At 37.6% G+C, this 553,224-nt stretch overlaps 21 protein-coding genes and 3 non-coding genes across 37 annotated transcripts; 10 read left to right on the forward strand and 14 right to left on the reverse strand.

The window, feature by feature from the left end:
- Nucleotides 1–6,698: 6,698 nt before the first annotated feature.
- Nucleotides 6,699–74,401, reverse strand: LOC115632473 (DNA polymerase epsilon subunit 2). Of its 2 annotated transcripts, XM_030529643.1 has the most exons (3): nt 73,647–74,401; nt 72,691–73,592; nt 6,699–6,750 (listed from the first exon to the last, which is right to left on the reverse strand). In XM_030529643.1, exons 1-2 carry the CDS (start codon nt 74,347–74,349, stop codon nt 72,715–72,717), a joined length of 1,581 nt encoding a protein of 526 aa, XP_030385503.1. In that variant the 5' UTR covers nt 74,350–74,401; the 3' UTR covers nt 6,699–6,750; nt 72,691–72,714. The 2 variants fall into 2 exon arrangements, with proteins under 2 accessions (XP_030385503.1, XP_030385502.1); XM_030529642.1 differs by lacking the exon at nt 6,699–6,750 and having other exon boundaries at nt 72,554–73,592.
- On the reverse strand, nt 24,985–25,057 carry Trnar-acg. Its single transcript has one exon. It is a non-coding gene; the product is annotated as a tRNA-Arg (tRNA).
- Nucleotides 44,318–45,964, forward strand: LOC115632474 (transcription factor btd). Its single transcript, XM_030529644.1, has one exon. The coding sequence runs from the start codon at nt 44,318–44,320 to the stop codon at nt 45,833–45,835; it is 1,518 nt and encodes a 505-aa protein (XP_030385504.1). The 3' UTR covers nt 45,836–45,964.
- Nucleotides 74,402–76,618: 2,217 nt separating the features above from the next.
- On the forward strand, nt 76,619–77,283 carry LOC115632583 (protein JTB). The gene has a single exon (XM_030529803.1). It carries the CDS (start codon nt 76,681–76,683, stop codon nt 77,149–77,151), a length of 471 nt encoding a protein of 156 aa, XP_030385663.1. The 5' UTR covers nt 76,619–76,680; the 3' UTR covers nt 77,152–77,283.
- Nucleotides 77,199–80,463, reverse strand: LOC115632581 (patj homolog). The gene is made up of 2 exons (XM_030529802.1): nt 78,594–80,463; nt 77,199–78,531 (listed from the first exon to the last, which is right to left on the reverse strand). The coding sequence occupies exons 1-2, from the start codon at nt 80,163–80,165 to the stop codon at nt 77,464–77,466; spliced, it is 2,640 nt and encodes an 879-aa protein (XP_030385662.1). The 5' UTR covers nt 80,166–80,463; the 3' UTR covers nt 77,199–77,463.
- A 136-nt stretch (nt 80,464–80,599) lies between these two features.
- On the reverse strand, nt 80,600–81,909 carry LOC115632255 (dnaJ homolog subfamily B member 13). Its single transcript, XM_030529328.1, has 3 exons — nt 81,287–81,909; nt 80,811–81,211; nt 80,600–80,745 (listed from the first exon to the last, which is right to left on the reverse strand). The coding sequence occupies exons 1-3, from the start codon at nt 81,862–81,864 to the stop codon at nt 80,624–80,626; spliced, it is 1,101 nt and encodes a 366-aa protein (XP_030385188.1). The 5' UTR covers nt 81,865–81,909; the 3' UTR covers nt 80,600–80,623.
- Nucleotides 81,910–81,917: 8 nt separating this feature from the next.
- LOC115632254 (hsp90 co-chaperone Cdc37) lies at nt 81,918–83,701 on the reverse strand. The gene is made up of 4 exons (XM_030529327.1): nt 83,569–83,701; nt 83,293–83,496; nt 82,568–83,227; nt 81,918–82,456 (listed from the first exon to the last, which is right to left on the reverse strand). The coding sequence occupies exons 1-4, from the start codon at nt 83,599–83,601 to the stop codon at nt 82,178–82,180; spliced, it is 1,176 nt and encodes a 391-aa protein (XP_030385187.1). The 5' UTR covers nt 83,602–83,701; the 3' UTR covers nt 81,918–82,177.
- Nucleotides 83,702–84,615: 914 nt separating this feature from the next.
- LOC115632730 (gustatory and odorant receptor 63a) lies at nt 84,616–86,213 on the forward strand. Its single transcript, XM_030529975.1, has 3 exons — nt 84,616–84,831; nt 84,889–85,038; nt 85,101–86,213. Exons 1-3 carry the CDS (start codon nt 84,616–84,618, stop codon nt 86,211–86,213), a joined length of 1,479 nt encoding a protein of 492 aa, XP_030385835.1.
- A 715-nt stretch (nt 86,214–86,928) lies between these two features.
- Trnar-acg lies at nt 86,929–87,001 on the forward strand. Its single transcript has one exon. It is a non-coding gene; the product is annotated as a tRNA-Arg (tRNA).
- Nucleotides 87,002–87,126: 125 nt separating this feature from the next.
- On the reverse strand, nt 87,127–89,053 carry LOC115632881. The gene is made up of 4 exons (XM_030530158.1): nt 88,742–89,053; nt 87,814–88,195; nt 87,612–87,748; nt 87,127–87,544 (listed from the first exon to the last, which is right to left on the reverse strand). The coding sequence occupies exons 1-4, from the start codon at nt 88,865–88,867 to the stop codon at nt 87,464–87,466; spliced, it is 726 nt and encodes a 241-aa protein (XP_030386018.1). The 5' UTR covers nt 88,868–89,053; the 3' UTR covers nt 87,127–87,463.
- LOC115633176 lies at nt 88,410–88,662 on the forward strand. The gene has a single exon (XR_003996326.1). It is a non-coding gene; the product is annotated as a U11 spliceosomal RNA (small nuclear RNA).
- A 27,055-nt stretch (nt 89,054–116,108) lies between the features above and the next one.
- On the reverse strand, nt 116,109–116,561 carry LOC115632731 (suppressor of kinetochore protein 1). The gene has a single exon (XM_030529977.1). It carries the CDS (start codon nt 116,559–116,561, stop codon nt 116,109–116,111), a length of 453 nt encoding a protein of 150 aa, XP_030385837.1.
- A 22,541-nt stretch (nt 116,562–139,102) lies between these two features.
- On the reverse strand, nt 139,103–140,471 carry LOC115632986 (inositol monophosphatase 1-like). The gene is made up of 3 exons (XM_030530303.1): nt 140,217–140,471; nt 139,556–139,921; nt 139,103–139,499 (listed from the first exon to the last, which is right to left on the reverse strand). The coding sequence occupies exons 1-3, from the start codon at nt 140,468–140,470 to the stop codon at nt 139,208–139,210; spliced, it is 912 nt and encodes a 303-aa protein (XP_030386163.1). The 5' UTR covers nt 140,471; the 3' UTR covers nt 139,103–139,207.
- Nucleotides 140,472–153,811: 13,340 nt separating this feature from the next.
- LOC115632913 (LIM/homeobox protein Awh) lies at nt 153,812–180,621 on the reverse strand. The gene is made up of 6 exons (XM_030530203.1): nt 180,507–180,621; nt 160,735–160,916; nt 157,039–157,256; nt 155,099–155,332; nt 154,690–154,815; nt 153,812–153,892 (listed from the first exon to the last, which is right to left on the reverse strand). The coding sequence occupies exons 1-6, from the start codon at nt 180,510–180,512 to the stop codon at nt 153,831–153,833; spliced, it is 828 nt and encodes a 275-aa protein (XP_030386063.1). The 5' UTR covers nt 180,513–180,621; the 3' UTR covers nt 153,812–153,830.
- Nucleotides 180,622–190,785: 10,164 nt separating this feature from the next.
- On the reverse strand, nt 190,786–226,750 carry LOC115632732 (protein encore). The gene is made up of 12 exons (XM_030529978.1): nt 226,583–226,750; nt 208,498–208,964; nt 202,403–203,444; nt 202,177–202,318; nt 201,963–202,116; nt 200,620–200,955; nt 200,329–200,552; nt 199,719–199,976; nt 197,097–197,985; nt 194,302–196,749; nt 194,131–194,233; nt 190,786–192,680 (listed from the first exon to the last, which is right to left on the reverse strand). Exons 2-12 carry the CDS (start codon nt 208,939–208,941, stop codon nt 192,619–192,621), a joined length of 6,102 nt encoding a protein of 2,033 aa, XP_030385838.1. The 5' UTR covers nt 208,942–208,964; nt 226,583–226,750; the 3' UTR covers nt 190,786–192,618.
- LOC115632945 lies at nt 225,794–226,715 on the forward strand. Its single transcript, XM_030530241.1, has 2 exons — nt 225,794–226,522; nt 226,592–226,715. The coding sequence occupies exon 1, from the start codon at nt 225,842–225,844 to the stop codon at nt 226,418–226,420; it is 579 nt and encodes a 192-aa protein (XP_030386101.1). The 5' UTR covers nt 225,794–225,841; the 3' UTR covers nt 226,421–226,522; nt 226,592–226,715.
- Nucleotides 226,751–227,460: 710 nt separating the features above from the next.
- On the reverse strand, nt 227,461–236,918 carry LOC115632944 (succinate--CoA ligase [ADP/GDP-forming] subunit alpha, mitochondrial). The gene is made up of 4 exons (XM_030530240.1): nt 236,758–236,918; nt 235,863–236,311; nt 227,958–228,242; nt 227,461–227,886 (listed from the first exon to the last, which is right to left on the reverse strand). Exons 1-4 carry the CDS (start codon nt 236,792–236,794, stop codon nt 227,671–227,673), a joined length of 987 nt encoding a protein of 328 aa, XP_030386100.1. The 5' UTR covers nt 236,795–236,918; the 3' UTR covers nt 227,461–227,670.
- A 1,135-nt stretch (nt 236,919–238,053) lies between these two features.
- On the reverse strand, nt 238,054–240,378 carry LOC115632262 (GPI mannosyltransferase 3). 3 transcript variants are annotated; one of them, XM_030529340.1, is made up of 6 exons: nt 240,224–240,378; nt 239,918–240,141; nt 239,383–239,850; nt 238,740–239,321; nt 238,430–238,673; nt 238,054–238,339 (listed from the first exon to the last, which is right to left on the reverse strand). In XM_030529340.1, the coding sequence occupies exons 2-6, from the start codon at nt 240,043–240,045 to the stop codon at nt 238,184–238,186; spliced, it is 1,578 nt and encodes a 525-aa protein (XP_030385200.1). In that variant the 5' UTR covers nt 240,046–240,141; nt 240,224–240,378; the 3' UTR covers nt 238,054–238,183. The 3 variants fall into 3 exon arrangements, with proteins under 3 accessions (XP_030385200.1, XP_030385199.1, XP_030385198.1); XM_030529339.1 differs by having other exon boundaries at nt 238,054–238,673; nt 240,243–240,377; XM_030529338.1 differs by having other exon boundaries at nt 238,054–238,673; nt 240,224–240,377.
- A 948-nt stretch (nt 240,379–241,326) lies between these two features.
- Nucleotides 241,327–242,562, forward strand: LOC115632497 (mpv17-like protein 2). The gene has a single exon (XM_030529674.1). It carries the CDS (start codon nt 241,535–241,537, stop codon nt 242,399–242,401), a length of 867 nt encoding a protein of 288 aa, XP_030385534.1. The 5' UTR covers nt 241,327–241,534; the 3' UTR covers nt 242,402–242,562.
- Nucleotides 242,563–244,009: 1,447 nt separating this feature from the next.
- Nucleotides 244,010–247,063, reverse strand: LOC115632973 (integrator complex subunit 10). The gene is made up of 4 exons (XM_030530282.1): nt 246,825–247,063; nt 246,173–246,422; nt 245,170–246,117; nt 244,010–244,490 (listed from the first exon to the last, which is right to left on the reverse strand). The coding sequence occupies exons 1-4, from the start codon at nt 247,013–247,015 to the stop codon at nt 244,032–244,034; spliced, it is 1,848 nt and encodes a 615-aa protein (XP_030386142.1). The 5' UTR covers nt 247,016–247,063; the 3' UTR covers nt 244,010–244,031.
- Nucleotides 247,064–247,217: 154 nt separating this feature from the next.
- LOC115632971 (phosphatase and actin regulator 2) lies at nt 247,218–435,491 on the forward strand. Of its 10 annotated transcripts, none has more exons than XM_030530275.1 (12): nt 247,218–247,616; nt 250,422–250,568; nt 337,516–337,680; nt 337,747–337,845; nt 339,670–340,176; nt 425,653–425,901; nt 426,152–426,406; nt 427,023–427,419; nt 428,604–428,633; nt 431,600–431,952; nt 432,659–432,935; nt 434,563–435,491. In XM_030530275.1, the coding sequence occupies exons 1-12, from the start codon at nt 247,472–247,474 to the stop codon at nt 434,576–434,578; spliced, it is 2,640 nt and encodes an 879-aa protein (XP_030386135.1). In that variant the 5' UTR covers nt 247,218–247,471; the 3' UTR covers nt 434,579–435,491. The 10 variants fall into 10 exon arrangements, with proteins under 10 accessions (XP_030386135.1, XP_030386136.1, XP_030386134.1 ...); XM_030530272.1 differs by lacking the exons at nt 247,218–247,616; nt 250,422–250,568 and adding exons at nt 298,161–298,353; nt 312,844–314,188; XM_030530276.1 differs by lacking the exon at nt 428,604–428,633 and having other exon boundaries at nt 247,219–247,616.
- LOC115632590 (protein nutcracker) lies at nt 247,698–249,091 on the forward strand. Its single transcript, XM_030529815.1, has 3 exons — nt 247,698–247,715; nt 248,092–248,173; nt 248,229–249,091. The coding sequence occupies exons 1-3, from the start codon at nt 247,698–247,700 to the stop codon at nt 248,996–248,998; spliced, it is 870 nt and encodes a 289-aa protein (XP_030385675.1). The 3' UTR covers nt 248,999–249,091.
- Nucleotides 289,148–290,296, reverse strand: LOC115632974. The gene is made up of 2 exons (XM_030530284.1): nt 290,285–290,296; nt 289,148–289,366 (listed from the first exon to the last, which is right to left on the reverse strand). Exons 1-2 carry the CDS (start codon nt 290,294–290,296, stop codon nt 289,148–289,150), a joined length of 231 nt encoding a protein of 76 aa, XP_030386144.1.
- Nucleotides 435,492–501,907: 66,416 nt separating the features above from the next.
- On the forward strand, nt 501,908–503,327 carry LOC115632525 (ubiquitin-conjugating enzyme E2 D2B-like). 2 transcript variants are annotated; one of them, XM_030529722.1, is made up of 3 exons: nt 501,908–502,852; nt 502,958–503,058; nt 503,125–503,327. In XM_030529722.1, exon 1 carries the CDS (start codon nt 501,979–501,981, stop codon nt 502,738–502,740), a length of 762 nt encoding a protein of 253 aa, XP_030385582.1. In that variant the 5' UTR covers nt 501,908–501,978; the 3' UTR covers nt 502,741–502,852; nt 502,958–503,058; nt 503,125–503,327. The 2 variants fall into 2 exon arrangements, with proteins under 2 accessions (XP_030385582.1, XP_030385581.1); XM_030529721.1 differs by having other exon boundaries at nt 502,964–503,058.
- The last annotated feature ends 49,897 nt before the right edge of the window (nt 503,328–553,224 follow it).

A 553,224-nucleotide genomic window follows, 5' to 3' on the forward strand; every position in this document is an offset into this window, starting at 1 on the left:
GCATCGAATTAAATGATGAGTTAAAAACAATCGTGTTGTTGTCAAGCTTGCCCGAACCATACGAAAATTTTGTCGTCGCCATTGAGACGCGTGACAATTTACCGTCATTTGATGTGTTATGTATCAAGCTGATGGAAGAGGGAGAGCGCAGAGGCAATGCAGATGGAGAGAGCGAGAATGCAAGAGCATTTATAGCTACGCAGCAGATCGTCGCGCATTCCAAAGCGAATTCAAAAAGGAATTCAAAAATCGTCGTTTGCTACAACTGCGGCGAAAAAGGGCACTACAAGGCACAGTGCAAGCGTGAGAAAATTCGCGGTGAAGGGAAAAAGCAATCGACAAAGAAAGAGATGGAAAAGCAGAGCAGCTTGTTAAATGCGTTGGACGTTGGAAAGATAGAGAACAACATGTGGTGTCTGGACAGCGGAGCAACAAGCCATATGTGTTGCGATAAGACGTTATTTTCAAAATTTATTGCGCACACTGAAATGATCGGTTTAGCTGACGCTGGTTTCCTGAAGGCCGAAGGCAGAGGAGAGGTGAAGTTACAGACAGAACTTTGTACCTTGGTGTTGTCAGATGTACTGTATGTACCGAAAATGAATGGCAACTTTATGTCCGTCAGCCGGTCAGTGCAAAAGAACAATGTTATACATTTTGGGCCACATTTTGCTAAAGTTATACAAAACGGCGAGTGTATACTGAAAGCGAATAAAGTTGGGAACCTTTATATGTTTCAAGGCAAACAAAATAGGTGTTATTCCGCAACTGAATCAGATGGTACATTGTGGCATAAGCGTTATGGCCATTTAAATTTTACCAGTCTGAAGGAAGTGATCAGCAAAGAGCTAGTGCGTGGTATTGGAAAGGTTTTTTTCCCAGACAACTTGAATTGCAAAACGTGTATGCTAAGCAAAATACATGTACAGCCATTCCCAAAGGTAAGCACTAACCGTGCCGAAGAGCTGTTGGAACTGGTTCATGCTGATGTATGCGGCCCATTCGACACGAAGTCACTTGCTGGATCCAAATACTTTCTGACCTTCATCGATGACAAGTCCAGGCGTATATTTGTTTATTTTTTGCGGAAGAAAGATGAAGTGTTCAGTAAGTTCGTCGAATTTAAAAACTTGGTTGAACGGCAAACAGATAAAAAGCTCAAATGTATTCGAACCGACAATGGAGGCGAGTTTGTCAACACAACATTCAACGGTTTCCTGAAACACCATGGTATTGCAAGGCAATTGACCGTGGCTTATACTCCGCAGCAGAACGGCGTGGCGGAAAGAGCAAACCGGACATTAACGGAGATGTCCAGATGCTTATTGGTGCAGTCGGGCCTAGGCGAGTCTTTGTGGGCCGAAGCAGTCAACACAGCAGTATACATAAGAAACAGATCACCTACCAGTGCACTGAACAACCTGACTCCAATGGAAGCGTGGACAGGTAAGAAACCCTGTGTTAGCCATCTAAAAGTTTTTGGTTCCATTGCAGTTGCACTTGCAAAGGGTCCCCGTAAAGGCAAATTCAAACCCAAAGGGCATGAGTACCGTATGGTTGGGTATTCGGTAGCAGCCAAAGGCTATCGGTTATACGACCCAGAGACGAGGACGATTGTCGAAAAACGAGACATTCTATTTGATGAGCGTTGTGGTGGTCATACCAATGAAGATACCGTTACGGTAGATTTTCCTGCATGCGAGGTTCAAGAGCATGTCACTCACACGGATGGTGACAGAAGCATCGACGACGATGACAGTGAGCACAGTTCTGACGACAGCAGCTCCAACGCATATGAGAGTGCAGTCGAAAAAGAAGACTCTGACGAGGATACTGTGAAGATTGGGCCAGGCCGGCCTAAAATTGTTCGAAATGGTAAACCTGGTCGTCCAAGAAAGCAATACAATGTGCTTGGAGCATTGGTTGCTAGTGACGTAATGGTTCCGACATCCTATGATCAGGCCGTTGGTAGCACACATGCAGTATTCTGGCAAGAGGCGATGCAAAAGGAATATCAGGCACTACAATCAAACGAAACCTGGCAGATGGCTGATTTACCAAAAGATCAGCGAGCAGTTGGTTGCAAGTGGGTATACAGCCTGAAACGTGACTCTGATGGAAAAGTCGAACGTTTCAAGGCACGACTCGTTGCTAAAGGGTGCTCCCAGAAGTATGGCGTGAACTATGTAGAGACGTTCTCACCCGTTTGCAGATTGGAAACCGTGCGGTTTATTTTGGCGTTAGCAGCGGAATTGAAGCTGTACCTTCACCAGATAGATGTGTGTACCGCCTATTTGAATAGCGACCTGCATGAAACTGTTTATATGAAGCAGCCACAGGGATACACAGATCCCAATAATCCAAGTAAGGCTTTATTGCTTAAAAAGGCAATATATGGATTGAAGCAGTCGGGGCGCGAGTGGAACTCCAAGCTCGATTGTGTACTACAAGGCATAGATTTTGTAGCATGTGAAAATGAACCGTGTCTTTACAAAAGGAACGGAAGAGGTGACTTATCATTAATCCTTGTTTATGTTGATGATATAATTATAGCATGCCGATCAAAAGAGGACTTGGCCAACATCAAGTCAGCCATTACAACATCGTTTGAATGTGTTGACAAGGGAGAGCTGCATTTGTTCCTTGGCATGGAAGTGCAGCGCGACGGTGAGCTTGGCGAAATTTCGCTAAGCAATTCGCAATACATCAAAGACATATTGCGTGAACATGGATGCGAGACCTGTAGACCTACAGCGACCCCACTGGATGCTGGTTTCCAAGTGATATGTACCAGCGAGCATTGTCAAAAGGTTGACATTGCATCCTACCAGTCTTCAATTGGCGAGTTAATGTGGCTGGCGCTTACAACAAGGCCAGACATATTGCATTCCGTTGCCAAGTTAGCTCAACGGAATCAAGATCCGCATGCAGAGCACCTAGTGGGTGTAAAACATGTGCTTCGATACCTGGCGTCAACTGTGGACCTGAAGTTGCACTACAAAGAGTGTGGACAACCCCTTACCGGCTATGTGGATGCAGACTGGGGTGGCGACCGCATCGATCGCAAGTCGTATACTGGCTATGTATACTACTTGGCTGGAGGACCCATATCCTGGCGATCTGAAAAGCAACGCAGCGTGGCACTTAGCAGCACGGAGGCGGAGTATATGGCTCTTTCAACTGCGTGTAAGGAGGCCATATACCTACGGCGTCTTATAGTGGAGATTGGCTGCGGTGACTCGAGTACTCCAACTATTCTTCATGGCGATAATTTAAGTGCTCAACAATTAGCTAAGAATCCTGTACACCATGAAAGAACAAAGCATATTGATATTAGATATCATTTTGCAAGACAGGTTGTAAACGAAGAACAAATTGTTTTACAGTATACATCAACCAATGAAATGATAGCTGATATTTTAACGAAAAATCTCCCTAAAGCGAAGCATGTTCATTTTACAAAGCTGTTAAATTTGATTTGAAAATTTTTGTAAAACATGTTTGCATTGAGGAAGGGTGTTGAAAATCAATACAAACATAAGTACCAATGCACGCATGTTAATATAAGCAGATAATAATCTTATGTTATCTACAAGTTATCTGTCACTGTTGCATACGAATGTAAGCATAAAGAATATGTATAGCAAAAGTGTCAGTCTCCAATAAAACTCTAAAGCGAACAGACGCACGGCGGTCCGCGACTATTGTCTTTTACTTTACTCCTACTGAGCCCTTCCCTTTTCAGCGAATATATAATCTATTCAATACATTGAATATGAAAACATTAATTTTTACTATGCAACTTTTTTATGAGTGTATTCATATACATACACACACACTATATAGGATATATAAAATCATCGAAATGAGTTTGAGCTGGAGCTGTGACAGCGCAAGAAGGAGCGAGCAGGAGGCCACATGCGCCACGTGCTAAACGTCCAGTTCCAGGCTCAGGTCCACAGAAAGTCGTTGCTCCTGTGGCAACAACAGCTGGCAGCTGCCTCGACCTCGGCCTCTGCGCAAACTCAAATACAAAGGCAGCAGCAAGCCAGTTCTGAGACGACACTCGTCCGGCGGCAGCAGGACCTGTGTTTGAGCACACAAAAAAAAAAATAAAAAAATAAAAAAAAAAAAGGAAGAAGGAATACTGTCAGGCAGCACCTGCTCCTGTGGGGCGTTGCCTGACATCGTTAGCAGAGCCAGGACTCAATCAGAACTCAAGATATCGGCGCCAAATTTGCACAGCTAGAGTATCAACAACAACAACAACAACAACAACAACAACAACAACAACAACTACTACTACTACAACAAAAAAGCAACAAATTAGGAACAAGGTGACGAAAAACAAGGAGGTAACACATCAACTCTTCTTGTGTGTTTGTCTGATTAATGAAGGTATTTTAAAGTCTCATGGAATGGCGACGCATTCAGGCAAACATCAAAGAAGCAGTTAACCAATTTGCTTCTTCTTCGAAATTTCAACATGACTCATAAGCCAGCATCGCTTTCCAGGTAAGGGATAGCATTTGGAACCCTTGCCAATTTCTGACACGTGCTTGCAGCTGCCCCCAAAAACAAAAACCAACACAAAAATGTTCCCCATGCACCTGTCCATTAGCCAAAGCCGCTGATCGATAGCTTCGGGCACTGCCCACGAGCAAGTTGTTCTTTAACCCCCTCTTTCAGACACAAACGGATCATTATTTGACTAACTGCATTTAACAGTTGTGTACAGCTGCCTCAGGACATAACAGAATGAAACCAATTCCAATTTATGGTACAAAGCTGGGGATGGGGATGAAAACTGGTTCTGTCTGTCCCGAAGAGAACGATTTGCGAGCTAATGAACCGAAATAAAATAACCAAACATTTTCAAAGTACATACATATAGCAGCAGCAAAAATTGCATTCAAAAATTCATTCAAAAATAAATATAACTCAAGTTTTGAAAATATATTACTAAATAGTAATAAATAAAAAAGATAACGAAATTTATGGAACTGACTCCGTAGGTTGGAAGTCATTCTGAAGACATAGTCTTACAGAAGAAAGCATATGGGACTACTTGGAGGTCGAGAGTTATTTCCTTAATAAGGATCATTAAGAATCATTAACGCATAGTTACCGGAATGGCACTCAAATAATTGGGATAAGCGGAGGATGAGAGTTCTTCCCCTTCCCTTATGCACGAGAGCAGTTTTTAACTAATCGTCTAACCTTTGTGGGACACTTTTCCCTACCAAAACTAGGCCATACTATATATAACATGGGTTCTTCAATTTTGAGTTACAAGACGACTAAATTATTATAAAAAATAGTTATAACATAATTGCTTGAGAACACAAAGTGCTGCTTGTCCTTGAATATAGTATGTATATGTTTATATATTTTACATTTTTCATCTGAGAGATAGAAAATACCAAGATGCGAGAGTTTCCCCAAATTATTAAGAATGTATGTGGTAGCTATCCAATATTGTATATTGTCAAGAGTACTTAAAAGCTTAAAGCTGAAAGAAAGAAACATTTATGGGGCAATATAGTTCTCTTTGAGCAATTATATGCTTATTCTGAAGAAATATTTCTGTACCTATTTAAATTAAATGTGATTCGTTTTTAAAACCAAAATAAAACAAGATAGAACGCTACAGTCGAGCAAGCCCGACAGTAAAATAGCCTGTACTCTCCACAAAAAAGAAAAATTAAAAAAAAAAAAATGAAAAAAAAAAATTTAAAAAAAAAAATTAAAAAAAAAAATTAAAAAAAAAATTTAATTTTTAAAAAAAATGAATGAATGAATTAATTAATTTAATTAAATGAGAATACATGTTTATGTTCAGTTTTAACAGCATACATTTACATCACGTACCTATGCGTGTTTATATGCGTGTATGTATGCAGCACAAAGTTGAACAAAAGCAGCAACAACAACAACAGCTGCGGGCAGCGCTGCCGACAGAGCTGCAGGCAGCGCATGAGCAGCGATTTTACTTATGGCTATAACTTTCTTCAGAATTGACCTATCATGATGAAATTTGGCATACGGACACATTAGTACTAACTGGATGTACCTACCAAAATTTATTTCAAAATTCCGAGAATTACGGAAGTTATAAGAAAAAACACGAATTGCGGGGGAGTGGGGGGGTGCATCGAAAAAAAACTCAAACTCGTACTTTCTCGGCCTTAGGAGAATATGGAAACCAAGTTTGGTTATTCTAGCTCTTATACTTTCTGAGATCCTTGCGTTCATACGGACAGACAGACGGACAGACGGACGGACGGACAAGGCTATATCGACTCGGCTTCTCATCCTGATCAATAATATATATACTTTGTGGGGTCTGCCACGCCTCCTTCTGTGTGTTACATACATGCGCACAAAACTAGTATAGCCTTTCACCCTTTGGGTACAGGCTATAAAAACAACAAAAATTGTTCGATTATTTTCATAAAAATAAAATAATAAAACAGCGAATAGTTAATACATTTTTCATACAAACGTTTCAGTCCCCTTTTTCCCTTTTGGCGATTGAAATGTCAACAAAAACAAACGCTTTTTAGTGCTTCCGAATACTATAAAATGCAACTTGTGCTAAAATTTGAGCTTACCAGTTCTTTCCAGGTCTTTCCACGATATCCAAGTATTATCATTTCCGGATCCATATGTTTATTTACAGCTTCAATAGCGGATTAGTTTGTCAAATTAGAGTAAACATTTCCAATTCACTGTAGAGACGAGTGGGGTCTGCATAGAAAAGAAAAAACGGAAGCCAAGTCTGTTTACTATTCTAATTGTCTGTTTTAATCAACTTTATGTATAGTTTCGCGTTAGTTAGTTAGTTTAAAAATGTAAATTCATTGATTGTATAATTTTAAAATTAATTTAAAATATAATATATATATATATATTTTTAAAATTCTCTTTATTCAAGTAAAACTTTCAGTTCCGAAACTATACCGTTAAGAACTTTAAATATTTGTATTATTTGAAAATAGCTTATTAAGAAGTTAATTGCATTTTAAAATGTGAACTCCAATAATTTTAAATTATAATAAAATTAATATTTTAGACAACAAAATGTTACACAAATACTGCTTGGTAGAATTTCCAAATGTTTTGATTTGTTTGTTTGATTCAAATAAAGAAAAAAAGTTCCCAATTATTCAAAACTTTATTTAAACGAACTCCGGCATTTATTGTGAGTACAGATAGCCGGCTAAATATTTTCAAAATCGAACAACTGCTAACATTAAATTCGATATGTCTTTACTTTTAAAAATGTTACCAACATAATCATAAAATCTGATTAATTGCAACAAATGCTCATCCCCTCCCCATCACAGTAAAGCGAAGTATCATTAAGTTGATCGTCAATATGTGAGATCCATTTAGCATAAAATCGACAGTAACAATAAATAAGCTGCAATCAAATCGCTGTAAATAATTTCAGGCCAATTTCAAACACTTTCTTCTCTGCTAAGCTTCAATTCCAAGTGAATGTGTATGTGTGCGTGTGTGTGTGTGTGTGTGTGTGCCGACTCTTTCTATTTGCGCAGTCAACTGAAGAGGAACTGCCGTGGCCAATGCCAATAAACAATAATTCCCATGACTGCCAGTTGGCCGAGACGGCAACTATGACTTCCCAGACACCGCGGCTGCTGTTTAGCCAAGACGGAGACGAAGACGAAGTCGACGATGGCGATGGCGATGACGGCGGTCGACCAGACTTGTGAAACAACAAAAGCAACAGGTGAGATGTTGTTGCTGATGCTGATGCTGCTGCTGAGCCTGAAGCTGGTTTTTCCAACTTTACGATCAGCATCATTATCAGCTTCAGCTCCAGCTCCAGCCACAGCATCACCATCATCTTCATCATCATCATCGTCATCATCATCGTGATCAGCAGCAGTGGCAGTGGCAGTAGCCAGCAGTAGCTGCCACAAGCGTAAACAACATTTGCTGCACACTTTCGCAAGTTGGGAGTTGCTTGATCTGAGCTTGATCTTGTCATTAAATGATGCTCGTAATGATCTTGTCGCTGACTGACTCTAGACGGGCTGAGGTATACGCGCATGTTGAGGCACAAAGTAATCGCAATGCGCTCCTCAAGTTTTATGACCGAGCGTAGAAAACTGAGCCATCTGTTCATCATGATAATGATGATGATGCGTTGGTTTATTGAAATTGTCGCTGTCGTCGTCGTTGTTGCTGCAGCATGTTGCTGCAACATTTCGTGGCAGCCGCCGTCGACTTTTTGTCGCACATTTCCTAAATAAAATAGCTCACAATTTGCAACAGTTTTTCTCATTTCCACACGGAATGCTGGCCCGGCCGTCCTTGAGGCTGTTCAGACAAAACAAGCACATACTCTCAATACCTTTTCCACATCAGCCTTATTGTACGAGTAGACATATAGTATCTACTCGTACGTTGTCGTCGCATTTGTTGTCATTGTTGTTGCTGTTGTTGTCTTCGTAGTAGTCGTCATAGTAAATAACTTGTTATGGTCAAATATTTTCACGTCGTTTGGCTGAAACGTCGCGACTTGCCTAAGGCGAGCGCAAAATGTGAACAGTGACTGTGACTACACTTGGAAAAATTACAGCTTAGTATCAACTTGATTTATGGTCATTCCATGTATTTTTCACAAATAAATCAAAACATGGAAAAGAATACGCTCTAGAGCTGAAAAACGGTCGATAGTACCGTCGATTGCCTTTATTTTCGATAGTTTCGGGTAAAATTGATAATATTATATTAAACTTATATACGGTCTATTATACGATGTCTTGATTGATTTATGATTTATGGTCATTCCTTGTATTTTTCACAAATAAATCAAAACATGGAAAGACTACGCTGTAGAGCTGAAACAATGGTCGATAGTACCGTCGATTGCCTTTATTATCGATAGTTTCGGGTAAAATCGATAATATTATATTAAACTTATATCCGGTGTTTTATACGATGTCTTGATTGATTTATGATTTATGATCATTCCTTGTATTTTTCACAAATAAATCAAAACATGGAAAGACTACGCTGTAGAGCTGAAACAATGGTCGATAGTACCGTCGATTGCCTTTATTATCTATAGTTTCGGGTAAAATCGATAATATTATACTAAGTTTATATCCTCTGTACAATGCGACGTCTTCTGTGAATAACTTTTTAATTTAATTTTGTGATCATAAGCTTTTGCTCTTAATGTTTTTCATGCATTATTATTATTATTTTATATTATGATTTTCTGTCTCCCAATTACTACAAAGGAATCGGAAACTAACTTTAACAAAATGACGATCAAAAATGTACATATTTTAACAAATATCGCATGGTTTATTATTCCAAATCATTGGTTTATTTTTGGGCCTTTTATTAGTATAGTATTATTATTAAACGAGTTTTGTTTAACTACTATATACAATCTATAGTAGCAATCTATCTAGCAGCTATGCAACGACATTTCGCCACTAGTGCACCTTCTTTCAATTTAATTCGAAACTTATTAGACTTGAAAGTATTCTACATTTCATTCCTTTTTGCTTTTTATAATTTTATTTTATGTATATCTCTATCTTTAATGCTATACAACTTGAATATTGTCTGTTTCGACCACCAATTCAAATTTTTAGTGTCATTTCGCCACTGGACCGAAATATGCTGATTCTCATAAAAATACAATGATTATTTATTTTATACGTAATCTAAGTTTAAGAGGCATTGGGAAAAAAAATTCTTATACGGAAAAATGTCCACTCTAACGGGCTGTGAAATTATGAAGTTCTAGTTGGACTGGCAAATAATTTGAAAACCATTTTGTAAGGATTAGGAATTCTGTTACAAATCTGTGTGCAAATTATTTGCATAACAGACCGTCATAATAGGCACTACTGGGTCTGCTCTCAACATAATTAACAAAATAAAAATATAATCTACACAACCTGTGATCTTTGCTCCTCTCCCAAAAATTTTCCAAGTGCATCTTCATAGAGTGCATCTCCTTGAAGCATTGCCTTGCTGTACGCATAGGCGTAGGATAGAATGCTGCCACCTTATGCTCTCCAGGCTCTGTCAGTGCTTAGTCAATGCTTGACAGGCGCACTGGCCACGCATCTAAATATCTGTCTGCGACATTTGTTGATAAGCTTGCCAGCCAACAACAGTCAGCCAACTAGGCTGCTAGCCAGCCAGCCAGCCAGCACAATATGGAACTGGAATATCGTGTTGTTGTTTGTGTTGGTGTTGTTATTGTTCTAGACTGCGCGGCGTCCCATAAAGACCGACTGTCCCGATACGCCCCGCTTTGTCAGCCTTGACTGCTTTTGCTGGCATCTCGTTGCTCTCGTTGCGTTAAAAAATGTCACTTCTGTGGCATGCCACCAACTGAAGATGATGACGACCAGTGCAGCGAATCGTTGGGACAAACATGCGTCTGGTCTTGAAGTGCCAAGAAATTAGCTGAATTGCTCTAATGTGCTCGGTGACTTTTATAGAGGAATTGTGATTAGGTTGAAATATTTCCACACTAATCAAAGGAATTAACTCGCAGCTTTCATAAACTGCTTTCTCACCCAAACCGTTTGAGTGCTTGCAACACCAATGAACAGGTGTGGCAACAAGTCAGGAAAACTAGATTCACACAACTGTAGATTTCCATACCCCCACAATTTCTTTTAATACTACTTGTATTTAAATAATTCGCTCTTTTGTTCTCAGTCTTTGTGTTATTTAAATTATCATTTTAAAGTTCATAATTTCATTGTATTAAACATTTTTGAAATTTCACAAAAATTTGAAATTTTACAAATGCACAAACAAAAATAGTAAGTATGAGCCAAAGAAACACGCTCATAATTAACAATAACATTTTTGAAAGATTGCAAAAAAGGAACTAGAATTAAAAATAATAAAAAAATAAAACGATCGATTATTAATTATTAATTGAGAACAAAACGTTAATAGAGAAATCTATACTAATATAACAGATACTAGACGTATTATTAAAACAAGATTACAGAAAAGATTTGTTTATTTAAAAAAAAAACACACACACACACAGAATTAGTAATAAAATTATAGTAAAAAAAGGTACTTGTTTATTTCCAAACATAATTATTATTATTGATTTAAAAGGATAAATTATAAGTATTATTATTGATTTGCAGGGATACTACACGGAATATAGAACTCTTCAGTGCAAATGAAAGAAAGTTTTTCCTTTTGTCTACCTGTAATTCTGATTAGACTTGGTTGTCAAATTAAATTACTCTCTGTCTATTAAATCATCATCCAAATCTAATAATTATTATTATTAATTAATAGATACCTTAGGACAGTATAAATTGGTTAAGCACACGTTATTGAACAGAACATGCTGAAACAATTTGAAGAAAACGCCGTAGAAAGTTAATGTAAATAATGTAGTTGGAGCTTCTACTTGATTTCTGTTCTACTTAGCCCCTTAAAGCTCTTGATGATAGACCTGACAAAAATGGAGTATGTTTCTAATTCAGTAATAAAGTTGAAAATTATCAATTATTAAATGACGATATTTCCGAATTCCGAAGAGGCTCTTCTTGGACATGAAATAATAAAGAATATTAAATTTGTTCAACAATGAAATAGTTAATCTAAACTCACAATTCGTTTTAAGTTGTCGCAAATCTGAGTTAACACAATTCTTTCAAGAGGACTTGAAATGGCAAAGACAATTAAATTTTTTCAATAATAAAATGGTTGATCTAAGCTCATAATTCGATTTAAACAAATGGAGTTGTCGCAAATCTGAGTTAACATAATAATTTATGTAAAATATTAATACAAAAGCAGCTCCCAAGAAAGTTAAAGACTGAGTTTTATAATAAAGTTGAAAATTATTAAGTATTAAATGACGATATTTCCATATTCAGAAGAGGCTCTTCTTAGAATGAAATAACAAAGACAATTTAATTTTTCAACAATAAAATGGTTGATCTAAGTTCACATATCGTTTTAAACAAATGGAGTTGTCGCAAATCTGAGTTAACATAATAATTTATGTAAAATATTAATACGAAAGCAGCTCACATCTCCCAGGAAAGTTAAAGACTGAGTCTTATTTATCTGCGTTGTCCGAAAAGTGACCGAAATCGCCTTCGACCCAATATTGCCACACACGCGCCGCGCAGAGGCAGTGGCTGCGCCTAAACTGCTGCCACGCCCCGTGCAACCGGGCAGGAAGATCGACGGTAAGTTGCCTGCCCCCCGCATTCTCCCGCCAGTCAGTCAGCCAGCCAGCCAGCCAGTCAGTCAGCCATCCAAAGATGCCAAGGAAGCCAGACCAAGCACATAACAATCTTGAGCGTCACGTTAAAGATTTCACTTGAAGCTCGCGAAAAATCACCTGATGACTAAATTAAAGCCCGCTGCCTTGCTTGGGCAGAAGTGGCGCTGGTATGCTGCCCTCACCCCTCTCCCCTCGCCCTGCCGCTTTCCTCTGGCTACGGACCTCCCGGCGCCCGCACTTGTCGTTGTCAGCTTGTGAACTAATTTCGTAAATTTTTCGAGCTGCTCTCATTCCATACACAATGTTTTTTGCGCTTGGCTTTTTTCATTGTAGCTGTTGTTGCATTTTGTGTCGTTGGTGGGTTTTCAACCGGCTTTTTGGGCAGACGACTGCACACACACACACACACACACACAGCCAGAGACACACACTCATGGCTGAATTTTTAATGAATTCCAATGAGAGCGAACAGCGTCGTCGACGCGGTGTGCGGTCTCTTCTCATGGACCCAATTGCAGCCCCTAAACGGGCGGGCGGTTCCAACTTGGCCGCACTTGCGCGATTTGGTTAGTTAGTGGCTATAGCGATGGTGACGTCGACGCCAACGCCAACGCCGACGCCACTGCTGGCAGCGACGACTGCGCTTGCATTTTGTGCGCCTTGTTAAGAATTTCATTAAAAATGAAGACCTGAGCACAGCTCAAGACCAAGAGGAATGCATGTATGTATGTATGGCTTCAACGAGCTGCCACATGCACCTCCACCAACAGCAGCAACCAAAAAATGCTGTTGCTGTTGTTGTTGTCGTTTTTGTTACCTTGCCACCATGTAGGTTGCTGCGCCAGCGTCTGCGCCTGCGCCAACGTCTCCGGCTGCACAGAGAAAAACGCAGAAGGACCGCACAATGTCATGGTCTTATTGCTCTAGACTATAGACTAGACTAGGAATTGTTTGCATCATTCAAATACCATACTTAAAATATGATCTTCTGGACTTTGAACTGTCTCTCAAAGCTTTTTATCCAGGCTCAAGTCATTGGAAAATTAGAGAACTAATAACTAAGGAATAGGCAAGATTATACGATTTTTTTTAATATTTGTTACTCCTTTTGAAGGGAAGACGATTTGTGACATTTATTGGCATTTAATATTGTTTTATAATTGTAGTACAATCCACCAAGTTCCAAGTCTAGCTTAAACAAAAAAGACTGCTTGTTTAATTGCAATAATTTCTTCAAAAATTCTGAAAGTTATCATAAAATTTAATAATTGTCCCACCTAGGACAGATCTTAAATAAAAATCAAAGAGAGGGAAAAAAAACTCTATCCCAAAAACAGAAATCATTTTCTAGTCTGTCTGTCAATTAGACAACGCTTTCAAGCCCCGGTATCTATAATCCCCGGACGAAAAGACTTAAGAGGTATTCCAGGGCTCGATTGTAATTTGATGGGCGCTACAAAAAGGCCAGATAGATCAGCGAACACAAGATAAAAACATGTTTGGAAAAGGTGCAAGTGTGGTTTCAAAAACCATCTCTTCAGTTTTCTATCACATGCGTATTAATTACAATAAGCTTAGAAGAAAATTATAATATTTATGTTAAACATTGAGGAAAATCGTGAAAAATCTTGCCATACATATGATCATCTCATCTGAAACGTGTCAACTCGAAACGTTTATTATTGTGATGAAGTATATATTGACAATATCATGCCTCACACTCCTTCCACAATATTAACCCCATCAGCTTAATTTTAGACCCATTAATACATAACTCTAAATTAATATTAAAATATTTAAAAAACCACAAACATTTACTGCAAAATCTAAGCCCAATCCTCATACATATGTACTCCTACTTTTTTCTTTAATACTGTATAATGTACATACAAAGCTAGCTGAAGGCCCATTGCTCACATAATATCTTCTGTTAGGCTTAAGATTTTAATTTTAAGCTAGCATTATATACATAAATAAATAAGTATGCTGAGGATAAATTATTGCACTACCATCTAACAATTTGGAAAGTTAATAGAACGAGTATTCGATCGCCTCGATCGCCTCGATCCGCCAGTTTTCTATCAGTGTGCGCTTTTGTACATATCTTGAAGACAATCAACGGCCACAGCAGCCACAGTCTTTGCCACTGCTACAGCAAAAATAAAAACAACAACAACAACACACCCAGTGGCGCTTCAATGCCCACCAAGGCAGCCACAGCCGCGGACGCGGCCGCATCTTCGATTTTGGGTGCAACGAAACATTTTTAATTGGTTTTGTTTCATTTTGCGCCGCCACCGTCGCCACAGCCGCTGTCTCCGTCGCTGCCACGACAATGAGGCTCGAAGCCACTCGGACCAGACACTGTGGGGCTTATGGTAGTAAGCGGAGTCTAGCATTTTGGCATTGCATTGTTATTGTTGGGCCTGGCAGGTATTGACGATTTGCCGTCGTCTGCCAAACAACTCTGCCTTAAATAAGCAACTCAAGGTTGTCCGGCGATGTCGACAACAACAACAACCACATCGACGACGACGACGACGGCGTCGCGTAGTTTTCCCTAAAGACCTCAGACCCCATCAAGCGGCAGCAGCATCATCATCAAGTCAACAAAAGATTGAAAACTCAATATAGCACCGGCATACTTAGGCGGCGGCCATCGGTAGAGGAGGAGTAAGGGAGAGGGAGATGATGAGAGGATGAGAGAAAGAGAGAGACACGCAAAACGTTCACAAGTCCAAATCCCAAAATTGGCAATTTATCCTTTATGAACTTACAAAATAGCCGCCGTTTATACCAAAACAAGTTAATTCGTCGTCGTTGGACGCTCGTTGCTCCTTCCTCGCTCCTCCGCGCTCCTTGAAGCTGGAAGCTCGCAGCTCTAAGTTGGAAGCCCGAGGTTCGAATGCTTCGTTGGAGTCAGAGACTCTGAGACTCAGAGACTGAGGACTCATAGTCGGAGTTGTTTGTGTTACCGCCACCACTGTTGTTGCCGTTCCATTGCCAATGTTGACGATGACGAAGGGCCGCCAACGAAACAATGAAGCCAACAAGCCAACCAATGGACTGCGGGGACCCACAGACGGACCTCGCACTCGATATGCGCAGGCGCAGGCGCAGGCGGCGATGGCGGCGCATTAAAGCCGAAAATGCAACGCTTCGAATCGATTCTATGGGACTCCAAAAGCTGATGCTATTGCTTTCTGCTTCTGCTTCAGCTTCAGCTTCTGCTTTTGCCTGAGCCGTCACTGCCACTGCTGCCGGCTAGCAGCCATGGCTTTAAATAGATGTGCCCAAGTTTAGGCAATAAAGCCATAATTGTGCATAAGTGCGGCCAGAGCCATGTAACTGGCTTGGGATGTAACGTCGTCTATGGCCGGAAGGGAGCGGCGGGCATGTCCAGGGGCTGTTTAGTTCCCACAGCTTAAAAGCAATTTCGTAAATGCTGTTGCCATACGCTGTCGCTGAATTTTTTGGGCTGATCATCATTTTTTGTTGTCTCTACATGACAGTGCTTGGCGAGAGGTCCTTCGAAGAGAGGGAGCTGCAGCGACACAAGAACCCTGCAAAGGGTTAGCTCTTAAAACTATAGCTATTTAAAAATTGTTAGTGCTAATGGTAATCGTCGTTAGAAAAGTAGATGCAGGTTGAACAGAGTAAGAAATCGAATTACTGAGGCAGATCTCGATCTCGCGCTGTAAGATAGAAAAATGAAGTTTCCTTCAAGCAGATTAGCCAGTTTGAGGAAGAAGTCATAAGTGCCAGGACATAAGTCTGAGGGAGATTGCTTTGAAGGGGACAAGATCGATGTTAAATAAATGATGTTTAAAGGAATTCAAAATTCACCTTTTCTTTTGAACGGACCTTTTACATACAAGTATATATAACTTTCATAACTTCATTTCGATATAACACGGTTTTAAAACGTGCATATATATTTCTTTAGAGATAATATTTTTGCATAAGATCAATGTCTTTTTTTACACGGTTGTTTCTGGAACCAATCTACCGTGTAAGCACAGAATTAGGTGCAGTCCTAAGAGCAGTGTTTAGCATTCAATGTTATCTTTTTTGGTGTCTTTTACAAAGCTGCGAATAAAGCTATGTCGCATTTATGGGTTCTACCTCTGTGAATGCATATACCTTCATGTCAATATCTGCAAGGACTCTTTCTTCCCCACTCATTAACAAACTCTGACAATACTTTGAAGAAGAAGAGGCTTTCTATCATATCTTCCTTTATGATTCTTTTTTAAATGTACTTTAAGGGAGATAGTTATCTGATAAATAAATAAAATTAAAGACAATTTGCAAGTTAATTCTGGAGCATTCATTTATATATATAGAGAGAGAGAGGACCAGGGCTCTACTAAGGCCTGTTTCTTCACCATTCACTATACAAGTAAATCTCTGATAAGCCTTTGAAGAAGAATAGTCTTTCTAACATACCTTCCTTTCCTACTTTACGGGAGAAAGTTACCTGATAAATAAATATAATTAAAGCCAATTTTCGAGTAAGCATTCATTTATTTAAATATAGAGAGAGGACCAGATTCGTCGCTCCCTTCTCAAGTTAAAGCTTCACAAAACAGCTCCTAAATAACTCACAATTTTATAACTCGACCAATTATTCAAATGATCAATTTACGAATACTATTGCAAAATAGAGCGTATTAGCAATATTGAGTGTCTGAAGTCTCGATGGACATCCCACTTGCTGGCTGTACTTCCCATGGGCTTCCGATGCGGGACTCAAGGCCCAAGCTAATTGCACAAATCTGTTAAGGCAATTGCCTCAACTACTAGTTGATGATCGGCAGTAGCAGTAGAAGTAACATCGGCTTCGAGCAGTTGGCACAATATCTGTCGTGCAAGTGCCGCCGCCAATCAGCAACTGCAGACGACAGGTGCCACACGAAAGCGCCAAAAAGACGCAGACAGCTGAGCTTGCCAGTTGCAAGTTCAGCTATGATAATGTATATTTTATGAGTTAATTCTGAGTGCTCCCATGCTGATGTTGTTCGTCAAGATCGCGTGTTGCAGTTACAACTAGTGTAGAGATCGCCCTTGCCTCGTTTCTTAGCAAGGCAGCGATGGTGCCTTCATCCTCAACTCCAACGCCAACATCATCCTCAACCTCAACCTCATCCTCGTCGTCATCGTCATCGTCTCGTCATACACTTTCACAATCCATGTCTCCGCATGCGCTCATCACGCTTCACAAATTCGCAGCTTGTGCAGCGCTCATAATTCTCAGCAGGCCCTAACAAGCGACTGACTGAGTGACTGACTAACTGACTGAAAGACTGATGGACTAATGGACAGCCTAACTGACTGACTGTCTGACTAACTGACTGTCTGGGTAACTTGGTCGGCACGGCAGCTTTGTTGCGGTCTGTTTTCGGTTTGTTGTCTGTTTGGCCATTTCGCTTCGCTTTCAGTTTGCAGTGCCACTAACTTGACTGACTGACTTCGAATGCAACTGCGACGCTGATCGCGACTGCGACTACAGCTGCGACTCCTCCAATTCGCACTTTGGTTAAATTAGTTGCGGTCTGGGAAGCTTGGCCACCATAATTTCCCGTCAGCCAAAGTTGGCGGCGTTTGCGGCCTAAAACCAAAACCAAACAAGACATGAACATACACTCACAATCACACACCTTCATCTACACTCCTCCACATTGCAGCAACACTGGAAAAAATTACACTGTGCTTTATTTTCATTCTTTCGAGATATTTCTTTCCCCTTCTCAGCTCAGTTCTTTCTTCATTAAAACTAATTTAGGCACAGAAGAAGAAGTTAACACTTATTTTAAAGTTTATTTTCCCTTAGAAGTATCCCATTATAATTTCCAATTATGTACTACATTCGAATCAACTTTCATGATTTCTTCAATATTCGTAAGGAATAAAATTCATATTTTTTCTAAAGTAAAAGACAACAGTTGATAAAATAGTGGTTTAAATCATGTTTTTAACAAATAAAAATGTAGGCATTATCTCCACTATTATCTTTCCTTACAACTTACTGACAAGTTATGGTCCAACATTTGGTGACCCCGATATAAATGTGGCTAGCCCCTAAGAAATATGAGCACAATCGAACAAGCTCTCTACCTCCTTATTCGGATACACTATTTGCTCTCCAATCTAGCATTCAATTCCGTAGAAAACAAATTTAAAGACAGAGTTAAGTGAATTTTTTTTGTTAGTGTTGACTACACTGCACTACAACAGTAACAGTCCACTTAACAAGTCGACAGACGCCGCGCCAAGTGTGTGTGTGTGTGTGAGAGGCTGATTGAAGCCGCCTGCACCATCAAACATCATGATCGCGCTTCAGATCTTCATCAGCATCAGCATCAGGCATCAACATTGGCATCAGCTTTGGCATCAGCACCAGTGCGAACACTAAAAAGTTGCCGCCTTCTGCTCACGTTCGCAGCACCGAAAATTGCAGCAGCTAAAGGATTAACCTCAAATTTCTGCTGCTGGCGGTGTTTGGCTTTCAACGCTTAATTGGTTGTGAAATCATCATTATCGCAAGCCAAGCCGGGCCAAGTCAAGAAAGGCGCTGGTGGTGGCCAACACCAACACCAACGTGTTGCAACTCTTGTTATTGTTATTATTATTATTGTTGTTGCTGTTGCTGATGTTGCTGTTGTTGTTGTTATGGCTGTTGTCAGCTCTTGATGATTGTTTATTAAGCAGCGCCAATGCCAGGACTCGCAGCACTCCTTTGCTCCCATACATATAATTTGCGCATGATTCATTTATGATTGAGCAGACGCCGGCAAGACAAAGCTCTGGACATGTTTATATAGGCGGTTGGTTGGTTTATACAACAGCAACACGATCAACAGATGTCTATCAAGCGCCAATTGCAATCAATGCTGCCGACAACGACGACGAAACGACGCGTCGTTGCCATCGTCGTGCTACTCTCGTCATTGTGGCAAATTATAGGCCAAGACCACCAAAGCGTTAACTGAAATATTTAGCTAGTTTGTTTCTTTGATTTCCAGGAAGCGCACTGGCCAGGCAAATGAGCGTTCGTCTGTGCCGCCTGCTCTTTAATTAAAGCCAACAAGCCGACAATGCTTCAGTCCAACTATATAGTATTTGCAGTTGTGGGTACGAGTATGCAGGAAGTGCAACTTGCCCCAAGTGTTGACACTCGATTCCAGAGCGAGGGGGATGGGGTGGAGGGGGTGGGTGTGGGTGCGAACTATTCAAGTATTTGCAGAAAATGCAACGAAGCGTTTAACATTCTAGGAAACAGACAACGCTTTCCATTTCATACATACTTAGAATAAATAATAATTATGCAGTGACTTGTTGAAAGCCTAACTTAAAAGTGAAATATGACAGCATTTTAAACAAACAGTTCGATCATATTTGTATACTCTTTATTCAAAGGTGTAGGGCAACAACCGACCGCTTATTTAAGATACTCTGATCATCAGAGGAAGATAACTTCTTAGTTTGTGTTCCTCTGATTTATCCAAGTATTAAACAATCGCACCTTGCTCTGACTATATCTATGAGTGAATACTGTCAGCTATAGGTCGGGGTCACCAAATGATAAGCCTTTGTATATATATTTTGAAAAATTTAAATATTCAACTGCACGGCTAAAAGAAAATTTCCAATGTAAGCGCCTATCCTATTGTGAAAGTTTTAGTAAAAGAGAAAGATTAGTTGTTGGGAACTCAGTATTGAACACCAAATTGAAGGGAATCGAGCTGCAGTAACGGCCATAAGTCTTCTATTTTATTTAAAAAAGAACATAAGAAGTTGTTAGATAAATATAATGATGTATGGTTGGGGCATTAATAGTCTAATTTATGTCTTCTCTTTAGACCAAAATAATTAACATTTAATTCTAGCACTAACGTGAAGAAAACAAACACTTTCTTTCTAAACTTAAAAATATTCTTCTTAAGATTGAAGTAGCCTTTAATGTGTCTGACAATATAAACTTTATTTCTATGTACCTAGTCAGGGTAGGGTCGAAAAGTAATGAGTACTTACTATCTGAACTTTCAATAGTGAACATCCCTTAATTTTCATTTAATTTATTTTCAAAATAAAATTGGGGCACAAATTATTAATTAACAATAAAGAGTTCAGGTTATGAAACCTTATCTACTTAATAAGATATACGTGTGTTTTAGCGAGGGAAAAATTTGACCATAAACCATGAGAAGTCCATTATTAAATATTCATGTTGTCCTCCAAGTTCAATTTTATACTCAATCTTTTTTGAATCGGAAGCTCTCTCTAAGAGGGCCTATCTACTATATAAGGAGATATGTCTGTAAAGTTTCCATTTTACTCGCCGTCTCGATAAAGGTATCCTTATAATTCCAGGCTAATTCCTGTCCATGTGAAGTCTGTTTGCAATTCTATCTCCCAGGCTACACAAAATTTCAGAACGTTCTGTAACTTTTGGACTAACTTGTACAACGATGAATGGAAAGAGTGTGGCTTGGCAAATCAATTGCTTTAATTTCGGTTAAATTTTCGATAAACCAATCGATAATCAATAACATGGTGATTAGTTAGAGCCCACTTGTTATCACAAGCACATACCAAACACAATTCGTTTTGATTCCCAGAGTTCATCATTGGGAGCAAACAAAATAAATAAAGAAAACGAAAGAACAACCCAACATTGGTATGAGAACATGGAGCGCAAAAAATGCAATAAATGGCACAACAGGAGATATATTTTTGTTGTTGCCCAAAATGGTGCGCGCGTTGATTTTCCAAAACCAAAACCAAAATCAGAACCAAATGGCAAGCCGAACACCATGCCCTACAACGAGCAACGGCTGGACGACATTAATCATAAATTACCAGGTCGTTGAGTTGGGCAACATTTTGTTGAGAACCGAAGACGCCCCGCAATTCTGTGTGAGGCAAAAAGCGCGAGGTGTTCGCTCTGCGCGTTTATAAATTTTGCCAAGCGCCAGGCAAAATGATCATCTTCATCATTCCCAACGACTCAGCGTCCCAGCGTCCCAGCGTCAGCCGGCCACGTACTAAAAAATGTGAGATATGGCGGCGGCAGGCCAAGGTTATAATTGGCCAAAGGAGGTGCAAGTCGAAGGCTAAGGCGCTGGCGCAGGCGCAGGCGCGTCGAGCATTGAAATACACACAAGCGAAGATCGTAAAATAAAAATAATAAAAAAAATAAAAAACAAAAATAAGGCGAAACATCACCAGCTAGACATCGTGCTCCTTGGGCTGGGGTCGTAGTCTGCATGCCATGGAGATGGTCCGCCGGACTCTGGGCTTGGGGTGTGAGCGTAGCGCACGTGCTTAACCTCTTGACTTTGTTTTGGCATCAGTAGTCTCGGCGATTAGCCTCGCATTGCCGTTCTTGGTAAATGTTGTGGCGGCAACTGCTGTTCTTCTTTATGGCCAACCTGCACGCCCCATTTTCTGTCTGCCTCTCTCTCCTTCTCTCTGTGTGTGTGTCTATCTAGCTAGAGAGTGCAAATTAGTGGTACTCTATAGTACTCTGAAGCTACATTCCAATTAAATATAAACTAAAATCTAATTTGAAAAAATAAAATAAATTGTTAAATTTTAAGAAATTGGTGACCGGTGAAGATAAGCTGAAGTGGACGAATTTTCAACACTCGTATACATAGTATCAAATATTTCCAGGTGGTAAGAAGGTCTTTATAAATATTTGTTTTTCCATTCCTTTGTACTGAAGGTTTCAATAAAGATATTTATTTTATGAATTAAATGCACAGCATAAGATCTTAGAATTAAAAAAAAGAGGTAGACTTAAAAAGGAATGGCAAACCTCATATTATAGGTATTTATATCATATATAAAAAGTGTATCCAATATGTAACAGGACTTTTGCTGATGCATGGAGTTCTGTTTCAAACTCGTTAAGAAACCTTTTCCGAAACTTGTCAATCGATGAAACAAATTTATGCCGATAATTATAAACATTATTATTATAATAATTGTTATATAATTATAGTCGCAGAAGTGCGTAAATTTATTTAAATTCAGCCAATCGGCACAGCTAGCCGGAGGCGTTAGTTAGATATTATTGTAATTTGATTAGATTTCTCCTTCTTAGGCTTTTCTAGCTTATAAGATGATTTTTATCATTTTTATAAATATATAAATAATAAAAATATTCCTCCTCTGTCGACAGTCAATGTTTGTTGCCATAAATAAATAAATAAAAAGATCTTTTATGGAGTTTTAGTCTTATATCCAACCGAAAACATGTCCTGTCAGGTGGACATGTCTATGCTACTCGCCCTGACGTGCTGATCGAGAATATACAATATACACTCGTATATACTATGTACACCTAATTCTATTTTTACACGGTAGATTGATTCCAAAAAAAAAAAGAGTGTAAAGAAACCGTGTAAAAATACATTTATGATATGATATGATTATGATATTCTTATCTCTAAAACGCGAAAAAAAATAAAGATTTATGTTTATTTTATACATATATAATGTGCATGACGACCCATATAAGAATGATTTCTAGCTGTTTGACAGCTGTGCTTATTTTTATTTTAATTTGTTTTTATTTATTTTGTGCTATTTTGAATCGTGCTAAATGTAACCATTTGCAAAATTTTTAATTTTCGAACCGTGTTAAATCAAAACCATGCAAAAAAAGACCGTGTAAAAACAGAATTAAGTGTAGATTCTTATAGTATTAGTGCAGATATTTTTTTGTGGCGTCAAACACGCCTCCTTCTGTATGTTGCAACTACTAATCAATACCCTTTGAACTATCGGAATTTTCAAAATTCGTTTGAATTAAGTCCAAGCCACGATTTTTTCATAAATTAAAGTTGTTTTGACAATAATTTAGCTAAATGGATAATTTTATTTTATTAAGGCAGAATAGTTTTTTGAAAACAGTACAACTTAATATAAGATCTGAAACTAATATTCCCCCTAAAAATAATAAAAATAAGATATAAAAGTATCAACAAGTTGTTAATCCTATTGCTAATGGATGAATTATACATATAAAAATAATTGATGTAATTAAAGTTATAAAAATAAGTAATAATTGAAGAATATCTAGAGGTAGTTTATATGAAATATGAATTTTGGGGATGGAAATCATAAATTTATGTATGTGGGTGGGAGAACCTAATATTGATTTGATTAGCCACTTGAAATATTTCTAATATTGATGAGATCCTTTATATCAGACTAAGGAATTTAAATGCTTCTAATTTCGAAGTGAAGTCTTCAACACTATATAATCTGAAAACTATTCAAAAACTTCTGTACAAAATACAGTTCTTAAAATTTATGCAAAAAAGAGATAAAAAATAAATATTGTATTCGCATGCTCATTAAATAATTTATTGCAAATTTAAATGTAAAGCAACGCATTTGAATATAAATTTTCAGTTTACGACTTGCTTGTTTCCTTTAGGCTGAGTTAAGGTTAAGTCTATTTGTAATTTTCGATCATCATTGCGAAGTCAAAGTAAGATCTGGTCAAGGAACTCCAAATGAGTTGCACGTTGAGTGCATTTGCAAGTTGGAGCAGCATATGTCGCTAACTTTTCTAACTGCCTGACAAGCAATAAAAATCATTTACATTTTGCAGACGTGTCATTGCAAATTTTCCATGTCAGTGAACTCCGATGTTGGCACACAACTATGCGCAGTTTATTTGCAAAGCAGAATTGCATAAAGGCACTGCCCCAACACCCACACTGAAAGGAAAGGACATTTGCCGCAGCTGAAATGGGCAAACTTCTAGGATCGAGGCGTTCGGACAATGTAATCAATTCTACAAACTGTTGACAGGCAGATGCAGTCCGCAAAGTCCAGTCGGAGGACAACGCATTGTCGTCGCCTCATCGCCGTCGTCCTGGCTGGGAGCCAAGCATATTTACTGCATTCTGAGAGGCGTAGCCAGAGCACTGTCGAGCTCATAAAAAAGCGCCGCAAAATGTGCCGCTTTAATTGCGCCACAAAGTGCGGTTGAAATTCAATTTCAGGCAAATTGCCGCGCCCCGAAGACGGCGCCTGGGACAGCAGCTCCTGCATTCGTCTGGATGTGAGACAATTGCAATCTGTTCGTTCCATAAATACGCAAATTTCTCCATTCAAGCGGCAGCAAATATTTTCATTTATCCTTTTGTTCGCACAACCAACATACATAGCTCTCGCAGCTCACTTAGCAGGCAGGTTCATAAAAAAGAAAAATGCCAGAGCCAAGAGAAAAATCACTGAAAATACATAACTTTGCAGCAACAGCAACAACAACAACAACGACTACAACAGTAGCAATGGCAAATGTGTGTTGACGACTCCTAAGAATTGTGGCGCCAAAAACTACTAAAAATAAAGTTTGCATTTTGTCTATTTGTTTCCTGTCGCCTTACCGCCCCAGCCCCAACTCCTATCCACTTCTTAGCAGACACAAACAGACCAACTGGCATTTTACATAAAGGCAGGTTGCCTCTCTGTTGAAGCAAGAGTGAGTGAATTGAGTTGAAGAAAGTGAGAGGGGGAAGCCATTCACATCAATAAAAAGAAAGCCATAAATTACAAATTCTATCGCTTCGGTTAGGTACGCTTTTATGCTTTAAGAAGCAGTTACTCGTTGCTAAATTTAATTAAAAGATTTTTTGTTTCAATTATTTTTGTAATAATAAAATAACAAATAAAAAAAGTCATTTCGATCCTGCCAGGAGTCGAACCTGGAATCTTCTGATCCGTAGTCAGACGCGTTATCCATTGCGCCACAGGACCCACGAATGAGTCGCATGCAAATGACCAAGAACTGTAAGCGTACAGATAGCGCTACAAAATATAATATTCTGCCACCTATAGGCAAATATTCCAAACAACTTATATGGGAAAGTTTAAAAGCTTTGATAAAAGCTATATTTGGGAAAAGCAGAGACACAAACCAGACCGACTTGGTAGCACTGTGATAAGATAGGCCATACTTTATAACCCAAAGGTGGCGCTAGTGACACTTTTAGTTGAACATTTTTTATAAAGAAACATAATATTTATAAATAATTAGAATATTTATAAATGAATAGAATATTAATAAATAAATAGAATATTTACATAATAAATAGAATTAATTTGAGAATACCTTGCACGGTCCTATCATTAAAATAATAATAATTTTGTAGAATGTAATTATTCTTTACCATTAATATGTTGCTTTGCAGAAATGCTGAATTTTTGAAACGAAAAACTTAAGCAGTTAACTGTTTTTTTTTGCTTTCCCGTCTCAAGTTTCGTTTGGGCTTATGTTGGAAAACAGATTTTTTGCAAAGCTTTGTCAAATCTTTTCGAGGGAACGTGATGTGTTTGTGAAAAACTTACTGTCTGGAGGTCAGTTAAGTGGTGGAAAATGTGATTTCGAATTAATTACGCCACACACACGCCACTTGGACGGGTGGAAAAAGTGAAACAACAACAGCTGTAGCAACTAACGCCTAAAGACTGTTTTATAAATTCTCATATGTCTGGATGTGGATTGGAAACGGCCGACACAAAGCATTTAACGCTTCAGCACGTTTTCAATTCAATTTTCACCAACAACTACAACAGCAACTTGAAGCTGGGATGGAGCGGAGGAAAAGCTGCAGCGCCAAGGAAGCTTAGGCGTTGAAGCGTGCGAAAACTTAAGCAGGACGCACCGAGCATGACAAACGAGCAACAACAGCACAATAATGATGCAAGCAATGCAGCAGCAACAGTCCAAGGACAATAATAATAAGGAATTAAGTCAAGACTGCTGTCTCGGAATGTAAACTGTGGGCGCTGCTTAATGAATATACGTACACAAAGGAAATAATGAAATCAAAACTAGGCAGGCAGGCAGGCAGGCAGGCACAATAAATCAACAAATTACGGGCAGGCAGAAGGGTTCATCGTAGCTAGGCAGAAATAACAAAAAAGTATATGTATTTGTATATTTATGGATAAAAACAATAAGCGAAACGCTTTAAAATGCATAAATCATAAATCAAATCAGCGAAGGGAACTGAAACAAAAACACTGTCCAAAGACGCTTGTCAAAGTGATAATCGCGAACAACTGTTGGGCCCGATGACAAATGTTATGGTCCGTCCAGGAGGAGGTGTGGGGGCAGGGGTTGCAGCCAAAATGAAGCCGAAAATCAATGTTTAGTAAAACCTCGAAAAACACATTTTACTTATTAGTAGTGGAAGAGTGGAAAAGCGGGGATCAACGATTTCCGACTAGAGTACAACATAAGCAGGGGTTGTTGGTCAGGGCGCTTGTTCGTCTCATCTTCACGATAATCATAAAAACAAATGCAAAAGGGAATGACAGTTGTTATTGTTGTTGTTGTGGTTATTGCTGTTCTTGGTTGACTGTCAACCCCTTAATCCACTTGTTTCTGCTTCTCTAGGCCGGCACAACGTTATGCTTATTATAATAATGTTTGTTGGGTGGCAGTTTAGACCAAGGACCCGGAACAGGACCAGGACCAGGCCCAGGCCAGTTGTGCAAATATTTGCGATATGTTATTGAGTGTTTGTTATTAGCCGTCAATCGGCTTATGAACAAGCGACAAAATGGGGGGAATATATAATACTATATGGTAACTAACTAACAAGGCATCGGCGGGGAGTAAATGGAAATTCTCCAAGAGATGAAAGACACTTGCAACAATTTGCAATCGAGTCGAGCTAGAAGTGTCTGGCTGTCCACACTACACCAAAAAAAGAATAGGTCATTGGTTCCGTATCTCTAAAGAAATAAATATGCAATTTTATTAGGAGTATTTTGTATTTTTTCACAAGACAGTCATCGTAGCTAGGCATTCATAATAAAAAGAGAATAAATTTAAGGCTGGAAACTAAAGAAAACTCTTTTTATGAAATTAAAATTAATTATTAATTAAAATTATGTCCTATAATTATGAATACCCTCTTCTCTAACAAATGTCTATAAACATAAAAATCAATTTAGGTTCCTTTGATTTTAGTTTTTTTTTTATAAACTTCTAAAGACAATGCAAGTGAATGTTTTTACAAATTTAATTTTTAACAGAAGATTTTACCCTAAAAACTAGAGCCTAGCTGATCAACTCTAAGCTCTAAATTGTATTCACAATCGACGCTTGTTATGGCATTTTAAAATTCCGAAAACTCTATCTTAATAATTTTGATCAGAGTTGAGTTCTAAGTAGCATCTACAAAGTTTACTAAAATAATTTAAATACCGAAAAGAAACTGCACAATTTATTTTGCTTGCAACATACGAGTGTTAGCTTGTAAAAATGTTCATTGATTTTGTTCCCTGATTTATGAACACATTTTTTTATAATTATTTCCTTGGACACTATGTACATATGTAGAAAAAATGTTCTACCATTTCATAACAAAAATTCTGCTTAAATCCCTTTCACACATTCTTTTGTAACAATAACTATTGCTCTAGCTGAGCCAGCTCTTTTTTATTTTAATTCTTAGCTACTTGTTCAGTGATCTTTATAGCCCCATATAGTAAATTAAATCGACATAGATACAATATTATACAATAACGCACATCCTCGAAAATCTGGAACCACTATTCGGCGCTTATGAGGTCAATACAATAAGTCATGCATGGAGATCAAAGGACAAGCGGAAACCATTACATATACCTTTTGTGACGTTATAGCAAGATTATTGAAAAGCAAATAGTTTACCATTTGCTGAAAATTACAAATTTTGTTCAAAGAAGTTTCATGAAGTTATATTATCGAACCAAAAAAAACTAATTTGGACGACTGTGTAAGTTGTAAAAAAGAGGTTAAGTAGGTTAATATAATCGTTTTAAATTTATTCTGTTTTGTGACTAGTGCATTATTTGTATGAGAGTTAAAAAAATAATAAATAAATAATAATAGAAAGTGCTGCAAGAATTATTACTATACCAACAAAAACAAATGCAGAAATAAACATATGTGAAGCTGTTAAGTTCTCTCTCTATACCTATAGAACAGTTCGAAATTTGTGAGAGAAAATAAATAAAACTTCGAATTATTAAGTATTGATCAATAATTATTTATTAACTGCTATTCTATAATAATGTCAAAAGAGTAACAGTAACTGAATGATAACTAAACAGACCAATTCGTGTTAAGTGTGTGAAATAGTCAAACAAAATGTACTTACATACAATATTTTCCCCACTTTCTCTATGCAACTTTGAATTGTCGAGTGTTGGACGCTGACGAGTTTGAATTAACGCGTCGTTTTTTTAATTTAGTAATGATTTCTTAGTTGGAATTACCAAGTGCACAAAAATGTATTCATTTAGCTCGAAATGTAAAGAGATTTTGTAGGGAACTCGTGATAACTTTGAATTATAGAGAGGTTCGAATTATCGCAGGTTTGAATTAGCGAGAGTCGACTGTAGCTCATACTATATATACTTATTGCCTTGAGCTACTTTTCTAAATCTGTTTTTGCCAACTACCAGTTCTTCATTTAATTTGATATCATTTATGATTAGAATGCTTTTTAATCATCTCCCAAGCTATAGTGGTAATAGGCACTTAGGTAGATATTTTTGGCATAATTACGGATCGGCATTAACTAGAGACTAGTAGATAAACCGATAATAGGTATTTCTTAATTGCAAGTAAATAAATTTGAATTTTCTTAGTTCGTTTCTAATCTGCTGGTTTCGTTACTTACAAGAGCATATGTGATAAATTTTGTTGGTAGAAGGATATGTTGACACATGTGCGTGTGCTTTAAAAAGCCGTTCATTGCAGAAATCTATTAATGCAATTGCTTGACAAAGATTCGCCAGCAATCGCATGAATTCATTAAAAACTATTAAATATGCGCATATGCGGCAAACCACAAATTGTAAGCCACCCTCGAGCTGACAGGACTTTCAAACACCACTTAGCAACCGATTCCAATGTGTGTGTGACCCAGTTTCTAGTGCCTTTCGCTTCGATAAAATATTTGCAAGCATTTAGAGTAATTGCAAAAGTCCATTTGCAGACCCAAAACCCACACACATGACAATATCCTTCAGACATTTTCAACACATATGCGCTGTATTTGGTGGCGTTGTTTCCAACTGGACGGATCTGACATAAGTAAATTGCTAATTCGGCACTAATGTTGCTCAAATGTGTGCACCATTGCGGCAACAACAACAACTACAACAACAAGAAGAGTATAGCTATGGCAACGACAACATTGCGAACTAAGCTCATAAATTTCCATGACAATGGAATTATGCTTTAATGCAACCCCCCGACAACGACCAAAGTTATTGAACAGCGATGGGTGTAAATCTTTGCGAGTTGTCATAAATTTGGCACTTTTCGCCTTCGATTTGGAATTGAAATTATATAGGGTATGATTTATATGTGTCTGAACGAGCGACCGAAGTTGTTTTCCCAACATCAAAATCGAATCAAAGTGCACTTTTCATTCAATTAATGAAAAAGTTGGCCGATAAAGAGCAGCAATGGGAAAAGATATCTAAGGAATATATTACTCTGCACTTCAACTATATTTTGATAAGCAGAAGAGGGATATGTGTTAGCCATTCTTACTAGTTTAGTGTGGATGTAGGAGTACGTAGAACTCAGACGAAGGCGTGGCACAAAGTAGATATGTATTTATTACTGATCAGCATGACAAAACGAGTCGACAAAAGTCATGTCCAGCTGTCCGTCTGTATGAACGCATAGATCCTAAAAAGTAGAAGTGCTAGAATAAGCAAAAATTACATTCTCCTAACTCCGAGAAAGGCCAAGTTTTTTTTTTTTTGAGCCACCCTCCCGCCCACGCTCCCTCGCTAAGTGATTTTCAATAATTCCATAATTTCCATAATTCCAAGAATTGGACTTCATTTTTATCATATGTAAGTATATAGTATGGTAATATTATTGAAAATTCCTGTTTACTGTCAACTCTTAATGTGTAGAACTGATAGCTTCTATGGTAACTCACAGACTTTGCAGATAAGTAACTTATTCTCGTATTGTTCTTGACCATCAAAAACGTCGAAGGCAAAGGCTTTTAACAAGATACTTGAACGTGTAAAACGTTATATTTAGTGGGAAGGTGATTATTTAAATAAAATAAATAAACTTATTTAACCGAAACATTAATTCTGGGTTCCCATTTTTAAAAAGTTCTGCCTGCTTTGTACCAAAAACAAAGCTATCGATGTAAAAAGAAAAAAGAAATTAATACAATAGACAACTTAAACTAAATAAAACTTAAGAGTAAAACAGCCCTTATAAATAAAAAAAAAATTAATAATAATAATAAAATAAAAAAATAATATTAAAAAAAATATAAAAGGAATATCTCATAACTAATCCGACGCGGTGGGGGATTTTATGTGCCAAACGGACAGCTATACCCCGATTCACAGCAAAGAACTCAGAAACTTTATTAAGCCTAACAAAAAAGAATTGTAGATGAAGAAAAAGCAACAAAGTTCAAAAAAAAGAAAGTATAATGAAAAGAAAATAATAATAAAATGAAATAGAAAATATAAGATTTTAGTGAGGGAAGGCAGAACTCACTTGAGAGCAAAAAGTATTATAATCACTAGTGCATCTGTTTACTAGAAGGGCAAAAAGTTCCTTGTTGGCGTGGAAGGTACGGAAACATTTATACGATCTAAAAAGATATAGAAATCAAGATCTCCAACAATTAATTTGTAGAGCCACAGAGCTAACGAAGGCAGGTTAATAAGGAGAAGTCTACTACTGGAGTTGGGTGGTAAACGCAGATTAGGATTAGGATATGTGGTTACGATATTATTTAGTAGGCTTTTTTCAAAATATTAAATGCTATAATTCCGTAGTATTGCCTCATATATTTAATAATTATAAATATGTTTTTAAACTGACAATGTTGTCTTGTAATTAGTTGTTGCAAGAATTTGTAATTATGGAAGTGGAAAATGTTCCTTCTTTTTCGCAAATCATAGAAATATCAATTATTGGTGGCTTAGTTTTTCTGCTTCTTCATGATTATCAGCTGCTAGAGTTACTCCAATCGTTGACTATATTCAAAGCTGGATTAGCAACTAGATTCTTTGTGAAGTGGCTGAAATACCGAATATATCGAAAACGGTATATAAATGCTTTTATATCTGCTTGTTTCATAATTTTCACTTTAGTGCTAGTCTATTTTGTTTTCTTTATTAACGCCTCCCTCCCTCCTGCCTCACATTTGAACAATTTAAACACATCCGAAGCATTTACCCTCTTTCCGTATAAAATCTAGAGGAAATTTATTCCGCATGATTAATTCAAGATTCGATTTCCTGCAGCATCGACAGCATTACAAAGTAAAATATTTGTTCAAAGTGTTTGAACTGGCATTGCCAGCAAATGAAATCAGCATCATTACATATGATAATGCCCCGCACTTGGGGAAAAGCGAAGCGCCAACGCAATGAAAAGCCAGGCAAAAACTAATGATATGAAAATATTTCCAAAGCAAGAAAGATGAGCCATGAAAATCAATTCGTTGGAAACCACACGGGAAATTTGCATAAGCGACTTGCAGCAGCAACTTGGCCAGCAATCAGAATCAAAGCGAAGATGCCAATCTAAAATGAAGTCAAAGCCAAGCCAGCTCGACGAGGAGGAAGACAACCACAAAGCAACCAAAACCAAAACCAAAAAAATGAAGAGATACCAGACTTTGAATGTAAAGGAAAATTGCATGGACTGTTTAAGCGAAAAACTTGAAGGGCGAAACACAGCATATGTTGGTGCCACATTAGATCGAAGACTCACTTGTCAGTGGGTTTGGTCCGGCGCGGCGTTAGATTTTTATCACCGGACCAGTTCCAATCAGAGAGTCAAAGAGCGAAAGGCACCCGCGGGACTGCGCAGGGCCCCGCGCTCGTTTTTCCTTTTTTGCATGCATATGTCAGCATTTTCAGTTTCCAAATTGGAAACGAAGAGTGCGCGATGGCACACTAACAGCATTTTGTGGTTTCGAGCATAATTAAAGGCAGACTCAACCCTCCCCCCAACCCACAGCACATGTCCTCTACTCGATGTAGTGCCACACCTCTCTGACAGATCGTAAATGTCGAAAAACGTAAGGTGGACGTAAGGACGGGATCACGGGAGGGTGGTTGCTGCAATTGAGGATGCCTGCCATGGTGTGCGCAAAAGTTAACAAAGCCATCAATGGACCATAAACTAAACACTTTTTAAATGACGGGAGGGGGAGTGTAACAGGCCTTCGTTTAAATGTTCGCGCTAGTTGTATGTTGTTGTTGCTTTGTTTTCCCAATACCCTGCAATAAGCAGACGAATCGATAGTCATTTCTGTTGCCAGCGCATTCGTTTGTCTGACTGTATGAACGGCGAGATCTTTTTGACTATAAGAGCTAGAGATGCCAAACTTATTATTAAGAAATATATTTTTGTTATGCCCATCAAGTTTGTTTCAAACCGTATATAGGCTCACTATTTTGTAAAGCTACCAAGGAAACGAGAGGAGGTATTTATTAGAATTTATACGAAAGAAACTTTAGTTGTGTGTTTGTTTCTCCATTTGTTCGACTGTATTCGAGATCTTTTCAACCATAGGCGCTAGAGATGCCAAACTTTTCATGTGGAATCGTCTTTGTGATCACTATTTTGTATAGCTACTAGGGGAACGAGAGGTGCACAAATCACTCTTAGTAATAACTTTTGGTTTATTTGATATTTTTTAGAATTTATCCGAAAGAAAGTTTTGTTGTGTATTTGTTTCTCCATATGTACGGCTGTATGAACAGCGAAATCTTTTCAACCAAAGGCGCTAAAGATACCAAAGTTTCCGTGTAAATCTGTTGTATTCGTGTGCAAATCAAGTTTATTTCAAACTATAAATAAACTATACTTGTATATAAAATACATTTTGTTTATTACGATACTGTAACCAAATTTAGCCCAGCCACAAATGTCTGCTGGCTTATTAAAATGTAATTTATAAACCATTGAGCATTTCATTTTATCTATGGCTTCATCACATCACTGTAATTCTTTATTAAAATTTCACAAACCATACTATGTTATAAATTATGTTTTTCAAATTAAAGAGTAAACCAAAGTCGAATGGATGCGACTGTAATGGTTGAAGTTTTTTGAAAATTGCACAGATGTTTGTTGGTTGTCTTGCAATGCCCAGCGAGTAGTCTATTAAAGGGTAGTTTTCATCATCTCTTGCCAGTGCACAGTTGGACACTGGAGCGCTAATGCAATCGACCCACTGTGCACTACATACAATGCTGATTAGATCTGATTTCGAATTGGAAATGTAAAAGGTTGGTGAGCGGGGTTGGGCTCAGGGTTGCTTGCAATCAGACCAACGAAACAGGTTCCCAAAATCAACAAGACCAGCAACACAAGCTGCAATATGGCACCAGAAACGTAAACGTATTGAACAACTTTAAATGCGGGTAGCTGGCTGGTGGTAATGACGGTGTCGGGCGCTGGTGGTGACTTGGTGGTCGCTTCATTGCTTCAGCTTCGTTGAGCATACGCTGCACATCCGACGACCAAATGTTGCATATGAATATGATTACGGGGCATGAACAGCTCGCTTCAAGAGTGGAGGTCTCTGAAGCTCAAGTGTCGACCTTAGCATCGCCATCGAAAGGCTTCCTCTTCCTGGCCGTATCCAACAACTCAAGCGCACTTGACATTATGGCTGACTTTTGTAACAAATGCTGCTGTTATTATTGTTATTGTTTTATTATTGCACAACGATTGCAACCGCCGTAAATATTTATGCCTTTATGATCTCGCACAACTGAAAGCATCTCAAGCGTGAGCATTCTAGATAAAGCCCGAACCACCCAAAACCTAACCAGGCAGACATCGACAACGAACAGTCAACGAACACTCAATGTTGAGCAAATGTGTTTAGCTTCAGCAATCGCAGCCTCCAGGATGCGTGAGCTCCACAGTGTGGCGTTTTCGAAACGCGAGTGAAAGGACATGGAACTCAAATACGTACTATCTCCGAAAAAAGATTTCTCAATAAATAACCCAAAAACATTTTGAAATAGAAATGTTCCATTGCAGTGGAGAAGCGGTGGAATATTATAATTAAACAACTTGGATGCACATCTGCTTATGATAAGTACGGCTTCAAATGAATTAAGATATACAAACATACATACATATGTAGGTGTATGTGATTGAATTGTGTATATATTTATTTATTAATGCAGGTTTAATGCGTTATGGGGTAGTTCTGCCTATTATTTCACCTTAGATTTCCTTAATGGGAAATAAACACTTGGTTTAAGTTACAAATAATATATTCTTAATTGTTTATTTCAGCGTTCAAATTTAACAAAAATCCATGCGACAATTTTCCTTCTGTCTTCACAACTCAACTTCTTTATGATAACTCTCTGCAATCGATTGTTCATCTGAACGTACCAAGGCTACATAATCTTAAATAATACCTTATTCTTACATTAATATACTCATGTAAGAAGAAAGAAGTGATTTTTTAAATTAATGAATTAATTACATTACAATACGTTGTACTGTCCTTGATGTCGTTTTTACTTCCGAAAGTTGTTAAGGGCGATGTAGACTTTATTAAGTCGTCTTAACTTTTCAGAACTTTGTAGAAGAACAAGGAGTAAATCTGGGTCTATCTTGACTAGATAAGCCGATTTAGTGATTTGTATTCAGATCGCTCAGCAGAACTCTCTTTTTCTCTTTCTGGCTTGCTCTCTCTCCCTCGCTGCTTAATCGCAAATGCTTCTCTATATGATAGAGTCTAGAACCATCGAAATTTCAAACCCCATACTGAGTCAGGATATAAATATTTTTGCAAACTGGCATTAAAATTGTATATATATTTTTATATATATTTTTATATTATATTTATTTTTATTATATTTATGTAATCTAGTTAGTTATTAACTGGTATAAGATTTTACATTTTTATTTAATATTGTTTATGTAAATGTTTTTAGTTCGTTAGTTCTAATAAGATCTCTGTCCACTTCTGGATTCGAAGCGGGGTTTAGTTGTCGTAGGCATTAATAGATAGATTATTGTTAAGATTATTTTCGTTTTTTTTTACCTCGTAAGCTCGTGTATTGTGTGTACTTTAACCCAGCCCTTCTGACTACACTTTCTACTTAAAAGGGCTTTTATAAGGCTAACAATATAGCTGAAGGCCTCGTAGCTATAGCTAAATATTTGTTCGCCTGTACATTTTACATTGCAGCCGAACTGTTAATAATAATAAGGCTAACAATACAAACAGTGTCTTACTTTTCCGTTTTTTTTTATCTTACTTCCTAGACTTTCAAGCTAAAAATGTATAGTCTAAGCTTTAGAGCAATATGTTGAAGTGAAAAAAAACATAATTTCCAGGATTCGAAAATTCAAATGTTGCCCAAATTCCAAAGCCTAATTGCATATAATTTTTATCTTCTAAAATACGAAGCACAAGCAAAACGCATTTTCCCACCAATGTGAAAAATTTATTCACTGTGCGCCAGCAAGAAAATTTTTGCATATGACAGCATAAAATGTTGTTATTGTTGTTTTTTTTTTTTTGTTTTTGTTGCGCTTGATTGTGGCGCAGTTATGCGCAACTTGATTGAATGCACACACACACACACACACACACACACATACATACATGGAGAGAGGAGAGACATGCACACACACACTCAATAGCTGGCATCAGCCGATTTGGAAAACAAAAACAAGTGCTCTAATGCGCATAGCTCAGCCGCTTAGGCATTCCTTGCTACTAACCTGAGGCAACCACAAGAGCCACCACCAGCCTCAATAGCAACCTCAACAGCATCAGCGCAGCCCTCGGGCCTTGTTAGTGCGACCCTCGCGCATTCAACGAATTTTAATCCGTTTAAATGAATGACAGTCTAATTGGAGGATTTGTGCTTTGCATCGCATTGGGCGCGTACTGGTCGCTCGGTCGGTCGGTCGCTCGGTCGGTCGGATGGTTGGTTGGTTGGTTTGTCGGCTTCTAAATAGTGACAAAGTCCTTGCCATATGCTTCGAAAAAACCACATGTTATTCACGGTATTTAAACAAACAGCAACAGGACAGGCAGCGAACTGAGAAACAACCCTCGGAGCATACAATTAGGTTCTGCTTGCTTTCGGGGTTTTCCTCCGAAATCCAATTCGAATTTTTATTTAATGCGCGAAAAGCACTTGATTGGACTCGGCTCGTTGGGTTTACTCCAGAGACTCTTCACACACACACACACACACACACACACACACGCACACACACACACACACGTACACACAGATGCACCCAAGAGGGTTGGCAAGTGCCCTTTGAACAGGCGACGAGTGAGCTGCAACTACAATTTCCACTCCTGAACAACTGAAATAACAACTTGAAACCAAATAAAACAAAAAAGAATTCAAATGAAGCAAGACTACATATCTGGACAGAAATGTTTCACAGTTCTTCACATAATTATTTTTAAGCCATGTGCAGCTTAAATTTGTAATATCCCAAGAATTAGAGTAACAAAAGATATATTTGTTTTAAAAAGTGGCATTCATAAATGCAGCAAAGCTACCAAAGAGTTCTTTGGTATCTTTTTCAATATGTGAGAAATTTTGACTTAAATACTGTATTTGTATCGTTAAAAAAGTTTCACAAATGTAATGAAAATGTACAATTATGAAATTTTTTAAGTAATTCTTTCGCAGATTAATTATCTCTTTGCAAAAATTTGAGGCGCTAATTTTGTCTACTAGAAAGAAATATATTGATGTATCGTGTCTGGCTCTTAATTACACACTTAAAAAAGATTTACCAATTTCAAAACTATTTGATATATCACATTTGTAAACTCTATATCCAAAGGATGGAAATCGTATTTAAGGTTATGCGATCCCATAAAGTATATACACACAGGACATACCGATCTAGACATGTTCCTTTGTCTGTCTGTCAGTCCGCATAAACGCAAGGATCTTACAAATTATCAGAGCAACAAAACTTGGTATCGAGATTCTGCTTAGTCCGAGAAATGACAAGTTTGTGTTCGAAAACTATTCGTGGCACTATCGATGATTTCGGTGGACTATCGATTGTATAAGAGACATTACTTGTAAGTCAAAAAGATCTATCATAGTTTTATGTGTACAACATTTTTTTTTTTGCAATACATATGCAAATATTGTTTGTCTCAATAAATGTACAAAAAATCGGAGCATTAAGCACAATTCCCATATGTAAGCGGCCTGTTTCAAAATATCGATCCAAATTAGTTTATTTACTCATTTATTTATTTATGTAACTTGTTAGGCTATGGTTTAACAAAAAATGCCTTTGTTTATTTTAAGTTATGCGAACCGTCCTCATTTTGTAATTATAAATATTTTGCCTTTTCCAAGAAGTGGTATTTTTATTGCTGGCGAAAGAAAGATAGTTTTAATAAAACATCTCTAACGATACCAAAAAAATGTTCACATTCGTCTTCATTTTAAGAAGAAAGAAAGAAGAAGTATTGCCCGCACTTGGGAAAATGTAACGATACTATTGATAGATAGATTGTTGGTTTAATTATGGACTATCGAAAGATCAAATGAGCGCATTATCAATTCTTCTACACTATTATCTTTCAAACTTCGAATATGTGGAATAAAATTGGATCCAAAATTTGGGGAAATTCTTTCAAAAGAGTTCATAAAAATGCCCACAAACATAAGTACTATTCATATAAATATACCAAAATAATAAGAGCAAATCTTTTAGAAATCAATTCCTGCTCATTGTGCTAATCTGTTTGCTTTGCACAATCAATGAACAGACATTCTCAATTCATTGACCGTATTTTTCCATAAGTTAGGCCATTTATTGGCTTGCCTGACCACGAAGCCCTACACACATGTGGCTTTGGCACGTGACTTCAATTTGGAGCAAGTGTTAAATGCCTGCAAATATTTTCACTGAGAATTAACACAAATCTCCGATATACAAATCGAGCACAAAATTTACGAAACCCAAACAAATTGCTAATCTACCCTTCGAGATCTTCAAACTATTGTTTGTTGAGCTGCGAGAGTGTGTAGTGTCGGTGGATTAGGAGCAGGGATGCAAGGGCAGGGCAGGGCAGGGATGTTGTTGCTGTTGCTGTCGATACATCAAACCGGCAAGTGACAAAGTGACAGGAATTGAATTGCTCGAATGTTGAGGGAAAAGAGCAAAAAGGCGTGAAATTGCTTTCGTGGTGATTAAACCAAAGTCGCAGTAAAATTTTGGCCAAACTAAGATTACAATCTGAGAGATGCGCAGCTGAGCTCTACAATGACGATGACGACGAGGACGAGGACGACGCAATGTTGCTGCTACGTGCGACGTATGCCGCATAATTTTCCCTTGCCACAGTGCCGGATTTTAATTACAAGGCGATTGCCTCAGTCAGATAGCAAAATGCAAATGCAAAGGCACAGACTCTTTACTTGCGCTAATTGTTTCAACTTTTGTCGCAGTGCTGGCACGCAGGACGTGGAGTGCTGGAGGGACAGGAGACAGCAGACACCTTTTTCTTATTGTTAATGTTAATGCGCCTGCCTGCCTGCCTGCCTTCTTGCTTGTAAGGTGTGTCTTGTTATTGTTGTTGTGGTTCCTAGTGCTGTGTCTCTCAAGACAGAACAGCTTCTTGCTGCCTGAGCTATCTGCTGGTACTCGGAAGTTGGCTGCTTAGCAAGTTTCCTGTTTCACGACTTGGGCGGCTGTTTTGTGTCTAAGTTATGCAGATTGCATCTCCCAGTTGTGCAAGCACAATAACTGCTTATTTGAAAACTCTAATAAGTATATGTGTATAACTTGCTTATTATTCGAATGGGAAATATTCTGGACAGCACATAGTAATGTGGATATTTCCCCAGTAAAGTGATTTTTACACTGATCGATCCTTTTTTAGATATACATATAAATATTAATATTATGATTTGTAAAAAAATTGCTCTGCGTATGAATGAGAAAAATCTACATTCCATGTTTGCTCTTCTTAGCCGTTATGATTCAAATGTTCTCGGTGTTTATAAGGATTATCAATATACATTTGTACGATTTGAAGTCCTTTATGCTTGAATTTCAATTTATATATAAAATTTATATACATATACCCTTTTCCCATTACAGACGTCTAAATTCGATTGAAATTAAAATACTAAGAAGTGATTTTGGAAAATTCTACCCACAAGTGAGGTAAAAGCGCGATCAAAGTCTGTATGAAAACAATATGTTAAAATATAAGAAAAATTAAGATAAATTTGAAACAACTCTACAATAATAAAAGAGCTGCGGCAACCAACTGTGGAACGCAGATAATGGCTTTTATTGACCAAATCTTGAAAATCTGATATTGCTGCTTGGTGGAGTATTTGGTCACTCACTCGTACCTAATACGTAATTCGACTAAGAAGAAAATGTTTCCAATAATTTATTGTTTTTTGGCCAATTGTGTTCGAAATTCGAATTGGAATTATTTTATTGTATATTTAATATCTAATGAAATTAAAAAAATCAATCAAATAATGCTGCAAATCCAAAAACTTTAAAAAAACTGTTCACTTTGAATAATACGGTATAACATTTAAACATTTAACAATCAAGGATCGTGTAAGCAACAGCTTGCGTGATTCGCACGTCCAGCGGCTCTCAGCTCCTCGACAACCGCGAATATCATAGAAGTCTTAAAAGACTCCATTCACTTGACCCTTGGTTACAGGTCAACTAAAGTCTTTCGGATAACTTTTAATTGTAATCTCTTTATTTTCATAGTTTTTAATCCACTACGACAACCTAATTTCTAAGCTCCATATATATTAAGTAAAATTAATGTAATCTTGTTCTTTGTAAAATGCCACTACTCAAGCATATCAACTGATAATAATTGTCCTTCAAGGATAGATCTTAATAAAACAATTGAAAGAAACTATGATTAGAAAAATACTTGTATCTTGCCACAGTTTGAAAATATGTACAATATAGATTGAGTATTTTATGTTTGTATTCAGAGCCCCGCGAAAACTGAACAAAATTGGAAACAAACTGAATATCTAATTTGCAAGATAGAATATAATTATATTCTAAGAACTGTTCAAATAATTGTTCTAAATTCTGAAGCTCCTTATTATTGAAAGAATGAAAAATCTAGAAATAACTTTAAATCAAAATATGTAAACATTTTAGTGAAGTATTTTTCAAACCATTTCCTTAATAAAGATAAAACATGACTTCCTATGAAATTTCCACAATCTTCTGTTTTCTAAAATTTAACACTTATTGCAATATGAAGCGATTTCTTCAAAGATATTGAATGCACAGCTTTAACTTGTACCTGCAATGAGCAATCACGAATATAAATGCAATAAAATTGATCGATGCTCAAATATTAATCATTGTGTATAAGCAATATTTAAATGTTCGAGCAATTAATTAAATATTCAATGCATATAGACTAAACAATATTTTTAATGAAATGGCCATGGCCGAAGGCAATCATGTGTTTAATATTAATTTTGTCGACAGCAAACATGGCGGCCAACAAATTATGGGCCAACACAAATACACACACACCCACACAGACGTAGAAACAGGAGACACACAGATGCGGTCGCCAACATAAATTTTAATTAAAAATGCAACTCATATGGCAAGTGGAACAATTAGCACCTGAAAATATGCAAACATTAAATTGCAACTGCAACTGCGCCAACAACAATAAAAACAACAACAACAACAACAATAAAGGCGTGGAGTAATTTGAATAAAATGTTCAGCACTCTGGACATTCTCTTGGTTGTGGTTGTGGACCCGCTTACCATAACGTGTCCATAGCCTGCACATATTTTTGCCATACAAAGCGAACAACAGCGCGCACATCCTGCCTGCAGGAGCAAAGGATCACAACAGAGCGAGACAAGACGAAACGGAAAACATTGCATAACTTGTTGTTGTTGTTGTTGCTGTTGCTGTATTTACTGAACAATAGCCAGGCGGCAGTTGAAGTTTTTTTATATAAAAAAAAAAAAAAACAAACAAACAGACAGGCGGACAGCTAAATATTTCAGTTTTGTGGAACCTTTTTGCGTTCAACAGTCGCCGATATATACAAACATGCATATAAATGTATGTGCGGCATGCAATATGTAAAAGCTACGCGCAGCATATACTAAAAATCGCCAGCAACAACAAGAACAACAACAGTAACGAGCACACAAAACATGGCCACATATTCATACAATCGTTGATGCTGACGCTGCCGCTGCTGCTGTTGCTGTTGCTGCCAAAAAATCGACAAAAACAACCTGTTCGGAAACACTTGCAGCAAGGACATCAGCGGCGTGCGGCACAAACGGAGCAGGAAGTGAGAGAGCAGAGCAGAATAGAGCACACGTGCTACACACACACACACACACACACACTCAACAGGGTTGGGAGTGAGCAGCACAAGTTGGCAGGAGCAGAGCAAGGACAACAGCAGTTGCTGCTAAGCACCGCCTCTTTTCGAATCTCACGGCACAGTGGGCTCAAATATAAGTATATACAACTACAAAAGCCAATCCTTGTTGCATAATTATCCATCAGATTCATCTTACTATATACATAACTAATATGTATAAAGCAGTCAAAATGTATCAAAAGAAAATACAAATTATTAAAAGGTTAGAAGGTTTTCATATACTATTTATGTTTATCGATCCAACATATCATTAAAATACGCAGAAAAAATAATCAGATAATCTTTTAATTTTTCCTTTCTTGCATAACTATCCATCAGATTCCATCTTACTATATAGATAACTAATATGTATAAAGCAGTCAAAATTTATCAAAAGATAATACAAATTATTAAAAACCATGAAAGTTCTGCCAATAACTCGAAACTGAGCCCTAAATTGAACTCGAACTCGTCAGTTTTCTAAATAAAGCTGGTTTTCATATACTATTTACACAGATCCACAAATAATCTTTTAAATTTATTATTTTTCGAAGAGAAACTTACATAAAAGTTATCTGCGTAAAACAGAATGATATTTTATCCTGACAAAAGGTAAGATGAGAATTAACAGCTAAGAAAGGCTAAAACAGAATAGAACTTTGGATAAACTTTTCCAAGAAGAAGTTGTTACTAGATCTAATAAACAAAAACTAGTACAAAAAGAAAGAACTTAAATATTAGTTAGTTATATTCTTTTATATCAGACAAAATCTAAAAATGTTGAACTTAAACTCAATATCCAAAATTTGCGGTACTTCACATACTCTGTGTTATTAAATACGACTTATATCATTCAACATATTTTGTAGACAAGATAAATGCAGGAGATAAATCATATATGCAGTTCGATTTGTTGGAAACTACTATTTAACTGCACATAAATCAAGTATAAAACAATTCAAATTTAGATTTGAGGCAATAAATTACTTATGTATATTTATTTCGCCATTAATTTATTGTTAAAAATTATGAAAAGGCATTTAAAACGACCGGCTCGACGTAATATCTGTATCCATTCTAGGATAGTTCTCCGACTGTGAGATGAATGGTGGTTGAAACAGGCAGGACATCGTGATTTGGACACGTCTACCATTCTTTTGCGTAGTTGTTTCAAACTTACACACCAAAAACAATATACCAAGACACTTTCCAGTGAAGAAAATAAAAAAAATGTTACAAAAATTTGAAGGCTAGCGTTTCAAAACTTGCAGTCTAATTCATTTTCAAACTAAATACTTCATTTTTTAGCTCTAGCCACAAAACTTTCAGTTAATGTATATTATTACCTTTGACTTTATAAAAAAAAAGGTGCTAGTGCAGAAACAAAGACATCGATATTTTGAACATTTTTTCACGACAATTTGTTATCTCCAATTTGTTATCCTCCACTTCCCTTTACATTACTTTTTAACTCTGCCCCTTTACACAACTACAACATATTTAATAAATGATTTAGCACACTTTTGCATAACTAATTGAACACATTTGTGATGGTTGAATAATAATTTTCAAACTTTTTTTTTAGGAAAGACTTTCAACAAGTTCAGTGCATATTCAACATGTTTTAAAAATCTACGAAAATGTTTCTGGGCACTACAAAGAGGCTGTTGGTTTTGCTTTTCGTGCTGGCCGTTATGGCAGTTAGGAAGCGCACTTGTTTCGATGAGCCCTGTCATTCGTAAGTAACTCCATAATAGTTTTTTTTTTTCATAAAAAAAGTTACATTTTTAAGGGTGAATAAATTTGTAATTTCTAGCTACTTTTCTGGAGACAGTAATGTCTATGGCAATACGTAGGAAAGCGCGATAATAAATATGTGTTTAAAAAATAAATACGATTGTAGCTACAAATAAATGTAAGCTGTATTTTGCACCACTGTGCCGAGCACCATGTAAAATACAAAGCATACCCAAAAACAAAAACGTCTTTCGAATATGCCAACCTCACTAAACTCTCCGAGCCAGGCAGGCAGGCAGGTAGGCAGGCAGGCATGCTAGCAGCCAACCAACCACAAAGCGCGTCTGACGTTCTGCACACAATAAAACCACAGAATATGTTGGCAACTGGCAAAGCAGATGGGTTGACAGACAGACAGAGAGCACTGCAGCTGGCGAGCGGGAGAGCAACAACATAAGGGTGTCGAGCATCGAGCAGACGCCTCTCTGCAGCCCAGAATCAGGACAGATGTGCGAGTGCCGTGTGCGAAGAGTTTGTTTGAATGGGACAATATGAAAATTCCAACTGGACTCCTGATGCTGATGATGCTGCTGGTGGTGCTGCTGCTGGTGGTGGTGGTGGCGACTATGAGGACGACGACGACGACGACGACTACTTAAAGAGGAACAGATTGCGTGCGGGCAGCAGTCGAAAGTTGAATTTCGAATTGGACGGATAACGAACGCAAACGAGCAGCGAAGGCGCATGAAAGCGACTTCAAGAAAGTGACTTTGAAACAAGTGGACAAAAGCAAGTGAACAGTTATTTGTTGTGTGCGTTATTTTGTGCAATGAACCTTCTAATGGATAATTTACCGCAACACGCGAGTCCAACGCGCCGATCGCCACCGCAGCACACAGAGCTGAGAATTTCAACAAACACGCCGCCCGCGATGATGACTCGTGGCAGTCCCACGCAGCAATCAAATCACAACAACAACAACAACAATGAAACCCACACATCTCCAGCTGGTGGAAAGACTACATTGAAACGCTCCTTTGATGTTGCCTTTCTCATGATGCCCGATGAGCGTATTAAGCAGAAGCAGGCAGAGAAGCAGGCGCGTCTACATGAGGCACTGCATCATCATCATCAGCAGCAGCAGCAACAGCAGCAACAGCAGCAGCAGCAACATCATCAACAGCAACAACAACAACTGCAACAACAGTTGGCACAGTATCCCACAGATTTGTCGCCACGCGCCATCGCTGCGCCCGCTTCACCGCCGGCGGATTACATAAGCCTGTTGGAGGCCCGACAACGCTATCCACAGCTCAACATTCGTTCACCCCGAATTTATGATGACCCCACGGTAATAATTCCACTAGTCGACTCCCCGGAACCTTCCCCATCGCCATTGCGCAGCGCCTTCACCAAGGTGGCCTCGTCGCTCTCGACATCCTCATCATCAACCACCTCGTCATCGACTGCATCGCGTTTGGAGTCCCCAGTGGATGTTAGCGCACCACCTCTGAGTCCCGATCAGTTGAGCTGTCCCTCGTTGAGTCCACCGCTTGCCACGCCTCCACCACGCACCAATAGTGGCGGTGGCAGCAGCAATGGAGCCACTAACATGCCACCCAATAGTCTGCCCAGCATCGTGGTTGGCTCCATGCCCCCCAATCCCATTGTCTACCACAACTTTCGGCCCGAATATCAGTTCAATGGCGCCTTCCAAGCCGTCAGTCCCATGCAGGCTCTGCAGGCTCAACGGCTTAAGCAGCAACTGCTCTATCGACCACCGAATGCCAATGGCGGTGGTCCGAATGGTGTGGCGAATTCGGGATCAGTCCCGGGTGGACCACCTCCGGAATTTTTACATGCCTATTCAGGATTTCCATTCCCGCCAAACGCCGCTGGCGGTGCTAACCCACATCCCGCCCATCCCTTTGCTGTGGCTCAGCCAGAGTTGCCACGCATCGTTCAAAATCCCGCCGCGGCAGCAATACTCTCCACACTCATACCGCCTACGCTGGCCTCCACCTTCACGCTGACCGCTCAGAATGTGTGTGCCAAGTGTAACATTAGCTTTCGCATGACCAGCGACCTAGTCTATCATATGCGATCCCATCATAAGAGCGAAGTTGCCTGTGATCCCAATCGCCGGAAGCGCGAAGAGAAGCTGCGCTGCCCCGTCTGTCAGGAGACTTTCCGCGAGAGGCATCATCTTACTCGCCACATGACCGCCCATCAGGACAAGGCCAGCGACCATCAGGCTAGCGACGAGACAACTGATGGTGAGATCATCAACGTCGTGGGTGGTGGTGGAAACCCATTAGGACGGCGTGTTCCCAACGTTTCGAAATGATCGAAGCATTTTTTCGGATATTTTTAAGTTCCCTTGTGTGTTACAATTGATTTTTATCTGGTCTGTAACCTTACACCGACCCCACCCACAAACCAAAATGTTTCATTGTGATATTAATTTTAGTTCTCTTCTACCTACATAAGTCTTGTGTTGAAAATATTCGCATCATTTATGTTTACCGTTTATTCAAATAATCGACTTAGTGCAATGTCTTTATTAAGATCACAATATACGATTACATACGTTCCACAGAATTTATAAAACCCAAAACTGTAGAGCTCTAGTTTAAGCAATTGTAAAATATTAGCATTAAGTTTCAAGATCTCTGACTTATTAGCATTTGATGTATTGTCTGTGGCTGAATGTTTAAATAAATATCTAATTGTTACTTAAAAATTAAAGTCTTTTGATTGGTTTAGAAAAGAAAGATAAGGGTTTGTGCACCAATTTGAAAAAAAAAGTGATTAATACTAAAGTTCTTGATCCACCACACGGTATTTGGAGCTCAGAATAAAAGTTTAATAAAGGTTGGCTTAGATGCCCCACGTTGGGCGCCACATATTTATACGCTTGCCGTGAATTCTGCTACAAAAATGTGGTAAGGAGTAAATATGTAATTAGATTTAGCGAAACCGTTTTTAAAATTATATCAACAATATTTTTAACTGGTTTTCAAGACAACTTCCTCACTGGCGTAGATATTTCCAGAATTAAATATTTATATGTGCATTATGGGCATTCAACTTGATTTAGACGATATTATCGTTTCCCACACGATGCCAAATGAGCTTCGCTATCCAATGCCAGCTCATTCGAAAACATACGCGATTCTGCCGGCGAGAATATGCTCGACTTGTTAGCGCACTGAAGCTGAAATCACATGGATCCAAAGGCGAACGTATGCAGCAATTAGTTGCGCCAACAAAAACTGCGATGCCGGCGCTAATGAGTTGATTTTGTTGGCCTGAGAACAATGCGATGGGGGTTACTAGGCACTGGCCAAGTCCGAGTAAAGCAGAGCAGAGCTCGCCAGACGGCATAACTAATGTTAAACACGAGCTTCAAGTGTCCCTCGCGGAACTGTGGCAAAATCATTTTCGAATTTCAATATTTTTGCACTCAACTGAAGAGAAGCAACAACAACAACCCCTGCCTGACCTGACTGCAGTCAATAACGAAAGAATCGCTTCTGTTCCCATGAGCCACAAATTTGTAGCATGCCAAATTCTTACAAAGCGCAACGAATGCCTTGGCACAAGGCCTCAGGGTGGTGGGTGCTTGGATGCCGCTCAAATGAGCCACAGCGAATCTCGTTGATTTAGCGTGGCCAAATCCTGTTAGCCTGCATTGCCACAATTCTCCCAGGATCTCTTACTTTATCATCAACTGATGTATCAATTGATGGCGTTGCTAAATGCCCTACTGCCGTACTGACAAACTCCGCTCATCTTTCGCATTGTTCCCATGATGGGATTAGCGATTTATGGCTTCATGTTCACAGCTTACCGACTAGATAAGGACATTGCAGGCTGTTTGCTGTGGGGAGCTATACGAGTACTCATAGCATGTTCTCCAGTTAGCTAGAGGATAGAGAATATTTAATAAGCAGTTGGGTAAAGAGTTGGGTGGGGTTGCCATCAAAAAGGCAGCAAAGGGTGGTTGTATATTTAATATAGCATAGATATATATTAAGTTGTATAACTTACTAAGTCTGGATAGCTGTTGATCTTCTTTCCTTTCTTTTTTTTATACCCTGTACCCGTAGGGTAAAAAGGGTATATTAGGTTTGTGCAAAGTATGTAACATACAGAAGGAAGCATCTCCGACCCCATAAAGTATATATATTCTTGATCAGCATGACGAGAGAAATCGATCTAGACATGTCCGTCCGTCTGTCCGTCCGTCTGTCCGTCCGTCTGGATGAACGCGAGGATCTCAGAAACTATAAAAGCTAGAATAACCAAAATTGGCATCCAGATTCTCATAGGTCCGAGTAAGGACGAGTTTATTTTTTTTTTTTTTAATTTTCCCCCCCTTCCCCCGCTGCAGAATTTCGTTAATAGCGTTCACATTTCAAATTCTACCTAAACCAAACTTTGCACACATAATTTATATATAATTGTCTACTGTTGTTCAAAATTATTATTATATTTATTCAATTTGATCAATTCTAAGAAAAGTTATTAGCAAAACAAATTCTCGCCAGTACAAACCCCACAAACTGCAGCAACAAGTTCGCTCTTCTTCTTCCTCTTTTTGCTGCTGCTATGGGCGCATATAACTCAGTGACGGAAGTTTACCTGGGTACAGGGTATTACACTGTCGGGCTTGCTCGACTGTAGCGTTCTCTCTTGTTTTTATAATAAATTATCTTCAAGTTATTAAACTAGTATTCTGCCACCAATATGGCAGCTTAAGCTAGCTAAAAATTAAAGATAATACAAAATTGTCCATATATCTATAGGACACACTTAAGGGTGGTTGATAGGATAGATATATATTAAGTTGACTTGGACTGCCGTATTATTATAGCTCCCATCTTGTTTGTATAACTTACTAAATCTGGATAGCTGTTGAGTTTGTTTCACTTCTCGTATTCATTTTCTATTTTTAAATGAAATATTTACAAATATGCAAATTTGTAGTTAAAAATAGTAGTATGTCATTATAATCTTATGCTATTGTTGTAGACAGGGCAGTCTTATTTTTTGTAAGGCATTGACTCGAACCTTAAACTAATTCTTACGCCAATAGAATTTGAAGACCGTGAATCGGCTTAGCACTTGGCCACCCAAACCGCAAGGTATTCCACACTGTTTCCTTTTTTTTATTACTTGAAAAATTTATTAAACTACCATTTTAAAATTAGTGTGCAATAAAAATAAAAAAGGGCATTAAATATGTTATTGTACAACCAATACAATATACAAAAGTGGAATTGAAAATAGTTGTGGATTTAGTTTCTCACTTGAATTTTAAATTCAAACACGACATGCTCAAATGAAGCTTTTGTGAATTTCACTACATGATTAAAATGTTCGCGTTTCTAAATGAAATGCGTTTAGCAGGGAATATAGATTTCCTCAGAAGACAGGACCATTAGTATTCAGCGTTTGGCATCCATACTGAGTACTTTGGACATGCAATTTAGGTATTGATGATTATACATATCTTTAAGCCATTTACAATTAAAATACAAAATAAGGCAAAGGTATACAAGTAAATAAATATATTCCAATACAAATGTTCGCTAGTTTCAACCATTTTTGCAACAATTATACAAGACGGAAATTCTTGAAAACACAAACAATAATAAATGGATGCTAAGATCTTCCCTAACTATATTCAAATACTTCTATAGTAGAAGATATAGTTGCCCTATAAAAGAAATTCAGACAAATCGGATACATCGCAACCCTAACTTAGGAGTAATGTATGAGTGATGGTATTCATATAATTAAGAATTCTGACAATAATTTGTTAGCAAAAGAGGCGTTAATTGCTTGAAAACATATTCGACCAGCGTGATTTAAACCGCTTTTTAAGGAACATGCCACGTACTTGTAAAATACATAGAGAGATCTTAGCATTTAATACTGAGATCTAGTTATATACTCGTATTACAAAGAATCTAATTAAAGGCAAGGAAAAAAATTATAATAAATGTAACAAAATTAAACAAATTAGGGAAATGTAGTACGAATCCAGCTTCTTTTCCAGATAAACTGTTTGTCAGCGTAGCGTTCGAAGATACTTTATTTAATTACAGGATATATTGATGCAACATCCAACACATATACTATACACATATGTATAGAAAAGCTTTTTCCATAGGGATAATAAAAAATTGAAAACTAAATTTGAACAACCTCAACCACATATGTATACAAGTACATGATATTATTTATATTGTTACCCTAACATCAGCACTCGTATCACTACATTATTCATTTCCCCAACGAGCAATTTCAACTTCCTTAAAAACAATTACAACTTCCGGCAAGCAAGCACTCGCACACACACCCACACACACACACAGAGACACTTGCATATATTGGCAGTCGCCACAAACGTCTCGTAAAGCAAACACATCGTCAAAATCACATTTCCTCATTTACCAGAGCCACTGAGCCAACGAACCCACGAAGTGCTCGAAACAACAGCCAGAGTGCTGGCGCCCAAGGCAACCTCAACTTCATAATAAGCCTCATCTCATGATGGCGCACAAGCCACACAACAATGCTGCGCTACATAATAACCAGCCATAATCACATTTCATATTTATCACATTTTTACGCCCACAAGCGTGGGCTGGGCCGGCCGGGCCTGGTCTGTCCTGGCCTGGCTGGGGTTTGCTGAGACGACCTGCGCTTTGTTTGCACGCCTAACCTCGCATTTGACCGTAAATAAATTGCCTGCTCATTTGATGGCTTCAGTGGCTTCATTTAAACGTTAACGCAGTCAGCCCCAAAAGTCGCAAGCAGCGCCAAGCCACCAATGCGAGAGCAAACGAATTTCCCACAGATTTCCCTTTGCCCCCGAGACGCTTCTTCCCACGATTACCTCCCTTCCTGACTGGTCTCTGTTGCTCCCTTGACGAGTGTTGACGACGACGACGGCGATGGCGATGGCGTGTTCAAATACGTTTAAACACAATGCAAATACCGTTATAATAGCTCAGCAGCAACAACAGCGGACAGCGGCAGATGGAGTCATTGTTGTTGTTGTTGTTGCTGCTGTTGTTGTTTCGTGCCTGCGCCAGAGGCCGTGTAACGCCCCCCTTACATAATAGGTCGGTGTGCGTATGAGTGATTTTTCTCATCTGCGCTTAAAAGTATGCAAATATATTTTTGTGGCCACGAGAAGAAGGGTTGGAGCCGCCTCCTCTCTATTCCTCCTCTTTGCTGTGCTGCCTTCCATTTTATGTCTTTATTGTAATCATTGTTGTTGCTGCTGCTGCTTCGCCCGCCACCGTGCTGCGCTATTAAATCAGCAAAGTGTTTTTAACTGCAGGCAATTTAATTTCCACAAAGTTGACGTTCGCCGGGCGTTTAATTTTTATGCAGCCGCACACAATTGACGTTGTGGAAATTTATGCATGTGATTAGCTGAAGACAATTTAAGCGCCAGCAAATTGAAGGCTAATGGGGAAGGCATGCAATGGACCGCTATCCACATACAAGAAGCTATCTCTCTCACTCCCCCTTTCTCTCTCTTTCGCTTTGAGCTCAACTTAAAATCCAAAAATGGCATTGGTCTAGCCTGCAGGGAAACAGGCAGACTAACAGGCAGGCAGCTGACAACTGAAAAACTGACAGCCAAGCCGCTTAAACTTTGAACTTTGTCATTTCAATTTTCGCCAACGGATGCGCTTTGTTTCAGTCGCACAGTGCAGCCGACGCACTGTGGAACATTTTAGCACACTAACAAAAATTATGAATTATATGCTTTGAAAGAAAATGTAAGTTTTAAAAAATACTCGTATATGTATTTTGTTATGCACATCTCTAAAACTAATTACAGAGATTTGTGGTATTTCATTGTTTCGATTATTTCAAATATATGTAAAGCTTTAACTTTTTCTAGGAGAGTTATAACACAAAAAACTATCGCGTATTACTAGACGTAATATAAATAATAACCAGTGAAAACTTAATAATAATTACAAAACAAAAAGATGCGCATTAAATAGAAAATTTAATTTATTTATACTGAACGGAATAAAAATGAACATTTGAGGTTTGTTTTTTTTTCTTCAAATATATTTTAAAATGCTGTTGCCCTTGCTGTTCAGGATCTATAATATTTGTCTTTGCATTGAATTGAATTAATTTTCGAGGATTAAAGCGTTCAATTACTGCCAATCGAGTATGTTTCTTGCTTCTCATTCCTATTAATGATTTCAATCGGATTAAGATCAAAAACTTTTGCTGGCTACACCAAAAGAGTCATATATCGTTCTACAAAAACCTGTTTGGAATGATCCGAAAAAAATTCATGAATTGGCAAAATGTATTTCGATGAAATCTGTTAACAAGATGCATCCCAGAGAAAACCGAACTTTTTAAATTATTACTATCTGCTGGGGATACAAAAGTATAGAGGGACGGCGCAAGTTAGGAACAAAATTTATCGACATCTCGTCTGGTTGCTGTTTTTTCCCGCACAATATGCCCAAAATTCAACTTTCGAAAGATATCATTAGATAAAGACCAAAACTTCTAATACATTATTGTGACAAGTGATGAAATATGTGGTTTCTAATGCGATCGTAAAGCTAAGCAAATTTGTTTGGAAAAGTCAAAAATTAAGACAATGTTGTTTTGTTTCTACGACTTGGTGCATCGTATTTCACAATAATCCGACGACTTATAAAATAATTCTTCTTATACATTAAACACTCCCCATATTCGCCTGATTTAGTGCCATGTGACTATAACTTTTCAAAAAATTGCATTTGTTCAAAAAAGTTGTATAACCATTCTAAGGGATATGTCGACATATGGAAAACACTTGTTCAAAAAAGTTGTATAACCATTCTAAGGGATATGTCGACATATGGAAAACACTTGTTCGATTCTGGAAATTTTGTATGAGTTCTGGGTTCTAATTGCCAATGTTCTGTTGACTTTGGGGCGTACGTTCTCGAAAAAATCTTGTCACATTTTTCTAAGGATCTTAACCATCATTAAAGGAAGCAAGAATTCGCTTAAAAGTAATCTTTTAATTTAGTCCAGCTAAATATAAGAAATATTCTGTTCGCATATTTTTTTTATGTTTCTATTTCTTTCTATGATCTGTTTATTCGTAATTTTAAAACCATTATCTAATAAGATTAAATAATTACCACGGCTATAGCTACATACATACAAGTATGTCTAAAGAATTGGTAATCAATGTAATAAGGTTTATCAACACCTTTGTACTCCTTTACTACTGGTTAGTTTTCTAGTACAAGAAACCACTTGGTGGTTTATTTTTCAAATCACATTTGTAGGCTAAAAAGAGTGTCTCTATCTCACATCTTATTGTGTCTATCTGTCTGTAACTCCACCACTTCTAGGTATATGTATTATTTTTTATTTTGCAACTCAAGTTACCAAATTATGACACTGTCTTTGAAATGCGAAGGCAACGTTTCTCTGCGTATTTGTATCCATGAGCCGCAGGAAACATTGAGCCTGACAATGCGACTTTCATTTGCCGAAACTCAACTGTTGTGTGCTCCATTCTCCATGTTGCTACCATTTTCCAAGCGCCATGCTTCGCTCCATGCGGTTCTGTTCTTGTGCGGATCATTGTCACCGCCATTGTTTTGCGGCCAAGGAGTAGTTGAAGGGTCGTCGGCAGGCTAGCAGGCAGAGCCAGTCAGGAAGTTTTTCATGCGCCATGACACTTTTTGTGCGCACCATTTTAAGAGTGTGGCTGTGAGTACGGTGAGTATGGCTGTGTGTGTTTGTTGTGCGTATGCGGAAGCCGTGCCGCAAAGGTAACACAAACAAGCGACTGGTGGAAGCAGCATGGCAGCATGGCGGCATGGCAGGCATTCGTGTCTCCACACAACGAACGTTATATTGAAACAATTTTTGGGAAACATGGAAGCTGTTTGCCTCGCCACAAGACAGCCGGCTTTATGACTGAAGGCAGCGATGGCGGTCCTGATTCTCCAACTGTGGCCGTGTTCGTGTTCGTGTCCGTGTCCATGTCCATCGCCGTCCTTTTGCTGTTCGCCGTTCGCTTGTCCGTAATTTATGATGTGCGCTTCCTTTTTTGTCGCTGGCAGTTTTTAGTGTAGTTCTGAAGTTTTCAGTTCAGTTTGAGTTCTGCGCCTGTTTTCTGCTGTCATAACTTTGCGCACATAATTAATAGTTGAGCGCGGTTTTGGCCACTATGCTCCAGGACTCTCGAACTACAACCCGAACTGTCTGCATTCCTACTATCCTGCCATCCTGCCTGCCTGGATATTCTGGTATTTTTAGTTGGCGCGCAACTTTTATGGCTGTTTGTCGAGTTTTTGCTCAATTAACTTAGCAGGTAGTTAATTTTCGGTAGCCGCAAACCAAAAGGCGTTTGTTTTTTCTACAGCTCGCTCCCATTTTTGTAACTGTTGCCATTGTTGTTGTAGCTGTTTGCTAATTGATTTACGGGGTATTGAGTGCAGCTTTAAGTCACTTTAAGATGCATAACAAATGAATTTAGTTCGGCTTACGAGCTGTCTGCTCATTGAAGTGTAAATACGGCGCACATTTGAAACGCAGCCAAGAAGAAATGAGTGGTTGTGGATTCAGGAGCTACAGAACCATTGCATTTGATACTTCACAACTTGTTTATTTCAGCAATAAATTTCTTTCCTTTGCTTCTCTCCACCCAATACAATCCAGTCTCTGTTTTAGCTGCCATGTGGGAGGCAAAAAGTAGAACTTATGCCCGTCGTGTGAACCAGCTGGAAGCATTTTGTTTTTCCCTTGCTTCTTCACGAATGGGTGAATGAATTTTATAAAGATGTGGTAACTTGAATAAGTTCTAATACAACTGAACGATATGAAACAAGTATCCGACTTTACTTAGAAATATTAGCAAGACGTCCAAATTATATACAAAACACTGGATTAAAATAGTTTCCAGATTAGAGTCCAGATCCATGTAAAATATATTTAAAACGATATTGTATCAATGGAATTTTGATATACATATTATTATCATAATTATATTGTAAGCAATTTGTATAGTTAAGAAAATGGGGAGTTGTGTGAACCTGCAGATCGCTGTTTCCCTCGAAAAAATTAAACATATCCCTGCTTTCCGATGCGTTCTCTTTAGTCGGACGCCTTTAGAGTTAATACTAAACTTTTCCTCATCAAGCTGAATAAAATTAGTCATAATTATCCTCTTCTAAGCCTTTTAGGCTTTACATGATCTCTCTCTGTTTTTCCATTGTTATAAAGTTCCAATCTTCGCTTTACTCACAATTAAGATATCAATCCAATATATATTATACATCAAATATAACCTTTACATTGATGTCGTTCATTTGAGTGAAGCGATCTCATTACGATTGGAACTCCTACTTGTATAATAAATCGACAAATATGAGCGATATATAGTAAGTAAAACCAAACACACTTTTTAATACAGACTTATAACCTAAAAACGCCCCTAAAACTGAAAAAACTAAAATATAGTATAGTTGATTATCCGGACCACCTCATTTCAGAGCAAGACAAATTAAAAATGTGTCGCATACAAATTCATTTACTCGAGGAGCAATCAGAAGCTCGGTTCCGAGCATCACGGCTTAACTCATGGATGTAGAGAAGGGGTGCCTCTCCCTAGAATCCAAAAATAGTGTTTTCCAAATAACGAACGAATGAAGGTACTAAACGTTATTTATGAATTTAGAATTTTGTGTGAATGAAAATCTAAACAATTTCAAAATAAGTTTCCGGGTTATTGTAATTTTCTTGATATTAAATTGTAAAACCATTTTAAGCCATCATTAGAAAGAAATATTCGTCATTTTCAATTCTCTAAATCTGTTTTCATATAGAATTACAAAAAAAATTTTAAATAGGCAAAGATAATGGGCATACATACTATTTCATTTGTTCCACATTTGCACAGACCATTTAAAAATAAGTAGATGCATGTACTTTTTATTAATTTCTGGAAAAGTAAGTACCCTAGCCATTTGTTAAATATTTTTTTGTTTTTTTATTTGCCTGTCGCAGATGGGCTCGAAATATTCTGCTGTCTCATGACTGAAGTATTTGTAATAAAAAAATTAAATTGTCTCCTACAGAAAAATATTAGGATTATGATTAGCATTTCAAGATACAATGCAGTGCTTCTAAATGTTTATGTCTAGGAAAATGTTCCACCATATGTACGAGTATAACGTGGAGAAATTATTTCATTAGCTATTTTTAAGAATATTCTCATAACAAAAACGCTTGCCTGTCCCTAAATGGGGATTCAACTGTAATATTTAATACCGCTTTTAACACTTTATTATTTTTTTAAGCCCCGATTCATAGCCAGAAACGCAAAAGGCTTAACAAATGAAAAAAATTATTGAATTAATATTAACGTAAATACATGAAAAAGGTTTGAAAAGAATTTTCCTAATGAAAAATAACATCCCATGGTATGTTTACTTTCGAATGTAATAGCTTTTCTTGAAGAACCATCGGCTTTAGTGTCCTTCCTATAACCTATTTTGTATTGTATATTCTCGAACCCAAAAGAGAGATGCTTGATTTAAGAGCTTGCCACATTCCACTTGGATGTCGCTTTATGGCATATGTAGCGTATACGTGTTTTTACAATTGGCACAGACATTGCTCGCGTACCTGTTCCTGCCATTGGCTGTTGCTCTTACGCTGGCAAATGGAGCTTCAAGGATTTTTTGTTGTGGCTGCTTCAAGCAAAAAATATTTAGCATGTCAAATGACATATTTACGCATACTTTTTTTTATATTTTTGTGACACTTGAATGGTGGTTGGTGTGCCGGTGCGCGACATATGTGTATGAGCTAGTCTCGGTCGCTTTTTCGCTGACTAAAGACTGCGCTTGACTTTGGCATCCTTTGTCGCCATTTTTGCTGCTTGTGCTTCATTTATCACTTGCAAGCATGTTGATTTCCATATACTCAGCATATTTGTTGGCTACACTTGTGATATATTGTTGTGTCCTTAACCCAGCCACAGTTTCTCTCCACCCAGTGCAGTATGTCAACCCCCTCACCATTCCGGCATCATCGCCCCTCTTAAGTGCACACACACACATGGTGTAATTTAGATAAGTGGTCATTCTTCATTTTAATGCTCATAATTTCATAATGTGCCATCGCATATGCAGCCCGCCCGCACCCCTCCCCCCAGGAGAGGCAAATTAAAAGCGCACATTAAAAGAGCCGTCGCCATCCTCGATATTTATACGAGAGTGAGAACAACATGGTCAGCGTCGCGCATTCACTGCGCCATATATTTCACAGTCAGCAGCGGCAAAGGCACCTTTCGCCATTCTGGCCAACCAATTGAATATGAATATAAATATGAGACTGTATGGGTGTGAGTGTGCGTGTGCGTGTGTGTGTGAGTGTGTGTTTACGGCATGAATATGGAACATGTGATAACATGTAGACCCACGAATTTGTATTTTTTGTGTTGCCTACTTGCTGCTTGCTTTCATTCTCCCTTGATTTACGAGCCATAAAAGTAAACTTAATTAAATGGCTTTTGCCTTTCTGAATATGCAATGTTTTGCTTAAGCGCCCGAAAAACAGAAGCATTTTATCTATGACTTTTCATAGAGGGACTTGAAAGCTGTTCGCAGTTGGCAGTCGCAGCTATTTTAACTAATTTTATTTATTTATTATATATGTTTTAATACGAACTGGAAAGCCAAGAAAAGCTCAACACGTTGGGGAAATCTAGCTATGCTTCTATTCATAGATAAATGTAAGCAGAGGCATTATTTATGACAGCATATACTCCTACCTCCAATACTTTAAAAGTTAAAGGCAGAGACATTCTCTAAGTGGTGGTCCAACATCTCTCTTTTTAGTTCGTCTACAGACGTTCTTAAAATGCGCGAATAGTTTTTAAAGCTTCACTTTTAATACACAATGCATTATAGTTCCCATTACAGCTACTGTAAACAAATAAATCATGTAAAAAAATATTATATTTAACTATCTATATTTTATTTGCTTAAGCTGTTAACTCATCAAGTTAAACTAAGCAAGTAAATAAATGAAGAACTTCTCCATCGACTTTATTCATTTACTGAAATATTTTACACAACACTGTTTGGGCTTCCACAGGCATACATAAATGTATTCCATTTTCTAATAAGTATAAGTAATAAGAATTTGTTGCCCCAAACTGCACTCTTTGTTTCAATAGCAAATAATTATAAAGAGAAGTAGCATTTCGATTCAGAAATTTTCAAACGCTCACTAGCCGCCAACTATAAACAACATTTGAGGGAAATTTATTAGAAAATATTTTTTGATAGAGCCAAAAACTTTTTAATAGTTAAAATTTGCAAATTTTGCGGCAAGGCGTCGGCGGCGATAACAAACAGGTTTGCCAATAAATATTGACACCATTTTGTGTTTATGCGAGCTATGGCGGGGAGGTTGGCAGATAACGGTAACATTATAACTATAAGCGAGCGCCAAACGATGGCAGACAGACAGCAAAGCCGACAAACAGAAACAGAAAGGAAAGCAACACACATACATACATATATAGAATAGTGCATAGGGAAAGAGCGCAAAAAAGAAGGAAACTGAGTGCGAGTATCGTAAAAAATAAAATTATGCAAATTTTTATTATTTGATTATGCAAATGTGCGCGCTTGACGACCCTTGGCATAAGGACGACAATTCTCAGCGCCACCCATTCCAGAAACCAAAAAAATATAGAAACACATGAGAAGCAGGCAGTCAAGGGAGGGGGGGGCAGGGGTCGAAGCTTCCGTTGCGCGCACGCGAAAACGAAAAGAAAAACCACATTTAGTTTTTGCCTCAAACACTCGAGCTTTTCCAGCTGCCAAGCTCCAAGCGACTAAATTTGAATTTTTGTGTGCGATTTCTTTCTGTTTTCGTTGTTTTTTTTTTCTCGCAATGAGGCAGACATTGGAGACAAGCGGGTGTCAGGGCTGTTGGCATTGTCGAGCATTGTCATATGTGGTTGGAAATTTTGAATCTGTTTGCAACCCCTTCGAGCGTATCCGTTTCCTTCTGTCGCGTGCGACAGTCCCCTCCCCCCGAGCACTTGTCAGATATTTACATATACATACATACATATAGTATAGCGATATTTGGTGTTGTGTTCTTTTTTGTTGTTGTTGATGTTGTTGTTCTTATTGTTGTAGTCAGTCTTGTCGCGTTTTTGTTTAGCTTTACGGCATGCTCGACTACGCACACAATTTAAATCTTTTACGCAAAATATTGTTGAAATCACTTATGCTTGAATGTCCCCTGTGTGGGTGGTGGAAATAGCACCTTAAAAAGCCCTAATTGATATACAAGGCTTAGCTGTGGGAAGAGCTTGGCTCCGAGGCACGCAGAAAACGTTTAAATTTGCGGCAACGCCTTTTTATCGAAGGCGCGCGCCATAACAACCAAGGCAAGAGATAAAACTTTTGGCGTAAAGTTTTATGGCTGCCTTGTAATCAGTTTGAATAATTAGCAAGACGTGCTCACGCTCCGGTTATTCCGCGGATGAAAGGGAAAGCAAAGTAAAAGTGGCCATAAAGTGTAATGAAAACAAAGCGAATGAGAAATAGTTCAACATTTTGAGCTATGGGAGATTTCTAAATTTAAATACATCCCACCCCACCAATATATAGATGATGTCAGATTAATTGTAATTTTTCTTTCTTTTTTGAAATATTTACTGTGACAGCTAGATTAACCCATACAGCTTTTTTAAGAATTTTTATTTAAATTTAGCTTAGAATGGGAATCGGGATGGTCTAAACCATTACCCAATGATTTTTAAAACCTGCTCTCAACCTCTTCTTCTTTTAATGGGTATTAGTAAGGGTTGGAATAAGGTGGTTCTTCGTTTCTCGGGCCTTTATTTGTGGTATAGGTTCATGCTTCACTCGTTTTTGCAAAAAAACAACTGGACAGTTTTTTAAACCGGACATATGGTTTTTTCTGATGTTTTTTAGTTGCATATTATACTTCTCTATTTAAAGGAGAAGCTCTAATTTGACGAAAGAAATCGAATAACCAGCTCAAATTTTGCTATCACCTTTATGTAAAGAGTGTAGTTGCTGAAGAGTTTTCTAGGACGCTGCAGTTTTAGGCAATACTTCCCATCGAAGCCCACCAAGTACGGATTAAAAATACAAATATGGGAGAGAGAAAAGCAGAAACAAGTCTGTGGAGGATCTGTTAATGCCGTAGTAGAACAAAGTCGAAATTCATCCCAGATCGCAAAGAAAAGCGGCAAAACAGCATTGTTGACTTAAACGCAAAAGTGTCAGTGCTGTCCTGCTTGTCGCCACACAAAAAATACATCTATAGTACATTTTAAACTGTATGCGAAGAGAGAAAGAAATTGTCATAATTTAAGTTAATTTTTCCTACTAAGACTTTTCTAGATTATATGGCTTTTTATAACTTTTATATTGTCTGTTACCTATGACGACAGTCTATGTTTGTCTGCATAACATAAATAAATAAGATATCATCAGCATTATAAATTTCTTACTATTGTTATGCCATTTTTTTCAGCTCCTGGAGTACATCAAAATAAACATGTCTTTAAATATGTGTATCAAAATAATATATATCGAAATAATAAGAAAACATGGAAGAAGGGATTAATATCTTTTCCACAACTCTTGCATGTTTGCGGAGAAATCGTTGCATACCCATAGGGGCAGAAAAAAAATACATTTAAAAGCGCATTGAAGGAATACAAGTCATTCATTTCTGATTTTAAAATGAACGACATAAATAAATGAAATATGAAATTATATTCTTAATAACTCAGAATTAATTGAGATAAGATTTAAATAAGATAATACACCTTAATATTTTAGATAACTATAAACTGTACTGTTATTCCTGCAAATATATCAGATTCGTAATTGATTTGTAAACACGGAATTAGCTTGAAGTCTTTTTTCATTGCAGAAAAAGCCTTTACAACTTATTTTTGTTTGCTCACATTTAATAAACTTGTTTTTTCTTGAAAATTCAACAGAAACCCTACGTGCTTACTTTGGTTCGTTTTATGTTATTTGTGCACTTTTTAAAAATTTCATTCAATTTAATTAAAACTCTTTTCAAATCCCTCTTTAGCCTTTCTAAATCATTTGCAGAAATACTAATTTTGGTAAATTATTGTTTTTGTCTAAAAATCATAGAACGATGGCTTCTCATAAAGTAATGGAAGATGATTTTCAAGCAGTTAAGTAAACAGTTCTCGCAGCAGGGGACACTTGTAGTTCATAGCTTGTCAATCTGGGGATTTCCATCCAATCAGATGCCAGACAGCTCATCAATCACAAACAAACATGACATAAATCAAGCACAAAGTTAAACTGAGCAAATGTGTTCACAAATAAGGAGAGAGGAAAACGTTAAGAAGTTTCGCTGACAATAAAGCAACAGTGTTTTGAAAATTTGGGCAGCACATCCGTTTGGCCAAGACTAAGGAAAAGAACAGCATGTACAATATACTTAATAATAAAGAGACAGCTTAGATGAAATGACACCACACACACACACACACACGCACACACAAATGGTCCGCACACACTCGCCATTGCTTACATACACACACACACACACAGACACACAGACACGCACACAAAGACAGTCTGTTTATTTACGCCGCATCGTATGTAGAAACTTACATATGGGCGCCTCCAGCAAAAGTGGAAGCAGAGCAGTGCGGGCCATAAGTAGGTGGGTAGGAGGAAGAGGGGCAGAGGCTGGGGACGAATGGTCGACGTCGCGTCCATACGGCGGGCCACACATCACACATGTTGTTGCGAGTACACACGTATGTTGCCTGCAAGCGATAGCGTCGCCAGAAAACTCAGCTGACGCCGCTGTCGCTCCGCCGCTGCCGTCGCTGTCGCCATTTTCAATTTTTTGGCAGTACGCCCCCAATCTTGGCCAACAATCGCAAACGGCACATATGTGCAATCATGTGCAAGCCCAGGCTCCAAAACTTAACCGCAACGCAGCGCAACCCACATCCCACCCCTCGAGTTCTTGCAGCCCCCAATCAATTTCCGGTGCTGTGCTGCTCTCACCAATCGCTCTCCCTCTCTCTTTGTGGCAGACTCCATTTTGGGTTTTCCATTGGCTTTGGCGCGAGCTCCGCCTGCGTTCTTCGAAAGCGCATGCCCCGCACAGAACTTCGAAATTCAAATTCGAAACTTTTCACTGCAGCTTCGCCGTCCAGAGAGCGAGAGAACAGTTTAGTTTGTGGTCTGGAATACTAACAAATATTATGCTGCCTGCCTCCTTTTTGGGGTTCATTTTTTAGCGACGGTCAAATGAATTTTCCTTCTGCTTAGTGTCAACTGTGAGCGGCCTAAGCGGATCAATTTTTCATTCAATCAAAACTAGATAAGATTTTAGTTTATAAAAATCATTGGAGCGCAAGTGTCAAGAGGCAGCAACTGCAATAACAACAACAACAGCCATGCACAGGTGCAACTGTCAGCTCACATGATAAGCAGACAGATAGACAGGCAGATAGACAGACAGGCAGACAGGCAAGTGCAGTGTGTCCGTTGCCCATAATTTCTACGAATCACAAGCGCGTAAAATTGAAACGTGGGATTTTACGGAGCTTAAGTTTTTTAGCAATTATGTGCAACAGAGAAAGGGAGAGAACGAGCAAGCGAGCAAGACAACTAACAAAAACAGGCTGAAATGCTTGTCAGCATAGATACTAGGAATATGTCATAGAGGGGCACACACGCAACAAAAAAACCGATCATATTTAGATCAATTTAATGCTCTCTGTGTAAACTAAATCCTATGATTATTTCTCTGAATATGTATATTCAGAAGTGAGGCTTGAATATGGCTCTGAATATGACAGCTTTTCCTGATGGTCCGGAAATGTTGTCTATAAATAAATTGAAAAAGAAATATCAACGAAGGGTGTTAAGCCCTGATTCCAATTTGATGTTGCCATTGAAATGTTTTTTTAATGAAAATTCTCGTGCTCTAACATTAAATTTACTTTTACTTTTCATTTAATACAAAGTTTTCCAATAATCGAACCATCACCAATAATCGGCATCAAAGAAATGGAACATATCAGTATTCTAAACATCTTTGATGAATACTCTAGTTTACTTTTAGCAATAAGAAAAAACCATCAATACATCAGGAATGCAAATGTGTTAAACAAAATATTGAAGAATAGTTAATTTGTTGTTAATGTTTAATATTTTAGTCACTTTTTAATTGTTTACTTTTTAAAGATATTAAAGAAAATGTGCACGTTGTCAACAAAATAAATTAGCGAAAATTAATAATAAAGCACCTAAAGTCGTTAGGCGAATCCACATTTTTTTTAGTTAGGTATTTAATTGAAAAAGTAAAGACTCATTTTAAGAATTACATTACATTGTTTTTTATACAATATAATCTCATTGAAAGGATTATATTGGTAATAACCAACAATTTTTAATGGCAAACCAATTCACAGAAACAATAGGAACTACAATTTCCGGCAAAGCATGGGCAGAGATTAAATGTATGGTAATAACTTATCTTAGAGTTGACCGACTTCATTTCAAAAATTCCACAAATTACGCAAAATCGCTAAACGCGGGGAATTGGAGATGCATCGGAAAGAAACAGCACACACGTTTTAGCTCTTGAACTTTTCGAGATCCTTGCGAGCATACAGACAGACGGCCATGGCTATATCGACTCGTCATGTATGCTCTTTGGATGCCGATTCTTCTACTCTTTGGCTACTGTATTGTAACCCTTGGACAGCGCTAACGAAATGCTACTTAAAGGGACTTATAATAGTAATAAGCCGTTTTAAAAGCAAGTGATAATTTAAAAAAAAAACAGTGCCATTATTTGAATTTAGAAAACTATTAAAAAGAACTGCCAAAATCAATTGTATTCTATGGTATTGGTATTCTTTAAGATCAGGTTAGAGTTTAAATTATTATTTAAAATAATATACTTTATTAGACTGAAGGTAGTTTTTGTTTCTGTGTAACGAATAAGCAAATTCAATCAACACTTGGATGCTGCAACTCATTCCATAAATCTTGACAAAAGTCTCACATAAATTCCTATTTATGGGCTACATTTGACCCTTTTGTTTACACACACATACAGACACACTCGTACACTCTCACACAATCAAAAGTCGATTAGCATGCGCTGCCTGTGGGCATCATCATCAGCCCATTGCTTGCTCTGGCAAACATGCTACAAATAGGCGAACGCAGGTAATCGCATTTCACATTTGTGCTGCCGAAAAACAAACCAATTTCAACCCCTCAGCGAAAAGCGCCCAAACCACCGCACCACACCACCACACCCCACCCAGCGGTGCAACGTAGCCTTGTTGAAAATCTGCTGAAACACAATGAAAATATTTTGCCTTTTTGAGGGTGCAGGTTGCGGGGTGTTAAGTGTGTATGTGTGTGTGTGGGTGGGTGTGTGTGTGTGTGTGTGTGTGGGCTCTTCGTTGACAAGTACAAGCCACTTGTGTGCGTTGATGATAATTTTAACGTTTTTCGGACTTTTCGGACGCTGTGCGGCACCCATGGCCGGCCAAGCCTGAAAGGTGTTCTGATATCTGAAATCGGCTTATGTCGAGCATTGTGCTGACACACAAAGCTTTGTTTCCAGCACGACGAAACAGTAGCCAGTTTTGAGAATTGCAAATGATTTATGATTGGTTTTAAATGACAATGAATTCAATTTGAAATGAACTAAGAATTCAACATAAAACAATTTAATAAAATCTCAAAATTGATCCCAACTGTTTCAAAGAAGGACAACATACACATCATTATTATCTCCTTCAAAATAGTGTCCTTTTGAGCTAAGACAAGCAAGTCAATTTTCTAATAGGCCTCAGTTAAGTTCATTCAGCGACTAAAATTTAAAAGCCCCAGCGAATATTTAGTTACGCTTATAGAAAGAAGTCATAGAAATCGAAATCGAACGATCGGCGACTTTTATTCCCCTTTGGCCTAAAATTCAGTCGAAGTCTGGTTGGAATGCGACGGCGCATTATAGTGATGAAGAATCCATGAATCAGTGGTTTGTCTTAAATCGATCTATAAGAGATGTAGATACCATCTGCTATCTCTGCTTTGGAGCACAACTTTCTTCATTTTTCCGATATTATCGTCGTTAACAGAGGCGGATCGACGACTTCCTTGGGAGAAGTTTTCAACGACCAAGTCATACTCTTATACTTATTTTTAGCAACATTTTCTCTGATTCCGTAGCCCCACTTTTAATGGAAGCACATAAATTGAAAAGTGGAACGGTTTCCAAGTAGAGTTCCTATTCCAAATATGTATTTAGTGAAAATAGTATTAGAATACCAGTACTAGTAGTTTCCCAGCAATATTCAATAGCTTCGATACCATAAGAAAAGTCGAGCTCCTTATTATAGCTAACAACCGCAGATTCTACTTCCATATTGTAAGCAAATCGGAAAAAAGAAATACATAATGATTTGAAGAAGTTATATCTGGAGATTAAGATTAAGAGTGCAACTCGACTTTTAACCCATTAACTGGTGATGCAACCACATTATGTTTTTTTTTTTTTTTTTTTGTTTGTTTGTTTGTTTGTTTATTAATTCCTAGTACGACAAGAAGATTTCTTATAAATTAATGTACTAGTTTGTTTTTTTTTTTGAAAGTTCATTATTTTAATGTTGTAATAAGTTTGCATTACACTCGCCATTGATTGTTTTTCATTTCAGATAATCAATAGAAATGGTCGCACAAGCATCCAAAACAGTGACGCCATTATCTTATGGAACTGTCTGCGCCTTCTTTGGATCCGATTTCTCGGATTCCTTTTTTTCTACCTGTTTCTTCATCCCAAATGAGACGACCAATTTTGGTCGTAGCTTTCTCACCTCCCAATTATCTGTCAGTTTGTTTAGAGTTTAGAGCAATTTTTTAAATGCGTACCATTTTTCTATCTAAAGACGATGGTATTGCCAAATCGTCCGGCCTCTTTAAAAGTCTGCTATCCTTTATTGTAATGTTTACAATGGGTAGCAGACTCCCCCAATCCATTTTACTACAATTTAAAGAATAGAACTAGACATGCTAGTTCTCTCGCATCTTGCGAGAAAAAGAAAGAACTAGCTGGACACTATTAAGCCCAAATTCAGACACATTTATAAATACATTTTTAAGCTTTTAGGTCTTTTAGCTTTTTTCTTTCAGCTTCATCTACCTCAAGTATGTATAGATATCGTTATAGGTAACATTTTTAATTAAATTGGCACACACAATCGCAAATAGTATAAACAATCTACGAGTGCAAGTAGTCTACAACTTTATTCCTGCCCGTAAACAGTCACATTATGAAAAAATTCAATTATGTCGAACATCAAACTGCTATCAAGATGCATTAAGCTTAGCTAATGAGCCGGGCCTGGCCAGCTTCAGCTATAGCTATAGCTTTAGCTATAGCTCTGGCTGATCTTATCACGAAAGCAGCGTTGTCATTAGGCGCCAAACAAAAGCCAGAGAACAAAATGAAATCAATTAAAATTTATCATTTGGCGTGTGCGCGCATTTTTCATTAAGAAGAGCCAGCGACAGACAAAAACTGTGACCAACCAACGTAAAGCTCCCCAAGGTGCAATTCTTTATCAATTTGAACACAATGGCGATGCTCATTCTCCTACCCATACCCAGAAGCTTGAAGCCTCAGTTCAGAGGATGTGCGGCATTAGTGTAATTTGTCCGTGTGCGGCTTCCTTTTCTTCCTTCAACGCTATCGGCGCAAACACAAAACAATAAAATGCCACGGAGATGCGACTCTTGTCGCTTTAAATAATAAAAACATTTGATTTGGCGAGGCGGCACGTGCGACGACAGCCAAAGTGGCAAGCGGTCTATATAGAAACTATAGATAAAGCCAACGCTTAAATTAATGGGCGGCACGTGTCGCATTCGTCGCCAGTATTTAGGGAGTTGCGAGTTGAGGTTTCTCCTGCAGATGCACATCCAGCTGCTCTCGATGGGAGGTCCACCAATATGTGAACAAATGTGTTCAAAACGAGTGTGTGGTTGCAGCTTATGCTTAGCCAAATTGTCAACTTCATGGGATTGGTTGCTTGACCCAACCGCCTCGTGTGGCAACTGATAATTGAGGCGTAAATGTTGGCTGACGCACGTTGTTAGCAGCTTAAAAGGACCTGCCACCGACTGCGATTTGACTTTATGGTCCGCAGTCAATTGTCGAGGATTTACTGCTCATTCGGTTTTTAAGTGGCACTCTGCACTTTTTAGTGGCATTTGACTGTGCAGCTCTGGCAACAAAGTTGCGCCAAATAGCATGAAAGTTAACTCTTTTATATGATGGCAACAAGAAACTGTTGAATATGATAGATCATTGTCAGACAGACGCATAAAAAGCTAGTTACGTGAGTCAACAATGTCAACTAACAGGAATGATACTCAAAAAACAAAAGGGTGTAAAAAAGAATTAAAGAGCAAAAGCTTGAGAGCCTCAAAAAAATCATTAAATGTGGTAAGAGGTGCCACATTTTTTTATCGCTATAGTCACATAAAAAATATTTAAATAGTTCAAATTCAATCAACAATAAATATGAAAACAAAAGCAAAGGACAGAAACAACTTAGCTCTACTTTCGTAGGTTGCCCTACTTTTGTGGACCTCACTATCACAATTCTTCATCCAAATTTAATAACCAATCGTCCCCATGGCAGCTATATATATTGTTTTCATAATAATTGCGCCTAACTTCCTTACTGATATCTTAAAACTAAATTGTAGAGACCTGATCGACAGACAAATAGTGTGAAAGAGCAGATAATACTGGATTTAAATTAAGAATTTTACCTCAACCTGCTCATAAAACTGATCAAAAACAGATTCAATAAAGCCAAGCACTTGGGAAAAATAAGAAAGACTAGAAAGTCATCTTAAAAGTTTTATATCTGTAGTTTCTGTCTAATGAGCTTTCAATATTTGAAGATTCTGAAAAGGAAATGCAAGCATTTGTTTTCAAGAACATATCTTTAAAATTGAGAAAACCTATCTAAAGAACTAAAAGTGCGAAAATATGAAAGATCTGTGGATGAATGGATTTTTATCAATTTTTCGGGTCACAGATATAAAGCCGTAATAAAGAATACTCAATACTATTCGAAAATAACAACCATTGACTGTTTTTTTTTTTTCATCCGTTTGAAATATAAAAATTCAGATTTCGTTTATGAATTTGTTTGTTCTACTTATTTGAGACAAATAATCAGGTGTAATTTAATTTTGACTGCATTTCACTTCTTTAACATTCTCTTCTCAATTGTTATAATCGTTTTAAATAAGATAATTTGTTTTTAAATACTGAATACCAACAAAAATAATTGCCCACATATTATTCAAGAATCAATCAATATCAATCAATCAATACGTGTAGAAAATCTAAAACTAAGTATATACAACTAATTATCTGCAACTAATAATAAACTTAAATAAATAAATCAAAAAAATAACACTTATTTATTTGTATTGTTAAAATGAAGAGTATAAACCTTTGAAGCAATAGGATATTACTTTAGGCTTTTCTTAGACTCAAAATACATTTATTAGTTGCATTCTTTTTTGTATAAATAAATAAATAGCGGCTGCTATATACGATTATTTATGGTTATGTCAATTGTTTTTGTTACTAACTGTAATACCTCAACAGCTATATACAAATATAAGTAGATTAAATTCGAAGTCTTCAATTATCCAAAGAGACTTTCAATAATTCTCCAATCACAACGTGAAGATGTTACCTTTTTATAATAAAATTAATAACTCTACTGCTCCGAAATTGGGATATTTCTGGCATTATACAAAGGAGTATATCTTTTATAGTATATGCAGGCAGTAATAAAAGTACTTTTGTTGGGAACCTGAGCTTCAAAAAAATCAACCACAAAACAATGAAATCTTTTGATTTTCCAGTTGAAGTTATGTTTTCAAAGTGCTCGACACAAACCTTTGACCATATGCGCCGAAAAAAATGACAATGGGCGTAAAAACGCCCCCAATACGCTCAAGTAATTAAAGACCGGCCATTGTTCGAGGAGAAGTCACGCCACAGAGAAGGCAATCTATTCATAATTGCATGCAAGATGCAATCAAAATCGGAGGGCTGGTCGCAGCGACGCCTGACATATGGGCCACTCCAATGGCGGCGGTGAAATCAGTGAAGGATATGTACAAATAACCACAGGACATGCACATGAGCGAATCTTGTGTGATTGTCAGATGGATGTGTGGGGCGGGCTAACATACTTCTGCTTGCATATACGAGCATTTAGCTCGTTGCGAGGCCAAGGTGTTTGGTGTAACCCTTGCCCAGTCGCTTTGATCCTTGATTGGAGTTGTGCATCGAAAATGATTTCTTCTTTTTCTCAACTTTTTGATGCTTCTGGCCACTTGAGGCCCAGATGTGATAATGATTGATGGGGCCGCTGTGATTGCTGGCCAACTGATGAGCATCGCCGTCCATCTAAAACATCTTTGCCAATTCCGCTTCACTGATTTCTTTAATCGACTTTCTTGGGGGTGTAGTGGTAGACGAACCTCTCTCTCCCCCTCTCCACCTCTCCCAGGATATCTGCATCAGTCCAATTCTATTCTACTCTGTTCAGTTCTGTTAAGTTAAATGGTGTCAACTGTGGCCCATAAAATATTATGACCAGCACTGTAGAACAGATAAAATATTTTTTATGTTATTGCTCCACTTGTGCAATTTCAGTCAAGCCAAAACAGCAGCAGTTTGTAAGCTCAAAACAATATTTAAATTTTACGAAAAGTTTCCAATGGCCAGGACAAGGCAGTCGGCGTACGAGTTAAATGAAGCAGAAGCAAGATTGTCCTCACAGGCGGAGCAGGACAAATGTGCTTGAAGGGTGGTGACAAAAAAAAATGTATTTACAAAAGAAAAGAAAAAACAACAGCAACAAAAACTCAGACTCAAGCAGTTAATTTTGAAGCACCAATAGAGTGAACAATGTTTAGAGACACCCAAAAGTATGCAACACAAATTTTGTTTTTCCGATTTTAAGACCAACATTTATGTTGCCAATAGTTCTACTTATAACTAATTAAATTCTTAATTCTTGTTATCCGTTCGGATATACAGTCATACAATATTGCATCCACCCTCAAATATTGAAAAGACTTGACTATAAAAAATTATATCCTCCATATAAAATAAATAGACGAATTCGGTTATAGTGTACTTTATTATTTTTGTCCAACTTTATCATTAATTTCAAACACAACTTGCAAAATTGAAAGTATACTATTTTCTCAATAGAAGTTTAATTAAAGTTTCTGACTTCTAAGTAAAATATTCTAAATACATATATAAAATAGAAAACCTATTTGTTTACCAATTGTTGCTACACAAGTACATCGTCTATATATCGAAATATAAAATTTAATTTTGGAAACAAACCTACCATGAAAATCACAACACTCCTAATTACGACCTCCTCTAACTTTTCGTCCTAACGTTTCTAAGCAGTTATAGATAGGTACCTCAAATAAAAATGTCTTAGGATTTGGTCCAACACGCAAATCATTTGCATACCAATTTGTCGAATTGCATGAAATAATGTTACTTGGATTAAAACCAACACGCATTATACATTAAAATATAGTTTACTTCCTCTATAAACTTCCATTCAATGACTTCTTCTAAAATAAGTTAAATTTATTGGCAAATGATTTTCAGGTCTGGGCTCAGGCATTTTATTTCTCACTTAATTTCGTACTTAGGGATGCTACGTAGGTCGAATAGGGCTCCTTGCAACCCCAGCACACCTTAGATATGAGAATTCTAATCCACGACAAGTGTCAGTAGAAGGTGGCACGCCCGCACAATTGAATTTGCGCCGAGAACACATTTAAGAAATTGATACAAAGGGCAACTATCAAATGTTTATGGGAATAAATCATAAATCAATACGAAAGGCTCGCAGGCACATGGACAACGCCCCCAAGACCCTCGCACTCATACACTTTGGTGATAGAGACAGCTAATGATGTCTTAAAAAACGATTTTTGGCAGTCCGCCTGTACGACCGAGGTCCGATGTCACAAAAATGGGGCAATTGATGTCCTCAGGTCAAACGCATTACGAAAATTGCCGTTTCAGCTGCTCGGCCGCTAAAGGTGGTGGGTGTTCCTTCCCATACATACTATATCTATTTTTTATATGAGTGTGTGCGTCGGGTGCTGGAAATTGAATTTCAACGACACTAAGTGGCGTCGGCAGAAGTTGGCGAAACAATATTTTCACAAATCGGCTTTAAGTCATGAAAAATAATAGACAAGCCCACGACGGGATGGAGATGGGGAAGGACATAGGGAAGCGGCAGAGTACAAGGATGTGTGACAGTGGTGTAGTAAAAAGCAGATTGCCTTGCGCGTCAGCAGCCACAGAGATTGTGGAACACATGCTGTGTGCATATGATGGCTGACGACGACAATGATGACGGACTTGGCGCTTATCAGTTGGCAAACACGCATGGAGAATGTCTAGGCGTGCAGGACGAGTAGGGACAGACAACAACAATAAACTCTTTAACATTAAAACGTCGCGACTGCCATACTCTCACAGCAACACATAGAGCCTCTACCTAGAAGCTAACAAACTTTGGCAATTGTCGCTCCTACTAAAATAATACCGAGTCTTTAAATTCAAGATGTTTTTTTTTTCAGTCATCATTTATCTATGCACTGCTCTATATATTCATAGATAAAGCAATTTCTTAACAAACTTCATTTGCTACAGATGGAATGGTTAGCAGAAATGAGAGAATCATTTTCGCTTTCAAACAGAAACGATAAAACAGATTCTTTTATATCGAGAATATATGAATAGTTCCAAATTTCGATTATATATAGTCATCTTATCAACTGAATAATCGCAAGTACAAGTCCATTTTTTCCGTTGTTTTTTAAATGCTCATTACTCTAAATTCATATAAGAGAAATATACCATTAAATATAGTATATGCATCTAAAAAATTCCAATCTGCTTTAATGAAGTCTTCAGTTTACCTGAGACGCAAAAACCATACAAAAATACCTAGTCCCAGATCATCTTAATCCTGCACAGATAACAAGTATACATAGGTATATATAATAGGTATTATCTGACCTCATAGTTATTTCAAGAAAGATGATGGCAGTCTATCATTTATAACCATCTACTAACCCTACCTGTAACACTCCTGTACAATTTAAAATAAAAGAGGAGTGAGAAGAGATAGTATAATAAGTAATTGTGGTAATTATTTCTTTTATCTATCAACTCCTTTTTGTTTACTAATCCAAAAAGTAAACATTTTGATAACAATAAAATGAAATAGTTAAGAGAAGATTGGTCAACAAACTCCCGTTAACATTCAAATGGAAGTGTAAACCATAACTTCAAGTCAAAGACACACATCCGGATATAACATAATCATCACACATTTATGGAATATGTGAATGATCCATTGAAATTGAGAAAATGTTTAATAACGACTTTAAAAACCGGAAAAAAATTGTTTTTTTTTTTGAGCACTTTATATAGCAACTCTTTCCCATGAAACTCATGAAACGGTTCAACTGACCCAATAAAATTTTATCCTACAAAATATATATACTTCGTAAGTATACATACTTTCAAAATTGTATTTCCATTAATGTAATAGTAAAGTAAAGTTGTGTAGCCATTTTTTTGTCCAGCTTATACTTTTGAAATTCGTTAAAAAGAGAAGCTATAGCTATTCTTGTAATTATTCATTTTGAGGAGAACTACATTCTTCTAATATTGTTTGAATATTTTTAGACAATTTTTCTTTGTAATTATCAGCATTTTTAAGCAAACACGAAGCAATATATTTTCGTAGGACCATGAATCGATCTTAACTTACATGGCAAATCCATAATACTCTATTATGATGGCCATAACAAAACATAACAGCGACAGACTCAACACGTGCTAAATTCAATACAGACAACAGTATATTGAAGTATACATATACATAAATATAAATAAAACAACGTGGTATATATTTTTAAGAAGTGTAAAACTTAATTAACTTACGTTAGTGATTGGCCGATCTGCCGATCAGGTCAAGTCCATATCGCTCGGTATTTCCGAATCCTCAATGGTGCGAGTGGACGGTATGTACACCTTGAAAGCGAACTTTGACTTGACAAAGGAGCCAGTGTTGAGCACAGTACAGCCGTGCTGAGTGCTTGAAAAGCTTTGGCACGCATCACCCATTACGATTAGATCTGGCAACGGATATAGCCACAGAGCTGGATCATAGTCCCAATGCACTGGCATAGCTATGGGATGTATAGGCACCAAATGGCCCTGGCAAATGAGAGTGCGCGAAAAATGCTGCTCAATGTGCGATGTGTCGGTTGGAAAGTGGAGGGTGTTGCGACAGAACTTGGCCATGAGATCCAGACGGCAGACCACAATCTGCTGGGTGCAGTACTGTAGACGGCAAGGATTCGTAGCCAATTGGGTGCGCGGCCAAAGCTTGCGCAGACCCACAGCCAGGCATTCAGGCAGAGGAGCTCGTGGCAATATATTGGGGGCCGTGGGATCTTCACAAGATGGCACCAATATTAGGTCTGATTGTTTCTTAAGCTGCTCACATCCGGCAGCTAAAGCGCCTAGTGCATCCAAATGATGTCGCAGCTCGTGATGACTTCTGGTGCTGGCGGCAAAGGGACCCATCAGCACAATAGCTTGAGGTGGGCAGTTGTCGTAGCCGACAAAGAGCTGACGCAACTTCTCCATAACCACAGGCATGTCCAGTCGCACATCGGAGAGAAAAACCATCGTGGTCTCGGTGTTGGAACGCTCCATCTCCTGTAGACGCGGCGAGTATTTTAATAGCTTGGCCGATTCACCACCCCAGGTGTTGGCTGTGCCAAAGAAGGCGCGACTGCTGCTTGCCGGCTCAGCCGGGGGAAAGCCTAAGCCATCAACTAAAAGCAAACAGAATGTTGAATTTCCTTTCCCGCATTATATGGACAACATACCTTTTAGCACACCATTCGCATAACTGCCCTCGGCAAGTACAAAGCAGCCCTCGCAGAAGAAGCCTGCATGAAAGCGCGCACCACTCAAGTCCAATTCCACGCATCCCGTGGGATCCTCCACATAAAACTTGCCCTCCTTTAACTGCGTGAGCAGACCCAGTACCACTGCCTCCTTAACGGTTGACGTGGCCAACAAATTTTCCGCGTACTGTAGCTTGAACTTCTTGGCCAACGCATCCACCGACACGCCGTCCTGTATAACCGGCGGCGCAAAGAGATCGTGGCGCAGGGTCTTCTGCAGCAGCATGGAATAACGCTGCTGCATATAGTCGGACTTCATGCGCGGTTGGGTGAGTAGCTGCCGCGAATTTGTGTCCCGATCGAACTTCTTGTTGCGCAAATTGTAACGATAGCGCGGCACACAGAATGCGTCGATCAGAGAGAAGACCGTTTCGCCCTCATCCAAGCCAACGCGATTCAGCTCATTTATCGCCTTCTCCAGCGCATTGCGCTCGACGTGAGGTGTTGAGAGTTTTTGTCCTTGAAGGTTTTCTGCTATTATTGTAAGCCACTTTTCGCGTTCGGTCGCATCGAAGGGCAGCAGCTGCTCGGCCAGGAAAGTGCTATTCTCGGAGCGTATTATGAAGCCGCTCAGCTTAAAGGACGTTGTTATGCGTTTTCGTAAGCGCGCCAACTCGTCCATCACGGCAAAATTCCAGAAAAGCTAATGAGACGCTTCCGAAACCAAACTCCACTTGTTGCTGCAGACGATTTTGGCGCGTTTTTTTGCAGCTGTTTCTCATGCGATAAGTCTAGTGTTATCGATATATTTAATATTACCGACCTGCACTTATCGGTTATGTTTTGGTTCTCTAAATGGTGTGGCCCCAACGAACAGAAAGCGCCAAAAGGGCACCTGTTAAAACATTGTATATATGTACTTGCAGAAAGTGCCATATTAGCAAATATGGGTAACAGCTTTAATTTTAAGAACCTTTTTATACTCAGAGTTAGTCAGACTTTAGAAATAAACCGCGCCGGTCGTCGCCACGCCAAACTTTACTTAAAAGTGTACTCATTTGAACTACACTGCGAATCCCAACTATTCTCCTAACGGCGAACTTTCGCCTATTTCGCCTTAAAATGGATCTGAGTTGGATTTGTTGAAGTTTTTTCATTGATCATATGCATAAGTTATTTTTTAAATGCATCGTGCATTACTTAATCAAAATTTTAATTTTTTGGCCCCCCTTTGGTAAAAGCTGCCTACGCCCTTGTATGTATGCACAGTGAAAAGAGGTGTACATTAAGTGTTCACTGTACTTTAATATGGGTCAGCGCCCACAGAATAATAATTTAACAAGTAAAAAAGCTAAAGTCGGGTGTCCCGACTTTGAAATACTCTGTACATATGTTTACAATAATTATAGAAAATAGAAAAAATTAAGAAAAAAAAATTGGATCGATTTTACCTTTCTCGGTATTCGAACTCACGTAAAGGGTGTATAATTGCACATTTACATAGCAATTGCGTCTGTGTGTATAATAATTATACTCTGTACATGAAATGTACAAGAGTATATTAGGTTTGCGGGAAGTGAAAAATAGGCAGATGGAGGCGTGTCAGACTCCACAAAGTATATAGCCGTGTCTGTCTGACTGTCCGTCCGTATGAACACCTGGATTTCAGAGACTATACGAGATAGAGACACCAAATTTTGCACAAAGATGCCTTATGTGTGTACGCTATACGAGTTTGTTTTATTTTTTAAAAATTTCGGCCCACTTCCCCCCTATGGGGGTTTTGCCGATTTTCCATTCTTATAATCACCTATATCTCGGAGACTATAAGACCTAGAAACACCAAATTTTAGTACAAGATGCCTTATACGAATACGCAGGAAATGTATATTTTGGAATTTCCCTCCCTCCCCCCTCTCCACCGCAAATCGTAACTCCCGTAATTCTTGGAATTTCGAACTAAAATTTTGCAAATACCCCCAGTTAGTTATTATGTGTCCGTTATAGTCCGTTAAGTTATAGCCATAAATATATTTGCTGCTGCAGCGCTGCCCACCTGCCGAGAGAGGTAAAATCGATCAAATTTTTTTTTTTAATTTTCTTAATTTTTTTATTTTCTATAATTATTGTAAATATATACAGTAGAGTTTTGTAATAAAAAATTTACAACATGGTAATGGCGTTTTCTTCAATAAAACTGAATAAGGCTTATAATATAAAAATTTTGAACTTATTGCATAAATTCAGTCCGCAATTTCATAGCCACTATCACAGAACTCGTCGGTAAGATCAATAACAGGATAGGTCCTGCGGTAGAAATATCTGGTTTTAGTCTCGGTGAGATCAATAATAACGCCAACTTCGTTGTCAAATAGATTTGGATTGACCTCCATATTAATGTCTATAACGGAATTCTGTATTAAGTCGTTCAAACTCTTTAAGGTTTCGGTTGAGTTTTCGTCTTCAGGGAAAGAATCCACTTTTTCATTGTTCAAGGACTTCACCATTTTATTTTGTTTTTGTTTGTGTTCATCAAAACTATTTATAATTGTACGTAAATAGTATAAGTATGTATATAGTTTATAAAGAATTTTAGTTCATCCGAAATTAAACGTCTTTTGACAACGACGTCCGCCTGCGTACTGGCAAAAGACGTTCTACGGTTATCCATAAAAATGTCATGGTTATACACCACATAGGAATTCTTATCAGCAAGGTAGATACCCATACTTATAAAGTGAGCGAAATGGAAATAGAACAAAAAATTTGTTGTAGCCATTGTATTGCATTTTTGAGATCCTGATAACTATTAAAGTGCCTTCCATTGGAATAATCTGATCCTGTTCTAATCCTCCTCGATAGATCAACATGATGTTCGAGAGGTAAATGTTAAATCTTAACGGTTGTATCTGTTGCGCTTTCACTTACCAACACTGAAGCTTAACAGTGCTGAACACTGGTCTCACTGTTTGTGTTTTTGTGAAATTAGTGAATAAGAAAAAGTCAAGGAGAAATGCTCGAGAATTGCCAAAAGCACCATATGGTGCTGGGCCTGGGAGCGCTCACACTGGTCACGATTTTGGTGCTAATAATCGAATCACGGTACGCCGCCGATGGAGGCGTTGGCAGCCGTCGACGGGCGCAACAGCAATTCGCTATCGAGAACAATTCCACATGTTGGAAGCAAGGGCCTTATACTGTTATTCAGGAGTGCCACCCATGCTCGGAGTTCGACATTGTGAGTCGCAGTGTAGGCGTCTGCATTCACACCCACTATAAGGAGCTGCTCAAGTGTCAGAACGGCGAGATTGTGACAAAAAGCTGCGACAGGGTAGCGCTCATTGATCAGCGCAATTTCATAAAGTTCGAGATACTGTGCTTTGTTGTGGCCGCGTTGGGATATCTGGTGTCTTATGCCAGGGATCGGGTGTTACTGAGGCGCACGCATCTGAAGATAGAACGTCAGCTGAATCGGGTGCAGTAGCTGTGGAGAAATACTCTAAATTATAGTATAGTATGAAGAAAATTCTCTTGTGAACGATTCGCATAATTTATTTAGTTTTTAAGTACATAAACAGTTTTTAAAATTCACGCTAATACTAAACGACAAAAAATATTGCAAAATGGAATGCTTTTGTGGCAGGCAGTGCCCGGGTAAGACCAGCCAAAGTAACTGGTCTAGTCAACATCAACACAATTCGGTGCTACATATCTATAACATTTTGATTCGGCAACAATTCCTCGATCTATATATACTATATATCTATTTCATATAAATATACTCTGGTCAATTCCTCTATTTGCGCCAGTCTGGTATTAAATCGGGCTCCACGCCCTTTGCTGCAGTAGGTGCCGATGCCGATGCTGATTGTGGTGCTGGCGAGGATTGCTGTGTCTCCAACGTCTCTTCGCTGGTGGTGCTTGCATTGCTGCATGCCTTTAGCGAATTGTCCGTCATCGGCAGGGGTTTGGCCACGCCTATGCGGACCACACCCTTAGGCGCGCCCTTCAACGCCTGGACGGCCTGATCTAAGGAGGCATTCTCCAAGTTGATGGAATTGACAAAAAGTAATCGGTCGCCCGGAATGAGGCGTCCATCCAGTTGGGCAACTCCGCCTGGCACCAAAGAGCGTATAACGATGAGCGTATCATTAGGATCAAGTGGATCCTGATAGTCCAGTATGGAAAAACCCAGACCTCGATCACCTTTAACCAATTCGATAATTTGCGGTTCTGAGGACCACATGGCAAGTCCAGTGAGGGGCTCCAATGAGCGAGATTTTAATTTATTAAACGACGAGGCAGCCGCTGCCACCGCATCCGCATCGGCGACCGAACCAGCAGTGGCCAAACTTCCATCAGATTTGGCCTTTACTAAGCGATCAGTAGCAGGCAACAGATTCTCAAAGTTGTTGCTCAACTTTTTAAGTGTATCATCGGAGAAGGGAAGCAGCGATGTATTCTTACTTCGTCCACACACCATGCGCACATCCAATGGCAACTCCTTCAGTATAGCAACAACCTCCAGATGATTCATGCCCAGCAATCGTTCGCCATTCACCTCGAGCAGCTCATCCCCAGAGCGTAGAACGCCATTGACGCCAACAGGGCCGTCCGGCAGTATCGAGCGTATGTAGTGATGCGGACGCACTTCACGTCCCCCCTCCACATCAACAGTGCCCTCCAGTGAAATGCCCAAACCACCAACGGCAAACTTTTTGATTTGCGCCACAATAACCTCAACATCCGAGCCCACAATCTTCTGCCATTTGCGTATTATGTCTGCCTCCATCTCAGCGCTCAACTCTGGATCGGTGTAATATTTATGGCGTGTGATGAGTCCAGCGTTTTTCGCGTGCACAGACTATAGATAACCAAGGAGAATGAATACCTTGGATTAAATTCGAAATAAATATAGCAACTCACCTCCTGCTCCTCGGATTGACTGCTACCCAATTGCATCACGTCCGTGGGTATGATTTTGGGCGTACCATCGATGGAGTCCCGAACGGCTACCAATTGCTTTCCAGCGCCGAAGCTTTTGAGAGTTGTGTTTGTGGCTGGGGGTGAGGACATAAAGGCCTCTGGTGCTGGCAAAGCCAATGGATCTTCATCCTCTCTTACAGCACTACGTGACGGTGTTGTTGTAATCGATGATGTGGACGTTGTGGCCACTGGAATGGGCAGAGGGGCGCGCGAAGGCGTACCTGGAGAACTGCTGGACGGCAACTTGTCATTGGCGGCTATGGCCTGTTGCAGCTGCTCGTACTTGGGGCCGCGTAAATAGCGCTCCAAGCGTAAATTCACCACCTGCCCTGATTTCTTGAGCAACTCCACGGCCTGGTGATTGGAGTAACCTTGCAGCGATTGGCCATCCACCTCGATAATGCGATCATTCACACGTATGCGCCCACTCAAGTCCGCCGCCGAATTGGGCGACACACTTTTCACAAAGATGCCAGACAACTCCTCCTTCTCGCACACATAGCCCGCAATGGTAATGCCCAAGCCATTTGCATCTTTTTTCAGCTCCACTTGCAGCTTCTCCGTCTCGGGCAGTGCCAGCAACTCCTCCAGATCAATGCTGGGATCAATTAACATGGAGGTCTCGCCACGATATACAAAACGTTCGTCCTCCGTTGTAGTTTGAGGCGTCGATGCCGTTGAGCTCTCGCCAAAAAGTTCTGGATAACCAGTTGATATGAGATAGCGTTCTAGCTCGGCGGGATCTACAAGCACCCGTGTGGGCACCACAGCACTGCCCGCTTCAAGACCATACTGGGGTGTGGGCAGGGACTGCTCAATTGGGCGGGCGACGACGAGACGAACATGTGTGCCCGACTGACGCAGCACAGCCGCCACCTGTTCCGATACCATTTCATGTAGATTGACTTCACCGATTTGTAAAATATGATCCCCGGAGCGCAGACGGCCATCGCGATCTGCCACGCCTCCCGGTAAAATGGTCTTCACAATGACGCCAGAACTGCGTGCTCCAATAATGCCAAATCCCAGACCCGTGCCATCGTTTACCAGCTCTATTGCCTGTATTTGAGCATAGTCCGTGGCGTACAAATCTGCCCCCGCTGCCGTCTTGGAGTTTTGACTTTGGGGCCGTGGCTGGTCCTCGCTAGCGGACTTGTTATCTGGACTGCCAGGTGCCGAGTGCGGAGACATGGCTGCCGACGAGGAGCGTCTCTCATCGAAGTCGTAAATGACATCGCCGCCATTAAGGCTAAGCACCAAATTTCCCGAAACATCGATGTCGAAATCGTTGGGCAGCATGGAGGGATGTTGGACCAATTGGGCATTCAGCTCCGACAACGAATCCTGCACATGGACAATGGTGCGAAAGACCGGATCCTGAAGTATATCCAAAATGGTCTTCAAACTCTCTGCCGTCTGCAGCTGCAGCTTCGGATCGTCGGCCTCATCAATGCTCCTCTTCACCGAATCGATTTGCTGGAGCGCACTCGAAATATCAGCATTTAAATGCATGTTTCGTCGCCCGTAGGTGCGGTCGCAGGTGAAGCGTAACGCAGTTGTTGTTGTTGTTGCTGCTTTTGCTGGTATGCAGTTTTGTTGTTGCTGCCCACTAATTTGATTAGCTTGTGACTTATGGAAAATCGCCCCTTTGGTTTGTAACAATTTTTTAGCTGTTTTGCATCGTCTGAGCAACGCCCACTCACAATGGGATAACTTAATATTTGATTACTATTGCAATTGTTGTTGTTGCTGCCCCGATTGTTAAGCAATTTGACAATAAATAAGCCAAAAAGGCGTCGTTAATACGTCGTTCGTGTAGTGCTGAGCAACTATTGATGACAAAACATCGGTTGCTATCGATACTATCGAGCTGCATTGTGGTTCCGGTTCCAGTTCCGGCAGTTGCAGCAGAACTTTTAAAATGAAGAAGACAAAAGTGGTTTTTTGACAGAACGAAACGTTAATTTTTTTTATTCAAGATTCATATTTTTTGCCTCCTCCTCCTCCAGTTCTAGCTCCAGTTTATGAAATTCGTCAAAGAACTCGCGCGTCATGGTTTTCATTTCGGGCGTTAAATATTTTGGAAATAAATCTGCAAAAACAATGGAATAATGGAAATCTGTAACAAATGTGGGTGAGTGAGAAAAGCTGATTTACAATTAAACTCAATGATTAGATCGCCAAAGTCCTCGATTTTCTTATTGGCCTGCTTAATGGCAGTCACGGCATCCATATTCTGGCATTTTGGTAAACCCTCACGCGGTACAATCTTAATATAGCCTGGAGTGACGACATCCGAAATGACAATCTTTAGCTTACGCTTATCCAGGGTCTCCACAAAGAATGTAAAGCCGGTGAGGGCTTGGGCAATGGTTATATCATAGCGGTACACGAGATCGTGCATATTGCGACGCTCGAAACGTGGATGCGGTTTGTCAGCGACTATGAAAATAATATCACCCGGTATGGTGGTGGGGTAACGATCTCCTTCCTCCTTAAAACAGTAGCGTGTTCCAGCCGTGGTCCCGGGTCGTATATTAAGTTTGAGTGTGTGCTTCCTGTGGGGAGAGTGGAAGAGGAATTAAACATTTCTCTAATTGAAGCAAAGGATATGGGTAATTTTCATTCCAAACCGTTTCTCCAATCGCGACTCCTCCACAATCTCCTGCCGCCAGACATGCATCAGCTTCACACAGCCAGTGCGCACCTCCTCCAATGAAAGCAATATGGTGCGTTCGGTATCTGCATCCTTGCTGCGTACTCCAATTCCATGCTCACGTGTGGCATACAAGCTGGGAGGATTTGTGATGGCATCTATGATATTAGCGTAGGGCGAATAGCTTGCAAAGACATCCTGATATACTTTCATGTGATTGCCATGATACTGGTAGGGTGGAAAGTAGCCATTGGGCAGCATAACACCCTCGAAGAGACCTGCCTCGCCATAGCGATCGTATATAGAGCGATATAGGTCATTGCCCAGGACATCAAAGGCCATATTTATATACGCCCACTGCTTCTCCTCGCCTAAGGGTGACATATGCGAGAGTCGTCCCTCCTGGCCAAATGGCACAAAATCCTGTTCGTGCTTCTTATCGCGATGCGGACACAAACGTACAGCCATCCTGCGATAGGCCAGGGTTATTTGCTCCTTAGACGCTGTCCGCAATACGTCCAAGACCGCATAATAATCCAACTCTGGACGATTCATTTGAAATTTTTAGCAAAATATATGTTTGTATAAGAAATTGTAGCTACTGTTGATTCTGTGTAAGTCACTTGATATTCATATTTATTTAGAGAGGGGCACATCAAAATGACAGTGGACGAGATACAGCCTACTGATAATTTACTGTTGTTATTCAAACCAAATCGTTTACATATGTATATACAAACATTCAATCAAGTGAAAATGCTGTTTTTTGCGCATGATGCATGATTATGGACAGGAAACTGTTAAGCTTAAGGTCTATGGGGCGTATAGCAAATGGAAACGATTTTCAATAATAATAATATCGTGGGAATCAATCCACATCGTCAGTGCTGACGCCCGTATATATGGGTTCCTTTTCTGACTTGGCATCATCAGTTTTGTCGACCTTATCGGCTGTTGCTGCTGCTGTTGACGATTCCCCAGCTTCTCCATCCTCTTTATCACCAAGTGGAGCATCTTTGGCATTTGGCACCCAAAGTCCCGAATCTACACAACGCTTCATATGATATTTGGCCACATCAACTGGCATAGCCTCAATTGTCTTCTGCAACAGCTCAATGTCTCGGGATTCGAAACAGGCCTTCAGCTCCTGCAAAAGTCAAGACACGATATTAGACTTCGATAGCTCTTATTAACCATGTGGATGTATCTCTGAAGCGCAGATTTCTTTTTAATAATGCACTCCCAGCCCGATACTTACATCTGGAAGCGATTCAAACACATCGGCTGGATCCAGACCACCGGGTCCCAAGCGCTGCTGACGCTCTTCCTCCTCGGCCTGGGCGATAGCCTCCTGTACCTTTTCCTGGGCTCGTTTCTGAATGCGTTCCTTAAAGCCCTCAATTTCACTCTCGAACTGGGCCCGATATTCGGGCACACAGTGCTGTATTTTTGAGAAGAACGAGCTCACGCAAGCACGTGGATCGACATCCAGCTGCTTGGCCAGCTCCAGAATGTACTGCATGCAAATGCATTGATGGGCCACATGCGCCATCAATTCGTGTTTCTCTTCCATTTCTAGATTGATGGACCAAATGACCAGATAGTTAGCCGTATCCTCGCAAACCAGATGCAGATGTTCCTGCAGGAAGCGCTTGGAATCGTCGTATTTGCGCAACATGCCGTACTGTTTACACAACTTTTCGTTCTCCTTGACAAACGTTTTCATGCGATGTTCGCGCTCCTCCTCGGATATATTCTCATCGGGCTTGCGTGCGGGCTTCTTATTGATCACAGTCTTCTCGAAGCCCGGCTTGCTGATTGTGTCTACATTCCAGGGCGTTTTCTTTTCCTTCTTTAGCATTTCGTTCTCAAGGCGGTCAAGCTCTTTGCCCTCGTTTTCAACCTTCTCCAGCTCTTTCTATCAGATGGACGAGTATCCTTCAGTGATTTGTTTTTGGTTGCCTTAAAAAAGGCATGACTCACCTTGAGCGCCGCCTCGTCCCCCTCTTTTTTGCTAATGCGCTCCTTCACATCTAAAAGACGCGCCTTTTGGCTCTGCCGCTTCTTCTTAAAGTCCTCCTTCTCCTTATCCATCTCGGCCATGCGCTCCACACGCGCTTGATGTCGCCAGCGAAACAGCGAAGGTGTATCGATGTTCGGGTGTGTATCGTCCTCATCATCCGAAATCTGTGTGAGTGTGCATGCGGCTTCTGTGATTAGGGAGGAAATCGTTCTTGCAGCCTATTCACAGTTACTTACCTCAATGTTTTTCCACTTGCTGTAGTCAACCATTTTGTTCAATCAACAAGTATTCTATATAAGTTAATATTAAATGTAATCCTTGTTTTCCAAGACTGGTGACAGTCGAATTTTGTTCCTATTTCCAGAAAAAACATAAACGTGTTGCCACTTTTCAAAATATGTAATGCTAGTGTATTTTTGTAAGGTGGTGCCACACATTTTGTATTGGCAAGGGGTGTAGTATAAAAAATGAGTTGTAGATGGCGCCAGGAATTTAATTTTGGTGTAAAAACGATGCAGTAACAACATTACAAATTACAAAGAATATAAATTGATTTCTTCTTAATTATCTTTCATAGGGCAAAAATGTCAAAACTTGATAAGGAACAGAATACATGAACTAGGTATTTAGTTATTAAAACTAGTTATGTTAGCCATAAATCGAAATAAATAATCAACGGACTTAAGGTTTTATTTGAAGCGACGCATAAATTTGTTTAAACATGTACTTCCCAATATCAGCAGTGATTGATCCTTTATCCTCCCCTTTAAAGGAATAGCTACTTAATTTGAATACTATATGTTCCTACGACTATATATAGACACATATTTGATGCATTTATAAATAATAAATAAATTATATTTAAGAACGCATTTTTAAAAACGGCACCTATAGGTTTTGGGGATGGCACCATTCTTATTTTCTGTTTAAAGATTGCCTGAACTCGTCCAATTGGCATATAGGTTTTTTCTATGATAAACAACCTAATTTTATTATTCATTTCTTTTGCAATTGCGAAGCTATTTAAAGATTAAATTGTTAAGGGCGCCTTAAACGAAATTGGGCCACGGGGCTAAGGTCCATGCAGAGAGTAAATAAATGAAGAAAATCAATAGAAAAGTCAAGAATCAATGGCGCTTGCCTTTGAAAAGTTGCGTAAAGCAAACAAAAAACCGTCAAGTGCAAATAAATAAAGGCACGAAAACAATAAGCAATGCATCCATAATTAATATGCTTCGTCTAACGGCCCAGGACTCACTAGCAAATGTAACAGTTCTTTCAGGATGGCCAACTACAATAGACGCAAGAAACCCGAAACGGTATTTCTGAATGTCAAGCCAATTAATGCGGCCAATACGCAGAGCTATTTACATGGAATGCGGAAGTATTCTATCGGAATGGCAGAGTGCTTGGATAATGACAATAGAGCACCGGCACTGGGTGACGAAAAACGTTTTTCTGTTGCCACGGTTGGCTCACAGATTCATGAGTTTACGCCGGTGAGTGGAAAAGTTGAAATATTCGAAAGGATTCTTGATTGCCAGCTAATTCTCTAGAGTGTCTTTTATCGGAATATTGCGCCTGTAAATTGGTTTCTGCTCCTAATTGGAGCTCTGCCCATGGTCCGAAGTGGTCCCGGACGTGCTAGACTGGAATTGAAGTCCGTAGCATTTCTCTATTCGATTATATTCTTCATTTTTCTTTCGGTGAGTTGACTGTCCATATGTCAGGCCCTAAGTTCCTGTTTAATCTCCAGTGCTGTTTATAGTGCTACGTCGCCTATGTGGCCTATCATCGCATAGAAACTGTGCGCTCGCTGAGCGGTCCCTTTGAGGAGGCTGTCATTGCTTACCTCTTTCTGGTCAACATCTTGCCCATTGTAATGATCCCAGTGCTGTGGTGGGAGACAGACAAGGTGGCCAAACTCTTTAATGACTGGGATGACTTCGAGGTGCTCTATTACCAAACTTGTGGTCACAGTTTGCCGCTGCATCTGCGCGAGAAGGCCTTATGGATTTCCATAATACTACCCATCCTATCGGTGCTTTCGGTAATCGTCATACACACCACCATGGTCGATTTGAATTTGATGCAGGTGGTTCCCTATTGTATACTGGATAACGTTACCGCCATGATTGGTGCCTGGTGGTATCTGATATGCCAGGCTCTGAGCATAACTGCCAATTTTCTGGCCCTGCGTTTCCAAAAGGCCTTGAGACATATTGGTCCGGCCTCCATGGTAGCAGACTATCGCGCCCTGTGGCTGCGCTTGAGCAAATTGACTCGAGATACTGGCACTGCCACCTGCTATACCTTAATGTTCATGAGTCTCTATCTATTCTTCATCATTACGCTTTCGATTTACGGACTCATGTCGCAAATGTCGGCCGGTCTCGGCATCAAGGATATTGGATTATTAATTACGGCAATGTGGAACGTTTGTCTGCTATTCTATATCTGCGACGAAGCCTATTATGCCTCGGCAAATGTGCGTACAAATTTTCAGAAAAAATTACTAATGGTCGAACTAAATTGGATGAATTCCGATGCCCAAACCGAGATAAATATGTTCCTGCGCGCCACGGAAATGGATCCATCGAACATTAACTGTGGTGGCTTCTTCGACATTAACCGAAATCTGTTCAAGGGTCTGCTAACGACAATGGTCACCTATCTGGTCGTGCTGCTGCAATTCCAGATAAGCATTCCAACAGACACTAGTGGTGATGACAACATGAACATAACCCTGGCTGATGCCCTGATGGATAGTCTGCACAACGATATGACACTGTTGGGCTCCAGCTCGACCACGGCAGCAACAACAACTGCAGCCCCAACGGTGCGCACCACAGTCCGAAATACACGTGGTCGTAAGGGTTAAACAATGTCGAGACAAATTAGCCTAAGAAAGACCAAATTAATTTTAAAATATGTATATACTACATACATACACCGAACAATTGATAAATGACTGAGGGTCTTTAAAGTGCGCGTAGATGGAAAACCTGAAACTTTAAAGCACTTAATAAATGACAAACATAAATTTGAAATTTCGAAACTATTCAATGAATTAAAAGTATAATAATTAACTTGCAAGATCTTAAAAATACCGGAAGCAATAATTTCTAAATAAAATCACAAGAAACTAAAAAGACGGTGTTATTTTAAAATCAAACTAAAGCAACATAAAATAACAAATTAATTTTCTTAAATCTCTGTTGCTAATTAAATTTTAGAAGTAGCTAGTTTGCTGCAGCTTACGTACAGGTGGCGGTAGCAGCACTTTGTTTGAATCAGACAGATATAGCAACATCGACAGCATAATTTCTAAATAAAATCACAAGAAATTGAAAAAACGTTGTTATTTTAAAATCAAACTAAAGCAACATAAAATAACAAATCAACATTCATAAATTTCTGTTGCTAATTAAATTGGAGCAAAAGCTTACGCTTCTATAGTTTGCCGCAGCTTACGGACAGGTGGCGGTAGCAGTACATTGTTTGATTCGAACAGAAATAGCAACGTCGGCAGTAAAGCTCTTACAGTTATTTTGCATGCAAGCAGAAGTAAGCACTTTATCCATCGTTCGCTATCCGGTCCTGTGGCGCAATGGATAACGCGTCTGACTACGGATCAGAAGATTCCAGGTTCGACTCCTGGCAGGATCGCACTCTCAGTCACGCTTTTTTGGGTGTATCGTATTTTTTTTAATAAGTATTTAACAACTACATAAAACCTGTAGACATTTTTAAGCACTACATATAAAATGGGGTTTCCAAATTGTTAGCAAGTGTTTTCCTAAATATGTATGTACGAGTATATATGCCTCACTTTAATTGCGTTCAAGTACTTACTACTATATACATACATACGTATATGTATATATGTATGTATGTAATTATCTAAAAATCATGCAAATTACACAAAATAGTATTCTCTGTTATTCCCATATCACACACGTTCCAAGAAAATATATATGTACTATGCATGCTAAAAGCGATAAGTAAAACAGATTCATTGCCGAGTGAGACGAAAAAAAAAAAATTTAAGACACTTCATGCTGGAAGTTGTAGATAGTAAGTAGTTTTGGGGATCGTAGCTATAATCCAGATGAGGCGCTGGTAGTTGATCTAACACTGGCCATCGGGTGAGTCGGTTAAAATGTGCTTATATCCATTGCTCATGTGCTCACGTCGAAAATGATAGGGTATCTAAAGATACATAGATCGTTATAGTTACACAATATTTTGTCCATGCGGGGATTATAGGGAAACTTACAGCGCCCGGTGCTGGGCAGGGAATGGCCACGGTAGCGATCTCTCGTAGTTTATTCATGGTGCGCAGACTCTGGTAAAAGCTATGCATGACGTACCACTTGAACCCATCCATGCAGACCAGCGAATAGCAGATCACAACTGAAATAGAAGAAATTGATAGTTGGAATGATGTTGTGGAGAGCTCAAGACCCCCCGATACTCACAATAGAAAGTCTGTCCACCAAAGATTTGCGGCAACTTGGTATCCTTTAGCATGAAAATTAACACTGCTGCGGCAATCATGCCCAAAAATTCAATCAGCAGCCATGGAATGATGAGTCCCGGACGATTCTGATAGACGCCAATAAAGAGGGCTATGGCAGCGAGCGCGTAGACCCCAGTTAGAGCGGACAGTACGTACAATGCATTCTCGGTAGCATCTGCCAATTCGGATGCACTGCGTAGCCGCACATCGTTGTGAAACGGCGACATATTATAGAAGCCATTATCCTTCTGATCCAAAATGTCCAGATCCAATAGGTGACGCATTTGTTCGGCATGCGCCAGGCACAGTAATACCAGGAATAGAATGCAGTGCGCGATGAGCTGAAGGCACAAAGGTCGTATATATTTTAGAGGGCAGGTTATATCCAATAATGACGAATGAGTTCATTATTAATTCCTGATTTTCACTATTTTAATATATAAGCGATCTTGGCTTGCTTCTTTGCACTGAAGTGTTTTCAAGCAGTGACCTTGGAATTCCCAATCAGTTCAAGACATCTGCGGTACACACCCTCATTGCGAGCCACATTCGATTTAAAAGGGTGCTCGTCTCGGCGGGTTTCTGATCGAAAAACTGCTCGACGCATTGCGCCGCCGACACATCCAAACACCCTTCTCGGGTGGGGTGTGCGCTGAATTGCCACCTTTGGTGGGTCGGCGTGCCCAGTGGGGTATGGCTTTGCATATCCAGTGCGTAATTTTTGTAGCCCTGGGGCTGCGGCTGGCAACGTCAGTCCATTGGATTGCAGGTTCGCCTGCGTGCCAGTGGCCGTTTGCGCTGTGCCCCAACTTATTAATCCATGGTATTCAGTTTTGAGGGAATCCACCACCTATAAAACAAACGGCGAGACTATATAGAACACTCACCAGTTGGTAGATGCTCGTCAGAAGCGCTGTTGTGCGCAGATTTCTTGGTGTTATGGGCGACATAAGCATTTCCCAGAGACGTCGCCAGTTGTTAGGACTTGCCGAGTTAGCCGCAGGGAGCAGCATTTTGAATGTTTTCTATTATAACAATATTTTCCACTATTTTTTTACGAACAATATCGCGCACTTTAATCAATTTATGGATTTTCTTTCGACCGACTGACTACTCAGCCGTTGTTTCGTCATTCAAATGCAAACATTCGGGGGCTTGGAGCTCCCCACCCACGCGCCGAAACGTTGACAATGAAGCTTTTATTGTTGTTTGTGGGGCATGGGGAGGTGGGTGTAGAAAGTGTAGAAAGTTAAATTGCAGCGCGACACTGAACGGCCAAGGCCTTTGAGTTGGCCAAATGTTTTGACATTTATTACCCCACTTTTGCGCGCAGGCTCAAGAAAAGCACTTGAAAGCTCCAAAGTTTACTTTTTTTGGGGGTAGTTTTTATGCCCTTCACACATTATGTGCTAGGATATACATCATGATGATAATTACCATTTAAATCAAAGAATTACGAGAGTTAAGGAACATCAACTGGGCATCATGTTTGGTTGTTCTAGCTTTACTACTTCCGGAGATACTAGCGTGCATACTTACAGACGAACAGACTTAGAAACGATCTGGGTCACTATTTTGCTGTGATTTCTTTGTGTGCATTTTTATACATTATATATATTTATAGTCAAAGTTTGTATCTGCACTTTCTTGCGTTTTAAGTTTAACATTTTTTTTAACACTCGTATTTAGAGCCAACAATTATTTGATTTCAACTGACGCAACAACAGTTCTTTCACATGTGATGATCTGGCAACATCGGAAAATACTAAGGAAAATTGCGGTATTAATGACAAGCAGAAACTTGCTGGAGTCAAAAGCTAGCAAACAAACACACACATGGTGTTTTGAAAATGTTCTATTGTTGGCACTAACCAGCAATAAAAATATTGGAACAATGTTGTAATAGATTGGAATGTTAAAGATTCGTCACTTTATTTAAAATTAAAATAGAGAAATTAAAGAATTGCTTGGAAAGGTATTGAGGAAATTCTCTAGCGAAGGATGGAGGATAAAATCAACAAACTTGTGTTGTGCTTGGGTATTAGGCGAGTCTGCTTACCAAGTTCGGTTAAACGTCGGCTCAGCCCTTTCCGAAATCCTGACAGACAAACGCACGGTTGGACGGACAGACGGACAGACATGGCTTTATCGATTCGATAAAAATATATGTATGTATGTCAGTAAATATATACTTTATGGGGGTCGGAAATGATACATAATTCTCAATGTTTATTAACCTTTTTAACACTGTGGATTCAGGGTATTTCGGTATTTTGATATATAATTCAAGATCAATTTATCACGGACTTAAGTTTCAGACGGATAGGTGCAAACTTCTATTCTATCAAAGCAGAATAATCGGAGATTATTATTCGCTAAGGAAACCATTATATTTTCAAGGATATTCGTATATATAATTAAATTTATCTATCGCTAGAAAAAGCTCTAAAAGCTTTAAGCATATCACAAAAGCCTATCAACTACAAGTATATCCCCAAAAAGTGGTCTATCTATGCCATCTATTGGCGTGTTGCCAACGATTCCCTAAAGCTTTCAGTAAGTGCTGAAACTTTACGATGTTTACAAATTTATCAAAAATTAAGTTGCTATTGAAATGATTCTATTGTGAACGTTTTCAAATTTTGAATAACTAAAAATTTTGATAAGATATATAGATAAGTGTAATGCAATTTCGATAAAGAAGTAGTTGTCACAGAAGAGCCCGACCTTACAATAGAAACTCAAAAATTTTGGGAAAAATAATTTTTATTTCTCTGCACACATTTTCGAGCAACGCTTATTAGCTTGGATACCCGAAACGTTGAGCTCTTCAAAATAGCTATCAAGCGCTAAATAGTTGGAAGATCTTTAATCACCGAGCCATTTTTTTTTCGGAAAATGAAATAATCTGGCGTAGCTAAGGAAGCATTTTTAACTTTAACTGTGATTTTGGACATTGCAAACACGAACGCGTGAACTGGTGTATTGTATTGAAGAAAAAACACTTTCATTTTCCCAATTTCTCTTGATTTAATCACTTCGGCTTTTTAATAAGTTCCCTGATATTTCGTGAGCTGTTTTTGATTTTGGCATATAATTAATAAAAACTACTCTTCGGTTCATTGTTTTGATAGTTCCTTTGCATCAGGTGGGAAGTAATGGACACATGTTTTATACATGGGTATGAATCGACACAAAATATCGCCAAATACTTGATTGAATGATCACGGACCTTGTTTTTGTATGTATTTTATTTTTAAAATATTTTTATAAATCAACAAAGTATGGGCTGTTGACGAAGAGTAAAATGTAGCATACACGTACATACAATTCGTTATAATTACCAGTTAAAACATAAGAAAGCCTCGACAATAAACTAGAAAAAATACAATAATGTCCGACCATATTATAAAGCACAGATTTGATGGAGTAGAGGGAAAGTTCTATGGAAAAAACAGTTACAATTTGAGCAAAGAACTTGAAAATAATTGTGTGTAATGCGTAATCGGGTGTACATCTAGACAAGATGAATGGAAAATAATTAATAATTAAAGTTAAATCGAAATAAAAGGGCAGAGAAGTCGACATCAGCAATTACTTCAAAAAAACTACTCCAAGAACAGTCCAACGGATTCGTAATGTTGAATTTATAAGCAAAAGCCTACTTAAATATTGGAACCATAGCTTTAGAAAAGTAAGAAATGCTGCTGAACAGATTCAATACGTTATTGATGCTTTCTATGCTGTGGACATCAAACCCTTGAGCAATTTTCAAGTATGTATAGAAGTTTAGTAGTGTAAGGGTCATTAAATTCTTTGGAGCAACGTTTAATGAATCCATGTACACCTTTAGCCTTATTTATAGTCGAAGAGATGTGCAGATTAAAGTTCAATTTGGAATCAAAAAGTAGTTTACTGTTGTAAGCACTTCCCCATGTAGGTAGGACAGAGACCTTGTGAATGAAAGTGTTGTATGACCAACTTTTTCCAAGTTTTCCAATTCACTGAGGGAGTTCACAAATGAAAGCTCTTATCCTGGAGTCTTATATCATGAGTATTCTGTAGAATATTTTTTTTCAAAGACAACATTTGCGATTTATAGGGCAGTGTAATAAAATATTGAAATGGGTGTGAAACGGACGAATTGAAAAAAAAAAAACATTCATATTTCTACTAATGAGTGATCGAAATTTTTCGTTGGGCCCGATTTCTCAATCCCGATTTCTCAATCAAATTTAATTTGAAATAAATAGAAAGCTAAGAAAGCCTAAAAGATAATTTAACAGAAATTCAATAATATTGAAGATGCCTCAGGAAAATGTGTGTTTGCCAACTTTTGATCTAAACAGAGCGTAGATAACTAAGCATGGCAAAAAATCAAACCTTTAGAACAAATTCTAGTTTATTTTGCATCAGAACTGTTTTAGAAATTGGTAACTGAAGAGAGTTACGAGTACATGTTCCCATGGCTGCTGACATTGAAAACGCTCCAGTTGCATACAAAATAAAGCAATTAAGGCTGTTGGCCTGGCCGATGCAATGATAAATTTTACATTTTAAAAGTCAATTTACACTGAACTATAAAAATGTAACATAAATTTTGCAAACCAGGCCATAAAAATGCCGAACGAACTGCTGCATTGGGAATCAGAGTCGTGCCACTGTCTTCCACATCGACATCGACATCCACATCCACATCGCCTTCCATGCTGGCTGGCGCTCAGTCCGTCGCTGTCGATGGAGCAGCTACTTGTGGGCTTAATTGATTGTTTTTCTACGAGTCGAGGCAGCAAGTCGGGCTTTGGCACTGACTCCGGCCTGGCTATGGGCCCGTGGTTGGGCCACAATGTTTGCTTCAGTGCTACAAAGAGTTGATGATGAAGACCTCAGGGGCAAAATATGCGTTTCGCTTGGCTGTAGTTGTTGCTATTGTTGTTGCTGTTGTTGTTGCTGTTGTTGTTGTTGTTGCTGTTGGTTGCTTGTTATCATTGGGCGTGTTTTATTAACTTTTAAGCTGGCCGGCCGCTTGTTTCTTTTAGCCATGCACGCGAGAGGCCATAAAAGTGCAACTGTACGGCAGCGGCAGCGTAAATCCAAAAGTCAATTAAAAATTTTTTACATTTGTTTGCACACAGTGTCGAGCGGGAAGCTTTCTCAGCGCCCGGCGCGATAATCATAACTGCAAAAAAGTAAGCCAGCCAGCAAGGAACTACGCGCAGGCGTCGCCCGACCAATAATTTATGACCCAAACGGGCTCCAAGTGCGGCTTCGACTTCAAGTATTGAAATATCATCCTTACTACCATTTGCCGTTCAATTTGCGTTCGCAACGCTCTTTTGATTGGTTTTCGCCCGCGCCCCCAAGCCAAGCACTTCTCCTACTCCTCCAGCTGCCGCTGCCATTGCCACTGCCGCTGCAACGGCTGCCAACCACTTGCCACTCATCCGACTTACAAATTGATTGCCTTAAAGTAACTTGTAAAATGCATTCTAAGCCCGGCATATTCGCCTGCTACGTTTTTAATGTGCTGCATAAACTGCTGAAACAGAAGCAACATTACAAATGTGTGGCGTTATTGCTTGGGGGGAGGGGCTGCAGTAAGAGCAGCCGCGCACACTCAGAGAAAAGCAATTGCACTCTACTATTATATGCCTTGTTTCTCATACATATGCCAAAAATTCTCGAGATCATTATCGAGATACATATATATACACAAACAAAGACAAAAAACGAATCAAAAGCGCCTAAAAATTGCGTTAATATTTTGAAACATTTTGCGGGTAAGCTTCATAAGGAAATATAAAGACAAATATTTGGGATTTCTCTAGTTCTGATCAACACAGAAATATTAAGAAATACCAGCATTTATGAAGCTATAAATCTCAAATAATACTGCTAATGAAGTTTATTTTCAAGTTTTAAATAAATCAGATATAAACTTCACAATTTGGAGGCCATTTTCCCCCATTTGGAGGTCGAGTTCTACTAATATCTTCATAAGTGAAATTTTAAAGATACAATTAATTTTCAAGTACATTTAGGCTATCTCTGTGAAAATTTAAATGTTTTATTTAAAACTTATAAAAGTATTGAAGAAGCTAAAACAGAAAGGTCAACTACAAGAAAAGCAAAGGAATCTTTCATTGTCTGATTTATTTTATGATTAAAAAAAATGGTTTCAAATCGGATTCAAATACATGGTTCTATTAATCAGGCCTGTTCGTATAACAGTATTTGGAATTGCTTCAAATTTTCACAAAATGAATCAATTGATAAAGTATTAAATGACATAGAAAAAAAAAAAAAAATGAAATATTTGAGGAGAGGAGATGGACGCCTTATTCTAAATTTGGGGTGAAGCGACCTAGCAGCAGTAGATAATAGGATTCGTTGTCTCTAAAAAAAAAAATATGTTAAGGGCTTACAACTTATGTTTTTCGATTCACTATGAGATCTGACGATAAGCAATATATTTTGTATAAGTTGTTGTTGTATTTAATTAATGTTTCTCCATTTGGAATAATTAAGAACAAAGGCTAAGTCGTTTCTACTCTTAGCAGATAAACAAAATTGAGAAGCTTAATTGAATTGAAGTGATGATGAATATTGGAATTCATGCCACCTTTAATATATTATTATGAAATTGTATTTAAAGCTAAAAATATATTTTATGAGTGTTAACAGTTTTAGTAAGAGGCGCTTTTCTATGTGCTGGATATTCGTAATCTTTCTGGCATTTTGTTTCATTATTTTCCGACTCATACAAGTATATATAGGTATATCTTAAAATTTTGCGACAGAAAACGAAAACTCTGGCTAAAAGCCAGTTGTTACCATCACAAGCAACAGATGATGCAGAAAAATAGTTCTTTCAAAATTATTTATTATTATCCCCACCGAGTCGGATTTGTTATTAGACATTTTTGCTATTTCTATAGGCTTTGTTTTTCTTATCTAGTATTAGTCCAGTATTGTTTTGATTTTTTTTCTCACATCGACAGCTCTGTTTGTCGATAAATAAATAAACAAATAAACATTTTCACAATTCTCTCCTTTGTCATAAATGACAATAAATTATATACTTATTTTCTCTCAGTGCTGTGGCATGCCGGCGAAGGAGTTGCAGCACTTTGATTAAAAAAGTAGCCCCACGCTTTGGCACCGTACTCGTATTGCTGACTGAGGTCCGCCGAGTCGCGGGACGTGTGAGGGGGCGGTGGCTTGCTCGACACGGCCCAAAAGCAATTGCTGTTGTTAACAAGCATTTCAGCGCATGACAATTGGCATGCACACCTTCGGGGCATTAATATGCACTGACACATTTGCCTTTCCATTCGATTGGCACCTCCCCGCCTCCCCTACGGGCCCCACCACTCGTATTCCATGGACTGCTCTCGCTCCTGTCATTTTACTATTTTGATTTCCTTTGGTAGCCCCATTGGCCAATGAAAAATATTTAATCATCAGACATAGTATTGCAAGCTCAGACATAAATAATATTTCTCCGCTTTATTTGCACAATTTGTTTGCGCGTTTTGACAGTTCGGTTTTGGGGGCAATAGTCAAGTATATTAGAAGCTTATCTACCAGATGCCCGTGTTGGGGACGTTTCCGCTAGGATGCTGTTGTTGTTATAAGCGCAAAGCTGTTTTCCCCATGAGAGCCTGTTGTAAATGCTTCTCTGAATATAAAACAGTCGATTGGCAAATCTGATCTTAAGGGAATTGAATGATTTAAATGGAAGTACTTAGATGACATTTTGAAATTACTTAAACGACTTTCGAATAGGTTCTTCAAGTTGGCTTCTGAAGTTAATTTTTAAAGAAATTTTAGAGAGCAAAACTTTCACTTAAATTATGCATATTTAACTTAAATTTAAAACACTCTCTTTTCTTCACATAAGTAAAGTAAGACAAGAATGTTGAGATATTATTAAGCAAGAATATTTGAGATGTTGTTCTGCATCAGACCATGTGGAGCTTTAATAGTAGCCTGAATATGTTGTAGATATTAATAAAGATTTGCTAATGCTTCCCGATGCAGGAACGAATTTTATCTTGGAAATGATGATGCCAACATCTGATAAAAAGTTCGAACCAAATTATTGGATCTCTACCTGCGGCCACTCTCGGCCTGCTTCTTATATTTTAGAGAAGAAATAATAGAATTTTCGAGTTTTCTTAATGCTGGCCAACTAATTTGTCAGTCTTCTTGGGGAATTATTTTAACCGGTAAAAAGGATTAGCAGATTTAGGCTGTATACAATTAATAAAAATAGTTTGGCAATTTAAACATTACACTATACATTTTTAAAAATGTTAATACAAGCCTTCAAGTTAGATGGAAAATGTTAAGGGATTGAAGAGCCTCCATATTTAATTACAAATAAGGAAGGCATTTGAATAGCAATAATGGGAGTGCTTAGTCAGCGTAGCATTATAGATTTTATGGTTAGAACACATATGGAGTAAGTGAAAAAGTTATTGAAAGAGAAAAAAAAGAACTAAAATTCTGACCGAAAAAACTTAATTAAACTCAGTCTCGAGCACTGATCGAGCCAATGATCTTCATTTCGAAAGCTGATTTAGTAATTCGGTTGCAGGAGTTTTTCTTTAAAAGTAGCGCTTAACAGAAACTTTCGGAAACCATAGCTCCGTTTACCGAATATTATAAGTTCATATATGATCAGCCATAATTCGTCCGCATATACGTCCAAATGAGCTACGAGAACCTGTGTGCCTGACTTGTGTTACCCATAGAAAGAACAAGCTTTTAACAAATACATATGTATAACCATATTATTTTACATAGCCTACCAAGGACCGATCGGTTACAAAATCACTTGAACTAGCATTATTTGTTTGCTTCTAAATTTATAGCAATTTAAAAACAGGCACTGTATATACAAATTATTAATTATTATTATTCTTTTGATGCTTGGATGAAAACAAGAGTTTATTTTATCCACAAAGCGGCCAAAACATAGTTCAAGAATTAAATAAATTTCTTTTTAAAGAGTGCAAGGAAAAAAGTCGACCACAAACAATATCTTAGTAATTGTTATAAAATGTTTCAGGTTGAAAAACTTCTAAAACTTCCCTAAAGAAATCCAGTCCGTCTGCTGATAGGGGAAAATTTAAAACAGTTTAACTTAAACTTAAAGCCCTAATCCTGAAATAGTAGCTTAACTGCTCGACCTTGAGCTGATCAATTAAGTGACAATTTGTTGCTTCTCATGCCTTGCCCATCAACTCGCACCCACGCCATGCCATGGCATTAGTATCATCTACAAAGACTAGCATTTGCAAACTTCGAAGCCAGTCTCTTACCAGTATTTGATGACATGCAGCCAAACGAACGGATGCATATAGTATTTCAATTTGCACTGTTTAGATGGCCAACTACTAATAATCCCGATGATGACAAACGTAAAGCGAGCATGCATTTTGCGGCAATGCAAATGCTGAGATACAGATACTGACTGACACACACACACACACAGATACATTCGGATGCTTATATGTGGCATATACTCGTACCATATCGTGTGCTCATATCCGACGTGGCATAATTAACACTTGTCGTTGCAGCAGCAGCAGCATCAGCAGAAGCAACAGAGTGGCAGTCAAGCGAGCGGCAGTTGCATTGCGGCCAAATCGAGTGGGTTAAACACTTGTGAACTGCAAGGCGCAATAATTAATATGCCCAACGTGCAACACAGCCGCTGGGTGGAGCAGTAGGGAGAAGAGTAGTGAGGTGGGAGGACAGGCAGGACTCTCACTAGAGATGGACAGAGACCGGCCTAACACGGCCACGAACTGGGCCTTTGAAAATAATATGTACAAGTAGCTCCAAAATTCCGCTCACTACGAAGTTTTCTATTTTTATAAAAACACTTCAACATTTATGTATTCAACGACAAACAAGGGACAGCTTTGTAGAAAAATTAAACAACAGAGAACATTAAAAAAGCCTATAAAATTCCAATAATAACTAATAACGAATCCGACTCGAAGGGGGCATTTTATTTGTTCAGCACAGCACAGAGTAGAACTAACGAAATAGAAAGATGGAAGAAAATAAAATTTAAAAAAAATCAGCGGGAGGCAACAAATAAAACAAATTACAATAAATTAAAAAAAAAATTAAATTACACAGCAAATGAAAACATACATTTTTTATTTTTGTATTTTAAATACGCAATTTTTTTTGGATCATCTCTGGAGGAAAGATTATTTGTCCGTCCAGCCCCGACTCGCAGCCGTGGAAGTCAGTGATTCTCTCGGAGGTTAGCTAAAGAGAGAAAATTTTTGATGAGGATAGGGAGACTTTGTTTGAGAGTATAAAAGTAATGTTTTGTGAAGGGCAGAATTAGAATTGGCAGAAGATGAAAAACGTTCTTTTTTTTCAATATTTTGTAGGTAGAATTATAATTTAATTTCCAAAGTTTATATATAATATATATGTGTAATGATGGATTTTCCTAGAATCTAGAACTTTAATCTGAGATTATCTTTTAAATTTTTAGCTTGCAAGGCATCTTTTTAATTTCTGCTCTTACACCATCAGGGGTTTTAGGTGTAGATTTTCCTTATGTCTCTGAATGTTTTCATCATGTTGACTCAATTCCTGCACTTTGCTTAAAGTTTAAGCAATTCCAATTTAGCATGACTTTTATTATTAATTTATTTAATATACAATCACATTTTGAGTAAATAGCACATGTGTTTCTATTCAACAATTATAAGTTTAAGTTAAAAAAAAGCAAAAATAAATAAAAATGCGGAGCAATAAAAATCACAAGAGAAAGCTCTCTCTCTAAGAGATTATTGCCAAATATGGATATTTTCTGGCTAAAACTAGCTCACGCGTGAGCATGCAGTGACTTCACGAAAATCACGACCTATGCCCCATCTCTAAACTCACACGGTTGCCGCTTGCCTGATTGATAAAGGGTGCAAGTGTCGGGGTGGTGGGTTGCAAGGTGTGGGTGTGTGGGGGTGTGGGGGCGAGGCAGGCAGCGTGCCATAAAAGGCGTTAAATTGACACAATTGAACACACCCTTGAGATTTATGCGGCACTGAGGGTTTGTTGTAGTCAGTCGTTTGTTTGTTATGTGTGTGTTGTTGTTGTTGTTGTTGCACATGCCCTGCTGGGGGGTGCTTTTAATCGGAAATGCTAACATCTTCATCAATGCATGTAACGCGTTCTGATGGCGCCAACGTTGAAAAACTGACAAGTGTCAATCGAATGGCAACACAAACGCCACTCAAAGTACATTTTCGATAACGCTTTTTGTTGTTGTTGCAGCCACTTTTTGTTGTTTGCCTTCTGTTGCCATTGTTGTTGTTGCTGTTATTGTTGTTATTGCAACCGTATTTGAGGCAAGCAAATACGTGTAACAATTGATACATTGCGCAAATATGCCGCCAATGAAAAACGTGGCCGCAGCGAAAGGAGTAGCGTTTACTTACACATACTTTTACATACAAAATAGGTAAATACTTATACATACATACATATATGTATACACTTACACACGAGTGTGTACAGTTCGTTCTTCTATACTTGAAGAAATGTGTTGCATTTTATTCTCAAACCATGGGAGCATTGGGTCAGCTGGTTGGAGACTTAAAATAATCTTGAATTATTTCGAATGCATTTCCAAAATGTTCTCCACTCCATCCATTTCTCAGATATGTTTAATAACATAGCTATGCTAAGTAACTATTTAATGCTGGGGAAAACATATAAAAAATTTCGTTTGTAGGTAACAAAGGGTGACCAAAAACCTTTACAGCCATAATTCCTATATTGTCTCTATACGTAGATTGGGAAAATCGATATATACTTGTAACAAAATAGGTATATTTAATTTATATATAATTCAGATACTTCTACATATTTTTTTTTTGTATTTTTTTGTCGAACGCAGTAACAAAAGCGAATTAAGAAGTACCACACGTATTCAGAATATAATTGTGAGAGTTTGTTTTTTTACCCTGCAATTCACATATCGTGTATTTAATTATTAAAAAAAAGGCTTCAAATAAAATTTAATAATTAGATCATTCTGAAATTGAGAACACAGATAAATTCTTCAATTTATGGTGTATACTTATTGAAAATGCCAGTAATCTGTTTATACATCTAAAAATAATACACGATTTTTTGATTTTTGCTTAGCTTTATTATACCCTGTAGCCATGTTAAACTTTACCTAGAATCTGACAACAAAAAAAAACCGGGAAAATAGATTAATGTTTCTCGGACTAAAATGAAAATGCTTTTATTGACATTAATAGCAAAATTTATTATTTATTTTATTAGATTGTTTTAATAGATTGAACTGAACAAACGGTAATAAGATTTATAATACAAGGAGTAATTTGCAAATTGATATGCCATTGGTATTCTGATGATTAAATATGAACATACGAGTATAGTAGTTATTGGTTCATAGAGATAGATCTGATTTTGTTTGGGCTTAGGAGTTTAGCACATTTGAATGATAAATTCAAGTTATTTAAGCTGACGACAATGCTAATCAGCATGGAACAACAATGGTTAACTACAATAGGTACAATGTACATAACTATGGTTAGTCTTAAAGCCTTGGGCAAGCAGCATCCACACAATGTTGTGTAAAACAGTGAGGCAAGGAACCGAGGAAGCAACCAGCCAGCCAGGCATTCAGTCAGCCAGAGTCGTACGCCCGCCTGGCACTGCAAATATCCTTGATATCATTTAGTCAACTGGAAAAAATTCAATCAGCATACTTGGCAAATGTTCAACGACAACGTCAGCAGCCTAGCAATTGTTTGAGTGAGCAACGTGCTCTCAGAAGGGGGTTTCAAGGGAAGGGGGGGTGTTGGATGGTTGGATGGTTGAATGGTTAGGTGGGGTTGGTTGTCTGCTGCTTAGCTGGGGCCGCTGCATAAATCAACAGCAAATAAATGCTGATACGCTAAAAGTCTCTATGCGATGGTCCTTGCTGCTGATGCTGGTGCTGCTCCTGTTTCTATTCCTGTTCCTGTTGAAACAAAACATGCGAAGCGGAATCGCAAAATTCGCATTCGATAATTTAATTTTAGTGTAGAGAGTAGAAAAGGCAGGAAAAACTGCCAACTTTTTCTTTTCTCGTTTTTGTAATATTTTTGCCATTTTTTTTTTTCTTTTGTTTGTTTTTTTTTCGTTAAGGCACACGTTCCGCTCGCTTACTTGGTAGCTAGTATCCTAAGTCTCCGTGTCCTGTCCAGCGATGCATGCCCCGCACGTAGACGGCAAGCGGGCGGTGCCTGATAGCTAAGCCAAAAGGAGCAGCAGCAGGAGCAGCATCCTTGGCATGGAGTGTAGAGGAAAAGAAGCAGACGCGCGCCCATATTATGTGCACAATAAATAGACGTGATCGGCATGCCGAGGCAGCTTTAGAGCTGTTGGGTAAGTCGGCGTCCTTGCGCTTGGCTGCGCCTTCGTTGCGCATGCTGCATGCTGAGAAGCGGATTTTTGCTGTCAGGCTTCGAGTGAGGAAACAGCACTTGAGAGCGCGAGTTGCCGTTGCCGTTGCCGCTCGTCCTTTGCGTCCTGACTGTCGGTTTCCGGCTTTTGTTGCCCAAGTGCTCGAGAAATCTTTTGTGCGCGCCAAAGTCTGTGTAGGTGGATTGATTTTGAGGTTTATCTCTCTCTCTCTCTCGCACTCCTTCTATCAGCTTCTCTCTTGCTCTACACATCCCTTACCACCCCCCGCCAGTCCAAAAAAGTTGCCAAAGCACAAACAAACGAAAAAACAAGGCGTATAACTTTTTATTGTAACTTACTTTGTAGTTTCTTCTTTCTTATTTGCAACTTTGATTTTTGTTTATTTTTGCTTCAAGCAAAGCGAACACCCCCAATCCACGAGGATACACATATTTGGAGGGTGGCAAACGCACACACACACACCTACATACTATAGACAAATAGCTGCGCACTTTTCTACCCCCAACATAGTAAAATAAGTAAAAAGGACCAGAGGAGTGGAGGAATGAAAACAAAAAGAAAAAGAAAAAAAATGGCGACAAGCGCCAAGTTGGCACAAAGGAAAAATTGCTACGCTGCTTAGCATATAGAAATTTTCTTGCTGAGCTTTTGCTTTTCATTTTCTTGCGCTTTAAAATGCGCCATTTTGTTGTTTGCCCTGGCAGAGGAGCAAAAGCAGGCGCTCTGCGCAAACTGGACCCCCTCTAGGCGTCCCCTCCACCCAGCCATCCACAGACTAAGTTGCCGCCCCAATGAGTAGCATGAAGAAAATAAAACGTGCAGACCAAGCGGAAGTTTTATGAATTTTCTACAAAGCAGCAAAGTTTCCTTTTATTTTGTATGCTTCCTTTTGGTTTTGTCATTTCCTTTTTTTTTTCTTTCGGTAGTATTCTTTTGTGAAATCACTGCAGTGTGCATAATAGCAAAAAGGCAAATGGGAGTTACCCGTCGTCGTCTGCGTCAGGAAATATTCATAATCATCTTGGGGTTCGGCGAGGTAGTAGATGGGGGTTCAATGTTGGGGGCATCGTTTTCTCATTGGATTTGAATTGCAGCAGCAGCAACAACAACAACAGCATAAAGAAAAAACTTGACAAACCCAAGTGTATGAAGTCTACAATTTAAAAAGATGCATCCCTTTTTGGGGGTTGTTGAATTTTTTGAATGCCCGCACATGTTCATGCGGGCTATGACACAAATTTTCATCATTTTTTAATGTCTGTGTTTTTCCTTCAATTCTGGCTAATTAAATATATTTGGAAATTGTGTCAACCCTTTCGGTAGCCAACGCCACCTAATGAAGTTATTAGCGTCGTCAATGGACGTCAACAAATTGACATTTAATGAAGTGAGAGCGACCCGCAGCAATGATCTTTTAATTACCGACGCGTACCGTTGCGACACCTACAAAAAAAAAATTAACTTTAATTATTTTGGGTGCGGTTTGTATGCCCTTCATATGGAGGCAACAACAATGTATATTAGGTTGTCAGAAGTGTATGCTACAGACGGAAGAAAGCGTGACGATTGCAATCGGATATAAGAAGGATTCATTCGTTCTTCATATCGAAATGTTTCATTAAACATATTATAAGTTTACATACAATATTTTATTTTATTTTTATTTTCCGTTGCCGTTTGGCTTATGGATTTTGGTGCTAGGAAATTAAATTTAAATTGTTATTCATTTTCATAATGTTCAATGTTTTCAAATCATATTATAACACAACTTACAGCTTTGTACGAGTACATATTTGATAGAAAAGCCGTCCATTACATTGTATTTTAGTTTCTGGATTATAATCACCTCAATTAACAAGACTTTTTTTATTTCTGAGCGACCTCTATTCGTAAATGTATTTCATTTATCCTTAAGAGCCGTTTGCATATTGTATATATACATAGTCGGACAAAATTGAACAAATAATTTTACTACATCCACTGTATCCACTTAAATTGCACTCTAAACACGTATTTTCGAAATGATCAATTCCCGTACTTGATGTTAAAATGACCTTACTGACATTTTTTCGAGTGTAGACTATTGCATATCAACAATCAAACAAACTAAATAAACAAAATAAAACATAGTTGAAGAGCCAATTGTCTGCAGGGTATACCACAGTCGAGTATGCACCGCGTAGTTTTCTTTTCCATTTATGTATTTTTTTTTAACAGTAATGTCGTTCGTTGGGCAATTGACAGGCGTAGCGTAGCCACAAGCTGCGAAGCATGAAAGGGTAACGCCCATTGAATTCGCTTTGTAACCACAAAATGCACGGCAACGGCAACTGTAAGCAATTGCGTGGAGCATGAGTGAGAAATTAAATTTCGATCACCGAAAAAGACATAACTACAAAAATTAAGTTCACGCAATATATGTACATATTTTTTCCGTTCTTCCATTGTGAACTGTAAACCTGCAGAGACGAGCTGCCACCTGTCATGCGCTTCCATCCTCTCTCCTTTCACTTGGCTAGCATTAACCAGATCTGGCAGCGCCGCAACTACCAACAGCAAAGCTGCTGCGCAATTAGCAAACGAAAGTAAATTATTTTTAAATCCTTTGCGCATTGTTAATTGCAACTGTTCTGTTTGTTCTTAAAGTATTAAGTGCAGTGTTTTAAATAGAAAACGCGTCGTTTCAACGTGTCGTCGATTGTTAAAGGTAGATAACCAAGGGCTATTGTTCATTTTTTAGTGAAGTGTGTGTTATGCAGAGAAATGGCAATTGGAGGAGCGACTCACATACATACATATGTACATGTGTGTGTATCATAGTTACATATTTATATGATTGGACGTACATTGTACATATGTACATACATACATACATACCTATACTTAAATATGAATATATTTTATGCACAATGTTATCTACATACATACATATGTACATTTGTTGGAGGCAATATTTGCAAAAGACGAAATGCCATATTTTCGAATTTTGCAAAAAAGAAGGAAATTTACATATGTACATACATATGTACGTACTACATGAAATTCAAGAAATGAATAGAAACTACAAATAAATAAGAGTAAGTAACAACAAATCAATTACTGAATCAGAATTTATTTATTGTGTCTATTGCTGACTGCAACTGCAACTGGGTCTCTAGTCACCATTTATAATGGAGATGAATAGTTTTCATATAAGACACACATTTGTATACTCGTATGTACATATGTATGTATGTATGTATGTACATACATACATATGTATGTATATAAGAAAAGCAATGTTACATTTTTTTGGCCACATATGTATGCTCGAAATAGCCAAATATTTTGCAAAGTTGTGTGCGTTAAGTATTCTTAAAGATTATTTATATTTGTCTGATTGATTCTCTAAATCGGACAATTTCATACAAATCAGTCGTTATTACGATTCATGCCCATTTCTATATGTAGTATGTTTCTCAATTTTTGTAAACACATACATTTTCCAAAACATAAAAATTTCATATTGGCTAGCAGCTGAGTAAAATACAGATTTAATCAGGTGGAAGAGACTATACAACATTTTCTATAATTAAGTAGACTGCTGTTACTTTAATTGTAGGCTTAAATTAAATGGTAAAAATATAAAAAAAAAGAGTTGAACTATGAAATTTTGACCATAAGATGTAAATTATTAGGCTATATGTATTTTAAATGCTGTATCGATCTTGAAAAGTTATAATTAAATCGACTAAAGCTAGAACCCATTTGGCAAGGACGTACCTAAAAGCAATGACTTCGAAAAGATAAAGCAGTACATTAAATGTTGACTTCGCATGTGCATTTCCATACAAACTATATTTTGTATTTGCCATCTTTAAAGTTTTACGCTGCTTGGCTGCCTCCTTTTGCTGTCTTTCTCAGGCAAATTAACATAAATTATGCACGCCCACTTGCGAATGCAGCTCGTGCGTGCGTCCCGCTGCGCCAACTTGCGTTGACTGCGCTGCCACTGCTGCTACTGCTACTGCCACCGTTGCACGTGCACCAACAACGTCCACCCCCAACAGGTGGGACTGACGCTCAATTAGGCGTCAAGTGGCAGGGTCTTCACTTTAAGCAGGAGCCGCGTGCAGTTTATTAAATTTTCATATTTTATGTGAGGACTTCAACTATGTAAAGAGAATTTTGATAACTGAATTAGGGCGCTTGTCAGGCACCCTCAACTTTTTCCAAAAGAACAACAACAGCAACAAATAAACAAATAAAGCAATTTTTTTCAAAACAAATAGAATAGCGCCACCCTGTGGTGCCAACTTTCTCACGATTTTGGGGTCTACGATTTTGGTTGTTCAGCCCAGTTCAAGCTGTGGACCGCCCCCTCGTCCCTTTGAGTACTGAACAAGGAACCAGCAAGGGGCGAGTGCTCACATAATCGAATTTATTTGTCTTGTTCCTTTGGCAAAAGTTTGCGAGCTGGCAGCGGTTTTGAGTCCCCTCCCCCTCCCCCCTCCGTTCCTAACCACATTTGCACACGCTCGTCCACCCAGACACTACTCTGAGAGGAATGGCAACATGCACAAAAGATTTGATTTTATTTTCCACTCGCATTTCGGTTCGGGTTGCTATTGCGACCGATGCTGTAAAATTAGCAGCATAAGATTGGATTATCTTTATGTGTTGGCTGCCTTCTTTTTTTGTATTTGTATTCAGTGCGACCCTTTTTTTTCTGACTGCTACTACTTTTGTTGTTGTTTTTGTTGCCATAACCCTGTGATTATATATGTCGAAGCACGTGCCACGATTAGGCGAACGTTGTTGCATCGAAGCGTGATCGGAGCGAAGCGAGCGACACTTTTGTTGAATCGCTAATTCGCTGAAAGGTTGGCCAGCCACACATGTATAGTCCTTGTGGCAGTGCGAGATTAGGCCACATTTAGGAAAAATTGCCATCAGGGGCTGTGAGTGGCTGAACCTGATGAGCTTTCATAAAAGTGGCCCTGTCTGAGTGTTAGGAACTAGTAGAGTGTTAGCAACTGGAAAGGGACAACTGAAAAAATAACGTTTTAAGCTCATTCTGGAAAAACTGCGAACTTTATTATTTACTTGAAGTAATGTTCTTGATTTTCAATTTCATTGAAATATACTGGAATATATTGAGTTGTTTCAGTTTTAACTCTATTAAGGAAATGCAAATTTCTAAAAGATGCCAAATTCTCATCATTATTTATTTTTTGTAATGTGGTTATTTAACTGTATTTAAAGTCTACGAATTTCTCTCTTTGCCTTATAATTTTGGGTTTGTACAGTTTTTGTTTGAAAGTATGATGCCTAGTTGGTTTAAAAACGAATCTATTCCTCGCCAAATTAGGACACACATATGTCATGGTTTGCTCGAAGCGCCACAGGAACATGCTTAGAACATTTTTATCTTTATATTTTCAATTTCATTGGATTACCATGATATATCTTTATACTGAACCATATAAAATATATATTATTTGACTCTCCTAGTATTTGGCATGAGTTTTGAATTCATTATACTATACATCCTTAATTAATATTATAAATAGTGTTAATAAGTAGCCAACATTCACTTCGTTAGCTGAAACATATTAAATTTAATCCAAAAGTACGTTAAATATTCAAAAACAATTACACTTGTGCTCTAAGTTGATTATTCTGTGTAGATATTTTCATTTATTGTTTATAGGATCAGCTTTTCTTCTCAAAAGATGAATCCATTTGAAAAACTCTTACAAAATTTGTAAGAAAGTGCAGGTAGATATTATTTCATTTACACGATCTTTATAATCTAAAATTCAATGAAAAGTGCCATTTGTTATAAATATGAATAATTCAAACATTTTAATTTTTATGATGTTTACTTAAGTTGAAAGATTGACTCTTTTAAATGTGCGTATTGGGGTCACTTCCATTTGCTTTCTTACAATTTATAAAGTGTACATGAAATATTCCCAGTCTCTCTGTACGTGTACACACCCATATATACATGTGTAAGTGCGTTTTTGGATTTGGAACCCCATTGACTAGCTGCCTAACCAACAGCAGGTCTGGGAGACTCTGCGGCCTGGCTTGGATAAGTCAATTAATCGCCTAAAGTGCGCGGCAATATTTTAGGGCATAGAAACCGCGACAACCGCCAAAAACGGCGTCAAAGTCAACGGGGGCCACAAACGTCTCCCGGCGTCTCGACATCTCAACTAGCCACAATAAATTGGTAGGATGGATAGTGTACTCGTAGCTGCCTAGATGGCCTCTTTGAATGCGAGTGCGAGTGAGTGCCAGTTTGGGTTTGGGTTTAGTTTTGGGTTTTTGTTTATTTGTTTGCTTGCCGCTGCCTTTGCTGGCTGGCTGTGGCTGTGCCTGTGGCTGGTCGGTGCCTCGCGCCTTTTTGTTTGTTTTGTGATGTTGATGAATGTTGTAGCTGATTCAGTAGTTGTTGTTGTTGTTGTACAACAACAACATACAACATTTGCTTAGCCGAGAATGTTGAGTGTTTTTGTTGTTGTTTTGTTTTCATCATTTGATGTTTTAATGTTTTCATTTGTTTTTTCGGCATTTTCCTTGCGTGCTGTGTGTGTTTTGATATATGTTCCGTCACATTTCAAGCAGCCCACTTAACCTCGTGATTGATATGTTGCAATAATTCTTATCAAATAATAAAATGTAAAAGACCACTGACCGCACCAACAAAGGCAGCCAATGCGTGCATGAAATATTGTGGCAAGCCACAAAACGCGGTGCGGTTCCCAAGCACTGCAACCAAAAAACACACACACCCAGAGAGACGCAAACTGAGGCAACACATTTGGGGGCATAGCCGAAAATAAGCGAGAAAAAGCTCAATAAAAAAATTTAACCCATTAAAGACGTAATTCATAATAACTATTAAATGTAAAATCTATAAATTATTAGAATGTTCTGGTGGGGTCTGTGGATCGACTGGTCCTTTTATATGTATTTTGAAGGAAGTGTGTCGGCACAGGTTATCTTGCCGTCTGGAGTCAACTGTGGTCCTTCGTAGTCAGAATAACAGTGTTTTTTCTGCCCTTTTCATTTGGAGGTGTAACTTTTGTTATGTTTAGTTTACAGGCTTTAAGGCTTTCACGCGCAACCATGGTGAGGTACTTATTGTCCATAGTCCAATAGTAATGGGTAATACTCTTGGGAAACCATTCCTAAGGTCATTAGTTCCACCAGGTGGTATCAAGGGGCCTTTAAAAAACCAATGACCTTACACCCTAAATTCTTGTTGAATAGTTTTAAAATGTCGGTTAAAAAATGTTTTTATTTATATTTTAAAAATTCAAAATGCCGGAACCTATAAAGCTATTCACATTTCAAAACTATGGCACATATTTCCTTGTCTTAAATATTCAAAAATTATAAATTTAAATTTAGTCAAAAGTTTGTCAAAGTTCATCTTATAGTACTTTTATAACACTTTTAACTCTCACCTAACAAATATTAACATTTTTATTAAAACCCTATTTTAATCCGGTATCTGCCAGTGACGGGTTAAGCTTCGCACATTGCCTCAAAACCTAAGCCAAGCTATACAAACAGCAATACATACATACTTCATTTCCAAAATTTGCCCCCAAGTCATGCGTACGTGTGTAATTCTCACTTTGTAAACAATATTAAGAAATATTAATTTTCATTTATCATTTTGATTGAGCGATCAAGCAAATGGCCAACAACGAAATGTAGCCAAAAAGTATTTGTTTTTTTTTTATTTTGTTTTTTGTGCTTTCTCGTGTGATTTCTTTATTATGATAACTGCGTTTTTTTCTTCTCTCAAAGTTATTTGGTTTGTTTTAATGGTTGCGCGCTCTCTCTTGATTTATGATCGAGGGGCCGACAAAAAAATCATTTCTTGATGGCCTGCTCCGCCTCAGCCGGCTCTTACCCTTGCTTGGGATAAGGTGTCGAAACTGGAACTCTGGGAATCTCACAATCAAGTTGAATGGCACTCGTTGCATGCCGCTCAAGTGTACCCGCCCGCCTTTCCACTTGAGGCAGCGACTTTTGTCCACTTGGCAACGCGCATACACAATGTATTGCCCATTTTTGTTGTTGTTGTTGTTGTTGGTATGATTCTTTTGTGGCTCTTAACTTAATTATGCCCACCAAATAGGCGTAAAATTTGCCTAGGGTAGGATTTAAAGCTGCTCTGCCGCCTGTTTCCCACATAAGCTGCTTAACAACCCTCCAAAATAGAGTACACTTAGAGAAACTCAGCTGTAATTAGACAATATTATATTCATTGATGAATAATACTTTCTTGCGAGTTGTGGTCGAACAAGCATCAAATTCGATCACAGGCCATAAAAAGTAAAGCTTTGCCAAATCAATAACTTAATTTTTGCATAGAATTATTAAAGAAAAACTAAAGTCATGTGAACTCGTAGTGATATTAAAGACAGTTGAAGAATGTGAAAAAATTAAGTAAAGAATATACTTGTAGAATTGTTATTCGTCAGAGTTGAGAAAGTTCTCAAACCTCTATCGATTTATTATTAAAGCACCATTAATTAAAATTAGACATATTTAATGCCATTTCCTAAATAGTTTGATCTTGTTCCAAGCGGCTACCTTTAAGAAAATTGTGTGAAATGGACGGATACAAATTTCTCCTTGCACAGAATGCGTAAACTGACAAGATATTTATAATTGTTTAGGGCCATACTTATTAGTGCTGAATAAATTTCATGGTTCGACCTGCATTCCACTTGCACGGCAGCATTTTTAAAACAGGCCTTGCAGTCTCCCTGGTATACACTTACTATATGAGATCAGAATTGAAGAAAGAATCGATATAGACATGACCGACTGTATGAACATCGATAACTAAGTATAACAGCTAGAGGCACCAAACGCTGTGTCATATTTATCCCCATTCATATATAATCTCATTAGTTAATATACTTGTAGGAACGATCGGTTATTATTTATGTTATAAGTGATCTTGATAAGCCAATAGTAATGTACCATATTTTATTGCTGCGTCAACATGAATAGCTTATATGATAAAGCTCCCAAAGGAATGGTTGGTGAACAAATATTAGTTTTGGGGGTTTGTGAGAGAAGGGAACGGTACGGGGTGTACAAGATATGTAATTGCATGACATTAACGAGAGCTATTCATTCATAACAAATCACATAATATGCTTAGAAATTGGCTTGTTTTTTAGTTTCTTAGTGAAAACATTTCAATTTGAAACTGTCTAAGCATTTAACACCTGAAATTAATTTAATATTATTAATAATATCATATATGATATATGCTTAAAGTATTAAAGAATTCTCTCAGTGTATGTATGTAATATATGAATAAGTGTGTGCGAGTATAAATGAGGGGTGGGCGGCATTTTCTAAAGGCTCTGACATGGTCGGGGATTTGAGTTGTTGGGTGGGCCCCCGGCACCTTTTCAACCAGTTTGACTAACAAATGCTGCAAGCGTGCAAATTAAAATTCGGTTTTTGTGGTTTTCACTTGCATAACACACACGAACGCATACACACGCACACGCACACGCACACACATGCACACCACCACAGCAATGCCAACAGCCAAACAACATGCACACACAAACACACAAAAGGGGGGGGAGCGAGTACACATGTGCTCTATAATTTATTTTGACATGTTTGCCAACATTTCAATTGATTTTATTGTTGCACAAATAAAATATAATAAAATACGGCATAGCATTGGGAGCAAAAAACTGAAATGTATCACAATTATATATTGTTGGGCAAGCCAACGAATGCGGCTCTGTCGCCGGTGACTGACGCGTCAGTCCCTCGAGAGCAGTTGCTCTGCTATTGTTGTTGTTGCTGTTGCTGTTGTTGTATTTGCTATTGAAATATGAGCCACTTGCACACTCAATTCACTCATAAATATATAATAACAAGTTGTAACTGCAACAAAGCCCTCCTCGAGCTGAACTTTGCCCGCACTTGCACCCTCGTTCTAGCCTCCTCTCTATGGTCACTGTGTTTGCATGGCAATGTCAAAAACCACAAAGCAGACAGCCTCCCAGCCATCTCTCCATGGAACGCCCTTCCTCACTCCCTCCTTTAACCCGCCCACTTACTGCACACAGTTAAATAGTTTTGCGGATTTGTAAATTAACAAATTGAATTTAACGCGCGACTGGCTGATGACGATAGCTGCAACACCAACAACACCACCAACAACAACAGTGGCAACAATGTAGGTTGCCAATTGCCATTCAGGGGTTAGTTTTAAACTTTATAGTCATTTGCATACTTTTTTGAACTTTTTTTTATTATTATATTCTGTTGTGCATTTTTTTCTATGTCGGCCGCCCGCCCGTCCGCTCGTCTGTCAAAAATTGAACATTTTTGCATGTTTGTTCGCATTTGGCGATAATCATCGCGGGCCCGCGTTGACAAATTGCTGCAATTGTTGTTAATGATTAGGCGAAAGTGTGTTGTACAAATTATCGTTATCTACGGCTATATAACATCGTACCCTATGTGAACGAGTATATGTTGTTGTGTGCGGCCAGTCAGTTTGGCGCTAACGTTTTTTGTCAATGCTCTCTGATTGCGGCAGGTGCAGAGGCTTATTAAGTGCTTGATCTATTGTTGTTAGACATTTAACCCAGCTGTAGGTTTTTTGAAAAGAATACTTCAATTAGCCGATAGAGGGGGAGTATCTTGTATCTAACCGGAACAGTGAATGTTGATTATTTTGTGCTTTGAAAATATCCAGTCCTTCTATCGTTTGATAACAAACGCTTTTAAACACATTAATAAGAGAAAGCCCACATTTAGATTTATATTGTTCACATCGTTAGCAGTGCTACAAAATGTTCTTCACTTGGCAAATATGTATACGTAATTCTTTAAAAAAGGAATCAAAAAAATTAAATATAAAAAGCATGCATGACATCTCGATTCATCTTGTGTGTTAGGTTGATTAATAGAATACAAAAAGGGTAAGAAATTGGGTATCTTAGTTATAAATAGCTTACCAAATGAGCTATCCTTGCCAGAGATGCTCAATAAAACCACCAGAAATGTTCCCAGTTTCTTTTAAACATGTGAACTAACAGATATTTAGGAATTAAAAATGGGAAATAAATTTTGGTTGGTGTTCAATATTAAAATCTTATAATCAAAATTGACTGGTTGGTGAGTCTGACAACTCGCATTAAGAAAATTAAATTTCACTTAGATCCATTTCACGCAAAAATACTTAAGTTTATAAGGGAATAGTATTTGGTTAAACTTTCAAAATGTCCTACAAAGAAATAATCTGAGAAAAGCTCATATGAAGAAAAAGAATTCGAAGACAATTAATTATAAAATCCATTTAATGATGGGACTGTAAAACATGAACACCCTTTAAACTAAGCAGACACACAAAATCCAGAAACTTAGTAAACCCCATTAATACTACAATGTTAGGCAAATCGAACCACTTCTGATATGATTTCTTTCGAAAAAAAATTCTAAGATAATTTGTTATCTTTAATTAACTTATGTATAACATTACAAATATCAAATTATGTTTTCCATGCATATATAATACAAGTATAAATGCAGGTATCTTTAAATACATAGTTGCATTCACAGTTCACAAAAATCGACTTGGGAACTACTTATAAATAAGTCTGAATAACATACTTTATACCAAAACCGCTACAAAATTATTATACAACATAACTTTACGAAAGTCGAACAAAAAATATGCAAGAACAATATACGACTGCATACAGTTTTCTCTAACGTTAATTAGGATAGGTTTTCCAAACTGCAGAAATTGCGTTCCTACAATGATTATTACGTTCTAAAAACCTGAAAGATTGACAGAAATTAAGTCAATCGAAAAATTTAGGAATTAGGGAAAATTATTTTCAATTAGTGTTGTTATTTTCAAGGGCTGTGATTTTCATATTGCTTAAAAATAGAAAGGCTAGAATAGTTTTTTCTAAATGTATGTAGAATCTATGCAATATCTCTATTTAAAGTAGCAAAGATATAATCCCTTATCTCCTTCGTTAAACCCACAAAATTGTACAATTCTATTTAAATAATAGCAACAGGTCTTTCTACAAAATACATTATCCCATTATATTATTAATTTGATGTGAACTATTCTATCAATTATATAAATGTGTGATTTGTAACTGGATATAAAATCTAAAGAAATAAATTTTCTATGCTTTGGCAGAAAATGTAATAGAAAGTCTGTTCTCCAACTAATCAGATATAAGTATTTCTTTACTAGAAATGTAAAAAGTTAACGTTGAAATTTTTCTGCACAAAAACTTTAAAAACCAAATTTCCATTCATCCAAGTTGTGATACCATCTTCTTGACAATATTTAGGTCATTTAGATATCGAACGTGCTCGGCATTCTCAAATAGCGCAGTTTTTACGAAAGAATGTTGTTACCCAAAAGCAGATGCAATTTCTAGATGCGTAAAACTTTTGGCCAAACTCTCGAAATGTGAGCTTTGATTTTGTTTTTCTTTATTTTATTTGCCAAAGTGAAATAAAAATTCTTCTGAGCGTGTGTGTGAGTGAATATTTTAAAGCAAACAATTTGCATGTAAATATGTACAAAAGTTGTAACGTTGTGTGTGAGTGTTTGTGTGTATTTGTACAACCATATGTGTGAGATTTGTGTATGTGTGTGTGTGTGTGTATTTATATGCCTGTCAAAATATTCGACATTATTTTGCAACAAACAGCAAGCAGAAAATATGCATTTTTGAATTTTCATTTCCATTTGCGCATTTTTATTTTGTTTACTTTGCCAACTTTCCGCAGCAGCTGAGGAGTAAGAAGAAAAAAGGCAAGAAAAACATGAGCACTTTTCATTTATATATTGCGCTTTGTGTGTGTCTGTGTGTGTGTGTGTCGCTCCCCGTACTACTCCCTCTTCTCTTTCACTCTACTTGTATGTCTGTGAGTGCGAGTGAGTGTGTGTGTGTGTGTGTGCCTGGCTCTGTGTATCCTTCGGTGCGTTCGTTGGTTCGCCTGACTGAAATTTGCATAAAATGCAAATGATGCCAACGCAGCCAGCGGCAGAGCCGAAAATGTTGACGCCAACGTTCCAACGTTGGGCATCAGCGACGCCACCACCAGTGTGGCTTTTTTGGTCCTTTGCGATATCATATTTATTAAAAGGATTATTGGTGCTTCACTGGCATATCCTGTTAGTGCTGCTGTTGCTTTTGCTTTTGCTACTCGCACCTCCCCCCACGATCCGTTGTCCACCTGCCATGGCGCCTGGCATGCAAATGAGGCTGAAGCTGCTGCTGCTGTTGCTGCTATCGTCCAATGGTTCAGAAATATGTTGAACAGCAGCTTTTTTTCACTTTTATTCAGTTTTTTGCTTTCGTTCTCGAGCATTGCGCCATATTTGATTTAAACGTTAACGCCAAATTGTTCAAAGCGTTGTAAAAATGCATGAAAATTAAAAATACAATTAAAAGGCAGCCCTTCTGTTTTCTTTCACCTCTATTTTATGTTCTTTTTTTTTGTGCTGCTACGATTTCACAGAAATCTTCGCCATTTCACACGATTAACTTAACGCCTTGGAATTTGACTTTGACGCCATCTCCACCGCCATGTCCAGCCATGGCGCTATCTTTTGACTTAGCGCTTTGTTACTATTTTCTATTTACTTTATCTTTTCCCACCTTTGAACTTGGCTTAATTCTAATGAAGTTCAACATTTGGTTTTACGATATTGGCTTAGCCTTTATGGTGGTTGATTGGCGTGAAGCGCCTTTGTGGGAACTCGACAGCTTCTAGGTGCTAAATAATTGCACCACTTCTGCCAGGACCTGCATCTGGCGTCAGAGCGCTACATGAGTTGCTGAGGTGAAGAAAAAAATACTCGTACCTGTCAATTTTTTCACAGAAACCTGTTTCATGTTCGCTGTTCAAACTGAGTATTTCGTTGCCTTAAAAGTTGATTTCACTAATGCAACCTAAAAGGCTGGAGTGCTCCAATAATTTATGCTTTACTAAGCTCGCTTAGCTTATTTTTTCGATTGATTAATGTTCCCAATTGAAGCAATTACCATATCCTAATTCACCTCTAGAGTTATAGCAAATAACGAATAATGTTTCCAAGTACATAAGTTGTAAAATGATTGAACATCTATTATTACAATATATACTTTTTCATCTTAATAGGGTTTTGATTGCTTGTGGAACTGTGTTTAGGTATTGAATCTAGAACCAACACTTTTAACCTTTCGTATATGGGGATATATTAAGACAAAGGTTCGATGAAAACTGTATAGAAAAGAAAAAATTGGGTTTTATTATTTAAAGAAACGGTTTTATTGCTAATTCAAATATATAATCAAGAACATGATATTTGATACTTCTCAGTACTGATGAATTTAAGGCCGCTATATCTGCTCAATTATTTAATTTTTTTTTTTATTGTACATATACATAGATTTACTTTGACATTCGACCTTTTTTCATTTTGGAAGAATTGCTTTTTTAATTGTGTAAGAAATCACATTTTCATCCTTTGCAGTAAATGTAAATAAAGTGTATTATCTTGGAACCGAATATTGAACTCATAGCTAAGAATTAGGAATAGGGCAAGAGACAGACTTCAATATGGTTAAAAATTAGTATTAATCATACAATATTTGTGTTTGAAAATAAAACATCTAAATAAATTGAGATAAGCAAACAGTTCAAGCAGCGGATCCACAGCTCTTTTTTTTTTTTGGAGACAATAAACTTCGTTTTTTACGACTATTCTTCTTCCTCATCATCGGGCGGTAAGTCATTTTCTTCACCGAAGAGCTTTCGAACATCCTCGAGGTTGTTGCAGGCATTAATCTTGTTGGCCACATGCTGGGCTGTCGCCTCCACAAGGCTTTTGATTTCCAAATAGCTGGCGGCTTTCATCAGATCATAGATGAGTTCACTTTCCTCCAGCTCTGGCAGTGTGGCCATAAGCAAGATAGACAGCTGCATGCTTTCCAGTTCAGTATCCTGTTTCTCTATCGCTTCGCACCATTTGATCACGAACTCAAGGATTTGCGAAGAAACGTAAGGCAATGGAATAACGATGTCTGTATCGCTAAAATGTTCGCAAGCAAGCGAATTGCGAATGGTGGCCATTTGGAGACAGAGATGCACAGGAATTTTGTGTAGGACATCTTCGGAAGTGCGCAGACTGACCAGATTTTGACAATCAGACATATTACTGCTATGTAAATTTTAATTGGGACGTGTCTCTCAACAGTTTGGGGGAAATTATTGACTAGTTTGTCAAGTCAAGATGTTGAGTTTCAAAATTACATATCAAGTTCAGTTCAGCCACGTTGTAGCTCAAAACTGGCGTTTAAATCTGCAACCAGACATTTTTATAACATTTCGTGGATTTCAGCCCATGAAGTGGCCATATAGTAACAGAATACTACAGTAACATAAAGTTTTTTTTTGGGCTGCACCTATGAAGGTAAAATGGAAGTGAAAAACGCTCCCAGATTCGAATCACGCCGCACCCATCAGGATAAGAGCATTATTACAAAAATGTCAATGTTATCATAAAATTAAATAATTGTCCAACCTAGGACAGATCTTAAATAAAAAATAAAGATTTAGAAAAAAAATTTTATTATTTCCCATAAATATCCGCTGTTTGAAAGTAAGGTTATCTTATAAAGGAATTGAAGGGTTTTTTATGCAACGATTTATTTAAATTTGAGAAAAATGAAGCTATTCGCGAAGTATATTTTATTTATACAATGGGTTCGCTTTCCATTTCAATAATAAGGCTGTTTACAGTTTGTATTGGAACGTGGCATTTGAACAACTGCTACAAGTTTTTCCACATACGCCGGCGTTCATCATTTATGAACAATAATAACTCATCCGTTTTGATACAAATTTGATGGAAATGCCGACAAATTCTATTATTGCGTTAACTGAACGAATCTAAAACTAGTTCCATTATTTTGAAAGCAGTTGTACTAATATTAATCGTATTATTTAGTTACTTGTAGAGTAAATATAGGATTAGATATTCTTCTATGTTCATCCATAAACAAAATTATCATTTCCAGCATCAAACACTTGTGGGATAATACACACTTCTACAATTGATTCGACGACAACTAACATTTACTGCAACATTTCGAAACAAATTCAGATATTAGATGATGTCGTGTAGTTATAGGAAACAGTATGAAAATTAGCGCGAAGAAAATAATAATATGTGGGTTCAAATGTTCAATCAGCATGCCACGCTTTTATACAACTTCAATCAGTACACCCTTCACCTAAAGAAAGGAGGAAGAATATCGATATTATTTTATATACCGGTATATATAAATATACTGCGATTAGCATGCCCATCAAATACTAATTGCCCATCTCCATTCAAATTTTTTAAGATCGATTTTAACTTCAATGGCAATAACTTATAAAGTTAACAACAATTTTTAATCAAATCACATTTATTTTGTTTCTAATACATTCAACTCTAATACCAATCAATACCTTTTAAATCTATTACCAATATAGGTACAAGTATGTACTTATTTTTAAATAACTGGAATAAAATAGTGATTTTTTTAATGAATTTCTAACAGCCGTGCTATTTGTTGGATTTGATTCAGTCGGTCGTTTTACATGAGTTACCACTTTCAGATGTTCGTGATGGGAAAATTTGATTCAATTTGTTAACTAGCCATAGCCTATAGATTTCTTTGAAATCGTGAAACACAACTTTGTCTAAATTTATCCAAATTTTGATTCGATGCAACTCAAGACGTGTTTTTACTGGTTAGTTTATTTTTTTACATATTAATCTAATAATATCAAAACTAATTCTTCACGCTATACGTAGCTTTCTTAGGGAATATATTTTTTGTTAATCTAGGGACGCTATTCAATGTATTACTTCAATGCAGTACTTCAAGCTGCTTTTCCAATTCGTTCTTTTGTACCTTTTAAATTAATTGCGTTTTATATTTTCCTTGGCCAATACTTTAAGCTGTCTTTAAAGTGTGCACGGAAATTCTTCATTACTATGTCAATTCCCATACGACGACTTTAATACACATATACCGTATTATGTATGCATGTACATGGAACAACCCCTCACTCACTCAATTCAAATTACTCATACGACGCGTGCAACATTCAAGTCACAGCGATAGCAATACGAGCTCCTTGCCACATGGAAAACACCCACAACGTGCACTAACACCGCCAATTTGACGCCGCCAATATGTGAAAGACCGGCACACATATGGCCGACAGTCAGCCTCTCTATTTATGTACGTACATTTGTATGCATGTATGGGAGTGTGTGTGTGTGTGTGTGTGTGTGTGTGTGCCCTCTGCTTTTTGCCGCTCCCGCCTGCCGACGCCCATGAATGGACTGACACTTCTACCATTTTACGAAAATGTTAAAGTATCAAAATCATTGGAATTGCGTTGAGAATGTTTGACAGTTCATAAATGCTCGGCGCTTGACTTGCATAAATATTTTTCACAACCATCCTCTCCTCCCTCTCCGTACGCGTAGGGAGCACGATAAGTTGGCAAGGGAAGCAGGGTGGGGAGCAACGAGCGAGGAGCGAGGAGCGACGAGTGACGCGTGCAACGGAGCATGTGTGGTGAGCATCACTTAAAAAGTTGTCGCCGATGTTCTTGTTGTTTATGCTGCTGCTGCTGCTGCCTCAAAATCAAAATGCGAAAAGTCAAACAAACGTCCAAGCGGCGCCAAAGAGAGCGTCGAGAGAGGGGTCGGTCGGTTGGTTGGTCGTCGTGATGGCGGCGGTCTCAGTCTCGACAGCTTGATGCATTGCTTTTTACAGTTTTTCAGACGCTTGACTGGCATAGCTCGACATTTTCTCTGTCCTCTTTTTTTTTTTGTTATTATTTTCTTACTTTTCCCCAATGGCTTTGGTTGCCATTTTGTTTTAAAAGCCATAAAAAAAAGCAGCAAAACATTGTTTTTTTTTGCTTCTGTTGTTGTTGTTTGGTCGTCATCGTTGACTTCTTTTTATGACCAACAGTGCGCGGCATTTTTGTTTTCTTGCTGTTGTTGTTATTGTTGCTCTGCGTCGGCGCTCTGCTCGAAGTGCTCAGAAATTGTGACTCGAAAACAACTACTCGAGTGACTCGAAACACTCACTCATAAAAAGGGGGCGGTGCTTAAATATGGCGTGTGAGTAAGCCGTGTGTGTGTGTGTGAATTTATGTCTGTAACAGGGTGTTTCATGAATTCCTCGCTTTAGGCGGCACATTTTCAGCTGCTCTGCTGCTGCAAAAACAGCTGTTGGTCTTGGTAAGGCGGCCGGTTCGGTCCGGTCCGGTCCCGGCATCGTTTTAGCAGTTGAGTTATGAGCTTGTCCGTCGCAACAGACTAAATACCACAGAGCCTGCAATTGAGGCCTTTAGGCTCTTTGCGCGCACACCATTCGTGGTAGTTCGTGGAAATTCTTTCACAACACTTTGGCGCACGTTCCAAGAGACACGAGCGATAATTTTTCGATGTTAGCGCCAGCTAGAAATTTTTTATACCCACATGTATTTGGCGACGGTAACTGACTAAAATGTTCGCAAAGAAGGCCCAGTAACATTTCTATAAATCGATACAAATAAAAGTAGTACTTAAAACTACTTAATGAAAAGGAAAAATGGGAACATGTTGGTCGAATACTTTAATTGCTGCTGTTTTGTTTATAGTTATTGTGATATGTACTAAATATTTACTGAATTAAACAACTTTTAGATCACATATTCAGATTTTAAAACGTACTGTCAAGATTGTATATACATTTTTTCAGATTTGTTTTTATTTATTTTATTATTTAACACAACATTATTATATAAGTGATCACTCTATCAGAATTTTAAGACTGCAAGTAATTTTAAATCATGCTTATGTGATGATGAATAAGAAAAGAGAGCAGTAATCGCTTTAAGATAAATCGTACATTTTCCCAACGATCTTACTTAAATAATTCCTCCAAAAAGTTGTTTTCTAAAAGAATGTTTTATTTATTAATATAGACCCATAGGCTAATGCTTCTAGTAAAATTCCTTTTTTCATGCAATATTGGTATTAAAGAATACACAACTCTGTAACGAGACGTTTAAGGGTTTCAACAGTCAATAACATCATATAAACAATTTTTATAGAATAAAGAAAATTATAAATATAAATGGCAAACAAATTTAATTACAATAGTAGTGTAAAATCCAAAATAGAGGTTAGAAGCTCTCTGGTCAGGATGGCCGGGGTGTACATACTAAGTATTAAGTTTCAATTAGTAGTATTTTGAGGCTGATGTAAATTAGTATAAGTATTAAGGGCTAGTATATCTTGGTGTTAACTAACAGCTACTGGACGATGTTTTGCAACATTTTTTTTTTTAACTATATATTAGCTGGAGTTGTGGTATATTTATAGCTCAATAATTTCTAACCTGGTCATCTTTAATCACTAGGATAATTAAAAAATATGTACGAGTATATTTTGAAGTTCTAAGCTTACTACTTTTAAGATTATTGTGAAGCTTGAAAAACTTGAGCTTGGTGAGACAGTTTAAAAAAATTTGGTTCAGCAGTCAGAGTTTTATTAGTAAAATTAAATTGTACAATTTTTAATTGTCTAAGAGTTTAGGTTATATTCACAAATTTATTGCTAAGCTTAAAATTTGATTGTATTAGTTTCCTGTCCCGATCAATAACAATTTCAGAAAGTATACGCTCAAATGGTGCATTTTTTAATATAATTAGGATCTAGGCATCGATTTTGAATTTAATGAAATGAAAAATAATAGGCGTGTTAGATATTATTTTAGTCTACAAATTCCCACCAATATTATTAAAAAGTACTTCATAAATTGCACTAGTAATGAATTCTCTAAGCTTGAAACCCTTACACAATGTAGCCCATGAAAGTGTACGTGTGCAGAACTTTGTCACGATTTAAGTAAAACGTATAGAACAGCGGTTAGTGCAATTCATCTTCAATACTAACAATTCACTTCCGCGTATACAGCCATTTCCGCTAAATTTTTCAATAACAATGGCACGGTAGCACAAACACAACAGCAAACAAAGGAGAAGGGCGACAGGGAAAGAGAAAAACGAGTTCAATAAATAATAAGAAACAGTAAAGTCAAAGAAATGCTAAACACACACTTCACACAAAACACAAAACCTACAAAAGCTGCCAGCATAAGGTGAACAATTTATGTTTAACTCGGGCTGATGTTGTTGTTGTTATTGTTGCTGGTGTTGAAGTTGGGAGCTCAAGTCCCCGCTTAGAGACCCCATGCAAAATGTCGGACCAATATTGATGGCAGGCGCGCACGAAACGTTTCAACGTGCTAAAAGAAAAAATATGACGCGATTAGAATCTGTAATTAGTTTTCGTGTATCTGCAATTGTTGTTGTGGTTGTTGTTGTTTGCTTTGTTGCTGTTGTTGTGGTTTCTGCTTCTGTTGGTGAGAATTGCACTTGTTTGGCGGCAAAACATAAAAAGGCGTTAAAATGTGCGAGGCTGGCCAAAACACGCAATATGTAGAAGCCGTTCCTAACATTGCACCATGGAGTCTATTATAAAAGTCCATCAACAAAAAAGGCTTATTATATTCATCATCTCAGCAAAAGTCACATAATTAAATAAAATAAATAGCATTTTTTTGAGACCAACAAAGGTATATAAATTTATTTAAAGACACTGATCTCTAATTAAAAATGAGAAACTTCTGTAGAATGTAGAAGCCAAACAAAAGAAATATGTATACTATAAATATAGCGCTTTCTATTAGTTGCAATAATTGCAAACAATTTTTTCCCATTAACAATCAAAACTAAGATTGATTTACGTTTTAGCGGTGGTCTTCAGTTTCTAATTAAAATCAAATAATAATAAATATTTCTCTCTTTCTCTTTCTTGTTTAAAGCTATTATTCTAGACTCTAGATTGGCGTGAGTTATATGTGATATTTCCTGTGATATAACCATAACTTGCAGTACGACATGATTTTAAATGTAGCGTTATTTAAAATAGAGTATTGTGTAGACGATTGGCATTATTGAGAATGGCTCAATCATTAAAAAAATGTTAAGTGAACGACCCTTGCTTGTTAGAGATAAACTTAAAATATAGCGAAGAAATCACATCGATAGGAAAATATAAAAATTGCAGAATTCGGAATTAGCTGAGCTCAGCCGTTCCATGGTTGGTATTATGATCCAATTTCAGTACAGAAATATTCCGATTGACCCAATGACGACATATGCCCCGAAGATGGGTTTTTTAAACAATATATTAATACACCTTGGAGCTATTCAAATATTTATTTAACAACAACAAATCGCATTGCAATATCTCGAATTTTTTGCTTAATTCAATTTCTACTTGTACATCAAGTGTATATCCATTTCAGCTGAGAAAAATCGTACTATAAAGACCTACTTGATTTCCGTCAAGGCCTGTTAAAAATATATTAATATTATGTCTAATTAAATTAACTAAAAACGACAGTAATATTTGTATATGCCAATCACTTATGCAATACGATTTGTACGATATTATTAATATTTATATTATTTATACATTTTTATAATGATTTGTTCTCAAAGAAAATTCACAAGCGTTTACTAATTATTTTTAAATAATAAACAAAATTTTTAAAAAATGAATATAAATTCAATTTGTATATTTTCCGGATTTTAAAATTTATTTCATATGTAATTTAATATTTTGTGGAATAAACAGAATGGCTTTCCAGCTAAGTTACTACTTGTAATATCAGATTGTGATTTGCAAGAAAGTGTTCGGATAAAATTAAAATTAAACAAAAAATAAAATTTGAAGACAAAACTATTCTAATGTTACCAATCCACGTAAGGGCAAACTTTCGATCATTTTAAATTTATATTCAAGCAGGACTCTCCCTGCAGTTCAAGGATGCTCCTATTCCCTCTTTTTAAGTATTAATATAGATATACTTGGGCTTAATATTTTAGCTAAATGCATTGGGCTTGTCCCATAGTTCACTGCCGCTGACATCTTTTAGTTGAGTTTTAGTTTCCCGCTACTTCCCCTTCTTCTTGAGGGTGGCGCTGGAAATGTGCCACTTGAGGATGATGAATGCACAGCGTCTAGATACTATATGTATGTCTGCATCACTTATGTATGTATGTATGTATGGATGTTTGTATGCGGTTGTAGGCACGAAAGAAGCTGTCGGGAAAACCTCTTTGTTGTAAAAACTGCTGCTTGTTAAGAAAATTGAAAAGTCAACAGCATTTCTGCCGGCCTGCCTGTCTGCCTCTCCGCCTGCCTGAGTTTTCTTGTTAATATTGCTGAACAGCTGCAAGCTGCAAGCTGCGGCGCCTAACAAATATTGCAAAATGTCCATACAAATATATATGTATGTACGTATGTTTGAATCGCTTTAGATGTCATTTGCAATTGCACAAACGTCTGTCAAGCGGCAGAGAGCAACAACATGAACAACAGCAACAACAACCATAACAAATGTCCAAACGCATCGTTTAAATTATATCGATTTCGTATCATAATCAAATGTTTGCTGCTTGTCGTTGGCATTACGGTTATCGCCCACAATAACAACTACAAAAACATGACCGAACGATAACAACAATAATCAACGCCTGACAAAAACAACAACAACAACAACAGCTACGGCAACAGCAACAGCAATAATAACAACGCCAATGGTAAGAGCAACAGCAACAGCAACAACAACATTGGCAAACAGTAGTGGCAACAAACAGGCTCATTTGCATATTTACCAAACACACACATACATGTACACGCACACATGGACTGTCAGCCAGCCAGCCAGCCAGCCAGCCAGCCAGCCAGCCAGCCAGCCAGCCAGCCAGTCACAACAACAACAACACCAATAACAAATGCGTGCCGAAATATACGATATCGTGTGCTCATAATAAGTATCGGATAAGTAATGATATACAAACACATGTACAGGAAGGCAGGCAGGCAGCAATCGTAGGCACAAAATGGCCGCACACACATGTCACACACACACACACAGATATATACTCGGACAACCACATGAATAGTTATGCAAAGTGCAATGGCTGCAGTCGCTGGACAACAACATTGCACTTTGCATTTAGCTCGTTGGCTTTGTGGCGCATTTTTGGTGCAACACAAAGTGATAGGCAGACAGAGAGACTGACATAGACACGCACACACACGCACACACACGCACACACACGCACACACACACTCACACACACACCCACACATGAAATTCAAAAGTCAACGCTAAAAGCAAAATGAAAACGCCCTGTTGAAGTGCCCTCGACTTTGGAATACTCCATTATTTCTAGCAGTTCTAACTTAATTATGATAAATAATTACAAAATCCTCAAAACACAAATTTAGGTTAAGTTTTGAGACTTCAATATTTACATATTTTTCATAGCTGGAAAATCCTTACTTTTCAAGATCTACTTGTATAGTATTTTATTATAAGATAGTCAGCCAATTTTTATACCCTGCACCCAAAGGGTAGAGTATAAATGGGATATGGGGCTTCATAGGAATGTGTGTATATAACGCATAGGGAGAGGCGTGGCAGATCCCCAAAGCATACATATTATTGATCGGTATGACAGAACTAGTCTATATAGACATGTCCTTTTGACTATCCGCCGGCTGATGAACACTTTTTAATATAAATGAAATATTTTAGCAAAAAATATTTTAAATGTCAGAATGTTTTTAAACTATGTGAAATGGTATTTTATCTGGTAGAACTATATTTTATAAAAAGTCCTTATTCTCCTACCCGATGAGGTTTAGGACAGCTTCTGAAATAGGCTTACCCTCCATAAAAGTCTAACTTATGCATTGATCAAAATTTAATATCGTTAGCTCTTACAGTACCTTAAAAAAATAGGTTCATACAGACAAACAGGCAGACCGGATAAATATTGCAAGTTATACTCAGTTATTGACGCTTCTTGGTAGCTGCTTTACTTAACAAAAGCATTCTATAATAATTCCTTCTATATACTACGTAAATTTTCTATCAATTCAAATACTCTTCTTGTGCAGTGTGGCATCCGACACATTTGCTTTCAATGCTGCCTTTTGTAGGCGTCTATCTGCATAAATACATACGTACCTCCTCAAAAACTGGTCAAGCATTTTTGTTTCAAATTTGAACCTACACACAAAACTTTAATGACCACCAAAACCAACAACAAGACCAAGCCCAAAACTTGGAACGTGCTACAAATCTCACACGCTCGCTCGACCACTATAAATACCACTTGACACTTTTTTGTTGTACGCTCTTGCCTAAACGATTTTTATGACTTGTTTTTCAAATGCGCTCCATAATTATTTGTAACATAATTTGTGAGCTTGCCTGGCTTTGTTTTTGTGTCTCCTACCAACACATTAAAAGGGCATAAAATTTTGGAGCAGCTGACACTAAAATAGATAGGAAATAGAAAATATATACATAGTTTTGAATTTGGTTTTTGTCTTGTGTGCTGTTTTATAGAAAATCAATTAAAAAACAATTTCACCTTTTCGAAATCAATTAAAAAATGAAATTCCAGCGAATAGAGTCATTGGCATGGCCATCAAACGTCAACTGGTGGCCATATAAATTTCTTATCGCTTTAGTCAAATTAAAAATTTTATGCTCCCCTTACAAAGTTTTATCTATTGGCTTTAACTGTAACTTAAATGGCTTTGTTTGGACTCCGGCCTGGGCTTTTGAAATATTTTCAATATAATTATAGCGAGGCAGTTTTTTTAATGTCCGACCATTGAATACTTAAGCGCCATTAAATTGAAGCACACAAATGGAAAACACAAATGAGAAGCTTGTTATTTTGTTGAATGTGGCACGAAAGGCGTGAAATGGTATTTGGGGAATACAAGTAGTGTGGCGAGCTATTTGCCTTAATACATAAATTTTGCGCATAGTTGGCATTTTTAATATCTGAAGATTTCATAAATGTGTACGAGTATATAACAGTTGCACATTTCACGTAAAATTAAACTTAACTTTTGAAATATATCAAATGAATATATTATAATAAAATATAGCATCAAAGCTATTCAATGTACGTTTAAATAAATGAAGAGAGAAACATATTATTTATTTACAAAGAAGTCGTATTATTCTTTTAAAAATATGTATTGTGTGGTAATTTCAATAAATATTTTAAAAACGAAACATTTTAACCATAACGCCAATATGTTGCGCCGTTCCTAAGTTCAAGTCATCAGACTAGTTGCCCTATTTCTGCAGCATCTTTCAGGAGAAAGTATTCGCTAAAAGTAGCCTAGGGGGCTCTTGCAAAGGGAGGAGCAGTGAAGAGTGCTATATAGTCGGAAAGCAGGGAAAATGCAAGGAGCACCTCCTCTGCCACAGTCCAGCACTCTTGAAAAATCATCGAAACAACTGATCCCTTTGCATTTAAATATTAAATAAACCTTCGTTTCAAGATCTACACTTTTCTACGTCCCAAGAATTTCATCAGCTGAATGAGAAATCTTCATAGTGTAGGTGCCCACTAAGAAGGGATTTTGGAAAATTCGAGCTCCAAAGGGGGAAAACAGGCTCCAACGTTTGTATGAAAAATCTAAAATTTTCATCTGATTAACTTCAAACTTAGTTTGTATACTCTCAGAAAAATTCCATGAACAAGCATACTTGGTTAGATCAATTTAAAATCAACATAACTTTTGCTTATTCCGAAAAGTGTTGAACTAATGATTGTCTAGTTTCTACGTTTCGTTGCTTGAGATTTATTCACGTGCAAATACAGTAGATATGTTCTTCCTTTTATTTTCCTAAATTTTTTAATAGTGTTTACTTCTTATAATCTGAAATAAAATAATTTTTTGAGCGATTTCAAGAAATCATTTTGTTTATTTAGTTAATTCTAACTATTTTCGAACCCCGCCAGCTCAATTCTCTTGTTTTAGCTAAAAAAAATCCCCATTTAAATATGTAATTAATTGATTTTCAAAGTAAAGTCTTGTCCATTTTTTGAATCTGAAATATGCTTGCGATTAATTTCCATGCCTGCGTTTAGCTTCAGGCACCTCGGCGGCATATTACGAAACAATGGCAAAAACTTGTGATTTTATTCACGCGCAATAATCAACAATGAGACGACAGCCTCAAGTGCCCTTCGGCGATTTGCGTGTGCGCTCGCATTGACTTCGGCAGGATTGGGAAGAGGGTGGGGGGCAGGGAAGGAGGGTAGCTGGAGACATTGTCACATAATTGCACAATGAATAGAGAGTGAGTCCGGCGTCCAGTCTCAAAAACGCTTGGGGTGCTTCCCACATTGCCACACTTTTGTGCCAAGCAGGGCAGTGGGTGAGGAGAGGAGAGCGAAGGGATGGGTGGACAGGCGGCTGGTTAGTCTATTGAGTTGCTGGCATTGTTAACTTGTTAATTTCGTCTGATTGATTTTTAATGCGTGCGACAACAAATTGTATTTTGATTTGGATGCCTCAGAGATTCTGATTAAATCGAGTTGTACGTAAGGTGCGTTGTATGATGATGTGATGACGTAGTTTAGTAGACAGCGTCACACGCGTATTAGACGCAATTCAAACAAAAGGCGCGAGTGCACAGAGTCAAAAGCGGAGTCAATGGCACGTGTCCTTAATCCGGTAATTACAGCGCAAGCCTGAAAACCAAAATATGTGTCATATCAAGCAAACGCGGAAGGGCGTACACGAACCGAGCAACTTGTTGTGGTGTTCATGTGTGTGTGTGTGTGTGTGTGTGTGTTGTGGCCAGATAGGAAAAACTAGAGAGCCATAGATAGATACATCGAGATATGTACATTTGTTTGCATTTGGTACATTTGGTTTGCATAGTCAACGGTTCGCATGGCTGCGATAGGCATCGACGCTTGGCTTTCCCATAGAGGCGTCTAAGGCGCAGAGTAACAATTTAATTTATGCGTCGCTAGCATCTTTGATGCCGCTGCACAGATAAAGACAACCCTTTTCTTTTCTCTTCTATTATATTCTATTTTTCCTCCCCGCCTTTTTCCTTTTTTTTTTGTTTTATTTTTGGACAAGTTGCAGTCACGGTTGCGGGCAAACCTGTTGACAGTTTTATGCTCCAACAAGTGCGTCCGCGGCTGGCCACTACAGCGGCTGGAGTCCAACTATTGTCGCTGCCCAAGAACAAAGCCCAAATCTTATCACATTTATCTACGATGGATGCTATAGACGAGCGACGACCTATGTATGGCTGCCAACTGGCAACTGGACAAAGAAAAGAAATTGTTAAACGCTTGTAAATCGCTGACTATGCGGCTACTAATGCCCCAAACGTTGCGCATAATAGAGTTATCAAGGGACCCACGAATAGCGACAGTTTTGATTAATTGCCGCTGTTTGAGCTTCAAGTTGTCAAGCGCGCTTTTAGTTTTCCAAAGTCTTTCCACACGTAAAACCTACACCCAGAGAAAAAGGCATTCAAAAATAAATAATTCAGAAATTATAACATTCTAGAATGTCAACTTTATATTTATCTTGATATTTGACTTAAATTTAAACTATATAATCTAACAATGTGAATAATCCAATAGCTTAAATATTCAGTTAAATAGATAAGTGAATTTTTGAATTGCGAAGCTTCTGCTTAAGAGTTTATACAAAAGCTAGAAAGTACATTTTGTTCATAAAAGACCCACTTAATAGTTAATTTCGGTAAGCGGTTTCTGTTTTAAAATTTCTGATTGCTTACAAGCATCTGATAACTGGCTTTGATTAGTGGTTTTAAATGTGTTTTTAATTGTTGTTTGTCACTATATGGTAGGTTTTCGTTTGCTTCTATAAATAATTATTCACACAACCCACATTTATTTTTGCTTAAAGATAGTACAGAGATTGAGTGAATAGTTGAATTTATCGATACAATATACAACAATCTGTTGCGGCCTTGGGGTTGATTTCAATTTGTTGCTGGCTAAGAAAATTACCATTAGTGTGATGATGAATTACTATTTGTCCGAGTGTTTCGGAGTCGCTTTTCTCTAAATGTATAAAAAAGTTATTGCTATTAGAAATCTTCATCTGTTGAATAAAGCGAAATATAAATTCGTACTTCATTTTATTCCTTAGAATAAAGTTCTTTGGGAAAAGAAATATCTTGATTGAAGAATTGTTTTCAAACGCAAATCAAATGTGGAGGGTATGTTTCCAAAGTACTGCTGTTAATGCGTCCTGAATTAGGAGATCAGTAAGCCTATTTCTTATAGCTATTAAAAAGAGTCTTAACTTATTCCTGCTCTCATCTTAGGTTCATCTGACTCAACTCTTCTACAGATAATGTAGTGAGAGTATTGTAGTGTAGTGAGAGAATTGTAGTCTTAAACACTGGCAAGAAGAATTTAGAGAATTTTACGACAATTCATCTTAGAGTTGATTTAAAGAAACATTAAAAAATTGTTGCTTGAGGCAATATCAAATTCTTATATACTATTTATAAGTAATTGGTTATTTCTGGAAGATTATCATTTTAAAAAAACCGTATAGTTCTAAAATTTTTTTTTTTTATTATATAATCATTTCTCTTGGTGTGAGTGTGTTTTCTGCGCTGTGGCTTTATTTTGTTTGTAACGTTTTAACTTATTGTATATTCATTTATTTATTAATATACCAAATAGCTTAAAATCTTGAAGACAATGGGCATTGACGGCGGCAAACAAAAAGCTAAATCGTTTTATTATGAAAATCTCTTATGGGCTTTTAAATGTTTAATCGCTTATGAATTTTGATAATGCGGCAGCGTTTGCTCTTGCTGCCAATTTAATTCCAGATATATAGCAGCAAATATATATATGCGTATATATGTGGTTGTTTAGTGAGGATCAATGCTCGCATTAGTTTACAAATTGCTTCTTGTTATTGTTGTTGTTGTGCTTTCGAGGCTATACTAAAGCACGCCCCCAAAATCACAGCTCCCACTTGTGCAACATTGTGTCGCTTGTTGGCAACACATTTGCAAAATTTTATGACACTCCCATAGTACAATTTTCCCGAGTCATTGCGGAAATGCGCGGCTGCCGTCTTTACCTTTCCAATGCCATAAAAGCGGCGTTGCTGGCTTAGTAAGTAGCTCGTTGGATGGTTGGGTCATCGTTGCTATTGCTGGGTTATCAGCGCCATGGCATCATTGTAATAGACTCTTCACTGTGCATTTTACGATGTTACAAGCATTTCAACAAGTTTTACAGCTTTTTCCACTAAAAGCAGCCCCCAACTTGGCCACAAATCTTGCTCATGAAAAGCTGAGCGCCGCCTCAAACACTTGAGCTCACAGATTTATACATATACATACATACATACATACATACATATATGCATATTTGTACAGTAGTAAGCGAGTAAAAGTGACTTGCCTTTTAAAACACTTTGTCTAACAAAGGGTAGTGTTAGAAAATTGTGCATGAACTGAACTGATCAGAGGTCAATAGTGTTGAAAAGCTCGTTGTAATGGTCTTTGAAGTCAGTGATAATTTACTATTTGTTCGACTGTTATGCTGGTTAAGGCTCTTCTTTGTCTACGCAAAATTTTCAATTGCGATTGTTACTGATTTCATTTTGGAATAGTTGCCTTTTTAATTGTGCAAGAAATCACATTTTCATCCTTTGCAGTAAATGTAAATATGTAAAGTGTATTATTTAGACAGACTTCAATATGGTTAACAATTACTATTAATCATAAAATATTTCACACTCTATCAGAAGTCAAATTTCGGTTTGAAAATAAAACATCAAAATAAATTGAGATAAGCAAAAAGTTCAAGCAGCGGATCCACAGCTCTTTTTTTTTTGAAGACAATAAACTTCATTTTCTACCACCATTCTCCTTCCTCATCATCGAAGGGTAAGTCCCATTCTACACCGAAGAGCTTACGAACATCCTCGAGGTTGTTGCAAGCATTAATCTTGTTGGCCACATGCTGCGCTGTCGCCTCCACAAGGCTTTCGATTTCCAAATAACTGGCGGCTTTCATCAGATCATAGATGAGTTCACTTTCCTCCAACTCTGGCAGTGTGGCCATAAGCAAGATAGACAGCTGCATGCTTTCCAGTTCAGTATCCTGTTTCTTTATCGCTTCGCTTCGAATTGCGAATGGTGGCTACTTGGAGACAGAGATATGCACAGGAATTTTCTGTAGGACATTATCGCAAGTGCGCAGACTGAACAGATTTTGTGTATCAGACATATCTCTCAACAGTTTGTCAAGTCAAGATGTTGAGTTTCATAATAATTATTATTCTAGACTTGAAAAGCAATTGTTTCGAGCTCCGTAGTTTACATATTAAGTTCAGTTCAGACACGAAAAAGCGCTGAGAAACGCTCCCTGAATTTGCAAACAAATCTTCTCTCTTCGGTTTTCAAGTAAGTTCATAATCGGGGCCTGGCATAGCTCAACGAGCTAGCTGGAATCCCTTAATGTGATTTCGTTCCTTGAGTAACCAGTCCGTTCGAATCACGCCGCAACCATCATGACAACAGCATTATTAGAAAAATTATCATCAAATTTAATAATAGTCCCAACATAGGACAGATCTTAAATAAAGAATAAAAAAAGAACTTAAAAAAAATATTCTGGTTTTTTTCTTTGATTTCTTAAATCACAAACAAATTATTGGTTTTTTTTTATATTTTTTAATAATTTTTTGACATTTTTGTTAAAGAGGAATAGAAGGAAAATTTTTGGCATTTTCCTGGGAAATTTTAGAATGCTCAGCTTGTGGAATATGGTTTCAAAGCAGCTTTTCAAATTTCTCTCATTAAATACCTTATATAGGTTTTAAATGGGAAAAATATTAGCTATAGTATAGTCTTCTTAAGTGTTACGCTTACAACTATATGTTAAGCACACTAAGTAAATGATTTTGGTATCAAAGACTTGAAAATATAGACGAAGCCAGCAAGATCAATATTGGCTTGTATTTTGAGGTAAAACTTTTCTTTAATCGACACGAAAATTAATAATGTCCCTTTGGTGTCACTCTTAACGTGTTTTGCCTGTAAACGAGGTTTAAACTAACCGAAAACCTTTGCATGCCTTTTCATGGCCTTTGTAAGTAAACTATGCAGATGCATAGTGCCAGTGTCTCTGGCATCGGCTCTAAAGATCGCCGTGTGTCTTTGCAAGCAAAAGAAATCAATTCGAAATGAGCCATTAAATGCTGCTAAACACACGGGCATTTTCCACCGTTTCCACAGTGGCCCCGCGGCCATGATCGCGTAGCGGGGCTGCCATAAATTTCCGACAAAAGAATGTAACCTGAACCCTATGTTGGTCGTTTGTCCAACTGGCATTTCGGTAACTGCCTGCTCTCTGATCATTTCGGCAGGTTTTTTCGGTTTCCCGTTCGACGATGACGATCGATGCAGCAGCCAGATTTCCTCTGAATAAATTAAAACTAAAATCGGTGCCGGTCGTTTTAGTTTTAGTCATTTTTTTTATTTTATTTTCTGAAACGTGGGAAATGTGTTCATCACCTGCGTGCCGCCGCATGCATTGTGTACGATACTGTATTGGATATGGATATGGAGTTGGAGATGGAGTTGAAGTTGGAGGTGGAAAGGGTCTAGTTCTATATGCTTTATGCTGTCTTGTATGCAAAACACTGGACATAAGATTTTTTGTTATTTTAATTTTATGAACTCTTAAAAATGTAATAACTAAAGCAAAGCTATTGAAATGGCTTGACTATTGATGTGGCACTCGTGATGTCATCATGTTGGATGCTGACACTCAAGGTTGATGCTGAATGAAGAGAGAAGGAGATGGAGCTACAAAAAGAAGAACTTTTTCAGTTCAATGCTGAAAGCCAAGGCAGGTGTTGAGCTAAGAGAGAGGGCGATAGAGAACTACAGAGAGAAATTAAATAATATGCCGAAGCAAAGAAAAAGATATTTCAATTATCCAATAACGATTCATGGTTTTATGTTATTTGTGTTCGGCATCTTTGACAAATCCTTGTGTTGTGGTTTTAGGCCGTTTATACTTCGAAGTATAATTGAAAATTAATTATTAAGTATTATAAATTAAATTAATAGCGTACCTTCATCAGGGAGTGTGTTTATATATTCCATAATACATGCAGTGAATTAAAAAACATTATAGCATAAAAACATTTGATTCCTCATACCTTCATTCTTTCTACAGTGTCGTCAATTATCGTAATATCTCATACCTATTATCAAAGTGTGAAATGGTAAAATAGTTGAATGTATGTAACCCAACAAAGTATAGATATTCTCGATTAGTAAGTAGGTCGAGATGAGTTGCCATGTCCGCCTATCCGTCCGTATGCACTCAAGGAGCTCAGAAAGTATTCAAACTTTGTATTCAAGATCTTATGATTAAACACTTCTTTAACCATATGCTTACTATTATTGATTTTCAATTACCGTAATCGTTGGAATTTTCTGCGCACCACTCAATTCTTGCTTATAATTTGTAATTTTAACTTTTCCAACTCTCACTAAAGGATTCGATTGTTCCATTTTTGTGGAATTTTCTGATTTAAAAATATGTTTTCCGAGCTGTCTTTATATCAGTAGTCTACCGCAACACTAGCTTTCCGCCGCAACATGATGTTCAACTTGTTTTCCCATGCTAGATCTTTTGCACTAAATTTCAGGGACCGCAAATAATGATTATTTTGTTTTTTTTTTAAACGAAACAAGAGAGAACGCTACAGTCGAGCAAGCCCGACAGTGAAATACCCTGTACCCAGGTAAACTTCCGACACTGAGTTATATGCGCCCAAAGCAGCAGCAAAAAGAGGAAGAAGAAGAGCGAACTTGTTGCTGCAGTTTGTGGGGGTTGTACAGGCGAGAATTTGTTTTGCTAATAACTTTTCTTAGAATCGACCGAATTGAAAAAAATTTAGAACAACAGTAGACAATTATATATAAATTATGTGTGAAAAGTTTGGTTTAGGTAGCATTTGAAATGTGGACGCTATTGACGAAATTCTGTAGCGGGGGAAGGGGGGGAAAATTAAAAAAAAAAATAAACTCGTCCTTTCTCGGACCTAGGAGAATCTGGATGCCAACTTTGGTTATTCTAGCTTTTATAGTTTCTGAGATCCTCGCGTTCATCCAGACGGACGGACAGACGGACGGACGGATATGTCTAGATCGATTTCTCTCGTCATGCTGATTCAGAATACAAGTATATATACTTTATGGGGTCGGAGATGCTTCCTTCTGCATGTTACATACTTTGCACAAACATAATATACCCTTTTTACCCTACGGGTACAGGGTATAATAAAAATCATTCACTTATAGTAGTAATTTAGTAAATTTCCCTCATTATTTCCCGCTTTAGTCACTTAGTAAGTGTCACTACAGGATGCTACTTTTAAGATGGTCTTATGTCACTCATTCCTGAGTCTTCCGTTTCGTGGGATTTACTTGTAAGTTGCCACAACTGAGCTGCCAAAAGCAGCTAATCCCGGCTCAGAAGCTGACACCCGCTTACCCACACCTCACTGCACTCAGTCACTGCCATCGAACAGGCTCACAATTCCAGCTAAATATGCAGGATCGATAAGATGTTGTGGCCCGGCTTTTTGGAAAATATATATATATATACACACACACACACATACCTACAAATAAAATAAAAAGATCTCTCTTGAAACTGTGCTCACATTTGACATTTGAAGTGCGCATATTTTTCTCAACTCTACGCCGTTCCTGGCCACCAAATTGGTATTAAATTACTCACTTTGGTGATAATCGAAATGGACACGACACGATTACACCAACAGCAACAACAACAGCAGTAACAGCAGTAACCGCAACGAAGTCGGCAAGGCGGGGACTTAAAGCCGTCTGTTCTGTGAACCAGTTCTTCGACCGCCGATTGTCTGTAAATGAGCCGCTTGCATCCAATGGCCAAGATCGGGCCGCGCACCATAAAGAAAGTAAAAATATTAAGACGCGGACAAGTTGAAAATGCCACCACATCACATTTTGAGCGTTTTCAAAACGATCAATTTTGTAGATAAGCGAACAAGACACAGCCGTGCGCAGAGTTAACGCCGAGCTGAGAGATCGGCCCGATCGTTTTGGCCAACAGGTAACAGCAACAGCAGCAGCAGCGACAGCAACAACAACTATATTAAGTAACTAAAGTCAGAGAGCCTGTGGCGTTGGCCAACATCGAGGTGTTGTGGCTACCAGGTGCGGTTGTCGCTATACTGCACATTAAGATAAAAAGTTGGCAATGCACGCACAATCACAACATATGTCTTATTGAGCAACTAACTGGCTAATCATTTGACCAAACAGCAGCGGCAGCAGCTAAGCGTTAAAGACGACACTTGGCATTTGATGAACAAGTGTTATTATTTTCTAAATGCCGTGATAAGCTGCCCGTGTGGTCGCGGGCAGGGAGAAATGAGATGATCGGGGGAAAATAGGGTCAGATTTGCGCTCAATGTTTGTGACAACCAAAAACAATTCAACTGTCAAATGAAAATGCCCAACAAACGGAAATCCTATTTGCATTTCAAAAGCATTTCATTGGACCAAATCAAACAAACACACAAATACACATGGAGAAAAAGTGTAGAGAAATTTAAAATTGGGACATTTTATGAGAAGTATGTCGCATATAAAGTTACAAAATTTTAGCACTGTAACTAGTGGAAGGCAAGAAGTTAACGTTCAGACATGCAAATAATTTGCACACAAACTGGCCTAAATTTACGAGCAGGGTAAGCGTTATGTTAGCCACAAATTTTAAATAGAGAATGGAAATGGTGGAAATAATTATTCTGTATTTATTTATTTGAGCAAATAATTTGCACATAAACACTAAACTAAACACTAAGCTTAGTGACAGCCACGGCCCTTAAGGCACTGCACGACTATCGAGCAACCATTTTATTGTATTTAATGGAATTAAAAAGAGGTTCTTTACATGCTTTTCAAGTTCGAGAAATTCATAACAAATTTAATTGACTGTTTGACCAATGCCTAATTCAATTTTGTCCTTTAAGATATTTAGAAACCACTAAATTGAATTCACAGTAGATCTAGATTAACATCATAATTGTTTCAGCACTTAATCTCTGATCAATACATAATATAAATATACTTATGCTATATACTAAGTATATAACAAACACAATTATATCAAAATTCCGTAGATAATGCATTCGTAAAAGCGAGTTTTTTAAACACACTATAATTGTATTTGAATTTTCCTGTTGGAGCGACACTCTCTATCTCTCTCTGTATCTCTCAATTTTTTGAATTTGAATATTTTAAAAATTGAATATTTTAAAAAACAATCACTTCTCTCCCATAAAATGTGTTCTTCTAAACACAGGTAAAATAACCACAATTAATTGCTTTAAAAATGATGATGATAATATAATTTCCAGAATACACAACTCTAGAGTTCTTCAAGGTTAATATTAAATGATTCATTGTAGCTAGCTGCTGCATTTTCACAATTTAAATCATCGTACAATTTTGTTCCCAGTGTACATGCACATGCATGTAAAAAGTTAAGCGCTCGCCCATTCGTCGCACAGTCAGACAAACTATTAAAAACAAATATTTGTGCGGCTAACAGAAACAAAAAAAAGTGGCGAGAAACAGGATCGGGCGCACACAAAGTGAACATATGCAAGGACACCCCTTTTGGGTGCTGCTGCTGCTGCTGCCTAATCCTGCCCGCACGAATCCGCCTGCCGAACTGGACTATCCCTGGCAGCGTTTCCGCCTTGACAATTTGTACAATTGTCGCTCAATTTATGCGAACAGTAGAACGCTAGACGATGGAGGGGAGGGCGCGGGTTGTCGCTGCCAGCGCCGCTGCAAACGAACAACTTCCGATTACAACTTCATTTGTAAATGCTTCCTTCGCATAAATACAAAAATACACACCATACACATACTCCATCATACATATATATTTGTATGTATTTATATCTATATAAATGTATATATATATATATGTATGTATGTATGTGTGCCACACAAGGACAATGGAACATAGCCATTCCATAAGCTACACGTGCCCCAGCAATACGCAGACGTTTTGTTTGTTGACGCTTTGTGTGAACAAGGGCGGGGGTGCGGGCGAGGATGCAGGATCAGCCCACATCTGTCAACTTCAATGAAGTGTCGAATGGAAGTTCATCATAAAGCAGTCAGCCAGCGAAATAGTTACCGTCATGCTTTCCTTTTTGCCTCTCTCCACTTTTTATTTTTATTTGTTTCTGTAACTGTTTTTATTGCTTCGACTCCTGCTCCTACTCCTGCTCCTGTTTCTGTTCCTCTGTCTGGCCATGGGAGTACGCTTCGGGCTAGCGCTTTGGATTGTTGGCATTTTACGTAAATTAAGCCTCTGGTGTATTTGGCGCAGCTTGCCAGCCTCCCCTCAACGTCCATTCAATGTTACGTGCGCCCTTTGAAGGCTGCTAATCACTTTAACATACATTTGCATTGCATTTACACGCATTTTGACCCTCATTATTCTGTCTGCCTGTCTGTCTGTCTGTCCCTGTAGCTGTCGAGTGGTGGGGGGGTTGCGGGAAAGAAGGGGCCTCAAGGGGCCAACTCTACTCCGACTACCTAAAATGCTTAACCCATTCGCATATAATCATGTAAATAGCATTAATTATCCCTTATAGGAAGCAGTGGATAATAATCCCAATACGTACATATAGTAATAATCTCATATAGTAATGATCTGAATCGTAGTCAAATCGATTCGATTTGGTTTCAATGTCACAGAATTGGAATGAATGGGTGAATTGGATTTGTCGGTTTCTAAAGTTTTTCCTCTTAGTCGATCAAATGATATATATTTTCAAGAACGTTTCTTATAGATGATAAGAACGAGAAGTATTCTATATTTTCCGCAAAAATACCCAGAGAAAACAAAATGCTCAATTAATATTTAATATACTTAATTCTGGCAAAAAAAAAAATTTTAATAGCGGAGGGATTGAAGAATTTGATTCCCACATTTTAAGGGAATTAATCACTTTTTTGGTGCTTCTTCACAGAATCGAGGTCCGTATACTTGTATATGTATTTCGGACTTCACCAAAATCAGACGGAATTATGCGTCCTTTCGTCATTCGATTGCGCTTGCGCTTGCGATTGCGATTGATCACATCGTACAGGTCCAAGGTTGGGTGTCAAACCTACTGTCTTCATGATGCGCACGACCAATTTTAGAAATCAGAGTTGGCGGGTATCTTCATCTGCTCTTGAACATCCTTATAGCTTGGTGTTAGCCATGATGGTACTGCGTTTTTTTTTAAGAATGAACTATTTTCAAAATACTCCTGCCATCTCGATTGTTTTTACACTTCAGTTATTTACCAGCTACTTGTAAGCTTGATTTATGTGTGACTTATGCTTAAGTCTGTTATCTTGAGAATATGAGCAAAAATTGGAATACAAAAGAAACTGCAATTTTCGGTCATTGTAAAATACTCCCCCAATATTTTATTTTTCCCTCTATCACCTCAATTTTGTCTTCAATTTCAGAAACCTTGTTATTATATTGTTCAAATATTTTAACATAAACCTTTCAATTAAGCTTTATATTTCCAAAGAGCAATATCTAAGCTAGGGAGAAATCTGCACTCATTAAAAAAAAGCATAAAAGAATTTACAAAATATTTAACAACTTCAATCACACAAACATTTGTGAATAAAACGTTTTGTTTAATAAAGGAAAATAGTTTTGACTAAATTTAGATTACATTTAGGAGTATTTTACATCGCGCGGGCTTTTTAATCTACTTTTCGCTAATCCTCCTGTGTTTTGGAGCAGGCAGCTTCGCCTTTCGGCGAAATATCGATTGCCACGAGCTGTTTAGATAGCTCTTCAGCCAATTGTGGGGTCGCGGCGACCAGGACACGACGCGACATGATGTCAACCGGTTTAAGTGAAGGATCTAACACCACACCACCGGCTTCCTGGACGATCAGCATGGGCGCCGCTATATCCCAACAATGACAGCCGAAATTATAGTATGCATCGGCAAGTCCACGGGCTATCATGCACATACTGGCGGCTGCTGAACCCAGACTTCGCATTCTGAGTGGCATTTACTGAATCTATATAGAAGAATTCCCATTCCTTCAACTACTTACGCATGCGCTATTTGCGCGACTCTGGAGATGTTCTCCAAAGCCTCTGGCAGTTGGTCCATATTGGTGTCCAGATCGTGTAGGACCAGCGCTTCGGCCAGAGTTGAATGTTTGGTCACATGGATCCTCTCGGCATTCATATATGTCCCTAGACCGCGTCGTGAGGCAAAGCACTGATCGATCAGGGGGTTCCACATAATGCCAAACTCGGGCTGCTTGTTCACAAAGAATGCCACCGTTAAACCCACATAGGGGAAACCGTGCACAAAATTTCTGGTACCATCTATAGAATCAATGAACCAAGTGGGTTCATCTGTCATCTTTGGTCCTTTCCAATGATGTCGGTTCTGCTTCGCCTCGGCTATAATTCTGCATCGAACAAAGTTAAAGATAAAATCTACACTTGAAATCTTCAACATTATTCAAGATGCGTCTCACTATTCTTAAATTATATTTATCGTTTATTGTGAAATTGTTGGGAAGGTTATCTGTTTCTAGTAAAAAGACTGGGAAAACTTGGGCAAATATAGCGAAAGGGTTTGGTGTCATCGTGCTATTAATTGGAAAGGGCATTTAGATCATAAATCCTTTTCTTTTTTGCAAAAACTGCTAAGACTATTCTAAATTGTTGTGGGAAGTCCTGTCGCCATCTTTGCCAACTTACTTATGATTCGGATATTCAGCCTTGATTGAACACATCAGCATCTTCTCTATTTCAGTATCCCATTTAGTCAGCAGATCCCGTGTGGTCTTTACGCTTTTGAACGGCTGTTCAAGTTTTATGGCTGCCATTACATTATCCGTGGCCTTGCGTATAGCCTCGTAGGCCACTTCGAAGCATTTGTCCATATCGAATTTGTCCTTTTTGTCATTCTTCTTATCACCACCATATGATTGGCTGGGACAGTTTTTGGACATGCTGCGACCAAAGTTAGCAACAAAATTTTTGCACAATTGTGTGGCAATCATTTTGAAGGACCTTCAAATTATAATTTAGCAAACTTCAGTAATTAAATGAAAACAATTGAAGCATAAATCATAGTACAAAACTATTTTTCTAACGACGATATAGGCATGACTTGGCGATACCCTCTAATTATTTAATTTTTTTTTTTGGATTCAAAAAATTAATTTTTTGTTGAGCAAGTTTAACATCGTACCATCGTTTTTTTTTTTACAACTATAATGAGTTGAAACACGTCTAGTTCTTTAAATAAAAATAATTTCTAGAGCACCTAAAAGTAAACGGTTACTTACTTGATCGTTTCAAAAGAAGGCAACTTCTGATGAGGTTAAGTCCTAGATTGGCTATAAACGATATATCTGCTAGATCTTTTAGATATATTAAGGTGGTTTTTGTTTAAGATATGATTTCGGAGATTATTGTTAAAACAAAATCCACTCAACGACAGCCTTGAAAATTTATTTTTCTTCTTTTAAATAGCTCGCCGATTTATCGTTTTCTTTATATTTGTCAACATTAGGGAAAAGTATTTTGACAACGAAATTACCATTCGATTATTAAATTGGCATAATTGTTGTTAGGCTAGAAAAAATTAACAAAATTAAATGGTTTAACATTTTATTATTAAGAAAAAAAATTTCGTTCATTAATACTTTAATTTTTTTGCATCCTGCTGGCTACCAAATTGACCAAAGTTTGGATGCAAACCAACGGAAAAATCTCGCAGAGTGCTCCTACCTCAGAAATTGAATTGAACTTCATTTTAAATATTTGTACTTATAATTAAGTATTTATAAGTTATTATCAGCAAAGGATGGGTAAATGATTTAGCGGATTATTCCTTGTAATTTGTATGATAATCAAATATATTCTTCAGTGTATTGTGCTAAAAAGTCCACATTTCCAAATGACAAATGCAATCAAAGAGTGGCTAGAAAGCTAGGTGGGTAATAAATTAATAAATTAATATGTACATAGTAAGTAGTTCATATGACTTGATTTCTTCAAGAATACAAAGCCGTTCCTTGTAGTTTTTGTATGATTAATACAATAAAATTAAACTGGCTTGATTCTTAAATCATTTCGCAACACAAAAACATAAAGAAGACAATCTAAGCTAAGTATTTAAATTAGCCAATAGTGATTAGCTGCTCTGCAAAGCTTACCTACAAGTCAGAAATGGTCGTTCTGCCTTCTATTTAAATTCGATTTAGTTTAAACAAAATCAATTCTAATTGTTTTCATTGTTCTCTAGGTACTACTAAGTAATTGTAATAAGCATTCGTTTGAATTACATAAATAAATAATTACCATTCCGCTCTTTCTAATGTTAGTTGATCTTCGGGACGCTGTTAGATTTTATTAAAATTAAATGTTGTCCTTTGAAAAAGTTAATGAAACCCTAGTTTAAAGCAAAATACATGGTTAGTTTGACAAAGTATACACACTTAGTATCTTGAAATCCGTTTAGAGTAAGCTTTAAGTTCTTCTTTTAGTTCACTATAAGTTGTAACATTTTCCATTTAAAGACCCAAGTGGGCAACAATCAACTTAAAGACAAGTCTTCATATAATTCATTGAGTAGTCATTGGAGCATTATTGAAAACAATTAGTTGTGGTTCTTTCCTAAATATGATCATACACTTGGATGTGTTCCCTAAATTGGGTTAACACTTGTACAACGCTTGCCAACAAATTGTTAGTGGACTTGTACAGCACTTAGGCTCTTGCCAACTGCCGCCTCTTTCAGTTTTCATTTTCTTGTTGGCTGTCTGTTTTCGTTACAATTTCCAAGGCGGCAACCATGAAGAATGCGGGCTGTGATTTTCCATCAGTGTTGTGTGTGTGTGTGTGTTTTATAGCTGCTGTTGAATTTTATTCTAGAATTGTTTTTTCTTTTGCGCCAAAACTTTTGTTTACATGCCAAATAGACACACAACACCCACCAAGTTTTCTGTTGGCCAAAACTCAGTCGTTGCCAAAATCTGCCAAATCTCCGAACAACTAAGCTGCTGTTTAGTTATTGTACAAATGTACACCACACCATGCTACACATCCCTCCCCTTCCCTCCCCTCCTCTACCCATTCTCCCTCTCCAAGTTGACAGAATTCGGAGCCCTTTCTTTGCCTTTTACTGTTTGTCTAAAGTTTTGTTGCACAAAGTTTTTGTTATGCCGCCATCGCCATCGCCAACGTCGATGTAGACGACATTCTCGTTGTCGTAGCCGCCGCTGCCGCCGCCCGGTGGTGCTGTTGATTTTTTTCACAGTTGAATTCACAAAATTTGTCACGTTTGTTATTTTTCCCGACGAGTTGAGTTCGTATTTACTCAACTGATTTTGATAACATTCGTGTACATGCAATGATTTTGGAATTAATTGACGTTTGTCTGTCGTCGCTCAGCTCAGCTCAGCTTTTTCCAATCGCAGCTTAAACTGAAGACCACGCCTTGCCGCCCCTCTGCCTGGCCGCCTTACCGCCTTGCCGTCTTCAACGCCTACTCTCGGTGCGCGGCATTCGCGTAAATTCCCTTTTGAGCACTTTGTCCTTTATAAAGTCTAATCCGCATTTATTTTATGCGCAGCTACAAATCGTCGCTTTAATAGTGTCACCATGAATTATTGGAGCAAACTGATGTTGGAGCTGGGCAGCCGACCAGCCGACCAGCAGACCAGCTGCCATACACTTTAGTATACAAGCCTTTGGCTCAACAACAACAACACCACCAACAACAGCAACCACAATAACGGCAACAACAAAAAATAAATGCGTGCATTAGTTAATGTCCAGCGATGCTGGGCAACCGTTTGGCGCGCGCAGCGGGATGCAGTTTATAAGCGAACCGAATCGTAGCCCGGCGGTCGCTAAAGCCAATTCAAAAAGGCGGCCCAAATACTCCAAGTGGCCCAAACGGTGGCCGGCCGAAGTACGCGCGCACGGCCATTGCTCGCGTATTACATTTCGCGCTCGATAAATCTCGTTGGCCGACCAACTTCAACTCCGCTGCCTGCCTCCTGGCACATATTTCATATCAACGCAGATAGCTTCAGGCACAGTGGGTCAAAGTATTAGAGAAAACGAACGAATTTGCAAAAGTGGTGTAACAAATAATGCAAAAATTCGTGCCCCTATGTAGATTTGTTTATTTTCCCATTAATGGCATGTGGACTACTATATAATTAAAGATGAACAAACATTAAGTATAGTACTTAAGAACAGTAGAAAGGAGAAGGATATGAGATATACGGGTATGATAGGGGTTGCCAGAAATTTGAAACTGGAAGCGCAGAATGTGTTTTTTGTTTGTTCAAGTTCTGTTATTTTCGAATAAATGCCCTGACATGCTCCTCTAGATCTAATTCAGCTGCCGTTAATGCCTGGTCCTGTGACTTATTAACTGGGTTATCATATAGACTTTAAAAGAAAATTGAAGTCTTTTAAACTACAATATAATCTTTCAGAGGAATACGCATAATAAACATATATCCTTTAGTGTCTTATGACTGATAAATTATGTACACGCAACCATCGGTGGGTAACATAGAAACACTTATCCTAAATTTAAAACATGACGATACATTTTGCTTGATTTCAAATACATAACATAACATATGACAACTAAAATCACAAATAATTAAGAGGATTCAGTTGTAAGAATATATATTAATGTTAAACAGACGAGAACAATTACGGATTTTAGATAAACTGTTCATCTTTCTACAATATAGATGATGCGAAATTCTTAAACTTTGTACTATATTCTATTCTGATATTATCTGCCCTCCCATTTTGAAAATGAAATACTTGTATTTAACCGAATTGATGTTTCTTTTTTTTTTGTTCTTTTGTTCATTTTCTAAATGATTCGGTGAACTCATTTAGTTTTTCTTGATTTTAAGTCATGACTTTGCTTTTGCAATTGTTGTTACCTGTATGGGTGTATTTCGGTTTGGAACTTTAAATGCAGATGATTGCTTTTCGACCCACTGTGCGCGGGAACGCCACGCGGTTGCGCATCATAAAGCAAATTTCATTTTGAATTATTTTCGCAGTCCTCGACTGAGGCGTATTGTGTGTAAGCTACGCGCTCTGTGCGGCAAAAGGTGTTAATGATTATGATCTTCATCATCATCATCATCAGGAGCAACGGCAGCAACGACAGCGGCAGCATCATCATTATTTGCTGACTAAAGTCGATGTTGGAGCTGCAGACGTGGAGTCGTTGTGCCATTGATGGCGTTGAACGCACATGTTCTTAAGTAAAATTTAGGAGCTTTGGCACTGTTGTTGCCTGTCGTACTCAGCTGCGCACTTTAAGTTGATTTGCTGTGGCGACCGCATGCTCGCATGGCATAAATTCATCTGAAGGAACACAATAATACAACAACAAATGCAACTTTCAATGGCATGCCGGTGCTATAACTTAGGGATTTCAATGATCAACGTCAGGAACGTTGAGTGTCAGCAAGTCTGCTCCGACAGAGGGAGGCAATTGTAATAATTTATGAAATTAAACCATGAAAATATTTACTCTCGAACTAAATTTAGAAGTGGGGCCAATGGTCAGCAAGCATGGGGCAAGGCACGCGCTATAAGAAGGTAAAAGCTCATTAAAATACAAAAATAAAGTAAAAAAATGTAAACTAAAGCACAAGGCGGACACAAACCTCTGACTTGTTGTTGTAGCTGTTGTTGTGTGGCATGTTGGTGTTGGCAACCACCCGAAAGTGGCTAATAAAGCAAATCTTGTTGACAACATTCAAAGCAGCAGCAGGAGCAGCGGTGGCGACAGCAACAGCAACATCAACAGAAACAGAAACAACGACAACGAACGACCTGCAAAGGCAATGCTGACAGTTTTTGGTAGGCTCAACATGGAAATTTCGCCAATTAACACCTTTTAGCATGTTGAGACGGCAGCTGCAACAACAACAAAAACAACTGCAGCAACCAACCATGTTGGATACAACGAATGCGTTAATTAAAATTATAAAAGCTGCTACGAAGACGGCCATGCCGGCGAGGGTAACACGAGGTATGGCCAAGAATGAAGCAACCCACGAACATTTCTTTGCTATTAATAAAAATCGCAAAAATACGATTAGCCGGAGCAGTGCTCAAATAAAGTTTTTGCAGCAACATGTTGCTTATGGAGCGAGTACTAAATATTGACAATGGCAGCAACCGCAGCGGCACCATCGGCACATCGAGTGAGCAACATGAATATCGCACCTTGTAAACTCATTTGCGCGTACGTGTTGAAACAAATGTTTGCGGGGGGTAGCAACAGGCAGCGAGCAACTGCATAAAACGACAACAACAACAGCAACAACAACAGCAACAACAACAGCAACAACAAGTTGCAACAAATGTTGCATTGGCAATTGCCATAAGTCAGCAGCAACAGCAGTTGCTGCCACTGGCAGTAGCAACATGGCCAACACCACAGGAGCTTTTTGGCCAGTGGGCAGCAATGGCAACGGCAACAGCAACAACAACAGCATGTAGCTTGTAGCGCCTTGCATGCAGTTTATGTGCGGCCTAATGGGGTTGTTGTTTTTGTTTCTGTTGCTGCTGCTGCTGCTGTTGCTGCTGTTGATGTGAAGCCACCAGCAACACGTCCATCTTCATCATGACTGTGGTCGCTTCTGCTTCTGCTGCTGCTGCTGCTGCTTCTGCTGTTTGCCATGCTGTGCACTTTGCGTTTGTCTGGTTTTTTCGGCACCATGACACCAACAGAGCAACACTCTCCTCCCCACCCCTTTCTTCTTCAGTCTCTTTACACCTTTATGCAAATGCGGTGGCCGCTGTTGCTGTTGTTGTTGTTGCTGTTGCTGCCATCGCCGCCGCTGCTGCTGCTGCTGCGTGTCAATGCAAACTTTGCTGACTTGCATGCGAATGTTGCTTGCACAAACATTGAGGCGTAGTGCAAAGTTGTTCCTGTTGTTCTTGTTGTTGTTGTCGTGTCTTTACTGCAGCAACACAAACAGCAACGATGGCAGCAGCAACTTGGCTTGTTGCCCTGTGCGACCACAGCTGGGTGTCCTGCGCACAAATAAGCAAACTCGAGGCTGCTGCCCATTCTGAGTCTGCACACTCTGCACACGGTAGTGCGTAGATTGCGTTGCCTTGGATTGTCAGTGTTGCCACCTTAGCTTTTTATTCGAAAAATATTTGAAATATGTCTGCAAAAATATCGACTGCACCGATAAAATCCATTGTTTCTAAAACACTTCGTCTAAATAAGTATTCTACTACTTTTAGGAATGTCTTTATTTTTTGTAAACAGCTTAACTCTTATTGGTAATCATTTGTAGATATTTATTATAATCGGTATATTATAATGTTGTTGTTTAGTTGCTATATTATAATTTGTCGATTCATTTCTGTTCCAGTCTTGTCATTCCATTAATAATAACCCAGAACATCAGCTGGGCCAGTTATAAAAAAATATTGTAAATAAACCTTTAAATTATCTTAAAACAAAAGTTGTTGAAGTTTTTAAAAATCAATCGATGTAACCACATGAAAATATTATGTTTTCCATCAAGTTACAGAAAACTTACATATCAACATTATATGGATGATAATTTAACATTTTCTGTCCAATTGTTAATTCAAAACCAACATAATTTTGTCAAAATGTAAGCAAGTTCATTTAAAATACTAGTCCAAAAAGGTCTCCAACAAATCCCACAAAAGAAAATATATAGTAGTGTATAGTATATAGTATACCCCAAAGTACATCGAACTTTTTAAAAACTTCCCTTTCTGTTGGTCCCATATAGAAGCATTAATATGTGCGAGATACTTGTAGAAGTCAAGTTATCGCACTATATTTGTGCAATCGATGAACATGGACATGAACATGGACATGGCATTTGTCCATGAAGGGAAGCTATTCAGAAACTTAATTGTAAGCAACGTAGATAAATTAATTAAATCCATTAATTATTATTAAATTTCACCTCTGTATAATGGAAGGCCTCAGTAGTGCCTTTTTATTAAGTTAGCCATAGCTTTGCTAACTGATATATAAATATTATCAAGACTAACAACATGAGGGCTATACAGCTTTAGATCCACCGTTGTGGTTCCTTTCATGACGGTTTCAATTGCGCCAAATTTGTTCTAGCTTAAGTATAGGCTCTTCGGTGAAATATAAAGAAAATAGTGAAGTATTACAAATTTAATTTTGTTTAATTAGAATTAAAGGCACACAATACCTTGGGATTGTTTTGAACTTTTTCTCGCTATTGTTTTTCATCTATTTATCTATATTGGACTAGGAAAACAATATATACAAATTCAAAAAAAAAAAAAAAAAAACCCTATAAGCTAGGAAAGTTTAAATAGGAGAAATCTAATCAATATAAATTGAAAACTTAATAGAGAGAAGAAGCTTTGAATTAATTAAAAGTTAACTTTAAAAATATAAAAAAGAACAAAAAAAAATGGAATCTCAGACCCGGTGAAGGAAGATATATTAGCCAGTCCAGCAGTTCCAGAGATTCCGGAGATGGCTGAAAAGAGAGGCCTTTATCAAACGAAAAGACACCTATTTAACTTTTTTTAAGCATCAGCCATCAGACAGCGTACAGTCTATAATTTTTTTTCTCAGCCAGATATTTTCGGTTGCCAAAAATTGGACAGCACTGGTAGCCTTGTTGCCTGCGTCATCGTTGGCATTTGCGATTTGCGCTGGTGTTACATTTTTACGTGCTCCAACGCCCATGGCACATGACCGCCAGGCACCACCAGCCAGTAACCATTAACCACCAACCCGTGACCAGTGACCACTGACTAACGCCCACGCAAGGCAACAAGGCACCGAGGCATCAGGAGGTGGACAGCAGGCAGCAGGCGGCTAGGCATGATAAATGCCACGCTCGACTAGGCAGAGAAGCTAGGCAGGGAGGAGCACGTACGTGGAAGGCTGGGGCTTGGAACGTGTGGCACTGTGAATTATGTGGCATTTGAATGCATTGCAAGGCGAGAAATTCGGTAAAATCAATTAAAATGCCGGGCGGCATGAATCACAGGCGACCGACTATACGAATGAATATCTGTCTGCCTGTCTGCCTGTCTGTCTGTCTGTCTGTCTGTCCGACATTTGCACTCTTCGAGGTTGGTCTTCAAAAACTATAGACTGCTGTCTGTTGAGTGAGTGTTGAAAGGCAGCGGCCGCCTTTGTTTGACAGCCTGATGGCCAATACGTACGAGTAGTCAGAAATTACAACGCTTATGCAGATGGCCAAAGAGTTATATGAATTTGCATACCCAATCATCGAGGCATCCTCACACTTGACCTCGTTTTTCAATAGGCCGCATTGGTTCGTGCCACCACACCACACCACACCAGCAACAACAACAGCCGACACATTCTGTAATCGATCATCAATGCCAAAGTGGCTGCACGTCAGCAGCAACTCAGGTTCAGGCTAAGGCTCTGGGCTTGGGTCTGGAACTGCCCGGCCTCAATCCCAAATCCACAAATGCAGACAACGTGGCGTTGGTCGAGCTGCTAACAATGCGCATACCACAGATATCAATTAATTTTGCCAGTCGGCCGCTTGAAGAGGCCAACAAATCGTAATAAGTCAATGCCGTGCCCTATACGTTGTTCCTCTTCTTGTTGTTGTTGTTGTTGTTGCTGTTGCCGTTGTTGTTATTGCATTCAACGCCTTTTTTCCATTATGCCCACGAACGTAAAACTCTATTGATAAACACAAATAATTTTTGTTGTACGACCCGGAGAGGGGGAGGGGGGGCCAGCCAAGGCAGAGTACGATGGCGATGACGATGATTATGATTATGATGGCTAAACCGAACGACCAGGCGAGTCACAATCGTCATCAATCGGTTAAGAAAATATTTAACAAGTGTTTGAATGATTTTGAAAAATGATGTGCATGCAACATATGAGCAGGAAGTGAGCGGCACACACTGAACAAATTCTTTTGGATAGGATGGAATGTTTTAATATTTTACGAATATATTTGAATTTCATGAAACCCCAAAAAAGTATATGCTATATAGGAAAAATTATACTTTCTAGATAATAGAAAAACATTATTATGGGTTAAAGAAAAGCTGTTATCAAGATATTTATAAGTTATTAAAACCTCTGATATATGGACGGATTTTTATCAGTCAATACGGCCAGCAATGTCCCTAAAACACAGTAAAATGTAAAATGTGGTCAAGATTTTGCGAAACCTAAGAACTGACAATAGACTAAAAAACACAAAAACGGCAAAAGATGCAAAGAAGACAGCCAAGCCTGAGTTTTCAGGAGGAATACCAATATTATATACAAGTAATACCTAATTGGTACTACTTGTATATATAAGTATTATCTCAAAAAGTCATCATATTAAATAATTATAACTAGCCATTGCCAATGCTTGCAATCCATGAAAATTTCAAAGGATATTGAAACATTGCTCTTACATTTGCTCACGGATATGAGCACAAAAATGTTCACAATCTGAACCTGATGCTTCATATAAATCGTTTTAACACCGTGTATCTAAAGAGGGGCTAAAAGGCAATTTAGAGCTTGCTCGACTTGAACATTCCATCTTGATATAAATTTAAAATTATTCTTCTGGAAGGTAATAACTGTTTTTCAATATCTACCATCAAACTATAATAAATTATTATCATGTTTGTAGTATTATTCATTTATCTCCATTTATAAAAAAAAATATTAAACGGGTCAGTGATTCTTCACCTTTAATTTTTAATTATATTTTATCTTTTATTATTTAAGTATTTTAATTTTAATTTGTTCAGTTTGGCAAATAAAATTCCCCCACCGTGTCGGATTCGTTGTTAGATATTTTTGTCATTTTTATAGGTTTTTTTATTTCTTCAGTTTTATTTAGTCTAAGTTCTCTATTGTATTGATTTTTTTGTATGTACATCGACTGCATTGTTTGTCGATGAAATAAATAAATAAATAAATAAAATTTGCGAATATTGGATTCGCATTCGTAAATCATGATAGATTTCTGATAGAACTATATGGATTTTCACTATCTTAAAGCGATTTGTGTTCAAAACATTACGAGTTTTTATAAAACATAAAAAAAGAAGCGATTCGTATAGATGCTAGCATTGTATTTTAAAACCGTTCGTAGTCCACTATGGACATATTTTTGGTTCGAGAAGAACATCCTTTATTTCAAACGAGTAATGAGATCCTAATCGTCTTCAGCGACAATTCCAGATGGATTTTTCTGAGTGCAGTCGGTAGGCATTTGGTGCCAGTAACTCCGACTCCTTTCTCACCACTATACCACGTTCCTCAAACAGCTCTACAAATTATTGCACGCGATCGCTCATTTCCAGCAGAAATAACACAAGAGCAATAACAACAAAAACAATAAGAATAACAGCAAGAACAACAACAGCAGCTGAAAAGCTAAAAAGCTAAAGATATTGCAGCATAAGACAAGCCATGGCAATAAACCAGCCAAGCAGCCAGCAACATGTCTCTCTTTCTCTTAAGATACGAATAAGATGTAGATATAGCAAATAAGATATGAATACATACGTACATACATACATATTTATGTAGGTATATACCAGTATGTACGAGTATATCTGGGTAGCTGGCTGCTTGGCTGACTATCTCGCTGGCTGACTGGTTGGTTTGTTGGTTGGTTGGACGGTTGTTTGGATGGTTGCTTGGATGGTTGCTTGGATGGTTGGGGCATGTCAGGGGCCTGCGACTGTGAAAACATCTCAATGGCAAAAGTATCACATCATTCATAATTTCATTGCCGTGTGGCTGGAATTGAGTTGTAGATCGCACCACAACAACAAAATCTCGCTTCAAGTGTTGAATGTTTGCTCAAATAGCATCAGCAGCAACAACAACGAACGATCCCAAAGCCAGATAGCCATCGATCTCTTGCCTCGATGAAATTTGACAAATGAACCACCAAAACTGATACCAGAGACCGGCGACCGGCGACCGGAGACCAGAGACTTGGGTCTGCTGCCTGCTGCCTTGCATGATCATTATTAATGATGACGATTTGTTGATATTTTCGTAACTTTGTATAAATACGTGTAAGCGAGAAAGGGGTTTCAGCCACAACTTCAACTTCAACACAATGCCACCAACAACAAGTGCACTCTCCGTTCACAATTTTCCAATAACCAAATGTCCTACCCCTACTCCTTCTCCCCCTCCTCCGCCTCCTGCTGCTCCTCCTCGAGCTGCTGCCAATTGCCAAGTCACGCAAGCTGCTGCTGCTCTACGGCTGCTCTCTTCACAAATCTACACGTTCATCATGCTGATCGGAGGGTTTCTTCTCCACAAATTGCTGTCGTTGTTGTTAGTGTTACTGTTGACCGCCAGCTGTCACACGGCAGGAAATCTTTGCATAATCTAGGCTTATAATTCAATTAATATGTGGCATAAATACCTGCAGCATGCTGCACTTAACGTTCGACTCGAGTGCACTAGAACTCTGCCACATGACTTGCAAGACGAGTGCCTCAATGGAGGATCGTTTTCCACCCAGCTCTAGGTCGTCATCATCAACATCATCAACACGAACAACATCATCACCCTTTGTGGTCGTTGTCTTCGTCGCCGTCACACTGTCTGCTACACTGCTCGATCTCTGCACAGGTGATGAAGTTTTAAACTTGATGGCCGGATATTCATTTCAAGTGGTACGCACTCTTCAAACTCATATTCAGAAATTTGACTAATTCGGCATAGAGGTTCGCGGCTAACTTTCAAATCAACCGGAAACATTTGTTTGCATTTCTTTTAATTGATGGTTTCAAGCAGTACAGGCTTAAAAATTCTTTTATTTTTGAAATTTGTGAGATTTGAAGAGGCAAACTTCTTCTTTGTTCCAACTGAACATTTCCTATAAACGAAAGAGATTACTTTAAATTCCTTCTTTTTTTTTGACGCCCGAAACCTTAAAACGTCAAGTTGGAACTTTTTATCCATTATGTGGAAACGTATTGCTTTAGATGAGTTCTTGTTTTTTAAGTTAAAATATCTTAAAAGATGGGATATACTTTTCCCAACAGTACTGTAAAAACAGAACCTCAACAAAAAGCCATCAACTGCAAATATATACCTGAACTATACATATATATATTTTTAGGAAAATAGTATAAACAGAAAATCTTAGAAGTGGTAAGGTCTCTAGGAGACTTCTCGATTTCCAACTCATTCATTCAAGCCATCCCTATAAGTTGTAAAAAAAATCCCCATTATTTTCGTATAACCAAGCCATATAAAACGAAGGTGATGTTTTGAAAAAGTTGTCTTTTAATTGATTTCGCTTCAGTTTGTTAATTGTATTTGTTTTCATTTTTTGTGTTTTTGTTTCTATAATTTGTGTTAACTAAATTTTTACTTGCATTTTGCATTTGCTTATCAATTTTGGCTGCTTTCTGTTTTAGTTTATATACAAATTTTTGCATTTCTCTGGCCATTTCTTTTTTGTTCTTTTTTTTGCATTTTGTTTTTTATCAATTTATTTAATTTAGCTTAGATTTGTTTATACATTTAAAAAACAAGAAAATAAACAATAACAACATTGTGCTGAGCTCATGGGGAAAAAAGTCATTTACAAAAAGCCTTGGCAAGCATTTTAGGCATTTCATTTTTATGAGCTACTTAACAACTAAATTAAACGACAGACACATACATACATACATATACTATATACATATGTATATATACATATATAAATACGTGAATTCACATGTAGAGAGCAAAAAACACTTAACAATTAAACTAAATTAAATTTCATTTAAATTAAATTAACTACCTGAACTAAGCTTAAACTTAGGCATAGGCTTAGGCCTATTAGGGCTGCGCAGGAATGTATTGTAAGTAGTATGTGTTGAGGAATGTTTTTCGAGAGACAGGTGGATAGATATGCCTATAGAGATTGTTAGCTGGTTTTGAGGTTGCATCAAAAATGCTCAAAGCATGTACTGGGTCTGCAAACTGTGGTCTTGTGTGTTGTCTATATGTTGCTTCTTTTACGCATATATTGGTGTATACATAAGTATTCATTATTTGTTTAGTTATAGCATTTCATTTGAGCGCGGCCATTCGTTTTCTTGGCCCCTTCCGTTGCGGCGCTTTGCATAAAATTTTGACTAGGAGAGGACGTTCTGCTGTTTGCATTATGCTTTAGACGACAAGCAGTGTGCGTCCACTTTTCAGATGCGGTCCAGCAGTCGACAGCTGATCTCAAATCAGCCGTCTATATAGCCATGCCGCAGCATCTAGCGATGTGTGCGTGCAGGCGGCTGCTCTAGTCACACCTCACTGGGCATACAATGCACACTCGAGTCCTGTGACAACTCATCCATAGAGGATTCTGAAAGAAGACAACAAAAAAATCGAAATGTTTGAATATCTGTCCTGCAATATTTGCTGTATTTTCTAACATTTTTCAAATATTTTCAAGTACAATGCTTCGAATATAATCCATGCATAGTGCATTTGTGAAGAAATTGTCAATATATCAACTTAAATTGAAAATCTAAGACTATGACTATTTGTCCTGCTATATTTTTTGCAAATTTATACAAAAAATTAAAATTTCTTACGTATTTGCTTAAATTGAATATTTATGTACATGTAATGTAATATGCGAACATTTTTATATATATTGCTGAAAATCAAATCATAAATAAATATTAAAATTTGAAGTTGAACTATTTAAAATAAATAAATAAAATAAAATATAAATGTATGATAAATTTAAATGAATACAAAAAGTGGAAGAACATAAAAGTTTCAATGTTTGTCCTTCTATATTTTCTGCATCTTACTGATATTGTTATATATTCTTATGAAATGTTCTTCAATTTGAAGTATTGTAATACGTTTTTGTAAAATAATTGTGAAAATGAGTACCAAAAGCTAAAAAACTTCAAGTTTGAATGTCTGCCGCCTCACACAAAAAATGGAAAACTTATAATATTTTTTCTATTTTATTCAAAAATAAACATATATATTCATGTCCGATACAAATTTGGGTTATTGTAGGATGTATTTGTAAAAGAAAAGGGAAACATGCCATACAACAAATCGGAATTGGTTTATATATTTACAATTGCAAACACATTTCTAAAAATCTGTTAGATCATAGAAACTCGGTTAGGAACTCACCGTGCGCTGGGTAAAGACCCGCTTTATTGCCATTCATGTGCATGGGATTTTGTGCGTTATTCTGAAATGAATACGTTAACTGCAGGTTAATATGACGGGCAAATGAGCTTCCTTCCGGTTCGCGTACTGCAATCAGAAATCGGTTGTTTTGAAAAGAACAAAGAATAAATTTTTTGATTAGCAACAATGACAGGGACATTGAATTCTTTGTGTAAAGTAGACACCAACAGACAGAGACAAACAGTGAGTTGGACAAGTTAAACAACTTGACTGCCACTACTGCCAATATCTTTTGTCACAAAGTGCCTCAAATAAAGCTTATACTAGACCTATGTTAAGACTACAACAACTTGGCTAGTGGTATTCTACGCAGTTACGGGCATGCTGCATCTACTAATCCACTACTTACTTTTATTCTTACCAGCATGTATGTGTTTTTTCTGGCGCGCACGCGAATTCTGAAACCAAACTTGCGTTACGCGCTTGCTCAGACCCGTCACCGATGCAATGCGCTCCAAATCCTGACCATCCGGATTACTGTCAATCTGGAAGTTGGCCTGCAGCACTTGTAGTTGCTCCTCGGTGAAGGTGGTGCGCACGCGTTTCGTTTTACTCTTGTGATAACCATCACCATCACAGCCATCTGTAAATTATACGAGCAGTGGTAGAGTGTGTCAGAGATTTCTAGGATTGTGTAAAGTACAGTCAAGCCATGGCTATGTGAACCAACCCACAATATTTACAATATTTGTTTATTAAAATGTTCAATTTATTTAAGCTTCTTTAGTCGTCAAGTTGTATTAATTCGTCTAATTTTGTTGGCAATCACGTAAATCTAACACTTTCTTAACTACTTTTGGGAATAGAGATATGAATGTTGATTGCTTGAATAACTAATTAGCTTTCAAGTACATAATAATGCCTAAACTTGTGGTGACCCCAAGTTGCTTATGTTAATTTAAACTCAATGTTCTATATTCCTGAGATAGAAAGGGAACAATAAAAAATTCCTCTTAAGTTGCGGCCTTTTTAAATGTAAACAAATATTGTATATGCCTAAGGTAGCATCGAAAAGACAAGAATTATGAGTCATTGGCACTTTACTTTATTTCTTTTTAATAAACCAATGTTTTTTATTAACTTTCTTGATAAGTACTTATTTTTAATTGTCAATTAATTTTTAATAATCATATGAAATAGCTGACGACAGCATTGGGAGAATTTCCAACAGGAACTTAAAGAAACCCCAAAAAACTTATCGTCTATCGGATTAGTTCGATTAGTTTTCTTTTTAGTTTCGATTAGGCATTTCCAAAGTAAAACTGACAAAATATATTGTGATGAAACCTATATTAAAGAAGCTAATACTTTCCAAGAACAATTATGTAGTGTAAAAGGCAACGATATTTTCGATTTAACATAATTCAGGGTTTTCTTTACGATATCTTTTGATTTCGAATCGATTGCCTGTTCACAACTATAGGTTCTAATTATGTTGACTATAAGAATATCTCACTGTAGTTTCTTCATGCCTGCCTCACATTCTGCTGCTCTTAAGGCTAAAAGCATTTTGACAGTAGACCAAATTGAAAATGTCAAAAAGTGTTTATAGGCTGGCCGGTCCCCCAAGTCTTTTATTACGCGTATATTCTGTGTAAAAAAAAAACACGAGAGAAATAATAATGTTGGTGGTCTACTACGGCTATGGCACAAACTGAAAGCCATGACAAAACTTATGTGCAGTCACATGCGTTCTGCGGCTTAAAAATGTGAGGCTGTAAACAGCGCAGCACGACAGCAGCAACAACAGCAACAACAAGCGAGCATTTCTGGACCGTTTCTGGTCTTCACAGGCTTGTCACAGCAGCTCTGAGCACGTCGCATTGCCTGTCAACTGGCGTCAAGCCGCCGTCGACTCTCGAGCCCTCTGTGCATGTAGTTTATGTTTTGGCCAGACTTTTTATGCCTCAGTTATGACACGATTTCGTCAAGCGGTTACTGGCAGTTGGCGTCTGCTGGCTGCTGGCTGGCGACGACGACGGCAACAGAGACAGAGACGTGTCTAAAATACTAGAATCTGTGTTTTGTATACAATAGTATTTGAGATGTCAGCGACGTCATTCAAACGACATTGGCAGCCAAGTGGACCAGGTTGGTGCACACGAATACGAATATTGATGGTGCTACTGTGTCCGGCGCTAAGGCGTTCAATTGAAGCGTTCAAAATTGGCGACGTTCTGAACGTGCGTCTCATGCGTATCATGCTTGTTGTAGTTGTTGTTGTTGTTGCCACAGCCACTGCTGTTTTTTATGAGTGTGTGTATGTTTTCGGTTTATGCATACGCTTACCGTCACTTGATGTGGTGCCACCCTCGACCGTTTCGAGATAATGAGCCTTGCAGAGCACACGGTCATCCATGAGCGCAAACTGTTCGCCGGTGGATAGCTGGCGCCCGCACTGATCGCAGGCGAAGCAAGCCAAATGAAATACCAAATCGCGGGCACGTCGCACCCAATCGGAGGCGGAGATGCCGCGACAGCATTTCGAGCACTTGGCGCCAAAATTTCTGCAATGAGAAGTAAATACAAAATTAATTACAACAAAATTTAATGTACAGCAAGAATTGCCAATGTTGGCCATTTAGAAGCTACACTCTTTAGCCTTACAGAGGTTGGAAAAACCCCAGCCCAAAACCCAAACCCGAATTCCGAAAAAATAGTAGTTTCAGTTTTCAGTCCCAAAATGTTCAATTGTTGGAGAAACAATCGATCGAAAATTAGATAAGAATGAGCTAGATTAACAAGTTATAGAACACTATAGTAGACTAAACCGAATTGAAACATTTCGCATGTTCTTTGAGATTCTAAATCCTCTCCATATATCCGCAAACCATTGGTCGCGTTCAGCAGGTCGTAGCGATTTGCGATTTGTGATCGATCATTACTGATTTCACCTGCTGACCGCTGTGATTTATGATTCGGATAAGTAAAAATGCCAATCGAAATCATAAAACAAAAATCGGGGAAATATTATGATTACATGATTTAGATTTTTCGATTTCACTAGAAACAGTTGAAATGTTTTTGATTGAAAATTAGATTAGAATCCGCTATATTTCCTAACAAGTTACAGAACGAAGAACAATCCGGATTGTAACAGTTTGTATGTCACTAAGAAGTGATTTCTTTGAGAACCAAAATCTCTGCATAGAAATTTGGATTTAGTACAAAAAGGCTTTAAAAAGTAAATCTCCGAAATCGGTTTTCGCAGCAGCAAACCATTGTTAGTGGAAGTCTATCAGTGGCTTTTGGGTGAAGTAATTATTTTAAGCTGCGGAACTTGGCAAAATGGTCTGCAAATTATTTGCATGTCCGACCCAAGTTTGAGCATAAATTTCAAGACTTTCTTAATGTGAATCACAAGAGGTTTTTGTGCAAATTTTTTGTTTGTCCGACCCAAGCATTAGTTAACATTCCTGAATAAGAACGCCTCAATTAACTTTATAGTATACTGAGCATTGCTGAGCATTTTATTCAAAATATCCAGGATCTACTGTAGTCCAGTCCTTGTTCATTTCTCCATATAAGACAATGCGCGATTTGAGTGCGGCTTGGGCGCGACTTGGGCGCGTTTTGCCCGCTGCAGCGGAAGTTGTTGCAATCTGCTCGCTGCGTTTTTCCAAATGAGTTGGCAACTTTTGGCGGCTGTGTTTGTGTAAGCTTGGCCTATTGTTAGCTTTTAAGCTTATTTTTACAACACCAACTACATACAACAATGTGCGCCCAAGTGGACTCGACGTGGATGGAGATGACGATGACGACGACGACGACAACGACACATCGATTCGACGGATGATGACGCTGTGATGTCTCCATTGCAGCGCCCAATGCACACTTAAAATTCTTAACTTGAAAAATAAATATTTTTACAGCATCTCACGGCGCGTTTGTTTGTTTATTTTCATTTCGATGCCGTCGACACTGTTTTCCGCTATTGCCAGTTCGCTTTGGGTCGCCTCATACTCATACTTACTTATGTACGAGTATCTTTAAGATACTTTGCTTGCAACTTGCATATTTAGAGGCAGCCTGCACTGTCACATCTATGCATTTCCACTCTACGCTCAAGTTTTTCTCGATTTTGACCGTTACGACTGTGTTTGCCTTACGGATTAAGCTGCCTCGTTGTCGAATTGTTACAATTAACCTTACTTTTTATACGAGTACGATCAAGGCCCGAGGCGTCGAGCAGTCTGTTTGAGCGGGAAAGTAGTGTGGGAAAATATTTATGAAACACTTGTACACACACACACACGCACGTGCACAACCACAACCAGATGGAGGAAGTGGGAGAAATGTATGGACCAAACCCAAATGCTTTGAAACCTAAAGAAAACATTAAGCAGCAAAATGCAGCCAAAGAATGAAAAGTAGAGCGAACTAACCAGGCAAAGGGAAAAGCTAGGCATAACTAATGGAACTGCACACCCAAGTCAGCACTTTCCTTTGAAAGCAATCTCAACTGTATTTGCTTCCATAAAGATTGAAACAGATTTATAGGACTGTTTAAAACAGCGAGCAGATCGGAACAAGAAATGCAAGAGTGACGGAAATGAAATTTTGAAAACCTACTAAGTACTCTATTCCATCTAACATTGATTTGAAAAATATAGAGAAATTAGTTCCGTTTAATACTTTAAGGTCGAACTTTGTATTTTAGATTTGCGAGCGGCTTACAGCCCAGTAACTTGTTTTGTTCATTCCAATAAAATGTTAAAAGTAATTTACATGCCGCTTTATATTATAAGTAGGTATAGCTACCAGTTATGGCATAATATTATTTCAAATTTATGCATAGAGGCAAATAATAATCAATGCTTGAGAAAACAAAAACACACACAAATGCGCGTCAAAAACAGGCCATCAAAAACCAATAAAATTGCTGAGCAGTTACTAATTAGTGCATATGTACAGGGCTGTTGATATGTGATGCCACATTAAATACTTGTAATAAAAATAACAGAATTACAAATACCAAACAAAATATTTCAAAGTAGATTGTATAATAATTTAACATTGATTATAAAGATAACTTTTATATAATTCCCCCAAGAGTGTTTACCCAAATGCTGCTAGCAATTTCTTGTATTTTAAAATAAACTGCTTTTTCGCACGATTCAAAAAGCCCTTCAGTCAATTACGATAATGTCAGGTTAAAACCGATTGTAAAGCAGACACTGATAGTGGAAATAGAGACACATACTATATGAACATATAGGAATACAATTGAAATAAAACTATGGTTAGCTTCACAAATTTCTGAACATTATCTACAAAATAATCTTGAATGGTTTTTGAAAAAAAAGTTTAATTTCAACTTTAAGCTAGACGAGAAATTTTTTGGAATTAATTATGCCTCGAACACTTCTCGAGCAGTTCTGATTCGAACATTCAATTTTCTTACACTAAAGACTATATAATAATTGTTAAAGTCAGGAAGATTTCAAAATATTTGATCGCTTTCATTGCATTTATTTCCGAATCTTCCCGTTTCGTTTACCGTATTTATGAAAATATAGAAAAATCTACAAAATCGAACATAACAACGTACTAATGTCACTCGCTGAAAATGCTGGAATATTTGAAATACTTTTTGAAGTATTATTTCGAAAATGTAAAATAAATTTATTTAAGAAAAAGAATAAGAATAAAATATTTCCAGATATAAGCTCACAGAATGAATTTTGCGAGCGAGAAAAATCAGGATGAGAATTAAAAATATATACATGTTTTAAGTGCATATTTTTTATAGTATATAACACAATTTATTTAGCTAAAAGCGCAAATGAATTTCCTTAAGTTTATGTTGTTGAAGAAACGTAATAATAATCACTGAAAACAGTTGTTGTTTGAAATTATGTTTTTTTCTCCTGATTTTGCAATGCATTGGCTGTACCCGATTTGTCCGGTTTATTGAGGCTATACTCTTGTTGTTTGGATGCCATTTTATTTCCCTTTGAAAAACATTAAGTTTCAATTACTCACTTGCTGTAGTCGGCCTTGCAATAGACTTGCCGCTCTCTGATGAAGCAGGACTGTTGACGATCCAGCGGGCACATGCACATGCAACATCGCAGGCAGTGGGCGTGCCACGAGCAGCCGCCAACCTCGAGAAAAAATCGATCTGAGATTGGTTCGCCGCACGCTGCGCAGGAACGCAGCTCAGTCTGAAAGAGATACAAAAAAAAAGAAACACACACTTATAATATATGGGTTAACAAATTGCCAGCAACAGCGTTTTAAATGTGTTCTGCGAAACGAAATGCATATTTATGAAAATTTTTCACCCAAAAATCGTTATCTGATAGATAGCAGCTACGACGCTTTGATGCTATACGTTTTACGTACGTATGTTTACGTAGCCCACCAACCGGATTTTCTACTTGCGGTCAAGAGCTTTTGTTGGGCTTTCAATTTAAATCGCTCAATAAATCTACTAAATGTCGCTGCGGCTTCTGTTTTATTTTCGGATGAAACATTAAAATTATGTCCATTAAAATTCCGATACGAAAATCAGTCGATAGATGTTGGCAAATCTCCAGCCTATACTCTATAACTAAAGGGTAAAAGGGCTTGTAGTGTTGTTCAGCTGTTCATATTTAACGCACTTTATATCACAATAGAATCGGCTTATCAAAAATTTATCTAAAATATTTATTGAGAAAGCAATTCCACAACTCCCCAAGCATGTATGCTTTACGATTTATAAAATTTATTGTTGACAAAATAAAAAAAAACAATGATTTCTTTTTCCCCAACATATGTAACAAGCAAATGCAGTTTTTCTGTGGCTTATATGTCTGTCTGTCTATCTGTTCAATCGTTCGACTGTCTGAACGTCGGTATTTTGAAAAGCATTGGAGCTACAGCCAACAAAAATTGTATATATAGTATACATATTCTTTCAGTTTAGACAAATATTGAGCTTACAACTTGTCATGGCCTGGTTCACCCCCTTATTCATTTTATTAGTACATAGGGCATTCAATAGTCATAGTATTCAAAGGTGATTTGTTGTAATTGTGCCGAAATTCTAAACAAACTAAATTTCTTTTTTCCAACCTCTGCAACAAGGACATTTTTATTTCTCTACCTGTTCAATCGTTCGACTGTCTGAACGCCTGTATTTTGGAAAGCATTGCAGCTACAGTAAACAAAATTTATTTATTGCTTATTTGAGTTTAGACAAATATGGAGTTTACAATTATGTATAATTCAGGCTTCGTTCCATCCCTCTTATCCACTTTAATGGTGCATAGGGCATTCAATAGCCAGCCACTAGCGACTTACATTTTAAAGATGCTTTGTTGTTACTGTTCAGAAAATCGAAGCATAAATTTTGAAATTTTATGCTAATTGTTATTGTAGTGAATCTTGTTGTTGTTATTGCTAAGTCGCTCGACATTTTGGTTAGCTTTGAATGGCAATTTATGGTCAGCTCTTCGAGCATTCATGAATATTCAAAGCATGTCACTCTGTATTTCTTTGTCTCAGAGTGTTTCATAAAGTACAGCACAAAATTTATTTGAGTGTGTATGTGTGTGTTCGTAAGTGTATTTCAAATTGATTTTCAATGTTTTGAGCGCATTTCGCGTCAATTTTAACAATTATTTCAACAGCTTTAAATACATTTTAGCTCTTACATTATTTCGATTTATTGTTAATTATGTCGGCGCTATTAACAATTTTGTACATTAATTAATGGCTAGCATTTTGCATATTTTCCAATCGGTTGAAAAATAAAATATACAAACATACATACATATAATATATAAAAAACAAAGCGGAATTTTAAAAAATCGTCACACGTTGCTGCGGCTGTGGCTTCAAATTGTTTTTCCATTAATCAAAGTGAAAATAAATTTACCGTTTTTATAAATTAATTGCTACTAAATGAAATGTCTTGTATTGTTGATATTGCCGTCGTGGTTGTTTTGTGCTGCTGTGGATGAAACAATTGTACCCACAAATAAATTGCCACTTAACTTTTGCATGAACAACCAACGACAACAACAACAACAACAATACACAGCAACTTGTTATTAACTTGGCTGACAAATTTTTAAAGCAGCCGCCGTTTTAGCAACAACAAATAAAACGAACCGAAATAAATAAATACAAATGAAATGAAACCGAGACTTTTGAATACATATTTAAACAGAATACGGCCGTGTACGAACAGTTGGGCCGCTGAATTGACATTGCGGCAAAAGATCTAAGCGCCTGCAGAGTGGCAATTAATGCAACAATAACAAAAAAACCAAACATTTTTGTTCCAACAAGCAAGCAAGTGACGCATTAAATAAGGGAAAACCACCTCAGTCAATGGCAAAAATGTTTTAGTAAAGCCCTTAATCTTTAGGCCTAAAACACTGTAACAAACAGACGAAAAACAAATATAGCTGAGAAACTATAGCTGCGAAAACTGTTCCGCAATATGTTGAAATGTTGACCATACAAGGTCATAGTTCTGAACTAAATTCAGTTTCTCTGTTACAACAAATAAATACTTTGTTACTTGAACTATCTTATGTCAACGGACGCTCAGTTTATTTACTTTTTGCCTTCAACAATATTTTTCTCTCTCTAGCTTTATTTAAGATCTGTCCTAGGTAGGGACACTTATGATATTTTATGATAACTTTGCCAAAATTTTTAATCATGCTTCTGTCATGATGGATTAGAACCGAGTGCCTACTCAAGGAACTAACCCACATTATGGGATTCCTGCTAGTTCGTTGAGCTATCAATACTATAGTTTGAATTATCGCTGAAAGAGTTTCTTTAAATGTTTCATTTTCTTTGAAATGTATAAATACTAAATTCATGTTTTAATGTTGAAAGTACCTCAATCATTTACTTCCATTTTAAAATCAATAATCTATTTATTTCTTAATATTTGTAATCTAAAGGCAATGAAATAAGAACTAGCCATAAAATATTTATATAAGTTTTTGTATACCAAAGGAACTGTATACAACCGTTTCACGATTTTGATATTTGATAAATATTATCGTAGATCCATCCACTGTTCCACTGATATGGAAATCAGTGGAAATACTCACGTTTCTAAAACTATTTGTAACCCCTACTGCAACAGTCATTGAATGCTTCTAAGTAACTCAAAACAGCATTGTATGCTTAAACTTATTTCGAACAAAAGTTAATATCTCTAATCAATTAATTTAGATTTCAAATTATCCGAGCTCGTAGATGTTATGGATGGGTTCTCGGCAGCTTTTTTCATCTCATCATGTTAAACTTTATTATTTAATTTGATATTCTTTTACTTTAATGTTCAAGATAAGCCTTAAAAGTTTGTTTAACTGCGAGAATTAATTTGCGTTATTCTTTAATTTGTTCTTTGATTGTTTGGCAGTATTTCCCAACTCGACGACTAAATGTTGTTTTAGAAACACACATCTAAGATCGAACCATATATTTTTAAGTGTATTTCTGTTATAAGGGTGTACTTTTCAGAAATGCAGATATTCGCCTTTTTGGAAGTATTTCCACATTAAACTTAAATTCTCGCAACGAAAAATGTATATCTCTGCTCTAATTGAGGGTACAAGTATTTCGTCTAACTTCAGTTTTCTATTCCAAATAAATATTCCCTGGAAACAACATTGCCTTGATATGGAATCTACAAGATTGTAACAGCAAATTGGTTAATAACGCCATTTATAGCCCTGCCATTGGTCAGACCCTGTCTGTTTTAAAAGCACCCCTCAGACATGGCTGAAAATGCAAAACATGTCAAAATTATTTATGACAATTTGTTTTTGGGTGCACACAACAAATGTGCGTACATGGATGGCATGGGCCAGATAACACGCACACACACACACGCACATGTACGTGTATTTAAAGGATGACAGGATGCCAGAGTTTCGGGGCTGGTTGGCTGAGAAATTCCATTGAAATAAAAGCAGCGGCACACACTCGTAAAAACCAATATGGCCAGCATCGAGCAGAGCAACATGTAGTGTGTGTGCGTGTGTGTGAGTGTGCGTGTGTGTGTGTGTGTGCGTCTAACTACGCCACCATGGCGGCTAGCGGCTGCTCATTTTGCCATCGCGCGCTGGCTGCCATTTAACTTTTCAACTGACACGTTTAATCGCTGCGTCAGCTCCCTTCCCCCTCCCCTCCTCCTGACGCTCCTGCGCCTTGTACCAGCCCTCCTCGGCTGTGCTGTTCAACGAGCCTGCGCATTGCCAGCCTTCGCCTCCCTTTGCCTGCCTGGCTGGCTGGCTGGCTGGCTGGCTGCCTGGGTGCTTGCCTGCCTGTCACTTTCGTTTAACTTTTCACATTGCGCCAAAAAGTGGCTGTCGGGGTGTTTTTAGCAATTTGTTTTCCCGACACTGTCGCCTGCCCTCGGTTATGACACAAGGCCAGAGACAACGACTTGGCAGCCCATTGTTGTTGCTGCCGCTGCTGTTATTGTTGTTGTTGTTGTCATGTCTATGCCCACTTTTGAAAATATGTCAGTTGTCAACCGCACTCGGAATTTGGAGAGCATGTCATTTGGCTGTAATTCACGCGTGTTGTGTGTTGTGTGTTGCATAAATCTGCCTATGAGTTTATGATCATTTGTGCCCCTCAAGGGGCTGCTCAAGTGGGTCTAGCGAGAACTGTGCCGCTAACTGTCCAGCCATATAAACAGTTGTATGTGTGTGTGTGTGTGTTTGAGTGTGTTTAAGTGTGCGTATGCATTATATAAGCAGCTATCATCCTTTTTCAACTGTGCCTGCCTCGAATGCCAGCATAATAAAAATTCCACATTATAAACTTGCACCTTGCAACTTTTGCCAAAATGTCATAAATAACGCTGCTGGACGCTTATATTCTCGTATAAAATGAAAACAAAAGGTATGATAAAACTATAAAATGGCACCAACAACAACAACAAGAACAACAACAGCAACTATAACAAATGTAGGAGAGACGCTCAAGAGTATGCAATAAAATTTACAAGCTGCCATTTAATACTTGAATGGAACGCACAATTTTTTATTGGCACGCCACAAAAAAAAAAAAAAAAAAAAAAAAAAAACAGCAAGCAAAGTCAAGTGTGTTATACAAGTATGCATACATACACATATACTTGCGTATGTACACTTAGAAAAAGAAGTGCTTAGTCGTGAACCACAACAACAAACTGGCCAAAAATTGGTCGACAACAGCCAACACCGCAGAAAGCTGAAACATCTCTGGGACCTGCCGATTTATTTTTATTTTCTCTTCTCTATGTCAATTAAGAATTAAACTCCTCAATATGCTTGTAATAATTGTCTTCATCTTAGGCAACTTAGGAACCAATCTACCGTGTAAAAACAGAATTAGGTGTATTCTAAATATCAAAACATATTCCAAAATGTGGAAAAGATATGCACTGTTAGAAAAAAAAATCGAATACAATCCATAACCATGATTGGGTATTTTCAAAATTTTTTGCTTTCTCAACAACATTTTGCTGAAATATAGTTTTATTTCAATCTTAAAATACTTAACGTTGCCCAATTGTAGGCGATGAGTTGCCTCAACAAAAGTTTAGTTTCAACTCTTATTAATTAACTTCTATTTAATTTTGTTTTCAAATTTGTAAGCAAAAATTATTATGTTTCAATATTTATTTGATTTCACAAAAATATCAAATTGCGTTTAATTGTTATAAAACAAAACCTTAATGGTTTCTTAATTAATGACATAAATAAAACGATTCTAGTAATATTATTAAAGACATTTAGAAACTGACATCAGAAACTCAAGTCCAATTGAATTCTTCACTTCAAACGTGTCTATTTTAGCCAATTGACACCGTCTCCAATCAAATTGGAGCTGAATAGTCTCAGGCCATTTGAATGTCAACAACATTCAGTGCTGAATGGATTGAATCTTCAAAACGCTTCTACAGTAGCTGGTGGCCAAACAAAAGGTCCATAGCAAAGAACTGTATCATCTTCTATACGCCCAGAAGATCGATTACCAGTCCCCGAATGTTGACAATTTTCACGTCATTGCGCAAATTGAGCGATCGTTGTCAGTCATTCAGTCAGTCAGTCAATGGGAAGGAGAGGACGAGAAGCAAGCCCCGCAATCGAACGATCGATCGTTCGATTGATCTCTCAACAGCCGCACACACACACACAAATATGCACACACACACACGCAAACACACACAGACACACACACAATAAATCGAAACAAAAGCACTCGGCAGTCTAGGCTCTGACACTTTGGGTTGTGACTTGTCATCTTGTTGGGCTCTGACTACGAAATGTGACGCTTTTTTTATTAAGAGTTTTTTTTTTTGAGGGACAAATGCCCAGCAATCCAAATAAAGAAATCAACAAATGAAAACAGCGTGAGAATGCTGCGGGCATGACAAAGCCGCTTGATAACATACAAAATAAAAATAAAATAAAATAATAAAGAAACCCTCGGCCTGCACACAGTATTGTGGCTCTCAATAGTACAAGTATATATTATCTATATATCGCATATAGCGTAGCATAACGAAAGTCCAAAACATACGTGTAATAATAACAAAAAACACTTGACCACTTGTCGCTGCCCATTTTGAATTCATTTTTTTTCCACTTTTTTTCTGCGATATGTTTTTCTAAGGCCTTTTACGCTGTTAAGGCGCTTTAAAAATTGGCGGACGTAAAGTCAACAAATGAATTTAAGCGCCAGTTGACAATGAAGGCTACCCCCAAAAAAATAAGCCACATTTTTTTATTATTTTGTTTGCATTTATTTATTTTACAAAACATGAAATAAAAATTTGTTGCCGCTTTTCATTGGCCGCAATTTATTTAATAAAGCGTAAAGAATTTACAGCAGGCTCGTATTTTTGGGCATTTTTGAAGCACAACTTTCAAAAAAGGTGAAGCTGATCAGCGTTTTATTTTTATTTTTTGTCTTTATAGTAAATTAGTACAACAGCAGCTGCCACTAATCGTGGTGCGTGGGCCGATGTTTTAAATTTAAAATACCAATTTACACGTCGGCGTTTGTTTTGCGTAAATATCTGATTGTTATTTAATGAGCCGGCTGCCCCTTTTTATGAATGAAAGCGTAACTGCCCACGCAAACTCGAACTCGTTGAACTTTGCATATCCTCTATAAATTATCTGAACGCTCATTAATATTTCACGGCACCTTTGTCCGAAGCGTCTGTTAAACTGTTAACTCTTGCCCTGGCCATTAAAATTGATGTTGACCAGACTAGAGCAGAATGGGGATGGACGACGACGACAGAGCCTATGCGAAAGCTATTTTTGTTCGATATCATACGCATATATGCTTCCTTGAGTACAATAGTTGTGAGAAGTATTTTAACGAATAGCGAAATTTTACTTCCGTTTTTCTTTAGCTGTGCAGTTTCAATTCAAGGCAACAAATTATTATTATTGCTATTACTCGTAATTATTATTATTATTCTTTAGTTGTAGTGAAAATGTATAACCAGTCCATTAGCAAAGAACATCTAGACTGGCTTTTAAAGGTCACAATATGTTCATCTTCTCAGATAAACAAATATTTCTGAAGTTCCTGAGCGAGACTAGTGCTCATCGATTAGTGATTAGTAGTCAGCAGTTACCTGTTACATTTCTAATTTGTGGGAGGTTGCTTGAAGGCTGTATTTAAAAGGTAATGTGGAATCATTTTTAAAACTTTTTAGCATTTACGAAAGTTATTACAGTTAAATATTTAAGCAGTTAATCAACTTTTCTTGTGGTTCTTATAATAAACATATATAAACGGGATTTCATCTTCGTTTGATTATAATTTCGTAGACAGCACAGAAACTAGTATGTTTACATGATTCTCTCCATGCTGAGAGATCATCTTAAAATTTTAAAATTTGTTCTGAATTCTCCTTGATTCGATTACCCTCTAACCTGAAAATACTTTTGACTTAGCATCTTAATTTCAATAATCTTAAGTCATTTCTTCTATTAAAGGGTTAATCTTTGGCATGAATTTTATATCTAACTAAGCCGAATATGCTTTACTTTCATCAAAATTTTGTACAAGGTTGAGTCTTCCGTTGCAGTTCCATAACTGAAACTATATTTGGGGTCAACATATTTTTTTTAATAAAAGTTCTTGCTAAACGCGGCTGAGTGGGAGCTGCTTTAAAATAAATGTAGGCTGATTACAGATCAGGTTCAAAAATACTAAACTTTAATATACCTAAATAAATAATTATAAAGAATTAAACGAACCTTAAAACCGCACAACAGAAATTAAACTCTCGACTTTTTATTTGAGAATATTCGAGCCCTTCCCTTAACTTCAGCTCGATCTTAAAAATAAACTTGAAACACATTTTCAAGTGACTTTTATTTTATTGTTAGACATTCCGAGTTTTATTCTCTTGATTTTGTCAATAACTTTTTGCCATCTAGTGTGTGAGAATTGCAACGTGTCTGTATGTTTGTTGCTTCCTCTGCTTTTGTTGTTGTTGTTGTTGCTGCTGCTGCTGCTCTGACGGCTACGACTGCAGTGCAAACTTAATTACCACTTTATGTCAATGGCTCGGCCACAGCCCAACATGTTTTTGCTAAATTTATCAGTGTTATTAAATTTTATCACTGGCGACAAAATGTGCATATGCCATTCAATTTTCACAACATATTCACACATCACACGCACACCTGTACCCACACACACACACACACACACACACACACACACACTAACCCAGAGTTGTTCCTATATGTGTATCTATATAGATGCGAGAAAGAGGCACGTCCAGTTGCAGGCAAACAATCCTGTTGCGGCTTCGCAAAAGCGAACACGCGCTCGCGCTTTTTTGGCCCAAAGGCAAAAGGCAAATATTATGATGGCTGCGTCTAGTTTGGCTGGCAGACGGCTCAACTATGGGCAGGTTAACATATAGACATATAGACACACACACATATATATATATATATATATATATGTGTCGCGCATATAGACACGCACATGTTGGCGGATTAGGCAGCCAGAAAAGTAAGCAACGCCGCCGCCGTCGCCGCCACTTTGCTGTTGGCCTAACATTGGCGTAACATCGTAAAAATATTTTACGGCCAATGACTGAGCCTGCCAACGTTTTTATGACTGCAGGACTATAGCTTTGGGGTTCTGCAAACTGTTTTTCCACTCTTCATCACTCTTCATCTTTTTATTTTATTTTTTCCTGCTGCCCAGCTGCTGCCATCCTTTCTATACTTCTTGTTGTCAGTCTATAGTTTTTCCCTTCTTGTGTGCGTGTGTGTGCAGGAACCGCAATCTAAGCGTTAAGTAGTTGCAGCTTTTCGACTGACCATTCATTGCAGCACAAAAGTCATTTGCATTTTACGGCACATCAAATGCACCTCAGCGATTCAGAACTTTGACTCCGAGTCAAATATTTGACGCTGTCATATAAAGTCATTCATTTTATATGACACTTCAATAAATTCTCTGCGCTTTTGGCCCATGGCGTTATTTTTGGCATAATTTACAACAATAATTAAAAACAAAAATTGTCAAATAAACCAAAGAAACACAAAGGAGAATGCAAATAAAATAAATACGAGTATGTGTGCATGAACAGGGGATCCTCCATAAAACAGTTTTGTTCACATAAGTTAAGCTACGTTCACACATGTAGACTTTTCTTATAGTTCAATTAGGCCTTCAAAAGTAAATCGCAAGGCACTATGTTGGGGCAGAAAATTACATCAAACCTTAAAATTCTTTTTAGTTTAAATTGCCTGTTGTACAAAAATATTAAAGTATGATTAGACAGGGAAATAATTTTGCACGCAATTTTGTCAAATGTCATAAGGATTGTGAAAAGTAAAAAGAATTCTACACTCAAGTGTAACTTTTTGACACAATAAAGTACTCCGCCATTTACCTTTCAAACTACAAACGACATGTTTGTTTGCAAATTATTTGCATGTGTGAACTTAGTCTTAAATGTTCTTGTTATTTTATTTTAAGTCCTCATGAGTACGAAAATTAAATTCTCAATTAAAACCACCAGATATTTTCTTAAAATATTGCAAAACTTCAACCAATTAATATAAAGTTTTATAATCGACAGAGAAAAAATTCAACTTGAGTCACAAATTGAGGATATTGCTTGTTGAAAAAAACCATTAAAAATATAGATTGTTGAAAAACAGGTAAAAAGAAATTCAATTTGATGAGAAGTGGCCAATAAACTGGACAACAAGCAGTTAATGTATAAAACATGTTACGAATCATTCTATAGTTTTTATTAGTATCTACGGCATTTTAATAGAATAAAATTTATATCATTCATTTGAAGTAGAGCCAAATGGTTCCACGGAATTTTGAACGGCCTTTGAAAAAGAAAATTGCTTAAAAAATAGTTACAAGCCAGAAGAATGAATATCTTTAGTTTTGAAGACATTTGCAATGTTTGTTTGACAAATAAAGGTATATCGAATATTCACATGTCCGCTACTTTATATTTAAATCCAGCAGAGAAATATATAAATAAAAGCGACAAACGACAATATCTGTTGGTGATGACGATCGTGAAAATGACGATGACGATGACGACTACAGCGACGGCAACTTTTAATGGATATATTGTCCGACTGTGTTGACAAGTTATTACCCCAATGCCGCCACTGACGACGGCCAAGACGATGACATTTGTCCGGACTTAAAATGTCGCACTTTATTACACTCAAAAAAAAAAGTGAAGGAAAACAAAGACAACAAAAAAGCAAATTTAAAGCGACGATCAAGAAAACACAAAACTGATCTCAGGCCCAGAACAGCATCTCAAGCACATTTCTGTAAGCATATATACGAATCTATATATGTATATCTGTATGTGCGAGTTTTACAGCCGCTATAAGAGGTTGTTGTAGTTGCTGTTGTTGTTGTTGTTGTTGGCAAACATGGCTTTTGTGTGCGCTCCCAGTCGCAGAGATTTTATAGTCTCTGTTTTGGCCCCGGTCGTATATGAAATAAATTTTATTTTAATACTTTCTTCGTTTTAGTTTCTGTATATTTTATCGTTGCTATTGATATTGTAGTTGTTGTCGTTGTTGTTGTTGTTGTGGTTATTGGTGTTGTTGTATGCTGAAAGTGATTTGCATATTGCGGCTGTTATTGTTGCTGTTGTTCTCAACACGTTTTCCCACCAAGATTATCCAGCAATGGCGAGCACATTGATAGATCGTCGTCGATCGACGTCATCATCATTATCGTCGCATCATCATTATCATCATCAGGAGCTCTGCTGGCCTCTAATACCGTTTTCGTTTGGCTGCTCCAAAAATCGACTACCGAGGCCCATTTCCACAGCCATAAACATAAACAGGTGGCAATGTTCATTTGCATAGACAACGTTTCGATATTAAATTTCAAAGCATCGCCTTCGTCGCCGTCGTCGTCGTCGTCGTCGTCCACTTCTGTTGATCGCCGTTCAACGACATTCCGCATTCGTGGCTTCAGATCGACATAGGCTGGCACTTAAAACTGAATGATTTGGCTTTTGGAATTGCCTATGGAATCGCCAGCCGCCGCTTCAGTAGCCATAGTAGCTTAACATTTGAACTTGTTTTAGCCCAATTCGTATAGGTTTTGTTTGTTTTTGTTTTTTTTGTTTTTTTCTCAGTTTACTGGCGGCTGCCATAAAAGCGAGCTTATAAATTATTTGTGTGTGTTTACAATTGATAAGCCAGACGCAAGTTTTATGTTTATGTTTCACTTTGCAGACAAAGAGATCAATATACCTTGGCATGTTTTAATTTCCATAGAATGCCTCGCACACAAATTTAATAACGCCCTGTGCCTTTTCAATGTTGTTCAGTTGCCATTTTCGCTATTATTTATTATCTATTATAATTTGCATAAATTTAGCAAACTTCGCAGCACCACCAACAGTTGTGCAAACACTCTGGCTGTGGCAGTCAGGTCAGCAGCTGCTCTGCGCCGCTTTGGAGGCCATTCATAAGTTGTCGCAAGCGACTAAATAAGTTCGAGTGCTTAAGCTGGGTGCATTTTAAGAGAGTTTCAATTTTAAAAGAACGCAATCAGCTGTAAAACTCTTTGGGCTGCTCGAGCAATCAAGAGACCCTTCCTAACAAAATTTAGCAAAATCTACAAGTTCAATAAATACTATATGACAATTATAGTTGTTTTTGGAAACCTTTAGTAAATCTTGTAAAAAGGACAATAAATCGCCGTGAGTTTTTTTTTGTAAAAAGAATAACAAATATTTACACTTGTTAAATCAATCTTGTACAAAGTTTTATAAATTTTTGCTCTTTTGAGGAATTCTGAGTGGAATAAGAGCAACAGTTTTGGGTAGTTTTTGAGATGTTTTAGTACATTTTGCCCTAACAACAAAAGTTTAATAAAATTAAAAAAAAGACAAATATAAATTATCCCAAAAATAAGAATACTTTGACATCTAATCTGCTTTCTTTTCAAATTTTTCTTGCTCTTCTAAAGTAATCTAATTAGCTCCTGATTAGAGTTAAGTCTATTTAATTTGTTAGGTCTATAACATCTCTACCAATTAAAAAAATTATAACAAATTTTTAAACTAATTTTTAGATTTGTTTATAAATTAAAAATAACATAAAAATTTCAAAAAAAAAGCCCTGCAGTGCAAGTTAAATAGGAAACAAAATCATAAAATAGAGATAATCTTTTTTTTAAATCAGATTTCCCCCTAGATCTGCAAGATTTACATCAAAGCTTAACTGACGCATAATCCTCGACTAAACGACGAAACCCTCAAACAATGTTGTTCTTTTTATGAATTCTGTTTTTCTGCAACCTTTTCTCAATTCTCATTTATATCCAATTTTTTTTATTATACATATCGTAAGCGTGCGCATATTTCAAGCATTCATCATGCTCATAACTGAATGATGTTGTGAGTTGTCAACTGTAGTTGTTGTTGTTGTTGTAACTGTTGGAGTCGGGCTGGCTAAGTCTTTTGTCTTTTCGTCAACATGTCACAGCCACTAAACATCAATAAGCCGCAAAAGCTGAGGAGTTTGACGCCACAGATATTTGGGCTCGAGCTCGCATCTCTTGTGATATTCATTGTGCGAAGTTTTATTGAACATTGACTACAATTAATTAGTTAAATCTGCATTTTGCATAAATTAATAATACACACATAAATATACTATATTCATAATTTTGTTGGCTTTATTTTATTTTTTTTCTTTGCTTATCTATCTCTCTATTTGCCCATTTTCATATGACACACAAAAAGCGCCTCTTATTTTATGCAAATTCTTCTGTGTGTAGATATAGTGTGTGTGTGCGTTTATGTTTAAACAATAAATCACGTTTGAAGTTTTGTCTATGGCGCATGCGCAGAGTTTATATATTTTTTGCTGTTTCTTCTCTTTTATGGTGCTGGCTCTTAAGGTTTTTATACAAGTATTTGAATTGATTTAGAATTTAGCGGCTGTTTTGAAAAAGATTTTAGGCAAAGTTAAGGCAAACATTTTGAGTCTGGCTACCGTCTTGCGATTTACGAGCATACGCATATGGCCACTGGTAGCAGATCGAAAATGATAAGGCCAAGCGTTAGCTATCGGATTAGCCTATCGGACCAACAACAACAGCAGCAGAGAGTAGAGGAAATGTGAGGGTCTGTCAATTGCAATTGTTAAGCCATTAAATAACAATATTTTCACACAAGGAAAACGAACAACGAGTAAGGTAGAAGGAATTGCAGACAAACATTTTTTAAGCCAATGATGAAAGTTTGTGAATTTGTAAAATAAAATCGAATAGTTTGTCGTTACGGTTTGTTAGGCAGCCCGGAGTATAGGATGGGAGAGGATGGGACGTTGGGACATGCAGGCGCCGTGGGCAGTTTAGGGGCGGTTTTTATGGCAATGCGCACATATTTTCACATCTGACTTTTGTGGCATGCAACTTGCCATTGACATTTTGTTAAATTGTCAAGCAGGCAGACAGACAGACAGATAGAGGGTCGAGGGTCTGGCACACAATGCACACACACATACACACATAGATACCAAGTTACAATGATTTGTGGCATTTTACAATTTTATTTGCTGCTCGAATACAAAAACTCGAAAACGAGTCGAGTCGAGGAGAGGAGAGGAGAGTGTGTGCGCGCCCCTGTTCCATGCATCATTTGTAAGCCCACTAAACGCACTTTAAGGACTATTTTGTGGATGCGCCACACACTCACTCTCTCTCTACTATCCTGAGGTGGCACAAGCAAGGCGAACAATACAAAAACACAAAACTAAAGAACAAGATGACACTCGAAGCAAAAAGTCTATTGTGTGTGCTGCCGGTTTTTGGTTTTGCGGTGCCGGCTCTTTGGTCGTGGATCATGGGTTGCCGGCTGGCCAAATGCCAAATGCATTTCTTTTTCATTACACACATATACACATTTTTGGAAAATTTCACATTTACCTGCTAAAAACTGGTGACTGCTGTCGACCGCTGTGATTTTTACACATTTGCCCTACAGTGCTGTGGAGGGGGAACTCGAGAGATCTACAAATTGCAGGGCGCATGCGCAACTGATCGCTCTATGACTGACCAGCAGCCACTCGAGTGTGTGTGTGTGTTTGTGTGTTGTTATCTGAGGCCTTTGTCTCTGTGAAGTGGCCCTGGCATAAACAAAGGTGTGATATTTGTTTCTCTTTTGTGCCTGATCGCCTTTTGCTGGCAATTGGCTTAAGTCAAGATGCATTTTCGGCTTTAGAGATTTCCACAATTTGGTGTGCAGCGCATTGTCTCTGAGGCGTACACTTCTCGTCAGCATTGTCACGCCGTTGTCAATTAGCCGCTTTTGAACATTGCCTCTGTCTCCTCTGCACATTCTTCCTAGACTCTGCCTTCTTTTGCAATCCAATTATTAGCTATGAATGTGGGCAGCTGGTTGACAAAACTAGCCCTCGCCTAATGTCTGATGACCAGCCTTACTGGCACGCGTTGACCAGAACACAGCTGACTGGGACATGTATAAGGTTTACATTAAGGAGTAGGTTTAGAGTTACCCAGAGACAGCTGCTTATCTCAAATTTTCGAAACCACATACTTATGCTTATAGAATTAATAATGCTATAGGTTATGTGATTTACAAGACAATTAATCATTTAATAAGCACTCATCGACTTATTTCAATTACTGAACCCATAAAAGCACAAATTCAACAATATTTAGTGATTTCCAGTAAAGGATTTTAGAAAATTCTCAAAAACTTTATTAATTACAAAAAATTGATGCACTTACTACAGGTTCTTTTTGAATAGCCTTTGAAAATATTTGGTTATTGCTGCTTTTATGGGTACTGGTTTTTGAAATACTTAATACATTAAGGGAATGTAAATGCCAGCTGACAGATAAAAGAGTTTACACGAAGGCTTAACAAGCTTACAAGATTGCCAGAAAAAAGTGCCCACGTTTTCTAAAAGATTATAAACTCTTATAATGTATTATCAGCTCCAACAAAAGATAAATGTGATAATATAGTTATTGAACTTCATGATCATCTGACGATTCTATTTAATCAATAAATTTCTCTGAATTATTCTAACGTAGGATCAGTTGCTATATTGGATTTATTTAATAAGCCATCATAAGTCATTGAAGGTAATGTTAAGCTTAACATTAAAATTTATTGTAGAATTTGTAGATTTTCTTTTCCATTATATAATTACATTAAAATTTACACAAATCTTAATTACAACGTCTTTAATTTTGATGAAGCATTGAAACATTTTAAAGAACATAAATGCGCAGTATTTGTAAATCAAAATGCCTATAATTCAACATTCGTTTTATATATCTCTGATTATTGATACAATAGGTTTACTTTAAGTTTTCTTCAGCAGCTAAAACGGTAAGGTCTAGGAAACTGTTATTTGAACACAAGTTTCAGTGCTTGTATGAGAAATCTATAACCTTTAAACTTAATTCGTGTACGCTAAAAATAAGTAAACCTGAGACAATTTTTTTTTAAATTTCTTTGGGCCTTTTTGAAAAGATATGTTTTTGTAATTACTTTGCGTAAAGTATTTAAGTGTTCTTTGACAAATGTGACAAGTTAAAACACACCCATAAATGAAATGAGTCAATTAATCAGGAAAACGATATCAAGAACGGATTTGAATTCAATAGTTTCTCATACATTTCAATGGCAATCGTTTAAAAAACGACAAACGTATAGAAATTGTATCGAAAATATATTATTTATCGCCCAGTCTTTTGCTTTCATTGCCCTTTGTAACATATCTACGGTATTTTTCTGACGTTAAACGACATATTAGGTATATTTTCTATTATTTTTTTCTGAAATTAGAGCAAGGAGGAAACCTTTATCTGGCTGCATTGTGTGGCATTAATCGGTTTATCAAGACAAATTAACTTCTTGAGTAAACAAATTTTTGTTAAACTTTAAGACCAAGTTGTAGTTAATATTTAAGAAATTATAATAAAATTATGAGTAGAACTTTTAATGATTATTTGATTGTACAAATAGAAGGAACAATCAAATGTTCTCATTCGTAAAGCATTTATTATATTATAGTAGATATTGTCGAGATTAGTTCCTGCTATGCTTATGGCATTAAAATAGTTTTTTCCATGACCCTTTAGTTAGACAGTTCCATAAATTATGAAAATAAATTAAATTTAAAGTACAAATTTTCTCAAGTTCTTGTGCTTGTTGGAATCGCTGTTTCTTTTGATAAATAGCGTAACAGCCTCTACTAAGTTTATACACAAACCGTCCATTGAAACTAAGTTTGATCGGCCATATCCACCTACTAGCTAATTAGAAACATGCCGCTTGTTGTTCTTATGGGTGGGCGTTACGCCCATTTGCCATGGTTTTTATATTCGTTATTTTATTCAAACTCCTGGTGAATTATTAATTTGAAAACAAAACTGGAAAAAAAGGCAGAAGAGCCATTTGAAATTTGTTTATTGAAATATTTATGTATTTTAATAGTTGCTTTGCATGCATTTGACGTTTAAATGCTTAAATATTTATGCGTTTTTTGTTGCTTATATCCATTTCGCCCCCAAAAAGCAACATTTCTCGCATCTCTCTGATCGCTCGTTGAATATTCATAAGCTGGCTGCGCCTTGTGGCGTCATTCCGTTGGCTTTTGGGGATCAGCCACTGGGGCGGGTCAAGATCTATGATGTCAAATGCCTTTAAGCCAGACGTTGTTGTGTGTCTGTCTATTATTGTTGTTGTTGCTGTTGTTATTGTTCTTTGTTTGTGGCGGGGCTGCTGAGCCGAGAACCGCTGACATTTGATTTGAAGCTTTTCGGATCGTTGAGCGCCCCGTTGTGCCCATTGACAGTTATTAAAAGTCTACATTTTGGCCCATAATGTGCCGGGGAATATAATAATTTAGTAGTAGTAAGAATGGAACCGATAACCAAAAGAAGAACGTGTGCCCAGCTTTGGGATCCCATCGCTGGTCTGTGCGTGGGATTTCTAGGCCAATTTCAATTATAAACAAAACCCACCACAAGCATAATTCATAGTCCGAAAATCTGTATATTTATAACACGCGCTTCGGCCTTTTATGTGCGCCCAATAAGCGTCAGCACCTTGTCTAATTTGCTATGGTAATGACAAATTTGTTTATCGACCAGAGAGCTGTGCAAAATAAAGGAGAAGAGCATAAATCATATAAGTGCCCCCACAAAACAGACTAGTCATGGCTATCCAATGTTTAGCATTTAACATTTTTACAACAATGTATTGATGAGACGACTATGGCCGGCCGATCTCAAGATCTTTGTTGCATTCAAAAACAAACTGAAAAATCCTGTGGGTGGCAAAACTTGCGTCAGAGTTCACACAAAGCGCACAGCGGGCGGTACAAGCCAAATTTTTGGGCAAGGCATTCGACGTAAAAATCGATTAAACGCACGATGCAGATGGGGCCAGACCCCGAAACCGAGCCATGCCATTCAATCCAAACGTTTTCAATCTCTCTATAAGCGAGAAACGATGATTTGCTACGTCATCTGGCGTCGACGACACGAGCGACTGAGCCGCGATATAGAAATTAAAAAGGTTAACTAATGATAAACTTGGCTATCAATCGATTGCAAGGGGCAGGCACATCAACGGCATCCACACGCTGCCTCACTGCCTGCCGCCTGCTGCCTGTTTGCCTTTTAATATTCATAACTTAACGTGTGGGTCGCCCCCTTTCCCCCCATCTACCCTCGCATCTCCAATCCAGTCATCGCCATTTGCCGTTTCATGTGCGCCCCACGGTGAGATTTGTGTGCTTTTAATACTCACCGACTACGGCTTGACGCTGTGCAGCCCGTGGTCTGGTCTGTCAGTAAAATTGTTGCTGTTACGGTTGTTGTTATTATTATAACTGAACTGAACTGTTTTTTTTTTTTTTTCAAAACTCATCGTTTTCCAAAGTTATTAGTTCAGTTTTGTTAAACTGGTCAACTCTTGAGGGCCCCAACCAAACAAAATAGAGGAAACATACACATATACTTCTATACTGACATATATTTGTATGTAGTATGTCCCGCCGCCTGTTGCGCCAGCGAGTCCAAATGCCAAAATTGCTCAGCAGGCTTGACTCAGCAATGTGCTCCCTTGGAATCGTTTTGTAGGTCAGCCCATGTTTTCCAGATTACATGGGCAGCAATTAAAAAGGAAGGCAAACATGTGGAGCAAAAAATATGTGCGGGTGCGACAAAGGCTAGGCTCGAGAAAAAAACCCTAACGTATATCCTTAGACTGCAATATTTGTGCAGAGAAGCAAACAAGTCTCGACTATGCCAGGAAATAGATTAGGCAAGTTGTTGAGATCGCCATTTGTTTGTCCAAAATTTGTTATAGCTCGATAAATACCCGAAGAAGTGGTTAAACTTTGAACTACTAAAAAGGGAATAATCATACTTATTGATTGCTATATTTCGACTGATCCGTAAAACTTTGTATTTCTCAAATTTGACTTTCATGATTAAACGAATCCAATGCTACCATTAAATTTAATCATTTTCCTCCTTAGGACAGATCTTCAATAAACAATAAAGATTTATAAAAATAAATAAATTTGACTTTGAAAATTGTTGCTAATACTTAACGCATTTGATAATCCTATCTTTTGATTGATTTGTCGTCTCGGAGACCCAGAATCCACTGTATTTGATTATTTTAATTTTTGCTCTTTAATATGTGTATCACATCTGATTCCAAAAATTCCTTATATCTCATATATTTATTTTGTTTATTTACAGTTTATCCCAAAAATTCAAAATGAACCTCACCGATTGTACTTATAGTATGGGAAATGTTCTTAAATTATACTTTTAACTGGAATAGCGCAATTTTTAACTTGCATTTGCTGGCCATTGGTAAGTAGAAACCCGTCATAATTTGGTATTCCTTCTCTATAAGATATAAGTAATACATTGTTCAGCATCCCCAGCCCTTGACTGACAAAATGTTGAGAAAGGGAACAAAATATCGTGAGTCAATCTGTTAATAAAATTGTGTTTTTGAAAGCTGACAAACATATAAGCCCCTGGCGCTTGCCAATTCTCGTCGCTAATACTCATCTTGGTACATGGAGTTGCTTTGTACATTTTGATAAAGCTGTTTAGCCACTTTATAAATGATCTTGCTGGATACTGTTTTTTTTTTTTTTTGTTTTCAAATGCATTTTCGAAGCAACATTCTTTGCCTTCAAGTCGCAACTGAAATAAACAGATTCTGCGCTCACCTTCATTTTAATTGCCTCCACAATTTTGGCGGTTTTTAATCCAAGCCCTCGGAACAAAAGTTTATCTGGCCAGCTTGCACACTTAACGCTGGCGTTGCGGAGGCGGTGGGGGGCCAAAATGTTGTTGGTTGACAACCTAGTCAAACAGTTGCCGATTTCATGGAAACAACTATTGCATAAGGAAGCGCACACACAATCTTATTTTAAATTTTTGCAAGGGGTTTTGTTTTTACTTGTATTTATCTTTTTATTTAGAGCTGTCACAATTCGCAACACATTCCATTGATTAACATATGACTGGCAATGTTTTCGCACTTGAAATTGTCACACTCAGTGGTTTGCCGTCGCTAAAAACCCAGAGACGTTTTTTTATTTCGGAGCTATTGCTGAGAGAATGGTGGGGGGGAACTGCTTATCAGTATGGAGGAACGCGTACGCGTGGCATCCAAGTCCCCGCTTGAAGCGATAAGCGGTAAACGGGCAAGAGCTCCAAAACGCTCTTCTTTTTTTTGGGAACGAACGTACTGCGACGAAAAACGAAAAAGCGAGACGACGAGCGACGAGTTACGTACGAGCGAGCGGGCGAGCGATTGAGCGGTTGAGCGAGCGATCGACGTTGTTACACCTTCGAGGCCAGTGCGTTAACTGCCGCCGTCTAAGCCATGGGCACAGCACAGAGACCCAGAAACTCGCAGTCACGGCTAAAGCCTGTTGTGTGTGGATGAAAACAGAATAACAGAACAGCAGCCGCCACTGCCACTCCAGCAGCATAAAGCAAACACCACCAACACACTAACATATACGCACGAATACGAGTGTAAAAAACCACCACCACCATCACCACCGACAGCAATACCAATACCAGTTACCAAACACACATTGACAACCACTCGTCGAGTGGCTAGAAACCCGCTCAACTGGTTAGCTCAGCTTTAACTGTCCATGCGTCCGCTAGAGCCGGGGGTTGTGGTGATTGGTTGCCATGGCTGCGACTCTGTGGCAACGCCCCGCACTCAAGTAGAACGAGTTTCTGCTGTCCCCCATTTTGAGTGAATTCGCCGCCTAATCTCGCCGCAGCCAATTGATGAGTGCGCCGGCGCGTGCCAACTGAGTGCGCAATGGAGTTGGCTATCATTTTGAGCTTCAATGTATGTGAGAGTGTGTGACTGTGAGTGTGTGTGTGGGTGTGGGAGTATTATTTGTAGGTGTGTATGTGAGCGTAAGTGTGCGATTGGGTGGCTGTTTGTTGCTTGTAGCTACGCTTCACTGCAGCTTACCGAAGCAGCACTTGGCATCGCGCAATAAGAGAGACTGCCAGACGGCTGGACTGATGGACAGATGGAGAGACAAAGAGACAACTCGGACGGCCACACTTGACTTTTTGGGGTCAAACCGCTTGGCGGCTTGGCGGCTTGGCGGCTTAACAGCTCGCAGTTTTACACATGCACCGCATCTGCTTTCAACTTCTACCACCGACACCAACAATTGAAGAGGGCGGATATACTATATGTATATACATATATATGTATATGCATATACTATATGTCTGAATGATCTATCATTTTTCGAGTGTTTTATCATATCATAATACAATATTACTATACATATTTCATTTTTATGTTGCGGAAGCAAAGAAGCAAGGCAATATAATTTGCAAATTATATTTATTTGGTCATATGATATATTCATTTATACAAAGTATGTAACACCATAATTTATAAATGTGCATACATATGTATACTATATGTATACATAGTCAAGCAACATGACGAGACAATTCTGTATAGATATTTGGGGGCGTCTGTCTATCGATTCATCCGCCTGTATGAACGCTTGGATCCCAGCTTACTGCCATCGCCTTAATAATTTGTCAATCTAAGTCAATTTATAAATTGATTTACGACCTTTATAATAAGATTCATATTAAATGCTATATCTTTGAAGTTGTTTGTTTATTTATTTTTGTATACAAATGAAGTCCGTTTCTATTTTAAGCTGTTAATTTTGGCAATATTGAATATTTTTCATATCAGAGAGAGAATAAAGAAGGTAGCTTATAAAATACTTTATTCTGCTTCAATCCCATTATATTTTAATTACAAAATGGTTTGGAACTTTAATTGTATTTCATGGAAAATAAGATACGTTTTACAATACAATAAAATGATTGCGTTTGTAAATCGTATATCTTCGAGTTGTGAGTAATTAGACCTGCTATATGTGTAGCTTGAATTGTTAAAAAGCAACACAGTTGTTTAAATATAGATATAACATTTTTTTATTTTGAGAGCATTCTTAAGTTATAATGTGATCCTTCTGCTAACTTAATTTGGATAATCATATAACAATTTTGTATACTCTATTAAGAGCTTAATATATATTTTAACTCTATCCCTTGCCATACCTTATTTCTAATTGACTATTTACTATTTTTGAAGGTTTCAAATGGTAATTAGAATTACAAAAAGGAAACTATCTACCTTTTTATCTCCATATTTTATATAATAATTAATAAATATAACTTCCATTCCAAAATTTTATATTAGTCTTCTCCTTAAAAATAGTTATTATTTAAATAGTTATGTTGATTGGAAGCGTTGAATTAAATATAAAGGTCTATAGCTACTTTACTAGAAATATTCAATTGTAGAACTTTGAGGTTTCGATAAAACAATTGAGTTAGTAAGCGTACAATATTTGAAAAACTTGTGGCACCAAATGCTCATCATATTGAATGTTGCCTCAATTCAGATTTGATTTTAAATTTGTATAGTTAATTTATTTAAGAACACATATTTTAAATGTACCCCTCACTCCCAGAATGTCCTCCCTGGCCAGTGACGCTTAAACCGGCTTTGATCTGGCGACCACTTAAAGCCACTTGGCATTCAATCGGTATTTGAGCTGTCGCCGTAGTTGTATATTGTGGACCCATCCATCGTTGTCGTCCGCCTCCTACACCTTCTCCGCAGTGACGTTATTTAAGGATGGATTAACATCATTTTATGCTGCCCCGCTATGCTTTTTTGCAGGATTAAATGCTACGCTCTCTTCCCTGCCGGCGCACTTTTCATCCTTCTCAACGTTTTTCTTTTTTTTTTGTGCACGCTGTGCGCAGCTCTTTTGAATTGATTGCGTTGCACTTTTTACTGCTGCTGTTGTTGTTGTTGTCGCTATTGTTGTTGTTGCTGCTGCCACTGATGTTGCATAGTTTGCACTTCAGTGTTGGGCGCTGCACGCGCTCTTCACGCTCTTCTTGCTACAAAGTGATTTTTATGGCTTTTCGTGTGTGTCTCTCTGTGTATGCAAATGTTTGACTGTGCGTGTGGCTGTGAGTATGTGTGCGTGTGTGTGTGTGTGTGTGCAAAAGCACTTTGATGTTTCCGCATTACAAAGGCGGCACTTTAATGGTTCATATATCAAAAGAGAAAAGCTTGGCGCGGGCAGCGGCAAAGCTTTAATATTGCCTCCAACACGCATACGACATGTGGTACACAAAGCTAGCGGATTGCCATTCATAAGCTGCAAGCCTAAAATATTGGCATCTGCCATCATGAAAAATGGTTTATAATGTTCGCGGGCTGGTTATTCCACAGTTCGTCATTTTGGTTAAATTTAAAGTAATGTTGAAATATAAATGTTAAAAAATAAAAAACATACAACATGCAGTAGCGGTAAAAAAAAAATAGCAGTGCAGGAGGTGAAGTTTTTTTTTCAAAAACAATATTTCACTTAAAACTAGGAAACTTTATTAAGGTTTTAATTACTATTACATGCTCTTTATTTGGGGCTTACATTTTTACTTTAACAATGTGAAGGGTTTTGTTTTTAAATGGCAATAACTGCATTTCTTTGATTTTTGCGAACTTCCAGCTTGCTTCTTAGTGAATCAATCCTCCTTATTACACTAGTTTTATTTCCAAAATAATGTAGAAATCAAAAATAAAATAAACTCATGTTGTCCGGATATTAGAAAAGTCTAAATACCAAGTTTGTTGAATGTGGGCTCAACCATCTCGGAAATCCAGACGTTAATCCAAATAGACGGACGTGGCTATATGGATTCATCACATCATGCATTAAGAATATATATATACTTTATGGGGTTGGAAATGCGTCCTGCTGCCTGTTACATACTTTGCAGAAACCTAATACTTATACATTTTTTACCCAAGCGGTACAGTGTATAAAAAATGGATTGCAGTACAGTTTCAAATCAAGAATAACTTTATGATCTTGTACTGTCGATACACGTTGCCAGTCATGCTATATATTAAGCGCGCTATTATCAGATAATTCTGCAATTATAATAAAGAAGATCGTAGCAGTATGGTATGTGGGGGCTTGCTCCCAATAAAAAGCCCCAATCAGGCCCATCTTTTTACTAATTTTGCTTTAGTCAAAGGATATCACCAACTTGTTTCCATTCCTCTTCGCCACTTGTCATTTTCTCTATGATGTTATTCAGTGTGATGGATTGCTGACGATAGTTGATTGCTTTTTGCTGCAAATCCCTCAGATTGGAAGACTACATGTCTATCTTTTTTTCTGTGCTTTTGTTAATCATGAACAGGAAGGATAGAGCTAAAGTATCCTAGTCCTGTCATTGCGTTACATAGTAATCGAGTAATCGAATAAATCCATTTTCTAGTTCATCTATCTTGTAACAGATCGGAGGTTATGTTTTTGCAGAAGTCGATTGCTTGCCTAGTTGCATATACGAGAATGGCGAAAGGACGTATAATGTTTCCATAGGACCGGCTCTATTTGAAATCACACAAAGCAATAGCATGTCACTACCAAAGATTCCTTGCGAGGAGGTCCAACAGCACACTATCTTACTTATGCGCAATCTTATTGAGATACAGATGCATCGATATACACTCGTGTATTATATATATATAGTATTGGCTTATCTCAGTCCTCATCGGCACACCAAAGCGCAGCAATTGACAACCCTTATCCCTATGCTTATCTATGCAGCCTCATCTAGTTTCATCGCCCGCTCGGCAAACCAGATATCTTCATCTAAACACCGAACTAAATGCCAGGCACTAAATTGATTAACAGTAGCCCCCCAATGGAACGAGAAGTGCAGCCTTTGGGCCGCTGTCAACGGCAGCGGCAACGACAACGACAGCGACATCGATTCTCGGAACGCAACCCATTTACATGCCATAATTTTTAAATGTCACCAGTTAACAAAAGCCCAATGCATTTGATTTGGGCCGCGAGTAGCCGCAACAGCCGCACTTGTCGTCGTTCTTGTTGTTGTTGTTGTTAGTGTTGCTGCCGCTGCTGCTGGAACTGGGAAACAGGTTGCAACAACAGGCGCTCCTACCTGCTGCGACCGCCTGTTGTCCCGAGTAATCGAACCCTAAATGAACTCATCCTTTTCTATTTTATTCTTCCACTCCTGGTCAAAGACAAAATAATATTTATTCGGCTCTCTATTGAGCTGAGTCGCGCTGACTGCTGACCATTTGTCTGTCTCCCTGTCTGCCGGGATATACATTTGGCAGATTTATGGGCCACAAGCGCACAAAGGTGGCATTGCCCACTCGGTCGGATGATGGCACGGCCAAGATATTGGAAGAAAACTGCGGCTAGATGAAGATATACTTGTAGTAAGTAGTGTAGCGATGGAAAAATGTGCGTAGAGCATTCCTCTAGTTTCGAATGAAATTTCAGGGTAATTTGTTGTTCGACCAACTGCCAGGAAATAATTATGGATGGGTGAGCTGTTGGTGGCTTGTCCCCTAGTTGCCAGCCACGCTCCTTCGCATTTGCGCGTGTTATGAAGATGTTAAGTCAAGTTGATATCTTGTTTGACTAACCCAGCGACAGAGAGACAGCTCGGATGGTGCGGAGGGGCACAATGCGAGCAATAAAATATATATATGTATTCTGCCACAAATACAACAAAAATGAAATGCCACCACATTCGTTTGTCTATCGCATTAACCCTGTGTTTACATAAGTATCTACTCCTCCATTATTGTTGGCTACGACGGTGTTTACACAAAAATTCCCAGTTGATATTTAAGCAAATTTTTATAGTCATCATTATGCCATGCACTCACGTATTATTGTCAGAAATTGGAGCATACTCCTTATATACCCGTATAATGATGACTTCAGGCGCCAAACGCGTTTTCATTGCCCATAAATCAGCCAGCAATTTGGCATGTTGGCTTATTTCTGCCTTATTTGCACATGCAGTGAAGCTCGAGCGCCCAAAAGTAGGCAAGGCCTGCACTTCAACTACCACATACACTCGAACAAAAAACTGTGTATGTAGCATTAACCCCACATTTGACATTGCTCTTGGAAATACCAGTTGTTGTTTCTTTTTTAATCTCAAATATTACGTAAATATTTTATAATCAATAATCTATTTATTTTTTAATATTTATAATCTAAATACAATTTAAAAAGAACTAACCATAAAGTATTTATATACAGTGTGAATATTTCTTAAGATTTGTTCAGTTCCATGCGGTAGACAGGTGTCGCTATAATTGAAGAAGAGTCCAACTCTTTAAAACCCCGTAAATAATCCAAAATAAAAAATTTTGCTTTTAAATATTTTTAAACAAACATCATATTTAACACCTAAGTATATGAATATGTCTTAATGTACCTTTGCTTATTTGTATGGTATGGACTGAAACCAAAGCACCAAAAAAAACAGCAACTGGTTGGTCGACATTATATTTAAGTTTATATATTTCCTTGAAGCTCACTTATCCCGATGGTACATCGAAAAAACATAAGCTTTTGCTTTCTCGGACTTAATATAATGTGTAAATAAATATCTTCAAAGGACCATCAATACTAGATAACAAGGGCGTAGCCAGCTTTTACCAAAGGGGGGGGGGGCCAAAAAATTAAAATTTTGATTAAATAATGCCCGACGCATTTAAAAAATAATTTATGCATATGATCGATGAAAACACTTCAACAAATCCAACGCAGATCCATCTTAAGGCGAAATAGTGCGTCATACTTGTAATAATGAACGTGTGGTCGACTTTTTATGGAAAAATCTTTTCTATCTTTTCTTTTCCCCCTGCGTACGCCCTTGCTAGATAAGGCTTTTTAACTTTAAAAAATTTTTGGTATCCATGGAGTGGCAAACTTATTCAAGTTAGCTTCGATACACCTATTTCTTAACTTACCTGAGTTACAAATCTATAAATATCGCTAAGACCCATTTTTGTTATTCTTTAACTTTAATAAAGAATAAATTAAAAGAGATCGTGAGAAGAATTAAAACCAAAAAGTGAGTGTGTTAGTAACGAAAATGTAAAGGAGGTGAAATGCGAGCGATGAGCCAAGAACTCTCCCCAGCTTTTTTAAATGTTATGCTCGATCTTAAATTAAAGTTTCAGTTCTAATGATAAATTTGATATATACTTGTATATATATTTTTTGACGATTAATTATTACATTCAAAAACTGGTATACATACTACATTCGATGTAAGCATCAACAAATAATTGGATATTTAATTAACTTTGATTCTGAAAATTCATATTTTCGAAAACACTTTGTTTCAGATCCTTACTATGATAAGCCTGTGCTTCTTAACGACAATTTTAATCGAGGGTATTCGATAAGTTCATACTTTCAAGCCATACGAGTATCTGCTGAAGTCTACAATTCCAGGCAATCTCCACCATCAGCTATGTTTCTATGGTTTATTACTTTACTTGCCAACCATGAAATCTTAGCAGCATGTCTTAAGGATGTAAAAAAACATTCATGTGTCAAGCATCGACGATGTTTTTGTCACGATGCATTGATGTTTTCCGATGGTTTTTTACCAATTATGAAACTATCAAGAGAGACTGTGATATATAAACATTTTTTATTTCAAACATCTCTGTTGATTCTCTCCCTAATATTACCTTTTTTTTCTATGGAAAGTTATTTTTTAAAACATCGATGTTTTTTTTGCGATGCATCGACTATGCATCGATTTTTTATAAAGAGACATCAATGTATATCAACATGGATGTTTTTCCTTCGACTTACATCCCTAGCATGTCTAATATCGTTTGTTGCGCCATCTATGGGATTTGTAGCCAGAGTCGTAATTAAGGTGCTAAGGTTCCTGATATTTTCCGGTTTCTTCATTTCTTTTGATGCAATTACAGAGTGTTTGCTAATTCCAGGCCTGGGCCGTCTTTTCGTTGTCCTCAATTTTGTCCCATTATCCACTTGCCTTCTTCCAACTTTTCCCATTCCCGTTCTTCCTGGAGTTATAAATGTTTCTTCTTGAATTCTTGTAGTTAATGCTCCAAAAACTTGATTTTCAATTGTTGTGACTTTGTTGTGGGTGAATCACGGCTCCGTCCATCTTTTACTGAAACTTATCAATCCTACACTCGTCATGGCTTTGAAGGCAGACCATTAGATACTTAAGGGCTACCACGTCTACTACCATTTCAAATCTCGGTTGAACACGCTGAAGGAACCGATATGCAATGCAAAAATCAATTTAGTCAGCCTAGCATAACTTTGCTTTTTATCTTCAGTCCGAAATGATTTAAACACATCAATAATATAGTAACGTCCATCCTTTGCTACAGACTTACTATGATAGCATATCTTCGACCTTATTTTATTAAAATGGCCTCCCTTTGAAGCCACAAACGAGTGTGTATAGCAATATTTTTGAAGTAAATTTAGTTTCCACCCAAAAATAAATGTGCAACTTTATTTTCTTCTTATACATTATGTATAGTATATATATATTTGTAATAACTCTCTAGTGTATATATAAATTAAAAATAAATAAATACATTTTTTATTTATTTATTTTGTCTTCATTATTTTGTTTTATAATCATCTTCATCTTCATCATCATCATTATCATTTATCATATTCATCATGATCGTCGTTTTCGGTAAAAACTCCGTTTGTCTTTGTCTCCTTAACATTATTACTGCTTGCATGCTGGCTGTTGTTGTTGCTGCTGCTGTATCTGTTGTTGTTGTTGTTGTTGTATAATTAATAGCGACAGTAACGCATTAAACCATGCTATCATGTATTTATTATGTTTTAATTGTAATCATTACGTAATAATAATATTGTATAACATATTATCTCTTATGGTTTGCCTAGCTTAACATCTTCATCTGCACTTCTCTACTTCTTATCCCCTGTGTTTGTCTGTAATACTATCAACGTCTCCTGTCAAGTAGATGCCCACTCTCTTTCATGTCACACATTTCGCTCTCAGCCTTCTCTCATAACACGCACACGTCCTCAACATTGATTACTCTCTCAACAGTATATTTTTGGTTTTTCGTTTTATTTTTTCATAACAAACAGAGCAACAAACAATGAAATGCACACACAACAGGAGCAATTGTTTCGTACATCCAATAGGATATTTGACATCTCCCTTGTAGTTCTTCTCCCATCATCATCTTCACTCTCTCACTCTCACTCTCTCTCTCTCTCTTCTCTGATCTGATCCTCGGCACAATCGAACAAAGCGTTTCTGTGTCAATGTGTGGTACATAATATTTCCATTTTTGAGCAGTTTCACTAACTTATTTGGTACATTTTTAATTTGTTCTTTTTATTGCATTGCATTAAGATATATTATGTATGTATGTATGTATGTATGCATGCATGTATCTATGTATCGTATCGTATCGTATGCATGTTGAAGCAGTTGTAGTATCTTTGTTTAGCGCACTGCTAAAAGCTACTTACTTAGTATACGATTTCATTTTTATTTCCGTTTAAAGTTCATAAGAATTGCTTTCTATGGCATCTACATGAAATGATAATACTTATATAATTGTTTCTAGGCCGAATTTCTCGATTTCTCTGGCATGCTCCTTATAGCTTACTTACTTATATGCTAAATGTATGCATGTTAGTCGCAATTTCGATTGATTTTCTTTTTGTAAATTATTGTTATATACATTTAGACATACAGTTGTTTTTGTGAGTTGTTGTTGTTGTTGTTAAGTTGGAAGTTTTGGCAATGATTCAAGTGTGCTTTATAGTGTGCTTATAGAGGCTAATAGCTTTCGCCTTAGTTCGTTGTATGAGAAAGCAGCAAAACATGAGATGATCTGCGTATGGGTGGACATTCCGGATACTCCCATCCTCTCCTCTCTCCACTCTCCACTTCATTTCTCTCTCTCTCTCTCTCTCTTTAAGAAATGCTTGAAAAACCAAAATCAAAATGAAAAGAAATGAAAACAAGGCCAACGCAACTTTAACTAATATTTTTATTTTGTTTTTTTCTTTCTTTCTGTTTTCTTGCCTATATATTGTATATATATATGTGTGTATATATATGTATATATTTAAATGGTACATGTACATATGTAATTACACGCTAAGCTAATTATTTTTGTTTAACAATTAAGGGGTAGCTGCTTGGCTCTTCTTATGTAGCACGATTTCTGATTAACAACGAAAATGGACTGCAACGATTTTATTTTTGCATAAGGAACAAAATTAAGCGAATGAATTCAATTCTATTTTGAAAGTAAATAATAATAATAATATTAATAATAGTGTTTAAATAATCAAATTAAATTTGTTGTGAGTTTTAACAAAAGAATATATATAATTAACAAAATAATATAATAATAACTTCATTTCATAGGCAATATTATTAAACTTCATGATGTTTTGTTTTTATTTTTCCATCCTTTCTTCCTTTCTTCTTTATGTAGTTTCTTGCTTTTATGCTTACAGGTGTTCTGTATGTATTGTTTGTTGTGGCAACTGAATTTTCACTCGAAAAGCTTTTGAAATTTTGCAATACAAAATATATATAAGCCAAGCCCTATTGCTATGAGACAGTGCGATCTTTCAGTAGTTGTTGTTGTTTAGCTGTTGTTGTTGCTGTTGTTGTTATATTAGCTTTTGTTGCTGCCCGGGCAAGTGTCAGTCACTACATAGTATGAGTTAGTTTTGCATTTGGTTGAGATTTTGTTCAAACATAATTAAAACGCATTTAATTAAACACACCAAAGCAAGACGACATTCTCTGTCCACTAGTAGCTAGCAGCTAGCAGCTAAAGAAGTCACAAAAATCGTGAAATTGAGAAATTTGAAAAGGAATGATGAAATCGAAGCAGCTACAAATTGTAGATACATTTTGAATAAAAGCTTGCTTTAGCGCAGACATTCAGTTTGGAGGACGAAACGAACGGATGTGCATTAATATCTGAACATATATGTATGCTATATACTCGAGTTCTCAACCATAGTGCTCGTTTTTTTTTCACTTTTTTAATTATTTGTTTTTTTTTTTAGTTCAGTCTATTTTTGGATTTTTTTTCCTGTCCGACAAGCTGATTTCTATCTATCTAAATCAACAGCACACGTCTGTCCTCGCAAGCATACGCATATGTGTGGTTGTTGTTGTCTGAAGTAATAGGTAGCTTCTCTAAGTTTAATATGATTTTTTTTTTAACGATAATTGTTTTCCATGGTTCATGTTTCTGTTTGTGGGTGTGTTTGTGTTTGTGTAGTGTTGTCTGTTTGTGTCACTGTCTTAATATTTGTTTTTTCAGTTATTGCTTTTAGGGTTGTCGTTTAACGCTATTTTAATGGCACAAAATATACAGCATTGATTTTACTGGTTGTTTGTTGTTGTTGTTGTTCTTGATGTTGTAGTTATATCGTACATTATTTCTTAACTACATATGTTACGCTATTTATCCCTATTTTCTTTACTATTTTTGCTCGCTTTTCTTGTTATTGCTGTTGTTGCATTCCGGAAGATAACAGTTTTATCTATCTTGTTATTTCATTAGTTTTCTTCATTCTTTATTAATGCGCATTTTTGCTCAGTTCGCAGTCCGTCCAACATCTTTCCTCTCTCTCTCCCTCTGTTCGCCCGCTGCTGCTAGCTTCCAACGCCAGTCGCAATGTTGTTGTTGTTGCTCCTCCTATGCTCTGTTTCGCTCTTTCAACTACATTATGTTCCACTAGTTTAGGTTGCTATTTAAATTATATATCTTAGGTATGCCGTTATGTGTAGTTTGCATTTTTCTTTCTTTTTTTTCTTTTTCTTTTTTTTCTTTTTGGTTGAGCATCCGCCGGCTGTGTCCAACGAGTCCAGTCCTTACCGTGGACGAGAGTTCTTGTAGTTTGGATTCGGATGACGGCTGGGATGACGTGGCGGTGCTGTGGATTTCAAATTTTGAGAATTAGATTGTTTTCATAGTAGTTCCGATAAATAGTTAAGGATAAGGTTATTCCAATTCGATCTAATTATGCAAAATTTAGACTTGTACATTTTTTTAAGTCCCGAACAATAATTTAGTTTTGTTAATTTGGTTTAAGAAGTAATCTGTTTTTTGGAAATCTTTCATATTTATTTAAGATCTGTCCTAGGTTGCATCAATTATTAAATTTTATGATAAACTTTGACGGTTTTTAATCATGCTTCTGTCAGAAATAAAAAATGATGAAACTTCTTATCGAGACAAACTAAGTGTAGAAGGAGACCTTCCTTTCTTTGTGGGAATGAGAGATGCATTGAAAAACACAAAACTAATAATAAAGATTTGAAAAACTACTAATTTTTCCAACTATGTACAGCATTTCAAACGTTCGAACACGGATTCAATGTTTATATTAAACATAGAAAAAAAGAAGAAAAAAAAACGTACCAGCACAATGTGTGATATTATATTCTGATGTTGGGGTAATGGGTAATTAGTAGGAGCGTTTAAGTTGTGCCAGTCTTTTTAAATAAGTCTTGGAATCACCCTCCCTTTTCCCAGCTACTGTCATTCCATTATACTATGACAGCTACATATATGGCAGCTCAACTATTTTAATCAAATTTGAGGTTATATAGCTCAGGAACTGATCGTTCCTATAGCAGCTCTATGTTGTATAGTTAACCGATTTTGCTTGAACTTCAGACAAAAGTGAGACACTAAAGAAAACTTATAAATAATATATCGTAGTAGTCAAAAATATTGTTCTACTAAGAGAAATGTTGTATCGATCGGTCCTATGATAGCTATGTAAAAAAAAATGAGAGTATATGCGAGTATGGTTTGAAATAAAATTGCTCTCCGAAGTGCAAAAAGCGAAGTCTACATACAAAGTTTGGTATCTCTATCTGTTATAGCTCAATAGATATCGGTGTTCCATGCTGCTTATACATACATAATTTACCAGTAACAAAGGGTCTGCCAAACTCCATTCCATACATTTGTCATTTCAATTTTCTAGTATACACTACAAGATTTTCTAGTATGAATAAACACTTTCTAACGATGTGAAACTGCAGTTCGGGTGCGCTCGTGAAATAACTTTTCGATATGCAGATGTTGTGTCGTCCGAATAAATGTGTTTAGATACTCCTCCGATCTAATTGGACGATCTTAACCTTTGGTCAGACAGGCAAATAGTTTGCACATATAAATCTGACGAATTTCCCAAATTATGTCATGGATATAATATTACTTCAATTCAAATAAGTACGAACTCCATTCTTATAAAAAAAGGATAAATTTGTGTGCAAATAATTTGCAGGTCTGACCGCTCAAGGCGGTCACACATGTCGAATAAGACTCTTAAGCCGCATAAATATTTTCTATAAGCAATAGTTACAACTAACCTTGTATCATCATTGTGGCGGGATACATGCCAGTCATCTGCGCCATTTGCGGTCTAATGTCAGACGACGGCGAGCGGCGACTGTTTGGCAAGGCCACAGGAGGCTGCAAAGGAAGGGATAAATTAAGTAAGCTTTTAGCGATACCCTTTTTTAGTTGAAGTGTTGACTTACATGCGCAAAGTACGTCTGGCCGTATTTAATGTAGACACCAGAGGCCGCTCCTGGATTGTAACCACCAAGAGCGCTCAGCACCGCTGCGGTGGTGGCCTGCTGAGTGCCTGCGCCGGCCGCTGCACCTGCGCTGTGATGGATCTGAGCTGGAATGTGCGAGGCACGCGGTCCGTTACCACCGCCGCCGCCACCACCTCCGCTCCAAAGCGATGGCGGTGAGCTATTCATCGCCGCTGACTGATCTACGACGACATACTGGGTGCCACCCATTGGAGTTGTGGTGGTGCTCGAGGCGTTAGGCGTGTTGGCAGCGCTATTACCGCTGCTGTTGCTATTGTTGTTGTTGGTGGTGCCAACTACGGCAATACTGTTCGGCGAGTTGTTGCTGCTCTCTTGACTGCTGCTTCCGGAGGGAGTGCCGGCCATGGGTGCACCACCTCCTCCATTGGTGCTGGGCGAATTGCGCTGCGAGACACTGCGACGAAAGTCGGCATTGATCGATTTCTGGCTACGGAAAGTGGCAGCGCCTGCATTCAGACGCACCGGTGGTTTGCCCTCATTGGCCGGATGATAGCCGGTGGTGCCGGTGGGCGTGTAGCTGGTGGGCGGCGGACCGCTTATTAACGGCATCTGTGCTGGCTTGTTGTTATCAACACCGCCGCGTTTGCTCATTGGATGTGGGCCGCGATGCGATGTGTGGTGGTAGGACGGAGTACCACCCATGCTCACACTGCTGGGCGAGGCACGTGGCGTTGGCTCGTTATTCGAGTTCAGTAGTGGTGTCTTTGCTCCGGTAATAATGCCCATGCCACCTGCTCCCGAGCCACCTCCCAGGGGCATAGAATGACGCGGATTGTAGCCGCCACCGCCATGGTATGGCTTGCGACCTCCACCACCGCCATTGTTGCGCTTCTCATAGGACGTATAACCACTGCCACCACCTCCGTCGTTGGCGTGACCACCTTGATAGTAGTGCGGGGTGGAGCTATTGCTATGATAGCCACCGCTGCTGCTACTGTTGCCGCTGCCACCGTTGGGTGCATTGCTCGAACTGCTGACAATAGGCGGTGTGGAGAAGAGTGGCGCCTGACGCCCTGGTGCATTTGTGGGCAGACCTGGGGCATTCAAGGAGAGCGGTGTGCTGGGCGCTGACTGCGAGACCACATTTGCACCACCACCTCCGTAGGCATTGCTATTTGCCGCTCCGGCGGCCTCCGCCGAATAAAATGGCGTCGCTGTAATTACAGCATGGTGCGTGTGTGGTTGCGTTGGAGCCGCTGCGTGTGGAGGTGGCGGTGGGTGAACCAAAGCCGTGGCCGCTACTGCGGCGTTTGCTTGAGGCGGCTGTGCTGCCTGCCCAGCCACGCTCGCATACGGAAAGATGTTCGTCGGAATCAATGCCGTTGCATGCTGAGCGGGCAGGGCATACAGATGCGCTGCCCCATTAGCAGCAGCCGCGCTGAGATCAGAGTTAGCCGCACCGGCGCCATGTGCAGGAGCCAATGTGAGCGTTGGTACCGCATGATATGTTGTTGTTGTGGCCGCGGGTCCAGCACCCGGCAACGCTGCCATTAACTGAGCTGCCGAGGCTGCAGCACCCGGATGATGATGGGGATTCGTGTGAGGAGCAACGGGATAGCTGGGATTGTAGTGAATGGAGCCACCGCCTGGTGTGCGCTTAACACGTGCCCCTCCTAGGTAGGTTGTCGTCGCCGTACCTTGATAGCCGCCACCAGCTGCCGTCGCACCATTCGCGGCATTCGTCACAACCGTTTGCGGACCAGCCGCACTTGCAGTTGCGAGATTCATGCCGCCTGCGACCCCATGAGGCTGGGTGTGCGGCGTCTGCACGAGCGTGGCGGTAGGAGCCGCGTTCGGCGGCTGCGCGGACACCTGTGCCTGGGCCGTATGCGGTGGTGCGCCGGGTGTGGCCACCATGGGCGTTGCAGTCACATGATTGCCCAACGCCGGCTGCGACACATAGTAGGGTATGGGATGATAGTATGGATAGGAGTAGCTAATGGGATACGTGGCCATTGGGATCTGCTGCAGTTGTGCTCCAGCTGGTGCGGCGGCCGCTGTGGCAAACTGATCGCTGGAGTAGATAACCGGCGTCTGATAGATGGGGGCACCGTTTGGTGCAGCCGCAAACGGTGCAGTCGGATACGTGGTGGCTACTGGCATGACGGCAGTGGCTGGTCCGCCGGTCGTTTGATAAATCGCCTGGGCGGGTATTAGCCCAGTGGCGGTCTCACGCTGCTGCTGGGCTGGATCGAAGACAGGTATCATGTATGTGCCCTGCATTTCGCCATCCTGCGAAGAGTAGACCGGTTCAGTGGTGTTCGAGGTGGTAGTTGTAAGATGGAAGAGCTGGGGTGCGTTACTTACAGCTGGCTGCGGATAGGCGTAGAGCATGCCTTGGGGCACTGCATAGATACTGCCGTCGGGCTGTATAATTGAGAAATAGGTCAATCAAAATTAGTTAACAAAGGCTATTTTAAACTGAATCAAAGCCAACCGAATAAGTCATATCAACAAAGCATAGTTTAACTGGAATTTCGAGTTAATCTTTTACAAGTTTATCTATCTTCGAAGGGTTGAAAGCTGATTTGAATTCTTCAACATCAGGACCATTTTAATTCATCAGAGATTGTTGTGAACCGACAATTTCTTTGGTGCAGGGGAACTTGAAGTATATTTCCTTCGAAAAACTAATAAACTCTTCTTATCCCCACCTTTACTCCCATAATCTTTGGAACAATGTGGGTATACCCCACATGGGACCTAATACTTACACCCTGCTGATATGTGGTTGTGCAATATGGCGCGCCATTAGGTGTAGTCGTTGTGTGGAACACAGTGGAACCATCTGACGCCTGGTAGCTCTGCGTATAAGTCCAGGTTGTGGTCTTCGGCTCCTCAGCGCCAGCGGGCTTAGCGCCGCTAACTACACCTTCACATTGGCTGTAGGGCGTCGAGCTGGGCGACAACGAAGTGGCATCACAATTAGCATTGGCCTGAGAAATCACCACAGCTTGCTGCTGCTGCTGTTGTTGCTGTTGTTGTTGTGAAGGTTGCTGTTGCTGAAGCACTGGCGTCTGACTAGGTGGCAGCTCTGCAACTGTTGCATTCTCCTCCACCACCACCGGATGCTGCATCTCCTGGGTTGACGCGGACTCAACGAGCAGCTCTTTTTCCGCACAGCAGGCGGGTATGTTGGGACTTGTGGCTTGATTCTTATACTTTTGAACTTCGATCCTATCGTAGTTCTTGGTTGAGGTCGAGGTCGTAATGCTCAGGCAGGCCGTTGCGCTGGCCAGGCTATCACAATCATCGGCCTTCGAGTCTTCGCCGGCCTGTTCGCCGCTGTAGTCGTACCCATCGGCACCTTCGATGCCTGGCGATTGCACCTCCTCGGCATAGCTCTCCGTAGAGCTGCAGGACATCTCATTTGTATAAGGCTGCTGCGATGGCAGTTGTTGTTGCTGCTGCTGCTGCTGCTGCTGCTGATGTTGTTGCTGCTGCTGAGATGGCGGCTGGTGTGGCGAATTTTTGCGATACGACACATAGTTGCCACCACTATTGGACTGATAGTTGGAGCCGTTGCCGTTGCCACCCCCGTGCTGAAGCGCCTGACCTGCCTGACCTGGTGGCAGGTTGGACGGGTCGTAGTGATAGATGGAGCTGTAAGCAAAAGAGTAGTGTCAGTATAGCTGTTTCGATCGATGGTTCCTTATGTGTTGGGTATCTGGAGTAGTTGGCAACGCTCGACACATGCAACATCCGAATTGAGGCTCAATAAGAAACGAGGAGATTCAAATTAAACTTAAAGAAATTAGCACGTATAGAGTAAACCTTTGAAAAGCTACGCTCGCTGACAGAGTTGCTTAGCTTGCTAATGGATAGTTGTGCGCACACTAAAGTTTCGAAGCTGGCGGCACAGATGCTCTCATAGGTTATACTTTTTTAGTGGCATACGAGTACATATGTATGTGTATGGAGAAGGCAGGCAGCACACAGCACAGCAGGCAGTTATATATCAACAAAAATGTAATCGAAAACAACAACAAAATCAAACGATGCGATGCAATCAGAACGTGTTTTTGCATTTACACGAGTAGACGACAACACTGGCAGACATTTATACGATATACATAGTATGTATGACACGATTAAGAGACAACGCTGATTGAGAGAAATTGAGTTTTGCATAATTGCTTGGGTGTATTTAAGAGATTGTGAGCTATGGGGTGAGAGAGTATCTGGTGTGTGGTTTATGGGTGTGGATGTGTGGCTGGTTGGGTGTGAGTGTGTAAGTATCGTGAAGTTTCTGGTGAACGCATGAGGCAGCGCGTGAGCGTGCGTGAACTGTTTGATATTTGATTGGTAGGCAGTTTTACTTGATTGTTGTTGTAGCTCATTCGATAAATTTGTTTTAAGGCAGATAATTTACAAAAACAACACATCAACAGGTTTAAAAAAAGTATTATGTTTCACATATCGAGAGTAATGGCAAAAATTATTAAGGTATATGATAAACAAAAGCCGGAAATATTATACACAGATAGTATTGCAAATAAATTTTTGAATTTCAGATCATTTGAGCAACAATTTAAGAGAATATGCAAATTGTTTGTTAGAAATATATTTTGCTGATCAAGGAAGTAATACTTCTCAATTTCTGTCTTATAAGATTGGGTCTTTTCTTTACATCCCCCATGATATTTATAACTCATAAATAACAAAAGTATTATCAAATTGGCGATGTAAATTTTTAAATAGTTTTGTAATAGTTGTTTGGTTTATTTTTTGCTCCCATATTCTTTCAATCAACTAAAGTTTGTGATGGAATTTTTTGGCTAAAATTTGTCTAATTTCTTCTAATTGATTCCTTTTCTATTATTTTAATAATTCTGAATTACTTTTAAAATTTGTTGCATAAAACGTCTAGCATGTAAGCAAACTGAACATAAATTGTGATCAAAAAATAATTGTTAAATATAATTCTTCTGTGTTCCTTTGTTCAAGTATCTTCCTTACTCCCCAAACAATTTGCAAATCGCGTCTCTTTAGTTAAAGATTAATGATCTGATTGCATGTACGATTTAGCAAATAAATAAGGGGACATAAACATTGATAGGCGCTGCCAGTTAATCGCTCGAGATCTTTACCACAGAATTATTTGAACAGTTAGAATTATATTAGCTGAGTAAGAATAAGAAGGTGAGGTAAAAATAAAAAAAAATTAAAACATAATCTGCATAGAGCAAGAAAAATGTACAGCAATTTGCGTGAAAATATTTCGCATAAAAATTTTGAATTGTTGAAAAATTGAATTTAGATATTTTGAATATGCGGCGTTTTTGTATTTTTTGTGAGCTTGTATTATTTTTTTGTTTTTAGTTTTTGTAAATTACCCGTCTGTATTGACAATTGGTTGAAGGGTTTGCGGATTTATGAGGACGCTGCCTATTGGCACATTCAAAATGTCTGTAACGGCCCAGACAATTCCGGACGCCGGTGCCGAGCTGGACGTCTGTAGGGATGAGGCTCGTGTGACCTCACGTGCCGCCTGTGCCTGCACCTGCGCCTCCGGCGTCTGCCTGTCGCTGCCGTAGCCGGTGGGCGAGGGCGTGACGGAATCGGAGCGCACGGACTGAGTGCGTGTCTTGTAGCTGGAGGGAAATGTATCAAGTTTTATCGTTGGTTGTTGGTTCATTCATTTGTTTCATAGTTCGTAGTAGTAGTAGTAGTTGTAGTTGAATTTGTTTATTGTAGTAGTTGTTGTTGTTGTTGTAGTTGTAGTTGGGTGGCATACAAAAGTTGTTGGCAATTTATAAACAACAGTTTTTTGTTTTAAACAAATTTATTAGGGAGATGAATTGGTAGAACAAAATGAATCAAAATAATAAAAACAAAAAAATGTAAAAAAAAACGAGCTTGGTACAATGGAGATGAGAAAACATGGATTGAAGCTATAAGAGGGTTCTAGCCTTCAGCTTCACCATCAAACTACGTTCTACATACCCGCTACTTGACGGCGATAGACGCCAGGGTGTGCTGGTGCTTCCGGTGGAGTCCTGCTTGACAAAACCACGCCCGCTCTTATTCGAGTTGGTCGAGTCGCCGCGTGGCAGTGAAGATCCAGGACCTCCGGCACTAGGTGGTCCCCCGTAGTTGCCAAAGTTGTGCGTCTTGGGCACGGCACCAGACCGCATACCGCCCCCGCTGCCATCACGAGATTCCGTCGACTGCAACAATGATGAAGAAACATTATTAAAGCGAGCTGATGTCATGATCAATTTTCAATCGACATACGTTCTGCATTTGCAGCATTTTGCCGTTTGATCGTTTGGGTCGCGGTGGTTGTTGCTGTTGCTGCTGCTGCTCGGCATTATGCCAGCCGTAGCACTCCTCGTTCACCGGCTCTCCATAGCCGTCCTGCTGCGATGTGCGGCTGAAAATGCGACTGCGCGAACGATCGAAGTCCTCCTCTCGCTCCTCAAAGCTCTTCGATTTGCGATCGAGCATGAAGCGCTCGGGACACAGATAGGTCGACTGACGCACCTCATCGAAACTATGCGTATCACGCTTCAGTATTGATTTGCGCGAGTCGTCGCGATGATCAACGCGCACCAGCGACTTGAAGCGTATCTGCAAAGAAAACAAAAGCAATGAATATTGTTAAAAAAAAAGATAGGTACAAATAATGATATTTCACGTAGAGATTGAAAGGTTTAGTAACCTACAAAATCAAGAAAGAGCTGAAAAAATGCAGCCAACCTGAGATTAATGAAGAGATTTGAATAACGATCCACTCATTACGGACTAAAAGGTCGCACCTGTTAAGACACATACCCAAGCAGCATGGGGTGCCCTAGTCCATCAACTCTTTGGCACTATAGCCAAGTCTTGAAAAAAAAAACAATCATCGATTCTTGGAAGAATACTGAAGCTTGTAGCCTTCAACTTTTCATCAAAAAAGGAAATTGTAACAGATTCCATGAAACCAAACACTATACATCTATTCTTCCGAGTATTGCTGCTATGTTTTATTAATCCGTATTAGCCTGTAAAAGCAGGATCTTTTTATACTCTGTACCCGTAGGGTAAAAAGGGTATATTAGGTTTGTGCAGTATGTAACAGGCAGAATGAAGCATCTCCGATCCCATAAAGTATATATTCTGAATCAGCATGACGAGAGAAATCAATCTAGACATGTCCGTACGTCCCAGATTCTCCTAGGCCCGAGAAAGGACGAGTTTATTTTATTTTTTGGAATTACCCCCCCCCCCCCCCTCCCCCTTTCCCTCAACATTTCAAGAGCTACATTAACCAAACTTTGAACACATAATCTATTCAATAGTTTTGTTTTAAATTCCATCTGAATTGTTTAATTCTATGAAAACTTATTAGCGAAACAATTTCACTCCAGTACTACGCCCACAAGCTGCAGCATTAATTGGCTTTTCTTCTTTTTGCTTCTGTTATGGGCGCATATTACTCAGTCCCGGAAATTTGTCTGGGTACAGGGTTCTCTCTCTGGTTAACTCCCAGACACAGCCCGGTCTAATCACAATTCTGTTTCAACCTTCCAAATTCCGACTCAACCAATACCAAATTTAAGAAGCCCCGCACATTTTCTCACCAGAGCACTTACCTCGGGTATACGTGTGCTTTTGGTCACTGCCACAATGACGCATTGCTGTGTCTCCGAGTCCACATTGTGGTCCATGCCAAAGAAGGCAGCCGTACGATGAATGAGCATGCGATTATACGAGGAAGCTGGCGGAAAGCGGAACTCACAACCGCGGCTGCGAAGCAAAGAAGAGAAGATGAAGTACAATGTGTTTCATCCTGTTAGTGGAGCTCACCCCTTTTCCTGCACGAACTCGATGAGATCCTTCTCAATCTTTAGCAGGATGTGTTTATCCTTGGGATTCTTATTGAGTGTATCGCGAAAGAACATTAGCAGGTCGGTGCCACCATAGTCTGTATACTGTTCGCTCGAGTTCTCTGATTGGTGAAAGACTAGAATCAATGAGTGCCATGAGTGCCATTTGGTGACTCAAGTAGTCCAGTTGGCCTGGTTCTACTTACCGCGCGATATGAAGCCCGAGGTGTTGTTGCTGCTGTTGTTCGAATTGGCCGATGAGTTTCCACCACCTCCAGCACCACCGCCGCCACCACTGGCAGCGCCACCAGTTGATGAACAATTGTTGTTGCCATTGCCACTGCCACCATCAATGCTGCCCGATGAGCTGCCACCGATGTTCTTCAAGCGGGGTTTGGAACCCTTTGAATTGGTATTGGCACGATGCTTCTTGCCGCCGCCCCCAGCACCACCACCACCACCTCCTCCACCAGCACGCTCATAATGATATTGCTCGTCATCATGGTTGCTGTTGGATAGATTGCTGTTCTGGCTGGACATCTCGTGGCGTTCGTGGCGCTCATGGCGCTCCGAGGCTTTGTAGTTCATGCCCGAATTATAGAGCAGTGTGGCCGAATTGTTGCCATTATTATTGTGATGTTTGTGGGATGGCGCTGTGTCCAGGCCATTGGATTTAACATCTACAACATACTTCTTGCCACTATTGCTGTTGGTGCTGTTGTTATTGTTGTTGTATTCGATGCGATTGTGATTGGCGCTGGATTCGGAAGCGCTGAGATTGCTGCCGCTACCATTGCTATTGGTGCGATTGTGTTGACCCCCAGAGGGTTTCTTCGGCGGCGACAGCTTTGGAAATTCAGCCTCGTTGCTAAGAACGGCAACAGCCACGTTTTGTTGTTGTTGTTGCTGCTGCTGCTGCTTATGTTGCTGTTGCTGCTGCTGCTGTTGTTGTTGTTGTTGCTGACTAGTGACAATCACGGCGGGTGCTTCAATCAGCGGCGAGTTTCCTCGTCCATTACCGCCGCTTCCAGTGCCTGTTGATTGTGCTTGCAATTTGTTGTTGTTGTTATTATTATTATTATTATTGGTGTTGTTGTTGTTGTTATTGGCTATGGCATTATTGTTGTTGTGCTCCTGTGCCTCACTCGCTGAATGCTGCTCATTGGCACGCGGGGTTGGGGTACGCGGAGGCGATGTAGCCTCACGCATCGCATGGCTTCGCGTCAGATGTTTGCCCTTCATGTTACCCTGAGGATGATAAAAAGAAGTGCAGAACGGGGTGAGTCGAGTCAACGAGAATTATTAACTGGGGGAAACCCACTAATTGAGGTAATTATTTCCATAAAGATTTCTGATAAGAGCAGTACTTAACAATTCATTTGGACTGATTGCTTCTAATTTAGACAACTGCTTACACACGAAACCGTTTTTTATCGATTCTATGAAATACTTTGCAGAGAATTATAATGAATTTTAAGCAAACACAGATTTATGTCATGCAACAAAATACATATACCCAGACACCATTCGTTGTTTCCTAAATTTAAGACCTATAACGCTTTGGTGAACACATGAGTTTAACGAACAAAAAGTTTAATACAAGTATTGTAAAAAATATTTATATGAAAAGGAGGATTTACCTTTGGTATTCGGAAAATGAGATATTCTATATTCTATATCAAAGCTGCCTGCATCAGAAAGTGGTATTTTTATCGTAAAAATATTCAGATATTCAATATTCAGTCTTGATTTTTGTCACTCCCATATAAGGTTTTTCTACACTTGAAAAAGCTGTTAAAGTTGGTCTAAGAAAAAGTGCTTCGAAAATTGGTTCAAAGGAATGATCATAATGGTGAATATAAATATTTGCTTCCTTCCCAATTTTCGAAACACAAAAAGCTACTCTCGTACTTGTTTCAGCATCTCTCTGCCTAAGAAAAACAAATGTTGAAATACTAGGTAATCATATATCAAAGAAACCAATATCGTTTATCATAGTTTTCAAAAAAAAAAAAAAAATAAATAAAAAATTTACAAAAATTGATTTTTACTAAAGAAACTCTATTTATTTATACTTCTAAGTAACTTCAACAAATGAAGAAATCATATTTTTAGTATCATCGCAGCGACAAGTCTTTTGTATCCATTTTTAGATTTTTATTTCAACGGTCAACACAATTTTGTAAAATTCCGTAAGCTGGAGAAGTATTTTTTAAGCAAAATGATAAGCAAACAGGAGCATCAAAATTAAGGGCAGAAAAAGAAACTATTAATTGAATAATTGTATTAAAACAATTAATAGAGAAGTCTTTAGAGTAGAATAAATTTATTTGAGAATCATTTCACGAACTGATGGGAACTCAAAGCGTTTGCAGTTCTTTGGAGCTGGTAGAATAATCGACAGAAGGCGAGTAAGGGAATGATCCACACAGACGCTATAAGTAGTTTCGTGAGCATATGACTGACCAGGGAGTTGGCGAAATTTCATCGCCAATGCCAAAACAATTGACATCAGATAGGTGTAAATACAGTTAAAAGGTTACTCAAATTTTCATAATTAAAGTGACATTTCAAGGCCGATTAGCCATCATTCGCTTCTCTTCATTTGATATTATTTCGTAAAAACCCTTTATACTTGTATGCAGGCGCCATTAAGCTAAGTAGTCAGCAGTCCAGGTGTGAGCAACAATTAGTTTCGAATTAAGTAGTTGCCTCCAATTTAATGCCAAAGTTGACGAAAAGCTAATGCCGTTGCTCGCACCGTGATGCAATTGTTTGTTGAACGCAGCGCGCCGTCCTATGTTGCTCATTAAAATGTAAAACAAAGCCCATGTGTTGGGTGCGGGTTGAGCGTTAACGAGCGCACGGAAGGGAAAAACCACCAAAGCCATAAAACGCGCTAAGAAATAATTTTATACATATATAGTACGTCTGACGAGTGTACACGAACGGACGGACGGACGGACGGAACGGCGTCAACATCGAAGCTTTTGCCGTGCCAGCCACATAAATCGCTTTAACGTCAGTCTCTCACTGGCTGGCTGGCTGCCGCCTTTTGACATTTCACGATGACGACGACGTGAGCTGAAGGACAACGCAGTCAACCAACAGGCAGGCAGGCAGCCTGGGAGGCAGGCAGGCAATCCAGTTAGCTCAGTCATTGGCTCTGTCTCGAGTCCCAGTCCCAGGTCTCAGTCTCAGTCCGTTAGCCTGGCACATTAATTTCGTTTTTACTGCTGAGCCCATTGATTTTGCTCGGCAAACAGAACGTGAGTGGCCTCTGACACATCGACTGACATCATTAATCAGTTAACGGTCGTTTTGGTTTTTATTTTGCTCATGTCATGGAAGACCTAAGTCCCTGGCAGAACACTCTGTCTTGCACGCTTTTGGCCACTTGATGATGACAAGCGATTTGCTGGCAATTATCAGCTTTTCCTTTGTACCTGTGGAAAAGTCAATGGCAATATCTGCCAAGTGCCCTGTATTTGCTTTTACTTTATATGGCAAACTAAATGTATCCTAGTTACCAAAAACACCTAAAACAAAGGTTCAACTCTATTTAAAAAAACCACTTTCAATAAATCGAGCTGATTTATTTCATTTCATTTCATTTATTCACAAAAATTGGCTCATAAATTGATGTGTATGTATAATAATTATGTTGATAAGGTTTTATAACCTGTACTCTTTATTATTAACTAATTATGCATACACACCAATTTATGAGCCAATTTTTGTGAATAAATGAAATTAATTGAAATGAATCGAACTGCAGCATTGCTGTGAAAGCAGCAATGGAATAGGCTTTATCCCTAAATTTTAGAGCTACAACTAATCATAGGAGCAGCATAAGCAGCTGATCAGACGGTCGAATATAATTCCATAATAAGTTCTTTAGATCATAACTAGTATAAAGTTTTTTCTATTTCGACTATAATGTGTAATGCTATATGTGGGAAAAGGGTGAGATATACAGCTTCCTATTAAAAATGTTCCTAAGTGTAAAATTGCAGAAATGGACCTGAATAACGTAGTCTATAAAATTCCATGTGACGGAGACAGCGACAACCCATGTAGGAGATTTTACATTGGAACCACTAAGTCGAAACTAAAAACACGGATATCACAACACAAGTCAGACTACAAACTAAGGCATCAAACATTGACACAAAAAACTGCTCTAACAACCCACTGCATAGAGACTGGACACACCCCCAACTTTGAAGAAACGAAAGTACTTCAACAAGAACGACACTACAGTAAGCGATTCACTCTCGAAACGCTACACATTATCAACACACCTAACAAATACAGAATTAACTACAAAGCAGACACCGAAAATTGCGCGCATATTTACAGACACCTGTTAGTTAGTAACTCCAAGTCAAACAGAGCAGACTTGCTTAAATAAGTAATTATATAAAAATTCTTGTGTTATAGTTTTAATATGTTAATTATGTTATATGTTTTGTAGTTGCCCTGAAGACGGTTACCGTGGCGTAACCGAAATATATCGGAAAAAGAAAAGAAAATTAAATAAATTGGTTTTTCTTACTCTGACCTCGAGCCGGCCAAACAATAAAAATAACTATGAGGAAGGTCACCAAAATACTCAACGATTTCTACAATATTGAAAATGATTGCAGTTTAAATGACGAACAGAAAGGATTCAATCTTTATTGACACCAGTTGCCAACATTTGGATTTTTTAGAATGTGGTGCATTATGAATTGCAAATAATATCGAAAGCGCACGATGAATATTTGAATAGTTTATGGGATGCATATAATGGTGGCCCCATTTTCTGGAGTGACAACGATTCAAATTGTCAAATTGTCAATAAGATTCCACGATTATTCTAAACCTCTCACCATTAATATGAAATAGAGGACTCTCTGAAGTTTATTAAAATTGTTTTAAAAAATTAGTTAATAATAAGTTACAAACAGAATCTAAACGAGTTTAAACCAATTAATGCAAATTAAAATTTGACAACGAAACTGAAATGCTAGAGCTACCCAATACTTTTAAAGGGATTATTATATCTTTTATTTTTCATTTTTAACAAAATATTAAAAACTTAAGTTTCTTTCCCCATTAATTATAAATGTTAAAATTATCAACAATAAATCATTATTATTTATCATCAAATTTTGTTTTTTTTTTTTTGCCTGTTTTGTTGATAATAGTCGTTTGGACTACCCTTAAAGGGGCTGTAAATAGCGACAAAAAAATTATTTTTCATTTGTGAATTTTAAAAAATGTTGCATAGCTCAAGGCTGAGTACGGCTGAGCCTTTATCTTTTACTTTACTTATATACATATTTATAGTACTGATTTATGTATTTTTGAGTCACTTTTCGTCCAGAGTATTCATATAATTGCTTCATGCACTTCTCTTGCTGCTTCCGCAAACGTCATCAAGCGGCCGAACAGTGCTTTTGCAGGCATTATGATGTTAATGTTGCTGTTGTTGTTGAAAAATCAATAAATCGACCTTGAAGAGGAACGCCCGCTTCAACCCGAAGCTTATAATTTTTTGTTTTGTTTTTGTTGCCGACCACAAAACGGGCATGTTTTTGGTTTTGTTTTCGGTTACTGTTGCTCTCTACAAATTATCGCGTTCCACATAAAGTATGCTGGCAATAAATCTGAACATAAGGGCAAATGTGGCACTATTTGGTTGCAACATCAGCAACTGCACCCGCCACACATAAACCTTGAACTCTGCACACACTATTTTGTTTCGTCTGCCTGGGGGAGTTTAGTTTAATTTAATGATAGTTTTGTGTGAATGCAATTGAATCGATTGGGAAATTCCATTTAAGCAATGTAATTGCAAAGGCAAACAACTCGGAACCATTTCTTGGAAATTCGCAACTACGAGTATGCATATGCATATATAGCTGTATATTATATAGTGTGTATGCGGCATGAACGAATTATGTACATATGAGTATGTTATGTGTTATGTTGACCCACTTTATCGCATTCAGACTGCAGTCGTGCGCAGCTCACAAATGGGCGTGAATATCCACATATATACGAGTGGATATATATGTATATAGTATATACGCATGAAGAGCGCCTCAGTTCATGGCTATGTATGTATGTGCAATGAGATATATACGTATATAACACCTGACTTTTAGTGGAACTCGACTTGACCTGACCCATATAGCAATTAGCGCCGCCATGTGCGGCATAAATACCATTGAATAGTTGGATCGGCGGAAAGAATGCAAAAAAAGCAAAGAGAAAGAGAGAGACAGAGAAAGGAAAGGAGGGGAACACTTACGCGTCTATTGCCGAAACTATTCTGACGTCCCAAATTGTTGGCCGCTGCAGTCACGTTGCCTGGCAATTGCTCCTCACTGCTGTTGCTGCTGCTACTGTTGTTGCTATTGTTGTTGCTGCTGCTAACTGCAGTTGCTGTTGTGGCTGCAACGTTATTGTATGCCGTCGATGATGACGTCGGCAACGTTGCCGCCAAGGATGTCGATGACGACGTCGCTCCTACTGCTGCTACTGCTGCTACTGCTGCTGCTGTTGGGGATGTTGTTATTGTTGCTGCTGCCGCTGCTGCTGCTGTTGCTACTGCCACTGATGACGTAGCTTCTGCTCCTGCTGTTGCTGCCGTTGCTGCTGTGGCCGTTATATTGTTGGAGGTGTTGGCGGAGGAGCAAACCAAGTTGGTTGGAATATTTGTAGCAAGGGCTACTTGAGATTTTGTGGAACTCATAATCACAGTTTATGTAAAATGTACTGCAAAAAAAATTGCGAATTGGTAAAAGTGATTAAAACAGTCACATCATGCCATCTTCCAATTCAAATACTTATAAATTCGGTAACACATGTGAATTTAGAACACTTAAAAACTACTTAAGGTCAGGTATTGATAAATAAAGTCAAAACAACAATAAAATGCGCTCAAAGTGCGCAGTTACAATAATTCAACCCCTTATTGGGTGAAAATTGAGGTCAAACATCTTAAAGGATATTAAACAATAAAACCTGTGCCCAGATATAGATGATTGTAGAACGCAAAGGCCTATCGTAAGCAAGAGGGAATGTTACAGTCAAGCAAACCCGAATTTTAAATACCCTGTATCCTAAATAACTTACGTTGTTTTATGCAGCTAAAAAGGGGACTATAGTTTCGAGTCGAGGTAATCGAAATAGAAAATTATATTTAAATTGGGAAGTTGTGTAGAGTATTGAAAAGCTATAGCGGTGAAAATATCTCCTATACAAAAACAAAAATTTAAATAAACTTATGCAGTCTAGAGACTAGAAGAGTCTACATACCAAGTTTTGTCAATATAGGCTAAGCCTTTTCTGAAACTCACGCGTTCATACAGACGGACAGAAGGACGAACAGGTGTAGATCGATTTATCATGCTTATCTGCTTGTTACAAATTCTGCACAAACCTTATATACGCGTTTTTCTTCAGGTACAGGGCACAAAAACAGGACTTTCGTCCTTTCGCTTTATGTTATTAAGTATTGAAAAGTGTTGAAAGGAAATATATTTGTTTTATTAATAACAACAGGGCTGTGGAAATATTTCTACTTGTGGAGGAGGAGTAAAACTTTATTGTTTTTTTTTTAAAGACATTTGAAACCATTTGAAGGCCGTTAATAAAAGTGCAAAAAGAAAAGTACAGAAACTTGCAATTTATTTATAATACAATATAATTCATAATGGGCCCCCATGGGCCCCGCACATACATATGTAATATTCAAAACAATTTACCTCAGCTTTAGAAAAACTATTGCATGATTTTTTCTCGTTTTTGTTTTGTTTTTCTGACAGTTGCTTTTGGAAATTTGATTTGAAGAGTTTCGTGACTTTCTGTTTTTAGCAGCTGCTGCTGTTGTTGTTGTTGCTGATGTCTTTTAACTTGTTGTTGTTGCTTCATAAGATTCCTTTGCTTATTAGTTAGGAAAGTTTATTGTTTGTTATTTTGTTGTTGTTCTCTTTCATTAGAATTGAATAAAATCATATTTTTGCTTGTCAAAAATATGCGGCAGTGCAGTTGACAGTACATACATATATATTGTTCAAAAAAAATAATAATTATGTATACGCCTGGTTTGCGCTGCTTGGGCCAGTTGGTTGGTTTTCTTGTTGTTGTAGTTTTAGTTTGAATGCTTTTGTGCTTTCGACTTAACTTAATATTATAATAGATACGAGAAGGCTTAATTGTGTAGATATATGCATGTATATAGTTATACTTGTAGTTTTAATTGTTTAACTTTCGTAGAAAATGTTTGCAAAACGAAAATCATCACGAAAACACAAGTTGAGGCCTTTGGTGCACTTTTCAAAAGTTGTTTTTGTTTGGTATTTTGTTCTTGTTGTTGTTGTTTTTTTTTTTTTTTTTGGTAGTAAAGTTGTGTGTTTGTGTTATTTTTGTTGTAATTTTATTAAAACTTTTAATAACGCTTTTATCACATTTACACCATATCACCGAAAATCACAAGCTTGCAGACTGAGAGACAGAGCCCCTTTCTTCATGGTCTTGTTGCTGTTGCTGTTGCTGTTGTTGTTGTATTTATTGCTTTAATATGCAAATCTTTAGGCGCTGCACTTGAAAATTTTCTTTGCTTTTATTTTAATTATTATTAGAATTACGTTAATTTAGACTTAAACTTATTGTATGCATGTATAGTTAAAAATATTTGTAGTTAAAGCTTTTTGGTTGTGATTTTGTTTTGGTAAAGTTTGTTGTTTGTTGTTTTGTTTTATTATTAATTTTCAGTTTATGTTTCTTGTTGTTCTTCTAGAGTTTTCAGGTTATATGAAGTTTGCTTTGATTTGCTTGTGTTTTGCTTTTCCTTGTGGCACACATTTTGCCTGCGAGACGGTAAGAGGGGAGACGACACACATTGAAGATATTGCTGAAGCACACACATTTTATAGCCTAACAAACTTTCAATAGAACGCACAACACACAGAGCGCGAGAGCAAACCGAACAAACTATAGTATGACGACCACGACCACGACGACAAACGACCGACCGATTTTCCCTCGTTATGTGTATCTATATAAAGTAAATGCCACTCGTATTCGCACACGCACACACACACACACACACACAATGACCTTGTTTACGGTTTATTTTGATATTAAACAAAGAAATAAAAACTACAAACTGCACGGGCAACGCACGGCGGAGATAGAGGAGCTCACCAGTTCGGGATAAATGCGTGCACACATCTATCTGCTTAATTATCAGAGGGTGCTTTTTGCCTCAGGCTTGCCAGATACCACTAAACTAGTTGTTGTTGTTGTAGTTGTTGCTGTAGTTGTTGCTGTTGCTCACTTTTCAAAGCAATTATGTTAATATTTGATTGCGAAAACCTTCGTTGCATGTTTCTGGCATTAGCAAAGGGTTGAAAATTTGTTTTACAGAAAGAATACTGACAAGTTGAATGGACTCTGTAGGTGAGTGAGTGAGTTTTTTTTTTTAAATAAAAAAAAGCATCATTGATTAAATAAAAACAAAATATGAAAAAGAAACTGTAAGGGGGGGAATAAAGCCAAGCACCTCTTGGGCTGTGAATCAACTTTTGAAGTTACTTTTTCATTAAAGGCTACGCACATGCCGGAAATAATTTTTGTGATAGGTGCAGGGTTTAAAGGAACAACCAGTTGATGTGAATAACCTTAAGATATAAAAAGCTTGTTATCAGTTGCTCAAAGATGTGTAATTAGAGCTGATTTTCATTTGCAAAGTATCTTCTATTCTATGTTGAAATTTGAGAAGTATATGATTAGTTGGGAGAAATAGTAGACACAACATATTCTCAATGCAACTTGTTTCGAAAATAGGCACAATTATCAATCTCGGATTAGCGGGAGAAAGTTGCCTTTTTTGGGTTTAAAGACCAAAGAGAAGCGCCGTAGCATCGAGGCAGCATTTTAAGTAAGTAAAGGCAAAGCTGCAGTTCAATATGTTCTTTCTGGTGCTGTTAGTCATGATTTATTGAGTCATTGGCCCATATGAGCAGAAATAGTTCGGCGCAAGCTTTCAGAATGCAGTGATCTAAAAACTTTCATTTCTCAAATATAGCTTAACACAATTTGTAAATATAAATATTTAGACTTAGACCAAGCTAGCTCTAAGGAAGCATTTGCACTCAACACTTGCATTGTAAACAAGCTCTTAAATCCTCAGAAAATAAGATCAAAATTTGTTTAGTACTCAAAAATTATTAGATCCATGAAAAAAGTTGTTTATTGTAGCCAAACATTTGTGAACATATCCGAGTCTTAGCTTCAAAATAAGAATTTATATGCATATATTCGAAATGAAAAATTTAATAAGGTTATAAGGAAAATAAATAAATAAATAAATAAATCAACACGATATGCACAATACCGATGACATCATTTTGATGATTCTAATGTATGGATTTGCTTGATGTCTGACTTTACAAATATTCTATTTAAAGGCACATCTTCGAAGACAGCTAAATGCAAAACAATGCACTTCCATAAGTATAAACAATTTCGTATATTAACGCTCTATTAATATTATTCTGCGTGCTCGAAACTCCGAAATTTTTGCCATGTCTTTATCTTATTTATTTATCCACATCTGTATCTTATGCATATAAACAAACCAAAGCGAACGCATCGCCACACGAAATGCGAATGGAAATGGAGAGAAGGAAGGCGAGAAAAATGAAAATGCAAACAAATATGGCTGAAAGGTAAATAATACCACATCGTTGTGTCATCGATATTTGCCGACGCCTTCTATTGAAATTCTTTAGGTGTGCGTGTGTACGTGTTTGTTTGGGAAATACCCGCGAAATATGCGGAAAATACATAAATGAAAACAGAAAGGTGCCAAATGACTTGGAAAAAAGCGCACAACGATGCCAAAGAGAACGAAGGCGTCGCTGCCTCTTAGCCTTTTGCCTCCCCCACCACTTTGCTAATATGGCAGGTGACAGATGACGTAGCTGCCTTAAAAAGAAGAAATGAAAGAAACAAGAAATAGCACGCATACGACGTGTGGCACACGACCAAGACCCAAGACGTTGCTCAGCTCGAGGTGGAGAGGAGTAGAGAGGGAATATATACAGTATATATATGTATATGTATATATAATAATTTGTATATGAAAAGGCCAAGTCAAAACGAGGCAAAGTTCGTCACAAATTTGGGACAACAACCAGGCAATTGCATTAGCCCTGCCGCATGGGTGGTGTATGTAGAGTGCGGGCGGTGAGAGGGGAGCGAGTGCATGTGCCGTTATGACAGCAGCTGTGCTCGTCGCTCACGACAACTTCGTCGCCTCGCTGTACTAGAAATTTGTTGCGCTGGCAGAGCAACGTGTTGTGAGGGGGGATGAGAGCCCGCTGCATTGAGCGCCAAAGCGCATGCCTGCTGGGAGTGAGTAAATGCCCAGCGACGGAGAGACAGAGAGAGCAAGAGAGAGCAAGAGAGAGAGAGTGCGAGATGTGCCGCCTGTTGTGGAATGAGCCGCGCCATGCCTGCACTTTTTCTTCATTTTTTTCGGGCATTAGCTTTAAGTTGGGGGCACTTGCAAAAATGAATATGCATATAAATATGCATATTATAGGGTGGGGTTTCGAGCAGGACCTTAGAAGCAATAAATTAAAATTTAAATTTTATAGCAACAGCAATAACCACTACTACTACCACCATTTAGTGTAACGCGCGCGCGACACCGATTGAAAAACGAAACGAGCGAAAAATTCAGAACCGAATGAGTCCCCAAAAGCCGAACGAGCAAAGCAACCGATGTTGACGCTACGCTTACCGTGCGTATATATAGATGTGTGTGTGTGTTTGTGTGACAACGTGTATCATTGTGTATGTATAATACACCAAATAGCGAAAAAAGACACACACACCATCACAGACACAAACACGTATACGAGTATTTGATTAAAGAAAAGTATTTTGTACGTAGCAAATAAAAATGCTGCACAAAAATTCTTTAAGCATTTTTCACGATTTATTCACGCACCGCACGGATTCGCTGAAATTTCTCAGCAATTTTTGAAAATTGTTCGTTCATTTTTTGGAGGCGGGGGAGCTCCCATTTTTTTTTTTTAACACTTTTACACTTTAGACACACACACTTGATTGTGGCTTCAACTGCTTCCTTTTCCTGCATACATACATGCCTACATATACATATGTATGTATGTATGTTTTACGTGTGCGTGCTCTAGCGCTTCTATGTGTGTACGTTTTTCTTTTTGTTTTTTGTTTTTTTTTTTTTTCTCCAATATCTATAGGGAATTGTATTTTTATTTATTGCTTTGCGCGTGCCATTTTATTTTTTAAATATATATACATATTTGTGTGAGTATTATATTCTTTTGCCTTTTCACATTGGTATTTTTATTTTCAGAGAAGCATGCTTCCTCTTTTCGCTTTTCGCTTCTTGCTTCATTGTAAAAATGTATTTTTAAGCTGGCGCTGCTGCTGCTTCTTCTTCAGATTCTGATTCTGCTGCTCCGCTGCCTGCGCTGCTGCTGTTTCTGTTTCTGCTGCTGTTGATGACAATGACAACGTTGACGACGGCTGCAAGCGCTGCGCTCCGCCGGCAGACATTATGGGAACACGACCGAATGGATACTGGGCCAGCATATCCACATATCCACATGCAAAAAGGCCGCCAGAGGAGAGTAAAAAACTTGATAAAAGCACGCTGCTCCTCTCTCAATTGGCCAATCTCGCTCTCGGTCTCTCTCGGCTCTGTAGTCTGTGCTTTTGCCACAAAGGGTAGCAACCGAAAGTGGTTCAAAAGCAAGGTGAGTGGCGAGTTGCCATTGCCATTTCTATTTGTATGTGCAGAAGAGAGCGCGTTCGCTCGTGTGCGTGAAAGCTCAGACAAAAACAGGTTAAAGCGATGGCCCTGCTCCCTCCCGCTCTCTCTCTCTCTCTCTCTCTCTCTCTCTCTCTCTCTTGCTTCCCTTGTCAACCAACGTTTTGGTTTGTATACCCTTTACCCGAAGGGTGCTAGGCTATACTATGAAATAGGAAAGAGGAGGCGTGGCAAACCCTACGTGTGCTGATCTATCAGCAAGAAGAGACAACTCGATATAGACATATCCACATCTAAAATAATATAGCAATTGTTTCTATTAAGATATCTTAAACAAAGTTGATTCATAATCTAAAATTGCATCCACTTCAGATATCATAAAGCTTCCACAGGAAAGAATGGTGTCACTCGCCCTTTTTCTGCTTAAAAGAGAAGCTGGGGCAGAGTATTCGATAGTCTAGCTGGCGTGTATGTAGCGTTCTACTCGTTTTGGGGTGGCATTTCCATATGCCTGGTATACAAGTATGTATGGAAGTGTTAGTGTGTTCAGTTCTGCTTCCTGGTGCGTATGCAGTGAGTGGCTTATTGTAAATTTTGTTGTTGCTTCTGCTTCGGATGGATATCTTTGCCTATCTACACATCGTTTGAGGCTTTGGCACAGGCCACACGGTAAGACCTTGAGATAATTCCATGTTGTGTTGAGAGCCAAACAGGAATGTTTTAGAGCCGCCAGCGGCGATCTATGCGGAAGGGCGCATGTGAAGCGCTACAATAAGGGGAGCTGAGACGACAGCATCAGCTTGGGGCTGTTGAAACATTTTAAATAATAAATGGAATTTTTACGATATCAAAAGCCAATTCGCAGAAATGCAGCTTTCATTTACATGGACTTATTAATTTAAAATTTCTACTATATGTTTATTTAAACGGATTGCAATTTTCTTCATAAGGATGGTTTAATATTTCCGCTCATTTTGAAATAATTCCCAATGAAATAGTTGCATTCCCTATTTTTCAGAAGCAGAAGCTAGTCCTCGGAAGGACTGTTTTATGAATGTTCCTAGGATTCGTCTAGATTCTCCAATAAGCAATATGCATATTGTTTTAAACCTGGACATATTGTTTTATGCAACATACAGTTATTTCCAAAAACTTTAAGGCTACATACAGATATGCAACTAATTTTCTCACCAATTTCTTTTATTCTTCAAGTAGACTTTTATAGCAAATCCGTAAGAAGTTTTCGCAACAGGAAACTATATTTTAGCATAGACTTTCTATTCTGTTTTATTACAATACCGTTACATTTAAGACATGATTTGGAAATTTAAAAAATTAATGCGCAGACTGCCATCACTACGTTTATCTATCTGGCAAATAATGCAGCTATCTATGTATATACCTTCTCCATAAACGACTGATTAACTGCTTAACTGATAAAATGGTCAGCTTTAATAAGCCGCTTTCGTTGAGTTGTTTTATAATTAACAAGGCGAGCAGCTGTTCGTACAAGTATATATCGAATGGGTATTGAATATTTTTTTGTTTCGCTAAAATCGAATCAAAGTTTTTGCAGATATGACTTCATTAAAGTTACGTAAATAATGCCATAAAAATTTCACATACGCGATTTACCAGATGTATTTTATCTATTTTCCTTAGTCACTAAAAGCAAAAAGTTATTTCACGGTGTCCATATAATGTTTAATAGTATTTTAGATGATAACATTAGATTTAACTTTAACTTTAAGATGCTATCAAACCCTCGGGGCTTTTGGAACATGTTCTTTTTAGTTGTTATTTATTAAAAGAGTTTAAGTCATTTAGCTGCCAGTCTTGCGTCAAAGAAAGTATATGTAATTCAGAGAATACAATTTTTTTTTTTTTGTATTAAAACAAAACACATACATAAAATAATAAATAAATAAATAAAAACATAAAATTCTGTATTCCGCTACATATGTATTTATAATTATTGTATTATTAATAAGTATAGAAAAAAGTTGAAACATTTTAGTGAAACATTTCGCGACATTTAGCCTAAATTAAGCCAATTTGCTTGTTGTCCTTGGAACCGTAACGAGTTCCATCAACTTCAATCAAATTTGGAAACGTGCATCAAAAATCGTTCAAGATAGATTCCGGAACAAATTAAATGTTACATTGCAGTCAATAAAAGTGAAAAGCGGGCATAAATTTGATTAAAAACATAAATCGTCGAAAAACCATTCACAACGCACCACACACACAACCACACAGACACATTCCCATTTATCCACTTACACAGACGCTCATGCATGTTGGAATAGCTTTAAACGGTCAATTAAAAAACTCAAAATGCATTTATCCTTGACAGGATAGCACACAGATTGACACAGACACCCACACGCGCATCCATCTTTATGTAATTGATGTATTCATCGATGTCAATGCAAAAAAAAAGCTTTTAAAACAAACTGCAGTTGAAGCAGGGGCTGAGTGTGGCGAGTGTGGGGAGGGAGGATGGGGAGGATGGGGGGGTTAGCAGGGTTAGCAGGCATCCTAGGATAGACAGCGACCTTAACTACTAGCTGACACAGATGAACGCACGCTCTGGCATTGGCGTTGGCGTTTGGACGCTGGTTGGTTAAATGTTTTGTTGGCCCAAAGTGCCGCCAACCTTAAACACATCGCAATGTCGCACTCAACTGCGCAACAAAAATGGAGGCCAATGGAAAAGCAATCTGTGCTATCTATGTTTGGGTGTGTGTGTGTGGGACAACAAAGTACATGGCATGTAGTCCAATATCAGTGGCGCACGACTGCACTTTAAGTCTTTGGGCATCTGCTCATTTTCCCCTCATCCACCACATTTTCAGTTTCCCCTCTCCACCCTTCGCCAGCCCATCAGCTCGTGATGTGATTGAGCAGGTGCAGCAGCCGTGTATATGTACATAGTATATTTATTTGTATGTGTGAGTGTGTGTGTGTGGTTTTTGCTGCTGCACAGCGTGTCCTAGATTCCAACTACAGTTACAACAACAGCTCGAGTGACACACACACACACACACACACACGCAAATATTCATGTTTATCTATCTGTATAATGGCGACGTCTGCGACGCGCGGGCCTTTTGGGTCGCCGCCAGCCTCAAAGTATGCAACAGAATGCGACTGAGACAAAGAAAATGTGATTGCAAATCGTATGCAAATGATGTGGGCATTAAGTAGCTCGACAATCGAATCGAACGAACTGGAGCAGGCATTCAGTAGACATTAAATTTTAATTCAAAATACCGTTATATAATTCGGTTGAAACCAGAGCAGGCACAACTTGTTAGAGCGTAGGAATCACAAAAATATACTTTGCGTAAATATAAATCTTTTAATACATGTACTACACTTAATAAATGTACTACAAAGTTAGTTAGACTTTTCAAAAATAAGGGAAAGAAAAAATAAGTTTGGCAAAATCAATTAATGTTATTCAAAATAGTCCCTCTAGGGTCTATAGTGATTGTGTGTCGGGCGAGTGTTTAAAGAAGTCGGTACAAGCCTTTTACTCATATGTCCACAAAACGCTTTTCCTTAATCGAAAAAGAAGAAGTCGCACGATGACAAATCAGGCGAATACAGGGAGTGGTTGATGGTTGAAATGCGATTTTTGTTGCCAAAAATGCCAAGTCACAAAACAAATTTTAGGTTTTCAGTCAACAGTCCTTTCACAAACCCAGTTGTTTGGCTAAACTGCGATATTTAATTCCATTTCCATCAATTTCATCAAAGATTTTGTCTGACTTTAGATAAATAAACGCACTTTTTCGATTATATTTTCAGTAATCACAAATTTCGAACATATTCGTCTTCACGCCTTTTTTTGAATTGTTTTTCCAGTCGCAGACTCTACTACGATATAAACAATTATCACCAGAAATTTGTTGAAATGAAAAAGCGTCCCAATAAAGCAAATATCATAAAAAGTTTGTAAAGGTGAAGTCAGCTTGAAGGTAGATATGTTCGTCAACTATTAATCGCACAAATGCCAGTACTTGTTAAGTCGATTAATTGTGTCGATTCAGATTTTATCAAAAATGGATAACAATGAGGAAAAAATTCTGTATTCTTTTACTAGATTTGTTTTTTTCCACAATGTTACTAAGGCAGTTACTTAACAATGTCCCGACGGTCAATATCAATGTATAAGAGTTGTGAGTGAGATTGGATAAGCAAATTATTAGATAGGTAATGTGCCAAATCTTTCTTAATGAGCAGGCAGTGGTCGCACCTGCAAATACTTTGCACTCAAAATTATAGAATTTCAAACAATTTAATTTAATTTCAATTAACACAGATTTCTACTCAAAAACAGTTTCCCGCTACAATTTTTTTCCGATTTACTTTTCAAATCCTATTCGAAAAATAAGACACTTTTTAGTTCAAATTATTTTAATGCCTGATTGTCCTTTCCTACCACCTATTCAAAGAATGTGGAAAAGATATTATTGGAACGTCAACCCACAGCAGAAATTTGATGTTGATAAAATGAAGCTAGTGAAGAACAAGAAAAAAAAAACTGCCGTGATTAAACAATCATGACTTAGTAAGAAAAAATCAATAATTCATAGAAATTACTTGAAGTGGCCATCAATAAACTCTTAATAAAAACTTAAAGAATTATCTATCACCTGACACCCGATATGTGCCGACGTTATGAATAAAATTAAAGATATTGAGAAATTTCATCAATAGCTAGTATTGAAATATAAATAAGGTTTCTACGTTTTGGCTCCATTGAGTAGGAAAAAAACATAATTTCAATATAATAAGGGACTCCATAATTTGGTTTGTTTTCAGCGAAAAGCGTTTGATTTGATGCCCAAATTGCATGTTTCCCTAACATTCTCCAGAAAACTATACACCTTATCAATGAGAATTTAATTAACTCGAGATGGAAATGTTTCATCGATTAACTGACGGTTGGATTGTCATTAAGCCAAAAGAAGCAAGCAAATTAGCTAAAGCTCAATGATGCTGGGTCTTCAAGGGTGGTTTTGTCATTTTGGCGTTCAATTGGGAAATGCGTTTCTAAATGCGTCGTAATAAATAATTTATGCACAGGCAGAGCAAGAGACGGGGGTACAAAGTGGCAATGGAACGTGGAACGTCGACGATGACAACGACAACAATGCTTGAGCTTGACAGCTTGTTGTTTACTTTACGCTCCAAAATGCCTGGCATTAAACAAATGTTAACTGAGCGCCGTATATGCAGAAGGATGCGGGACAAGTGACTGTGACTGCTGCTGCTGCGTCCGCCTAGGAGGACTGTTGCACAGTCGCTCTCTCCAGTCGCTCCTGTGGCTCGCTGCTGATGTCGGCAATACTAACGCAATTGCACATGTTCCGTAAGAAGTAACAATTCCAACGACACGCGCTTTTGTTGCAATTACGACATCTTATTTGGGTCAAAAGACAGTGCGACAGTTGAAGAGAGCGGGAGAGAGAGAGAGAGAAAGACAGTAAATGAGAGCGATGGAGTGAGCGCAAGAGCAAAAGTAGTGGAGATAGGGAGTGGGTGTGCAAAACTGAGAGCAAGTGTCAACCGCACGTGTGAGCTTAAAAGCGCATCGCTGTCGTTGTTGTTTTTGTTGTTGTACTCGTCGTCGTCGCCAGCGTCGTGTGTCGAGGCCAAGTGCTGGCCAAGTGAGGCTGTAATTTGGCAGTGCAGTCAACGTTGACGTTGGCGTTGCCGTCGCAGTTGCTAGCGTGTGTCACTTCCGCTGCCGCTGTCGCAGTCGCTGCAGCAATGCCTGAGCGCATTGTGGGCTGTGGGTGGGATGTCTTGTGTCACTCTGTCTGTCTACGCTTGAGTGGGCGTGGCGCGGCATAAATTAGTTGACGTATTTAAGTTTGGATGGTCCATATTTAAATACCCTGACGCGTGCAAAACTTTTAATTGCCCTCAAAGATTACGCAAACGCTAAACTTCAATTTTAAATTTCAAATTGAAAATCAAAAGAAGCTCACAATACATTTTGAATGCCGCCAACAGGCAATTGGCCAATTGCAATAAAGCCGCAATATCAATGTTCAGGCCAAAGTTAATCTAATTAGACGCAATTGCTATTAGACTAGCACTCTGAGCCAACGCTTTGGCCCACTCTCATCGGTATTTGGTAAAAGAAAGTGAACATTCTTCTTCGTCGGCATGGCTTTTATGAGTCAATTAAAAAGTTAAATGCTTCACCGGCACACGCCACGTTAATTAATTCGCCTTTGGTGGCCATGAAAGGCGTTAACAATGCCAGACACTAGACAGTTAGCCAGTCAGCAACGACAGCAACTTGCACAATAATCACTGCGTACCAAGGACACCCAACTAGCACACTTGCTGTGTCTTCCAGGCTGCCTTACACTGCACCAAAAAGAGGAGTACTTCATTTTAATATTTAAGTCACAGTCGAAAAAATTGTCTACCAATGGATTCATCCTAAATTACAGTACAATTTACAATGACAAGGCGATCCAAGATTCAGGCCGAACAGATCTTAATTCTGCCTTGAAACTTTAGACTAGGTGTAGCTCTTAAATAGTTTCTGAAAAATTAGTTTCCCATTGAAAAAAACGAACTTAAATCAATAGCTTTTACTTGGTATAAAATATTCGAGCCATATTTTTGTCACCCTTTAATATCAGTTAATGCGTAAAATTAGGCATTCTTTTCTCCTAAAATTAATCCGTGCAGGACAACAACTAGTCATAATTTTTTAGTATGCAAAGAAAACGTTAAATTGATTTTGAAACTTTCCAGACTGTTTTACAATATTTTTCTTTCTTTTTGTTTCTGCGCTATTTAATAGTGACGGGCTTTTCCCTTATTTGCTAATAGTCTAACTATTGTATTTGCTTCAACATTTATTAAAAATTAAAAGAGTCAAAAACATCATTACGAAAAAGTCGTTGATATTATTTCTTTGTTTTATCGCAGTGTACCAACTGCTTGACACAAATCAGTACGAACAGCAACAACAACCACATTCGAACAAGTCTAAAAGTCCGTGTGTTTGTATGTGTGTGTGTGTACGTCTTCCTTAGGCCGCAAATCATAAAACTTGCTTTTTAGCTGACACATGTAGAAAAGTTTTTAGCAAGGCTCTCAACCCCCTCTGCACACTTTCCGCTATCCTTTCTAGTAATGCCGCCTCAGTTGGCTTAAGTAGCAGCAAAAGCAACAGCAACAAGAAGAAAAAGTGCCAGCTAAGCACATCATCCTGTTCCGGTCTCAGTTCTTACAAGAAGCGAACCGTGCTAAGCGCATTGTATGCGTGGCATAAGGAAACTATAAAAATTCCTGTTGCATACACAAAGGGGCACATGGGGCAGGTTGCCAAATGCCGCCGTCTGACAAATCTTCATTTGGTTGGGTCAAAGGCCACCTGCGGGATTAATGAATTATGCAAAAAAGGGAGCAGCCTAGGCAACTGGCTGCTGTCTGAATTCCTTTCTGCATTGAAATGCCTTGAGAATAGACAAATCGACAGACAGACAATACAAGTACAGCTGTTAGCCTTGGCTATATCTGAGTCACAGCCTCCGTTCTGTCTTATCATCAGTAATTATTCATAATAATTTGTAGCAAATGAATTAAATTAAAAACATATAAAACGAAATGGCACGAAAAAGAAAACTATAAATTAATTTACACAAATTCTCAGCATTCTCCTTGCCCGAAAATATTCACATTGTGGTGCACTTAAAAAAAAAAAAAAACAGAAAAATGTGTGCGAATCGCAAATGTGTGTGTGTTTGTATGTTTATGTTTGCCTATGTACGTGTGAGTGTGTGTGTGCGTACAAATGTAAACAGAAACGTCGAAGCGAATCCGAGCGCAGCGATGATGTTGATCAACGGGCCCGAAACGGCAGCAACGCGACGAAAGAGGAACAACGGCGGACAACAACGAACAAGGAAGGCGCAACAACTGACTAAGAGATGAGAGTAACAACAGCAACAACAACGAACACAGCAACATCATCAACCCACAGAACGACATTTCGTTTATAGCATCATCGAGAAACAACAATAAACTCGAATGTAGCAGGCGAGCGCGTGCTGTCTGTTTTTAGTTTCGTGTAAATATCGGCAGAGCATGAACCAATACAGTGAAGTCCACCTAAGAGGGTCACAGAGAGCACATTTGAACATCTAGCAGGCTCATAAAGGACACTTTTTTTATTCTCACTTTTTACAACATTCACAATCGGCTTATATACAAAAATGAAAAAGGCACTACTATTTCTATGAACAGCACTTTTCATTGGTATTTGTGTAAAATCATGAATAATAAGAAGGCGTTTAAATGTAACGGAATTTTTTCGGATTTATAATGCTTACATTCCAGCCATTCTAAAAAGATATCGGTTGTTCAATGTTGATGACTAGAAAGAATGAGGTACGGCACTACTATTTAATTAAACACAGCTGTACATCCTGTACCCAATAGCTAAAAGGGTATACACCTAGCCCTCGCTTAACACGGAGGTTGCGTTCCTCGAAAACCTCGTGTTAAGCGAAAATAAGTTATAGTAATAGGCTTCATTTTAAAATATTTTTCAACTTCCATCGTATAAGAACGAGGTTTTCAGCGTGTTAAAAAAGAAATGGTAGCAAATTTTTAATCGCGTTAGGCCGAGTTCGTATTAAATGAGGATGTACTAGATTAGTTTGATGCTCAAGCCTCATTTATAAAGGTCTAATCCATTATTTATTAAAATTGTATTATTATAATATTTATACGCACAATAATTACAACTAAAAGCTTGTCCCGGACTTTAAATTCAATTGCCATCTTTTATCCCAAAAACATACTTGTAGTAATAATAAACCAGTAACAGAATGAATTTAAAAGTGTTTTTTCGACCTCAAGCGTTATCATGTGTTTCCCTTTTGTTAACTGTACTTTTAATTTTACATGTTGAACATAATATTTCAATCTATATACATATAAAGGTAAGCTATTACATTCAATTTTGATTCCATAATTTAATGATAATGAAAATGCTTCCTTATCATCAATATCTTGACGAAAAATTGATTTTTTAATTAAATATTACTTAAATTATACAATAATTTTAGAAATTTTAACGGAATCTTAAAGCATTTTCTTTTATAAATCGCTTACGATGGATAACCCGTACATAACCCGTTCATTAGTCTAAATAAACGCACACATCTCAGGAAATATAAGAGAATAGAATAACTAAACTCGGTAGCCCGAATTTCCTAAGTTTGTGACTTTTCCTCAACATCCGTATATCTTGGAACTATTTGACTAAATCCGATTATTTACGCCAAATTTAAAGAAAGGCATATGATAAAGGTAATTGCTGGAAATAAGATAAGAAGGAACCATTAAAATGTCCTCTTTTTATCAGGCTCTAAAGCAAAACATAACAGATCATAACTGATCTTTCAGGAATCTTTACTCCAACTATGCAAACAATTGGTTTTCTCATTCATGATTAAACGTGACTTCATTTTTTTTTTAATATCCAAATATAAAACAAGGAAGTAATTTAAGGCTACACTTCATTGTCGTCAATGACAAATTTATTTCCTGATTGTCAAAAGCCACCAATATATTATTTTGTGCCTGCACAATCAAATCTTTCACTACAGCTAATTTAAATAGAACACACATAGTACTACACAAGATATTTATTTTAAAGTGCAAAAATAAAATATGAAATCAGTACCTATTTGCATAGAAACGGCAAGTTCTTGATGACTTGACTAAAAGGTTCCATAAAACTATTAATAGAGATTTTATTAATATGAAATGAGCCGCAATTGATTGTAAAAATGCTGTATTATGCGCTTAATATAGTATATCAAGAGTGTCATTTACAAAAACGTATACCTAAGCAATGTTTTTTCTAATCTTTAAACCAATTTGTGTAAGCGTGGAGCATGTTTAATTTTGTTTTGCCATTTAATCGAGTGTTGACAGTTGCTAGGTTTTACTGTAGATACATGTACTACATGCTATATTTTCATGCATCTTGCCAAAAGTAATGCCAACACTGTGACTACGTCGTCGTCAACGCCGCTCCCGCCACTGCCGCCACTTAAGTTTGCCCGGGTTTTTGAGTATTTAAATGAAAACAACAAACTGACGACACAAACACGCATTGCTGTAAAGGGAAGGGTGGGGAGGGGAGAGGGGCAGTGCAGAGAAGGGGCACAACTGATGGCCTGGCCATTCGCAAAATAGATTTTCAATAAAACCACTCAAATCACCGCCGCCTCCACCATCGTCACTACCGCCGACGTAGCAACGCACAGGCATTTGAAATCTATTTTAAACACAAACAAAATCATTTTATAAACTAAATAAGCAACGCACAAAGCTCAAGTTATGCGCAAAGTTCTCTAAGTTGGAGGCAAACACAAATCCACAATTGCTAAAATGTAGCTCCCAGATTTTTATTATCCTAGACTAGTTTCTTAATTTTTTACAGGTATAACATTTCTGTTCTATGGCAATAGCTTAGCTTCAGAATTAAAACTTTTCGACAGACACAAGAGCAATGAGAAATTGCTTTACACCCTTTCCATGGGCTTCCGACATTACCTTTACTTACACAAATAGGATGAAATAGGGTGTAACTTCTTGATGCCGTAAAAAAAAATTTGAGCTCAGTTTCCAGATATGCCTTGACCTAGTTATCAGTTTTATTTGTCCTCTTCTAATCAGTGCTTTTTTATAGTAGTAGTTCTTTATTTTAAGCGATTTTTTTTACCTAAAATTATACGTCTTTTATTGAGCTTTTGGTTTAATTAAAATGTCGAAAATAGACACCGGGCCGCGCGGTTCCTATCTTAACGAACGCTGCCCCCCTCACTATAGCCCGGACGTGCTAGTTGGCTATTGGAGTAACCGCCGGTATTGCAAAATAAATAATTCGAAGGGTATTCTGCCTGGCATGTGGTGTGAAAACACCTGCGATCAACATCGTACACTTTCCCAAACTTCATACAGGCCCGACATCTTTGAGGGCGTCGATATCTTGCGCTCACATATACGTCGGCGTGGAGATGCCTTCGATAATCTGGTGAGGAACACGCAATCACAGGTGCGATTCAAATCGACGGAAGCACTTAAGAAGAACTGCACCACAACCTATACATTAATGTACGACGTACTGCCAAAGATGGGAATGGATGAATGCCTGAAATTGGCGGAGCAGAATAAGAATAGACTAATATTCCGTTTGCCCGAATACGATATGATGAAAAGCTATGGAAATCTAACATCAACAGGCAAACGCAGGGCGCTTAAGTGCGAAGAGATCCTAGACAAAGCCCAGATAATGGGAACCACCTATGGGGACGCCTTTAAGTACAGACCAAAGACGGAATAGCCGGCTACCGATCTCGACTTAAAGAAGCGAACAAGCGAAAAAAAGGGACGCGTATTTCACAACATGCTGTAAAATTTAAAGTGTTTTCCATTGTTTTTCTGGGTAATATTCTAACAACGATTTGCAGTATTTATATTTAGTTCTACTTCTTCTCCTACTCACCATTGTCAGGTCTGCTGCTGGCTTTTTGCAGCCCGAATTCGCACATTTGCATTTTTGCGGCGGCAGTTTAGATCGGGTATAGCTATAGTGATTGCCGACTTGTTTGTTCGTTGATTTATTGCTACTGTAGCGTTGCCTTTACCACTTGCGTTTCGCTATTTATTTATTTATAAAATAAACTTCTCGTCGACTGGCTACTGGCAGTAGGGATGTAAGAAAACTACCGATGTAACTAACGCACATATCGATAGTGCGTACACTTATCGATATCAAGTAATGGAATGGAAGCATGCAATGTTTCCCTATGATACGCAGTTAACACAAAACTTAAATTAATTACCTAATAATTAGGCATTAGCCTATATCAGTGATTTATATATTTTTTATTTAAATTAATTGCAGAGTACAAATTTAAAAAACCGCTAGATTTGCATTTCACACAACAGTTCCTCAACTGCTGCGCTCGCATTGGCAACACTTTAAAACAACACTGGAGGGCTCTTGGCGCCACAATGGCTTAATTTGAATCACTTTCGTTTCGAGGGTTAATGTTTAACAATTTATTTATAGAGCTGCAATTTTAGTTGCATAATCTTGGACAACTTTTTCATATTTATTATAATTAAATACAATTTGAAATTATATTTCGAGTTATTTTGATTCAAAAACAAAATGAGGCAGCTTTTAAATTGGGCTTAATAACATTTGTTGTCAGTGCATTAAAGAGCAGGTGCAGTGAACAGTTCGAATCTTTGGTGCGCGGTGCTGAGTTGTTCAATTCTTGTTGTTGTTGATTGGTGGTACGATATTTGTCTGCGGCAGTTTTACACATACATACAATATTTAAATGGAATTCAATTATATCTTACAACGTTAAGTTTCATATAAGCGATTTTTACAATAATTTATTTGCGATTTCGACATAATAGTTTTCGATTTTTCATTCTTTTTCTTTCCAAACACTTTTTGCTTAATTAGGTAATCATTTAGTTGCTTCGCATATCTCCCATATGAGTCGTACTTTTGGTACCTTGATTCTAAACTCCATACACTCGTTTTGTTCAATTTCTTGGTGTGTCTGTCTTTATCTAAACTAATTCCAAGCGCTTCATCTCCTTGTACAGTTCGTGACCCATTTTGGCTGGACTCCTGGTCACAATCACACCAGCCTTCTCCAGCGCGGCAATCTTGTCGTTAGCTCCGCCCTTGCCACCTGAGATAATGGCACCAGCGTGACCCATACGGCGGCCGGGTGGCGCCGAAACGCCAGCAATAAATGAGACCACAGGCTTGGCTTTGATGCCCTAGAGAAGCACACCAAATACAATTAGAAAGTTGTTGGGTGAAGAGTGCTAGAAACTAGTGCTCCACTCACCGTGTTGTACTCAGTCAAGTAGTCAGCGGCCTTCTCCTCGGCCACACCACCGATTTCACCAATCAAGATGATACCCTTGGTGTCAGGATCCTTAAGGAACACATCGAGGCAATCGATGAAGTCTGTGCCATTGAAGGGATCACCACCAATGCCTACGCACAGCGTCTGGCCCAGGCCCACTTCGGTAGTCTGATGCACGGCCTCATAGGTCAGGGTGCCGGAGCGAGAGACGACGCCAATTTTGCCGCGTTTGTGTATATGGCCGGGCATAATGCCAATCTTGCACTGAAAATGAGAAACATAGAGATTAACTTCTAGTCTTATGACGTTAATATTTATAGTCTAGGACTTTCAACAAATAAGTTAAAATTTTATACATACATACATATAGAATTTTTGATTAAAACATAAGCCCCTTAATGTACAATTTGAATGTTGGACAAACGAGAGCTTGTAGAGCGACTGACTTTTTAGTTTCTTTCATAATCATTGCAGAGAAATTAATATGCAATTCTATGAAAGGGGGGATAAATAGGATAATAATCATCTGCTCGACGCACACAATTTTTTGGGAGTCCCCTAATTCTTATTCACATGTCTTGTGAAACAGGTTTACAATCCAACTGCTCTTCATGAAAATCAATTTGTTTACCCATTAAATTAATTAGTGGTTTGTTATAAACTATCATCTATTTTAGGGTACTTTTTAAAAAGTAATTCTCCGAAGAATTTAAAATTTCTGTGTTTAAAAGGATGAGTGGGTGGATTTATGTATTTTTAAATTGTAAAACCTTTTTACTTATAAATAATGAGTTTTCTTACAAGTTCAAAGCTATTATATTAGCTCGGGAACTTTAAAGCTGTTAGGATCTTCAGAAAAGTTCGATAAACTTCTTTAACCTTGATCATAAAATATGAAATTCTTGGATTTTGTTGATGACCTTGTTGTTGACAACGAAAAATGTTGTTTTTGAAGCAGCTAATCAGTTATTCAACCTTTCACAACGACCCTTATAATCTCCCCTTTAAAAAATTCCCAAACATCTTGTTTGGTCATCCGGCCAAAAACAGCCAAAACCAGCAGCACATCATAGTTAATAAGTAACGTAAATAACTCAATGCAAAGTGCTCGTTTTCTTGTCGCTTGCTTTGCATAGCAAGCCGAGCACTTAACGTTTCCTTTTGTTGCCATAAATTTGCATAGGCTGCTGCGCAGCCGCCACATATGTACTAGTTATTGTCGCTAACTCTGCAAGTCAAGTTCGTTTTTCGTTATCGCATCTGGTACGGAGAAGCTTAGCTTTCCGTCTACCAGCATAAACTTTGTAAATCTCGGCGATCGCTACCTATGCAAAATAAACATTTGTGCACCTCTTTTAAATTGAACAATTTCGTTTTCGCTTATTTTGCAATTATTTCGCCAACATAATTTCGCATATTTGGAATCATAAAAAAGCTTATGATTATACATTTTGGTGACCCCGACGTGATTAATAATTCCACAAAACCTTGCTTAATCGCGTTAAAAAACAAAAGCGTACATAATTGAGCTCATTGTACACAAAAAATATTCAAGTACATAAGTGCAAAAATATAAGTTCATAGTGCCTACTGTACCGCCAATAAGCAGCCGTGTGAAGCGACGTTTTTGAGGGCAACGAACATCAGCAGATAAAACAGTTATTCGCGCGCGTCATTTATCTCTGCTATTTTCGGTTTTCGGTTCTCTCTCGCGTTCACAATGTCTGAGAGCGACGGTCAAATGCGCGCCTTCCAAGCTGTCGCATCAGCTGCTGCTGACGTAGCTGATGCAGCGACGCTTGCGCCAACAGCTTCGACGTCAACAGCTGTGGGCAATGCAGTGCAAGCTACGAGCAATAGTGTTGAGTTTTATAAGCGCAAGGCGCAATCATTATATGCGTGGGCGCTTTCTATTCAAAATAAAATAAATGATTGTGAAATTGACAATATTTCAGAAAGTGAGCTGCGAAAACGTGTGGAAATGCTGCAAAGTATTCAGGCCTCTTTTAATTTGGTGCATGACAAATTAGAGGAGCTGGACTTTGACGAGATTGGCAGCAGTTTGCGCTGCAACTTTGCTGAGCTGGTGGTCTGCTTGGAGGGCCGCCTGCTAAATGCAATACAAAGGATGCAATCTGGCGCGCCGCCGTGTTCGACGCTTCGGCAAGATGATCAGTCTACCATTGTGATAACTCGGTCTCGTTTGCCTGAGCTTAAGTTGCCTACATTCAGTGGTGGATATACTGAATATGCAGATTTCGCTTCGATGTTCACATCAGTGATCGCCAAGGATCCAGATCTCTCCGATGTGGAAAAGTTGCAGCATTTGAGGTCAAGCTTAAGAGGATCTGCGTTGGACACGATTCGTGCGCTTGAGATAAGTGGTGCAAATTATTCAGTGGCGTTAGACCTACTCGACAAGCGGTTTAACAATAAGCGTCTTATTTTCCAGGCACACATCTCCGAGATTTTGGGCATTAAAAAGGCTGAAACTACAAGCAAGCTGCGAGAGTTGTCCGACAAAGTCAACGCAAATATGCGTGCACTGTTGAGTTTGGGCAATATGCAAGATGTAGCTGGCAGCATCGTCGTTCAGACAATTTTGGGCAAGGTGGATGCTGCGACGCAGGCAAAGTGGGAGGAAGCCGCCCCATTAAACGTTATACCGTCGTGGGAGCAATTTGCGACGTTCTTGGATAGCAGGTGCCAAAAATTGGAAAACATCGAGCATGCAATGGCATCATATTCGTCGAATTATCAGGTGGGAAAGAACAAAAACACTAACACCAAACGCTCGTTTGTCGCCACTAACCCATCCGCAAATGGTTGTCTGTTTTGTGACATAAATGCACACGAAATATACAGTTGCCCACTTTTTGGTAATTTGTCGCCTGTACTTCGTTTAAAGGAAGCGAAACGCCTCTCTCTGTGTATAAATTGTCTTAGAAAGGGACACAGAATGAGAACTTGCAATTCTGGATCGTGCAGAACCTGTGGTGCCAAACATCACAGTTTATTGCATTTTAATAATTCAGCTGCCGTAAATTTGATGCCTGACCAATCGTCCGCTTCTGACTTACACTCGCGGCCGTCTTCATTGTTGCTGCCACGTAGCGCTCTCGCAGCTGTTTCGCCATCATCGCTTGCTTCATTGCCTGCCCAAAATCTCGGCTCAGATGTTGTGCTCTTGGCCACCGCTGTCATCAGCATTCAAAATCGCGCCGGGACTTGGGTACCCTGCCGTGCACTGCTCGATTCCGGATCACAGTTGCACATTATAACTTCGCGATTCGCTCACCGGCTCCAACTTCGAAAGACCAAGTCGTCGGCCTCTGTGTCTGGTCTTGGTGACGTCAGTTTCAAGTCTGATGGTTGCACTGTGCACTTATGCTTGCAATCATTGGTCACTGACTATTCCGCAAATATTACTGCTTTGGTCGCTCCTTCCATTACTGAGAACCAACCAAATTTCACGGTTGACATATCTCATTGGGATATACCAAGCAATGTCCGCTTAGCTGATCCGGCGTTCTTCAAGCCACAGCAAATTGATATGCTTATCGGTGCCAATTTATTCTACGAGTTGTTGTGCGTAGGTCAGATTAAACTGGCTGATGGCCTGCCACTTCTGCAAAAGACTCGTTTGGGCTGGATAGTTACTGGAGGTGGCTCGCAGCGTCAGAAATCTGCTTTGGTTGCATCCAAGTCTCCGTCTACACAGGATTGCAATACACGAATCGAGCAGATGGTTCGCTCTTTTTGGGAACTCGAAAGTGGTGTCGATCCGGCTGTAAAACTTACAAAAGAAGAGTTCGACTGCGAGGAGCATTTCAAGGCTAATTACAGGCGCCTGCGTACTGGCGAGTATTCCGTCCGATTGCCTGTAAAGCTCAGCACAGATCTGCTTGGCGATTCCTATACGCAAGCCTATCGTCGGTTCATAAACTTGGAGCGAAAGTTAGAACGCAATCCACTTCTCAAAGCACAGTACTCTGCATTCATTAAGGAGTATTTAGAGTTGGGTCATATGTCGCTTGTATCGCCAGTTTCGCTAAATTTGTGCAAGTATTTCCTGCCGCACCATTGCGTTCTGAAGGAGGACAGCACAACGACAAAGTTGAGAGTCGTGTTTGACGGTTCCGCATCCACATCCTCTGGTCATTCTTTAAATGACATCCTAATGGCTGGTCCTTCCATTCAGTCAAAGCTCGCAAACACGCTTCTTCGATTTCGCACGTTTCCTATCGCTTTAACAGGAGACATCTGCAAGATGTACCGCTGCGTGCGAGTATCAAATCCGGATAGCTATTTTCAATGCATTCTATGGCGTGACTCGCCTCAAAAGCCTATTCAAGTTTTCCGTCTTGATACCGTCACTTACGGTACAAAGCCTGCCTCGTTTCTCTCCGTTCGCACTATGCATCAGCTGGCTGAAGATGAGCATGAGCTATTTCCTATTGGCTCCGATATCTTGCGCCGCGATTTTTATGTTGATGTTTTAATCACTGGTGGTGCTTCTACAAACGAAGTCATAGAAATTATGAGACAAACCACAGGGCTACTTGCCAAGGCTAATTTCAAGCTAAGGAAGTGGTGCTCCAGCAATCCTGATGTGCTCAAACAAGTTCCGGAAGAAGACAAAGAAACTCTAGTTACGTTTGATGATGGCAGCGACATAACAAAAACTCTAGGACTGTCGTGGGATCCTGCGACGGATTTATTCATATTCACGTTTCTGCCAGCATTGACATCTGGTCGAATTTGCAAGCGCACTGTTTTGTCAACTATTGCCAGATTTTATGATCCGCTTGGCCTTATTGGACCAGTAATCGCAAAGGCTAAGATATTCCTGCAGGCGCTTTGGAGAGAAAGGCTTGATTGGGATGAAAGCCTTTCAGCATCATTGACAACATCTTGGCATAATCTTATTGCAGATTTTGAGCGCACAAAGCAGCTGAAATTTCCAAGGCTTGCACTTTCTGTTGGTGTTTCCATTGAAGTGCATGGTTTTAGTGATGCCAGCATAGATGCCTATGGAGCTTGCGTGTACATCATTTCGACCACGCAAGGCCAATCTCGTGCGGAGCTGCTGTGTTCCAGATCTCGTGTGGCGCCGCTCAAATCGTTGACCGTGCCCCGACTAGAGTTGTGCGGAGCCGTTTTGCTGGCACAACTCATAAACGAAATATCTCGTATGGAGTTATTCGACTGCAAGTTTTATTGTTGGTCTGATTCTGCAGTAGCGCTATCTTGGATTCGCAGCGAGCCATCCAGGTTTCAAATTTTCGTTTCCAATCGCATCGCAACTATTCAAGAGTTGACCTCTGGCATGGAATGGCGATATATTCCAACCGATTTAAATCCTGCGGACATACTTTCACGTGGAGCTTTGCCCAGCGAATTAGTCCAGTCCAACTTGTGGCTACATGGTCCCGCATTTCTGACGAAAGATAAATCTTCTTGGCCAGAGTCTTGCAATTCCGTCTCGTCGCTTCCTGAGCAGCGCTCTAAAGTGTTTGTAAGCACCACACTGTGCGAAGACATTGCACAGCAATGCAAATATGTTAACACATTTGGAAAGCTGCAGCGCGTGTTTGCATATGTATACAAGTTCCTGCACCGTGTACGAATTCCTGGGCTATCGGTGGACTGCATCCGTCATGGTACACTGCTGTTGATGCGCTCAATTCAAATGTCTACGCTTCGGGACGAATACAAGACCTTGCAGGCCGGACACACTTTGAAATCGTCTAGCTCCTGTCTTTCTTTATCTCCGTTTCTCGACAGCTCTGGATTGATGCGCGTTGGTGGCCGTCTAAGTAACTCTGCGCTCGACTTTGAAGCCCAGCATCCAATTATACTTCCAAGGCGTCATCCAGTCACGCGTTCAGTCATTATGCACTACCATGTCCGTAATCTGCATTCTGGACCTCGTGCATTGCTGGCCTCAATTCGGTTGCAGTATTGGCCAATTGGCGGTCGGAAAACAGTGTGCAGCGTAGTCAGCAAATGCACCATTTGTTTTCGAGCCAAGCCTCGTCTTGTGGAGCATGTTATGGCTGACCTGCCAAAGGATCGAGTTGATGCTTCACATACCTTTATGGTCACTGGTGTGGATTTTTGTGGGCCGTTTTTCTACAAAAGCGAGGTCCGCAATAAGGCACCAATAAAATGCTATATTTGCATTTTCATTTGCTTCGCCACCAAGGCTGTGCATTTGGAGTTGGTGAAGGATTTAACCACCGGAGCATTCTTAAATGCACTTAAACGCTTTATTTTGACGCGCTGTCGACCTACGAGGATCTGGTCTGACAACGCTACAAATTTCGTTGGCGCACGGAACGAGATGGCTGAGCTAAAGCGTCTTTTTGAATCCAGCGAGCACCTGCAGGCTGTGCAAGAATTTTGCCTTGCTGACTGTATTGATTGGCGTTTCATTCCGCCGCGCTCGCCTCACTTTGGTGGTCTATGGGAAGCGGCTGTAAAGACTGCCAAGCATCATTTCTACAGATCCGTCGGACTATCGCTGCTCGAATTTGATGAACTGCGCACGCTTGTATGCCATATCGGGGCAATTATTAATTCTCGCCCATTGTTATCCCTTTCAGAACATCCAGCAGATCTCGATGTCTTGACTCCAGCTCATTTTCTTGGTGCTGCTCCGCTGTCAACGTACGTTGAGCCTGATCTGACGAAGCTCAATTTCAATCGGCTGGATCGATGTCAGCGCGTGACGTACTACCAGCAGATATTTTGGGCTCGCTGGCGTGAAGAATACTTGACGCTTCTTCAACAGCGCTCAAAATGGCGAGTGTCGCAGCCTGGACTCTCCATTGATGATGTCGTTCTGGTCAAGGACGAGAATTTGCCGCCCCTCAAATGGCCATTAGCAAGGGTGGTCAGCCTCATCAGCGGCGCAGATGGCGTGTCGAGAGTTGCAGAATTGAGGACTTCCACTGGAACCATTCGGCGAGCCGTTCGCAAATTATGCCCGCTGCCGAAACAAGATGTTGTTGAAGACCCTGGTTCTTCAACAGGGGGAGTATGTTTGGTCATCCGGCCAAAAACAGCCAAAACCAGCAGCACATCATAGTTAATAAGTAACGTAAATAACTCAATGCAAAGTGCTCGTTTTCTTGTCGCTTGCTTTGCATAGCAAGCCGAGCACTTAACGTTTCCTTTTGTTGCCATAAATTTGCATAGGCTGCTGCGCAGCCGCCACATATGTACTAGTTATTGTCGCTAACTCTGCAAGTCAAGTTCGTTTTTCGTTATCGCATCTGGTACGGAGAAGCTTAGCTTTCCGTCTACCAGCATAAACTTTGTAAATCTCGGCGATCGCTACCTATGCAAAATAAACATTTGTGCACCTCTTTTAAATTGAACAATTTCGTTTTCGCTTATTTTGCAATTATTTCGCCAACATAATTTCGCATATTTGGAATCATAAAAAAGCTTATGATTATACACATCTTATAAATGTTCTGGAATTTTTTGAAGCTTTCGAGTATCACAACCATTTCTAAACACACACAGCACAGCACAGCCTAGTTTGTAGGTTGCCTCCCAAAACGGAAAACAGCTTGTGCCTATCAAATAGAGAACATTTGCAATTAACCTGCCAATTCAAGCGATAAGAGCCGGTACGATAAAATAAACCAGCAAGATAATTATCAAGCAAATAGTGACGCCGGAATCAATAACAAAGGCATGTGAGCGTTCGATGTAACGAGCCCATAAACACATAATCACATTGAACTTTGTACCCTGACCCAAAGCCAGCTGGAGGCTGCGTTATCAAACGACTGTCCGTCAACATCAAGAAAATCGTCGAACTATATACATAGCATGTACATATGCTATAGCTTAAACAGAACTACGAACCTGTTCGGGCGCAATAATGCCGGGGCAATTGGGTCCAACCAGCCGAGATTTTTCCTGACGCAGGAGCGCATGCTTTACACGCACCATGTCGTGCTGGGGCACACCCTCGGTGATGCAGACAATCAGAGGTATTTCGGCCTCGAGCGCCTCCAATATGGCAGCGGCGGCGCCGGGTGGTGGCACATAAATAACGGTGGCATGTGGATCCGTTGCCTTCTTGGCCTCGGCCACCGATGCGAAAACCGGCAGTCCCAGATGCTGAGTACCGCCCTTTTTGGGCGAAATGCCACCCACCAGTTTGGTGCCATACTCCAGAGCCTGTTGACTGTGGAAGGTGCCCTGCTTGCCCGTGAAGCCCTGGCAAATGACGCGCGAATCGGCGTTCAGCTTAAGATTCGGACGCGTCTTGTTGTATTGGGAGCTGCAGCGAACGCCGGCGACGAAGCCATCTAAAAAGATTCGAATAGAGATAATATTTGATTAGCATTGCGGGTAGCGAGCGCTGCTGTTTGCTTTCATTTCTTTCTCTATTTGTTTGTAGGTCACATGCGAACCTTGAACGATGCCCAACCCCCTTAACACCTCCCCATCCTCCACCCAGACACCATACAAGCCCGTTCTGTGCTTCTTCTTCTTGCCTCTGACACACACCGCTGTGCTGGACACGTCGTTGTTGCTGTTGTTGTTTTTGCAGATTGTGGACAATTTGCTTGGCTGTTAATTCTTTTAATTAACATAAATAACCGCTCAATCGTCTGCAGCGTTGTGACGTCGCTTGCTGTGCGGCATTTTGCATTTGCATTATTGTTTTTCATGCAACAATTTGTGAAAAGTTATATAATTTTTCACCTGCCTCGGGGACGACAACCTTAAATATCTATCATTTCCCACTTACCCCGCACTTTGAGTAGCGCCCTCATTGAAGCAGCCATTTTATGTGATTTGTTTGGGGCGGTCGCTTGTGCAAAAAACCTGTGGAATCGCTTGGGTTTATTGTTTAAAACGCGTTTAATTAATGCGCGACGTCGACGGCGGCTGATTCGGCAGACACTTTCAATCCACCGCGAAGATGGCAACTCTGCTCCACCTACGATATGATTAGCACATATGGCGGTCAAGTTAGCATCGATGAGTCAGTAGCGATTTTGTTACAGAGAGAATGGTTGGCACAGTGTGGGAAATATTGAGATTCTATTGATTGATTTAGCATTTTTAAACAGCTATGTAAAAGATATTTCAGAAAAACTGCAAAGCTTTTGCAACATAACTGTTAATTTTCAAACCCCTTTTCCGTTTTTATTTGGTTTAATTATGTATATAAAAAAATGCCAAAGAAGGATTTGTTGTTATTGCGTGTTTTAAAATGGTTCTTATATATATATTTAAAAATAGTGAATTTTGTGAACTACCTGGGATTTCTACTTAAATGCTAAAAGTTCCATAATAGAGGGCCGAATTCAAACATTTAAAAAATATTTTTTATAAACATTTCCTATTCTCCATAATGTTTAGCAATTGGAGTCTCTTTATTATTTAGTGAAATCTATTTAAAACATATTTTTTATAAACATTTCCTATTCTCCATAATGTATATGTTTAGCAATTGGAGTCTCTTTATTATTTAGTGAAATTTCTTAAGACACTAACTAAATTCACCATTTATCTAAATAAGGTATACAAATCATTCACTTTTGGAATCCCCTGAAGCGTGCAAAGATATTGACTGAAAATAATAATCTGGAAAAGGTTTAGAACTAAATGATTGACTGTATTTAAAAATCTAGAATATGTAGGTTATAAAAATATTTTTTATTTTTATTTAAAAAATTTTAAACTTTAGTGCCATAGTTTTTAAAGTTTTCCCACAAGTTTGTTCCACCTAAATTTTAATAGAATAACAGCTTGTTTTTATTTTTTTAAAAAAAGCTTCTTTATTTCGCTTTTTATCGACTGAACCTTTATTTGGTCATGGAAACAAAGGACAGTACAACCGGGCATCTATTATTATTATTAAGTGCCTCATATGGACCATTTTTACGATATCATAAAACTTTGCACTTACAAATTAAAAACTACGACAACGTACACATAAGGTTCGGGTGGTCGGTACGGATACCAACTACGAGTTTTAAAACTACATTTTACATGTTAGTTGTTCCGAAAAGGTTTTTAAAACTTTGCTAAGGCGGTCTTTAGAAAAAATATATGTATTTAATTGCTTATTAATGCGATGTGTCTTGCTTTGAACGGAGGGCTAGATTGGCTTTAAGATCAAGTCTTTCCTGTAAAAGTACTTTTGTCCCGATTCAATATCGGTGCTATTAATTGAATTGATTTTCACTCAATATGCCAACATCATCTAATTGTTCGGGCTGTTCTGCGGCTGCTTGAAACTCCTCACGATTATAGGTATTCTCCTCACCGGCTCGCAGCCGCTGATAGACCTTGATGGACTTGCCCGTACGGGCTTGCAACCGCTGCAGAATAGAGGCAATGTTAGGAGGCGTGGCACCCACAGCACTGGACCACTCATTGACCAGCGCCTGAGAGTCTACCAATTTATTTACCTCCGCATGGTCAATGGTGTGTAGCAGCCTGTAGTTGCCCAGAAACTCGCTAATCTTGTCGGCCAACGAATCAAACAGCACTACATGTGAGGGTAGAGCAGTGCGCGGATAGACGGGTATGTGGGAATTCAGCCAGCTCTTTGGCGAGTCAAAGAAGCGATCAGCTTCGTCAATATAATTGTCCTGCTTTTGTAAATTCGGCTCGCAGGTGAGGAAGCGCATGGTGACGTTTTCGTGAATGTGGCTAGTGAAAGAAAATGCAGTCAATGGTAAGCGATTTAGTGGCGGAAGTTAGAGTTCTATGACCAACCTGTAGTACGGCGTCGAATGGCAAGGCATGAGGAAAAGTATGCTGGCGCGATGTTCCCGCTCGTCCTTGTACTCCTGTGCAATCTGCCGCAACTTGGGCATCAGTTCAATAGGGCCCTTCTGGTGTACAGTGCTCAGATACCAACCGGGCAGGGCATTACCGAAAAGGATCACCAGAGCAATGGTCCAGAGAACGGTACGGGAAGCACGATAACTCAAACGCGACAAAGCTTCGGAACTCACGTACAAGCAGAGTGGCAGGAGTGAGGATACAAAACGGAACTCCTTGTGCTCCACAGTGCTTAACACAACCAGAGTCAAGAATATGGTGATGAGTAGCTGCTTGCAAATGGGAAACTTCTCCGGTTTTCGCACCGTTTCCATAATACCATAGAGGAAGGGGAGCGTGTTAATGCCCAGCACTGTGGGGAGGCCAACTGTGAAGTACCAGTACCAGGGATGCGAGCCATAAAAGCTGCCAATATTGTGGAAGATGTTGTAGTTGAGGAACTCATAGGGCGTCACAATCAGACGACCATGCCAATAAGTGTCTATGGCTATGCCGGCAGAAGCCACAATCAAACTGCAAAACAGACGATATACAATTACAATATCAAATATGTTAAGGTTACATTTTTACACACCCAATCACGACAAAACGCTTCAGAATGAGCTCCACAGCGGAAATGCGACTTTTCCTCAAGTGATAGATGCCCAAAGGCAGCCAGATGACGGCGGCTGTGGGACGCAGGAAACAGCATATGGCCGCCAGCCACAGATACGCACTGCCCTCGCCATACCAGGGGAAATAGCTCAGTGCAATGGTGGTCAGGGAAGCCTCCAGAGTGTTGGCCAGCGTGCGCGAGCCAGTGTAGAACCAGAACCAGGGCACAAGTATCAAGAACAGCGCCCACTTTCGCTTCCCCGTCCACACATAGAATCGATAATCGGAATAGGAGCTCAGTATGGCCTGCAGGATGCGTGGCAACAGCACCAGCAATTCTGCGCTGTCTAGCTGCAGCAAAGCAAGCAGTTTATAGACACCAGCAATTAACAGAGGGTATATATAGCTGCGTATGCCCTGAACCCATTCCCAGGTCAGATAGCCATAGCTGTGAATGAAATATGTACTTCATGAATAAACTACTTATTTATATATTTCTGCACCTTATTCCTTACCCAAAGGTCAGCTTGTGCGCCACTTCCAAGCTCTGCCAATACTCATCCGGCACATAGTAGGTCTTCACTACGAACACCGATGCCAAACGGACGGCCAAAATGAGCGCGAAAACGTAAAGAAGTCTCATGATTTGCTTGTGTGGCGCTCCAGGGGGTGCGCCGCTTTTGTGTGTGTTAGAATACTTTTACTGTAGATGGAAGAGTGTTCGTTGCTTCTGATGTCACTAAAATGGCAAAATGTAACACATTACTCATTTTTGGATTAATTTTATTTTCATTTTTTGTTAGCGGCAAATCGTTTCTAACCTAACATTAATTATCGCACCCTATGTGGCAGTGCTGCTTTGCATGTGAGTTGAGTTTTATATGTGAAAAGTGTATGTTTTTTTATGGAATTTTATCTATTTTGGACGCATAAAAACATTTGGCGCGAGAAAGTGGAAATTCAGCCTATAAATAAAACGCGAACTGAAGAGCAAAGCAGAGAGCAAGTGACGCTGACGTCGCTAGGGCTGGCAACAGATATAAGAAAGCATCGATACTGCGAAATGATAAACGAAAATGTTATCGATGAAGTGCAACGTTAATTTCAAATGCGTTCGCCGGGTTGCCAAGTCCGCTCTATTGAAATCGGCAAAAATAATTGTTTTTCCAAGCGCAATAGTAAGACGGCTTAAACACTCCAAAATGGAGTCAAAGTGGAGGAAATTATTCAGAATTATGTTTGGCAGATATGTGGTCATTACCAATGTTCTTGGCTCTGGTCTTCTAATGGTCGCTGGCGATTTTATAACACAGAAATATGAAATTATACAAAGTGATCATCAGCACAAAGAATATGATTTCAGACGCTTATATAGCATGTTTCTAGTTGGATTGATAGTTGGTCCGTTGCAACATTATTTTTACATATTTATGGATCATTTCATGCCACAACAAACACGGGACGTTGTCATCAGAAAAATAATATTGGATCGCTTTTTATTATCACCGGCTTACATTTGTGCGTTCTTCTATTCAGTGGGCTACCTTGAGGGATCCTCCTTGCGTGAAACAAATCAAGAGTTTCTACAGAAATTTCCCTATATGTTTGCGATTAATTGCACATTATGGCCAGCAATACAATATGTTAACTTTAGATATTTGGCCCCCAAGTTCCGTATAGCATTCATTAATTTTTGGTCAGCTATGTATATTTTCGTAATGTCGTATGTGAAACATGACTTAAAAATTATAGATGAGTCAAAGAAATAAAATCATACCAACAATATGTTAATATGCATCAAATTAAATACAAGACATATATCTTCCATTCTAATCGATGTATGCGCATATTAAATTAACTTTAAAAATGTTAAAAAAAATATTAAGTTCTGACATGGTAGTCATTTTCATAAAACAAATTTAAATCTAAATTTTTCGGTCAGTTATTATCGATAATTTTTCTGTTAGTGCGGCAACGCCAAGAGAATTGGCTCTAGACCATAGTACCCCTGAGATAACTTTCTTATCACCAAAACAAAACACAATTGGCAGAGATAAGTGAGGTACAGGTACGGGCGAATAAGCAGTTTTTCCGAGCATCTGCACCGGAGACTCCCAGCAGCCAACGGCAGCATGCTCTCCACATGTGGCCAAGTCCTGCGTCCAAATTGTAGGGCGATTAATACCGCCGGCCGTCATACATTCTTCGCCTTTTACGCCCGCCATAGAATTGCTGATGTAATCCCGACAAAAATTGTGAGACGGTCGCTGCATGGCAAGAATGAGAGCTCGACGAGCGAGGCACTGACTCTGGTGCGCTGGACGAAGCTGCTGTGGAACAAGATGTTTGGCAAGTACCTGCTGGCAACCAATGTAATTGGCTCTGGTGTCCTCATGGTGGTAGGCGATGTGGTGGCACAGGAGTATGAGTATCGGCGCGGGCTGAGAAGCGAGGATCGTTACGATGTTGAGCGTATCTACCGGATGTTTGTGGCCGGAGCACTTCAGGGGCCGCTCCATCATTATGTCTATGCCTGGATGGATCGCATAATGCCGCAGCGCACCTTTCGGACAACCATCAAAAAGATCCTAATCGATCAGTTGTTCATGTCACCGGCTTGCATTTTATTATTCTTCTACTCGGTCTGCTATCTGGAGCATCAGACGCTGGAGGCGACGCACAAGGAGATAATGGAGAAGTTCGCCTACATCTATATGCTAGACTGGTTGACTTGGCCAGCAGCTCAGTATGTGAACTTTCGCTATCTGGACACCAAATATCGCGTCGCTTTTGTGAATGTGTGCACGGCCGTCTACAATGTTCTCATATCCTATATGAAGCATGACTTCAACGTCCATCTGCCGCTGGAGATTGCTGTCCACGAGCCACAGAACAAATTAGCGCCCGCCGAATCAAGGAGCCAATTAGGGTCCGCCGAATCAAAGAACTCGCTGATGGAGGTAACGACCAAGAAGGTCGAAGATCCAAATCCGCGATGACTCATACCTACATACATTTATATGTAACTCATATTATTGTGATAAGACTCTTTGCACAGCACCTTCAAATTTTTAGTCATGTTCCCACATAATTGTTATACGCACACATAATTCAAGAGGCTATTATTAAACAAATCCAAATATGTGTTATGTGTATAGTAGAGAGTGGTTCAATTATTTCCTAGCTGTATAGAAGAGAGTGGTTTGTTCACTTCATTTTGGTAAAAAAATAAGCTGGAATTGTAGATAAAAAACACAACTTATTAAAAATACATTAACGAAAATATATACACAGCTATAATATTGCACAGATATAGTTCTCTTTGTACAGATAATTCAGTCTTGCGCCGCAGTCTGCGCATTGCAGTTCTGGTTTACCACGCTTAGGAGATATTTTTTCCAGTCTTGTCGTACACTTCCCGCAGTACGAATGTCCGCAACTCGGTAGAAATGCGTTCTCCCGTGGATGAAGGCAAATGGAACACATCCCTTCATCGACCATGTTCGCGTGCGATTCCCTTGAACAGGCTTCAAAGACTAAAGATATATTTCCATCTCCATATAGTAATTGTACTACAGATAAGAAAGCTCAAGCTATTGATTGGTGGGTGTGTGCAATGAATTGAATCGATTAATATTGGCCCGAATAGTACTTATCTTTAATTCGGGGTATGTTTCGAAACGAATTTGCTGCGAAAGCTTCTTAAAAACGATTATTTGAAGGCACTAACAAGGTTTTCTTATCTAATACTTGTTAAATAATTGTTCACTAGCGTTCAACTGATATAAAAGGCGAATTTATTCCGATTCTAATATTGAAGCAAAGCTGATGTCCTTGACTACGGCCTGATGAGGCAAATATTAGTGTTCTTAACTAACCATTTGCCCTAAGTTTATATGTTCGATAATAGGTTTAATTAAATCTTGCCTTAATTAATTACCCATTATATAATTTATTTTCCAAGTTAAGAAATCGTTTGAGCTTTGGAATCTCCTAATTCTTTTTCCTCTATAAATGGAATAAATAGTCACAATTTACCTTTTCTCCAACAACATTATCATAAAAGCAGCTTTTGATTTAGAAAAATGATTTATTTATTTTCGACTTTTTTTTTAGCAACCTTTTTCGGGTACAAAGAAATGCAGATTGTGAGAAAAGCCAAGTGTACCAAGATTGTGAAAAGTCTCTGTTCTTTTCCAGTCATGAGTAATAGTTTTCAAATAACCAAAATATTATTACTTTTTTGCAAGTAATGCAAATCCTATTTTTTTTGCAAAAATATCGGACCTTTGAAGCTGTACAAATTTACTTCGAGGTTCTCTTGTTTTAGCTTTTAAATTACATGTTGAAAATAAAATGAAATTTTCAAGAGTACTTTCATGCTCACTTTAATTATAGAAATGGTTAAGTGGTTTCAAAAGTATCTAGGTATGTGCCAGAATACAAAGAAATTTTAAAGCTAAAATTATTTTCAACTGATGCAAAGTTCTTAGTTCTGTTAACAACAAAGGGTTTTGTTTCTTACATTCCATGAATTCAATTAACATTTTATTTATTTTGCTCTAAACCAGCAGTTAGGGGCACTAAAAACAACTCAAAAACGTTTCTTCATTCCTCAATAATATCATTTTACTTTATTACAATCGTTTCCATGCCAAAAATGTGCTGAGCCAAAGTCAAATGCTCCTGACTAATGAAATTCGCTACCAATGTGGTGACATTTTCATTCGAACGTGCGATCTGCTGGCGAATAAGAGCGCGGAACTCATCCCGTGCGCCCTTGTCGGCGCCTCTAGTTCCTATGCGACGTGGAGTGGGAACTGTTGCGGTCGCCCCGCCGCTGTTTGGAGAGCCCGTCAACTCGAAATTGGCATCGTCCTGCTGTGTGTGCCAAATGTAGGCCAACTCCTCAATCATTTCCGCCGCAATGATGTAGGTAGAGAGTGTGCGAAGGTTGAAGGATTTGCGTTGCTTGATCAGGCTGAAGATCTGTTGCTTCAGCTGTATATCACTGACTAGGTTCAGTTGGAGCAGCACCAGTAAGTCGCCCAAGAGACGATCCGAGCAATTCGGTTCGTACAATTTGCGCTGCAATCGAAAGAATAAAATTAAAATCCTTACTCACATATTCAATAATTTTTCAAATGACAATAAATATAAGCTAGCTAGTAGGTGCGCAGATTTATAGTGTTTTAGGTATGCTCAATAGCTATCCCAGAATTAATAAATTGTTAGCCGTTTTAAACTATAATCTATATAAATTTTGACCGCCAGCCAGACAGAATTACTTGCAACCGCTTCTATTTTGTAGTTGTTGTATTTTTCAAAATTTAAGAAACGATGGTTTTTGTAATTACCCCGAAAGTTTCTTGAATAAAGGAGGAAGCTTTTGCATACGTTTCTCCAGCTTATGATATATCTTCCATGTTCAGTAAAAATCGTTAAACTAATGGTTTCTTCAAAGTTCTTCTCACAAATTTTAATCACGACTTCAACTCACTGGTGGAGTTAATATTACAAAATCTGAGCGCTCAAAAGTAATCTTCTATTCAATATTTCAGCTTTCTGACTCATTTTCGTTTGTGCCTTGTTTCCCGATCAGAAAGTCAGGCCAAAATATTTATTATATAGATAAGTCGCTTAATTGAAAACACAAGTCGTTTCTCCTTTCAAATTTTTAGCTAAACAGTTCACCTTAGAGTTCCTCCAAGTCCAAAATTAGTACAGAATAGTAATATAGAGTTGTTAGAAGAGACTTCTTACTTACGCTCAGTGTGTTGACAATGGCGCGCGTGCAGTATTGTACCAAAGCGGAGCGAGTCAAGGGCAAAAAGATCATGTGTCGATGGCCCTTCAATGTGACATTCTCGAGCAATTGTCCGCAGGTGGTTGGCAGCTCCGACAGGATCTTTAATATGCACTGGAAACCCTGCAGTGTCATGCTTCCCTGCATCAGGTTCAGACTAAGTATTTGCAAGCTCTGCACCAGCGTGCTCTGTGTGGTCATTTCGCTCATCAGCTTGTTGGCCTCGTCCCAATGGCCAAAATAGATGGCGAGATCGAAGAGAAAGCGTGATATCCAAGGCGCCAAGGGTAGTGCCAACATCAGTTGACTGAAGTCGCGCTGAAATTGTTCGGTGTTCAGAAGCTGCCAGCATTGGGCGGCATGCAGGAATGCCTTCGACAATTCCTGACTGATCGGCGTGGTGAGCGAGAACTTTGGCGGCTGTGGTTCCACCTCAGCGCTGTCCAGCGTCCATTCCATAAGCACATGACTAATGTCCGCATCCTCGATACGCAGCTTGCAGTTACGTATGTAGCCATGTAGGGAATAAATGAACAGAGTTGTGGCATAGAAGAGCACCTGTGGACTACCAGCTGGACTGGCCGATAATATCTCCACAAGCTTCTCCCAGTAGACATTCTGACCCCAAGATTTGTTGAATGGCAGAAAGGGCTCCCAGCGCATCATCTGGCCGCACAGCATCAATACCTTGAAAATGTTCTTCCACGCTTCGGTAATGTCGCACGTTTCGTTATCCATGATCTGGCGCAGGTAATACTCCAGCGAGCTGGTGTAGATCCTACAGGCGAGCACGGGCGACAACTCGGGCGGCTTGTGCTGTATCAAGGGCAGCACCTCCTCAACAAGCATCCGTTGGTACAGATCTGCATCGGTTTTCATGCCTTCGGCCAGCATTTCCAGAAGTCGAGGCTGCAATACAATTAGATGTACAAATAGTCCTGGACGGAGATTCTTATCTTCTTACCGCCTGCACTGTGGCTGTTTTGGGAAATTTGTTGAACATGAGAACCAGCAGCTTACACTGCTCCAGGTTGTTGTCGGTGTGGTTGATGGTGTGCATGAATACATTATGTTGTACATCAGGCGCCAGATGTTTGTACATCTTTACATAAAACTCATGCTCCGTGCTCTCGTTTTCGCTTTGGCGCAGGGCGCTGGTCAGCGAATTTATCTCTTGCCATAGTTCTGTGTGATGGTTCGCAAATTTGGTGGCGCTGCAATTGAGTTTTTAATTAATATAATCAGCATGTGCAGTAATTTTTATTTTTATTCCATTCTGGGTGGTGGACGTAGCCATCTGTTGGTTTCATAGCATATTATACTAAGCGAGTTCCTCGTTTTGTTATGCATTTGTTTCAAAGTTCTGTCTGAGTTTCTTTTTAGAGATAGGTTTCATATCGCACTCAGCCTTGGTGCACTTTTTGCAAGTATTGTCTGAATCCCTTACTTTTGGGTCTGCCCCTCAATGGCAAAGCATGAAGTCAGCAACCGAAATCCATGAATATCTTTAAGGCAGTTTCATTCCCTAGGTTGCAGTAGCATGGAAAGCATTTCTCATAGCATATTGGTACCCTTTTACCCATAAAAATTTACAAGTACTTTATTTGTGTACTAACAGTACGCTGAAGCATTTCGCCGCCTCCTCGAAATTTTTCGAATCTCGTTCCAGCAAGTACGCCTCATAGGACACTATGAAGGAGTTGGGGAAGAGGGTTTTAGCAGTTATAATCCAGGCTTTGGCCGCACAAGGATCGCTTTTGCGCAAGCTTTGAGCCTCTTGCACAAGATAGAGCTCTTCACTGCTCATTTTAGATTAAACAAACACCTGATTATAACAACAAATAATGCGGTAGCGATGGTCGTTTAACATGATGGCTGCTGTAGTCGATAGATATCGATGTATCCCGAATATTTACCGTCGAAGCAAGGCAACACTGGCACCGCAGCTGATTTGGAACTATTTTTTGTTTCGCGAATTCAAAGCGGTTGTCGTGATTTGACGGTGCTTTTAACGTTTACAATTTTGGAATATATGTATATACTTAGACGTGTTTATATTTTAAACTTAACATCAAGTGCGCGTTATTGAATATTACAAATATTGATGAAATAGCTTGCCGAATTGGAAACGCCGCGCGTGCCTGTGTGCGAATGTGTGTGTGAATGTGAGTTGTGTGTTAAACAAAGTAACCGGATTCACATTGTATATAAAAGTAACAAAAAAATACGTAATGCACACAAAAAGGAAAATATTTAGTGAATAATGTCAGAGTCAAAAAATTCTACGGACGCCGGCAGCCAAGCAAATGATGTGCCGTCAGCGCCGTCATCGTCGTCAGCAGCCGAGCATCAGGTGGAAGAGCGGGCTGCGGGTGGCCGCATAAGCAAACGTAAAGCAACCGTCCAAGGTTAGTATAAATAAGTAGTAGAGGCGCACGATCAACTCTGCACTGATAGTGGATCGTAAAATAATATAATTTGTAGTTGTAATGTGGCTTGCGCTCTATGTATGTATGTATGTATGTTTTGATATTGATATTTTAGTTTATATTTTGTTGCGGTACGGCTTGGACGCACTGAAGTAACGGTGTATTTTTGTGACAGTGCTACTAATGTATTGTATAGAGTCGCGTGTAATTAACGGCATTTGCGTTTACATTTTTGTGTTTCCTGTAGTGCATAACAAATTCTTATTTCACAATGAACATAAAAACAAAAACAACAACAACAACAACAAAGCATTAAACCAACAACACCTACACCCAAATCGAGTATTGCATCCTGTATACTCAGGTTAGTTTCTTTTAACTTATTTTGTAATTTCATTTGATACTACATATACACACTACTTTCCCATAGCACTAACTTTTGTAATCCTCATAGACACCACCAAGCACCAAACCTTCAGCTCCAACTTCCATAACAGCACCAAATATTATACCACGAAAACTTAAAATACTATCAGGTGACCAATTATCATATTTGCCTTCTCATTGCCAACAACTTTCGGCTCGTTTCAGCATCAAGCGGAGGGCGGGTTGCGGTCTCCGCTGAAGCAGACCCCATCCCTTTATGCCTGGAGTATGCCACTCCCGAAACAATTCCTAAGCACGTTCAGCAACTATTTGAACACTATCAGGACACGAAACAGTCAAATTCTGAAATACTGTTTCTGCTTATCTATGCGCTGGCTGTGGAATGTGGATTCGTGGAGGAACATGTCTATAGGGAGAAGCGTCATCTACTCAAGCCGGTGCCCGGAATCTCGTGTTTTCATGCCGGCAATGTGCGCATCGCCACCACAATTCCGCCAGTCTATACGCACCTGCACAGCGACACTGTCTTTTCCATGCAGCTGCGCACCGTGACGGAAAGGCAATCAGCAGAGGATGCAGTCGTCGCAGTGCTTCAGTCACGTCTCATGGTCGTGGAGATGGGCGACATGCTGATGATCACCCTAAGTCCAGCGCCACCGCGTAGTGAACGCGGTTATAGTGTCTGTCTACCAATTAGTCGCTACGTTCTCAACCTGCAGATGAAGAACAAGCAACTTTTCAGCCGTTTTCGGAAATTGGACAACCTATCCTTTGAATTGCGCGAGAAAATCTTTTATCCGATGCGTGTACAGCAACTTACCGCATTGGATGTTCAATTGCAACCGACACTGCTCGGTTTGCCGGATGAATTGTACCCGAAAATATTAAAATACTTGGATCGAAAACAATTAAATGTGGTGGCGAAAGTGAATCGCCAGTTAAATTCTTTCAGTAAGGATGTTAAACCTAAATAATAAGACAAGACGATAAGAATCTGTTCAATCATCGAATAATACTTTAAGGTGTTTGTTTAAATAAAAAGACTGCGAACTTTAATTTGAAATATATATGTACTTATGTTTATACTCTGTAAATGAAATGTATATTAGGTTTGTGCGAACTGAAAAAGGTAACAGGCAGAAGGAGGCGTGGCAGACTCCACAAAGTATATACACCTAATTCTGTTTTTACACGGTAGATTGGTTCCAGGAACAACCGTGTCAAAAAAAATACATTGCTCATATACAGAAATAGGTGATTGGTTCCTTATCTCTAAAGAAATATATATGAAATTTTTTACTTTCCAGCCGTGTTATATCAAAATCGTGTGAAAAAAGACCGTGTAAAAACAGAATTAGGTGTACATATATTCTTGATCAGCATGACAAGACGAGTCGATCTAGCCCTGTCTGTCTGCCTGTCTGTCTGCCCGTCCGTCCGTATGAACACCTGGATCTCAGAGACTATAGGAGCTACAGACACCAAATTTTGCACAAAGATGCGATATGTGTGTACGCTGTGTAAGCTTGTTTTACTTTTTAGATTTTCCTCCCACTTCCCCCCCCTAAGGGGGATTTTCCGTTTGTATAATCACCTATAGTTTGGAGACTATAAGACCTAGGGACACCAGTCCTATATGCCTTATGTGAATACGCAGAAAATGAATATTTTGGAATTTCCCATTCTCCCCCTCTCCCACGCCATCATTGATTTTTCATAGCTCCCGTATTTTTTGGAATTTTAATTGAAATTTGATAAATGCAATGCCAAGTCTAATTATGATAGGCCGATTTAACAGGAAGTTATAGCCATATATGTTGACTTGCCTAAGCACTGCCCGCAGCTGTTGTTGTTGTTGCTGCTTTGCATAGGCACACGAGACATGCATAAACACGCATAGATGCAATACGTATGTTAGTGTGCATTTATTTTAAGGTCGGGACACCCGACTTTAGCTTTCCTCTGCACTTGTTTATTTATTGATCGAATCGATTGACTACTTGAATATATAGGCCTTAAAACACTCGAATCCCAGAAAAATAGTGCTTTAAAATAACTTAATATTAAAAGAAGTGTTGAATCAAGTTTACAAGTTTATTTTAAGTTTTAAATAATAACATCATTTTGAATAGAAATAGTTCTTATTATAACTTTCCCTTATAACAAGAGTGCCAAATCGAATGAATCGAAGCATTTCTTTCGACAATTCTACTTAAAGGGAGTCTTTTTAACAATAATGAATAAATAAATAAAATAATAATATAAGTAACGCCTAATTGTACTGTGTATTGTATTGATAGGCGAACAGGCTTACATTTTAGTTGTTATGTTTTGTTAATCGTGTATTTTCCGCTGCATATTTTATATTCTGTTTGTTTTATTTTATAATCTAATCAGCCATATGCGCAACTGGTGCTGCGCCAGACTCCCCCGATTCGCCAGATGTTGATATGTATAATATATTTGAGCCGACGCCAACGCCAGTCGATTGCATTAGTGTGAAGAGCAGCATTAGCAGTTATTTCAACGATCGTGATACTTTGGGTAAGTCCTTTGGCAAAACTCTGCTAAAAAATGTCCTGCGGCAATTGTTTATTTAGAAACGCATTTACGTGCGCGGCAAATCAAAGTGAATAGCCGAGGCAGTTACAGAATTTGAATTACAGAAGGTGGCCCACAGCCTCACATTTTCGCAGTATTTGTTGCTCTTTTATCGAGTCGCCCACTTTTGCTGTCGCTGTTCCCGTTCGGATTTCATTATTTTTCATTTTATACGGAAAATCAACAAGAACCCACACAGGAAGCATCGCACACACAGCCACACACTGAGCCCTACCTCTCCCGCAAACCCAACCCTCAGCCGTTCTGGCCAGGTCGGAATGAGAACGTACAGCGCCTTTTTTGTTGACTTGCTCTGCTTTCAACGCTTGCTTTGGCTTGCTGTGCGCCTATTTCGTGTTTGTACTACGATATCGACTTTCTCTGGGCTCTTATCATCCACACCCGCTTCTCTGTTTATGTGGGCAGGCCTCCCAGCCCCACCTCAGCCCCAAATATTCGTCGATTCACATATTGGGCAACAACTTTATTAAAAATGAGATAAAAAGAGAACGGAGACAAACTCGGTTACAAGTGCATAAATAAATAATAACAAATATTCCACTGGGTTATTTCACATGTTCCCAGCAATTCCCCTCCCCGAGTCGCCCACACAGTTTCGGTTTTAAATGGATGCGAAAAGCTCGCACGAAAGCTCTGCGGCCGGGACAGCTGTTTGGCTCCCCATGTCCATGTTGGGTTCATTCACCCAAAATGTGACAGTTGTGTGTGTCTTCTGCGCCAGCGCTTCGACTCCTTTCGGCCCACAAATCACAGTGGGTATTGGCGGTACCTCCAGGGACTTTATCAGGGTAAATCATTTTCTGAAAATCAAAGTAAATCATTCAGATGGACTCATGCCATTAGATCCAAGATTAAGTGATCAAAAAAAAGTGAAGAAATAAAAATAATATATTGCTGATAATTTTTATAATGTGACAAATTCAATTTTTCCCTTTTTTTGTCCTTTTTTATTTTCTTTATTTATTTTTTAAAAATTAGTTGTTATCTAGGTTTGAGGCTTAAGTTTTTTCTTTTCTACCAATTAGGTAGATCCTCTAACCACACTTGGCTGTGAATCGGGGCATAGCCAGTCGAAAGGCCAGATATTATTATAATTTGTTTAGATTTCTGATACTTCTTAGGCTTTTCTAGCTTAATAGGCTTTTTTTTAAAGTTTTATATGTTTGACATAAAGAAATAAAAATGAATAGTAAAACAAAATTTATAGGCATTAATAAATAGTTAATACACTATTCCCACAAGGGGAGGATATAGTTTGGCATTTTTCTGTAACACCAGATTCAATGTTCCGATGATTAATATTTATATTTCGAGTACATATTGGAAGATTAAACATAAACAGGCAATGTCATAAGCATTATAGATACTACACCTTATTCTGTTTTTACACGGTAGATTGGCTCCTGAAAAAATCGGGTACAAATGGCCGTGTAAAAAAGACATTGATCGTATGCAAAAATAGGGGATTGCGCCCTTTTCTCTAAAACCTATTCAAATTCGTGGACAAACAAGGATTTTTTAAGAACAAATATTCATGTTTATTTTATTAAATCACATAAACTTAAAATGTGTTTTTACACAAGCTTAGTTATTAAAAATGTTATATATATATAAGTTCAGGAATTAAAAACAATTATATAAAAAATATCTATGTTGTTAACAAAAAAAAGATTATTCAAGTTTAAAGGCAAAAAAAATTAAAAAATTAAAAATTGTGAATGAAAATCATAAATACAGGAACACAAATTTAATTGGTGTCATCATCAGTTCCTCGAATATATATATCGAATATATATATATCGAAAATACTATCATCGCTGGAATAATTTCGAACTGGACAGTTGTTGGCCAATTGTTGGTACCTTTTTGTATAATTCTTTGTAATGACCTATACAAGATTGGTTTCTAGGTATTTGTGACCTGTGTGGGCTTTCATTTAAATGGGTTTGGTTTTTTTGAATCGCGCAAATGGAATCTTGTAAATAAATTAAAAATTTTGTATTTTCAAACCGTGTAAAAACAGAATTAGGTGTATTTAGGGTTGTCGAGGTTTTCAACTCGCTCTTTTAGTGGAAATTCTCTGATGGTAAGAAGTACAAGTATATAAGAAGAAATAAGCAGGTTAGCTTCGATTTATGGCTTCTTCTTTTAAAGATATACTCTGCTAGACAAATACCTTTGTTTTACTCAAGGACTTAAAAGCCCAAACTTGATTTTAATCAAAACCTTTAATGTTGAATGTGGCACAAAGAAGAGATGGTTGAAAGGTTATGTTTCGCAGCAGTGGTGCTAGATAGCCCAGTTGCAAGGACAAGTCTTTATACAAAATTTGGTGTCCCTTACTATTATGGTTCCAAAGTACTAGGTGTTCATACGGACGGACATCGTTTCTCAAACATATGTGTTCCTGTAAAATGGAGACGTGTCTTCTTCTGCCTGTTACCCATATTTGGCGTTAGAAAGTCTAGTATTCCTTTCATCCTTTTCATTGTGGAAAATATTTTCAACTTATATCTATTCCAATTCTTTAAATGTGAATCACATACAGATATGGAATACATGGGCTGGTGAGAATCTCAAAGCGCACTCTCATATTAGATAACGTTTATCATAGCATTTTAAAAAGAATTCTGTTTATTTTCGTAACTACAAATAAGTTACTTGTTTTATTTTTGTTCCATTAATGCTAAGTCTAAAGTTACTGAGCTAAAGTCTAGCAACAACGAATGTTATTTGCAAAGCAGTATGAGGAATAATGCGAGCGAGCTTTATATATAGCGCTAGTAGCTTCAAAATATCAGGAGTTCATGTACACGAACTGATAGAAAAATCTACCCAGATTGCGCTTATCAAATGCCCGTTTGAACTCAAGCAAACACTTATGGAAAAACCATGAAATAGGGGCTTGTACCCCTTTGCTTTTGTTTGTTCATGTTTAAACAAGCTGATAAGCTTTGCTTTGAAATTCCACAGCGTCATAGTCGCAGCGTAATTATTTGATAAGAAACGAAGAAAGTATTGGTCTCGAATCATTATGGTAAGGGAAAGTCAATGATTGTCCAAATAGAATAGTATATGTATAACCAACAAATGCACAAAGACTGAAAAAAGCACTCGGTGACTGATTAAAAAAAACAGTTAATAAATGGAATATGTGATATCTTATCCAATTTGAATTTCTCATCACGACTTGCACTTTTTGTAAAACATTCTAGAACTAGTGAGTCACAAAAGTCGTCACTTTAATAGACTATTGAAACCAGCTATTGTAAAAGTAAAAGTATGATCAGACATGCAAATAATTTGCGCACAAATTTTGAAATTATCATAAGTATGTTCTTTTATACTAAAGCGTAGTTTTCTTTAACAAAAACCTCTTCGCGAAGGCCTTCTTAAGGATAATTTATAATATAAGAGTCTTATATTGAGAGAATTTTATGTTGAAATTATTTGCATGTGTGACCATAGCTTAGGCTCACAATAACAGCAAGACATAAGAAACTCTTAGTTGTAATCATGGCTAAAAATCAATGCTAAGAGTTCGTTTGCCCAATATTAATAAAGCTTGTTGCTTAATTACAGTTGGAGGCACAATTAACTTATCACATCTTCTACCAATTTATGATATAAGAACTTAAAGGCCTTGGCATGGTAGATTAAAAAGTTGTTCGCAAATATTTTGATAAAATCCTCCAGCGTTTTGAGAACAAAGTTCCATTATTATGAGATTAAGACAAGTTTATTTTTTTTAAATTTGGAAATATTTTAGTTGCTTACAAATTACATGATAGAATTGATATTAAAGTACCCATACCTTCTTGTTTTATAGTCCGTCTACGCATGTCATTGAAGATCTTTAATTAATCGCAGAGTAAACGTGATCTACTTAATGTTAAATTATACATTAACAACAGACAAATAGCAATTACTTAGAACTTAGCAATTTACTAATTTTCTCCAATCTATTAATTTGAAAATAATTTCAAGAAAGAGGTATATTGTTTGAATACGCGCCAGCCTTCACAAAGTACTCCATCCACTTTAGATTCTAAGTCATTGGGCAACTTCCAAACAAACAAGAATCCCTGTACACAACAAAAAGCGCCTTTTTCTTTGGCTACGGTCAGACAGGCAAACAATTTGCACACAAATTTATCCAATTCCTTAAATATGTAGTGAATGTAGTGTTATTTTAAAGAAAACTAATAACAATTCTGTAATTAAATTTGAGTGTCTACTAGAAAAGCCTTCATTAAAAGTCGTTTTTCAAATCCTGCTTGTAAAACCACAAAAATTTGTATGCAAATTATTTGGATGTGTGACCGTAGCTTTGGCGTATTACAATTTCAACTAATTAGGCATTTAAAAAAGAGAAAAGGCAATGGGTAAGCAGTTTACAATTATATGTAGAGCTATCGTAGAAAGCCAGGCAATAATCAAAATTATGAGTCAGCTCAGCATTGTGCGCCAACGGATCGATTGAATGGGTAGGCCTAAGCATTGGAAAGGTAGCTAACGAGATCGAATCAAACAAACATCTCAGACGGCAGGTACTTAGAATAAAGGGCTCATAGGTAGTCGTGATAGGAAACTATTCGAGCATTACATGGGTTAAGATTCTCTTTCATTCTTAAACTGAATCATAACATCAGCGAGATAAATAAAAATTACCTATTTATCAATAGTTATCATAAATAATCACCAAATCAGCAATACCTTCCCTGTAAATAATAAAATAAATAATAACTAATAAATAATTAAAATTCAACATGAACTCCTATTAAATACGTATTTTTGGGCAACTTGTTGAAAATAACAAGTCGATAACACTTATAATAAAATAATACTAGTAATAATAAAATGAAAACAAAATTATTTCCAGAGCTATCGATGAAACAATCTATCTAGTATTTTTGTGAATCCTTTTTGTGGTTTCTTTTTTGAATACAAAAGTATCTGACCAACAAATTTGTGCTAAAGATGTTGGGTGTATATTGTCGTAAGACTGGAATGGGAATCAACACCTTACAACAAATACTGATTAGCATTGCTTTAATCAAAAATAAAAAAAATGTGTGTGTCAGGGAGACACGCGATTGAAGTGAAACTTCGGGGTTCGAAATCGATTTAATCGATGCTTAACAAAAATTGTAAACTTCGATTTGTTTTTAGAGAGTCGATTAATCGCATGAAGTCAACTATTACTTTAAATTGTCGCTGATAATGTCTAATCTTATTGAAAACGACAATAAAAACTAATTTTTTTCAGCTTTACGAAGATATCGATATTATTTTTGGGAAAATCGCAAAAAAAAAAATCGAAAAGGAGCGTCAGATCGTCGCCACTTGTGTTACAGAAAAGCAGACAAACTCCTGAAATAAGAAGTTTCACTTCAAAAGTTTCGTTCGAAAATTGCATTCTTTCGCTGCTTATTCTTTTTATGCCCTTCTTGTATAAATATTTTCGCTTTTTTTTTACATATCTCTCCTTTAGTTTGTCCCATTGTGTCACTTTTTATTGCGTTCTTGTTATCATTGTTGTTGTTGTCGTAGTCGCTGTCGACTGTGTTCGTTTTGTTTTCCCTTGTACTTTTTACGGTAAACAAAGAAAAGTTGCAAAACATACGTTCAGCATGCAAAAGAAGTTTCATAAACAGCCGCCAAGTCCCAGGCTCGTGGTTGCACTTCGTCTCATCCTTGCGACTCGCTCTCTTGGGGGGTGTCTCCAGCCTTCAGCCTTCAGCCTTCAGCTTTCAGTCTTCGTTTGCTACTGCCCGCGCAAAATTTGCAATCTGTTTGAGGCACTGAGGAAAAGTAATAAAAAAAATAAGAAAAAAAAATGAAAATGTAAAATGAGAAATGAGAATCTGGTCCACTTTATTCGTATGCTTTTTGTGCTTTGCTCTTCGCTCTCACTCTCGAATGCCGCGACACTTGCTGTCGTTTCTCGTGTCTCGTCTCTCGTGTCTCTTCTATGCGCTTTTTGTTGTTCTGCTGTTCGTTTAGGGATTTTACAGCAGCCTGCTCGTGCGTCCTTTCGCTCGTGCGTTATGGTCCGCTTGTAGCTTTTTCGCAGGATAACAAAGCTCTGTGCAATCAGTCGTCGTACTTTGGTCCAACGCTCTGGTCGTCTCGGCTCCGTTTCGTCCTCCGACATCGTCGCGTCGGGTCTGCCGTCGCGCGTGTGATTAAGGCTTCTGCTCTTCGTCTACTTCTTGTTGTTGTTGTCGTTGTTATTATTGTTATCGTTGTTGTGAATGTAGGTCCTGTGCTTTGGTTTTGACATACATACCATCATAGCCTGGTTGGTTGACTGGCTGGCTGACTGGCTGGCTGGCTGGTGTTAAAGTTATAAATAAGTGTTTGTGCCTCCATCAGCTGTTCTGTTGTGAACTGTTCTGTTCGTTCAGTTTGGTTTTGGAGCATGGCTGTCGGAATTCTTTTTATTTCATTTGCTTGCTGGCGCGCCTTTGTTTTAGTGTCGAGCAATTAACCCGTCGAAGGAGCGCGTGCGGCGCCTTAATTAGCAGAAGCAGCCTCCGCTCCGTCAGTTCCGTTTCCGTTGCTGTACGTTTCTCAATTTCTGTTCTTTTCTTCGCTTTGGTTTCTGTTTGTCTTTGCTATTTTCAACTTGCCACAATTCTTGCGCGTTTTGATTGACACGTCCTTGACAGCAAGGATAGAGCGGGCCTTTGCATGCCACTCGATGAGACAGTAGCAGCCTATTAAGTGGCAGCATTTGTCATTTGAAATTGGAAAACTGAAGGCCAACAAACTGGATTATAACAACGACAACAACGGACCATGGGAGAAGCAGGCGCAGCATGGAGGCGGGGGCGGTGGCGGTAGCGGTACAGGCGACAATTCAGATCATCAGCAGCAGCAGCAGCAACATCAGCAGCAACAACATCAGCTGCAACATGATCTACTGCAACAGTTGCAGCAACAATTTCAAATGGCTGCAGCTCAGCAGCAGCAACAGCAACAACAGCAGCAGCGACAATTGCTGCAGCACCAGCACTCACATCCGCCATTTCAACAGCAACATCCGCATGCGCATTTGCCACAGCAGGTGGCAGCATCCTCAACCTCCCATCATCCGCCACTGCAGCATCATTTGTCGTTAGGCGGGGCGCCCGCCTCTGCCTATCAGCAATTGCAGCTGCAACAATATGTTGTTGCTGCAGCAGCAGCAGCCGCCGCAGCGTCGGGCAATACCTTGCAACAGCAACAGCAGCACCAACAACAGCAACACCAGCAGCAGCAGCAACAGCAGCAACAACAACAACAGCCCCCAACGCAGACGCAAGCCACGCCAGCGCATCATTGTCAGTATTCGACGCCGCAGCATCATCATTATCATCGCGCCAACTCCGCTAGCGCTGCCGTCACCAGCAACAACAGCGGCGGTAGCAACAATGCGGCCACTATACGTCGTCGCACGCTGACGCATGTGGCACGTTCCTATTCCGTTTCCGCCACAATGACAACGCCTGGAGCCATTGGGCAGGGCCAACAATCGGCGGGCAAGCAAACACAAAGCGCCGCAACAGCAACAACAGCAGGTACAACAGCAACTGGCCATGGCGGAGTTGCCGCCACATCCACAGCCTTGCTGGCCAAATGCAAACAGACCAATTTAAGCGTAAATCATCACAAGACAGGCATAATTGTGGCAGCCACACGCTGCCGCTCACCCATCATGCTCTGCCACAGTCACAGTGATGGCGAGTTCCCCATGTATCGAGGTGAGTTAAGACCGTTGATTGTTTTGATTGATGGCAGGATTTTAACGGCAATTTGTGAAGCCTACGCTGTCTGGGGCCAAGCAAAGGATCAAGCAAGGCTCACTGAGAATAATTGGTTGAAGCAATCGAGATTTGCCATTTAGATTACTACATGATTTGAAATAAGCATGCAAGGGGGGATCCTGATTCCTCAGAATGCGCTCTGAATTCAAAATAAGACAATTACATTAATTAAAGACAATGTTTGCAGTCCTCATATACAAATTTACAAATTTTTAAATTGAAATTGCAAATATGTGATCAATATTTTCTGTTTTTCATAAATATTTAAACCATCGTAATTATTTATAATAGCTATGAATTTTCAACAGAAGAATATTCAGCTCGTGCATTAGTTGAAAAAAGTTAATATTTTGTTGAGTGAATTAAAGTTAAACACAATTAAGCATATTTTCAATCATATATTAAATTAGGCGTCTTGCTCTTGTCGCTGGTCAATACTAATTGAACTACTATTGTCTGTTATCGCCTGCTATCGATTACTGATCACTGCTAATTATTAGTCACTACTTAGCTATCCGATTCCACAACTATTTGGTCACTGCTTAATTAATAGCTGTTAGGGATTACTGGGTGTTTCTAATTCCGTACTTCCAATACTCGTATAATCGGTTTAAAAATTACCGATGCATTAAACAACATTTCCTCTGCAATTATGTGCAATTTTCAGTTAAATTGATACTCTCGAAAAAGTAAAACATTTTATACTTGTATATTATTTTCCATTTTTTTCAAAAATAACCCTTTCTCTGAAAGTGTTTCATTTTGACTTCTCTTTACTTGAAAGGGACTCTCCCTAATCCTTTTTCTATCGCCCACTGCTCTCATATCAGGCATGTTGAAGACTTAATTTTCTTTATGATTAAAATTCATTTAATTGTTTTAGTTTGAACCGCAGAAAGATAAAAAGCTAAAGAAAAGAAAAGATTTCAGAGGATTCTGAATCTTTTCAACACAAACATTACTTTATCATAACGATTTTTTCCGTAAGTTCAGAAACTGCATTGGTAGATTTTTTCATAACTATTTCTTAACTTTAAGGTAATTAATGATTTTCTATGCGGAGTTCATGGACTCTAATGTGTCGGTTTCTCTAGCTTTTCTTAACCATTTTGTTCTCTAACGGCGTAGAAATGTTGTCTAATTTTCCACACAAAAAGAATCGCACAGTTGTAGAAAGATCGTGAAATTGCAAAGATATTATTAAATATCTTCATTCTATTTTATAACATTATAATTTCATATAAATATTATAATTTAATATAAATCATAGTTGATAAATATGTATTGACAGTAATAGTATTTGTTGATTTATTACATAAAATAAAATAAAAAAATGTATCAAGTGGTGAGGAGTGTATAAGAAATTGTAATCCTTAAATAGCCAGAAGCTGTTGGCCAGAAAAAAAACCTCTCTGTTTTTTTGGACTGCCCACATGCTTCCATTATTATAAAAATTTCAGAATTGACTTTGCTTTTATTCTGCGGTTTGTATTTATTATGTGTATGTATGTATGTCTCCGATTAACAATAATTCATAAATAAAGTTGTATCTAGTGGAGTCAATTATATTCGAAATTATTGCAATTATTATCACTGGCTGGTATCGCTTTAAGTGCAGAATTATTCATGCTTGTCATTTTTCTGTGAGTATCGAAAGTATTCGATAAAAAAATGCTTATCGATGTTTTACACAATTTCACGAATTTTAACTACGAGTTTCTTGAAGCATTATCAATGAATTTATTTCTTGTTGTCAACTTATACATGTTGTTTGCTTCTCTTTTTTCGAAAGGGCTTATGTTCTATTTACGACTGTGAATTGCAAATTATGTAAAATATTCAAACCGGTTGTTGAAAGATAAATAAATGGACAAGAACGATAACGATTGCCACGTAAATTAGGCCAAGTTCTTACACTCACTCGCTGTGTCTGTTAGTTGATTAGACCTTTGCTGATATCATATCAAATGAGAATTTAGTACGAATAAATTCCCCATTGCCGTGAGTCCCCATGGCCGAATACATTTCGTTAAATGCAATATTTTCATTAATTTCCTTACAACAACAATTCCTTGGCTGAACGCTTCAATAGTGATTCGCCCCACTAAACCGAATATACTTTCATGCTTATATTAATGAATAAAATGCCACAACAATAACACTTACATTTGTGCAAAATTTAAAAAAAAACCGGAAATTCCTGCCCATTTGGGTGACTCCAACAATGCATTTAAAGCAGCAATGTTTTCTACCTCCAGCATCTCCCATAACTGAACAAAATCACCGCGACGGTGGGTGGCCGCCTAAGGAAAATTCATTGTAATTGAATATGTCTTAGATGTTGGGAAGAATATAAAACATCGTTATTGAGACCAAATCACATTTTTGAAGTTAAGTCATTATCTTGCTTCGTTTATTGTATTTATTATTTATTGTTATTTTCTTGACAATCAGACAAATAAACAGACATTGTGATATGTGGTGTCTGCTTCCCATGTTGTTTGAATGTCCATTCTTTATTGGTGAATACATAAAATAAAATACGTTTCAGCCAAGATGGAATACAATTAAGAATCCGAAAATCTGTGCTACAAATAATTTGTGACAGGCCAAACGAATGTCCTTAATGCGATTTTCAAGTCCACTATGAGACATGGTGGCTGCTTCACAGTCGAGTTTAACAGAAAAGTTGCGTCAAAATAATGTCAATTATGTAATGATTTTAATTTCACTCGAATTTCAGCCAAGATTGGTTTTTATTTCTTTGATTTTCTCAGCCTAATTAATCAACTTGAAATACTTTGTGTAATATTTAAAATTATTTGCATAACTTTCCATTGGATTATCTTCAGAATGTGGCCAGATTAAATGGCAAAAGTTAAACACAAATTTGTTTAATGAATTTATGTTAATTAGCATTTTTGCTTTTGGGGCCCGTTTTAATGCGCAGCCTTAAAGTATGCAACGAATTGTGGAACGAAATGCCTCTGATTTGAGAGTCGGAAGTGCGGACGGAGAAATTATTTGCAATTACTTGTGCCATTACACTTAACAATACCAGCTATAGACATTAATGAGACATTCAACTGCATTTGAGGCACTTTACATTGTCACATTACGTGGCTCGCTCGCCATGTTCCTTCTTTTCTTCCTTCCATCCTTCCATCCTTCCTTCCTTCCTACCAAAAACAGCTCATTAAGCGCATTGCAAGCAATTGAGTGTGTGTGGCTGCCTGTGTAGATGCTTTTGTCTATATGCCACTGCCCTGGCGCCATTTACGAATTTGCATTTTTTCTCCACTTGTTTTGCTGTCGTTTGCGTTGCGCTTAATTAAATTATACTTGAAAGCGTGTGAAAGCAGCAGTAATGCCTGAAATTGCATGCCCCCTACCAGCCAGCACACACTCCCCCTCGCTCTTTCTAAAACCGTTTCAAACCACTTTGACAAGTTCAAAGCGCAATGTGCGATATGCCACAGTCGCAAACACACACACACACACACGCACACACCCATGTGGCTAATATGCTTTAAATGCTCAAATCGATTTGTGCGCACAAAAAGACATTTACGAGTACGCGTATGTACAAGATACATTTTTATGTCGCGGGCGTTTTGATGAGATTGTCGCTGATGCTGTTGCACTGAGCAAAAAAATTTTAAGGAGCTCTGCTATCAACTCTTTAAAATAATGTGTAAAAATATAACAAGCATTAAATACATTATAAATATTCAAAGATATTCGTAATACTATATATTTATGCGCTGCCCCTTTTACTAAGTTCTCTATTAGTGAAGAGAATATATTAAAGAGAAAAAGATAACAATTTCTCCCTAAAAATACAAATTAATCACGTGCGGAAAGTGCAGGAATTCTAAATTCGGCATCAGCTTCAGAAGTGAAAACAGCATATCCTTATCTGCCATAAAATACTTTCAGTCTACTTAAAAACGTATGGGAATATAATTTATTATGTTATTAAAAAAAACAAACCTAACAAAAAAGAAAATAAACAAAAATGACTTGGAACCTAAAATACGGTTTAAAAACAAGTAAAAAAGCTAAAGTCGGGTGTCCCGACTTTGAAATACTCTGTACATATGTTTACAATAATTATAGAAAATAAAAAAAATTAAGAAAATAAAAAAAAAAATTTGATCGATTTTACCTCTCTCGGTATTCGAACTCACGTAAAGGGTGTATAATTGCACATTTACATAGCAATTGCGTCTGTGTGAGTGTATGTATGCCTATGCGCATTAATTCGTGTCTGTGTAAGCATTTTCGCAGTCAACCAAACAGCAACATCAACAACAGCCGCGGGCAGCGCTTGAGCAGCGCTGCAGCAGCGCTGCATCAGCAAATATATTTATGGCTATAACTTCTTGTTAAATCGGTCTATCATAATGAAATTTGGCATACGGACATATAATAACTAACTGGGGGTATTTCCAAAATTTTAGTTCGAAATTCCAAGAATTACGGGAGTTACGATTTGCGGGGTAGAGGGGGGAGGGAGGGGAATTCCAAAATATACATTTTCTGCGTATTCACATAAGGCATCTGGGACTAAAATTTGGTGTTCCTAGGTCTTATAGTCTCCGAGATATAGGCGATTATACGAATGGAAAATCGGGAAAACCCCCATAGGGGGGAAGTGGGGGGGAAAATCAAAAAAATAAAACAAACTCGTATAGAATACACACATAACGCATCTTCGTGCAAAATTTGGTGTCTCTATCTCTTATAGTCTCTGAGATCCAGGTGTTCATACGGACGGACAGACGGACAGACGGACAGACGGACAGACGGACAGACAGACAGACAGGGCTAGATCGACTCGTCTCGTCATGCTGATCAAGAATATATATACTTTGTGGGGTCTGCCACGCCTCCTTCTGCCTGTTACATTTTTCAGCTCCCGCAAACCTAATATACTCTTGTACATTTCATGTACAGAGTATAATAAAGAGAAATAAGAAATCTACAATTACAAGTACCCTTATATACACATGAAGGGCAGTCATAAGTTAGTCGTCAAAGGTTGTTCTAAGCAGTCAGTTGTGACAAGTGGTGATTAGAAGTCCGTGGTGCGTAGCCGGAGCAGCTTTTAGTAGTTGCTGCTAGAGATGGACAAATATCGATAGTCAACGATCGACAGTGCCATCAAAATTTGTCGATAGGTAGTTGATTTAAATAATTGGCTTGAAAATACAAAAAAAAAAAGTATTCAACTAAAGTATGTAAGAATTAGATGTATTTTATTGAATAAACAACTTTAAATATTTTAAGGCTTACTTTTGATGAGAGCAGCGGATCTGTCTTATGCGATTCAATCGATCACCAGTCTCAGTTGGGTTTGATTTAAAAACACTCATGCTGCACATGATATTTTAAGTATGATTCCTCTATTTCAGAGCGCCGTGTGGGTTTCATATGGGTTTTATTTAGGAATATTCATAGCTGTTATAATTTTCGAAATGCTATACAGCCGGACATGACTCTTCTTGCTCTGTTAGGTGAAGAATCTATACACTTTGTGGGGTCAGCCACGCTACCTTCTGTACATTCGCACGAAAGAAACGCTTTTCATCTTTTGGATACTGGGTATATTAGAAATCATATATGGCTTGTTTCCAATGCAGAGAACAATTGTGTTTAATTTTCTTAATTTTGAAATTTTAAGCGACAATGCGTTCCAGAAAATACCTGCCATTGAGGCAGGCTTTGTTTTGCATTCTCTGTGAAAAAACATTCTTACTTTGTTAAAAGTTGAGTATAGATGGCCATAATTATTAAGAGAGGGTTTTAATTTATTTGAAACCATTTTAAGCGAAACTAAACGAATTGTCTCGAACAAGTTTTCGAGTCACATTTTCTTCACAATGTAGCACTTAAGCCACAGTCTTCTTCATTAGGTTGTTGCGACTTACAAGTAAGCTTACCTCAACAGCTTTCAGCTTAGACATCTGTATTTGGAAGCAGACGCAACACCAAAAAGGATCGGGGTCACCAAATGTTGGGCAAACAATGCTTCTTTTTTTTTTTTGAGTGTGGAGTCTCTGTTGCTGCTACTGCTGTTTCGAGTATTATTTGAAGCAAAGCAGGCAACGGCTGAGCAACTTTTGCTTTTGTTTCTTGTTGTTGTTGTCAATATGGCGCCATTTATGACAAACTGGGCTCAGAGCCCACGACGCTGGTGACGGCAGCTGCGACTCTTTAATCAAACACATACTCGTACAAGTACATACAAATGGCTCTGAGTGTGTGTGTGTTTGTGTTACCCGTTGGGTAACGACTCCTTAGCGTGTCTTTAACGCTCGAGTTAATGTTTCGCGTATTGATTTCGCTTTTGCCATCGCCTAACCTCATATCCAGCCTCATGGTAAGCTCTAGACTTTTTTCTTGGCCGCATGCCATGCGGGTGGCTGTGACCTGCAGATCGAAGCACATTCGGTCGCTTGTTTTGCAAAAGTAATTAAGGGTATTGAGCTGCGGTGTTTGGCTCTACGGCTGTTACGTGCATCAAATGTAAATTTAATTTGCAAACTTGTGCCAAAATTGTTGTGGCGCACAGGCTTGGGTTATATTGATTGTGGTGTCCAAAATTCCGATGCCATTAGCTGCCTGCGACTAAGCTGTTTGCAAGTTGGCCAAACAAAATGTTTGGTAACACATTTTAGCCTTTTGTAGGGCCCGCACTTAACTGCCAGATAATCAATGAAGTTTGCGCTGCAAGGTTGACTTAATTGATTTCATATTTCAATTTATCCCCCAGGACTTCCAGATGATGTGAACATAAGCTAAAAGGTTCGGTATGACTGGTTTTGACTGAAAGTCTATTATAATGCGCAAAAAGCGTTGTAAATAGAAAATTTTGACTTAATGTGTACAATGTCTCCTAAGACTTTTGATGAAAATATCTTTTATTCTGCAACATAGTCTCCTTTTTTTGTGAGATACATCTTTTCCAGCGTTCTTCCCACATTTTTTGATGCCTTTAGAATAGTGTTTGTTACCTAATCCTCTAAATACGGTTTTATTTCACCTTTAACTTCATCATTTCATCAGCAAAAGTGTGGATCTCGCAAAAAGTCGTTACGCTCCACTTTCAGGGTAGTCATCGAAGATTATTTCGGTAAACTGTTGAGTCTGTGATACTCTCCACTCTGCCGACTGCCTATTGGACCCGGGAATGGAGTGATGAGTCACTAGTGGGGAAATGTTTCTGCCAATGACAATTCAAGTATTGGTAGATTAATATACTGAGTTTTACTGAGAAGGTTATTTCGTTGCAGAATTGGCAGATACCATTTCCCAAATCTTGCTAGATTGTTATTATATAGTCGAACTAAAAATTTAAACAGTTTTGCCAAAAGAAATGCCTCTATTGATGTTACAACATTAAGCACCAATTTTGGTGTGTGGGGCTGCCATTGACGGAAAGAGTGGTGCAAGAGTTTTTATTTAAAGTATTGTAAATTCATTTAAGCTGCTAATCTTAACTTAAAGCATCGCCACAAAAAACTCGTACTCTCGCCTTACCTTAAAAATCGTTCTTTAAATGTAATGAATGCTCAGCCTGATGTTCAGCCTGCTTATACCAGATATTTATGTATATCATTTGTTTTGTATAGATTAACATTGCAAGTAGAATTGGAAATCATATGAATATGAAGTGTAAATCCAATTTTAACAAACCGTAAAAAGTTAGCGACAAAGTTGTGGAAAAACGTTGGACTGAAAAATGAAAACATCGACAAAATATCGTTGTCAACACTTATTGCAAAACCGATGTTGATCAACACTTTTTTCAAAAGTCAAAGTAGTCGAAAATATTATTTCAGGTAAGCATTCGGTTGTAGGACTCTGTCGAGTGAGGATGTCCGCAAATTGTTTTGTTTTATTTTTAAATTAATTTGATTTGATTATTTTAATTTTTTTACTTTCTTTACTACAATTTTTACAATTTTACGGTTCCTGCTACTGCTGAGTTTCATGATTACGGTTACTTGTCTCTTCTCCACTATCGAACAATCTCTCCGTGGTTTGTTCGTGCTGATTCTTCAGTTGGTGCCGCATCAGACTGGCGGCAGAAATGCTTTTCAGCATCTTCTTTTCAGCGTTTGACCTATGGATGGAAAATTTTTTACCCAATTATCGTAAAAACAACGAATATAAAATTCAAGTTTCGCTCGCTCATTTTGAGTATTTTTATTTTATATATATTTTGGCGTCCATTGACTGTTTTTAAATTATTTAAAATATCATAAGATGCTGAGCATATAAAAATTTTTGGCGCACACAAATTATTCGTCCAGTTGACGTTTTTCAAATTATTTCAAAGGAAAACCGGAATTCATTTACTTTTCAATATTTTTTTTTTGACGCGTACTTTCAAATTTTGCACACAGATGCCGCATGTGTGTACGCTATACGAGTTTTTTTTTTGTAATACACCTCCCCACTTCCTCCCTATGAAAACGCCATTCCTTTAATCACCCATATTTCGGAGGCCTAGGGATACCAAATTTTATTCCGCGTTGCCTTACATGAATACGCAAAAATGTGCATTTAAGAATTACCTGCCTCCTCCCACTCCCACACAATTAGTAATTTTCCATAACTCCTCCTACTCCTACCTGCAACAGTTGTATAGAGTTCGAATACCAAAGAAAGTAAATATGATTGAAAATGCTTTCAAATTTTTTAAATTTTCTCAACGTTTTGAATCGTTTCATTATTCTACACATATGTACAGAGTATTTGAAAGTCGGGACTCTTGACTTTAGCTTTTCCACTTGTTTTCGTTTGTCTTCTGCGTCTGAACCCACCTTAATCGACTGTCATTTCAATAATTTAGTTGTCCGACCAATTGCTGTTGTTGCATCTTTTAGGCGCAGACTCATGGAATTCACTTGACAGCCTATGTCTGACATTGAATTAAGTTTTTGTTGCTCACAATTTGATGTTGTCCTTCCCATTTGTGCCTTGTAAGTGGCACTGTGCTAGGTACTATGTGCCTAAGGATGTCTAAGTCCTGTGCCAATTCATTATTATGCGTGCCAAAGCTAAGGTCGCTTGGGTTTTGTCTTTGCCTTTGAATGTGGTTTTTGGTTTTCCCTCTGTCGCGCTCAAGAAGTAAAATTATCATAAAAATGCGCCACGCAAAGATTATCTTTATTTGCACCCACACACACACACACACACATACCCACACATACCTATAGACAACCACACACTCACATCAATGGCAATAATAAAATGAGTCCTTGAACCTTGAGGACTGCTGTGCGCGCCGTTTGGCCCGTTTTCGGGGACAGATTCTTTTTCTTCAGAACGAATGACAACACGAGGTATAAATAATAATAAAAAAAGAAACAACAACAGTGCGGGGTATTATTTGTCAGGGACAATCTTGGGGGTATTATTGTTGCTGCTGCTTTGCGGGCGCAGCTCAAATTGTTGCTTTGAAAATTTAATGCGACGTGTTTATTTAAAACAATCAGAGTGCCTTACATTTTTTATGTAATTGCAAAGTTGTTTCTTTTGCTCTGTTCCTCTGTCTTCGTTTGTTTATTTAAGTTGGCCTACTTAGTTGGTGTTCATCGCCGCCCCCAACAATATCATCACCATCATCATTATTATTTGCTTCTTCTTAGCTGCGTCATCGTCATCATCATCATCATCATCATCATTATTATCATCGTTGTACATGTCAGACTCTTCATGTGCTGCACATAATTGCATTGCGAAGCCCCCCTTCGCACCATTGGAGACCAGGTCGGGTCAGTTCGGTTCAGTTCTGTTCTGTTCAGGTCCCTTGAATTGACAGAGTGGAGCGCTGCATGTGGTCGAAGAAGCTAGAGAGAGAGAGAGAGAGAGAGATTGGGATAGAGAGAGAAGAGGCTTGTTTGCTTATTGAGTGGCGCGCAAATGACAATAAAAGCGGTTACTTATACGCCCCGTTGCACTGTCGTGCCTGAACTGTGGAACAAACAACTACAAAGAAACAATAATCGACATCAAGATTGCATTATCTTGAAAGTTGTTTAAGAACAGCTTTCAGCTTACGAAACATAACAAGTTTTTTTTATGGAGCAGAATACATAAATTTTCAGTTACAAGTTTGCATAATTCTCTGAACAAAATATGACTTAAAAATTACTCAAATCCGATGTTCCTTCATTGAAAAGCAATAACATGTCAATGCCAAAAGTTAGTCTGATTTTTGAAGAAAACTCTTTTCCCAGCATACCTGAAAAAGGAGACAAAGTTTCCGTTGTGCGTCTGTTTTGTAATAATTAATTATCATAATTCAAAATTTTATGGATATGTTTTTACGCAATAATCGAGCAAAATATATACACCCAATTCTGTTTTTACACGGTATTTTTTTACACGCACGATTTAAAGTAATGTCTTTTTTTTAAAAAATTTTTTACATGACTTTTTCCTAGAATTAGGTGTTTACTTTTTTAAATGAAATTCAACTCTTTGGGCAGTTAAAAAGAGTTTGGCTTTGCTCAAAAGTTCAACATTTCTGTGATAGTTCTTCAATATTTATGGTAAACAGATCATATAAGATGTTGCATCGGAATTAGGAAATTGTTTATTCAACTTAAATGATAGTTGGATAGTTGTAATTGCAATTTATAATGAACCCATGAACATGCCAGCTAGTCAGATCAACAGTTCCTTCTACTTATGAACGATTTTCCATACCTTGCTCTGGATATTACAACTATTTAATATAATTTTTTTTATCAACGAGGAATTTATATTTGGTTTTGCGGGTCAAAAACTGCTTCTTTAAAGACTGATAGTACGAATTTATGAATTATCTCTCACTAGAGCTGCCAGCTAGTCAGATAAAGCGCACATTATAGTTATCTTTCATAACTTTTCCCGATTTTGTACTAGACACTAATTGTACTTTTTATTTACATAATCAGCTTTTGATTTGGATATGCGGTTCAAAAAATGTTCACCCTATTATTGTGTTTTATTATTATTACATCAACAAATATGGGCAGGATAAAGATAGCAATAAATTATATTGGCAAAAAATACGTTAAATTTTCAAAAATAATTGAAATTTTATTTGCCATTCATAGCCAAATATTGTAGGAGACGTTATAAACCTAACAAACTGAAAATAATGGTAAATAAAGGAGAAAACTTAATTCTAATTAAAATCTAATTAGATTACTTAAATAGAGAGAGGAAAATTATGCGTACTAAAGACTGATAGTTCGAGCTCATGAGCATCGTATTCATCGCCATCCATCATTTGTGGGCAGACTTCTAAACAGATTTTTTTCAATTTACGACTGCAATGGGTTCTAGTGAGTTAAAAGATTAAAGAAAACAAAAGTCTGGCAACAAAATATGTTTCAACGACCCAAAGCCTTTTTTAATATTATCGAGTTAATTTGGTTAATTAACGTTGCACCCTCAAGCGGTTATCTTTTTGATTCTCCTGTTGGCGCATCGGATACATACTCGTATATACATACATACATACATACAAAGAAAAAGCGACTGATGTCAACTTGATTATCCAAATTAACAAATTTGTTCAAAAATAAAATGTATTTACGACCCACAAAGATTAAATTAAATTTTCTGTCATGTTAATCAGTTTAATCTCAATTCGAAATATTTTTATTTACGAGCAGTCGTTGGCAGTTATTGACATAATAAATAAATAAATAAAGGCATGCTGTGTACCATTTCTGTTTTTGTAGACCAGAGTAGCGTTGTATTGAAATAATTGCTGTGTAAAATGTGCATTGCCTTTGTGAGGTGTTTGGCGCCAAGGATGTGCTTGCCGTTGAATCCACTAAAGGATTCCGAGCTTGTACCTCAAATTAGTGGGGGCATTGTGAAAACTTGTTTCGCAAACTCTAATGCTTAACAACAACTATAGTATTGTTGAGCATTTGGGACCACTGTGCCAGTGGCCGGGGCCAATTGAGTTGTCATGTTCTTGTCATGTCATGGGGTGCCACCGTTGGCTGTCGATGGTGGCTCGCTCATTGCGGTGGCTTTGTTTGACTGCCCGCTGGCTCTCTGCTCTCTGCTCCTGCTCATCGCACGCCGTGCTCCTTTTTAGTTGGTTGGTGGAAAAAGTTACTGCTTTTCGTATTTATTTACCATTTTGCTGTAATTAAATGCATTAAGTACGGCAACTTTTGCCGTGTCCGGCCTAACTTTTCCGTGCATGTATTAAGGACTTACTCACACACACACACACACACACACACACACACACACACACACACACACACACACACACAGGCAACCAGCAAGTGGATACAAGTATCAAAAAAGCGAAGGAGACCGCCTAGGCCTGATGTCATGATTATCAAGCCGACGGAGAAACTGTCATTCGCAGATATTCTCAGGAAGGTAAAAAACGCCCCTGAATTGAAAACAGTCGGAGAAGAGGTCCATGCCGTACGGAAGACGCAAAAAGGAGAGCTGCTGCTCGAATTTAAGAGAGCAACCGATGTGACCACCGGACAACAACAGGAGCACATCAAAAGCATACTGCCCACTGAGGTCGAGGTCAGAATGCTTACACAAGAAGCCACGTTCGAGCTAAGGTACCTCGATGAAGTGACTACGGAGGACGAAATACTCACCGCATGGAGGAACCAGATAGGTGACATACATGGCGAGGCCATCAAAGTAATCAGGGATGCTCCTGGTGGCACTAGGACGGCCATAATCGTCATACCGGAGAAACAGGCAAAAGAGGCAGAAGAGTTAGGCAAACTGCGAGTTGGATGGACAGTCTGCAGACTACTCAAAAGGTCTACACCGACAAGATGCTACAAATGCCTTGACTTCGGGCATATGGCAAGAAACTGTAGAAGTCTCAAAGACTGGTCGAAGCACTGCTTCAAGTGCGGGGGACTTGACCACCTAGCCAAAGCGTGCCAAGGAGACCCACACTGCCTACTATGCAGAAACGACCCAAATGCCGACGCCAGGCATGTCACAGGAGGGCCTAAATGCCCCCACTATATATCAGCCCGCAGGAAGGTCCTGAATAAACACAAATGAGGGTCCTTCAATTGAACTTAAACCACTGCGAGGCTGCCCAGGAGCTTCTAAAACAGATAGTGCGCGAGCAAAAAATCGACCTAGCAATCCTCAGCGAACACTACAGAGCGGATGACTCACAACGATGGACCACTAGCGGATGCAATAAAGCATCAATATGGACATGCGGCAAGTATCCACTTGAGAAGACGCACAGCGGCGAGGAAGGATACGTAAAAAGCACAGTGAACGGAATAACATACTACAGCTGTTACTACCCCCCCAGCATGCCGCTAGAGACGTACAGACATGCACTTGATAAGCTCGTCAAAGACGCGGAAGAAGTAAAGCCCATAGTTATCGCAGGCGACTTCAATGCATGGGCAGTCGAGTGGGGCTCAAATCGCACGAACCTCAGGGGAGAATACCTTCTTGAAGCGTTTGCAACCCTGGATGTAGCACTGCTCAACTGCGGTGAAAAGGACACTTTCTCCAGAGGGGGGAGAAGCTCAAAGATCGACATAACTTTCATCAGTTCTGCCCTACTACCCTCAGCGGAATGGCACGTATCGGATGAATACACGCACAGTGACCACCAGGCAATAATATTTGAGATCCACAGACGACCCACGAGACGGAACCCAACAAATGGCATCCGACCCAATCCAGGATGGAGAGACACCACCTTCGACAAAGAGGCATTCAAACTGTCGATGGGTGAGTGTCACCTAATGGGTAGTGCGAGCAACAAAGCGACCATCCTGATGCGTTGCATTGCTGATGCCTGTAACGCGTCTATGGCCAAGAAAGGCCAACAGGCTAGAAGACAACCCGTCTACTGGTGGAACAGACAGATTGCCGACCTCCGCAAGAAATGCATACGCGCACGTCGAATATGCCAGAGAGCTAGAGGTCGCGAAAACTTTGTCGAACTTCAAGAAGAGTATAAGGCTGCGAGAGCCACCTTAAAAAAAGCTATCACCCAAAGCAAAAGGAACTGCTACAGAGAGATGTGCGATGACGTTGAGAATAACCCATGGGGCACAGGGTACAAGCTGGTAATGAAAAAGCTAAGCAGCTTCCGTCCACCAGTCACAACATGCGCTACGAAGCTCAAGGCAATTGTGGAGGGACTCTTCCCCCAGAGGGCAGAAATTACATACTCAGTGGCAAGCTGTGAGGCCACAGAAAACATCCCAGGTGTCACTCTTGAAGAATTAGAGGCGGCGAGCAGAGGACTAAAACTAAAGAAAGCACCTGGAGTGGATGGAGTCCCAAACATTGCCCTCAGGACGGCTATCGAACACGAAGCTGAACTATTCAGAGAGACCTTCGACGCATGCATTAAGGAGAGGAAATTCCCCCGGATCTGGAAGAAGCAAAGACTGGTGCTAATCCCAAAAGGAAATAGCGCCCAGGACGCTTCAGGCTACCGGCCGCTCTGCATGATTGACACTGCCGGCAAACTACTGGAAAAAATAATTAGCAGAAGACTGGACGAAGCACTGGAAGGAGATGGCCTCTCAGACCGACAATATGGCTTCCGCAAAGCCCGCTCCACAGTAGATGCGATAGCAGCAGTTATACACACAGCGAAAGACGCCATTAAAGGAGTGCGGTGGCTCGAGGGAGAAAAAGAGTACTGCGCCATTATCACGCTGGACGTGAAAAATGCCTTTAACTCAGCAGACTGGGATGTCATTCTTGCAGCACTTGATGGGAAAAATGTACCAAAGTACCTAGTAGAGATCATTAGGGACTACCTTAACGACAGAGTGCTCCTGTACGACACAGACGAAGGCAGAAAGCATTATGCCGTGACAGCGGGTGTACCACAGGGATCAGTGTTAGGCCCAATACTATGGAACATAATGTATGATGGCATACTTAGGCTGGAACTGCCCAAGAGGGCAGAAATCACTGGGTTCGCGGACGATATAGCAATAGTAGTGACGGGAAAACACCTTGACATACTGACAAGAATGTGTAACAAAACTGTAGCAATAGCTAGGAGCTGGATAGCAAGCATAGGACTCAAACTAGCTGACCACAAGACAGAGGTGCTACTTGTAAGCAGCAGGAAAAAAGTAGAGTTCATAACAATAGAAGTAGGGAATGAACAGATCACCTCAAAAGCAGCAATCAAGTACCTGGGAGTCATGATAGACAACAGACTCAACTACAAGGAGCACCTCAAATATGTTGGAGGACGGTGTGCTGGAGTAAGCAATGCCCTAGCACGAATAATGCCCAACCTTGGTGGACCGAGGCAAGACAGAAGGTTACTATTGATGAATGTAGTCACATCAGTAGCCCTATACGCAGCGCCCATCTGGTCTGAAGCAATGGCTAAAACTTCATATAAGAAGCACCTGCTCTCAGCCTACCGAAGGTGTGCCCTTAGGGTATCTTTCTCGTTCCGTACTGTATCAACGGAAGCAGCAATAGTAATCGCAGGAATGCCACCGCTAGAGCTGCTGGCAGAGGCAGAAAAGCAGAGGTACCTTGGCAGAAGAACCGGCGTAACATACTCCCGGAGGCTAAGTGATGAGGCGATGGCAACATGGCAACACCGCTGGGACACATCCACCAAAGGAAGATGGACACACAAGCTGTTAGGAAACATAAAGGAGTGGATCGAAAGGAGACATGGGCAGGTCAACTACTATTTGGCCCAGCTGCTAACAGGACATGGCTGTTTTCGCGCATACCTGCACAAATACAAGCATGACAACAACAACACTTGCCCGGAATGTGCAAGTTGCATAGAAGATGTAGAACACGTGTTCTTCCACTGTTCGCGATACGACCGCCAGCGGAACCACCTAGAAAGGGTAGTAGGGGCGCAGGTTACACATAGTACGGTAGTAAACCTGATGCTGGCATCCATCGAAAACTGGACCCATGTGTGCGACTTCGCCAGAGAAGTCATAAAGCTACAAAGGATGGCAGAAAAAGAAAGAGCTGCAACCCTAGAGATCAGCACTCGCTGAATCACCACCCCCTGAAGTCATGCTTGACGGCGGTACCGGGGGGAACACATGGTCTGGAGGATACGGATAAGGATGGGGGTTTAGTACGTAGGCGCGAGCAAGCCAAAGAGTAAGTCTTGTCTCACATGCGAATCGTGCATATTGGTAGCTCGGGCTACCAATATCTTTCGAAGATTACCCAGCCTTTAGCTCGTATAGCTATAAAAAAAAAAAAAAAAACACACACACACACACACACACACAAATCCAAACACACACACACAACTTGGCTAGTTTAACATGCCAGGCAGGCGTCTCATAACTTGACGGCAAGTTAACAAAGGCTTTTTGTTGCTGCAGGCCATTGAGTAGTTCAGTCGAGTTGTGGTTGAGGGACAGGGTCGGGGTCGGGGAGAGGGAGTGGGAGTGGTTGAGGGGGTGAGGAGCTGTAGGTTGAGTCAGGGCTATGCTCTAGTTTGTTCTCGCATATTTGGTAGTTTATTAGCCACAAATGGCTCAGCTGGGCCCCGGAGGCCTGACAAGGTCAGCCCGTGTGTTTTCTTGGACGGGGAAATGCTTATTATGTTTATATAAAGCTGTTTGATTGCCAGAAAGGCATTTGTTTAGGAAGAAAAGCCACGCACGAACATGATGAATGATAATGTAGAAATTTAAGCTTATCTCTCTTGAAGGCATAGATTAGGAAGTTGCAGTTAAGACAAGGACTTTCAGAGGCTGATTGATGAGATGCTAACAGGTAGCTGCGCCTTGCTGTAATGGAGACACACTTCTTTGGACAAGAAAAACCAAATATAAAATTGAGTTAGTTAAGTAAAATTGAAAGAGCGTAATATTTTCAAAATCAACTTTCCGTTTTTGCGCGGAACTTCCACATTATAGGAGTCAGAGCATTCAAGCTGCTTAAAGTAGGACTTTAGATTTCCTAATTATAGGCTTAAGTCTTTAGAGTAATGGTCAGTTCTAAGCAATTACTTGCAATGCCGTTTTCCTCCCTTCATATATAGATTTAGTTCAAATGCATTTTTATAGTAGTTTTCAGTCTATAAATAAAAAAATTAAAGCCAAACCAAACCATTTTTCCATTGGGGATCAACAACTTTTAGTTTAAATTTGTTGTAATTCATCCCAAAAGTGGGGTTTAATTGTAGTTAGAAGTTGAGTTTGTAAGTTAGAGTTGATAACAATTGTTGAAACGTCATCTTCATAAATGCAAATTAGTTTTGTTTGTTCAACTTGATGTCTTCCCATTGTTTCTTATTCCTAATTCTTTGCGCAGTCGGTCTTCTTCATAGTTATCTCGAAGTTGTGTACCGAAGCCGGCCAGATTAATTGTGAAAAGACAAACATGTCATCATCATGTCCGTTAAGATATAAAGATATTCTTTTGCAACATAAAGCTGGGCTTATCAATAATATTAACGATATTAAAATAAAAAAATGTTCTTATTATTCCGTAATTTTCTAGCTATAAGAAATAGATTTTAGACAAATCGGTTAAGAGATAAATGACTCCATATGTAGCTTCATTGGCACTTCTATGAGAAGCACGTTTTACATTTCCCTTTGATCATATATAAAATAGAGATAATGGCCTTCAACGCTTTTAAAAAATGCTTTAAGCATCTACAGCATTAGTCTGGTCTGTAGTGCTTAAATGAATGGACAGCGGCATAAACCAAGATTCTATAATCTAGAATAGTTTAGAGAATACAAAAATTACATCACACATAGGTATTTCAATCGAAACAGCTGTATGTAAAACATATAAATATATATTTCTTTTGCATTTTTGTTTAGTACGGAGACGTTTGATTGCACATATACTTGTATAGTACAAGTACTTATTTATAATTGGTATGCATATTGGGTATTATTTATTTATTTAAGCTGCCTAGGTCGCATTAATTTAAAACGCTCTCCAAGGCACTGCAAATTGCAAATAAACTCCGACGTGTCTATTCCTATTCTAACTGTACAAACACACCCCGCCAACCCATAGATCATTTTTAATGGGCCGGAATTTGAACGTTTTCTGACTCACGCTTTCTTATCTACCTTGCCTTTGAGCCCGCTATTGATTTATGCCACTTATGCTGGCAAAGCCGCCGCTCAAAGCCACGCGATGCTTTCGTCGCATGCCATGCAAATGCTTTGACCTTCTGGGCGTCTTTGCGTGCATTGACCAGCCTGGATGGTGGGCGGGCCAATGGGCAGTTCCAAAGCGAAAGCCAAAGCCAAAGCAGGCGTTAAGTGTGCAGACATATGCAAAATAAGCGCCAATTGCAAATGGGGCCGTCTGCGATTGATTTCAGTTAATGTGCGACCGTTTCTTGTGCGCCTCCTATGCGGCGGCTACGCAATTTGCTGCTTGGGCCAAAATAAATCGAAATAAAATCGATTATACGCCACGTTGGGCACAGTCAAAGGCAAAAAGTGTTGCTTTATCTGGAGTTGCCCGTTATAAGTGAGAGCCTTCGTCATCTTCCTCGGCGTCGGCGTCCTCGTCCTCTTATTTGTCGTCGTCTTTGCCGCGTTTCAATTTAACGCCAGAGTTGATTCTTGGCGTATGTGTTTTACTTGTGTGTTTGTGTGTGTGTGTGAGAGCTAGAGATGGACTCCATGTTCATATAAATAATGGAAAATTGTTTGTGAATAATGGACAACGCAATACTCCTGGAAAAAGCAAAAATAATTCAAAGCTTCAACGCAACACAATTAAAATTGTATTAAAAAATACTGAACACTGTTACATTATATTTTAGAGCCAACGTAGAGAGGAATTGAAATAGAGTAGAATCCTCCTATTAAAAAGTTTAAAAAGACTCCATATATAAATAAAATAGCGTTGAAATGGAGCCAAAACCAAAATCAATTTTATATTATAATATCATAAGTATTCTGACAAAGTTCAATGCATTGTATAGAATTAAGAGCCATGCTCCCGTTTGCACAAAATATTACACTTAGTGTGATGTTAATAATTTTGCGACATCCGCGGAATGTTGTTATCGATTATTGGAACTGCTGACTGTGCTGTTAAAATATTTAACAATACAGGCTGCATACAAATAAAAACATATAAACAGAATGTTTCCAAAGAATTTCATGCACGTGCCTCATGTCACTTCAACTAAGGAAGGGAAATCTATCCATCCGTACTTTGTTGTTTAGACAGTTATACTGTTTTATGTAGGGCTGACTAAATAATTGTTTTACAAATATCTTTAAAAATATCTCCAAATATCTAAAGTTGCAACGAAAGAAGTTTTAGAAGGTACACAGAAAACAGACTGCCTGTACGAAATTTTTATATAAAAATTTCAAATCAAAACTGTCCAAAAATCAATTTTAAAATAAACCTAAAATTTAATAAAAATACTTTTCTGGATTTAGTATACCAATTAGAAAAGATCCATGAAACATATTCAACGCAATTCAATTCGGTCGTGACATTGCGTGCTCGTGTCCGATTTCGTGAATGGTCGAATGAATGTTGACTAAATAATCGAAAAATATCGGTAAACAAACGCGTCTATGAAAAAAGGAACTCAAAATGTGAAGCTATTGATATATGTTGTTCCAACAAACCTATGAAAAAAGTTACGGTGATTAAAGATTGTGAGAAAACAAATCTTTAGAAGAAAAAGATAATAATCAGTCGCTTGATTGCATTCGGCGATTCTATCGGATATGTTATCGGCTTGTAACGTTAAATTAATCGATTACAAGTGGTTGTTGTTTTTTAAAAGTAATGTAACATAGTGGGAAGGGATTGAAGGGACCTTTTATAAATATAAATGTTGCGAAAAAAATCATTGTATAATATGAGACAAAAATTGTTTTCTTCTGTTCAATATAAGCATTGAATCCGTGCTTACAGGTTTAGCACCTTAACAATACATGTTAACAAATATAAAAAGCCTAACCTCGAGCACTTCCGCGCTATGATTAAATGAGCCAAAAATGCTGTTAAAAACTAAATCGTTTTTAAATTGTTGGAAATGGGCTTGTGTGTTCAAAAGAATATCAAAAAATTACAATAAATGCTAAAATAAACTCCCAGTGAATTGAAAACGTGTGTGAAACAAAGTATGAAGAAATCTCTTGAAGCGTTTCATAACTGAAATCATCTACTAAATAAATAATAGTCTCTAAGACTTGCAGATGAAATTGTATCCATCTCTAGTTCTACTGCTTGTGTGTGCGTGTGTTTGTGCCTCTGTACCTCTGTGAATTGGCAATTGAGCGTTGCTGTCAACATCAACGTCAGCTGCAGCAACATCAACGGCAGTTGCTGCCACCATTCTGGAAAGTCCAGAGCAGTGCTTGCAACCCTCGACGGCTCGTCATCACCTTGATTTGTGCCGTTAATAGGCCAAACATTTATCACTCGTCGTAGACGTCGCGCCACAATGTTTCGCAAACGACGCGTTGGCATCAAACAGAAACAGAAACGACAACAACAACAACAACAACAACACCAACAACTGAAGAGTAATTCTGACGAACGGAAACGGAAATTGTTGCTGTGCATTTTTAAGCGAGGTGCGGCGCCATTTTCATCTCAACACATTATTGTTTGCCCTTTTTCTTGTTGTTGTCGTTATTCTTGATGTTGCTGCATCTCCTCCCGTTTGGCGCTGAATTAAGCAATGAATTTTTAATGGAGGGACAGCGAGAGCAGCAACAACAACAACTAGAAGAGGCCGTAGTGAGAAAAGGGGTCGGCAGCCCTTTGCCACAATTATGCGCTGCAAACAAATGGCGTTAAGTGTTGCCGGGTGAAAGGGGCACCAAGAAGATGGCTATACGAGTATTATAGTACATATAGAGGTCGGCCCAGCCCGGCCCGACAGGGTTAAACGTGTTTTATCTGCCCCGCCACTTGGGCAACTTTTATCTTCAGCAGCAGCGGCAACATCCTCGTTTACTTTATGAAATTGAAACTCTTTTCGCAAGTGGCCAGCAAGAGAGAAGGAGAGGGTGCTGGCTGGCATAGAGGGGGGAAGGGGCCGGGAGGTGCTAGTAAGAGGTTTCACTTGTTGAGTTTAATCAGGCAGGCGCTGGCTAATGTTTGGCCATTGAGATTGCTGCTCAAGTGCTTGTTGACACTACACACACACACACTAAAACACAAACTAGCAGATACATATTTACATACATATATACATGTAAGTATGTAGATAAGTAGGGCAATGGCTGGCTTATTAGCCTAGCCTAGGCGCGGCGAGGACACGGCCTTGGTTGCAACGTTAACGTGGCAGCCCCCACCACCTCCTCTATGGGCTTCTGCAGCGTGCGGCTGTCATTAATCATTTGTTTGTTACTCGGCCCGTTCTGCAAATATTTAAACTGTAATACAAAATTAATTTGTTCGCCACTTTGCAAATTAATTTTCGTGCCAAAGAGCGCAACGCATTAATTTTGATTTCCCCCCTCTTCCACTCTTGCATCCGGTTGAGGCAGTTATTATGCCTCATGCGTATCTTAACAACTCTGTCAGTATTTTGAGGGCAATAACAAAAAAAGTAATTTAAATACGCACGTGTAATTATTACTTTAAAGTCAAAAGGGCAACATGCGCTCTTATTAGCGGTATTTCGAATTTGTTTTCCCACCATAAATTGTAATTTAAATGCATACACATTGTTATTACTTAAAAGCCAAAAAGGTTCCCCGTATTCCTACTTGCTGTATTTCCAACATAAATCGTCCATTTACGGACATTTTGCAGCACTGTTTTTATAGATCTTTCCTTTATTGCCGTATTCTATTTTTAAATTAAAAAGATTAAAATTATAAACATAGTTTGAATAGTAAAGTTTTAATGAATTTTGGTTCTCCTTTATATTCTTTGTCGAGTCAGAGCTTCTCTCTAAACGATATTTGATGTTTTTTTTTATTTTGTGGCAGCAAAATACATTGATTTACAGGAGCTCCGACCCGAAGCTTTGGTCTTGGGACTTGTTAATAGTTAGTTAACGCAAAAACTGTTTTTACTGGGATTTAAATGGGATGATCAAATTTCTCAAAAGCATGATTGGAATTCCGATTTGTAGCTTCAATTCATGTGGCGGCTGTGCAGAAGGGTTTAGTGAATTTAAAAATTCCTGTGGCCTGTGTCTTCGATATTATTCGCGGTCGATTTGTAATTTTTTATTTGGCTGAGTACTTTAGAATAATATTCCCTTAATATTTAAAGTGACATAATGTTTCGAGGACAGTAATTTTTTAAGTAATTTTTTTACATCTTGGGCTACATTATTGGCGTTTTTATCTTTCTTGCAAATATAATAAAATTTTTAACATTCAAAAATTCAAATGCAAACATTCAAAAAATTCCTTATTTATTTAAAAAAATTGCTAATAAATGCCTGAGTTATTACTCAACACTTTTTAAAGACAGACAATTTTTAAGAACTTTTCAATTGTTTCTCAACACTTTTTAGGAACACAAAATTCAATTTGAAACATAAAATGGTATTTGTTTAATTACAATTGGAAAAAATAATTTGGATCATAATAATAATTATTATGTCTCCAGTACCTTCATTGTGTTATTTAGTTTCTATTTAATTTGAATCAATAATGGGGCTATTGATTGAAAATTCTCATGTCAACAATAAGTTTAAGGATATGTTTAGGATAGCTTTTAGTGGTATAAACTCATTTTGGTTTCTTTGAAGCTCACCGAATATAGACTCTGATTTTGATTTGGCACTATATAGACACTTGTGGGTATAGCTCGTTAGGAATACGCCATGTTAAGAGAGTTTGGACAGATCGGCTAGCAGGTACCCCTAGATGTCATGATTGAATAATTTTTTATGTTCATATGGGGCTGTATGCACATCGTTTCGTATCTTCATCCTGATCCCTTATACACCTGTAGGAAATATTTGCAGTTTTTTAAGTACGCCCTTGCAAGCTTTAGGGTGTAAAAGGAAATCCTTGTTGCTGTATAGTGGCGTAGGAGGCACTAAATGGTGCTTATAAGTGAACACAATGTCCCATCGTTGTCTGAATTACACTTGTGCTATCCAGAAATGGCCAATCAGACATTACTTAATGCCGGGACATCACTCTTCCATCTGTTAAACACAATTGCGAACATCGCCCAACTGTCAAGAGCAACTATAGTATTGTATTATGCTTTGGCAAACACGCATCAATTTTAATTTCGTTTGGCTGCCATTATCTGCAAATGTGCGCCGACGCATTTACTTAGCTTGATTGCCAAACAAGCCAACAATGCGACAAGGCGGCAAGGCGACAGCAATAAGAACGAGAAAAAAAACAAACAGCAACATAAACTTAGAAGGCAAAAATGTAGCAACGAAAGATAAACAAGGAGGAGGCATTTTAGGCGCATGAAACATCAGCAGCGTCGAAAAGCAAAAGCCAAAAGAGAATATACTGCTGCCAAGTATATATACATATGTATATGTATTATAAGTATTGTTGTTATTTACACACATACACATACATATACACACACATAAGTAGGTGTACATATAAACACTTAACTTTATTTAACTTGCGTTATACTTTCAATTTCTCTTTCTCTGTTGCAGGTAAGTTTGACTTTGATGGACTACTTGGGACATGCTGAGCTGTTGCTGATAATGATGTTGGCAATAATGATGATGAGCTTGGTAATATGGTGTTTTGCTGTTGCTTGATAATGGCAATGTATGCGAAAATGATAACACATGTAGGTACATTTAATATACATACATATATGTACTGGTATACTTATGTACAATAACGGCCAACGGAATAGAAACAACAATTTTACACCAGCAATTCGATCTGTCTTTTTAAAATTAGGATCCCCTCTCGCCTGAATTTTATAGATATACTGAATATGTTTGTATTTATTTGCATATTTTATTTCGTTTGATTTGAGAGAAATTTATTTATAAGCGAGTGAGGCTTTTTATTCTTCACTGCATTTTAGGTGGAGTTGGCTGGCGCTATATTGATCGCTTGAGAACAATAAGGGGATACTTGAATACTTACGACTGTCCGCCTAAGAGGGGTGTCTGGATAAAACAGCAGTATTTTTTATCTCTACAGCTTCTGCATATATTAAAAGGTGGATTGGACATAGCGCCGCACCAATCCCTTTCAGCTTAAGGAATGTTTTAGCTCTTTTCATGTCCAGTGCTCGTCCGCCTTGCTCCAACACACTCAGTTGCACTTTTCCAGTACAGCTGGTTAAGCATCAGAAGATAAAAGGAGATCATAGCGGCATATAGATTCCGTCCTCATCAGGGGAGTTGTAAATTTCCCGCCTCACGTATGTTTGGTGATCCCGGTATCCACAGCTTATCACTGACCCGTACAATAGCCTCGTCTTGACATTTTTTCCTCGTTATCTGCAGACAAACTGTGCGGGATTGTAACTCATGACCTATTTAAGGGGATATAGCTTTTGATTTTTTATTTATTTTATTTATTTATTTCATCGACAAACAATGCAGTCGATGTAAATGAAAAAAGAAAGAAAAAAATATATATATACATAAAAAATCCATACCATAGAGAACTTTAACTAAATAAAACTAAAGAAATAAAAAAGCTTATAAAAAAGACTAAAATATCTAACAAAGAATTCCGATGATACGAAGGGATTGTTTAAAGCTCTACTAACGACATGGTTCTTTCTTGTTCGTGCTGCAATTAAGAGGGCCTTCAATTGTTTAACAAACAGCCGATGTCTTTTTATAGAAATCCTTTACTCTGCCACACTACAATGCCTAATTCAGCTTATCTATACGATTTTCAGCTCTGTTTTAGTTAAATATGCAAAGACGAAGAAATTTTTGACAGAATAGTGAACTAATTCCATTTTAATTTTTAAAGAAACCAAATAGAATTAAGGGGATGCCCTACTTAAATTTTGATTTAAGACTCTAGCCTCATGTAGTTTTAGTTAAATACGCAAAAAAAAAAAAATCACCTTAAATGAAGGGATGCTTAAATTTTTATTAAAGAGTGTAGTCTCATTTATTGGAAGAATTGTATGCAGTTAAAATGATAATGTTAATGATAAACGTGTACCTATTACTCTGTCCATATGTGTATCGGTTTCGTTGTCTATAATTCGGAAGCTATTGGGGGCGATGTTTCGTGACGGCAGGAGTTTGTGCCGAAAGACCACATCGGGACTATGTTTAGCTCTTTTTGATGATTAGGTGATGCATAATTTCCGATTGTTGTTGTCTTTTGATAAGCATAGTTGGTTTCAGTTTTTGTTTCCATACATACATACATATTTGTGCTTCCGCTGCTGTCGTTTCGCTTTAAATGGCGCGCTCAAAAGTATGCAACGCCTACTTTATTTCCGACACCCACACACACACACGCACGCACGCAGAACAATCTAAATAAGTAATTGTATTTATGTGTGCCTGCGTGTCTCTTTCTTCTTCGGCAGCTTTGTGGGACTGCGTGGGAGACAGACGCTGTTGTGGTTGTTGTTGTTGTACCTTTGTAGTGGTTGTGCGTGTTGTTGTTGCTGCTGCTGCTGCTGCTGTTGGGGTCGTGACGCAGCTGCTTGTTGGAAGCAGCGCAACGTAGGCGTTTGAAGCTGCAAATGAGGGTTAGCGTCGCATTTTCGATTTGCGCGCACACACAAATTAGATTTAAAATTATAAATATGCACAGGTCCTGTGGCACAACGGAACACCGAAGCACACTCCCCGATTAAAGTTTTCTTTTCCTTCTTTTTTTTTTTTTGTTTAAGAAAAAGCTTTTAGCGAAATGATAATGCACAAAATGCTTGTCTTGTCTTTTTCTCATGGCTTTGTTTTTTCCACATTTTTGTTTTAGAACAATTTTCAGCTTAACTGAAAGTTTCAGCCTGTTGTGGCACAGCAAGTTTTGAAAGTGCTGCCACAAAATGACGCCAACGTTGATGGGGGATTTTCTATAAGCTGTCGCATCACCAGAAGCCACTGTGGTCTGCCACATAGTGAGAAATGCGTAACGCAGAGTTCCACAATCTATAGTGCGAGTATGTAGATTTTAATGTGTGCTTGTATGGATGGATGCATTGGTAGTTTGGGCTAAAAGTTGAAGCTAATAAAAAGTTGCTGGCTACCGGTTGGTTGGATTTGTAATGCAAAAGTGTGTAAATCAGGTTGGGAAAACACAAAACAACGACGGGCTAGCAAATAAATCCAGCAGCTGGCTCTTGTTTTCTTTATGCAAAAGTTTTGGGTCAAGTTTGTTTGGTTAATTGTTGTTATTCTCTGGAATGCGGACTGCGGACTGCGAACTGGGAACTTTCAACTTTGCCCGCTCGCCATGTACATATGCGTGAATGAAGGTGTTGTTATTGTTATTTGCTTATTAAATTAACTAAATGTGAGTGATTAAGGTAGGATGTGAGTCTATGAAAAAGGTCACTTTTGTATCTTGATTTAATGTAAAGGTCAAACAAAAACCCACACTGCGCACTATCAAAACTTTTCAAGACTTGAAGGTGGACGCAAGGAGATATTTAAGTAAACATTTTAAATGGAAATCAAGTCAATATTTCCATCTATTGCGGTGCTTTCATTTAAAAACCACCATCCGGCAAAGATGGTCAGCTTTGGCTGGTTCAAGTCAGCCAAGTGACAAAGCGCATATAGATAGCCTGATATTGCGAGGCAAGGGCGTACGCAGGGGGGGTCATATGCATAAATTATTTTTTAAATGCATCGGGCATTATTTAATCAAAATTTTAATTTTTTGGCCCCTTTGGTAAAAGCTGGGTACGCCCTTGTTGCGAGGTCCTGCCTAATTGCATTTAAATACACTACTGTTATTTATCATGACATCCAGGGACAAAATGTGCTACACCCGATCAAATCAAAGGGCGACCAACCGTCTCTCGACCGTTGTAGTCCCGCAACAACACGAACATTACCAACATTGCATTTATAATAGCGGAAGTGATGGGCAACCTTGTTTTTTAATATTGCATTTAAAAAGGTGGCAACTCTACAAGACCAAGAAATCAAGAAATCACCGATATCAATAAGTCCGAGAAGCTCTCGTGCTTGAACCGATAGGCATTGCTCTTTTAAACACGCCATAAGACAGCCGCGCGATCCATAGTCTAATTAATTGTGATGCTGAGCCACATCTTATGGTTTAATGAAGATCCACAAACAGAGTTTTTTTTTTGAATTACATACTACCTAACAGCTTCTAATGCACGCTATATCAGAAATAAACTACCGTTCCCAACCTCTAAAGTTGTCCCGCATTGAATTTTGAAAAGTTGGTCGTCTTAAAATCAGTTGAAAGAAGTCTGTCTATAATATATAGATTCTGCCTTTTAGGCAAACATTTTTATGAGCCAAATAGATAAGTGCAATTAGTGTGGCCAACCTATTTTAGGATAAGATTACGACGCAGGCGCTCTTTTTCTTATAATTAATTAGATTTTTTGTATTGAGAGGATATCGATACTATAACCACACCCCATGTTTTGTATATCAATACCAATTTTATTAATTATTTTCAGTACAATTTTGTATGAATTTTCGATACCCTTTCATGTTTAATACGATTTCGATACTGCAATAATTTACAATACCTATTTGGTGGTTATTTTCGATCGATACTCTATGCTTGAGATCGTTTCATTAATATTCCTTTCCGAAATCTACAAAATGCAAACAGTATAATATCAAGAGCCGATACACTTTCGTTACTTTATGTATACCTAAAAAATGCAAACATAGTTTTAATATAATATTTTATGCTATTTAAAGACGTTATATATGTACAATTTCGATACTTATAAAATGGAAATACTGTTTCTATATAATATGAATACTTTATGCTTTTCATTACTTTATATATGTATTTGTATATATTATTCATTGCTTCTCTATACAAGTCCGGTAATTCATATTGATACTTAACATATTTTCGATACTTTTTGTACACTTATAGATTATTATTTGATGATTATAACGATTTTGATACTCTAAAAACTGTTTCACTATAAAAGTAATACTGGATATGGTTATGATACCTTAAGAGATAAAAATACTATTGTTATAGAGAATTGATATTCCTTCCATACGATATCCTTTATTTTCTTTTATTGTGTAGTGAACATTTTGCTCATGTTGTTTCCAACATTTATTTGGACTAAAAATTAATTTTATAATATCAGCTTCAAATATTAAAGCGAACCTCACTGCAATTACAAGATCTTTAAATTTGTTTTTTCTTGTTCGTATGTTTTTTTGCTGGATTCCCCCCCCAAAAGAAAACTTTTTTTTTGTTTTGATTTTTTTCCATTTCTAATAACAGCCTGTTTGCATTCAAACACTTTATGGGGCTGATGTTCACCCAAGATGTTTTGTCTTCTGCAATAGGCCGTTTGGATAACTCCTTCTTCATCTTTACTCGTATACCGTCACTTCCTTACTTGAGCAGCTTATCCTATCAGCTCAGCCATATTAGTAGGAAATATAAATTGAGATTCGCAAGAACGGCTTATCCTATCAACTCAGCTAAAGTCAGCATAAAATTTAAATTTAGATCCGCAAAAGCATAAATTGAATAATTGTTCATAACACTCACACACACTTAATCTCTGAGCTGCACATGTGTCCAGATATATGTTAATAGTTCACTCTGATTCCATCGCCTTGAAATGTGTCTGACATCTACAAAATGTTTTATAATTGCCACAAACAATGCGCAAGCAAAGTTTTCTTTTTATTTTATCATAAACAGACGCGCAACATTACTCAAATTTCTCTGTTTATCGTATCATATAATTTTCATATGTTTTTTGTTTTCTTTTTTTTTTTTGACAAAAGTGTGCAGAGTGCAACCATACATATACACACACCCGCACTTATACTATATAAGTACATTCATAGATATAGAGTGTGCGTGCGCCTGAAAGCATGCCACACAAATATGCAAATTTTGCAACGACGCCGACGCATGTGAATAAGCATGTGTGTGTGTGTGTGTGTGCGTGCATGTCCTAGACAACATAAAGCAACTTAGTTGCCATAATTTGCACATTTTAGCAACGCATGCCAGCGATAGAAGCGCACGAATTTGCACTTTGAATGCAACGCCCGAAAGGATCCCACATGATATACGACCCAAAAGCGAATGCGTTTGATAGCAACGCAAAATGGCAATAAACAAGTGAGCAACAAAAGGTCAACAACTACAGTTTGGCTTCTACACGAGGGATACAATGCCTAAAGACAAACTTCCCTTTGGACCGTAAAGAGAGCTTTAAGGCTGTACATGGTTCATAAAAATGTACTACTGGACTTGTTGGTTATAATGATTTATTTATTTATAATATTAATTATAATTTTCTCTTGGAATAAAAAGCCCTAAATGCCAAAACAAAAAACTACAACCACACACACATTCAAAACAGACTGTTCCATCAATGGAAATATGATTGAATGGATTACATGGATTCCTATTGATCGGGATGTGGATTTCCTACCTCTATTAGGCGTGATTAGCTTTCTTTATCCTTGACTTACATTCAAGTCCATCGTACATCAATTTTCTATTTCTAAATTTTCGAATGCCTGCATCTGTTCAAATGTATTCGTTCCCGAGGCGGACTGAATAACCCCACAGGTTTTAATAAATGTTTGAACAAATTTTCCAACTTTGCTAAGATGACAAAGATACTGTAAATGGTCTGAGAATACCGTAAATAATATAATAATAAATAATAAAGCTAACTATAACTACCGATAGTACTTACGAGTACTTCTACAAAATAAATACGTTTCTATCAAAATTTATCCAAAATATCCAAGTTACGAAAAATAGTTACAATAGAATTAATTTAAAAATATAAATAATATAGTGTTCTTTTGTGTATATAGTATGACAAAATCTACTAGAATTGGCAACCTTCAACAAAGTTAAAAAAAAAGTTATTAGTTCGTGCGCAAATGTTTACGCGCATAGCCATCTACCGATTTAAAATCCCTTATCACATTCATTAAAATATTTTCTCGGTGGATGCTGCATCACAGTACTTTCATTATATTTTCTGGGTATAGAATATACAACTGTGTTGAAGGATTTGTTGAGAAATGCTTAAAAAATACAGATTTCAATAACGATATCCTACTAATCGATGCCCATTTGATACTAAACATAGTTTTTAGTACTCATTACTCGATGCCATTATGTACTTAAATTGTTCATTTCATGTTAAAGTTGCTTATTGCAATTGTTTGGAAACTTTAAATAAAATTTAAGAGCCATCAATTCAGCATAGAGAAATGATACTATACCCGTACTACAAATTTTTTTGTAGACCATACATTTTTGTGTGACCATATTTCAGCTGCTTGCCATGATTTTGTTTTTCGAATGGGAAAAGTCAACAAAACTGTTGCAGCAATTCAATTAAGAGCTCAAAAAGCATTTGCCACACAAACACAAACGCATTGATTGCACGCTAAAAGTTCGACGGATAAAGCAAATGGACATCAAATAGTTAGACTGTTTCTCTGGTTGTTTTCATTTTCGTTTTTATTTGGCTTTGGCTTTCATTTTGTCAATTAGAGTCGTCAACGAGTGGCACAGTTGTGTCCCAGCAATGCCGAGAGCCTGCCACAATTACCTCTTAACGTCTCAGGTACAGCGAGCTGTAGGGGTAGGCGCTATAGGCAGCAGCATAAGGAGCAGCATAGGTGCTGTAAGCGGCATAAGGAGAGGCAGCGTAGACGCCACTGGTGTAGGCGGCATAGGGCGAGGCAGCAAGCACCGGAGCAGCAGTGTAGCTGGTCAGGAATTGCGGCTTAGCAGCGGCCAAGGCAACAATGGCGAACAGGCAGAGAGCGAACTGAAAAGAACAGAAAAGGATGGTTGTAAAGAATTACACTCACAAAGACGAAGAAGACTTAAATATGCATTTGAAAAAAAGTCCAAATAGCTTGCCGTTGAATACGAAGCTCATTAACGATTATCCGATTGTGAACAACACTAAATAGCCAAGTATTTATGGGGCTTAACAGCAACAGTTTAACATTAAAAAATTATAATCTTCGAGTCGTTAACAGGCTTTACTTGTTGATTTTAATGCTCGAAGTTTCAGAAACTTTTGTTCCCATTTACTCAACAACTTTCATTACTATTCAAATATTCGATGCCATGCGATGTGATTTACTCATCAACTTTCTTTACTATTCATGTTCGAAGCTAACTTTTTGTCATCTACTTAACCACATTCTTTACTAATTGTGTTTAAAGACTCGATACCATTCGATTTGATTTATTTATCAACTATCCTTACTATTCATGTTCAAAACTCCCTTTAAATGTCATCTTCTTAATAATTTTCTGCACTAATTGTATTCAAACTTTCGATACATTTTGATGTCATCTACTTATCAAAACTCTACCATTTGTGTTTTAAGATTCGATACCATTCGATATGATTTACTTATCAACTTTCTTTACTATTGATGTTCGAAGCTACCTCTTATTGTCATCTACTTAACAATTGTCTGTGCTTGAAGTATCGATACCATTTGATTTCATCTTCTTAAACACTTTACTTGCTATTGAGCATTTAATTATTGAAAGATTATTAGAGCGGTTTTTTGAATTAGATTTTTAAACTGCTGTTTCTTTGTTTGTTTTGTTTTTTGTTTTTGAAGTGTATCGTCCAAGCAAGGAAATTGAAAACCGATTGATTCCTTCCCATTGATTCCTAGTTGATGATTAGCTCCTTTATTATCGATGCTGATTGGATACTTACAAACTTGAACATCTTGGCTGAGTTGGTTGTTTGTTTTTTGGTTGCTTGTGACTTTTGTGACAGAACAAAGTTGTATGATTTGCAAGTGCAGCAGTCGTTGCTTTTATACTAGCAGAAGACAAATAATAATGAAGTAGTACCTCCCGGGCATTTGGCTAAAAAGCTTCAAATCAACCTTTGTTGACCATGGCACGTATTTCTGAACGGTAGCCCGTTTTAATTTTGCTTTGGCAGTCTTTATGGCTGCCACGTGACCGGCATCTTAATTAAGGGCATGCGTTATGCATTATTTTGTGTGTTTTTTCTTACCACACTGCTTAACACCTTGCCCAGACTAATAAGTGGCCTTGCCTTGCATTCCAGTCTACTCGTGCTGTTCTAAAATCGGAAGTAATCAGTAACCAAAGCAATTGACCTTTGGCAATGTTAATTTGTTTCGTAAATTACACCAGACAGCAAACTGAAAAGAATGTATTCAACCTACTACTCTGAACTTTTTTCTACTCGTGGAACTATAGACTATTGCTAGTCTAATGAAAATATTACATGGTTACAGAAAGTGTTTTCCTTTAAAATAAAATTCGATATTGTGCCAGACAAAGAATCGAACTATATTAGAATATAATTAATTTATTAACTTTTATAAATTGAAATCCATTTCGTTACTCGATGCATTTTCAATGCTCTGTTGATTTTCGATACAATTTAGATTTAAAATAAATTTAAATACTCGAAAATTCGATATATTGTGTATAATAAATGAATTGGCGATATAAATTCGATACTTAAGAAACTAATACATTCTTGAAATTTTGTTAGCCTATAACTTTTCTGCTCCTTCTCGATTTCTGTGAAGTAGTTTTGATGATTTTCGATGCGATGTTGATTTATAAATCTTCCTAACTGATACCAAATTACGATACCATGTCGATTGCATTTCACATCTTAAGGATTTATAATTACAATTCTATATTTAATCCACGTAAGATTGGATTTATAATGCTTTAACATGCTAATACTAATTTGCGGAAACGTTTAAATATATTTTGTAGCTACATTTTTGTATCCAACATATATTTCTTCCATACAATATTTGTATTGATTAACAATATTTGGGGGCACTGCATATTTTTTTTTCACCATAATAATGGCAATTGTGTTAAGCAGTCTTTTTAACTTTTAATACAAAATTGGGTAACGCATAAATTTTTGATAACTTCTCGTGAATCAAGGACTAAAGCTTCCTACTTACTATTGATAACATATCTACTCTGTTTAGATTTGGTAAAAATTTATACATAACTATTAAAATAAATAAATAAATAAAAAAAATAAATAAAAAAATAAACCAAAAGTACGAAATGGTTTTAATAGCCCCGATAAAAATAACAGCAGTAAAATATTCATATTTGATGCGAGTGCTACATAAATTTTCGCATCTCGCGCTAGTTTTGTGATAATTTGTTACTCTCTGGCAACAAAGTTTGTTGCTACAAATCTGCAAGTAAACAAATTATTCATGCTGTGATGAAAAATGCGTTGTCTGGTGTTATCGCTGGCAAAAACTAAAATATATTACCGTGCTTTATATACTGCCCCAAGTGCTTCAATTAAGTGCATTTTGGTTGCATGTTGCTTATCAGCTTCAGTTGGCAGCCCCACTACTCCCCATAGCGTCCCCCCCTCCATTTCCAAGAACTATCCCAGTTCCATTTCTATTGTGCGATAGATGGCTACATATTTCAGTTTGTTCGTTACCATGGAGCTCCTGCCGGACACAAAGAATTCTGCAGCTTGCCGCCTTTTGTTGCAACAGCGCCTGCCCCCAGTCCCCAGCCCTCACTTTCCGCATCGTACTACCTTCAACTCATTTATGCATTCGCAACATGGCCTGCCCCATTGTTGTCGGCCGCCCCCAGCTTCGTTCTGCCTTCCCTGCTCCAGCGCCTGCCTGCCACTCAACAAACATTCAATTTGTCAAGTTGTAAAATTAAAGCATCTTGCCATTTTCCGTGTTCCGTTCTATTGCCAGATACTATATAGTACTACGGGTATACGTAAGTATATTGTGTGTGTCTGTGCGAGCTTTGCATTTTAAATACAATTGAAATTAAGTTGACAGCACTGGCATTGACATGATTGCAGCGCCACTTCAGATATTCCGGTAATTCTGCAGGTCCCAGTTAGGGATGTAAAAAATAAAACATCGATGTATCGAGCATCGACGATATTTTTAACATGATGCATCGATGTTATCAGATGTTTGTTTTCTTGCGATACATCGTCGATCCATCGATGTTTGTCCAAACATGGAACACATGTCTTGTTGGGCGGTCACATTTCTTTGTGTGGCTTACCGAAAAAGGTATATGTTCATTAAAATCTGTATTCTGTTTATAATTTGAATTGTTATGCATTTGATATTTATTTTTATTCGCATTTAATCTCACATTTAATATGCTTAAAATACAATTTAATGTGAAGCGTGGGATTGATTTGTTTTTAAAATTGTATATAATCATTTTTTTAAGTTAACCATACAAGTTCATTAAAAGTCAATTTTAATTTAAAATTTAAATTTAATTTTAATTTATTGGCTAACAACATTGAGTAAAATACTATGACAGTCTCTTTTGATATGTGTATAAGCATTTTTTATTTAAAACATCTCTGTTGATTTTCTTCCTGCGATGTATGGACCATCCATCAATTTTTTGTAAACAGACATCGATGGACATCAACATCGATGTTTTCCCTTTGACTTACATCCCTAGTCCCAGCTTCCTGCTCCCCCACCTCCCGCACCTAAAGCGTTCTTTGTCTCTCGGAATCTAGTTTGCTTGCTTTTGTTGATTCTGATTAGGCCAGTGGGTAGCGGTAGCGCCAGGGAAGAAGCCACTTAAAATGCATCCTTATGCCGAGAGGCTACTTGGCATCAACACTCTCCTTATTTTGTCAATTGTTTGTCACTTTGTCTAATTTTATTTAAATATTAGCTTAACAATAAAAGCAATAAACATGCTGGCATGCCCGGAATCTGAAATTTGCATCAATGATATAAAATTAATTAGAGCAGAAATTGGATTTAATGATTAACTGCAAATTTCAATGGGCTTTTGTTTTACTGCAAACAATGCTATTTCTGTACAAACACAACTATTTTATCCAATTAGTAAATGGGCAGGATATTCGTAACAAGAGCATAGCTTACACATGATAATGAAGAGTATTCCAGCATGTAAGGCGAACATTTGTTTGAAATATGAGAAGGAACCTCCTCCTTTCTGTATGCGCGTATACATTAGGAAGTTGTGGTATGAGACTCACTGCCATTAGGCACCTCTTTCCGCGTAACTCCTTTCTAGTTGAACGTGCTGGAAAGCACATGAAAATTTAATCGAGTTCCGATTTCCTGGAAATGAACAAGAAATAATAACATTTTAAATGCATTTTAGCTAAATTCTTTTACTTAGTTCCCCTCATTTTTCTTACTGGATTAAACCATTAAGCAACACGGTCTTAAAACCCATCAACGAACATTTGATATACTCCTATTTTAGTGAGGAATTGTCCGGATCTCTGCAAGAGGACCCTTTCATTTTATACAAATCAAATATCTAAATATGCAAAAATAATTGTGCTAAAAAAATGGTATTCAAAAACAATTAATTTTTTATATGGATTTTCTTTTCAGTCATTAAAAATATTATGATTGTACTGGAAATGCGAGTAGAATGAACAATTTTATTTAGGAACTAAAAAATATGACTGTATTTCCTAACATAGACGTAATTATTTTCAAATTATTCAACGAATATTTTAATTTTGTATTAAAGAAACAGATCACTCAAGTATTTACTGTAAAATTAAGTCGATTCTCATACTAGTGTAGCGCCAATACATCCATTTGTGTGTATATATATACATATATGTTTCTAAATAAACAAATTTTTCTGCCACTGATATTTGTTCCCTGTATCCAAAGGGTATATTATTCTACTCAGAAGCAGGCGTTGCAGATCCGCGAACATATGTATAGAAATATTTTTGAACAGCAGACTAGGTTATTCTGGACATGACATTAAATCAAAACAAAACACTCCCTTCCACTTATTCAGCGTTCTAATTTCCCCCCTCCATTTTCTATTGAAGCGAATGTAATACAAACCACTGTTAAGTAAACATTTGTATTTCAAAATGTAAACGTAAAGAACCCAATTATGGACTGACACTTTGTGAGCATATTCGGTTTAGTTTGACATCCACTGTGCAGCCACTTACAAAGTTGCTCGCATGCGATAGAAATGACTTATCACAGCTCTCAAACCGTAGGCAGTGCTGCTAAAACTTTTCGCTAGCCGTTCGTTCACTTCGTCAGCGTGGCAGTGTTGCCAACTTTCGATTACAAATAATAGCTAAAGAGCTGTCTAAGAAAAAGCTAAAAATAAGCAGGATTAATAAGTCTATTGCAAAATAGTATTCAATATTTAATTTTTCAGAATATCTCAAAAATATTTCAAAATTATTAAATATTTTATGATGAAAAATTAAGAGTAAAACAAATGCAAATAAAGTTAACTTTATTGATAAATACTTGAATTCGAATGTTCAATTATTAAGTTAACTAGTTAATAAATAATTGAATAAAAAAGTAAATACTGCAATTATAATAAAGCTTAGAAACGTTTTAGTTTCAATTTAAGCAATTTTAGTTAGTTAGTTTTTCGTTATGTCAGCTATATATTGAATAGGCATAATAATAATAATAATAGCTGAACGAGTGGCTAATATAAAACTATATTTAAAGTTAAAGCTGCTATACGATGTATAATCTGGTTGGTTGCTTTCTTCTTCTTAAAAATGTCATAGAAATGTGGATTACTTAAAATCTCTATATCTACATCATCTGAAAATTCATAAAGATCCACAACCAACATTGCATTATTTTTTCCCCAGTTATTGGAGATGTCCGCTTATGTGGAGCAAAATAAAAGTTGTGTTTGAAATGCTGTTATATTATTAAAAAAAAAATGCGTTTTATTAATGTATAGTAAAATTTCTTTTTTATTTGTATTTTGTTGATTAATTTATTGTGGTTTATTTCTGGATTTAAAATCTCTGAGAAAGTTAAGAATTTAAGGAACACAACAAACAAAAAGACTTTACTATAAATGCTATCTTGAGTACGAAATTCATCTCTCGATGAATGGGTGCGATCCTAAGATTCCTATATCACCGAACAGAAATATCGATTAATACTACACGATCTGGTGTTCCCATTCTCACGCTACTTGGAGTCTTGGGAAGTTCCTAATTATCATTCGATGCACTTAAAACTCATAATGTTTACCAGAGTAGGTAGACCGTGCCAGACAGGTCTTTATTTACACGGTTTTGATTTAACACGGTTTAATAATTTTTGTTTGAGTAATGAGGAATTTTAGTGCCTTTCTATGCAGTAGGTGTACATTAAGTGTACAGCGGTATTGCCAGTCCAGTCTAGCCCTTTTTTATAGAACACATTAAATAAATACATTATTCTAAATTGGTTTAAGAAAAATAAAGTGCAATACTTAAGTTTTTCAAAAAATGCCTTTAATTCCCCTAGCTTCAATTAGAAATCGAAAAACTGGCCAGAACTGGCGATAAAAATGGCTAAATGGACAGCACTGGTCTGCGTCTGCGCTTTAAATTTGCCGGCATTTTTGGACCAACCAGTTCCTGCGCCGACGCCTCCCCCCACCCAGACATGCTTCCGTTTCCTGTTATATATACTATATGGGCTGGCTGACTGGAGTGTGTGTGTGTGTGGAATGAAAACAAAAATAAATGCACTTGTACGTGCGTGCATATATATGTGTGTGTGTTGTGTGTGTGTGTTTAGGGCCTAAAAATAGCCACTTATGGAATTTTAGTTGAAATACTTTGCCGAGTGCTGGCCAAAAAGAATTTTGTTTATTTTGTTGTAGTCGTGCCGATGCCGATGCCGTTACTTTTTGCTTATTTTGTTTGTGTAAAATAAAACACAAGGAAATCAGGTGGACGAGCAGATTACTTTTGAAGTGCTTGGACTGCAACAACAATAATAAAAACAACAATAACAACAGCAGCAGGAACAAAGAGATCAATTTTGATTACTTCATTTGCGTTTGAAATCGTGCATATCGCAGGGTGGGTGGCTATATATCTACTATATGTATAGATATATAGTTTGCTTTGACTGACCGACGTTTTAACTGTCTGCTGAAAAGTGGCTCGTGGGGGGAAGGGGAGGGATGGGGCGTGCCCGCGCGTGTGTAAAACTAAATATTAATTTGAAATACTGAGAGGTTCATTGTGTGTGTGTTTTGGCTTTGTTGTGGTTTTGGATGTTAAGTGGAATGTAAATGGTTTTAAATGAGTGCGGCTTGTACAAAAACCACTGCATTTTATTTGTTTCCCATTGAAATGAGAATTGTGTGGCTATTTTCAATTATTTAGCTATGTAGACACAACAACAGCCAACTCACTAGCACATCAGGCCCCCCGTGCTACTTATATCTGTTGGATAACGTCATTCCATTGATTAGTTTAGTTAGTTTCGAAAAAGCAGTAACAAATGAATGAAAAAGTGCATATAATTTGAAAATAATTTGCACACAAATTTGCCGAAATTCACAAACAATGAGTATTTATAATAATTAGATGAATTTTATACTGAACACAATTTTTTGTGCAAAAAACTTTATGATTGAAATTTACTTTTTGAAAACTACTTGTCTAGTAGCACCAAATGCATACAAAATGAACTAACGTTTCCTCGAATAAAAATAAATAAATAAAGTGTTAAAACAAAATCAAAATTAAAAGAAAATACCAGAAAAAGGAACAATTAATCAGTACAGCAATTAATTTTACAAAATAAAATCTACAAATAGGATGTAGACAAAAAAATTAATGTCCATGCACAAACGAAGAAAAATTAATAAAAATACAATAAATGGCATTTTTAAAAATGTGTAATGTATCTTGATAAAAAAAAGTAATTCGGCTACATATAAAATACATTATAATAAATAAAATAAAATCAAATTATATAAATTTACTAGAAATTCAGCTTTATTAATGTTTAAAAAGTTTATAATACAATTTTAAAATACCTTTCAGGAAATTTGAAAATCTAACATGAAAAACTTTTAAGAAAATTTAAAATAAATAAACAAATTTGCTAGAAAAAGATAAAACTGTTAACATAATAGAATTAAAAAAAAAAAAAAACATTTTAACACAAACACAATTTGTATCAAGTATAATAATAATAGCTAAAAATCGAGCTATTTTTATACTTTTTATATATGTATAAACATAAATTTATTGAATGTTAAATTTGTATTGCTATTTTTGCAACCAGAGTTGAGGGCATTGTTACATTCCTTATTCTAATTACCGTAACTTTGTTATTATGTTTATTTACATTTTTGCCGCTCGTATTCATGAATTTCTCTCTCGCTCATTTCTCTTTCACACACACACATTTATACTAACGCACACATCGCTCTTTCTGAGCGAGCGTCGCAAAGTGAGCAGAGTTGCCATATCGCGCAACGGTGAGCGTCGCGCGTTGAATTGTAACTAAAATTGTATATATTTTTTTAACAAAAAGCTAAATTAAAATCATTGCAAATAAACGCCCAACAAAATAATAAATACAAGTTTTAATACAATGTACTCATACATTACATTTGAAGAGCGCATACACTAATACCAAATTTACGTTCCACAGCTTCCACACATATACACGCACGCACTTCGTCCAACTTTTGTTGGTGTTAATTTTTTTTAGTTTGCAATCGCCGCTCGTCGCGTGTGGATGTTGTCGGAGAGCAGCGAATTAATGAAGTAAGCGTCGATTGCGTTTTGTACCTCGTCTCGTTCGTTTACGTTTTATAGTTTTGTTGTACGCCGCGCGCTTTGTGCACTTTGCGTGTATGTGTATATTTTTGTATAAATAAATTATTAATAAAATCAGCAAACAATCAACATACTTGCTATATATATAAAAATATTAATAACCACGGCGTCTAACAAGTGTAAGTGAGTGAGAAACAAACCAAACAAAAAGAAATAAAAGGGAAGCCGCCGCTGGCAGCGGAGGCAGCAGCGTCCCAAGAATGTGGCTTTGACGACGATTTGAAAAAAAATTTCACACTGTTGTGTTCAATAAATTGGTTTTTCATTTCAAATTAACAAAACATGCCACTAAAACATATCTAAAACAAAGTGCAAAGGCAACAGCAACAACAACAACAAACGCGCAGCGCCCAAAAAGAAAATCCGGTTTTACAACTTCTGCTGTGATCGTGCGCTGACATCGACGCCGGCAGCGCAGCGGCTGACGACGCATTCTCGACAGCGCGGCGGCGTCGCAGTCTGCGTGTTTTTATTTTTTCTTACATGCATTTATTTAAACCACAACAACAACAACAAAAAATGCAACAATTTGTTTAGTTGCATGAAAACATATTCATTTCTATTACTTTTTCTATTTATTTTGTGTACACACCTGGCCGCCGGTTCACAGACAGACACACACACACATACAGGTGCGCAGTAACAAAAGTTTTGCCTTTGTGTGTGTGAGCATTTCAAATTTTCTTTTTTGACTATTTTCGTATGCATACATACATAAATAAAAACAAAAGTATACGTCTATACAATGTATGTTTGTGTACGTACACACATAGATATATTTATATTTTTTTTTAGACATGTGCATTTTTTCCGGCCGTTTCCATTGTGCTTTGTTGTTGTTTTCGTTGTTGCTGCGCATCGTCGCAATCATTAAAAATAACATAAAAATCGAAGGAATAAAGAAAGTGAAATCGATAACAATAACAACATAAAGTGAAATATTCAATAATATAATCAAAAGATACAATCAAATGTGCAAAACATTTTAAAAGTGTGAATACAAAATTTCGAGGAAATTGAAATCAAAAACGAAAGCATTTGAACGACTTTTCAGTGTTAAATAAACAATAATCTATAGATTTATTCGTTGTTATTATTTGCATAATTTTTCATTGTTGTGCAGATGTTTTTTTTTTCCATTCTATTACCGTATGTCTCCAAGTGCAATCAGCGCGATGAAGTGTCGGAATTTCTTGTCATGATAATTGTTTTGGTCAGGGCTGGGTGTACGTACGACGGGTATTTTCTTATCTTATCCGTTCGAACAAGTCGCGTAAACAAGCGCTAATGGCGGATGGCGTAATAAATCGACCATAGAGGAACACAATAACATCAAACTATGCGCAGTACCTCTCGGTTGTCTACACTCCTATGCGGTTTTCTTATCAAAAATAATAACATTAAAAAAAGACAATAGAAATGTCTGTTGATAGCCGACATTTGCTTACTCTTATAAAGCTAGTTGCAGTGGAAAGCGATAATTTTTAATTCTACAAGACTCTTTGTTGTATTTTGATATTCTAGTTAGTTATGTTTGAAATTGTTTTTCGAATTGACTGCGAAATATGATAGAAATGTTAAATTGTAAAAATCGATCAATTTTCATATTTTTGGCTTTGTTTTCGAATTCGGCCCTATCCTTGCCCTAGAATTTGTTTTGGTGGTATATTTGGGGCAATATTCGGAATTGGATGGTAATATGTTTCAAACAAAATCTATCTTATCGCCAAACATCCTTAATGAGTATTGCCTGTGAATTTTATAGTAAATTATAATATATAATATAATATATTAGCAGCATCTCCAACGCAAAAAACTATATACAAGTATATATGTATATTTATTTTTAATAAGCATTTTAAATAAATCGAGTTAGGCACTTAACAGAAGAAGCTTATTTCGTGTCAATCTTCTCACTAAATTAAGAGCACTCTTTAGTGTAGGGCACTAAACGAAATGGTGTGCTTGTGCATTTTCTGTGGCAGCATAATATATGTGTATATATATATACATATATATATATTTTTTTTTTTACCATCTTTCCTGCCTTGGCTTGCAGTGCATCTTGTTGTATTTGTTGTTGCTGTGGAAAATATTTTTATCTACTTACACGCTGTCTAGACGTACGCGTAATTGAAATGTATACACACACACACACTTACATATGTATATACATAGAGAAATTCTTGCACCCTCGCTAGTGTGGATGCTGTCTACTAAAGTTCTCAATATTGCTTTACTACAATGTTGTTGTTGTGGTTGTTGTTATGCTCTCTTCATTCCAATGCAGGCGCCGGCACCGTCTTCATGGTCGGTACGTGCCGCCAAAGAGCGTGCACACACACACACACACACCCCCAAAAAAAGGGGGCGCTAACGCTGCCGCCGCACAACAACCCCCAAATTTGGTTTTGCAAAACGCACTTTGCTTTTATTGCCCGGCTTAGAACATTTTCTGGCCTATTGTTGTTGTTGTTATAGCGCCGTTTTGCGCAAAAAAAAAAAAGAAATGTAAATACATACCAACATTTAGAATTCTGTTTGGGCGCAGCCCTTGCCCTATCCCCCTCCCCCTAGTTTATACGCACTTCGACAACACCCACAAAAGTTTTTCAAAGTTGAGCTTTTTCCGGCATCCATTGGATTTACGTCCATTGGATTTGCTTTCGTCCTGTCTGGTGCCATTGTGTGGAGGTGCTGTCCAATGCACATGCCAGCCTCAAGCTCCCCGTTCCCTCCCAAACGCCCAGCCAGTTGCAAGTTCCGCTGCCATTAGCCATGACAAAAGTAAAAGCAACAACAACATTCCAACATTTCAGTCTAGAATCGCATGGTCTGGCATTAGATGACAGTTCCCACAATGCAGTCTTGCACATTGCTTTCAGAGTAATGGCAACTTGAAATATAGGTGGTTAGTTAAATGTTATTTATGAACTTTTGGTCATATTGCAATTAGATATTGCTAGTGCAAGCAAACTGTTAGGGTTTCAGGAACTTCATTCAACCAATATGTAGTATCACATTTCTATAGTCGAAATTGGTTCAAACTTGTAATACTTTTATTATGAGTATGAGAAAGGAATCAGCAATAGGATCAAAAATATGTACCAATAAGAAATTTTGAATGGTTCTCTTAAAAATGTTTTTGAAATTGTTTCGAAATTAAGCTTTAACAAAAAATTGCCTGAAGCTTTTTCTAAATCACATTGGATTAATAATAATAATAGTTAAAAAAAGTAACTCCAACCATATACTATAAAAAAGATCAACGTCTTCAATATGTATCTGTTACCATAACACATTTCTCGACAATATTTTTTATCTACGGTTAGCATATGGGATCCACATACTTTTTCGAAGAGTTACGAGTAAATAAATTAAATCTTTCAATTTCGATCTAATCTAATCTTATCTGTCTTATTAACTAAGAAAGACTGTTCGTAAAACATCTCACAAACACTTAGCACAATTAAAGAAACAAAGTCTGTTCTTTCATACTCAAAATCAAAAAAAAAAAAAAAAAAAACTAATCGAAAAGTCTCCCTAAAATTGCACACAAATGTCAAAATTTGTAGAGATTCGTCAAGTTGTTAGACGTTTTCATTTTATTTAGATGTAATTAATGGTTTTCCACTCTCGGGCAGCCTAACATTAAGATAAGTTTATGTTGACAGTAGTTTTGAATATAAAACGTAGACTAGAGTTATATGAACAGATATGCAGGACAGATTAAGTGCCAAGAGCGTGTGGTACCAAAGGTCGTTAGCAATCCTATATAGCTTTAATAGCTGACAAAAATACTTTGAACTTGACCTATATGATTATTTTATATTTATGGGATAAAGCTTTGTAGGCTTTTGAGAATTTTTGTATATTCGGCTGGCCTTGTAAATTTTATGGGATACTAAAAGTCTAAACAAATTTTAATATTTTCTTTTGTTCGTTTCGATATAATTCTGGATATAAGGGAATCATCGCGGCACATGTGCTTGTATTGTTTATAGAGAAATTAAATATTTTTAACATTTACGCCTTTTGCTTCCAGAGACAGTGTAGCAATTCTTGGGAGTTTATTGTGAATTACTGATTGAAATTATGACTTTATTTATGTGAAGCCGATAAATACAAATGGGCTCGTAAAATTAATAAGCCATAATACTGTGGATTTTTGCTGTTGTCAATTTTTATTATTTTTTAATTTGCTGCCATTGTTCCTTATTTATTACCCACTGTGCGGAGCAAGCGACAGCTGTTGGTCAGAGAGCTGTTAGTCTGAACAGTCATTGTTGTTGTTGCGGCTGCTGTTTGTGGCAGTTTTTGCTGCTGTTGTGTTTGTTGTTCTGCTGCTCTTCACTTTACCGTTCGCTTCTGTTTGCCGCTTCTGCTGCTGCTGTTATGTACAAAAGTTTGACGTGTTGGGGCAAGCACTGAAGTCGTTACCACTATAGTCGGGCCTCGAAAACGAAACCATCTCAGAAATATTCCAATGTATGTAATCTGTAGACGAAGCTTGTGGAAAGTGGCAGGTTCTTCAAGTTCGTATATCTATATTCAATCTTAATATTGCTTGCTCCCCGGACACAACATATTCGAATTCTGGATCTGCAAATTAAGGAAAATCAACTTAGAATAGGCATCATCTTTGGATGGAATAAAACCCACCTAGGGCTAAACATTCAGTTTTCAGTTCATTAAAGTGCAGCCATTTATTTGAGTTTTTTCAAATTGTCATCTTTTTACACTTTATTTATAAACAGAGTCTGGTGTCGTCATTATACAAGCAATTCGGATCGTATTAAGTCAACCAAGTACCAATCTTTCATTCTTGACTAACCGTAGCCCATTGGCCAATAGTCTGCTCCTATTTCCTAGTTCCTTGCAGAACATAAAGATCAATCCTTATCTGGTTATATTTATTTGAATATAATTAATGTCGTTTCTGCCTATTTCATAGCTTCATCTCGACTACCATTTGTTTTTATACCCTGTACCCAAAGGGTGAAAGGGTATACTAGTTTTGTGCGAATGTATGTAACAGGCAGAAGGAAGCGTGGCAGACCCCACAAAGTATATATATTCTTGATCAGGGTGACAAGCCGAGTCGATATAGCCATGTCCGTCTGTCCGTCCGTCTGTCCGTCTGTATGAGCGCAAGGATCTCAGAAGGTACAAGAGCTAGAATTACCAAACTTGGTATCCAGGTTCCCCCAAGACCTAAGCAGGTCAAGTTTGTTTTTTTATTCCGATATACCCCCCCACTACTTTTTTGTAGGGTGGTACAGGGTATTTAAGAGTTGAGCCTGCTCGACTTTAGCATTCCTTTCTTGTTCCTTATTAAAAAAGTGACTGAGTTCGCTTCGAGAATTTGACGCATTCGTTCTCAGTTAGCACTCAGAAAATTCTTGTAGAAGATTTAATTGCGTGATAATAAATACCAAGCTAAACATTATTTGAGGAATTTTCCAGTCTTGTATTATTTTAAATTTTTCAAATGCTCATATAATTTATGATTATAAAGGGTAAATAATACTAAAATAATAATGAAAAGCAGTTTTAAACCATCGAAGTAATTATTATTGTTGCTGATTAGTTATTGCTGATGTTTCTGAAAGAACATGTTTTATTTGTGCTTCACATTTCCCTTCCAAGCTGTCTTTAACAATTGCCTTAATATTGTTTTTTTTTTTTATTTTTAAAAAAGATTAAATGATCCGATTATTGCCTACAAGTATTAACTGAAAGGAAAAGTTATTTAACTGTGGTTCTAAACATGATTGTGAATCTGGAATTATTGATATTCTTCGAAGTCCCACTGTACATACATATGGGCATAAGTTGTATGTAAAAACGTGCTTAAAATGAAATGAGAGTTCTGCTTCTTCTTCATCATCTTGCTGTTGTTGTATGTTTGTAGGCTTTGTCGCTTTGCTTTTTTGTTCTTAATTGGATTTGATTGGCTTTGGAGGGCGACTGGGCTCGCTTGGCGCCAACAAATCATAAACTAACACAAAAATTAAAGCAACAAAACATATTCAACATACATGCGAGCAAACTTGTGTGCAAACATACACACATCTGTACGCATGTATGTATGTGTGTACGAGTAGTAGAGCTGGGAGAATATCGGTGTTTGCCAAAATCCGAAGTTTTGAATAAATAATTGCAAAGTGATAAAAAAAACAAATTGTTATATTTAATTTCTAAAGAGAATATATTTTGAAGGAACAACATCGTATTCATTATATTTAGATTTAAGGAGCATCTGCGGTCAGAAATAAGTTGTCCTAGATATCGTTTGCATGTGTTTATGTCTTAGATCAACTTCAAAATAAAATTTGTAATACATAATATTAATTTATCAAAGAATCTGCCTTTCACAGTTTCCTTCATTTGCATTTGGTCTGAGAAATGTCCTTTCACATTCAACAGAATCACTGTTGAAAAGTAAACCATTGATATTTGTGACACATCGATATTGACATCGATGTTTAGTCCATCTCTAGTATGTAGTAAATATGTAGAAATAAAAGAATATTAGTACATATAGTTTGTTGTTTGGTTTGCCGCGCCTCCTCTTACAGTCGTTTTTGTTTCATTGTCTTGCTGCAAATCGTATTAGTTGTTGTTTTCTGCTGCCCGAAACCTGTCCGCCGCTCTTCCCCCCATTTCCCCAATTTGCTCTGCTCTGCTCTGCGCTTTTCTCAGCGCTTTCCTTTCATTTCATTTTTTGCCAACTATGTATGTCGACGCATTGTTATATTTTTGCTTTCCCAAAAAAAGATTAAAAGAAAAAAGCCGAACCGACAGTGCCCCAAAGCGCCATGCAACCACCACCATCACCACCCCCCGACTTTCCCACCTCCAGTTGCTGTTGTTGCTGCGCATCTGTCGCCCTGGTTGGCGGTTGTGGGGCGTTTGGCGTTGACACACAGTGCCAGGGAGAAAAAAAAAATCGGTAAACTACTGAACTGTAAAGGTTCAATGAACCTGCAACACACAGCCTACTGTTTGTTGCAGTTGTTGTTGAAGCCTACTATTTGTTGTTGTCTTTGCCTTGCCACGATGCCACACACTTGTGCTTTAGCGTTTTCAGTTTCCATACTTTTTTTCGCTTTTTATTTCTGCCTCCATCATATTTAATATGCAGCTCCGGCTCCGACTGCCACTCAGCCTACTGCTGACGTTGCAAGTTGCACGCGTTCCATATGTGCAATATGCTTCTATATATATACATATCTATATGTATATGCAGTAGGTATGTATCTGTACGTTGTATGTCCATATCAGACACTGGGCCCCCGCTGCGCCCTCCATAACGCATTTGCTAATTTAATCGTCGCAATTGTGTGCTTGTGTGTGCTCCTTTTTAAACACAGCAGAGGGCAATAAAACTGGACACATGCCATTATAGTAATGCATAAAAAAACAATACTGGGAAAAACGTAATAGAGCTACCCTACAGACTGAATCTTCAATTTCAACATAAGATGATTTGTCAGAATCTCTTTATAGAATCCAAAGCGTGTCAAAATTTCTTTCGCAGTTCGTGAGGTGCTTAGATGACCTCTCAGCGGTTCCATTCTTAGCACTTTTCCTGCTTCAAAATCTTGATAGTCTTCGTAACACCATTGCTTGATTTGAAATGAAATACTAAAATAAATAAACTGGTTTTTCATAAAAAAGAAATAATTCAATTAAATCAAATAATTTTTAATATTCATGGCGAAATAAATGTTCACTAATATAGATTAGTTACCAGCTTTTTAAATGGCCTCGACCTCCTTATAGCTCTTTCTCTTGATGGGGAAAAAAAATTTTCCGAAAAAGTAACAGCTATACGGAGCCAGGCGAATTTTGGGAATGATTGATAATTAAAATGAAATTTTTTGTCCAAAAGTCAGGCCTAAAAAAGAAAGAACACACCCAATTGCAATGCATCGTTGGTTTGGAAATTTTAACTTCATTTGCAATAATATCACTGAAGATTTTGGCTCATTCTGGACTGCATCTTTGGTACTTCTTGTCCATCGTCATTCAAGTCCTCCCGGAAATTCTTGAATCGCGTATTCTACTCGTCGATTCTGCCACGAGATAAATAATTATATTTATCCCTAGTCTTCTGAAAACGTTGATACGTTTTGCAAAAAGTTTTAAACAAAATTTTTGTACTATTAGCAGAAACACAGTATTACTTTCTGTGCGACGTCTATACATCCGATTGCTCTGAAATTAATGACGGAATGTCGATAAAAAAATGTGCCTAACTATACGAGATTTAAGATGTATTTTTAGTAGAGTGGCATTAGGCCATTCAATCAAAGGAGTGCTCTAAAATGTTCAAGTAAATCGAATAAATTTGCGTATCTTAGTTAACTTTCTCTAGTATGCCTTAAAACTTCAATTGGGAACAGATGTGAGGCCTTCAAGGAAGATGTCAATATTTTAGTTGTCGTTACTGTAGGTGCGTTTGTGTGAGGAGTGTGTGAGCTTGTGTGGCTGTGTCTGCCGCTCGTTAAAACAAATGTTGAAGCAATTTTTCCGCGGCTTAAAAAAAATACACATCTTATTGTAATTGTTGTTGTTGTAGTTACTTGCTTTTTATGCTTAAATAGCGGGCGCTTGCTGGTGCAGACCCCCACACCCTTTCGCCGAGTCACATTTAGAAAAGCAGCCTCCATGCTTTGCCCGTTGGGCAGTTGTTGGCAGAGTGCTCCACATTCTATTGAAGCTACCATTGTTGTTGTTGTTATTATTATTGTTGTTGGCATGTGCCCGTTCTCGTGTGCGAGTCGCAAGCAAAACTAACGACCCGAAGTCAGCGCAGTGGAACATAACAAAACAGTTAGCAAGTTTCGCCCATATAGGCTGCCAACCACCGACCAAAACCAACCACCAGACAGCAACAACCACAACAATAAAAGCAGCAACAACAAGAAAGAACAGCAGCATTAGCAACCCATCTGGTAGCACTTAAAAGTGTTTCTTCATTTCATGCTTTTACTCTGCCTGCTCAGTTCTATTTGGCATTGTACGCTGTGCTATTGGCCCACTGCGCGATTTGCCCGCCGAGCTTTTGTGCGGACTTTGAAAAATAAAAGAAGACCATGAGAGGAGATGAGGCGAGATGAGACGAGATGAGAGAAAAGGCGCCCAAATAGTAAGCATGCGTTCCACTTGCTGTTTCTTGTTAGTGGACGCTTTTGTTGCAGCAACAGAGGCAGCAGCAGCTGCTGTCGCCGTCACATGCCACATGCCACAAGAAGGTGGCTGCTGCAATGCTCGAGCAACGAGACTGATGAAAAGGAATGAGGAATAAAAAAATATGAGAAACCCTTCCTCAAATGCAAGAACACAAGGGCAACGGCTTTCGGTGCGCGAACTCTAGAAACGCACGTTGAATTTCAATTCGTCGACTTCCTCTCATCTCGCTCCCTCTTTAAGCTCTCTTCGTATTAGCTACACTCAAAAAAATGATTATTAAATGTGTGTGATAGTTTAGATTTAACTTTTGAACAAACTGTTTAAAATTATTTGTCTTTACTCTTTCGTCGAATATTTTTAATGAATGTAGCTTTAAGAATATCAGTGACAATGAAATTAGTTTTGCAAGCATTTTCTTTGTTGAAATAAGAAATTTATAGTTAAAAGTAATAAAGAAGAAATATATATATTAAAACAAAGAATTAATATTGTTAAATAATCTTAGAATAATAAAAATTCAATGCCCATTTTAGTTAAACTAATAGTTATTTGCTTCAAACAAAGATCTGTATGTTCCTATTGGTACCAACAGATTAGTTGGAAGGCTGTAGTGTCCATTCAGTTCTTGTATATAACGTCATATAACGTTTACATAAATTGTATAGATGTCCATAAAGAGAACATCAAATATAAATTAAATGTTAGGTAAATATATAAAACCAAACCAAAATGATTAGTTGAACTAATTTTCATTTGAATAAATATTTCTTTTTAATAAATATTTATAATAAGTCAATATATTATAGGGATTAGTGGGCTTATAGCACTCAGTATGAACTAGTTTGTGCAAACTAAACCCAAATCTATTTTTAATGTGATTTTTTGATAAATATTTATATTTAGTATTAGGTACATACATTGTTCCATAATGGAATTTTTTCTTAGTGTATTTCTCGGCGTGCAACGCCTTTTGCCTTTGTCTGCCTTGTCGCTCTTGCTGCTATTGTTGTTCACGTTATTGTTGTTGTTGCTTCAGTCAGTCAGTCAGCCAGTCAGCCAGCCAGCCAGCTGTCTGCACAGTTTGGGCAAGTTTTGGAGGCAACTCTGCCACTCTGGCGCTGTGTGTATCCTGTCGTCGTCCTCATCATCGTTTTCGTCGCCGACATTTTGCTTACCTGTGCACTTTGCGTGCCGCTCTCTGTTTGTCAGTCCAGCTGTCTGTTGTCGTCTGTCTGTATCTGTAACTCAAAGAATGTGTGTTGTGTGCTGCGTGTGTGTGTGTGTGTGTCTGTAGTTGTATCTGTATTTCCAACTCAGTGAACTTTGTGTGCTCTTCATTTGCTGTTTCGACTGCTTATATCTTGCCTACCTGCTGTCCTACCTGTCCGCCTGACCCTCGGCTCTCCGCTCTCCCACTTCATCTGCCTTTTCCCTGAGCTGTGTGTATTCTAATAAGATTTGCCTGTTGTCTGTTTGGCGGCAAGTCGAAATCGAAATGCTGCCGGCTCCTCGTTGTCCTGCCCGAAAATGCTTGAAATCGCTTTATCTTTTACTAACAACTGCTTCAAGAGGGCTTTGGCTTTGATGCACGACTCTGCTCTGCCACGAATGTGGAATGTCTCTCCTGAAGTGATTTATCGAAACTGCTGACTGAGTGTGTTGCACTTTGCTGGGATATACAAGTAGATTGCAGCGACTCTTGGATTCTTGTGACTTTGTTGGAGTGCGGCCAATATTTTATAGGGATTACTGGGCTTATAGCACTCAGTTTGAACTAGTTTGTGCAAACCAAACCCAAATCTGTGGTTTTAATGTGATTGTTTGCTATCTAGATATACCTTAAACACAAAATTTAGTTTTTACACGGTTTTGATTTAACACGGTTTGAAAATAAATAAATTTATATATGGTTACACGACTATATTCCACATGAATGTCTTTTTACAGGGTTTCTTCTTACAAGACTTTTTTTTAGGAACTAATGTACCGTGTGAAAACAGAATTAGGTGTATAATAAATCTAATAGCCAAATATTATTTTTAATAATGTATGATCCCGGTTACTGTAGCATCTCAAAAGGTTTTAGTGTCTTCATTTACTTTCTATGCAGCTATATATAAAGTATATTAAATATACTTATTGTGGTCTATTCATCAGCCTGTCTGTATGATTTCGGTTCTGTAAAATCTTGGAATTTCAAAAATCTAGCTCTCTTTATTCACTTTACACATACTTTTAAAATATATAAAACATTCTCATCATCAGCATTTATATATAATCTCGAAATTGTGAAAATCTAGCTCTCTTCTTTAACTTTTTCTGCAGATACGATAATGCTTCTAATTCGCCTGCTCTACAATTGCCTCTATATTCCTTATACTACTGGAAGCTTCCCCAACATTCAAAAGTTTTGCTAGAGTTTGATATTATTTACCTAGAGAGAGTTCCTACAAAGTCTTCAATTTTCCCTATTTAAACAAAGTAAACCAGTTTAGAAATGCTTGCAACGGAGGATCTTGAATGTAGATTATTAAAAATGTGCTACGATTGATTCTAATACGTAAATCAATATTAATATCTGTTGAATATCTTCCTTCTTTTGGTAGAAATGCAAAGTAAATTTAATAAATTGAAATTCCTAACAGAATGAACTCTTCATGTACTACCCCGAAGCTATTGAATACTTTTTGAAGCCAATTTCCTTAAATATGATTCAATATATTTCCGTTTGCACATCAGAGTCTGCCCCAAGGACCAAAGTTGTCCAATGCAAGAGTTCGGAAAACCGCGGCACATGTGTCTGCAAAGCTGGCTTAGCCGGAGGGCTGCAGCCATTAGTTACAGGCTTTTCCTAAAATCACACACACACACACACACACACACACACACATGCGTGTGTACATATACTTACTTATATGACTGTATTTGAAACGTTTCGAAACATTATGTGGTATTGTGTTATGTTTTCGCCTTTTCTCCTTTCCACAATTCACAGTCATTTTCATCGACAACCACTTCAATTGCAATGCGCCGCTCGGGGCAAAGCCATTACAGGGACTTGCCGCCTCCATCCAACACCACCCCCTATTCGCTAGAAGAAGAAGAAGCAGAAAATGAAGAGTATTCCTGTTATACAGTTTTGTCTTTGGAACAATTCGTTTCATTTCCCTTTGTTTGCAGTCAAGTGGTCGGGCCATTTCCTTCATCTTCATGCAGTCTCCGCTGCAGCTTCATCATCATCTCTCGTCTCCCTTTCTCAGTCTTTTGTCTCTTTTCTAGAAGCCGGCGGCGACACCGCAACGTTGTTGTTTTTTGATGACGACAAGTGGCCGTTGTGATTGCTTCTGTTGTTGTTTTTGTTTTTGTGGCTGCCGTGCCTACTCGCCCATCCTTGCCCTCCTCCCCCCCGCCCTCTGCAGAAAAGTCTGTCGGACGTGTTATGGTTGCATGCGCATTGCATTTTCAGTTAATTTTCATAAAATTGAAAACATTTTGCTGAATGACACTCCAAGTGGCTGTCTGCCACCGTCTATCTGTCCGTCTGTCGATCCGTCCGTCCGTCTGTCTGTGTGTTTGTCTCTCTGTCTGTCTGTTTGTTTGCTTAATTGTATGTGTATGTGCTTGTATGTTATTTATGCGTTGTGTGCCGTTGTGCGGTTTGTAAAATTTATCACACGACATAAATTCGCATGTGAAACACTCTACATATGTATCTACATACTGCATACGTATGTACATTTGTATGTAATAAGTGTGTGTGTGTGTGTATGTGTAAGTGTATGTGTAAAAATGTCAAAAGCCTGGCTGTCGCAAAAATTGAAAAATGACTTCAAGTTGCAGAAATGGAGTGACAAGTGCCATTGAAATGGCAGCAATAGATATGATGCCAGACAGTTGTTCCAAATGCGAAGATACTTAGCTTAGATCAGATTGTTAAGAAGTTACAGTATTTCAGTATTTCAACGAAAACCAAAATATAAACGAAAATAGTGTAGCGAAATCTAGAGTTGCTAAAAATTGCCAAATAATGTAAATCGAAGTCGAAGGACGTCGCCGGTGCAGAAATATATTTAAAGCTTGAACAAAAAAAACAGAAATTTGTTTACACAGTTTAAATAAATGTAGTTTTAGTTTTGAAAGCGCAAATACACTGCTCGTCTCTTGAATAAGAACATCCAATAATTTGCTTTTTACTGTGTTTGAATCCAAAATACTGGGAATCTTAAATTGTTTTTAAAACAATTCCAATTACTATTAGAACATAGCTTCTTCCTGCTTCGTACACTTTTCTAAAAAACAATATTAAGGACTGGGGAATATGGAGGCCACTGAAGCAAATTCCCTTCTCCGGTTTGAATCCACGTCTTCACAACGCTATCCCTTTTGTATTGAGGCATTTTCGTGTTGGAAACGCCACTTCAGGGACCCAAAAATATCTTTCAATTTAAGGAATGCCTTTTCTAGAACTTTTTTGTAAGCCATTGGGCAATTCTTATCCTGTAAATATTTGAAAGCTTTTAACAAAGTTTATACAGCAAAGTTCAAATAAGTATATATTTTTTCTGAAAGATATAAAACTTTAAAACTTGAAATAATGCAAATAAATTAGAGTTGATATGACGTTGACAATACTTTTGTTGCTTCAATTTAACATTTAGCAATTTTTTCACAGACTTAGTTGGTAATTATTGATTAATCATTAATTTTGATTTTGGATACTAATTTCGATCATTTTCAAACGTTGTTTGGGAGCTCGTGTTGTGTATGATTATATGTATGTACCTATTATTGTTTATCTATAGATGTAATAATTTGTTTTGGTAGATATTTTGTGAAGGTCGACCCATTTTTTTCTTCTAAAATGTCACTCAATTCCACAGTAGGACAGATAACACTTTGATTTAGAAATCGCTTAGAGTGTCAATTATGTGAAGGCAAGTTAATTGTTTATTTGTAATGAATAAATAAATAAATATATTCTGATAGACGGCTTTCCGAAGGTTGCCCCACTTTTAGTTTTTTTTTTGAAAGAAACTCGCTCGGTAGCTCTAAAGATTTCTGTGATTTTGATTTTAAAATCACCAAGAACGCCATTTTTGTGAATGCAAATATATATAATATTTGATTTATATTTTGTGTGTAGCATGATTAAAATATTGTTTGGGAAACAAAGTGGGCTTTTTCGATATCAACTGCTTAGTTGTCATTCCAAATCGACAAGACTTGATAAATAGATACAAATCAATAATAACATTTTAATTGCTATTGTTGTTCTGAACTTGAAACGGCAAGACACTCTGACAAAATATAAATTAATTTTTAGCTATTTGCACTTGGCACATACTTGAAGTAGAAAGAAAGAGGTTCAATTCTGACGCTTGTTTAACTAAGAAATTCCTTAATTGCAGTTATTAATAATTAAAAGTGAAAATAACAAATAATGCGAGAAGCTAAGTAAAGAAATGACACACAAAAAGTGAATTTAGCAAAAGGAAAAAAAAAGTGAAGTGCCAACAAAACACGCAACTGTGTAAACTGCAAAAGCAGGCCGCGCCTCCCCTCTTATCTAGACACACCAGCAAGTGTGTGTTAGTGTATGTGTGTGTATGTGTCTGCAGCTAATTAAACAATTAAGCAAACAAACAAGCAACAACAATCATAGATGAGACCGATGACAAGCCAACCACGCAGCAGAGAAGCAACAACGACGTCGTCCTCCTCTCATTCCTGTCCAATTAGTGTAAACGCAACATGAGAATTGCGTGCCAGCAACAACAAGTCGCACGCGTTCGCAACATTACAACAACAAACATCGTCACCACAAGGCACTAGACGGGGAAGACAGCAAGATGTCGCTGCGCAGCAACAAGTTGCAAAGCCAACAGTCGACGGCCAGCAACAACAGCAACAGCAGTGCAGGCAGCAACAGCAATAGCGGCCATGGACCGCCTCCACACTCACCGCAGCTGCAACATTTGAGCGCCACAGCACCGCCGCCGCTGGTATATCAGCAGCAACAGCAACAACTGCTCGCTCAGCTGCAGCAGCAGCACAAATTTCAGGCGCAACAATTGCAGCTGGCCACCTCGCCCCCTGGCCAAAAGTACGGCACCAACAACGGCAACGGCAACAGCAACAGCAGCAGCACCAACGCCCACAATAGCCGCAACAATTTGGCCACCCTTGTGGCAGCCATTAACGGTGAGCAGCAATCGCATGGCGGCTATCAATTATCGCCGGCCGCCGCCTCGCGTGTTGCTCACGCGCCCATTTCCCCGATAGCCGGTGCCACCGGACTGGGTCCACCCTCGTACAGTGCGGCAACAGCACAGCCCATGTTTGCCTATTACAGCCAACAGCAACATCACGCACACCACCAGCAGCAGCAGCAGCAGCAGCAGCAACAACAGCAGCAACATCAACAGCAGCAGCAGCAGCAGCAACAACAACAGTTGCAACTGCAATCGTTTCATCACACACAGGCTCTACCACCGCCGGATCTCACCGATGGTACGGATCTGCAGTCCGATACGTCCAGTGCCGCCGCCGCAGCAGCTGCTGCCGCCGCCGCCGAATTGGAGCAGCAACTGTGCGTGGTGGCCAAAATGCAAAAATCGGTGACAATCACAGTGACGCCACAACGCAGCAATTCCATGGATTTTCTTAATTTTGAGGAGAAGCGCCAGTTGATTGCCTCCTCCCTGTCGCTATCGGACATCCTGCATAGCAAGGAGGCAGCTGCCAATGCAAATGGTAAGTTCGTTGAGCCTCCAGACTCGTCTGGGGGTGTTCAGCTCTGCACTTCAATTAAAACTTGCCACTCAACTCAATCGTAGTCGCAGTAGCAGTGGCGGTCGCATTATGCATAGCAATTCGGCAGGAGTAAAAAATTCCACTTCCATTTCGCTTGCAATTGGTTTTGATGGTCGCGACACAATGGCACGGATTTTAACTTGGGTTTGACAAAAAGTTCAAAAGATTTAATTTAATTTCAAAAGATTTGCTTCGCGATGTGAAATCGAAAATTGTGCGTGATTAGACAATGATTATATTCCTCAAGTATGTAGAACAATTTCCAAAAAGTGGCCTGTTCCTCTTCTGAAATTTATTTCATTTATTTGCTTAGAAATTTTATTGATGTTTCCTTTTTATACCCTGTACCCAAAGGGTACAAGGGTATATTAGTTTAGTGCGAGTGCACAGCATGACAAGCCGAGTCGATATAGCCATGTCCGTCTGTCCGTCTGTCTGTCTGTATGAACGCAAGGATCTCCGAAAGTATAAGAGCTAGAATAACCAAACTTGGTATACAGATTCTCCTGAGACCGAGAAAGGACGAGTTTGTTCATTTTTTCTGATCCACCCCCCCACTCCCCCCCTATTAACGATTTTCTATAACTCCCGTAATTCTTGGAATTTTGAATTAAAATTTGGTAGTCACATTAGGTTAGTAATTATATAACCGTATACCAAGTCTCATTATGATAGAATGATCGGAAAGAAAGTTATAGCCATATAACCAGGCTCAATGCACACATACATACATATGTACAAGTACACAAACACGCATAGACACGATTCTGATGTAATTGTAAATGTATGTATGCATGCATGGAATATTTTATATTTAATTAGTTAATATTTAGTTAATTAATTAAATTAATTTAGTTAATTAATTTAATTAAATTAATTAATTAATTTAATTACTTTTTTGTGGGGTGGTACAGGGTATTTAAGAGTTGAGCCTGCTCGACTTTAGCATTCCTTTCTTGTTTTATTTCAAAAGTTAGGATGAGCAGCAATTAAAAACAATGTCTGTCTCCCAAAAAAAAGTAAAAACTTTACAATTTCGTTTTAGAATTAATTTAAATAAATTAGGCAAAATATATATATACAAAAAAGTAATCTGTCTAGGAAATTTGGGTATTCCAGCTCTTGTACTTGCTGAGATCCTTGCGATCATACAGACGGACAGACTGACCGACATGGCTATATCGGCTCCTTTGGTTATTCTAGCTCTTGTCTCAGCAAGTAGATTCTTGCGATCATACAGACGGACGGACATGGCTATATCGACTCGTCTTGTCATACGAGATCAAATAGCCTATTTTGTTGCGTAGTGTAGTATTTTCTGCGTCCCATAGTACATAAACAAGACCTTTTAAAAATAAGAACCCAGAAGTGATATTTTATATATAATCGCCTTCCGTCTTAATACCACGTACTGAAGCACTCCAATCAACTCATAGCGCTTTCCTTTCATGGGAAAATTCAATTTTCCGAAAAGAGCATAATTTCTCGCTAAAATTCAGCTTTTTATTAAAAAATCAGTCACTATTATCGACCGATGAGACCGATTTTTGGTTATCAGTTCGGCTTCTCGATAGCTCAGAGACATACATATGTATGTTTTAAAGCAGTTGAATAGGTCGTTATATGCTAAACATATAAGTAATGGTCTACAAAATCTCTTAAACGAAATACTTAGTATTAGTTAGCCTCATTAAACACTTATTTCTTATATGCAAGTTTTTCCAAAATTTCTGATTAAAAAGACTTTGGATTGAAGATTGAATTTTGTTCAATTGTTACAATTGTGGAAAACATTTTATATTGTTATTGAAATTTCTCTTTCAAAAATTGATTTATGTATGCATATTTATTCGGCGAAGTAAAATTGATGTTTTATTTATTGAAATGTTTCGTACGCCCCATTGTGCCTTCGGTTTTGTTCTATCTGCCAATGTCCCAATGTCCGGTCAATTCTTTTTATGGACATCCATTTGAATGCAAATGCCACGCAGCCCGGCTCGATGGCCTGCCAGACATTTCACTTTTTGTGCTGTTGCTGTTGTTATTGTTGTAGTTATTGTGTAGTTATTTTTTGTTTGTTTGTCATTTGTTTGTTATTTTTTCCCCCATTCTTTGCAACATTTTGAAGCGCAGAAGGTAGAACGGAAATGTTTTTGTTTGCCTCTCTGGCTCCAGCGATGGCCAATCTGCCTAAAAATGGTTCATTGCACGTGAATGTGGTCGTTGTCCGTGCCCCCAGAGAGGGGCTTGGCCTGTGTGCATGGGCTGAGTTGCAGGGTTGTCACACTTTTATCTTCTGGCCACAGCAAACAATGTGCTTTGTGTGCAACACGCATTCAAGGAGTGTAGGTGTGGTGTGTGGTGCGTGTGCGGCTCTGTTGTGCACTACAGGTGTGGCTTTTTTGGTTCGAATTGCATTGGCCATGCATCATTGTTATTTACGTAATATGTTGAATTGGCTGAACGTGGCACAGATTTTGGATTTATGAGACATAAATGAGTAATGGAGGATGATATTAAAGAAACGTCACATTCCCGGCTCTATTAACAGAAATATGCCTAAATGTGCCTAAGCTTCAGCCAGTGTTATAGAGAAGACCTGACCTGATCAGTCGTTTCCAGGATTTCTCTTTTAATTTAGCCAAACACATTTTCCGCTTGCGATTACGTGCCTTTTAGTTTGTATCGTATTCGATCGATAATGTCCATTAGAGCTGTTTTCCATAAATTCGTGGACTGCGGTTTTTTTATTTTTGGCAAATTGCAAATGCGAAGCCAAGATGGTTGAAAAGCTTTTTCCACAATTCAATTACTCCATTACAATTTCAAGTAAGAGCTGTGCTATTAAAATATTTGAACTTCACGGAACAGTTGGACGTAACTATTCCCTCTTGCAAATTATGCGGATTGACAGTAAAGTAAGGATGCTTATATGTTTGCATGTATGAACGTTTTCCTCTAGAAAACTATAAGATTATGAAATACTACGCTTTGTCTAATCATTTTAGTTATCATATTTGATTTAAATTATCCATAGGCAGTAACTTAAAAATCATCCTTTAAGTAAATTGGGAGAAAAAACAAACATCAAACACCCAAACAGAAAACTGAAGATTTGGAAGAATACTCTATGGAGTATTTCTTGCTATGAACAAATTCTTTGTAATTTTCAAACACTTGTACTTCTTCTGGAGTAAAAATTAACAGTAATAGATAGTATTTTTGCTTTATCTTTTATTGCACATTGGTTTTTGTGAAACTTGAGCTGCAGAGAGATAATTTACCATTGACTAGTCTCACAGAGGCATATCATATCTTTTTTATTGCTTATTACTTTGTTTACCCACAAAAGGTTTACTCTACAAATGCAATTGAATTGTGCATTTATTACTCATTTCTCTATGCTGGACGAACCTTTGAATCCGCAAGTCGAGAACCTTCACCAACATTCCTACACTTGGCTTTACTTGACTCATGCTAGAACTACGTCATCAATCAAGACGATGTTTTTAGAAAGGGGTTTCTTCACTGCCCCCCTGTACATCTCTGATGTCTATGTCTATTAAATGTTAGAGAATACCACAAACCGCAATAATCACGACACGCAATAAAAAACAGCTTAGACAGGGTGTCTGCTTTTAGTCATTAACGACTTTTGGCAACTTTTTATTTGCAAAGTGTGGCTTATTTTTAGTTTCTTGTTTTCTTCAGTTTAATGACTTTTCAAATTTCAATTAAAATGTGTTTCAAGTTCAGCAGCGCAGTCTATCGTCGTTTAATGTGGGCACGTGTTTGCCATTTTTAGCGAGAGAAGGCATGCATTGAGTAGAAAGAAAGAAAGACGAATAAATGCTAATTTTGGCGCATTATTTCAGTGTGTCAAGTTTTACTTGACAGCTTGAGGCAATGAGTCAGTGAGCCACTGGTTGTTGCTTATTTAACCACATTCCATGCGCATATTTTGCATTTGTTTAACAACTCGTTTAAAATTCACAGTCCTTATCGCTTATTATCTACATCGGGTATATCTTAATTTTTATCTGCAACTTGGCGCGATTTATTTCGCCACTTTATTTTTTCTATACACCTGCAATTATCACATTTCCGTTTCGTACCTTAATTTATTGTTTTGCGATTAGAGTCTAATGTTGATTCTCATTCATTTTCATCCCACAGCGAAAAAAAAAAAAACGGCAAGTTGTTGTTGCTTTTGCTTACACAACAGAAATAACAACTAGAAAAACAGCTATAGTAGCAGTAGAGAACAGTGGTCGTAATTCGAAATCTAACTAGAGAGATTATATTGCTAGTAAGCATCCAAATCATGGGATGAAGATCGATGTATTGATATTTCTAAGGCTTTTAAACAAAACATTCAAGAATCCCTGAGCAACGAATTTGTGATTTTAAAAATAAAACTTTACATATCCGAAATGGTTGCAAGCAACTCTTCGCTTTAAATTTAATTTCATTCAATTTCGTTGCAAATAAAGATTTGGTTAATGTTAAATTTAAATTTAGAAATCACTGCTCCAATATGCTTTATTGATGATCAAGCATCCTCCAGACAGCTTAATTCTTTCACATTATCGATAATGTCGTTCTTTAGAGGGTTATGCCAATGCCTAACAGGAAAATACTTGTAGGTTGAAAGAATGTTTTAGAAATAGAATTCCTAAAAAATTTAAATAACTCGAAGTAAATAAAAAGAAAATAGAAATTTCGCGTCTTAGTTCAAAAGTAGTTTCTAATCTTGGATACAAATTTGAATAAATAACTTATGGTTATTTATTCTAAAACAACAATTCCAAAATTTTTCACTTATACTATTAGTATAATTTTTGTTCCTCAATTCTCAACATATAATCAATTTGTTAACCCATAAGAAATATTTTATTTCAAAATGGGAATTTCCATTCGATATTTTGTGATACGTTGAAAACGTAAATAGCTTCAAGTGTTTTTAAAGAAGCATAAACTTCAGATCAAATATAAACTTTTCTTTAAATTCAGATTTTCTTGCACATCTAATAGCCCTAGTTATAACAGATTTAATTTTTTTGCCATGTGCGTTCAAAATGAAGCCCATTGTGCAGCTTAAGCGACAGCAATGGAAAAATTGAAAGCGATTGTTGCAATTTCCGCTCATAGGAAAAAATACATCAATACATCAACAAAGGGAGACGCAATTTTTTGTATTATTTTCATTTTTATTTGCTCTCCCTAGTGACCGGCCAGCAACCGACATATCGTATACGTCAACGTTTTGCCCTCGTGACATTGCTTGAATAATTGATTGACAAAAATTGCGAGTAAAATCAATAGAAAAACAATTTTCGCTTTGCAAATATGGCCAACCAATATCAATAATGGCATTGGAAGGGCTTCGCAGAGTCAATGCAACATAAATCGATGCTTGATAAAAAGAAAAAGTAGAGAGGCATTGAAATGCTTTTCACTCAATTTCTTTTCAATTCCAATTGTGCGAAAAATCATCAAAGTGCCAAACGGTATCTCACATTCAATCCCCATGTCCTCACCTCGCCCCACACACAAACAAGCCCCCCCTTAGCTGCTCTGCCATTGTCAAGTAAGTGGCAGTTGGTTGCCAGCTGTGCATTGGTTTGCACCTATCCGTTTCCATATCCGAGCATTCTGTGGCACTTCAAACGGGCTTCTGCAATTTAGCCAGCTGTGCCAGCGTCGACATCAATTGGCATTCTTGTAAGACAATCGTTTCGAGCACTCGCCAGAGCCTATCGATAAACACATTCCCATATGCTTTCCCGCTTTCCCGAGTATTCACATAAAGCTTAGTCAAGCCATTTGCACCCCACTAAAAAAATTTCATTTGATGAGTTTTTCTCGCTCCTCTATTTCGTTTTTCTATGCGTTGCTCGTCTTTTTCCAATTTGCACGCCGCCAATGGGTCGGCCGCTCTGAAGATGTCTGAAATGTTGCGTCTATTAGCTGTAAAAATACAGTGGCCATAAAAACAACGGCAACACCGATGACGACAACAGACAAGAGCCGACAGCCAGACACATACACAAAGCCATGTCCCGGGCACAGTAGCCAAGTAGCCGCGTGGCCAAGATAAAAGCAAACAAGACGCACACGAATAAAAAGTGACTCTGTCAACTTCAACACGAATTTGAAACTTGAAAGTTAACAGCAGGCTTAAAGGAGCGAAATGGGGCTGAGAGAGGAGAGATATACGAGTGCTGTGTGCCGCATTCATTACACTACACAGCAAACAAAATGTTAACTAGAGATAACCATAGATTTCAATTCATGATGAAATTTCCAGAACTTGTACGTTTCAGTGGTTAAACAATTTTGTAAATTCGAAAAACTTAGCTGTAATTAAATTACAATATTTTATTCAGTATTTGCTCTTTGGTTGTCATAAATTCCGGTCAAACAGGCAGATAATTTGAACACAAACTGCGTGGCGGGCTAGAACCAATTACGGCAAATAATATTGTGTTGATAAATAATTCAAATTAAATAAGGCCTTTGCGAAAGGTTGATAAAAAGCTTAACTGCTTAAATTTTAAACATATATCGTAAAAATATCGTTAAAACCATTTTGTAGCTGCGTCTTTAGGCAGGTAAGCAACAGACTTTCTATTTAACGAGTCGAACGTTAAGTTGTGTTAGTCTTACTCTTAAATCCTCTGTGTTAACGCTATTCAGCACTAAAATAATTCTATGGAAAAGATATTCTAAAAAATATCTAATACATCAGATTAGGATGAAGCTCGATAATAACGATAAATAACGATAACAAATACCAAATTTGTCTACGATACCAAAATAAACAGAAAACCTATTTAGTACTAAGTGTGAACGGTCCTATAGCAACTATAAAAAATTAATTGTAATAAACTTGGTCTGAGTGTAAATATTTGAAGTCTAGGTTCCAAGTTTGGTTTCATAAGCTGTTTTGGTTCCAAAGATTTCGGCGTTCATACGGACGGACAGGCGGACTTGTCGTTATCGATTCATCTCATATACTTTTATAGTAGAGCTAGAGAAACATCGATGTTTACCTTATCAATGTTTCGATATTTTTAAGGGAAGAATATAGATTTATTCTATCAGCGAATTTTTAAAAATGATTATTGATGTTTAAACATAGGGAACTTCATTTTTATTTGTCATATTATTTAAATAGCTAAGGTTTTGTATAAAATACAAAAGGTTTCAAAACAAACGATCCTATCGCAAATTCCAAGAATACAACAAAGACCAAAGAAACTATAACATAAAAATATAAAAATTCAGTGGTGGGCAAGTAGTAAAGAACATCGAACATCTGGAATAAAACATCGAAGTGTAAATAAAATATCATAACATCGATGTTTCGTTCAACACTATCTTATCTATCTATAAGATAACCCTTCAAGTACAGCTAATTTTGCAAAATTCAAAACTCAGAAATAAAATTTAAAATGTTGTTTATAAATCTTGTTGGACAGTGTGATTGACAAAGGCTTAAAGAAGGAGCAACATTTTAGGCAGCGACACATGTGCTTGTATTAAATTTGTTGTCTATTTTTAAAAGTTAGGGCCGAAAGCCGCAAACAAGCAAAATGTCAGGCCTATCGACTTGACTAACTGACTGGCTGGTCAGCTCATCTGCCTGCCTGTCTGTCTGTCAGGCAATTTTTTCCATCGATTTACTGTTTGGCCAAATTTAGTTTGATTGCTTTTGTTTGTAGTAGTCTTATAATAGACATTCCATATTCCATATGATGACGATATCAACGACTACGATGTACGATGACGGCCAATGACAGGCAAAGGCAAACAAATTTTGGGCAAGGCGTGCTCGCGTTGCTTGTTTCGATTCTGCCGCATCCCCCCTCACCCCTGTAAGGTGTATTATTAATCGATAAATTGGCAGCGAGTGTTTGCTGATTAAATTTCCTATTTTTGGTTTAACCAACGCGAAGATGGAGCGGCCAGACCTAAAATATCTTTGCAGATACATGCATACTCCTCGTACAAATTATTTGTTCGTGTAAGCGATTGCGTTTGACGAGACTCGACTTTGCGACCCAACTTCCCTCATTTCTTACGTAAGCGCCGACACTTATTCAGCTACAAGTATATAGCTATTGCGTTGTAGTGAGATTAAATTTTTTTTTTTTTTTTTTTTTTTTGCTGAGTAGCTAGAATGTCGCTGTGCGATGTGGGCGCGAGCTTGAGAAGCTCATAGGAGAGCTCACAAATGGTGGAGCTGTGGGTGCCCAAGGTGTTAATGAGGTGTCAGTTGTCCATCATGATTGAATTGGAAATTGTCGCCACGGCTCCACTTAATAACGCCCAAGCGATAATAAATTGTGTAATTTTTGTTTCATATTGCGAGCTAAGCCCGTCTCCGTGGAATATTTCTGCAGTTTATTTGCGATTTTGCAACATTTGATTTCTCATACCAAGCGTCTTTATTATTTTATTGCTCGATTGCCTTGGGCTTAGTGTCTTTTGTGGTGTGCCCAGACTATGGCTTTAACATTGATAAATACTTAAAGTGTTTACCACTAGCTTTAGCATTGATAAGAGCTTAGGGTATTAAATAATAAAACAGAAATGTGTAATTATTTTCTTATGAAGTCTTATCGTTAAGCTTTAAATAACTTGCCTAGACATTCATAGGCGATGTCAGTTATTCTAATAATAGTTTTGTCCTCTGGTTTAATATCTGTGAGGACGGTTCTTGATTCACTTTTGCACCAAATTGTCGCAACCGATTTGAATTCCTGTTTTCTAAGCTTAAGTAATAGGTATTTCAATATAGTAGAATGAAGATCGAATTTAATAAATATCTTGTTGTTCACAATTAAAAACGGCACATCTCTTTTAAAAGTAAATAATTAATTATTATTCGATATTTGATACCATGCTGATACCTTATTAGTTTTAAATAAGAACTCATAACTTTGTTACTTTATTAACTGCATATCTCTTTCCTCTTCTAAAACTAATGAAATCATTATTAATCGATATTTGTCACCATGCCGGTGCTTAATTAGTTATGATATAGCTTTATTAGTATAGCCGATTTTAAAATAAAGTAAGGCGTATACAAATTCCACATATTCAAAGTTTTCGATGCCATTTCGATGCTGTAGTAGTTTTTATGTAACTTCGATGTTATGTAGGGTTTTCCAAACAAATTTAAATCTTTATTGTTCGATGACACATCATGAGCTGCTGTATTGGACTTAAAAGTATTGATAAACATTTAAAATGTTCAAATGGAGATTTGTGTTTTCAAAAATGATTTATTTTCGATACTATTTATCGATATAATGATACTTTCCATCAGAAGGTATGACAAGTAGCTTACATATAATTATAGCAAGCTCTATACGAGTACTCTCATGTAGAACATATGTGCCCCGTGCTTACCTTATTTACAAGATGTAACAATTGGCTTAAATGCCTGAACGGCTCAGTAAGCTCCACAAGTTGCTGCTCATTAAACGCTTGCTAACAAGAGAGGAAGAGCGTGAAGAAGATTTGCATGTGAATGAGTAAGTAAAAAATGTATTCACAAATATAGCCATGACCTAATGACGATGTTAAGCACAAACACTTCATGCATGATTGATGTAAAAGCTGCACCTTAATGACCACCGTCATGAAATGAAGAGCCGCCGCGGTCAAAGCTACTAAGCCCCACTAAACTTGTCACATTAGTCGTCGGTCACTGGCCATAATCGGTCGCCGGTTAGCATCGTCTAGACGTCGATTAAAGCCATAAGAAGCCAGCACCACACACCACACCCTGTACATTTTGAATATGCCATAAAACAGTCTTCATTAATCATAGACGTGCGGCCCGAGTAAGTGGCCGAGTTCTGTGCGAAACCCGTCATTCATCGAACTGAACATCTTTAATTGAGCGATGCTGTTGTATGGTTATTGTTGCTGCTTGTTTATTTCGCATTTGATTTGCGCTTTTATTTATGGCAAGAAATCTGAGAGCTAAAAGCAATGCATGAGCTCATGCCGATGCTCATGCCCATGTTCATAGTCCATCCTCCATTCTCGATTGTCCACGAGTCGCAATTGAACCCTCAGTCAGTGGCAGCATTATTACGAATTTCGAAATTTCTCGTCATTAATGAAAGAGTATGGCCATAAATATTTGCTGCTCATTTTCATTTATGCATGCTTAATTAATATTGCATACAGAAAAATGCATAATGAACGAGTGTTGGCTGAGCAGACAACAGAACGCTGTAGGCTGGAAGCTGAGGCTCAGATTGAAGCTGCCTGCCGACCACTTGTCTCTTTGCAGGTCAAGAGTATGCAGCCATCCATTCGAATTGATATCAATTCATGCGGCAAAGCGACTGCTCAATGCGATTCAAGTAGAGTTGAATGTGCGGATTTGTCTGACTTTGTGGTCTCTGCCGGCTCTACACTGCCAGAAAAATAATCAATAGTAGAATGAGTTTAATAGAGGGTATTGAAGGAAACATGTTGAGAGTAAAGCTCATGGTTTTACTAAGATTATGCACCATTCTTTTTTTCTTCTTTGAGTATGTGGCTTGATTTTCTTAAGTTATTAATGCAGTTCCTTAAAAAGTAGCATATGCCTTGTAGTACTTGGATTGTAGTACTTGATGTGTAGTACTTGGTTTGTAGTACTTGGTTTGTAGTACTTGGTTTGTAGTACTTGTTCAAATTCCATTGCACCTCTAATTTAAGCTTTTTCTCAGCTGAAGAAAATAAAATAAAACAGTTTTTTTTTAGTAAATTCAGAGCACTCTTGATAATCAAAACTTTGAAACCATTTTTTTTTTTTTAAATATAAAAACTGTATTTACAATTTAAAAAGCCAGTGTTCTGTAACCAATACGTAATTTTCTTAGTTGCTAGTTGAAAGTGAATGGGGAATACAAGAGTTTCTATAGTTTACATTTATAGAACACACTTAAAAACCATTTTAAAATATCAATTTTAAACAAATTTTTCGCAATTGCAATCAGAGCTAATTTTAACTTTCAAAATGGTTGTTTTTTTCATAATTATTGTTTTTTTCATAGTTATTGTTTTTTTCCATAATTATTGTTTTTTTCTAAATTTCAAAATTATGGTTTTGTTTTCCAAGATTTTAAAGGGTTAGTTAAAAATCAAAACACGCTCGTATGTGGGCTTAAAATGTGCTCCAGATATAAATACTATATGCTATATACAGATATAAATACTATGTTCACACTCTGTTTCGATGCTTTTAACAATCTTCCAGCTTTGTATTCCTATTGGCTTTAGCTTCGAAATGAATTTATTTTTCTGAAAGGGCATTCCGCTTTTGTCTTCAACTTTTCGCCAAAGTGTATTCTGCTTATGTCTTTGATGCACCCACTGCCTCCCAGAGTTATAAGACGCGCACTTCAATTGCATTTTCTTATTGTTGCTTCGCAGTTTTCTACTCTCTGATTCACTGCGGTACAGTTTCTGCAAAACATTTGCAACAAGAACGAGTTAGATTTTCCCATTTCCGACTACATCCATTGCCGGTAATTTGATATTGAAATGTCAACGTGCTGGCATAATTTTGCTTATCTGTGGCAGGAGCCGGCGACAATGACGCCGCCGGACCATTGTCAACATCCTTTTGTAGTTGTTGTAGAGTTGCCTTTGTTGCCAGCCGGCGGGCAGACAGGTGTCCTCTCTTCGTCACTTTGGCTGCAACGTTGTTTGATTTTGCACGTTTCAGTGCTGTCGCCCTTTCTTTCGGTTAACTCGACTAGTCTGCTGCCCACTTGTCCGCCTCTCTGTCTGTCTGTTTGTCTGTCTATCGCCCTAACTGGCTGGCAGTTTGCCAATTTGGCATTGCGCGCAATATTGAAAGATGTCTCTCTCTTATTTAGCAGCTTTGTTTAAGTTGACGCGACGCTTACAATGAATGTCTGTCTGTCTGTCTATCTGTCTGCGTCAGAGTATTTGTCAATCTGGCTTTTGGATCCACAAATTTGATTGCATTGTCAAGCTGTGAATGAAGAGAGAATAAGTAGTGTTCAGCTAAACTTTATTTGTATCTGATTGCCTCTGATTATACCTAAATGTTCGTTTTGTGTTCAAATTTCATTAAAAATTAAGCAGCCTAAAAGCCTGTTAACATTATAATTACAAATTTAACATTTTATAACTTAATGCCTTTCATTTATACGTCGCTAAGCTACATTATAATCATTTTGTGGACTTAATGACTTAAGTGAGCTTTAGTCTTACGATTAAATATAATTTAATTATAACTGAAACAGCATTCATTCAAAAAAATTATTTCAATAAAGAATAAATATATTTATGTGTTGGAAAAATATTTTACTTGTATATATGGTTTGCTTATCACGATTTGGCAAATATTCTAGCTCATGCAATAAGTTTAAATCAGATGGCTTACGTTTAATTTAATTTTTTGATCCCAAAACATTTCTTAAACGGATTTGTGACTTATAATGAACTCCTCAAGAGACAATATTGTGCAAAAGCGATTTTGGTTAAAGCTCGTTGAGGCAGCTTAAGAGGTGTCCAAACCAAGACTTACTGCCAGAAAGGTATTGCATTTGTTGGAACTGGAAAGGTAACATCTATCATAAGGCCTAAGAAGAAGAAGAGTCGAATTAGTTAACAGAAAAGGCGTTGTTTTCACCAGAAAATGCCATGCCACACTAAAAAATCGATAGACTTTGTTGGGAGGTGTTAATTCTAGTCCGGACTATATATCCCAATCTATATCGGTCGGTGGAGCCCAGCAGCAGCAAGAACCAGAGCTATGCAGAGGCAGGAATTTTGAAGTTATTCTAGAAATAAGAACAAGTCATTGGACTTAATAAGTTAGAAATGGGTTTTCCTTCCCAATGCAATAAATAAACATTTATTCAGCTTTTCATTTGCAATGTTAGTAAATAACTGATTTTACATTTATATTATTTATTATATTTTTAATAAAGTTTTGAGAAAGCCGACTCAGCGTAGGTTATTTTTGGTTATTTCATTTAGTGTTTTAATATTAATAAAATACATAACATATCGATTTATATATTTTATTAATATTATAATTGTTATGTTTTGTATTCGATATATAACTATATCATGTAACGGTGCTCTTCTCGCAGTTATTGGGCGTAGTTACGGGACAAGGGGACGGAATGAAGCTAAGTATAGCATGTAGTTTGATATATAATGCTATGATCAGACATAAATAATAATAATTTTCACACAAATCTGGTCAGCTCTCTTTCAGCTGGTTTTGAAAAGTGTTTTCCAATCAAGTCCGCTACGGTTCATCATAAAACTATTGTACGGGTATATAATTCTTATTGTTTTAAATTGAAGCAGCATTATGTTCATGACAAATTTCTGATAAATTATTTGCCTGTCTGACCATAGGTGAAGTGTAATGTGAGTAATATAAGTGAAAAGAATGTACGAAATAATACTAACTCTAGTTGAATCTTGAAATTTAATTTTGAAGCTTCGGAGAAGCAGCAGGATTGTGGAAGTTTAGTTTAGCCATGGTAGGTGTTTCTTTGTGCAACCTTTTTATCCAAGGAGGCAATAAATTGGAATCTAGAGCGCCCTACAATTTTTCTTCAATAAAAAACTCTGCATGTACCCCATCTAGCATAAAAACGCTGCCCAGTTTCTGATTTTTGAACGATAGTTCAGATCGAAAAAGTTCAAACATTTTTCGTAAATCCCTGTTTCCAGCTTTTCCGCCTTTCCCATCCTTTAAAGTATTTGCATAAAAAGCTATCGTTTGATTCCATAAATTTTAACAAAGCCCTTTTGGAATTTACTGTGCTTTTTTGGCAAATCTAAAATCAATAAAATTCGTGAGGCAGATGGCAATTTTTCCCCAATAATAAATGGTAATTAGTTTCGAGTTAATTCTGTGGTTTTTGCATCTATTTGTATTATTCAGTTGACTGCCATTTCTTGCCGTTTTGCACATCTGCAGGCTCGCCATATGTTGTATGTAATACATATGTATGTGTGTTAAACGGATATATATATATATATATATATATATATATATATATATATATATATATCGGTATATACTATATGTGCGTCTGATTTATACATAATTTATGTAAATTTAAATTGCTGTTCGTTTTTTCTCTCTGGCTCTGGCTCTGCCATCTGCTTTATGTTATTTACATTTGTGCGCTTGTTGTAACTTATGTGCCAATATTTACATAAAAACCAAATGGTTGTCACGACTTGGCCGGCGGTCTTTCGCCTATGCTGTTGGCCTTTGTTTGTTTCATTGTGGCCAATAAACTTGTCCGAGCGCAGTGGCAAGAACATTATTATAAATTAAAAACATGTCAAAATTTGTGACTGCAAGCTTAAGCTAAACACAATCAGCTAAATTGAATTCGTATATACGAGTTTGTCTGTATAGTATATATGTCTGTGGAAATACTTTTTGTCGCTGATGGAAACTTGAGCTGCGCTTTTGTTGGCGCACGTCAGGGCCATCGTTTTCTGTTTGCTTCAATGCATCTTTGCGTGACAACTAAGCAACTAAGCATACAAACTATACGTACTACTTATATATATGTACATATATATATTTTTCATCTCTTTATTGTGTCTGCTTTCTAAGTTTGCTTTTTGTTTTTTATAGCGACATGGCTGCTCAATCGCACGTGTCAATTAAGTTTTATTTTTAAACTAAGCTGCATGCTGCTCGCCTCTATGATAATGTGAGTGATGATGATGATCATCATCATGATGTAAAGCTATCATTTTCACAACATGTCAAATGTCATGCCACTTTGTAAGCAATTAGCTTTTGTTTCATTTATTTGCAATGAAAGGTTAATGCGTCCACGTGGCGTATGCGCAACGAGCATTTAAATTGCTATATTCGACATGTTTTGATAGCATGAGAGCTTCTATCGCCATTTCGCCATACGCCTAATAATAATTTATGGCATGCATTTGGTGTGCAATTTATTATTTCTGGCTAAAACGATGCGGAATGCATGGGGGATGTGCCGAATTCCGTTTCCATATTCGACAACTAACGAGTTGAAGCTGTATCCCAATTATTATTAAAAAAAGTAATGCAAAGTAAAAGAAGTTAAATGTTAGATATTTAGCGCATTTTAAAAAACATTAAAATGTTGTCTTTTATCTAGCTTGTTAAGAGATAACAATAAGTATAACTAAGACACGGATTTAATGAAAATCAATCAAAGCCACAGTTTTATTTCATGAAGCCTTAGATAACGATTGTGTTCGCCAAATAAAAAATGTAAAGTAATGAACAGCAATGAATGCAAATTGTAGTTCAATTGAAAAGAATCTTTGGCGTTCTAAAAATAAAATATATCTATATTTGTAATATTCATTGTTCCCACTGAGTTCCAATACTCAGAATGCGAATTCCTCAGAAGTGCCTCATTTACATTTAAAACAATAAGAATCGCTCAATGGGCACAAGAAGTTTAAAACGTGACTTTCGCTTTACTTTTGAAAAATGTTCGATAATGGGGGCAGACCTGATTGTGGCATATTTTGAGCGCTCTGTGACTGATTCATAGCATTCATTATTCATGGGAATTTTGAAACAGGCTCTCCTCTCCACCTCTCTTGCGCTCTCGTCGTCATTTCCTCCACTCTATACCCATTAGCCCCACGCTTTATTTGGTGATTGTTATCGCACAAATTTTTGGCAATTACACGTACACCGGCTTGACAAACGCGTGCAAGCTGTCAAAATGTTTGTAGTGCGCCTGTAAGTGTATTTTAGTTTATGTGAATGGGTTTTGAAGCAGGCCATATATCATCGGCATTATTATTCCAAGTACAGAGATGTGCGCATACGAGTAGAGTGCCAATGCCTCGCACTTTTCGGGCCACTTATTGTTGAACTCGGGGCTCAGAGCTCTTAGCTCTTTGCCACTCAGTTCCTTCATTCATTCAGCAAAATGCACGCGTGTGTAACTTGCACGTATCAGGGTCCCATGCTAACGCGCACGTTTTCTATTGCAACGCAACGTTGCGTATACGTAATATGATTTGAATGCATGTGCATTGAACGCTTTGCTGCGCATTTGCAACACGAAACAACACGGCATGCCGCACTCTGAGAGCAGAGTGTAAGAGCAATCAAACAAACAACATACAAATACAAAAATATATATATACATATATATATATATATACTTTTATATATAAATATAGTCAGATAGACCGTTAGACCGACGCATAGTCATTTCCGAAAGCTATTGCCGAAACTACGTGCCATGAGGCGTAACGTCGTGCGTTGCCAACCGGCCGCGGCTCCCACCACTGCCAACAACAACAACAACAATAAACAAATGTACAACAACACAACCTATATCGAAAACATTATTTTTTTTACTTTTATCTTTTCGCAATGTCGAAGTAATTACAATTAATTTTAGGTTTTATATTGCAATCAAATCGAGTCGGTCCGAGCCGAGCCGTGCCAAGCCGTATACGCTAAATTAGCTCACAATACAAAACGAAAGCAGCTATAACACGGGTTTCCCCAAAAGTTGTTTGTTATAAAAAAAATAAAATAAAAAACAAACAATATCTGCCCTAGAAATGATAACAAGTTTATGATTACTTTAGACCACCATCGTTTACTCATAAGCAAACTCTGAATGTGCATTTGTGAACAAAGTGCACAGAAGGTTTACCTAAAGAAGTTAACATGCTTTTAAACGAGCGTACAGTTTTGACTTCAGAATCGATACTTTGCTTTCGATATTTTAAAGCAAGTAGGTTACTTCGATACTTTAAATATTTTCGATAATTCTATAAAATTTTTTATGATTTTAGCTTTCAATACTGATCTTGATATCTAATTTTTGGGAAGCAAAGTAATGAAATCAACCATCAACTCAGCTGATTTATCAACATACTTTTAAATTGTTCCGATTGTTTTTAAATCTGTCTTAAAGTAATACTTTATAATAGTTTGCATAAGAGGATTAGCGCTTTTCGCATTTCTAGTAATTGGACTTTACAAACTTTCCGGCTTACCCACGCACCATGTTGTTGTTGCATTGTTTTAGTCGAGTGTTATGCGCTGGTCTCAATTAGAGTGCCTCTGACCTTCGGCGTGGCACAAATTTCAATTCGAAAGTAATTTTTATTTGTGATTTTAAATTATATTTTTATCTCTGTGAGGTTACGCCGACAAACAGCAATCAGTTCGTCAGTAGTCAGTCAGCCAGTCAGTTAGTCAATGATTGAGCCTCATACACTTTGTAGCACTCTCACTCAGTCACCTCGACATTTCACTTTCTGTCTCCGCTCGTAATTAATTTTGATGTGAACTCTGCGCTCCTGCAGTTTCAATTCGGTTTTGCGTGGCTTGTCTGACATTTCGGTTGGCTTTATTATTAATTTTCTTGCTTCGGGAATTTGTGGCTTTGACATGTTGCTGTCACCCTTGGCTTCAACTTTTCCGACATAAGTACATACATACATACATACATACATACATACATTTGAAATTTATTTCGCTTATTTTTGTGGCTTTATTTTTGCATAAAACTTTTATCTAACTGCTTGGTCTGGTATTGCAAGTTTCCAAAATGTATGTGCTTAAGAATTAGTGTGTCCGTCACGTTGTGCACATAAAAAATGATTGTTGTAGCTGCTGTTGTTATTGTAGTTAGTGGTTGCTTTTTTCAATATATTTATTTATTTATTTATTTTCGCTGCTATCATGAGCTCTGTTTGCATAATTTTAAGGTGAGGTATAACAGAATTGAAATAACTGCACTGTTTACACTAGAGTTCTGGCTTTGCTTGTGTATTTCTCTTTTTAGGAAGTTTGTTACACAGCTGCGCAATCAGAGCAAGAGTTGTTCACATTGTTCGTTGTTTTAAAATGTATTTTTAACTTGTTTAGTACTGAAATGAAACTTTCAATTGACTTGGTGGGTGGGTTATTATTCTTCCGCCCAAATGTCAGTTGAAAACGAAAGGTATTTGGAAACCAGACATATCAAATATTATTTGTCGTCAAGCACGCGAATTTCTTTTGAGCATGTTGTTGAAGGGGAAGTACATGTACCTAACTATATTTAATAAAAAGTTATTATAAAATATTGTGATTTAAACAACAAATAGGGTCATCAGTATCATCATATCCGATAAGACTTGCAACACAAACAAGCTTATTTATTAACTTAATATATACTGAGATTCATTTAGCTGTTGAAATCGTCTATGCATCTAAACTTCTTCTTATAATCCACATTCAAGCGTGAAACTAATTGACATTCTTCATCTTCTGTCATAAATATATTTTACTTCAAGTTTTACATTAAAAATTACATCATGGATAGAGAAAAAGTTTCTTAAAACAAACAAAAATAATAATTCTATTCAAAATAAAAAGCACCTAAGAAATATTCCGATTTGTTGTTGTTTATTTGTTTTGTTGTTATTTATTTCAAGATATTTAGTGGTTAGGTGGAGATCTTGACGATTTAAATTAGGTCTATATAATGATATTGGTGCAGAAAATATGCTCTCTCTAAATATTCAAATAGGTGGGAAATGCATGCTAGCGTGAAAAGTGTATGTTCGATCTACTTGGGAAGGACAATATTTCTATTGATGAACGATTGAATTAGGGTACAAGCTTACTTTAAAAGCAGCTAAGAATCCTCCGGGTAGTCCTCGAACAAAGCAAGTGAGCTAACAGTCGGCTTTTTGGCCATGAAAACAGGTCCTGTGACGAATTACGAAAAAATCTCGTTATATGGGAATTTGGTTAATAATAGAAATATGCTCTATTTATATTCAACTATTTTAGGCAGCTATTTTTTTTTTTAAATATTAAATTCCAAGCAATTGCTATTTCTTTGAATTCAAGACATAATGTCAAGCCTAATTAAATATGAACACTTAAATAATTAGATATAAATAAATTGTACTGACATTTTGTTTAAAAACTTAGAGAGGTACTTACTCCCTCTGAAGCTCCTTTATATCCTTTTTTAATATAATTAGTTCTCACAGTTGAAAAACTTACTAAATAGCTTAAAAATGTTAAATACAAATAAATATGCATTTTTTATGCGAGGTATATATATTTTATTGCGTGTATCCTTGTAGTCCTTGATTTTGTGTACAAATATACATCGTATTCCATTATTTCCATATGAACATCACATTTGCTTTCAATTGATGTAAAGCGTTAATATGACGAATGAATTCAACAAATTTTCAGTTTATGACTTAAGCCTTTACGGCACTCGCTTTGGGCCAACTATTCCCCCCCTACCCATACAACGGTTCAAATAGCAACCCGAGCATATTCAAACTACTTTGCATGGGCAAATATACGAGTATGTAACCATAAACATCCATGCATGGCCATAATTCATTGTGTTTTTCACACTTTTACAACAACAGGGAAAGTCGCTGTTGTCATCTATTTATGACTTGTTTTTAAAGCCAATTTTCCACCAGACTCCAACACGCACACACATACATTTTGGCCTTTTGCGGCTGGGCGCCCAAAAATGCCGCTCGAGCGAGAATAACAACGGCAGGCAACAACAATGATGCTGACAGCAACAACAAAAGCAACAACAACTTTCGCGAAAACCCGTTTTCCACGCGTTGGCATAATGTGAATTTTTTTTATTTTTCTATATTTTTATATCGGTTTTTTTTTTCGCCAACGCCGTCGCGCCCTTCACTTGCCTTTGTGGTGGTTGCTGTTGTTGTTGTGGTAGTTGTTGTTGTTGTTGTGGTAGTAGTTGTTGTTGTGGTAGTAGTAGTTGTTGTTGTTGTTGTTGCTTGTTTAGAAGCCAAATCTGAGGCTACGCTGCATTCATTCAAATGAGCGACGTTGGCATCCAAAACAGGTTTTCCACTACCCATCGAAAAGTACAAAAAAAAAAAAATGAAAATAATGCTCGTATATAATTTTAATATGTATGACGACAATAACAACAGCAACAACAACCCACCACTTGCTGCTGTTGTTATTGTTGTCAGTGTAGTCGCCAGCGGCGTGTATTGTTTATTTTTGTTTTACATATTTTTACGTTCTGCCTTTTAGTCGCACATTCACATTCTGCTCGCAAAATGGGAAAAAATAAAATAAATAAAAACTGATAATAAAGAAAAAAGGCAAAATACAAAATGTGTGATGTGCGCGCTTTAAGAAATTTTGGTCTCGTGCTGAGCGACGCGCGTGTTTAGCCGACTTTTGTTTTTCGTGCTCTCCTCTGTGCTTTGCTATTTCCTCTACTGCTTCTTCCCCTTCTTGGCGCCAAATTGCGCCCCAAAGAGTGCCAACCCGACTGACTAGCCTCCCCCCTTTTGAGTTGATGACACACATTTGTGCGGCATTTAAAGTCGAGCCCCAGTGCTTTCGATCTGTCCTCCCCATCTCCTACTCTCTCGCTCCCAGTTATGCAACTCAAATCAAGCGTGAAAGAAAAGTGACCAACAATTGACCACAATTGGGCCAACTACTACATACATACGACATAGCATAGAAACTATTGAAGAGCGGGCATGGCTTGGCATGGCAACGTCCTCGTCGTCATCGTCGTCGTCGTCAGCTTCAGATGGCAAAAGGTGCCCCCAGTGGCAAAGGAAGCCAAATAGTTGTTAGTCCATTTTTTACAATTTACAGTTTTTTCTTATGCTTTGCTTTTGCCTCACTTGCCCATATATACACTAGATGATAGAAGTATTCTGATTAAATAATTTATTTAAGTAAATCGAAAACTGAAAGTTCAATTCCAACGGCAAGGAACGTCTTTGTTAAGGGTACATTATTAGGGAGGCAATAGATTTCCGTTTTACAGAATTTTTATTTTTATTATTATTATCTACTTTATTTTATTTTTTTAATTTTTGAAAATTCTCGAGATAGTTTTTCTAACTTCGGTACCATTGCATAAAGAAATTGTCTGTCGTACATAGAAACTGGCTCTACACAAACTCCCGCAGTAGTGAAAAATAGAGCATTTTGTATTGCCAGCAAGTATTAATACAAATTAAGCTTCTTTCCAATCTAATGTCTTTGAGCAGTTTTATGATGTAGTCGAAAAACATAAAAAATGTAACTAATACTTGCACTTTGCTTACAAAAAAGCGCATACGAAGTTTCTGGCAGATAACTTCTTTACTTTTCAAGATCAAGGCGTTCATACAGACAGACGTATAGATTCCAAGGTTAGATCAAATTAAATATCAATTAAAATAGGCACGTAACATATCAGCATTTGTCCAAATACAAAAGGCAGCTAGTGTAGATGCTTGCTTCAACATATGTACATATGTGGTGTGTAGCCTAATTTCAACGCTTGAATGCAGCTCGTACATACTATACGAGTACGTATGTTGGTTTGTATGTGTGGGCAAGTGGGTGTAGGTAGTTGTGGCAAGAGCTTATCTACCTTCCATCAACGGCAAGCATGGCAGCATCAACAACAACAACAAAAAGCAGCCCGGCTCGCCAGCCAGTCAGCGGGCCAGGCAAATGTGAGACGACAGTTTTGTTCACTCCCCTTGATTCCCGTTGTGGTTTTTTCTGCTTTAGCTTCTTCTTTATTTTTTCTGTGCTACCTTTGCTGGCCAAAAACGAAATGCGATTGCTAATGCAAACTGACATGAAGCACAAATATCTTACGTCTATAAATATTTGAACGACAGGCAAAGAAAAGTTTTTCAACTAGAAGTGCGGTTTGTACCTGCGAGGCTGAGAGGGGCATTGGAGCTTAGTTAGGGCAGCGAGTGCTCAAGTTTGTCTACATATGTGGGTGTTGTAGCACAACAAAGTAAATTTACTTAAAGCATTTGTGTTTGGATTACCTTTTAAAGGCTATTCCGTTTTTTTTTTGTACACTGTCTTTGCTATAAAATTGCACCAATATTCGTAATGAACTCGATAAAATAATTTGATATAGTTTCTGGATCTTTAAGTGTGATTGTTAGTCCGTCTGTATGAACGCCTTGATCTTAAAAAGTATACAAGATGGCTCTATAAAACTTGGTATGCACGCTTTATTAAAGAAACTGTTCTATATTTGTTGCCTTCCTTCAACAGTTCTTTGTTGTTCTATAGTATATATAGTTCTATATATGTAGTAACCAGGGAGCATTTACTTAATACAAGAACGATTCTTTATTGTGGCCTATCATGTATCTAAGTTATTGGACACTAAGATCTGGGTCTGATTGTATGACTGTATGAAAGCCTTGATCGTGAAAAGTATAAGAGTTGACTTCATTGAGCTCAGTATGTCGGCTCCATTCAAGGAAGTGCAAGTATTTGTTACATTTTTAATGCCTCTTTCCAATCGTCCCCTTTTAGCTAAACTTAAGCAATTGTCTTACAAATTTTGAATTACCTTCTATGTTATAGGTTTTTAAAAAATTTTATATTTTAAATTAAAAATTTTGTGGATAGCATTAGAGTATCTAATAGTTGTTTGGTTGTGTTGCCTGCATTTTAAGTTTTCTTGTCTGACTCTGTGCTCTTGAAGTGGCAATTAGGTTTAAGCACGAATTGCTCGACATTTGTATGCAAGTTCAGGCTGTTGGTTGCCGTCAAATGCCAACCAATTTGCTTAGAATATTTTGTTAGATCAAGAGACACAGTTGTTGTGATTGTTGTTGTCGTTGCTTGAAGAAAACTCGTTTTGAATTTGTAATCGAAGTTGCGCTGATTACATAAAGCCAATAGCAAGAGGCAACAACATAAACGATGACCATGTACGTTAAAATAAACAAACAACAACAACTACAGTAACAAAATAGCACAACAGAAACTTGCCATGCATTTTTCATGCGGCACAACCACTGCCCAATAGCAACAACAATCAACTGCATTGACTCTCTGGCGCTTGTGCTTGGCAAAAATGTTTTGTAATTTTCATTTTCAATTTTTGCTTTCAACGGCCACAACCACATTCCATCAACATGCCACACAAGTGACGTGCAACGATGTTGCTACTGCCTCCTCCACCTCCCTCCCCCCCACTGACAACAGTTATGCCTTTCCGCTTCCGCTCCACATTGGATTTTTATGCATTTACTTATTACTTATTGGGGCGCATGCGCAGCCCCAACGCGGTTTTCCGAAATCAGGCCTTCAACCCCCCACAATCCCCACAAAATCCAAGCACAATTGCTGTTTTTTATGTTTAATTTGATTGAAAATTGTTGCTAATTGTTTCGGTTTTCCTCTCCTTCTCTGTCTTTTGCAGCCAAGAAGCAAAATGGCGCCGCCATACGCACAAATAGTTTGGGATCCGGCACTCGTACCCCACCGCTGGAACGAAAAAGCAAGCTGAGCGCATTGGGCCGCTTCTTCAAGCCGTGGAAGTGGAGACGGAAAAAGAAAAGCGAGAAGTTCGAGGCCACTTCAAAATGTAAGTTGTGCAGTATTTCAGAATGTTGCAGAATGTTTATCGATTGCAACTATTTTTGCTTCGCAGCACTTGAACGTAAAATTTCTGTACGTGCCAATCGCGATGAGCTTGTCCAAAAGGGCATTTTGCTGCCGGACAGTCCACTTGGCAATATTCCAGAGCCGGGTAAGTGTTAAAAGAATACAATTTCCAGCAACATTCCCACATTCTCAGTTATCACTCATTATAGTGGCTAATTGTTGTATCATGTGCTCAGAATATTTGAGATCGTCTATAGCAATTCAATTTTGTGTCGATTCCTTTCACATTATTGATAATAGGCGTATCGTTTTGGATCACAAATCACAAGCAAAATAATTGTTGGATTAATTAAGTTTATTACAATTGTTAAATTAAAAATAACAATATTTCACAAATATCCGTTTAATTCAAAATTTCACTGGCGTCCTCCTTCGTTGGCTGGTCAATATCAATTGATCTCTTACTTCCCTGTTATCGGCTACTATCGAATATTGATTACTTATCACTATTTAAATATTCAATCACTATTATAATATTCAATACAAAGTGTAAAACTTCGTTATTAAAGTGTGTCATATTCAATTTAATGTTGAACCATATTAAATATTAATATGCACACACTTCAAAAAACAAATAGTTAAATTTACTATATTCCATAGTAAATTATGATAATAATAATAGTATTATAATTATAGTAAATTCTCAATCCAAACTATATATCCATATTAAAAGCCATAAAAAACATCAAGAAAATCAATTCATAACAAAAGAATTTTAAATTACTTTCTGCTAAAAATGGTTCTATAGAAAAAAATTATATATATAGACATAAAATAGGCATCATGGCAATGTCAATATTAAAAATAGTTTAAAAAGCCAGTAGAGTAGACAAAAGTGTGGAAAAAATATTTTATAATTATAAAAAATAAACCTTTGCCGTGAATCAAACCCACGTCTGCATATCATCACTTGTGATTTAATATCGTCACACTTTAAATTTAATATTTTAATATTAAAATAGTTAAATCTACGTGTTAGTATTGAAATTTCCGCGTTTTTTTTTTATCAGTGTACTATCACCCATTCCTACATTTGTTTGCCTACTTTAAAGTGCTCTCAATCTCAACGATAACGGTCTGTTTAGACAATTGACAATTCAATTGAATAGAAAAAGCCGGCCAGCATTTTAAAATAAACAGGTCGATCTTTGCTAAACAAACATTGAAAAAGTGCTTAGTCAATGTTTTGGGTCTATCATTGGCCATCAGCCTCAATAACATACTTAGTTGTGCTTCAACTTTTCTATCTATTACAAATTCTTCGAAGCATTGCGGGGCCCACCGTGACGTGTTTGTCAAAAGCAGAGTCAACAAACGGAAATTGGCCATAATCCATGCACGCTGCGGCCAATTCTGCCAAGTCAGCGAGCTGGGGCTGCCAAACTTCTGGCACTTGTCTAAGCAGTTTGTTCGCTAATAATGTTTCCTTCCGTATCGTGCACGCTCGCAGAACTGACAGGGCTAAGACGGGCTAGACATTGCCTGCTTCCCAGGCCATGCAAGGCGTTTGTCAGCAAGCTAACTCGCCCAAATGGCAATTAATCAGCTGCTTCTAATTGTTGATGCCGGTCGGCTACCGAGCGTCAAAGAAGACGAAGACAACATGAAGACACCTTTCCAAACAGCCACGCACGCGAATTGCATTCAAATGAGTTTCGTGGAAGGGGTAGCTAAGGAGGATGGGGCATGGGGGAGGACATTTTTCGAACCTACCTCAAGCATAAGCCGCTTGTGTGTGGCAAAAAGCTGCCAACAAACGCCAGATGGCGCACTCGCCAAAAGTTTGGTGAAAGCTAGGGAAAGTTTTGTGAAAGCTCACGCAAAAAGCTTGCCAGTTTTATGAATGAGCAGCAACCTTTCATTCTACTTTCCGCAAACTAATCCTCTCTCCCTTTTGCTGTTCCTGCAGGTGAGGACTCGTACTACAATGGCAGCAACAATGGCGGCGCTGCTGCCAATGGCTCCATACTCTCTGCCGTCCACAATAATTCCATAAATCAAGCCAACAATTCCATAAATGCCACCACCTATGGCAGCGCCGGCGGTGCCCTCATCAGCCAGCAGCAGCAACAGCACCAGCAACAACAACATCAGCAACAGCAGCAGCAGCAACAACAATCGTTGGGGGTTCCAAACTCCATTTCCGTACAGCAGTTCAATGCAAATTCCATGCTCAACGGCACCAATGTGGCCAATACACAAAATTCTATGTCGAATGGCGGAGGCGGTGGTGGTTGTGGTGGCGGCGGCGATGGCGCCTCGGACACATCCTCGCAGAGTGGCGGTGTGCCGCATTCACAGTCGGCACCACAGCAGCTGGGTGTGGGGCAGCCGCCGCCATTGACACCACTTGCCCAGCATCATCAGGCGCTGGCACAGCAGTTGCAGCAACGATTTGCCATCAGCAATAATAATGGTGAGTGCCAACAGCAATTTGTAATGCATGCTAATTTGTAAGGCAACGATTAGGGGGCCAACGAATGTGAATATCTGTGAACATTTTCAAAAATAGAGCTACTCGGCACAGCTAGTTGTACGGGTATATTTAACATTAAAACGTTTTCGTAGCAATTTTATAAATTTTATAATGTAACGGACTGAAGAAGGCGGGCGTAGTTACATTTATAATCAGCATGACTAGCCGCATACATAATCTCCATTTGTCCGTCTGTCTGTATGATCCCCAAAAATGTTTCAACCATAATAGCTGGAGGCAACATACTTGGCATGTATTCTTGAGCAAGTATATTACACATCATACATAGCCTCATTATATTATATAGCTGTCGTAGGAATGATCGGTGGTAAAATCAGCATGCTTTTTTGTTTAACAAATCTGTTAGATGTGCGTCTGCCTCATAATCTTCTGAAGTTAAATCAGAGCACCATATAGCTGCTATATGCAGGATTGCGACTGAAATCAGGATTAGTATCAAAAACGTATTTCTTTATTTCTATTTTTGTATAGAATATTGGCTGTAACGTAGATAAGGATAGGTACTCAAGAGTCGCGTTCTCGATAGTCCGAAAATAAATGTTTGAAATTAGCATATCTTCGATTCTATTTAGAATTGATTGAAATCTATAAGGGAAGTAGGCACATCTGGATTCAACAAATAATTTAAAAAAAATATTTAATTTACAAAACTGTATCTAAATTTAGATTTAAAAATCTTAAAATACGTGGTCGACTGTTTTTCAACATATTTTTGGTATCATTATGCATTGAAAAGAAATATGCAAATTCGTTAATTTGAAACGATTTTTTACGAAAAAACACTGTCTTTTTTGCTGTTCTGCGAACCTTCATCTAATTAATTAATAATTCTCGAAATTGAAAAATTGTGCTTAATAACAAACAACACCAACATTTAGTGTTGTTTATAACGAATCTTATGCAATGCAATCGGCTTTAAAAAAGAAGAGTGTGAACAGATCTTAAGTAAGCATTTTAAAAAAGCATTGCCTACTTTTGGGCTGCCTTCAATATTCACATAGCTATGCTGTTGGCGCAGCCATAGAACTGTTTCTTTCCCAATTAAGCAAATTCAACTAATTAGCCATTAATAAGACAAACGAAAAGCCCTGACTAAGCCCCATTTAACGCCCATCTTCACACACGATATGTGTGTCTGGCGGCGGCTGTTTATCAGCGCAGCATATTTGTTTTTGCACTTGCGGCAATTTACTTGAAATTTATCGCTTCTTCAACTCACGCTCTATCTCTGTTGCTGCCGGGCTCTCACTCGCTTATTTTGCCAGTCAGATAGATAAACGACTAAATAAGAACATATGTATACTCATGCTTACACACACACACACACGCATATGTAACTTTGCAATGAGACTCGGCGCTACTTGAAACGCCTCGACAATAAACAAATAACAGCAAAAAATTGCGCGCTGTTGATTGTTTACAGCAATAATAACAACAACAAATGCAAATAACAGTTGTGTGTGTGCGCTCCTGTGATTTATATTTATGCTTACTTACACATGTTGACGCGACTAAAGCTCTAGTAATCAGTTTTTATCACAATACACTCAAAAAATTAGTTCCCAATGAGCACTGACTATTAATAGCAGGAAAAAAGCTTCGTTATCCATTTTGACTTTCTAAATACAAATAAATTTATGAAAAACAAAAAAAGGTACTGCAGCTTCGGAATAGAGTTCCCCATCTTCTGTCGGTCTTCTTCTCATGTAAGCTCTCTTTTTATATCATTTATTGTTTCCGAAGAGGATTTGCCATATTCCCACACTCATTAGATTTGCTTTTCATGTAAGCCCTATTTGTATTTTATTTATCGTATCTGAAGAGGTTTCCAAAACTACATATTCAGTTGGTTCGGCAACTACTACTGCGCATTCATGTCCTTGCCTTTCCTTTAGCTCTCTTTTTATGAAACGTTCTATCTGAAGATGATTCCGAAATTTCAATCACACGTATTCAGATCACAGATTTAAGAAATACACTAAGCCTAACACAATATAGAAAACATTTCAATAATAGTTGCTCTTATTTGTCGATGAATAAATAACTAAGCTAATAGTACTATATATTGTTAGTTCTGTTAAATTGTTAAAACATGCTCAATATACATACATAGTTTCTAATAAAAGCAAAATTCCGTAGGATATACATATATGTTTATGTATTTGCTCTCAGTGTGAACGTTTCCCATAATTAGCTCAGACATTTTTGATGGCTATTAAATTTCCACATTGTAGAACAGTAAACGTGCGGCATTAGGTCGGTCTGTCGGACGGTCGGTTGGTCGTTTGGGCCGCGGCAGCAGCAGCAGCTCCTTTTTGTTGTTTATTTAACTTTGAGCTTTTTTGCGCTTTGTTTGTTGTTGATTTTAAAACCAACTCAACTCAAGCCATAAACTTGATGCCGGCAAGCACACACACGCACACACGCACACACTCACACATACACACACACTCTCACACCCGCCGCACTCTCACACTGTTGCCATCATTTTCTCTCATGCGCACGTTTTGTGCTTTTGTTTATTTTGCACTTGCCTTCGTGTTGAGAGAGCAGCGCTCCCTCTCTCTCTCTCCCTCTCTATCTTTCCATCGCTCTCTCATTTGGACTGGAGTGCCATTTACTTTTTATCATTGCTACTGCGGCCGATTGTTGTTGCTGCTGTTTTTATAGCAGATTGCTTTACGTTTCGTTTCGTATTCGATTCGCTTACTGTTCAGTTCTCTGTTCAGTTAACATTATAACGCTGGCCGTTAGCAGCGCGTCGTCGTCGTCGTTGTCCTCACCATTGCCGTCGCCGTCGCGTCGTTTATAAATGTGAAGAAAAATATGCACAAATTATAAATAATTGTGCTTCGATTTTGTTTATTGTACAAATGTTTCCAACTGAATGTACTCGTATTCGTGTCTGTGTGCTTTGCAAATTATACGTAAAATTCTAAATCCAAAAGTGTGATTAGCAGCAACAATTTCCATGATGTACATACATACATGCATACATACATACATACAAATGTACATAAGTACATACAAAAAAAATAATTTAGCATGAGAAATTCTTTTCTGTCGTAAAACGTGAGATTCGTATGCCATTTAATAAGCTTTTGTGCATTAAATCAAGGCAATCGTGAATGAATTTTGAGAGGCGTTAGAAACCTGAAAAAATTGATTGTCTAGACATTTGTTCAAAATCACATGGCGAGATGCCGGCTGAGCTGGCAAGGATACGAAACAGGCCAGACGCCATTGGCTGATTTCGTTCGTCTGGATATTGTTTTGAATAGCAAATGAAGACTGCGTTTTAATGGGTTTTCATGAAACTTGCAGCTGTTGAATATTAAAATGAATTTTAAGTAGTCTTTAAGTAGTCTGTAGTCAGGCATAGACTCGCTAAAACTTTTCAAAGTTTGTGACTAGGCCGATGAACAACTCCGTTTAATTGCACGATAGCGCACCTTTCTAACTGAATTATTAAAAAAAAATAGAACTTTGTGATAAAGAGAATGATTTAAAATTGCTTAAAAATGTATGTACTGGCAAGACAGTTGCACTAATATACAGACGGCTTGCTGGCACATATTAGTTATTAGTTGTGTGGTGCCTCCAAATTACAAGTTCGAGTGAGGCTTGTCTGTCCATTGTCCACAAGGAAGAGTAATCACTAATTCCAGCAAATTTTAAGATACTGCTTTGTTTAGGGACCAACACAATGTTCTAATACATCTTCCAATGAAATCAAAATCGTTGCAATCGATACGTTGCTTACAGGCGATGGCAAACCTTTGATGACCCCCTTCTAACATTCTTTTCTAGTACAGAGAAATTGCTCTCTATTCTCTATTGAATATCATATTATCCTTATTGGAGTCACAGTGATATGACCTACGGGAATTTGAAACTGCGGCATGAAAAACGACAATTTCCGGACAATGAAAGACATATTTAAAAAAGCAAAGAGATGATATTCAAATTTCAAAGCAAACAAACATTCCGAAGCGCAATTACAATCAGTGGAACAATGGATTATTATGCAACTGAACTGCTAAAGTTTTCTAATCTAAGACTAAAATGTGCAGTGAAGAACACAAAGAGTAGCTCCTCTAAAAACTAAAACTCGAACAGATACTTACAAGTACTTGCTAACAAATTAAACGTTAGTTAGAAATTTGCAAGTTTCAACCTGTTTCTTTTTCTTGGTGCCCCTTAAATGCCTCAAGTGCTGGCATATTTGCCACAAAATGCGCACACAACAGAGAATAAAAATGGAAAAAATGCTGCAAACTTTTGCAATGCCAACAAAGTGTTTTTCGAGGTCCAAGCGAAAGGCAACGTGCCATAACAAGCTAAGTACGCAGCGTAGCAACGACAACAAATTTAAATAAATGCAATTTAAATTGAGTGGCCTGCTCTTCATGCTACAACAACAACAGCAACAGCCACCGCCACAGCAACCGCCCACAAGCATGAAAAACATAACAACTTTTGTTGCAAGTTGCTGCTGCGGCTGCTGTTTGTTTGTTGCTCTTGCCTGCTACCTTTTATTTTGCTCTTCGTCATCCTACGTAGAGCGTGAACAAAGCGCAATACAAAATATTTTTGTGTAATTCGGTTGAAAAATGCAAAAAAAAAAAACAGATGGAAGGTTTTTCATTTATTTTCCGTTGTGTGTGTAAATGCAACAGCAGCCCGCACGGCAACAACAATAGAGTTACAGCAACAAGAGTCGCGCCTAAACGTGCTGGCGAAGCTCAAAATGCATAAACACGCACAAGCTTTTTAATTTATGTATGAGAAACAGTCGAAAGAAGCCAACCACCCAACCACCCTACCGAACATCCCACCAGCCACTGAAACAACCAACCATACAACCACTTGCCTCATGCCTTCAGCACAGTAGGACAAAGAATGAATTTGATTTCAAATACCCAATCAAAATAGAAATCAAACGGACTTCACTCTGCTTTTCATTCCAAGAGGTCTCTAGAGGTTGGGAATTGGAATCACGGCATCACAGGAGTTGTTTTAGGTTGCCATTTGACGCCTTTTTGGCACTTCGCCACTTTATTCCATATATTTACTTCCGCAATCTTCAAATTCTCAAAATCATCACCCTATTTTATGTTTTCCCAAGCAATTGCTCTATTTCCTCAATTAGTACCGAAGGAATTTTCTCTCAGATAAGTGTTGAATAATGCTCATGAAGAAAAACATCTCAGGGGTTTCTTCATATATAGTAAAGCTAGAGAGATACGTTTTTGTAGTTTTTTTTTTAGATTTTCTTTTATTTCTTTAGTTTAGTTTTTTTTTAATTTTATTTATTTTTATTTATTTATTTATATATTTGTATATATATTTGTATATATATTTTTATATATATTTTTTAGTATTTTTATACCCTGTACCCAAAGGGTACAAGGGTATATTAGTTTAGTGCGAGTGCACATGGAACACACAGAAGGAGGCTTGGTAGACCCCACAAAGTATATATATTCTTGATCAGCATGACAAGCCGAGTCGATATAGCCATGTCCGTCTGTCCGTCTGTCTGTCCGTCTGTCTGTCTGTATGAACGCAAGGATCTCCGAAAGTATAAGAGCTAGAATAACCAAACTTGGTATACAGATTCTCCTGAGACCGAGAAAGTACGAGTTTGTTCATTTTTTCTGATCCACCCCCCCACTCCCCCCCTATTAACGATTTTCTATAACTCCCGTAATTCTTGGAATTTTGAACTAAAATTTGGTAGTCACATTAGGTTAGTAATTATATAACCGTATACCAAGTCTCATTATGATAGAATGATCGGAAAGAAAGTTATAGCCATATAACCAGGCTCAATGCACACATACATACATATGTACAAGTACACAAACACGCATAGACACGATTCTGATGTAATTGTAAATGTATGTATGCATGCATGGAATATTTTATATTTAATTAGTTAATATTTAGTTAATTAATTAAATTAATTTAGTTAATTAATTTAATTACTTTTTTGTGGGGTGGTACAGGGTATTTAAGAGTTGAGCCTGCTCGACTTTAGCATTCCTTTCTTGTTTTTTATATATTTTTATAGCCTGTACCCAAAGGGTGAAAGGCTATACTAGTTTTGTGCGCATGTATGTAACACACAGAAGGAGGCGTGGCAGACCCCACAAAGTATATATATTCTTGATCAGGGTGACAGGCCGAGTCGATATAGCCATGTCCGTCCGTCCGTCCGTCTGTGAGCGCAAGGATCTCAGAAGGTACAAGAGCTAGAATTACCAAACTTGGCATCCAGGTTCCCCTAAGCCCTAGGCAGGTCAAGTTTGTTTTTATACTCTGTACATGAAATGTACAAGAGTATATTAGGTTTGCGGGAGCTGAAAAATGTAACAGGCAGAAGGAGGCGTGGCAGACCCCACAAAGTATATATATTATTGATCAGCGTGACAAGACGAGTCGATCTAGCCCTGTCTGTCTGTCTGTCCGTCTGTCCGTCCGTATGAACACCTGGATCTCAGAGACTATAAGAGATAGAGACACCAAATTTTGCACGAAGATGCGTTATGTGTATATTCTATACGAGTTTGTTTTATTTTTTTGATTTTCCCCCCCACTTCCCCCCTATGGGGGTTTTCCCGATTTTCCATTCGTATAATCGCCTATATCTCGGAGACTATAAGACCTAGGCACACCAAATTTTAGTCCAAGATGCCTTGTGTGAATACGCAGAAAATGTATATTTTGGAATTTCCCTCCCTCCCCCCTCTCCCCCGCAAATGCGATTTTCTCTAACTCCCGTAATTCTTGGAATTTCGAACTAAAATTTTGCAAATACCCCCAGTTAGTAATTATGTGTCCGTATGCCAAGTTTCACTATGATAGACCGATTTACCAAGAAGTTATAGCCATAAATATATTTGCTGCTGCAGCGCTGCTGCAGCGCTGCTCAAGCGCTGCCCGCGGCTGTTGTTGATGTTGCTGTTTGGTTGACTGCGAAAATGCTTACACAGACACGAATTGATGCGCATAGGCATACATACACTCACACAGACGCAATTGCTATGTAAATGTGCAATTATACACCCTTTACGTGAGTTCGAATACCGAGAGAGGTAAAATCGATCCAATTTTTTTTTTTATTTATTTTTTTTTTTATTTTTTATAATTATTGTAAACATATGTACAGAGTATTTCAAAGTCGGGACACCCGACTTTAGCTTTTTTACTTGTTTTATTTTGATACACCCCCCACTCCCCCGCAATTCGTGTTTTTTCTTATAACTTTCGTAATTCTTGGAATTTTGAAATCAATTTGGTAGTTATGCTTTTGTGTAGTTATGCTTGTGTCCGTGTGCCAAGTTTCATCATGATAGGTCAATTCTGAAGAAAGTTATAGCCATAAATAAAATCGCTGCTCATAAAACTGAATATAAACATGTATTCTAATTTAATTTAATTAATTAATTCATTTTTATTAATTTAATTTTTTTAAATTTTTTTTAATTTTTTTTTTTTTTTTTTTTTTTTTTTTTTTTGGGAGAGTGCAGGCTATTTTACTGTCGGGCTTGCTCGACTGTAACATTCTATCTTGTTTTGTATATTTTTTTATATATTTTTTTTATATATTTTTTTATATTTTTTTTATATATTTTTTTATATATTTTTTTTATATATTTTGTTATATATTTTTTATATATTTTTTTATTTTTATTTATTTATTTTATTTTTATTTATTTATTTTATTTTTATTTATTTATTTTATTTTTTTTAAATTTTTTTTATATTTTACTTTGTTGTTATTTTTTTACATTCGGTATTGGGGTTCAGGTTCTAAAGCCGATTTAAAAATCTTCTCTCATTAACGCACGAAAAAAAATGTTGCTTTTTAAGTTCCAACTCGCAACAGAATTGCAAAAACTACTTCACCAAGGAACACACTGCTTGGCAGCTTGCCAAAATGGTTGTCAAGGATGTGACCGCAAGACTACATTTTTAAGTTACTTTATTTATTGCGCGCTTTCTTTTTATATCCTTTTCGAAATGTTCATACATGTCTTTATACTTGGCGCCCAAAGCCAATTCGAGTGTTCACTTAATTAGTTGGCGCTTAAGTTGGCAACAAGTGCACAAACTTTTAACTCCCAATTGCTCTCTAAACTCGAATACTCTGTGTAGTTTTTACATACTTCCCATTTACATCTTGTCAAGCATTATATTTTATCAATTCGATTTAGTCCACTACGATGTCGGATTGAGTTCCTTGAGCAGCTCCGACATCATCTTACTTATGCCTTCATTCGACATTAACATCCGGATAATTTTAATACCCGTCCTCATCGTTCAAATGCCAACTTGCTGATCTGAGGGAAGAGGACTTCGTTGTAGGCAACTTCAACTGACTGTCTGTCTGTGCACCCCCCTAATGATCTACTTGTATATAGGTTCCATGAACTGTACACACACTTATTTTTAGTTCTTAAACAGCTGAAGCCCTTAAGCTAAGCTTAAGAAGCTTAAAATTAAACGTGAAAGTAAACATTGCATTTGTTGAATTCAAATTCTGAAATGATTTCATTTCTTTAATTACTATTGTTATATAGATATTATTGCGTTCCTTTCTTAGTGCTTCTTATTCCTTGTGTATTCTTTACTTAGAAAAAGTTTGTCTAAACAACTTCACTGGCGTTTTCCTATTGCTGGCTTTATAAAGATTTATATTCATCTATTGTAGTGTTAGGGTAGCTTGCAATCCTCCTTATAATTATTAGTAATATTGAGCCTAGTTTAGTTTAGTTAGGCTATTCATTCGTTATGTAAAGTGCACTAGAAATTAAAAGTTTCCCTGCTTTGTGCCTATTACTACATATATTTTCTATAGACTGGTCTTCTCATTCGACTTTCCCTAGGATGCAAAGAAGGAATATTTTTGGCAACGAAAGCACTTATCTCTTTTCACTTTAAAAAAACACTTTAACAAAAATAATACAAATATCAATTGACTAATGATTGGACGTCGCTGAATACGCGCTTGGCGTTTAATTTTCTTTAAACTGATATTCGATTTCTTCAAATGAATCGTTTTTATAGGTACGAGTATATGTATCAGAAATCTTATTTAAAAATTTAAGCGATAAATTAAATACTCTTTCAAATAAACAAATAGATGAAATTTCAAATCAATTGCTCTCCCATGCAAAATTGTACAGTGGGCTCTGACCATGGGCCCACTGTGCAATGCTTTACGCATTGCCACGCCATAAATTGCGCTTTGCGCGCTGCACGTCAGGAAGTCGTTGGGGCGTTTGTTATTGCTGTTTTTCTTCATGTGCTGGGGTTGTTGGGCATTTTCCGACTGTTGTGCGTTGGTTGGTTTGCTGACTTGACTCGACCACTCTGGTGTGTTATTTTATTTTCGCTTTCTCTCTTCTTCTTTACTTTTCCCATTTTTTTAAGAACATTTTTGATTCCTTCGTGCGTTTTGGCTTTTGTGCATTTGACGCTGTCGGCATTGCACGAGAACTTTAATTTTCCACCATTTCACTTTAACATTTCCTTTCGTTGAGCGCTCATATTACGCATACGACATGTGTGTGTGTGAGTGTGTGTGTGTGGTTGTCGGGAGTGAGTAATAAAAAAAAGTGTTGCCTACCATTGAGCGCTCTCCCTCTACATCGCTCTCCCATGCTCATTCATTAGACGCGCTCTCCACTCCTTGCCTTGCTTGTGTTCCATGTCCTTTTTCGTCATCGGCATCCTGTTCGTCGGTGTTGTTAATTTGAAGTGTGCTTTGCTTTTTGGTTTTGTCATTTAGTCTCTTTCCTTCTCTCAACAGGCTCGCTGTGCCACGCTCTCTCTCACTTTATCTCTCTCTCTCTTTCTCTGTTTGTATTTGTTTTTTATGCGTTTTGCCCAAAAAATCAGCAGACTGTGGCTAATTTTTTGTAGCAATCCAGTTTTTGTTGCGCGTTGCTGCCAAACGGTTTTTGAAAAAAAAGAAGAATAAAAACAATAATCAAAATATAAATGTGCTTTAAGCTTTAATAGCAAAATAAATATGAAAATTGAGTGAAGCTGGTTAATTGCTGTTCGTTAAATTCATTGTTAAAGCTATATATGTGTGTGTGCGTGAAATTTTTGTTGCTCTCAGCACAGCTCGTTCAGCTCAGTGGCTGCTGCATCCTGAGGTCGTCCACCTTTTCCTGTACGCTTCACTGTGGCGTCATTGTTTCGACCACTCACTGCACACTGCAACTGTCTACAAACACATACATACATACACAGTCTATATATGTATATGTGTGTGTGTGTAGTATATATGTATAACTGTAAGCGCATGCTGCGTCTGGGCTGAGTGCATTTTTATGCAAAAATGAAATCATATCTTTTTCTCGGAATATGCATTCAAAATGCATTTTTAAATTGCATGCTGCAGCCCTTGTCCTATCTCCTCTTCGTTATTTCGCTTGTGCGTCTAGTTGGAACTGAGTTTATATTGTATTTTGCTGACATTATTTATCATCAACTTTTTACAGCTGACTCATCAGTAAAACAACAAACAACTTCTGCTGCTGATGTAGCTGCATTTTCTTGCATTTTCTGCCTGATATGATATCACACAAAGCCAGCTAAATGAAATGTTGTTGGTGCTGCTTTGGGCCCTGGTTATTACGCTAGGTCAGGCACACGGCAATGCTCGTGGGTATAAGAGTATAACAAAGTGCTTGCCCAACCGCTGTGCCTTTAATTTGCCGACTGAAGTGTTAAGCTCTGGGGAACGTAATGCTCGTAATGCACTCAGCGGGCTGTAAACGTGAATTACATTTAAGTTTTTAAGTGAGTTGTGAACAAGTTCTTTGAGTGCAGTTTCTTCACTATATTTGTTGGTTTTTTTTTTTTTAATGAAATGTCAAACGTCAAGCCAGAAGGTGTGGCCACATGACATTGTTCACGAAAACTTCTAAGAGCTGCATTTAAATCTAAAGTCATGCAACACACAATTTGCAAAGGAAAGGAAAGGTCAGGGACAGTCAACTGAAAGGGATAACACACTGTTCATACACTTAAAAAGCTTTTAAGAAATCAGAGTTTGCGAGCGTAGCCAGACTTAGGAATCCTGTTTCGTGCTGTAGGACTAATAGGAGGATCAAACAAAGTGGCCGATATACCCTTACCCTTTATTTTATGCTTTTCTCATGCACTTTGGCGCACATTTACAATGCTTTCATGGTACTGTAAGGAGCACGGCTACCATACCTATAGCTATGAGGCACAGGGGATTTTGCTTCTCTGCTATGAAAGCAGATGAAGACCGATTATCGGATTATATGCTCGCTCATGGACTGTCTTGGTGTGGGTGGAGAAAATCCTTTTTAAATTACTTTATTATGTTGACGTTCTGTTTTTAAAAACGAATTAAGGAGCAGGTCAAATGCTTAGTAAAGATCAAACAAAAGTGCGCCATTATAGTATTTTTGAAGGTCGTAGACATGCAAATAGTCTGGACGCCGTCTCTTAAGCACAGAATTAAACTTCGACTTAGTGCGATTTCGGATATTGGAATATTTTAAGCCCGTTTTAATTGATTTGATATTAAATGTTTAAAAGGGAATTAACATCTGTACCCAAGACGCTTTTTTTTTTTAATTCATTCATTTATTTTGTTATCGCGAATTGATTTTATTTGTAACTGAATCAATCAATTCATTTCTTTGAGATCCATATACATTACTTAATTAGAATGCCTTTTAATCTATCAAACACAATATTGTAAACACAAACTGTTTAATAAAAATGAAGAAATCATATATCTATAAAGTATATATTTACATTTGGCAGAAGAGAAAGCTCAACACACAAAAAGGGAACTTATTCGTACAGTTGTATCTCCAAATACTTCGTAGAGCTGCCTTTGGCCTGAATAACGGCTGTCAAACGTAAAATTACCAAACAATTGGTCTCTAAGGATCAATTTAAAGTGCCGTATTTATAACACTGTTATACAGGAAAGGGACTTGGGGATTATAGTTTAAAGTAATGAAAAAACGCAATGAAATTGTCATGAACAGAGAGCCTGTCTCTCTAAAAATTAAATTTAAATTAAAAATGATATTATTTTGGGATTCATTTAAAAATCTTTTTTCCAGGAGCTAGTTTTGTGTGCCTCTTCAATCGATTGGTTTTGATTCAATAGATTTCGAAGTTAAATTTCTAAGTACGATTGGAGACAAGTTAAGAATATGCGGCCTGAATTTCAAAATAAATAAACTCTCTTTCACTTAAACCATTTAAATTAGTTTCCTTTTTAACAAAAAATCAGGCAATTTAATTTTAATATTTACTCCCTTTGTTGTGGGTTAACTTTACTCCACAAGGTGTTTTAAGTCACAATCCTGACAAAAGTTTTCGCTCTAAAAACTAAAACCAAATTAGTCTTAAATTTAATTCACTTTTTATAATAAATTCTAAAAAATGTGGGTGTTTTTTGTAAAAACTTTTATGCAAAAACTTTCAAACTAACAAATAGTTTGTATACGTTTAGTAATTTTTTTTAAAACTAATATTAAACCTATATGCATAGTATAAATAAATGAAATTTGTGGCAGATTGTTTCAAGAATAGGGTTTTCAATTCCAATTAAGTTGTTGGTTAAGGACAATCGGTTTCTAAAACATGTATAATATGGGTTTGGATTACAATTGTTATAGTTTCCGTATAAAGCCTTCAAATTGAGTTAAAATGTGGAATATGCTTAATACCTGCTTTTAAATAATTTAGCGTTCATGCGAACGGACAGACATTGCCATTACCTTAACTAAATATATTTCTAAAGCGATTTCGAATGAGAATTCAACAGTGAATTCATAAATTCTCATTGTGTGCAAATTGTTTGCTGCCTCTCTGACTCAGACCGCTACTTGAGCAAATAAAGTAATATACGGCTGTATGACAAACGATAGCTAATAAATTATGACACAATAATCACTCCGATTCCCCTTGAATTCAATATCTTAAGTGAAATTTATCGCATCTATATTATTTCTGTGAACTATTTTTGGGGCCTTGATTATGGCACATTGCCGCATTCTAATCTAATAATATTCATTTTTTCCCCACCGCCAACTTTTGCTTCCAATGCCCCGGCACCTAATTAAATCTCGGCGTCGCCAGCAGTGTCTTAGGTACATACATATACAAGTATATGTAAATAAATGTGTGTGTATATAGTGTTTTTCGCACAATTCCAGTTTCTAGATAAGCAATGCGGTCTATTTACTATATAAGGCTTAATTGAGTCATCGTTGGCAGACGCGCCCACACTGATAATGCAATTAGTCCAAGCGTTCAAGTAGTTGGAGCTGTTACACCAAGAGCTACTGCTTTCCGTTAGAAACACAATTAGCACCCCCTCCCCCATGCCCCCACGCCCCCATATCTCCACCCATATGCCACTTTAAGGCGTGCACAGCAACGTAATCTTTGGCCATGTCTCATGACAGTTTAATAATTTTGTTATCATGGCTGGAAGATAGATTTTTTTCTTTAATTTTTAATTTTTCCAACTCTTGATATGTAGGGCGGGAGGGGGCTCGGATGGTGAGTGGAACAGCAAAGTAATCAACACCACCATGGCTAGAGCGGCAACAATAATCACAGCAGCAACAGTAAATAACTGTAAATTATCCAAGTGGGAGCCATTGATTAAATGTTGGTGGCAGTCCAGAGTTAGAAAGTTCGAATATATACCCTCCTTGTGGCTGGCTTTTGAAAAGTTCAAGCTGAGCAAAGAAAGAGAGAAAGTAATACATATAATATTGTTGCATCTAGGATGAGGGCTGAGAACATTTCCTCAAGTATTTTGATGTTCTGCCATTTATCACATCGTATTGTTCAGATACATAAGCTTTTCAATTGTTTACGCCCAGCGGCTGCTTTAATTCAGATTACTGTGCTAATGTCTTGCTATTGCGCTCCTCCAATCGATTTTCGAACAGCGCACAATGAACATAAATTCATATCTTCTCCACGTATGTCAGAGTTGTGCGGTCGCTTCGAATCGCAGAACTAGTTCCGCAAATTAAAGCAAACTCATTAACCAAGTTTAAAAATTGAATGATCTGAAAGACACGTTTCCCCCCTATAGGGCTTGGCAACGTGTAGTATTAGTGAAGAGTACAAGTATTTAGTCGTCAAGTACACTTATTATTGCGCAAGTAATGATCTACGAGTACTTTATTTAAGTATGTAACATAAATTTCTTACCGAGTGGTCGGTTGTGCTCTAGATTAGAATTTCATGATAGAATGTCATGTATTGGGAACTAGTTCTTAGTATGTTATTATTTTAAGTTCTTTGAATTGTATTTCTAAACAATTGTTATGTAGGTTTATGGCGCTAAATGATGGAAAATATTTCAAAATAGCAAAATCTTCTGCGACAATGAAATATGTGCTATCCAGAAATTTACTAAAAAAATTTTACCAAATTACGAATACCGAACGGATAACTACCAACTAGTTCCAGAACACACGAAAAAAAGGTGTACACGATTATTAAATTGGTTTAATTTGTAATTAACTTTGTTGAATAGTATAGTAAATGAACTAGTTCATATTAGCTCATCACATTCACCTGCTAAAGTGTTCAATTTAATGAACTTTGCATATTTTCAAACCATGTATTTAGTTGGTAATCTGAGTCAGTTGCTTGTACTAGTTCATATAAGCTGCTCATATTTTTAGCTTTACGACTGCAGAAACGCCTTCTAAGCCGCTAAGCTACTTAACTAAATGAACTATTTATTGCACATTCTTAAACCATAAAGTTCACATGCCGAATAAGTTGCTTGAACTAGTTCAAATTAGCTGATCATATTTTAAGCCTTACTACTGCAGAAATACCTGATATGCTGCTAAGCTACTTAACTAAATGAACTATTTATTGCACATTCTTAAACCATAAAGTTCACATGCCGAATAAGTTGCTTGAACTAGTTCATATTAGCTGATCATATTTTAAGCTTTACGTCTGCAGAAAGACCTTCTAAGCCCCTAAGCTAATTAACTTAATGAACTATTTATTGCATATTCTTCAACCATATAGTACATATTCTGAATCAGTTGCTTGAACTAGTTCACATTAGCTGATCATATTTTAAGCCTTACGACTGCAGAAATACCTTCTAACCTGCTAAGCTACTTAACTTAATGAACTATTTAGCGCACATTCTAAGGCCATATAGTTCACGTCCTGAATAAGTTGCTTGAACTAGTTCGCAGTACCCAGCACATCTGTAATGGCGCTTCAATACTTCTACCCCACATTCGGTTGTGTGTGCCATGAAAAATTCATTTGCTAATTAAAATTTCGCCAGCTAATCCCTTCCCCTTGGGCGTGTTCGACGCAAAGTCAATAGCCAAATCGGCTTTAAGCTAATAACGCTCAGACGACAGACAGACATGCACAAAATGAAGCGATATATGGATGTTAGTGCCGACTAGACGGGCCCACAATGGGTTGAGGAGGGAACAGACGTTAGTAAGCAATTTACACTAAACTAGCGAGGTCTACGGGTCGGACGCCACTCCCCCGATTCATGTTCGTCTGCTACAACTTTGCATGTCTATGGCTCATTATCAATGGTCAACACACAGTTCAGCGTTCCCTTGCTCTGGCCATTGTCCTTGTTGTTGCTGTTGTTTCTGTCTACCATTTTGGGTTCTGGCGTGGACATCCGTTTGCTGTTTTGTCCGTTTCCGTTGCACCATTAAACACATTGCTAAGCACCAGAAGGCGACACATGCAAATGACTCAGTGGGCTAATTTATTTAACAAATATTACTCAGGCCTCTTAAATTAGGACTGGACTCCACCTCCCACCACCTCCAACTCTCTTTCGCACATTAATTAGAAATTCATGGCGCAGCTCGACTTTCAATTTATTGCCTACTTGTATGTATACAAAATACAGAGATCTAGACAAAATGCCCAAAGAATGTGCCGAAAACATTAAATTCCACATCAGTGCAGTAGCTTCAATGTTTTTCCTCATACTCTATCCCTAAGGGGTATACTCTTCTTTGTACTCTTCTTTGTGAAGCATATAAGAAGAATTCGAAACAGTCTGTTTGTTGCAGTAGATGACGTTGAATTTTTTAGAATGTCCTTTTTTTGATGCTCGAAAGTACCTAAAAATTAATGAAATAAATAATACTAGTAGATTAGACAAAAACTTCAGACTAACTTGTTTGCAAAATTGAAAGAAATCTTTGCCTGTCTGACTCTTATTTTCAGAAGCTACATTTCTTCTTTTTTGTCTTCACAATGGCTTCCGAGATAATACTTAAAAATCAAAGGGAATTTATCCCCCCAATGAATTGAATGAGGCAGCCCAATTAATTAGGGGAATAGGAAATAGTTCAAATTCTTTATTTGTTTATGAAAAAACAGCATGAAAAATAAATACCTCCTTGGCTCAAAATACAAATTCTAAAATGATTTTTAAAAGATCAAGAATTAGTCGCAATTTCATATTTATAAATGGTTGTGCGGTGTGTATTTGGGGATTAAAGATGTATGCTGAAAATTAGATTTCATGGATCTAATGATGTCTGGTAAATATTTTGAGAATTTCTGTCAATTCTGGGGTTTTTCTTTACCATTTATATTGTAATGGCAGGAAATACTAAACTAATATTACACGGGGAAAGTGCAATGACAGTATCTGTTGGCCTTATGGGACGAAGTACGAAAGATTAGAAGGGTTAGTGATTGCGTTATGAAATTGCAGTTTTCACAAATTTAAAAATTGTTATTAATTCAGACGCAAATATGGACGTATAATGGGGATCCGGGAACGGATTGAATAGGTTTACATATCTGCCCTCCAATCGACAGACTTTTTAACTTCCTCCTCCTTTTTTTTGGTTTCTTCTTTTAAGCATTTAGAGAATCTGGAATTGTGTTTCATTGAAATTAAATCTGGATAAATGAAATAAAAAACTACATGTTTCAATTTCTATAATATAATTCTATATGTGATCGATCTTAAGATTCCCACGTTATGAATTTTAAGCCCAATATTTTTTAGAACCATGCCATTCAGATCAGTTTAATATTAAGCGGCCTTTCGAATGGTTGCCGAATTTCACAATATTCAGAGCGATAATTCTTGTTTCTCTCTCTTCTCTGTTAGTTAGTTGAATGCTTAATGAGTCTTGATTTAATTAATAATTATATTAACAATTTCAAAGTTTATTAAAATTTGTCTTTGAAAGAAGTAGCTGTCAGCATTATAGCTTGGCATTGAAGGGAACTAAATATTCGATGTGAGAGGAAGCTGAACTTTCTTCATCATATTTCGTTGCTCAATTAAATGACAGCATCCCACACGCTTGAATATATCACTTGCTCGCTTGTTCGAGATTCATTTTAAGACGCCATAAAAGTCAACAAATGGCAATGTCAATGTCTGTAGCTGGATGTCGACAACGACAACAACAATAGCAATAACAAAAATAAGAACAACAACGGCAACAGTAATAACCATAACAACAACAAACCATACAACTGCCTTGTGCTACTGACCTCCAGCAGTTGGCGCTCAACGCCTGTCGTCATCGCTTTTAAAACATATTTTTTGGACATTACTCTTATTTGTTGTTGTTGCTGTTGTTATTGCTTTTGCTCACATATGTGCATTTGTTTGTGGGTGCCGTTTGCCATCAATTAAAATTTACAGCAACAATATCAACAACAATATCTACGAGTAGCAAAAATTTCGCTTTTATGGTGTCTCGGTGGCGTATACTTGATGCCTGTTGATGTTGTGCTTTAATTATACGAAATTGATGCTATATTTGAAGCGTTTGCTATGCCAAGCAGCTTCCGGTATTTCGTACACATTGTGTACGAGTATCTGTCATCTACCTCCCCCTTTCCCCTTTTCCCCTTTTTCTCTTTCGGCCGCCCACTCGCCGCATATCTGTGTGGGCAGTTTCCATTTCTTTTGTTATCATTGAATGCCATTGGGGAACCGCAGCATTGGCTGTAGTTGACTGAAAACGAATTTTAAATTGCCGTAACGCCTTTCAATAGCGCTCCGGTTGGTGTCTGGCCGTGTCAGGCGGCGCACTTGTTAGTTCAGTGGAAATAATCTTTATCTTCATGAAGCACCATTGACGAATTGGGGCATTAGTTGCAAGTGTTTAGCTTTTATTTGTGCAGCCACTGTGCCTAATTGATACACAACGCAAGTGTCTATGCAATGCCAGAACGGAGATTATAACAAATTTGCATAAATAATTATTCTATAGTTGCCAGGCAATTGAATTAAGGCATTTAATTCGGTGAAGCCATTCAAGAAATTAGATTTCATTTCATTCGGAAGACTTGGAAGATAAATACGTAATCCTTGCATTTTCCTTTTAATTGAAGTCTTCCAAATAAAGCGACATTATTTCTATAAAGCTCAAGCATAAGCTTCAGGCTGCATTTGCAAAATGTTTTAGGCTGTTCAGATGCGTGTTTTCTGTTTGTTCGGTTTTGTAAGGAAAGTTGATGCTAAAACGAACTATTTATAAATAATATCTCTCGTTTTTGTAGATCCTTAAAAAAACTATATCAAAATGTAAAGGAATTGTTTTTAAAGATCTATCGTCTTTAATGTCTTTAAAAGGGAACTAAAGACGCACTACAATTTAAACATAAAAGTATTATTTTAATATTTTTGGCATGTTTTTTGTTGAAAACAATATCCGCAACGTTTCGGCATTTCGGATAATTATCAGGCGGGAAGATCCATTGCAACGGCCATACGACTTTCTCCAATACTGAAACATAAACATGCTGGTCTATTCTTTGTTTCATTCAATGTGCAGGACCCTCTCCTTTTATGGAAAAACAGGTCCATAACAGTACGGTTACAAATAAATTAGAGAAAATCAGGAGTCCATATTCATTAGCAATTTTCGGAATTAACCCAAATTCCAATAAACCGATTTGATATATTAGATTTATATTTAGCTTGAAACCGCACAAAAATTTGATGAGTTATCTTTTGGTGACCCCGACCAAAATGAAGCTCAGCTTTACGCGTTTCGGTGTTTGTAAGTCGAAATTCTTGAGTTTTTTTAATTTTGTTGTCAGTTGTAAAAATGAATAAATGCCCATATATGTACATTTGACGAGGGGGTCATTTGTCGACATTGCCTCGAGCTGATGCACAAAAGTATTTACGGAGCGAAGCGGCTTTCAATAAATTTCTCATGTTGGTTGTCAATTTAATTTAATAACGCACAGCTCTTCTCAGTGCTTAATGTGATATATTGTAAATAAAAATAAATAACAACTGCACAATCAACAAAAATTGAACGCACAAACGACACAAATGAATGAACTGAACCGAAATGAAATGAAATTAAAAGAACAGCAATATTGAAAATGTAAAAATGTTGGCAACGAGTGAAATCATCGAATAATCGCAAGTGCCATTCGAAAGCGCACCGCGGACTGTGACGGACATTGAACAGAAGCAGCAAGTGATAATCAATAATAATAATAATAATAATAATAATCGTAACAATACAAGAGTAAACATAATAATACAAGTGAGGAATCAAAAATCATCAGAATGAATTGAATTCGAAATGCTTTATTAGTCGATAAGAGCAGCCACACAACATGAAAATGTGATAAAACCAACGTGTAACTCATGCTAGCGAGATAAACCGGCACTACAACAACAACAACACCAACAAAATAGCAACAACTATAAAAAGAAAAAAAAAACATTTAACACACTTTGCTGGCCACTCATTAGGGCAATAAATAAATGTTTCATGGCAATTGTGAAGTGAGCGTTAAGTGAACTATTCCCTGCTGCATGTGTGCGTGAGAGTGTGCCTGTGTGGCTGATAAACGAACAACGCGTCATAAAACTTGATTACGTATTTAAAAATACATGCAAAGGCGCCATAATAATTATTAATTGATGTGCCATGTTAAGCATAGACACAAACCATACACACACGCACACAAACAGACTCACACACACCATTAATAAATACAATTACAAGAGCAACAGCAACAACAACAACAACAATAAGAAATCCTAAAACCGACTGTAAGCCGAGACGCGCAACAATTCAGCCTCGTTCGTGCCATCCATTCACCCACATCCGCAACGGCAGCTTGGAAACGACCAAAAGCCACGCTGATGATGGGCTACATCATGGGTTGTGCTTGTTTCAAAGGTAAATGTACGCCATCAACAATAACAACAACAACAACAACTACAGTAAAAACAACAACAATAACAACAACAGCCACCCCGTAAATATGCAAACCTGAAACGCACATCGTTAGCTCCTTCGTTTGTTAAAGCGCGCCTCTCGCGTCGCACCTCGCGCTTCCTTCCGCTCATTAGAGAGCCCGTGCTCGTGCTCGTCTCATTCTCATTCCCATGCTCGATTCCGGGTCTGTGCTGCAATGCTGACCGCCTAACCCCCTCACACAATGAATGCGCTCCTCATTTGGCCGAAAGGCATTACAAAGTTTCATTTTGCGTTTCATTTGTTTTCTTCTTCATCTTCTTCTTCTTCGTCATCTTCCTTTGTTGACTCTTCTACGCATTTTCGCATTTTTCTATGCAACGTCATGGACGTTGTCAACGCGTCGTCTCGTCGTCACAGCACAACATTTCAACACCATGCGCAGCTCCCAATCGCTCTCCCGTTCTCCCGCTCTCCCGCTCTCCCGCTCTCATGCACTCACTCAATCCATCTCTGCAGCTGCTCTGTAGCTCTCTGTTATGGCAACCATTGCTGTTAGTTAACATTTTTATGGCAAGTGCAATTGGCTTTTTACCTTTTAGTCGACTATTTCTATTGACTGTGTCGACCGTAAAATGCATGAGATTTCTTTAAATCTACATGCATATTACATTTTTGTGTACATGTGTGTGTGTATGTGTGAGTGTGTTTCGTTATATGTGCGAGTATGTGTGCAATCGTGGTTGTCATCTTGTGCGAATAGCCTGTGAATTGCTCGATAGCCTTTTGATTGAGCACACGATGAATGCCGCTTTCAGTTGCGCCTTACAATCGGTGCAGCGCGAAGCATAGAGGACTATATATATTGTATAATATGTCTAAATTAGAAGGCAAAGCGCATTTTTGTTTTTTGAATTCTAAGATTACTGATAACTTTGTTTAAACTTTATGTTTGGCTTTAAATAATGTAAATGATATGTAGAGTTAAAAGTAATTTTACAAAACCTAGCAGAATTCGCAATAATTGAATAATTTTTGTTAATGCCCAAACTATTTCTCAAAATGTTGAACTTAAGTTGAAATTAGTGTTGACTAATACAGCGGAAAAGATCCGTGATCGATTTAGATTTCAAACCTAAAGTATTTTATGCTGCTGGAATAAGAATCGGATTGTGTCTGTCTACTTCTTTTTTGGTTTTCTATAGGATGTTAGTTGCTTAATTTTTTTAATGCTAGTTCGATACTTGGTGATCAGACAATCATTAATATTAAAATTATTCGGACCTTTTTTTTATTACAAACTATTGCCATACTTGATTTTTAAAAAGTTGGTTCCTTCTAAGAATGTTTTATTTCTAGTTCGATAATTATTTTTATTTTTTTATTTATTTATAAGTCTTATCCTACCGTTACAAGTATTGGATTACTTCTAAATTATTACTAGTCACTACACATTTAATTATATTGAGCTTATTATTAAGGTATTTTCTTCTTATTAATTTTATTTTTACCATTAAACATTTTTTTATTAATCTTTATAATTATTATATATATTTTTAATTATATATTTTACATATATATTTTTTTATATTTTATTTAATATTAAGTTTGGGGAGACGTTAATTTAGATAGATATTGACTATAAAAGTTATATTTTCTGTTGCCGACTTTTTGCTATTTATTTATTCGATATTAGTTCGATGCTTTCTTTCATTGCTGTTATCGAAAATCTATAAATTTCTGACATAGTTTTATGTTAGATTGATTTGAACGTTTTCATATCTGTCATTTGTCATCATCGTTTAATAAGTTTTCTGAAGAGGTTGTATAAATAAGTATTTTATATGTTTTTTATGCCTCAGATTATATATCCAGCACCCCAGATTATTCATTTTTCTTAAACATTTAAATTCAGTTGCGCACAGCGCCTTTACAAATCATCGTGGCCCAATAATATATGTATGTATACCCTTGTAGTCGACATATGTATGACATGCTTAAGTTATTTTTTGTTTTATTCAATTTTCACGCTATTTATACGTCGAGCTAACTTGCTGCGCACTCGATGCTGCTTGCCAGCCATTCCGCTCTGCCTGCTCGCCCCTGCTATGCACTGACATCCGACACCAGACACTAATACACACACAAACACACACACACACATGCCCAGACCCATGCATAAATCAAAAGACTGGCACACATGTACGCCTAAGTGCTTTGCCCATTAAAGTATGCAATCGTTTTGCAGCCGGCGCTATCGCCTCCTTCCCTTTGGCTTCCTTCACACGACCGCTGCATATATTTTCACTTAATGCGCTCGCGATTGTGCCGAAGCACGCTAATCCTTTTAGACGCGCTACTGGGCGAACCGGCCGCGTCAAATGCGCTCACAAGATTAACTGCCAATGGCGCCGACTGCACGACCTTTGGGGCATTAACAGGCTCATGATTATGATGATGCCTGATGCAACCGAAAGAGAAAAAAAAAACAGTGCTTTGCTTTCAGCCGATTTGACTTTTGACTTTGATTTCTCGACCCACATATTAAATCCTTTGGTTTAGTTCCAGAAGTATATGGGGTGTAATTAAATAGTAGTGCTTATTAATTGATTTGAAGAAACCAAACACCTTTTTAGTCTTTGGCAACAATTCGTTTGTGCGTCTGTGGAACTGGCAAAGTATTAAAAGTGTTTTAAACTCGGTATTTGGGTGCTTCTTGAATCTTGAATGTTTGAAAAAACATTTCAGAAATTGTCGTTCGAAAAACTTTTCAGCTGCAGCTAAAAGGTTAAGAAAGATTGTTTGGAGAACTCTGAAAAAGCATTCCGAAAACAAATGTAGACATTAAATACCAGTATGAATCAATACAAAATACAAGTTGAAACATTTTCCGTTGTAAAGCGCGTATTGTAGTTAATATTTTTTGTTTTGTTTTATTGGATTAATTAAGTTTCTTATAATTAACAATATTATTTATGTTTATTGCAAATAACAATCTTTCACAAAATCCGTTTAATTCAAAATTTCACAGGCGTCCTCCTTCGTTCGCTGGTCAATATCAATTGACCAGTTACTTCCCTGTTATTTCCTACTATCGATTATCGATTACTTATCACTACTTCACTGCTTAATTATTGTTAGTGATTACGGGGTGTTCCTATTATCACCCAGTTAGGGCATTCCTACAATTTGCTTTTATTGACAAATCGAAATCCTTTCTGTTTATTTATGTTTGATAATTTGATTTAGGTGTTTTCCTTTAACATTTATTAGATTTTGCAATGCTGCGAGTACAGTGTTGCCACATCTTATGCAGCCAAAAGAGAGTGACCATTCTACAGCATCAGCCAAGTACCTTTAATATGTGAAAGAAAAATATGCATTGCTTTCAATTTTCTTATTGAGAGATGCATGGGGATCGTGCAAATTATTTAGTTGACACAACGTTAGAAAATCAAAAACTAAGTGCCTTTATACACTCGCATAATCCAGGGCTGAATTCAGCTGTTTAGCTGAGCAGTTTAAGGCACAAATTGTTAATCGAAAATTTCCACAGATCTCACTGTATTGTCATCGATACATACTATATACTATATATATGTATGTATATATATATATGTATATATGGGAAAAGCACACACATGTGATCGCTCGGCCATCTGTGCGATTCATTCATAAACAAATTAGTGCCATTTTTCTTGCTCACAATTAAATAGAAACAACAGCTGACCACGCCCCCACTGCCCAGCCCCTTACCCTGTCTGGCGGGCTGCAGAAAGTCGAGCATTTATAACCACAAGTCACAACGCGACGAGCACGGCGACCACTATTGTGGGCGCTCGCTCGTATACATAAATAAATAAACAAGCGTTTAATTGAACCGGAAATTATAGTGTGTGGGTGGTTGTTGTTGTTGTTGTTGTTTCTGTTGCTGCTACTTCTATGAATGCTAGTATGTTCACTATGTCTCTGCGTGTGCGTGTGTTTGTGAATTAAATTTGTTGGCCAAGTTGTTTGGCATGCTGGCTTGTAAGCCAGTTTGCTGCCTGATTGGTTTAGATGCTGGCACTTTGCTGTGTTATTTGTTTTTATCTATAAATATGCAACGTCATTAGAAGTTGTCTAACTGTGTGTGTGTGTGTGTGTGTGTGTATAGGTATGTGTATGTATTTGCTTGTTACCTCACTTTTTCTATGTTTGTGTGTGTGTGTGTGTGTATTCAAGTCAGCCAAATTGTTTAACTTTCGCTTGACTTAATCGCCAGAATAGCATCTTGTTTTCAATAGACGACCAGCATCTTCATCTATTCTACTCTTGGCAAGCGCTTATTAATAAACTTTAACAAACCATTTGCTTAAGTAAATAGGCTTAAAAATTCTTTTTTTCAGTCGAGATAAAACGGTGTCCCTAGAATAGTCTTCCCTATTTTATTTAAATAGGCATAATTCACATTTATATTATATATTTTTTTTATATGTAAAATTTTTCTTTTGTTTTTATTTTTTTTTAAATTTTATTTTTTGATTTTTTTTTAATATTTGTGTATTTATTTTATTTTTATTATTATTTATTTATATCTTTACTTATTTCTCTATTTTTTGAATAATTCTTTTATATATTTATTATATTTGAGTGTCTTTGGAATCAAAAGTGATTCGTTTTTTACGCGACTCAAAATTTTCAAAAAAAAAAAAAAAAGAAGTGGCAACAGTATAAGCAATGTCTCTAGTTGTCAATCGTATTGCCCCAATTATTCGATTTGGTTAGTTGTTGTTCTTAGTCATTTTGATTGCTGTTCATCTTGAAACCCCTTTTACATTTTATGCAATTCATCAACTTGTGGTTTTCATAAACCTTCCACGTGTAAAAACCATTATTATATTTCAGTCAAATAAGAAAAACAAAAATGGTTAACTACCTTACTAATGCTGTAGCGAATTGCACATTTTTCCGGTACTTATTAGCTTACTATGGATACTTTAATGTCTATTTTAGGTAGAAATTCTTATTCAAATTGGCGATAGTTGTTTGCACATTATAGTTATTTATGTTTTTACTTCAAACCTGTCCCATCGATACTTTCCAAAGTTTTATTGTCTGTGCGTTACAAAGTTTAATTACAAAGGTCATGCATGCGTAACCAAATGACTACGTAGGTTGATATTGTTAGGCATTAGTCGTGCACAAATATGCTGTTAAGGTCAAATTTATATTCAAATCTTGTGTAAGTGTAAGGCTGTTTGTATGGCAACTTTGTAGTGAAATTGCCTTAAATTGCCGACTCGCCCACTTGTTGATTGTAGTTTATAAATATATACGTGCATATGCATAAACTGATGTCAATAATTGTATTACATACACACATTTAAGTTGATCATATAAATGCATATGCTGGTAACTAACACACACGCTTGCGTGTTACTTAGAGATGCGGCAGTGTATATTCTTTATTACATAACTGCTGTCGTCAACGACGACGACGATGACGATGTTGATGCTGAGCGACGTTGCTTTAATTGAGTTCTGTTGGGGCATCTGTTGTCAAATCTTCGCAGCCACACAAAAGCAATTAAACTGAAACCAATAGCTCAGGGATAGATTAGAGCGACAACAGCAAGAAAAACAAACAGAAACTGCGAGGAATGGGGAGTGCAGGCAGTTGGATAAATCGCATATATAGTAAGAATGAATGTGTAACTACAAATATAACGCATACGCCAAGTGTGACAGCTGCTGAAATTAGTTTTGATTTATTTAGCCAAGCAACGCCCTAGCTGTCAACAGCTCGAGGTCACACACACACGCACATGTGCATCCTTAGTGCCACGCCTCCTTGTGCGTCTTGCGCCCTAAGCAATGGCTAAGGCAAAGGGAAAGGCAAAGGCTACTTAAGTGAAGTGCCACGAATGGCGCACATAAATACGCGTCATTTAGTTTGACTTTGTTTACTTTTACTTTGATTCGCAGTCTAAGTAAATACACGCACACACGTGGTCTGCTTGTCTGTGTATCTGTGTGGCCGTTTGTTGGTGTGTGTGTGTGTGCATATCAAGTGCGTTTTTATGTGTGACAAAAGTTGATCATCAAGGTTAAGTAGCCTGCTGAGCCTCTTTGCCAGTCAGTCTCGAACACATTTGCCACTCGAGCTTGATAAAAAGTTGTGTGAATCTTCCCATACATACCTTTATACTATTGTATGTACTCATGCACATATATACCTATCCAAATACATATTGACGTGCGTGTGTTTGCGTATGTTCATAAGTTAGGCGCCCTCAAAAGTACACTTTTCGACGTCTCTTTAAACCATTAAGTGCCTTTAAAGTGCCTTCACCATGTATTGCATCAGTCCTTAAATACATTGAAATCCTTTTAAACTTAGTGCTAATCCAAAAATGTCTTTATATTTCTATCATTTCAGGTGAGTTTCTTGTTTCGAAAATTCCACATTATTTGTTGGTAAGTTAACATTAAGTTTCAATTCAAAACTGTTAAAGCGCTGTTAACTAACAGCAGCGAGAGCTTAAAAGCTTTTAAAGTTGTATTTCTCTTATGTTGAGCTTTGGGATTGAGAAGCTTTTGCGATTGGCAAAAGCTTTTGGATTGGATTGTGGATTAAATGAAGATTGCCTGCATTTTTCAGATTTGAGCGTTTTAATGCGAACTTTTCGTCATTGTTTTTTAGAAAATAATGGGCATAAAAAATCGCTGAAGGCGTACAATGGCCCTAAGCTAGTCAATTGTTAAGTTATGGCTGGCGCTGGTTGCGCTCAAAACACTTTATTGCGTAATAAAATGCAATCTAAGCAGTCTCACATTAATGGTCCAACAGACACGCCCAAAGCACTTATAGACGCCCACGCACCCGGCACATACTTGAGGAAAAACATAAATACTTAAATACAGGGTGTCTTTTGAAAAAAAAAAAAAAAACATCTATTAGGACAGTTCGCGGTTGGATTAGAAGGGAAGAAGCTTAAACTGTGTGTTTGTGGCTCCCATAAATTAGTTATTTATTTATACATAAATCGTTTATATTAACAAATTTAATTAAATACAAGGTGTGTTTTATAAAAAATCTAATAGGTGAGTTCACGGTTGTGTTTGTCTGTGTTTGTAACTCTCATAAATTAGTAATGTATAATGAAGGTTCTTGGATCGTGTTAATTAAAAATGTCTACATAATTCGTTTTCATTTACAGATTTAAATAGGTGAGAGGATCTTTTTTATTTAATTCGAGTTCTATCTTCTTTTTGTTAAGTTTTTGAACTGATGTGATTGGTTCTAGTATTGTTTAGGAGAAAATTAGTAAACGACAAAAATAGATAAATAAAAACATGCAAACGAAATTCGATGCGACAAACTAAGTAATTGATTTATAAAGATATCCTAGAATACATAATATAAAATATTCATCGAAATGGGAGACGTCTACTTACTGTTGCTTACACAATAAAAACATGCTGTTCTAAATAAATTCTAAACAATTCTGTAAAGTTTATAGTCTAGTTTTTTTTTCTTTTTTATAAATATTAAGAACGGGTAATGAAGTTCAATAACAAGTTATGAAAGCTGTTAGTAAAGCCTAATCGCTTCTCGTATAGAAAACTATAAATAATATAGTGTAAATTTAAAAAGTATTTAAATAAAATTAACCGCAATTTGAGGCAATGAAATGGCACAAAACTTGTAAAAGTTATTAAATTTGATAAATCTAAAAAAAAGATTAGTTCATGAATTTAAACTGTAAATTTGTTCCCCTTATTCAACTTAGCAAAGAATATGTTTTGGGATAGGATGAGCCCGGAAATTGTTTTCGTCTACCACACCCTGTAACCATGTATGTAGGCAGTTTGTGTGTGAGTGTGTCTGGATATGTGGCTAACCCACACACACACACACAGATATACACACATACGGGAAAAGTGACATAGAATGCCAGCCCAGCTTAACACAACTCGCTGTTGCCGTGTTCATTAATTTTAAACCGCCAACATATCATGCCGCGTCATGCTCTTAAGTGATTCCTTACTCGTATTGCGTGCCTTGATTTAGAGAGGCAGCAGCAGCAGTTCCTGCTGATGATGTTGGTGGTGGGGGTGGGGGTGGGGGTCGTGGTGGGACGGTCCAGATGCTCGCCAAATAGACAAACGATTTACACATCGTTGGTAATTTCTGCACCAGCAACATCATCCTCAGCAAGGACATGGCGCGCAATTTAAATGTCCTTCACCTTGCGGAGCTGGCACATCGCGTATATAAATACTTCTTTGACATGCATGCCTTTAAAACTATGCATGGCATCATTTTTTGGCCAGCTCAGGCATTACACAAAGGCATTCCATTAGCATCAAACAGCGAGAAGAGCAACAACAAGAAAAAGTAAATAAATAGAATCGACCTATGAGCAATGTCCTGTAGAAATATCTCCTCTATGCCTCGTTGGGTCGAGCTAGTTGAAATTGCTTGATGGCTGTGTGCATAATAATTTGTAGACTCTCTGCTCTGCTCCACATTCAAGGACAACTATCGCACCGCAACTGTCGTCAAGGAGCAAAACTCACTGCCCACCCACAGGCGCTCGCACTCTCCTTGAATTGCTGTGCACTGTTCGCTGCCCCGCAGTCTTAGTTTTCTTGCCTTTTCGCCTGGCAGCTTATTTGCATAATTCTAATATGGCATTGCTGTCCTCTATTGTCTGTCTGTCTGTCGTCGTCCGGTGTGTTCTCGTGTTTGTGTGTCCTTTGCGCCTGCGATTTGCATAAATAAAACTGTAGTGTCCTCCTGTCGCCTGTTAGCCGATTTCCTTCTTGTTGCCTGTCAACGTAAATTACGGCCATTTGATTTTGGGCAATTACAACGCATTTGTGTGCAACAATTTCCTCTTTTTTCTATCCTCTTCTCCTTCTTCTTCGCCCCCCCCTTCGACGTCTGCATTTGCATTTAGTGTCGAGTGTCGTCCTGTTGGCAAGGCAGCATTCGTTATGTGTATCCTTCAGATGGTTTTCTTGATTTATTGACGCATTTTTGGCGCTCAACAATTTCAATTTTGTCAGCCAAGTTAATTATTAGGCTAGTCTTGGACTTGTCTCGACTCGTCTCCACAGCTTTGTCGCATCGCATTTTATACAGTTTGAAGCAATCTGTATATCGTCGCTCATTTGCCAGTGTTGTTGGTGTTGTTATGGTTGTCGCTCTTGTTTTTATTGTGTTGCACATCCTTTCCGTCTGCTCGACTTCTACTTCCCCTTCCAAGCTGCGCTCGTCTGGCCCATTTATATTGTTATTGTGCGGCTGTCTTTATGGGGCTTGTCTGCCGCCTACTCGAGAATTTCACGCTTAGGCTTTATTTTAATGCCAACCTACTTGTCTTCTGCTAGAATTGTAAGATCTTGAAGCTTAATTCGTGCCAAATAAGTCTAAAAAGTTAACAACAATATACATGTGTTGGAAATTGTAAACATACGCGATAAGAGTTAGTTATCGATGCTAGGGTTGTAAATAAAGTACAAAGCATCGATGTTTCACGCAATCGATCTATCGTCAAGTGCCATCGATAGTAATTCGATAAATCGCGACCAAACATCAATGCATAGATTTATTTATTTTTCGGTATTTATTTGAAATTTATATTTAGTTTTAACCCTTGAGTCGCCAACAAGATTCTGTTTGCTTTGAAATTTCTTTTAAAATTAATGTTTCGATATTTTTGCCTCAACATTGATGATCGTCGATGCATCGCGTTTAAAAAAACATCGGACAAGATCGAGTACTCTTTATCAAAACAAAAAAATCAATGTTTTTATACAACCCTAATCGATACTCTACGAAAATCAGAATGCACTATAAATAAACTTCAAGATTTAAGTTGGTGGCAAAGTAAGAAAAAATCTCTTCTTCACTCAAGTTTCATTTAAGAAACCTTGAAAAGTAACTATCAAAATCTAAGCTGCTTTGGGAATTTGTAACACGCAAGCTATGACTTGCAAGAAGTTGGTGTGCAAATTGTTTCGTAATTCAAATGATCCAACTGATTTATGTTAGATAGGTTTTCAAGTAAGATGCTCCGAGTGCTCGGTCCGACTCCCAAGACACTGTTGCTTGGAAAAAGTGTTTGTTTTGAAACGCTTGTGATAATCTAGACCTTAAATAGGCGGTGCTGAGCACTTCACTCCTCACTCTTTACAATTTTCGCAGTAGGCTTCTAAAATACCCAAAAAATAACTCTTTCTAGTGTCGCCACATCTTAATGGTTGAGTGCGTTGGTTAAGCAAATCTTTTATTGACATCTGAAAAGTTAAAAAGTCGCATTTTAATCATGAACCACTGACTCAACCGCCTGAACCACCCTGCCAACGACCTTAAACATTCATTCGAAAAGTTTATATTGATATTTCGCATGATCAGTGTCAGCAGCTTTTTTTTTTTTTTTTTCTTTGCCAAAATATCCCTTTTGCCTGCTTACTTGCAAGAAGTGCTGTTTTCGTTGCGACGCAACTCGTTGCTCATTATTTTAAAGTGGCTTTTAATCGTACACTTAGCTCTAAGGACGCCTACACACAATTTCGAAAACTTATAACAGAATTGTAGAATTATTTGACATTTGAATGATAGCTTTGAGTCGCCTGAATTAAATTCGCATAATATGTACAATGAAAAATGTCATTAGGCTTAATTTGTTTCCACTTGTTTATTCTCATTTTAAAAAGATGGCACTTTAGCAAAGTTTTGCATTCTGCCTTGTTGTTTCATTTCAACTTTTAATGGGAGAGCAATTTATTCCGTCTGTTATCTAATTGCTCCTTATTTATCTCAATCACCTGCTTTAGTTGTTGTTTTTCTTGTTCTTATTGTTATTGCTGTTTCTGTTTCTGCTTTTATCCTGCCACTTGATGCAGCAATGCCTGGATTTGGCTGGACTTGTCTGCCATTCGATTTTTACTGCTTATGGCAGCGTCGTTGCCAAAAATGTTTTGCATAACTTCTGCTTATTATTGCCGTGTTTGTTGTTGTTGTTGCCGCTGTTGCCATGCGAACTGATAATCATTTGTTTTTGTTAGCGTGCCAAATCCAGTGCTTACCAGTGCTCTACTCGTAGCTAATAAAATTGAATTACTTCAGCTTTAGGACGAGCTGCTGACCACACGGCACAGTCCATACATAAATGACCTTTAGTTGTTAGCTAAGCTAATTTGTTTATTACACGTTATTCTTGTTGTTGTTGTTGTTTTTATTTTGAAATGTGCCACACCCCATGAAACATTCGAAGCAGTTTGCACAGCATGCGGCACATTGTGTAAGTCTTATGCAAATGCTGCCGCCGGCACTGCCAAAACTTGCTATTCAATCAAAGTCAGCTTCAGACTTCATGATGATGATGACGATGGTGGTGGTGGTGGTGATGGTGGTCTCGGCTTCAGCTTCAGGGCCAATGTGCCTTTAACTTGTGTTTCTTGTATTTTACAAAACGCTTTTATTTATGCACTGACATGCTTCGCGCTGCCAATTTTATTCTTATTCCACTGCTTCTGCCACTGCCACTGCCGCCGCCGCGTCCGTTGCTGCGCGTCTTAGCCAAATTCGCCATCCAAAATTTGCATGTGGCACGCGCACACAGCTCACAGCTTGGGGTTGTTGGGGGTGGTGGTTTGTCTTTGGCATGCATTTAATTATTAAAATTTAATTTAGGCAATTCTGCAGCTACCTACCTCGCCATTGTATTGGGCGAGGGCTTATGAATATTACACATACGACGCGTTGCCCATAAAAACTATTTTCAATTGCCTGTGGCGGCGTTTTGTGGACTTTTATGTAATGTGCATACCTATGTGTGTATGTGTGTGTGTGTGTATTGCTGTCGACTTCGTTGTCGTTGTTGTTGCAGGTGCGGTTTTACGTTCAACATTTTTGTTGCCGTCTTTAGGGCGCAACAATGGCCAACAACAACCTGTTTGCGCATAAAAACAAAAGTTATAACCAGCAGCAACAACAACAACAAAAAGTGCACAAATAAAATGAAAGAAAAGCCAAGCAAAATTATTATCAACATGCTAAATAGTTGGCGCGCACACCTGCAGCTGCGTGGTGTGTGAGTGTGTGTGTGTGTGAATGCGTGAGTGTGTTTGTATTGCTGCCTCTCTTGGGCATAAATATTTTATCACTTGCGTCACTCGCATTTTTAATGCCGCCGCCCCCAGAACAATTGCTAAATGCGTGTAAATAGAAAGAGAGCGCAAATGAGCTTAAGAGCGCAAAACGCCGTTAGTTGTTTCTGTGTGGGTGTTGTAATAAAAGCTCTAGCACGTGCGCCAGGCCAACCAACACACGCCCACACTCGCACTCGCAACCAAGCCAGCGCAGAATTCAAGTTCAAGTAAAAACATTGAATCCCAAGTTCAGCTTCAAGGCGCAAAAGCTTTTTACAGGCACGTGCTAAGCTCTTAACAATAACTTCGCTTGTTCGCTCTCTCTCTCTCCTTCTCTTTCTCTCTCTCTCTCTCTGTCTCTCTTTGGCTTTCTGTCGGTGCGAGTGTGGTGGTGTGTGTGTTTTTGTGATTATGTAAGCAGCTTGCGTCGGTTTCAATGTCCTTTTTATGTTGTTGTTTCGTTTATTTTTTATTCTCGCTCTCTATGTGCTTGTGCTATGCGTCCTTTGAGCCATGTTTGTTGTTTTATCTTGTTGCCGCAAATTTTCAATTGCCATTTTTTATTTTGTCTGTGTGTGTGTCTCTTTTTTGCTTTTTGACGTTCTGCTGTTTTGTATCTGTTTGGTATTTATTTTTCATTCTGCCCGCAATTTGTACACGCCAAGAAAAATTCTATTGAACACAAATATTTATACAAATTCAAAATTGAAATTGCCGCCAGCCATAGGTACTCTCTTAAACTCTCTTATCATAATTTTAAGGAAAACGGTTTTTTCTTGTAATAGCTTTTCAATACTTTCAAATTAATGGAAATTTCCTCTTCTTGTAGAAGTAGTAGAAAATGTCTTTAATGTCTTTATAACTTGAAAGCTGAATGTTTAAAAATAATTTTATTTCTATTAAGATTAATTAATTTAATATTGATACTAAAAGTTTTTGCACACAGGCATTTAGTTTATAATTCAGAATTTTGTTCGTTTTTTCTATATCTTTTTAATTTTTATTTGTTGTTAAGCCAGCTTAGCGAAATACAGTCAGTGTGAGGAGAAATTATTTTTTATTTTAATAAATATCCTTAACCTTTTAAGAGCGTTTATGTTTTAAAATTTCCAAACATTAGGTTTAAAGCACAAATGAAATGTGAACCATTATTGGAGGTATTTCACGATCTAAGAAATAGCTATGTTAGGAAAACAACTAACGAGTGTTTCACCTTTTCACGATCTTCGAGCTGTGGAAGGCAAAACTTGCATTCTTTGTTAAGGGAGCAAAAAAATTCTAGGGAATACTCCAAAGAACTAGACGCCATAGTCTTATTTAAGGCAAACCCCTTTCGAATAAAACAACTAATCGCCAATCGCAATTAAAGAGGGAAAAGAGAAAACACAAAGAAGATCGTGTGGATAAAGAAGGCGATTTCTTTGCCGCCTTAGCTTATGTTCTTTTAAAAAAATTAGGAAAGAATCGTAAACTTTTCAATATTCGTGCGACCTCATCTATGCTGACATTGTTTGGCAAACTGCTTTCGCACCTAAACCTCTTAGGTATCAGCGTTAAAAACTGAGGCACAATTTTACCTCTGCTTAAATTTTAACAACAAATATTTATCATATTTTGCGAAAGGTTTACTAATTAAGTAACTTTTCGATTGATTTGTAAAAATGTGTCAAATTTAGATAAAGGCAAGCTTTGTTTATATTTTTTTTTCCTGGCTAACAACGATCATTATTATTGGCTAACTCGTGCCTAACCCCACAGTTGAGCAACGACCTCTTTTTTATTTTTTATTTTGTTTAGATTAGCTTTAAAATAACAAATATTCAATTTTGGCAAAACGTTAAATACAATTCTACAAAGTTTTAGATTTTAAAACCTTTTCTTCAAATGGTATTTCCAATGAAGGCTTCTTCTTAATTATAAAAACATTAAAAAAGTCTTTAAAATAATTCATTAGTAAATTCTGTTTTGATAATAATATGTTTTGTTTAGGGAAGTTAAGTTTAAATATGCAACTTTATAATCGAAAGTGTATATCTGCTTCTACCGAAATAGTCATTCTTTTGAGTGTGCATTTGTGTGGGGAGTGTGTGTGTGTTTTTGTGTTTTGAGTTGGCATTTTGCGGGCTGTTCAAAAGTAGCCCGCAGTCATCCCTTTCATTGTTGTCTGTTGTTGTCGGTTCTCAGTTCTCCGTTCTCTGTTGTCCTGTTGTCTGTTGTCTGCTGTCTATCCATATCGTCCTTTTGTTTGTCGGTCGACATTCGCATTGTCGTCGTCGCTTGTTGTCAATGGCAAACGGAAGGACGTCGCCATTCTTTTTAGCGTTCTGCGTTGCTGGCTCACATATTTTTGCAATTTTCATCAAAAAAACATAAACTGTACTCGCATGTGGTTTTTGTTGCGCCGCATTTATTGCGTTTCCATTTGACCGTGAACGCGTGAAGGCTCTTGCAACGGGTGAGGGGAGGAGGAGGGGGTGTAGCTAACATTTTGGAAAAGCGGCATTCGATGTTAAGCAGATTTCGGCAGAAATGAGTTACTGCTTTCAGGATCGAAAAGGGACACACGCATGCACGCACGCCACAGCCATATGCTATAATAGTTCAGAGCTATCAATGCCAAGGACAGGCTCAAAGCCATCAGCGTACAATTTCCGATGAAATTATTTTTAGTTTGAAGCGAACAGAATCTGTGACCTTGCTGCCATGTCCACTTCCTGCAGACGAGCAACCAGCCCTCCCGACCATGATAATGTGCTGATTGCAAATAGAGAACGTTTACAAAAACCGCAAATGAAGTGTTGACAACGAGGAACTTGGCATTGAAAGCGAGAGACACACACGCATACACACACACGCATACACACACACACACACACACATCGAAAGAAAGGAGACACGCGCACACAGATACGCTTGGCATTGAAGTGACAACGGAAAAAGGAAACATGAGGTAGCTGTTGAGGAGCGCCTGCCTGCTAGTTTATGGCAGCAAAATGACTTTGAATTACAACATGCCATGTTTCCCCTCTTTCTCCATTCCTTTTTTCTCTTCCTCTGCCTATCTATGTGTGTGTGTTCGATGCAGCATTGAGTTTTAGCCAAGATAAACACAAAAAAGCCCTATTTGGACGAGCATGTAACATTTGACAAGATTAATGGAGCCACACTTTTCGCGCTATAGCCTCAAGACAATGGATAAAAAACTTATGAGTTTTGCCTTTCAACGTACCTAAAAGTATTTGACACCACGCTGCATTTTGTTGTCATTGGCAATATGATTATTTTTTTAGTCGATATTCTCAATTCTAGTAGCTCTATAATTCTAAGGAAGATGCTTTAAGAACGTTTTGCATCGAAAACCAATGACAGTTTCAGAATATGTCAATAGACTTAATATTTAAGGAATATTGTACTAGTTTCTGACGTCCATCTAGATGTATTTAATACCCCATTTAAAAAAAAATCCCATGAAAGTTTACAACGTTACCTTCCCATCGAGTTATATTTCTCCAATTTCTGCAACAATACTTTAGCGAAATTTTTAATCAGTTGGTATGGTGTAAGCGATTTGTTTCTAACCAACTGATAAGGCAGGGTGTGAAGTCATATTCGACCTTCAAAGGGGGAAAACTGACCCCCTAAAGTTTGACTGAAATATCTGCATTATACAACCAATGAACTTTAAACTGGGTATTTACGCTAAGAATGAATACAAAACAAGTTGCATTAAAGTATTATTGTTTTTATTTTTTGAAAATCATGTTTGCGGAAAAATCGTTTCTATTCACCATTAACAATTACTATCAATTAAGTTATCTTTTTGGCCCTTAGAGATCTCTCCATTTGATTAGATCAAGTCTGAATATATGTATTTTTTTAATAAATATAGTTTTTCTTTTAAATCTTTACTTTTTCAAAGAACAATTTTTTCATATTTCAATGAATATTTTGTATGTTTCCATGTTTTCAAATTTGAATGCTCTTCGTCTGAAATAAATAAATAAAACATTCCGACTGCAGTTCCTTAGCCCTCTTAAATGTTTATCTATTTACCAAATATCACTAAAATAGGATTATAAGTCATACAGCTCTAAAACAATGCACCTTGTAAGCTCGTTTTACAACATGTGTAGCATGTGTTGATGAGTTGTAAATCGATTTGATTTGCTTTGCCGTGCTTTGAAAGATGAACCTGCTTTCTAAGCGCACCCATCTGAAATTAAATGGGCGGACAAACCTATGAAATACAAAATATCTTTTTCAGGGAATCAGGAAAGTTGAACTTTAACTTCTGGATTTTCAAGTTTCTCTTATATGCATATTTTGTAGCGCTGGAATCGAAGATAGTCTGAATAGGCGGACCATAAAATGTCGACTACAAGTACTAAGTTTTGCAGCTCTTGCTGTTCCTAATGATGATGATAATGATAATAGCGCTATCCTAATTTGCTGGCTGCCTTTTTCGTACTTTGCTTTTAATTTGTTTCGGCCACACACAAAGATCCACACACTCTATGTAAGTCGTTTAGTTTCTCCCTAGTCTTGAGCTTCTAATTACAATAATTAATCAAGCTGTTTTTGTCTAACACAATTCATGGGCTCTGTAGTTGGAGACGGCCCCTCCTCCTTGTCCTCGTCTTTAATTAAAAGTGGAATGAAGGCGTATTTCAGCACATATTTATGCAGTGCGCTTAAAACTCATTTAATTTGATCAAAAAGTTTTGTACTTTACAAGAAAAACGGAAAAGAAAGCTAAGGAAATGGTCATGCCCACGGCATTGGAAAACTTTTTCGCGAAAGATTCTTGAAATTATTAAATTTGTTTTCGTTGAAGCTCTGGAGGAGTGCGTTAAAAAATATGCAACAAGCAAATACGCAAATACTAATACAACCACTACACACACACACACACATACACACACACACCGACAGACTGCCAATGAGCGACCACACTGCATTGACGTAAACACGGCAGCTGGCCGTCCAGCCATCGAGCCATTCGAGCACCCACACTAAAGCATCAAACAAGTTTATCATTTCAATCTGGCTTTGTCAATAAACAGCAGGACAAGAGCATTTGTATGTTTTCTGCCGGGCTAAGCAGGCAAAGCATAAACAAAGCAGACTCACACACACTCTCTAACTCACACACACCAATGTGAGCGGGGAAAAGCTTGGGGAAAGCTTGCTCACGCGCACACAGAGTTTAAGCGTGGAGAAGCGTTAAAGAGAGAATGCTGGCTGCATTGTATTTTCAACTATTCTCTTATTTCCTTCGCTTTGCCACTACATTTTAATACTAAATGAACACGTGTTGCAATACTTTATTCGAATTTTGAGGAATCGCAGTTTCCAACACTACCTATTTTTAAGGCCTTCGAAATCTCAGCAGTCGTACATTCCTTTTTTATTTAATTTTTCTTTTAATAATTAATAATTCATTTAGTTATTGAATTAATTTCGCACTGGCACTACATTTTAATACTAAATGAACGCGTGTTGCAATACTTTATTCGAGTTTTGAGGAATCGCAGTTTCCAACACTGTTTCAAGCAACTTTGCGCCAGCTGTCCACTCACTGGCTTATTTTTAAGGCTTTTGAAGTTGCTGGGAGGCTCAGTCATAAGAATTTTGGCTGCTCTGCGGAGCAGTCGTACATTCCATTTTTATTTAATTTTTGTTTTAATAATTTATAATTCATTTAGTTATGGAAATAATTTTATTATTTTATTAAAATTTATTTATATATTTTGTTTTAAGTATTTAATTCAGACTTCTTGGCTGCGTTTTTTATTTGAGCATTGTTGGGGTTTTATGACCAGCACGCACGTTCGTTGAATTCCAACATTTCAATGCACTCATAAATACTATACTATAGGCCTGACATTTTATTTTGTTGATTGTTTGCAAATATTTTACTCTAAATATTAAATTTGTTTACTTTATTTACCAATTGAATTGATAGAAACTAACTTCTAATTTGAGCAACATTGGGCTTTATTCGCAAATGTGTAATAAATAATTGCATTTAACAGGCAATATTTACAAGTTTCTCATTCTACAAATCTAAGGTGAACGATTTTTCATCAGAATTTTGCTTATTAGAATTCAATTTAGAATTGGAAGCTTTTTAACTAAATATTTTATTATTATTTTTGTAGCGTTTTCTTCTTTTCTTTTTTGACTTAAACTAAAATCCTATATTGCCTTAAAAATTGTTTTAAAAAATTGATTCTTTAATTTAAAAGCAATAAGAATATACAAAAATATTTATGAGATTAATTAGTATTGAATAAAATAAATAAAATTGGCCAACACTTTTTTTCATAGTTGTTTCCTTTTTAATATATGAGGTTTTCCTATATAGTCCGACATCTCTCAAAGCAAAGATGGCAAGTACATTAATTTTCAAATGCAGAAAAGCATTTAAATTGGCAACAGTTTCTTGAATTTAAAGTCATTTGAAATAAAACTATTAAAGTTTGTTATGTACTTAAAATAGATTTCTGGCTCAAAAAACTTTCTTAAGATTCATTTTTCAAACTTTATTATTATTCTTTATTAGTTGTTATTTGTAAATCTCAATGAGAATTCAGTTTAAAATGTACACCTTAAATTCAATTTTAAAATACGTGAAATATTTGTGGAAGTTATTCTTTATTAGTTATTTGTTATTTGTAAATCTTAATGAGAATTCAGTTTACAATGTACACCTTAGATTGTTAATTAATTGTTCACCAATCATAATTGTTAACAACAAACGAGACATTGTTGCCGTTCTTTGCTCCTGAAACATTTCACCTAAGAGCGATTGGCCGAGAGAGTGAAGCGAATGTGCGCTCTTTAGTTGCCGTGGCGTGCGAGAGCGCATGCTATAGCTTATCAGAAAACATGTCCGTGTGTATTTGTCGATGTATGTGTGTGATGGTGCGCGTGAGTGTGTGTGTTGCGCGTCGCCAGTGTCATGAAAAACATTTGTACGGCTTCCGTTTCGCATCAGTTTGTTTGCAAATCTCAATACGGCCGCACAGCAAACGGCAGCTGCCTAGAAATCGCCATTCAACCAAATCAACAAAGCAAATATATTTTAAAAATAAAAAAAGAAGAGCCTAAATACAGCAAACAGAAGACAGAACCCCTCATATATATTATTTAAATAAACGACGGTTCATAAAACACACCAAATAATAATAAAAAACGATAATAAATGTGATGTGATACAAAAGACAAATTGACGCGTTGTTGTTTTCGTTTTGATTAAGTTCCCATTTTCTCTTTTTGTCTATTTGGTGTTTGCTTCGATCGTTAATTTGGTTCCTTTGGTAATTTTCATTTCTTTTTTATGAGCTGTTAAATGCACCTCCTATCTATGTGTGTGTGCGAATGTGCGAAGTTAATTTTAATTGTTTTGCATTAACAACATATACGAGTATATCTAAAAAGAAAGCCATTTAATTTATGCTTTGGAATTTATGCGGCAAATTTTTATGATTTCTGTTCTGTTCGAAACAACGCCTACGCAAAATAAAAGCATCGACAAAAAGAAAAAAATAAATAAATAAATAAATGGAAGACACATTTCTGTTCTGGCCGTGAATGAAATTGTTTTTTGCGTGCGTAAAGATTAAAGATCCGCGTGAATTGTCAACCCCATAAGAGAATTAAACAAACACATAAATTTCCTGTACGCCAAAACGTATGTTAATGATTACAATTTGTAAAAAATAAATAATAATGCCGACACAAAAATACAAAGTTCTGCTGAACATTCCGAAAGTGCATTGACTTGGTTTTTATTTAACGGCGACATCGCGGCGGCCTTGCAACATTCTCAAAGTCAAGGTGGCGCGCCAATGTGGCACGCTCATAATTTATATTTATGTAACTGTTGTTGTTGTTGTATTTGCAGTAAAAATGTATTTAAAGACCTGCGTTTAATGTCTCAAAAATGTGTAATTCTACTAAGTGGCATTCAATTTTCGTACGAAATTAACGTGACAACCTGAATATATATATATATAATATACATACATATATGAAAAATCTTGGCCATCGCATTCAAATATAGGCCAATGGGATCTAGTAAATGTCTCATTATTTGTGTGTGTCTAGACGATTACAAAATTAGTTAGGAATGCCAAAGAAATAACTCTAAACTTATGATTCTACAATGTATGTTTTATTGCGACAAGTGATTCCGAATAGGTGGAATAGAATTATTCAACTGAAAAGCGTTTCTTGATTTATTGAAAGGACATAATGTCATTCCCTATTTCTATTTTAAATAAAGTGATAATTTTAGATTAGTTTATTCTGGTGGACACAAATTGGTTCTTAGCGTGACTGAGCGTTGAAAATCAGTTTAGAAAATATTTTAATAATCCGTTACTGTCCATTGCACAGTGAGTTGTCTTCTTCAGTGCATTGCTTTAAATATTCCAAGCAGAGTTGTTCCAGCGCTTCAAGTGTTTCTTGCTTCTACTTGTATTGTCTGTTACGATGCCAAGCTTTTTGGCAAGGACGACTTTCAAGCACGTTCATCTTGTGTTGCAGGAGGAATTGAGTGTGTTTTTATTTTTTTTGTGTCTGCCCTTGAAGATTGTTGGAGCGATCCTGCAATTTTTTCAACAACTCGCCATCTTTTTTCCAAAGATGCTTTTATGCTTGTCTGTGCTAGCTCTAGAAAAGGAATCCTCCTCAGAGGCTTCTCCACTTCGTCACCCTCAATGACGCTCCCTGAACGTGTTTATGTACGCCAACAAGTATTTAATAGCTGTCTGACTGTTATTCCTTTTCTAAAAGGTTTCAAACTTTATTTATGGGTTTTTTTTTTTTTTTTAATTCGGTGTCTGTTTATTTGAGACTAAAACTTTTCAGTCAACATAATTGAACTATTTTTCTGCTTTATGCCAATAGTTTCTGCTGCAATGGAACAATATTCTATAATACCCATTTACTCAAAGGTATTGCTTTATATATAAACATAAATAAAGACAAATAATTAACTACAAAGTTGACGAACCCAGAGTCAAAATATTACTTTAAATAGTCACGATTCCTTTATGCAGGACCTCATTCGAGTTTCCTTCATTATGCACTACAACCACTTTTTAACTATGAAAGACTATTTGAGTACAAGTCCTTCGCTAGGAAACTCAGTAGTCCGAGGCAGGGTCTCACGTGATTGGTTCTTACTGCTGCCATCAAAGTTGTACTTAAATGACTGCGAAAACATAATGGATATATGATGAATGTGTTCCTTCAAAACAATTAAATGTTGCATGAAAATATAGAGACGTTGTCTCCAAAATAGAATACACCTACGATATTAAATCATTCACACAGGAAAAAAAAAACCAATCCACAGTTTTGATTGCCAAGCTCTCTTATCGAAAAAGTACAGAAATTTGCATCTTCTAAGAGACATTCTATACCAATAGAATTGCGTATTGGGAATATCCCAGTTTTCATTTAAAAATGCATTACCGAAAGGGTTACACATACTTATATATAGGATCTAATTTGTTTACTTACAACGCACATATATATTACAATATAATTGCCTGTCCGTAGATTGTTTCGAAAATGAAATGTAACTGCAATCAACATTTTAGTTGCATATAAAATAGAGCTTAAATTATTTTTTGTGAATGAAAAATATTTACCTTTCAAATACAGCAAATTTTGTTCTGAAGTTTACATTTTATTGCCAACTAAAACAACAACAATAACTATTACTCATGTGTACACAGATATGGCTTTGTTCCCTCATTATTTCGTAAGCTCTCTGTAACATAACTGCAAACTACACCCGAAAATCCGATTAAAATGCAGAAAAGTTTGTGAAGCGCGCAAATATACGAAATACTTTTAAAATTACACAAAATTATGCAAGCAACAAAGCCAAAGTCGTTATGTTTTCGATTAGATTTAGGGACTGCTGTCTACACACCATACACCACACAGCACTCACTAATACACTGACATCCAAGGGCGGCCTACATTAAGTTTCCTTTCCTTGGCTGGCCCTGCCTGGCATTGACTGTGCCTGCCCGTCGGCATCAGATTCGCTAGATCCGGCATAGAAATTGGTTTTCAATTATAACTTTCCTTTTTTCCTCCGCCTTCCTCTTATATATTTTTTTGCTGCGAACGTATGTGTGGGGCGCAAAATAAATAACTAAATTTCAATTTGATGAAGTTGCTGGCAAATAAACAACGAACAAAATAAGTTCTAAGTACGTAGTAGCTTAAACTCAAATAGCGTGAATCCAGATCCGAAATTTCGGTCGTCGCTGGCAAACTTTTGCAATTAGCGCAAATACTGTCGCTCCCACTCACTCCCATTGCCGTTTCCTATTGCCATTGTCAACGCGGCCAACTTTTCCATTTCATTGAATACATAGCGGGGCGGTAATGCGAAAGGAGTGGGCTGTGGGGGCAAGTTCGGAAAGAACACATGTAGTTTGTAACTAAAAATAAATAAAGAGCGTGGCTTTTGAAAATCGAAACGCGCGCGTCTTCGGTCAAAGTTAGACTTCAAGAACTTTCAAGCAGCCGTGGTCGTCTGCACTTCGGACAGAATACACAGAAGAAAATTAAAGATTTTTTTAAAATACTTTTATTTAAAGTTTATATCAAATATTAAAGCTTAGAACTAAGCTTGTTTCGAATATGTACACTTTTTTTTCCTTATCTTATCTGTATCTTTCTTGTTTTCATTTGAACTGTGAGCTTTCCTTTCATGTTGTTTGTATGATTTTCTTTTCCGCGAATTAGGGAGTAACAGCAGCTACATTTATTGGGAAACTTGTTGATAAAGGAAATAGCTATTTTTTACTTTCTACCTAATTGACTTCTATCTTCCTTCCTTCCCTGCATTCTTAAACTAATATTAAATTTAAAACTGGAAGAGCTTACTAAGGCTCGTAGAACAGTTTCACAACTACATTTAAGTATAGGCGTGGAGGGATTTTTTTTAAAGAAAATTTAAAATATTGACAATATTTGCAAAAAAAAAAATCTAAATAATTAAAAAATAAGCAGAGTTAAATTAATACTATATAACAAATTTTTTTCAAGAAAAATATAAAAATAATCAGTTTGTTAAGGTTTTCTTTATTTATGGTATTAGTTGTTTATTACACTTTTTATTTTTAAAAATTTATTACTACTTATTGTTTGTTGTAAAAATTTGTTATCATAAATATTTTTTGTGTAATCACCTTGTCCATCCATCGTTTCCTTCGTCGGATCGTATCTCGCGTCAAGTGTTGGTCAATTTGTTGTTGGGTTCCTGTCCCTCTAATGCCATATAACGAGGCCATTAGAAGGTTTTTTTTCTGCTCCCCACCTCAGCGCTTTCACGGCTTGCTTGCTGCTGTTCCTGTGCTTTCTGTGGTTGTTGTTTTTGTTGTTGTTTTTGTTGTAGTTATTGCTGTGGCACGTCTGCCATTTGCTAGCGCTCTCATTCGTTTGTGTATTGGAATGAAAACAAAATGGCGCTTACAACACTGGCCCGCAACGCTGTCTGAAGTGGCGCTGGATACGTAATGTAATCATCGTCATCATTGCCATCATTACGGTCTTGCTTGTCCTGACGGTCCTGGCTGGCCGGGCTGGTCACACGCCTCCTTACAAATTATTATTTACAACTTGAGTGCGCCGGCCACTACTTATGATTATGGCCGAAAATTCAACGAAGCGAAAGTTGCTTTTGGTTTTGGCTTCTACGCTTAGTTAAAGTTTTTCCACTTCTTCGTTTTTTCTTCTTCTTGTTCTTCTTCATTTTTCCCCTTTCCGTTTCCTTTTTTTTTTTTTTTTTTTTTTTTGGCGAATTTTAAAGGCCACCCACCTGGAAAAAGAAAGTATGCAGCTCAGAAAATTTTTAGTGACACGTGCGCCCTTCGGTTCGCCTTCTTCGTATCTTTTAGCTACATAAATAATATGCGAACATGCTCAACAACTCGGCATCGATATACACATAGAACATTGGCAAGAACAACACCAACAACAACAACTAGAGCAGTTGGCACGGCCAGCAGTGGAAGTGTCCTTGCGCAAAGCTGGCTAAGCAGGCTTATTTTCGCCATGCCAACTCTTGGCTGGTTGTACCAACTTTGCTTTGCTTTCTGGCGCCCTGTCTCTTAATGCCTGTCTCTTTAGGCTTTACGTGACTTTTGCCGCATTCGCCGTTTATGTTGAATATATAGATGTGTGTCTATATGCGACAAGGATGCAGGACACCATCACCAGCAGCTTCTCATAATTCTCTCTCTCTCTCTTGTGCGGGATTCTTTATTCTGATTATTATTATTATTATAATTTTTTTTCGTTTCGTCTGCAAGTGAAATTAATGAAGCAGTTCATCTGACACTGAATTGATTGGCTTATTACGTATACGCAACTTGATGGCATGCGGCAACGCCCGTGAACAAGCGAACTCGACTTTTTTTTTTCTTCCTCTTGCCCCCCTTTTTTGTCCCTTTTTATGCCCGGCAATAAAACGGGGCGTGGCAACTGACAGGCGCGTTCGTCTAGCTGTAGCGGAGACTGGCTAGGGAATTGTTTAAGTGACAAGAGATTGACATAACGACCACCACACGCAGTTTGTCAAGCGGCAAATGTTTTTGATTAGACTTTTCACAGAGGCAGAGAAGGAGAGAGTAGCGCGTTAAAGTAACTGGCATTGACGGTAGCACGTTATGTAAGAGTATCGGCATTAAAGCCAAGCCAACGTCTGTTTTTTATTGACGCTCACAAATCAACCGAATAATGCCGAATAAAAAGTGAATGCAGAGGAAATCTGATTCTGCAGGACAAGTCAACGATAGTAGAATGTTTTTAAATATATTTTCATAAAAATCGTTAGAGCTACAGACTTTATGGATGAACCATAATGTCACTCTGTCAGTTTTCTATAAATATAACTCCTTTCTTTCCAATTTGACTGCTTCCTGAATCGGCTATTATTTCGTGCCAGGCGTGCCAGACTTCATAAGTATATTTAGTCTGTTCCTCTGTCCGTCTGTATGAACGCAAGCTACTCAGAAACTAAAAGAGCTATTACCTATAACCCAACTAGGTATGCATTTTCCTCATACGATATATTCATTTATTCATTTCATTTTTACATTTCTCACTCATTTAATTTATTTCCTTTTCATTTCAATGTTCTTTCTTTCTTACAACTCTTTGTTTTGATTTGGTTTGCTGTACTGGCAATTACAATACTGTTTGACCTTGGGTAACCACATTAAAGGGAGGGAGAAGTCGAAATTACATTATTTGTTACTCATGCTGTTGTTAATTATAAGACATTCATGCGAACGTGTTGCTGCCATGCCCACGACACGCCCCTGGGAATTGTGCGCCTGCTGCGTCTTCACTTTTTGTTCGGAGTTCAATTTTTTTGTTGCGAGCTGCGGAATCAAATCAAATATTTCATGCACGTCTCAATGCCATCAATACTTGCAACTGTCAATACATCAGTGTGGCAATGTGCTCGGTATTTCTTCTGCTGCTTTTTACTTCCGTTGCGCCTGTGCCTGTGGCTGCCGCGGTCACGGTTACGGTTACGGCTACGGCTAAGGTCTTATATATTGTTATTATTTTCCTTAAAGTCTGCCGCCTCAAGAAGACGCATTCATGGAATTTCAATTGGTTGCTTGAAAATATTTGGCTAGAAATGTGCTGTAGGTCATTAATTCTATGAAAAATGCACATTAACATAATAATGTAGGGCCATGGGTCGTTCACTGGGCATTTGTTTAATTAGCAAACATAAAGAGATTTATAAGCACACTCACACGCATACGCACACACACACACATACGCAGAACGCGTTCATTTTCTATAGAAAAGTATGAAAAAGTTGTGAGGCAGTTTTTTATACGCGCTTGCCAATAACTAAAGCTTAGATGCCCCAACATAAAGGGAATATGGCAGATATTGGCAAGCGTATATATTGAACTCAATACAAGTATACGCTTCATTTACAGCAACCCAGCAATGTGAATGGTGTACCAAAGACAAAAAGGAACAGTTACTACAAAATAAATATATTGTTTCCTGTGCAAAGAACTCACTTTTAAAGCAACAAGCCACAACTTACTACGATTTTAAAAGGTTAACAAAGGACAACAACCACTAACGAATTAAATTCAATTCAATTTAACTACGGGTCGTTGTTGTACGAGTATAGTATACAAAATATATATATTATTATAAATATTATTATTAACTATTAACTAACTACAAAAGACGTTAAAGAGGCTTTCAGACATTGTCGTGAGTTTATTTTTAAATGCTACAAATATATAAATATACGGTATATACGAAAGTTACTTAATATTTAAACAACAAATAAAACATATACAACCAACTACTGCTTCAACTTCAAGTTTAAAAACCTTTTAACAAGTATTTTAAATTAAATATATATGCAAACAAAAACAAACACACACACACCTGCTATTAAAACCGCTCGGCAGAAGAATAAACAAAACAAGGGTCAAAAAGTCGAATAGACATTGCAAGAATAAAATCAAAATAAATATTCGATTACTGAATATCTGTTAATTAATTATACATGTGTTTAGCGTTGAAACGCCTAATACATAAATCAACAAACACGAACACAATAGTGAATGCAACACACAATAACAGAAGAAGAAGGGGAGCGCGCTTACAATAAATAGAAATAAAAGCAAACAAAGTTACAAATGCAGCAATTGAAAGCTTCCATTTTTATGCAAATAATGAATTAACGAACGCATACATACATATATATATATATATATATATATATTTACAAAACAAAAAGTTACTATTTTCTAATATATATACATACGGACATATATATAAAACATTAAATATTTTGCATTATATATATGTATAAAATATCAATTAAAATCAAATATTCGAAACGTTAGACATTTTGTGAATAGCAAGCGCAACTTTTCAACGCTTGCCCCCAAAACCGAACAGTTCCAAATATTCTTTGGACTTGCAACAGAGGCCAACCAATTCAATGCTGCAATACGAAACCGCCTGCAATCATCATCAGCAGCAACAGCAGCAGCAACAGTCGCAGCAACCACAGCTACAGCAATTAGTGCAACAACAACAGCAGCGCAAACAAAGCTACAGAGAGTACTTGCAACAACACAAACAACAACAGCAACAACAGCAACAACAGCAGCAGCAGCAGCAATCGAGGCAACCAGTACGCATATTCCGAGTACACTACATCCGTTTAAATTCGAAAGACGGCAGCTACTCAACATCATCGTCGTCCTCCAGCCATGCCAATACAAATGCGAGTCAGGGAAATGTGGCCAAAATGAAGACGATAGCGCCCAACATAAGACGGCGGCGACGCTGCGACAAACATCACCTCGAGCTATATTGCAGCAATGAGGCAGCTGCAGCAGCAGCTGTGGCAGCCACTGCCTCGGCTAATGCCAACGCTAGTGCCGGCAGCAGCAGCAGCAACACCTTAAGAGCTGGTGGACTACGCCTGCGCGAATGCATCACAGCTCCGAGTACGGCGGCCAGTTCGCCAGTCGATGATCTTTGTATTCCAGCACCGCCCATAACACCGCCGCCCGCCTTCCTCACCGAGGGCTACAAACGGTCCAGCACATCGGTGTCGACATCGGCGCTGCCTAGCGCCACCCAAGTGGCCGCCGCATCCTCCTCCCTAACAGCGTCTGGAGCAACAAGGATACCATCCTCAGGCACTCTGAACAAGCCAGCGGTATTAGCCAAACCAAAGACAACGGCAACCATTGCCGTAACCATAACAAAGCCACGTGCCACAGTCAAGCGAAGTTTGGGTAAGCAAGCGAATTGCACTAAGCGTCGCATTGAAATTACGTTTTTACTACAAAACAACTAAAACAAAGCCGAGTCCACTGACTTCCCCTGTATGTACTTTCCCTTTCTCTTCCACAATTTAGTTGAAAAACTAAAACTGGTTATTATATCATAAAAAAGTGATCAGATCTCTCATTATAAAATAATGATGTTACTTGTATTAATGGCTTGTAATAAAACTTTAATACATATAGGTAAGACAAGTCTAAAACCCAAGTTAAGTGTTCTCAGCTCTTGTGGTTCAAAAATTCTTGATGTTCATACAGACGAACAGACGGATAGACTGACGCTTATATGTAGCTATAACATAATTATTTTACAAGAAATTTTATGTTAAAATGGTTTTCTGCTCCGATCTCTCCTATGGCAGCTATATAAAATAATGACGTTATAAAAGCTTTGTAATAAACCTATTATACTTATAGGTAAGACAAGACTTAAATACCAAGTTAAGTGTTCCCAGCTCTTGCTGTTCAAAAGTTATCGATGTTCATACAGACGAACAGACCGACCGACTGACGCATTTATGTATCCACATATAAGATAATTATTTTCCAAGAATATTTATGTTAAAATATTTCAAGTTATTTGAAAATAGTTTTTAGTTCAAATTTTAAGTTATTTTTAAATCTGAAGTCGTTTAGTACACATAAATGGGGGAATTGTCCGTAAAAACGTAAACTGCTTCGTTTACGACTTGAGTTCGAAGTTCGCAGTGGAGATGGGAAGAGTTTCTAGGGCTTTGCAGCTGCCGTTAAGCGTCGTTCAAAAGGACGCTCACCATAAACAGAATCAATATATCAAAATTGACAGCAAGGGCATTAAGCGCAAAGCACTAACTCGGTATTATAGCTGATAGACGGCTGGGCGGAAACGAGACTCCGAGAGTTATGGGTAGTGGTTCGCGTGGCACTGGTCAAGCGTTCAGTACATAAAGCCACAATAACAATAACAACAACAACACCATATGCATAACAACTACAGTCGCGGCACGTGTTTTGGGCTTAAGCTTCAGCTTTGCCGCAAACGCCTTAATTGAAATTGTGGCAGCTTGAGCCGCCATTGCCGCCTGTTGCCCGTTTGTTGTTGTTAATATTGTTGAAGCTGCAGCTGCTGTTTTTGTTCTCGTTGTTGTTGGCACTGCTTTTGTGTTGTAATGAAGCGCGAATACCACATGAATGCATAGTCTGATAAGTGGATATGAATACAGTGGGGCATAGCTAATGAATTTTCAAAGTTATTGAAAGTGTTAGAAGGTCACATACTATTTATAGTATTTAGTTTAAATTTTTTTTTTTTTTTTATAAAATTAGTATCTCCTGCAAATGCTTTTATTTATTCTATACATACTATATATTTATACATACATAGATATATATTATGATAAATAATACGCAATATAAAGGCTATTCATGCTTCTCCTCATGTGCCTTACTTCTAAATTTTTAAACATGAAAAACATTTTTGCAGGTTCAAGATACTTTCCTCATTTGAAAACATATTAAAAATGCAAACTCGATTTTCGAAAAATATAATATGCTATAATATAGTATATGAAGAAAAGCTGAATACTGACGATCGTGGCAGTGATGCTGAGACATCCGAAGTTAATATTTTGTGCATATTTATCTGGGAGAAAATGTGACGATTTATTAATTTGGAAAGGGATAATTTATATTAAATTGAGTTATTAAATCTAGCGATGTAGTATCTTATTTAAGCAAAATCAAAGTCTAGCTTGAGACTATCGACATCATATAGGAACACAATAAATACATAAATTAACAAATAAAAAAACATAAATTTTTTTTGATTTTTTAATTTTTATTTTTTATTGAATAAATCAACAAATAGTGCTGTCGATACATATTCAAAAACTATGATTTATATTATAATATAATATTATTAAATAAGGATATTTAATAACTTACTTAAACTTAAAGATAAAGACTTAAAAGATAAGAAAGCCTTAGAAAAAACTATATGTAGAATAACGTCTATTAATGCCTAAATCATTTAGTTTAATACTCCCATATTTTAAGTAATGGAAAAGGATAGCAACTCACGTTGAGTAAAAATGCTATATTGAATGCTTTTTCGGATTCGGAGAATACATTTCAATTAGTTTTACTTGATTTATTATTTTAAGGAATGAATGAGCGATTGAATGTCTATATAGCAGTTGAACTGTATCCATCATACTACTCGCGTGTGTGCCACAGCTGAGAACTTCCGCAAATATAGCAAGATAAGTGGAACACTCTCCTGCCACGCTTATTTGTACATATATAAGTGTGTATCTGTCTCTTCTTCTCTGCCTATCCTTATCCGAACAAAGTGCTTATTACATAATGCACTGCCATATAGCATAGTGAGTGTTTGAGTGTGTGTTGTTGTTGGTGTTTGTGGCGCACCTTTTGCTGCACACTCGCTTTTCGATTGCAGTCATGGCCTGGCAATAAGTGTGAAACGGCTGCTGATAGTGCCATTGAGGCTTATATGCAAATGTTTAACATAAGAAGAGGAGTGAAGTGAAGGAGTGTATGTTCACGTGTGTGCCTATCCTGCTGGTAAAATGTCAATAAAAATAAGTTTTATTGCTATTGCGAATGATGGCATCGCCTTTTGAGCTCAACGCTAGTTGATTGCATATTCTGGCAATCGAAAATTGCATATTGAGCAAAGCCCAAGCTTGCCTGCGGCGTCTTAGCCACATTCGTTGGCTTGTGCAGGTGCATAAATGTGGGTGTGTTTGTGTGTGGGCGGTATTGAGTGGCCGGCTCCAAGAATGTCACATTAAATTCAAGTTATTGAATCAAACCTAAGTCGTGTACTTTGCGGACTATTTGTTCAATTCAAAGTGCACATTTGAATCGATCTATATCTTTATAATTGAGATTAAATGGTGAATTCAAATAAGTATTCAATGTGTGCATATTTGGCAACAATTTTTTGTTTCATTCAAGAAACTATATTAATTTTGGCATATCCGTAAATCAAATTGTTTGTGATTTAGGATTTAATGCTAGGTAACAAATATTAAATTTAAAAAAAAAGTTTTTTTTGGTTACAAAAAGTGAAACAATCCAGAAATCTAATTAATTAAGTGTTCGGGTAAAAATGAAGAAATTTGAAAATAACATATGTACAATTCGTAGTTTTGATCAAACAAAATTTATCCTCCTTTATCCATCTTACTTTAATTTTTATTCTTTATTCCCATTGCTCAATTCGTTTTAACATTCTAGTTAGAAAACAATTTGCTTTCATATTTAAGTTTTGGAAATACAATGCTTATGGTAATTTTTTACATATTTTATTCATTTATTTTTATTTTATTTATTTATTACAATATGAATATTATTATTATTTGTATAAAATTAATGAATGAATTAGGTGCTTGTATGTGCTTGAATATGTATTCTTAAGTTCATAAAATATTAATAATATAAAAGAGTAAATAAATAATCCCTATTAATGCAAGAACATACTTAATTAAGTTGCGCAACTTAATTGAAACCATTCACTGTTTGTCAGAGGTGCTTAGATTAATTTTAATCCACATACGTGTATGCAGCTTATTGCATTTGGATTGCACTTTCCCCAGGATTTGCTCATTACACAATTCATTTACTTATTTAGATCAATTGCATAACTGTTTCAAATCATAAAGATGCTCTTCATATTGTCCGCTCGTTTGCTCCCCATTGGCCAAGCTGCCATGTTGATGCAATCAAGCAAATGCTTGGCAATCTAATAATAGGAAATGGGGTCAACAAATGGGGATGGTTGCCCACGAAATGTTGGCCAATTGCTAGCATTCATAGCCATAACCAGCGCAATGCCAGCGCCTGTAAATATGCAAGCACACACAAGCATGGTGAAGCCATCGAGAAGAGCTGTAGAGAAGCGCCTTGATACATACTTGTATATAAAATATTCAATCAAAATACACCCACACACACACACAATTCCAAGCCATAAATCCGACTAAATGCATACACAGCCAACAAATAAAGTTGCCCTCAGTCCTCTATTTTCCTTCGTTTCATTCCATTCATCAGGCATTCATGCAGACAGTACTCGTAGGTACGAATGTATGTATGTATGTGAACGAGTCCGGCCATGAGGCAGTCATTTCATTATTAAAATATTTTGCATGCATACCTTCTAGCACGCAGAAATTGCAGCTAACGATAACGGCAGAGTAGCAGGGAGTCCGGGCACATCGTATATAGTACTATAGTATATGAATAGAAGTCGAAGTCGAGAGCTAGCGAAAACTTTCGCAATTTTGTTGCATATCGAAAGGGGCGCTGCGAACTTTTTACTCAAATTTGCACAAAAATGCAAGCAACTAACGAAGCAACAACACCAACTAACAAAAAACTTTGCAACTCATTTCACGTGCATACCCCACACATACCCCGCACATTTCTACACAAATTTGTAGTGTGTAGTGTATTTTTGTGTGTGGCAAATTAATTGGCAATTAATTGAAGAGTTTTGAGTTGCCAGCTGCTTTTTATTTCGAGTGCATTTCAACAGGGAATACTCAGGCGAAGGTTGAGATAGACGACGAGAGCTGTTATGGCTAACGAAATACACTAAATAGAATAAGCAGCATGAAGTGCGAGAACTGGTGTGAATTTCGCAAACTAAGGGACTAACGAAAATAATAAAATAACACAATTACGAAAAGTGTGAAATAATTATTATAACTTTGCATTTAAAGTTGAATTTGGGTAGGATAGCTGGCAAAGGCCCGATTGCGATACACACTTCCCACTAAACAAGGAGTTTTTCACTTTGCCCATCGCCGAGTATAGTTATTTTTCAACCAAGCTCTTGTTTTTCCATCTGATCAGAACACTGAGTCTTCAGTCTAAACCTCTACTCAAAACCAATAAGACATGAAATAATTTAAAAGTCAGAACTAGTAAGAAAGCCTCATTTTCGAACCTATTATTATTTATTAAAGTTGAGCAAGAAGTTACCCAAAATATAAAAGTTATGCGTGCATACAAAATTCTAAGTCACCCTTTCATAACAAGTAGAAGATGAAGAACTCGAAGGGATATTACATTAAGTATGAATATTGCAGCCACAACTTGAATAAATTGCATTAAGCTCTGTGCCATGTAACTCAAATGGAAGTGCCAGAAATGGCTCAAGGTGATGGAAGCCTGGCAAAGGAATGTAGAGAAGAACTTAAGGCAATTGACTGTGGTGGCATTAAAGTTTTTTATTACGTATATATGTATACATATTTTGTAAAAGTTTGCGGGCTTAGTTGCAAAAGTTGCTACACACTCAGCATTTAAAAGGTATCCTAGCCCAGTAGTTATGCCCACTAGCGCTCGAGCTAATTGCTTAAATTAAATGTTCTTCCAGCTATTTAACACAATCATCGGCCATAAGTTTCTTTTATACAAAAAAAAAAAAATAAAATAAAATAAAATAGAAATAAAAAGTATATAAAAATAATAATAATAATAAAAAAGTTTTTTTAAGTTATGTGGGTGCCGATGTGTGCAAACTATTTGCATGTCCGACCATGCCTTTTTCAAAAAAGAAAAGTGGGATGGCCTTTTTTTAAATACAGTATGAAACTATAACTGATTATTTGTGCGCAAATTTTTTGCAAGTCTAACCAGAGCTTTAGTTATCAAGATACAAAAAAAACAAAAAAAAATTTGCCTTATCTTTTCATGCAAAACTTTTTTTCTTTCATTACCTATTAGTTATGTGCAAAAAATTAGCTAGTTCCTAAGGTGTACCTGTTATTTCTAGCACTACAGGTCTAATACACGCACACATGCTATACTTAGAAAGCCATTTAGAGGTATATACACATGGCTGCTATAATTAAATGTAAATGACTGTTTTTTATAACCCGTCCAAGGCATTAAGTATTATAATCTGCAAATATTTTAGCAGTCCAGGCGCCTTCGCATCGCCTCGCCGAAGGGGGCAGAAAACGGCAAGAAGCTGCTGGTTTTAATTGAATGCGTGACTTGTTGAAACTTTGTGTGATTTGGCCGAACGAAGCGGAAGCTGTAGAAGTATCTGTGGAGTGTCCTTTGAGCTGAGTTGGCATTTTAGCTTCCATTTCGCCGTCACTGAGCGCCTATAAGTCGATTAAATGGAACGCTGAGGCTTAGTCGCCTGCTAAGCTCCTCAATGCAAATGAACAAACATTTATACTAGACAAACTCTTGTACATTTAGACTTAATTAATTGTTATTGTTGCCTGTCCTGGCATCCTTTTATGACTTCCTTTCTCATCTTTCTCGTTCTCTCTTTATATTTACAGGTGAGTTGGCCAAACTGAAACCTAACCACAAAAATCGTAAGTTTTGCACAAATCACAAGTTGGTAAACTTTTGCCATGAAGCATGCAACTTTTAGCATTAAATTCTAAGCTATATTCGTAGTACTTGGGTGGAAGGATGATGCATGAGTGTGCAGGCAATAAACAAGTTGTTTATTTTTCCATAATCAATCAAGAAATTCTTTCCAAAGTTGTGTATGTGTGGATGGCAGAGCCATCATCAATACATATCAAATGTCAGTTCAATCAATTCTCGAAATTAATAATTGTATAAAAAAAAATAATTGCATTGAATATAAGTTGCTTATTACAGCTTGATCTTGGTGAAAACTGTAGATTAATTGTGTTTACTCGATATATTTATTTATACTAGTGTGTGTAATATTGTTATTCTTTTTCACTCAATATTTTCGCTTCCTCTTGTTGCCGAACACATGTTTTTATGCAGAGGCGCTTGTTTTTGAGTCTCAAGAAATGTTACTTTTGGTTTATTCAACTGCTTTTTGCCCATCTTCCATCTTTCTTTCAACTCTATGTTAACAACAACAAGACAGAGCACAGAATTTTGAAAATAAATGCAGAAAACATAAGCGATACATACGACTTGATGAACTTCATAGTACAACCTGAAAAAAAAAAAAAAATTAGCCCGAGATGAGTAATGAATTAGGATTATATAATCCGATCAGACATATTGAATGTCGCGGTTATGTTATTGACGCGATAAATAGAAGGGACAAATAGACAACATTCTCGTAGATGACATTGTGTTTGTTTGCCAAATCGAAAGTAAAACTTTGAAAATGAAAACAAATGTATAGCATTTCCAAACGCTCATACACCCTCAATTATTTATAAAAACAAAGACTAAACACAAAAGGCACATTTAAATTGGAGTCGCTTTATTGTACTTTGTTGTATATTTTGAATTTTTTCATTGTTTGTCAAATGTTTGTTATATATTTTCGAAAACTTAGTGCAAAACTGTTGAAATTTGGGGTAAGACTTGTGGATTAATAGAATCATTCGTTAAAGGCGCCATTTAAAAATATAAAGACACTTTCTGTTTCATATAATAAAATATGAATTGTTTTAATTTCAAGTATCTAGAATTGGAGTGAGGTTAAAAAAATAAGAATTTTGGCAACTAAATTGCAAATTTTTGAGGCACTTGGAAAGCTGACTGAGATGAGCAAGGAGGGATTTATATAAGTTGGTCGGTAATTCAAATTTATGTTGACCGCAGTTGAACTCTCTTGAAAGTTGTTTAGTTATTGTTTACATTTCATTAAATTTATTTGTAATGCATATGGAAGAAATATGGGGGCGTTTCTTATATTAAAATGCTCATATATTTGGGCTTAGTATTATCATTATTATTATTTGAAGCAGCATTTTCAACATTTTGCGAATTGTTGTGTTATATGCTGAATTTCTCTTCTAAATTAAGAATCGATAATATGGTTAACACTAGCTACAGCTAAAAGCTACATATCATCGTAAATAATCAGTTTATAACCACCATCATGTTGCCAGCAACATAGAAATATATTTTGTAATATAATACAAGCATTTAACATTGGCTTTGTCTCAGTTCCCATTGCCCAGGGGGCCACAATCTATAAAAACAATTGCATTTCAATCTGCAATTTTGATTGTTTCTTTCTCTCTCTCTATCTCTACTTCTCTTTCCATCTGTCTGTGCGCATCTGCACAATACAGAACAAATATGTAATAAAAACAAACAACAATGCAAAGTCTAGTAACAATTTAGAAAACAATTTAAATTGAATTACTCAAACAGACACACACACACACACACACACACACACACACACACACACACAAATAGAGCTTCACAAATGTATCTACTTTTTTAACATAGCATACATTTTTGCGCAGCAACATTAAAATTCCCGTTTCTTGTTGTTATGCTTATTTGTTTTCCTTTTTTTTGACAGTTTTCCGTTCGGTTTTGCTTTTAGCCACATTGTATTTTACATAACAAGTCTGTGGAAGGGTTACGTGGGTGTATTGGCGCATTGCCAGCACATATTTTCGGAAAATGTGCATGGCAAGAAAAAATGTGTAAATAAAAATCGAGCGGCCAAAAACGAAAACCAAATTTTACGCACTTTGCAATGTAATTTTTCTATATGTACATATATAATTTTTATTATTCATGCCTGGCATGTGGCATGTGTGTGCAGTGGTGTGTAAGGGTGTACATATATAGTATATTTAAATATATATATTTATATATTTGTGTGTGTGTGTGTGCGAATGCTCTGTTTATCAGCCACGTGCTTGCCAAGCTACCGAGTATGGAGCAGCAGAAGCAGCCTCAGCGTCAGGAAAAACCATGAAAATCAACATCCGGCGCGTGCAGCTGCAACAGCAACCGTAGTTGAAGCGGCAACAGCAACAACAACCACAAAATCAGCAACACTGCAATAGTAGTAGCAGCAAGTGGCAAGTGCAAGGTCAACACTGTTGAAGGACACGCCCATGCCGACTGTGGTGCGCACACGCCCACATCGTCAACAATACGCATGACGCTAGGCTTCCTTTGCTTTGCCTGTATATTTTGTCCTCTGTTTACATCTGTGTGTGGGTTGCTGGGTCTGTGTGTGTGTGTGTGTGCGTGGGTGTGTGGGTGTGCGGCCATTTTGTGCGCATTGTTTGCTGTGACGTTTCATTCGTTTCGTTTAACAATTTGCGGCTGGTTGCACGCTCGCACGTCAAATGTTAGTTATGGTTTTGACTGCTGATGATGGTTAAGTGCAGCCACCACATCATCAGGCCCTTGTCTGCCCCTCTCCTCTTCTTCCCTACAACAATTGAATTTCAGCTGTTTTCTGTCAACCGCAACACGTTTGCCATTTCTGCGGCTCGTTTTTATTATCGGAAATTACTTCTCAAATGTGCCGGAGAGACTCAAGTGTTGGAACAATGACATTTCACTTGACACGCGCCTCAACTTGGGAACATCAGGCACAGCTCAAGAGCAACACCCACATAGTCACACTTAGGCCTGCAATCGGGAGAATAAGCCCTAAAGAACCGAAACTGACATACCCTTTGAAGAATCATAATCGCTTACATATGTATTTCAAAAGTGGCATTGATTGGCATTTCAATTTATGCTATAAATTCAATCAGAATGCTCAAATTAAGCGCACATGCGATTTGTTGTGTGCTTCCCCCTACATGCGAGTATTGTAAATAATTCAGCTTCTACCCGTACCCATGTTACTTAAATCCTTTCATTTGATTTGATTTACTCTGTGTGCTGAGCTCTGGCAGCCAGCTTAAGCTGTAACCGCAAGGACCACACACTGTTTAAATGAAGAAGAAACAAAGGTGTGGCACAAGCCAGCCTCTCTTCGAAACAGTTAGTCACAAATAATTTGTTCACTGAATAGGTAATGGGTCCAAAATAAGTTGTAGCATCGCAGGTTTAAATAATCGATAGGGTACTGCTGGTAGGCCATCAACTAGCTGTGAAAGGGAAGTAAGCAAAATTGTTTTCAGCTGTTACGTGAATTATAAAACATGAATTTCAAGCGAATTCTGCACTTTTTGTTAAGTTGCATAAAAAGAACGTTCAAATGAAAAGTATGGCTTGTGTTATGCTTTACATTAAGCCTTAATGATTAAGGCACCGCAAAGTCAGCGAATTCTTGCGAAAAATTATACAGACATACATATGCCAATTGGATCGGACTTAACAAAGGACTGATAGTTTCTTATTTGCTTCAATTTTAACCTTATTTTAACAAACAGCAAATGAACATATGAATTTACAAAAATTTAATTGATATTTTATAATAATTGACTCTTTAATATTCAAGCTGTTGGAAAAAAATTTCAAAAATTTCGTTTATAAATACATTTTCATGAATATAGTAAATACAACTTGACTATAAAGCTCTACATATATGTATATGTATCTACAGCTTCCTTATACAGCTGGCATAGAGCTTTTTAAAAAACAGAGTCGAAAGAAATTAGAATAATTATAGTACAAATAGCAGTATTTTATTAAAGAGGTAGTATTGATCCAAAACGAAGAATACGTTTATGTGAAATCGGGAGTAATTGTAATTCATTAAATGCTGTTAGTTGAAAAGAAAAAGCATAGATGTAAAGGAAATTAGGGCGAAGATTAGAAACAGCGCAGTTGAGCGAGAGTGAGGCCAAGTGAGTGAAGGGCAGCGTTACAATAGGGAATTGCTGTGCTCTATTCTGCCCATAGAAATTAAATATTAAACACGAATATCTTCTGGCATCGACCAAAATATGAATTCGAAATTAAAGCCGCTTTAAAATCTGGGTATTTCTGTTTCCCATTTTCGCGCCTTAAGCGCGTCCTTCTCCACATCAGTGCTCTCTTATGCATGCGTATGTATGAGTTTTTTTTTTTTTGTTTGTTTTTTTTTTGCCAAAATCAGAATCGTTCTCATTGTCAGTTCAAGGCTGCAACAAGTGCGCTGAGCAGCAGCCGTTGCCAGCGTGTTGAACTCATTCTTTTTTTTTTTTTTTTTTTTTTTTTTTTTTTTTTTTTTTTGTTTTTTTTTTGGTAATTTATCAGCGTTGGCCCGCTGCTGTTGCTGATGCTCTCTACTTTTTCTCTCTCCTTCTTTTTCTGAGCCTTCCCTACCGTGCATAATTTTCTACGCCACATAATTCAAATTGTTAGCCTGCACTGGCATTCGTTATTGTTGTTGTGGTGTTGTTTTTGTTGCTGCTGCTGCTTCTGCTTCTTGTACGGCCCCGTTAAATAATTCAACGCTAATCTTTAAATTAAAATCTGGTCCATTAAGAACACACAGCTGGCGTGAAAGTGTTTGCACTTTCATTTCATGCTGACAACCAACAACAACTCCAAACATGCCGACAACAAGAACTTTCCTTTGTTGCTGTTGTTATGGTGTGCAAAAATTTTATTTACTAACTGCCGTTGAGGCTGTGATGTTGCTGTGCTTGTAACTGCGGCTGCAGCTCCTGTTGGGGTTAGCTGCAAGCTCGTGTGGTTTGTTTTGGTTTCCGCCATTTTTGTGCACAAAATTATTAGGAAAACAAAATTCATGATGCATAGCAGCCGGCAGGATTCACACCGCCATTCCTCTGTCTCTGTCGTTTTTCCTACTTTTCACACGCTGTTTATAAAATATGCGACGCTGCTGCTGCCTTCAACAATTTGCACTGAAAATTTGAACAATGTTTGCGTGCCTTTCTGTCCCATCCCTATTGAAATATGCGTTTGCATGTGTGAGTGTGTGTGTATGCACAAAACCAAAATTAGTCGTCCTTTAGTTAGACTCTAGGACAGTTTTCACACTTGAAATTGAAAAAAAAACATGAAAAACTTTTAAATGCAAAATAAATTCATTAAATTCATTCAGAAACCCTGCATATGGCCCTAGATTAACAACTAAATTAACTTTGGAAATTGGAATGCAAAAGGGGGTCGCGTTAGCTACACAAGAAAAAAAACTTGAGTCCAAATTTCTTTGGTTACCTTTTCCCATTTCGTATTTGAAATATTTTGAAGGAAAATCTCAAATAAATTGCAGTTTATTTTGTAATCTTTAAAAGAGTACACAAACCAAACTTGAAGTCAATGTTCGCTCCCATTTTCCCCCTTTGAAGGTAGCATTTTCCAAAATCACTTTCCAGTTCTGACTAACACTGTGCAAATAAACTTGTATTCAAAATTCAGCTTCGTAGCTCAAATAGTGCAATGCAGACAAAATGAGAAACCCTTCCTTCGTTCTTTTTTTTAAGTGTATGGTGTCTGATGACACAGTGCCAGAACCGTAGCCCCATAGCCGGCGCTAAATTCGAGAGTGTGGAGCAAAAAGTGTCTGCTCCGGAAAAAAAAGAAAATTGCAGAAATTAAATATTCAAATGAAATGCGATGAGCGTGGGTAGTCCACGGCTGACTGTCGGCACGTTTCTCTCTCTCGCCCTCTCTCTCTCTGTCTCTCTCTCTTTCGCTCTCTATATCAGTTTCTCCTCTCTGCTTGCTGCAACGCACAAATTAAGAACTTCCGTGCTGAGTCAAGCTGCTCTCTGCCTAGCTCCGCTATCAACTAAGTGTATCCCCTGCCACATCTTTCTTTCCTTTGAGAGGCACTTCGTAATTCATTTTAATGCGAGGTGACGTCTCGTTTGCCTCGGCGGTTTGGTAGCAACTTCTTCTTCTCCTTCCTCCACCACTCGTTCTAAATTTTAATTTCCTGCATTTCAATGTCTACTTCCTGCCCTGGCCTGACCCGAGCCAGAATAGCAAACAATCCCAACCTTTTTTACATACTCGTAGTCATTCTCAGAGCAGGCTCTGACCGTTGTCACGTGCTCCATTTCCTTGCTGGTTAGTTTTCGCTTGTCTGGACCTTCCGAAATTCCTTAAACGCTCCTGCTTCTTCTCTCTCTTCCTCTCCTTCGGCTTCTTTGTAGACGTTTTTTTTTTGTTTGCGCTCCAATTTTGCTGTGCGTTTGGAATGTTTCCCAGCTCTCGCTGATGGCCGTTGCATAGTTCAGGGCCTACTCGCACATAGCAGCTCCCGCTAAGGCATTTGCTTTAACTTCAAAGCGCCAGCCTTGGGCCAGACAAGTGCCTTAGCGCTACCAGTAGCAGTAACAGTAAAATCTATAGAAACATCTGCTCTTAGCTGATTGGCTCTACTGTCCGACTTCGTCTGTAAGCGGCTTAAAAAGTAAATTGATAGTTGTTTAGTGACTGGCAGTATGTGTGTGTGTGCAAAAATATATTTAAATATAAATGGACAACTTGTGAGAGTTTTAGATTTAAGCTGCTTTTCACTCAAAAGCATACGGAAATACTAGCATTATGTATTGCAAGAACATATCTATTTATATAGCGAACCATATACTTAACGTACTTAGAAGTTGAAGAGAAGTTGAATTTAACTTTATAGCAACAGCTGTTGCAGATCACGTAGTTCAAATAATTGCTTTCACAGTAATCCTGCAACTTGTTGTTACTAACAAAAAGAATATATAGGTATGTATAAAGAAATATACTATATAGGGTATACCCTAATCGTCATATGATATGAAACGAGATTTAAAGTCTAGTCAGACAAGCAAACAATTTTTTGCAGGCATCTCATAAATTTAATCATATTGTAGTAAAACTGATTAAAAACTCTGTCGTAAAAAATAGATTTCAAAGCGTACGACACCGATTTTTGTGCAAATTGTTTGCAAGTCTGAACGAATCCTTAGAATTAAGAAAGAAAAAATAAATAAAAGCTTGAACCTCCTAATGACCTCAAAAATAAATAGTTTAATCGATGTATCATTTTCTACCTGTATTAACGCAGTTGTCTCATTATCCATCTCTGGATAAGCCTAAATGAAAGCTGGCATACCTTTGCTTTTTAGGCATACTTGTATAAAGCTAGTCTTGGAATTTCCAAATTTAAAGATAGGAAATATATGAAAGATAAACTAAAATGTTTACTAAGAATAAAACTGAACAAAAATTTTACCAAACTTTTAAATTTTGGGTATCAAACAAAACAGATGTATAACTAAAACAAATATAGTATTCAAAGCTTTGTTAAAGTCTTGCTACGGATATCTCCTTTAAATCTTTATAAATGCAAAGTATACTTAAAATAACAAAACAAGTTTTTATTAACATTTATAAATGCAATTTTTTTCCCTGCTTATTGCTTCTTTTAAAACAAATACATTAGGTGTGTTAGTACACTTTTAAAAATTTTTGATCTACTTACAAGTACTTTATTGGATGAATGGTAGAATTCATAAATGTATTTTGGAATAGTCTAGGAGTCTTCAGGCTGGTATGCTGGCGTTCCCACAAAGCTTCCATAAACAAACTATCAAAAATTGTAATATATATAATATATGTATCAGCTTAGTTATTTAATTCTAAGTAGAAGCTAATCAAAAAGCAATGCTCCAATTACAAAATCGTATTCTAAATGTCCTGCAAAGTGGAAATAATATATCTGATTAACTAAACTAAAGCTTGCTTTTTAAAATGTTCATATTACTAAAGTAGTTTCCTTGTTAAAGTTGTGTCTGATCTTTTTGTTTAAAAACAGACATTTCTTATTCGACTTTATCATTGATTTCGAACTGGAAAACTGGTGCGAAGAGTGCTGAATTTATCGCGTAATTTTGTTGAGTGCAGCAGTCACCTGCAATTACTTTCCATTTTCAGGATCGACCTGAGCTCGTGCGTAAAATAATTTATAGCTTTCATGGTGGCGTTGCCTTTAATTAACCCTTCGTTTGCTTTGATGGTGCAACCGACGACGATGCTGCGGCTGCGGCTGTTGCTGCTGCGGCAGCGGCAGCTCAACTCAAAAGATAAATGTGCGACCTCAATGTGGGCGCCGTTCTGTGGGAATAAACTGATGAAAAACTCTCGTATTTATCTTTGCTTTATTGCTGAGCAAAGCAAGCGAGCGAGCAAAGTCTTTGTTTGCAATTTTTCTTTGCTCTTGAGCCCTTTTGAGCCGAGATTTTCAAATATTTTTTCTACTCGGTCGACTGCGCTTTGTATTTTCTTTAGCCGCCTTGTTGTTGCAGCTGCCCGTTGGGCTACTTTTGTTCCATAATTTGCCACACGGCCCGCCTTTGTGGTCGGTCGGTTGGTCGGTCGGTCAGTTTTCTATATATAGTATATACATTTCTTTGCGATGCCTCAGGCGACGCTTAGTTGGCCTTATAAAGTTGTGCGGCACGATCCCACGTGCGCTATCCAATGGTCTTGGGTCTGGTCAAGGTCGAGGCCGTGAAGTATGCAATAGAAAACGCATTGCTTGCCACTTTGGCTTCAATGTTTGGCTATGGGTTTTGCCTTGATCTTGTCTGGCTATGTGCTGCCGCCTGGCATTGTTGCTTAATATTTTGTTTCACGACCTTGGCAAGCTGCAAAACAATCTCTTTCTCTCTCTAATTGTCTATGGGAGTCTCTTTTGCTCGCTTAGTCACTCGTTCACAAAAAGAATTTCACTTTTCTGTTGTTGTTTTATTTTGCTTCTTTGGTCGCTGCGGTAGCTGTCATCATTATCGTATTCAAACAGTGGCGCACATTTTATGACTAATGACTGTCAACGTTGACTTTGCAGTGGTTGCAGCACCACCACCTCCCCATTCCCCTCTACCGCAGCACAGCCTAGAGATAAAAATATATTCTAGTGCAAAAAAAAAAAAATAATAATAATAATAATAAAGAACGAAAGAATGCCGCAAATTTGTGTGCAAAATTTTTCAACGAGCGAGCAGTAAAAGTTTTACATTGCGGCTGACTGCCATCAATGTCAGAGCCTCTATCTGTCTCTGGTAACCAACCAGAGTACACAGTTGGCTTCACTCTATCAAGATCGACTTTGGATGAACATATGTACGAGTATATATATAGTATGCGTGTGTGTCAGTGCTTGAACATGCAACACGCAACGTAAATCATCGTCAGGCTCAGCATCTGGCTTCCATGATTGCTTTTATGTTAATGCCGCTTGCTGTGCGTGCCAACACTTTAACTTTTGCCCTAAATTGCTGTCAGTTTAGATGTTTTATTTGGTTTTGATTTATTATAATTTATGCATGACTACACACCCCACCCTACTCTCCCATAAACTATGACTTGTCATTCGTGTGGCTGGTAGGACTCTGCGCAAGGACATGTTATCGGTGCGCATCTTGTTTTCCTAATTAGTTGACATTACCTCAATAATGTAATTAAAGCTTTTATCAAACGTGTCAAAGTCCCGGATGAATTTAATTATAATTCAAAAGAAATTAGCGCAGATAACGGCAACAAGTGGGGATAAGAGAGCCATCTTGAATGCTGCTGGCGGCAGTCTTAAAACCAAGGGTTAAACACACAAATTAGCTTTGATTGATGATTTCTTGTTAAACAATTTAAATGATGGAAAACTGTAAGTTACGTTGTGCTTGGGGGGTTACTTTTGAATATTGAATCGACAGAGAAACTCGCCTTTAGTTTTGTAAAACCTACACTCAAAAAAAGTTGCATAGTATAAATGAGTATTTTTTTCATATTTAATTTAATGGTCTACTATTTAATATTCAAATCAATTATAAACAACGTAAATTAAACTATAAACATATCCGATTAGTGATTTTAATATGAATAGTATTCAAAAGAAAGTGTAAAATTTGTTTGTAAAACTTGTTTGTCGCAATCAACTAAATGTTGGACCAAATTTAATTTTAACGTGCGCCCACTTCAAATCACAAATAGTTAAGTTTAATATATATTATAGTGTATTATATTGTTATCAGATATATTAAATTCGAATATTTTTAATAGTTAAGTATAATTTTTTTGAAATGTAAAAAAGAGACAATCATTTACTAGAATTCTTAGGTCGGTTTTTAGCTGTTGTGTAGTATAAATAAAAAGTCTACTATAACCCCTTGACATATGTGGTGGTTAGGTATGTGTCAAATAAGTGTATTCAATCAGCTTTTCTTCACTTTTAATATTAATATTGATCTAAACTACATAAAAGGCATAAAAAAACTTTAAGATAATTAATTGATGATAACATAAGAATTTGAAAATTACTTTCAGGTAAAAATGACTAAAAAAAGACTTAAATACAGTATAGTAGAGTAGACAGAAAGTTGGGAAAAATATTTTATAATTATAAAAAAAAGAACCCTTTGGCGTGAATCAAACCCACGTCCACATCATCACTTGTGATTTAATATCGTCATACTTCAAATTTATTATTTTAATATTAAAATTGAAATTGAAGTTTTCACACTTTATTAAGTGGATGGTGAACATATTTAAATGTACTTGTAAATATATTTCAAGTGGGTTTTCTTATGAGTGTAGCCAAACACTTAATACTTACAGCTCTGTCTCGTTTTATCGTCAGTCGTCATTTCTGCCAATTGTCTTGCAATTTAACATAAACTCAGTAATAGCACAAATGGTGCCAATAATATCGAAACTGGTTGCATAAAGTATTCTCAATAATGTGAAGTTCAATTTAATTTCAAAATTTTATAACCATATCCGCAACTGGGCGTCTTATAAAAATCCACAAATAGTTAAATAAAAAGCAGTAGTCGTTACATTTGCCGCTTCAGATGAACAATGTAGGCCTTGCATAAAATAACAACAACAGCTGTTGCTCTTTCTGTTGTTGTCTCAGTCTCCATTTCAGTTCACTCACAGCTGTTGACTTAACAAAATAGAAACGTTTCGACTTCATAAAAGCAAAAAGTTTGTGACCACATCGGGCTGGCAGCACACAAATGCGAATGTGGCGACGTCATTGTGAATGCCTTGCCGCCTCGAGTGCCAAACCAAACAAAATTCCAGACAAATGGCGCAAGTCGTGACGAACCAATAGATAGATTGAGATGCCCAGTTAGGAGGGGAGAGGGGAAGGGGAAAAATCGAAAATGAAAACTAAACATGTGTATTTACTCTTCAGAACGCTGCTCTTCAGCTGCTGGTTGACCTTCCCCCAATCGCTGATGGACGCCTACAAGTACGTTCTGACTGATGCGGAATTTTAATGAACTTCACCTTCAGCAAGGCAAATGCAAATGTGTTCTTGTTGTTGTGCTGTCTGGTGTTACATTTTCATGACATGTTAATGAACCCAAATGCCGGCTGCCCATCATTAAGTGGCCAAAAAGTGTTGTCTAAATAATTTCCCTAGTGCGCTATTTTTGTGCTTAGCAGCCAAAGCGCGAATGTGTATCTATAGAATTTATTTCGTTTATTCATGTGACACATATTGCTCACTCTCTGAATATTTTGGCTCAATACGAAAAAATTCGTACACTCACAAACAAACATAGAGATGCATGAAAATATTTGACTCGAATGATTCATTAGTGCAGATTTTTTAAATAATTCTTGGCGCTGCTTTTTAGTTGTGACGCCATTCCCGAGATAGAAATTCATCTAAACACACATAATATTCAAGTTTTTATGCGACACTTTTGCTAAAAATTTCTTTACTTATTTTTATGTTTTGCCATAATTCATATGTTTTATTTGTTTGGCTTAATTTCTTTGGTCAGGCTGTCAACGCCATAAAAACGAAGAGAAAATGCCTGTAGACAACAAACTTGCAAAGCAATATCTGTGTGTGAATAACATACACATATAAAAGATTTAATGTTTTACCTTATGTCTTACCTTATTTTTATGTGTGTTGTTCAGATTGTTGGTGCTGTTGTTGGCAGCGGCCAAAAATAAATATTAAAATAGCAAAATATAAATCAAAGCAAAGTTTTTGCGCCTCGGAAAAATTGTGAGAAGCCAAAAGGTGTTGTGATGTTAAGGTCATAAAAGTTTGGCGACGTGTTGCCAATTTTTTTTATTTTAGTAATAAAAATACATTTCCACAACATACATACATGCTATTCATATTGTGCTCGTAGTTTTTACCACACGGCTGTTAACTTAAAGCTGTAAAAACCGACATGCTTCATACTTCATATTCGGAATATCATAGCACAGCAAGTTGCATGATTGATGGCGCAATAAGACAACCAACTGTTTGTTAGTCAACTCGTCGCTCTGTGTGTTTGCTGTATTTGTCAGTCATACTCGAGCGTACTAGTACTGTACTGGCTGACGAATGAAGTGCAGCATAGACATTAATGAAAACTGAACAGATGGTGATTGATGGGCGCATCGAATGAGCTAAGTAATTCAGGAGAAGAAAATTGCAAACATTAGCCGTGACAGATGAATATTTGGGAGAATATTGAAAAAACATTTAAATGAATGGTCAAGAAAGATCTGGAAAAACATTGAATTCTGAATTCTTTGATTTTTAATATTTGTTTGTGTTAAATTTTAAAATACTTGCATCTAATATATATATTTTTAAAAATTTCAATAGTTATAATAAAAACATCATGTTAATTGGATCAGTCATTTTTGTCAATATACTTGCCATAGGATTAATACTTGTATTATTTTATACAAATTGTTTTAATTTGTAAATTATTAAAAACTAATTTCTGATATTGTGGAATTTTAGTCTGAGTATTTTTAAGATCGGTATTAGTTTTATTTCTTCAGCATCATATGAAATATTGAATTGATCAATTGAATTAACTTTATTTTATTTTCTTAAACTATCATGTTTATAATAATTTCATCAATGACTGATAAAACATCAATTTCAAATATATTTGATTTTATTTTTATTAGTAAACAGTTTATAAATGGCAGCAATTGTTGTTCTCAAAAGTAAAAAAAATTTTTAAATCAGAAATTGTTGACTAAGCCTTCCCAATCATACCTATTATTTAAAATAGCTAATAATAAATTGGTTGATTTAGCAGCTCTTATTCATATTTGAATTCGGATTACTTTTGGGATCAGAAAGGAACTTTCTTAGTATTCCACTTGTTATAATATTATTGAATTTTTATCAGCTAGCTAAGGATCAAAAAGTTACAACTATCCTTTAGTAGGAACTAAACCAATTTTTGCCAAATGATCCTTTACCCGAATTTTGCCGTCTTCTGTTGCTATTTTAATGACAGCATTCAATCAATCATTCTTGCTGACGCATTAATTCCTTGTTTTTTTGTAATATTTACAATTAAGCTTCTATTATTATTATTTTTCAAATATAAGTCGCCCACATAATTCATGTTGATTACTTGTGTTTAATTATTTGTCCTTGGCCATTGAGCGTATTTTGGCCTCATGTTCAAAGTAAATTAATTGCACTTAATTATGCCAATTTGGCAAATTAAGATTGTTTATTTGAACAGCTCCTCATACATATATGCTCGTATAAGATATCTGTTCTATTCGCTAGTCGCTGTGCTTGTCATCGATTTTTATGGTATTTACTTTTCGAGGCAATTTTTCACTTTTCCACAAACATACAGACACACATGGTATTAGAGAAGAACAACAAATAGTATAAATCAACAAATTAGTTGCCATCGTCATGATAATCAGCGTCATCATCAGCTTGACCTTGATAGCTTCCGTTTGGTCTAAAAATTATTGCTTATTTATGTACATATAGTACTTGTCCGTGCGGGAAAGAGACTGCGAAGAATGTTGGCAAGTTTTGTTTGCTCGTTAATTAAAGCGCAGAATTTACTGCCTCAAGATGCTGCCTAACCTGCTATACTCAGTTAGTTATTCAGCTCCATGTGCATAATTCAGATTCAAAATTTATGAATCTCTAGGCAAACTATACTAATTGCTTTGTGCGCGCGCACACATGGCGTATGATTAATGTGAAGCACGCTTATCATTTTTACGAGCTGCCAGTGACCTTCAGACATTGATTGAGGCTTAGCTAAAATTTTGGCTGCAGCTACTGCTACTATTGTTGTATTTGCGAGCCAAAGAGCCAACGCCCCAACGCCCAACACACACTCACACACACACACACACACTTACAGACAGAAGTAAACGAACAACGGGAAGAAAAAACAAAGCATAAATACAGGCGCTGCCAAATTTATGACTCGCACTGCTGCCAGTCTGCACAATATCCTTTCAGTCAGTTCAGTGTCCGTGTGTGTGTGTGTGTGTATACGTATGTATGTGAGCGTGACGATGTGTGTGAGTGTGAGAGTTAGGCCGTTGCCCAAATTGTAATCATAATTCGAGCGACGCGTAAAACATAACAAAAAACAGCTCAGAGCACGTACACAGCAGCTAACAACAATACACATAGCCACACATACATAGAGAAACATACATACACAGACACAGAGAAGCATACATACATACACATGTGTATTTATGCACTATGGTAAAATTGTGTCATTTTTTGCCCAAAAGTCGGTTGCTTTTTGTTACCACTTTTAGCTGCAGATAATGGTAATAAGTTTGCTTAAACATGTTTCAAATTTCAAAAAATTTTTGTGTATGGAACATTCAATCATATGTTCTCTCTTTTCTGAAATAAAGGCTAAACATTTAGGATTTACAAATAAAATAATTTTCGCCCAAAACTGTGTATAGTTTATATTAGAAATGGAAAATCTTGCTTTTGTTCTTTTAAACTTATAGAAAAAGCCGAAATTACGTTTTCATATCCATTTATACTCATCATAGTTTTGTTGGTACACGTTGTATGCTTTATATTGCGCTTAGTAACTAAAACAACAAATGGAAAAGTCTGTTCTTGTTAATTTAAATATTTTTATATAATGAAAAGCTAGAAAGAGGCCATCAGATATGGAGCCCCTGCAGTTAGTTAAATGACTTTTTACTTACAACTTCTATGCATCCCATGGTGTGATGGGCACATGTGTAACATTTGTAGCACATCGTCCGCATCGTAGCTGCTATGGCTGCCAGCATTGTTATTTTTTGGCTGCTCGTTCCTTTTATGTTTCGAAAGCATTTAACTCATGATGCTCGAGTCGGTTTTTCTTTGCCGAACACTCGCCTCAGCATCGGCATCGGCATCAGCATCCGCATCCTGTTGTTGTTCTTAGATGCGTGTGAAAATTGTCAGCAATTGGGTGTGAAAAGCACTTGGGCTGTTTGGGCCTGCCTAGGTACGTTTTTCAACTTCCTTCTCATGCTCACATACATACCTAACGGGTCTGTGTATCTCTTCATGTGTGTGTGTGTGTGGGTGTGTATGTATGTTTGCTTGAATCACCCCTTGGCTTAAATGACGTTTATTGCTATTAAAGATTTCTGTGTGCGAACGAAGAGCTTTGTTTTTAAGCCTTTAGGCAGCTTGTTAAATGAGCGTGGGCACTTTTTCATTATTTCCTTCTCCTTTTCTTGATCCAATCGTCACTTTTGTACATATTAGACGTTTTTATTAAACTTAAACCTCAAAATGAACGTGTGTTGAAATCGGCTTAGTAGAAGTAGCTAAAACAGCCAAAAAATCTTAGTGCAACGCTGCCATCTAAGCCTATTTAAGTTTGTGGTTACATGCTGTAGATGGTCGTTGTTGTTGTTGCCATGGCACCAAATTCTACTTGATAAGTTTGAAGCACATTGACATAGAGTTGAACAAAAATTGTGTTTTAGAAAGAATTTCAAACAAATTGTTATAGTTTGAAAAAAACCATCTTGAAAGAATAAATCCGAATATTCTGTATACAAGCTGTATATAAAATCTTAAATTAAAGTTGATACTTTAATCTTGACTTGCAATATCCTGAATAAAATCTTGTAATGAATATATTTAAGAATGAATATCTTTAGCTTAAAGTATTGTTCCAAATGATCAGGTCTTTTAGGAAAGAATGAAAGATATCGATAGCTCGACTGCAAGCTTGCTAGGGTAAGCAATGTGGCTCATTATTAGCTCATAAGTGGTTCAAACAGAAAGGATATCAGTTCTGAATGCAAAAATGTTTGTTAATGCAAGTGAAAAGATGGAACAACCCTACTCACCCTACTTACTTACTCGGTCGCATTGCTTTAAATAAACATGTCTTGCATATTCATATTTTAGATTGTTATTATTAATAATATTTCGTTTTATATTTTCGCAGAAAGAGGTTAAGAACATTTCATCGCTTTATAAATAATTGCAAGTTTAAGAAGTTTCGCACTAGCGCTGTTAGAAAACTCTATCGATGGCAACTTATCGATATCCCTGCGTTCTAGTAGAGTTGAATTCAACTAAATTTTTTTAGTGGCATAAATTCGCTGCAATGTGTGCATAAATAAAGTGAGCGCGGAAAAGGGAAGAAAAAAAAAAAACATTCTTTCTTTACTGATTTATTGAATATTACGCCTAGGCTTTATATTTTTTTAGATGGTAGTTGTTTTTTTTTTTTTTTTTTTTTTTTTTTTTGTAAAAAAAATGTATATATAATTTATTAAACTAGTTTTCTACTACCAATATGGCAGCTTAAGCTAGATATTTGTGCGAATTTGTATGACTGAGCGTGGACCCCAACATTGTGATATCTCTGCATGACGACGGCCTTGTTGTAAATGTGACATTCGCACACTTGCTGGCGTTGATACCAATGTTCCAATTCAGAGCCCAATTCTCGAAACTACTTACATACTGCTGTAAGGCTTCCGAAGCTACATCGATATCTCTGCTTCTGGTAAGCACCGCAGTGTCGTTTGCGTAAGTAGCTATTAGTGCGTCATCCTCGTCTACTCCAATGATCTCTCAGCAGTAAATAATGTATACAGGGTAGGACCGAGAACACTGCCTTGGGGCACCCCTGCACAAATTGAGCGCCTCGTGGATTTCACTCCATCAACTGCAACTCTGAAGCTTCTGTCCCTTAGAAAGCTTTCGATGAGTTGAAACAATTGAGGAGTTAGCACGCCTTTCAATTTGCAGAGGAGTCCATCATGCCACACTCTATCAAAAGCTTGTTTAATATCCATAAACACAGCCACTGAGTACATCTTTGCTCTATTTGGTAGTTGAAATTGAAAAAATTACGGATAATTTGATAACCTAAATAATCACTAATTATTTAATGCAGATGTTGTTAATAGGCTAAGTGTGCCTTTACATTTTTCATGAATCAGAAAACTTGCAAATACTATACTATACTTGTATGTATGTATGTATTTATGCAGAACTGGAGCCCAGTGTGCAAAGTTGTTGAGTGTTTCCCATTTATGTGTTGCATACTTTCGAGCGCACGTCTATAAATTTTACGCTGATGCTGCTGCTGTCAAAGCGCGGGGCAGCGGGCAGGGTCAGCGCGAGTAAATGTGTGGGTGTGAACTGTTTATGCACACAGTGTGTGTGTGTGTGTGTGTGTATGTGTGTGCGTAACTCGTAAAGTTTTCGCCTTGCCGCTGCCACTGCTGTTGTGGTTGTTTTTGTTGTTTAGTCGAGGCTGGGTATTTTTGTGAATGTTGTTGTTGTTGTTACTGCCGCCGCCGCCTTTGATTATGCTCGAAGCCGCAGCTCAAGTTGCCATCCAGCCAGTCAGCCCGGCAAAGCAACTCGCAACTTTTGCCGCAACTTTTTGTGCGCTCGTCTTTTGTTGAATTTTATTTTTATAGTATTATATGTATGTGTGTGTATGCCTACAAATACTGGCATATATATGTGCGTGTGTGTGTGTGTGTGCATAAGAATAAGTATGTTTTTGACATTTAGTTGCATACAACAAGCAAAATTTGTTGTATTTTTTCATCAACTTTTGCCACCAAAACTCACAAAATTAAATGTTATTTATGCTTGAGCACGAGTTTAGCTTTTCTTTTTTTCCCCCTTCACGCGTAGCCTTTACTTACTGGCCTCATTTTTTACGATATGCGGCAATAAATTTAATGCAGCGTTAAGGATTTACGCACCTTTTTAGCCCTCCCCCCTCCCCCTCTTAGTCAGTGAGTGAGATAAGAGCGAGCAACCTTTTGGCCTTCTTGCTTAATTTATTTAATGCTCTCAACCGCATTTGCTCTCTGGACTTTGATTTTGATTTCATTTGATTTTTGCTGGGATCTGAGCAGAGAGCGACATGACATAGCTTTGCGCTGATTTCATCTATCAAATTAAGAAAGTAGAAGCTAAAAATTGTTGCGCCGTCTTCTAGATCGTAAATTTGTTGCGTCGCATATTGAAAATAAAATTCGCCACAAAATAAATTCACGTTGGGAGCGGGCGCGCGAAAACAAATTTGCCATAAAACAAAATAAAAGGCGGCGACAAGCCATTGCAAACAAGCAACTGGCCGGATGGTGGGGGGCGTGTGCCATGGGGCAAGGGGCGTGGCCTGTGCCAACGTCAAAGTGTCAACTGCCATTAAATTTTAATTTCTATCAAACGTCCTTCTGCTACTTTTTGTAGAGCGCCTTTGTTTTTCGATGATGGCGCACGCCTATTTTTAGGTCAAGTTCTTGTTGATGTTTTTCTTCTTCTTCTTGCTAAACTTAATTATGTTCAATAAGTCTGTTTGTCAATTTACTTCTAGTCAGTGTCGGAAAATATTAACTACAAATTGCTCTTTAATTACTTCAATTGAGCCCCATTTGAAATTTAAACGGCTTTGTGGGCGCTTACTGGAGCTTTAAGCATTTGTGTGAGCGAACAAAATTTGATTTTGGCAAGTGAAGGGGGAGGCCACAAGTAATTCCTAGAACTGACTGGGTTCATTTACTGTTAGGTGTCTGGCGAGAAACGAGCGGCACGAGCGGAACGAGCGAAACGAAGTGATTATATGCAAATCAGGGCTACAAACGAAGCTTAAATATAAATAAAAGGGGAAAACACGCCCAAGAAAAGGTAGAAAAGGCATAAAAGGTACAGGTAGCGGCACAAACTTATGCACCACTTCTCCAGAAATAACAAAACTTCTATTGTCAGGTTCGAATGGAAGACCTCAAATTTCATGTAAAAAAAACTTAAGACAGGTCCAGACAGGCCGAGACAAAGGCTAACATTTTTGAATAACTTTTTTGGGCTCACTGGCATGGGCCACGTAAACTTCGTTATGTTTGAGCCTAAAATCCAATTTTCAGAAATTTAATGAAACACGTTATGTTTTGTGGCCTCGGAATTGATGAAATGACACAGGATTATTTAAGTTCTACATTCGGCAAGGACTTAAGTATTTGGTGTGACAAAATTTACATTCTTTTTTTTCTTTCTCTCATTTGACTTGCCATTATTTTAAACAACACTGATCAGGTAAAAGTTTGTTTCCAGTTTGTTGTTGTTGAGCATATTTCAAGCTCCTTGAAATAAAATATTCACTTGGAAAATGAACTGTACAATTTTATATGCGACTTGAATATCACAGGAATTTAGTTATGTCAAAATAAAGGAAAAATGCGGAGTTACCGCAAGGCCTTATGCTTTGCGGCGACTTTTTCAAAAAGCTTAAGGTCACAGGCCTCGAAGCAAAGTTTTTAAAGAAAGGAATCACATAACCTGCATCAGGTTCATAGTCAGAAATCAGCTTATATGGTGTGAGGAGTTATCTCTTATTATGCATACAATATAGTAGGCAGTTCTCTTATAGCCTTGATGATCCGTTATCGCTATTTTCCAGTTAGCTTAGTAAGACTGGCCTGCAATAGTATTTAGCAAGATTTAGTTTTTGGTTGGTATTAGTATTGATTATTACTTATTCCAATATATTTTTGCTTCAAGTTTTTCCTCTGGCATGCTCGATTTTCAATATCATAATCATCATCGACCTTTTATCGATTCTAGATAACATCGAATCAAACATTTTGTTCTGCTTTTTGGTTTACTTTTTACTTTACATTTTACCATTTTAAAAACTGTTTGGCCCTTTCACAGTTCGTCTTCTTAATGTTTTTCAACACAATTTTGATTTATTATTGATGTTCCATTCTGAAAAAAATAGGCCAAAAATTGCGAGCAACATCAACTCTCGCAAATTGTTAATATCAAGTTCGAAGAAAAGGAATTAAGGTCACCCCCCCCCCCCCCTCCCCCACAGCATCGCTTTCAAGCTCTTTAAAATTAGCAGACATTATGTCATTCACTTTCAAGATGTGCTGCTGTTTTAAATAAAATGCCACTTAATGACTTACTTAGGCCCTCGAAAATGCTACGCGCAAATTCTTTTTATCAAATGCCAAGCACTTGTTCATAGAATTTTAAATATTCGGCGCCCATCTGAAGAAATTATATGATAATTTACATTGCTCTTTGGGCATTAAACTAATTGATTTAAAAAAAAAAACAGTATATATGTATTTATATGTATGCATATATAGAGAGGAAAGCAGCGGAATTATCGCCGACAGTCAGGCACTTATAAACCGGCGTCTACATTAGCATTCATTGCCAGAGCAGCGTTGAAAATTAATTTAATTTCAATTTCCCATTTTATGCTGTTTGCAAATGCGGGCTCGTAGCACCCCACCCATCCCCGAGGGCGCTCCAAATTTGAATTTTATGCTCGGCGCCCACTGCGCTGCCACGTGATTTGTTTTCATTTGAATACAGTTGCTAAGTCGGCTACAAATCTCTGGCTAATCTCATCAAATATGCCGCATTGCTGCCCACATTTGACAGTTCGTTTTATTTTTTAGTTTCTAATTATAGAACGCTGGTCGCCATCTCTTGGGTAGGCGGTGTGTGTGTGTCTATATGGGGGCGTTTATTCGTGTACCTGACAGCATGACCTTCACCTTTATTTACACCTGCTTTGGATGTGATTCCACATTTCCACAATGTGCGCAGTCAGTCAGTCAGACAGTATTATTATTTATTTATGCGCTTTGCTATATCTTAATTCCTTTAGATTTTCGCACTCTGTTGGAAACACTGTCGTAGATGTTGCTGTTGTTCTTGCCATTTTGTTTACTCTTGTAAAATGGCGAGGAATGCTCGCACGTTAAGAAAACGTAAACTTCATTTATTTTTAATCGCCTTTTAATTTGGCTGTTTATTTTTTTGAATTGCAGCGTAAAAGTTTCTTAATTGCCACTCAGCAGGTATTTTTGGCCGCCGTTCTTGCTTGCTTGCTGCTTTCAAAGTTTATTTTTGCATTTGCCGCAAATGCCAAACGCATTTGGATACTCACACACACACACACACACACACACACACACACACAGGCAGGTTCTTTGTAGGGCAATATGTCGGCAACGGGATCGTCCCAAAATAACATATTGAAAGTAAACATACTGAAAGAGCAAAGTTCGCTGGCTCACAAAATGTTTATCTTTGTTGCCTGGTTGGGCGTCTTTGGTGGATTTGCATATGAAGGAAGCATAATTTGAACGCCACAAGCCGTGCCACAAAACCTATACCGCTATAAGCTATAATCAATGTGAGTTTCGACCAAGAACTTGTCAACGGCAAATATCAAATCATATGGCATTTGATGCGAATGAAACGACATCTGCACATGCAATATATCGGGCACATTTCAATGGCTGTCCTGCATAATTGGGTTTAAAAAGAGTCCAAACATAGTGGCTGTTCACACGGGAATTTACTTGAATTGACACTCTATACAATTATTGATTCGAAATCACTAGCTCTGGTTCTATATGTTATCAAATAATGTGCCGCAATGTTGTTTTTCTACATCTTCTCAGTATATTTTCCTCAACTACAAGTTAAATCTAACACATCTCAATTAAATTAGAGTAGAAATAATAATTAAGCTAGTCCAGCCAGACAAGCAGATAATTTGTTTTCAAATTTGCGTCCACCAATAACAATATCAGTCAAAGTAATAAGATTTGTATTTTAAGATAAAACATTCTTTGGCTACATATTTGATTTAATTAAGGACATGATTTAATTATTAAATATGATATCTTTGCTTATACTTAACTTAAGTTGAGCCCGACTAATAACCTTAACAGAATATTGAAGAATACTGCAAATTATTAAAACAAAAACGTTAAATATTTTAAACCCAATATATAACTTTCCTTTTCGCCTCAGAAAATAACAATTAGCTACAACACTTGGGACTTCAATTAATATCAAATAAATAAAATTAATTATAGATTTCACTTTCTTGTGGCAAGTTCATTCTGAGTTTTAAAGAGCAATTTTCGTTTATTTTTATTATACTCTAAAATCTAATACTTGACTCTTGAATTTCTTATTAAATTTCGCTAAAGAATTGGCCTTTTATTGTCTACTCCACAATTAAGCCAGAACACTCCATTCAGCATGAATTAGTCTGTTTATTAAAAATGTGAAATTAAGAACAGTTGTTGTTGTAATGTCATTTCATGACGTCATTTATGTGCTAAGAATTTCTTTGAAATACAATTGAAACGTAACAGTTTCATTAAGACCTGAACTTCAAATTTCAAAGAAAGTGCTGCAGCATGCATTTCATTCCACTTACTCATTCATTATTGCATTTCCTGGTAGAGTACGGAAAAGTTGAAGTCCACACAAACGACAAATTATCTCTCAAAATGCTTTGCAAAGTGAAAAAAAGGGAATTTCAATGGAATTGCATGACAAACAGCTGGGAAATAAAATGAAATGCCAAACAGACAAACAGCACAGCACAACCAAGCGCTCGCTTTGGTGCTTTGATTGAGTTGGCAAATTGCAAATTGTATTAAATTTACATAGAAAATAGAAAATACAAAATATATAAATTAATGAATCACACGCAATGGTAACGGCAATTGAAATATTTATGCCACGGGAGCAGCCCAATGGTTTGGCGAGCATGACATTTTAGAGAGAGGGGACTGTTTTAGGATCCCAAATAAAAATGTATTGCAACAAACGAGGTGCATTAATTAAATTTAATGAATTATGACACAGTGTTGATTTAAAGCTTTCGCCTGTTTCGACCATTTGCCTTTGCAGACACTTATAAGTGCGCGCAATGCGGCGTATACGTGATGTATGAAATTAAGGCCAAATTGCTTTTGCAATTGCAATTGTCGTGGGTGGCAGGCATTCCAACCATATAGCATTCTACATTCTGATTTCTCTGCCTGGCCACTTTGTCTTCGCCCAAAGTCAAATGCACGTGTGCACTTTTGTAGCCTCCGATGCGATATTGCTGTTGCTTTTGCTGCTCTAATGTTTGAAAAATGTATTACATTGCCTTGGCACCAACACGTCTACATGTCGTATGAGTAATGCATGGGTGTACACATATTTAGTTGTTGGCCACTGACGTCACAGCCCTATAGCTCCCTACACACGTTGCCACTCTAAGCTGTGTGCCACGTCAGCCAACCATCCATTGTGCTCCCCTTTGGGCATAACACATATCATTCTCCTGCCATGTGTCTACAGCAGAATCCATGCCTTTACTTGAAACATACAGAATAGAATTTCGCTTTTGGGGCTGACAGTTTTAAATTCACAAATTCTTTATACATAAGAATTAAAAAAAGTATAATATAATAATATAAATTATTTCTATAAAAACCAATGATTTGCAATTCTTTCATGCAAAGAAATAATTCATTTAAATAAAAATGAAGTAAATTTCTGGGTTGTTAAAACTTTATTTATAAATGAGCTTTTAAAAAGTCATTGCTGTTTTAAATTACGAACTTTGATTAAATAAATTGCTTAAAAATGTAGCCTAATAGTCATGCTTTGAAAAGAGGGTTTAATGGATTGAAAACAACAACAAAACTGCATTTGTTTTAGAAAGTTCGTGTTTGTTTAAATAGTTTTGTTAATTATCGAAATCAGCACATTCCCCAAGTAAGACTACCTTTTAAAGTTTATGAATCAACAAGAGTTTATAAGTCGTAGGCATCAATATATATTTTCTTATGTTCTATAAAGCAATACTCTACACTTCTCGTTCAAAGCACTTAATCGCAACCACTTCAAGCATCAAAAGCCCATTTATTCATTTTAAAAATATAATCTGAAGTATGGCACTGCCCTGGATCTGCGCTTCTCGCACGATATCACTTTAAGCACCAATAACTGATTTAATCATTTAAAGGACTGCTCTCCAAGGGTGCACTTATTCGATGCCCTTTTTAATACCAAAAGCTGACCTATTTATTTTATTTAATTAAGTTAAAGAGCCGGTTCCTTTGCGCTCCTTTGAAAAATCACTTAAATCATTGAGAGCGCTTACTATTTACGAGTATATAAAAGTCTTTTCACGGTTAAAATTACGGCTGCTCATACAATGCACCTAATTGAGGCAATAAAAATGTTTTGAAAGGTTACAATAATTCAAAAAAGTTAAACAAAATATATGTAATTTATATGTAATACAAATTATTTCCACTTCAAAAACATTTCAGTACTTTTTCAAGTAGTTATTGATAAATAACAGGACATAAAACAAATAACAGAACACAAGGCAAAAGAAATAAATCCGTAATTATTAACACTTGAAGCCTTTCAAATGAGCAGCAAAACTCGCCGCTCAGAGAGCAATAAATACGAAGGTCTTGGATAAGAAAACAAATTAAAGTCACAGTTCGACATTTGTAGGTGAAATTGCCGCAGCTATTGTTCGGGTTGAATGCCCCAACTTTGAATCTAGCGCGTTCGGCTGCTGGTGTGCTTAAGCAGAGCCATAAACCCGAGTGACGCACATCCTCACTTTACAAACTCCCAGAGTTCCCAAACACTAGCAGTCAGGCAGGGAATCAGGCTGTCAGTCAGTCAGTCCGTCTGTCAGTCAGTCAGTCGGAGGACTACCGTACTCAGTCCAGGGACCATGAAACTGAAAATGAGCTATGAAAATTTGGCTTATAAAATGGCATACCTGCTGCTGCTGCTGCGGCCCTGTGCCCTAAAGCCTGTCATCCAGGTCTTCCCGGACTTGTCAGCGACTCTGTCTATTTGTCTCTCTTTATCTGCTTGGCAGTATGTCTGTGTGTCTGTCTCTGCTTTTTGTACCTCAGTCCGTTTATTTGTGTTGCCAAATGCTCGGCGCTCATTGCTTATTTATCAAATATCCACACACACACACAAACCCACATGCGGCATATAGTAACTGTATGGTGGGTGCAGTGGGCGGGGTGGTGGAGCGGACGTTTCGGCATTTCTCGGTACCTCAGAGATTGTTGCGTTGACGTTGGCTAAACAAAAGTAAACACCATACATGCATGCCTCTACAAAAAGGAATTGCTCGTTTGTTTGTTTGTTGGTTGGTGGGTTTGTTTTTTTGTTTCTGCCTGCCTTTTGTTGCAGGCTTTCAAGCAGAGCCCAACAACAAAAACAACAACAACAACAACACATAGTATTGTACTACATGCCATTCAATTAATTTTTCGTCATAATATCAAACTTGTTGTTCTTTTGTTGTTGCTTGAATTATAAATATATATATGTATATCTGCATTTGCCTGTTGCCCACAAAAATGTCGCACGTCCGCCCTCGCAGCTCACGAATTTTGTTAACAAATCCCAGTGACGTCACTCGGCTGGCATATTTGATGATGCTGTTGTTGTCGCCCACACACACAATACATTCACCCACACACGCATACGAACCGTGGTTGGTGCTGTAGTTCTTGTTATTGTTCTCTACACCCATTGCTCCCTCTTCATATTTCCTTTCTCCATAAATCGTTTCTGCATAAATTATGCGCTTCAAATTGTATTGCCTACTTATGAGCGCAACCAATTCTATGTACTCGCATATGCACACGTATGTGGGTGCACATAGGTGTGGGTGTGGGTATTGACATTCCGCCCAGCTACGCACATCGCTCGTAATTAGTGGCTCACTAACGATAATTGATTAGAGTTTTGTTTTAAGTGAGCGGAAGCCAAGAGAATACGAGAGTGAGAATTTTCTCTGAATACTGCTGTGGTTGATAAGCATTTTAGTTGCGTGTTCGTGTGTGTTTGTGTGTGTGTGTGTGTGTGTGTGTGTGTGTGTGTGTGTGTGTGTGTGTGTGTGTGTGTGTGTGTGTGTGTGTGTGCGTGTAAGCGAGGGTGCGTGTGTCAGATGTTTGCCTGCTAATTAGACGCTAAACTTTCTGGTTAATTAATGTCATCAGTGGCGCTCATTGTGTGGCAGATAGTATAGCCAGAGACGTAGAGATAAGTACAAAGTAACTTTGCTCATTGATTGCGGCAGGTGTTTGAGATTGTGAGACAAAAGTAAGTCTCAGTTTCGGAACATTTTCTTTTTTCGTTGGTAGCTCTTCACTAATGGGCCTTTGCAAACTATAAGAGGAGAGCGCATTAAGTAGCAGCTTTGGTTATATGCTGTGGAGGCTACAACCAATTTATTGTCAAGCAGCGAGCTACAGAATGTTCAACAGTTCATGCTTAAAGTGTTTTTCAAAGTAGAAGTTGTAATTGCTTTCTGCGGAAGAGTATTATGCGATTTGTGTGACTGAAGAAATATTGAATAAAAGCACAATATTCTTATAAAATGACTTCTGAAAATTATGAATGTTTTTTGCTCGGCATGTTATTCAATAAATAATAATTCAAATTTATTTATATTTATCATTGCAATAAAATTGTTTTTTTTTTTTTTAATTTTAATGTGTACTTTTTTAACTTTTTAAACTGCACATAAATGAGGTCTATTTATAATGTATTTATATTGTCATGGCTTAGAAGAAAGTTGTTAACTGAATGAAAGTACCAGCAAAGACCTTAAATTTGGACAATAGGTGTCTGTCATGAGAGCTGGTAGAAAACTGCATCATGTGGCAACAATTTCAAACACTATTAGATTATTAAAAATATTTCCATTTTCCCATTAATTGCAAAGGGCCATACATTCATTTTTAAAAAACAATTTTAAATGTACATAAAAATATTGCGACAAAATCATTTTTTCTAATTAAAAAACTGCCTAATCAATTTATGTATATGTATATGTTATATACTCGTGCGTGTATGGTAGCAAAATTTTCATTTTGCTCATTTTTTTGGTTTTAAGTAATTAATTATAGGATATATTCCATTCAAACATAGTATTAAGAAAGTACAAATAAGCCATAAAATGATTGATGCTTTAATTTTTCGGGTTGTTTAATTGAAAAGGAGGCGATTAACCCAGTGACGGGTCAATTTTTGGTTTCTCTTTTGTTTTAGAAGCCGTTGAGCTTCTGAGCTTGGGCGTTCACTTGGGAGCTTAGAAATTTTCAAAGTATACTTATAAAAAAAAGAAGAAAAGTCGCATTTTTCAACCATTATTGCTAATTATGTTTAGCATTGAAAATATTGCGATTTGCTTTGTTTGATGGCATTCCCAAGATGCCTCACATCGTAATTTTGTGTGCCTATGTCAAAGTCGAGGATTTGTCTGCGGAGACATTTCAATAAGCCACATTTTTGTTTTGTAATAAACATTCTTAGCACAGACAACAAAGCATACAACCATATATTTGTATAGAGTGTGTGTGTGTGTGTGTGTGTGTGAGTTACACATAAATTTTTCAACACGACAAAGAGAAGGGGAGGCCCACAAAGATAGGCAGTTAATGCAAAGACATTTGTCGCTATAATTTGACAGGCCCATAAATTTATTCAAATGCCGACAAACTATGAACATAAGTTGCTTCGCCCTCCTACAATGCTTGCTCTATCTACTCACTCGTATACTGTAGTATGCCTCTCTCTTTTGTTCTCTGAGAAATGTCTGTTCTTGAGTCTATGAGTATCATGAACTTGATGCATGAAAATTTGTTGAAAACAAAATTATTTCATTACTTCATCGTCCTCATCCTCATTGTGAAACAAACAAGAAGTATAATTTTGTTCTTTAATGTTTTTATTTTTTCCGCGCTGTTGTCTGTCTGTTGATGTTTTTATTTCCTCTGCGCAAACACGTCAGGGCGTGTAGTATTCGTAGATCGTAACACGCCCCCAACACCGGTGCCGCCCACAAGCTACTTACTTGGTCGCACATCTTTTCGCACTGTTCGCTAAATTGGCGCACGGCCAGTGGAATTTGTATCTGTTTCGAATAGTTTGCCATCAGTAACAGAGCCCCGCTAGAGCCCCCATCGACAATTTGCGTTGGGCATTTAAATGCGCTTTGATTTTTCAGCTCAAAATAATTTACGTGTGATTAGCAATTGGTATGCGATTCCATCCAATTCATTTCGATTCAATTCGTTTCGATTCGTTTCGCATTTGCCTTTTACTCAATTAATTTCGTAATTTCTGTTCGTCGAGTAGAGTGCGCGACTCGCGTTTACGCGTTTTTCATTAAGTGGATGGATGGATCGATGCCGATTGTGGATGCTCTCTTGTTGTTGCGTTTAAATTTGGCGAAACTTGCGTGTTGAAATTTATTATTAATTTGTTGCTGTGTTGCATTTGATCGGATTATATGGTTATGGTTATATATCTGGCCGTTAATTGCTCGCTTGTTTGTTTGTGAGTTTTTGTTGGCTTCCCAAGCATTTCATTTCGTTAGGCCATCAATTTGGACCAATTGCGCAACTTTTTCTTCCCATTCTCCTCAAGTTGTTGCTTGTTCTTTCCTTCCATTTTCTAGCGTCTGTCAACTGTAAAATTTATTTTTTATTTCAAGTGTGCAGAGAAATATTTTGAAAATTCCTATGGATATTTTACTAATTGCTTTGGCCACCAATGCCTATTTTCGGTGCAATTGTAAACGAGATGGGGCTGCCAAAAAAGCCACAGAATTCTTAAGTGGGATGACAGTGTGTTGTCAATATTTCCACAATATTTCTTTCAAAACATTGTGGCGCAGTGCAATGTGTGTACAGTAGAACAGCAGTTATACAAGTTATATCTTTGTAATGTTTCAAAATGCAGGTCTTGTAATCTATCAGATGTATTTCTTACAGAGTTTGTAAACATTAAGCTATTTGTTAAAAGCTGCTTTAAATCATAGACAAATCTCAATGTTAATCTTCGTGCGTTCAAAAAATATATTTCCCATTTTTTTTAATTTTAAAAGCCAATGATTGCCAAAAATATATAATAACTTTTATATAATCAATTCATCCAAAATGAAAAGGTTTTTTAAGTTCTTTATTTACTTGTTTGTGATTGATAGAAAAAATGTCTCGTTTTAACTCAAATTATTATTATTTTTTCATTATTTGTTTTTAGTATTTACAAGTAATTTTAAAATTTCTACACATTTCTTTTTATCTTAATTGGTTCCCATTGTACTACAAATATTACAAATACATGCAGAGCCTAAGCTCTTGCGTCTATCCGTTTATTTACGCACGCAATTTTCTTCTTATTTTCGACATTTTCATGATTAAAGTAGTCCTAACTAAATAGAGAGGGGATAGGTGGGATGACAGAGCGACCGCAAGAAATGTTGATTATACGCACTGTTGGCACATTTGTCACTGCCCCAAATAAACGATGCCACGGCGCCACAACTGGCACCAAACCGACCACATGTGTGAGCAGTAGGAAATGAGCTTAACCCTTTAACAACAATTAAAAAATGTTTAACTTGATGAAGACCAACGATGAGCGCTGGAAAACGCGGGCAGCCTCTAAATTGCATCTGAGTGCATGTGTGTGTGTGTGGGAGTGTGGGAGTGGGTGAGCTTTTGTGGGCACTGTGGCAACTCAAGTGGTCAAGCAGCTGGCAAGGAGGCAGGCAGGCAGGCAGTCAGGCAATTTTATTGCTGCACGAAGCTGTGGCTGAAAAAACCGCCAAGACAATTAAAGTAAAAGCTCGCCTATGGCCAGCCGCCAAGTGGACTACTTCGTGGCAATGTGAGTGCTATATACAAATGAATGTACATAGTAGAATGACTTGTACAAGGACATTTTACTCGACTCTATTGGAAATGTCTGCGATAGTTGAGAGCTACGTTTTTGTGAATGTATTTTGAGTAGAAGAGAATGTTGCCAAAGTTCTAATCTGTGTGAAACAATCGAGTCAATAAAATAAAATACAGATAATTATAGTTAAAGGTGGTACAGAAATGAATCGTATAGTTGCTAAATAGTTGCTAAAACAATTGATTTAGGAAGGACGAATATGTCTGAAAGCATTTTTATTTCACTTGAACGTTTAAGTTTTAGACATTCGATTGTTGATCCTGTAATAGATTAATTCATATGGTAATCAATCGACTAGCTCAATTAATAGTTACTCTCATACATGAGTTACGCCTTCATATGCGACTCATATATAAGCTATTCATTCATTCAATCACTCAGAATTAAACATTGATTTAAAAACTCTTCGTATTAAACGGGAAGGGAGTAACTACATTTTTCTCATTCAATGCCTAACAAACACAATGATTCACTTGCTTGAAGCTCACAACTGTGTACTCATGCAGTGCTCTAATGTATACTTTATAGTAGTTGTAGAATTGCTCGAATTTTTTTTATAGAAATGCATTAATTTATGTCTTTTACTCATGAATATTTTCGCTTTTCCTTCCCTATTTTGCAGAACCAAGAAAAGACAAGACTGATGCACAACAACAACACGGTGGCAATGGCACAATATCATCACCCAACATTGAGCAGCCCACATGCCAAGGCTCGATGTTGCCACCACCCGGAGGTGGTGGTCAGCATATGCATCACAGTCAGGTCGACGGGAATATTGGTGGCAACAACAAATTGGAGAGACCCAATACGCTGGGCACAAACAAGCTAACCCGACGTGGGGTCAATATATGCTACCATAATGAGCACTGTAAGTGGCAGCAATTGTTCAGTTTGCTTGTTTGTTATTGTTATTATTGATTGAGAGGAACTCGGCTAGAGATGATTTAGTTTGAATCCCACAATAATAAAAACACACAGCCTCATACACACTCACTCTTACACACAAACACACACACACACTCAATTACATGCTCACAACTCACACTCACGAACACTGAGCTCATTGGCTAGCCAAATCACTCACTCACTCACTCTACCCCTCACCCCCTGTCTTATAGATGGCGACGATGGCAAAATAGTAGCCGGTCCCCCAGGCAGCACACCACCACCATATGCCAGCGCCACGGGCGGCAAATTGCCACCCGGAGTGCTGCTCAGCGAGCTGCCAGAGCCACCAATACCCGTATCTGAGATTGGACCCATCCCACCGCCGCCAATGTTCTCCACGCCGAGCCCCACGCTCATCGCTGGACGACCGCACGGGCCAGGCGCCATTAACGATCAGGACTATCAGCAGGACTATGACTATGATGGTAATAATGACGAAGCTCTGGGTCTGCCGGCTGCCTGTTTTACTCTCAACTCATTTAAAAAAAAAAGAAAAAACGCGCACTTCATTCTCTAACGCTAGACGCAAGTAGTCAGAATAGATTGAAAGGTCCTTGGAGCTTCCAATATAATAATTAAAGCTTTCTCTTTTGATGCCAAGACAAATCAGAAATGTAAATTTGGTTGTCTAATTTAGTTTATTATTTACTTTATTAGAAAGTCTAAACCACTTTTATGTTTTTAAAATAATAATAATAATAATAATTAACTGTTTATTCAAATTGTTCAGTTCTTAAGGCAAACCCGATTGCTTTAAAAATATTTAATTACTTTAATTTTATAATATTTTTTTTTTATTTGTGCCTTAAGAAGAAGGGGCATAGAATTCTACTCATTTGCAGTGTTTAATATTTACAGTACAGTTCTTGTGTTAAAATCGAACCACTTAGTTGTTCCTACAAAATGTTGACCCCTTCCAGACCTAGCTAGTGAACCAAGCGGCACAAATCATAGCAGTAGTACCCCATTTAATACAATTGTGATTGTAATTACCAGCATTTTGACTGATTGTTTGTCCTCCTTTTGTTCTTCCTACGCCAGATCACGATCCAGATCATGATGAGCTCGACTCAGATGACGAATATGCGCCCTACGGAGGCGGCGGCAACCACGTGCGTGTCGATACGCAGCGTGTCGAGGAAATTCCAGCCAAAGAGCCCAAACCAAATGCAGTTCCTCTTAAGTCGGCCCTGAAGAAGAAGGGCGGCACGCCCGCCTCAGCTTCCTCACCGGCCACTCCCACACAGGAGCATCACAATAATGCTGGCAACAGCAACAACACTACCAGCGGCAGCGCCCATGCAGCAGCAGTGGCGGCCAACAGTAATGGCGGCATCGGTTCCATGGCCGCAGCAGCAGCGGCCGCCGCTCAGCAATCGGCCAGCCAGAGGCCCCTCGTTGTGCGTCAGGATGCCACGGGCAACAATTATTCGCTCAAGTGAGTAGAGGCAGAGACGAAGTACACTAGATAACACATTCTGTTTAAGATATTTAAAGTCAATTGATCATTGGAATGAAAGGAGATAATTAACAGCCTAAAAAAAATTAACATAAATACATCTCCTATTTCAAACTCTTAGGTAAATGGAGCGTCAATGGTTATTTGGTTCCATTTAGAAAATTAAAGAAAATGCATATAATTTTTTAACACATTCATTTGGAAGCAAATAGTAAATACATATTCATTGTAAATCGAAATGATTTTCCTATTGGAATAGCCAGTCTTAACAATCGACTGACCAAAGAAGCCATATTTCTAAATGGAAATTCGATTAATCGGTTATCGCGAATTAGTGTTAGTAAAGTACAAAATAGCAGTTATAATAAAAAAAAAAACACAGAAGTAGGCTTGTAATATCAGAATATTATAAATATCTGGAAATGTTGCCAAAAATCTTATTAATTTCAAAAATTCGTAACAAAAGTCTAGAAAGAATATTGTTTATTATTCGTTTTGAATGAAACTTTTTATAAAATTGCATATTTTGAGGATTTTTTTAAAGATAATTTCTATCAAGATGTTAAAATGTTTCGATAATCCAATAATCGATTGACTTTGAATGCTTTCTTTGTTTTGTAGCTTGGCACAATGGTTTCAAGTTTCAGTTTCTCGTTTCTTGTAGTTATTTTTGAACGTTTTCGTTGAAGAGTTCATTTTTCGTTTCGATTTTCTTACTTGAACTGAAAATAATATAAATTTTTGCAAACACTTTAATATAATTAAAACAAATGCGAAATTCTTTTAACCAACCACTTACACACGTTTCTATACCTTGTCAAATGTTTTGTTTTTTTTTTTCTGCCGCACCATGTTCAATCAACGATAAAAAAAAAACAACCCGCCCTCTTGCCATCCACGACCCTAAAACGCCTGTTGTTGGACTCTATTTTATTTGATCTATCTACCCACTATATATACCTATATTGTTTATCAAAAATAATTTTCTCTTCCCACTCGGTTTGTTGTGTTTTTTGTGTGCGTTTCTGCCAAACCAACAACTAAATTTACAACAACAAAACCAAAATCCATCACCTCTTTCAACAACTATAATCAACTACTCTTCTACAACAACAACTACTACTACTACTATATACTACAACCCAACCAACCCGTTCAATTAGGCCTATACTACGACCACGGATTAGAATATGGTAAACATTTTTTAGCTAATTTATTTGTATGCAAAAGTACTTTTGGTGCACTTTTCGACTTTGTTGTTGTTATCTGGTATGTTTCCCCCCCCCAAATCTCCATGCATTGCACCCAATACAGCAAAAGCGACTAATTACACCGGTTTCCCCGCCGCCACCCACATCTCTGTTGGTGCACTTTTCTACCCATCTGCCTGCTTCACAAATTTCGTTTTTTTTTTAAGTTTCTAACAAAAAAGTCAAACCCAGCATCAAACAAATGAAAAATAAAAATAAAACAAAAATAAAATAAAATGAAAGGAATCTCGGCAACAGTCAACAATTGAGACACACATACACATATACACACACGCACACACACACACACACAGAGACATCACGCTCTGTCAATTACACACACCCAGACAGAGAGAAAGACTCGAGAAAAAAAAACGCTCAGACACATTTCTTTATTAAATTACTAACTTTTTTGTTCTTTTGTTTGTTGTTAAGTTTCATATCTTCATGTGTCTCCTCCCAGCTTCTGCCACACCCCCCACTCCCCTCCCCACCTTATCCCCTACTACTCTTGGGTCTACGTGTCGTGTGTGTCTGTGTGAAATTTTTTTTATAATAGAAGTTGTTTTTTTTGTGCTTTTTCTCTCTGCTCAGCTCTTTACTCGCTTGCATGTTTCATTTCAAATGAATTTTCGTTTCAAATAGCACGGCATCGTTTCATTATTATATATATACGGATGTATGTATGTGTGTGTGTGTGCGCGCGTGTGTGTGTGTGTAGCTGTGTGTTCGTGTGTAATGAGTAAATTTGTTACTCGTTTTTTAATGTAGGGCTTTGCAATTGCATGCCAACCTAAGTGAACTGAACTGTAACTAGACCGAGACAGACGAGTTGGTTTCCCACAATTCTCGCATTTATCTGCGACTGTTCCTTAAAGAGCCTATAAGTACTATGTTAAACAATTGGCAGCTTTTTAAAAAGTACAACTAAAAATGCAATAAATGAATATATTTTTTTTAAATTTCATTTATAGACATTTTTTGACCCCAGAAACAACAATAATGTAAAAATGAAACACATGTTTTTTATAAAAAAAAATATACAAAAGTACAAAATTTCAAAAAGTCAAAAAACACGCATATTTTTATTTTGCCTTTTCTATTTAATGTAAAAAACCGCATTGAAATCAGACAAAATGACATACGAAGGGTTAATTTTTTGTTTGTTTGTCATTTCCATCACTAAGGTTAGAAATATTATTTAGGAAGGTTAAGACAAAACACATCTTTAGATTTCGATTATTCAGTCATGTATGTGATTTTGAGTATTTTATAGTTAATATAGTTCCAACATATATTAAATAAAGTATGTGGATTGTAATGTAATGTAAACATGTAATCGTATCAAGCTCGTAGGCAAGATCCAAGGCTGAATTATATATGTACTTAGCTTAATGAGTTACAAAGACACAAGAATTTCGTATTATTTTATTTTTTTTTCGAAGAAACTTTCCAATTTAACCTACCAATCAGGTTAGTGAAAGCAAAGTACATCGAATTATATATGTTGATGCCCTAACTTAATGAGTTATAAAGACAAGAATTTCGTATTATTTTGCTCTTTATTCGAACAAATGTTTCCAACTTAACCTACCAATCAGTTTAGTTATTAAGGGGCTTCAATATTACATTAAAATAGATAATCATTAATCTTAATCTCTTTAATACGCTCCACAAATATTGTGGATTGGCAAACATAAAAGGACGACATATTTGAAAAATGTAATTTGTTACAGCTAAGATCTTGTTTCAAAACATATAGTAATTTAAAGCCTTCAAAAAACTCTTGCAACTTTTACTGAACGTTATGGTTGAAATGATTTCTTTGGACCATGAGTTCAATAAATGATTGATTTTTCATGCATACGCGTGTTATTTACAAATTTGTAACTGAATTGAACGCCTGATTGAATAGCGAATTCAATTCGGAATGAAGCGATCAATTTTGTGTTGCATAAAATTTAAATTGAAATGCTGGCAGCTGCATTTGATAGTTCAGTAACCCATGAACGAAATGTGCCCAAGGACTGGCAATTTATGCGATTTTCCAGTAAATGCAAAAGAGCTGTACAACAGAAGGCATTAAGCAGGCGTGAGTGGGTGATGAGTGGTGGGTGGTGGCAGGAATGTCTCCATGTGGCAGAGAAAAGATGCTGCATGTTTACTTTTTCATATTAATGTGCCGCAAAGTGTTGCCGAAGCGTCAGACAGCATACGAGTACGAATATACATATACTATATGTATGTATGCTGTACATTCTTACATACAAGTCAAGCCTTTCAGGCCTGACAACTTTAAGTACCAGAACAAACAACACACACTCAGTCGCATATAAAAATTTGTATGTATGTCGCTGTGTGCATGTGAATGAGTTGGCAGATGGGCACACGTGCCACTTTAAAACAAAATTGCCAGCAAGGGTACGAGTTGGAGGCATGTGGAGTGTAGAGGAGAGGCAAATGTACTACGATGAATAAATTTTAGACACGCACGCACACACAGACAAACAGATTGTCTGTTTGGCTTGTACTAAGCCCTATACATACATACGAGTATACTGCTTGTATGTATAGTATGTACATGAATGTGCAGAAATTTGTTGAAACAAACATTCGAGTCACTGTGCCGGAAATGCTTTAAAAAACAAACCAAAAAGAACCCCAATCCTGCCAGATTGCCTAAAAGTTGACACGACAATTTTAAGTGAATGCTGATGACGTGTGACTGCCTCAGATGTCTGCATGTTCTTATAGTATATCTATATGTATGTGTGGTACTAATAACGCTAGATTTAACCCAATGTATATAACATACTCGTATGTGTCTAAGTATGTACTCTTAAAAAGTATAACCATTTGTCAATTGGCATTGTTGCGTAACTAATTGTTAATTACAAACCATTCAACAGCAGGCAGCAAATGTTCAACATCCAACTGCCGTGCACTGTGGAGAATAAGGAGAACACACGACCCTTTGTGATACGGGAGAGCAGCAGCGATAGTGATGACAGCGATGGTCAGATTGTCTATCGGGACGACGATAACGATAACACACGGCTGGCCAAGCTGGCGCGCAAGGAGTCGCTGTCATTGAAATTGCAATTGCGACCCGACAAACAGGATCTGATCAATCGCAACATATTGCATCAGGTCACTGACAATGAGCTCAAGGAGTCCAAGGAGGCCATAGGCGCGCGCCTCATACGCAGGCTATCGATGCGGCCCACAGCCGAGGAGCTGGTCGAGCGCAACATTTTGAAAAGTAAGTGAAAAATCAATTATTTTGGTCTCGGATAGAAATACCATAGAAAAGGAAGCACGATTTATCAGAATCAGAATGTTGTGCCAAAAGAATTGCAATAATATGTTTTTTAACGAAATTTAAACAACAATTTAGCCAAGAAAAGAAAAAACATTTTTTAAAACTTAAGGATTGGGAATGAGATTTTAAAGAGAGCGAAATAAAAGAATAGTTATTACAGTTATCATAAACAACAATTTGGCCAAGAAAGGATTGGAAGCGAGATTTTAAAGAGAGCGAAATAACAGAATAGTTATTACAGTTATCATAAAGGGGAAAAAGAAACACATATTTAAACAGAAACCTCAACGTCCTTTCAAGAATTTCTCAAATTATAGATGGTTGAAAGAAAAGAATTAACAATCCCAACCAGGGGATTGTATAAACATTGTAAGACCTTAGTTATCCCAAAAACTAATATGCGAGAAAAAGGCAGAGTAATTATCTGACATACTATTAAAAGAATTCATTTAAGCAGTCCTTTAGTTACAGAAATTGAAGTAAGGAAGCAAAGAAAAAAGTTCTCATCAAGTTAAATTTAAATGCAATTTATACATTTGCATATGAATAGTGAATACTAGCTTTTCGTACACCCGTATTTTCAATCCGAGATCAAATTGAAAATTTACAAAATACAAAACCAATTTCTTTTTTTGTACAAACACAGCTCAATCACCCGCCGAGGAGAAGAAACAGAAGGAGGAGAAGAAATCATATTTGCTGCGCAAGCTCAGCTTTCGGCCCACGGTCGAGGAGCTTAAGGAGAAGAAGATCATACGCTTCAACGATTACATTGAGGTGACGCAGGCGCACGACTACGATCGGCGAGCGGACAAGCCATGGACAAGACTGACGCCAAAGGACAAGGCTGCCATACGCAAGGAGCTGAATGAATTCAAGTCCTCCGAAATGGCAGTGCACGAGGGCAGTCGGCATCTGACGAGGTACGCACAAAAAATAACTATTTTGCAGGCCCTTGAATGTGACAGTTCGGTGTTAGTTTCAAGTCTCAAATTGCTCCCCAGGCTGGCTGGCAGGCAGGGCGGCAAGCCGGCAGGCCGGCAGGCCGGCTGGAGAAGCCACAATTAAAGCATCATTGGGAGGACAGGGCTGACATGCCACTAAATTATGTAGAGGCGCTGGTTTGTCCTTGTAGTCGTGGGGCCACCACCAAATCGAATTGCCAAAAAAGTGAGCCAAGCAAAAAATTACAAAACCCAATGAAGTGTCACGTGCAGTGTTCGACCGGACACACACACACACACATGTACGTGCATATAGTACATACATATATATTTTATATACGGTCATTGTTAGCCAACAGTTTGCAGCCACAAAGGACTTTGTGGCAGCGTGTTGGTATTTTATATTTTTTGTTTCTCCCTCTTATTTCCTTCCTGCGAATTGTGCGCTGCACTTGTAATGCACGTTTAGGGATCAGCCCTGGGGGCTGTGGGAGGAGTGGAAACAGCTGCTGTAATAGCCAACAGACTTTGTGCAGCTTAGGTGATGGCTACAGCCATTGAACAATTTAATGTATGTGGCTGTGCTTACCCACAACCCACAACTTTCAGCTTAACTGGCCAAATACTCAAACTTGAGTGGCCTTTAAAACTACTGTGCACATAAAATTCTCACAGTACGGCTGACTGTATGTGCCCTTGCTGTAGATTCAATTATTCGGGAAATCTATCAGTACCGAATTTATTCAACAAAATAGTTATAGCCAGCATATAGTACATAATATTTGAAGCATTAAAACCATACGTTTTTGTGGACAAAAAGAGACTATTACATCTTTCGTGTCTGATTGGACTAACTCGGCTTCTTTGTAGCAGCAGTTCCTTTTCAAAATAGTGCCTTTCTAGTTTCTCCATAGGCTATATGCTGATCTGAAATATTTTTTCAAAAAACTGTTGATTAGGAAAGTCATTAGCCCTCAATTGGCTTTCCAGTTGTATGTTGTGTGTTGGCCCCTTTCTCCAATTAATAACATCTTAATAACTAATATAGAAAACAATAAATAGCAATATATGTGTTTCTATTCACTTTGGAAAACCTTAAAGTCTACTTTCGAACTATCCCAATAATTGAAATATTTTTCATGGCTTAAAAGCCAGGGTCTCCTTCTTCATAACTTTTACAAAAAACTGCAATAGCATGGAAGTGAAAGATGTTGTTAAAGACGCCTTCCAGCCTTCGACCAGAACGTACTCTCTGATGTCTGTCAATCTTTTTTCGAGAGTAGTGCTCATGGACTTGCCAAATGAGTTTCTACGAATCTCTCTGAGATCTGTAGAACAAAATGAATAAGCTTGAAGTTCTTGGGTTGACTGTTGAAATGTAGTTGATTTTCTAGGAGCATCTGAGAATCCGTCTTTTCATTTAAAACGCTTTTTAAAGGTATATTTCGCGTATATCGATATCGCTTCGAGATTTTATTGCAGGTGGACGTTATTTGCTAGCAGCCTACTTTTTATACAGTTGTCTGGCTTAGACAACTATTTTAAAATATATGTGGACATCGCGACAATTTCTCTCATATCGCACTTTCGTTCTTACACTTTACAGATTCCATAGGCCATGACGATTGCAATGGCAGCAAATTTCCAACAAATTACAACAACAGCCTAAGCAACAATTGTATTTTGTGCAACATAAGAAAATTGTGAAAAGCTATTTTAAAACAATGCATTAATATGAAAGCATTAAATCGCAAGAAATTCAATGAAAAATTCGAAAAAGAAAACATTTAGCAAAACAGTAAAAGAACATTTAACTAAAAAGAAATGAAAAAGTAACGCATGTTTCGGCAGCAAACAAAAAAAAAGAACAGAAAGAAGAAGAAGAAGAAAAAAACAATTACATCCAACACTCTTTGTTTCGATTTTTGTTCATACATATAGTATATGCAAATATTAGTTTTCCTCAAATGCGGTTTTCTATTTTTAAGTTGATTGTGTTTTTGTTAATTGAGTGTGTAAATAAATTTTAGTCAACTTTTGTTGAGCTCCGAAAAAAAATTCTAAACGTAAACGCAAATTATCAGGATTGTCTAAGAAATGTTCAAGTCGTCAAGTTGTTAAATTTTTCAGTCAAGGCAATTATGTATTATATTATAACAATAATGAATAAAAGAAGAAATAAAAGTATATTTCATTATTGCTAAACAACAACAATTACAATTACATACATTTAAATAAAAGTCAAGAAAGCAAGATTTCAAACTAACAACACAAACATTGCTAATAAATTCATAAAGTTTAAGCATACATTTACTTTTACTGCTGCTTTCCATAAATTTTTAGATTTGAATTAAGCCAATAACTAAACTCAAAAGAGTAATTATTAAATTCAACTAAATTCTAAATGATTATGTTTTAAATTTATGATTATATTGTAAAAAGCCTATACGTAAAACCAACTCATTTTAAACATTAAAAACAAGAACTAAAGAACATATTGCAAATAAAATTTAAATTTTTAAAACAATTACGAAACATTTTTGCATTTTTGCATTTAGTTTTAGTTGTGTTCCATCATTTCTTACCTTTTTATATTTTCCCTTTCAAAACCCTCTCCTAGTTTGTATATAACATGTACATACATATCGCCAAATTGCATAAAACTCTTAAACTTAAATATCGCAAATATCGAAGTTGGAGACGGAGAAGCAAATTTCATAGCTCCAAGACAAAAACTGCTCAAATGAAGCACTTAAACTTAAATTTAAAACAAAATAAAAACACAATGAATACAAAAGAAAAAAAAAACAAGACAAGAACCCCAAAAAATACACTTTGAAAATTCTAATAAAAAATTGCAACAAAATATCAGGAAATTCAAACTGAAGCAAGTTGGACCCAGTATGAAGTTTTTTAGAAACTTAAATTTAACATGTAAGTTTTTAGGAGGCAGAAACCAAAATGGTGCGTTGAACAACAAAAGAAACAAAACTAGAGTTGATGAACAAACAGAAAATAAAATAAAAATCAAATTTATTTTGTAAACAAAGTTGCAAATGCAGAGAAGATGAAGACGAATACGAAGACGAAGAAAGTGGAGAAGACACAAGAAGTAAGCAAAGAAGGTTAAGCAAAAACTTTTACTCAAACATACAGTTAGCTATAAATGCAAAAATTTATGAATCTAGTATACAAACCAAAAACCAAAACCCAAAAATTTGTAATTGTAAATTTGAAATGCAAATTGAAATGCTCGCGCGTGCTCGTGAATATTTAAACTTAACGTAAAGTTAAAGTACTCGTACATAAATAAAAATGGATATCTAAACAAATTTAAGAAGAACAGTTTCAACTAAACAGCAAAACACTTAGTAAGTTACAGCATAACAATTTATGATTAAAGAAAACAAAAATTAACAAAAAACCAATACGAGTAAATTAGTTTAAACGAAACATAAATAAAGTGGCGCTTCCTTTGCAAGTTTCATATTTCTAATGAAAAACCAAAACAAAACCTAAAAGAAAACGTAATTAAATAGACTTGAAGCGAACTTTGTTTCATGGCAGACTCAAAGACAACAACAAGAACAGCAATATGGGCACAGTTCGATCTTTTATGAGACATGGGAAATATGTTGGTTTCGCCAATAAGCTGTGCGGGGAAGTTAAAAAAGTAAGCGGTTTGGAAAGGAAAGAATGTTTATCTCTCAGACATAAACCTAATTGCGTAATTTATAATTGGTGTTTTTATTTGGAAGTTTTTAAGTAATTCATCCTTTTAGAATTGCAAAAATTGACTATGTCTGACTGTCTGTCCGCTCGTCTGTCTGTATGAACTCAATTATATCGCGAATTGTAAGTGCTAGCATCACCAAAATAAGTAAGCAGCTGCTTGTAAACACAATACAGATGTCTGCCCAATCAGGGTCGTACTCTGTCGTTGTGTTGATGGGGATGCAGGACATGTGTCTCATAGTCGGGCTGGCCCAACTATGGGCGCTACAAAAAGTTCACTTTCCAACTATTTTCTTTCCAACCATTCCGTGAATTTAATGCTTCCCCGAATAGCAATCAACACTTCAGTTGCTCTCCAAAAGGCATTTAAATTACAAGCCAGCTAAATGGTAAATGATCATTAAGTGAGGATGATAATGATGATGATGATGATGATGCAGCAGTAGCAGCAGCAGCACTTGAGCGCACTTTTTCTCAGTCGTCTCACTCTTACTCTTTGCCTGTTGCTTCACAGCTCGTTGCATTGTCTAAGTTAAGCAATATAAATTGCATATATATACATATAAATATATACATTTAATATCTATACAAAATAAATATATATAGTATATATGTATACAACTATTTATATGAGAAGCGGAGAGGAGCAAGTTCTGCTTGCTATATACATACATATACACAACTATCGATATGAGATAGAATAATTTAAACTTTTTCTATGGAGCGATTTATAGTGTACAATAACAAAAACAGCAAGTAAGAAACCACGAAACAAGTAATACAGATCGATATGGATGGAATGGGCGGCCAAGGCCACCACCACCTCCAAAAAATTTTGTGCAATAGCCAATTTTCCGTTCAATGCGCAACTTTGTGTACAGCATTTTCCACACGAATTTCCATTTCGTTTTTCCACCATTTTAGTAATTGCCGTTGCAAATGAAAACAAGTCTTTGTGGCAATAACAAAAGCAAGAAGAAGAAGATCAATATGAACAACAGAAAAAACAACAAAACCGAACAAGCCAAAGAGTAAAAGTATTGTAAAATGTTTTGAGTAGCAACTCGAATTGTAAGAGCGGCGTTGTCGTATTGAAACAAAAAAGTTGTGAAAATTGCAAGAAGAAACTTAAAGTAAAAACGATTAAAAAAATAGATAAGTAAGCTTAACATTTTGGCAAACAAGAGAATACACAAAGAAGGAAAACAAAAAACACAAACACAAACATACAAAACACATTGAAATTTACGAAATTGTAAGAGAAATGCGGAAAACAGAGGATGAGAAGAAAAAATATTGAATAATAATCACCGACAAATTGAGATTTAATAAAGATTTAATTACTTACAAACGGAAATGTGTCATTTTCTTCAAATTTGCCAGCCAGCTATGTATGTGTGTAGTGGAAAATGGGGAAGGTCAGGGCTGTCTTAGAGCTCGTAACTCTAAAATAATTTAATGGAATATTTGGTTTCCGCAGGAAAACATCTTGACAAAAAGGACTTCCACCGTTGACCATCCCTCAAAAACGTATTCTTTCTCCGCTAATTATTCCAAGTGCGTTTCCTAGGCTTTGGATTCCAATTGAATTTAAAATCATAAATGTGAGAAAGAAATTTTCACCACATTTATTAAAAAGTTTGGATTGTGCTCAGAAACCTTTTTTCGTCTTCAAAATTACCGTAAATGAATCCATGAATGGCTTGTGACGACCTCCGGTGGGGAGGGTCAGAATTGTACTTGGATTCATACAAAAAATGTTAAGTTATGTAATATTGGACTGGGCCATAAATTAATAGTAGCAGCAAAAAAACAATTTTAATGGTTATTTTCTGGTTTAATCGTCTCTTTCTAAAATTTTATTTATGTGTGTTGCTACATGCACAAAGCTCTTGAAGACTCACATTGAAGTAATATTTTATTCAAAATTGTATTTTAATTTAATTTCACTACAAATTTTAGAAAAACTGAAATTTGATTACGTAGAAAAGGTCAGTGTGTTATTTCATGGAAAATGAACTTACAATCTAATAGAATCGCGGCTAGAATTTGAACCAATTTAGAGTCTAAACTGTAGATAAATCGGCGTTCTTTCCAAATGTGATTACTGCGATCAATATACAAGAAAGCAACAGATTTGGTTAGAACTATCACTACCGTCCTTCTTGAGAAATTTTGAATAAAATTCCATGAACTCTTTCGCCAGGAAGTTCAATATGTCTGTTCACTCATCTGTCTGTATGAACTCAATTATCTCGAGCATTGTAAGAGCTAGCATCCCCAAAGTCATAAAAGCTTTCGGTAATATAAATTTATATAAGAGATGGGATTTTGTTTTTAAATTAAGAAAATGTTCGCTCAACGAAATCAAAATTATAATTTAAAGATATATATACTCATAATTGGCCCACCTTTTCATTTGGCAACGTTACTGAATGATGATTCAGGTGGAATATCTGCTAAATGATGCGACGAATCATTGTTTTCTTTCTTCTCATTTGTTTCCCTAAAAAACATTTTTTTCACGCTATATATTTGTAGGATATTTATAAACTTTTTAATTACCATTTAAACGTAACATTTCGCTATAGCTAAGAATTAGGAATAAGGCAAGATACAGACTTCAATATGGTTAACAATTAGCATTAATCATAAAATATTTCTCACTCTATCAGAAGTCAAATTTTGGTTTGCAAAAAAAAAAACCATCTAAATAAATTGAGATAAGCAAACAGTTCAAGCAGCGGATCCACAGCTCCTATTTTTTTTCTTGAACCCAATAAACTTAATTTTCTACCAACATTCTCCTTGCTCATCATCAAGTCATTTTCAGTGATTAAAATAAGTTCAGTTGTGGGTCAAAACTGGCGGTTAATGCTGCAACCAGACATTTTTATAACATGTCCATGAAGTGGCGTAATGACCACCATATGGTAAAAGAATACTACACTAACGTGGAGTTTTTTTGGACTGCGCCCAATAAGATAGGTAAAATGCAGAGGAAGTGAAAAACGCTCTCAGAATTTGGGGTTTGTCGCAGCTAACTTTTTTGAAAAAAGAATTTTTATACTGCACAGGATGCTGTTACTTTAGAATCACCTCGAAATATAATGTCTCTTTCAATAATAAAAAAAAAACATTCACTGTATTAAAATGAAAATCTTACTTGTTAGTACAAATTTTAAAGCAAACTAAAACTAAGTAATGTTCAATTAGAGATGCATATCTTATTCGAAATATACTCTGTCTTATTTCGAAATTCTCGAATATCGAACTTCGAAACCTAAGGCCAAGAGTATGCAACACAAAATTAATTAAACTGCTGCCTATAAACTGCTGCATAATTCTAGGCTGAGGTCGTGCTCCCACGACTTTATAGTCTGTAGTATGTGCAGCCATAAGCTGCAGCTGAGGCCACGGCAGATGTGAGATGCGTGCCGAGAGCTTAGTGGCACATAAAATGTGCAGCCTTTGACACTTTTACAGCTATGCAAATTTTTCGCATGCCTAATCATGGGAAATTCGCTCTGCACACACACACACACACACTCGCACACATACACACACTCATTCATGCGAAGAGGTTAATTTTTCTTTTTTCAAAGAGAAACATTTTGTCATTCATTCATGAATGGCGACTAAGAAAATAATAAGTGTGCACGTTGCGTTCTGCTCATAATTCACGTGCCGTGCGTTCGTGCTCGGAGCAAGTGGCTCGCCAACTGACTTGGCTGGCTGGTTTCTTTGCGTTTGTATCTTGTCAAATGTATCTACCAGCCAGCGACCGGCAATCCAGCAATGCTGCGTACGTGCCAGACAGTGAGCCTTAGTTCCAGTTACAGACCCAGTCTCAGACCCAAGTCTAAGGCCGCAGTCAAAGTCGAAGTCGCAGTCTCCGTCTCTGTCTCCGTCTCAGGTGAGGCGACACCAATCACAATCATCATAATGTCGCCATCTCCGCCGTTTTTGTTGATTATGATGAGCTCGTTGATGCTGTTGACGTTGTTTTTTCGAGTGTGTGTGTTGACTTACTGCCTGCCTGCCTGCCTGCCTGGCTGCCAGACTGGCTTGCTGCTGCTTTCCTCGCGAAAGTTTATCGCCGCGGCAAGATTCTAACATTTTTGTGTGCATTCCACTTTGGTGCGTTTTCGGATTTCTCAAGAGTTTGCCTTTGCATGCTCATAAAACGTACTCGAACTCATTAAAACGCGCACTCTGATAACTGATATTGCCAACCATGGTGACGACGACCCGAACGAAGATGCGAAGACGACCAGCGACGTGTTTGCATGTGCGTTTGTTGTTGTGATTTATTTGATGGCCCCCAATGGCTGTTCTTGTTGCCGTTGGCAAGAACGCTGTGGCTATGGATATGGATATGAACACCGCTGCTGCCACTCTTGGCACGGCACGTTGAAGCACTTGGGCGAGAGAGAAAAGTTTAGCAAGTGGAATTAATTAGTAAGCTTCAGGTGCTAGAAACTATATTATTACAGCGAAAAATTAGACGATATATTAACAAACATTCTTTATAATACCTCAGCTTTGTGAATTGTATTATATATATTTAGGTTATTCGCATTTTTATGAAGTATGTTAATTTTTTGGTATGAGTAATATTTATCGACTCGGATCACAGCTGCCTATTTTATATCTGACAGATTTTTCCGAAAAGTCTGTTAGAACGTCTTTTTAATCACTTCTCTCATCACTTTAAGGCTACAGCGTTTTTTTTTTTGTCAGTCACAATAGTCGAGAGCGACTCTTTGAGAATTTTTGTATGAAACACTTTTTGTTTAAAAGGATAGTGAAACCAAATAGAATATTGAGAGTGTTGCACCATTCATGGGTTGGAAATGGACTGTTGTAACGGCTGACGCTTACATTGTGCAAACTTCATGGGTAGACTCTTCTAATCACTCGCCTACACGAGTTTATTTTCCTTAGCTTCGCTAATACTGCCCATTTTTCAAAAGATATATATCCGTACATATAAATATGTAAATCTCATACTAAATTTCATTTAAAGCGGGTAATTCTATAAAGTTAAACAATTCCACACCAAAACTACGCCCATATAATAATGCACATATAAACATACTTTTTCGGGTACGAAGTATAGAACTGCCGAGCATGCTCGCTTTTAAGATTCTAGTTTGTTTTAGTATCAGCCAAAATTTTCAAACGATTCCCTCAAAGGGAGTTCTTTGAGAATTAATTATGAATTGCTATTTTGGATTTATTAGTGAAATGAAAATGAAATAATACTGATAAAAAAAATAAGTAGAGAAGCTACAGTCGGGTGTTCCGACTTTGAAATACTCTGCATGCATAGAATAATAATTATGAAACAATTATGCGTGTGTGTGTGTGTGTGTGTGTGAATGTCTCGTGTGGCTGTGCAAAGCAGTAACAAATATAACTTCCTGCCTATCATTATGAAAGTTGGCATATGGACTCATAATCACTAACTGGAGAATTTACGAATTTCAATGAAAAATTCCAAGAAATACGGGAGTTATGGAAAATCAGTGATTGCAATGGATATGAGGGAGGGAGGGAAATTCCAAAATACACATAAGGCCTTTGGCACTAGAATTTGTTGTCCTTAGCTCTTATAATCTCTGAGATATAGGCGATTATACGAATGGAAAATCGGAAAATCCTCCTAGGGGGGAAGTGGGAGGGAAATCAAAAACAAATTCGTATAGCATACACACACAAGGCATCTTTGTGCAATTTGGGGTCTCTAGCTCTAATAGTCTCTGAGATCCAGGTGTTCATACGGACGGACAGACGGACAGATAGACATAGATCGACTCGTCTTGTCATACTGATCAAAACTATATATACCCACAAAGGTCTGTCACGCCTCCTTCTTACATTTTTCAGCTCCCACAAACCTAATATACTCTTGTACATTTCATGTACAGAGTATAAAAAGCACCGCAAAAGTATTATGTGTTTTACGAAGCACAAGTTCGATCTATAATCTATAAGCGAAGTGATGTCTTCTCCCTAATCATATAAGGGCAGGTATTATTGAAAAAGTTGAAAAACAAATTTATGTAAGCTAACTTAATACTAAATCCTATCAGCTTGGGAGCTGTGCAAACAGGAAACTCTCAACTGTTGGAGCAAGTTGTATGTCTTGTATTGTGTCCATGGTGGGGAAATGTGGGATTAGATGATGTTGCCACCCAAAACAGCACTAAAATGTGAGGAAATTTGCATTTTGTGTGCCAGTCCTGAACCTGGCCATTTGGCTTTCTTTATGACCCCCGTCATGCCATAGGGAGACTTTGGTGGAGGTGGTGATGGTGATGGTGCAGCTCTTGGCCTTTGTTTGCCGCTGTAGTTTATTTCATTCTATTTTCATGTTATGCATTGAAATTGTGGTTGGCTTTTATGGCTTTGTGGCAATGTCTCTTACTGTGGCTCTCGCTGCATACGCGGCTGAGATTTGTTTGTGAAAGTTACAACGGCGACGATGGCCATGTTGACGATATCGATGGTGGCTGATGGCCACTGTGGTGGTTCGTTGGTGGTTTTCTGTGGTGATTGTAAAACAATAAAAGCAACACCTGACTGCAATTGCAGCCTAGGCCTGACAATGGCGTTGCGGCTTCTGCGTTGCCGGTGGCCATGGCAAGTGTTGCGGCTAACTCAGATCCTATCTAAGCCACTGTCCAAAAATGGCTAAAACAAAACATGCTTATTGTTTGTAGATTTTTTTTTAGTCTTCCACTGCTGCCACCGTGGTGCTGATGCTGCTGCAACTAACATTTCAATTGTTGCCACTGCCGCGTTCTGTGCGTCTTCCTTGAGACTCGGCTAGAAGAAGAGCAGACAGACAAAGCGGCAAACAAATTGCCAGCTGATGTCCAAATGAAAGCAAAGCAATGCAAATGCCGAACAACTCAGCCAAAAGAAAATTAAATCTAAATCTAAATAAATAAAAATCGTGCGCTGTTTGCATTTTAAGTGAAAGGCATCGCATTACAAGATCGCTCGCTCGTTTCATTCGTTCGTTTGGCCGTTTGGCCGTCTGTCCGTCTGGCCGTTCGATCGCTTGATCGGTCGGCAGGTAGGCAAAGTATCTCAGCGACTGCAAATTTAATCAATTGATGAGGCAAGTCAGCTACACTGAGAACAAAACAAACTAATGCGCATCAAATGTATTATGTATGGAGAAGTGAAGTTTTTTATACTCTTTACGCTCAAAAGGCTAAAAGGGTGGTGCAAGTCTATATATCATGCAGAAAGAGGCGAGGCAGATCGCACAAAGTATAGTCCGTGCGATAAGACGCGTTCGACCCTAAGCATAAGAACTAAGACAAGCAAACTATTTCTTCAATTTTGTGTGTTTTCTTTAGGGACTTTTTAATAATTGAACTTCTTTTCTTTAAATTAACAAAACGAGATTTTTAAGTGCATGGTTTTTTATTGTTGTAGTTGTTGTTACTGCTGTTGTTGGTGCAGTTAGAGGCGATGAGGCCAACTGCCAAGCAATTTGGCTTGAGTTTGTGCAACCTGACCAGAAAGACATTTACATTCTACTGTTTGATCGTGTTGTTGTTGTGTTTGTTGTTGAGTTTGTTGTTGTTGGTGTTGTTGTTGGTGTTGTTGCAGCGAACAAGTGTCGCTTGCTACAAGTCGCAGCAGCAGCAACAACAATAAGAACAACAACAATAACATGGCACATGCAACAGAAACAGCAACAACAACAGCACACTTTACACGCTAAAAACCGTGACTTTAATTTTCTTTTTCAACTGTCGTCTATCGGCGTTCGCGTCTCCCCCGCCACAAAATAGACAACAACAACAACAACAAAAAGCATTGTTGTTTTTGTTGTTGGTGCTGTGGCTATTTTGATTTGTTTTTGTTGCATTGGCAACGGCATCGTCGCTGTTGTCTCGTTTTTATATAATTTCAAATTTATTTCCATTGTAAATGGCTGCGCTTTTCATTAAATTGCCTCGCATTGTCGCCAATAACATTTCTTGTTTTTGCTGTTGTTGTTGTTGTCCTCTCTAGTTTGCTGGCCATTTTGCCACTGCCTCAGTTTTCATTTGTGCCAACAACGTCCCCACACCCCACTACCAAATTGTGCGCGCTTTTGTGTTGCCATAATTTTGTAATTAGGCTTTTAGCTTTTCTCTGCACATTTTTACTTTCGTTTGTGGCATTGATTTATGGCCGAAACCGAAGGAAATGGTAAATGGAATCGTGCCGCAACAAACCAAAAGCAAAAGCAAGCAAAATCACTGCGACACGAATACTCACATATAATAAAATGCAATTACAAGGATACTCGTAATGGGGATGCGCATTAGATTTCTGTGTGGAAGTAAACTAAAAGACGCCTTCTTAAAACTGTATTTTTTGTTTATTAAAATAATAAGTTCTATGTGAAAATAATCACTAATCTTGGTCAAAAAGGCAAATAAGTTGTCTCTTTAATTAAAACCAAGCTGAATTATATGCTGAAATTTAGCTTTATTTTCTCTAAGGAATCGTTTTTCAACGCTGGCTTCACTCAAGATAAATATATACACACGTACATACATACATATGTATGTACTATATGCGTAGAATTAAAGTTGTAAAGTTATTTTTTGTTTTATTGCATGCACAATAAATCAAATAATGTATTAAGCTCGAGCTGTGGCGACACTTTGTCTGTTCATGTTAAGCACAACGAATTTGAAGAAAAAGAGAGCACGCGCTTATATGTACATGTGTATGTACTTACATACGTACGGAAACTGCTGATGCCCACATACATATGTGTGTACATACATACATATGTACATACACATGCAAACATATACAGTAAAAACTCTCTCCCCTCTTTTATCCGCACACCCCTCTTACGACCCTACTTAAACGGACTCTCTTGGTCGGACAATAGTTGGCCGACATACACACATACATACATATGTACAAGTATGTGCTTAAGTTAATGCAAGCAATGCATAAATACAATAAAATAATTATAATTTATATTTTAAAATAAATTTTAGATTATTAAACATTTATTTTGCAAATTTTACACTCAACTTTTACATTCACAACTAAATACAGACATTTATTTACGTATGTACATACATATTTATGTATGTATGTACATATTTGAAACAGATTCTAATCTTTTTTGGCAACTCCAACAACAAACGGTGCGCTACGCTCAGCTCAGCGTTGCTTTGCAGCTGCAAGAATGCTCTCTCTCTCTCTCGAATACAAGAGTAAAAGCAAAGAATCAAAAATCATAACTGTAAAAACGCATGGGCGTAGCTAGGATCACAGTAATGGGGGTCTCATTTAATCAGCGCCCCCTTTGTAAAACGCTGCGTACGCCATTGACTGCGTTTTTGCGCGGCGACAAAGATCGGCTTAGTTTTCATTGAACTGTTGGGGGCGTCGCGTCGTTTCTTTGTTTAGTTGCGCAGAAAAAGTAGAAAATGTTTTTATATTTAATTAAAATATCAGTATAATGTGTTGTGTGTTTATAAAAATCATATTCTCGCCATAATGTACGCCGAATTTTTTGTTGCTTTTTTTTATTGTGAGCTAAGTTGTGTTATGTGCATTTCTACAATTAATCATAAAAATAATCACATGAATACATACATACATATGTATGTGTACGTACATACATACATATATAGAAATGAAGATCGAAATTATGTTTACTATACATATGCATGCGTAAGTATTGCTTTTTTGGGTTTTTCATTGACTTTATTTCTGTCTTTGTAAATACATACATATACATACATATGTATGTTTATTTGTTTGACTGCGGCTAATTGTGGAATAGTAATCATGTGGTGTGTTCGTAATTCACCACTCCCATATTCGCCTCAGAGGACCGCACACTCTCTCGTGGTGAATATGTAGCTGCAGCTCCTCTATTAGGCTAACCTCGGTAGGGACAGAAATTACAAAAACAAAATATGATTAATAAATAATTACTATAATTAATTTCATAATTGGCGCCGATGTGGCATGTGTAATTAATTTATTTCGGCACCCGATGTTTGCCTTACCCCTTGCTTTTATTTCATTTAATTTAATTAATCTAACACAATTTTAATTTATTTTTTGTGGGAGTGGGTAGGCATTCTTTTTTTTTTAGTTAAGTCTCATTGAACTGTTGAAGTTTGACTAAAAGCTTGACTTCAATACATGTAACATGTTGCTGGTCTATAGTCTAGTTCTTTACATACTTTAAAGTAATCACGTTTTACAATACTGTTTGAGGTGCTCTAAAGCATTAGTTTGTAAACACCGTTCAATTTTTCAAAAAGTGATGTGGCGAGTGTAAGCGAGTTGACTTCCATTAATTTTTTGGCTGCCGTGCCGAACGGTCGTCTGGTCCTCTTTTAATTTTTGTCGTATTTATTATTTTTAGCGTTTTATTTAGAATGTATTGATTTCATGTTGTTTTAAAAATGTAACTTTTTATGTTGAATAAATTTTTTTTTATTGCCTTTTACCGGCTACTCTCCTAGCAATGGGCTATGTAATCTCGTTCTTTTTCTACCTCGCATTCTGTATCTGGTAATGCTTCAGCAATTAGTTTTGTGAAAATCTTTTTTTATTGCCTTTTACCGGCTACTCTCCTAGCAATGGACTATGTAATCTCTATCATTTTGTACCTCGTATTTTGCTTTTAGTATTGCTCCAGCTATATGCGTGGTGACGCTACTTTTTGCAAGGTAAGCGGTTTTTTATTTCCATTTGATTTTTAAAAAACTTACGCTTAATCTACTCTAAATGAGTAATTCTACTTTTGATTGCATAAAATAAACACTCAAATTTAATAAAGTTCAATAAATGTACAAAAATCAAAACGAAATGCATTTTAATTTACTTGAAATAAAGGCGACAAAAACAACGTTCCATATAATTAATAACAGTTATTCTGCTATAATGTTAATTTTTGTCGTACTTTAATAAAAAAAACTGGACAATTAAGGAGCCCTCCGAAAATTCAATTGACTCTAGAGAATGAAAGAAAAAAAGCCGCTCAAGATGTCGATCAGTAGTCAGTTTCTTATCATTTCGCTTTCATTATTATTGCTGACAAGAGCAACGAACCGCTTCCGCTAATAAATAAGCTCATTAACATTAGGTAATGTCGTTGCTGTCATCGACGTCGCACTTGACACTTGCCATTGACATGTAGTTGTGGTTGTTGTTGTTGTTGCCGGTGCACGCAACCCAACACAACAACAACAACGTAGAGCAAGCCAAAGACACCCACTCGCGCACTCAAAGTGCCTCGGCTGACAGACGAAAATGTGCAACATTTTCAAATCGCTTCTATTAACGACAACTGCAGCAACTGAACCAAAGCTGCAGCAACGACAACAGCCGCAACAGTCACATGTTGCAGCAACCAGCAGCAGCAGCGGCAGCAGACCCATTGATTAGGTGACCCTTGTAGCGGTCTGCAGAGCGCAGCCTCGGCTGGGACTGCGATTGCAACTGAAACTGTCAATTGGTTGCGCTTGTTTCGTTTTGCTGTGTTGTTGTTTCTGTTGCTGTTGTTATTGTTACTGTTGCCTTTGCCTTTCAGTGTTGCCCCCAATTGCCATTGACTTTTGCAGCAGTGGCTGGTTGCCATTACCTGGCCATGTTGTTGTTGTTGTTGTTGCTGCTGTTGTTCGTTCAATTGATTGAATTACATACATGCGCGTTCCCTTGACTTGGCTAACACCCCCACATTGTTGCCACAAAGTTGTAGTTATCTGCTCGTCGTTGCTAACTTTTGAGCTCTGTTGCCAAACGTCGCGTTTGGGCCATGTTTGGCAACCGAACAGTCAGCCAGTTAATTAGCGGCGAATTACAGCCGTCCTTGTGGCAATTTTGTTCTTCTCAATGCGGTTCAAGGGGATTAAGCAACAACCAAAGTTAGTTCAAGGATGTGACACGGGTATGACGTAGTCCGAAAGAACCGAATAGAACATACAGCCGATCTAGGTATCTCAGCAAGCAATTATCCCAAATCTGCATTCCCTGATTTCCAGTTGCTTCTAAGACAAGCTGCAAAATGTAAAAACGAATGTGACTGACAAAACTAGTATTCCCTTTCACCCTTTGTGTACAGGGTATAAAAATAAATACTTAATATAGATAATCGAAGTAAACAAGAATGGTGCAACGGTTAAAAAAGCAACAGGATAATCCAGCATCACAAAAAATAATAAATCAAAAACAATATTAGTTTGAAAATATAAGAATATAAATAAAAATAAAATGGGAACGTACAACAGTCCCGTTCAGATGTTGAAGGCAATCTGAATAAACGTACATAAATAAGCACACAAGAATTCGATAAATACTTAATATAGATAATCGAAGTAAACAAGAATGGTGCAACGGTTAAAAAAGCAACAGGATGTTGAAGGCAATCTGAATAAACGTACATGAATAAACATCAAAGAATTCGATAAATACTTAATATAGATAATCGAAGTAAACAAGAATGGTGCAACGGTTAAAAAAGCAACAGGATAATCCAGCACCACAAAAAGTAATAAATCATAAAAAAATATTAGTTTGAAAATATAAGAATAGAAATAAAAATAAAATGGGAACGTACAACAGTCCCGTTCAGATGTTGAAGGCAATCTGAATAAACGTACATGAATAAACACCAAAGAATTCGATAAATACTTAATATAGATAATCGAAGTAAACAAGAATGGTGCAACGGTTAAAAAAGCAACAGGATAATCCAGCACCACAAAAAGTAATAAATCAAAAACAATATTAGTTTGAAAATATAAGAATAGAAATAAAAATAAAATGGGAACGTACAACATTCCCGTTCAGATGTTGAAGGCAATCTGAATAAACGTACATAAATACACACCAAAGAATTCGATTTGGCAGCTGACTTCAAGTTTTGACGAATTAAATAGTAATTTTAAAAACACACTTTTTTACACTTTACACCGCCAACACTGTACTGTAAATAGTATTGTAGCAGGCATACTGCCGCCTACAGGTGTTTAGCGCAATCTTTAAATGGCATTTCATATTAAATGTGATCCGATATCCACAAACTCCTGTTATCGATTGTTTAAGTCAGATTGTTTTTAAAAGAACTACAAGCGTTGGCTAAGTGCGGAAAGAAAATCACGTGGCTATTTCAAATGGCAATAATTAATTGCCAGGTCAAAGTCTAATTTTAAGTTTTGTGTTGTTATCAAATATCGGCTATCCCACATCGCAAAAAAGCAATATTTTTTCAAAAAAAAAGAAAAATATCTATCAAAACAGTATACAGTATACTAGTCTTTATAGATTGTTAAAACTATTATGGTGTTGAGTTTTACCTTAAAAAGTGTTGGAAAAAGAGTGCTGAAAACACTATTTAAGTCAACATAACTTTAAGTCAGCTGTCAAATCGAATTCATTATAAATACCTCGGCGTTTATTTACATTTATTCAGATTGCTTTCAACATCTGAACGTGGCAGACGCACGATCCCATTTTATTTTTATATTTTCAGTTTCAATTTGCTTTAAGTTACTTTTTAGTTGGACTATCCAGTGGCTGCTTTAACCGCTGTACCTTTCTTTTTACTTCGATTATTACTCGAAAGTTTTTTTTTGATGCCTTGAATGTTTTTTCTTTTTAATACAAATCAATATTTTCCAAGTGCTATCGACTTTAGTACGGGATTATTGACTCCCTCTGTATTTCTCACTTTTGTGAATACTTTGTTGGTTTATTTTATTTAAAGTTTAAATATGTTTATTTATTTTCTGAAACTACTGATTTTATTTATTTATTTTTATTTGATTTATTATTGAGATAATGCTATTGAACTTACTTAATGGGATTTCTTGAGAAAGCCTCATACTTTTGTGAACTTTTACAGTTGTTGGTTTATTTTATTTAAAGTTTAAATATTTTTTTTATTTTCTGAAACTACTGATTTTATTATTATTTTTTTTATTTTATTTATTATTGAGATAATGCTATTGAACTTACTTAATGGGATTTCTTGAGAAAGCCTCATACTTTTGTGAACTTTTACAATTGTTGGTTTATTTTATTTAAAGTTTAAATATTTTTTTATTTTCTGAAAGTACTGATTTTATTATTATTTTTTTATTTTATTTTATTTATTATTGAAAAAATTCTATTGAACTTACTTAATGGGATTTCTTGAGAAAGCCTCATACTTTTGTGAACTTTTACAATTGTTGGTTTATTTTATTTAAACTTTAAATATTTTTTTTATTTTCTGAAACTACCGATTTTAAATTGAGAAATTTTATTGAACTTACTTTAAGGGCTTTACATGAAAAAGATTTATACTTTTCTGAACTTTTACAATTGTTGGTTTATTTTATTTAAAGTTTAAATATTTTATTATTATTTTCTGAAACTACTGATTTTAATTTGAGAAAATTGTATTGAAACTTACTTGATGGGCTTCGTTTGTTTACATTAAAGTTGTAATATTTTATTAATATTCATTGAATTATATTTTAAGTTTTATTGTGTAACTTAATGTGGAAACCATATACATTTATATAATTTAAGAACTCAACAGGATAATCTTCATATTGATTATCACAGGTGTTATTAAACATATGTTGGAGTTTATATGTGTCTTGGTTTAACATTCAGTTAATCCTCATGTATAACTCTCTATTGCCATATTAGTATGAATCGCAATATTCCCTCATTGATAAAACGAGCGCATATTCATTCGCTTTGACTTGAAGAAGACTAATGCAACACTGAAAGATTAACTAGATAGTGCGCATTTTATACCTATAAATTAATAATTGTTTAATTATATTCATTTGCAAATCAATTTTCCGCGAAGCTCTTAATCACATCCAAATGATACTATATTGTGAAAAATTAAATGAAATCCAAGCAAGCTTAATTATCCTTCTATGTATAATTATGTCTCTAATTAGGGCCCCAACATCTTTATATGCTCCCTATTCAATCACTCAATGTCCAATCGTATATGCCGTCAAGCATTTTGCACAGCAATAACAATAACAACAACAACCGCAGGCTCGGACAACTAATATCATGCCAGAGTTGCTCGACTCCATCGCTCTCTGCACAAGCTAAAAAATGCCGCAACGAACTTGTCCTTAAAATGTCAGCCAAAGTGTTCATTAATTTGTGTCTCTCTGTTGTCACTGTTGTTGCAATTGTTGCTGTTGTTGTTGCTGCCGCCGACTGGTTGTACTATTATTGCCCGAGTATTTGCGTTGTTTGTGGCGTGTGCATAGTCATTGATCATGAATTCCGCCTGGCACTCGCCTCGCACATGCGTCATGCACATATGTACATATGTATGTATGTATTTATGTATGTTGGCCACCTTCCTCCCCACACGCACCCGCCACAAGCCAACAAGCCAGCTGTGGCACACAATTTGCCGCCTTGGCATGTGGCGCATTTTGCCTACGCAAAAATGGTAAAAAAAATAGTATTTTTAAAAGTTATGCTCGGCTACTTCGAAGCTGATACTCTTCAGGGACTATCACAAAAACACGTTGGGAAAAAAAAACACGTTTGGGCGAAAGATGTAATTTAAATAGATTGCCAATCCCACCACCGTTTGGTGGGATAAAACTCTGCAAAAATGATAAGCAACTTGAACTATTTTAAAGGGTTAAATTTTTGTGTTACAGATAATAGTCACATTTCCCATCACAAATAAAAATTGCGCCATCTTAAGAAATGTGAAGAATATATATCAAACATTAAGAAATTAAAGACAACTTTTGATAAATTATCGACTCCATAATCAAAAGGTTATGTAGACAAAAATGGGATTTTTGGCTGCAGCAGACAACCATCCAAAACAAATAACCTAAAATGTGATGCAAACAATTGAATACGCAACAGCCGAACCCAGATAGAAGTTAACGATTCGTATTAATTTGAAGGAAATGGGCGAATAGTCCCAAAACAAGTCTGATGATACAAAAAAGTTGGTATAATCAATTCCGAAAAGATTGTTAAGCCAAGGTGTAAACATCTTCGTACTTCATTTTGTTGTTGCAACTAACCAAAAATATTTAGCAACACTGGTTTGAAATAAAATCACAAAGTATTAATTGATTTAAATTCGAATAAAATCGCGTGAAAGTAATCTCTTTGGTTGAATAGAATTTAATTGAGCTCAAAAAATTTAGCTGATTTGTGAAAAATTGCAAATCTAGCCCTTCTAACAATTTAATCGAATTCTAAAATAAAATAAAATAAAATAATACAATTTCCTGTAAAGCTGCAACTATTAAACTGAATGCTGAAATTAACTGAGTTATTTATAGATACTTTTCTAACGAAATGTACAATCGAAATTTATAACATTTATTGATTCAATTTGGAAACTGAAACAGGACTATACTATATGTTGACAGATGTGTGAATGGTCCGATCGCTATCAACATTTCAATTATATACGCACATTGAAATATTTCTCTAAACTAAATTCTGTTAAAAAAAAAAATATATGTAGGCAGACAACTGAATAGACAGTTGATAAAATTCATTATATTTATGTTTTCATATAGCTTCATAGCATATTACTTTACTTGTGCTACAAACTTTCTTGCCAGAACACATACGCCATCATCTGAAGCGAAGGGTATACAGCTCAAGAGCAACCTCAGCTCAGGCTGAGTGTCTAGGCAGAAATCTGTGTTCGCCGGTAGTAGTTTGTAATTTTCATGTAAAAATTGCACAAAATGCAAAATGGCCGGGCCGGGCCGGGCACTCGGGCTCCTGCCTCCCACAGCCTGCGGCCTGTGCCTGCCGCCAGAGCTGCCAGCCCTGAGCCTTGCCACACAGCCATCAATCTCAATTGCTTCGCATTTTCGCATGCGGCTCTTCGATCATTTTCAGTGCTTGACAACTACCAGCAAGAACAATAATAAAAAATTGCAGATTTGTCACAGCAATTGTTGTTGTTGTTGTTGTCTTTTTTTGTGGTTTGGCATGCGTCGACATTTTGGCCTGATTTTCGATTGTTGGTTGGGTTGTTTGCCTACGTTTGGTCTATAATTACCCTTGCTTTATGCTTTGTTTTCGATTTGTCTGCCTCCCGATTTACATATAGTACATGCTTGTACATGTGTATGTGTGTGTGCCGTCTGCATATTGAGAAATCCAGTTGGATTTATCTGCAGAAAATGTCTCTGGGTGATTAAACGTTTAAATTGCCGATATGATATGCGGCTGTCGACTGTGCTTAGCATTCAATATTGTTGGTAGGTCTGTTGGTTTGTCTATTTGTTTGTTTCTCCTGTTGTCTTCTGGTTTTGAAAGTGTGCGGCTGTTTGGCTGTCGGTTCTGTGTCTGTTCTGCATGTCGTTCTATAAATCGATCTAAATGACAGCTGAAGTGTGACGGAGAATTTGTTGTTGCTCTTATGAGCTTGAAAAGCTGGAAAATACAACAGCCTTCAAAGTTAAGAGGAATTGTCAGCATGTAGGAGAATGCTCAAATCGAGTGAAGCTGTCTTCTAAATATAATGAATAACTGGAAAAACTACGGAGCTGCTGAACTTGCTTCATAAATAGTAATTACCCCCTAACGTTTGGCATTTGCTCTGATTAAGAAAACCTATAGATAGTATCGTGGATCTAAGTGCTTGGACTTACCATCGAAATCGTAAACTTTGTCGTAATCGTAACCAAATCTTGTATGACCTCATTACTAAAAGTAGCTTTGAAGTTGAAGCGACCCAAAAACTTTACTTTTTCTTTGTAGCATCTCTTTGAATAGCTGTCTAGATAATTAAATTTAAAGCATATTAATTGCTCTCATAATAAATTCTCTTCATCGTTTTAAATCGGACGCGTAAAGGTGTTTTTCAAAAAAGTCCACACCCGGAAATACGATAAAATGGATCGTTCCAAAAGCGTCACTATTTGCCATGATTTAAATGATTTTTGCATAGCCTATATGACCGTCTCCATCAAACGACTGAACTGAAGCTTGTCTATTATATGGAAACTTTTTACAGCATGCAAGTTTTTAAACTTTCTGGATAATAATAATTACGATGGTAAACATTACAAGCTTTTCGAAGCGAAATTAGTAGTTCTATTTTCAGACTGGAAAAAGTAAATTATAACAAGTAAGAAAGCTAAAGTCGGGTGTCCCGACTTTGAAATATATGTGGAGAATACGGTAACTCTTTTATATAAATGAATGATTAATGTTGCCATATCAATTATTTAACATATACTTTTGATATTTGCGGAGTGTTTTTATTGAATATGTACATTGATTTGATTAAATGAAGGGTAAGAACAAAAATTTACGTTTCGTTAATAGTGAAAACTGCGCCCACTCTAAAACTGCAAATTATTAATCTGTAGGTAATGTATAGGTATAGTATATAAGATTCTATTTAATTTGCTCAAGCCCTTTTAAAGATGTTTATGCGAACCTATTGCTTATGTTTTCTAAACATTAGTTAAGTCTTAATTGTCCATTTTATCCGTATGTTATAAAATCTTAAATCTGATTGAAATAGGGCCGCGATGCATCATATGAAAAGTTATGTTTATAGCCGTTTCCTTCTATCTTCAGATTATCAAAACTGTTTTTCACAGCCTTTAAGCAAAAGGGTATTAACGCTAATTCATGCAGAGTTTAAGTGGATTAATGCTAACAGAGCAGGAATTAAAATGTGTATAGTTTGGCTTGATGAGGCTTTATGGACTTCCAAATATTTTGTTAATTGATGCAAAGTGTAATGCCATCATTCATTAATTTGTCACCCACTAAACCTTAATGTTATGCTGATGTATTCTTCTCTCTTCACGAGCCCATTCAGAAGTCTAGAGATCAGACGTATGCTTAGCTAATATAGCAGCGACAGCATTTTAAACTTCAACTTCACGCTTAATTAGGGGCATTGAAAAATAACTTAATTTAAGCGAGCGGACTGCTTCGACTTCTGGCTCTTGACAAGTCTAAAACAAGTAAGCACGTTGTGAAAAAACATCCAAAAACAACAATAACAATAACAACAAGAGCAACAGCAGCTGTATTAGCACCATCGGTGTCGGCGACGAGTTTGTCAAACCATTTTTGGTCAAAACATGAAATCCTATTAGACAAATTGAAATTACAAATGAGACAACGCCGAAATTAATTTATTAATTAGTCACACTCCATTATGGTCAGACAAAGAGAGGCTGAAACAGTAGCAGCAAGAGCAATAGCAACAACAACAACAACGGCAGCAGCAGCAACATAAAAGGTCTGCCCACATGCAGTGGCGTCGGTGTCTCTTGCTGGCCATTGTTGTTGCCAATGTCTTTCAGTGGTTGACAGCCCGCAGCGGTCGACGTTGCGTTGGCCATTGTAGTGTGAAAATAGAAAATCCAATTAGAAAATTTAACACGCAACGCATTTTTGTTCACTGCGTGGGTTTCCCTCCCCTCATTGGTCTGCCATCTCTTCCTTATTCCCATGCGGCCTTTCTCTCGCTGGACCGCTGACATAATCTACGATAAGTTATCGCTAATTAAAATTAATTAAAATCTATGCCCAACTTCTAGAGCTACCAAAGCAAAACAATGAAATGTGCCATTCTGTCGTTTATGCCAGCCTGCAATCGGCAGAATCGGCTCTCCACCAGTTAGAGCAAACGTTGTCCAAAACGTTAGCCAGCCCAGCAAAGGCCCGCCAGCCATGGCTCATTTTGGCCTGGCCAACAAACCGACAGGCCGACAGGTTGTTTTGCGGCAAATTGGCAAGACAATTGTGCGCTTACAGTTATCATGGGAAACTGTCGCCTTGTGCGGGTGTCAGCCCCTTCATCTATTTCTCTTCCTACAGTCAACGAAAAACTGTTTAAGCGAAGGACAAATAAATTAATTAAAATGTATGTAAATACAAAAATTTCTCTTGCATACATTTAAATATAATGTTTATGGTTTACTTAGTAGAGGAACTCTAGAATTATAAAGAATTAGCAAATAAAGTACACATGTAAAAGATATGTTCAGCCACATAAAAACTTGCAACATAAGCCATATATCGCAAATCGATCTCAGCATCAATCATTGAAATAAATTAGTTTTATTAGTCTTCTTAAATTTGATACGTAGTATATTAATAGATTTGTTTACTATGGATAATGAAATATAAATTTTTCACTTTTGAAAGAGTCAATTAAGTAATCAGTTGATGAAAATTATGAAGGCAAAATTATTTGATATCATAGCGGATCTCTGTAATGTTTTGAATTCTGTTTTGGCTCTTAAAAAAAGGAAATCGACACTGAGTTTTTAAAAGCTTCAAAAAGAATGTCAATATATATTTTTAAAAAATAATTTGTAGCCACCAAAATTTAATTTAGATTAATTCATGAATAATCTTTTAGATCTGTTCTATACAATATTGAACGCAATCATATTGTTTTTAGAGTCATGATAAATATAACATCAATATAACAGGACTAGTCGATATAGGCATGTCCATATGTATAAACGCAAGCATCTTACAAATTATTAATGCTATAATTATCAATCAGGTATCCAGTTTCTACCATACTCATTTAAAAATGTGCAGCAAGTGTTTGTTGAGAGACGTAATATTGCTTAAATCTAAGGAATAAATAAAGTAATATAATCAGTTAGCTATTCGGATCTGAGTAATATTGGAAATAATCCAGTTTTAATCAAATGGCGTATTATTCGCTTTTTATTATTATTTCATTGAGAATAAGTTAAAATAATTAAACTAGGCTGATGCTATTCCGCATGATGACGAATACTTGCAGACAAAGGCCATGATATTAAGTTATTGATTTCGCTATACAGCCGCAAATATGAAAATGAAAATCATCCAGTTATATGTATTATAGTTATAGTTATAGTTCCGATATTTTCCAACCAAACCCTAGAGCAGATTCTTGTTCACTCGCAAAGTCTGCACATTTTCAATCCGGATTGTTTAAATAATGCATTTTTCCGCAGTGTTCTATCTACTTATAAAACCTACAGCATTTTCATTTATATGGCAGCCTTCGTTATTATCAACTGAGCGCCAGTCTTATTACGAGCAACGTTGCATGCTGCACAGATAGCCGTAAATGGCCACGCCAAAGTGAATGTTTGTTTGTTGTTCCTGTTGCTGTTGTTGTTGTTATTGTTGCTGTTGCAAAGCAAGAAAAGCAGCGGCCATAAAGGGGTTTTGGTTGACATCCAAATTCGGAGACCCCGTACTAATTAAGACTTTATGGTGTCAACTGTACCTGTCGCATAATTCATAAAACGAAATGTTGCACCGCATTACACAACGCGACAAAACATACATAATACACTCAAACAGACAGATCCGGACAGATGGACAGGTGGACAGATGGACGGGGGGAAAGACACACCAAGAGAAAGTTTCGCCCATGCCTGGAGCTTCGCGGGCATTTTTAGCGCCATAAATAAGCGTTTTATTAATAGCGGCTCATTAACCTCGACTAATTAATTAAAAACGTTTTGTGAGCATAACAAAATACAAAGAAAGCAAATGCTAAAAAAAAGAACAAAAAACAAATAAGCTTCGGGCCTCAAAACGTTTAGTCCAAATGCCGCTCTGCGATCAATCTGCAGGGCCTGTGAATGACTGCCTGGCTGCCTTACTGCCTGACTCGCTGACTGTCGGGTTGAGACCGTCTATGTCTATAGTTTGGCTGTCTTGGCCGCTTGTTGGCTGATGGCTGTTGGCTGCTGTGGCTGGTGATGAGTTTTTTAAATGATGCGTATCAATTTTATTTGAATTTTTATGAAATATTTATGAGCGCTCATTAAATCATTCACAGTTAGACCCGAACCTAATGTTAGAATCATAAATGAACCCATGAGATTCATTTGAAGAATTTCACTTAAAATAAAATGATTTTTAAAATAATAGAAGTTTGTGTTAAATCCAATTAATTATTTCACAAAATATACAGTGTAATACAACACCGACCCATAAAAATAAGCGTATTATATTGATTGCTTTATTGGCCCCCTTAAATATTTTGCTGGCTTTTTTTTTTATGAGAAGGTGTGCAACTATTTTTTATCGGTTGTATTTATTATTATTTGAATAAACTCTTATACATAAACAGCATACCAATCATATACGATTTAATCCAGAGTATATATTTTTAAGTGCATGATTTAGTTGAAGGACTTATGTTTGGCGCTAATCATATAGCTATACCTTTGTATTACTTTGTAAATCTGGCTGAATAATAGAAATAATAGAAACAACAATATTGACAACTCGATAGATTTTGGTAAAGCATTTTACAATTTGAGGATCGGGTACAATTGTACATGTTGGATTAAAAATAATAGCTTCAATTGCTTATATTTTATTTAAACACCTACAAATTATTTGTTAATACCATAAAGGAAAGTTATAAAGGAAACAAAACAGAATGCTCGTAGCCAATGTGTGTATTTATAGAAGCCAGGCAGCAGTGATGAAAATTTCTACTGTCCAATGCTTATCAATGCAGCATCGATATGGCATATATATATATATATATATATATATTCCAGTACACCAAATATTATTCTTATAAAATAGTGCGAGATACTTATGCAGCAACATATAAAAAATATATAGCTGAGGGTGCATAGACTTCGGATATTTTTGTATGAATGATAATTGTTGGGCAGCACGTCCAACATCACAAATTATTACAACGTCTTCTTCTCTTTAGCTACATATGTGTGTAGTATTTAACATAAATCCATAAACGCCCACGTTCGATGCAAAGTTATTTTTGTTTTGTCTCAGCTCGACTAATTTGCGGTGCGTGGAATTTCTTTTTTCTATTTTGTTTGCTGTTGGTGTATGTATGTCTAGCCTTTGTCTCACTAACAAAATAAAGCGAAACGCACTTTTCAACAACAATAACACACAAATGTTAAATGAATGCTGCAATAAATATTTAAACACCACAAACGCTTAATCAAATGCAAAGCTATATCGCGAAACAATGGGCCGCATTTTATACTTACAACAAAAGTGTAGTTTTCTGCTCTTCCTCTTCGCCACTGCCTGCTTTTTGGCAGGTTATAAAAAATTCATTCAGGCAATTGTCTATGTTGCAGATTATCTGCAATATGTTCACTCCCACAGGTCAAGCGTGCACATCAATTACTTTGGCACAGGCCCAAGAGAGTCACAAATACACACAAACACACACAGGACAGGAAACTGTGAAACTATGTACAAGAACACCCACTAATACTACCACTATCTCCAAAGGTACGCTCACTCACACAAACAGCGATGACCTCTCAATTTAACGCGCATAATGCCAGGAAATGCCGCTGAAGTGCAAGACCAGCTTTTGTTGTCTATGAAGTCACTTGATCTCTGCATCGATTGTGCGTTGATTGTTTTATTATGAAGACATTGCGGCAGATGGCGAAGAGGTTTCTTCTTCGTATATTATTAACCCGTTAGCAACTTTGTGTGATAAGTTAACATTTTGCATCTTTCAGCTAAGTAGTGAAAACCTGCCTTTGTGGGAGTTGGTTTTTAGAAAGCCTATCTCCGTATTAATGCCACGTAAAACATGCCGTAAAGAAAAGGGGCCAGCGGTCTCAAAATGCAGAATTAACTGCATAACCTGGATGACGCAGTTTTTAATCCTAACAGAGCACTTAAACTTTTCATTAAATAGAAAGATGATGCCCTATTCTTTAATTGGAGGTGAGGACACACTTTAGCGGAGAGTTGGAATTTGCAGCCCATTCAATCCGATAGATTAATGTTCGTTATGAAGAAAGTGTAACTCTATGTAATGGCTTTTTGGCCATATATTTTTCAGCTACTTAGTTCTTGGTATTGTGTTCCTCCATTTGCACCAATTAATTGTCGGAGATGTTTATTGCTCTAGGAATAGGATCGGTAGAATCGGTTTGCCTCTTATTTTTGCTCTCTACAATAATTTTTTGGGTGGTATACTCTAACTTTAATGCAATTTATCATCTATTCTGAATCGAACAGTTCGATCTTCTTCTCCTGGCTAATAAATTTTCCCCCGGTCGGATTAGAGACTATCCAATTTGACAGACAGCTACAATTATTAATAATTAATGTATATCCAGACAATAACAATAATAGTTGTTCACAAATTTTCATTCGACACATTATTATAAATTCATTACATTGTTGATATTTAGGCACCGCTTTCACTTCGTTGAGTGTTATGCATTGATTGTAATTAGACTTTTTTTAAAATGTTTATATCTCTAAGAAACTGTATCGTTTAAAACACTTGTAAACGATTTGAAAACAGGGAACATTTTTAATACAAAACTTGGTCTATGACTAAAACTCTACTTTTGCAACACAGCATGCCGAGTAATGCCGAAACCTATTTTAATAGGCTTTTAACAATTTATTTTAATTAGAGCGCCACAAAAAGATAAATTAAATCTATTGTAAGTGGTCATATTTTATACAATGTTTGTAGTTAAAATTCTACTACCACAAAAATATAATTAAAATCTATTGCAAGTGGACATTTTTTATACAATGGTTGTAGTAGAAACTAGTTTCCTTCTAATTGATTTCCAAATACAAATAGGAGCAAAAATTTAACTGAAATTTTATCTTCAGGTGACACGGTTTTTTGTTTTGCAATGTAGATGAGCTCTACAAATGCAGAGCATGGTCGCATTTCTCTGTTGGATTTCACAAAAACGCCCCCATAAGTGCATTGTAAATAAGTGTGTTTATATCTAATTAGACTTGCCATTAAGTTGGCTTATTAGAAACGCCTGCCACTTTGACACTAGCGCGCTCACAAAGCGACCATTAAGCGACTGTCAATGCTTTTATTATAACTTTTTATAATTCCTTTTGCATTTTTGTTGCTGTTATTGCTGTTGTCGCAGCACAACATTTCATTAATCGAGTCACGACATTAGCCATTCAACAGCCGACTCAGTCAGCGAGGCAACCAAGCAGGCAGGCATGCAGGCAGGCAACCAGCCATCCAAGCAGGCAACTGAATAGTCTAGGAGGCGGGCGGGTGGTCGCATGGTCGGGCGTACGTATATAAAAATTTTTGCCAGCCAAAAATTGCTTTGACAACTTTATCTCTATGTAGCATCAGGCAGGCAGTCAAGCAGCCAAGCAGCCAAGCAGGCAGTAAGGCAGTCAACCAAACAGCCAAACAGCTTGAACAGAAAGGCGAGCGTTAACATTTCCTAGCCTTTTCACCAGCTGATGATAATTTCAACAAAATTGAGCTAAACTGTCAATGCGAGCGCTTGTTGGGCACATCGTGTTGAATAAATCTAAATTAAATCAAATAATAATGAAGTATTGAATGAGCGAGTGATTGCGATGCGATTCGTTGGATCGATAGATATTTATACACTGTGTGTGTGTTCGTGTGTGTGGTATTGTGGTGCAAAACGAAAGACTTAGGCAGCGAACTTGCTGCAATTTTGAGCAAATCAAATTAAAATTGCAGCCGAAGCAAATTCAGACAAAATGCCACACATGTTTTCTTATGCTGTTGCATATTAATTTCAATATCAATTGTCCACTAGCATTTGTTGTTTCTCTCATTCTTGTTGTTGTTCCAATTACAACACCATTGTTGTTGGTGGGGCGCAATTATGCGGCTCGTTAGCGAAACCACACAGCCGTCCACCAAAAACATTGCGATAAAGTACAGTGGAAGACATATAAAGAAAGAGTATGAACAAATCAGCTTTTTCAAAGAGTTCTAAACCAAATTTGATGAAAAGTAGATGAAGATATTGATTTGATGCTGATCATGGATGCCGAAAATAAAATGGCATATTAATTTTAAATCTATTTTACAACCCACCCTGTTCTTTCTTACCTACGTAAATTATAAGATAACTTGATCTCTAATCTAAGCAACGCCTATTTAGCAACATTTTGCACAAAACATACGTATATGTCTTTATTCTCATGAAACTGAACCGGCTTTAATTAATAAATGTAGTATGCATATTGATGAAATAAACAATTATATAATGTGTGATGCATTCGCTGAATTAAGCACTAGAGTAAATGGATGATTTAAAATAAAAATAATTATAATGAGATCAGAATATTCAAAAAAGACAACAAAACCACTAACCGGTGTTTTATATGTATATCAGCAACAATCAATAATTATATTTATTTAATAAGTTATATGAAGGTTTCGGTTATTTTATTTGTTAATGAGATTAATACATTCTTGACAATTCATGTAGAGTTTATATTGATAGCTAATTACTGAACGCTAAAAGCTGAAACTATTTGTGAAAAAAGCTGAATGCATTTACTTACTCTTTTATTTGCTAAAAATGTACCGAGTTAGACTAACAGATTTAAATGGCTGCCAAACTATGCTTTAACATAAAAAAAAAACATTTAGAAATTAATTTTTTATTTATTTTAATGTGTTTTTAACGAATAATGAGTAATGCAGCAATTGAGCAATTGGTTGCATTCAGTATGATTAACGTTATCTTTTCTAAAAATAGTCATATTTGATCAGAGTTTTGCAGTCATTGCTTGTGGATTTTTTTATAAGTCATGCCAAATTCCTAAAGTGATAGCTTGTAAATATAAACGCATTTCTTTTTCAGTAATAAAAAAAATTTATGCAATGATTATCAATTTGATATTGTATTGGAAGATATGAAATGGACATTCATTTTATAAAAATGAATTCTTTTGTCTTTATCGAATTAATGTGCTAAAAATTAATTTCAAATTTGATATTAATTTGAATTTCATTATCTTTATATTGGTACTAAAAAATTGATAGCTGTGGAAATTCCAATTGATCACAACGAATATTAAATGCATTTTATATGTCCGTCTTAAAACTATACCTTTTAAGTCTCTGTCCGACAAATTAATATTTGCATACAAATATATGTGTAGAGAGGTGAAAAGATATGCTAATAACCTGAAATCTATATTTAACAACTGTTTAATTACAAGCTTTACAATCATTATATCGACTGCTTGACAAAGTCCAAATAGCATAGTTATCTTTATGTGAGTTTCTTCCACAGTGCGGTGGCGACGACAACAACAACAACGATATGAACAATAGAATTGTATCGCCAAAGTTGGATTTAGTGACTGCAGACTCACTGCGGCAACTGTGTGGGCGTTTCAGCAAGCCAGCCAGCTCACTAGCCAGTCAGCTAGGGAGCCAGCAAAATGAACTTTCCCACACACACTCACAATGGCGTTGATTCAATTAGCGTATGAGTGTGCGAGTGTGTTTGTACGCTTTTGCCATTGCATGTTAGCTGGCATTTAGTTAAACATTTGGCTTCCTGTTGCATTGTATAATGAGCACTTGTTTTTAGTGTTGCTCCATGCACCCACCTCTACCCATACTCATACTCATACCCATACCTTATACCCACCCGCTCACTCGCCTTCTCAAGCTGACTCCGATATTATTATTACAATTTTCGCACTTTAATTTATGCACCTGCGGCTCATTCGCCACCAACTATATACTACGAGTATACTATATAGTATATAGCAACGGCGAAACTTCCATTGCCGGCAGTTATGCTGCCGCTGCCGCTGCTGCTGTTTACGTTTTTATGGCGGCTCTGGCCACACCCACCTTGCAACTAATCGATTTTACTTAGATATTTACGACCAATAAATTTCACTTTCAGTTGCATTGTGCGGGCGATTATTTGTGGCTACAAGTGGCGCTATGGTATCGCCTGATCTGCCAGTTTATTTAAATACTTGATGTAATTTATTTAATTTTTTGGCGTTGAGTCAATTTTATGGTCAATACTTGTTAGGTGCTCCACCATTTTGTTGTCGTGAGCACTGCTTTCGTTTGAGTTTTAAGAATTTGTTTAATAGCTGAGAAAAACACATAAAATATAAAGGATTGTACGAAAACCTACACAGGCAGCCAATCAACAATAACTACTTTTGTGATAGATCTGAGGATCTATAGACAATTTGTGAGCTAATTTATTGTTGAAATTTTGCACCGCTCGTAAAAGAGGTTGAATTTAAATTTTTCGTACAAATGTGTTCCTGTATTATGTCTGTTCATGATTCAGACCCCGTATCTCTAGCCTCAATAACATTTATCTATGCCGCTGCAGAACTTTTATCAAAGAAACTCGCTGGTTCCAAATATTGGTTATCAAAAACAATGCAACCCCAACGCTTATGAGCCTCAAATTCCTGACCCGTCCAAAAAATATGGGCCACATACATACATATATACCACAATACTTATATGGGAAGAAAAAGTCCTCCAGGTATCTGATTGAATAATAATCTAGGCTTAATTTAACAAATATCGATTGTTCATAAAAAAACCAATTTGTGTATAAAAGGGAAGAAATAAATGTATACTTCTTTTAAAGCCACTTTTGTGAAATCCGTTTGACCACCGATTACATTTATTGTAGACGCAGTATTTTTTTTTCTGTAGAAGCAATGAAAATCTTTTGGTATTTAGAAATACACTTGCCATTTACCTTGTTTGGCTATAAGTTAAATCCGAAATGCACGCAAGTCTTAAGCGTTTATTTTTGCTTCAATTGCCTTGCCACAAATGTATTTGTTTTTGTTTCTGTTTCTGCATGTTGTGGTGTCAGAAAAATAATCACTTGACCCACCTCTACACACATTTTGAATATTTAAAAAATCACAATCAGCAAGCCGCCAACTAAACATCAAATCAGCCAGAAGTCCAACCCATACCAATCAGAGCTGAGTAGGAAAACCAAAGGAAAAAAACCAACAAAAATCGTATAGTACATGCAAAAAATGGACACAAGCGCCCGCAGTTTGGTGCATTTTCATTTTCATAACATGACAGGCAGCGCGACTTGCAACAAATGTTCTGCTCATTTTTGGCTATCAGCCGTACACATGGTTAGGGTGAAGCTAATGCTAAAGCCAAAGTTAAAGTTAAAGGCACAGCTAGACAAACCAAATCACAATCCCGACTGCAATGTAATGCTGCAAAAGGTCATAAAATGTGTTGCTCGTGCAAATTTTTACACTTTTTACGCCGTTTTTGTTGCACGCGAAAATGCCGACAATTGGCAATTGCCGGGGTTGTTGTTGCTGTTGTTGTTGTTGGTCTGACATGCAACTCTGGGCGCGCATTCAACTGTCAACAGTTACTACCGAAAGACAACGGCCGCTAAATGCCGCCAAATAATTCAGAAGAACATGCTTCGCTATTTCGGTAACTACAAATCACTTTTACTTGAGCCGCCAATTGGGGGAAAAACAACGAAGCGGCAGCCCAAAATTCAGTTGGCCATTCATTCAGTCGGGCAGTCAGTCAGTAAGTCATGCCGTCATTCAGGCAGTTAGCCAGTCAGTTAGTCGCAGCGCTGTCAAGCAAATGCCATGCTGCAGGCCAAGCAGCGTCACGGCAACCAAAAATTATTTAAAGTATAAATAAAATTCTCTAAATATTTGCGCATTTATTGGCATGGCGATTTTCCATTTAGCGAACGCAATTGCTAGCAGTCGCAACCGCCACTCGGCAGGCAATTAAGGTGCAATAATTTCGGATCATTAGGTTAAATTTGTCACGACCTGCTGCACGATCCGCCGCCGCCGACGCCGCCACCGCCAGCACCACCACTTCACTCCACTCCACTCCAATCCATTCAAGCCTACTTCAGCCCCCAAGGCAGGTAAAATGTGTCCAAAATTGTTGTCCAAAAGCAATGCGCACGCTCAGGTTCGGACATTTCGCATAAGTTGGCGGCTGCCCATTTCGGTGGACAGCTGTACGAGTAGAGAGGAGAAACTTTTTTGTACACACTTGCGGGCATAATTTGGCCGCATCAGCGCCTGGTCACTAGGTGGCGCTGAATACAAATTATGACACAATTCAGCAACCAAATTTGGTTGCACAAACGCTTACCGGCTGCCTGGACTGCCTGGGCTGCCCGCCAACCTGCCACCCTGCCGCTCGCCCTGCCAACAGCAGGTCCAAGGAGTTGACATTTTCGTGTCGTGTTGCTGTCCCAGAGATGTCAGCCAACCCCCTTGCTTGATATCATTAAACACACGCTTGCCGCTATCAACATGGCATGTTGACAACAAACGCAACGCAACATGTTGCCACACTCGCATGTGGCCTGCATGGGATCGCCGGCCTGGCTGGAATGGCCGACTTGGCCGCTTTCGCGACGTGGGTGTCGCTTATATAACAGCCTCCTATTAGCGTCTACTTAGACGATATTGGCGAACTCTCTCACACACACGCAGACATAAGCACACATACATCAGCACGCATTCCATGCACTTAAAGAAAATAGTTTAAAGTCGCACAACCTATGTTGATTAATCGACAAATTCATTAACAAAATGTGTAAACTATTATAATTATATATATGCGATATTTTCAGAAAAATGTATAGAGTAATTAAAATAAAATCATCAACAAATATACTAATATACATATATAAAATAAATCACCAAAAAAGTGCTCAAATTACTTATATTAATTAATAATTTTATTGAATACAAATTGAAAAAAAAAAAACAGACAGTACTACTGAAGTATTCTTCTTTCTCAACAGACAAGAATTGCTAGTCAAATGTTAGTATCGGTATGCTATTAACGCATTGTTTTCCAATTTCTGCAGATCCTTTCAGTGAATGTTTTAGCGCAAAATATGATAAGCAAACAAGAGACTCTTAAAGGACGCATTGTTTTCCAATTTCTGCAGATCCTTTCAGTGAATGTTTTAGCACAAAATATGATAAGCAAACAAGAGACTCTTAAGGGACTATACAAAGGCCAACGAATCGTGCCCATTTAATTTGAGTGTATTACGTTATCCACAATTTAAATCAATTTCTAGAGCTACTATGATAAACATTACAGTTATCGATCAATTTAAATTTTTTTTTAATTACAAGAACAATTTAGCATAACTAAGCAGCAACACGATTGTCAAAAATATTGTTATTATTATTACTATACAAGTAATTACTATTTTAATTCACTTAAAGATTAAAATATGTTGCTCGAATTTTGTTCTAATGTTCAAAATATTTTATTTTTTCTCTCTGTGTATACACTAACAAATCGATTTTAGTGCGCACACGCACTGACCGCAATTTTGCGGTTGGTCGCCATAGTCGCGTGCAGGCAACCGCGGTCTACAAAGTCCAGTATGAATCAGCAGAGACCGCAAAACTGCTCAACGAAGCGAACAACAAACTACCTCACTATTAACACATGTATATGGTGTGTGTGTGTGTGTATGTGTGTGTATATGGTGTGCGTGTATGTTTAGTTGGTGTGCATGTGTGTGGCATTTCTGTCACTTGACGCTGAATTATTTTCACGCCTTTTTACAAATGTTTGGCTTCATGCTCGACCATAGCGGGGGCGACATGCCGTGTTCCACTTATGGCGGCCCCAACCAGAGCCAACCAACTCAATACTGCAATGGGTCCGAGTCCGAGTTCGCGTCCAAGTCTGGGTCTACAGCAGATATCCATGCTGACTGCATGCAGATTTGCTCATAAATCTGACAAACTCAACGCTAATATTTGCAGACTTCGTTAGACACACTCAAATGAATTTGATATGCCTTAAACGGACTGACTGGGGTTGTGGTTGTGACCATTCGACTGTCCAGCTGTCCAACTGTCCAACTCTCTGACTGGCCAACTGGTCGGCTGGCTGTAGGTGGTTGCTGGCGGTGGTTCATGGCTTGTGTTTGCTTGACAAGTGTAAAAGTTGACAAGCAACGAGAGAGAGACACAAAAACAAAAACGAAAAATGAAAACCAAAAACGCAAACAAAACTTTATCAGATTAGACGTTGTAACTGGCAAGTGACTGACTAACCAGCCAACTGCCTGGCGAATTGCCCAAATGCCAGACAGACTGTCTGACTCTTTGCGTTTTCACAGCTCTTCCTAGAGGGGCAGTCTGTCAATTGCAAAAAACGCCACAAGTACGAGTACGTGATGGAATTTTAAAGCAGATGAAAAACATAGGAAGCTCTTAGTGGGCTTTGCATGTCACAGTTGAACCCGAAGACTGATGAAGAGACTGTCATGATCTTTTAGAATGCTTTCGGCCAATGTGTTCAATTTGTTGATACATAATACAGTTTTCATTTATTGTAGGATGAGCAGCCAAAGAACCATATATTGAAATTAAGTTTAGTGCATTATTTTTTTTTTGACGGTAGTTACTTCAGCTGAGATTTGGAACCATGAATATTACAATTTGCGCTTCGTTAAGACTAACTGGTGTTATATAATAACGAAACTGAAGCAAATAAATTTTATATTCTGTACTATTTTTCTTTGTAAATACTTACCAACTTTAGAACTATCTAATCAGCTTGTTAATAATTTATCGTTATCAACAAAAGATGATTGGAAATAAAAAAGTGCCATTATTAATGAAAAGTAGATTTGTTCTTTAATCAAGAATATTTCATCAATATAATTGCAAGTATGTTAAATACTTTCCCTGCGAAAGATAACTTAAGAAGTTCAATAATAATACATAGTACGTAACTTAAAACGAGCTATGCAGCAATCATATATCATACGATAAGTTACTCTATATATGAATTGACTGTGTCCTACAATATAACGTATATGGTCATTAGCCACAAATTATATAGTTTCAAAGCAATAATTCTAAAATCGTGGGATCCTTGCATGTTCTACATCTGCTATCTGTTGTTATGCCCAGCCTCTAAAGATGGCCGGCTGCTTTTCTTTCTCTGCGTTTGCAGGTTGAATTGAGCCAGTCTTTAATTCTATTGTTCGGGCGATCGGCTGTTGTGGAGTGCTCTAAATAAGATAGACACAACGTTCGTGTTTGTTTTAGCTAGCTGTGTCCTTTCCTTTGTCAGAGTGTCCGCTATCAAGTTGCCATCGAAGCCCCACTGACTACAACTAAAGTATATGCAGCACCTGGTAAAAAATGAATTTGATTGATATATTACAAATAATATAACTTTGCTCAAAAGAAACATTTAAACATTTTAAAAATTATTTCTCCCCTGTTTTGCTTAGACTGTGATCATATCCTTCAATGCATCCTCTTAAGGTTCGAGATGAACAAAGATTGTCAAAAGTAGACATCTTTTGAATAAAATTCAAAAATTTAAGCTTCAAAGATTCCATTGATGCCTTCGCAAGGCAATCCTTGACTTACGAATGTTTTGGACAAAAATATCCTCCCACATTAGTCGTTGGTTGTCAGTCAAACAAATGCTATTAAAGTTCAGTGTTTCCCTCTCAAAACGTTTTCAAATCACCTGCTGGTGATGTGTATGTGTGTTTGTGTGTGTGTGTAACTAAGCACAAGTCACTGCTGCTATTTATTAACAGTTCAAGCAACTAATTTAATTTTCATTTATCATAGCAACTAATTAATTTCCCGCTGTGATTTGTAAGTATGTACACGTTCGATGCCCAATAAATGGCTGCAATCAACAATCAACTTAAACGTTCGTTAATTTTTTTTTTTTTTTTGCAAATATGCTGAGCACTTGTTGCTTTTCATGTTGTTGTTGTTATTGCAACTGCATATAAGTTCGACATTTTAATTATTTAAATGGAGGCGAAGGCTAAAGTTCTGTAATAAAGCAAAGCGCAGGCAAACTAAAATCATAGCTCATAAATCCATCAGAAATGGTTGCCGCAGTTTCCACAGCCAAAGGCCAGAAAAGCACCGAAGTGCCATGCAAATGTTGTACAACATTAAAACGTACAAGAACAATCAAAACATGAATGCGGTCTCTCATTGTTATGTTCTTAGCCAAGAACAATTGTTTTAGTAGCACAATTGCTGTACAAGCTGCTGTTGCTGCTGCTGCTGCTGTTGTAGTTGCAGCTGCCACTAAAGCTCACGATTCAGTGAATGCCTGCGAAAATGGTTGGCTAAACACTGGCCGTGAATTGTTACAGAATAATTTGCTATACTATACTATAAGTATATAGATATATACACACATTTTTATGATTTATTAAACGCATTGACTATAGGGCACTCGCCGCATTCGGATTCGATCTAGTGTCCGGCTACAGCTCTTTGTATGATTTGTAGCAATTAAATTGTAAATAAAGCGCCAGCCTTTTGTGTGTTGTTATTGCTGCTGCTGTTGTTGTTGTTTTGTATTAGCAATATATTAGACGCAAATTAAATAAATAAATCGCTTGAAATCATACTTTTCATAAATTGCTGCACTTGAAACAAAAGACTCAGGCAACGAACTTCATTTGCCAACCAGCAATTGCCAAGAAATTACTTTGAAATATTATTGAACTGACCGGGCCAAGCTGTGTGCTTTGACAGCTTACAGCTTTTAATTACCCGCACGCAATTCGCTGTGGTCTCTGGGGTACTGTAGTGTGTTGGCATGTGTGTGCAGCACTGTGGGCTTTTGAGCCATAAAGTTAAGGGAAATACGGCTTGGGGTCATGGACAGCTGCAGTAGCAAGTCAATAAGAAAATGAAGACGTCTCTGTTGAGCTTCTTGTCTACTTTCCGAATCAGTTTTTATGTAAACGAACATTGGTAAAAGCTGCTCACTAACAATAAATTAAATTTTTGTGCGCCCAAAAATTTAAATATAAAATTATACTATAAGTGTGACACTAATTTAAGGTTTTGCTGTATGCTTCTATTCTTATGCTATAAGTTCAGAGACCATATTCAAAACCGATGCATTAAACTATTTAAGTTTATTTTTCTTTGCCGAAAATTCTGAGATTTGGTGTATTTTTTCAGAAACAATGATAAGATTCAAACAACATGTGTGAAAACATTGTGAGTTTAATGGAAGTATTTTAGTTAGGTGTTATAAGATTTTATTTCAAATAGAAGTATTTTAGTTAGGTGTTATAAGATTTTATTTCAAATAGCTTGCAACGATGCTCTGACCCGCGTTTGCTCGCCACCCAGAGTGTTCGAAATTAGAAGTTGTTGGGCACCACAACATTAATGTGGTTAGCCTAAGTGGTCGCAGCGTTTTATTTAAAAAGGCTCCGCCTTCAATGGAAATGGGAAAAAAAATTCACAAAAATAAATTATAACAAATACGCGAGCTTCTGCCTTCGTGACCGCCAAAACTAAAAACTAACTTCTCTTCTCTTTTGTGCAATAAATTACGGAATTTAATCTATCTTCTCCTGGAAGTCCTCCCTCTAATTGACACCAGATCGGCATTTCTCGCAAATTTTAACTGCTCTAGTTCAGTGTTGCACAAGTATAAAGTGAATAAACATGTGTTTTTCTTTCACAAATTCTGTTGTTCTTTCATTACATTTGACTTAGTCTTACGTGTGATTCTTAATATTACAGCAGTTTAAAATTTAGTATTAACCTTCAAAACATGCTACAAGCACAATGTTTGTAACAACTTTTAATAGCTTTTTAATTTGTCTAAAGCTGTACAAGAAAATGTACGGTATTAGGGAAAATACTCCGTGGTTTGATGAAACATTCTACCACAAATTAATCAAAGCTCATGCACATAAATAGCGAGAATTTTCATAATCATTGTCTTTAAAATTAATTCAGAATTAAACAAAATATTATCGAATTTTGAGTGGGGATTTAATTTATAAGCAAATTACATTAAACAAATTGAAGAACTTTTAATTATTAGAAGCGTCTTTGTTTTCCTTGAACTCTTCGTATTATGTAAGACTAATTGGCAATGGTCAGCACAATACTCGAGTCCCATTTCTCTGTCCGTTTCACCACGGTTACCAATCATGCCACAGAGACATATTGCCATGAAGCTCTAAGCTCCAGCTCCAGCACTTGCTCACTGAACAACTGACCAACAAATCAGACGGAGCAGGCAATTTGTTTAAAGTGCACGACAAGACGTCGAAGCCGAGCAGTCAACGTTTCAAGCTAATTAAAAAAGTGTCATCAAAGTGTGGCCAGGTTGTTGAACAGTTTTGTGTAGCTTTGCGTGTCAAAGGCGCAACATAAAATAGAGAGCTTCCAGCGTATATGGGTTTGTTTGTGTGTGTGTGTGAGTGCTGACCATTTAAAATGTCGGCCAAATTGTGTGGACGTGTAACAAGCTGGCCAACTGGGTGGCATTTTCAATGGGCACCAAAAAGCGCGACACATTTAACAGCAACAAGCGCAACGATAATCAACGAAAAGGAGAAAAAAAAACTTTTAAGCCATATCAACAAACACATGTTGTGGCTAATGTTTTTGTCGTTGTTCCGCTGGTATGCAAAAATATTCCCATGAACATGAAAACCACTTGCTACAAATTGTCGTACAAGACGCCAAGGTAGCCATCTATATGCACACATACACGTACATACTCGTAGATAGTCCAACTGAACCGTAAGCTTGCGCGCAACATTTTAAACGGATGCAGATAACGATCGTCGAACACAAATGGTGCAGAAATAAACACGAGTGTAGATGCAAATGATATGATAAGCATTGCTGTCGCAGGCGCATACACACACACACAATATACACACACACACACACCTATACAGAGTAACACGCAGTCTCGCCTGAGCCGCCCTCCCTCCCGCTTCAGACAGTCAGTTGGAAGGAGCGTTGTCCATCAGGCCGCGCAAGCGCGCTCAGCATAAATTGGCACTCTATGCAAATTAAATTATCAACTGCAATTGGAAACGGGTTTCCAAACAAATTACTGTCAACAGCAGCGGTGGCGGCGGCAGCGGCAGCAACAGTCGCCCAACATATTGCTAAATACAATGAAATTCAGCCTTGCATCTTGCCCCGGCAGCAACTGCCACAAGGCTTATTACCCTGCAACTATCCGATCTGCCAATTACGTGTAAGTCGGGTAGCAGACGCACGCGTTTCCACCACGGAGCCAGCTGGAATGGAGTAGAGTGGTCGGGACTGGTCCTCTCATCATTATAATCACGTGTTGATTGCATTTTAAACTCTGCCGAACGTCCAGTTGGCCAACTACAGCTCTACTAAGTGGTCAGTGGTCCATGTTGTCGTTTGGCTGCTTCTGCCAGTTTGTTTAGGGGGCCTTTACTTTAATTTGGTTGCGAACAAGCGCTCGCAACATAAAGTTTTGTTATCGCCGCTTCTTCTTGTGCTTGGTCTTGTTAACAAAAGTTGGTAATTAGAAGAACGCTTCTTAGCATCTAAGAATTATTGGCGCTGCTAGCAAGAGAGTAAGTTGCAAAAATACCTGTCTCGGCTGTTAGCACGTCGACTATTTACTAAAGGAGTTACATAACAAACGGTCAACAGCTAAGACAACACTTTATTATATGTATATTAGCTTGAATAAAAATTAAATATATTCAACTCCAGGCAAATGAGGGTGCCATATTAATTGATGAAATAATCCAAAAAATTGTCGACTAAAAGCATTCGTATGAAAAGCTGAGATTTATTCATCCAGTATAAGGTAGTAACATAATATACTTGGGTCATATAGGCTTCAAGAGCATGATTTTATGTGCTGTTTGAATATAAAATCAACCTCCAATAAATTGAAGTAAAACTGCTTCCATTTACTGTATAACAAAATGATTACATATTTACAAATGTAACATTATTACAAAAGCAAGAACAAATAATCAGGAAATTACATAAATAATGTGCTAATCGAATACGAGATTGAAATACCAAAGTTAAATTGAATCAGTTTTAAATTATGTGTATTCGAAAAAAATTACAAAATTTAATTAACCTAAAATTATTGTATAAATAATATGTAGGTTGTTGGAAATCAAATTAGAAAATGTAAAAGGTAACAGAGCCGGTAATGTGTGAGTTATGTGTTGAGTTACTTTTATCAAAAATAAATCGAGTTTCGTAAATTTCTATGGTGTTTCTCAAGTAAGAAAAGTAGCTGCTGGCATAGTCCTAGTATTCAGTGGATGATGCTTCAAAGGGTTGAAAATTTTGTCATATCAGCGTCAAGTGTATGTATTAATTTAACACAGGCAGTTTTTTCTGATGTTTTTTCAACAAGACAGTGTTTGGTGCTCTAATTATTTATATGATTGATTTTTAAGTTCAAATTCAAATAAGTAGAATGTATTTTGTTCAGGAGAACATAGAGGGATATATGTATCTATCTGCCTTTAAAAAAATAATGCAGCTGCTTGGTTTCTATGTTTTTAAAGAAATCTCTAAAATTTTTCGACTGAGTAAGAGGACATTCATACATAAGCATATAGAACCAGTTATTGAGCTAAATGCAATGCATTAAAACATGCAAAAATCCATAAACACAAGGTGTGTTGTGGACCCAAAGCTAAGAAGGATGCAAGCCGGGTACGTTGGTTGTAAATGAAAATACAGACAATAAAAGAAGTCTTGTACACTTAAAAACGAAAGCAAAATATAATTTTTCCTATGATTTATTATTTTGTATAATTAATTGTTGAAAGCTCGTTTTTTGAATAAGCTCTGAACAAAACCTATTGCTAGAAAGGTTAGGTCTACACAAGTGATGAAAATTCCGTTCATAATTCGCCCTGCCTGCGAGTGTAACTAATTGTCAAATGTCTCAATTAAAAAGTTTTGTACATGTGCAAAGAAATGCCACACCAGGCAACAAAAAATTAACTACTCAAGCAATGCAAAACGCCCCCAAATGTGCCCTTCGATGTGGCTGTTGGTTTTGGGCGCAACCAATTTTCCGGAGAGCAGCACCAACAACCCACGCAAAAATGCTTATGCGCTGGCCACAGCGAAATTATTTCATAAATGGCAGAAACGTAGCTAAAGACAGGCAACAAAAAGCAAGCCAAATATGCAGCGGTATACGAGTGTGTGTGAGCGGCGCATATAGAAATTTTAATGAAGACATCAACAACAACGTCGATGGGGACGACGAAAGAAAAAACAAATCGCCAACCAGCCCACTTTGATTTTTATGAGCGAGTCGCGTCGGACCTACATATATACACACACACACTCATGAATGTTGGGTGGGGGACAGCGATCGGCGGGGGAGGGGGGAGCACTTGCTCTTAACGCTAGTGGAGTAGTAGGTGGTGCCAAAACAAATTGCAGGCAATCGCAAACCGTAAGTATGCTAAATTATCCACGTCGCCATCCTCAACTTCTTTGCTGCTTCCTTGTTGTTTTTGTTTTAGTTGTTTCGTGCATTTTCCGGGACTTTCCAAAACGGCGGGCGCCGCAGCTTGCGGCCAGCGAGTGAATAAAAAGTAAACATTTGCAGCATTGTTATTATCATTATTGCTAAGTTTACTTTTGGCCAAGTTTCTTTTTGCTTGCCTTTGTTTGTGTGTTCTTTTTTTTTGACAATTTCGGGCAATAAAGCCCACAAATTGCTGCTAATAATGATGCTGCCCGTGTGCAAGTTCGTTGCCTAAGTCTTTTGTTTTTTCCGCTATAGCTCTATTGGCTACCATGTGATTGCATGGCCAATGGCTGGACCTAATGCTCGCAATGCCGCCCACCTGAATAGGCACAGCTTTGCTTTCAAAGCGAAATATCAATAAAATTTGTGAACAGAGAAGCACTGCTCGTATTCTTAATAATTAAATACCAAAATAAATAACAAGTTGCTTAAAGTATTCATATTTTAATGTTTTCATGAATTTTAAAACAAATATGCGCACAGAAAAAAGCATTAGTATTATATTTATTAATTTGTTGAGAAAGAAATGCAGGCGTAATTGATTAAGTAGTCTGATTTACTGATTAATTAGATTTCTTACTTTATGCGCCACCTTTGGCCCTCTAATGTCTCGGTAATAGAATTTGAGACGAGGTGACAATTTCTAAATTTTTGTTCTTTCAAAATGCTGTCTACATGTTTATTTACTTTTCTTTAAGTTTTGTGTTTGGACAATACAGACTGTCAACTTCTTATATGTCTATCTCAGAGACTTATTTCCCGCACCTTATAGAAGCTATTCTTATCTTTAGGACAAGTTTTAATTAAGTAGATTTTAAATTATTATTTAGCTGATGTGAAGAACAATTTTGGAACTTATATTTCATTTGGTCTCCGAAAAGAATTTCTCGTTTTTATTTCCGCACAGAGCACTTAAGAGCATTGCGTTTTGAATTTCCGAAGCTACTTTCAACTCTCTTTAAGGAATAGCTTTAAAAATATGGTTTCATCAGTTCTCTATAAACAAGTTACATATATGCTTATCGAACGGCGTGCAGTAGGTACTAAGCAAGCAAAAATTCCAGATTATCGCCGTCGAAATATCGAGTCCTCAGGTCCTAACAAATTTCTATGATGGCTGTTTCCCAATCTCCGGAATTCTTTAAGAATCTTTAGAGATTTCCCATCGTAGCTACCCATTATGCGAATATTAATAAAACATTTTAAGCAATGTAAAATGGGCATCAAATTTTCCGTTTTATTTTTGAAGCTCCTTAAAATGTTATTCTGAAAGTATATGACGGTTCTACATTCATATTGAAATAGAGCGACTGGTAGGGTTCTTCAAGACTTTAACATTCTAAAGTCCTGCTGAACGTATTCGCTTGCCCTGCACTGTGTGTGTGTGTGCTACTTTTTGCGTGTTCTAGTGTGTGTCTTTGTTATTATTTTGCATATTTTATTTTATGTTAGCTTCATGCTTGTCATGTTCTATGGCACGGCCCAGGCTGGTCCAGTCCGTTGCATGCAACAGCGCCCGCTTAGAAATTGAACTTTTGCCGGCTGCTGTTGGGCTATTTGTTGTTTTTGTTTTTTTTTTGCTTTGTATTTGTTTATTTATTTTTTGTGCTGCATTTGGTGCGCTGTGAAACATTTGTCATTTTTACCATTTTTAGCCAAGCGTGACAAGCGTTTGTTGTTATTGTTATTGTAGTTGTAGTTGCTGTTGTTGCAGCCTGGTCGTTCGCAAGCGCTTGCCTAGCGCTCTGTTTCACCCACTGGCATGCAAATGTGAGCAACAACAACAACAACAACAATAGCTGCACACAGCAACAAAAACAATGCACAGTAGAATATGTGTCTATGTGCATTGCTTTTCGATACGCGATAAAGATCTCAAATATTGTTAAAACAAACAAGAAATTTATTGAATATGCAATGTTTTTTTTCCTTCTGCAAGTGTGTATGTGTGTGAGTGTGTGTGTGTTTGGTCTGGCCGTTTGGCCGCCTTGGCTTTTGTTTGTTGTGTGAACAACTCTGGTTTATTGTTTTATTTATTGTAGGTGAGAAGTCAAATTTTTGTGGGTGGCAGCCAACGTTCGATGCACCGAGTTGTAGTTTTGTTGTTGTTATCTTCTCTATTTCTATATATTTTTCATAAATGGCACATCGCCAGTTGGCAGCTACAAGTTGGTTGCCTCCGTCGGCTGCGGTTTGTCTGTCAAGCGGATATATGCACGTTTGCCATATAAGTCGCCGAAAAATGATTGCATACCCGAGGTTAATTTCAACATTAAACAGTGTGCAGAGACAAGCCTAACATTTGAATGAATAGGAAGTGAAAAATACTTAGTCTGGGGACGGTGCCAATAAATGGTGACAAGCCTGAAAATCTGTACTGACTCATGACAGTGGGAATCAATCTTAAAGCCCATATGTTTAGTATGTCGTCCAAAATGGATACCAATTAATTACATTATACTGTTTACATAAATGAATAAATAAACAACTAGACAACCATTTTTAATTGTTAATGAAATAACTCTGAGATCACAGATCAGACTTAAAGTATTAATGAAACATCTTTAATGCAAAAACAAGGGATTCTAAAGTGAATTGTGGAAATCTGGTTGGTAATTGGGTGACAAAAGTAGGTTGAGTTCCCAGTTTAAACCAAGAAGATGAAAAAGAAGACTCTGTTTTTGAACTGATTAATTAAAACATATATAATAACAACAATATTTATTCACTGATATAAATTGATTCAGAACATTCAATGTAGTAACGAATTTTAAGAACTGGACCCATCAAATTGAGTTTTAATTAACAATATTTAATTATATAATATGTATAAAACCATAATTTGTTACTTATATTTATTTTTAGGAAAGTATTACGTGGAAAAAGTAACACTAAGAGAGACAGGATTAACATATTTTGTTGTTAGTGAAAATTTGATTGAATTCTTTTAAGAATTTGCAAGCTGCAGAATATGCAAGAACACAATTTCAAATAAATTTTCAAGTTTATTATAAAGTCGCTTGGTATTATGATGAGTACTAATATGTAGATATGAATGCACGCTAATGCATAGCATTGTTGAGGCTAACAATCAATATGTCTCACACTACGGTTAAGCAAAAGAAAGTAAAGTTACCAACCATGTAATGACATTTGTAAGTATTATAACTTATTTTATTCAATTTCAAATCTCTTGCCATATCCGAAAGAAAATAGATGTTATCTGCTTTAATGCTAGGACATGTACGAGCATATTTTAAGCTCAGTGCATTGCCCAAGTCTAATGACAATTGCAACACCTTGAAAACAGACTTTCAATTATGGCCAACTCCAGACAATAAGCCCACGCTCTATCTCTTTGATATCCGGCCAGGCCTTAGCACTTGTCTCCACATATAATTTTCTGCACTTATTTAGCGTCCTACGCACACGCACGTGACCACAGAAAAATTAGCTTATAGAGCCGTCCTGCCATCCTGAGTGTGGAGCCATGGAATAGGCCCAAAAGCAAAGCCTTTCACACATTTTGGCATCGAGGTCAAGCTGCGGAGCATGGGAGCAGTGGCAGCAGCAGTGGCAGGCAGCAGCTGAGATTTTTTTTAGCCCATGTACATTGGTGGGCCTTTGACTTGGTCTGGCGGCTGAAGCTGGGGCTGAGGCTGAGGCTAAGGCTGTGGCTGAGATTACACAACAATTGGCGGCGGCGCAGTTTTGGAGATTTGCATATTGCGATTTAGTTTTTGTCGCCGCTAAGCAACAACGGCCACCTGATGCACATAAACAATTTTGGCAGTCTTAATGGCTGCGCCTGAGTGCCTGGCATCCTGCAGCGGCTTTGTGCGCTCACCTGTTGGCTGATATTTTTGCATATCAGGCAGCACATCAATGAAAATGTGGCGCGTTATCGCCGATAGGAAAGCGACGACAACAACATCGCCGTCGACGACCACTGCGACTATGAATGTGACTCCAACTTTGACTGCAAGTTACCGCCCGCCTATGCAGAGCTACATAAAATAAAGTGCCGGTCCAGTAAGGCTTCACGGACTGCTTTCAATGCCCTTTGCTCCAATATAGCACATTAGCTATGGATCAGAATATGTAACAAATAGCATCTTATAGAAGGCATTTCAGTAGGCCCGATTTTTGGTTGCTATATTCATGTATACACCAAATACAGTTGAAATGTTTCTATACATCAAGTCTTTGTTAGTAAATGCTTTAGCTGCTCGAGTTATAATTAAAAACAGCAAAACTGATTTTGCTAGATTTTCAGGCATTTTAAGCAGGTGAACATCCATAATCCAAAGAAACTATAATGTTGACCTAAGATAACTTGGCGACGGACCACCCTTCAGGAATTATCCCATAACAACATCACATGGGACACAGCTAGACAGACGGCCAGAAATAGAGTTCGATGGAAAGTACTTGTAGAAGCCCTAAGCTCCCAAGTGGAGTAAAACAGGAATATAACAACAAAAAAAAAAAAAAAATAATAATAATGTTGAAGAAGAGCATATCAAGTATTTGTATTTATATTTAAGTAAAGCCTCAAATAAACCTCAGTCGAATATATCAGACAATAACAATTTAAAGACTTCGAGGCAATGCGCAACTTGCTTTGCTTCAAAATTTTTCCAATTTATATAATCTTTAAATAGGCTTGGGAGATTTTCAAATAGTTGAGGGTATCCCGAATTCGATTGTGTTCTTCCATGGCGTTCTATATTGTTTTGTTTGCAATAGGCGTAACCGCATAAGCCACAACCACAGAAAACCCAAACACACAACCTGACGTTAACTTCGACGATGGCGACGACGCGACGTTGCGACGTTGCGGCCGAGGCGCATTGTCTGCCGCAGATAATCTGCGATTCGTAAACTCCCACAGGTCAGGCGAGCACATCAATTACTTTGGCACAAGTCGCTTTGGCGTTCTGGTCGCTCGCCTCGTCTCGTCTCGTCTCGTCTCGTCTTGTATCGCTGAGGGAGAAGTGCCAGGAAGTGGCTGGGCTATGTATAGTACGAGTATGTTGAGGGGCTTTCAACTGTGGCAAGAATGACCTCTCAATTTATTGTGCAGCCTTTATCCTTTTGGCATATGCGATTTGTATCGACTTAAGCACAGCACACACAATGCAGTGAACTTGCCGCATGGCTCCCACTCTGCACCCCATCCTCGCTCCTCACCTCCTCATCCCTGTGGCCAGAGGTAAATGCTTACGTTGATTGTTTTATTATGATGATGTTAAATTATTGTAATCCAGGCGCGCAATCGCAATCGTTGTCGACATCATCATCATCGTCGTCATCGTCGTCATCGTCATTATCTGCAGCTGTAGTAAAGGCAACAGCAACAACAGCAACAGTGCCATCGTCGGCATTATCGACAACGTCGGAAATTCAGGCATCGCCATTATCTATCTGGCCTGCAGTTGGAACCGCTTTGGTAGGCGTTGCTCAAGAATATCCTTTGCGTACGCGCAAAACAAATAAATGCGCATGGCTTACTGCCTGACTTCCTACCTCCCGCCAATCCCCCCAACAGCCCTCAATCTACCTATATCGTACGCCAGCTCGTGTTTTACACAAACAAACACTTACAGATTACGATCGAGAGAGATCGAGTCGTCGTCGCCGTCCTCATCGTTGACTGCCTGACACGGTCTCTGGTCTGTGAGCCTGCATATGATGCCATGTCCGTGATAATTTTGGGTTGCACGCTTATTTAATATGCGAATTTTTACAGATAAATGGTGAGAAATAATTTGCGCTCTGCGCTTTCAACTACAAAAATAAATATGAAATAAAAAAAAACAAAGCCAAACAAAAATGCGTGGGCGTCAGCAATGGCAATGTGGCTGGGGGGCGTGGCAGACGTGGAGGCAACGAGGCGAGGTGGGCATTTAAACGCACATGTGTGGAGCAATCAAAGTTCCAGTGCCACATTTGATCATTTCATTTCCGTTGGCTTGCAGCACACACTGCTCAACATAATTGTATGGACCGCACACACACATCAAGCAAATCAAGCAGCAATTTCATCGACGAACTGTGACAATATGAACTAGAATTGCGATGCAACTCAAAACGGTTCGCAATATCTGGTTCTTTTATTTACAAAAAAGAAATGATCCCGCAAGATATGAAACAGTTCGGAATGCTTCAGATATTGTTATAGATGTGAATAGTTGTTAATTTCTTTTGGAAAGTTCTTTAAAATATGATAATGGTCTTAAATACATATTTATACCTTGAAGCCGCAGGAAATCGTTCTGGCAGATCCCACAAAGTATGTATGAATATTCTTGAGCAGCATTACAAGATGAATCATTCTAGACATGTCTGACTATCTGTCTGTCTGTACGAACGGCAAATTTACGAGAAGAATAAAAGCTTGTTAAGGAAAATATTATGTTTTTTTTTTTTTGATGCACTCCCCACTCGTATAGGTTCAGCATTTTCCTCGTGTAACACATTTGGCTAATCTTTAGAAATGCCTCCAAATTCGTGTGAATTTCCTAAGCATATTGTGATCTACTTCTTTAAAAACTGGCCCCTAACAATACTCTTTAGGAATTCGGTCAAATTTGCAGTAGAGTTACCAATAGAAAATCATCGCTCGAAAAACAACGATATGTGAATAATATTTTAGATACCTATAAATAAGGAACGTAACTAGTTCGCAAATTTTAAGCGGAGCACTAACAACTCCACGTGAACTTGTCCTTAAGGTGTCGACTTCTTGACCGACCAACAGCTTGGCTGTTACATTTCCAGTTGATTGCTTTTTACACGGCTACTGGTTTTTAGCTTGCACTGAACTTGAGCTCACCGAGATGTGAGCACACCGGGTGACTGTGATTGCGACTGGGTCTGTGACTGTGATTGTGATTGAGTGCCATGTCGGGTGACATTTTGGCATGCCAGTGACGTTTAAACGAGGCGACAACTGCACTGAAGTCAGCTGTGAAGTGTACGCAACGCCCACGCATGCCTTTGGGGTAAAGGAGAGGCTGGCCACATACCAGAGCCAGCGAATCTGCCGCGAGGTGCTGTGGAATTTGACAAGCAAGCATTTTAATTGTGAGAACTTTATGGCCATGACCAAGTTAACGGCTAAGAGCCTGACAGAAATGTGTAGCGCATACGGCAACTGTTTATCAAGAGATTAGTCAAATCGGATATGTTGGCGCTTAATACGCAAAAGTCGCTGGCCATAAAATCGACAGAGTTGAGTTCAGTTGAGTTGGGCTGGCTGCGTTGCATGCAACATGCGCAATGCCTCAAATGTTGGCCACCGACATCAGCAGCGACGCCGCCAGAGATGAAGATAACATGCATTGCGATCGACGTACATTTGGGGTTTCTTTGGTTGCCGTTTGGCGCCGGCCCAAGAATCTTTAATGTGTTCGGCCACCCCAAAACAGACAGCTGTGCGGCATTGGCACTTGGACTCAGACTCGGACTCGGACTTGGACTCAGCCTCGGACTGGGAATAGAATACTGCAATGTGGCCAAAAAGCCGCCAACGCTAATCAAGATGCGAACGAGCACTAAAAATTTGAATTGCAAGTCCAAGCCTGCCATATTCCAGTTCTGTCTCTCTCTTTCTCTCTCTTTAGCCAACTAGATTGGTGGTTACGAGGTTGGTTTAGTAAAGAGGAGAGATATCGATTTCAAAAATAAAAAGCTTAAAAGTTATCTTCGTCTTCGCCGAAACTAAACATTCACACATCTTTAAAAGATAATTTATTTCACCATGGCTATGGGCCGCAATTTGGTTCCTACTTATTATGAAATATCGTCTATGTGACGCATAAAGTGTGCAAAATTTTAACGCCGATTTTATATATACATGTATATATATTAATATTGTTTCTTCTGGGTGTTACAAACCTTCACACCATTACACATTTCAATATATACTATACTTGTATTTAAAACACTGAATCTCATTTACATAAATTAATTTGGTTGCCAATAATTGTTTTATTTATATTTTAGTCCTTGTGGACAATCTAGGAACTAGGAGGCTTTGCACAGTCGCATTTAGATAGGGATAATTTTTCTCACTAATTCCCAGTAATACTTTCTTAGGAAGAGTAGTCCTACTTCATTTAATGCCTGTTCTAATCTAATTGGTGATTTAAGTATTTCTTCAATAAATTAAGAGATCCATTCTTATTAATTTACTAGAAATGCACAGAAACTTCTCGAACGAGCCTCTTATTATGAAAACTGAGCTTCATATGTGCGCCTCGGCTTGAACATTCGAACGATTGTCTGGGATCGCTGCGGGTGCCTTTATTTTGGCTAAACAATTTCCTTATACTCAAATAATAGCACGTAAAACTATAATAATAATTTCCAATGCGGAGAAAGAGAGATGCAATCGCGTTGACTAGCCATTTCTGGTCCCGACTACAGCTGAAAAGTTTAGTCATAGACAGCGATGGCGACAGCGACAGAGTCTTGACCACACAGCGAGCCAAGCGTACCACGATGAGCTGTGGCGTCCAGTTGAGAGACGCAAATTTATGGCCCGCAAATGCCACAAGCTGCACAACTCAGCAATAACAATAACACCAAGAATACCAACAACAACAACAACAACAACAACAACAATCACATCCAAACACTTTCATTTTTCAAAGGTGCCAAAAACCAAAAGCCAAAAATGTTTCAATTTTGCTGGCAGACCTCACCCCATGATGCTAATTTATATGCGTGTGCGGGTCAGTTGGAGATGTCAAGCCGAGTTCAGGTTCAAGTTCGGTAAAAGTTTTCTGTTTTCGGTTTTCGGTTTTCGGATTTGGTTTTTGGTTTCGCGGCGATGCGACTCAGGTGTAAATTAAATACACAGCCAGCGAGCAGAACACGCGACAAGACAAGACACGATACGACACGACGCGACGATGCGACTCAAAAGGTCTGACTTCATTAGGATCGCACACGGGGCCGTGACAAAGTATTGCCTGACATGGGACACAGTTTTCGGTTTCGCCTGCAGGTACGAGTATTTACTCTCGAATGGAATGTTGTTTTTGCATTTGTATCCTCGAGATCATTTAAATAGCTATAAATTAATATGCATCCATTAATTTGGCGCGCGGGTGTAGCGCATAAATTAACCGATTTTCGTATCACTGACCAGTGATTTTAATTTTGACTTTGGCCCGAATGCTGGTGACTGTTCAGTGTCGGTACTGATGATGATGATGCCGATGCAGGGTAGTTGGTTGGCAACACACGCGACATAAATTTGTCACTTATGCTTAGAGAGCCTTGAGTTTGGGGCTGGTCACAGCTTTTTATAATGCTACAAATGAGCAACATATTTTGGGGCATTAACATATGTGTGTATGAAGTACTAAAGTAAGGAAGAAAGGGGCCAATAAGCAATTAAGTTTAAGGAGAGTGCGGTTTTAAAGTCCATAAAGTGTTTTTAATCGAAATTTTTAAAAACCATAAATCATGGATTTTAACATAATTTGGAAAAAGTGTTTTTGTTTGTCATAAAAAATAAAGCAAATTTGTATATGAGTTAGTTCTGAGGTTTGTTGTGGTAAAATAAATTTAACTTGTACTTTGCACCCAAAGGGCGTTAAACTTTTCCTAGCACCTTTATTGTCCAAATTATCTCCGTCCATTTCCCATTTGACGAAGCCATTCAGCACTTCAGTTCCACTTAAAAAATAGAAAATCAAATTATTGACAAAAATTAACAATATGTTATTAAAATTACAAAAATTATTAATGTGCGATTAAATAAATTTGATGAAAACATAAATACAAAAATAAAATAATAATATTCCATATTATGGACAAAAAATTCCTTTATTAGCAAATATATTTTTTTATTTTATTTTTGTTAATAAATGATTTAAATGTAAAATAAAAGTTGCAAAATCTGCAACAAATATCAATATTTCCCCGTTAAGGAAGGTTTTTTATGAAATTTCATGAAAAATTATAGTATATACAAAAAATTATTCTTAATTCAAAAAAATAAAAAGTTTTAAATTAATTGCAACATGTCAATTAAATTATGGGAAAGTAAACAAGTGACAGTCTCTATGTAACAAATCCATCTAAGATAACACGAAAAGATAATACGGGAATATAACTGAAAATTCCAGCAAATAAAATAAAAATAAAATAGGAGTGTAGAACCGCTGCACTCGGCAGCTAACGACGAACTGAAGCCGTAAGAAATTCCAAAAAAAGAAGATAAATAAATAATAAATTTGAATTAATATAAAATGTGGATTTGCGAAATTTAATTTTTCTCATAAGCCAAGTCGAAATGTGGTTATATAGTACTATATGAAGATAATCAAGTTTTTGAGCTGGCACTGTTTCCGTCACTGTTTGGTATTCATTTAAGAACAGAGTTGTGCTTATTCTCTTAGAGTCAGCAGACATAGTTTTAAATACCATTACCATTACAAACGAAAGCTGCAGCTTATTAAGTTTGCTTCAACTATTTGTTACCCCGCAAACATGACAGTAATGCCAGCCACATGTCCATTGCGATTACACTCTTTGTCACTCTTTAAAGAAGTTCAAAGAGCATTCAGAGAGCCACATGACATTTAAGTGCATGGAACGGTGCCGACAGCAGCGGGCAGTCCCAGCATAAGTCTGCCAGGAACAAGCCTATTAAGTAAGCTGCAACCCAGGCAGCCCAAAGCTGAAGCCGCTGTGGCGCCTCCAACCACAACTGCAGCAAAGGCAGCAACAACAACAATGTTGGTGCCACTACCCGCAGCTATGAATGCAGCATCGGCGTCGGCATCGGCAAGTGTCAAGCTGTGCGTGCGCCATTTGGACGCAGGCTGGACTTTGTTTTTGCTTTAAGCTCAGTTTTTAATGCGAATTTATGACAACTATGGCAATGCGCCATAATTTCTGCAGCAAACAAGTGGAGGGAGACGGTAGCCCGACCAGGCGTTTACCATACAACGCGTTTTTCCCACGAGCAATTAAACAAATTTTTATCGCACTCGCAGGCGCAGCATTGCGTCCATAAATGAAATGTCTGGCATGTCGTTGTATTTAATTAGAACAATTAAATTAGCTGCATTTTAAATGAGCCACAGCCGATAGTCAGGTCTTGGTGTCGCCTTAAGCTGACTGAGTTGAGGCGCGCTGAGCGATAAGCCGGACAGCTTGAAAAGTTGTCATTTGCATGAATGGCCTACACTTTCAAAAATATATAAACACTCAATAAACATATAAAAACGGATTAAAATTGTATAAACATACTCAACAAATGTGTGAAGCATGAAAATAATGAGTGGACCATAAATTTAATCACCAACATCAAGTAAAATCAAATGACGTACTTAAAAGAAAAAAACAATAAGGTGGGCTAAATATCAAAAGAAATTATATAAAAATGGAAAATCAGCTGTCGGCGACTACTACAAGTATGTGGCGTTATTGGACCGCTTAAATGAGGAAAACCGACCTTGTTAGCACATTCTCGATACTCCATATCTAGCGGCTTTTGGATATTTCCAAACTTGAAGAGATGGCTAGAAGGAAAGCGACTACTATCAAATAATGAAGTCAAACGCGAAACTAATGCTAGATGAGGAGCATCATTTAAAAGTCATCAAAATGTTGGTAGGCTGCTGGAATATGTTAAAAGACTCTATTGAAAAATACAAAATAGTTTTGACACGCACAAAATAAACGGTATTTTCATCGAAACTCTCGGGAGATATCAATTTACAAATTATAAAAACATATCCCTTGCTGTGTAATTACGTGCGTAGCTACAGTTAGTATAATAGTAAATAAATCTGTATGTAGTTGTGGTGTTTCTGTTTTCTGGAAATGCACTTTTTGAGGGTTTCTATTGTACTTAAGTGTACGATAAAGTTCACAATTCTTGGTTGTTGGAGCAACTTTTGTGCGCCCTAATTCGTTTGACATATTCGGTTATGCCGCTATTATTGTTTATCTCGTGGTATTTACGGATTCCCATTGAATTTGTTATAAGAAAGTAATGCATCCGATAACCATATACACAATTCCAGATGCATGATATCTTTTAAAAAATGTCCTGAGATGACTCTCTTTATTTTTTTTTTACATAGTACCGTGGTTTTTACACTCTTTGCGTCGTCTATTTTGAAAACATGTTTTAAATGCTTTCTCCGTAACATTCTCATATCTCCATACAAGTAAGTTCCTACTTCCGTCTTATAAAATATGTTTAAGGTAGAGGAGATGCCTCTGATGTCGCCGCAGATATTAATTATTAGTTAAAAGCTATAAATTTTAGAAGAAAGTTTGAATATAAATAAATAAAAAAAAAAGTGAGAAGTAACAGTAAGTTTATAAATTGCTATAAGTAAAAAATAAACAAATTAGAAAAATATATTATAATCCATTAATTTATTAACTATTTTTGTTTCCTCTTGTTACAATATTTTCCTCAATTTGAAGAGTTTTTATGTTTAAAAACGAAATGATTGCCAGAGGAATATCAACTCCCCACTATTGAAGGGGATATTGCGATTCAGTCTTCTCTGATGGAAAGTACTTTTTTATGAGTGTAGCTATCGGGTTTATAGCGCGACTCGGAGCAACGGAGATGCCAGCACCATTTCGTCATGGCCGACGCAACTTTTCAGACTGCCCGACTATGCGAACTGCTGGCTGGCTTAGACTTGAACTTAATTTGCATAATTGCTGCGTAAATATTTGTATTTGATTTTTGATATTGACCGGACCGGCTGACAGGCAATTGAAATGCGGCCGCCCCATGCAAATGCGGCTCTACTCGCATGTGCGTGTATTTTTTGCTGTTGTTGTTGCTGATGTTGTATTTAATTTTATTTTTATTTGCATTGCTCAATCGACTGTCAATAATTTCACATATTAAATATTGAGTAAAACGCTCGACGCTGCCACGGCATTTAATCAAATGGCGCAGCTGCTGATAAAGAAAAAACCCGTTGGATTCCCACGCTCTGTTGCAGGCAGAGTGAATCACAAAATATGCGTAGTATTGCGCCCATAATATATAATATGTACAAGTATACATATATTAATACATATAAATTTATTTAGTTCATGCCATGGGGTTAATAAAATCATAAATTAAGCAAGCCATCACAAGCTGCGGCCGAACTCAGTTGCAGGCAGTCGGGGGCGCCACAAAACTTTTAAGTGGCTGCTCTGGTTGCTTTTTCTTGTGGTGCTTGTGCTGCTCCTGTTGCCCCTGTTGCCGCATGTCGAGCGCGTTGTTGCAACCGAAACACAACGTGTAAATTATTGTAACACAATTAGCCACTTTAAGAGTTGTTGGCCGGCGGCCTGCAGTCGCTTGTTTTAGGCCAAGCCGTTTGCCACTTACACGCGCTTAACATTTGCGAGCAACACAAAAAATTTGTTAAATTTGTTGCAACATTATGAGGCAGCAGCGGCAACAACGCATTCAGTTCAGCCCGACTTGCCCAAGTTGCTTAATTAAAAATCCCAAAAAGCAAAACCAATTGCACCCCCCACGGCTGAGCTTTAATCCAAGCACCATTCGCAGCTAAGTTGAGCTCAGCTCAGCCCAGTTCAGTTTAGTTCAGTAAAGCCAACCATCAGCTACCAACTGCCAACTGCCACTGTTGAATGTTGACTGCCTACTGCTGACAAACAGGATGCGTTCGAGGGGCTGTGCGGGGGGCTTGCGACTAAAATTAAATCAAGCAAATTACTTTTATCGCTGGCACGCATCTCAACGCAAATGCTTAAGTCGCAGTCGCAGTAGCAGCTGAAGCTAAAGTTAAAGCCGAAGCCAAGTTGGAGCCTCAAGCGAGCTGCATAAATTAAAGTCAACTGCCGGCTAAGTGGTTATGGCTTTTTATTTAGTCGCTCTGTGTGTGCCAACCGCTGTCGAGCTGCAGCTGATCGATAGCTGTCTATCTATCTGAGAGCTGTCTCTCAACAGCGAGCCAGCGAACTCAAATGAATGTGAATCGGCGCACTGTGGATTAATGCTGATGAAAGATTGCTTAATATACGTACTAGTAGGCATATACCATAAATATCTCAAAGCGAAGATTTAAACTAGAAAGTAAACAATTGCGGTTAAGAGCAGAAGATATATTGGAGTCAGTGAATGCTCTCTGTAGATTTAAGGCGCTTCTACAATAGGCAGCACACTTTTGTTAACATACTGATTAAATAGTTTTGTCTAAAAATGGTATGGAAATAGCTTTGGCTGATTCCACAACACTTGAATTACTTAAACTCTCCAATACTCTAGAGGACATAGCACACTAAAATGGTACACTAAGATGACACTTTTATAGGTGTACAAGATTATCAGATTATTCTTACCAAACGAATAATCAAAAGCCAAACGAAAAAAATCAAATTTATATCTTACTATTTTATTATATTGAGTACTAAGCTGACTGATTATACTAATTAGTAGATATAATATAGAATTACGCAATACTTTCTTTTCCGCCTTATATGTCTCGTAGATTGTTTATGTAATTTTCATACCCACTACCCGAAATATAGGAGGCAGACTCCATGTTATGGGTACAAAAAAAAAAAACAGATTTTAATATTATAGAAATGCAGCGTGTTATAATCTCTAACCTTGAAAGAAAGTCCTCCTTATGTTAAATATTTTATTTGAATATAAAAACTACCTATAATCAGTTAGTGATTATTCGAACAAGGCTTAAAGAAGATATAATTCTTCAAACGGCTCCTGTTTTACAAGCCACTATTTATTTATCGTAATTATTTCCATAAAACAACTCTTGACTGGCGTTTACATTTTATTATTTTTGAAGGATTTCAACAGAATTAAGTACTGGCTTAATTAATAATTCCATGAAATTTTAATAAAGTCTATAGAAAAATGAGTTCTTAAGTAAGAAAAAGTATTTTGTTTTTTTTTTTCTGAAATAGGGGATACAATTTACGTTTTCCTTCGAACATTATAAGAACAATGAGACTTTTTAATGGGTTTTATTTAGTTTTATTTAGGAGAAAAGTTTAATAATAAGAAAGGAGTGGAAAAACCTTTAATACCTAATTAGACAATTTAAATCTTAAATCAGAAGCACATTTTCACAAATATTTAAGTCAGGTAATTTTTGTTGTTTAAAAAGCAACAAAAAGGCTTTCGATACAAATAAAATCATTAATACTTTCTGAACTTTTGTACTACAAGTATTTTCAGGTTTACTTATCGCGACGTATGTACTCTGTTCGAACTGTTCGAATTTCTGGGCAAATAATTTGTTTGTGTGAATATTTAACGTTCGATGTTATCTAATTTGTTTGAAGCTCGCAACCCACTGTGTGCGGCTGCCCTCTCGATTGCCATGCCACGACACTTTGTCAGTTGGCCATTGGAGTGATTGCGCGCCCGCCTGTCAAATTAGTGGTATGGCTATGAAAAGTGAAAAGCGTTTGTGGCGTAGTGCTCTGATAATTGTCGCTATACCCGTGCCATGGTGCTTTAGATACCGCGCCACCCCCCTCCCGGGACCCGCCCTCGCAACCCATATAGCCATAGCCATAGCCATAGCCCACGAGCACTCAGTTTTGAGATTCGTCACAGCTGTGTCGCAGCATCGAGCGTCGATTTTGAAATTCATGCGATACTTCAAGAGCGAGTGCAGGGAACGATGTCAGCGTAATCGAATGCAGCAAACAAGTTTTAAGAATTTATTTTTAATTTTTTTATTTTTCCTGTTCGCATACAAAAGTGTTGCAGCACACGCCCCCTCCACCCCATGGCGGCTGACGCACATAGCTGGGCATACAGAGAGAGACACACATCTCTATATATACATACTTGTATAGTACGTACATAAATGCTTGTAAGTAATATGAGCTTTGCTTTTGTTTTTTATTTTTATTTATGGCATATTGATTAAGTTATTAACATTTTATTAAGGCATTTGAGCAGCCGCGCAGACGCAGACGCAACCGAAGCCGAAGTCGATCGCTTTGGAGGCCTGTTGTTGCTGCTGCGGCTGCGGTCGCTGCTGAAGAGCGTGTAGTGGCGGAATGGCAGTCGAAATGCATTTTTTAATTGCAGACAATTATAAATGAAAATTGTTTAAATGCTGCACAAATGTATTGTTAATGTTTGGCATTTTTTAATTGCACGCACTTTGTTGCCACGCTAATTGCCAATTGTTTTAAACGCAGGGCGACAGCTCTATTTCTTTTATTATTATTTACTCTTATCTTTTTTTTAGTATTATGTAATAATGCGCTGCATGTCAGCTGTCCATTTCGAACTCGGTACATGGTAACAGCATAAAGACCGATCACTCAAAAGGTTTTCATATACGAGTATATGCATTTATATATATTCATTGCCCCATTCTTGATTTTTTGTTGCTGTTGCTGCTGAGCGGCGCAGAAATTTTTAATTTATGTTGTGTGTAAAATGTCACGCGCACCAAAAAGTGACAAGAAAAATGTCAAATTGCTGTTGACAAGCGCGAGCTCGCGACATGAGAACAATCAAATCGGCCAGTTGACATTGCAGCAAATGAAAACCTACAGCTGGACAATGCAACCCATACTACTCGTATGTTGCAGCTTTCAAGTGGCGGGCGAAGTGGCAGTGGAGCATGGGGGGGGGGGGGGGTCTTATCGTTCGTCTGTGATCGAACACAATGGCTGCAAATTATATAAATCATTTCAAATGCCTTGTCTTTCATAGGGTCTCGGGGAACTCAACAACTGGCAGACAGTCCATGTATAGTACTTGTATGTATAGTACGAGTACGTATGGGTCTAGCAGCTGCTGCCACAGTTACGTTACAGAGGTGTTGGTGGCTGGGCAGAGGGGCGGAACGAAGGGAAGCTGAATACTGAACACTGGCATTCGACGGGCTTATCGCAAAAATGTCAATCAAAGCCAAAAGAAACGCTTTATGCAACTTAGCTCATTTATGGCAAAGTTGAGTTATGGATCTATGCAAAGTGAAGTGCCAAGAAAATGGCACACATCTTAGCCCATACAAGTATGTGACATTCAAGTTTGTCTTCAAAAGACTCTGGTATGTTAAGGCAACATAAAAGCCCACAATGTTGCAATGCAGCAATACGTATTAATTATTGTAGATAGTAATATTTTGCTTAGTTCTTGGTTATGTTTATTCAACTACAATTAGCTCAGAGCAGCACATGTTATGTGTAATTAATATCCTTGTTTGGTATTTGAGAATATACATTGTGGAGGCAGAACGATGCATTAATAGTTTGCGATTCTCCAGGTTTCATAGACTTTTAACCAATAATCTTCATGGACTTAAATTTTATTATGGTTTTAGCTTCTGTATACCTTTAATGTTCATAAATATAATTACATTTTCCAATTGGTAATATATATTGAATTATAAATTTCCGCTTAAATTAATTGCATTTTAAAATCAATTCACTTTTGAAGAGCATACTCGCACTACTCTAGAAAAAAGTCGAGAAAAGATGAGCTAATATTTTGAAATGTGCACAAATCCTTATCGATATGCTATCAAACAGTATTCAGCAATATATGCGGGACTTTACTCTAAATAATACAAGTACATTTTTGAATATATGATTAGACAATAAGTCTTTGCATTATCCATCTTCAGCGAATTATTTTTATCTAAATTGAAATGTAGTCTATAAATGTTTCTTGATATGTAGAAAAAATTCATTGGGAGATACCTACAAATTTTATATTCTGCTGGAATGTTTAGGCTCTTTCTTCCATTTATTTGTCTAGTGAACATTCAAGATTTATTCATTTATTTAAGAGCTGATTTAATAATGTAAAATTATAGGCTTATTTCGCTTATTTTCTAAGCTATGGCAACAGAGGCCTTCAGCGCCATCTTCAAGATGTAACTATTATAATCTAATTTCCAATTATTTGTAAGTTCTGGCTCATTTCGAGACTACTTTAAATAAGCTGAGAGTTTAGTTTTTATTTGGGTGACTTAAATATCACATGCGATCCTTTTTAACAGTGATTGGGACAAAATCTGAAAGTATTGCCCGTAATTCAATGATCAAGTTGTCGCACATTCGATGTCATTTGACTTAGTGTTTTGGTAGACCGGAGGCGCCAGCAATGACATTTTAATATCGACATAACCCTCAACTCTTGGCATAGCCTTAACCAAACCAAACCAAAGCAAACCAAACCTAATTGGCCCAAAATTCGCCAAACCTAATGAATCGAGGCCCGCAAACAAACAGCAACGTATAATAACGACGGCAGCGGAAACTATGTAAATCGATTTGTCGATTTGTCATACGAGCGAGCGAGCAACTAAGCGACTAACTTGCCTCAATGTTGAAGTTGAGGTTGCAGTTGCAGTTGCATTCGATAGACTGCATCTTCAAATGAGTGTGAGCCACTTGAGGGGTTGGCGACACGCTTGTAGGTCGTCAAAGGTCCTGCCGTGAATTGTCATTGTCGTGAGTTGCATAATGCCGCACAAAATCGACACAACAATGCACAACAACAACAGCAACAACATCAGTCAGTCAGTCAGTCAGCCAGCTAGAGTTAGAGTCAGAGTCAGCGTCAACAGCTAGCAACACTTATTATAAGAAGTTGTGGCCCATTCTTTTGACTGTCTGCAATTGCTTGGCTTAATTTTTATTCCTTTTGGCCAATTCCAAAGCGATTTCGAGCATCAACAGCGACTGCAGTAAATCAAATATAACGTCAACGTTGGCGGCAACAAAATTTCAACACCTTCAAGCAACCTTGACGTTGCTGACTCCGCGATCATTGTTCTTGTTGTTGCTGCTACATAGCTGCATAGAAATCGAAATCGAAATCAAAATCAGTAGCAACGAGTGAGTCTGCTAATTTAGCTCATTTTGTTTTTAAGTAATTTGTATTTTTCTTTTGTTTTTTCTGCTTCTCGGGGAGGCCCCGATGCTTTGCGGCAAAAATTAAAGTGCAAACTTTAATGCCTCAACAGATTCTATTTCTGTTTACTGCCTTGTCAGCTGCTGTTGCTATTGCTGTTGCTGTTGCTGTCGTTGCTTGTTGTGTTTGTTGCTCTTGCTATTGTTGCCCATTTTCAAGTTAATATAATTAAGTTTCGTGGCAGCACACGGCCACAGACCTTGGCTTGTGCGATTTTGATAAAATTGGCCAAAAAAAAAAGCAAAAACCTGTAAAAGGCAGCAACAGCCAGAGCCATAGCCACAGCCACAAAATTCATTTTCATTGACAGTAGCTGATTTTGTCTGTCAGCAGCCGACTATATAGAAGACAGAAATGCCGCGCATTTCAAATTAAAATTCAGAACTCGTGACTTATTTAATTATAATGAGTTTAGATTAGAACCGTTTTAACGGGAGCGAGCCTTTTTCGTTGCCTTTAACTGCCGAACAATTTAGTTTTGCTTTTGGGCTTATTCGTAGCGATGGGCACGGGACAGCACCATGTCACGATACTTTTATAGGGAAATTGTTAAAAGTGTTCCATCACTTTATTAAAAAGTATGTCCGCATCAAATGGTCAAAGTAAATTATATAATGGATATATGTGGCTATATGCAGTTTATATGTAGTTAAAAAAAAAACACTTATACTTAATAAGTAATACAAGTATTTCCAATTGTAATATTCTGGGGTTTTTTGTACGGATTACGGACATTTTGATTAGTCCATAGCACCTGGGACACCTAAGCTTATGATGTATTAAGATATATGCCTTTTGGACATGAATTGTGAATTGAATTGTTGTTGTTTATTATACATCGCACTCAACATTAGAAGAACATTAAGAAACTGCGCAAGATCGCGTAGATATCGATGCATCTTGTTATTACATATTTATAACTCACCGATCAATTATATATTGCATACCTGGGTTAGTGTGGCACAGCGTTCTGGGATCTAGGCCCAGAAGCAGGAGCCAGCCCTGCAGTAAATATACCTGTAGAGTGATTGTGCCATTTCAGCTAAGTGTGACAATATAGAAAGTTTATTGGGCAAAATTTGACATCCTATTGGTAAATATTTTCGATTGGAAAGCAAATTGGTGCTTTAAAATATAAAGATTCCCATTTGATGGGATATATGCAAAGAAGAAAAATAAGTCATTGCTATTCCTAAATAAGTCATTTCTATGTTGTTCTTAAGAGGTTTTGAATTCATTTGAAAGTACTTTATGATGTTTAAGTGAAGGAACTAGTTTCTTCAACCTTCTGATACTACTTATATGGAATCTTGTTTTGTAGCTTCATTGTTAATAATTCAATTTTACATTTGTAATTTGTTAATTTTTTTGTACTTATTATGAAAAGGTACATTCAATATATTTAGGGCTTGATTTTCATTTCCAACTTAGAATGGCTCGCCCAGAGACTATTCTATTGACTTGAAGGATTTAAATAAGGCCCAAAGGTTGTTTGAATATAAAACAATTTGAATACAATCGTGGATGATGTGGATGTACGAGGCGATAAGCAAGATGGAGGCGTTAAGTAATCTACAGAATTATATGCAATCCAATTTATATTTTCCTTTGTCATTTGGCTGGTTTTAAAAAACCTTCGCTGATTCGGTCCTTTGAGCTATTACCTCCTTTTGGACATATAAACGTAAGTCTATTAGTGGATGTAAACATCTGTTCATTTGGTATTTCTTTTGATGAAAAGCTTACGTAACCAGCCTGTCTGTCTTTCGTTCAGTATGTTCAGTAAATTGTCCGTTGCTTACAAAATTATTATCAGTGTTAATAAAAAAAACTAGTCTCAAATATTTGTGCGTACAAGCATTTGTGTATTTCTTCGTTTTATTTTAAACGCATTTTCTTCAACGATCTGTTTTCCGGTCCCGATTTCCGCTTCTTCTCCTGGAACTTGACTATCTTTTCTATTTTTTGGCCAGGCAAGTTCTATAACTGGTTCCTGAAATCGATTCTTTGGAAAATTGGTTTGACTTTCCATCAATATTTGGAATAGCTGTTATTCCTAACATTTAATAACTACGCTCCCCTTAACCCTTTCAACTGCTCTACAATGACAATTTGCATAATCATTACATTTTATGCAAGTTCCATGTTCACTACGAGGTCAGTTGCGACATCTTCAATCAAACAACTTGTTGGCACCCACACTCGAAAAACTTCTTTAGTCGAAGCAAACGACCAAAATAAGAAACAGCGAACAGTAAAAAAATGCTAGACAATAAATCCAAATCCCATTTGTCAGCATTAGAAAATTATGCAGCCGAAAAGTAAATGCGACAACAAAAAACACCAGGCCAGAGGCCAGACCAGATCTCTGCAAAGCCCGCCTCGGTCGTAATCGCAGTCGCAGTCACAGACATGGTCGTATTTATCGTTTGTCTCTCGTTGCTGTACATTTAAATTCATAAATTAAATTACACGACATGCACAATAATAAAAACGATTTGTGGCCCACACGCAAAAAAGATTTTCAACAGTTTTGGCCTCACTTTGCCGCAGAGATTCATTAAAGATTTGCCCACCAAAAAAATACGCTAACATAAAAAATTAATGTAGAGGGGGGGAAAAAAAAGAACAGCCGCCGCCGTTTTTATTTATTTGATTGTTGTAATCTTTTAAGCAACATGCACAATATGTCTATGCACATGAATACTAAACGCAGACAATATTAAAAATTACAATTAAATAAAATAAATGATGATGATGATGCGGCTGAGGCGCCCGCGCGGCTCTGCCAGCCGGCAGGCAACAACAATAACAACACCTGCAAACACCAACATGGCTACGCATGCGCGGGCGCCAGCAGCTCCAAAGCTGACGATGACGATGACGGAGACGGAGATTTTCTGTTGCCAAATTTGGTCAGGCAATGTGTAATGTGTGGCAAACAACAAGCGGAAGCCAACAAGTTGCATTGACGTTGAGTAGAGTCGAGTTTAGTCGAGTCGAGTCGAGTCGAGTTGGCCGTGAGTTGTGACTTTTTGTGGGCAATCTGCAAAAGTGTCATTTCGCAAAGTGGCTACAGCCATGGGAATTTTGTAGCTGCGCCAAGCCAAGCGAGTGGGTGACAACTGGCAAGGTGTGGGGCCGAGATAGAGCGCCATTTGGGATCATGTGTGAGTGTCTCTGACTAAGAAGCTACGCATATTTTAGCCATCAAACAACTGACAAATATCCATTCGATATACAAGTACGCTGCTGTAAGCCAGATTTATTGTACAACATGATGCAGATACATACTTGAATATACATGCAGAAAGTGATTTGAATCTATATTTGCTCTTCTTCTCCACCTTAATACCAATGGTTCTTGTAAAGTAAAGAGGAAATTTGAAACTATTTCCATCTGGTAGCGCCACATATTGGCTGGGTTTGAACGGTACATTTTTTATCAATATCGCGTCAAAATATTGTTGACAATTGATTTAATCTAACTACTACTAATATATAAAGTTGTTGAAAAATATTAACTTAAGTTTTAAATTTGGTAAAATATTTCTCTCAACGTTTCGAATGATGAAACAAGCTTTTGTTGATAATTGTATATGTTGTGTTAGATTCCACGAGTGCTACGACTATACGCGATTTAAGAATAGTGGCCATAACTTCAATGACGATGAACATGTTTTGAAATTAATGGAAATGGAATTAACTATCCCCAAATTAAAGACAAATTGTAAAGGTGTATTTTCACTTTGATTCCCACAAGTTCACTGATAACCAAAAATTGCTCAAAATTCAATTAAACATTCGAATGATCTCATTAAGGAATTAAACAAAGACCAAAAATATTTGTACAATAAAGAGATAAAAAGCAACAAAGCGAAAACCAAAAAAACTCTTTGGGAAAATGAAATGTGAAAAATATCTTGATCTTATACTTTCCAGCAATTTTCATACGTGCTGTTGTTCCTAGGAATCCAGAATTCACTTGACCTTAAAATTTTTTGAGCTCGTTTTATGGATAATGAATATATACAAGTATATTTAAAAAAAAATTGGTGCCAAGCAACAATATGGTGTTCAAATTTGTTTTCCTTTCGTTTTCATTGCACAGAACATTTTGAATATGAACCATAGAGAGGAATTTTCTTAATACCTTGAAGTTAACGCTGCATGTTGAAAAAAAAGTAAAAGTTACATTTTTGCATGTCATATTCAAAAATAATATGATTATTGCACAGGTTTTAAGCAGTTACTTGCTATGCAAAATGAATTTCAAGTTCATTTTCCATTTCATCATTCAAAAGACATGGCTGACGAATCAAATCCGCCTGATGTTTCATCAATTTTTTAACAAGCATGCAATTGAAATCAGGTCAACAGCAATTGTTTCCCTCCTGCGCGAAATTTATTCATTTGCAAACAAAAGTCGTACGCAGCATGACTTCAACAAAAAAATACAAAATTGTGAAAAAATCAATTATATGCATAATTTTCAGGCGGTCAGCAAAAACAATGTGCAACACAAAATTATGACAAAGCGGCGCCGTCAATGCAAAATCGATCAATGTCAGGAAATGATGGCAAGGTTATGACAATTATCAACAGTCCGAAAATAAAAAACAATAACAATAATGAAAGACGAACGCCATCATCATCATCAGCAGCAGCACGAGCAGCAACACCAACAACAACAACAGCAACTGCAATTGCTAGCTAATGGCAAATGGAAATAGTGTGGAAGTTGTCCAAGCAAGAGTATTAATTATACGCCATGTTGCTTGACCCATAAAATCACGGCAGAGACAATTGTTTTTTTGGTGTTTGTTGTTTTTGTTATTTCACTCAGTGCATCCGTCAGCGACTTTAATGCAACATTGTCGCTTTTTAGACCCTGTCCCTCCATATATGTCTGTGACTCATTGACCGCAGAGCTTGGCAGCTTGTGCGTTGTTGTCGCAGCAAAAGATTGAGGTGCGTTTACAGAACGTACAATTTTTTAGCCAGCTGTGGCTTGGTTCTGCTGCTGCTGCTGTTGTTGTTGTTGCTGTTGTTGTTGTTGCTGTTGTTGTTGTTGCTGTTGTTGTTGTTATAGTTGTTGTTACTGCTGCTGCCTATTGCTATGCCATTTATTGCCTTCATGGCACTCAATTTGTTTGGCCCGGGGCGACCGCCTCAATAATAAAATGGTTTTTTATTATACAATTTAGTTGCTTTAACTTGCGTGTAAATCGCCTTTGCATATTGACACATAATCATTGTTTCAAGCCGCAAACTTGCAGCCGCAACGACTGGCAAACTGTGAGAACAACAACAGCAACATTGAACAACATTGAAAATTATTACATGTTGGCAGCCGCAACAAAACCGTTGCTAACCTAATGAACATTTTCATATCGACCGTGGCCATTGCAGTTGCCGTCTTTTTCTCTCTCAGCTCTTGTGTGTGTGTGCGTGTGTGTGTGTGTGTGTGTGTGTGAGTGTGTGGGCGGCATGCAAAGTGCGCCATTTGCTAGACTGGCTGAAAATCCCAAATCCACATCCAAGCACAACAAAAACAATAATAAAGAAAAAGCAACACCGAATGGCGACGGCGACGGCGACGGGCTGACAGCCCAAATGCTAGCCATAACTTAACAATTCTAATAAGCAGCCAATGGCCGTTGTTGCCCGGAGCCCGCACATTTGTTAAAGCATACCCAAACCCATATTCATTGCCGCACATTCGCCAATTGGGCGAAATTCCTTCTTAATGAGGCTAATCATGCAAAAAGCGAAAACTGCACGCCAAATGGCCAGCAATGACAACGCCGGCCCGGCGACAGCGACAGCAACGACATTAACAACAAACAACACCAACAATGCTGCTCAAAAAGAGGCTCCATCCCGCTGCAAGATAATTCGAATACTCTAACAAGATTAAATGGCAATATCGTTCCATTACGACCAGTATTCAGAAGGAGCTGGAGGAAAGGGAAAAATAAAACGAACATTTCTTTTCTGGTTAATTGACTAGAATTCTCAATTCAGCTGTTTTGTGTTATTGAGATTTGTTATTGTTTTATTGTTGCGGAATAAGAGAAAGGTTTAATAAAACAGTATACCTTTTCTTTCTATTGTATATTCTTAGTCTGTATTTAAATTTTCTGTTTGAAGTGCAGAGCGTTTATTGTGCGGAGAAGCTTAAAGATGCAATACATTTCTCGTCACATTAATTGGAACGAAAAATTCTAAATAAATTGGGCTTGACTCTCAAATTAAAATACTTCTTTAATTGATGTCATTTAAGAGCAATGTTCTCTCGCCGTGGCTGCTGGATATGGTGGTTCTTTTAATGTCTGTTTAAAATGTCAATATTTATCTGTATTATCAATTTTCTTTCATGATGATCCAAAAGTTATTTACCATTTGTGTGATTTCTGTTATCTGCAACTAACATCATGATACAGTAACGCGATTTTGATAGTAGTTTTATACCTGGCTACAGGTAAAGATGGAACCGGCTATTAATATAGACAGAATTCGGCTATAGGTGTCTAAAATTAAAAGCATTTAAAATGGCAATAAAGAAAAACACTATTGAATGTTCGGCCTGAGCCAACTTAGAACTTACCTATTTTACAGATAAATTTGGTAGTTGTTATCCAAGATAGCTGCTATATTTGTGCTTTTTGACAGCTTTTGTGAAAACGTATGTATATTAAACTTGATAAATATAGTATATACTTAAATGTGTTCCCATATCGAATCTGATTACTAAAGTGGCTATTTCAATTTATAATCTTTAATTCTTTTTACTGCACCTAAAAGGTAAACAGGGGTATCAGGCAGAAGAAATCATGTGATACTCGATAGAGTAGATGTATTATTTATTTATCAGGATCATCATATTTATTTGCATCATATTTATTTCTACAATCTCAGTTACTGTGGAAAAGTGAATCACTTTCATTATTCACATTTCATTTCTCTCCATAAAGCTTATATTATATTTTGTGCCTTTAAGGAGAAACAAGAAACTATTCAAAAAGTGGAAAAGTATATATTTTTTGAAATATCTATTTGGACTTAATAATAATACAATTTGTGAAAAGCAGAATATGTCGTGTGAGTATAAATTTGAGAAGACGCAAGGCGCATGCCGCTTCATTGGTGCGTTACGACGCCATCACTCCTTGGACAGTCGAATGGTTCGTCCCTGTCGGAGAGGATCGACGATGACGCGTGCCAGTAGCTGCTCGGACTTGTTGGAAAATGTGACCAGGAAGGAGGAAAAGTCCATAGAAACCTCGAAAAATGACGCAGATTGTAGTCAGGCTGTATTAAGGACTGCTCTGCGCTTGCCCGATTGCCATCGCGATCACATTACGAATGCTCATATGAAGCGCATGCAAATATTTGGAACACAATCCAATAAAAATACTTCGGCATACCATCGCCTTATGAAGGAACTGAAAGAATTGATGAAAAATCCACCCGAATATTGCAGTGCGGCCCCAACGGATTCGAATTTCTTATATTGGCGTGCGACGATTATGGGACCACCAGGAAGTCCCTACGAGAACGGCATATTTCACTTGGAAATGGATTTTCCGGATAAATATCCGTTTGCGCCGCCCACAGTGCGATTCCTCACACGCATTTATCATTGCAATGTTGGCAAAATGGGCAATATCTGCCTGGACATACTCAACAGCAAGTGGACCCCTGCACTGTGCATCGAAAAAATATTGCTTTCCATTACTTCTCTAATAGTTGACCCCAATCCCTGTGATCCAATGCGAACTCAAATGGCAGCCATTTATTTAATAAACAGAGAGAGGCACGATCGTACAGCCAGACTCTGGACAAGGCGTTACGCCATGAGAAAAGATGATCAAATCAAAGAGAAGAGTGAAAGTCAACAAAATCATATTCCAAGTCCAATGAGAGAGCTCTGGAACGCTTAAAAAACAAGCCAAGCACTTCCAGTCAGCGATCAGTTTGAAGAAGAATAGAGGGATACGAGCATGTAGGATCTTATTTTCTGATTTTCAAAATTGTTCGTTATATTAATAGCAGGTGAGAGACGCTATATAATAATAAATATAGTTATTCAAATTGAACTACAATCTGAAATGGCCTTTTTCCTGGATTCCTTCAATACACTAATTAATTTCGATGGAGCTAAAGCACATTTTGTAGTTAAAGAGAATCAAATGCCTGTCTGCGTTTCCCACTCGATCCCTGTATGGATAAACGTGCTCGAGATTGCAAAGCAAATAATGGTAAAATATTACAGATATAACAACAATTACTGACAATTTTTTATGATATATATATATAACCCACAGACAAAACTAATTATCAAATTGTTTTATTGTTGTAGAAATGGAAAATGCTTAGCATACGACCACTAAAGTCACTCAACAATTATGATTAACCGCACATATATAAAGATCTAATTAAGCAAAGTATCCTGCTTATTGTCTAATTGTAAATTGAGCTCAAAGTTATATGAATGTAACAATATATATTAGTATGTGTTTAAAAAATATTTTTTAGTGCTTCTAAAAAAAAATATATATATATAATAATAATAATGAAAATGTCTAGGGACTCGGAGCGTCTACCTACCAAGATTGTTTAATGTGAGCTTAGATAAACGGACGGACAGACAAACAAAGGAACATGTCTAGATCAATTCGTCTCGTTATGCTGTGCACAAACCTAACATACTCTTCTTTCCTTGGTATAAAAACATTTATTTATTATTTATTAATTACGAGATGGGCTTAACTCAAATTATTGTACTCCCATAGCCATTAGAAAATAGGACCCCGAAAAGCAAAACCTAGCACTTTCTGTGCAAGCCAGGTTGAACAGAAAGGTTCAATAAATATTAGGCGGACACTTTCCTTCTCTAAGTCCAACGCAAAGACTTGCCATGCATTGCAAGTCGGCAATGCCTGTCTATCGACAAAGTAGTTGCTACCTAATGACATCTTTTTGACGAGCCAAGCAGCGCCAACTGCCTTTGTCCGTCTACACGTATATCGGTAGACTGTCCTGTCCGTTAAGCGAAACTCTCGCTTAGTGTAGCTGCTACCATCCACTGTAAATTGGGTCCTGACCTTATAAAGGTGAGCAACGTGCGTTCCAAAGCAACTCCTACGAGCATGTGCTCCATGTGCACGCTATCGATGCCCGCTGGATCGGTTCAAGTGTCGATTGTGTAAGCTGCCACGGATGCTGCTGCTGTTGTTGCTCCTGCTGCCGATGACTGGTCATAATAATGCAACAGCAACAACTGCTGCACACATGCATACTTGCAGCAACAAGCAGCCGCATGATTGAATTACATTTTGCAGCAGCAGCAACGACAGCAGGAGCAACAAGCAGGGCAGAAGCCAGCAGCAACAGCCATGGCTGAGACACAATGTTGCTGCCAACGGTAGCAGCAGCAACAATGTTGAGCATGTTGCAAAGCCTATGCACGGGTGTTGTTGTTGCAGTGGTTGCAGTTGCTGCTGCAGCCTTAAAGTTACTAATTAGACGTCATTGTCTGGCTTACGGTTGTTTGGCATTTTGGCAGACCACAACAACAATACAACTAACAACAGCAACTGCTGCTGTTGTTGTTATTTGTTGCTGTTTCTGTCCAGCCACATGGAAGCTGCAATTTTACACATTTTGTGGCTCGGCTAGCTGCCTGCCTGACTGTTGCCATTGTTATCTTAGCCGCGCTAAAAGGGGTCATTATGTCAAGGATTTCATTCAGCCAAGACGTGTTGTTGTTGTTGTTACTGCTGCTGCTGCTGCTGCTACTGCTGCTGTCATGTTGCTTGATATGCATTGTTGCCTGGCTTCCTGAAATCAGCACACAGTGACTCATGAAGTAGCAAATAAAGCATTTAGCCCGCTCGACTTTTATAAACTTTGAACGTTAACGTTTCAGTGTCATTGTTGGCAAGTTCGGCTACCGGCTACCGTTGCCAAAGTCAGGCGGACCGTCTGTCAGCCAACCAATTGCCAGCTGCAATTAAACGCTTGACAAAATGACTGACAATTCAACTGAGCTGCATGAGTGCGCCTTACAGTGGAAAATCAGCAGCCAAAGCACGATTTTTCCAACTGTCTATAATGTCTGTAATGGGCATAGTGCCTGTATTGGTAGCGATCTAGACCACTGGAAAAAATACCCATTGTCTAATTATAAACTATACTTTTAAAGAACTATTCGGCAAGCGAAAAAAATAAACTAATAAAATAATGTTGATATGCATAAGAAAGTTTTATAAAATAATATTAAGAGCATTTGATCCCTTTTTGTGGTAAATTTCTAAAGAAATGTTTTGCCCTAGTTTCGTCCCAAGCCGTAATAGTGTTTATTAGTGTTTGTAGATACAAAATAGATATAAATATTACGACATGGGATTATTATTTTGAGGGTCATTGTCTTCCATTTTTGTATGCTATGACGATTGGTCGGTCAATCCAATGATTTTGCAGCGCCAACTGTCATATGCAACCACTGTGCGTGTGTCATTTAGCCAAAGTCGTTTTGGGGTAATTGCTAATCCCGCTAACGAGCCGCAGCACAAATCGCAGTTGGTGGCAATCGAGCGACCAGTGGGCGTCGCATTAGTTTCAATCGAAATCAAAATGCAATTTCCAACTTCAACTGCCGACTATTGTTGGGCCGGGCAGACGGAGGGAGAGGGTTTCTTTGATTTCTGCAATATTGCCAGCATATGCAAGTGCGGAGTTAATGTGGCCAGTGATTGCGTTTAATGATTGATTGCCAAAGATACGCGCAACTCAAATGTGTTTATAGACAAGAGCTAAAACATTAGCAGACGACACGGAAAACGAAATGGAGAATACGGGCTGGCAAGGGAGAGTAAAATGCAATTGCAAATGAAACCGAAATTGGTCCGTACAGGTAATGGGCAACTATTGGCAACAACAACAATACTGACAGCAACAGCAACAACGACTTCGGCCAACTGGTTCCTCAGATGGGGCGGCTAACGAAACTGAAAAGCAAACGTGACGCTGCTGACCCACTGAACCTTTTCTACAATGCCTCTCCACAGTTGCTGTGGGTGGCTGGCTGGCTGCCTGGTTGGCTGAATAGCTTCGCGGCTAAGAGCGAGGAGGGGAGGTTTTAAGTGCAAATTGCACAAAATATTGAAATACGAGTAATGTGCGGAGACTCGTGCATTAAAGTTTATTGATTTTAAGCGATATTAACTTGTTGTGCAATTATTTGTACAGAATTTATAAATTTATTCATACATACATATTTCGCCAAAGGGTTCAACCGCAGGCCAGCGAGCTCAAAGGTGCTACGGCTGCTGTGAGACTGCTTTTGAAACCTTTTGAAGCTTGAGCTTTTTCAAGCTGAGCTAAAAACTGATGCGGCAGGTGCAGGCCGATAAAGCTAAATTGTAACCGTAATAAATAAATTTCAAATATAGCAGTTTGCCTCTGCAAATCTTAATTAAAATCATAACAGAGCTAGGTTTCTAGCAATGAAAATAAATTGTGTAACTTGTCTGTCGTCAGCTTTACTGAAATCTTAAAGCTGGAGCCTCCAAACCCAGAGATGGGAAGTTTATGTTTGTAGTTGGGGATTATTTGGAACTTGAGTTGGAAATAAAATCAAGGCCCTAACTGCAGCTGTACTCTGAAACACTTGCCTTTCCTAGGGTCAATTAGCAATTACTTTCCTTGGTTGGTGCTGTCTTCACGCAAGTTTTAACTATAAAGAGTTCCCACAAATGTTATGTGTTATTTGTTCGATACAATTCAGTGAAGGTGCCAGAGAAAGCAATATATATGTCGAGAGTACTAAAAGCAAAATATATATTCCAGCTTAGAAGTCCAGCTCAATTTCTTACCATTTGCAGCTTCATAAACTGCACGACGCCAACAGTTAACATCGCATTGCAATTTGGCTAAATTGGCGCGGCTAATTGGCACGTGTGTGCAGAGCCATTTTAAGCAAACTACAACCCACTAAAAACCAATACGAACTGCTTTGAAATAAAGAGACTTCACTTAAAATGCAAATTTTGTGTTACCATTTGTGCGCCTAGCGCTGCCGCTGCCACCGCCGCCGCCGCTGCTGCTGCCGGCGTCGCACGTGGCCCAGCTAAAAAGGCAGGCAACCGGCAACCGGCGCGGCCGCGTATAGAATGGGCTGTGTTGCTCGTAATTTGTTGCCAACGAAATTGCCAGCAACATGTTTACGCAACACAACAGAGGCGTTGCAGTCGGCAATTGCAGAGGCCACCTCTCAGCCACTCATTTAAATGAAGACATAAAATTGACTTTACTACCCATTCACCTTGTTGTTGTTCTTACTTTAAGTGCGTGTTTTAAGGCATGTTAATGGCTTAATTTATTTTAGGGGGCTGAAAAGGCGGAAACTCTACGAGAACCTTAACTAGCCGCCGGTGGCCCATAAACAAAAGTGAAAAAGCACAACAACACCAGTGGAGTGAAGGCAAAGTTCTGCCGGCATTGTTAATTTGCAGGCGCGAAATAGACGGCTGCGACCACATACAAATACAAGTATATTTCACTTACAAATCTAATCTAAAGATAGGCTACGAAAAATACATAAAATACCAGCATTTTTAAAACCCGAAATGTCTACCTACACTCAATAAAAATCCTCTAAATGACTCCATTATTAAGTTTTGGCAATTTTGACAACACGTATTTCTCACTAACATTTGTGGGTATTTTTTAGAAACTCTTTTGAAGTTATTGAATTTTTTCAAATATGCTTAACATTATTTAAGTCTGGATATTATGGGAGTATATATAATTGCTTGTAATTGTGGAGCAGCCACTCTTTGCCCAGATATGACATTTGTTCCATTTGCTCATTATCCTGTTGAAACAAAAAAGTTATCTTCTCTAACTTATATTTATTTGAAGTTGATTTACCAATTGTAAATAACTAAAGAAATAAAACAAGTCTTGTAATTTCATTGAATGCCTTTTGATAATATTTTTTCCACTCCACTTAACACAAAGCACAATATGTTAGTGATTTATCAGAGAAAACTATTCACACACACAGCACTCAGTGCCATTGATAAAGTGCTGCAACAACGGCCACTTTTCTTTTCTCCTTCCTCACATCCCTTTGACTGAGGCTCTGCCATGCTCTGGAGTTTGTAATTTAAGTTTGCGAAAACTGCATTAATAACAATTTCACCAACTGCTCTCGAACACATTTATAATATTCGCACAATAACATTTGTCAGAGTACATGTTTGTAGATCGGCGATTTAAAGCGCTTGCTATTTGTTACAATTAATATCGCTGCCTACGCACGCACTCGTGACTGTTGTTCGTCGCTCTCTTCACCTGCTCACGCTGCCGATCCAAGAAGGTGGTGAGAGAATCGCCACAGCTGGGCTTAGTAGTGCTTAGTAAATCGCCGGAGCCACTGGGCAGTAACTTATCTCTATATGGTATATTTATCTGTATATTATATAGATTTTTGGTGTATAGTTAATATTATGGTAAGTCAGAATATTGCATTCAATTTCTCATTTCTTATTAAATTAATATGAAGAAGAGTCCTGATACGATAAATAAGCCAAAATTCCCCTTATTCTGACATTATCCTACTTAATTCGATACTTTCCTTTTCTGAAATACCTAAATACACATTAGAGAGAACAACAAGGATGAAGTCTTAAAGAAACTATGATATACACAACTCATGAAAATATCATCAATTTGTAAGGACTACAAAAAAATAAATCAAAATATAATGAAAAAAAACTAACTAACCAAGTCCAAAATTTTACTTTTTATTATTAGTTGTAATTTCAATTCAATATTATGTAAAGTTTTTATTATTATTCCAAATTCTTATTTTTCTTTACGTTATAAATATATTAGGTTTTTTTTTGTATACTGTATGTATGCGATTTATTGTATTTAAAATATTTTGGTTGCACCAAAAGCATTTACTAAAATTGGGAACGTCGAATTGAATTGATGACAAAATTAGCTTATTTATTTTTATTTATTTATAAAATTTTATATTATTCAATAGTCATCTTCCAACAAAATAACGTTTCGCATGGTAAAAATTAATTTTTAAGGAGTGGCCATAGCTTCGATGTCTTTTTAGCTTTAGTAGTGAAATTTGAAGTCAAATCAGACAGCTTGATGATTTAAATGATATTTTGCATCAAACATCAGTCATAAGTCTTGATTGATGAAAGAAATTTGTGCGGAACAAAGAACACTTTTTTTTTCTATTTAGTTGCATTTAGCTGCATTTTTAATAATCACGAATTTTGGCTGGCCAACATGTTCATCTTTATTCAGCTTGTTCTCAGCTTGTGAATTAAAGATGAACTGTGAAAAAAAGCTCGGAATCATTGTGCGAAGAATCCATTGTTTGTTTTTAGATAGAACGCGGCGGCACATACACTTTGCTACCTTTTTGTTTTATAAAACTGTGGCTGCAACTTGCAACAAAGCTGTAATTGACGTTCTCCCATTTGCCGGCGCGTGTCGAACTGCATTTCTTTGTCACTTTGTCACTTAGTGGCCAACATTGGCGGATTAGTTAAACGTAATTGTTGTTGTGACATATGCAAAACTTTATATGAACAAACTGGACATTGCTTACACAATTAGCCATTTTGCAAACAGCAACAATTTTGTCACTCAAACTCAAGGTGTTTGTGTTATTATAGCCAACAATGTCGCTCAGCACAATTGTTGCAATTCCATTGTTCAGTCGCCGCTGCGGCCACGATTCTTGTTAACCCCAGCGCGCCCCGAAGCCTCATTGCGAATGGTGTTGTTGGGTGATCAGCGCCTTGTTTGCACCAAAATCTATATAACAACAGCAACAACAATTGGAATTTATGTAAATGATCGGCAGGCAATGCGTTGACAATATGTCACATGTCACTTCACTTGGCAATTGCCGTACAATCGACACGTTAGATTGGCACACAATATGGAGCAAATGAATAGAAATACTGCTGTAAATGGTAACTCTTTGACTTGGTAATTATATCAAATATTATACTTAATTCCTTCAGTTAAAAGATTGTGATAGAACCGAAACAAATGAGTTCCATACAGTTGCAACTTGATTCTATTTTGAAAATCAGATTACATGCATTTTAGTGACGAAGCAAAAAAATCACGTACCATAAATATATGAAAGCCCTATTTGAGTGACTGCTGCTGTCTGTTATTCAAAGCACCCGCAACGTACAGTTTTTGACCTCAAAAGTATTTAGTGGACAGAAATATATTCGAGTGTTTGTGGAATTGTGGAGTTGCTGTATTGACCATTGGCTGACTAATGCGTTTATAGGCCTTTGTTGCCGTTGATGTTGTTGTTGTTGTTGCAATTGATTAATTGTCAAATTGCAGAAATGAGTGCAAAGACGTGTTTGTCCCGCAAGGCGCGTAAATCATTTTTCAATAGCAACAACAACAACAATGGAACCAGCAGTGTTTGAATAGGCGTTGGAGGTTCGCAAACCATATCGCAATATTGCTATCGGTTCGGCTTTAGCTCTAATGAAGTTGTTCCTAGCCAGACCAACCAACCTATCGTCCTGCCTGCCCGTTTGAATTACGCGCGTGCGTGCTGTCTGTTGATGATTGCAATCGACAAATACCAACTCAAAACGGAAAAAAAACTCCAATTCTTACCCCAAGTCCAACTCCTAAACTCACAGCTCCAGTCGCGACGAATGATTTATTTGCGTCGCAATCAGCTCGAGCGATACAGCTAGCGTTTCTTTTTTATTTTCGAATAGGAACATACATACATATATATACCATAGTGGTTGCTAGATTTGATATATTGTATGTTTGGGGGGCACTAAACTAGCGCGCTTGCGCACAGGATGTTTGTGTGTGCCAACAATTAACGCATGGCCCACAGAGTGCGTGCCGATATGCAGATAGCGATCAAACAAAAACAGTTTGCCAAAAGCCATGAATGGCCTACACAAAATTGCAAGCGAAGCCATTCCTTTTGGCAACTAAAATCCAGCTTTGAATGGCTCATGGCATATGCATTTGTAACTGCTTATCTTACTCGGCTTAAGCTGTTATTAAAGCCAAATAGAAATCACTGTGTTTTAGTATAAAAATCCATCTGGAATACTTTGTTCTATCTCCTTTATTTTTTTAAACAATTCCATGTTTTCTTCTTCAACCGAGCTATCATATTTCAGTTCAATATATCTGTCTATAAATCTAATATCCGATAATGGTGAGTTAGAGAAAGCACTAGACTTAGAAGTTAGGCCTTTGAGGTCAACAAAGTTTACATCTGTATTCTATGTGTTTCTGAAAATATATTAATTTAATTTCATTAGTCTTTGCGTCGACCTTATGACCTTATGATAGACCCTTTTCATGTTCATGGCATAAGACGAAAATGCATTCTTTCAATAAAAGGAATATTCAGTTTTGAAAATCTACTCCTCTCTTCTGATAAAATTGTTCGCTGGAAATTGAAAATCCACTCTTCTATAGCCCAACATTTTATAAAAATTCCGCATACAACTCCTTTTATGGCACCACAACTAAAATGTAGTGTTAATGCTTTCGTATTATTTTTATTTTATATTGTTTGTTTACAGTTATTGTTGTTGTTGTTGTAATGGCTTATTATATATTGAAAAGCCTGGCTTCCATCATTAGCTCCCTCATGAGTACGCGCCACAATTCCGTCAGTTCACGTGTGAGCCGCGCTACATGTGCGCGCCATTATAACAAATATTTGTTAACAATAAACTAACGAAACACCATTAAGGTGGCCAGCTAGCCAGGGACGATGGTGACGGCGTCAGCATCAGCATCAGCGACCGCGTCAGCTTCAGCACCCAACACTCAGTAAGCAGCATTTGGGCCCAGATATAGACACAAACACAGGCACGAATTGGGTTGCCGTTGGTTACTGAACGCTGACTGAACTTTAACCCTCATTTGCGATCAATTCGTGGCGATTTCGTTCGGCGTCTGTGCGCCTGAATATTTGCGCTTTTCGTGTTCGAACGTGCAAAAATGCAACAAAATTTAGTTGCTCACTTTTATGTAATTTCCCTTTTCTTTGTGTAGACAAAGGCTTCAGACTCCAGCTCAGTCTCCAGCACAGACTCAGGCCCAGACTCAGGCTGCCCGCTGCTCTAAACGAGCATGAAAGTGATTGGCAATAATTGCATAATCAGCAGCAACAACAGGCAGCGTTCAGTGAGAATCGATGGAACAGGTTGAAGGCAACTTAGCCAGACACTTGGCCAGGTAATGAGCTGCAGAAGTTGGTGCTCCTTCTTGTTCGCCTTCGCCTCCTGCTAAGCATTGGGGCGCCTTTCAAACACCTTTTTTCTGATTCATGCACACACATACACACATTCACAGTCTCAGGAACAGAAACAGAAACAGAAAAAAAGTGAAATTTGACATTGAAGCCGAATGCACGAATTGCGTTTCTTGGTTTTTGTTAAACACACTTTGTTTTTGTTATTTTTATTGTTGCCGCCTCTGCTGCTGTCGAACTCTGGCGTCAATGACCAGTTAAAGTTGCACATTCAATAAATGACTTTTAGTATTTCGCAGCTTATAAAAATAAAAAAGCAGCAAACAGCACAGTATTCGCGCTTGCAACAGCCACAAAGAACACATTCATAAACCGGGAAAGCATTCTCACACGAAAGACAAATAAAAGCGAATTTATCACGCACCATGACTAATTTCAAGCTCGAATTTACGACATTCTACAAAAAGCACTAACAAATCCCAACAACAAGCACAAGACGCAAAAAAGAAATAAAAAATAAACGAAACCAAACCAAACCAAACGAAATGAAACGAAACGAATCTTAAGAAACAAAAGTTTAAGGCGAATATTTTTTATAAATTCAATAAATATTTCATGTATTTTTATGAGTGCAGCAATTTTTTCTAAATTATTGCCAAACTTAAGCACGGCCAGTAAATTTATGTGGTGTTTGTTCGCCCGGCTTGTTTGTTTGCTCGCATGAATAATACTCGCTAAACATGCAAATGAGCAAATAAGCGATAATGGCAGAGTCGGTGGACAAAGAATATTCTTAGAATTTGCGAATTCTTGAAGCCCTCACCCCAAAACCGGCACTAGACTGAATGTCACTTAAGGTGCTTGGACAAATTTTGAATATTTTATTTCATTTTGGGGCGAATGTACATTTGTAGATGCATTTAACCCCAATTTTTGAAATAAATCACTTTACATTCATGATCGAAGAGGTTCAACAACGCCCCGAAAGTGTGACAAGAAATTATGTACAGATTAAATTGTGGGCGCCGTTTTGGCAAAGAACTCAGTCCAATTGTGAATTGTGAATTGTGAATCACGCCGCAACCATCATGACAAGAAGAGCATGATTACAAAAATGTCAAAGTTATCATAAAATTTAATAATTGTCCAACCTAGGACAGATCTTAAGATTAAAGATAAAGATTAAAAAAAACTAAAGGACAGGTAAATAATTGACGCCACATCCTGTCAAACGTCACGAATTTGTCAGAAATATAGAGTGTTTGCAAATAAAAGTAATAAGAATTGTACACCCAAGTGTAATTTTCTGCAACTACAAAGTGCTTCGGGATTTACTTGTACTTTAAATAGCTTTTAAGTAAAATTCGATTTTCGATTTTTAATTAAGTAGTATATGATAAAAGGCAATGAACGTATTATGAATTGTTAGCATGTGGATCAAATTTATTTATATATTTTTAGATTTTTCTACATAGTACATACCATACTGCAAACAAACAGCAGCTCTGGATTCAACATAGCGGCGGTACCTAAAATAATATTTTTGGGCTTTGCCCTAAAATTTCCAATATTCAAAAGGCTTATACATGAATATCCATGCATCTTCTTTAATGCCTATTAACTTTATGAGTTGACAAAAGGAAAACTCCACATAAATTTAAATAAATTTCAATATTTCCTTATTACTATATATTTTGAAAGGAATTCCGTCTTCAATACTTTTACGCTGGCAAGTGTTCAGCTGAATGTTAGTTACCTTTTAATTACATTTAAATTTACATTTACTTATTTAGATTCATTTGTTTTTCACTTTTTAAGCGAGAATAAATCCCTTAATAATTTACAGCTATGCTCCAATTCTTAGCCTAATTAGATCAAGCCTAGAAAAATAATAGTTACACAGTAATTACAAAAATTTTTCAGAATATAATGGAATATATGTTACGATAGTAAGTTATTAGGAGAAATAAAATATAGAGTATTCATTGAGGAATACAAGTATATGAGGAAGTCTATCCATTGAGTCCAGCAAAACTGTACCGCAACTCATAGCCATTGGATTACAGCGTGCCCTTTTAATAGGATAAGATTGAGCGGTGATGATGGAATCCATGCTTTACTTCAATATTCCAAGAATTTCCGCCTTGAGTTTCAATTTAAATTGGTTGAGGCGGCGTTCTATCATCAATTAAGAATCCAACAAAATAAATTTATGTTGATTACCAACAGTTACATTAATTTTCGCTGGTCAAGCAGGTACCCCCCTGCCTCCTGTATCAACAAACGTCGCACACGCCATAATATTTTAGATGCCAAAGCGTTTTGCGTATTAATCGAAGCCGTTGAAGTTGCAAAGGCAGCAGCAGCAGCAGCAGCCTCGAACGTGACGCCAATCGAGACACTCCAAGGCGACTTCCCTGACCCCCACCACCCCCTTCTCAAATAGACTGCTGAATGAAACGGAAAGCAGTATTTGTGTAATTGCCAAGACTTTACATATATTTGGATTTGTATTTATGCATATAGAAGCTGCATAAGTTGTAACGACTCCCGCGAGAAGCTCTCGAGCCACCTCAGTACCCAGTCCCCAGTCACTGCAGTCTCTAGAGACGCAGGCGCAGGCGCAGACTCAGACTCACACACTCATGATCGAAACGGCGACTTCGACTTCGATTGCTGCCCGTTGTCGTCATTGCAATCATTTGAACGTGTAAAGTGTGTCGGTTGGTCGTCGGTCCATTGGCTCCATTGGCTTCATTGGCTTCATTGGAACAGTGTGACTTATGCGGGTGCTACAAGCCATGTAACGAAATAGGCAACAAAAATTATACCAGTTGCGAGTCACCTTCAATGCAACAGCAACAGCAACCGCAACAGCAACAAAAACATTTGCAACATTTGAATGACTCGTTACGCCTGACCTATGTTGGCCATTTGCTGTTTTGCCTTGCTGTGTGTGTGTGTGTATATGGGTGCTTATGTGTGTGTGTGTGTGTGTTTGCTGGGCCTTTTGGCTTGGGTTGGCTTTGGCTGCCGTCCTCAATTGCCTCGCTGAATGGCGTCCAATTCGATTATTCTAACATGAATTATAGTTCGTGTTCGCTGAATGGACAATTATGAATTTATCATGTTCAATTTTGAACAGATATTTGGGCTCTTTTTGCTCGTTGCAACTGCAATAGGCCACATATATTTCTGGTGTTTTTCCCCCACCGCCACTTAGCCTATTGCTGTTGTTGTTGTCGTTGTTGCTGCTGTAGTATTTGTAATGTATAGATACGCTCACATAATTAGTTTTTGCCGGCCGAACGAAATTTAGTTTGCCCGAGCAAATTGCTATGCAGTTTCCCAAATGATTACCAAATTTTTCAGCTGCAAGATGTAATTATTGTTGTTCTATATCAAGATTTTTTTCTTACATGGCATGACATGGTTCCAAAATACCTTTCGTTGCTTTCGTTATTTTTCGATAAAGAAAAGTGAAAAAAATGCAAGAGGCTGCAAAACTCAAAACGACAGACTACGGAATGAAACATCACAGATTAGTTAACCCCTTTCACCCTTGCTTAATTTATATTTATACGAATAAGGACATTGTGATTAAATATAGTATAACATATTACAGATTCTAGCTACGATTATTCCATCTCTTTAAATTTTCGACAGCAGAAAAGCGTAATGGTTTCTTTCGTTGAAAAGGAAAGTCATTTTATTTATTTCTCATCAGAAGCAATTTATTTTGTGATAAAAAATAACAAATAAAAACAAAGCATTCATTCCAACTAAAAGTTTTCCAAAGGTTTTTATACACCATCTGATAAAATTTATCAGGACAGGTAAAAACAAAAAACATTATTATGTATTTGAATACAAGTCTTCACTATCGTTAATCGAATTTCACAAGGTCACAAGGTGTCGAAATCTGCGGGTATATGGGGCATTTCTTTTTGGGTCAGAGCCTTATGATGCGGATATGTTTCAAATAATTTGCCTGCTTTTACTACCAGAGCCATCGGTCGGGGTCACTGCATCTGATTGATGACTGTTTTGAACGTGAAACGGACCTAAGATAGGAAATATGTTAAATTTATTTACAATGGACTGAAGAAATACTGCATTCGTTGTCAACATCCTAACAGGTTTTAGAAATAAGTTATGAGTGATATCATATAATTCATATTTTATTTAGCTACCAATGTACTATATGTAGTTAGTTATTGTTAATTGTGTTTACAACTCAAATGCATTTAATTATGGTTCAATTGCAATTAATTTACATTGTTAATTAACAAGTGCTGTGTGCACTTTTAACGCGCTCGGCAACCAAGCTCATAAATTAACAAACTGCAGTCGTGTAATTCAATTAACCCATTCGCGGTTACTTAAAGTGGCCAAGAGATGAAAAGACAGAGCGAAAGAGCAGTAAGCTCTGCTCTCAGTTCTGGTATAATTAATTCTTTGGTAATTCTCTCTCGGTTGCATTTGGCAAGCAGCGCCACTTTATGCATATTTATGAACTTGGCAACAAATGGAAAATGTTGAATAGATTTATGTCTGCAATTAGCACGACTGGTGCTCATAATTAGCCAATTCGGTGGTGCTCCCTGCTATGGCCAATTCAATTGCATTTAATAACATTCAATTAGCCGCAGATTTGTGGCTCATAATTCTTGGCACTGTCAGTCGGCAGCAAACCCCAAAATTGGATGCTACTGTCAACTGTTAAATTGTCAAACGCCCGTCTGTCTTCAGAGACAGGCGGTACGGTGCGGTGCGCATGTGCGTGGGCGTCATTCACCGAGTGAGTCGCGCAGTCTTTGCCATATAAATATAACTCTAGCTTCAAAGCGTCAAAACTTGTGCAGCGCCCAAAAAAAAAAAACAAAACCGAATCTCAAACATCACACAGACACACACTTATAAAAGCGCCGCCAAATACGACCATCGATTAAATGATTTTCATGTGCCATAAACGACGCGCGCCTTTAATAATCTTGGCATTAACGAGCTGGGTCTGAAGCTGAAGCTATAGACGACGATATTAAAGCAACTGCAACTGAAAATTGAAATTGAAACTTGTTAGGAAATTGTCGCAGGCTGAACGATTCGATGACGATGATGACGACGTCGCCTCGTCTGGTCGAAACATTTTTAGATATGCGTCTATAAGTCGCTTAATTGCAAGCTTTATAGACAATCTCAGTTGACTGTTTTGGCTGTCTCAACTCTGATGCAGAGATTGAATATAATTTGATGGGTTTTTGATGGATTTTGCAAATGGCTTGCTAGATGTGTGTAAACATCACAATAAAATTGGCTAATGAATGAAAGTTTTTGGCAGTAATCTGAATGAAGTGCTGGCTCTGATGTACGAATTATTGTGAGAAAATCGGAGAAAAATGAATTGTATGTATAATTGCATAATCGATAAGGGTTAACAACAATATTTGATTTTTATGGCTGCTGTAAACACAATAAGCATTATTGCTTTTGAAAATCAGTATGAAACTTGTTTCGAGTAAAAAGTGAATAAATCTGTATATTTCTGACGCCGGAAAGAGGAAGTTTATTGTGAATGAAAACCAATTACTTCACGATTCCCATGTGCTGTACATAAAATTAATACATTTTTTAAGTATAAGCCTTTTTTTCTACACATATTCTTTTCTTCCAAAGGTACTCTTTCTTGCAGTGGTGCTTCCATTTACAAATTTAAACACATTCATTTTTATTTTGCGTGTCTATGATGAGGGATTTCTCATAATTAATTTATTTACATTTTACATTTTAAATGTACTAGTATATATATAAAAAGTCAAAAGGCAATTAAGTAAAAATATCATCTTATCAATTTAAATAACAATCCTCGCATATTTTGACATACAATTACTCAATAACGTATTTTGTCTTTTGCTAATTTAGAGGTCAAATAATTTCAGAAATGAGATCAGAAGGAAGCCTAAATTTTTAATTTTCAATAAATTATTTCAATTAGAAGAAAATATTCCATTGGCTTAAAATCCTCATATATATTTGCCTCGTGTTTGCAGTGTTGCTATTTTATTATACATATTTCCTAATATAAGTAAGGCCTTCATTTACATTTGCCCAACTCAGTTTGAATGGCCAACTCATGAATAATGTGAACAAAAAAATTGCAAAAAAAATATACAAATCCTGAACTGAAATGATTATTTATGAAATGTGCATGCTAACAAATTTTTTAATTAAATTCGTACATGCAACCAAAAGCAAAGACATTAGAGTAAGAAAAGCCAAAACATGGACAACTTGCGGGTCAAATCGATAGTGCGATGCCAAATAAATTCAAGACTTGAACCACAGTTGGTTCACTGGACCACTGCCAATGGCTAGTTAGCGGCAAATTCGCCTTTGAGCCGCCTGGGCTGCAAATGTTTATTAATATTTTGTCATAACTTTTGGGTGAAGTTTTGTGTTGCAAACGTGAGAAATGTTTACATATTCGCAATTGCTGGCATTAACTTGAGGTGGAGGTGTTGTTGTTGTGACAGCCGACATAGCATTAAAATATATATCGCGCATAAATTGCGCTTGATAAATGCAAGCGATAAGCCCCAAATGCGGGTCAAGTGCAACGGAAAATTTAATTAAAAATCTTGCCGTAAATTTGCGGATAAAATCGAAGTCAGCTAAAACAACAAAAGTGAAGCTTGAATGCTGCCACTATCTTCGCGTCAAAAAGCCAATGGGGCTTATCAAGTGCATGGGAGCAGGCAACAAACTCAAACAACAAACACAACCTGCAATTGAAAATTTATCGACACACCACCAACTCACGCATAGAAATCATTTATGGAACGCTTTGCGGTGCATATCATGAGACGATAAAGAGAACATAGCGCTGAATTTATTAAAATGCAATTTTCACATCGGTCGATCGGTCGGTCTATCGTTCGATTGGTTGTTGCCCGTTCAAATGTGCGAATGTTGCATGTTTCTGGCTTGTCTCTGGCCATTTGCCGAGCTACACAAACCGAACAAGTGCGCGACCAAGCCTGGCACCTTTTTATATATGTCTGTATGAGTAGTTGTTGGCGTGGCAATACAATCAATTTTTAATAAATTGTAAATATTTTTTTTTTTCCATTTTTTCCAACTGTTTTTTAATTTTTTCTGTTGTATATAGTCTTCGAGTTGTGGTGGGCAAAGCGTTTTGCATTTTTACAACAACCCCACATACATACGTGAGTGTATGTGTGTGTGTGTGTTTATGTATTTTTTTATCGCAATTTTATTGCGTGGCATTATGAAAAGACAGGCCATAGATTTCACAAATGGTGCGCAAGTGTCGAAAGCCAAGAGGAAGTGCACAGACAACTGTTTTTTGAATGAGCGTAGGAGAGACAAGCTTGCATGGAAGCCAACTGAATGAATGCAGCTGGCCAAAAAGCCATCACTGTGTAGTTTTGACTAACAGACTCGTAAAGTCTGCTCAAGCACAATCTAAATGGGACCAAGAACTCCACTCAGTCTAGGGACTCTAACTTATACTAATTTTCTTAAACAATTTTATATTATAGCGTTAAAAGCGAGCTATAATTTCTTTAGCAATAATCGAAAAATGAAAAAAAATAATACGCTCAGTTGTTAGTATGTTAAAGCAATGATAGCTGTTTCCTAAAGAAAGGGAGGGGGGTGGTAGCCAAGAACGTTATTACAATATGTGTGTCAACAATTCGTGTTATAACGCAAAAAAAAAAACTACTTATTTAATAATTTTTAGTAATTAAAATAATAACTTACAGGAACGACATGAGCATCGAAAAATACAAAATAACTACCAGAGCTCTTTATTCTGTTTCTAAACATTTCATCTTGTACGAGTATGTGCTTTTAAAAGCACATGATTTTAAGATCTATCAATCGTATTCTGCATTCAGTAACGAAATGCTTCGGTTGATTTCAACAAACTTTATTCGTTATCTATAATGCACTAAATTTGAAAAATAAAGTAAGCCCACATTTCAATCCATACCGCTGAGCAAAATCTTTATTGGCATGCAATTTTTCAGGTATTTAATTTTGATGTTAATTTTAAAAGGATCAATGGCCAATTTTTAATAAAAACTAAACAAATAAGAAAATATGCTATTTGACTTTGAAATTTGATCAGTTCGTTTATCATTCCAATTAAATCTCCGTTAGCAACGACATTCTATTAATCAACTGAAGATTGATTGCACACAAAGTCCTGGCCCATGTACAGGCATAATTTCAATTATTTGGCCGTGCATTTAATTAAGCATAAAGAAACTTTAGTAGGTGCATTACAATGTGGTATTTTGCAATCTCTTGCAAATAAAAATGCCTCACTTGTCCACTTTGGACGCCCGATTAATTATGAACAGCTGAAAGCGCGCCATTAACATGAAAAGTCAAATCTATCTAAATATTTGCTTTGGGGCATGCAGCATGCGGCATGCGGCAACAAGTTACAAGCCGGCCGGCCGACCAACCGACCGACCGACCGACTGACTGGCTCAGTGGCCTGTCTGCCTTTTTGGTTGGTTGGCTGCTTGTCTTCTTAGCCCGATCCCGATGCTTTCTTAGCCCGCCCGGCCAAATGTGCAAGTTGGCAAGTCATTTTTATCGCCCCAGAGTAATCTGAGCTGCACGAATGTGCCTCGGACAAATGGACGCGGAGCTACAAAAATATATAACATGGCATCATTTGCTGCCAGGCGCGCGTTTGCTTGTTGTACAATACCTATAAACATACACACACACACACACACACACACATACATACAAATAGGTATATACACAGATAGATAGTTTGCGGGCATAGAGCGGAGAAGCGCTTTTTGTTTCGCCTGCTCCTACACCATGATGATGCAACTTTGGTGCAAGTGCTGACCAGTTTGTGGGTCGTTGTTTCGTTGCTGCTGCTGCTGCTGCTGCTCCTACTATATAGAACAAGTCGCCAAACAAGTTGGGCAGCACTTGGCGCGGGTCCTTTAAATGGGTCACTGTGTTAGCAAGTCCAAAATCTGAACCTGTGGGCTGTCTTATTAGCAGAAATAAGAAAAAAAACAAAAGACTTGGGCAACGAACTTTTTAAAAAATTAAACGAAATATATTTTATCAGCCACCTCGGCTATATGTCTACCATGATTGTCATTGCCGCCGGCACATCCTGCCCGGCTGTCTCTCAGTCCGTCCATCCGACCATCCGTCCGTCTGACTAGCCAACTGACTGGCCTGCAGCTTGTTGTCTTTATTAGCGTTGTGGTCATAAATCAAAGCGCCAGCTCAGCACCGCATATATGTTATATATGTATGTATATATCTGAACATATGTGGTCGCGCGTCCGTCGGTTTCGCTTACTTTACATGCGCATAAGCAGCATTGGACTTGGACGTTCGACGTGATCGTCGTCATCGTCTTACTTTGACTGCCTGGCAATATTTCAAAATTAATCCAGCTGCCAACAATGACGAAGTGTAGCGCACTCTTTGCTCAAGTATTTGTCTAGCCGACCACATTTTTTTTCTTCTATTTTAGTTCATAAGAAAAATATAAAATAAAATAAATCAATTTGCCATGCTGCTGCAGTTAGTAGAGTTATTACTCAATGTTAGCCTGAGGTGCCATCTGTGCGACAGTGTGTTGTTGTTTCAGAGAGTCTGTTTCTTTTTTCTGACGTTTTCTTTTCTCTTTTAAGCTGTATATTTATGACTTAGAAGTTATAATAAATTGTAAGCTCAATACTTAAAAAAAAACTATCATACTTGTATATTTGTGGATGCGTATTGGTATAATGACTAGAATTCAGCACCCAAGTTATAGGTATGTCCATAGGAAACAAGAAATAAGAATCCATGCGTAAGAGTAATCCATGCTTAGAGTTGGCAAAAATGTTTTATTGTTTTTTCGCATCCAAAAAACTAACTGAAATCTGTACATTTATTGTACGTCTTTTCACTTGAAGCCAGATTCTCGGTGAACGATTATTCAGGCCCTAACAGTTAAGTGTATAACATCCTTTTTGAAAATAGTCGTCCAATTTCCATGTAATAAGTAGAAGACATAATATTTAATCGTGCTGCATATATTACTTCTATTTCTTCAATTATACTTATCTATTTCGTTGCAAGCTGAATTTTAATTATTCAAATTGCTTTAACCTCTTTTTTACTAGAAACTAACAAAATTCATTCACCCAATCAAACTTACTTTCAGCTTTAATTCTAAATATTGACTCCCATTTTTGAGGTGAGAAGTCAAAGAGCATATTGATCTTCTTCAAATATTGGAACAACTATAACTAAATGGTGATCATAAGAGTTCTATTAAATAAATGTAGTAAGTTGATTTAGTTAATTTAAATAAAAAGAAAGGTGGACTCGGGACTTGGAGATAGGGCTATTTTGTAGGACGATAAAGAATTGAGTGTAGGTTTAGGCTACCATTTGTGTTGCTAGTACAAGTCAGACTAACAAACTGAGGAGGCGCGCCATCCTTAGACAGTGTGGAAGATTGCTTCGGCAGTGCTGGATTTCAACCAGGCCGACATCTCTAGTAAGCAAAGATTAGCCGATGTTTGGAAAAAAAAAACAGTAAAATGTTCCCAATGAATTTAAAGCCTTGACTTTGCAGGAGCTTTGCTTCGTTGTGCAAATTATTAAATGATTCATTGACATTTAAGTAAGCCATATTTTCAACGGCAACTAACCATTTATTAAAGCGCACTTTCCGAGCTTACAGTCCCGTTATCCATAGTATTAAATCCCCTTCAAATCCGAAAAGCAAACGCACGTGCCGCACAAAGCTAACAACTTCATTTGCGACTTTGGCTGCGTGCAACACAATTTTTGACATTTTTGTGGCGCCAGTAACAATGGCTATAACAACACAACTAACAACAACAGGCTGACATGCGTCAAACAACAATCAAATTCGGCTGTTGTTACTGGTGCTCGACTTGATCTTTCTTAGTCGAGGCCCACCAAAACGTGCTCTTGCCTTGTTGGCCATTCATTATGAGCTCGTTTAGGACGATGTTTCGATGCCAAACAACAATTGACACAAATCTTTGGGATGTGTTCGTTCGGCGCGTTGGTTGCCAATTAACCCAAAAAAAAAAGAAGTAGAGAGAAAAAAATTGGTGCGCAGAGCCAATCGCTGTGCTTTTGACAACTCTATATGGCCATAACGTTCGCTCGCACGTTATCTGCTCCACAAAGATCTCGCTCGCTGGCTGCTCGCTTATGAAATCATTAGCGCCCGCCGATCTGTACGTGACAGTTTTGCCCGAGAGACGCGGCCAACTGATAAAAACAACAGCAGCCGCAGCAACATAGAAATTAACGCAGTAAATATAAAGAAAAAAATATTCGGTGGACCACAGTGTGGCAAGGTGCAATGCTAATGTGGTGAAAACATATCTTAATTGCTTACAATATTCAAATAAAACAAACTTACCTGCATATTAAAGTAATGAGTATTTAGATTCATTTTAAAAGTTTAAGTGTGGCTCCAAAGATATTTAACAGTTTTCTATCCATGGTCTGTAGATGATATGTTACTAATATTAATGTTTACAAGTTGCTTACAACACAAAAATATTAAATTTTGGTATATGGTTTTATTTCAGATATTTTTGAATCAATTTCAATAATAAATGACTTGCATCAAAATCTTTTCGTTTTCTTAATTACAATTACTTGATATTGTAGTTTAATTAAGCTGATAAGGGAATAATTATAAACGAGAATTAGAAATGAAGTAGGTGTTAAATATTCAACAACAACTAAATACATTTTTAAATTAAAATTTATAAGAATCATACCACTAAAATGATCAAAAATTACCATTATTTATAAGTCATCTATTCAACAATACTACAAATTTATGTTGAAGCAGCAAAAGACATATTGATAACATCAAAATGTATTGCACAATTTTGTACTTACAGTATCTATTAAAAATATCTTTATATTAAGTAATTAATTTTGAACTTGTGCGTAGTGTTCTATTGAAGCGCATAGCTTATTAACAAATCAGGTTGGCAATATATTTGTTTATTATTGATTTGTAATTCACTGGATCATTTTTATTATTTTTGGTTCTAGATGTCTTTCATCTTGTTCTAAAAAATAGATGGAATATCCACCTAAGAAATTCATCTTGCCAAAGACAGTGAAGTAAATTCATAAACACATTGGACATTCAAAAACTATCTAGCCAAGAATACTGTGGAGGTAGACGTAAATTGTGAGCCACTGTGCGTGGCGAAAAAGTTGTTTAAAAATTGTACAAGATTTTTGGTACGTTTGCGACTGCCTGCCTGCCTGCTTGCCTGGCAGCGCTTATGAATTATTAAGTTGTTGCCACGCCGACTGCTGCATTCGCACCACCCCCCACCACCGCCCAGTACCACCACCCAACCCAACAAATGAACAACATCGTCTATGACCATTTTGCCATTTGTAGTTGGCAATACGGTCCCAGGCGCTCGCTTTGTAAATTAATTAAAACATTTTTGCATTAAGTACGCAAACGACGAAGGCGACGGCGACGACTACGACGGCGTCTTTTGACTCTGCCTTGGCCAATTTCAGCCAATTCAGGCATCTCTGTACGTCTGCAAGTGTCTAGCAACACTTTTGGCCAATAATTTTCCGAGTAATTTTCAGCATTTGCGGCAAAATCAACTGCCGGCTGCAGAGTAAATGCAAAACAGGCAATTTCTGCGACTATTTTAGCAGAGTTTTCTGCTTTTTGGTGATAGTTATATATTTTGTTTTTCTTCTTTTTTTGTTTTTGTTTTTGTTTTCTAGCAGTTATTTTTTTGTTTGTCGTCCAAGTTATTTGACTTTCAAATGAGAGCCGCGGGGCCAACTGCTCGGTGGTTTTTATGAGTTTTTCCGCAACATTTTCGCTGCGATTTTTGCAATTTGCAATGCAAAAATGTTGGAGCGGGAGTAGCAGCCGACAGACACAACAAAGAAATGTTTGAAGTCAGATTCAGAGTCAGAGCCAAGCAAACGAACAGACGACAATAAAAACCGACAGTTGACTCGTGTTGCAAGATATATTGCTGTTGTTGTTGTGGTTGCTGTTGCTGCTGCCAAGTGGCTTTGACAATTTGATGTGGCACATAAAGCAGGCGAACGAATGAACGAAACGACTGGGCAGGCATGCAGGCAGGCAGGCAGACTTAGGCAAATCTCTGGGCCTTTCAGTTCACTGGGTCAGATCTGGCGACATCTGCCAAAGCGCATCCAAAAGCGTACGAATACGATATTAAATTCAAAGCAGCACATATCCAATACTGCTCGTACACAACAAACAAACAAGCACATTTTCTAAATGTTTGTTGCCACTTTTTATGGGCTTTGTCAGGCCGTTTGAATGCCGACCACAAAAATGAATAATTATGCTGCACATAAGCAAAATAATGGAATATTTATGACCAAAATGAAGTTGTACATGTGTAGTCGAAAAGAGCGACCGGTAGCCCCCAAGTGGTAGCAGAAATATGTCTGGGTAATGTGCCAAACATATTACCACAACAATGTTTGTGGTATTAACGGGGCTTCCAACTATGCCGGACAACTACGAGTATGCATGATGGTGGCGGTGGCGGTGGTGGTGGTGTCGGCTTCGGCATCGGCATCGGTGACCACAAAGAGACTGAAATATGGCCAAATATTGCACACACACGAGTCCACGTTGTCAGCATGAAGATATGAAATATTTGTAACACATTAGTGCAAAACGTTTTCTAATGGCACTGCCATTTATTTTTTCTCGCCGGGGATTTATTTGGTGATTCAGTTACCTCGTGTGAGTGTATGAATGCACTTGATGTAATTTTTTATTTTGACTTTGTCGTTGTTGCTGTAATGCCTGAAGTTTTGTAAAGTTAATGGAGTTTATTAGAGCGATGGCGAAAGAAACGATTTTTGTGGGCCATGCTTCAAAGTGTTGGGAGTGGAAGCTGTGGGGAATGTTATATCTAGGGATTTTTTTGTGGAAAGTATGCAGAAATGAAAATTTTTACTCAGCGATAGAGTGGAAAAATTCGAACTAAATTTCTGATTGATTATTTCAATTTCAAATATTTTACTCTTTATGCGATGTAAAATCTGCATACCAGCAGTGGAAGAAAGCTATAAGCTAAGATGTATAACTAAATAAAACTAAAAGTAGTTAAAAATATTATTGAGGAAAGAAATGTGAGTAAATATGTTTGAATATAAACAAGGTTATACAGAGTTTGTATTGAGATGAAAATGGAAGTTTATTTTAATAGATTATTTACAAGTATCTCTTTATCTCTCTTCTTTATCTTGGTTGGAGAGGGAGGAAATGGGGTTTTTGTATTTCGTTCTTAGAGAGTTCAGGGTTGGACATGAAGTAAGGAAATGTAGTATTGAGCGACACAATAAGTGGGTTATAGGTTAAGTTCGAGTGGACTACACGGAGCCGACTTTCAAATAAATAAAACCTATTTCGCCAAATTGCCAGCCTGATTTTGTAGCCCAGCTGACTATTGTAGAATATTGAAGTCATTCAAAATCATTAATTTTATAAAAGACATGAAAAAAAGATGAAAAATCTATGTCTATACAACATTCATCTGTCAAATAAAATAGTGTATTTTGCCTAAACTTAACTCTAAAGAACAGTTCCTAAAATCAAACTCTTCAAGGTGCCAAATTTTAAGCTTACTTGTAACTGCCTGAAGTCTAATTTAACTTAAATATTCTCCAGGAGGACTAATCATTTAGTGACTATTTCAATTTATTTTCTCTTTAAAGCTTAATTATTAGGCATTCTCCAACCGCTTTGCAGTGATGAATGGTCGTTTATTTTTCCATTCCCTTCACTTCATTTACGTCTCTTTTCCGATGCCGTGCATAAATATAAGCCTAATTAAATAAATATTTACTCTCCCACTTACTTAGTCACTTACTGACTACCCATTTTGTTAGCTTTACCGTCTTTCAGGTAGCCAAGTCTCAATTCGGTGGCCCAGTGTGACACTTGTTTTCATTTGCCAGACACAGTTTGTCAACCAAGTTGTTGGCCAACTCTTGGCATGGCTAACGAAGTGGGGGCTTCGGTGAAATTGCTGAGCGACCGTTTTGAGACGAAATCTTAATTGTGCCTGAAAACTGCACATAAAAGTTTATAATGCAGTGAAATTGTGGACTGTGGGCGCAATATGAAAATCAATATGCCACTGGGAAAGACAAACAAGATACTTGTTGTGCATATTTGTAGAAAAGGTTGAAACCGGGCCGTGTGATAGTCGGTCGGGTTCGTTAGCTGCAAATGCTGGTGGGCTTTTTATGGTGGCTTTTTGTGACTTTTTATTGTTTCAATTAAACAGAGATACGAGTATAGTATGTTAAAGAAAAGCCCAGCACACAGAGCCAGTGACAGTTTATTTGTTATTGTTGTTATTTTCTTTTGGTGTTGTTGTTGCTTGTGCTCGCGTCATATCAAAATTCCAACACGCTTTCTGACTGTTTGCCTTCATTATTGTTGGTGTTGTTGTTGCTGCTGCTGCTGCTGCTGCTGTACTGATTTTTTTACAAGATTATTCATGGATTTTGCTTTTTGTCGCTCTTTGGAAATCAGCTTTCAGTTAATTTTCATTATACCATATTTTTCTATACCCTCGCAAAGGGTATAGTGATTTTTGGGCGATGGCTACGATACATGGACAGAAAAATTACCCTTTAAAAATTATCTAGTGTTGTACAACGATATCAAAAACAATGTTTGTATATTCAGACAGGCAAATAATTTGCCCAAAAGCTGTCGACTTTCGAAACTGAATTTCTCGATTATATGTTATATTTTATATATTCTTTATGTGAGACTCATAATGAGTTTGAAAATTTTACATGAAATGCTTATGAATTTTCCGCCGTTTGTAGGCTACTGGGGTGATAACTAATTTCTCCTGAGTCCTTAGAGCCTTAGTTGTATTTCAGAAAATGCCAGTAATTATTTATATACTCTTAATATATAAAGAAAATAGTTCCATGCTTAGGAATACATTTTTTATTTCAACAGTCCAAAAATGCATTACTACCGACACTTACCTAAATTTAAAGGTTAAAGTGGTTCAGCATCCGCTAAAGTTATTTATTTGTATTTTCCTTATTATTAGCGATTCTATATACTTTTAAGGTAGCACATCCAAATGATATACTCTAAAAGGCTCTAAAAGCAGCAGAAACAATTGGTGTGGAGTTTGACAAAATCGGAAAAATTTGGTCAGGTCGTGTGCATATTTTTCGGGAATTGTCGATATTGTGTCAATTTATTTATAAAGAAAAACCTGCACTTTGTTACATTAAGTATATATTTATAAATCACAGTACATTTATCGTTCCAATATGTATACATATAGTCCCAAACTCTGTTTCACACGCAATTTTAGATTATGTTACTCAAAATGAGTTTGGTGGGTATGCAACACAAATTTTTGAAAAATATTTTGCAACTTTATAAACGGCGTTATACAAATATTCTATATCGAGAATATTGGTTTGTTAATTGGAAATATATAGTAAGTATTAAAGCATCATTGCGATTATTATTATTATTTTTTATTTAATATACACACATCATTATCATTTAACATACATACAGTATTAATCGGTTTTTCTTAAGATAATAATAATTGCTGATACGAATATTAATACAAACTTATTCAATCTTTTTTTTTTTAACCAATAAAGAACAAACAGTACTCTTCTTATTTTCATAGAGAATAAAATATTTTAAAATTTATAAAATGCATAGCTTTTGTAAGTATTTGTATTTACCCCCAAAGTTGTCCCCTTAAAGGGTATGAAATGTTCGCTGTTTCAAGGACAGCATTCTTTCTCCTTTTGTTTTGTACTGTTGTGCATGCTTTTTATGGCACACGGCGCAAAAATATTAAAATTATTTATGAAATCTTTATTGTAACCTCATATGGTCTGACCGACTGCTGCCTGGTGCCTGGTGCCCGATGCCTGCTGGCTGCTCTTGTTGTTGTTGGTGTTGTTGTTTTTGTTATGGGCTACTGTGCTTCGAAGTGCTTGACATAATTTTTTATGTGAGCATTGACACGATTTGTGAGACCGCGAAGTGAAATCCGTGTACAAAGGCGCTCATTAATTTGTCAATAATAATTCGTGTCGGCCTGTGTTGCCTTATAATTGGTAAATGATAACTACTCGCAATGCAATCGATCAATCGACCAGCTGAGTGCTCGGGCCATAAATTTAACTCTAAACGCCAGCATGCTCGGCTATGTGTAGCATCTATGGTGGCTCCACTCTGTGCCACCTCCCTCTCCCTCTTCCCCATCCCCCTGCTACGTACCGCCTTGCAGCCAGCTGTGACTGCATATTTGTCTATCTTTGGCTGGCGCTGTTTTATTTGTTTGCCGGCCAACTTGCCTGACTGACAGAATGGCTGAATGGCTGAATGACTGACTAACTGACTGACTTAGTGCCGGCGCATGTTTGTATATCTTTTACAGCTGCCAAAGGCAAGAAGCGAGTAGCGCGATTTGCCATGTTCCGCACGATCTTTGGCTGCGTCGACATAGCTATAGCTGTAGCTATAGCCATAGCCAGCGCCATCATCATGTCCATGTACAGTTGCAGCTCACTGTGTGCACAAATTGCCGGCGTGCTCTTATTGTGGGTACTGTGGCTGCGCGATTGCCTAGCTGCCTGCCTGCCTGCCTGCTGCCGCCTACCTTCCTTGCTCATAGTTTAAAGTATCTTTAATTAAAGTGTGCGTTTTAAATGTCGACATTTGAAATTTATTGTTTTTTTTTTATGCGAGCAACAAGCAGCAGCCACTAAGCAGCATCGCTCACTTGACCCTCCCCCTTCCCCGACCATTCGCTGTTTGATACATGAGTTTTATTGTCCGCTCATTTGATCTGCGCGCACTTAAATTTGTAGTTACACAAATCGCCAACCATTTGCATCGTTCGTCGACTGTGTTTATATATCATTAAAGCATTAACTGCAACTGCCAATCGGCTGAAGCTCCCCAGCCTCCCCCTTCATCTAGCCATTGAATACAGCAGTGTAAAGCTGCCAAAACAAGGAATTAAAATTGTTCGTTCGATTTTTGTATGTTATATAGTACTTACTGAGATTTTTATTATTTAATCAATTACAAGCCGCTACATTCAACTGTTTAGCAATTCCGAGTTCCAATTAGGCAAGACCAATAAACACAATGACTAATAGTGCACCCTGTACTAAGAAGGACAAGTGATTGCGATGAAATAGTAGCGTGGAAAGTTTTATTTGCACCGATTTGGTGTTCTAATATTAATTAAACAAAATAAGTAGCTTAAATGAGTACCCATAGGGTAAAAACGTATATGACCGACTCCATAAAGTGTACATATGTAAATATTCTAAATCAGCACGATGAAAAAATTCTATATAGACATGGCCGTGCGTCTGTCCGTCCGTTCAAACAAATGAAACAATTAGAAGGAATAACATAAACATTAAAGATTTTGTCTTATTGGAAGTCAAAGAACTCCATGTCCAACCTGGATTTTACGGATGGATCTGCCATCAATGAATATATATAGTTAACTAATAGACTTATGGGTTTAGTTTTAAATTGATAAATGTATTTAAGAAAAAGCTAAAATGTATTTTGTATCTTTTTACACGTCTCAGCTCGTCTTCACACTCTCCTTTCCATTTGGTTGGCATGCATATTTTTTTGTTACTCACACCCTTTAGTACTTTCGTAAATAATTGTAAAATAAATCTATATCCATATTCACCCGCGCTAAGCATATGCTGCACGATGAGATGAGTGGTGAGATAGTTTATGACCACGAGATTAATAATATTATTTGGAGGCACTAGATGCAAAGCAATTTTATGACCCTGTGTTTAATTTTGTAAGTATTTCCGCACTTTCGCTTGCCATCATGCTGTGAAATAAGCTTGCAATGCCTTTTAAACGCTGTAGTTGTCATATTTTACAGGCAAGTAATTGTGTTAAAGCCCGAGGCCACAACAAATGTTGAACTGCGCATAACCTCGACATGAAACAGGACGTCACAAGCACCCACTGGCCCCCAAAAAGACTCCACACACATGCCTCGCATTCAGAAAACTGTCTGCTACAGTTTCGGTTTCGCTTGCGGTTTCGATTTCAGTTTCATTTTCATTTTCGTTTAATATTTTAATTAAAAGCCAAACGTGAGTTCGAGTGCATGGCAACACCAAAGGCTGCTGCTCCACATGCGGCGGCAGCTTTTGGCTGCAGGTGTCGAAGGTTGTCTCTATGCTCTCCATACGGCTGCTCTTGTTGTTGCAGTTGTTGCTGTTGTTGTTGCTGCTGCAGTTGCAGTTGCACCGTTTGCATGCCGTGTTAATCACCAATAATAATTGTTAAACGCAAGCGCGCGCGCACATGGAAGACATAGCATCGTACACTTAAAGAAATAATGCAATTGAGTTCAAGAGCCGCCCACTTCCAGGACACGACTTTTTCGCGATGAGCATTAAGCTGTGAAAAAGCAAAAATGCTGTAAAAAGAGTTGTAAGGGTGATTAAAAATGTTTCCACGATAAAATCTTTTCACGATTATTCGCAATTGTTGACGGTTCCAAATTCTAAACCATTTCTTACGATTATCATATCTAACAGTGTATGTTTTGGATTTGTATTGTTTTTGCAAAAAGTTCCAAACACTTTGCTTTAATAATCGTGGTGTCATTCGTATAGTTACGGGTTTTAAAAGAGTAGATATTTATTTTTCATTTAATTCATTTTTATTAAAATTTGGATTACAAAGTACTAAACATATCCATTCAAATATTGTAGTAATTTTAATTAAAAAGTATTAAAAGTATTATGCCATTCTGAAAAACATGGTAAGTATATTCCTAAAGTCAACCTTAATCAACATTTGATATTTGGAAATCACCATTTAAGATGTAGTAAAACTTTTTAGCTTGGACTGGACGAATCATTATCAATTTACCCTGAAAATATTCTCACGTACATTTTCATGCTAGATGTTGCCTTACTTTTGTATTTGTTTTTTCTCTGGTCATTGTAAGATATGGAATAGGAATATCTATTCCATAATGCTTTAGTTGTTGAGCAAACTTCTTGAAGGAGCTCTTTCTTTGGTCGGTTTTGTCCATTTTATCATCATAGTTTGTTTATAGCTTAAATAAGAAATTTAATTTAACATTCATATTGAAAGCCAAGCCCTTAGGTCAGTTTACAAAATCGTTATGATAATTTTTTTTCAAGTGCAGACCCACTGGGCGACGGAGACTATGGGGTCTATAGCTGCTCGAGTCTTGCTCGACTGTTTCTGGCTGGCGTTTGCATGAATTATGAGCGCGATGTTGCCGCCAAGCGGCAAATAGCCGCGTGCCTTTTGGCCATTTTGGTTATGCGATGAAATAATTTAAATATTTAGCCGCAGTTGCAGCTCCAGCAGCAGCAACAACAACAGCAGCAGCAGCAGCAATATCAGCGCCCCCTACCAGCGAAGCTTATGCAATGCGTGGCAGCAACTGGCGATGGGCTGCAACTGCAAGATGCTTCACACACACACACACACACACACACACACATGTTCGCAACACACACGTGAAGTTGCAGCGGCCGTTGGTTTGCCAGCTAGTTGACAGCCCACGCGTGGCTTATCCCATTTACCATTTTTGGCTATCGACATTTGTTGCAAACAACCATCGAGCGCTGGCGGTGACGGTGGCGGCTACAAAACTTTTTTTTTTTTTTTTTTTTTTTGCTTCAGCCAGCCAACAAAGTTAACCACTCCTGCCTGCCTCGTCTGCCACAGCTCGGCTGGCTGATGAGGCAGCCTCAACTACAGCCCCGGCCTTAGACTCAGCCTAGCCATGAAGCGAGGTTGCGCAAGTTGCGCTCCAAGTCAGCGAGTCAGCCATCATGAGAGATTCTCAGATATATTTCATTTTTATGATTGTGTCTATTACCAACAACCACGCACGTTTGCCTTATTTCTGTAGCACTAACAACAACTACTATAGCTGCAGCGGTGGCAGCAACTGTTGCTGTTGCTGTTGCAGTTGCCTTTGCCTCAGCAGTTGTTGTCGTCGTTGTTAATGTTGCAGCAGCAATAGCAACAGCAATAGCAGCAGCAGCCGAAACAGCAACAACAACAGCTTTTGAGGTGTTGGTAATTGATTTTTGTAATATCTTTGCTGGCACTTTTTGTTTGGCATTTCTCGAGCGCAGCCAGCAGCTAACAACAGCAACAACAGCACCAATAACATTGGCAAACTTCCGAGATGTGTCTGCGACATCCGCCGTGGCTGCTGTAGCAACAACAACAGCAAAAACAGCAACATCAGCAACCGGCAACAGAAAAAAAGGCGCGCAAGCGTGCGAATTCAATTGCTCAATTCTGCAGCCTGGTACTGGGCCTCTATAAGCCCCCCTCCGCCACCTTCTCCACAGCTCTCTCGCCCTCCTGCCTTAACCCATGTTGCCTGTTGCCCCGCTGTGCCGTCTGTTGTCTGCTTGTTCGTCATCGTGACGCCCGCGCAATGTTCACATTGTGCTGTGTTGTTGTTGTTGTTGTATTATTTTTTGTTATTGTTGCGATTGTGCTCCTTTTAGTTGCTTCTTTTATTGATTTCTGTGGTTTACTTTTTATGTTTACAAACACTTTTGCGTCTAGATTTTTGTTTTGCTCGCTGGCCACACTTTTGATTTTTATTTTGCACGCTTGTAGATTTCTTTAGGGGCGCCGTTGTGTGCTATGAGTACAATTTATTGAGTCTTGTGTCTAGTTCCGAATGTTTTAGGGAACTAGTTGGGTCTTGGAAATTAATTTAAGTTTGAAAGTTTTCGATTTTTGATTTTTTCCATAATCATTATGTAAAGTTGTAATAAAGTTAACATTAATAGTAATTAACTAAAATATAATTGACAAGAACAAATTTTAAACAATTATGAAAAAACATCAGCATCGATTGTTTCTCAAAACATTGTTTATCTGACCGCACATAATAAAATACTTTAACTTTATTTTGGTATAAAATTAATTTTTTATAATTTGTTTATTCTTTTGCGAATTGGCCTGCTTCGGAGAATCATATCGGCTGATTTGTTTGTTTATCTGGAGCTCCACGGTCTCCAGATTTATGTCATGTTGCTGTGTGGACCTTGCAGTCGCATTTAGTAATGTAAGGGGGTGTCAGGGGGTCCCAATACAATATACACACAACACAATGTATAGAAACAGTGTCTTTTCAATAGCAATAGCAATATGTTTACTTTATGTAAACGGACTTTTCGTTACTTTTTTCTAAAAAACTTTATTGATCGCACGTCAATACATACATACTCTTTTCGTCCGCTATTCTTTTAAACATGTGCGTTGCCAGATATCTCTTATTCTTGAAGGATGCCATATAGGTTATCTTATGACTAGATTTAAATATGAACGTTCGCTTATGAATATTGTGTATTTACATATATATACTGCTTATAGTAAGTATAAGTTATTATATGTATATACATCGTAAGTAGGTATTTATATATATACATTTTTTACAGTAATTAGCCCTACGGCTTTATTCTAGGACGTGTGGACCCATTTTCGGTTCGTTCTCTTCCATCTTAAGGGTAGTTTGCCTTTTTTCCTAGCATCCAGTTGAACTTCGCCAGTTTCTGTCTGCATTTGGTAAGAGTAGCCAGCTTGAAGGAGAACTTCTACTACAAGTGTATAATAATATGGCATTGATTAGAAATTCTCTGATATATTTTACCCTTTTTTTCTTGAATTTCTTGACTCTAGAGCATTATTTTGAATATTAACTGTGAAAATGAGCTTTTGAAATCTACTCTAATTAATATAAGCATGAAGTTTTGAATTGATAATGAGCCATTGAATGAAATTTAGCAATTTAAACCTTTTTATTTCTGCAAAGTTTTTGCATCCCATGGAGTTGAACTGGTTCTTCCAATACCAAATAGCGCCCGAAGGTGACAACACCACTTGAAGGATAGGAAGTCTCACCATCAGCTAAAGCGTTACAAGTTATTGTTTTGATTTTTCGGCATGAAAAATGAGTCACTGGCGCATTGGCCATATTGTTGCGGATTAGCTGCAGCGCATTTGGCAAGCAAGCGTTTGCAAATCGTGGGAAATGTGTATGTGTACAACAAACACATACACACACACACAGCCACACGCAGACAGGCACAGAGTGCGACACACTTTGACACACACCCGCACACCTATACACAGATCTGAAATCTACGCCAACACTTGCCCGTTGAGGCATTTTCTGCGATTGCCATCAAAATTGTTTGCAGTTAGTCGCAAGCCCGCCTGCTAACCTTTCCAATTGTCATAATTGTCATTTGTTAGCCGTTGGCTGTTCGGGTGTTGAATGCACTAAATTCTATTAGTTTCATTTATTTATTTTTTAGATATGCACCACAATGACATTTCCAGCTGCCATAAGTGTTGGTGTTGCTATAAATGTGTGTGTGAGTGTGTTTGTGTCACTGACATGTCAAAGTCTCGGCTTGCAGTTGCGATCTCAGCGGTTGCTGTTGTCGCCCGAGTGACACTTTACACACACAATAAATCAAAATGTGCTTTAAAAAGTGTGGCAGGGCAACAATACAACAGACTGCGGAGCTGCTCATACTTGTATATACGAGTATGTATGTAGCATTGATGTTAAGTCAGATATATGGCGCTTATGGTATGTCAAATGGCCGGTCAAGTTACTTAACCTCAACCACATAAGCTACACTTAAGTGTCAGCAACTGCTTCAACAAACTCACATGCAGCTCGACTAGTTAACGCTTATACCGAGCGACAAAAGTATTTGCATAAGCCTAAAAAAAGCTTAAAAAACATCCTGGTAATATAAGTTGTTATCTGCTTTAAGATGACATACAAACAAATTCCTGCAGTGGCAGCTAATACAGTACTGATTCTTTCGAATCGACTCAAACTATGAAGCATAAAACGTAAACTCATTCGGTTTCGTTGCAGCTTCGATATATTCATAAATAACCATGACTACATCGATTTTTAAAAACCATTCGTTTCTTTGCCAGCTCTATATTATAGAAATTGTCTTTGACAATTTGTCACATATATAGTAAAAACACCTCTTATCGAATTTCGTAGGAATAGCTTTAGAAATAAAGTAGATTTTATTGCAAAATTTCAATCTGATGGATAGTTGTCGTGCCTAAAGTAATACTGTGATTGTGCAATAGCTATTTTAAAAATAACCAAAAAGTATCGAATTTAACATTCGAAAAATATCATTAAAAACCAGAATTAAAAATATAAATAACACAAATAAATGTTGATCTAGGTCTTTATATAATTGCTGCTTATTGCTGGAAAAAAAACGTATTTGAACAATCAACCACTCCCAATATTCGCCTGATTTGGCTCCGTGTGACTATTACCTTTGCAGAGAATACATTTTCCAATGAAAGGAAAGGGCATCGGGAACAGTCAGACCCATTCAAAACACTTGAAAATACTCTAACATCCGCAGAAAATGATTTCTGATCGAATCATAAAGGGAATATTTTGAATGAATTAGTTTAATTTTGACGCCATCTTTACCGTGGGATACTGCTTGTTGCTTATAGATTAATATAATTGAAACCTCTACTAATGCTTAGAAAATATTTTTTCAATATAATTTTTGAAACTAAAAATTCGTGCAAACAGTTGCATCGAAACTCACCTTTCACATTTCTATAATGTATTTACTATCATAATTTATGTACAACTATTTGAAACAATTTCCCAAACACACATTTACGATTTTATGAAAACTTTTTTTGAGAATAATTCAAATTTAGAACCGTTTTAAGACCAGGAATGACTTTATCGTTTTGTTTTAGAAAATATTAAAATAAATTATTAAAACTGTGCTCTTCTGCATACCTAATATATTTGTTGCATTGTTGGACGTATATAATTAAACGAAAGGTCTTAAAATTTTATGAAATCGCTCTAAATGAGGATGATCTATTTTATTGATATTTTTTGATTAAAATATTTGAATACATTCACTTTTCAACTTTCATAATGGCAATAAACTTAGTTATAGGTTCGAAATTTGTTTACGATCTTACACCATTTAGTTTTTATAGCTCTGGCTTTCTAAACGTTTCAAAATATTGTGCAAGTTAATTGGTTAGCTTTACGCATCGATCGAGCCCAACGATTAGTTTTAAATATCAATAAATAGTTGTATGTTGCGGCCTCTGCCCAACGATTCACACTCTCTCCGAAACTCGGTGTCAATACTGGAGCATGTTATCGGCGACATACTATATGTATCGATCGATCGCCAAGTTAAATGAATAATGCAGTGATGCTCATCATTTAACACGAGCACAAATCCTATGCAAGATCTTATCGCTGGTCATTGGCCAGTCAACACATCGCATTCATCTGATGGCGCGAGTGCCACACAAAAGTCGAAAGCATTATCTAAATTTTAATCATAATTTCGCTTGCTGACACACTCTTAACACGGATCGGACCTACTCGTACTACGTCCATGAGCATACATATGTTAGTGTGTATATTTATGCATGTATAGCACATTTAAATTTCTACTACATGGTGTTTAAAGCCCACGCAGATAGAACAGCAGAGTCGGACAGACCGACAGGCAGAAACTTTGACATGGCGTCTTTTGTTTGACTTGGCTGGCCCCGTTTCATGCCAACCCAAGCGATCAAGCGATCAACCGATCAAGCGATGAGGCGACGACCAATCGACCAACTTAGTCGCTCAAGATCGAATGTGCGCATTATGCAAATGAAGTCGAGGGCCACAAGTTGAAAGAACTTGCCTTAGCATCGGCAGTTGCGGTGCGTCTTCTACTTGAACTGCTGTTCGATGTGTTGTGGCCGTTGTTTTGTGAGATTGAATCAATAAAAATTATGTTAATTAAATGCCATTTCATTGATGGAACAATATAAAATTCAGCCAACTCTTCGCACAGCACTGAGAAATTCTTGAGTTCATTCACAAAAATGTTCTAAAGCATCGCATCATCGAATCATCGTGCTGTTTAGTATTTTGTCTGCGGCTCTGCCTCCAAACATGAATGTTAACAAATTCTTATGCTGCCCATAGCATTAAACAAAATATTGTTAACATTAAACATACAACCTCCAGCTGCGTCTGAACTTGGCCAAGGAAGAACCAGCGGCGGGTAAAAGTGTGCCAAGAGGCGAGTAAATTTGTCCGTCCGCCCGTTCGTTCGTCCGTTCGCTCGATCGTCCAATTGGCGGAAGTTTATTTGCCCGCATTTTTCTTGCGAAGGCCAAATAGCTTTTCATTTGCGCACTGCCATCAATCAGTGGCAGAGTGGCGAGACCTCGAACACCTTGGGGTTAGGTTGGGATCAGCTGACGTTGCCACTGCCACTGCCTCAGCCACTCTGGCTGCACTAACGGCAGTATTGCTCATTCCGGCTAATGAGCAGTGGCTGTTTTCATTTTCTATTAATTTCATGCAATTTCAAGAATTGGCGCCATGATTTATGCACAACTTCAGTAGCTCTTTGAACTCTTATGTTGGATTCGGCACGCACAGGTTTTAGACTTGGGCTATAAATCATAGAATTTGTGGTCAGCATTAAAAACGGGTAGCCAAATGGGGGAGCTTTTTTTTGCGGATTACGAAAAGGTTCAGCTATGGGAACTCATGATGTGATCAGCCAACAATTCTCCGTGGCAAATTTAAAACAGGTGCCAAAAGCCCTACTTTGACAAAACACACGCACTAAATACTTCTTAAACAGAGTCTGCAGAACAGACATTTTATAAAGAAGCATTTTTTGAAGCAAGTTTTGTTTTTTAAAATTAAGTATACGTTGAGATTGAAATTATTATTCATTTGTGGTAAGGAAGTGCAAAAAAACGAGTCGCATGCTAGTCAGCACTTTAGGAAAGGGAGGGCTTAGCGTTGATATGCAATGTGAAATAAATACACATTTTTCGTTCTGTTGACAAAAATGGATTGATTCTTTATTAAAAGAGGAATATTCTTTTACAGATTTGAGATTTCGCTTTCAGCTATACTCTATCTATTCTGATGTGTCATCCTGTCATGTGTGGGGTCATCAACGACTTCTTCTTCGTTGGTTCACGAACTGAACAAATTATAAACAAAAATAACAAATAAATTAAATATGATTGGTAGATTGAAGATCACACACCAAAGGCTGTTGTACTTTTATATAAATTTTTAAAAGATACGTTTAATCTACCCTATTCTATGGTATTAGAAACTGTAAACTTTCATTTTATGTCGTTTAAAATGCAAAATCTGACGACGTAATAGCCAAAGGAGTCACAAAAGTTAGCTTCCCCTTTATAGTAGTAGAGGAAAGTATGTTTTTCGGAAAAAATAAAATGTAAGTTACAAAATAAATACTTCATTAAATTTAATAGACTTAAAAATGTACTTGATTTAAAAAAAAAAGTGTATTAAAAAATTAGTTTTACTATTATTTTTTTATTTGTGGCATTTAATGGGTTCTGAAAAATGCTTAATGCATTTTGTGTGCAGATTGTTTTGTTGATTGTTGTTCAAATTTTCAAATCGGAAGAGCAGGATGACACTAATGTAAGCAATTGGAATATTTAAGAAATATCAGAATTCATAATCCTAACATTGAGGATTCCCTATCCTAAAAATGTTCTTATTAATTTACTTTCGGGCCATTGGTATATCCACAAAAAAATAGCTTCAATTTATAAGCTTATACTAATAATGCAGAAAAAAGCAACTCTTAGAGAGTTTATATGGGCGGGTTTCTACATTTCTTTTAATTACTGTTCTTTCATTTCATTTCCTTAAAGAATTTTGATGTTGTCTAGTTTCGATTTTAATTTGTATTTCTTTTGTCGGTATTCTTTTGATTTATATTAGACTTTACTTTTCACTTTTGTCTACCACTTAATTTTGGTCTATTAAGGCTAGCCATTCATTTTCATGCCAAATCCGGTCAGTTGCCTCCTGCCGCCTTACAACAAAAGCGCGTCAAAGCAACACTTGGCTCGTTAATGTGTCGCCTTTAAATTGTCTGAGGTGAAAAATCGGACATGGGCTAGTTTTCGCTTAACTTTTATCTGAGTGTGTCAACAGCAAAATGCTGCCACAACTGCCGTTGACGACATTTGTTGGTAGTCGGTAGGCTACCGATTGCACGGGCATGACTCCTGCGGGTGCCCAGCAGTGGCTGCCTGGCTGCCTGGCTGCCTGGCTGCCTAACTGCCTGGGTGCCTCGGTTGCCTTGGTTGCCTTAACTGTTGGCTGTTGGTGTTGATCAAACGTAAATGTCAGCCCGAATGACACTTTGACAAATATTGACGACGCTCCATGCCGCGACTGCGGGTTCGACTGCGACGACTGTGGCACAGTTGCTGGCTAGCACGACTTGACGCTGCTCCAATTCAGCCAGAGCAACGCTTAATAATGTGGCCAACAAGATCGCCACAGGTAGTAGGCAAGTGCGGTAAGAAATGGCCAACGATAAGCGGCAGTTTTGCCATTGCTCCCCACAGGGTAATTAGTAGCTTTAACTAAAGACTTTGGCTCTGGCACTTGCCACTGGTATACTCGTATAAACGTCGTGAATTCGCGCGCGGCTTTGATCTGCAATGATAGCCGCGACGTCCACATCGCCCGGCCACATGGCCCAGTTCCAGCCACTTACTGATTTATATCTGTGCTACACAACAGTGCCCCCTCAAGGTAAATTTCATGCTTTTAGCAGCATTATAAACATTTTGTTTCCATTTGCCATTTGCTGTCTTAACTTCTTTCTGCTCTTATTGCGCAACATTTTTGCAACTATTTGTCATCGCTTAGTGCGATATGCGGCGCTTCATCCAGCCCCTAAAAAAAGAACAATAAAATCAAATCAAATGATATAAAATCACCATACATTCCACGAATTGGCAATCAACGCAAATGTCTCGCTTTTGGCTTGGGGTTAATTGCCTTTGATAAATCGCCGCACTTCGCCGAGTTTAATCCGCTTAAGTATTTGCGTTGCGTTTTTGTGCTTTGCTAATTTTTCAGTGCACTAATTAAACAATGCTCGAAGGACATGCGCCGAGCCGACGCGACGGCAAATATTTCAAGATTTTAGCCTAATACCCCAATGCTGGCAATATCAATTTGAATTTGTCTTCTATTCGAAAATAAATGAGATGCGCATTATGTGTGGGGCGTGACGATGACAATTAGGGTTTAGCTAATTAGCGTGGGCATCAATAGTACGAAGCCTAAGTGTTGTTGTTGCCATCTACGCCAGTGAAAGTCTTGCCCATTATACAGGGTGTGTATATTCGTTTGATCCGACTTTTGATGCTAATTAATTTTGTTAAAGAGTTTTCAGAAATGCATGCCTAGTCTCATATTTTCTCCAATGCAGAAAATAGCTTGAAAAACAAAAAAAATTGAACCTATTAATTCAGAAGTAATGTTCAAGGAATCCATTGCGAATCCACACTCTTAAATCGTAATTCTAGAAGTATGAGTAGTAAGTGATTTTGTACTACACTTAATTATTGATATATTTATTGAGAAAATATAACTTGTTTTTAAAAACAATGACATATTTTGCATTCAAGTGATCTTTTTAATCATAAATAATAGATTAATATCAGTCTGCATGGCCATCGCAATCTTATAAACAACAATACTGCAAATTATGTCCTTTATATTTGTGTAAACAGAGCTTACAAGTCATAACAAATTTCATTCTAATATTCGTACATCACCATCCTTTAAAGTTGACATTTGGCCCTCGATTCAAGAAAAAGTATATAGATATGAAATAACTTGGAAGCGAACCACACAATTCTAGGCACAACTAAAACTAGATATAAAAGCTATTACCCGTAGTAAATCCTATGCTAGGTAGTTGACTCTTATGCTAAAGAAAGTTCATACCCAACTTCAAGACTTGAGCTCTCATGCATTTTTGAGAATTTTTATAGGCAGAAGGGCATAGGTAGCCATAGTCTACAGGTATTTTTATCCTTTTTAAAATAAATATATTGTGTTACTTGTATATATTGTTTATTTGTATTTATTATTTATTGTATATTCGCTCTATGGGACTCACAATATGTTTTTTTTAAAGCGTCTTAGATCAGGTGACCATTTCTCCTCTCTCCTTACGTTACTTGCAGAGTGATTTAGTTTGTTGGAATATTTGCCATTTCAGTTTTTAATGTTGGGCTATTCAAGCTATAGTATATACTAGTAATGAATGGCTTTGGAGTCTCCTTTCGAGATGTACACCAAGATTTACAACTTCAGCAGGCTATCGCGCCCCATTAAGTGAAAATGCAACATCTTTACATTTTTCATCGAATTTGATGCGCCAAATGGTCAGTAAGAGCTCTATGTAGGTGCATTGATCGGCACTGGTTAAGATTGCAGTGTCATCCGCCAATGTGGACATTGTCAGTCGCGGATTCGTTATAATATTTGCTGTGAAAAATATATGCAATAATGGGCGAAGAAGGCTTTATATTGTGGCACCGCTGCCCATTTTTTGTGCCTTAGTGTAATGTTATCCTTAAAACGTACTGTAAAGGCTTTTCAAACTATATAATTATTAAACATTTTTGCGGGCTTGGTCGCCTAGGTAGAGACGATATTTCAGGTGTTCAAATGCAGTCTGAATCTTAGGTTGATATTTCTGTCACCACCTTAACCGTCTCATATGCCGTCTTCCCCTCAGCCTACAAAAATATAGTAAGTATGAGTATGAAGGTTTTAAAATGTTCATATGAGCCACCCTATACCTGTAACTGTAAACAAGGCCTAATCCAATTTGCGCCCCATCAACGCAGTCATCCATCATACATCCTACATATGAACAGACGCCTAGTTATAAAAGATAACGCCTAAGTGCCGCATCATCTCATTTCATTTCAACAGCTCGCAACGCGCCGCACGCCACAACAAATTTTTCTATTAATTCAGCATTAATTTCATTTTCAATTGAATTGAATTGGACGCGGCTCGAGACCGTACGGCAATGATTATTAGGCAATTCATAAAATTACAAACCTCAATGCAAACGTTGGCCATTAAATTATTAACTTGGCATGTCTGGGAAAACCTGCTGAGCCGCATGTGTGTGTCCGAAAAGCGAGTTGGCTCATTAAAAAATCGAACTCAGCTGAAGCTGAATTTTGAAGTTGGACTCGAAGCTGAAGCTGAACCTCATGCGGACCAGTATGATGAGAGTATGACGGCTCGTCTCGCCTTTTTAGTTCAATTATATAGCAATTGAATTAGTTTATGAATGACCAGCGAACGAGATTCGTACTTCTTGCCGTTATTGCCTTACTTGACGCTTGACGCTTGATCTTTGCCAATCCATCAATCAGTTTGAAGATTATGTAAGAGCCTGCTAAATTTTTTTAGCGCGTGAGTGTTTCAGTTCGTGGCTAATTATGTGAAGTGTGCGGCGTGATGTGCAAATTTCTGTACCTTTTGGGTCATATGTAAATTGGGTTAGTGGATAATTGGGTTAAAAAAGCCGCCGTCTTAGAGGTGTGTAAAATGTCGGCGCTATGGGGTGGTTACATATTATACTATCTATCTATTTTTCTATGGATGATGTAATAAGAAAAACTAAATTGAGCATTTCAAAATGCTCTACTAAGTATGTGGGCCCTGTGACGGGGGCTTTTAGAAATGTCAGCTGAAAAGTATTTAAAAGTTAAATTTCCAACGACGAACAATGAACTAAATAATCTTCATTAAATGGGCAATATTTTCATTCATCAATTCATATAAATTCATAATAAATTCGATTGTGCAAATAATGGGCATAAATTCTTTGTAAATGACTCTAAGGAAGAGCAACGTCAACGTGTTCGGTACTAGTACTGCGATTAAATTTTCAATATACTTTCCAATTTATTAGAGATATCCGTTGGTTTCAAATGCTGTGATCTGGCGTAAAAGAGCTAGAGTGTTCGAGTGGACAGTAGGTTGATTCAAGCTCGATGCATAAAATCACAAGCAAACGGTACTTATGAAAATTATAAGTATTACATATTCACAACAACAGTTCGTAGTCGATGTCCATACACCAACATGAAATCAAAGTGACAATTTTAAAGCCACTTACAAAATTGCGCACATCCGCCTAAAAAAAAGAAAAAGAACAACACCATAATTTACAGCAATAACTAAAATAAACGCAAACACCAAGCGTTTAGCATGCTGAGGCCATAAACAAAACCAAAGCACGCGTAATTCTCTGAACATTTCCATGCAAATGTGGCGGCAAATCAGCGCGAATGAAAGAAGCTTAGCAGTTAGCAGCCAGAGCTGCAAAACGACAATTGCGTGTTGCACAATCGTTGTCATTGTAAGCCAGATTCAAACTGCGTCCTACACAGACACAACGAGAACATGACATCGAACCAACAAACAACAAACAGCAAACGGCAAACAAAGACCAATTACATGGCAAGAGACCGAAAAAGAAGAAGTCAAATTAAATCGAGTGTGCAACACATGGGCGGGCTAGTAAACATTAAAAAAGCCCACGACGGACTCCGAGCTGCAAACCGACTTCAGCTTCAGCCTCAGCCTCAGCCCAGCGCTGACTCACATGGGAAGATGCGTTGGCCGCAATGGGCCTGACAGCCTCTGTTGGCCATGTTACAGCCAGTCTGTGACTGTTGCATGCCAAGCGCTGTTAAATTCAAATGCCGCTTTGACACATTTATCACACTATCTGTAGCCATCGGGCTGCTGTTCCTGTTGCCAACTATACTTGTAGTATACTCGTAGACGAGAGATCAACCCCATTGCCGCCCTCTTTCATTCACTAATTAATGATAATGTCAGAAACTAATATGCATGTCCTGCCAGAGCGCTGGCTCTTCACTCTACCACCGGTCGTCAGTTAACGTTTTCATTAACCATATGTCACACGCATGTCCTTCAGCTACAACCCTCGCTGTTGACCCTCTCGCCACCGCCAACTCGTCGGCTGCAAATTAAATTATGCGGTCGCGTGTTGTGCCACGATTTCTGACGCTACCAAGACTCGGCAAATGATGAGTCAAAAAATACATAAAAATGCATAGGCCAAGTTTACGATTCTTTTTCACATAAATTTCCGAGTACTCTTCAGCCCCCGTTTCGGGCAGTTGGTCTGCTTGGCTTGTTTGAACTGTTGGTCGACGCGTGCGCGAGTTATTTCGTTCCGTTTTTGGGCTAAAAGGTGTTAAAATTGTAGCACAAAATTGTTTTGTTGGCTGAGGGGGTTGTTTTATGGCCCAAGCTGACTTTTGGCTAACTTATGAAACGAAATGATTACGCGCTTTGTCGACATAAACTTTATGTTTTTTATGGGGCGCGTGGCAGGCCGCATGAAAGGCGCACGACTTTTTATATGCATAAGGCACGCGATTTTGCTGTAAATACTCGTAGCATGAACTCGTCCTAGTCGTCACGGGGGGTTGCAGGCCTGCGTTCAGCAGGACTTGTTTTATAAACTGTGAAGAGCAAAGTAATTACAGGGCATTAATACGAGAGTCAATGAAGCGCTGGGCAACAGGAGACTTTCTATACGCTAAGTGGATGGGAAAAGCGAGGCGGATTGATTAAAATATGATTAAATATCAGTAGCCAATGGATCAATCAATATCAATATACTCTTAAAATCCATTTAATTAATTAATTGAACTAAACTTAAACTTAACTCTATATTGATAGATATGTGTTAACTCAATCAATTAACACAGTTTTGTTAATATAGGCAAAATTTGATGAAACTTCTTATAGATTAATACAATACAATATACTTTGTGCCTGAAGCAATGTTCTAACAGTTTTAACAGTTTATTGGATCGAACCAAAAACCTTGTGGCGGATTCAACGATAACCGATTGGAACTATTGGTATTTCCCACTTTTTTCATAACTGCATTGAAAAATTAAAAACAGCATTTTTGTATTGTTTGGTCAAAGTAAATAAAATATCAAATGTTATTCTTGTACATTGTGATGACCAAAAATATCATTTTATAACCCGAAACTGACCGAAATTATTTAAAGGAATTGTAAAATCTTCACAAACAAATTGCGATGCGGAAAAAAACATCAGAGTATTAAAGTATAGATGGGTAAATTGTTATCAATCGCTTCATTTTGATATTATGATTGCATTATGATTGATTGAACAATGCACTTTTTGCTTCATGCTTCATGTATTGTCTGATAAACAAGTATTTGAAGTTTTAAGGAAAAAGACATCTAGCGGCGCAAGATTGCTGTTTATTCTAAAAATATACGAGAAGATTCTCAAATAAGAATTTTAATTGTGAACATTATTAAAAATCTGCCCATAAGGGAACAATTATTAAATTTGTATTATAATGCCTTGGGGTTTTAAAAATCAACTAATTAATGTTTACCAGTATAATTTAAGAAATTATTCTAAGAAGTTATGTGAAATGCTACAATATTGTTTTTGCACTGAAACTCAGACTGCCAAGTCTAAGCCTATATTTTGCTTACAAGTCATACAAACGGATTTAAATAGTGTCAAATCTCATATATACTGTATTGTACTTCCGTTTCTTGATCCAAATGTCAAATAAATAGTTGAATTGGTTGCATTTTTCAATAAGACTATCTGATTATATGACCAATAATTCATTGAGTTTTTTTCTTCAGAAATCCCAACTTTCTATCAAATTTTCCGAGTAATGCACCAATTTCCATTGACTTATCGTCAATATTCCCATTAACATGTACACGAATATTCCTTCGCAGAAGCACCAACACGATGGATATGCAATGATGAGAAATTATTTCCTGTGCGCACTTGAACCTTCATATGTCAAATGAACTGTCACTTATGAGTATAAGATACCGCAGTAACCTCTGGCTGACTGCTCTTCTTGATTAATTGTCTGGCACGCGACAGACTGTGATGCCAATCGGGGACCCAAAGTGACAAAAATCAATGCCTGCAAATGTGTGAGATGAGTCTGTGCTGCCAAAGAGTGGGGCAAGTGGCACATGCAACGTGTGAGTTTGTTGGAACGACAACATGCCTCATAAATCTTGTAAGCAAGCCAAGGCAACGTAGCGCATTGAGTATTTATGTCTATGTGTGTGTGTGTGTGTGTGTGAGTGACTGTGCGTTTGTCATTTGGCAGTGTGCCCACACAAGCCTGCCGAGATCGCTGCCTGTCTCAGTCTGCCTGCGCGATTGCCTGACTGAGATCGTAGGGCGTCTTATCGCAGAACAATTCTTCTTCGGAATGAAACGGAAGTTGGCGACAATCAATCTCAATTAAAATTGATAGCTACTGGTAAAGGGTCGCAGTCAGCCAATGAGACATACATACTTACATACATACATGCATATATGTATATAAGCAGACAGTTATGATCGAGGCTGTTCAATCACTTTCAATGCGCACTAAATAGCTTGGCAAGTTCGTGTCCCAAGTCTTTTGTTTTGAATACACATATTTAATATGCTTTACATATTCGCTATGTGTGTATAGTATATGTACATATATTTATTTTCTTGCGCGATTTTTGATTTAAAGGCTCTTTGTGCAAACAACCATTATGTGTGATCACGACTTGGACAAAGTAACTGTATATGCCCGGCAGCCATTTTTGCAAATTAGCCTGCTCCAGCAATTGGACGGCTTTTGACGCCATTTGGCCTAAGACTTTTGCCCATTGCCTGATTATTATGCTTATTATGCCACAGCTGCATTGTTGGCTCACTATTTGTCGTTATTGTTGTTGTTGTTGTTATTGCTGCTGCTGCCGCTGCCGCTGCCGTTGTAGGTGTTCAATTAAATATGCAAAATGTATCTCGACTTGACCGAGTTCAAAGTCAAATTGGTCTGCCACAAACTTTTCGTTCCATAGCTCTACACAGACAATATACACACATTAAATATATATTTGTGTGGATATATATATTTCTTTTGATGTTTTTCGCTCTTTTCGAAAAGTTCATTGCCAAATGCAGCAGCCGCCACTCAGCCGGGCATGCGGTCTCTCGAATCGGCCACTCAACCTCAACGTGCCGCACGTTGCAGCTGGCACATTGAGTCACCAGTCACACGACTTCGGAACGGCTGTTTCTGTTCTTTATTTTTCGGCTTCAGTTTTTGTGGGCGGCTACTGACCAAATGGTTTTTAGCTCGCCACTGCACCTTGAGAAAACAGACAGTTGTGAAGCAGTTAGAAATTCCGCTCTTTCACTCAAAAGTGATTCAGACTAGTTTCATTTGAAATTCTGCGAAATATTTTTCATTAATTTGACCGAATAATCACTATTTTATTTCTTTTCTTTTCTCTTCTTTAGTTTACAAACTTTTCGAACTCAAACTTATAGTTGTAAATGTTTTTATTTGCAATCATGAAAATGTTTCCCACATCACATTTCCCTTTCATATCCGATATATTGGAAGTCAATGTCGACTGGAACGCTATAATGTACTCAGAGCATTTATAACCTTTTGGATAACTGAATCGATCAGGGATGTTTTTGCATTTAAAAGATTTTGAACTAATGCTTACGTTTTCTTGGTACCACAATAGTTAAACTTCACATCTACTTACTATAGCTTAGTATTGCCGGCTGTCTGGACGACAGTGGCGCAAATATCATTATATCCGTATTTGAATATGAATTGTAAAATGAATTCTGATGGCCTTTTTCTCCCTGTGTACCTCTACCTTTATACATATAATTTTGTTCGTTATAAATTCTAAGCATAGACCATATCGTTTTCGTTTTTGATTTTGATTTAATTTACGGTTCTCTCGCTCGTTTCTCTTCGGGGTTCCTCGATCGCTGCCCGTTGATTGTGCGCTACACTTTGACACCTTGAATAATGTTTGTCTATTTATAAATATGAATTATTAGCCAGTAGATTACCAACAACAACAGCAACAGCAGAAATGAGTATTTGGAGTGAAACAATTACAAAGTGTATGTTGCATTGTTGTGCGCTGCATTTTTAATTGCTAATTAATTTTCCGACACACGAAAACAATTTCCAGATAAGTTTTTCAATTACAAAGCGCTCACGTTACCAACACCTGGTTGTCTGTTTATTTATTGTGTTTATTTTCATATTATAAATTTAATTTAATTATACGTGAACTGGTGCGCAGCCAGCGTCGACGTCTCCATCTCTGTCGGCGTCGCAGTCTGTGCCGCCTACGCATTAAAACTTTAAAGTTGCAAGTCGCGCGCGCGCCTGACGCACATTAAACAGCAATTAAGTTTAATTATAGTTGTCGCGCATTTCGTCGTCGTTGTTGCTGTTGTTGTTGCTGTTGCAGTTGCAGTTGTTGCTCTTGCAGTTTAGCCGTTGTTTATGCATGTCTCATGTACGAGTATATTGTTGTATGCAAAACAGCTCAGACCAGACCAGACCACACCAGACATCGGACGTTGGACGCCGGCCTGCTGGTAAGCATAGGCTAGTTAGCTCATGTGAGATCAGCTCGCAGTTCCTGTTTGCGCTTTTTGGTGCTTGTCACAGTGCCCCTCCCCCTCCCCATTACTTGACATGCCACATATACATGTATACATACATACATATTCGAGTATGTACACACACAACCCGACGAATGATGGCGTTTGCACACGTCCCCCTTTACTAATGGGTGCTGCTTAATGTTTTGTTGGCTTAAATGGATGAGTCTGCGTTGGTTGTGCAGCTTAGTGGTGGGTGTCTGTGGCTGGCCATTATGCAAGTTTGTGCCACAAGCGGACTAAGGAAAGTAAAAGTTATCGCGATTGATTAAGGCAGCTTCGAAATGGCAATAAATACTATTGTTGAGGGGTCTTCGAAGCTGAATCCCTTAAACTGTAATCAGAAATAAAAGCAATACCCAAAATTCGTCATTCGTAATTATAACCCAGCATGATCTCATCAGCCTCAAATTTTTGTAGGGATAAATCTTTGCGCTGAATATTGTTCAGTCCAAAAGAGCACAGCGAAAAAACATACTCTTAAGTTTATCACATAACGATCAAGCAACGACTTTTAATAAAATGGAACTTTTCTACCCGAAAAAAAGTATAAATATATATGTGTGCATTGAAGTGCTAAAAGAATATTGTACAACCTTATTAATCATACACAGTATTGATATAAACAATTTGTGGGTTGCAGTCTTAAATTTAGGATTCTTACCACCTCATAGTATAAGTATGATTAGATGGGATATGCCACTGCCCGTACTCTATATTTAAGTCTGCTTTCCGGTCTCTAGGGCCCAGATATGCTTATGTAATTGCAATCGTGATAAATATTAGGCACCTTAACTACACAGAAAGTAAAAAATATGCCTGGCTTACTACTGATTTTAAATAAATAAATAAATTCTTATGGGTTATTCTTATTTTTAGCTATATAATCCAAAATAGAAACTTAATCTTATAAAAGGTAACTTATACTTAATTGCAACGACAACAAAGGCATAAAGCTTACATCAATGTAATAAATCAGATGTGTAAATAAATTAGTTTCTGTGAACAATCTATAAATAAAGTATCAATTGCTGGGATTTATTAATTTTTGCATGTTTGTTTAAAAAGAAGATATATTATCATCTTCCACATAAGAAGATAATTTGTATCAAAACGAAATAGGTTTATTACATTTTATTTATAGTTTAGTGTTTGCCAGTTTTCGCATGCTTACGATCCAAGACAATCCTTGAAATATATCGCAATTATTCTTATAGAAATACTTAGTATAGTTAGAATCGTCGTTGCCGCCAGCATATTGACCGGATCTGTTTTCTTTAGATACAGATTTGTAACTACTCGACAGCAGAAAATAGAGAAAAAGGGAAAATGTTTGGTTCGCCCAAACTCTACATGTGTGTTAAGTTGGAAACCTTGGCTCTGAATAAATGGATACTGGGAATAAGTTTTGTACCCAAATAAAAATTCTCTTCAATTAATTTTCTACTCGTTTTTTTTTTTACCTAAAAATATATTTTTTGCAACACTAAATCACAACAGTATATCTCTACCTTTTTTTTTGTTCTGATTTAATTCGATGTAACAATGCTGAGTGAGTTTGTCACAGCTGGAGGTAATGTTATAGTTTCGCCAGCTCATTACGCTACCGACAAGTTTAATTAACTTAATTAAAATTTGCATAGATTGGCCGAAGTCTATATATCATGCACACAAAAGCGCAGCTGCTGCCTTCCAGTGATTGCATTTATTAGCTTAGGATAATGCACAATTCCACAATTTGAAGCATTCAATGCAGTAATTTGTATGCGCAATTTAGCCTTATCTTGGCATTGAGCGAGCAAAAGAAACACAAATTAATTGAAATAATAAAATATATAAACACACACACACACATACATACATACTCGCCTTTTGTACAAATGAAATCAAATCAATTATGACGAGCTTTTGCGATCGTTGCGCTTTTGTTAAGTCAACTTTCAAGTGGGTGCTGTACAAAACCTTCCTGAGATATGTATACTCATATATATTTATATGTACTACTTATATGTGTATATGCATATATCAATTTATACTGTCGGTGGTCCTCATACCTACACGTAGACAACAAACACACACACTTGTATACGTGCCCGTTTATATTAACTTTATCTAGCGATCTTAAGCCAATTTAATAAGCGGTTTGCCGTTGTAGCCACAAAAGTTGAGCTGTCAGTCGTAATATGATTAATCAGCGACGCACAACAATTGAAGATCCAGTGAACAAGAAGTGAGTAAACGAACGAGCAAGTAAGCGACGGTTTGAATGAGAATGTAATGCCTTCTCAACGCCCACGTGGATTTTGTGGCCGAAAGGCACAGCGGTCCAAGTTTCTGTTCCGTTCTGTTCTGGCTGTTAGTAAGGAGGCCAGAAAGGGGGATGTAATTAGTTGATGGTATACGAGTATATCACAATCTATAGCAGCACATCCTGTCTGACATTTGAACTTGACTTGCGCTTAATTTAGGTTTTCAACTTTGGCATAAATTCAAGCACTGCCAATGAAATGTAAATGTTTTTCTTTTTCTTTTGTTTGGAAATCAAGCAGGTGTATCTAACTAAAAAAGACTTAATCCGGCGAGTTTAATGATAGTTGGATTATATTTTGCGCTGGTACACAACCGTCATTTGTCTGTAAACTATACTTGGCCCCAGTCTGAACCATTTGATATTTTTGGACTAGATTTCAAATATTTACTTTCATGTTTTTTAAATTAAATATATATACATAGTAGTATGTTCTTTTCTACTTGTACCTCGCTGGTTTTTCAAGATAAGTGATAAGTGCCATAAAAATCAGACTATTACGATAAAAGTAATCGTCAAAATTAAATCACATTGAACAAACTGAGTCGCATGGCGCGTTTGAATGTGCAGCGCATATACAATAATAATTGAAATTATTTTTGAACAATTTTTGAGCAAGAAAAAACAACGATAACTACTCAAAAAACAAGCGTCCACATTGGCTTGACATGTCTGTTTCGTGTACAAATATTTTGATAATAATCACACAACAATAAAAGACAAGCACAGCCATACAAGCACAACAACAACATCAAGCAATTGAGACTCAAACATTGAACGATCAGACAGAGTAGATCCACTTATCGGCATTACATTTCATTTAAATGAATTTATTGTCTGCCATTTGAAATTATTATTGTTGTTATTTTGTTTCTTTTTGTAAGTGCATAAAATTCTGAAATTGTTATGAGAAGTTTTCTAATAAACTTACCTGACAATTTGTTCAAATTTATTGCCAAAGAGAGGAATTTTATTGTTTTATTATGCATTAATTTATTTCGAGCACGTAGGGGGAAATGTTAATAATTATATAAAGTGTGTGTGCTTCAAATAAATAATGAAACACAATTTTCAAGCCCCACTACCAATGCATTCCAATGCGAACAACAAAAAAATCAATTCAAAAAGTATAGGAAGGGAAAATTGGAAGATAGTTATTAAAGTCTATTTT

The sequence above is a fragment of the Scaptodrosophila lebanonensis genome, unplaced genomic scaffold, assembly GCF_003285725.1.
Source record: "Scaptodrosophila lebanonensis strain 11010-0011.00,11010-0021.00 unplaced genomic scaffold, SlebRS2 tig00001415-arrow-pilon, whole genome shotgun sequence".
NCBI lineage: Eukaryota > Metazoa > Arthropoda > Insecta > Diptera > Drosophilidae > Scaptodrosophila > Scaptodrosophila lebanonensis.

Coding starts and splice junctions, on each gene's coding strand:
- LOC115632590 (XM_030529815.1), top strand. Junction 248,174..248,228: donor AAAACTTAAAATACTATCAG/GTGACCAATTAT, acceptor GGCTCGTTTCAG/CATCAAGCGGAGGGCGGGTT.
- LOC115632732 (XM_030529978.1), bottom strand. CDS start 208,941: ATGAGTTCCACAAAATCTCAAGTAGCCCTTGCTACAAATATTCCAACC. Junction 200,956..201,962: donor AAAGCACACGTATACCCGAG/GTAAGTGCTCTG, acceptor TTTTCTTTGCAG/ATACGCTTCAAGTCGCTGGT. Junction 200,553..200,619: donor AAATGCTGCAAATGCAGAAC/GTATGTCGATTG, acceptor TCATTGTTGCAG/TCGACGGAATCTCGTGATGG.
- LOC115632525 (XM_030529722.1), top strand. CDS start 501,979: ATGGTTCGTCCCTGTCGGAGAGGATCGACGATGACGCGTGCCAGTAGC.
- LOC115632255 (XM_030529328.1), bottom strand. CDS start 81,864: ATGAATCGTCCAGAGTTGGATTATTATGCGGTCTTGGACGTATTGCGG. Junction 81,212..81,286: donor GAGTCGCGATTGGAGAAACG/GTTTGGAATGAA, acceptor CTCTCCCCACAG/GAAGCACACACTCAAACTTA. Junction 80,746..80,810: donor TCTAATCATTGAGTTTAATT/GTAAATCAGCTT, acceptor TTGTTTTTGCAG/ATTTATTTCCAAAATATTTA.
- LOC115632913 (XM_030530203.1), bottom strand. Junction 155,333..157,038: donor TGGCACCACATCAAGTGACG/GTAAGCGTATGC, acceptor TATAATTTACAG/ATGGCTGTGATGGTGATGGT. Junction 153,893..154,689: donor GGGTCTTTACCCAGCGCACG/GTGAGTTCCTAA, acceptor GTCTTCTTTCAG/AATCCTCTATGGATGAGTTG.
- LOC115632973 (XM_030530282.1), bottom strand. CDS start 247,015: ATGAGCAGTGAAGAGCTCTATCTTGTGCAAGAGGCTCAAAGCTTGCGC. Junction 246,118..246,172: donor AAACAGCCACAGTGCAGGCG/GTAAGAAGATAA, acceptor ATTGTATTGCAG/CCTCGACTTCTGGAAATGCT. Junction 244,491..245,169: donor CCATTGTCAACACACTGAGC/GTAAGTAAGAAG, acceptor TTTCGATTGCAG/CGCAAATTGTACGAACCGAA.
- LOC115632944 (XM_030530240.1), bottom strand. CDS start 236,794: ATGGCTGCTTCAATGAGGGCGCTACTCAAAGTGCGGG. Junction 228,243..235,862: donor GCATTATTGCGCCCGAACAG/GTTCGTAGTTCT, acceptor TCTCATTTTCAG/TGCAAGATTGGCATTATGCC. Junction 227,887..227,957: donor ACTTGACTGAGTACAACACG/GTGAGTGGAGCA, acceptor GTGCTTCTCTAG/GGCATCAAAGCCAAGCCTGT.
- LOC115632971 (XM_030530272.1), top strand. CDS start 313,285: ATGTCGCTGCGCAGCAACAAGTTGCAAAGCCAACAGTCGACGGCCAGC. Junction 337,681..337,746: donor GTTCGAGGCCACTTCAAAAT/GTAAGTTGTGCA, acceptor TTTGCTTCGCAG/CACTTGAACGTAAAATTTCT. Junction 427,420..428,603: donor GGCAACAATTATTCGCTCAA/GTGAGTAGAGGC, acceptor CCGTTCAATTAG/GCCTATACTACGACCACGGA.
- LOC115632497 (XM_030529674.1), top strand. CDS start 241,535: ATGCTCTCCACATGTGGCCAAGTCCTGCGTCCAAATTGTAGGGCGATT.
- LOC115632254 (XM_030529327.1), bottom strand. CDS start 83,601: ATGGTTGACTACAGCAAGTGGAAAAACATTGAG. Junction 83,497..83,568: donor GCAAGTGGAAAAACATTGAG/GTAAGTAACTGT, acceptor ACACTCACACAG/ATTTCGGATGATGAGGACGA. Junction 82,457..82,567: donor TGTTTGAATCGCTTCCAGAT/GTAAGTATCGGG, acceptor TGACTTTTGCAG/GAGCTGAAGGCCTGTTTCGA.
- LOC115632730 (XM_030529975.1), top strand. CDS start 84,616: ATGGCCAACTACAATAGACGCAAGAAACCCGAAACGGTATTTCTGAAT. Junction 84,832..84,888: donor AGATTCATGAGTTTACGCCG/GTGAGTGGAAAA, acceptor CTAATTCTCTAG/AGTGTCTTTTATCGGAATAT. Junction 85,039..85,100: donor TATTCTTCATTTTTCTTTCG/GTGAGTTGACTG, acceptor TGCTGTTTATAG/TGCTACGTCGCCTATGTGGC.
- LOC115632945 (XM_030530241.1), top strand. CDS start 225,842: ATGTCGAAAATAGACACCGGGCCGCGCGGTTCCTATCTTAACGAACGC.
- LOC115632262 (XM_030529339.1), bottom strand. CDS start 240,045: ATGAGACTTCTTTACGTTTTCGCGCTCATTTTGGCCGTCCGTTTGGCA. Junction 239,851..239,917: donor GCGCACAAGCTGACCTTTGG/GTAAGGAATAAG, acceptor TTTCATTCACAG/CTATGGCTATCTGACCTGGG. Junction 239,322..239,382: donor AAGCGTTTTGTCGTGATTGG/GTGTGTAAAAAT, acceptor TCTGTTTTGCAG/TTTGATTGTGGCTTCTGCCG.
- LOC115632583 (XM_030529803.1), top strand. CDS start 76,681: ATGCTCGAGAATTGCCAAAAGCACCATATGGTGCTGGGCCTGGGAGCG.
- LOC115632986 (XM_030530303.1), bottom strand. CDS start 140,470: ATGTCCAAAAACTGTCCCAGCCAATCATATGGTGGTGATAAGAAGAAT. Junction 139,922..140,216: donor GCTGAATATCCGAATCATAA/GTAAGTTGGCAA, acceptor TGTTCGATGCAG/AATTATAGCCGAGGCGAAGC. Junction 139,500..139,555: donor GTCGCGCAAATAGCGCATGC/GTAAGTAGTTGA, acceptor AATGCCACTCAG/AATGCGAAGTCTGGGTTCAG.
- LOC115632474 (XM_030529644.1), top strand. CDS start 44,318: ATGAACCTTCTAATGGATAATTTACCGCAACACGCGAGTCCAACGCGC.
- LOC115632731 (XM_030529977.1), bottom strand. CDS start 116,561: ATGTCTGATTGTCAAAATCTGGTCAGTCTGCGCACTTCCGAAGATGTC.
- LOC115632473 (XM_030529643.1), bottom strand. CDS start 74,349: ATGGACGAGTTGGCGCGCTTACGAAAACGCATAACAACGTCCTTTAAG. Junction 73,593..73,646: donor TGCGAATGGTGTGCTAAAAG/GTATGTTGTCCA, acceptor GTTTGCTTTTAG/TTGATGGCTTAGGCTTTCCC.
- LOC115632881 (XM_030530158.1), bottom strand. CDS start 88,867: ATGCTGCTCCCTGCGGCTAACTCGGCAAGTCCTAACAACTGGCGACGT. Junction 88,196..88,741: donor TGACGAGCATCTACCAACTG/GTGAGTGTTCTA, acceptor TTGTGCCTTCAG/CTCATCGCGCACTGCATTCT. Junction 87,545..87,611: donor CCTGCCCAGCACCGGGCGCT/GTAAGTTTCCCT, acceptor ATGTATCTTTAG/ATACCCTATCATTTTCGACG.
- LOC115632581 (XM_030529802.1), bottom strand. CDS start 80,165: ATGCATTTAAATGCTGATATTTCGAGTGCGCTCCAGCAAATCGATTCG. Junction 78,532..78,593: donor GTCAATCCGAGGAGCAGGAG/GTGAGTTGCTAT, acceptor GGTTATCTATAG/TCTGTGCACGCGAAAAACGC.